At 43.5% G+C, this 576,716-nt stretch overlaps 1 protein-coding gene and 1 pseudogene across 3 annotated transcripts; both read right to left on the bottom strand.

Annotated features, from left to right (window-relative positions):
• Positions 1 to 51,290: 51,290 nt before the first annotated feature.
• Positions 51,291 to 445,033, bottom strand: Creb5 (cAMP responsive element binding protein 5). Of its 3 annotated transcripts, XM_060379986.1 has the most exons (12): positions 444,889 to 445,032; positions 425,595 to 425,653; positions 364,193 to 364,264; positions 357,894 to 357,987; positions 342,017 to 342,138; positions 287,094 to 287,266; positions 148,130 to 148,256; positions 142,450 to 142,560; positions 69,878 to 70,201; positions 65,800 to 66,027; positions 58,628 to 58,736; positions 51,291 to 57,819 (listed from the first exon to the last, which is right to left on the bottom strand). In XM_060379986.1, the coding sequence occupies exons 1-12, from the start codon at positions 444,962 to 444,964 to the stop codon at positions 57,656 to 57,658; spliced, it is 1,659 nt and encodes a 552-aa protein (XP_060235969.1). In that variant the 5' UTR covers positions 444,965 to 445,032; the 3' UTR covers positions 51,291 to 57,655. The 3 variants fall into 3 exon arrangements, with proteins under 3 accessions (XP_060235969.1, XP_021503583.1, XP_021503592.1); XM_021647908.2 differs by lacking the exon at positions 425,595 to 425,653 and having other exon boundaries at positions 444,889 to 445,033; XM_021647917.2 differs by lacking the exons at positions 287,094 to 287,266; positions 342,017 to 342,138; positions 357,894 to 357,987; ... (1 more) ...; positions 425,595 to 425,653; positions 444,889 to 445,032 and adding an exon at positions 179,220 to 179,513.
• Positions 443,496 to 445,547, bottom strand: LOC110554982 (uncharacterized; annotated as a pseudogene).
• Positions 445,548 to 576,716: the final 131,169 nt, after the last annotated feature.

Raw genomic sequence — 576,716 nt, forward strand, 5'->3', positions numbered from 1 at the left:
CAAATGCATGGCCAACTAAGCTAGGGTCAACTATGACCTCCTAGGACAGGACAACTCAGCTATTTGACTGACTCATGCTCATAAAACCAGTGGGGATTGTGATAGAGCAAGACAGTGCAGATGTTCCTCCATCTTGTATTCTTACTGAAACCATTTCCGGTTTAAATAGAATTTGATCTCTTCATGGAGAATCCCATGGAAAATGACCCAACTCTGTTTTAGGAACCAGAGATCAAGATTCCCAAGCTAATGTGTCTTGGCTTCTGTTAAAGTGCTTGTGCCAACTTCCTCCCCCCCCCCCCAGCTAACCACTTAGCTTCTGCTAAACTGCCTTATGGTGAAAACCTCCCCCGGCAACTGCAGAGCAAAAAACCAGGAGATGGACTTTGTCTTTAAAAGCAGCTTGCTCTAAATGCTCAGGGCTACAACTGGGTCCTAAATACCTGAGTGTAATCCAGCCAGCTGCCTGGAATAAAGACTTTCAAATGGCTGTCCACTGGGTCCGAGTGGTCATCTTGGTGGGATTCCTGTAATACAGTCATCACCCCCTAAAGATCACCATGACCTGACCTTCTACCAACATGACTAATTTTTCCTGGTTCAAAACTTTTACAAATGGAATAGTATGATAATAGGTTGTTTTATCTGGTTCTTTCAGTCAGCAACTTGTCTGTAAAAGTCATCTATGCTGGCATCTGAGGCAATATTTTTTTTTAAATAATTTTATAGTATTCTAATTTTTAAAAAATTTCATTTTATGAGCTTTGGTGTTCTTCCTGCATGTTTGTCCTTGTGAGGGTGTCAAATGCCCTGGAGCTGGAGTTACAGTTACAGTCAGTGCTCTTAACCACTGAGCCATCTCTCCAGTCCCCCACTCTATAGTATTCTATAGAATTGCATAGTTAGTACGTTGCATGACGGCAGAAACTAATGTTGAAGTTTACTTTCACTTCGAGAACTGGACTGCTTTGATCTTTTGTGTGTATTTCTCTAGTTGGATGCATTTCTCTTGGATGTCAACTTTGGAGCAGAACTTCTGAACCACAGAGCATGGATGGGTAAACTTCAGCAGAAACTGCCAAAAATGTTTCCAGGGTGGCTGTACCAGTGTATCTGCCCAGCAACAACTTACGGAGATTCCACACCAGCTGCAGGCACTGTCAAGCTATCTTATCTAAGAACAGCTTCAAAGATGGGTTAAAATCTGCATGTACATGGTGGCCAGTAATGCTGGGATCTTTTTTGTATGCATACAGATGTTCAGAAACTTCCTTTTGCAACAACACTGTTGTTCAAGTTCTTTTGAAGTCTGGAGCAATCCGTCTTCTCAGTGATCTATACTACACAACTGGCTACAATGTGTGCTACAAACACTTCACTTTGTGACAAGTATCTTACCCCTGATGTAGGATCCAGGAAGGCTCAGGGAGGTTTATTTTAACGGCACCTATCTCATCACTCATTTCTTTATGGCTGCTTTTATTGCTTGTTCTGTTTTGATTTTTGAGGCAGGGTCTCTCTGTGTAGCTTTGGCTCTCCGGGAACTTGCTCTGTAGACTAGGCTGACCTCAAACTCACAGAGATCTGCCTGCCTCTGCCTCCCAAGTGCTGGGATTAAATGTGTGTACCACCAAGCATGGCTGCTATTTGCTTAAACTTATGTTTAGAATATTTTTTTTCTCTCTCCTAAAGTCTTGAAGATACATGTTAATATCTTTTGGAACTGCTTTTTTTTTTATCTTTTTTTGAAATTAATTAATCATTTGTTTATTTTTTGATGACTGTCTCCAGTCATTCTGTTTTTATGGCTATTTATTTATTGTCAGTGCCATAATTTCCCATGGTGCCCCTCTAATAGCCCTGCTGTAAATCAAGTTGCCGACTCTCTGTTGGAGACCTTCAATGCTGCTTCCTTATGTCATATCACTCATTTTAATTATGGTAATTTTTAAAGAGTGTTGACATGTGTAGCTCTCTACTTTTGAAGAATACATTAGATAGTCTAGTCTATTTGCATTTCCATATGAATTTTAACATCAGCTTGTCAGTCCCACAAAATATTTGCTTGCATTTTGGTTACGGCTGCTTTCAGTTTGGAGGCTTAGGTGAGAAGACTGTGAATTTAAGACCAGTCTGGGCAACATAGTGAAACCCATTAAAAATTTCAACCCAAAGCAAACCTTAGGGCTTTATTGCTATGAAGAGACACCATGACCATAGCAATTCTATGAAGGAGAACATTTAATTGGAGCTGGTTTACAGTTTCAGAGGTTTACTCCATTATCACCATGGTGGGAAGCACAGCAGCATGCAGGCAGACATGGTGCTGGAGTTGCTGAGAGTTCTACATCTTCACAGGCAGCAGAAGGAGACTGTCATTCCACACTGAGCAGAGCTTGGGCATAAGAAACCTCAAAGCCCACCCCCACAGTGAGACACTTCCTCCAGCAAGGTCACACCTACTCCAACAAGGCCACACCTTCGAACAGTGCCACTCCCTATGGCCAAGCATTCACACACATGACTCTGTGGGGCCAAATCTATTCAAACCACCACACAAACCAAACAAAAGGATCCACTTAGGAACAAGTATGGATCAAGCATCTGTGAATAAATTCCAGTACTAATGATATAAGTTATTTTTTGTCAGGCTGTATGATATCCAATTAGAATCTTATAACTTTAGAATCATCTGGAATGCAACCATGGAGTGTTAAAATTTTTCATTAGTTGATATACAAAAAGCACTGATAATTTAATTTTAAAATCCTGTTGGGTGACACTGGATGTATTCTTCTCAGTATTCTGAATGCATTTAGGTGGGGAAAAATGTTTCATTGGAGGAATGCAAACAGAAAGACACCTGGGCAGATGATAATGAAAACAACATCATTCTGAAGAAGAGATAATAGGCCCCAGGGGAAAGAAGCTCAAATACTCAAGTGTCAGAACAGGAAAGTTGTCCAAGGGGGAACTGATGCTTTCCTTGTTTGGGCTGTTAGCCAAGGAATGCCCTAGTTTGAAAGTCTAATGAGATTTAGGGCACCAAGAAACCCAGGTTAGAAATGACAGGATGAAAGGACAGAGCTAGAGAGAAAGAAAGAAAAAAAAAGAAGAAGAAATTAAGCAGAGAGGGTGTATTCATGTATGTATGTGTGTGTGTGTGTGTGTGTGTGTGTGTGTGTGTGTATACAGAAAACAGGCAAGACTGCATTGAGAATTTAGTTTATGTTTCTCCCTTACAGTTTATAAAGCTTTCCTGTGTGGCCTTCCCCTGCAGATGTGTGACACACCCAGAGGAAGTCTACGTGGGGGCTAGTGTCACAAGAATCACACCTCATCCCAAGGCCTTTCCAGCTCTTGGCAAGACTTCCTGTGGACTTCGTGCTTATGGAGTCCTTGGTCTCTTAGGCAGGCACCTCCCTTGTACGTGCAGGAAGAGAGCCAGAGGCAACAGAGGAGTGAGTCTTCTCCAAAGTCTCACTTTGAGGATTTCTTCTTTTGTTGTGGTTCTTTTATCAAGTCGCCATTTGTCCAAAGAAGCAAACCTTTCAAGGACTGAGGATTCTTACAATACACTACTGCCTAACCTGCAGAATAGAAGAGGTAGCTGGGGAGAGAGCACAGGGACGCCCCTGAGTGAGAAAGGGGACCAGGTGTTGACATGATACATAGCCCACTCTGTATTTGCAGGCTCCATATCTATGGATTCAAACGAACATGAGCAAACTATTTTTTTTTAATTTTTTCCTTTATTATTATTATTTACTACAATTTATTCACTTTTTTTTTTTAATGCAGTTTATTCAGGAACATTGAACAATCCTCGGAGCAAACTATTTCTAAAAACTCATTTGTAGAAAACATGTGTGTACTTTTGTGGTCACTATCGCTCAAACAATACGGGGTAACTCCTATTTACCAAGCGTTTGTGCTGTACTGGGGATGGTAAGTGATCTAGAGATGACTTGAAGTCTATGAGAAGAGGCGTGTCCATTACACACAAACACTACACCATTTTATTTAAGAGACTTGATCCCTCCTGGATCCTGAAGGACAGCAGAACATTCTCCAGTCATCTCCACATCCAATCCGAGGGCTCATGTATACGCCCATTTCTTATAAACTCCGCCTTTGTGTTTATCTCTCCTTCCTAGAAAAGTCAGCTCTTCCGCTTTTTGTTCATGCCCACCCCAAGCACGTTCTCTTCTATAATACTGTTAATTATATGTTTATGCTAATTTATACTGATTATTCAGAAATGGGAATATAAACCACAATTGGTTCAATATTTACTGGAAGATTTTCTCTTTTCCCATTAAAGTCTAATGTGAACTCATATTTCATACTAAATGTTTTCCTGTTTCCACTTAGAGATGTTTGTGTTTTCAAAGACATTGCTGATAAAATGTTAGAGGGGCACATTTAAACATTATTTAACAAACTGACTTTGAGAGCTTCTACAGAAGTCTATGAAAGCTAATAAAAACAAAAATAAGTTATAGTCTATTAGAGAGGAAAATCAAACAATTTAAGATACCCAATCCAAGAGATGAAAAAAAAGAAAGAAAAGAACAGGACTTATAGAAAGCAATGGCAATAAGTAAAATAGAAATTAAAATATGTTGATAATTACATTAAGTTTAAATGGATAAAAAACTACAAATAAAAGGCAAAATATATTAGTAAATAATAAAATACAATACCAGTACACAATGCTCACTTTCAAAATAAGGATTATAAAAATATTAAAAATAAAAAGATGGGAAAGTACATAAAATTCAGAATGTAATGAAAACTAATGTACATATTTCACTGAAGTAAAGTGGGTTTCTACAATTCAATCCGTAATTTATATACAACAAATAAAACAACCTCACATTATGTGAAGATAAAATACAGAATCAGAAATGGCCACACCTCTAATCATAGTTGTAGATCCCTAGCAAATTTCTTTCTCCATAGAATAAGAATACAAAAATTCTTATAAATACATATGTGAAATGAAAGCAAGAGTCACGGAGTTCATAAAGTTTATACACAGAGTATTCTGTGTTCAGCATCTGTAGCATGCACACTCCTGTGGAACACACGTGGAACACTTACCAAAAGAATCACTCTCCTGGCTTTCCAGAAGTATCTAAAAATACTAACTGTAGACTGTATTATCTCAAGGTAGTGGAACCAGGCATTAAATCAGTAGTAGCAAACACTGCAGGAACATCCCCAAATGTCTGTAAGTTAAGCCGTACGCTTCTGAGCAGCGCAGGGTAAGGAAGCAATCTCAGTAATACATTGAACTACATGAAAAGACGGCAACATGTCAAATGCATAGAGCCCAGTTCAATCTGTGCTTAGAAGAACACACATAGATTTAAATCTAGGTGTTAGCAAAGAACAGTACCCAAGCAACCATCTCCAGCAGTTTGGAAAGGACCAATTACCTTCAGTGAAAGTGGAAGGGAATAATAAGTAGAAAAGCAAATCCAGGTACCAAGAAAAATACATAAAGGAAAACACGCAAGAGTTAAATTCACTTCTTTGAAAAATATGCATTCTGACCAGTAAATCTCTATAGATATAGATAGAGAGAGCAAGAGAAAGAGAGAAAGAGAGAGAGAACAGGACATTAAAAAATAGCACTTATAAGGAAAACATCATGAGTTCACGGAAGAAACAGAAAGTCCTCCAGAGAGTTGAGACAGAGGATAATTTCCAGCTCATTTTATGAAGTCTGCAAACTGTGATAGCACAAACATAATGAGATACTTCAAGGAAAGAAAGCCATAGGATTGTCTCTTTCATAAACACAGACTTTCAAAATCTCTGGTAAAACCTTAAAAATGAATCCAAACATACATAAAAAGGGTTATATTTCAGGACCATTTTGGGTCTCTTCCATAATTTCAAGGTGGTGTTCTAGTTTCATTCTGTTGCTGTGATAAAAACACTCTGACCCAAAGCAACTTAAGGGAGGAAAGGATTCATTTGGGAAAGGTCACTTACACTCCACAGAATATTCCCTGTGTCCAAAACTTCAGGTCTTCAGTCACGTGTTAGAATTGAGAAAGAACCCTACAGTGTCTCTAATAATACTGAGGGTTCGGAAGAACTGGGGATATCCAAGTAGCCTGGTGGAAGATGAAAGGAAAGTTATGCCTTAGAGCTGAGAACATTTCTGCAGGACTTAAGTGCATGTGAGATGCTACAAAAGTATCCTTTGGAAGATACATGGCTCAGTGGGTAAAGCCCTCATCCGGCAAGCAGGAGGGCCTGAGTTCAGGTACCCAGAGCCCACATAAAACATCAGCCATGCTGGTGCACTCTTGTAAGCCAGAAAGAGAAAGACAGAAAACAGAAACAGTTCATTGGAGTTCATGAGCCAGCTAGCCTAGCCTACTTGGCAAGATCCCAGACTTGTGTGCGCTCCTCCGATACATACATGTATCCCCAAACACATGCACCCACATACCTATATACCCACACACATGCGTACCTTTATATCTGTGTATCCATGCATGTGCACCCGCATTTACATAAACATATACACGCATGAGAGAGAGAAAGAGAGAGAGAATTCTGCTAGATTTCCAGAGGAGAATTAAAAGTGTCATAAAAGGCCCCGTGCTCATTTTTAAGAAAGAAACTCCTGGGCCCGGCAGGGAAGAATGAAGGGTAGGCCCTGGAGGAAGGTGAGAAAGAAGACAGGGTGCAATGCAGAAGTCAGAAGGCTGGGTTCCAGTTTGTTGGTTAGGAGAGAGGACCTAAAATATATTGTTGCTGGGAGACAGACACACTCACGCTTTCCACAAAAGAGCCTCTAGCTGAAGTGCCAAAGAAAACGCCTGACATCCAATCAAACTCGAATGTTAGATAAACAATAAGTACTTTTTCTTATTTCTATTCTCTTAGTATTTTCTGGAGTATACTTACTGAAGGAACTATTGTTTAACTGCAGATTATTTGTTTGGGCATCATTAAATCTGATAATTCTATCAAAAATATAAATTCACACTTGTAAACTTACGAATTTTGAACTTGAAGAATTTTGACTATAGCACATCTGTCATTTATTCATCACAACACTCATTTGCGTTCTTTAAAATTAACTTATTTTATGTGCCTGAGTGCATACGGATATATGTGTATGTATATGTACGTGTGTGTGTGTGTGTGTGTGTGTGTGTGTGTGCCATGTGCGTGCACCTGTCCCTGGTGATCAGAAGAGGCATCAGACTCCTGGAACTGGAGTTGCGGGAAGTTGTAAGCTGCCATGTGGGTTCTGGGAACTGAACCTGGGTCCTCTGCAAGAACTGTCAGAGCTGGTAGCCACTGAACATCTCTCCAGCCTCCTGCATTCTGATACGCATAATGCAGTGTACACTGGGCTCGATGCTGGCTTGATCCCAGCACTCAGGCAGGTAGAGGCAGGTGAATCAGTGTGAGTTCGAGGCCAGCCTGGTCCACAAAGCAATTCCAGGACAGCCAAAGCTACCCAGAGAAACTTTTGTTTTGAACACACACACACATATGTACATATATATATATGTGTGTGTGTGTGTGTGTGTGTGTGTGTGTCTGTATCTATCAAACACACAGATAAGAGTTTTAAAAAATATTACCTTCTTTTCACTGACACGCCCTTCTAATTCGTTGTGAAGACTTGCTGCCTGAATGCAGATTTGACATGGTGATGAAGATGAGGCTGTTTTCCTGGGTTTCAGGGAAACAAGGCAAGTGGGACCTCAAGGAGGTTTTGTGAGAGGGGGCAAAGGGCAGGCCTACAGGAGCTGGTGGTGTGGAGCAGGGAAGCTGGGAAAATGGAGCACCCCACACATCCTTCCAAGAAAGCAGTTTCACAGTATTCTCGACAGGAACACACCACCCATCCAAATTCCTTTTTCAGCTGCTCGTTGAAAAACAATTCATCGTTTTAGCATCTCTTGATTATCATTTTCCATTCTGCCTTCTTTTAATTTCATCAACTCTCTTGCTTACAGATACACATGTACACGCTGGTGTTTAAGTACACGTATTTGCTGTTATGAATCCAACTCAGGGCCCTGTGCCTGCTCAGCAAGCAGCATGCCACTGAGTCACAGCCCCAGGCCTTGAGGATATTTCTTATTTGTATTTCACTTTTCTCATCTATCTCTTTTCTTCCTAGTAAACTAGCTATTCCTCCTCTGTAGCCATTAGCACATTCTATCCAGTAAATGATATTGAAGTAGATATTTCCTGTTCTTTGTAGCTTTAATATTTATTTATAAACCAATTCTCCTAAAATGGCTGAAAATGTGCATTTTCACAGCACACAGCTCTAATATCTGGGGTTATTTTTAATGCATTTGGCCATGTGTATATTGAACTGTGAATCCTCTGCATTCTACAGTCTTTTTCTTTCTGCAACTTTATAGAAAATATAAAACTCCTTTCATAAACACGAGTTACAATATGTCCCAGGCACCACATCTTAAAGATTGTTTGCTTTGTAGAAGTCTATCTCCACTGAGGAAGACCGAATAAATAGCCTCGGGAGCCAGTGTCACCACTGAATAGAATTTATTCAACATTCACCACAAGGAAAATGCTCAAAAGATTTGTGCTATTTATACAGAATGAGTTATAAAATGTGTGGTCCACTGTGAGAAGAGAAAGTTTATTACAAAAACCCCAAAGCCAGTTCACCCAGTCACCTTACTTTAACATTCCAAACAGAAAGCCCTGTGTAAGTAATGCCGAGGGATGCAGAGGTGCAAAGACACGCCAATGCACAAACTCCTTCACCGTGGCTAAGTAGGTGACGCACGTGTGTGAAAACTTCATAATGAAAACTATTGTTTTAAACAATTAATGCATGCCAAATGGAAAACAGGCACAAGAATAACACTTTAATATGTCTTCATTTGCTACTGGTGTGACAGCGTTGCCGAAAATCTCAGCAGATGTCTTGAAGTGAAAACAGAAAAGCCAAATTTTGCAATCTTCATATGTAGCACTGGGAAGACTGAGGTATATGGCTTTAAAGCAAGGGATCACGTCCCTGAAAATGGACTAAAGACAGCAACCAGACTGCTTATTGTGGATGTCCAGTGCCACCACCTTAGAGCAGTCCTAAGGAGCAGAATCTAGAATGTAGTATCCATAAATAAACAACCAGTCAGGAGCGTGACATTGTTTCTCTTATTCTCCTAATTAAAATGTTTGAGCCTGATTCTCTCTCTTAGATAGAGTTCTATCCCAGGTACAAGGAGACTCCTACCTGACATCTAGACCTGTTATAAAGTCAAAGTAATTTGGGATGGGATGGCTTTGGTTCCGAGTGATACATCTTGATCAGTGCAGTAGAAGAGCCTGGCAACATTGCCATTGCTTGGCAACATAATGTTTCGGAAGAAGTGTCATAACAAAGACTTTTAAAGACAGTCAGAGAAGTGGCTCCTTTCAGAAAGGTTCATGGGAGACGGTGTTACCTGTGAGCTTTTATCTTGAGTGAGTAGGTCATTTATGATTATCTAAAGCTTATCTGTGCTTAGTGTCTTCTGTTTTATGAATCAAATATTTCTTAATCACCACATTCACTATCAAATAAATCTTAGAAGAGAGGCTGGGAAAATAGCTCAGTGGGTAAGAGCACTTGCTGTGCAAACATGAGGACCTGAGGTTGGGTCCTCGGCACCCATGTGAAAAGCAAGTCATGGTCACTAACACCTGTAACCCCAGCGCTGGCAGGGCAAGAGGGATAAAACTAGACAAACCTAGTAGAAAGTTTGGGAGCCTCATGCTCAAAGAAAGACCCCAGTCTCAAGGGAACAAGGTCATGAACATATACATGTACATTTTTGCAGATACCCTTGTATGCATGTACATACAACAAACACACACACACACACATACATACACACCACAGTCATTGTACAAGTTTTTGAGACAAGATAACTTCTTTCCTCTCTATTTGAGGTCAGAACTCTGAGGCCCCACAGCAAGTTGACTGTCCTTGTGCCCCCTTTCCCCTGGGAATCTCTTCAGACTCTGCTTCCAAGACCCTCTTCCCTCTGCTGGTCTCCTGCTGTCTACCCTTCTCATTGCACATGCCTATGAACTTCAGCCAGACTGCCCTGGAAGGATCAGGGGTTCTCATGCCCACTTGCAGTGGGTATACCAGTTCTCCTAAGACTCATTTCTAATGATACTGGGCTCACTGACCTGGGCTGGTGGTGTGGCTCCAGGAGAAAGAGAGCAAATGGATGGCTGTGCTGCTCGGGAAAGGGCACACAGAGAGAGGCCTGCTTCCTGACTTCCTCACGAACCACAGGCTAACCTAGGAGCATCCACTTTGTTGAGCCAAGATGTGGGCAGATTCTGAGTAAGAAAATGTCTAGCAAAATCATGCTCACTAAATTTGAAGCTGAGATGTTCTATTTTTTTTTTAATCCACGGGTTTTGTTTTGTAATTGCATCTTACCTCACTAGAGGTGGAATGGATATGCAGGACCCTGGATTTGGGTTCAGACACGAGACTTGCTTTGTACAGTGAGGTTAGTGGGTATGATTAGCAGGTGCGATGCAAACAGAGACCTCCTGCCCTACAGGACTATGCCAGGGACATATGCTGGGACCAGACTGCTGGTCCCAGATGCTCTGCAGAATGGACCTGATGTGAGCTGCAGCCCCCCAGGCAGAGCTTCAGTGGCTGGCGTGTAGATGCTTTGTATTGTATACCACTGAGCTTCTGGGGGTTGATGTAGGGTTATTTCGACACCAGCGAATCAGACTAAGAATTGCTGTAGCCTTTTAAGAGACACGAACTACTGAGGGTCCGTTTGGCTGTGGTGACAGATTTTTTACTACCATGCCCCACTCCCATCATGCTCACCAGCATCAATGGCAGGCTAGCCCCAAACAGGGCTCCTGAGTGTGAGGTTCTGTTCTATAACAGCTCTTGCACCCCAGGCAGGTGATTCCTTCAAGCCTTAGTTTTCTTATCCAACCATCAAAGAGCATGCCAATCAGTTTATATCTTCTTCTTAGGGATGTATGACTCCTGCTAACATGTCACAGGCACTGAGTGGTCATTCCTGTACCAGTGTAGTCTTCCACTTCCTTAATCTGGTTTTCTCAACAATTCTCTGACTATCAAATCTTTTAACTTCCAGGCTCTACCTGGGCCATGCTGGTAAAGACCTCAAATCACTGGTTTTCGGCCATATGTTTCCTTTCTAGAAATGACGGAACGTTGCCTCTTTCTCTTCAGTCTCTGCCTAATGAGACAATAACCAGGATCACCTTGCTTTAATCCTCTAGTCCTAGGCACCACACTCTACACAGAACTCTTAAAAGTTCTGCTTAAAAGTGTGAGAGTTAGAACAAAGCTGCACTACCCAGAGCCACCGTTTCCTGGATTCCCACAGCTTTAAAAACATTCCAAAACTCAAAATGTCACCTTTAGCCTTTTCCAAAATATCAGGCTTTTGCTTTCATTCTCCCAGTGAATATTTTTACCAGTATCTGAAACTCAAGGTTGCCAAGTCAAACCAATCATTGGAGGCCTCCCTTCTACTTTCTCCTGTGCAGTTAGCAACACCGTAACCCTCTCTAGACCAAGGCCAGGGATCTTGTCCATTTATCCCCTAAGCCTTGCTGTTTGCTGGGTCTTGTAAACTTTCTCCTTGTCCTATCCTTTTACCAGCCACTTACTTTTGCTTCCAGTATGATATTCAAGGTCGGGAGTGGCCAAGTTCTCTTGACGGGCCAGACTGTAGCTGTTAGGGGCAGCCTGAGGTCTCTTAGAGTAACTCCCTCTCTGTGTGGCATTATTTTAGAAGCAGTCATTGCCATATGTGAAGAATAGATGTAACTGTGCACCAATGAAACTTTAGTTACAGAAACAGACTGAGGAAAGTAGAGGAAGGTTTTGTTGTTGTTGTTGTTGTTGTTGTTGTTGTTGTTTAATATAGTTTGCTAGCTCTGCTTCAGGCTTTTTGTATCTTCACATCTTCACAGTTGAAACTCACATTCATTTGGAGAAATAGAAGTGTGTGTGTGTGTGCGTGTGTGTGTGTGTGTGTGTGTGTGCGTGTGTGTGCCTGTGTGGTTGTGCTAACGCCCTGGAACTTCCAGACTTTCCACACTGTAAGTGTTGTCATACCACAGGCAGAAGCTGAGGTTTGGAGGGATACAGTGAGGCCTCAAACTCCTCAGATAGAGTGACAAAGCCCGGCTTCAACCTAGTTGTCTCCAGAAAATCTAATCCTCTGCCCATGAAGCTTTGTTGAAGCTTAGTGACTGTCTGCTCAGTGACCTCCAGTTTTTTGCTTCCATTCTCTACATGCAGGGGCCCTGTGCACCAAAGCCTATAGATGTGAAGAAGGAGAAGCTGCAACAGTCAGACAAGGGCACCCTGGACCCAGATGACCTTTCAGTGCTACGGAAAGGAAGGCTCCATGGTCAGGCTTTGACTCCAAATCAGCCAGTGGATGGGGATGTGAAGCTTTCGGAACGTGGCCTTGGGCAAAGTGACGATCTGAAGGGGAGCAGAAACACCTGAAGGATCTGGCAGCTAAAAGTCGCATGTCACTAGCATTCCCAGCAGCCCAGACAGGTGCTTTATTGACAAAGCTCTTTATCACAGTGGCCACTCCATGAGCCACATGCTAATTTCCTTTATAATCCGAAGGTTGAACATTTCTGCCACAATTTACTAAAATCTGGCTTGTTTTCTTTTCACGGTGGCATATCCCCATCTTTCCACAATTCCAGAGACTTTGTCTTTGTGAGTTCTTAAAGAATGTGGGGTAGAAAGAGCATGGATATCACGCGGTCAGCACCACCTGACCACATGTGTGTGAATCTCATCTTGGCAAACTCCTATTAGCTGTGTGAGCCTGGGAACGCCCCTCGGCCTGCCTGGGGTTGACCCTCAGTCTGCAAACTTGAACCCCTCCACCTACCTGTGCTCTGTTTCTTGGTGTAGAAAATTGCAATGTCTTCTTTATATTGTCATGCGATCACAGGAAATGACAAGTACAAAACGCTCGGCTTGTACAAGTGCTCCGGAAGTATTGGTTTCTTCCTCTTCAGAAAGAGAGAAGACTTATTTTGGTGTCGCCTAAAGCAGCATTATGGTGCCGCAAATATTTAAGAGACTCAACATGTCTTTACTGAATTCAGTCTTTGGACGTTGTAAAAGATTCACTTCCACTGCAGATATGAATCCTTTGCACGTAGAATTCCTTGCCCATCTCTTTTGTTTCTAGCTCAGAGACTTTGAAAACAACAAAACAAAACAAATAACAGCATGAGCGGTGGGAGAGCGAAGGGAAGGGACCTTTTAATCTTTCTTTGTTTGCATGGGCTTGAGTGTCTGTATGTGCAGGGCTATAGGGACCACTGGGTAAACACTTCTTGAGTGTCTTGCTGGAAACCCACTGCTTGAAACCATCTGTCTTGAGAACCACGGGACAGCAAGAGAATCACAAAAGTCCAACTGAGGCCTTTGTTCTCCTAGTTGGCAGGGGTAATGACAGCTGTGGCCCTCTTCTTAGGTTGTAATCTCTTTTGCAGCAAACAGCAGTAAATGTCAGCTCTGAAAGCCACCCAGTTTGACAACGAATGATTTAAGTGCTAAGGGTGACAAGAAGACTGTATTTTATCAAGTCATTGGGCTGGCTTCAAGGACTTTCTTGCTGGCCTTTTTATCTGATGGGCAAAAGTGTCCACAGTAGCAGATGGGAAATGTCCGCCTGGAAATTGTAATAAGGGATAGACATTGTAGCTGACTTGTTACATTTCTTTGAAAAACACTTGTGGTGTATCCTCATACTTTGGCAGAATGTGGCTACTCCATAGATTGGAGCCACCCTTGTCCCAGGTAGATGCCAACCTTGCATTCCGAATGCTGTCACTTGGAACTTTCAAAGCAACTCTTGAGTTTAGGAGACACTCCTTGATTTATCTGAAAATTAAAATTTTTAATTTATTATTTTCACCTAAATTTTTCCAAGCAAGGAAGTCTCTTGTTCCGTGATCCCTCCTTTCCCTTCAGTGCTGTCGCTGGAACACAAACAAGGTGAGACAGAGCTGTGCAGCTTGGGATCTGCAGAAAGCACGTGGCGAGGTGAATGGGAGCTGAAATCTAGCCCGGGATCAGACATTAGGCTCTATTGCATTTGCCATAGGGAGAGGACCTTGCCCAGAACCTTCGAATACTTCTACAGAAGACAAAGGATCTTTGTAAGTCTATTTCTTTTAATTATACATCAAAGTTCAATAATGCTAAAAAAAAAAAAAAAACCCACAAACGAACAAAACAAAGCACAAAACAAACCTAAACACCCGAGAGAAAAGAAAGAAGACAGAGGTGAGTGTGTTACAGAAAAAAAAAAAAAAATCCAAGGGAGTCTGCCATGCTGAACCTATTCTCTGTCTTGCCTATGATGGAACAGTCCATATGTGATTAAAGAAAAGAAGAAGAAGAAACAAAACAACAACAACAAAAACTACATTGTTCTCAACTCACACTTGGATGAGTACAATCAAGACGGGAAGTTGGAACAAGACCCGTGCTTATCAATGCTCACAATGCAAGCTGGAGTTCCAGCTAGTTGGAAATGCCCTGGCACAAGCATTGGGAACAAACTGGTCCTCCGGAAGAGCAGACAAGCCCCTAGAGACACTGAGCCATCTCCCCAGCCTCTGACCTCGGTTTTCCACAGTTGCACCATTGGGAGCAACTAGGTCCAGGGACACAGGCCTCTATGTTCCCTTGCTGCTGCTGAAAATTCAGAAGTATCATAAAAATAGTTGCCTTACAACAAGCGATACCTTTTTGTTTGTTTGAGACAGGCTATCTCTAAGTAACCCGGAACTCCCTACATAGACCAGGCTGGCCCTGAACTCCCAGAGCTCTGCCTATGTCCCAGAGGTAGTTTTAAAAGAGTGGTCTTTTCCTCTTTCTGTCAAAACCTCAGATTTCACAGCTACTGGGAAAGATGAATGGATAATCCTATTTCGTGAATAATAGCATGCCTTGGCAAGGAAGGACATGATTCTTGATTACTGTATGCATTACGAAGACCTTATCAGGAAGATTTTTTTCCATTGACATTTAAGAGAGAATATAAATACGGGTGTGCGTGTTTTAAGTCCCAGGAGGCAGGAGCCTGAGCTTACAAATCTTCAGATGTGTTTTAATAGTCTGTCAAATTCAGTTGACAATGTTTTATCCATTATGGAAGCTATTTCCATAATGATAAAATTAATGGTTTAGAAGGAGAAGGAGAAATTCTTTGACATCTAAGCACAGAAGTCATCCCAGGGGCTTTGCAGATAAATCAGCGCCAGCATTCTCTCTGCTAATGAGGAAAACCCATTGCAAGAGCATGCCTCCATTGCAGAGGCATCAGAGTGGGGAAGAAATAGTGGAATTATGGGGAAATGTCCCAGGGTATCAGATAAAAGGTAGTGCTGCCCAAGAAAATAGTAAATACTAACCACACTAGAGAGAAACATCCCAGGAGACTCAGGCTCCACTAATTCTGGTTTTCACGTTCTGTCTTCATTCTGATGAGGGACTTTAGGGGCAGAGACAGAGAGACAGACAGACAGACACAGAGAAACAGAGACTCCAACTGTGGACAGTAGATATCCTCCTGCCTTCCTTTTTCCTGCTCATTCACAGCTGTGCACTCAGCCCACATTGGTCTGTTCTAGGTGAAAAAAATGCCAGGTACCTACACTGTGAGTTCCTTGGAGGGGCTGCAGGTCCCCCTGTGGAACACAGCAATTTCCTTTGTCCACTGCATGCTTTGGTCTTCTTCCTTCCATGCCCTCTCTGTCTCTTTGTGTCTCTGTCTCCTTCTCTCTCTCTCTCTCTCTCTCTCTCTCTCTCTCTCTCTCTCTCTCTCTCTCTCTCTTTCCCTCTCGGGTTTCTTCAGCAATGATCTGCCCGTGCTGGTGACCTGGAGAAGCCAGGATGGCCTGAGTTGGATTCAGGCTTCCTGTGTTCCACACACCTATATTGTGAGCTGTCTTGTGCTTATTAGGAGCCTGGGACAGAACTGGCCTGCGCAGCCTTTGGTGCCGTGTGGTAGACTTAGAAGAGCTAGTCCTTCAGGGACATGCTATCCAAAACACCACGTAGTTTTCTAGTTCCCAACATGGAACTCGCACTCGTTATTGGGCATAGGAAAGGAAGATGTCTCTCCACTCAGCATGGGTAAGTCCCTTCCTGAACAGGACACTTACATCGTTAAAACCCTGAACTTGAACTTGACCCTGTCATCAGCAATCCCAAGTCTCCAAGGAAGGCCATTCAGTGCTCTTGAGAGCTCCTAGCATCTTCAGTAGGAGAGAGTGGAGGGGGGGAAGAGGGGAGGACTCCCTCCCCCAGGTCTGAAGTAATCATCACTAAGTCTTGGAATCTCCCTTTTTTTTTCTGTTTCTTCTCTGGAATGCAACAAATGTTTGCATTTGTCTCAGAAAGACACAAGTTAATCTCAAGACACATAAAATAACAGGCAACTTCATGGCCAGTATGTTTAACAAATGCAGCTAATCATTTCTACGGGGTGGTGGAAAGGATTGTAGCCATGGTGGAGGAGAGGAGGTGACCAGCCACCCATCTTGGCTATCATCTGGCAGGCTGTTAAAATGAACTCAGATACTGTAACAAAGAGAAATATCTGTGTTTTCTTTTAACCTCGGAAAGGACAGAAAGAATTCTTTTAAAACCCTAAGGGTTGCTGCAAGATCCAGTTCCAAAGCATTGGCTACTAAATCCAGGTAAGAGTTCAGAATCCAGGCACACCGAGAATGCCAAGGCCCAGCTGAGCAGCAATACCTTCATGTTCTTCAGTGAATGGTGGAATGTTTATGTGTATGAGTGTGTTTAAGTGTGTGTGTGAGTGTGTGTGTGTGTGTGTGTGTGTGTGTGTGTGTGTGTGTGAGTGAGTGAGTGAGAGAGAGAGTGTGTGTATGAGTGTGTGTGTCTGTGTATGTGAGTGTGTGTTCCATGGTTTCTGATCATTGGTTTTCAAGTTGTTAAGAGAAAGTGACTCTTTTTTAACACTCTGTACAACATAGTTGTTAATTCTTTGAACCATAGTTTCTGTTATAAGACTTACCAACACATCCAATCAGTATTAATGAAGCCCAATCACATCTTTTTTTTTCCCCATGGGCCCCTCCTCCTGTCCCAGCTAAAGCCGGGGAACCTGGCTTTTAGGCACATGAGCCCTTTGGGAACGCTTAGGATCTAAGGCATAGTGTTATTTTACTATAAAACATGATCTGGCTTGGACTGACTGTCCTTGGGGGTCTGCGCCTTGCTCTCCTTTGATGGGATCTCAGGGGAAGCACCCAAAGATCTGTGGCACACCAACCACTTTGCCCAGGTTCTCCAGGAAGTCTGTCTGTCTTTCAATTTTAAAGACTTTCAATTTATAGTATAAAAAAAAAAATCTCCTATCTGCTTAGACACAGATAATTCATTCTTAGTAAATTAGCTTCACTGAGTACGCCTATATAAGGTTATGTAAGGGACTTTTCATACAGCAATATGGTAAGCCATAAAAGAAAATTCTGGGACTATGTGTACATATTCATGTCTATTAAAATCTCTGGTTTTGGGGGCCTGGAGAGATGGCTCAGTGGTTAAGAGCATTGACTGTTCTTCCAGAGGTCCCTGGTTCAGTTCCCAGAACCCACAGGGCAGCTTACCACTGCCTGTAACTGCAGCTCCAGGAGATATGACACCCGAAGACACAGATACACAAGGCAGCAAGACGTCAATGCCTCTAAAATAAAGATTAAAAAGTTATTTGAAAAAAAAAAAACTTTTTAAAAATTCTGGTTTGCAAACATGACTTCAAGTTTAAACAAGAACCCTAACTCATGGACTTTATGTAGAGAAAACAAAATAATTAACTAGTCAGTGACCAGAACTTCAAATATACTTGCAGGCTTGGTGAGACACAGCTATAAGCCCAGCACTGGGGAGGCTGATATTTGGGAACCTGCAGGTTTAACTATATGCAGCCTAGACTATATGCAAGTCCATGGTTACCTGGGATGCATGCTGAGACCAAGTCGGGGGGGGGGGTGCAAATAAATGTCAGATATACTTAATAGCTATTAATGTCAAGAAAAAATAAGCAATACTTCAGGTTAATCTGTTAGGAAAGGAACTTTTTATTTAGGCAAATTCTTCCTTTCTGCAATGCCATAGCCTTCAGTTTCTTCCTATCAGTAGCAGAAGGGAAAAGAGCGTGTATTAACATCAGCAGACTTGGTGGAAATAGATGGGTTAGTGTTCAAGCTTTGTCTCTGAGATCTAGAAAGAAAAATACTGTTTATTGTTGCTGACTGCCTACTTGGTATTAAAGAAGCGAGGGGAGGGGGAAGCAGCAGTCTGCCGAGCTTTCCAAATTCCCATGTCCTCTGAACTAACTTACTTCTTTGAAAACTACATGTTGTGAATCAGCATCAAGCCAGATACTCCTCCTGTTTAAAAGACAACTTCCTCATTTAATTGGATTACTTGATTTGTTGATGTTTAACTTCTTGTGTTCTTTATATATACTGGATATTAGCCCTCTGTCAGATATAGGGTTGGTGAAGATCCTTTCCCAATCTGTAGGCTGTCATTTTGTTCTGATGACAGTGTCCTTTCCTTTACAGAAGCTTCTCAGTTTCACGAGGTCCCATTTATTAACTGTTGTTCTTAGAGCCTGTGCTGTTGGTGTTCTGTTCAGGAAATTGTCTCCTGTGCCAATGAGTTCAAGGTTCTTCTCCACTTTTTTTTCTAACAGGTTTAGTGTGTCTGGTTTTATATTGAGGTCTTTGATCCACTTGAACTTTAGTTTTGTGCAGGGTGATAAGTATGGATCTCTTTGCATTTTTCTACATGTAGACATCCAATTAGACCAGCACCATTTGTTGAAGATGCTATCATTTTTTCCATTGTATGGTTTTGGCATCTTTGTGAAAGATCAGGTGTCCATAAGTATGTGGGTTTATTTAAGGTCTTCTATTCGATTCCATTGATCCACCATTCTGTTTCTATGCCAGTACCATGCAGTTTTTAATATTGTTGCTCTATAGTACAGCTTGAGATCAGGAATGGAGATACCTCCAGAAGATCTTTTATTATAGAGGATTGTTTTAGTGATTCTGAGTTTCTTATTATTCCATATGAAGTTGAGAATTTTTCTTTCAAGGTCTGTAAAGAATTGTGTTGATAATTTGATGGGAATTGCATTGAATCTGTAGGTTGCTTCTGGTAAGATGGCTATTTTTCTATGTTAATCCTGCCAAGCCTTCAGGATGAGAAAGCAGATGCTGAGACTTATGGCCAACCTTTGGGCAGAGTGTAGGGAATCTTCTGAAAGAAGTGGGAAATAGTAAGACCTGGAGAGGACAGGAGTAACAGAACCAAAAAAAATCTGGGCACAGGGCTCTTTTCTGAGACTGATACTCCAACCAAGGACCATTCATGGAGATAACCTAGAACGCCTGCACAGATGTAGTCCATGGCATTTCAGTGTCCAAGTGGGTTCCATAGTAATGGGGACAGGTACTGCCTCTGACATGAACTGATTGGCCTGCTCTTTGATCACCTCCCCCTGAGGGGGGATCAGCCTTAGCAGGACACAGAGGAAAACAATGCAGCCACTCCTGATGAGACCTGATAGACTAGGATCAGAAGGAAGTGGAGGAAGAGCTCCCCTATCACTGGACTGGGGGAGAGGCATGGGTGGAGAAGGGAGAGGAAGGGTAGGATTGGGAGGGGTGGAGGGAGGAAGCTACAGGGGGAATACAAAGTAAATAAATTATAATTAATAAAAATAAAAATTAAAAAAGGACAACTTCCCATTGGTTCCCCTCTACTACCAATCCCTTAAACCCGGCCATGCTGGCAAGCTGACTATCAGACTGTCATTGGGGGCCGCATTCACTTTCAATGTCCATATTGGGGCTGAGTGTGCTGGCACAGGGCAGATGCGGTAGAGAACTGAGAAATGGTGTTTTGGAGACTTGTCATTTGGTGCAGCCCTGTCTCGTGCTGAAAGACGGAAGACCATCCAAAGAGAGACAGTGCCTGTTAGGTGTGAGAGGGTGAACTGATTTCTTTATCTGCCTTTTACCTGGATCCTTTCATTGAAGTTGCTGGCTCGCCCATGGTCCTGTGCCCAGAGCTTTTACCTGGAACCATATGTGTTCAATCCTGTGGGCAGTGCTGTTCAACAGAATACCGTACTATGATGGAAGCTATCCAGGTGAGCACTGCTCACGCAAACGTTGACTGCCAGCCACTTAAAATACAGCAAATGGGATAGACAAATTGATTTTTCTTTCACTTTTTTTTTTTCTGTGCAGATACAGAGTTCCCCCTCACCCTTTCTTTGTCTGGCTCCCTTCCGTTACATTTGTCCAGACGAATTAAGGGAGCAATGAACCCTGACACAACACTGTTCCTTTACCTGCAGACTTTGCTTGGATTCCACCAGCCTTCACGCTGTTGTTTTCCACATTGCTCCTAGCCGTCGTGTCTCTTCAGTCTTGAGACCCCACCTAATGTTTAGTTGGGCTCACTCTTAAACGGCTCGAGGTGAGGGTCTCCCAATGCACAGCATGGCTGTGCAGCGCACAAAGCGCATTCCCACCTATGCCCTAGTTCGTTTTGATGGGATTCCGAGAGGAGGCACCATGACTTCCACGTTTCAGAGGAGAAAATGGAATTCTGCCCGACTATGACTTACACTCCACGTGCGTGCGTGTGTAGTGCCCGTGAGTGGCAGACAGAGCGTCTGAAAGCTTCCAGGGTCTCCTGACCCTCAGCTACATGCACTTTCCATCCTCCCGCAGTCACTTCCCTATAGTGACATGTATGACTTAAAACTCACAGGAGACTGTGCCGCAGCGTTTATTACTAAGATATGTGGGAAATCTTTATGTCCTTGGATAATGTCTGAAACACAAGCATCCCTTTGGAGTGGAAAAGGTCTCGATATTCTGGAAGAACGGGTCTTCCTCTTCGTGACCTCCGGATCGATATTGGATCCGAAGCCCCAGTCCTGGGACCTGGCCTGTATTTACACTCTCTCCCCGAGTGAGCTCATTCAGTTCCGTGGCTTTAAATAACATCTGTAAAAGGATGCGACTCCGATTTATAACTCTGGCTCTAACCTCGCCCTGCAACTCTCCACCTGTTTTTCCCCAGAGCAGCTTCTCTTTGGAATTCTGCATCTACTTTTTAGCTTTGAGTTAAAACATAGTAAGTGCCAGTGCACATACATATACACAGTGAACTGCAATGGTTCAAGATACATGTATACTTATAGTTTGCGTGGCTAGGCCAGGACAGGTAGCATTTCCTATGCTGACGCCTTTGAAAGCCTTTTAAAATTCTTTTAACCTTTGAGTCCTCGAACCCCCCTCTTTTTTTGTCATTTTTATATATTGGTAAATTGTCAAACAAAGGATTCTTGATTGTTTCAGTTAGCTTCCCATTATTGTGATAAACACCAAGACGGAAAGCAACTTTGGGTTTATTTGGCTTCCATATCCCAGGACACAGTTTGTCGGTGAAGAAAGCCAGGGCAGGAGCTCAAAGCAGGAACTGGGAGGCGGGAGCTGAGGCAGAGACCAAAGAGCAGTGCTGCTTATATGGGCTTGCTCTCTGTGGCTTGCTGGGCCACCTTCCTTTTACCACCAAGGACCACCTGCCCAGGGATGGCAGTGTTCACACTGGGCTGGACTCTCCCACATCAGTTATTAATCATCAAAATGGAGGCGATTTCTCAACTGAGATTCCCTGCTCCCAGGTATGTCTAGGTTTGTGTCATTTTGATAAAAATCCAACCAGTAAGCCAGGTGAGGTGGTGCTCGCCTGTGATCCTAGCACTCAGGGAGGCAGAGGCAGGTAGGTCTCTGTGAGTTCAAGGACAGCCTGGTCTACAAAGTGAGACCAGGACAGCCAAGGTGATACAGAGAAACCCTGGCTCAGGAAAAAAAAAAAATCTAATCAGTAATTGGTATGTGTCTTAGCAAATGGCACAACTGCTGCTGAGTCATTCACACTATGAGTTAGCTTGATCGCCCTCCCCAATCCTCCCTCCAACATATTCTGTTCAGACCATGTCCTCCTCCTTTCTCACCCAGGCTGCTGGTTGCCATAATTTCTAGCTCATCCATTGTCGAACAAACCTTATGACTTCCCTCACTGAGAACACGGCACGGCTCGCTCTGCTCTTACAACCCAGTCTAATCACCTATCCGTGGCTTCAAGGGCCCTAAAAGACTCCCCTGGGGCTCCAGACTTCATTTTCTATGTGCCTCACTCCCTCTGCTCTGGCTCCGTTCTCTCCAGTAGAAAGCACAAGGCCTCCGTCTAAGCATTCAACCACTTCCTTGCTTTCAGCTGCCGTTCCTTCTGCCTGGCTCTGTTCACATCTTGCCAAGGCTGGTTCCTGTTATTGTGGCTCAGTGTATCTCTCACTCCCGGAGACCTTTCTGGATTGCCCACCCTCCCTCCCACGTTGCCCTGGGGGAGGAAGGCACTTTCCTAGTAGCACTTACCCACTCTCCGAACTTATCTTATTTGCTCATGTTGCTCCCAGGTTATCCCACTAGACCATCACCTCCATGTGACCATGGACCTGCTCGCAGGGAGCCCCATATCTCTAAGTGCCAGCAAGTCTGTGTTTTCTTTGTGCTCAGAGCTCAATAAATACTGTGAGTGAATAAAGGCAGGCTGGCCTACAAAAGCACCGGAAGGGCATCCCTAGCCACTGTTAATCACACCCCCTCCACTTTCTCTTCTTGTTTGTTTTCAGGAGACACAGACATCTTGCAGCGCAGTTCAAGATAACTTTGAACTCCTAATCTTCCTGTGACAATGCCCAAGGAGATTCTAGGCAGGAGCCACCACTCCTGGATCCAGTGATTTTCTTCATGACACTGCAGGACCGGCCCCCCATTGGATCTACCCCTCTAGTGAGATTAAGAGAATGACCAGCCACAGCTCACTGGGACCCCCGGGTCATGTTGATAACTGGAAGACACACTAGAAATTAAAGCCCTTCTGTTGGATAAGCCAGATCACAGCAACCAATGCTATCAAGATCTCAGAGACTGCAAGTGATCTTTCCACATAGCCCCTCGGGCAGCTCTCCTTCACCTGGCACCCCCACGGCCCACACCGCTTCCTGCTCTGCCTCTGCCCCCCCCAACACCTGGCTTCTACTTTCACAGCAGGAAAAGAGAGAGAGGGTAATTCAAGCCCCCCCCCACACACACACACTTAAATGCTATATCTAGAAGTGGTGAATACCATTTTTTTTTATTACAGAAGTATGTATTTGAGGAGTAGAAAATGTCTCTGCCAAAGTCTACCCTTGTACACATACAATGCAATCAACACCTAACTGTGGGTGTAATCCCAAGTTCTGTTGATGCCAGGCATGGTGGTCCACACCTACAATCACGGTGCTTGGAAGACTGGCAGGAGAATCATGAGTTGAAGCTAGCTTGAGCTACATAGCAACTCGAGGCCAGCCTGAACCGTAGAACAAGACCTTGTCTGAAAATACATGCATACGGCTCTCGTTGCCTGTCTAATGCTGTGACAAAACCCCCTGAGCAAAAGCAACTACTAGAAAAAGGTTTATTTGAGTGATGCTTCCAAGTCCCACGCCATCACTAGGGGACATCACGCAAGGAATGCAAGGAGGAACTCAAAGCAGAAAGCACACAGAATGCCATTTGCTGCTTTGCTTTCAGGACCATGGGTGTCTAGCTTTCTTATACAGCCCAGGACCCCTTGCCCAGGGCATGGTGCTACCCATGGTTGATGCAAAAACAAACAAACAAACAAACAAACAAACAAACAAAAAACCCACAGTCCTCACCTTCAAGAAAATAAGAGGTGTTTTGTTATGGAGCCATTTTGAGTGATCTGGGAACACAAATTTAGATAACCCCAAATTCCATGTTCTAATGTAATAGGTTTCATGGAGTTGTGTTTTTCTGAACAAAGAAACTCATAAATCAAGATAATTTGGTGAGTACATCAGAAAGGCAACAGGGAGAAGCTTTTCTGTAGGCTTAAAATGCCATCTGAAGATAGTCTTAGCTTTTGGGTTGGTGGAAGCTAGGAGTGTACTATGTTAATAGATTCCAAAATGTCGTTTTTAAATCTGTTTTCCATAAGATGTTAGTTCTGACACAGAGGTGGGCAAGGGATGGCTGTTCTGAAGGGCTAGAACTAGCCCAAGATAAGGTAACCAGCCTCTGGACCCGCCCCACAGTGCTGAGTTGTAATCAGGTCATGTCTGCAGACATGGCTCCTTCCCAGGAGTCAGGAGCGCGGCTTTACACCACCATGGCTTGGGCCCTCCTAACAATGAAATATTTCACAGGAATGTGATCTAGGAAACCCCTCAACTAAGAAGCTGACACTCCTTTCACAGGTGACTCTAGGTTGTGTCACGTTAGGAAAGACAGCTTGGACACGCGCACACACACACATAGTAATGAAATAAGATCTTACACTGAACCACCACTTCCCTCAAAGAGCGAAGTGACTAGGATACCTCTGCTGGATTCATTATCCTCTCTAGGATAGAGTGAGGTCTATTGTGGTCCATACACTAAGGTCAGAAAATGGGGTGAGGGGCTCATCAGTTAGCCCTCAGGGGCCTTCAGCTGAGGGAGGTGGTATACACCTGAATCTCAGCACCTAGGAGACTACAGGAGAGTCATGAAAGTTGGAGGCCAGTTGCTAATGCCATCTTTTCTTGAGGACTGTTTGAGTTTTTCTTCATCACATGCTTTGTACAAGTCAGACTTGGGGATGGGACTAGAGTCTCGGCGGGGACTGGTTGGAAGGGTCAGGCGACCTCTTCAGACAATGAGCTTTTATCTTGAGAATGCTGGGTGATGAAGGTGGTTTTCCGGAGAAGAGTAGATGGTTTCATAAGTTTAGCTTTGGAGGTGACGGTCAGTTACATGATCTATGACGAAGCAAGGAGACCAGGGTTTACATCCCCAGGCTGTACATACATCCTGGGTGGGCACAGCAGTCAGCTTTTAACTACAGTCTTGAAGGGCGGGGAATCCTTCCCTCTAACACTTATTCAGCTCTTTGGTTTTGGGGTCCCCAAAAGCAGCTTAGTCACTTGGGTTATCACAAAATACTTTGGATGTGGTAAAAGTAAATTGGGTGCTGTTCATAACTAGTAAATGGTGAGTGTCCATCAGCATCTGGTGCTCAACAGTGGCGTTGCTGATGCTAAAGCGACTTAGGAACTAAGGACGTTCTTGGCTGTTCAGGTTCAGCTCCCACGGCGTAGGGGCCACTTCATCCTTTCTATTAGTATGTCTGACGGCAGGATTAAATCTGGTGTTGATTCTAATACACAGCTAAAGCAGGGAATTGCTGGTTTAAGGAAATGCTCTGGGGAAGAGGGGTAATGTGTTAGAATCAAATGTCTCTAAGGACAGTGTCAGTCAGAACAATTTGTATTTTGTGGTGGTGGAGAGCGGGTGACATGGCTACTGGCACTTGTTCAGACAATATTTCTTCAATCCTTTTGGGTGCCAATGATGCTAGGAAGTACTAGGGCTTCTGAGATAAGCAAGAGTGGGAACGCTTTCCTGATGAGATGGTGGTCAAATATAAGGGTTGCTCCAGGAAATCCGTCACTCATGCAAACAGCAGTGCCTTCGATGAGAGCTGGGCCACCACGAGAGGCAGCTATTATCATAGCTAGTTTTCTTCCAAAGCAGTACTGAAATCAGTGCACCAAAGGTTTGCGCCATTGAAGTGGTGTGTATGTTTGTTATATCACTTTTCTGTTTGAAGTATCACATTAATAAAGAACGTGCTACATTATGGTATTGTAGTGGGGATAACAAACCCAAAGAAGGCATAGGAAGATGGAGCTGGCAGGGGTTGTGGCAAGGATACTTTCCAGTACATAAAGATTTTAAGTTAGCTTTAATTAGCAAATTATAATCACATATATTGATGGCATATAGTATCATATCCTCATACACATGTACACATCATAGAAACATACAATTAGGCTAATCAACACACCTGCCATCTCACGTAGCTATTCTCTTTTTGTGCTGAGAACATTTAAACATCTAATCTTCAATAATTTTGAAAATTTCTATATTGTTATTAAGTATAATGAAGTTGCTGTGCCTACTCCAATCCCAGCCCCTGGTACCTAATAACCATTCAACTCTCTATTTCTGTAAGTTCAACTTTTTGTTGTTGTTTTCTTTTTTCTTTATAGTATTATTATTATTTATTACAATTTAGTCACTTTGTATCCCTGCTGTAGCCCCCTTCCTCATTTCCTTCCCACCTCCCCATGCCTCTCCCTTAGTATACTGACAGGGGAGGTCCTCCTCCCCTACTATCTGACCCTAGCCTATCAGGTCTCATCAGGACTACCTGGATCCTCTTTCTCTGTGGCCTAGTAAGGCCACCCTGCCAGGGGGAAGGTGATAAAAAAGCAGATGTTCCACAAGGATACCAACAAAGCCAACAAATTTGGGCCCAGTGGGGCCTGCAGAGACTGCTGAATCAACCAAGGACCATGCATGGAGAGGACCTAGACCCCCTGCTCAGATGTAGCCCATGGGCGGCTCAATTGAGAAGCCTTCTTCAAAACCATGGAAACTGCAATAAAGAGAATGTTGGTTTCAAATGGCTGAGGAGAAACCAGGGAAGAGTTGTGACTGAGCCTAAGGAAGGTGTGGATGTCAAGGAAAACATACCCAGAGAGCTCAACTGGATTCACATGGCAGTCAGCAGGAGGTATACTAACTTGTTTGCAGCCCAACGGAGGTTGCAAAACAAATACCCTATTTTATTGTTGTCCTTGTCTTTGGTGCAGTAAGCCATGGCTGCAAGGAGGAGATGCTAAGAGATGGGATGAGGTCTTTTCTTGACTCTCTCCAGGTTGACCTAGGATCAGTGGCCTTACTGCTCACAAAAAGGCTCCTTTTCGCCGGTCTGGGCTTGCCTTTGCTATTGCCAGCATTCTACAGCTCTGATCCATTATCAGCAAGTGTCACCCCTTTGCCATACATAGAAACAGTAAGTGCAAAGAAAATGCACTGTGGGGGCAGATGACTCAGGAAGTTTGTCCAGGGAGTAAACAAGCATTATACCTCCAGTGATGATAGACTGAAGGCCCTCAGGGCAGACTGCTGTCTGGGGCCTCTCAAGGGGGCCCTCCTTACTGTATCTTTGTATAGCCCCAGGCGTGCCACCAGTACCCAGAATAAACCATCAATTAACGATGGCTTCTGGTCCAGGTTTGAAGAGTGCAGTGTCGCCCTATGAGCTCCGAGTGTTCACACACGCAAAGCCATTCCAGGTATTACCTCTCTCACCAGGTACCTAATTCCTTGTCTCTAACTCAGCAGGGTTTACTGCAGCCCAGAGGAGAAAGTAACCCAGTCTCTCTCGCTCTGTCCTTAGTCGCCTCCTCAGAGTACATACAAAGCGCCCACAGACCATCAGAACGTCCTTACTCAGTATGGTGCGTGGACTCGACTGGTGCTCTGAATCCCTTAATGCTTTTTCTGATTTGGGCTGAGTGAGTCTTTAACCAAAGCTGCAGGAAGAGGCCTGGATTGTCCTATGCCTAAACTGAATAAACAGGCCTGAACTTCACTGGGCAACACCAGGAGGGGAGATGGGAGGCAGAGAGAAAACGGTTGAACTAGTGCCCACTCGTGGACTATCTTCTCTCTCCTCTCTGGAAGTCTAAGCCTGCTTTGGCCGGCTTTAGGCTGGTTGATTGAGGCCCACTCGCGTCTATAATCTCCTTTACTTAAAGCCAGATGACAGTGACTTCAATGGCATCTGCAAACAGCTTAACAAGTGACCTCTTTAGTGTTTGACGGGGTAAGGGAACCTTAGCCTGTCAAATTGACACATCAAAAGATGTCCATGGGTTAACGTAAACAAAAGACTAGGTAGAGCATGTGGCGGCAGTGTGTGGTAAGAGCCCGGTTAGTGTTTTAAGTAAGTGGCAGCCAACCTTGCGTCCTCCAAGGTTAACACCACACAGCCCTTCCCCCTTCCTGCCCCCCCCCCCTGCTTCCCCTTCCCTCTCCCACCTTCCCCGCTGCCCCTCCGGTCGCCCCCCCACCCCCGCCCCGCATGCCCCTTAGAGGGATGAATGTCCACATGGCACCGCCAGAGGGCGCCCGAGCTGAGGAAACGACCTCAGGTGCCCAGCAGATGACCCTTGTAGGGACCCTCAGGCCTGGAGTGTGGCACGGTGATTTCCTTACCCTGGGACACTTACACAGACTTCCTCTTCAACCTGAGAGCTCGGGTGACTGCAGTCGGACCCAGCAGGTAGCTGGCTCACACACCTTCCCGAGCGTGGGCGAGGCTGGTGGCTGGGTGGTGAAGTTCCCAAGATGCGCCCGCCCCAGGGGATAGCTGACACTTCTTGCCTCACTCACCAACCTTCCCTGAGCTGAATCACTTCTTCCACTGTCCCAGTTTGGAAAAGTAGATTGAGACCCGGCAGGAACACAGGATTAACCTCGACAGTCGCCTGGGACACCACCCCATTGGTCCCGGCTTCCACTCCCAAGTTCTGGAAAGATCTGCCACTCTTTCCCACGAAACAAACCCTCTCAACAGCATCCTCTTCCGTCTATCAATTTAGGGCTCTAAGACAAGAAACAAGTCTTCTTTTGAATTTTTTTTTCTCTAAATTTTGAGATGAAAAAGGATGAGTAGCATCACCCATCTCTCCTTTCTCCCTTTAAACATGCAATGTCTGCCGGAAACACCTTTAAAGGTAGTATAGGTTTTCAGGGAAAGAAGAGTCACCACAGGACTTCTATCAAGATTTTCACGTAGTGCCATTATTTTAAAGCAAAGACAAAAGAGGCTGGCATGGCTTTTTGCCAATCCTCAAAGGTGGGCGTTGAACAAGCCAAGGTACAGAGTCCGTTAGAAGTGATGTGCGTTTCTGCCTTCATAACATCCCCTCTAAGCAGTCTTAATTGTGCCCATTAGGGACGTTTCAACACCCAGAGAGACTGGGCGATACGCACAATTCTTGCTTAAACTTAGAAAAGGTCAGGGAGGGAGGCCCTGTCCTCTTCTTGTCAGATGTGGGCCCAGCTCATGTGTGGGTTTAGAAAACCATGACAGGAGCGGGTGTCTGGGAGACTTCTCGCTTGTCAAGGGGTTTCTTAAATTTCCTTAAGACACTCAGCCTGGATTCATTATGCCTTGTCACTGAATAAAGAGAATTAAATATTTTTCTAAGGCTGCAACTAATCCTAAAACTTAAACACTGGGGGCAGGCGGGAGAGGAAGGAGGGCAGAAGAATCCCACATACGAAAAGTTTGTGAAATTTTTATTGGAAACTGTGCAAAGATGTTGTGTTTAAATCCGCAGATGAGGAAAATGACATTTTTTTTTAAACAGAAAAAGTCCCAAATGATTTTCATTCGTCTATTCCCAGGCCTCTCCTAACAGACTCAATTAAATAACATAATATCTTTTTTGAGTCATTTAGGAAAATATTTATATTCCAGTGAAAGTAGGGAGAAGTTTTTAAAGATCTTGCTAACTGTATATTAGGATATGGGAAAACCTTGTATTTATGGTGTTTTTTCCACAGTAAGGATTTTCCTCCCTTTACAGGCCTAGGTACAGGCTTGTCATTTTATTTGCAGTCACTGTGTTCCACGTTCCACAAAGAACTTTTTTTTTTTTTAGAGAAAAACATACCCTAATGAAATTCAGTAATTCTTTATAAAAAGAAAAAAGGATCTTTTATATGCATTTTATATGCACAGAATATAGAAGCATGGTGTGTACCTGGGAAGGCTGCTTTCTGCTGACTGTGTAATACAGGTAAATCAACACAGTCCAAGGCACATTACTGGCCACAGTTTATGGGGTTTTTATCTTCAGGTAAAGACTTCTATTAAGAATATACAAGTGTCTGCATACCTAACTTGCCTTGTTTTCCACAGGGGTGTATACATAATCTCTTTTTAAATTTGCTTAATCAAAGCTTGCTATATTGAATACATTTAATTGGAATCCAGTGGTTAAAATATAAACATTTACTGCCGCAGAAAAGTTTTGATTAGTGCCTTCCATTAGTGAGTGTTGTTGATAAACCCTTTAACTGTGCATGTGCCTTCAGACAACTGACTTGGCAAAGGAGGCAACGCCTTGAACCCCACAAATACATTATTTCCCATAAATATTCTTAATGAAAGAGCTGCTCTGTTTCAGAGGAAGTAAAGGCAGTGAAGAATTTTAAATAATTGGAGGGAAGGGAGGTCCCAACCTTGATAGACATGTGCATGGGGATTGGAAGGGTGAATTATTAGGTGTGGAAAAGTAGAGCCTCAGAAATCTCTCCTACACAGGCAACCAAGCGTGCTCCATGAAAGCCTGGCATCCAGCATCTGGGAAGCCTCTCTCTTGCCTGAGTCCCATCCTTTCTCCTGATTCAAACCAAGAATCTTCTGCAAAAAAAAAAAAAGTAAAATAAAATAAAATAAAATAAAAGAAGTTTTGCTCTAATGAAATGCCTTGGGAATATTATAGGTAATGCTATAGTTTACCAAAATACAACAAATAAATAAGTGAAAGGAAAGAATAAAGAAGGAGAAATGTCTCTATTTTAAACAAAATTAAAATGGATAAATTGCCAATACTCAGATTTTTAAAATTAATCATCCTCTAACATTTAGCTACCAGTTTGGAAGGCATTAGTTAACAGCAAAAGTGAAAATATGATGCAGGCTGAAGGGAAATAGGTTTCCCTTCCCTCCTTTATGAACTCCAGAAGAGCGCCGCTGCTCAATGCCATGCTTCAATCTGGAATCGTGGCGGGAGCTGCTTCAATACCTACCACAAGTATCTGTCGGAGGTTCTGCCCCTCACTGCTGATAGAGCCGGATTTTACAAGCCACAGGGCAAAGCCCCTGGCGTGGACTCTCGGGTCTGAGTCTGGAGGTTTGTAATACACAGTTTCAGTCCACTCTCAAGGATGCGTTAAGTTGGAGGACCGTCCTCTTGGCATCCTGCTTTGATTAATTCCTATTGGCCACAGTGCTTCACATGGATGTGCCCTGGGGAAAGGCATCCAAACAGCCGCCAGAAGAAAGGTGGCACATGGCACCTGTGCAGCCCACTGTTTTGCAGGTTTGTGTGTTGTCGTGTCCTAAGCACAATAAAGAGCTTGCTCTGGAATGTTGCGTGCGCTCCTCCTCCTCCTCCTCTTATTCACAAAGATTTCGAAGACGGAGCTTGTGTACGGAAGTCGCCTTCTGAGTTCTGGTTGGCTACAGCTGTTTGCTTCCCTGATGTTCAGATATGGCTGGTGAAGGATGTCAAGGGTGTAATTTATGGCTTACCCTGTGCCATGGTGCCCCTTCACCTTTGGGAAACTGAAAAAGTTCAAAGAGAAACTTGTAGCCACACACTGGTTCCCTGGTGTTGACATTCACCACCATTGGCTGATGGGAACCGGTGAAGGCTCTTTCTTTACAAGATTAACACCTCAGTAAGTGGAAAGTAACTCAACCACAGCGTCAAACAATGCTTGGGAAGATGCTGCTGGTAAAAGAGTGTTGGATTAAAGAACACATGTGTGGGAGAATGACATTCCATGTTGCAATGACTTGAAGCCATCACCATAAAAAGAAGCCATCAATGCACTCAAATCACGAGATCAAAAGGCAAAGGACATAAAAGAACCCCAGTTTCCTGGTGAAATGTCTTTGATGACTATTCACCTAACATTTCCGTGTCTGCTTAAACTTCCATAATTAAAGCTGAAATTATATGACATGTTACTCTTACAGACTAATCAAAGGAAAGAAAAAAAAAAGTAACTCAAAGCCTGAGAAGAATGCAGCTATATTTGTGTTAAGAGTGAAGGAAATAGGACACTGAAATGGGCTCAGTGGTTAAAAGCACTGTCTTCCCTTCCCCAGGTCCCGAGTTCAATTCCCACAAACCACATGGTGGCTTACAACAATCTATACTGGGATCTGATGCCCTCTTCACATGCAGATAGAGCACCCATATATGTATAATTATATGGGAAGAACAGTGCTGTGTGTTTCTAGGAAGCTCAGTCCTATGATTCGAAGTAAATAAAACATTCACCCTGAAATTCAGTTTAATTGATGCCTCATAATAAATCTATCATACTTACTAACACTCAAAAAGATAATTTTCACTCAGCTCAAAGACTTCATAAACTGTTAATTTGAGGAGTTTTAGTTAATAATGTATTTCTGCACGATGTCCTAAAAGTATTCAGGCTGAAATTTTTAGAACATCTTGGATGAGGCCCATTGATGCTTCATTAGTGATCTTCGCCCTTTACAGTGGACACATTTGTAGTCTCTTCCTCTGTAGAAGTGACTTTGAGGACCAAGATCTTTTTGGCCGTGGCAGGATTTTTACTGTTGGAGGGGATAATGAGCCAATACAATTCAGAAGTTTGCACAAAATCAGTTTTAGGGAAAAGTATTTTCAATGATAGCATAATTCTTTCTTTTTAAAGGTTTATTTACATAGCTTATGTACACAGGTGTTTTGTCTGTGTTTATATCTGCACACCAGAACAGAGCATGATATTATGGGACTACAGCAATAGTCGGTTATGAGCCAGCCTATAGGTGCTGGGAAATGAATTCGGGACCGCTGGGACAGCAGCCAGTGCTCTTAGCCACTGAAATATTTGTTTTCAAAAGTATTTGTTTATTCTTTTTATTTATGTGTATGTGCGTGTGCCTGTATATGTTTTTGTGCTCCACATAAGTGTGTAAGTGCCCGAAGAGGCCAGAGACATCAGATTCCCTGGTGCTAGAGTTACAAAGAGTTGTGAGCTGCCTTATGTGCGAGCTGGGAATGAAACTGCATCCTCTTCAGGAGCAGTGCATGTTCTTGAGCTTGGAGCCATCTCTCCAGCCCCAAAGTATTTCTTCTTAATGTAAACCAATGTAATGTTTCAAATTAAGTTTTAGGTCACACCACAAAGAAAGTTGTAAAGAGCAAATTAATAATTCTAATAATAATCCTGTCCAGCATGCAAGAAGAGTTGGGTTACCTTTCTTACATATATCTGTCCAAACAGTTTTCATGTTTAAAAAAATACACAAAAAAATGTGTATTTTTAAAAGCCAAAGTATGTACTCACACCACAGATTCGTAAAGTGGTGGGGGTGTGGCCCGACGGCCCATGGAATAGCATGTGGGTTTCTAACGCGAAGGTTTCTAAAGGCACAAAATACTAAAATTAACACACAATCAAACAAGTAATGAATCTGGGGTGTTTCTGGCAGCGTGTGTGGGTTGCAACACGTGATTTCCCTGGGGACACATGCACACTGATCTTGCTGTCACTGCAGGATGCTAAGGAACATTGTCTAAAACACTCGGATCAGTGTTCAGGAAGAATCACACTAGGGTATCTACCGAGTGGCTGTAGTCTGCTGGAATGCTTGGTTTTTAAAATGGCTCTTTGGGCTATTGATTTCAGCCTCAACAAAACAACATTTTAAAATTTTAAAATGAACTTTCATTTGAGATTAGGACAGAACTTCCAGCCATTTCTGAAATGATCCAAAATATGCTTCTGCCATTTCATACTACATATTTATGTAAGCAGGCGTTTTTAGCTTTGCTCTTTATGAAATCAAAATACTGATCAACTCTGAAGAACTTGGAAGATATAATATTAAATCTTAAGCCAAGACATAATTCTGTATTTAAAAGTAAACTATGTCTCTCTTATTAGAATGCAAAGTGCAAACGTGTTTAATAATGGCAACACTGAATATATACCAAATAACTGTTTATAAAATTGAGACTTATTATTCACGTTTGACTTGTATGTTTATTTTATATATGTATATACTTGGAGATGTATAAAATTTTTTTAGACCAAATGGGATTTGGTGGAAAAATGAAAGCCTTTGATTTATAGGATGCAGTTGAAACTATTTTCTTCATGGAAACACTTTAATATTAACAAATATATTTCATCATTGTAATTTTAAAGTTGTTTGGAGATTTATGTAGCATAGATTCATAAAGGTAATCTTTGATAAAGCTGACTGTTATGTCTCCACAACATTCTGTTTTGTTTGCCTCAGGTAAGAACTCACCATTTAAGAACGGTAATGTTGGGGCTGGAGACATGAAGCTCGGAGCAGAGCACTTGCTGACCACATGCTGGGTGTCCAGAGGCTCAAGCCACCTCTCTGTCCAGCAGGAACCAGCTTAGAAAACTCCACCTCAACCATCCAGAAACCTATTTGCCATCACTGCTCAGCTAGGTTGTTTCTCAAGACTCTGCACAATTTTTTTTTCTAAAGAAAATTTGGTTTTTTTAGCTAATGCCTTAAGTTTGAGGAAAAGAACTTAAACAAATCCGTGGATTTTTTTTTTTACATTCCTCGTGAATTAGGGAAGTAGGACGGTACTCTCCAGCCACCCACCCAATGCCAGGCAGCCAGGAGCTTCTGTAGAGGCTCATACTGCTGCGAGGAAAGCCTGTTCCTACGCCGCCCTGTAAGGGCAGCATCAGGGATGTTTAAGAAGCCTGTTTGCTCAACCCTTCATTACTGAAATACACGGCTTTAAAGCGATTATTGTTCTGTAGATTCAACCCACTATTGCCTAAAAACAAGGGAGCCACGAGAGGATAACAAGACTGCTTACTTCCATTTCACCCTTTCTGATCACTTTCTGTTTACTTATTACAATCCGACCCAGAGACTTTTTTTAAAAAATCAGTTTCTAAGAAGTTAAAAACCACTAAGATCCACTCTTAGCGTTGCGATGCATATGAGAAGCAAGATACAAAAAGAGATGGACCTTCTTAACAAAACCTCTCAGCAAGTTCTGGGAGAAATAGTACTCTGGTCCCCAAGTGCAGACTGATGGAGGTGATTCTAATGTCGTCACGGAATTCTCTTCTTTCTTTGAAATTTCTAGTTATTAGGCTGAGTTACAGTCCTTCATCCCAAATGAAAATACAGCTTTGTTGTGGGGAGGAACAGATCAATCGCTCTTTGCGGCTCAGTCTCCCTCTAACAATCCTCGGGATAAGAAGGCCACATCATGAGAAAGATGACTGCAGAGCTGGTTGCCCGAACAGCATCTTGCGCAGTCGTGTTTTGATGGTTCCCGCCTGTTTTCCTAAGGCAGAGGAAGAAGGGTGAGCCTCTTAGGGGAGGTTACTGTTTCTTTCCTGAGATGCTCAGTAAAGATGCTGAATGTGGGCCAGGGTGGGAAGCAGGGAGGACCCGGCTGAAATTTTGGCAAGGTCGGCAGAGTAGGCCCCACCTAAATGCTGACAGAACACAGGGTCCCGGTCCAAGCTGTTCCGCAGATGTGAGCTGGGTGCGTCCCTACTCCAGCTGATGTGGCTTAGTGGATGAAATGGCATTTTCCCCTTAGGAGTCTTCAGTGCCGAAATTCTCTCAGGGGATTGGTTGCTTATGATAACGTGAGCTTGAAGATAGCCTTCCACACCCTTTCTGGGTGACCTCATAGACAGGAGGCAGAGTGGCCTCTGAAGGAAACTTGCGGAGTTGGAGAGTCCCGGGTGGGCGAGGTTCCTTTCCTACTCTGGTAATCCTTGTGATCCTGCGGAGCGTGGAGAGAGGTGTGGGGATCAGGCCCCACATCCATGGGGTGGGAAAGAGGGAACTGAGGCAGGAGGCGAGACGACCGGCGCAGATGTTTATTAGTTCACTGAAAGACTGATGAATGACGGGGGCTCTTTGCTCCCAGCAGGTGGTCATTCATGGAACATATTTTTAACGTGAATCGCAAAAGAAATAACAAAAATATGAAACGGCTAATTAGACTGCCGTTTCACAAAGGTCCTGCCTGATGACAAGTTTCTTGGTCAGTTTCACCGTTTGCTAGTTTCCAAGTTGAATGAAGTCAGAGCCCATGAATCCTGGGCTCAGGCAGGGCTGAGACCTGGACATGGGTGGATATTCCGCAGGCCTTAATGTGTTCCTAATGTGTCGGTGAGGTAAGTGCCTTCCAGAAATCTCAGGAGGGGTATCCCAGTTTGGGGTGGGAGCAGTGGCCTACACACACAGAGTAAGCGATTCTAGCAAATCTGTTCTTGGTGGAACAGGGTGGCCAGACGGCTTTCTGAAAGATTTTAAAACATGGGGGGGGGGGCAGGTAACCCAGTTCTTGAGATCAGAAGGATGATGGAGACTTAACTCCATTCATTTGTGTGGGACGAAGTTTATATTAAAAAATAAGCAGAAGAAGTTTTCTTCCTTATTTGATGGTTGAGTCCACAGTCTCGCCTTATTTAAAAGCAGAGCCCATGAAAGGCAGCATTGCTGGGAGTGAAGACCCTTAAGCTTGGGAAGGAGAATTATGAAGCTGCATCTGCAGTGTAAGTTTGATCTGGAAACAAAGTACAAATACACAATAGACAAGAACAGAAAGGCCCTCTCTTTCATCTGCATACAAAGACACGAACAGCCTACTAACTCAAGTCCAAGCAAAATCACATGTCTACTTTTGTGTCTGGTAATGCTTTGCTATAACTACACAAAGCTTGGGGGTTCCAACGATCATTTGTTTCCAAGAAGACCCTGGCCAGGTGATCACCACGGAGCCAAGTCCCATTTATCTCCAGGGCTATTTATTTATTCACGTATTTCATTGTTCAGTGCTAGAAAGACGGCAAAAATAAAACTGTTAACCCTTTCTAGGCCAGTGCTCTTACCATGGAACCATGTCCCAGCCCCCAATTCCTACTGCTTTTGGCTGAGCTCTCTCCTCCTTTTTCTCCTTTTCCTCCCTTCTTTTCTCATGTGGGCTCAAACTCAGGGCCTTGTATATATGAACCACATGCTGTGCCGCTAGTTACACCTTTCCCCCTTTTTCTTTTCTTAAATCTCAGTTACCATCATGCCAGCGGATTTAATAAGTGAATGGATGTCGCCCTGAGCAGAGCTTTGCCCCTGAAGGTTTCGTCATGTTGGTTCAGATAAAAGAGTAAGAACGAGTGTCATGCTCTTGCTGCTCAAGGGAAGGGAAAGTATTATTTTGCACAAGTCAGTTACAGAACCTGTATTTTCAAATGCAAAGAGGTGGGGGAAAGAAGCTAAAACCAGGGAAGCCAGTGCCGCCCTCCTTTGCCGCCATTTCTCCTGCCATGGCTACCTGACAACAGCTCCTATGGGAAGGCTACTCTGTGTCTGCATGGACCTAAATGGACTTCTTTTATTCAGTCTCCTGATATGCAGACCCGAGGAAGGACAGATCAGTGGGTCAGACGATCAGTCAATTCTTCTTTCTGTAAACAAAGATAAGGAGTGAGGAAGACACGGCTTAAATACAGCTTTATTAGGATTGCAATGACTGGGAAGCAGCGTGGTTCTGGAGAGAATGAAAGAATGATTTACGGTTCCACTTCTCAGATCTGGGTGAGGCTGTAGGAAATGGAGTCTGGTCAGCTTTTTAAAAATATGTTTTGCCAACGGAAGGAAATCTGAAAGCTAAAGCCAGGGAGATATTTTCTGTGCTTCCTTCAGCAGATGAGTCCACAGAGCAGTGACATATCAAAATGTGACTGGTGCTTAACTTGGCTGCTTACTTAAAATAAGGGGCATTAATTACACAGTCTCTCGAACTACTTGAACTACTTTTGCCTACCAAAGGGTTAGGACTGTTTTGGCTTGCAGATACTGTGTTTCAGGAAGGAACCATCTGAGATAACATAGAAAAAGAATTTTGGTTTTTGTTTAAAATTAAAATTTCAACTTAAAATTCCCATTATCAGTTTTCCAGTATTTTTTTTTTAATCTCAATATTGGTTTTGCTCAGATTTTAATGTAAATTTTTAGGGTTTTAATTACATTTGGGCAGCTTGTCACCATTGAGCTTTGCTATATATATATAGGAAAATATATATAGGAAAATATATCTAGCCTAGAAACAGGGTGGATTGTGCTTTGAGGAGAGGGGAAAGTGGGGTTGTGCTTTGAGGAGAGGGCCTATAACCAGGCACTATGGGATGACAGCAGAGTAAAAAAAAACAGCCAACTTAGAAAGCTCCTTCCACCTCTGCAACGCTTATGTGTATCCAGTAGAATGTGTTAGCCTCAAGGCCACTTTTGGGTGTGAGGTCAGAAAAAAAATGGCCAGTTTGGGACCCACTGGATTAAATGGGCCGTAGCCCATTTGAGCTTAATATCAGTTAGGGCACCTCATATGACTGCCTGAGGGATGTATGCATGTGTCTCTGGGTGGAAAGCCCTTATAAACTCCTGGATCAATTGTTTTCTCCCAGGACAAAGTTAGTGGTACCTAAAGGAAAATGGTCAAGAGATTTTTCTGAGGGTTTGACAATTACATGCTCATTACTGTTGGACTGTCCACTGGAGTTCCATGCAGAAAGTGAGGCCTTATCTGCATCATTAGATGAAATAGCCATGCAAGTGGTTATAAAAGCCCTTAACGAAGACTATTTCATTTTGTGTTGGGGCCCTGTGTGTGTGAGAGAGAGAGAGAGAGAGAGAGAGAGAGAGAGAGAGAGAGAGAGAAGATACTGTTAGCATTAGCATAGAGATTAATAGCAAATACTCAGATATGTTTGCAGGCCCTGTCTCACAATGTCAAGCTCTGTACTGGGTACCATATGGGATAACAGAAAAGAGAAAGTTACAACACATAGCCATAGACATGATAGTCTGCTCGGAGAGTGAAACAGACATGTAAATATTGAAATGAAACACACTGTGATAAGCCATGATAAAAAGATGACTAAAGCCTTAGGAGAGTAGATAGAGCACACATTCCAATTCACAGTAGGGGACAATGGGCCTGGACTTGGAGAAGTGGGGGTTGATGGAGGAGAGACTCCTGTCAGAGGAAAGTTTATAGACACATCCATTCATGGGTAAGGGACAGGCCCGCACGCTGACCATCAACCCTGTGATGAAAGGAACAAAGCAGGAAGGTAGGAAAGGATCTGGAGGATGGAGAGGTAGTTGTGGGAACTTGCAGAATTTTATCTCAGTACTGAAGTCCCTGGATCTGGGCTTTGCCTGGAGCAGAGTGAAGAGCCACAGAAGGCACATGAGTTGAGGCAGGAATGTGTGTGTGTGTGTGTGTGTGTGTGTGTGTTTGTACATGTGTGTGTATAGATCTGCATGCACACATCCATTATAAAAATATTTACACACATGTCAGGGGAAAAAAAGAAGGTGGCAAAAGGGAAACAGAATGTTGTGAGCCAGGCCTGTCTGGGACTTTACCTGAGGTCCTGATGTATTAAGGAGGAACTTAGTTCCTTGTCTTAAACCAGAAACATTCTTGGCAAAGCCAGTGATGGCCTGGGGTGGCCTTGGGAAGCTGTGGTTCTGGATTCTGAGAACCCGACTATTCACTCTCTTGAAGGGCTGTGGCTGTCAATGCCAAGGCCATGAGTACTCGGTCTGAGGCACATTTGAGATGTCCTGTGTTCCATCTGGGCACCATTGCCTACTAAGCCTCCTCCTGTCTTTGTCTCACTGTAGGATAGCTTTCTGCTGACCCCATGCCATTCTGCCTGCAAACCATGTACAAGATACTGTACTTCTTAGTACCTGCTTGGCGTAAGTTGTAGCTTATGCAAGATCTCCTGGTCCCAGCTTTCTTATCTTCTTTATTATTTCTGATTCCCTGGTACTCCCCCCTCAGGAACTTATCACTGAGGAATGACTTGTTGGTCCTGGTCAAGAGAAAACAGAGAAGTTTGTGTTTCAAGAAGAATTAAGTGGACAAAATAGCAGATGAGGAGAGGAATGGCAATATGGGAGCCAGTTGGATGCTATAGTCATCCAACTCTGAGGCAACAAGGGGAGGCAAGGCAAATGGGGGGCAGATTCAGGTTTAATGTTGAAAGCAAAACTACTTGGCCTTGATGTCTAGTAGAACTGAAAATCAGAGGGAGGTGAAGGCGTGAAAACCAATGATGTGGCCTCTACTACACCAAACCCATATTCTGAGACCATACTTAATTAAAGGCTAGGGAGCCAGAACCAGGAACTAGTTTGAATTTCATTATTTAGCATAAGTGTGAATGAGGGCCGCAATATACTTGAGGCCTAAGGCAGACATGGCATCAAACAGAGATTATAAGAGTAACCAGATTCTAAGTCACAATGAGGGAGTTGTTCTTCCAGAACTGACTGGTCTAAGGGACAGAACGACTAAACAAGGAAGATGCCCATCCCCAAGAAGAAAATCTTGTAAGCTGCTGTAACTCTTCCGTCCTCCACATTTCACTCAATAGAAGTACACTGAAATCAATAGTTTCAGGGTTTTCCCACTAAGAAGCAACAGAAAGGATGCACATGTGGTACCTGTGTGTACCTTTGTGGCTCCTGGAAGATACTTGACTTAAACATCACTCACCCATTGTCTTTTTTCACAACAATAAACCTTACTAAGTGAGGCCCACCTTGAAGCAAAGTCTCTTAGATCCAATTGGTCTATGTTTAGATTTCAGTAGAACCTGGGTTATTTTCCCAGTCCTTGGAGACTGGCCTGCTCAGTTTCCTTCATGGTCAGACTTTTTTTTTAATATCTATTTGCATACCACTATCAGGACATGAATCATCAATACTATATAAGCTTTCAAAGGTAACTTTCATCGTTATGACACTGTGGGGCCTGTAGAATACCAGGAAGGAGTAAAAAGGGCAGTGATGAAATTTTAATATCTGTTCTGATGCTGAAATATCAGATTTGATTCCATAGATAAAGAGGCTTCAGGGAGGTATCACAATGCTGGTTTTCTCTGAGTGGAAAAGCAGCTGTTAGAGAACATTATACTTCACTTCAGGAGTCTCCCTCATGGATTAATGGACTCCTGAACATAAAAATTGCACAGTCCTGATCTGTGTCTATTCTGGCCCCTTGATCTGAAGGAGTGGGCAAAGCCTAATTGCACGCTTGGGCTGTTTGCATGCAAAAAGGGACCTCAAATGCATCTCACGAGTGAGTTCTTGGAAGGGGAGTAGAAATCCATCCATTAGTTGAAAGAGCTGGATGTTCTACAGGCTGACTAAGGATGCTCTGCTCCTTAGGCGCTTTGTGAACTGAAGCTGCGAGTTCACAAGAATGGAACAAAATGGGCCAGTGGCACAGCGAGTCTTTAAACCTTAAAAACGAGAGACGCTACTCCCCAATGCCTTGTGTGCCTCTGCAGAGAAAAGGCCAGGGCCTCTGTGGATGTGGCGTGTCTGCGCTGTGCAGAACTGCACATCGGTAAATATTTCAATGTTCCCCACTGCTTAGATTCATCCAGGACACAAAACTTATCTATTGTGTCTTCTTGGATGTGTGTGTTCATGCCTGTGGAAGGGTATATGTGGGTGTGCATGTTAGTTGTGCGGAGACACAAGCATGTGAGGGGGTTAAACATATCTGTATCATCTTCCGTTTTCTTTCTTGAGACTTTCCCTCTTAACCTTGAGTCTCAGTTTGCCTCTGTTCAGTGGCCAGCAAGTCCCCTGGATCCTCCTAGTCTCTCTGCCTCTCTGGTACTAGGATTACAGGAGCGCACCACCATGATGGCTTTTCACATGGGCACAAGGTACAATGTGGGTCGTCATACTTGTGAGAAGGACCTTCACCAACTAGTCTTTCCAGTGCCTGTATCTGGGTTTTTATGTTTAAAATTACATTACTGTTGGTATTTGCAGTGGTGCCAGTTAAAACCCACAGCCCTGCACATGCCAAGTGTTCTACCATTGAGTTGCAACCCCATTTTTTTCCCTTGGGTATTCACACTGTAAAATTACTCACATCTGCCTTGCGTATAAGAGCCATGAGGCAAGCTAGAAAAATGTGTACTATGTTTTAGCTTTTCAGTTCCCTCTGCTCCTTACCCTGACCCGCCTTCCTGATGGGTCCAAGTGACCCTGCATGACGTTGGTGGTTTCAAATCCAAGTCACCCTGAGAGCTTTAGAACATGGCTCATTGGGTCTCCCAGCTAGCGTAGAATGTTTGAGAGGGAGCTTGAGTCTACCTTTTTACAGGTTCCCAAGCAAGCGTGATGTTGAGGTTCCTCAGACTACACTTTGAGAACCAATGAGCTGCTTTCTGTTGCTCTCTGAACTGTTCACTTTCTTACATATGAGTAAGCTCTGATATCAGTGTAAATGGGTCTACCTAGCTTGTTTACTGTTGTATAGTATTCCATAAGCACTTTAATGACTTGACATTTCTTATGGATTATCTCTGCTTTGCTTTATTTCTCTCTCTCTCTCTCTCTCTCTGTGTGTGTGTGTGTGTCTATCATCTATCTATCATCTATCAATCTATCCTGATTATAATTCATTCTGATGTAAACATCCTGTATAATGAATTCAGTGATTTCTAAGGCAAGTTAGGCACTCTAGATAATCCAGTAAATATCATGGGGGCTTTACTCGCATGAGAAAAAAAAAAAGAAAAGAAAAGAAAAATGAAATTTGCCTTAATTTTCTATGTATCACAAAGTTATCTGTTCTTTACTAGAAAGCACAGTCTCCCAGGATTCCAAGTGTATTTGCATCAAGTAAATGATGACAGAGCAATACCGTCTTAAATGCTGAATTCTACCTCCATAAAAGGGGCTATTCAAAAGTTTATCAGTGAGCAGAAGCTGCAATTTTATAAAAACCTGTGAAACACTAATTGGGTAGGAATGCTGTCTTCCTTGACAGAAACTGGAGATTGACATAGGAGAGTGGTGTGACTGAACAAAAGGAGGGTGGGGGGCAAACACTGGGGAGGGCAGGGGGAAGGGTGCTGATCTGGAAATCAGCAGTGGATTCAGTGTTTGCTTCTGCCCCAGGCGGTATGCATGCTTCCTCCCACCCACTTCCGTGTCTACTACCTCCTTAGGCTGTGAATCATAGCTACATGCTGGGAAAGCTCTAGCTAGTGTGTATGTGTGGGGAAGAGGTGCTTTTCCAAACTTCAATAGTTCATCAATGACCTGGGAGTTCATTCGGTGTCATTAAGTTTAGAATGGGACTCAAGATTCAACATTTCTAGTCAGTTCCTGAATAACCTGAATAACCCCTATGTGACGGGTCCACAGCCACGGATCGCCAGGGCTGTTCCCTACAGGCGTGCACCAGGACAGCAGCCACTCAAGGAGAGGAACACCACAACTATGTTTAGTGGGATCGACCATGCGGGACAGCTTCCACCAGCATGCTTAGTGCAGCCACGAATGTAGGGCCGGGGGAGGTCCCCAAGCATCCTACCGCCAACTTCTGGTCCTTCCTGCATCTCCTTATCTCCCAGCATCTCATCAGGCTTTAGTTGGCCCATATCACTGCTGACACATATGAAGCTGGGGGCTTTCTTTGTTCCTGCTTTTGATCTAAGTGGCCCTGAGGCTAATGTGGTTACATAGCCAATCTGCTAAGCTTTTTCAGATGCCCGTAAGATGGGCCTTTCTCTTGTCCTAAACTGTTTTCGGTTTTCAAATGAATCTTATAAATTGTTTTGTTTTTGCTTTTGGTTTGTGTGTGTATGAGTGTGTGTATGTGTTAAAGTTAATTGATTTCTGGCTCCCCTCCTTGAATTTGGGTAGGAAGATAAACCATGGTCAGAGATCACCATAGCTGCCTTTGAAATATTACTAGGTAGTCTCCTGGCCTAGGGGACAGGAGATTCTTTTCTTGCATAATTCCAGTCCTTCTCAGTGCTTGATATAATTTCTAGCCCAGTGACAGATGGCCAGAGAAGCTCAATATATTTTTATTGAACAGCCTGTATGTTCAAAGCTCTCATGAGGACAGCAGTCTAGATTTTCAAGTTGATTATAATCCTGGAGAAAAACTTGGACAAAAACGGCAGTCCGTTTTGAAACTGAAATAATGCCCCACTACTGTTGACCTATAAATGAGGGACATGCAATTGCTCATTAGTGATGGGTGAGCAGGCAGGGGTGAGCAGACATAGTGAGCAGGTAGGGGGAGCAGGCATGGTGATCAGGAAGGGTAAAAGCAGGTAGGGGTGAGCAGGCAGGGGTAAGCAGGCAGAGTTTCTTCTGGTTCTTTGAGAACTTTCGGACTCAGCACTGATGTTAGACAAACACAGATCTGGCTACCACAGAATTGGCAGTTCTCCCTAATTTCCCCTTCAGTGTGTAGACAGTCCTGTTCAGTGACTACGGTTACTCGTTGGCCTGGAGGAAGTTTAAATCACTTAGTTTGCATGTGTATATGACTTTTCCCATATCTGAGACAAAATACTTGACAGAGCTCATTTAGGAAAGATTTATTTGGGGTTCATGGCTTCAGGGGTCCAATCAATCACTGTGGAGAAGGCACTATCACGTGGTGCTGTGTGACAGAAAGATGAGGAAGCAGGTAGTGGTTGGGCTGTGATGCTCAAAGACCTTTCTCCAGTGATCCAGCCAGGTACCATAGCCTCCCCTGACAGCACCACCAGCTGGGGCCCAAGTGTTGAACCCCAAGAGCCTGCGGGAGGCATTGAACACCTAACAGTATCAGCACGCTTTTCCACTCTGTAACTCTGACTTCCTCTGTGCAAGCCTGCATGCCAAGTCATCCTGAGAGAAGAGTCTGGTCTTCCTGATTTTGCATGTACAGTAACTGACACCTTCAGAGGTTAACTGTGGGTGAAGCATCCAAAGGCAGAAGGAGCATTCAGACCCAGGAAGGCTGACTTCAGGCCCATTGTACTTTCTAGCAATCCACGGGGTTTGTTCACTTAAAGAGCGTTCGTTAAAGCATTACTCATTTGCAATTTTTTCTTTTGTATTGTCCCTGATGGATCTATGCAATACTTTACTCTTCAGAAGAACTCTAAATTAATTTAAAAAAAAAGATACAAGTAAGTGGCTTTAGGAGGTTGGTTGTGGAAACTCTTTAACGTTACTCTAAATATTTTAACCTCTTAGTAGTTAATGCCGTTTTGATTTAATCAAAGACACCCAGGCACAGTAGACTAAGATTCATCATTCCATCATTAATGTTTAATGCCCAGGGTGTGCACTGGGAGACTGTTGTAGGAATCTGATCCCCTGGGCTTGTGAGCTGGCTGTTCCCACACGGGCGGGAAAACAGGAATTGTGTCCTCCGAACTTGCTAGAAACGTCTACAACGTGAACAGTTTAGCTTATCTGTGAGGTTTGGGAAGGTGCTCTTTTTCCCTTAAGCTTGTTTTATTTTATAAGATAATTTGTTGTTGTTGTTGTTGTTGTTGTTGTTGTTGTTGTTAGATAACTCAGTTTCGAAGGTTGTAGTATATTCACGTTGTTGGGTCAGTAGAGAAACAAAACAGAAACATTTGGCCGAGCCCTCTGGAGGCCTGACACCCAGTTTCAGTTGTGGGCCCGGGGTGAGCCATTTGGTGGCTTTGGGCCTCTGATTCCTTGCTGCAGAGGGAGGAAGTGGAGCTTGCTGCCCTCCGCACACTGTTGCCGGGTCTGAGTCCTGCCTGCCCATGCTCTCTTATTCCTAGCATGTGACTCAGTGTCCCTTCATTCCCTTTTCATGAGTCAAACTAGGTTCATGGCTGTTTTCAAGAAACAAAACAAAAATAAGCAAATAAAAACAAACCAAGGTCTTAACAAACAGTGGAGTGACCTTACTACGGCAAACTCCATCAGTCATCCGTCAGCTCTCCTGGCAGCTCTCTGACCAGCCATGACTCAGGGCTCTGCCCACTTCTTCCACTCCCTGAGTTACGATGGAATCCAGGCCCTTACCTATGTTACACAAGCTCTGCCACTGAGCTACCCCTGGCCTTTCTCAACTAGATTTTTCTTCTTTCTTTCTTCAGAGCTAGTTGGTAGGCCTTGTCACATGGTGAGGCCAGGAAGCATCTGTTGAGCATCGTCGCTCTCACCACGGGCTTTACACTCTGTCTCCAACCCTCTGCTCTAGGTAGCTAGGCCTCCTTTAGTGTTGGCAAACGTATGTGACAGCTTCCAAACGATCGTTTCTTCAGGTTCTTGGTTCAGGTTCTCGGTAGCCAACACAATTTTGCTCACCCAAATTGGTGACTAAGCAAATTAAAATTGTACTTACTACCATTCAGATGTTGCAAATGAAACGAACTCTTAATCTATCATTTCTTTGGCAAATGCAATTCCAGAACTTAGCATGACAGTGTGAATGTGTTTCAAGCCCAGTCAGAATGTTCGCATTCGTGTGCCGACGTCATGGGAAAGCTTTGATTTCCAAACCGCAGAGAGCCTACGGCAGCTCGGATGCCTCTGAAGTGGACAGCTCTGTTGCTGACATGTCACAGACATTAAAGAAGTCAGTCTGGCGTCCCTGGTCCTCCTCGTGAGCACACCTCAGTCTCTGCAGCCTCCTCCTCAGACAACTGCTTTGTGGATTTCTCCATCAGGGCAAGGTCTCTGGCTCCTGTTCATTGCCAGGAGCCTGCACCTAGGTGTCACAGTGCCAGTGAGGACCAGCTGTTTCTCCTGTGCTCACTTCCTGAAAAGACCATGGAACACGTCACTGGACTCCACTCCACTTAGCCAGCTTCTACCGAGCATATGTTTATAGCCATGAACACCTGTCAGAAGATTCCAGACTCAGGAGAAATAGGAGAGCAAATTTACAGGTCACAGCTATACCCTGTAGATCATAGCCACAGCCCATCAGTTGGGAAACTAACCCAGGTCTAAGTTAGCATTCTGAGCCTGCCTCCCATCAAGATTTCTCAAATGACCTTGCTCTGGCCACTGAAACCTAGATAAGCTATCCAAGGACAAGAGTTGTTCTTTGTTTTCCTGATAGAGAAAGACCAAAAGGACATTCTTGACTCTGATTCTCCCCCTCCCTTCCTTGACTGGGACAAGCCCTAAAATCGCAGTGGCTCTTTGTGAGGAGGCCTGGAGGTGGCAGGCATCGGGGAGTGGCTAGGAGCATCACAGAGCTGTTGGTGCTGACATCAAGTTTCAGAGCTGATGCCAAGGACTCCAGCTCCAGGCTCTTTATTACATAAGAACACCTATTTGTTTAAACTCGTGGCATTGGCAGATTTCTCCTCCCTTCCCCGGTCAGGTGGGATGGACAGGCCATGACATTCAACCAGAAAATGGAAGGATACTCACACAACAGATTTGCCACTGCTGTACCCGTGGGGACACCTTGCCTGGCTGGTCAGGGTTGCTGCACTCGTGGTCCACAGCTGAGTAAGCATGTTGGTGACAATAGTACCCTGCATAGCACCTTCCAGCACTGGGGGGGGGGGTGGTCATCAGGGAGGAAACTTTCATCACAGCCTTCGATCTCATGATGTCCTGTGATCACAGCATGTGGTATAGTCAGAAGCGTGGTCTTATCGTGTAGTATGGATGGCTAACAATAGCTGTGGTATTTGCCTGTATGGTCTTAGGGGTCACAGAGACCTCCCTGACCAGCAACTAGGTATTTCATTTAATGGCCTATGGCACTAGGGGCATACTCATTCATTCAAACAACTATTCATTTTTATCTGTGTGTGTTTGTGTGTGTGGTAGAGGCATGCACCTGTCCTGGACACAGCATACCCACAACGGCCAGAGGGAAATTTGGGGTGTCAGTCCTTCCTTTCCAATGTGCTGGAGCAGGTCTTGTTGGTGCTGCACTTCAGGCTAGCTGACTCAAGAGCTCCTGGGGCATCTCCCATCTCCTTGTAGGGCTAATGGAGTTACACATGCGTGTATTACCATGCTTGACTTCTTCTGTTGCCTCTGGGAAAGTGAACTCATGCTTACATGACAAATGTTTACTCACTGGGCCATCTCCCCATCCCAGGCATTCTGTTTATTTTACTTCTAGTTAGCTTACCAACTGCCAGATTTATATATATATGTGTGTATGTGTGTATGTGTGTGTGTGTATGTGTGTATATACATACATATACATACACACACACACACACACACATATATATCTCTGTGTGTGTCACTAGTTTTGGTAGAACACTCAACAACCCATCCTCCCTGTCACCAAGGTATTAGGATAGTTCCATTCTTGAGCAAGCAGAATGCTAATTTTGCAAACATGCTTCAAGAATAACTTAAATTGTATTTGGTGTCTGTGACATTAGTGTGGAATATATGTAGCTTTCCCTGTAGGAAGGTACCTTTAACCCATGTTCTCTTCCATCATGGTAAACCCTGATGCGTGAAGTGAGGAGTCTTGCCTTCTCACATGGATGGCCATCATCACAATGGCATCCACCCAAAGGAATGTAGTTTTTAAGGTAGCTTTAGGACTAGACCTTGCTTAGGTCTCTGTTGCTTCTAGGGGATAGAAGCCCATTTGAACTATGGTAGATGAATGGATCTGTTTATCAAAAGGACACTGACTAGGCTCCCTCTGCAGCGTCATGCTGTGAGGACAGCTGAAGCTGTCCTGGACACTAAGAACTTGCTGAAAGGGAGTGGCTGTTTGCAGGGCTCTCCTTCTATCCTCTGCTTCTAAATGCTTTCATTTCTCTCCCTGGTGGCCATGGGGCTCCTTTGTTTGGCAGAGATATGGTTCTTAATACTGAGTTTTATATCTTTTGTCAGAAAGGAGGAGTGGGCAGGAGAAAAACAAGAGGAAGGGGGTGGTGAGGGAAGTAGAAGAAAAAGAAGAGAGAAGGAGAGAATTCAGTCTAGGCTCCTCATTTCTGATGCTGGGACCCACTGCTCTTCTGTGAGCTGGGAGGTGGGGCGTTGGTCCTGAGTGACAGGGCAGTTATCTGTGTGCACGGTTCCTTTGAGGAAACTTTGCTACCTCTCTCTGAGTGTGCATAGAAAGTACAGAAATGAGCATCTGGCCAGGATGCAGGACACAAGAGAGCACTGACATTAACACACACCGCCACCAGTTCTTACTCCACGTTGTTCTGCTCTTCTCTAAGCTCTTGCTCCAGCCTTCGCTTGCTTTCTTGGTGAATTCTTGAGAAAAACTGTCGTGTTTCCTTGACTTCTTAAGATAGTCTCTCTAGTCCTTAGAGGGAGTCTGGGATCAAGAACCCAGAAACCCAGCACACTGGGAGTAAGTGGACAAGAAGTCCCACCCCAACCGAGAAGCTGAGTGTTGTCGATACCTGCTGGCAGAGAAAACAACTTTTTCTCCAAAGAAATGTTTTTTAGTTAGTTTGCTTTGAGTTTCACTTTTTCTTTGTTGTTGTTTCCTCAGGGTGAGGTGGGGAGGATCTAGGAGGAATTGGGAGGAAAGGAATAGAAGGAATATTTATCCAAATATCTTGTATAAAATTAATGTTTTTAAAAAGAAAAAAAATGTCCTGTTCTTACCTTCAAAGATACTAGTATTCTAGTATTCTCAGAAACACCTATAAGATTATGAGAAAAACACAACAATGACCTTTTTTGGAAAGTATATGTATAAAATCATTTCAAAGCAAGAGTGTGGAAAATCATTATAGCACTTGAGGGAAAAAAAAAGTACTTTTAATGATAGCTGATTCTTATGCTTTGAATATCAAGGCCTATAAGCTGAGCCATGACATATAGAAAAAATAGCTGTACAAAATTATTTTAATGTTTTTTTAAAGATTTATTTTATGCGATGAGTGTTTTGATTGGGTGTATGTACATAAACCTCTTACTTCCTTGGAGCCCTCTGAGGCAGAAGAGGGCTTTGGATGGCTTGGAACCGGAGTCACAGACAGACAAGCCACCATGTGAGTGCAAGGAACTGAACCCAGGTCCTCTGCAAGGGCCACAAGTGCCTTTAACTGCTGAGCCACCTTTCCAGCCTTGCCTTTAATCTTCAATAAATGTTTTGTTTCAGCCTCAAGCTTTTAATAAAACTGGAATCCATCCTTCATTCATTCACCCATGCATTCATTTGTTAAACACTTGCTAACATCTGCCTTGCACATGATTCTGCTCTATTCTTCTCCCTGGACTTTGACCTCATGATGTGCTTTACAGTCATAAGAGTTACTTTCGACAAGGTACTTCTTGAAATATCAGTGGTTTTCTCTAAATCAACATTCTTTCTCCACCCCCAGAAGTCAGAGATTCAAGCCCCATCACCCAGCTTCCCAAGATAGAGCTGATAAGGAAAAACCCTGGTCTAGCATGTTGATCCAGGCTCCTTCTCTGAGACCAGGGGTAGAAAGATGGCAGCATCATGAACTCCTTTTGGGGGTTTGCATTGAGAGGCTGTGAATATGCTTCTGGTGGAACAGTAGAAGTGACTGAGCCAAAAAAGCAGTGGACACAAAAAGAGGACCGGACACAGAGAAGAATGGGACACGTATCCACAGACACACATAGAACAAGACAGTATTGCCTTCCCAGAAGCCTCCTGATAAGAACTTGGTTGGCTGTTGTGTGATCCTTTTCACATGTGTCCAGTGACTCTCATCATTTGAGTCTTTCTGGAAGGGCTCCTCCTCTTTAAGTAAACCTACTCTGTCTAGAAGGTAAATCAAGATCAAAGCTGGTAAACCAGGTTTGCACAACAAATGCTCCATTTAAGAGAATGAAAATGAAGTCATAATGGACCATCTAAATGCAATATGAACTATCAACTTTCTACCTTGATGAGAACTGAGTGAAAATAATAAATGGACTGCGTTCTTCCTTCTGACCAATGAGGAGAACGGGCATCTCTTGTCCTGAGAACATGCAAGCAGAGGGAGGGAGGCTTTCAGAGCCTAGAGGGCCTGTACTGCAGTAGTATTGGTTTTACGGGATTTATGGAAGAATTCAGACAGCCTCCATGGTTTAGTGCCCCACGGGTCTAAGGAAATGTAATAAGCATGAGAAGACCAAGTAAGAGGAAAGAGGATTATTTAAAAAGAATAAAAGAAGAATAAAGGCCCTGTGTAAGGAGGGAAGGAGGGAGCCATCTAGATCACTTCAAGGAGCTGTTGCCACACTCAGGGAGAGGGCAAGGGAAGAACTTCCACAGGGCCAAAAGTGGCTTCTTGGTTCTTCAGCATAACTGGAGTGTGAACTTTGGATGGATGGTGTTAAGATCTGAAAGGCTCCACCTCCCTTAGTGAACTATATGCATAGTCATGCCAGTAAGAATCTGTGGCCCAGTGTTCTCAGCTGAGAAGCCAGCATGCAGAGACACTCTAGCAAGAAGAAATCCTTACCTAGATTGTCCCCAGGCAATGGTGACCTTTGGGGGTAAGCCTTGGCTTACCAGGAAGTACTGAGACAGTGTGAAGAATGGACACCATCATCACCAAGGAGAAATTTCATCATACAAAATTTACGCACATTATTTGCATTTGAGTGCTTTATTATACTGGAATTGCAGTGATATTATTAACATTTGTACAAATGCACAAAATCTTGTCTCTTCTTGCTAGAAAGAGAAGTAAAAATCTGACCTAGTCGAACAGTCTTAATGAACTCATTGTCCACTGGTAACAATAAATGTGTTCACAAGGCAACAAAAGCTAAACAGAAAAATTAAACACATTAAAATGATGCAGCAAATATTTACACATATGACATATGCACCCCCGCAAGGTTTCTTTCTCCCTCCAATTGGAAGGTGGTTGCTTTATAGACATACACACAAACACAAAGGCTTTGCTGTTTACAATGACAAACAACCCCAAGTCCAGAACTTAAAGTGACGGCACCTTTTTTTTTCCAGGGAGGAGGTGTTTCAGTCAACACTTACTTTACACAGTGCTAAGTTTCATTTTTCTATTATATTTTTGGACAATGTTTCTATTCCAATTGTCCCAGAACATTATGTTTGAATAGGGCCATTATTTGGGAGTCTTTTCAGAAGATCCCAAGTATTGTGTACTTTCTATGGAGGACATTTCAAACTTCTTTTTTAAACTCAGAGACCATCCTCAAAGGCAGCGTCTGTCTCTGTGAGGCAGATGAGATTAGCACAGATCTTGGAAGGGAAGGGGTAGGCAGGTCGTCTTGCCCACAGCTGCTAATGAGGGGTCCTTTCTCCTAACTCCCTGCATTGGGGCATCACTACTTGCATTTTCGGCAGTGTGGGCATGCTAAAGGAGCAAGTGAGAATGTAATGCACTGAGTGTGTGGAAGATTTTAATGATATATTTAAAGCCAATTTATTCAGGTCTCACATTTTTTCAATACGAGGTGAAATGATTTCATGTTTTGTTTTTTTTAATTCCTGTAAAGTTCTAGGATATGAACCCCAAGGCAGGAGAACCTTAAATGGTGAAGGGAGAGCTTCCTAGGCCCTGGCTTCCGGTGAGCTGGATTCTTTAACTTGCTTTAAATATAGCAGTTGATTATTGATTCCTTTCTGATGATCAGCTTGGAAAGGTATCAGAGGGCCACTTAATGGTATTAATGTCTGAACAAATGCTGGCAAATTGGCTTTACCTTATCTTCAGTTTGCAGTTAAATAGGTTTTTCTTTTTCAAAAAAAATAGATGATTTATAAGGAAAAAATATATAAACACTCTTTAAGCAATTTGGCTACAAGCATTACATCACTGAAAAATTCCACAAAGAATAACAAGAGACTTTGAACACAGGGACACATTTCTGTTGTCACGACACCATGAAACAGGCAGATTTGAAAAGTTCTATGAGTGTTTTGGTATAGGATTTTTACTTGTAAGTTTATTGCTCCTATGTTTTCTGATCCTCCCTTAGACTCTAATTATAAAACAGAGGTGCTGTCCTTAATCATGCCACAAGGCAACATTGTATTTTTGAGACTCAGAAATGGGAGGACAGTGCCACTCTTTCCTCCGCAGCCTTGGAAAGACGATGGCTGGCAACAATGAGGCGCGCATCATGGCACACGTGGGGATAAGTCTCCTGGCTTATTCAGGACACTTTGGTTTAGAGGATGAGATAGGAAACTCATACGCCGCCTCACATCCATTGCATAATATCACAATTTTCAAAACCACGCAAGGAAGAAAGCAATCAAGGGGGCAAATCATACTGTGTTGGCTCTTCTTCGGCAGGCTTCACGAGGCTGTGAGAAGCGCTGCTTAGCTACACTAGGAGGGAGTGCGCACACACTCTGTCGGTGTAAATTTTCTGGAAGGCATTTGAAATGGTGCAGCACAGAGCCTTCACAAAACAGTTGTAAAGGGGAAAGCCAAGGCAAGTTGAAGTTCAAGAAAGAGGTTAGATGGAGAAGCAGAGATATGGAAGGGGTTCAAAGAGCTAAAGTGCAACTTTAAAATATAAATTATTTTAAAAAAGCAGAAAAGAGGTTCTAAATCACTGCTGTTGCATAGGCACAGATCTATCCTGGGAAAGTGATTCCTTTTCCCTTCAGATACAATGGGGTGGGGGAGGGGAAAGTTTGAAAGGCTTAAAGCTGCTGCACATTGTTCAGGGAGGGGCCAGGCAGCTCCAGGGAGCTGAGTAGTGCAAGGTGTTCTTGGAGATGGGCGCACAGTGAAGAGAAGTAGGGAAGAAGGCATTTTATGTTATTAAACAAACAAACAAACAAACAAAAAACAGTTCTGTTTCTCATCACTGATACCCTTTAGTTGAATTTGCTTCCTAAACGGAAGAGCTTACTTTAAAAATAAAAAGAAGAAATAAATGTTTGTCTGTTTAAAAAATCTTGCTCAGACTGTAGATTAACCAATAGCTCACAGACAAGTAAACAAGCCTTAGAAGATGCACAGAGATCTAAGCATGGGCTTCCAGCAAGTGATAAAAATAGCCATCCAAGACCCTGAAAAATGGCACCCTAACTAGGGCGGGCTATTATGAACTAACATTTTCAAGACACACAGAGCCTACAGAAGAATACTGTTCAAATGGAATGTTTAAAATAACATTTATTAATAAATATCTTATAAATTCTAAATTAATAGATTCCTGTTCAAATTTCGCTTTGGTCCTTGAATCCCACTGTACATACATACATATATATTCTCTTAGATGGTTTTATTACTCAAAAAGGAGGACATTCTATCCTAACTGAAAGGCTAGTGTTATAGATGTTACTGGTGCTTAAAAACAATCCCAGTTAAGGGCTGGGTTTTTTGCTTTTTGTTTTTTGAAGCTGGTTTATGATTTTAACGGCAAACTCCAAGCCACTATAATTTGCTTTCAGAGCAGGCAACAGTCACCTGAACATCCCCCACAGCCGTCTCTCTCGGAATATGCACTGCATTTTAGCTAGCTGAGCTCCAAGGAGCGCTGGCTGAGCAAGTCACCCCGATTCTTAAGACGCATACCAACCTGTCGCCCACAGGTTGTGTTAAGATGGTGTGACCGCACGCGTTGACGTGAGGGTGGGGAACGTAGGGCTAGGGTCCCCAGGAGACCACATCTAATTCCACATCTCGCTTTGAGATTAGCATATTCATCCGGGACTGGGACTTTCCATCTCTCTGTGCCAGCATTACTGATTGAGAAAGGTGTCACGGGGAAACAATTAGCGTGCGATGCCTTTATCTAGGTGAGTGAGGTGTACTGAGTTACCAGCTGTTGGCACACTAGGCTGGGAGGTCCTGGAGAAGTGCCCAGGTGGCTGGCAGGGACTGGAGAAGCAGATCCTGTGATAACGGAGTCACACAGGAGGAAGGAGGGACGGTGCTGCCGGGACTCTCCTTCCCTCCTGTGGATGGGGGCTCTGAAGGCCGTTACCATTGGCTCTCAAAAGCCTGCACTGCTGACATGGTAACTGGCTAGGAGAAGACAATTACAAGGAACTAAGAAGGACGCTCTCCCAGAGTGGCCGGCTTATGGCAGGCAGCGCAGGGTCATTTCAGGCAGACTCTGCGATCTGGGGAAGGATGGGCCTTTATTGTGGGATCTCTACTAGGGATAAAGCAGGAGTTAGGTTTCACCAAGAAGTTAGAACAGTGGCCAAGCTGGCACCCTCACTGTAGCCATACTGCAAACAAACACACCAAAGGCCCCGCACACAGCAAGAAGGCGGTTTATTCTAATTACATGTTGAGAAAGGTTTGCTGTGTGTGGTGGCGTGCCTACTTAGCATAAAAAACAGACATAATTGAGCTATAAATAACGCACACCAGTCAAGCTGTCCAGTTACTGAATTAAGAAAACTCAGTCAAGTTCTTAACTGCAAAGGTAGCCAGTTTAACAGCTAACTATTTCAGTGGAGAGACGGGACAGGGGTCAACCTAACAGCATTATTTTAGTGGTGGAGCACTCCCTGGACATTGTGGTATTATTAGTGGATTAAAAAACAAAAACAAAAAAACCCTCCATTTCTTCAGGTGCTATACATGCAGGCAAAGAGGCAAGGGTCCTGTTCACTCAACACAAGCATAAGATAAAAGCTACAAGCTCCGCCACTTCAATTTGCACCCCTTGTCTTTTGAGGGGAACTGAACACCTACCTGGTCTAAAGAAGGAATCTTGCAGAAAATTACTTTTGATTTCAAACCAGAGCTATGAATGTTAACTTCTTTTAAATCTAAGGCTTAAGCATTTCTTGGAAGGCCAGTTAGCTTAAACCATTTTGTTACTGCTGGAATTACAAAATAATAATTATAATAATAATAATAACAATATTAATTCAGTATTTAAAATACTTGAAAATGATACACTTTCCTAAAATACAATAGAAAATTTTCTTCACTCAAACTTCTTTCTTTTCTTTTCATTTTTCTTTCTTTTTTCTTCTTTTTACTTTTTTTTTTTGCATTTGTTTTTGATTCTTAGGCCGTATGTCCTTAAGCTTTACTGAAGAGCCAAACTTGCCTCTCGAAAGCACAACATACATGGAAAAAATTGCTGATAATTATTGATTTTTAAAGGAAATTATTAGATAAAACTGAAACTAGTTATAAAAATCATGCTTCAGAGCCCTCATATTTTCTTTTTTTTCTTCCTCTAAAATAGAATTTTTAAACTATAGTGAGCAAAAAAGTACATCCTTCCTTTACTGAACTCTTATAAAAGTGACAGCTTTTGCAAAATACTGTTCTTTTAAAACCTACACTGTTCAGAAACACACACACACACCCTCAGCCATACACACCCACGTGAGTGCACACACACACACACACACACACACACACACACACACACAGATACACACGTTAGGAGGTGAAGTATTTGGGCAGAGATGAAACACCAGCATATGCCTACACTGCTAGTGAGAAATACTAGCTCCTAGTATTTGTGAAACATGGTATGAAAACACTAGCAGAGGAGAATGGCTTATTTCAAGGAGGCACAACTGTGGTTTGGGTTTGATCTGCTTTTCATAATGGGCAAGTCCATGGAAATTGCTGAAAACATAAATCACAACTATCCAGATGAGTGCACCAGCCTGGCTCTCTCTGCGGGACTCGGTCAGCAGCCAGAGTCTGTGACCATCTGGCAGGCCAAGAGCACCCTGCAGAAACACTGGTCTTGCTTCCTCTCTGTTTCTCCAGATCTGAGTATGCTTCTGCCCACCAGAACAGCAGAGCTGGTTCCATAGGCTTAAGAAAAAATAATAATAATAATAATAAATCTTAGGCTATTAGCAGCTGATGATTGAACAATGTGATCTGTGTCTTGAACAGAGCCCTTCTGAACTATTATATAGTGCAGAATTTTTATAGTACAGGATTTTTGAACATTATAGACAGGCTATAGAAGCAAGTTGTAATTCCAGGGTGTGATGTGAGAGCCCACATCCTAATTTGAATTTTCACAGTTGGGGCTCACAAAGTCCCCTTCCCTAGTGTCTCCACAGCTGGCATTCAACAGTGCTTCAGCTATAACCAAACCACCTTTTATTTGCTGTGGTTATTAAAAACATTAAATCAAGCACATTAAGCATCTCCTGGTTACTGCTTTGCGGAAAGGTAAGAGTTGAATGAACTCCAGCTGTGAGTTAAACTCAAATCAAGCAATGGCTAGGTCCACAGTTTCAAGGTTTGCTTTTTCTCTTCTTTAAACATTATCTTCTTCACATGCAAAGCTAAAGTGGAAAAGGCAGAAGAAGGTCAAAACAGAGAGTAAACAAGGGATCCAGGAAGGTAGTCATGGAGAAGAGTATTGAACATCTGAGAGGGTGGACAAGAGCAAGAGAAGAGGGCCTGAGATGCTTGGTGGCTTTTTTGGGACATCGACGGACCATGCTTTCTTTTTTTCTAGCAAGAGAAAAAAAAAATTTCAGGAAGGCCCATGTGTTTATGTGAGATTCTGGTGACATCGCAGTATGAACTCAGCATGACTTACGACATCATCAGATTTCCCACCCAGTTACTGTGGATCCATCGCACTTAACATTGAAGTATACCTCATTTTGGCTAAAAGCTGTAGTTAAGAAGATTCCTTGTTCCAGGCAAGGGGTTGGACCAGTAAGAAGGAAACCATGGCTATATACAGGAAAGGTTCCGTTTATAAACAAGAACCTGGTACCAGAAAACTGGAGAAAAGCACCAATGCGCTTCCCAAGCTGATAGATGGATATTCATTGCATAACTCCCTTTTTCTTATATAACTAAGTATAAAAGACAACATTTCCATAATAACTATAAAAATGAAAGCCAGTCTTTGAAGGGCTGAGGCGTCTTCCAGGTCTGAGTTAATTCTAAAAATGCCCTTTGGAGAAAGGATGTATGGCATGCTACGGCTCTTCTCGAGGGCCGGTCTGACCTGCTGCCTTTCTCGGAGGCCAGGTCTGACCACTGCCTTTTAAAGAATGGGATTCAGGTCTGTTCTGTGAGTAGTGAGCTGGCTGAGGGTGGAGCTCCCCACGACCTCGCTGACCGAGGAGGATGTAGTGATGGTGTTGTGCTGGATGACTTGCTGCTGGGAGCAGGCCGGGACAGGGCTCGCGGGAGGGCTGCTCTCTGGACCTAGGAGAGAGCACAGACACGCCCACAAATATAGCTCTTTCTTGAGGGAAATCTCCTCAGGAACAAACACAAATGCTGCTAGGCATTTGCTTTGTATCACATTTTCTTTGTTTTAAACTGAAGTCACCAAGCTAAGCCTCCCAAAACTTTCCCCATCAGTAAGACGACCCCGTGCACTTGAGTCTTGGCATGTAAACTTCCCCATCTTGTGTGTTCAGATAGCCATTCGTACATTAAATGTGGAAAAATACTCACATGTGCTGGGAGAATCTGTGTTGCTCAATCTAAAAAATTATTTGAAAACAAATTGACCTTCAGCCACGAATCACTGTTTCTCCCGCCATCCCTTATTCAACTAGCATTTAGTCTACTGACAATCGAGGTGTAGGAAGTGGAGGCAGGGAGAGGGGGCCCCCACTTTGCCTGAGGGGAAAACTCAAATGGGGGTGGGGGTACCAGGAGCTTTCCAGCCTGGTGGGCAGCATGCAGTGTCTCCTGCGACCCTGGGAGGAAGCAATTCACCAATTGCTACCTCCCAGACTGAAAGTCTCTCAGGAGGACAAAGAGGCCACTAATAATTGGACCCCCACAGACTAGTTTCTGGCTACAAAGCTGGAAGTTGGTAATGTGAAATGCCAGTGGAGGGAAGGCCAGAGAGTATCAGGAAGTCTCAGGCATGGTTTTGGAAAGAGGCCAGGAAAGATGGCTGCGCAACCTATGCTGTGCTTTTCCGTCTTAACGAAATTAAGTGCAAAATTAGTGACAAAAAAAAAAAAAGTGGCTTCTAAAGAATAAAAGAGTGACTTACTTAAATATCCTTGTGATTCTTTTTGCATGGCTGTTATCGGGCAGTCTTTATGTGTTAACAACAACTGTTTCAGCTGGGCTACTTCGTTTTTCAACATGGACACTTCATTCTGGGAAGACATATTAAAACTACATTGAGAAGACCAAAGAAAGCAAACACAGAGTCACATCCACTTCCAAAAACAAAATTATCAGTCTTTACTGTTTGTGACCAAATGACATTGAGAATGATATTTCGAGGGACTGATCTGAGCCTTGAAGCTTTCCTTCAATTTGGCCCTCTTACTTGTTATGGGGCTTTGGAAGAGTCCAGAGTTTAACTCAAGAACGGAACCCTACTTATAAAAAAACATACTGCACCCTTTAAGCATAGGCTCTGGAGGTAGGTTACAGCCCTATAGCCATGCAATCCGAGAACAATGACACAATCTTGTTAACCTCCGCTGTTTAGAGCATTTGGAAGACAGAGTCAAAAATGGTACTAGGTGACACCAATGATACGAACTTGCCTTTCCAGGTACGAATAACCTAGAAAGTTAAGTTCCTAGAAGTCTAGAAGCTATTTGAAAAATGTGAGACCGTTTTTGTTTTTCAATGAGTATCTCCCATTTTCAAATGCATCTGGAACATTGGATCAACTGCACTCCAAGTGGCAGCGCCAACGAAGTACCAAAGGTCTCATCTACAAAAGCTTTCCCCGGTATCCTCCAGAGCACACAATAATGAGAGACATCCACTTAACTATGAATAAACCACTTAATAGTACAGGAAAATTGCTCTTAAACCAGAGAGTTCTATGAAGGCAAAAGTACCTTTCACGTCCATAGCCCAAAGTGACTTTTGGCAATTCCGGGCCCAGTGGACAACTTTATTTTACAGGGAAATTCACACCAGCCTTCAACCAACTCTTCTTTGAACTATAACCGAACTATGATGCTAAAATAATATTCTTTGTTTCCCTACACCAAGTTTTCCTGTTTTTAAAATAGTATAGAGAAAGTCACCTGTGGACTGTTCTATAGTCTTAAATAGCTACTTAAAAATGAAACCCCTCAAGCTGAAACAGAGAACTGTTATATGCATATGTTTGTAAACGCACACAGCAAGATAAACTGCCCCAGCACTTGTCTACTTAGGCAGGGATGCTTGTCTGAACACACATTCCCGACACCCTAGCAAGACGACCTCAGCTGCAGATGGTGCAGATGATAACACTTAGATCACGGAGAACTCATACTCCTCTACTGTGGCCCAGAAAACAACTAGCAAAGTATAAAAGTCAAACCTAGGGGGTCTGTGAGACAGCTCAGTGGGTCAAGGTACCTGCCGCTGAGGCTAATGTTAGAGCTCAGTCTCCAGGATGCACACGGTAGAGGGAGAGCGTCAATGACGACAGTTTGCCCTCTGACCTCCACATGTGTGACATGGCACACGCATACCCCACCATAAGTGAATGCAATTTTAAAATTAGCAAACAAAACCAAACTGGATTTTTTTTTGCTTCCCTGACACTTCTTGAATTAGAAAGCAATCTTTTTGGAGGGATGGTGGCCATCTTGGAGAGGGTGAATTTAGGTTTTATTTCTTTCCCCACTGTGTCCTGGTCGGTGACCCTGTATAGGAAGCATTTAAGCTCTAGCTATGGTGTGTCCATTGCTTTGGAACACCAATAATGCCTTTCACTAGCTTTCCACATCCCTGGAGCACATCCCAAACTCTTTTACCACATACTGTTTGCTTTCACAAAGCAATTTTACTATAAAACAGCATAAACATTCGTGCCTATCACTAAAACTGTATGCAATTATATGACAGCATCATTTTGTCCATAAAAAGCAAAATACTTCACTAATGAACCACAATGCTGCACGTAGAGGAACTAAGGTCTCGAGTGGCAAAGCTCTGTAAGGGTATAGGAATCAGGCCTGGAGGTGGCTTAGTGGTTAGCAGCACTTGCTGTTCTTGGAGAGGACCTAGTTCCACATTGTAGCTGGTTTGTACCCACATGGTAGCTCACAACCATCTATAACTCCAGTTCCAGAGAATTTAACAGTGTCCCTTTCGATCTCCATGGGTACTCACTAGGCATGTATGTACTGCATAGACCTACATGTAGGGAAAACATTCACTTTTATATAAAAAAAAAATAAAGTGTATCTGAAAGCATGTGGGAACTCAGTGTTTTATAAGCCGACCATCCTTTAAGGATATCTTTGAATACATACATATTTCTGATGACAGTAATTGACTGTGTTGTCTGGCCATGTTTGTAGTTGAGAAGTGGACACCGTTAACAACATTAACGGAGAGATGCAAGCGGTCCCTGACTTCAAAACCTATTACTCTGATGCAGAGGAGAATAAGAGCCTTGAAATGCATGCACAGGAATTTCCCAGGAAAAAGGAAAAGCAGCTTGCTCCTAGGGTTGAGAATAATGGAGGGGGGTGTTGAGGGGCTGAAGGTGTGGCCCAGTGGTACAGTGCTCGTTTGGCATGGACAAGGCGCCATGCTGCATCTCCATCACTGCAAAACCAAACAAAATGAGGACAGTGGTGGGGGCTGACTTTCCAAATCATCCCACCAATGTCCAAACCAAGATGGTTGGACGAGCTTAGTTCTTCCCAGAAGAGACAGCTTCTCATTCTAGAGTGATTTTGTGCTGCTTTTCTATTGAGAAACCCAAACCCTTGACTGTCAAATGAAGGAGTTGGTCCTGATCTTCATTTGCCAGTGAAATGTCTTGGGTATTCTCACAGATGTTTATACTCCAAGCCTTGTGTCTCATGAGGAAGCCATCTTCAGCACCTCTTGTATGACTAGATCTTACCAGTGGAAATCACAGGGCAGCAGCCACAGCTTCTTATCAGAGAGAACATATGCTCTCATATGGAGAAAGAGTCTCTGAAGCCTCTGTCAGATGTCACAAGGGCCCTTTAACTTGACAAAGGTCAAGAGCTGCTGTCCTGGGGAAAGGAGGCTAGATGGGATGCTGCCCAGGCATGCCATGGCATCTCAGGACTGCAGCTCCACAGGAGCCCAATCCACAGCAGCAAATACACAAACACTGCACGTTGCCGCTAGCCAAAACCTTTTTCAACGTAAGAGGACTAGAATCACCTTGAATTCATTTTGCAGGAGAAAAACCAGATAGCAAATGTTCCAAAAATGCATGAAAGGAGTCAAATTTGGCCTGGAAGTTCAGCAGGGAAATAAAAGCCAGAACTGTAGGAGGCTTTTTCCTCACTTTATGAATTGAGAAAAAAAAATCATCTTTGAAGTTCACCTCTGTTGGCTGAGCAACACCTTTGTTGTATGAGCACTGTTTCTAGGTGCTCATATAGAAATAGTGTTTAAAAACAAAGTGTAAATAACAAACACACATTCTCCAGTTGATCCTTTCCTTTTTTCGTTGTTGAATGAATTTGGGGCTGCTAGTCTTAAAGCAGTTAGTTGTTTAGATAATGATGGTAAGAGGGGGATCCTGTCACATTGACGTGTTTTTAAACCCATAAATCTGTCAGGGGGTGAAGTAGGGATCACATCGAGTGTTCCACGCTGCAATAACATCCTTTAAACAGCACGTTCAGAATTCCCTGACAGGCACATTTACAGTTTGGGGCTTTGGTGATGTCATTTTTGTTATATGACAAATCCACAATGCTTTTTGGTATAAGCTGGAGTTTGTGCCAAAACCATAATTATCACAAAGGCCCCAGTGTCCTACCCCTTTTTCAGATTAGCTGAGAGCAGGTTTGGTCCCTCTGAAACAAAGGACTTTCAATTTGTCAAGCAACAGTTTCCATCTGGCCCGCTCCCTTGCCAAGTCGCAGACCTGGGTTCGTGTGTCTAAAATTTCAGCATCAACTTGGACCATGTGTCTTTGTACTAAAAAGGAAAAGCAATTACTTTAGTGGGTGACCAGATGATTTCCATATCCCCACTGAGTGCAAGCGACCTAGGAGTGCCACATTAGCAGCAAGCTGCCACTCCTCAGGCATCACAGAATGAAAGATATCAAAGCAGTGGCTTAGAGCAACAGATGAGTTGCTCAAATCCTCACCCTCATACTTGCTGGTTGTATGACATTTGAGGTGATGCCTTATCTCCCCAAACCTCAGTTTCTCCATATAGTAAAATGTCAGATTGGGATAGTTTCTCTTAATCCTATGTCTGTGTTGACATCTCAGGTAGAGATTTGCTGTGAAACTGAACAAGCAGACTGGGGTCTGTGTTTTGTTTTTCTGGGTCTTGTTTTTCCAATCGTAGGCTCTGCAGCAGCCTAGCTAGAAGGTTCTGTTTTGGAAAACAACTCAGAAGTGGCGGCCGGCCACTCGGACCTGGGATATTCTCCTTGGCCCAAGTTTGTTTGCTTAGCACCTTCTCTTTCTGTTTACTTAAAATTTGGCCTGTGGAACCAGCCTCAGGAGAGACACCTTTTTCTTTTGACAGTGAGTGGAAGAGGGTCATTCAAAGGTAGCTGAGGCTGTGACATCCTCTTCTGCATCCCGGAGCACGATTCACAGCACACAGTAGGGGACTGCAGTGGCTTCTGTCCCTTTGCAGCAAGCATCAGTAGGTGGTCTCACAGATAGTTCCCCTCTCTGTATCACTTTTCTTACCAAAAGATACCGGTGTCTGCAGCATGGACTCCCTAAGGCTGAGATTTTTTTTTTTTTAACTCCAGTTTTTAATGCTTCGTACCTCTTTTTCTTGGCCGTCTTAGCTATTCGGGACCTAAAATACTAAGCGCGTGCACACAGTGAATTAGTGTCTAGTAAAGGGTAACTGTACCTTGAACGCTTTTTGAAAGCCTTCTTAAGTGAATGTATGTCAAGCCACAGACACAACTGACCTAAAACACATCTTTCTGTGTGGCTCTCTGCTAGGGCTCGTCTCAGTAAAGGTCCTGGAGTAAATGTGCAAGGACTCATTTTAATTTCCCCTTACTGAAAGTCTTGTATCTGATGCTGTGTCTGCTGGTTATTCACTACTCTGTTTTAAGGAACTTGCACTCAATCAAAGATGATTTTTGTCCTACCACACTCTCTGCTCCAAACAGGGGGCCATTGGCAGTGTCTGGAGATGTTGTGGTTGTCATAACTGAGGGAGGGGTTTACTCCTGATTCTAGTATGTAGAAGCCAAAGATGCTGTGAAACAGCCTACATTACACAGGAGGAAACAAAGATTCCCAGAGTTAAGAGCGCCCAAATTGGAAACCCCTTGGGTCTCCACCATCCTCCTGCAGGCCTCAACAGCTGAAGGTTCTTACTTTAATCATTGCTCAGCCAATATCACAATGTGTGCTGGGTCCAACAGTCCAGAGCGTTCACTCATTTAACATCTTTGCAGAACATGCTTTAATTTTTAAAAATTTAGATGTATATGTATTTCTTTGTGAATGTATGTCATGTGTACCCAAAGAGGTTAGGATGCCCTGGAAGTGGAGGCACAGGCAGCTACAAACCACTCTCTATGGATGCTGAGAACCAAACTTGGGTTCTCTGTAAGAACAGCAAGTGCTCTTAAGTGCTAAGCCATTTCTCCATCTCCCAATAACGTTTTTAACACATGTCAATGTGAAAGTGTAACCTTGAATGCTAAAATGCTTATCCACATTCCCACTAAAAGTTTCTCACAGACTGTTCTGCCCTGCCTGGGTATGGCAGTAGATTTGAAAGTATTTAGCTCCAGACACTGCTCTGTGGTTTGGTCCTCTGAAATACAAGCCCTGCCCAGCTGGTTAGGCATCTGTGTCTGTGGACACTCTAGAGATAGGGAGCGTGTTCAATGATTCTAGAGCATGCATATCCTATGCTAGAACAGGGACTAACCAATGGGAAGGAGGTGCCGCGAGACATCATCCCGTACTACAGGCATGAACTGTGTTATGATCTTACTTTATGTAAGCTGCACGTTTTATAACTTCATCATGTCTATCACAAAAGAGTTACACATTTGGGTCAGGGTGAGACAAATGCTCGTAAGTTATGGAATTCAGCCCATGGATACACCAATCTTCCTTTGCAGACTTTTCATTTGTACACTGGATGCCACGAATCCTTTTCATTTAATGCAATTCACAACACAAGGGCACTGGGGTTTGACATTCCAAGGGCTCCTTCAAAAGGGTGCACTGTTGGCTGGGGACGTAGCTCAGTGAGTGGACAGAGGGACTGCCTAGCATTTGTGAAGCCTTGATCCCAGCATCCCATAAAATTAAGCCTGATGTCACGTGCCTTGAAGGCCTGCACTCTCCAGCTAGGGGCAAGGGGATCAGAGGTTCAATGTCATCCTTTCACACTCAGCAAGTTTAAGACCAGAGTGGGCTACATGAGAGTCCGTCTAAACATAAAATAAGATAAGATAAAATAAAATAAAATCTGACTGTAAATGTTCTGAGAGCAGGTTAGTGAGAATATTAATTACTTATTGCCTTTCTATTCAGGTTACCTTACCCCCTTCCTTATGAACAACCATGGGATCCTCTCAGCTCTGGGAGGAGCTGGTTATAGCTAAAATTCTTCCCAAGGTCCCTGAAGCTGTTCATCATATGTCAACGTAACTGCCATTTTCTCTGGAGAGTTCTCCAGAGAACCCGGCACATTGCTTACTTCCCTCTTCACCCAGGACAATCCCAGAAACAGCTTCTTTAAAGATGTTCCCAGCTAAGCCACCCCTGGAAAGCAAAATCACACAAGATTCCAATCTTGCTGAGTTTGGAACCAAGATGAAGACATGCCTATACTTTTAGAGCACCCAAACCAAACAAAGAGACATAAAATAGTCTTCCCTTAAAAAAACAAAACTACAGGCAATCGGGTGTGTGCCTGGTGGACACCCGATGGCTTCCAGATGAAGAGCATTCGCTGCCAGGGTCCTAGCTAACTGCGCAGGCACATCAATCCACACCTTCCCTCCAACTCTGTGAAGTCGTTCCCCAGAAACCGAGAGCCAGACAGCTTCAACGCAACCAGTAGCCACTGAACTCAGGCTAAAAGCCCTGCTTCTGTGCTTGATCCCATGCGTCCCTCATCTCTCGTGGGAGGACTGCTTAATGATGCTAGATGAGAGGGCCTGGGGTTCCTCTGAGGCGAGGTGTGTGGTAGGGTCAACAAGTTGCAAGGCAGGAAACGCCAGCTGTGACAAGGCCTGGGGAAAGGCTGGGGCCTCACCTGAAGCTGCATGTTTGTCTGGGTAAGCTCCTCTGCTTTCTTTTCCAGTGACATCACCCAGACCTTCCTCTTCTGTCTGCAGCGGGTGGCGGCGGCCCGGTTCCTTTCCAGAAATTTCCTCCGCCTCTCATCTGGGTCCTCATCCACCACCCTTCGCCGGCGTCCCCCTGTGGGCTGGGGCGGTTGTATTGTCTGTGTTGGCTGCATCTGTTGTGTGGCTGGTGAGACCTGAGGGGAAGGAGAGGGAGGAACTGATGGGGACAGGGAAGAGCAAGTTGGGTGAAGAAAATTCCCAAACCAGTGTCACAAGAGCAAAGCTCAGGAAGCCAGTTGCTTTTTAGTAAGCACATGAAACTTGCTCTCAAGTGAATGAAATAAGCAATGAAATCACACTTGTGAGAGCAGCAGTCATTGAACTACAGTCCATGTGTTTGGGCCCGGTGACACAAGAAGGTGACTTTTTCCCTGGGGGGACATTTGGAGAATCATGGGGGGAGGGAAGCATTTGTTTCTCCTACAGGTATCGAAAATGTTTTATTTCAGACAGTTTAAAGAACATGAAATTGGTAGTGGATAGCTACTGGGTTGAGACAAGTGCAGCCAAGGCTACTGTTATAATAATGTTTGTTGGTTTGGTTTGGTTTTGGTTTTCCCAGAAAATGTTATGGCAGATTATAGGCTCTTTTACTTCCAAATGTGTTTAAAATTGCATCAATGGAGCACATTTCTGGGATAATGTCACCTCCGGACTCCTATAGAAGAGCCCTGCAGATTCAGAAGGCAGCTGGGGTCCTATTTCCTGTTCAATCTAATACCTAGGGCTAACTGAACCCACAGAAGCCAGATGGGTGTGGCCTGCAAGGTCCTCAGGGCTCTGATTAAAGGGATAGAGTTCCGGGCGAGTCTTCTAGTGACTCGGGGCAGGGCCTTGGAGCAGCTAGCCATTGTTGCCAGCCCTCTTCTCGCTTACACACAGAACCTATGAGACAGTGAGGACAGGTTGCCTAACAGATACCTACATTATAAGGAAATCCTAGGAGTGGTCATATACTTTATTAAAAAGTTTTACTAAGCTTACAGACTCCTCATAAGGTCTATGTGGGACTCCAAAACATGGGAAGGTGGGAGACCCCCACACAGACAGCTTTAGTTCCCTCTAAGAGGCAGACACACAGTCCCTTGTGAAATTTCTATGACTCTCTCTTTATATGTCTGGACAGCTACTGCTTTCGCTAATGCACTTCACTCCTTCCTCCCTCTCCTGTTTCTCAGTCACCCAGGTTTACAGTTGTAATGCCTATAAAGTTGTTTTACAAGAGACATTTAACCCATAGAAATAACAGGCAAAGAGTTTTCAAAAGCGAAGCTCAAAACCCTTTTCTAGCACATTCCAACTCTATGATTGAAATCAATCAGAATGACTGTAATTGCGCTAATAGTGACTGTGGGTTGACATCAGCTGAATGATGGTGATGTATCTCCATCCTAAACTCTGTCAAACCTTCTATGACTAACTGTAAAAGAATCAGGCTCAGGAGGTCGGTCAGACTGCATCTCAGTAATTTTATCTAAAGCAAAGACATTTTCTGAAACTCTTTATTGACAATTCCTTTCCGCCCAACCACAGAGGAATAACAAAATAAATTACTTTTCTAAGGTCTTACTCACTGGGTGGCTGCCGATGACATAATCTTTGCCATTGGCCAAGATGTAGCAAACTGTCATTTCAAACACTGACCCCCTGAGCCAGCTGCTGCAGAATTAGGCAGCAGGAGCAAGCATGCCGGCTTTTGCTGCGGGGCTGTTTTCACATCTACTCTCCTTTTGTGAGATCTCTTACTATATTGGTCCTATACAAGATGGAATTAAGCAAAGCTGGGTTTTATTCTTTACAGCAAGGACTTCTCAATGCCATGTCCTGCTCCCCTAACTCTAATCAACCTTATGCTCAGATACATTCCTTGAACCTTCATCCTGTGTGCAAGGATGAATTCAGGACCAGTACAGGCCCAGGGCTTGGCCTGGGGGAATATTGGTTAAGAAATGTTCCCAATGAGCATCAAGTATCACCAGGATTCTGAACTGATGCCTACATTGTGCAGGAAAATCATGGGACTCAAAGGAAGCTGGGAGAATTTGAAGAGACAGCCTAAAACCAAAACCTGCATCCCTGTTAATTACTGTGACTCAGCATCTTATGTTCTGGATAGAAATCTCCTGGCAGGTTTTGCTTTGCAAATTTTGATCAAAAATAATGAACAACAATTTGAAGAAGGCAGAATTTGTCCCAGATTGACTTAGACTCTCAGACTTAGAAGGGCCTTCAGAGATCTCTGTACTTACTGTTCAGATGATCATACAACTGAAGAACTTGACAAGATCTTGTCAGTAATGAGCCATCTGCATATAACCTAAGAGTGGTATTTTAGAATACTGTGAAATGATCTCCAGATATGGAGTCTTTCTTTTTAGAATAGGATGTAAAAATGAAAATCTGGGTGCAGCTAATTACAATAGCAATTAGCTAATTGCATATACAATTGGGCACTTACTGACTTGAAACAGGGCAATTGGCTAATTGGCACTTAGCTAATGAATGGCTTTCATATTTAAAAAACTGGTAAACTTGCCTCTGAAATAACTTGCCCAGAAATGTGCCTAAACCTTTATGTCCTATACTTCAGAAACAACACAGAGTGAACCGACTGCCATTGTCTGAGATGCTTTTCTTTCTCCTTTCTGATGCATGTCCCAGTACAACTGTTAACTGAAATGTGAATAAAAGTGTTCTCTGGGGAATGTTTTATTACTGAATTACTTGCTGAATGTCTTTTGAATCGTTTGGGTTTAGAATTGATCCTGGCTAACATGTTTTGAAAACCTTTATAGACCGTCTGTGACTTCATAGTCATGAGAGCCTGTAAATTTAATCAATCAAGATCACCTCTTTGAAAGCAGAGGCTTGTGGGGGGCTAACCTGTCTGTCTATAGTGACCCAAGTCGGTCAAGAAAAGAACTGGTTTTGCATTGTGAAGCTCAGCTCTTCTTGCTGTGTAGGGCGCCACTGAGGATCTTTGCAGAAGTGAATGTAAGGGATAGCTTCTGCCATCTGGGCAAGCCCCTACCCCTTTCTTACCTTTCCCTGCTTGGGTTTGTCAGGGCAGAGAACTTGGGAGCTCAAAGCACTGCCTGCTCTCAGCACTTGCCTCCAGAGGCAGACAGCAAAGGAGAGAGTGAATAAGCATTCCTTGGCAGACCCTTGCTCCCAGCAGCATTCTGACCCAGCTGGTTGGGACTGGGCAGTGTGGCATGGGTGGAGAAGACTGGTGAAGGTCATCTTGCTCGAAGCCCCACGGGGCCTCACCGCACTCTTGGAGCTGCTTAGGAAAGCCCAGTCCTGTACAGGGCCTTGCTTGTCTTTTGAGCTTGGGTGACATAACGTCTGCCTGGTCCCCCAACTCTCTTTAAGTGCAGTCTGCATGCTTGTTCTCTTCCTGGCTAGCCCTGGTGACTCCCCCACCCCCTGGGATTTGACCTTTCTCTCGGTCTGATCATCGGCAGAGCTTGGCTGCCTTTCTGCTTCCTCCAAACTGTTTCACATTCAGAGATGAGTCACTTCTCGGTATCTCTACAGCACCTTGCGCCCCTGCATTCCTTAGTGAGCTTCTTTCCGTCAGGGATGGTTACTCTTTAGCTTTCTAACTGTTAATTCAACTGCTCCTTTATTTATTCCTCCTGTCATGAGCTTAAGTTTCTTTTAATCCTATCTATTACCTATTTTTTTTAAAATGAACTCTGTGATACACTTGCCAAACAAACAAACAAACAAACAAACAAAAGGTTTTGGGGAACTTTTCATTTGTCCCTAGATACTGAAGCTAAAATTTACTACATTGTTTATAGAAGTTCTGACCCAATCATGTCTTATTGCTCACAATCACCTCCTAGGAGATGGACAGAGCTCCCGGAATGTCAGAGGGGGTACCCAGGCTTATCAGACAAGGCAGCAACAGGTGACTGCAGAGTTAGCGCTGTTAGCAAGGCCATGAAGAGCAGAGAAAGGCTGGGGAAAGTCTACCTGGGCCTGGTTGCCGGTGTGCAGGGGTGGGTGTGGTGAGGTCTGGTGGTGTGCCGGGTGTGCGTGAAGGTGGGGATGGGAGTGGTGGTGGGGGTGGCTCTGCTGGTGGTGAGGCTGCGGGTGGGGATGGTGTGCAGGGTGCTGGTGCTGGTGCGGGTAGGGGTGGTGGGGCGGCAGCGTCTGGTGCTGGTGCGGGTGTGAGTGCATGTGGTGGTGAGGCGTCTGGTCTTGCCGGGAGCCCCTCATCTCCATCATGTGTCCGATGGTGCTCATGTTCCCATTTGACATGGCAGCAGGGTGGTGAGTCAAGGCGGCCTTCAGCCTCTGAAATGGAACGAAAGAAGGGGGAAACTGAGGTCAGTTGTGCACACAGTATGGATTCGGAAGCAAAACGATACTTTCAGTTCTACAATATTTTTGGTACGATTGTTACACAGCTATTGTGAATGGGTAGCTGTGTAGAATTTTACTTTTTTTTTTTTTTAAATGTATTAGGATGGGTAAGAGGGTCACTGTTAGTTCTGTTAACTCAACTGTTACAACAAATGCATAGGATATCCTACCAAGATGTTCTAAAAGGCATTTCCTACTGTACCATGTCTTATTGATAGCAAAATATAAGTACAAACCAAATGAAACCATTATATGACAATGCCATTAACTGGAGGTCTCCTATCCTCACCAGTGTGCAGAGACCACAAGTAGAAAAGATTTTGTCTGTCAAGAAATTTCTAAGATGAAAGGAAGAGAGCATATCACATTTTAGCATGCAGGGAAATTACTACTATTAGTTTGAAAGTTCAAAACAGCCTTAGCCATATTTGTGGCGGTGTAAAATTCTTCTGTGTATATTACCATGGCACGTCCATTGACCCTCCTGAAAAACTGTCTTTCTGTCACACAGTAAAACGTTTCTTCTTACTTCAAGTATGAAGTGAGGAAGGTAGAATGATCTGTGGCATTGCGCATGGACTTCTGTGATGGTCAAATCAATGGTCCAGGCCCTGCCCACTGAGAAACTTCCATCATCACACCAGTAGCTTCCCCCTGAACCTAACTCACAGGCAAGCCCATTTTATCAGGCAGATGCTTCATCACTGTGAACTTCACCCTCGGTCCAGCCACCCTGACTGCCAAGCAGCTGTGGAGAATGTGCTTACTGTTCTGCTAGGCAACTTCATTTATAGACAGGAAATGGGGATTTTATTTCATATTTATAACATGGAATATTATTTACTTTCTTTCTTTAGATTTTTTTTAATCTAATCACTTAAAATGTCAAACTCACTCTTAGCTTATGATATACAAAGTTAGACCACAGTGTGAGATTTGGTCCATGGGCTAGGATCAGCCAGCTACTAGTTATTAACCTAGGTCCTTTAATTTTGTTTTCTGTGTGGGAGGCTATCCTAATTCTGAGGATCCTGTGTGCTAAAACATACTGTGTAATGTAGTTAATCCTGAGAGGACATGAGAGTCTCCTTGGCAAACTCACTCACATTGGCTTTATGAAAACTAGGAGGCTCAAATCCTCTCCAGATTTGTGCTCTTATCAGACAGAACTGAATATCATGAGATATAGAAGAACCGCCTTTAGGTGGGCACAGAAGCCATAGTACTATAGCCAGCACATCAGTTTTCTCAACCAACTCAGCTAACCAAAATTTATTTAAACATAAAGATTACCCCCCCAAAAAAAGAGGACAGGTTGATACTGTGTTGATATAGCTCATCCACAGCTCTTCTCTGTGTTGTGATTCAGCCACCACTGTGTCTACTGACTTCTCAAAGTGAGCAGCAGACACTGCTGGGACGCAGAGGGCTTGCTAGGGACAGTCTGGAGGAAGGTGAGTTTCCTGCATCCTGGGAGAGCCTAGGCTTTGGGTGATGTGTTTACTACTAAACAGAAACGTGAAATGATACCCCCCATCTCTGTGCTTGAGAGATGAGCTCATTGTTTTTGTAAAAAAAAAAAAAAAAAAAAAAAAAAGTGCTCATTATAAAAAATTTAAGCCATGCTTAAGAGTGCAATGAAGTCAGCCACTTGGAGCCAGATGTGGTGTTTGTGCTGGTGGGCGAGCAGCATTCCAGAAACCCACATTTGCATACATAGAACAGGAGGAGCAGGTGGGATAATTGTGCTAGCAGAAAGCATAATGAATGTTTGATTTGGGATGAATCGGTTCAGAGACTACTTCTTTCCTTGAGTGGAAAGCCTCTGCATGCTCTTTCAGAAATTAAAAGGGGGAAAAAAGTATGAACAGGATGATGCTGAAGTTGTGTTTTAATTTAAGTTGACTGACTGAATAGTGCCAATGGAAAAATTCTACGCTTTTCTTTTTCTTTTTTCTTTTAAAGTTTCATTAGACAAACATAAACCGTGCATGTAGTGTTAGCACTAAGAAGGAAGAGGGAGAAAGCTTTCACGTTTAAGGCCTGACTGGGTTACAGGCAGGCACACATGCACACACATGTTTGCATGCAGTTTCATAGTTTAAAAACTCAACTGGTTTAAGGGTCCTTGTAAAAAAGTAAAAGCCACTTGCTTAGGTTCTCCCCTTTGCCCTAGTTTTGTTCCTCTTCTTCACTGACATGTAGCCTCAGGCAATGATTTAGGGTGTTTGTGCCAACCCTTTCTACTGGAGTTTTTTTTGGTTTGTTTGTTTGCTTTTTTAATATGTTGCCTTTTATTACTTTAGCCCCTTTTGTATCCATCAAAGTAGCTAATGCGAATGATCAAGCATTAACTGAGCACTGGCCTGACCTCACTCTGAGTTTTGTAAGTATTAAGTCCCTAGGTTTCAGAACAATACTACAGGGATAATGCGAAGGGGAAGGCACATGCTTATGCCGGGCTGCTGGTGACAGGCAGGTGCCTTTCTCTGAATGGGAAAGCGAGTGTGGGAAGCCATGTCATTCACCCACTCCAGGAAGCAAGGATTAACTCTGTTGTGGCACTTCCCCATCACCAAAAGGAAAGACAAAAGGAGAAGGAAGGGCTAGTAGACTTGGCAAGGTAGAGGCCATGCTGCAGGCTGCAAAAGTAGAGAATTGTCTGGCACTCCGAAGGCAGCTGGACATGGGAGGCACTCTATCTAGGAGGAAGGGAAGCGGCTGCCGAGAATTTCTAGGGGACCTCCTGCAGCACAGGGCCATCAGGGCTGGCTATCTTCTCTCTCCTCTCTGTCTCTCTCTGTCTCTCTCCCTCTCTGTATTTGTGAGGAGTTATTCTTACATCCACTCATACCAAATGGATACAGTAAGCCTTGGCCAGGCCCTGCAGTGGAAGACTTGCTTACCATCAGCCCCGAGCTCTCCCCGCACAGCCATGCTGGTCTACTTCTATGTATTTTTATTGCGATTATTCTACCAATATCCATTGATCACCCAGATCAGGATAATAGAACCATCTTTGGATTTTGTTAAGTGTTAACGTCTCAGCTTTAGTACAGACCAATACATAATTATAGAGGAAATTCATGTATGAACGAATGAGTGACCATTCCAAGGCTGAGGGCGGAAATGTGGCATTCTTATCTTGGAACACCACGTATGGTTTTTGTTGGGAGGATGATATATTTGTAAGCAGAAGTCATGGAGGCAGCTGCACCCCTAGAAGTGATGTCAAAGGACCTGCTCTCTCCATACCCACCCTGCCCTCTAGAAAACAGCAGAGCAAACGAAGCAAAAGTCTGATAGAGAGTGCACAGTAAATCTGTCTTCATCTGTCCTTGGAATCCAGGCATGGAAAATTCAAAGGCTGCGCTGGAGTGGGTCATCGCATTGTCTCTTCAACGCCATAACCGACTTTCCCACCTTTAATTGGGAGCAAATGGAGCCTGACAAATACATACTGTGTACCAGATCTTCATCTCTCAAATAATTAGCTTGTACCGGTGACGGGAAATTACTTGATTGCCTCAAGTCTGTTCTTGCATGTTCCAAGCCAAGGCAATAACACTAGCAACGCTAATAACATTCCATTTAACTATTTATTCACCCAGCAAACATTTATTAGGTTTTGACTCTGTGCCAGCACTGTACTGGGCACTTTGTTATTTGCTGTGTAAAATAAATGGAAGAGACATCAAACCAGGGCTTTCAAAAAACCAGCGGAGAGAAAACATACACTACGATATGGCAGAAGACTTCGGGGCCCTTAGAAACCTTTGGGCCTGGGCTGAGTTTACCCTCCAGCCCTCGGCCTCCATTGCGTTGAAGGCATTCAGTTCTGCAGCTGCTTTGCACATGTCCCCTCCCCCCCAACCCATGCCACTTCAGACCAGTTGGGGGCAGTTCTTAAAGTCATGGGACGGCTCCTCTCCTACATTCCGGTGCCAAAGGGAACACATGCACTGTGAACCGTTAAAGTACCCCCAATATAGATAAACGCACCCCCACCATCTGAGGTATGATAAATGACCAGCAAATGAGTCCAAGCTGTATTTTGCAGAATGAGTTTTCTTTTTGAAGCCGAGAGGTTTCTTGTTGTAAATAATAGTCTGTCAGATGCAGGAAGACAAGAGTGCAAGATGGACATTAATAAATAAACGGATTTTTTTTTTTATCTCTAAAAAAAGGAGCTGGACTGAGCTGAGACTGCAGGGGAGAACAAGGAGATTCAGTTGACTTTCTGTCGTTTTCTACTACGATCGTACATTTGAGAGAGAGAATCTGGGGAGAATGGAGGATCCTGACACACAATTCATCTTTTCTCTATCTGCGTGGTTCACCAGCTGCATGTTTGCTGTCCTGGAGGGAGTGTGGGCCTGCTGTCCTGGCACTGAATCCTGGCAGGAAACTAGCTGCCCACCTCTCTCCATTTCAGTGTGGCCACTGTAGAATGCCAGGGGCCAGCTCCTCTCTGACGTTAGCTCAGTTCTGTATCACAGCGTATCTTGTGAATTCCAGATACATTCATGTCGTCAGTCTCACGAGCATGTGGGAATGTGTGCTTGTGTGAATACACACATCCGTATACATAACACAAGCACTGCACCCTCACACCCACACACACCCCAGGCGGTCTTTCTCCCATTAGCAACTTGCTCATGCCAATTAGAAACATTTGTGTAATTCAAAAGCTCCTTCAGTGAGGTGGATCATCTATGCTTTGCCTCATAGCCTTGGAAAGCCAAGCCAGATTATTAAACTTTACTTGAAATTCAACTGGGTGGGCAAGGTGGGAACATTCTTTCTAGAAAGCTTTTAATTACAAACTGCCATTTGATATGTGATCACATCAAAATGTAGTTTTCACCACAAGTAAAAATCTAGCTACATACAAATATGGCAAAATATGTGTTTCTATTTCACACTTAACACAGTTATTGCCACTGTTGGCTTCCTCAAAACTTTGCTTCAAGGTGTAATTTCTTGTTTCTTTAGCATTCTCCACAGAGTGGTACCAAGAGAGAGATTAGTACCAGCTTCTCATGGTCTTCAATCATGTGAGACCAAGGGCTTTGATGGATGTGATCTTTTAGTACCAATGGCTGCTCTCCTTGCAAGGACTTCTGAAATTAACATAGTTGATGAGTTAATATAAGTAAATGAAATTTAAGTAAGTTATTTATTCACTGACTTTAATACCTACAAAGAACTAGTTTAGATTCTCAGTGCATCCTGACTTAAGAATATAAGAGCTAGAGTGGAGGCCACGGGAAAGGAACATGAGCTCTGAGAAGCATACATATGACACATTTTAATATCCAGGACCACACGTGGGCTTCAGAGTGTCTCCTGAGAATTACTGTATAAGCTTGATTCTTAGAACCCAAACGTCTCAGAAGTTTCACGAAGATAATCAACTAAAATCATACTCATTTTTCATTATGGACTTTCATTGGCCTGAACTGATGGGAGACTGCCGGGATATCCTTTGCAACCTTGCTCACTAGAGGAAGGACTAGAATTGACATTTGCTTGATGGTAAGTGTTATTGGAAAGGTGTGTGGTGTGAGTGTTAAAAAGAAGGAATGAGTAACTTGTTTCAGGGAATTTAAAAAAAGAAAAACAGGAAGAAAATGAAAACATGGAACTTGAAATAAAAAGCTTTGAGTATTTGTTATTGTTTTGAGATGGGCTCTCATTATGTGGCCCAAGCCTTGAACTCACTGGGATTGGCTGGCCTCAGCCTCCTAAGTGCTGGGAGTAAAAGTGAGCCACCACCACATGGGGAATCTTGGTTCCCAGTCTTGCTCTACTAGCTCAGGCCGAAGTCCTGAGCTTTAGATTCCTCTTTTATGAAAAGCAAATGCATGAAGATGAGAAAAAGTATATATAGAGTATCATGGGGCAGAGGAGGGATGCTTTGTGAGTAGGCAGTTAATATCAGTTTTTCATGAAATAGAAGAAAACAGGGCCAGTGAGATGATTCAGAGGGTAAAAGCACTTACCGTGCATGCTTGAAGACCTGAGTTCAATCCCTGAATCCCAGGATGGAAGGAAAAAGTGGCAATTCTACACTAATTCTCAGTAGATGCTCTGAAGCCCACCTGTGGTCCCAGATATGTTGCTCACAGCTCATGTTCCTTTTCTGTGGCATCCACTCTAGCTCTTATATTCTTAAGTCAAGATGCACTTAGAATCTAAACTAATTCTTTGTAGGTGTTAAAGTCAGTGAATAAATAACTTACTGAAAACTGGGCTTAGTCTCCCCCCTATGAACCATGTTATGACATACCTGAACTCTTAGATACCACCCCCTTACACACACACACATACACACACACACACACACTCACACACCAAGAAGGAGAAATAAAATTCTAAAACAAGAAAATCAAAACTCCTTTCCTTAGCATTAACATACTTTGGTTTTACTTTAAATATTAAAAAAAAATTCAGCAAAACCATAAAAGATAATGAAGTATCAACTATACCACAGCATGTCATAAACATTACAGTATATTTTTAAAAGCCAGACACAGAAGGTCACATTTATATAAAATATCTAAAACACACAAAGCCAGAGAAAAGACTGGAAGTGGCTGGGGACTGGGGAAGGGACACAAGGCCCTTCTGCATGACAGAAACACTTTGGAAGTGCAGAGGCGACAGCCACACAGAGGGTAGTAAGAGCTAGTGAGGCGCATGCTCTAAAGTGGTTAATTTTATTAGAATTTTGCCTCAAGTTGAAAACCATTAAAAAATAATAATTCAAAAGGCGGTGTTTGTGGATTGGTAGCAGAGCTTTTTTTTAGCCAGGGTTCCAACCTGTGCTGGCTAGTTTTACGTTATATTAACACAAGCGAGAGTTATTTGGGAAGAGGGACTTTCAGTTGAGAGGACACACCCATAAGACTGGCTGATGGGCAGGCTGTTGGGTGTTTGATTGATGGACCATTGCTGTGGGAGGGCCCAGCCTGCTGTGGAGGGCCACCCCTGAGCAACTGGCCCTGAGTGCTGTAAGAAAGCACGATGAGCAAACCACAAGAGCAGGGCAGAACTCAACACTCCTCTGGGGTCTCTGCTTCAGTTCCTGCCTTGAGGTTCCTGCCTGGAGCTCCTTGATTTTTCCTGGGTGATGGACTACAGGCTCTTAAGGTGAAAGAAATTCTTTCCTCTCTCGGTTGCTTTTAGTGTTTTATCACAGCAGTAGAGACCCAAGACACAGCCTCAGCACTACAAAGATAAGAAGCTAAAATAAAAGCTAAATGAGAATCTCTTTCCTTCTGACAGAGTGCTGACAGAAACGTCATTTGACAAGGACCAGGATGCCACTGGAAGCATGACACTGCCTATGAGAGAACAACAAAAACAATGCCAGGCTCTAAATGACAACAGCACGTTTCCAGTCTCTAGGAGTTAGTCTCTTCTGCAGGAAACTGGAGTACTCCTTTTCTTCCAACACTGTCATCTGTTAGCTGGCTTGAAACCAAAAGAAATTGCAGAAGAGATGGTCCCAACCTTGTGACACAAAGCTAGCAGAAGGTTAGATATGCTGGCTGCCAATACTACAAGACTGCCCTCTACCAAGTGAAATTCAACAGGAGTGAGGCAATACCTTATCCTTGGTTAGCAAAACAAATTTTAAAAAACCTATTGTCATAACAGTCTAAGGAAGACAGAGCTTGACACAAGCACATGTGTAACAGGATGTGGGAATTCCATAGAGCATCCTTAGCAATACAGCCATTGAATCTGCTGATGAGGTTTTCCAGTTAAGTCTGCACTAATGGATTAGCTAGAGAAGTCTTCATTCATTAGAGCAAGAGTCTGGTCATACCATATATGAGTCCATGTCTCTTCCCCTGCCTGTCCTCCTCAAATGTCTGCATCAGATCTCTCCAGTAGTGGGGTTTCCTCTGGAGAGTATTAAAATCATCATTTGGGCATCATGTGGGTTTCACTTTCTCCCCTGTAGGGTTGGGATGGGTGTCCCTTATTTACATGTCCTGGTATGTTTACCTGTTTCAAGTATTCATTGTTTTTAATTGATGAGTTGATCCCTCTAGTCATGTTCAATTGTTAGGCAGAGATGGCGGTAAGGGGTGTGTGTGTATCCACACATGTGTGTATGTGAAGAAAAGAAGAAGACATGTCATAATTTTTCACTTTAAAAGGCCTGTTCTTAGGCTGTCCTTTCTTGTTCTAGCCATAGCTTGGATGCCAGGTGGGCTTGCCCAGTTCTATAGCTCTTTGTTCTTATAAGCCACTGAGCCTACACATCAAGGGATGACCTCAAGCAGCAATTTGCCCCTAGAACATAGAATCTGCCAGTTTCCCTGTGGATTTTAAAGGTACCGACCTAGCACACAGTGGGCTTCCTGAAAGTCGCCTGCGGATCTCCCTGAGTAGGACCTTCCCGTGCTATATCTTGTAATTTCCTCAGTAGAAAGAACCTTTCAGGTGGCAACTGTGGAGAGAATGATCCCTTTGTCTTGCTGCTCACACTTCTCAGCCCTAAAAACCCCAACACCTGCAAACCTAGATGCCTTCAGGAGGGGGCCTATTTCTGAGTTTTATAGAAGAAACGTCTATTGGAAAAACAAAATCCCTTGTTATGTTATTTCAGACGAGGACGTATTCGAGATCACTGGCAGTACCATATGTTAGAAAAACAGAACTTTTGCATTTGTAATTCACCATGGAAACTCCATGCTAACACAGTACTGAGTTTAGGGTTTTAACTGCAGAGAACTCAGGAAATTTAGAGTTAAGTTCTCAACAGATTTCATTTTATATGCACATCACAGGGCCTTCCCTGGGTTATGATCCAATAATTTGGCAAAGGAGGTCCGATGAATAACGAAGGAAAAGGTTTCCTCCTCACACCAAAGTTCCCATAATCTCCAGCAAGATGGCCTGAGAACAATTTTCCATAAGTCATACCCTCTAAGAGCATTGCTTTGCCAGGGTAGGTGACAACAATAGCCTGTGGTGTTTGATGCTGAGGGTACGGGACTCGGCTCAGGGCTACACTGGTAGGACAAGCAATTAATTGCCACCACTTCACCCAGCCCATCAGTAGGTCATTACCACGCTCTTGTGAGGATAGGTGCATCTAGTAGGCAGTGCCCTTAGCTCTTTCTCCAGAGGGTACCTCAATCACTACAACACCCAAACTTCGGAATCTGAAGTCTGTCCCTAAACTCCACAGGGAATGGAGAAGGACTTCCTGTGACCACATCTCTGGCTAGCACCTGAGTTGACCCTGATAAGATGTGCTGATGTATCATCTTTTGGCTTCAGTCCAGTTGTATGACATCAAGCCCCTGCTGGAGTCCTCAGGGTCAAGGGCCCTGAAATTGCTTGTAGGAAGAAATCTCCAGGTGTTTCTCTTATTTCTTGGGGAGGTGATGGTTGTCCAGACCTGAGGCTATTTTCCAGGCTGTGTCACTGAGCTTTATGGATACTGGAGGAGAAGGGTGGAGAGGATGAGCAAGTATGATTGATACTAAAGTACCATGTAACTTACTCTTTGAGTTTCAGTGTGTTAGTGGTCCAAGAACCATTTCAATGCTAATTTTCGTTGGCTCTACTTTCATGTTAAAGAACTCCAGGCCCACCCTTTTGGTCTAGATTATGATTCTTGACTCGGCAGTCATCTGAAAGATGACAAGCATCTTTGGCATTAGCCCCATGGCTGTACACACTGGGTTTCCATTCTGTCCTTATGAACTTCCTAGTCTCCCTTTGCAGGGAGAGCAGAAAGAAAGCTGAGCGACTCTGCTGGTAGGCAAGTATTATCTAGAGATACCGTCACACCCAGTGTTCGTGTGTGTTCTTGAAACCACATCATCAAGTACATAACATACATGAGAAACACACATACAAGGTAGAACACACATGAGAGAGAGAGAGAGAGAGAGAGAGAGAGAGAGAGAGAGAGCTTTCCCTAACCTGAATGTTTGCATTTAAAGCATTTCAAATGTAGGAAGGGCAGAGAGTTTTAGTTTACCCTGCTGCTTATATATGTATGTAGCAAGAAGCTGTTCTCGAGAAAGCTTTAAAATTATGGCCAAGTAGACACACCCAGATCCCTCTGATGCTCTTCTACATTTTAACATTTTCTTGGTAGCAGGGTGAAGAGAAACTGATTATTTTAGGTGTTCTTCAGGTTTCGGTTTTGTTTTCTTCAGGTGCTGGGATGAGAATACATTTGCATGCTACTAATGGCATTAGCAGGGCTCTTGCTTGGGCTCCTTCTTAGCATTTCTGTTGTCTCTGTGAGATTACCTCAATGAGACAGAGATCTAAATCCAGTGCTCTACTGCCTGAAACACTAGCAATGGAGGGGATGGGGCAGGGAGTGTGGAACCATCCCCCTAAATCATTGGCCCAACTGAGCACCATTCTAAAAGTGCCAACTAGAAAGCTTTCTGGTTGATTTATGAATTGAAAAAAGGCCCCTGCAAGAAGTTGCCTCTTAGCAAGCTGAAGGTAGCATTTTCTCAATCTGTAGTCATCTCTAGCCCAAGTCATTTTATTTCTGACTCCATCTTGCATTTAAGCAATGGCTTGCTGGGAACTTGGGTTGGTAGAGTCACTAGGTTCCTGAAGACAGTCAAGGCTCCTAGAAGGTTCCCAGCCCATGAAGTAGTGGCACAAATCAATCTCCATGCTTGAGATGCAGAAAGTTTGTGTGAAGAAATATTAAGCCATTTGCTTGATGGCTAGTAAAAGGGATTTGAAACTTGGTGATTTTTTCCAGGGTCCAGGCTGCTTGGCTGGGCAGTTGTGTGACTGAAAAAAGATGGTGGATAAGAAAGGGCATGGTTCACAAGGCAGGGAGGGAAGGGCAGAGGGAAGGCAAGAAGACTGGAGGTAAGAGAGCTTCTACCAGGGGTAGGGAACACCTTCTGCTTAAGGGTCTGATGTCTGTTTGCAGAAATGAGACAGGGTGTTGTGAAACATTCCACACTCAAAAATAAGTTCAGCCCCTTTTAGAGAATTGTCTGCTCCACCATAATTTCAAGATAAACTAATCACCAGAGGGTTATTACCAAGGAATTTCTTCATTTCTTCCTATCTGGCAAGGAAGTTGGTTTCTGATAGAATAGATAAACAATAAATTACATCCTGTAGGGATTATTTTTAAAAAAATAGGAATAACATTATACTAGAAATGTTCCCACTTCTGTAAGGTTTTCAAACCATGTATGGTTAACCAGAAGCCAACAAAATGGTTAACCAAGCATGCCAAGCACCAAGGCAGCGGAAATAGTGATGGCAATTTTAGCACTGAAGAGGTGTTCTCCCATTTCTGAGATACATTCCAACCAGCCCCAGGCAGTTTCAACATGGCATCACATTGAAGGTGCCCACTCCGGTCCGTAGAGTGAACATATTTAAGAGCATTTCTCCAGCCAGGCAGCTATTGCCACTCTGGGTGGATGAGAGTATTTCCTCCATGTTCACATTCGTTGAGCTTGCCACGTACTTTGGTCTGACTGACAACCAGACTACTGAGCCCAGCTAAGTAGATACGGTTTTTTGTTTTGTTTTGTTTTGTTTCTGTTTTTGTTTTTTTTCAATTTCTCAGTAGTACCTGTGTGTCTGGCTGCACACACACACACACACACACACACACACACACACACACACACGGAGGTCAGAGGGCAACTCTCAGGAGACCATTTCTCTCCTTCCGCCGTGTGGTTTCCAGGGATTCAACTGCAGTCATCAGGCTTGGTGGCAAGTGCCTTTGCCCACTGAACCCTGCTGTTAGTCTTAGGAATCTTTTCCAAAAGAGAAAAACCTACTAATATTTTTTTCTTTGGTACTATTTCAGTGTCTGCTATTTATTTTTTCTCTTTTCTCACTCTTTTCTCAACTATCCTTGACTTCTTTCCAAAGCTTACAAACTGAAGGAAGTCCACTATTACTCATCCTCCTTGGTGGGTACCACACATTATAGACTTTGCTAAAAAGGAAAAGCGTCAAGAGTCAAATACGTGACTTATTACAGTAGGCATCATTAGCTTTGAGTGGAGCCATGTTTTAAGTGAACCCAATTGGTTTCTATTATTTAGTAGCTCAAAATCCTTTCTGAAAGTAGGAGGGATGTCTACTAAAATTCAATTTGTAAACAAAGTAATATTATGCAAAAACCATTTCCTCTAAGAACATAACAGGATTCAAAACAGATTCTGATATGATAAAATACATCTAAGTGCTTTTGTTGAGTCTATTCAATAAGCTTAAGTTCAGCCCAGGTACCCTCCCCCCACTGCTTCCCTTGGAAGCAATTGGTGTTCCTATGTGGGGTATTAGAGAGTGGCAGGCAGAGAAAAGGCAGTGGAAATAGAAGCACACAGGTCCCTTTCTTCTATTAACCCAGGCTTTGAAATATATATATAAGAAGCGCGCACGTGCTTATTATGCATATGCAAATTCTATTTTTATTTAAAGGCAAATGTACATGGCAGGATCACTCTGGCAGCCTAGGAGTATGTGACCTATCTATGTGGCAACACAAACACACGTTGGCTGTTTGAAATAGCAGTTACACTTCTCATTTAAGCCTATATTCATGATTCAAAGGAAGGGAAAAGCTCTCCAAATGTATTGCTCTTTCCTTTTTTTCTCTCTCTCTCTCACATTACATTAGGGATAGAACCCAGTGCCCTACACATAGCAAGGAAGCCCTCAACCTCTGAATTATAACTTCCAAACTGTGGTTTTACGAAACAGGGTCTCCCTAAGTAGTCCAGGCTAGCCTCAAACTCATGCTTCTCCTGCCTTTGCCTTCTGACACTAGGATTGTAGGTCTGCCTGGCTTTGCTTTGCTTTGATTTCAGATAGAATTTGGATATCTGTAACAGCCGTTATCACCTAATCAGGGATGATCTTCTATGGATAGCAGGGTAAGAGCTAGATAAAAATCAATCATAAGTTGAAAATGTAGTCTTTAACTCACCAAATAGCTTAGCATAAAAACATAGCACACTCTAAACACAGGGAAAACACGGGCTTTTTAACCTCATGACTGGATGCCAACTACTTATTCACTGCTATGGCCAACCATCAAAAGACAGCATGGTGCTGTGAATTGCTAGTCCAGGAAAAGATCCAGTTCAAAACCTGATGGTTTCTACTGAACACATATGGCTGTTTTTTTGGGTTTTTTTGTTTGTTTGTTTTTTACCAGATAGAAACCAACAAATCGAAGCATCACATGTCTGAATATTATCAAAGGTATGCTACACAAGAAAACCTTTACTCTCAGGAGGGTTGGTCCCAAAGTAACCAACCTAGTTTAAAACTAGCAGGCTCTGGAGAAGAAGTGGGGAAGGGACTGGAATATACTACATGACCTTGGTTAGGCTGATTGCATTTTAAATGACAGTAACTACCGAGGTAAGAAACCAACCCCCTCTTGTTGACTATGATTGCTTTAAAACCTAAGGAATACAAAATAAAGTCAGATGAATTCCAATGTCTTGTCCCAGAGACTTATAACTTAGACTGATATTGCTCTGCATCTCAAACCTGATTAAAAAATAAAAAAGACACACGTAAGATCTCAAACATGAATATGAACTCGACGCGGCATTAGCATCTGTAGACAGATATAGGTGGAGTCTGTTTCTTCTGAGAAAAGACTGTTGTCAGGGCAACAGAGTGAAACATTTGAAAGGCAATTTAAAATCACATGGGATTCCCCCCTGAGATTTCCACAATCCAGGCCCTCTGAAATAAGAGCCAACCTGGGAAGAGGGCAAAATAAGTGGCTTTACCTTCCATGCTCACATGCTCAGTGGTGCACAGATGCACAACTTGGACTTTAATGTACTGAGGCTCCATATTAAATGTTCCATGATTCCCCTTTTAAACCGTAACACAGTTACTCTGGCCTCACTTCAGCTAGCCTAATGGCAGCCTACCTCCCAAAGATTCCTTTGCTCTTTCCAACTGGCAAACACTGGCTTCATTTCCTCTGGTGCTGCAGGGATCATGGGGAATGATGGGCTTGGCATGGAAGCTTTCCTTCAGCACTGCCCTTGCTTTTGGGGAGACACTGTTCATTCTCTGAACGCACATCCACTGAGCATGTGCTCTGTGCACAGTAAGAAACAGCTGGATGAGACAACGCTTCTCATTCCCATCCAAGGAGCTTGGCATGGAGTCGGCAACTCGGCTTCCTGGTGCAACAGTGGTATCAGAGTGATTCCCATAGAGGAACAAGGGCAGGTTGCCAAGCTTGATAGCGACAGCAGAAGTTCCAAGGCTAACCGGAATCTTTAGACTGCAGCATATCAAATAGACGTGGTTAACTTGGGTCTAAACAGTCTCTGCAAGGAAAGATTACTCAGCTCCATATTAAGTAGTGTGCATGGCCCTAACTTCTCAACCAGGCTAAGTGAACGACAGCTGATAACATCGATCACTAGGCTGCTTGGTTTATTTCTCTGACAGAACCACCGTAAACCAGAGTGATATAAGACCTGACTGGCAGCAAATGATAACTAATTATCTTCTTTGCAACTTTGCCTCTGTCTTTGCGGGATTCACCAGTCTACTCTGTGACTTGGAATGGCAGTGAGTGGTCATAGTGATGTCAAGAATTTAGTTATCTGGGGATGGAGAGATGGCTCAGTACTGTGTTGCTCTTGCAAAGGACCCCAAGTTCGATTCTTAGCATCTGTATGGTGGCTCACAGCTGTCGGTTAAGTCCAGGTCCTGTGAATCTGATGGCTTTTTCTGGTCTCTCTGGGTACTGCTTGTATGTAGTACATGCACACACACTCAGGCATACACAAGCACACATGAAATAATTAATTCATTTTTTAAGAAAAAGAAAATTTAATTGTCTTAAACTGCACACTCTGATAATGAGAAGAGTTTTGCCACTCACACAAACCAAGGCTATTTTATTTGAAAGATAAGAGGGTTTAGGAGTGAAAGGCCCATGTGGTCATGTGACAAATTTAAGACTGAAAGTATATTAGAACACAGGGCTCCCAATTGCTGGCCCAGACTTCCTCTACTTCCCTAGCGACTAGTCTGGCACTCAGTTGCACCCAGAATAGCAAATAAGAAACAGAAATGGCATATGAAAACACTAATAGCCATGTGCTGTGTATTTTTGGTGGTGTGGAGTCAATGTGTTTTCAAGCGGGCTGCTTCTTGTCTGGAGCCAAGGAGACAGCATGAGCCACTGCCAGTGGAGGGCAGACTGCTTTTGAAGGTAGCTGTCTTCCCGGTTGAAGCAGGTGATCCCTAAAATGATCTGCCCAGCTTCTGATTTTTATGGGGCATCACTACAAGGCATGCAAAGAAAGCAAGCTGAGAGAAGGGTAAGAGAAGACAAAGAAAGAAAAGCTGAGGGAAGAGTTATTGGGATGGATGTGGGTGGGACTCATGACTAATTCTAGCTATTAGGAGGCTGAAGCAGAATGATCACATGAGCTTGTGAGTTCAAGGCTAGCCTGGGCGATATAAAGAGGCCCTTCCTTAAAAACAAATGAGTGCATAAATTCAATTAAATGGTTACTGGATTTTATTCTGCTAATTTTTATCAAATAATTCAAGTAATGTGGAGGCCTTTGGAGTGACTCCCATAAAGCCCTCAATCCTGACATTGTCTTCTCAGTGACAAGTTTGTCCATGGGCTTTGGTGGATTGGGTGAGTAGAGGGGTCCAGTCATCATGCATGTGTCTGCTGGAAGGTAACCATCCATGGCCCTGAGTTAGGCCTCTGACAGGTCAACATCAGCACCCCGGGTTAGGCAGGACCTGTCGCTTCTTCTGCTTCCCAAGTCTAGAGAACGCAGCAACATCCTCACACAGCTTTTTAGATCAGGTTCAAAACGTACTAGTAAGGTAAAAAGCTCCCTCCGGGCCTACTGCTCCTTGATAAAGAATTTCAAGAGCTAGCCCGGGAGTATACAAATTGAAGTACTTTATAAATTCCTCTTAATATATTTTCTTAGACCTTCTGCAAAATATAGATTATGTAAAAATAAACTTTAAGTTTTAATGTTTTGTTTTATTTGTTTATTTGTTTATTTATTTATTTATTTATTTATTTATTGAGGTACTAAGGGCCCCACTTATGATGGGCAAGTGCACTGCCACTGAGCTGTATTCACAAATTTCTTTTTGTTTTGAGACTTGCTTTTAATAAATTGTCCAGGCTGTCCTTGAACCCACTCTATGTCCCAGGCAGGCCTTAAAATTGTAATCTGTCATAGCCTCTCTGGTTGTTTGGAACTGTAGGCCTGTGCTGCATGGCTCATTTTAATTTTATAGGTAATGTACTGATTATCATGAAAAGGGTTGAGGAAAGGCATATGTAAAATGGGTACCACAAAGTTAGCTATGAGCTAAGCTGTTTTCTCATTTAGCCTTCTGACTTTAATATTCTATTTGACACTGCCCACCTTCTGTCTCCTAGACCCACTGGAATTCTCCTGTGACCAAGGGATAGAATGACATTTATGCCTCTCTCTGTGTGTGTGTGTGTGTGTGTGTGTGTGTGTGTGCATGTTTGCAATGCATAATAGAATCAATGCAGTCTACTCTGGGACTTATCCTATAGCTCTTTAAACAGTTCTTTGTCATAATTTCTGGCTTAGGCCCCACAGACCTCAAGTGCATTCTTGAGGGCAGCCAGGCCTCTGAGGTGTGAATTCATGAGCACAATGATTCCTTTTGTTCTTCAGAGTAACCTGGATTCCTTGCTAAGTGCCACACCCCATACCCATTAGGAAGCTGTTGGGTCAGAGAGAGACCATGGCACAGCCATGATTGAAAATGTCAACAAATGTATACACACACACACAACAACAACAACAACAAAAGTCCATTGTAAACACTCTAGTACAAGAATACAAGTAAACATAAATAAGAAATGCAATCCTCACTTTTGCGTGATAACAACCACGGGCTTGCCTTAGGAATGTCATGGTTTGTGCGTGACCTGCGCCTCACCCTAGTGCCCAGGCGTTGTGTACATTTTGTCCCAGATGGTGGTGCTTTGGGCAGCTCATAGAACATTTGAGACTGTGGCCTAGCTTGCAGAGTTGGGTCTCGGAGTCACTTAGAAGGTGACACTTGTAACCTCCTGTCTCAAGTTCCTGCCGCCATGCCTTCCCCAGCACTGTAGACCAATATCCTCTGAACCAGGAGCCACCATTAATCCTTCCTTCAAGTGGCTCTGTCAGATATTTGGTTCCAGGAATGAGGGAAGCTTTTGCTTGGAAGGCCATGAATGGAACAGATAGAGAACCTATGTTCACCAGCCAGTACAGGTGCCCAGACTGTTCTCTGTGGGTGACTTGTGTATTATCCCAGAGACACTGCCTTAAGGTCATGGCCACTAAGAGAATGAGCAGTGGTGGGGGCGGCACATTCGCTCCTGAAGCAGTGATTTCTGAGAGGCCTCCACAATACAGAAGAAATGCAATGAGAGGCCTCATCGTATCTGTACATGGATTTACCCTGAGGGGAACTGTTTATTTTTCTAACTCTGAGTAACTACACTAGAGACCATCAGAAAAATAAATATTGAAAAGCCTTCGTCAATTGTACAGAGCTGTTTCTAGGTCATATGATTCTGGTGAGCCATCCTGAAAAAACAGCTTGTAAAAGCCGATGCCTTTAGCAACAGTGACCCGTAATGAAACATCGGGATACAGAGAAAAGAGGGTGGAACAAGAAACTGAAATAAAAAATAAAAAACTTGCTAAGATGAGTAAATGGGTGGAAAGTGAATGGCTGCTTCGATTCTGAAGTCTTGGGAGCTTTTGCAAAAGGCCCAGAGAGCTGTTTGGCATTAGAGATAGAGTAAGAAGGACCAGACACCATCAGCCTTCACCCACCTCACACCACATCGCACCCCATCCCTTAACAAGAATCTTGTGGGCTTAAACCACAGGCTCACAGCCCAACCTTTCTTGCTGGGCATCAGACAAGCCTTGCTTTCCCACAGCCTGGCACGGAATGTCAGCACCCCACCATGGTACCGGGGCTTCACGATCCATCACCAAGGCAGCCAAAACATTCCTGTACTCACAGCAGTGCTGTCCTGGCCCACTGCCAGAGTGAGAAGACCAGGAGGGGAAAAAAAAATCTTATAACTAAGCAAATCAAAGAGGAGGGTAGGGAGTGGGGAGAGAGGGTTGGAGTGGCTAATTTCCCCACCTTCCCCCTGCTGTGGTTAGAGCTGGGACAGATAATTCATCACACATTTTGACTGCACGCCAGCTGGCAGTAAAAAAAAAGAAAAAAAAAAAGAAAAGAAAAAAAAGAAAGAGTTGTTTATTAATTCAATTAGTTGGCTTATTTATCAGGGCTGGGTTAGCAGGGGCAGCTCAGAGACCAGGGGATGCCTGTGTCCGGCTGTCTCTCACAAGCCCTGTGGGCAAGTGGAGACACACATGCTTAGCCCCAAGAAGTGAAGTGTCACACAAGCTGTATTTGTCATGCCTGAAGAATGACAGGGAGGCCCATCAATTCTAATGAAATACAAGGGCGGGAAGATGCTTGCAACAGGACAAAGTTGTTCGAGTGATGACAGTCATTAGTGTTTATCACCCTTCAGGGGTGACTCGCATACACAATACTACGTCCTTGAGGCTTCTGGCACTTATCTTAGTTCTCTCTCTCTCTCTCTCTCTCTCTCTCTCTCTCTCGTTGTTTTAGTATTTATTTTCCATCATTGGTGGTTAGACATAGACGGTCAATTTACCAGGAGTCTGCTCAGGATAGAAAGCTCACTTATTCGGTACAGGATTTATTAAGGGAACTCTACAGGGTTTGCAATGGCTACTCTGTGCTAAGCTGTCTTTGCAATGGCTTCATCTTGGGTACCACTTGGGTTCCTGGGAAATGGATGAGATTTGCAGCCATCTTGCCTGAGTGTTTCCTAAGGCACAAGGTCTAGTCAGTTTGCCCCAGGTCTTACCTAAGGCCTCACATCATTGCCTGTCCCTCTTGTGCTCTAGGCTGACCCAAGCATTTGGTGCCCCTAGGCCATACATCTGCTTCTAACCCTGTGGACATAAGTAGAAAAGATGGCGAAAAGAGAGAATGCGGAGATTTTATTCTTATTTCAGTGTAACTTGATTAAAACAGGATGATTGTAATATTTGACTTCTGTTGTGGTTCAGATTATAACAATTTCCCCCACAGAACCTACAAATATGATGTTTTAAAGACTTGAAGGCAATTGAATTCTGGACACATATATTGCTATAATAATAGTTTCATATATGATTTAAAGAAGTGACATCGTTATTAAAGTAAGAACACAATAAGATTCTGGCGAATAACTGGTTAGTTAAGGAGCATTTGTTGCCTAAGGTGGGCAATGCAAGGCCCCATCACTGACTTTAGAGAGAACATGGCATATTCAGAAGCACTGTGATTTTTCTCATTCTCCATTGATTTTGTTCTCTGACACGGATGTTGTATGCTCTGATTACTCTCTCAGACACATCCTTTCTTACTCTACTCTTATCCCTATAGCTCCCATCCCTACAAGATTCATGACTGTTTAAACAAGGCCATTTGTGTTAGAACTATCTCTTGGAGCCAATTGTGGTCACCAATAGGTAATACAATTGAAAACAGTGTCTTCCCTCTCTCTGAATCTATCAGGATTATACTATGAGTGACCTTAGCTTTATTATGCTGATACACACGCACAGACACACACACACACATATATATACACATATATGCTGAGAAACATATATGCTCTCTGCTCCCTATCAGTCATTAATGATACCTGTGCGTGTGTGTACATGTTCAGTGTTCATGCATGTGTGTACATGTGTGTGAAGGGCAGAGGTTGACTAGTGTCTTTTTCAATCATTCTTTACCTTACTTTTTGAGTCAGGGTCTCTCACTGAACCCAAAGCTCACTGGTTTGGAGGGATTAGCTAGCCAGCAAGGCCCAGGTCTCATCTTGTCTTTGTCTCTGCTGTTATGCTTGCTTTTTACATGAGTGCTGGGAATGGGGGGGGGGGTGTCTAAGCGCAAGTTCTTTTTTTTATTTAACTTTTATTAATTACACTTTATTCACTTTGTATCCTCCCCATAAGCCCCTCCCTCCCTAAGCTCAAGTTCTTATGCTTTTTCAGGAAGCACTTTACTGAAGGAGCTGTCTCCACAGCCCTACCTAGAAAGGTCCTATTGTCCCAGTCATCCTGCTTTCCCTTCCTCCTTCCCTCTTTCATCGCCTCCCCCACTCCTTGCTGCCTTTGTTTCCAGCTCACTAGTTGCTCCCTTGACAGTTTGCTACTCTGTAAGAGTCCCAAAAAACATATCTTTAATATCTCAGCTGTACCACCAACACTTGGCTTCTAACACCTTAAACAGCATCTGCCAAGCTGGATAAAACCAAGCAGAATGGTCTCCTTTTCATGCTAATATCTTTTGCCTTTTCAGTTTCTACTGCCTGGAATCTTCTGGTTCAAGAAGGGGAAAAGGGGCATTAGGTGGTGATAGATTGATGATCGCTTCCTTTCCGCTTTTTATTTTCGGATCAACTTAACCAAAAACAATTAATTTTCAAGCTGACATGTTTTGGCATTCTAGTTTTTCTGTGTGTTCAAGTTTTCTAGTTAAGTGTGGTGCTTGGGGACCTCTGCTGCTGCCAAGGTACCCACATAGGACTTTATAAAGTCCGTGTGATAATTATATCTGGTGATGTCAAGACAATTATACTGATCCACCCTAGAACCATTTCATATCCCTCAAAAGATGGTTTGTAAACATTTAGAAGGAGTTTAGCAATGTGGGGTCAAAAATTCTCACTGGCATTTATAGCCACGTACAGTCAGCTTGACATGAATGGGAGGGAATCTTTATTTGGTTGAGAAGTTTATTTACAGGTTGGAGAACAGCTGGAATAAATGCATTTTCATATTCTAATGTATTTTGGATTCAATCAGCCCTGTGGGGTTAGGCTCAATATTTCTAGTGAAGTTCAGCATTTAAAGCTCATCTTCAGGTTAATTCATTGTAAAGCCCTCTACCTCTGCAGAGTCTAACCACTTTTTTTCAAAACACAAATAAAATAGTAATAATAACTTTATGCTAAACAATAAACTCCTTGATCAACAACAACAACAAAAAGTCTTAGGGAAGACTTCATAGATATCTTTGTAATTATCATGCACAAATTCAATAAGTTTCAAATTCCTTTTGTAAAACAAGTAAAATGTCCCTGTATGGACACCGTGCATCCACCATAGCTCTGAAGGTCTGGCGCCCACAGTTTCTCCTGAACATCACTTAACCTTCTACTTAAGTATTTCTCAGATTTGACTACCAGAGTTTGCTTCTAAAGGGCTCTCACAGCTGGATGCAAATTACCTTTCAAGCCCAACTCCTCGGACATGGGACCACTATCAGATAACTGAGTCCATGTAAAGTCCTGGAGCCAATGTCAACATTTCCCAAGTTCTTAGTTTCCGACTACAGCCTATTGACCAACCTGACTTATAGTTTCTGTACCTATCGGGGACAGTGGGGGGTTTACAAGATTCCACTGGATACTTTCCCCAGAGAGTGGGAATCCTTTCTGCTTCTCTGAACAAGATCCTCAAAGGACACTGATGCCTCCGTTTTTTTTTTTTTTTACTGTCCCTCAGAAGGTCAACTCAGACATACCCACAAATGGGCAGAGGGAGGCAGGCATAGTTCTTGCCCTAAACAGACTGACTATCTGGTAGGAGAAATAAAAATAAACACTATAGATAAACAATAAAAGTACCAGAAATGCTATATTTCTGGACAGCAAGTGGCTGTCAAAGGAAATGGACTCTGACAAGCATTCAGGGTGTCCTGACAACAGGCCAATCTGAATCACACCTCTTTTCCAATGGAGGATGCTTGGAAAGCCCCTAGTGGGAATATTTCCACTGTCAGAGTTCAATGCTATAACCTAATTCTATTTCTCACCTTCAAATTAATATGCATTTAGCATCTAGCAACATTTTGGCAAAGATAGGTTGGGCTTTTTTACTTTGTTACACTCAAGGACGCAAAGTAATACATGAAAAGGAAAAAGGCAAATGCAGCTACTGAGTGCAAAAATGACCATGGGCTTGTGCTTCAGAACATTTCAAGGATGAAGGCTGGAAGAGCAGGTGAGATACGCAGCCTTAGCCAGGAGCCAGTCTAATAGAGCGTCAATTGTGTTTTGAACTATGCTTTGCCTTTTCTGCCACAAATCACCAGGGCAAAGGCTACTTCCCTCGGGGAAGAAAGATTGTGTTTTTGTGGTACATCGTTACACCAGCTTGGACAGAAATGACTGAATAGTACATTAACTTCCAGCCCCTCGTCTCCCTGTGTGAATCTGAGAGTTGACATGAGAACTCTTACAGGTTCCTTGCCTAAGACACTGAACCAGATGGGGTTGATACCATATGGGGAACCCCAAATGGGCAGAGGGAGGCAGGCATGGTTCTTGCCCTAAACAGACTGACTCTCCGGTAGGAGAAATAAAAATAAACACTATAGATAAACAGTAGAAGTAACAGAAATGCCACATGAGTGTAAGGGACAGCAAGTGGCTGTCAAAGGAAATAGACTCTGACAAGCGTCCGGGGTGTCCTGCGAGGCCATCACCAGCAAGATTTCAGTGGGTCTTAGGAGAAGAGGGGTTGGTGAACAAATCCCGAGTTTCTAGCAAGGCTCAGAGACTTAGAGACATGTCAAGAATTTCTCAGAAGATCCCCTTCCTCCTTTCCCTGGTTCCTTGCCAGGACTCATAATTTTCTTTAGGGGCCCTGAGGGCTTATTGCCTAGGCAGTCCGCCCTTCTAAAGAAAAGAAGCTCAAACGTTTGATAATTTCATCTGTAAAATGAAAACCAAGTTCATCAGCACTAGCCATAGGGTAGGCTGGCTTGGCCCAGGGAGCCAGCATAATTTAGAAAAATGTATTATTTATGCTATTGGAATTTATGTTCATTTCCTCCTCTCTCCTTGATCTAAGGGAGGGCCATGCAAAAGCAAATAACTCCAGTTAATAAATATGCCAAGGTAACAAATCCCATGAGCCATTTTCTTTTCATTTTCAAACTGTCCTTTGTGTGGCTGTCCGAGTCCCTTGCCAGGCAGACTGGAGAAGGCATGATGTGTTCCAGAATAGTACCCTTTACTCTTCTTCCAGGAAAGAACTCCTCAAATGAGGTCCCAAGCGCTCACTCCGTGTCAGAGAGCATACAGACACCTACACACGGCTGCCGCATGCCAACTCCTGACATGGGAATTTTCAGAAGCACACCGAAGTCTCTGTTGGATTTAAATTTATTTTTAATCACATAAAATCCAATTTGGAAAATTGGTGCATGGGATTTTCTGAGTCACTAGAAATGCTTCATAAAGTTGTAAATACATCAAGAAGCAAGAAGTCTATCTCAGCAAAGGCTGGTATTCCTCAACAATAAGAAAACATGATCCGCTTCACAGTTCAAAGTGAGTGAGATGGATATATATAAAATATGAATATATGTGTGCGTGCTCTATAATTTAAACATAAACTCAGAATGCATTTGCTGTCTCTCACTCATGAGAAAAAGCTGAGGAGTAGTCATCATTTTGAAATAAGCTTTTTTTTAAAATCAACTTTGCTTTTTACTTTTTTAAAACTATTTATCAAGTAGTGAATGTTCTGGATCATAGCAATTAACTTTAATAGTGATCTTTGTCCTCCTTTCCTGGTAATTTTTTTTTTTTTAATTCTTGGCAATACATACTAGAACATTTTCTAATTCCTTCAGGAGTTCCTGAGAAGGATAATAAAAATTATTTGAATTCATTTCATGTCTTATTCCCTATTGCTTGTATGTCCATGGAAATAGCCCTCTTGCCTATAAATGGAGTTCTTAAAGAAAAGTGTGGATATTTCTGTGAAGCATAGCTCGTGTTGTGTCTTCAGGATGAATGGGCATCACAGATGTAGCAGCACGTGCTCTGATGATCACATTCCAAATCACTGTTGCTACACCAGACGCCTTTAAGTTGTGATTTGTTTTCTCTCTGTGTGTGAGAGATTATCCGCTTTTCAGGCAAAAGTTAAACTGTCTTGTTCCTGGTGGGCATGAGTACCAAAAATGCTTTATCCATTCCACATTAGGTGATAGAATGTTAAGGGGAAAACTCTGCCCACATGAAGATGGTTTTCAAGTCATTATAAGTTCTTGATTATTCTTATGAAACTGTACCGTGGCCTATACCTTCTCTAGGAAGTCAGGCGTCCTCCTTCCCTCTGTGTGAAAACAGGTCATGTGCTTAGGATGCAGCCTGGAAATAGCCACCAGGAAAAGATCAACAAACAGTCCTCCACTAGGGGGATGGCCCCATAAATCACCGCACGCATCCGTGACAATGTACCATTCAGCCAGGACAGTTGGGTCTGCAGACAGCATTGATGGGTAGACAAAACACCAAATACTTTGTGGACAGCACTCCCCTCAGAATAATTAGGCTTGCAGTCACCTGGTTCTATTTATTTATTTTTTCTATCTCTTTTTAAATATCTTCTAAAAATTGTTTTGGCAATTACTATATAATTTTTAAAATTAAAAGAGAAATTACAAAATTGGAAAGTCACCAAATATAAAAAAGGCTCAAAAGAAACACTGTGAAGATTCATATTTTGTAATAAAAAAAAATGCCTCAAAACTGTGACAGGTCTCAAGTCCAGAAACTTCCTATGGCTGAACATCTGGCCAGCAGATTAATCTGTTCTTGTGCTGACTGATTTCTGTCCTGATTTTTCTTTCATTCAGTTAGGAATTACCTGCCTTCTTAAGGCAATGTAGTTAAAGCAAAGTTCTATATATAAAAATACCAGGTGGTATTTTTCTAGTAATATTTTTAACCAGAGCCATTTAACTTTGATAGAGAAAACAAACTTCAGATGGAAATTGCTACGAGGATTTCCCCTACAATGAAACTATAAATCTGAGGTTTGTGTACAGATGTCATGGGGTGCCAGGCTACCTTACTCACAAAACGCAGGCTCAGTCTTTGAATTATTAGGGGAAAGGACGGGGCTGCAGGTTGGAAATAAGCTCAGAAATGGCTTTGAGATCCAGAACATTGCACTGGGACCCTAAAGGTGAGAGCTAAGGATGCTTTGGACTGCTGTGCTTCTCATAATAATATATAAGGTAAGAACAGTATCGTCACTTTAGGCAACAGTTCAGTTGAGCCTCAGACTCAGAAATTTAACACAGTGGCCACATGGCCCACAATTCTGCACTCGGGTTTAGCTTCACAAAACTGAAAATCCTTGCTCACGATAACTTGTACATTACAGCACTATTCAAAAGAGACCAAAAAAAAAAAAAAAAGGAAACAAGCCAGATGACCAATCAGTGCATTGAAAAATACATGAATCAAATGGAGACTAGCCAGATAATGGAATGCCATGAGACAACCGAAAGACAAAGTATTAATATATGCTCCCACATGGGCGAATCTTGAGGACATTATGCAAGTGAGTAAAGAAATCCCTTCACCCATTTGATACAGTTTCATTTCTATAAAATTTTCCAAACAGGCACAGACACACAAAAAAACTAAAGAGAAGTTCCCAGGAGCTAGAGAGCTAGCTGGGCAGGATGAGCAGCTCCTGATGAATGAGAGAGTTATTTGTGGGCCATGAGAATATCTTGGAGTTAGATAAACTTGATAGTTGTACAATATTTTTAAGTAGGACTGTGCACTTCGAAAGGGCGAATTTATACTTTGAATCTCTAACTTGAGAGAATGAAGTTTTGTGATTGGCTTTCATGAATAAGAAGCAGAGATAGTCAGGCTTTTAAATTATCACAAAAAAGTTCCATGTAAGAAAGATTCGCTTTCTAAACATACTAAGAAGGAAACAGATATTTTTAAACAATAATTGCTCTGCTCTAGTGAGTGACAATAGTTCTTTGTTTTTTTGTTTTGTTTTGTTTTGTTTTGTTTTGTCAGAAATTAACAACCTAGCTAAGGGATTCAGGAGATCTGATGTCCAGTTTCGTACCAGCTATTTATTGATCAGCTGCACTCAGTTTCCCTGTTTGGCAATAATATTTGCTGGCTATGTTGCAGAGATTTAATGCAGAAGAAAAGATGTGCAAGGACAACCTGTTTGGGCTCACAGGATGGTGACAGACAGAAAGAAAAAAAATATGCCTGCAATGGTCTCACTCTACAGCATAACTAGTAAGTGTGGGAATAACTTAAGAATTGTATACAAGCAAAGCTAAGTAATCACATTCCATGGATGTAACTGACATGATGAAAGCTAGCAGTATTTTGTGTGCTAGCTAAAAATAAAAATAAAAAAGAAAATATAGCATCTATTAAAAACATTTTAAATATATACCAGGAGAATGACTGATACACTTTGAAGATGGAATTCTATACAGTCGTGGCAGTGAATGAAGTATACTGGTCAGCTTGATAAATCTGATAAACATTGTGAATTTGACAAGATCATCAAAAAATTTTGAAGAAAAATGTGCATAGGGTAAAGCTATTTATAAAAAGTTACATGTAACTAAGGGATAGACAGGTTCAGTAGGGAAGGCGAACACATCCAGGAAAATGGTAACTAGCTAACTTCAGTTCCGAGGGGCTTCTGCTCTGTATCCGCAGCAGGGGAGGACTACCGTGTCAGTTCTTGGGCAGCTTTGCATATCTTAAGCATTGCATGATCGCTAAGGAAAAAGAATGGATTAGAGAAAAAAAGCCACTTTTTGTTGGGGCGGTGCTAGAGGTTGAAGGAAGGAGGAGGTTTCTGAACTCCAAGATTGTAACAGGCAGGGAGCGAGGGAAAGGGTTTCTGGCAAGGAGAACAGGGCAGGTAAAAGAAAAACAGCAAGGCTTTGGCACCAGGGAATACATAGTTTCTTCAAATCACACAGAGCACTTTGGGTTTCAGCTTCGTGCAGACGTGCAGACTTTCTCCAGGCGGACACAGAAAACAAGGAGATTTTCATGAATTGTGGTGTGGAAAGCTTGATGCATTGAAATCAAAACACAACCAGAATCTCAAACTGCGACCTAGTGGGGTTGCAAACTTGTTCCTACTTTTTAAGAGTGAGAACAAATTGGGATCCCTGGAATATAGCACTTGAGATGCTGGGAGAATAATTTTATCCACGAGGTATTAAGTTGTTGCTGAGGGCAGCTGGGTAAACAGCTTGCTGGAGTCTGTTTGAGGCCTGCCAGCTAGTCACACCCATAATTTCATCTCTATTAACGAAAACAGCTCAGACTGTCACACTGCCCTGCTCTGACTGCCCCGCGGTTTGCAGCGATTGAGTTATGGAGTGTCACTTGTGAAACTTTCTATAGCAGTGGGGGCTGTGTTTTGATGTCCTTTCGTTACCCACCCCCGCTTTGCTGATTTATGGCATAGCATGCAGAGGCTTAAATCAAAACGAGAAAATACGTGTGAAATAATGCAAAGCAGAGCCAAGGGGCTGGCAATTCTGTAATTACACCTAAAGGGAAAATAATTATGCAATACCATATGGTAAAGGCAAGCCTCGGAATAACAAATGTCCGTACTGTGAGCGGAGAGTTCTCGGAAGAGCGAGCAAGGGCCTTTTAGGAGAGGCCGCAGAGAAGCTTGTCTTTAAAAAGGACCTAGAGACAGCTTTGTGAATGATGCGTGCCCTTTGATAATTCTGTTTATAGCCCAGGAAATGAAGGCTTGAGTGAGTGAGTGACATGGCCCTGACAAATGAATGTGGAAGAATGGGGTTGAACTTAGTTATTTATTGTTTCTGCTCAGGGTAGGCTACTACCTACAGTGACCATGGGCTTTACCCACAATTCTGAAATGTGAAAATGACTTATTGATAGAAACCAGAAAACTCCCCTCCAATCTTGACAGCAACTGTGAATTAGGAACTAAATCAACATAAGAAACAACTCATGATGGTGACCTTCCCGTTTATAAAAGGGGCAAAAGATGAAAGAATTTCTCCGTTGTCAAGAATATAAAAGTCCCCTTATAAGTCTATCAGTTAATGAACAGCCCCTAAGTGTGAGGAATGACCCAGGCAGGCTTCCAGCTTAAATCTTAATGCCCAGTCTACACACTGTAAAGCCCTGGCGTATGGGAACTGACATGAAAGATGCTAGGAAAAGATTAGGTGACTCAGGCGCTCACCAGCCAACTTTCCTTATTAAAACTGAGCCCTGCATTCAGGACTGCTGAAGTCCCTCATGTCGTTCAACCAAGTGAAGCTTACTGGGGCCTAGGTTGACACTTTGGGGACAAGATGGGCTGGTCCTTTAAACAAATCCAAAGAGAGAAATCAAGAACAGCGATCGAGTTAAAACACAAGTTGTCACACCTCTTATCTGACCAACAGGTCTGCCTTTGTAAGTAAAGCTCTGTTCGAACACAGCCATGCCCAGTCATTCAGGGCACTCATTCGGGTACTGCTTGCGGGTAGGAGACTTAGGTAGTTACTATAGACGGGGGTGTGCATTGACTACATGGCCAGGTGACTATATTTTCAGAAACATTTGTCCACCTCTGCTTTAATAAGTCACCCAGAAGGAATAGCTTCAGTTGTCAAAAATCCTGTGAACCTGAAAAGACCGAGGCTAGGAAATCTTCTAATGATTGCTGCCTGGCACCGAGATTCAGCAGAGTCGGTGATCATGGAGCTTCAAATCAGACTCTTTCCAATCTCCCTAACGACTCGCACTCCTTTCTTCTCAGGGGTTTGGTAGGATGAGGGGCAGTTTCCTTTGTGGGGTAAGCTCTGCCAAGGTGGGGGGGGGCACACCTGCCTTCTTGTTGAGTCCGCTGTCCCTGCCCCGTCACACTGCCGTGACTGGTCATCCCTCACTGCTCCCAATGCATTTCGACTGTTATTTGGAGCTTGATTTCAGCGGGAACCACAACGTTCCAAGTCACTGTCTGAAGCGAAGCACCTCTCAAGAGAGTCTGCCAAATTCAGGAAACTCCACCAGTCTGCCCTCAGAGGAGGCGGTTTTTAGACGTGAAACCACCCTGTGTCCCTTCACAGCTGGACCTGGCCGCCAAGCCAGACGGCCGCCCCCAAGTGTGGGCGAGCTTCAGAGGACAGCCAGATGTTCCTTGCCATCCAGTTTTTACCAGGCCAAGGAGAAAAAGGTGACTTCCCTTCATGAGAAATTTATGGACAGGAGGAAAGAAAATACTCACACATCGCCCATGTAGAGCAGAGCTGGGATGCTCTCACACTCAAAGATCATACTTACTGACTCCTTTCTCAAGCCACCAAAGAAACAAGTGACAAAAAAAAAAAAAAGCCTTCTCCTGAGAGATTAGCCTCAGCCTTTCATCCATACACCCACACACCCAAGGGAGCTATAAATTAGATATTACAGGCACAGAAAATTGGCAGTTGGTGCTTTAAACATTACGAAGCTCCAGGTCTGGGCCTTCACACAGATACTTTTTGTTGCTGAATTAGCCAGTTACCATTTAAAACTGCACGAAGAAGTTTCTGGAAGGGCTATACACAAAGTGTCCAGGCAAAGACAGCAGGGTGAGAAGGACTGTCTGCCTTCTCACCGAATAGAATCATCTCACAAGTTCACACAGTAAGTCCCCAGGCAGGTGTCAGGGCCTTGCCGGCTAAGATGGGAGAGGTCCTCACAGCCAATATGGCTTGTTCAGGTCACCTGTGTGCAGCCTGCTCCATCAGAAGGTGACCCCAAATAGACCTCCTATTATAACACAGCTCCCTTGACAAGGGACTATACATTGACCCTGAAACTTTTCCCCTCAAAAGTCTTGGAGAAAGTGATCATGAACTCTCCGAGCTTGAATTTCTCCCCTAAAGGAAGAGCCATGTGTTTCTTTATGAACTATTGGGACCCTGAAGACAAGCTCACTCAATCCGCTCACAGGACAGAATAGAAATCAGGATGTGGGTGATTGATCCAAGCCATGAACTCGACAATGAACCAGTTTTCTTTTGGGTCCCGTGACGTTTCGATGCTTTAAAAAAAATACGCAGCACTTTCCAGCAATGTTGGAGTTAGGAGTGGCAAACACAAGTGTATGATTTACAGTTGTACTGTGTGATACTTTGGCATGCACTTACTTTATGAGATTATACAATCAATTAACTCCCTATCTGGTTGCCCTGCTTTGATTTGTTGTGTTGTGAGAACAGAGACACACACATTAACTCAGTCGTGTGGTGCAATCCTTAAGTTACTCACAGAAATCCAGAAGTTACTCACACTGGATTGAAGTTCATGCCATTTGCTGCACATACTCCCTTTCTTCTCGTTCCTCTCCCTTGTAACTACGACATAATTTCCTCTCCCTTCCTTTCCCTTCTCTCCCCATCCCCTCCCCCTCCTCTTTCCCTTCTCTCCCTCCCTCCCTCCTTTCTTTTCTTCCAGCCATGAGAGACAATATACTTATGGGGGAAAAAATTAAAAGTAGTGTTAATAATGTGGCTTCAATTTCGTCTTTCATGGTGGAGGATCAGTTCCCAGAATCACTATTGATGTGACCATCTCTGCTCTCATTGGATTCTTTCTCCTTTCACTTGGTTATTTCTCTTGTCATGAAAACCAAAACAGCAAGTAAACTAAGGAATGAAATGTGGGTCACTGTGGAGGATCCAGAGTGCATTCTTTCATTAATATATATATATATATATATATATATATATATATATATATATATTTTTATCTATTTCCATCACCTTCACTGTAATCAGGAAGCCTGGCCAAGGATGAGGCTTTGGGACAGGACTTCAGGAGGCCTTGCAAATCTTTTGCTTCCAGGTGCTGTGTCTCCCTTTCCCTGTGGTGGCTTTTGTAGTAGTGCTATGCCTTTTAGTTCCTGGATGCAGGCGGCCCAGGATAAAAGGCTTCCACAGATCACTGGGAAAGCAAGCTCACTCCTCCAAGCAGCCAGCAGCCACAGTTCTGTTCTGAAGACAGAATGGACCGGCTGGAAGCTGAAGCCACACTGTTAACTGGACTCATCCCCCCTTCTGTCCACTCACAGCTGCTCTTTCTCACTGCCTTTGCCTCTCTGTGGAGCTTTTGAGCAGGGGTAAGAATGGGGCTGTTAGGAGATCTGAAGACATTGCTGCAGGTTCCCATCGGGCCCTGGCTAGTGATAATTCTCTCTGGGCACACTGTTGCCTGCTGCCCTTTTACCACGGCCAACAGGCCCCTTGTGTGTGGTGGAAATTTATGACTTTTAGGCTGGAGGGAAGAGCCGAGCATCCTACTCATCCTTTACGTTCCGTCAAATTTCCATCTTCCTGAATTGTCCTATTCAACCACATAATGGAGCTCTTTCTTTTGGCCAGGGTTATACTTCAGTTGTCCCCATGGAGACCAGAAAATTGCATGTCAGTCAGGTCCCCTAGGACACTTCCCTGATTCCTCTTAATAAGGAATCAACTCTGAGGACTGGTTCTGCCCTCGGCAATGTAGTTAGCTAAAAACTATTTCATGTCTTCCATTCGACATCTACGTTGGAACTCCTGAGCACAGGCGTTTTTGCCTGTCTGTCTGTTCAGCTTGGTTTCTTCTAGGCATGGAAGGCTTATAAACAAAATATGTATCTGGTAAATAGGGGTATAACCTCAGGCTCATTTATCCAACTTGAGTTTCAATAAAAGCAAAAAAAAAAAAAACAAAAAAAAAACCAAGAAGATACATATCATATTTCAAATCGTTATCATTCAAACCAAAGACAGACATGCTTCTTTAAGTGACTCAGAGGACTGACAGTGCACTAATGGCAAGAGGTCAATGCCCCCTGAGTCTGTAGGGTAGAATCTTTGGAATGTTCTGGAAGGAAGAGGCTCCTGGGGAGAGGGGAGAGACCACAGACTATCCTCAGTGAAGCCTGCCGTATTCAGATCTTACCAGCAGGTGGAAGCCACTTCCTTCTGGGAAGATGGCATATGACTAATATCTGATGGGGCAGGGGTCCCTCCCTTTAGCATAGTACATGGTGGGTCTTGATTAGACATACAACCAAACTGCCATGTTTGTAGGACCCTCTGAATGCTTTTTAGGAAAGGAGGGCTTTAAAATTACAACTGTGGAGCCTGAGCTAGGAGAGAGCCCAGTCGAGGGTACCTCCTTCCATCCCCACCCATCCCTCAGAAGGCCTTCCATTTGTCCCCTGACAAGGAAGAACTCACTGTCCAGAAAGCAACTCATTCTACGCCAAGAAAGGTTTGCTTTTCCTGAAACCCAAGCTCCCTTCCTGTACCGCAGTCTAACACAGCAGGGTAACTGTACCCATATCAGAGGTGAGGGTCCTTCTAGTAATCTTTCACCCTTTTCACAGAGTTCAGCGAGCAAAAAGTTTAAGTGGTGTTATCTCATATGGGCAAAATGGCTCAGCGGGTGTAAGTGCTCGCTGAGTGAAAACCACCAAACATGGTGCAAAGTCAGAGCCAGCTCCCCAAAGGTGTCCTCTGAGCATGTACATAAGCATGCTATAAATGTGTCTGCATGTGCGGGCACGCACACACACACACACACACACACACACGCACACGCACACACAATCAAATAACTTTTAATGTGTTTTTAAAAAGGAATCTCTCACTTTTATATTGACCATAAAATGGAAAGATTGGCCATACATGATTCTCATTACCACTGCCACTTTCTTAAACTTTTGGGTCTCAAAACCTTTTCTTTCAGTTTCCATAAACCCTTTTTCTGTGTTAATCTGTGCTCACTTCTTTCAGAGTAAAGGAAAAAAGATCTTGCCTCTCTCAGGGTGTTTCATATGCCCTATTTACTGTTAGTAATTTCAGAATCCTCTTCCCCAAGCCCACTCTCCCCATGATGCATACAACTCAGAGTCTAATCTGAATTTTGACCCACGTGGTCCTGTGGTGGTTTGAATAAGAATGTCTCCCAAAAAGACTCATGTGTTTGAAAACTTGGTGTCCAGTTGGTGGCACAGTTTGGGGAGGTTTAGGGCATGCTGCTTATTGGGGCAAGTATGCCACTGGAGGGGGGCTTTGAGAGTTTAAAACCCACCCCATTTCTGTGGCTGTCTCTACTGCCTACTTGGGGTTCAGGACAGGAATGCTCAGCTTTCTGATTTAGCTGCTAGTCCTGCCCCCATGACTGTGGCTTCCCCACTTTGTGGACTCTTATCCCTTTGAAACCATAGACCCAAATAAATTCTTCTATACATTGCCTTGATTGTGGTGTTTTAGCATAGCAATAGAAAAGCGACCAGTACCGGGCTTCTAATTGGTCAAATGCCAAGATTCTATATAAGCTTTATGGAGTCTTTATGGGGATCTTTTCCAATTCATTCTCTAACATTTAAGGATTGTTGAACACATTTTCTCAAAGGCTTGTCTTCCAATTTTACTTTTTCTATGTCTACTGGAAACTACTTTTTTGGTAAGACAAGATTTAGACAAAAAAGGCCGTGCCTGACCCAGGGCTGGTCACTTTGGTATAGAAGCCAGTGAAATGTACAAGTTTCGAGACTTAATGCTTTTGGAAGTTAACTTTTGTTAATGTGGGGAGAAACAAAATTGAGGGTAGCAGAATAGGTGTGTGCCAGTTTCCACGGGCAAATTCAAAGAGAAGGTACTCTGCAAAAAATCCTCCTGGCTTGTGAGGGAGTATTTAGGCACATGTTAGGGTGAGATTCATGGGGGGATATTTAGGCACATTTTAAGTGAGATGGCCATTTTGTAACATCTCTAAGCAGAAGTTATATTGAGTTAAAACAAACCCCAGCTTTGTTAAAATTTGTTAAAATTCCTGAAAGAACAGGATGGAGCTAAGTAAAGAAAATCATGCTCCAACTACATTGAAGAGACCACCTCATGTGCCTCAAATTTTCTGTTCTCTCTCTCCCTGATATACTATGAAGCCTGTCTGTGACGCACTGCCAGCAGCCAGTCTGATATACATAGTTGCAGTAAAAATAAAATGGGGCAGCAAAAATTTGAAAATGGGCTAGGTTATATGAATGCACACATCATGAAGGTCATTTGACTCTGTAAAAGTTGTCATGAGATACAGACAAAACAGACTTCCGGGTGATTTTCTTAGAAGTCTTCTCCCTGCACGCCATTGGACCTGACCTTGTCTTATTCTTTATTAAAAAGAAACAAGATATGGAGAAGTAGACATCAAGATCGAAAACAAGCTCTGTGTTCTGAGTTTGACAGGCACGCTGGCACACTACCAACTTCATACTCCACCGTGCTCAAAGTACAAAACTATTCTGCCTCCAAGGAATGCCCGTCCTGGAGATAGAACTCTTTGCTAAGAGTTTCATCCACCCATTTTTAGTAGGCACGAGTGGATGGAAAGTCTTGCTCCTTAAAGGCTTCTTTTAGCACAGGTCGCCACAGAAGCCATTCCGTCTCAGTTTCTGGAGGCTTGATGAGTGCCCAAATGTTTGCCGTGTGCTACTAGACTTAACATGTCTTGTGCTTTCTGGATAAAGAGCCAGACAAGGCTTGGTAGGGCGGTTGTGAACCTTTCACCGAGAACCAAAGAGGGAATTTAACAAAAATTATGGGATATGGAAAAATCAATATTTTCTTTTTGTCAGACTACTTGTTTATTAAGCCTTTCGTTTTCAAATAATTGTAAGGAGCTGGTGCATAACATGCAGTAAACAGCATGCTGGCTAAACAAACACCTGACAATTCTTATAGGGCAGGGGGCAAGGGCTAAAGCATTTAAATATTTATCCTCTTATTTAACATGTGTTAGACTCTCCATTTTATTCCCTGGAAAAGCTGTGGCCCCAGGAGGCTTAAGTAACCTTGCAGAGCTTGCCCCAGTGTGATTCCTACCTTAGGCAATGCTCACCGATGAGGGCCACAAAAGTATAAATTTATCTTCCTGCACAGTCCATCAGTGTCTACCCCCTGCCACTTGTGGAGAGAGGGAGGTTGACCCAAAATAGTGGGCCCTTCCAGAAACATGTTCCGTCTTCATCCCTCTGACTCTCTGAGATACAACTGTGTCCACCATGAATATTACTGGGTAGGGCCTGGAGCACATACAAGAAACAGATGTCACACTTGTTAAGTGAATACCTGTAAGCAAAGAAGATCCCTTCCTTTAACCATTCATGTATCATCTCTCCACATCTTCCTTCTCTTTTCATTTCTAATTGTTCCTCCATCATCAACTTACTTTTCTTTTTTTCTAGTCTACCTATGTCAGGGATTCATGAGAGTGAAAACATAAAGGACACAGACACAAAGATATGGATCAGGAAAATGTGATTTTTGTGACATCGCCTCTGCTTGGAAAGGGAACAATCAAATAAAGAACAAAGCAAGATATTTAAATATTTACACATTCATCCACTGCTCCCTCCACTTTGCACACAGCATTTATCATAATACAGTTGATCATCAGAGATGGCATAACTGATGATAAAATCTGATTTGGGAACTTCTCCAACATTTTATAATTTCAAATAAGAACAATGACACTCACATTAATAAAAGTGAGGTGATGAGCTCTTCGTCACTATTTTGATGACAATATTCATGGCTGTGTAAAAGTAAGATTTGATGATAAACTCCATGATATTTATGTCTCTAAAGAACTATATAAAGACAAATTAAACATGTAAGATTCAGATATGGCTGAAGTTGAACCATGAAATGTCAACAAAGCATCCTTTGAAAATCACATCATCCCTAGAAACTATAACCACTTAGATACTGAAATTACCGCTAGCACTTAAAATTAGACTCTAGGAAAAAAAGGACTGCCTTCAGTTATCTTTGAAAACATAAACAGTTATCTTTGAAAACTAACCCAAGTTGTGTTTTGATTTTTTTTAAGGCAAAAGTCCACAGTCAATCCACAGGCAGATAGATAGCATCTCTGCAGAGCAATAACATTTATGAAGTTTTTAAAAATTGGAAAAGCATAATATAAGAAGAAAAAACAAACAAATTATAGCCCAGACTTTCTTCTAATGCACCAGAATCAAATAGCAGGAGGCCATCCAAACAGAATATTTCCACTAAGTAAATATTGGTGCATATAAACTCTCTCCTTTTAGTTTGATCTTTCTCTTAAACATTATGAATTTTATAGCTTGGCAAAGAGTTGTGTTTGCTGTCCAAAACCCAAAAGGCTACTTTTAATGATTAAAAGCATAAACATTAGTGTGGGATTGGGGTGTGTGAATAAAAACAGAAGTAGAGGTTTCTCTGTGAGCCTTCATACAGGAGAACACAGCAACCACTGCCACCTTGCTTTCTGGCTTGGCGTAGGTATAACAGTGTACATTCTGTTATAGTGTCAATAGCACATAATTTATATCAAATTTGCAGTTTTTAAGATAATAAGGGATAAGCAAAGATGTTATTACACTTCAGGGGAGAATTTGAGGTAATAAAAAAATGAGAACTACCCATTGGGTGGTCAGTAAAGGGACTTTGCTAGCTTCACAAATGTAATTACCACACAGTCGTCATTAATGAATGTCCACACTCTGATTCCATCACACTTTTAAATCTCGTCAGTAAGTGAAAAATACTCAGAGGCGTCTCCAATGAAAAAGTACCTGCCAGAAATCAGCCAAATCTCCAAATATTAAGAATACTAAGAGTCACTGATTATAAAGATCCTTCTTATCTTTGGGTTTGTGCTGTAAGTAGCAAGGCAGACAGGAAGAGAAGTACCTTCTCAAGACAAAGGTGTGAGAGGAATGTGGTCATGGTGGCACATGCCTATAATCCCAGCATTGGGATGGCTAGTGGGAGGAGCTAGTGTTTGAAGCCAACCGGGGATACATATTGAAAGCTTCTCTGAAAAGACAGAATGAAACAAAGGGGCAATTTAAGATACTGGGAGAATGCATCTAACTTCCTGGGAAACTTGACTGACGCTGGATGCCATTGAAGCAACAAGCCAGAGGGCTTTACATTCTCGAAGACAGTTTTCTGCCTACCCCAACCTTCTAAGGGAGAGTAACCTGTCTTTAAAAGCAAATTATAGAAAGAAATGGGTCTCCTGTGGAAACAGCACACAGCAATCACACGGAGCGATGCTGTGTTTGTATAATGTGCACATCTCATGGTCTGAATCCCTGCTGGTAGCTATGAAGACAAAGAGCCAAGGGTTAGGGATTGTCAGGATTCTGGTACATGGAGACATGGAAATACAAACAATTAACACAACCACTAAAAGCAAACCACAGCGTTATCTTGCTTTAAGGTTCATGGAACTAGTTGTATCATAACAGGATATTTGTCTTCAGTTCTGTTCATCAATTTCAAGTTCTTGTCACTATTAGCCCTAACAACAACAAAACTAATAATACTACATAATAAATGCTTGCCAGAAAAATCTACTCCTCCAAATACAATAACTTAAAAATCCTTTTAAAAGTATTGCAGCATATACAACCTGCAAATACAAACATCTGACTTTTGAAATGTCTACATTAATGTAACAATTGCTTTAGCAACTTCATTGTTTTTTTTCTTGATATTTGCTTTGAGATAAGTATATTAATTGACCCACACTGACAATCAAAATGATAACTTATTTCAAAGGAAACTACTAGCCTAGTCTTTTTGTGTTTCTTTTTGGTTTTTAATGTGGATGTATCATTGAACATGCTGCCTGGATAGCCAGGGGAATCTGTGCAGCTTAACTTTGAATGACTTGGCTGGTAGGTTAGTGTTCCCGACAAACCTTTTCCTTATATTCTCAGTTGGGTATACTTGAGTTTAGGTTCTGTTGTTTCACATTATTTTATCTTCCTATCATAAATTCATTCCTAAAAATATTACCCCACTTCTAAAAACAACCAGAATCACACTATTTTTAAATGACCCAAATATAGAAGGAATCATAGGAATGCTTTGTAATCTCAGCTTATATAATTGGCTTATTATCCTGAATTATCACTTGCCCCACCACAACTACTTCCACCAAACAAAGATAAACCCACAGGCATACAGACAAACACGCATGCACACATGCACACACACACACACACACACACACACACACACCTCACAGCATTTAATGTGGCAGTACAAGAGGAGAATTTGGACTGACTCCAGTCATAAAAAATGCTAGCTGTATGAACTGCTCCGACTGAAAAGCCCCTGCGCTGTTTGCATTTGTGATATTGGTACAGTGCCGGGAGAAAGGAATCTTTAATTAAGGTTGGAGTTTCAGGCTAATTGGATGAATGTACTGTGTGCAGATTTATGTCCCCGCTCCGCAGCTGAAGAGTCACCCACTTAGAACACAGTCTTCAGAGACCCTGCTCAGAGAAGCTGGGTCTGTTGACTCACTACTTGCCTTGTACAGAAATCTCAATTTCCGAGCAAAAGAGCCCCAGGGGACCGGCTATTCCAACACCCACAATCTACAGGCAAGGAAACTGGCCTTCAGTACTATTAGGGTCTTGTCCAAAGGCCCAGAACTGGCTAACATGAAGCTCTTCTGTGCTCCAAGGACTACATCCCACACTTAAATCAGCAGCTCTCTATTAAAATTTGCTTCTTCCAATCTCTATTTGTTCTCTATTTTCAGTTTGTGATCTTTGGGCATATGCTGATTTAGGATGATTTTTTTTTTTTCATATTAGGGCATTTTTCCTCGGTCACTCCTCTAAGCCTGCCAATTTGGTATCGTCCATTGCCATGCCCTTGTGCCCACTGCCATCATTCAGTCTGGCTTAAGTGTGTAGCCAACAGCAGAATCGCACCTAGACGAAGATTGAGCGCTCCTGGGAGGCCAGCACCCGTGTGAGCTTCTTTTGATATAGCAGAAAGATAGATCCTTACCACTTGAATATACAATGGAAGATTAATTAGTTTGCATTTGCAAAGTGCCTTGAAAATCAAAAGTGCTATGATTACACCTAATTAAATTTCTCTCTTATATGTTCAGCAGCAATTTCATTTGTACGTGCTTCTGTGCCAAGAAAATAGCCATGGAGCTCATGGAGGCTTTACTGCAAAAACCTGTCATCACTCGTGGATTTCATCTCTTCCTTGTTCTCGTTTTTTTCCTTCTCTTCTTTAATTATTTCTTATGGTCTCTGGCTACAGACTGGCCCTGAGGAGACACATATTTCTGAGTTTGTGCTGCATCTCCAAGTGAGCCCCTTTTTAATAAATAGGCTTTTGTGCAGTGCAAAATAGTCTCCTGAGAAGGTGAGTGCTGATTCATAGAGACACAGCCACACATGTTAATCTCTGCCCTGTGTGCGCTGGGGTGTGAGTGCCCATCGGATGAACATGAACACGCAGAAGCAGCCTGGCCTGAAGCAAAGCCTTGGCAGGTCTGAGTCATGCCCTGGGCTTCTCAGGCTGGCATCATCAGTGGGCCCTTGTAAACACCTTTCCCCACCAGTCAGGCTTCTGTCCTAACCTGCCGAGATGCCTCCAAACTGCGGGATAATTTGGTTGGTCTGGTTCTGCTACCGCACGTAGACACCGAAGGAAGGCTCCTGGGAGAGGAGCGAGGTGTGTGTGGAAACACAATCTGATTTAGAAATCATCTCTCCTGTAGGTAATGTTGTGCTCTCATAAAGACCTGGAAATACAGACGCAGAAGTCTAATTAACTGAGTTGGGAAATCAACAAGCCAGAAAACTGTTGATAGAAAAGTATTTCTATTGTTCAAAACATACTTGGTGCATTAGGAAAACAAAACTGAATTCTTTCTCCTTGCATCTACCCCCAGGGAGTGTATCAGCTAATGAAGGGGAGAGGGGCCTCAGGACTGACATCAGAGCATAACCAGCAGCCGGAGATCTATTTGTATGTGGTTAGAAGCGAAGTCCTGGTTTACTGCTGATGTCATGAGTCAAGCTCGCATTAGCGAAGTGGATTGGCAAGCTCTCCCTTGCTTCCACAGCACACTACAGACAAACCGACCCCTGAGCACATCTGGCACCGGGAGAAGCTGTGTGGTGGTCATCGCTCCGCAGCTCTCACTCTAGAATGGTGATAAACCAAAGTGATGACACAAGACACTCCTGCTTTGCATTCTCCGCACAAAGGACAGAGACCTTCCATCCTCGCCAGAGCTCAAATGAATGGAAACTGTTCTGCAGCGAAACCTACCCGGCTAGAAATGCTGGCAGCCAGGGACCTGCTTGGAAACTCAGCAGGAGCTAAAGCAAAGGCAGCCCTCGCTAAAGGAACATGGTTTGATCAGCATGAATGTGTGCACTGTTGGGACCTAATTGTGCATCCACAGTTTCTGGTAGACTGGGCAGATCTACCATAACGCACACAAAGCAGGCGAACACCTGCTCTGGTTATAGAGACTGGAAGGTGCCAATGGCCATCCCTCAGAAGGGACAACGACCAGGATTAAACAAAGGGGAATGCCAAAATCAACTAAACTTATAGTCTGTTGATCATGCTCTTTCCTTTGGAGCCTTTTTCTCTTTGAGAGGTGTATGGGTAGCTCAAAGTCAGCTGACTTCCCAGTGCAGTCTCTGTGGTATGTCTGTGAACATGCAAACTCGGCTACTCATTGCTGAAGTAATCACCGAGGCTTACCAACTGAAGTGTTTTCTAACAGGGATGATAATCACCCCAGTACAAATTAGGGGTGTTTGGGACTGAACCGATTGCTCTTCTACTGGCCTCCCGACAGTGTGTGCTTTTCATTAGTGTTGGTCCCTTGGTGGAATGCCTGACGGCTTGCTTTAAATACACTTTTCTGTAAGTCAACTAACAAAACTAATTAGGAACTGTGAAAGGCCATATTGATAGAGTGAAATATATAAGGCAGCTCTGACAATTCTCTTGGAAGACTCCATACATCATGGGCCTCTGTGCTGGATTTGGGGTTCTTTTTTTGGCTGGAGTATAAATAAACTGAAGTAAAATCTCACATTTTAAAATGACTTTAAAGAACCACATGCTTCCTGAGAGAACCATTTTCAAATTATATATAAACATGTTTAATCAGTCTCCACTGCTCTGAGCCGCTGAGGGATTTCACAGGGCACATGACTGGGTGACCTGCTGACTAGTGGCACAGACCCTGGCACAGGCAGCATGAGGCTATGGTTTGATCTGTCTTGCTGGGTCAACAAGCTAGTTTACTCACAGCTGATCTGACCAGCTCTCCCCCATGCACTGTCCTCTATCCCCAGACTCATCTCCCACTCAGCAGCTCCACCCCAACAAACTGATGGTTGAAACTGGACAGAATCACACAAAGTTCATGGCAACTGCAAGCCAAATCTGTGTGACTATAGTTACAGTTCTTGGTAGTGGTGTTCAGACAACAGCCAAAGCACCCGGCATGGTCACATGGATGGCTCTGTGTCTGCCCCATCCACACAGTCATAGACTCAGCTACAGGCAGACCCAGATTTTCTCTTACCACTTGTTGTTTGGTCTTGCTATGCTCTGAACAGAGAGCATGGCAGCAAGGGTGACAGTGATGGCAGCTCGGGAACTGCCAAGAAATACACCATTAGAATCCCTACCTCTGCTGTAAAGGCACAGCTGCTGACATTATCCTGCAAAAGCACCATCCAAAAACTCAGTGTGCTAGTGCTATAAAGCACTCAGGGCCGATGGTGTTGGAGAGATAATCTACAGAAGTATGCTGCGAAGATCCCCCAGGCTGACTGAGAACGGCAATAACGCAACATGAGGGCAGTACCTGTCTTCAACGTGGTGCCAGCCAACAGTTGCAGACTGTCAAAACTCACTTATTAACGGTTGCTTATGCACTCGCAGAAAGGCGAGTGCCTGAATCAATTATCCAAGAAAATATCGAGCTGTTCTACTCGGAGATTTATGCACCAAGCAAGGACAGCTGATTGATCTCGGTCTCTGTCTCTCTGTCTGAAAATTGCTGTCAGTTCCCAACAGATACCTCTGGACTTCACTTGTAACTTTGGCTGGGTTCAAAGTATTTGGTTGTGACTGACATAGACAATCAAGGTGGCGCTGGAGAACAAGGAGTTTAGAGATCACCACAGTGGTCATGGAAGATTTGGGTCCTGGATTAAAACTTAGAGAAAAGATTGCCGTGTAAGTTCTAAGTAAATGAGTCTCTATCTCACAGATACACAGGGGTCATTACATATGATTTACTTTTCCTGGGTGTTACAGTTTGGATATAAAATGCCCCCAAAGGCTCATGTGTTGAAGGCTTGAGGCGTGTATGGAAAGGCAATCTGATTCAGAAATCATCTCTCCTGTAGGTAATGTTGCGCTCTAATAAAGACCTGGAAATATTGATGGCAATATTGAGGGGAAACCATATCAGGAGAGAGTTAACCTCATTAATGAAGTAACTGATAAGTTCCTAGTTATGGGTTACTAGGAGGCAGGGTCCAGTGGGAGGAAGTGGCTTATTTAGAGTTTTTGTTTGAAGGTTATCTCTTACCTCCAGGTGATTTCTCTGTCTCCCCTCTTTCTCTTCCTCCTTTTCTCTTCTCTTTCCCCGTCCTTCCCTCTTTTTCCATCATTTCCTATCTTTCTTTTTTCCCCCCTCTGTCCTCTCTCCTTCTATCCAACAAGTCAAGCAGCTTTGCTACATAGCATTTGATACATTTTCCACCATGATGTTTGGGCATTGTGGCCACAAACCTATTAAACTATCTGTTAAGAAAAATCCCTCTTCTTTAAGTTGCTCAGGTGAAGTGCGTTTGTCACAGGAATGAAAAGCTGAGTAGCCACTGAATGAAAAAGGCTGCTGGCAGGTCCCTCCTCTGGCTCTGCCTTGCTGCCCGCACAGAGCCTGCCTTACATGCAAAGGCAGACAATCACTAAAACCACCATGACCAGTAAGTGGGCTGCAGCACCTTCTGAGTAGGAGGACTTGCCAGTCATTCTGTGCTTTCACAACTCCCATGTTTTACCAAAATCTACAGCAAATAGAGACACATTCCTATAGAACAGAGCATGTTTAATTTTTTCTTTCTATTTGCACCCACGGCCTATCATGGTGCCTTGCTCCCAGTAGATTGACACAAACGTTTGATAACAGAATCAATAAATTAATGAATAGAAGACGTATATTCTAGTCTCCAAACGCACATAGATTTTAGGGACCACATTGAGTCATAGTTAGGCCGTTGGCTGGCAGCATTTGTTCTGTTCATAGTGAGAAGCCACGGGGATCAGTGTTCAGAAGAAGCAGGCGTCATAATTCAGTCCACATCCCAAATGAACATACTACGTTTCCAGCTAAGTGAAGTTTTTTACTTCATTATTCTGAGTAATAATCATAATATTCATTATTATGCTCCTACACAACACTTCCAGATTCACAGTCCAGAAAAACTGCCTTCATCTCATCACTCCGTGCTCCTAATTCCCCAGTGACTCTTCTTGTCTGAAAGATAATGACCATTTCCCCTGTCTGGTCCCCAGAGCCCCCTGGCTGTTAGAACCAAATGTGCCTCTCCACCAACGCCTCTAGTCTCTCTCACGCAAATCTGTCTTCCAGAGTAGCGAGTCGGCTGCTGGCTGGTGGTGCCTGGAGGAGCTGTTTGGGTGAGGCTGAATAGGTCTCCTGCCCAGTCTATTATGGTGAACACCAAAGCCTGTTACATCTCCAATGGCCTGCTCAGTCTCTGCCCCCTCTCCAAGATGTCCAGCTGAGTTCAGAGGCTTGTTTTCTGCCAGAAACTTCTAGAGCACTTTCTCTCTATACCATGCCTGCCACACATGGCTGATGAGCCATTTTGTATTAACATCCTGATCCCCCAATCCACCTCGGCATATGCTTGTCATGCAAGAGCCATCATACAAGCCACACATTGCTGCTTTACGGAGCCAGCCTCCAGCCTTTGCTTATCCCTAGTAGGAATGGTGGAAGAGTAATTGAAAGAGTATGGACCTAAAAAATCCACTTCCCAGCCTCCCAGATAAGGTGGAGAGAGGGCTCAGGCCTGGGATCTTGGACCACAGGGAAGACCCTTTTCCAGGGGGTGATTAAAAGTTGATGCCACTGTTGGAGCGGCAGACACAAGAGGAGTCTGGGCATGTTGTCTCGACATGATCCTTTTATCTAAGTCGAACGCCACTAGGTATCCAGTGGAGAGTGAAGGATCCCATAGCACAGATCTTGTTGAAGGGGAAAAGAGAGTAAACTTTTTTCATGTTTTCGAAGTGCTGACACTGTTGGCCAGGGGCTGCTTGCCAGCATGCTCTTGGCAACTGACTCATTCCTCTGTCTGGTTAGTAGGAAGTGTAGGTAAAATATGAGCCATCATTCATCCTTAATGAATCTGCGGGTGACAGCCTGTCACTGCATGGGAGGCACATCAAGGTACAGTCCCGTCACTACATCAGCCGTCCCTCACGGATCCTGTCACAGCGCCGTAGGCAGTAAAAGGCACAGTCTTTCATCGCAGAGCAGGTGGCCACCAGGGATGTTTAAAGGAGCAGAAGCGGTAGACTGCTGCAGACCTGGCCAGCCACATGCTCCTTCTGCGTTTCTGGCCCTCACAGAACACTTGAATTATTCATGGCACATGGAGCCATCACTATACACAGGCAAGAGGGTCCACAGGCCGGCACAAACAAACTGAGGGCCTTTGGTGGTGACCGGCAGCTCTCTGGCTTCGAGAAAGCTGGTGCACGGTGCAGCAGAGGGGCCCGTGGACTCAGCTGTGATCTTAGCTCACTGTCCCCCACAGTGACCTCACCCAGCCACAATGCCACTATTCATGTGGAGGGACTGGAGCACTGCACACAAAAGCTTCATTTAGCCACATAAACATGAATATTTAGCCTGTTTGATTAAAAATGAAACCTAGATATTTGGCTTTTGTGATCTGATGAGCTTGAGGAGGTTGAGTTTTTTGTTTGTTTGTTTGTTTGTTTTTGTTTTTAATTTAATGAGTTTAAGTTCAAAGACTAACCTTGAAAAGTGTAACAAAACTGTATTTTCTAACTTTTATTTAAATGAGAATCTGTATTTCCTGGCAGGCTAGCCTTCTGTTATCTTTTCTTTTACCAAGCCCTTAGCTCCCACAGATGGACTTACTCTTAAAGTCAACAACAGACAATTTATATATTAATTTTTTTCTTCAAATTCACATAGAATTTTTTAAAGAAAATATATAGAAGCCTTTTATTTCAATGGAAATTGGAGAGTAAGATAGCATACTTTGTTGAGCTAAAACATATTAATAATTTTGAAATTTGGAAACATGATCCCCTGCAGATGGAAATATGCCAATGGAGGTTTTTATAAAGAGAAAAGAGGTGCATTCCATTTACAAATCTCTGTCAATAAAATTGTCCCTGGGATGAGTATTGTAGGCATTTAATTGCCTGACTTATTTAACCAAGCTGTCCATTGCAGTGTGAAACGACATACCCACAAGTGCACAGAAACACTCAAATTCAATTTAAAAAAAAAATGCCAGTTGTTTACTCTTTGAAGCTGTAATGGCTGCCATTGCAAGAGAAATCAGAAAGAGGGTTCGACAAACTTCCTGAAGGATGCCTGCAGGGTGACTGCCAGGTTCAGTTTCTTAAAATACCTGTATCTTATTTCTAAGAAGAGCCAGGAAAACAACTCAGGGAAGAAAATAAGCACCAGGCATGAGTCTCATGCTTAATGACAGCTTTTTTCTGTTTGGTGTCCCTACCAGTTGTGTGTGTGTGTGAAAAAGAAATATACTTTCAAACAGTATAAACAATATTTTTATTTTCCTATGTAATAAACTATTGTGCTGTGACCATTTATTGTTTTTGAAAATATGACTTTACTTAGTACTTAGTTGTTTGCACTGTTTCAAATCATTGCCACGAATGATTTGAATATACCCCCTTGCCTGCATCTGTGACTATTTTCTTTCAGAGCAGATTCTCTGGGATAGAACGGGAGGTCACAGATGTCCTCGATGCTAATCCCCTGAAGGTTCCTGCTACCTGTTGCCAAACTGTCTTCCAGGAAGCAGGACCAGCTGTATAGAGCATGGGTGACATCCACTCTGTCTGTCTACTCTGACTCTAAGTATGGTAGGGTCAGTACCTCCAAGAATATTTCTTTCCTGCAGACATGTTTATTTTTCCAAGACCTCGACTCTAGTAGTAAAAAGATTTCTTTTAAAAAAGGACAACGAGCAAAGATGAAGTTGTTTTTTTTTTTCCTATCAGCATCCTGCCAAGTCTAAGAATTCCTCTTAGTTTTCTAATCATATTTAGAGGACACCCACACATTGTTTGAGAAGACAGACATTATCCTGAAAGAGGACATTGGGGTAGAGCCAGTCTTTAAAAAGTTGTAGAGCTGACAGCATCTGTTAGATGAGCCATACTTTAAATGTACTACAATTAAGGCTGTTATTTAATTGAAATCCAAATTAAATATTTCAGAAAGTGAAGACTTTGTTAATGATGATGAGATCAATACCCACCAGTTCAGAATCCTATGTGCCATTTCCCTTAAGATGGCATTTTCTTTTATCACAGAGCCTTGGCTGTAATGATGGCTAGATGGTTTAGTAGGTGACAGCGAGTCCAAATGCCCAGGCTGTATGGAGAGCAGGGCATGATGGCACACATCTGTAACCCCCACATTCCCCTGTGAGGGAAGGTGGAGCCTGGAGAACTCCCCAGGAGCTCCGGGGCCAGCTGCTCTGGTGTGTGCAGTGGCAAACAACAGTCTCACCAACCGAGGCTGTCTTATGACTTTCTGCAAATATTCTGTGGCATGCCCATGCCTGCACTCACACTCACGGACACACACACACACACACACACACACACACACAGAGGATTGTCATGTGTCCTCTAATACCACACACCAAAAAAGTGCAGCATCACTTCTCCATGCTCATTCCTCCTGAAAACTTGTAACGCTTGTACACACCTGCATAACCTCACTCTAATCATGAAGAAGCACACACTTAAGAACATTCTCCAGAGACCTGACCAATGTGATTTCAAAGGTTAAGATAGGAAAGGAAAGATTGAAAATAATCATGGGTTGGATGAGACTGAGGAGGACATTTGACAACCACACGCAGCACGGCTCTGGCTGCTGGAACAGCGCATCCAGGGCTGTGTGCAGGCAGAACAGGGAAACAGAGGCGCTCTGCAGTTCGGCTAAAAGCAGTGTCAGGGTACCAGTGTGCCCTGGTTTTGATCGTTATATTAAGGTTATGTAAACTGTTACTGTTATAGGAGCCCCGGTGAATGAGTGAATTTGCTGGGCTGCTTTGGCAGCATTATACAAGTCTAAAATTATTTCAAAAGTGAAAGTTAAAAAAGAATCGCACCATTTCATAACTAAAAGAAAATGGGAAGTGTAGCTATATTACAAAACCTTTCATACATCTGAGTAAATGATTTTACTCTGGAAAGCACACCTCCTGGATTTTTGTGAGCCACATAAAAACCCACACAGGTATGTGTTAGGGCAGAGAATTGCTGCTGGAATGGCTACCCAAGTCCCTCTCTGCTAAAATCTGAGAGCACTGGATAGCCAAAGTCCTAACGGTCTCCAAGTACTCAACATGCAAATCTCATACATGTTGGATCCCCTCTTTGAATGAAACGACAGCAGTGACGACCCCTTCAAGCAAACCCAGGACTGTCTTTAAAGCAGGGAGTAAATGTCAGCTGTAACAAGGAATACCCAGAAATCTAGGCATGCCTCCTCTTCACCCCGTCCCCACTGGCCCCTGCTCAGGTGGTTTGCTTTGCCTGTGCTTCCCAGCGTGTGGCCAACAAAAGTCTCTTTCCCTGGACAGAAAGGAAAAGGTGTTTCATTATTTGCTTGGAAGAAGCCTAGAGACATCTACACAGTCTCTGGAATGTGTCACTTAATTTTGATGAGCTGATCAAACATATCCTTCTCAGGCCTAAACATTGTTTTTTTTTTTTTTTAAATCTGTACTCAGCCAATTGAGAATTGAAGCTTCTGTGGAACTAATAAAGCCTGTGTGTAGCCTGGTCTGAAGCTGAGGAAACCTGAAATTTTATTACTTGATACATTTATCCCATTAAAGTTATATTTTATATTTCACCTCATGACACTCAATTACATACTTAAATGGAAAATTTAATGTATATTTAATTTGACAATTATTACATGATAATTAGTTTTAAAATGTGTCATATAAACTATACTTTCTCTGGATTTAGTTACCACACTGTAAAAACATAAAATAAGACTCGATGCATATGTTTTAATCATCTTTTAGTAATTAAAATATAATAAATATAGAAACTACGATGATTTTTTAACTTGAAGGAGGATCACATATTTTACAATGAGCCTCAAGCTGTTTCTTACATATTTAATACCTATGATAAAGATTAGACATGATTAACATACTGTTAGGATTTGATAGAAAATGACCCCCACAGCCTCACGTGTTTGAAAACTTAGTCCCCAGCTGGGGATGACCTTTTGGGAGGCTGTGGAACCTTTAGGATGGGAGGCCTATCTGAGGGGTGCTCCGTAGCGGTAGCTTATGCCATCTGCACCCTGGCCCTGCTTCCTGGCCTCTAGCTGTTTCGGGATTCACCTGGATGTGAACAGGTAGCCGTCTCACTTCCTGCTGCTCTGAAGCCAACCCTGTCACGCTTCTCCACCGTGATGCACCGCATCCCCTCAAACTGTGAGCATAGACAAACCTCTCCTCCTCTGACTCGATTCTTATCAGGTCACAGGGACAAAAAAAAAAAAAAAAAGGTAACTAAAACGCATCCTCCTTTTGAAAATGAGACTCGCAGTTTTCTCTTTCTGGAAACATCTAATACAGAGTTAAAAAGCAACTCCAGGCTGGAAACATGCCATTCATTCAAAAGCTCAAAAATGCAAATTTAATAATATGTCAGTAAAATATGTATAGTGTAGTTCTGGCCATGGTATTCCACTATATATGGTAAAAAACATATTTTAGAACATGGTGAGCCCAGATTTCAGGACATGGGTGAGACCCTGATTCAGGAAAAGAATGTAGACCCATCTCTCTAGCTGGCAAGGACTGCTGACAGTCTTGCTCTAGGGCTGTAGCTATTTGCTCTATAACATGCAAATGTGCTTCGTATAGTCTCATGTCAAAAGTGCTAAAGACAAGAGAAAAAATATGTATAACTGCTCCTCTGATTAATAGTTGTTAAGAAACGCAGTAGTCCTCCACCTTACTCAGAGCTGCCCATTCTCAGGTGAGGTTCTGTTACACGTGGTCAATCACGACTTAAAAACATTAAATTGGAAAGCCAAGACATAAGTAACTCTTAAGTTCCCAGTTGCTTTTCTAGGTGGACGATGGGTTGATATGCAGTCTCCCAGGTTCCCCTCCCTATGGGCTACCCACTTGTTAGCCACTTTATAACCATCTTAGTTGTAAGTGCAATCACTTGGGAATATTGCTTTTGTTCAGGTAACCTTCATTCTGATTAATAATGGTCCTACAGCACAAGAAGATGATGCTAGTGATTCAAAGATGTGTAAGAAAATCTATAAAGTCCTTCATTTAAATTTAAATGAAAACAGCCAGGCATAGTGGAGCACACCTTTAATCTCAGCACGGAGGAAGCAGAAGCAGATGGATCGCTGAATTCTGAGCTCATCCTGGTCTAGAGACTGAGTTCCAGAACAGGCAGAGCTACAAAAAGAAATACTGTCTTGAAAAACAAACAGAGAGGCTAGAGAGATGGCTCAGTGGTTAAGAGCACTGTCTGCTCTCCCAACGGACCTGAGTTCAATTCTCCAGCACCCACACTGCAGCTCACAACTGTCTGTAATGTCAGTTTTAAGGGCTATGACACCTTCATGCTACTGCACATTAAATTAAATTATATTAAATTAAAAAACCAAGCAAAGGCCAATAAATTAAAAACAAACAAACAAGTGAAAGATAAAACTGAAAAAAAATGTATGTTGATATTGCTATGATCCACAGTAAAAAATGAATCCCTCATCTTTGAAACTGTGAAAATGAAAAAGAAATCTACAACATTACGGCTACAACGTGTGCTTCAACACTCAGTCAAGCTGAAAGGCACAGTAAGTTATGGGTTCGACATCATCTACTGCAGGTCTTGGGCTGTAATCCTCCATGAATAAAGGATGACTATTGTATATGATGCCATTTACACAAGTGGATTCATTACTAAGTTATATTTTCAGTCTAATATTATATCTAGAAAATATATAGTACACTTTTTATATTGTGCACATTATTTTAAAAGATCTATTCAAATAGATCTTTGCCAAGAATGATGTCAAATTTCAGCTTTGGGCCAACTTCTTGGCCAATTAGATTCTGCTTCTGAGACATATAAAACTATTTGTCTTGTGTAAAAAAAATCTGTTATTAAATACTTCCCCTCATACCAGTGTACTAAGTACCCTGGCAACCTAATAAACACAGAATAACCCTCAAGATCGTCTTGAAAAATCTGCTGATGCTACCATTATGAACATGAATGTAGTAAGACCTATGAGTGTGTATGGCATTTGCTGGCACTCAGAACAACAAAGTCTGATTTAATGCCAGCATCCATAGTTTTCTGTTTTAATAGTGATATGTGGAAGTTGGTCACCGTTGGACAGCATGCGTCTGCCTCAAAACTCACAGTGTCCAATACTTTCTTATTCAAGAATACTTTCATCCAGGTTAGATGTACTTAGCCCACTCGCTCCTTTTAACTGTTGTTTTAGCAGGTGGGAGGATGGGTGCCTCAACAGCTGGAAGCCACTCAATGGGCATTGCAGCAGAGGAGGCAAGAGTGACTCAAGATGAGAGGAGTGCCTTGTAAATCAGCCACTGAGACGTCCGTCAGGGCGGTGTGCCCTTTCTCTACTGCTGTAGTCATGAAGTCATGGGCCTGCCATGGGGCTAACATATTATTAACATAAATCACTGGCCTGAAGACTTGCATTTAAATACCAATTAACTTATAAGTAAGTGGGAAGGAGCTGACTTGTCTCACCCAGAATGCTGTTTGGAGAAATTGCTGAAATTACCATTCCGTGTTGAGTGCTCTGCTTTCACAGGTGCTGAGATACAGAACAAGGGCCAGCCATGTGCCCTAGAAGGCCAGGATTCTGCTTACAAAGCTCCCCCTGCTTCCACAAACCAAAGGTCATTTCAGTGGGAACATGAGCCTTCCGTGGCATGAGATGCTCACTAATTGTTAAATGAAATTATCAAATACATAAATTCATTCACCCACTCTTTATCACTGTCTCTGTCCCCGCACAAAGCAGCTGCTGTACTGGCAACTCACTGGAATGGAAAATGCTGTGAAACCCCAGGCCCCTTGGTTACCAAGTTTCTTCCCAAGTAGAAACTCATGTAGACACAAAATTCACTGTCTCAAGGCCAACATCTACAAACAACGCTACGTCTCTGCTCATATGCTCTGACCTGAGGAAGGAGAAGTCTACCAGTCAGAGGAAACACTTGTCTGCCAGTGAGAGATGTTACATGTTTCTGCCAACTTGTTGAAGGAACTGGAGCCCCGACAATGATGTGGGCAGGACCACACCTTGACCAGGTGCATAGGAATCCAAACCTATTGTCTCTACTTAAACCCAAACCTCGTGTTGGGGCCCCAAAATGGACTTGAGGGGCCACTAGGGGAGGGTTATTTGCTCCCCTTTCCAGTATTACTACACCAAATAAGTCTTTCTCTGGTTTTCACTATTATTTAACTTATTTAATTAGACGATTGGAGACAGGTGGCCAAACCTAGCTAGCTAGAGCTGCCAGAGCCCGAGGCGTTGACCCTAACAACTCCAATGACAAGAATGCTGTCTTTCCCCAAAAGTAACAGTTCTGCCTTTGAGCTAAGAGCTTTTATATCATTCTTTCTTGTGACAAAAGAGCTATAATGGCTTTCAAAGGTTTCTCGCATGTTTGTTTGTTTGTAGCATTCATTTAAAACCTGAGCTTCCCACGCCGCAAGTACAATGGCATCTGGCATTTGTAGATTTAGACTTCTACACCCTACCACGAAGGCAATCCTGATCTTGACCCTGAGAAAAGGAAAGAAAACACTATCCACTTCCCTTGTCCCTGTTCCTACTGTCCCGCAGATATGTTATTAAAACTCACATCCTATTAAGTCATTATTTTTTTATCCTGTTCATCCAAAGCCAGCAGGTAATGAAGCATAATCTGAAGTCAGATTCATGGCCACAGGCTCAAGAGGACTCTTTTCCTTGACATGGCATATGGCTCTAGCTCACCTTGGGAGAACAAAGGCACTTATGGAACAGCTCCATGATGACTTCCGCTCTCTCCTTCATCCACCTGAGAAAGCTGTTCTCATGGGGAAGGGGTGCAAGCAGCAGACCAAATGTCAAAGGACACTGATAAGCAGAGGTTGCTGTTCAGCATCTAGTATCTGCTGAAGGCTTTGATCTTTGTGTTTTTTTCAAGTATCCCAGGCTATGCAGAACTGGCCATGGGTATCCAGTTAGCTTGGCACGCTTAATCTACCCCAGAGTTTTACCGGGCATGTCACCCAGAAGAGCCCAGGAAAACCCTACTGGAATTGGAATTCGTTCCTTGAGTGTCAGGCTTAAAATAGTAAAGAGCATGTGAATCATCTTTCTGTTCAGTCCTAGGAGAAAAAAAGGTAGGTTCCTTTACTCTTCCAGGTTATAAAGGGTTACTAGAAAACCCCAGGACATTGCTTCCTCATTCTCTTAAAAGGAGACAGACTTGACTCTCTTCAGATAGAGTCTACAAGTAGCTGTTTTGTTTCTTAGCAACTATGCATGGCGAAAGTACTTACTTTTTATATTTCTTTTTGTTTTAGCCTTAATGAAGAATTATTTATTAACTAAGTGAATGATGCTGCTAAAAAATAACACAGAGAATATGTTGGGTCACATTGCAAGTGGTCTCTCTCATTTCTCTCTTTCTCTCTCTGTGAGTGTTCAGATGTGAGTATTTGTGTCTCCTTTTCCTTTCCAATCACCTTCTTGTTCATATAAGATTACACACTGGACACCCTCATATGACCTATTTTCTATAAAGCTAGGGATTATAGAACTTCAGACAAAAAAAGTCTCATTTTTAATACGAAAAATGACAGTGAAGGCCAGTTTAGAAAACAAAACATAGGGTCGTTTTTGAACTTTTTGAGAGAAAAAAAAAAAACCCAGCATGATTTGTTTTGATCTTAAAACTGTTTTCTCCACCAGAGCCGACAACTTCCTGCTCAGCCTTCCTGCCCTGGTATTCTAAGAAATGTCTATGAAGCAATAAAGTTTTCTCAGGGGGTTTCATTACTGAAAGGACTCATTAGGAAAGACATTAAAATACAAATTACCTCATAAACTATTTAGCTCTGCACCAGTGGGAGCATGCTTATTAGGGCCTGAGTTTTGTACAGATAGAGCTAATCAATTAAGCTTCATTAGAAACCAAAGGTTTCTCAAACAGAATGTGCAGGTCAGGGACCAGCTGCCAAAGGACTTGATTGGAAAGAGCCTCTTTCAAATTTCCACTGTCCTATAGATTATCATCCTCTCCAAAGTTGAAAGCATCCCAGGTTAGCCCAAAAGTCCTGGGGTAAGGGATATAGTAGAGGCGTAGGTTTGGTGTCTGTCCCTAATGATCAGTCAATGAGTTCATTCTCTCTTCTGTGTCTCTGATCTTGGTAGCAAGCATACTTTCAATCTACTTCTGAGAACACCTGAGTACTCGGTGTTTGGTATAATCAGCTGAGAGGTGTGACTGTGACAAAATAACCTTTTTATTTATTTTTTTCTCTTCTCCTACAGAAGTGCAAGGATAGGGCAGAAAGGTACTCAGTGCATAAACCTGAAGGAGACATCCATTCTCAGAGTCTTCCAGATGCACCCAGGGCAACTGTGTTCATGCATCTCTGAGAGAAAATACTCTGAAAGTTTGTGCTTGGGGCCTTTCTCCTCTGCTTTCCACATGCAGAAAGGGACCATTCCATAAGCTCTGTATAGATCAAAGAAGAACTATCCCTTGGAAAGACCAAATCTCTAAAAGCCTAGCTTTACAGATTCCCACAAAACTTCCTCTGGCATTCAAGCCCGAGCCTGAGCTGTCTTCCTCCATCATTCTCCAGCTCACAAAGCCTGTCACTTGTTTTGCTAGAATGGCTGGCCAGCAAGCCTAAGGGATCCTCCTGTCTTTGGCTCCCCAGCACTGGGGCAGCAAGCAGGGACCACATGGCCAGCTTCCAAGGTACATGATACAAACCCAGATGCCCCTGCTTGCACAGACGGACTTCTTTACCCACTGAGATCTCTTCCCACCCCCTACCTATTTTTGATTTAAAGATCTGCTTCTGGAAACTTCTTTGATTTCATGTTCTTTTCTGCTTCTTGCTCAAATATATGTGCTGAACTCCAAGTTCTCAATACCTCAGAGTGAGACTATGTTTGTAGATAAGTCCTTTAAGGCCAAAATGAGGTGAGGAGGAGGAGAAGAAGAAAAGAAAGAGGAGGAAGCTACAGATACCAGACAGAGAAGACGCTAAAGACATAGGGGGAAGATGGCTGCAACAAACCAAGAAAGGCCTACAATGTATCCTTCTCACCTTAGTGCTTCAAAAGAACCAGCCCTGTAGATGCACTGACCTTGGACTTTCAGCCTCCAGAACTACTTGGCAATGGAAACTGTTTAAAAAGACAAGCAGCTGTGGTGCTTTCCTTATAGCAACTCTCATACGGCAAAGCAGGGGCAGCTTCCTTTGTTTTCTGTTGTCTATCTCCCTAGATTCTATTGCCCACCCCGTCTGATCTTTCCCCCACGCTGGACACTGCCCCAGCTCCACTCCCACATAGAACAAACACCAACAGAAAAAGCAACAGTATGTGATAGTGGCTGGACATGTTCCAAGCACATCACGATATGGATATTGCAGTTGGAGGGAAGTGACTTATGTTTTTAGGGATTATAAATACGTCCTCCAGGTGTACAAAATGTTAGCCAGAGCATACTGGCATTGCTAAAGTTGAGGAGAAGGTGAAGGATTACTCTTATTTGAACATGAAGTAAGCATAGAGAACTGTCCCAGTGGGCTCAGCCCTAACAGCAGATAGACTAAATCGTTCTATAGACCATAGCCATCACTCATCTCTCTGGTTTCTACACTGAAAAGGAACAATCAATTGTTCTGGCATTGAAAAGTGACAATATGTCAATTGAATGTGAGAACAGCTCACTGTGGCTATTTTAAGGTATGAAAATGTCAGTTTCTTAAAACAGTAAGAGATATGTGCTCTAGTTGGGATCTAATCCCAGGCCCATTGATTTCTACTGTTTTATGTTCATCACACCTTTAGTTTCTAAATAAAGGAATGGTGCAGAATTGCCATAATGGGGTTCACAATGATAAAAGAGAAACAATTAATATATGCTTACTTTCAGAAGAAGAGGGGTGTCTTAATGTGTTGGGCTGGGGTGAAGCTCAGCAAAGAAGCATGCTTGACTTGCAAACCAGAAATTCAGTTTCAAGTCCCAGCACCCCCCACACAAAACAACAACAAAAAATTACATGCTACCTGATAAACAAATAACATATCTTATCCCTGTACAAGAGGCTGAGGTTGCAGAGAACAAATTCTCTTCAAAGAAAAACCCTTTTTCTGTCCTCTCCCTAAAGTTCCGGTGGCCATCACCACAGTGAATAACAGGCACTGTCCTTGGGGATGGTGAAAGGGGACCAGGTCCCACATCCCTCCACTCTTTCTAGGAACATGTAGGAAGCTCTCAGATTCATTGTAGAATAAAAGGGCTTTGTGGGCAGCCCTGGGAAAGTCACTGTCTCCGACATGTCATGTGAGAAGTGTTTTTTGAGTTCTGAATGACTGATTTTTAAATACACAGTGGGAACCGCCACCCACATATGTGAGAAGTGGGAACCACTTTCACTGGAACTGTTCGTAGAAAACCCACCAGGAAGACCCAAGAAAAGCTCTGGGGAAAAAAAACAAAACAAAAAAACAAAACAAAAAAAACCCAAACAAACAAACAAAAAACACTTGAAATGTGCTCAGTTCCTCAGCATTGTCAGTAATGCAAGACCTTGCTATCAAGCAGAAACCAGTTCAGTTGCCAAAGATACAAAAATCCTCACAAGGCCAGGTAAGACATTCATATGAACTCATGATGCTGAGAAGCTGAACGCAAGAGCCAGGGGGCTGCACGTACCACCGAGATTCTTTCTATGAGTAAATTTGCAATTAACTAACATTCAGAAATTTAGGAAATGCATATCAAGTAACAATGGAACATTAAAATGACATTGCCTTTTCTCTCAAGACCTCATGCCATCTTCCCTACTCCTCTTTTTTTGTTTTGTTTTTCAAAAGGCTGCAAATATTGAAGAATTTTGTACTGGAAAAGATTAAGAAGTAAACCCTGGTAATTCCTTTTTAAAGGAGATTATCAGTAGAAGCATGAAAAATGTTTTGCCTCATATCTCATTCACGATATTGTACAGTTTCTAAAGGCCTGCTGTACACTGGACTCTGCATTCCCTGTTTGCTGTTTCCCAAGGCCTCTCTTATTCTCTTGAGTCCATCTTTCCCGGGATGACTTGGAGCACTCCTTGAGAAGGATGTCTGAAACTGAGGATGTTCAAAAAAGGAACACCATAACCCACGGAAGGCCACATGGTTGGTAGGGCACCCAAGATCTGTGCGGCAGCCCTTCCCAGCAGAACTCAAATACCAGGCAAAAGAAAGTGGTCATTGGCAGACACCCCCTAGTTAGAAAGCTGCCTGTAACACGTCAGGGGTGAATTTTAAGAGGCCTGAATTCTATAACCCAAAGGATAGTGTCCCGGGTTCATGGTTGCTTACTAAGGCTTTCACTGCATCTGTCTCGTCATCTACTCTGTAATTCCAGAAATGTGATTTAGACCCCATTGGGAGGTAGGTAGGGAACACCTGCCTTTTCAGTCTCTAGAACTTCTAAGTTATGTATCAGCTGGTGATTTGCATAATCCGCAACACTCCCCCACTTCCCAAATCCTTTCTTCAGCCACCCAAAGCAAACAAGATCTGGCTCCGGTTCCCTGAACTAATCCACACTAACCCCATTTAGAAGGGAGGCTGTTCCTTGTAAGTTGGCTGAGCCAAACAAGCTCCGTGCTGCACAAAGAGAGGTTTTAGTAGAAAGACGTTCATGAATATGCCAGTAGGAGAGGTTCAGCTTCAAGGATGCTTGCTGGACTCCAGAGCTACATTAACTTAGTCAAACTTCAAGGATTTTTTTTTTTTTTTAAAGTAAGGCAAGGAACTTAATTCCACCTCCCCTTCTGAATCCTGATAGATCTTCAGGACCCTGATCACGAACAACAGTTTCGCCAAGAGGGAAAATTGGCCTCAAGTCTTAAATTCTCCCTCCCAGACACATGTGTTTACACTTGAAGTAACAAACTCGAGCAAATGAGCCGCCTTCCGAGAGCAGTTCACATAAGATATTTAGGGGTCGGGTTTGTGTCTTGTGTACCAGGGTAAAACCACGGCTTGTCATACAAAAGCAGCCAATTCTTCCTGAAAACACATCACACATACGCACGCGCGCGCGCGCGCACACACACACACACACACACACACACACACACACACACACACTGCACCTGCATCCCCAGTATTTGGCATTAAATTTAGGGTGTCCCACATGGTGGGTGAACTGAGCTACCCCAGACACATTTTTCACATTTGTTTTGAGGCAGTCCTTCTAAATTTCTCAGGCTGGATTTGAATTCATTCCATAATCCGGATGGTTTTGCACTGTGGTCCTCCTGCTTCAGTCTCTGGAGTAGCTGGGGGTTACAAAGCCTGAACTAGAAGGCTCACCAGAAAATAACATTTTTATATACATTCATATCTCTCTCTCTCTCTCTCTCTCTCTCTCTCTCTCTCTCTCTCTCGTGTGTGTGTGTGTGTGTGTGTGTGTGTGTGTGTGTTAAGGGACTCACATACAAAGTTTTTTGCATGTTAGGCAAGCACAGCAGTCTACCACTGACCTACATTTGCCAAATCCCACATTTGGAAACCCACTACCCCTGGGCTATAAAAGCTTTGTCATCTTCACATCCAATGTTGACCTTTCAAACCCCACCTTAGGGGGAGGAAGCCCATGTACATGAATAAAAAAGCTTGGTTTAATTAATTGCTTGCTTTATGTAATCTGACCATTATAATTAGGGTCAGCAGTCTTTCTCCACTCATCGCTGCTATTAACAGCTGTATATTCTCCCTGGAAAACCAACCTTTCCCACCCTTCATATGTGCTTAGAGTAGTAAGTGCTGACCCATAGATATTTTGATAGTGATGGGATAGTCCTGTCTGTGCTGTATTCTCTGAGAGCCCCTGGCTGCAGGTCATTATCAACACTTAAAATTTAGGCAGTGAGAGGTGGCACTGTATTTTAAATTTTCATTCATTTTAGTGAGTTTAGAATTTAAATATTCACTCACTGCTAAAAGCTACTGTACTATATAGCACAGGGACTTGTCTTCGCTGGGAAGTCTTTTGAAAGAGTTGCTAAGCAGTCTTATTCCCCTAAGGTGCTACGGGAGATTTTACAGTTCTGCATCTGTATCACCACACTTAAGGTCATTCTTAGTCATCCATTTATATACCTGATTCCTCCATGATAGTGTAAATTCCTAAAGACTTTCTTTAGAAACACAACTTCTTTATTGTTGTGTTTCCAAGGATCAAATGTAAATAGGCTTAGTAAAGTTGGGGGTTTTTTTGGGGGGAGGGTAAAGGATGAAGGAGTGAACTGATGGCTCCATTGACTGCTCTAGACATTTCCTTACAACAGAGTATACAGTTGAATCTCAGAGACAGACATATTCCAAGTATCTGTAAAACAGATCTGTTGTAACAAAACGAATTATGACCTTACTGGTGATGATGTGACAAACTGTCTTTGCCTGAGGAGGTAACACAGCCCTCTATCTTATCTCCCCTCACAAACTCACACTCTGTTTCATGCTGAACTGGAATTTAAAACAACTTGTTTTTAGACAACTCTGGTCATTAAGCCATGGCTCTGTTCAGACTTGTTCCTCAAGAAAATTCCCAGGAGATGGAGTTTGCTACAGTGATGGAGTGAGGTGAGCATGCTTCTGCTGTGATCCTGTATTCTTAGATAGCCAACATGGGTCTATAGAACAGCTGGACTCATTCATCAGACTTGAAGTTAACCAACTTTTTACATCCTGTTATCATCCTTGCTCCAAAGGGCTTGCTAGCAAAGTACATTCCTTACAACATCCTAGAGATGCAGCTACCTGAGTTCAAGGGACAAGAGATCAACATGTCTGTTGCTCACACTTCAGCTAGACCTAGCTTCAGAATATAAGGGAAGTTCTCATTTGAACCAAGAATGATCCTAAGTATTTTAGAAGGGAAACACCATAGTTGGAATGGGAGTTCTCATGTCAAGTATAGCGCTGAGCCTCAGAGACAAACATACTCCAAGTATCTGTAAAACTTAGAGCAGTTTGTGCAGCCACAGGAAATGTCTATTTTAAGAAATGGAATTTAACACATATTGCTTGGTGAGCCATTAGTTTTCTATGTAATTTTATCCTTGCTACACATTTTAACATTAAAATATTGAATGGCAAAGATATTTTTACACTCCTGTGATTAGGAACTCAGATTAGTTATCCCTAAATTCTAGTTAAACATATAACAATTGCACGTTTGGAATTTGAAAACACTCTGCCTTAAGGCGTTTTCTAAATCAAGTCATTAACTACTTGAAAATAATTAAGAGGCACCTTTATTTTACATATTTTATCTCATCATCAAATTCAAAGTAACAGCTATATAAATCCCATGGGTTCCTATATCCACGTCTCCATAAAGACCATGGTTACTAAGGGAAACTCAGGCCTGAATTCTATGAGTTCCATGGCCACTTTCATCACATCTTTGCTGTATTATCAAAAGTAAATCACTGTCTCTTATATTCCCACCTTCTGCTCTCTGAGACTATAGAATTTATACATGCATGTTTTAAATACAAATTAGGAGAGCAAAAAGATGTATCCTTTGAAATGAGGATGGCGAAGGAAAAAAAAACATGTAGAAACAAATTATTATGTGCTAATTGTAGTATCTCATTTAGCCTCCAAAATGATCTTACATGAGGAAGTCCTGCTCTTAGTTATCCCTGTTTTAGATGCAGAAATGGAAAAAATAAATAAAAGGTTAAATAGCTAAATCGTACAGTACTGATTTAATGCTGCTTCTTCATTCTCAGAGAGAAAGTAGCTCTACTGTACTCATGATTATAATATAACCAATGGCTCCTATCGGAGACTAAGACTCCTGTGAAAATGACTCAGATCCAAAAATACAAACTTGATTTACTATTAAAGACATGGAAACTTGTGTTTTCTGAATCAGCAGTCAAGATTTCAAACTTAAGCAAGCACAAGAACCCAGGTTCAGTCCTCAGCTCCAGGAAAATTTCAAATCTACAAAAACAACAACAACAAAAAACAAACAAACAAACAAACAAAAACCAACCCTGACCTTCTATGAGCTGCAGTGATTTGAACTTCCTGCTGCAGCTATGAGCTGAACCTCCTATGTAGCAAAAGGTGAGAATAGTCTATTAGTCATGGTTATAATGTGGTTCCTGTCCCCACTTGCTGGCCTGGGTATAGGAATATGCACACAGGTTTGGATTAATACATCAGGACTGTCAAGCTTACTGACTGGTTTTACAAAGGAGCGAGCCTGCAGCCCTGTACGGTATGATACTGACTGTTGCTGGACCACTGTCACTACTGTTCTGCTGCTGTTGCTGCAGGCCCATCCCCATGCTGGGTTTAGGTCATCAGAGCAGACATTCAGCTTAAAGGGTCACATCCGAAACCCAGATCTGAAGTCCAAATCACTGGACTGCTATTGCTTGGCTGGCTGGTTGTGGGCATTGTCCTCTGCATATTAACTCATAAGTGCAAATGAGACAAGTATGTCAGAGGATTAACTAGGATTAAATAGCACAATGCATGGAAATATGTGGTTGAAGCGCTTTCCACGTAGGATTTCACCAAAGCCTCACCACACAGAAGGCAACTGGACCCATCGTCAACATTCAGTGCACATTTGATATGGCTGTATATTAGTAACGGATGTGCATTCGTTAGACAAAGAGACACTTGGTGCCAGGTGTATGCCAAACGTTCAGATTTCTCCCTTCAGGGAGCCAGCCATACAGGTAAGAAGGTCAGAGTCAGGTTAACAGAGGACTCACTCAACTTTAAAATAATCGACCTCACCCGTGAGGCTTAAGCTCTCGTACTTCCTGTTTAATGTTTATGCTCTAGAGTGGATTCAGCAACCTTTAGCCCTCCAGCAATGACGGTGATGCTTAGCCAATATGAATTCATACAGTCACATGGCAACGAGTCAAATGAACATGGCCAGGGACTGGCATGGGATAGAAACGGGCCCTTGCTAATCCTACCCAGATCATGGTGAATGATCTGAACACTGAAGCTACTTAGGCAAATGTCTGAATGAAGAAAGGCTTGGTGAGATAAGCACAGAAGATGTGGTAGAGCCATACTGAGGAAGCCAGGAGCTTTGCAATAAATAGTCTTGAGTAACTATAAAAATCATAAAGCTTAAGAAGATTAGAAACACACACACACAGACACCACAGCTTCCAAGAAAAAGGAGGTAAAACAAACAAAAAGTCTAGAGGAAAAAAAAAAACTGAAAGCATGTTTTTAGGTGTGTACTTGGTCTTGCAGAACAGAAACATAATTAGGGAAGTAAGGCAGAGGTGAGGGTTAATTAATCAGAATCTGAAAAATGAAATGACAAGACAGATTGTTCTGTCATTACTCCTCAGAATGCTAGTGCCAAGTCTAGGTAAGAAATATCGCTTTTTCTCCTAGGGAAGATGAAGGGAGAAAATCACTTTAGTTCAAGAGTTTAAGACCAGTCTAGGCAATACATTAAGACTCTGTAACAGAGAAGACACAGGAATAGGGCATGGGAAGGAGAAAAGGGAAGAAAAGGATAGAAGAGAAGGAAGAAAATGTGTCTTAAAGCTGGAGAACAGTATCTTGGGCAAGCATTTCAGTGGTAGAGTCCTTGCCTAACACAGCAGGGTCCTGAGTTTAATCCCCAGCATGGCACTAGAGAGAGAAAAAGAAAGAGAGAGAGAGAGAGAGAGAGAGAAATAGAGACACACACAGAGAGAAATAGAGACAGAGACAGAGATGATAGAGACAAAGATAGAGATGATAGAGACAGAAATAGAGACAAAGACAGAGATAAAGACAGAGATGGAGATGACAGAGACTGAGATGGAGAGACAAAGACGCATAGAGAGAGAGCAAAGTATGGAAAGCACACAGTTTTAGTCGAGAAGAAAGTCATGTAGACAAATACAGAAAATGGTTGCCAATATTAGCCAAGGTGTATAAAATGCAAACAAAAATTCATGAAGATTTTGTTTCAAAGATAATAATGCTTAGTATCCCTTAAAGGCTGTAAGATGGGAGTGTGGCATATTCTCCTGTATCACAGGAAAGAATAAAGATTTTAAGGATTTTGACAAGCACATATAGTATTTAAACTTTATATTCCTTTTGATCTATTAATTGCAATCCTGGGACTCTCTCCTAAGGAAATAATCAAAGGGGTAATTAAATAGTTTCAGGCTAGCTGTTTATTTTACTTTTGTGATCAAAGAACTATTTCTAGCAAAAAAAAAATCCAAATATTCTGAGATGAAAATAACAAAATAGTTCATTTTTATGCGATGCCCATGGTATAAATTATAAAAGCATTAGAATGTTTTTGAAAGATACTTGACGATAGGAGGAAACACTCAATATTAAAAAAAACTTAAAACACAGGCTATTAACTATGCAGTGAAATGCCAATTTTATACAAAAAGGGAAACAGACAAAAGAAAAATTTAATTTTAATACATCTTTACAAGTTCACTACCATGTATTAAATATAACTCAAGTTATTCTGGAATCTATACGTCCGGTTGTTGTTTGTTTGTTTGTCCTTGAATTCTGTCCTAAAAACATTTTAACACTAAAGGGTCAGTGCCATTGGCATCAGGCCCCCTCACCTTCACATGGTCTGTCAACAGTGGCCTCTGGCAAGTGCTGCTCTCAGCTGTGGCTGGCAGAACCCAGGTACTCACACAGATGACAAGGAAATGCCAAACATCTATCCCCCTGTCACAGGCTTATCTGGGGGCTGAAAATTTTACCCTTCGTGTGCCAATTATTTAAGTTAAAAGCCTGCTTTCTGCCTAAAATAAAAAAAAAAAAAATAGAATAGACAAGCCGATGAGCAGCTACCATCTTGGATGACATATTAGGTCACAGAAATATATTGAAGTTCATCAGACTCTCCCCCTTCCACTTTACTGAACTATTTACTAGAAAACTAATGTATGTGGAAAGATAACCAAACTAGAGAGATGAAACAAAGTCATTTTGACCTCTTCTCTAAAAGCCTTCAGGGTGGTACTGAGGCAGGAAAGCTGACAATGATCAGTACGCACTCCTTGGTGAGAAAAACAAAAACAGGCCAAGCTGGGTTTATCCTCAGAGAAGGTATGACTTCTGCCTTCTTGCCCAGCCTACAAGACTTTGCGGTGCCCTTGAGTGCAGTCTGATAAGAAGACAGAGTTTGCAGTGCCGTGGGGGACTGTAAGCAGAAAGGACAGAAGTGGGTAGGCCAAGTCAAATGTTGGGAGGGGCACTGGGAAAGTGGGTGGAGAAGGGGCTGGGATGAGCAAGAGTCACACTGAAGCCTGGCATGCTGTGGGAACACAGTTCAGCGTGCTTCTCTGCAGTGCCGGCAAAAGGATGTTCCACAAAACAGTGCAAGTGAAACCCTTCACAGCCTCTGAAATTCTACCTGTGTGTTCCTCACTCCTCAGGTCCTGGTTATGCTGCAAGCCTGCTCGTTTCTTGTCTGTCTGAGGACAGGAGGCCACAGATGTGTGACCACTAAAATCACCTTCCATTTTACATAGTTTGAAAAGGAATTCAGTTGACACATGCTTGTATTCGTGGGACTTAATTTCAAGAGCCTGTGGTACCTTGAGCTCATGCTGAGAGGAATATAACAGTCACATAGTACTTTGAGCTAGCTTTCCAAATGAATGGGCTACAGAGGGATTTTTTTAAAAGGATGCCAGTGGAGAAAATGTTCTTTTACTTTAGACTTGAAGACTGAATCCCTTTTACTTCATTGAGAAAACTCTGCTTCAAAATCAACATTGTGGCTTTGATCACCCCTAAGTTTGAGTTTTCTGACAGCTCTTCTATCTTTAGCACATTAAAAAAGAAAAATCTTAAGGCACAAAGCAAAATTTTGTTAGTTGTGCTGGCCAAACTCTTGGAAAGTGTAAATTATATCCACTCTGAGAAGAGAAATTGAATCCTATCGCTGCTAAATAGAATTTGCCTATAAGCAGATTTACTCCATTTTCTTTTTTTCTTTTTTTTTTCTCTTTGGTTTTTGTGACACAAGCAGAGCCTGCTTGCACAATGTTCCAAAGCAGATGAGGAAACACGTGTGTGCACACGTACACAAATTCACAGGGAAGACACACCCGAAAGCTTTGACCGGGAATGTTCCCAACCAGACTGTGCGTTCCTTGTCCAGATGCTTCTGACTTCAGGCTCAGGAACATTAAACTAACACAAAAACAAGACCCAGCAACGCACGTGCTGGGCTGGATGACAAGAGGCCATGAGCAACGGGGGATTGTATTTCACCTATCGTCATGGTGACCAAACTAGGGTGGATACTGGCAGGGAGAGAAAGAAATAAAACCCAGAAGACAATGAGACCTAGGAGAATGTCTGTGTGCAGGGAGAGCCAGGAAAGAGATGGATGTGACTAAGAGGCTTATTTTTTCTTTTCTTTTTCTTATTTTATTACGAGTATGAATGCTTTGCCTACACGTGTGTCTCTGTGCCATGTACATGCCTGGTTCCCATGAAAACCAGAGGAGAGAGTCAGACTCTCTCGAATTAGAGTTACAGGTAGTTGTGATCCAACATGGTGCTGGCGATTGAACCTGAAAGAGCAGCCAGTGTTCTGAACCACTGAACCATCTCTCCAGGCCTGAGAATTTTCTTTCCTGAGACAGGTCCTCAGTAGACAGTCTAATCTGGCCCCAGATTAAGGAGACTCATGTATTGGTCTTCCTGGTGCCGAAACAGCATGTGTGTGCTGCCTTGCCTAGCTAAGCTTAGTTCTTTTATAATACCCCTGTATGCTTTAGTAGCCACAGTCCTTACCCAACCCAATTCAGATCTACAGGAGCCCCAAGAAGACAGTGATGAGACATGGGAAAGTAGGTTATTACAGACAATATCTAGATTATTTGTACTAGATGGCGAGAGATAAAAACATGTAGTATGGCGTCCTAGGCTGCCTTGTGAATTGGGATATCCTGTCAGTCCCAAGTCTTTACCACCAAGGCTCACCAGTAGCCAGAGAACTGGGTCTATGCCTTTGGTCCACTAGATGGCTGATATTGTTTCCCAGTGGCACAAAAGGGAGGCATGTCCTCTCCCCTGGCCATACGTTGGACAGCATCACCTTCTGCAATAACACCTCCAAGAAAGGGGCATCCGAGAAAGGGCCGTACCCCAAGCTGGTAGCTGGCTTGATGACACAGCTCCAGACTAGCACACAGTGGGGAAGCTACATTCGATTTGGAAATCAGGAATCCTGGTCAATATTTCCCCTAGACAAGTTTGTGACTTTACACAAGTTACTGACTTGAACCTCAGACCTTTGTTTCTCAAAGGAAAGGCTTTCCATAAAATATTCCCAAGCCTTACTGTGTTTGCACTGCATTGATAATCTCTAACTCTTGTTTTCAAAAGAAGGGCCCTCCTTGGTTTCAGAGTCTGATCCATGGAGTAAAAAATGCTATAGGAACTCGTTCTGTCACTGTCCAGTTATCATATGCCAGCACCATATTGTATCAGCTGCGTGTGCTTTCAAAACTTCTCAGATTCACTCTCACCAGACTGTTGAGGGTTAAATGAGAAGACATTACAACATGCTTCCCATCATTCCTGCCACATACAAAACAGGCGCTTAATTAACGCTGACAATTACTATTTTCTACCGCAGTGCTCTAAGGAGGCAAGTTGACTATAAAATGAGACACGTTGAATATATTAGCGAAAACATTCTCATGGACTCTTACATAATTCCTATTAGTCTGTTCCTTGGGCAGTGGTTTTCAGAAAAGCAAAGCAATAGGATTCTGGAAAAAAAAAAAATATATATATATAGTCACTTAGTCCAGTCCATCATCATGTTTTGATTACTAGCTGCAGGGACACATGGGCACTAGCATGACTCAAAAGTTAATGAGAGCTTCCTTAGAGCCAATAGCACTTCCTGCTGGCCAGGGAGCTTCTATGAAGCAGACAGGGAGTCATTCACTGCTCTGTACAAGCACTTTTAGGGAATGGAGCTGGGGCTGATTAAAGCCAACAGGCAAACTGAAGAGCTGCATTTCCAAGGCATGCCAGAGAGATGCTACAAGAGGGTTGCCTTTCTACAGGTATAAACTCTCCAGGCAGCTCCCTAGGGAGCTGGGGTTGCCTGTGATTTATCTGTTGGACAGTGGGTGGCCAAGGGGCACCGCAGGGCAAACAGTCATCCCACTTGATAATTAGGGAGGGTGAAGGCAAACACAAGCACACCCAGGTTGACATTCAAAACAGAGTGAGTGTTTAACCAGGGCTTGCTCACCATATACCACCCTGATTCTCCATCTGCAGCCTGGGAGGAGGAAGCCGGTAATAGAATCACTGGTGATTTATCAGTGGTGCTGGGCAACAAAAGCTCAATCCAGGTTGAAAAATAATGGCCCAAGAATGGAGCTCAGCTTCGTGCTTTAGCAATGACTTGATCTCCCTAAGTCTCTTGAGGGCTGTGATCTCCCTAAGTCTCTTGAGGGCTGTGGTCTCCCTAAGTCTCTTGAGGGCTGTGGTCTCCCTAAGTCTGTGGAGGGCCTATCTTAGTGCAACCATCCCTTAAAGGTCTTACCTCTCTAGTCTTTTATTTCTGTGCTCATGCACACACTCACATACTTAAGTATTTATTCAATTAAATGCCAACACCCCTATAGATGAACTATGGATAGTCAGTGACTAAAGTCCAGCGTGACCAGTCCATCAAAGTGGAAGAAACATCATTAGCTATTGATTGCCTTCAATTCCTAAAGAACATATATACATACTGCTTTTCTCTCACGGAAAAAACAAAAACAACAACAACAAAAAACACCACGCTGGGCATTGTTGAGATATTTTACAAAGAAATGGAATTTAGTTGGCTATTCTTTACCAGCTCATCACGCAGCCCATCCTTACTCTCTACCAGATCCATCTTACACATCCCCTTAGTAGTGTTGGTTCCTTGCATGCTTTCAACTGCGCTTCATGTAGCCAGGTTAAATTCAGTTTTCATCCAGAGGCCTGTTACAGTTCAAGGAGCCTTCATAATTCAGGGGTTCTCTTTGAGGAGCTGCCACTCAATCAAGTGAGGGGGGTGTGTCTAAGGTGAAAAAAGTGGAGCCAGAATGTGTTGGGTGAAGAGGCAGCAAAGTTGGATTTGTGAGGTAGTCCATCAAGCTCTTGATAAATGGAGGGGGACACTCCAACTCTGTCATGTTGATACTGAGGTCCAAACTAACCTTGCCCCAACTGCGTGCATATAAGTATACATTAAAGTAAAAGATTTAATCCAGTCGTTACTGACATCTGGTAGCTCAGTCATATTTTTATCCTAAAGTTCAATGTTGTAATCGAAAGCTTTGTCATTGGGCTGGGTATTTGTATGGCATAGATGAAGCCCTGGGTTCAGTTCCCAGTATGACATAAGTAGGTAGGATGGCGCACATCTATAGTTCCAGCATTCAAGTGGATGGGGACAGGAATATTCAAAATTCATGGTCATCTTCCTAGGCTACCTAGGAAGTCTGAGGCCAGCTGAGCTATACAAGACTCTATGTCAAACAAAACAAAAGTATCTTTGTCATTGAAACTAAAGACTATTTTTTGCTAAATAATGTGTCATTAAGCTAGTTTTTAAACCTCTTTCTCATGCTATCAAGCAGGGGCATATTGCTTTGTCATGTGCTTTCTGGGGACACAGCCATATACAACTTTTTTTCCCCAAGAACAATAGTCTGCAGCTTTCAGGAACCCTTTTCAAACTGAAGGTAGAGCCGACAGAGCAGCCAGAGCCTTTGAGGACAGCTAATCCTATGCCATAATTCATTTTAACTTGCTTCTCCACTGGGGTCATCACCCAATCTGCAGCGAGACACAGACAGGGACGTAGACAGATTCCTACAGCTCATTCAGCTTCTAGACTTCCTAAAGATTCCTTTACAACAGACTCCTATCTAACGCTAAATAGAACTTGCCTAATTTCCACTAAAAGTTTCACGCACTTGGGAAGTTGAGGCAAGGTAATCAAAAACTTGAAGCTAGCCTGGTCTACCCAATGAGTTCAAAGTGAAGTTGCATAACTTAACAAGACTCTTTCTCAAAATAAAAATAGAAGACCTGGAGATGTGGTCTATAAAACCATTCATTCAAAGGAAGGAAAAGTAGAGAAAATAAAGACAGCAGAAAAGGAAAGGAACAATTTTTCCCAACCCTGAGGGGATCACCCTCATAAACTCTTACTCACTTCCATGATGTAGGCTAGAAAGATGCCTATCCCATGATGCTTTGCATTGGCCTTATCTTCCCTGTCTCCTTTCCCTCCCTTCTTTCCCCCTTTCCCTCTCCTCATGCTCATCCCAATCCTTCCCACTTCTCTCCCTTTCTCTTTTGACTTTTGTAACAAGTTAAAAATATCCACCAAGTGCCTGGTGACTTTTTTTTTTTTTTTTTTTGCAGACCTAATTTCCAATTAAGATACCCCGAAACCGATAATCTGTGGAAAGCTCTTATAATTTAGGGTGATTAGAAAGACGGAAGAATTTCAGTGACTTCAGTTCATGATCCCCAAATAAAAGCCTGTAGGTATGCATACATGTGTACAGCCGTGATGCCAGCTCACCACCAGCTTCAGAACCTATACAACTTTTTTAAAATGTATTTTTAATTTATAGAATCATTTTATATCCTGATCATCGTGTCCTCCTTCCTCCTTTCCTCCCTATCCCAGCCTCCTACCTTCTTCTCCCTATCCCTCTTCCCCTTCTCAGAAAAGGGGAGCCTCCAGCCATCAACCTACCCCAGCATATCAAGTTGCATCAGGACTGAGCTCATCCTCATCCACTGAGGCCAGGCAAGGCAGCCCCATTAGGGAGAAGTGATGGAAAAGCAGGCAGCAGTGTCCATGTCATAGATAGCACCCGAGCAGCTTAATCTTCATGCGGGTTCCCTATACAGCTTTTAACCAATAACCAGTGCTTTTTAGTTAAACTGTCCCAAATCAGTGCACTTCTGAGTTTGGTAAGAACCCCAATTTTCTCCCAGCAGAGAACAGATGATATCCAACAAACGATGTACTCTAAATCCTGGTCAATAAGCTTTTAACAAAGTTGTGCACTGAAATAAGCCCGGCTTTGTGATTATGTCCACTTCCCAGCTCAGGATGGTGGCTTTAGTCGGGAACCAATGGGGACTCTGAAATGAAGCCTGTAACAGCATCCTCAGGAGAGTCAGGCTGTAGCAGTGAGGTGAGGGCAACTCCTCCTTGGTAGCTGTTTGCTAGTGTGCTCTGAGAACACGCCCTGCCGAGGACATTCATCACAAAGGCCCATGTGTGACCTTAGGAAAAGTCCTTGAAAACAGTGAAACAAGAGTCTCCATTGAAATCTGGAATCCATTCCAGTCACACACAGGAAGAAAATTAGGCATAGAACAACAAAGCCTGTAGTTCAGAGAAACCTGGGGAGGCTCTGGCTGACATTAAAATCATGGAAGACTTTCCCCCCCCCCCCACCCCTTACTGCTTGGTGTTTCATAAAATCTTTTCATCTGTACAGTCCAAAAGCTGATAGAAAATACTGTATGGTTGATAGATGGCAATAACCGAGTAAGCAGTTAGCGAAATAAGCAGAATGAGAAGAGAAACGCTGACTGACATGGTCAAGTCCACCTGACACTTTTCCAAGCTGCTATAAGCTATTCTTCCAAACATAAGCAGCCAACACTGCTGTTTTCCCCGCTGGGATAATGTATTAGTCATTGCAGGAACAGTAGAGGTAAGAGCTGGGAGCAAAGAGAAAAGCCTGCTTCCCAGGCACCAATTCTGAGATCAAGTTCATGAGTCCAAACATCACCAGCCTGGAAATATTTATTCACTTAAAACATGAATCAGCAAAGTGGTGCTCACTCTGTGCATTTAACTCAGCAAACATTCATGGGGGAACACTATTTTTATAAGGGCAGACCAATTCCCTTTTGTTCCCAGCTGACATTACTCAGAACTAATTTGCCGTATCATTCATTTAGTTCATGCATGTAAATAATTATAAACCTGTGCCACCTTGGGAAACATTTTTCTTCTTTGGCAGCAAGAGAAAAAGGTAGGATTTTTTTTTCTTTTTCTTTTTCTTTTTCCTTTTTCTTTTTAGTTGAATAGTGACTTTAAGACCTAGTAATAATCAATTGTTGAGGATACATGGTTTGAAATAATGTCTTTATATCCCATCTCTAGTTTTCTTGAAAGAAGAACTTGCTACATATTTTGTAACAAGTTAAGAAGCTCTTTTAGCTGGGAACAGAAGGTCAGATACGGCCCCAACATCTACTCATACATTTTCAAACAGTTTAGTTTTGTTTCTTCTTAAGTACCTTTATAGTTCACTTTTATTTTCCTTTAAGAAGGAGGGGGCAGGGTAAATGGCATTACTTTGGTCTCCAAAACAGATGCCAGTTTGAATTTTATTTTGCCAGCAAGTATTTGGTTTGGCTCTGTAAGGCTTGAGCTGAAAAATATTTGCCAATTCCAAAAAGACTTAGCGAGCTTTGCTGTGGACGCCTTGCCATCTGGCACATCACGGGGCCTGTGGTGGAGCAAAGAGAGCTCTCTCAACCACAGTTTTCATTTGCCCAGGGTAGCCAGCACTGGGGGGTTCAGTTGATTCCTGGGGTCAAGAAATTACAGGTCAAACGGGTGAGGTTCCCAAAAGTAAGTGACAAATCAAGCTTGGGGGGAGGAGGGTGTGTCTGGATGGATTCCACATCCGTGTAGCATAATGGATAACTTTCAGAACAGTGCACAGCATCTTCGCACTGATTGTCACATATAAGCTGTGCTGCCTATCAGCATACCAGATACATGCCCACTTCTAGAAAGCACTAACCTCACCTATAAAAAAAAAAAAAGAAGGAAAGAAGAAGAAGAAGGGAGGAAAGGAAAGAAAGAAATGGAAATGCTGTGATGCATTTTAGTCATCTGATGTGAACTATGGTGTTGGAATTTAACTGTATTAGAAATGAATGTGCTGCTTCTGGTAACTCTGCTAACTAGTCTCAAAAAAATCTACTTTCTATTGCTAAGACAGACAAGAACCTCCTTTATTAAGACCCAGTAAAATGAGACACATAGATCCAGCCTGGAGTCTCAGAAGACTGGCCCCACCACTCCCAAACATCACAGGTTAACGGTCACTGACGGTTGTCAAGTGTAGTCATGCCTGGGAAACAAGATTCCCATCCTTTTAAACTGGTGTTATAACTAAGAGCTATATCAAATAATGACGATGATGATTAAAACAAAGCAGTATTCCTAGAACTGTGGACACTTAGGAATTAAAGGTCTATTTTAATGATACTGGGTAGGTAGAGTGACACCAAAGATGTCTAGATAATAGAGGAATACTATAGTATTTCGTTATTTCACACATGGAGAAATAAACATACGGTGTGTCCTACCCTAACTCCCATGCACCTCTCCAAATTTTTCAACACTACATTCCTTAACATCACACGCCAATCCCATGATTGGCACCTCATTGTCTGATGCAGAAAACCTTTAACAAATACCTGAGAGACAAAGCCAATCTCTCACCCGCCTTTCCAGAGAAATACCTATTTACCAAAACCAAGACGGCACATTCTCTTAGTGGAGGTTTGGAACAGAGCTCAATGTTACTGTCACGCGCGGTGTAAGGAAAGGATGACCGACGTTCTTATTTACCATTTTGGCTTCTGAATGCATTGGCTGAACTTGGGGAGAAGCACAGGGATTGCTGAGGTTCGGGCCTTGCATGCTCATGATGCTGGAGTTTACTGACATTGGTCTCTCCATCTAAGAAAAAGGAAAGTAACACGGTTAGAAGACAGAAGAGCAGTGGGGACTACAGACGAAGCTGCGCTTTGCTTTGGTCGGGGTCTGGGGAGGTCATTAGGCATTTCCTTGAAGAGCCAAGAAAACACTGGCTTGGGGTAGGGTGTAATGCACTCTCGAATCTTGAACCTGAGCACGTTAAAGAATCTCCCAGTTCTGTGTGTGCTCTCAAGAAGATTCTCCAGGCCAAAAAGAACCACCTGGTCTGGCAGGAATTGCCAAAGAAAACTACCAAATGTTTCTACTTTGCCACACACTTCAACCATCACCAATCATGTTTATTTTTGTTTCTCTAAAGAATAACTTATGCGTAAAATGTTAAAAGATTATATAAGTTATCAAATGGTTACCTTAAGAGGCCTTTGGCATTAGTGTAACTGAAATTTTATATAATAAACACAAGTTGTTTGGCAATAAGAAAAATAACATCAATTTTAAAACAACTTTGTCTCCTGGAGTTACAGTGTATTAACACAGTCAAAGTGGCTCAGGGCATGGTGGCGTAGGCCGTGATCTCCACACTTGATGAGCAAATACGGGAGGAGAGTAACTTGGAGGTTGCTTTAGGCTACGTAGGGCATTCTAGGCCAGCCTGAGCTCCACAGCACCACTCCATCTGAAAAGCAGAACAAAACCAGAACCCAACACTCACAGTACTCGCCCCTAGCCTGTCTCCTACTCTCAACCTGGCCAAGATTCCACACAGCTGTCGTGTGAGTTGCGCAGAAGGCTTAGGCTTTCTGTAACAAAGAGAGAGCCCAGGGTTGGGGACTATACATCGAGGTGAACAGCTTCACTTGCGTGCCCCCTTCCCGGCCCACCATTATTAGAGGGAGGAGCACTGCAATACCTGAACATCACTCTGGCATGTTCAGGGTGTTCCGTTGGGCAGTTACAGGCTGAGGACACTAGCTGACCTACCGTGGAATAGATGTCTTTCTCGATTTTAGAGCTCTTGGGATTTTGGAGCATTTACATGTACATAATGAGATAGCCAAAGGGCAGAATCCGTATCTAAACATGAAACCCATTACTGTTTCAAACGCATCTTATATATACAACTGTAGTTAATACACTAAACTGTAGTGCTCCCGATCTCAAAAGGTTTCCGATTTTGAATTTACAGATTAATCCACTTGCATAGCAAAAATTCTGTGTCAGTACAGAAAGAATGCATGTGATCAGTAATATTTTCTGTTAAGGAGAAAATTTATACTTTTCAAAGAATGAGTGAAATCAAATATACTGATAACCATGCAGAAAATAGGCAGACTTTCTCTTGGTTGAAAACTGATGCTTCAGTATATTTTTTCCAAAGGGTGGAAATGTGGTTAGAAATATGGGGGTTCCCCGTACCCAAGCTTAGCCTATGTGACTTTGGAAACTAGAGAGTTTCTCACAAATGAAACTGCAAAATGGAGTGTGGAAACTTCCCTAGCTTGGGAGCAATCTTGAGTCGAATGGACCTGGAAAGGTCACTTAGGTGGCTGGGGTTCAGCGACCGCGATGGCTTTTGTACTGACCCCTGGCACAGGCATCTGGTTATTATACTGTTTTGTGCAGTCAGGCTAAAAGCTAAAAGCTTTCTTCTGAGGTCAGTAGGCAGCCTTCTCCTAGCCTGGATCAGCTGACCTGCTATCCAGCAGGGGTGTGGGAAAGGTGTCAAGAGAAGCTAATGAAGGCCAATTTCCTGAGGTCTTGATAATTCAGCAAAATAAAACGTCCACCCCAGGTGTGCTCTAACTCTCCAGGCAGCCTAGGTACTCTATTTTTAAATCATTTGAGTTGTGATAAAATATACTTAACATAAAATTTACCGTTTAACCCGTTTTAAGTGCTCTTAAGTTGAGTATCATTAAGAACATTTGCAGGCTGTAATTAAGTTGTGAAGAAGTCAAGAAATGTTCCTTACTTAGAACTCTCATCCCCAGAGGCCAAGAAACAAGAGAAATGGAGCAGCGTAAGACCCTTTATTCCAGTGGGGTCTCTTATAGAGAGGGAAATTAAAGTCCAGGTGAGTTGGCCTTCCAATTTCTAGAAGGAAAAAAATATCCTAGCTACACAGGGGTGAGGACAGTCTGATTGTGGCTTCCTGATGAGGAGTCAGCAATCCTGTTCGTTTTGTTTAAAGTAGTTGTTTATGATTGTTTCTGCTCCATTACGCTCAATACTGATTCTGAACAGGCTGCTTTCTGTATCTATTGAGAAGAAAGCATGGATTTTCTATCTTGTGATGACTGTAAGGTTGACTGTGAGCAAGCGTTAGTTCAAAACAAGCATCCTGGGCTTTGCTGTGCCAATGTCCTGCCTGCACCGTAAGCCTGGCTTTAAAGAGCTGGCAGGACACACAATGGCTCTGCTGAATGCCCAGCAGCATTTTACCACTGTAAGTAAATGACCCAGGCAAAGGTTAGGGTGTAGCTCAGTGGTGGAGCATCACAAAACATGTGGAGGCCCTGGCTCTCATCTCCAAACACACAAAAGCACCCATGTGGAGGAATCCTCTCTCTTCTCACACTAGAAAACAAGAGCTAGAGTGTCTGTAGTCTACTAATCTTTTGTGATAATAAATGGCTGTGCATTTCCCCAAAATTATGAAGGCATCCAACTTTCAAGTTGATAGGAAATCACTACTCAAGAAATCCTTGAAGGCCACACCTGCCAATTTGTACTCCCTGCATCTTTAGATCTAGCAGTTTGTGGCACACAAAAAGTGCTCACTAGGGTATATAGAATGGATGGATGGATGGGTGGGTGAATGGATGGAGGGATGGATGAATGAATGAATAGATGTATCATGTACCGTGGATCTAGGTGTTGTGAAGGGTATGGCCTGGCAACATAAAGCAGTTAAGAATCTCACCTTCACCTAAAGACAGTCTCAACGTTGATGCCCAAGGCCTCAAGATTTCCCCAATGGGAACTCTAAGGGATGGAGGAGCCCCTGACTGACAGTCCAGGAGACAGAGTCACAGCACAGGAGCTGGTTACGTGACAGAGGAAGATGAACCTGGATTTCTAGGGCCTGGGGATCCTAGGAATACCCCTCTGAGATTTTACTTCCGTTTTCATGAATGGCTTTACATCCCTGAAGCTGTGCATTATTGGTATTTTGTGTCAAATACTGCTTTGCTGAGAGTGTCCTGTACATTGTGAGACTGTCAACAACATCTACCCCATTCCACCTCTGACAGCCAACAGTGTCTCCAGATACTACATAGTATCCCCTGAGGGGCAGCACCATCGTCCCACCCTCACTGAGAACCACTGCTCTGTGATGACACTTGCCGTCGTGACCGCTGTGTCCTGCTATTGACTATAGTTTGGGAGCTTCTGCAGGGGCCATGCTCCAGACTTTTGGTCTACAGCGGCTCTTGACCATTCACCTGAATCTTTTGCTTTCAAGATAGAAATCTTTGAAGATTAAAAAAAAAACCTTTCATCTGAAGTATCAATAGTGGGTCAACCTGTGTGATAGGATGAAGCAGAAAATAGTACTAGTTTTTCAGGACTTCCAGCCCCAACCTCACCTCTGGAGATGAAAAATTAACTATGTAGAAATAAAAGATCTATGTCATGGCGTTTTTCTGGTTATTATTTGGAAATTCTGAAGAGAACATCGTTTGGGGCAAGTGGTATGTAGAAACTGAGAGATGACAGCTCCTGGTTGAAATCTCTGTGCAATGATAGTTGAAGTGAACAAAACCAAGGGTTTATGTATTGACAGTGCTGTTCTCCTAGATCAGCCAGACTAGGGAGAACAACCAGCACCTCCATCTATCCTCCAGCTCAAGAATACAAAGTGCTTCCAGCCTGGACCACTGAGCATTTGTAATGGGCAGGTCCATTTGTCTGAACTGAGTCCACATGACCTTCATTCCTCAGCCGACCCCACAGAGAACTGAGCCAGTCACGCAACAGGTAATAATCCAAGCTACTCGGTGTGAAGTGTGATACAGGCTCCGCCTATCACCTTCACCTATATGTGGTGCCAACGTTAGCGGACATTAAGCCTCCAACTGTTACCTGCTAACTTCTCATCTGTAAGTGAGCTTTTAGAACACAGTGGCACGACCAGGTTGACAGCACCTTAAGATGCTAAAATGTTCATGCTCAGTGTGTGGTGGGAGAGTTGCTAACTGGGTTGTCACACTGCTGCTAGGGCTTTCTAGAGTTGTCATGGTCCCATTCATTAAAATATAATACCAGGAACGATTGGGAAGATGGAAAGGGAACAGTCCTGAAAAAGGAGAACAAGACTTCCCCTCCCCATGTTGTTGGAGGGAAAGCGGTATACATAATATGCTAATGAGGAGTGGAGACTCTTCCGGTCACGTGTAGCTGTGCATGCCTGACAGCCTAGCACTAGGAGACAGAGATGAATTCAAAGCCAGCCTGAGCTGACCTTATTTTAAACAAAAATCAGTAAGCCAGGAGTCTGAATTCTTGGGTTTATATCTTGACTCTTTCATGTACCAGCTGCACATCCTTAGCCAGGAAACAGGACCCTGTGAGCCTCCACTTTTTCATCTGTGACATCGGTACAGATGTATGTATCTCAGAAGTTTGCTGTGAATGAAAAGAGAACGTGTGCATCATTTTGTAGCTGAAAGAGCAGACTTTGGAGCCAGGTATCTTGAGTTCAAAATCTGTCTGCTCTGTTTCTCAGATGAGCAAGTCACTGGCCTAACTTCCTTCCTTCAAAAGATGGGGACCATTACAGATCTCCTTGGGAGACTGTTTCATGTGCTGATGAAGTGCTTGCAGAGTGATCAGCATAGAGCAAGCACTAGTAAATGCTACGATTTGTAGAACATGATGTGCGTAAACCCAGATTACCAGCTATTATGTGCCTAGAACCACCACTGTCCATTTGATGGTTATGTATATGATTCAAGATAGAGACTTGGGACTGTAGCGAGCCCTTGGTATCCCCCTGGAATTATCACTAGAGCACCAGTCTATGCTTTGATGCCAAAATCTGTGACTGCTTACGTCTCTCATACAAGATGGCGCAGTATTTGCTTATAATCTGCATACACCTCCCATTTATATCATCTTATCCTACCTAATATAACAGGAAAACTCTGTAAAAATGTTAAACTGCATCATTTTGGAATAATAACGAGGAAAAAGTTCTGTACATGTTGAGAAAATATGCATTTTTTAAAAACAATACTTTTAGTCCATGATTGGCTGAATTGTGGGAATGGAATCACAGACAGGGGGTTGACTACAGCTATAAAACGATATCTTTCTGAACAAATTCCATTCCTTTTGTGTGGAAGCCTCGGTTGCCACCAACAGGTAAAACAGACTGTGCCCCATAGCCAAGCCCCAAAGGACAGGAAAATGCCTAAGGATGGGTACACGAATGCCCTATGCAACCTGGCCCCCAGATCAAATGCACTCAGAGGCAGCTACCTTCTTCCCAGGCAGCTCATCTCTCAGCTCCTCCCTTTCTTCTCTAGAGTCTCAGCAGTGGTGGGAATTCCCTACAAGCCCTCCCCTCCCCCCCTGAAATGCTTACAGGCATCAAGACGGCAGAAGATCCTGGCATGGTGGGGTTGGGCAGGGTTCCAGGCATGGAGGCCGGCATGGGCTGCCTCTGTCTGTTGTGGAGATGGAGCAGAGATGATAGAGAGCCTGGGACAGGCCTGGGGACAAAGAAAAAACAAAAACAAAACAAAAAAACAACCACATTATTCCTGATGGCCTGGGTCTGTTACCCAGCTTCTAAAACCAATGGGGACACCAACATCACAGGCAAACAGATCAGATCCTCTGATGGGAAAAGCCACATAATTGAGGATATTAGGGAAATAATAACAAATAAAACACATGCCTGGTTTCCTTCCCGGCTTCCTAGTTAATACAACAAATTCTACTTCATTTCCTGACCCGTTATCTAACTGATGTTCAGTGGAAACATTGGTGTGTCTCCAATAGCTTCTGCTTCTAGGGAAGACAGTCTGAAGCAGAGTGGCCATTTATTCCTGTCTCAACCTCTGGGGCAGATCTAGGTCCAAGGGAATATTAACCCACACCTTTGCCTTGAGGCCCGCCTGGCTTTGCTCTAGCTGCATGTTCATTCCACAATTACAAAGTAAACTCCATTCATGTATCCCTGGCAGAAATACATTTTGACTTTTTTGTAGTTTCATTATGAATGGAAAAACACAAAGCTGGGACACAAACAAATGCAGCTGGACCACGGGGCCTGGCACCCGACTCAGCCTTTCTTAGGGTGAGTCCAGATTCAGCCTCCTATAAACAATCTTCTGTTTCATAATGTGAGGTGTTAGGCTGTTTGACAGAAATTGATTTGGGCCTGACCTGCAATATTTGAGTAAGCATTTCTCAGGGGGATGCATAGTTTGAAATTTTACTTCAACTTGCCAAACAAAGAGAGAGAGAGAGAGAGAGAGAGAGAGAGAGAGAGAGAGAGAGAGGCCTGAAATTGATTTAATGAGCCAAGGAATGTAGAGTTGAGGGAAAAGGGGAATTATTTGTGATTTGTGTTTATTAAAAATGGCAAACAAGTAACTTTGTAGCTGTATTCTCAATCTCCCTGTACTTCTCCTCTACATAGCTGGATAAATATTAAACCATGAAATTAAAGTAAATGGTGAACAAAAAAGCCCCAAGTCTTCTATATTCAACCCTCTAAATACCTGAATATTCTACTTCCCAAATCATCGAATTTTCTAAAGATAATAAAACATGTGACCCCCCCCATGCCAAAACCTGGTAAGGCTATAGCTAGAGGGGTTCAGTGCAGGCCATTGCCTTCCTTCAACACGGCGTTCTCTACCCTGTCCACAGCCCTATGACACCACAAGATTCTGGCTAGAGTTTAATCAGACCATCACAGCCCAGTGAGCGCCTCACCTTAGCATCACAGCCCAGTCCAGAGCCCCATGGACCTGACCAAAGCCCCTGCAGAGCACAATGGCACTGTCTAGAGCCCCAGGAGAGCACCACGGTGCCATTAGAGCCCCCAACAGAGTGCCATCAGCCAGTCTAGAGTGCCATTGCAGCATGGAGGAACAAACAGTGCAGAGCTGGCAAAGTACCACAGGCCAGTTCAGGGTCACAGCTGAGCCATGGAAGGAGCTACTCTTCCATGATGTTCTGGCGACTCAAAGGGAATTGTGGGCTAAGGTGGGACAAGAATGCCAGCATGCTCTTCCTTCACAGTGCTGTTAAAATTGCAAAGAAGATTTAAATTTTCCCCTCTTTTTACCCAAGAGCTTTCTTGAAAATTGAACTCCTTATCACAGTTACAGGTACCCTAGAAGGATTAGTCATCAATTAGTCAAGACTGATAGGTCCAGGAAGGTGCCTATGTGAAAACGTAAAAGAACACAGAGCATACCACAGAGGTTGTGTGGACACAAAGGGCTGCACTAACAGCGTGTGTGTGTGTGTGTGTGTGTGTGTGTGTGTGTGTGTGTGTAAAGAAAAGCAGGTTAGCTAAGAAGCTTACAGCAATGGGGCGCGTCATCACAAATGAATCACCAAGACCGTTTCTTGACATGTGCCCTGGGAACCTCTGCAAAAAGGACTGACCGCTGCCCCTGGGTAGGTGTGAAGATCCTTGGGCTTCCACAGTTCCAACAGGCTTCGGGGTCCAGCTGCCCCCAAACACTCTAGGACAGAGGTTCTTAACCTGTGGGTCACAACCCCTTTGGGGGTTGAACAACTGTTTCATAGGGATTGCGTAAGATCATCAGAAAACACAGATATTTACATTATGATTCATAGTAGTGGCAAAATTACAGCTATGAGGCAGCAACAAAAACGATTTTTAGAGCTGGGGTCACCACAACATGACGAACTGCAGTAAAGGTTCTCAACACTAGGAAGGTTGAGAACCACTGCTCTTGGAGCTTATAGCTTATGACTTCGCCATGTCTCAAAGTCTCTTTAGAGGTGGTTAGCACAGTCTGAGAGCTACGGAATGGGACTCAGACAACAATCAACACTTGTCTAGAGCTCCCATTCTGATGTTTGTTCGGGAATTGTGCTGAGAAGAGTGGTATGTCAGTTATCGAGTGCTGGAGAGGTTGCTCAGTGGTGAAGATTCCTCACAGCTCTTGCAGAGAGCCCTCGTTTAATTTCCAGTGCCCACATGGGAGCTCACAACCATCTGAATTACAGTTCCAGGGGATTACATGTGGTGCCCATTCAGACAAGCATGCAAAAACACTCTTACGTACAAAATTAACACAATTCATTAACAGTTCCCTCAGACCCAATGTTCATCATCGGATTTATAGTCTCACAAGAGGCAACATTTGCTGAGAGCAGCTCTCCATGGAACTGTTCAGCCACTATCTCCCTCCAAATAGATGTCTACGCCAGCATGTCTGTACACGTGTAACCATGTCTGTACATGTGTAACCGCATCCTTCACCAAGAATTGGTCACTAGAGGGAAGCTACAAGAAAACAAAAACTTAAGAGAAAGCCAACTGAAGTCCTTTCTATGTGTTAGGTAGGTCTGTAAGCTCATGCTCAAGACTCAAGGTCAGGCAGCAAGGTACATTACCATCATTTACTGTCTATTTCTAACTTGATATGATGAATAAACGGCCTAAGTGACCAGATTTTATCGATGTGTTATCTTTTTAAAAGGAATTTAATTAAAGAATACAATGGATACGAATGGAAATGGTAAAATAATTCAATTTAAAGTGAGTTTTTACTCCTTTTCCAAAGGCTGGAAACTCCCAAGTGTACTGAATCACCAGGGAACGGAATACTTCATTTAATCCAATAATTAAGTTAGCTATTTCCACACCCTGCATAGATCTACTAGATTTTAAAATATCAAGTATTTCCTCTTTACTTAAGAAAGCCTTTCAGGGGACCTGACTCCCTTGGGATTAGAAGTTTCCAAGTGATGCCAATCAGGCCAATTAGCAATGCACACTTGGAAGGAAATATGACTACTCAAGATCCTCCTGCGCTTGAATTCTGAATAATTTCCATGTCATCATTTTTTATAGATTCTGTGAATTAGTTTTCCAAGCCCTTTTACCAAACCAACAGAGTTTTCTGGATTCCTTGCATAGGCTTTTAAAATTACAAGTAGTGAGAAAAAGTAAGGCCTCTATGTAGCCATTATAACTTCCAGAAAGGATCAGGTTTGGGAGTGTGGCTCAGTGGACACAGTGTACCTAGTATGCTCGAGAGCCTGAGTTGTGCCCTACACAGCAAACAAACCAACAAACACCAATTAGCATATGAAAGATTGTCCCCATCAGCTCGTCCAAAGAAACCATAAATGTATCCAGAATAGTCACACTACTGAAGCCAGAGAAACAACAGAATAGCTGCATGCATTATCTTATTCCTTTTGTAGGTATTGATTTTTTTCTTATTTAATCTATAGTATTCTTTGTATGTTTCACTTGGTGTTTTCAAGTAATTTTGAAAATGTTTTTATATCCCAGTTTCCCGTGACTTGAGACAATGCGGTGTGGTAGGTAGGATCATGTTACTCCCACTGGCACTTGGGAGTAAACAAAATATAGATATATTTTTCACTTGCCTATAATTACACACATTGTGGAAGGGACCAGAGCTTCCCACCTCTCATGACTCTGTCACTTCTGTAACTAGGCTATTATTGATTTTTGTGATAAAATAAACTCAGTCTATTTCTTTTGATGTTCACATCACTCTCTGAGAGCACCACTAAGTAGTGAAATTCCAGAATACTGCTAATATGAGAAATCATTCACCCATGTGAAAGTCTATTTTCTCCTTTAAGAAAAAAAAAAAAATAGGTAAATAAACGAAAAACCTTTCCAACAACACATCACTTAGATTCTGAAAATCAGACGGCAAAATAGCAGTAAAGTTATGAAAACAAAGCTGGGACAGCCTTTCCTCTAGTACAGGCTTGTTGCCATGAGCTAGTCATTCCAGATCTCGGGCCAGCTGAGCCTCCTTTTTAATAACCATATGCCTCTAGGTAAAGTATTTCTACTAAAAATTATTGAGGCATGGAACAAGGTAAATGTGTGAGCTCATGTTGGATTGTTCAATTACTGAACTGAGGCTGCACTAAGAGTTTTCCAGCTTGACAGATTACCCCTCTTTACACACTTGTATAAACACCGCGCTTACGGCTGAAATCTATGTAAGCTTTTCTTTCAATTAAAATGTCAAGTATGACAGACTGTGTTTTCACTGTCCTTTGCAGAATGATAGGTACCACAGCAAGAGGTTTCATGTCCTCATTCCCCCCCCAAAGGATGTTTTTCAGTCTAGGGGTGTCTGAATAGCCCAGCCTGTGGTTGCCAGTCTTCCTTGCTCTAAGTCTGTCTCATTCTGTCTGAGTAGCTTGGGTCTGGGAGGTCTAAAGTAGGACTTTGTAGCTTGATCTCCTTTCCCAGGCCTTCCAGTGATCTGTGGTACCCAGGCATTGCTTAGAGACTATCAGGACTGATAGATCTGCTACAGGGCCAAAGCAGAAAGGGTAACCCTTTGACCCAGACACACACACACAGTTAACTGAGAAAATCAGAAGCTCGGTTCTAAGCATGGAAAGACATGAAAGCAATGTGAGGGACAAGAAGAAATAATCATGTAAGGAATTGGTAGGAGGCAGGATTTTCAAAGCTTCAGAGGGGGGAAAAAAGGAAGTGTTAAGCAGGAAATTGATTCAGGCACTAAGCTGGGAAAAACGTTCCGGAAGTTGTGAGCTCCCCCATTTCATCTGCCTGATGAAAACATAGCCTAGGCTATCTCAAAATCCCTTGCAACTCTAAGACGCAGACTGTAGGACATGATAAGGGAGATAAGTGTTTAATCTAGCAAGGATGGAAGGGAGCTTCATTGTCACGAGAGTGCCATTCCCCAATCACTGCTTTGTGCACTGTGCTTCATTGTGCACCTGGTATAATGTCTATATTCAAAGACACCGAGATAGTATACAAAATGGCTCTGAATACTGAGATCGCATGTAAACTATGACTAACTTCCTCCCCAGCCTCAGATGTCCCTATAAAAGTCTTTTGTTACGCCCATGCTTCTTTCTCACTTCCATTTAACACCATTTCACACACACACACACACACACACACACACATACACACACACACACACACACACAGCCATGGTTGACCAGTATGCTTGCTATTTGCCTCTGAAAATAAAAGTTAGACTGAAGTATTGTGAACTAAATTGGCCAACTTTTTTTTATGAAATATGAAATAGGGAGAGTAAAGTTCTAAAGATGACAACATAGATCTTCAGACTTTTAAATCTAAGGAGGTGTTTTCTAATGGGTAGAAATATTCATCTACCCATTCCTTTGTGAAATAGAAACTTTAAATTCCCAGTATTGCAAAGAAGGCAGATTGTCCGGATCATCAAGCGGAAGACAAGATATGAATTTCTTCCATGGGTGACAATTTCACTGCATAATAAGTGGTGAAGAACATGGACTCAGAAGTTGGGCTGGCCAGATAGAAAAGTGGTCTCTGCCATGTATTAGTTGTGTGATCCAGAGGGAAATTACCTTATCTGCCTCTCAGTGGTTAAAATGGTGTTTTAGTTTATTTATAAAACATCATGATCAACGCTTGAAGAGAAAAAGATTTATTCCTACTTACAACTCCCAGGTCACAATCCATTCTGAAAGGGAGTTGGGCAAGAACTCAAGCAGAAACCATAGAGGCAAAAACCATGGAGGAGAGCTATTCATTTTCTTGCTCACTAGTTCCTTCTTATTTTGCTTTCTTTTACAGCCCAGGACCCCTGTCTATGGATGGTACTGCCTCTAGGAAGCTGGCTCCTCTCCCATCAATTAGGAAATGCCTCATTGACATACCCATTGGCCAGTCTGATCAAGACAACCCCCAAGTTGAAATCTCAAATAACTCCAAACTCCATCCAGTCGACAACTAACTGAAACAGAAATTGGTACTACCAGGAATGGGACATAAATGTGACAGACCTTACCTTGATCCCTGGGGGGGTAGGATTATGAAAGCATTTAGAACTCAGAACTGGAGAAGAGACTGAATGCTCAGAGCTTAAATGGCTCTTCTTGAAAACTTAGAAGGCAAGAATATTGAGAGAAATTCAGATAATGGAGATCTAAGCTTGTAAAGTTTTGGATGGAAGAAAAGACTCTATTGGGGCTGTTTGTGTGGTACAGGGATAAGAATTGGCTGTGAATAACAAGCGACCAATACCATGGAGGTGAAACCTTGGCTTTTGAGGGACAATGGATGCTGATAAGCTGGGGCTGGAAAATCAGCTGTGACTAAGAGACCAGCATCACTGAGGTGAAATTTTAGGGGAAGTATTTCCTGGGGTCAGCAACAGAGTAAATTAACTCAGCAGTGAAAGGGAAGGCCAAGCCAACAAAAGACAAATGATGTTCTTTCTGCCCTGCCCTTTAAAATTTCTGCTGTGACTAGAATGCTCAGCCACATTTGGGGTAGGCCTTCCCACATAAATTTAGCAATCAGGGTGATTCGCTAGCTGAGGCATCCCATAAGGTAATAATAATTCATACCAAACTGACATTAAAATCAAGTGACAAGTGAGTCGACAGTAAAATTTACATGTGATAGCATACTGAATACACTGAATAATAAAAATAGCCGTTACTATTTTTCTTATTATTCTAAAGCACTGATCAAACAACAGATTAAATATCATTGTCTTAGTTAGGTTTATGTTGCTATGTTAAAACACTATGACCGAAGCAACTTGGTGAGGAGAGGCTTTATTTTGCTAACAGGTTACAGCTGATTATCAGAAGCCAAGGCAGGAACTCAAGGCAGGAAACTGGAGGGAGGACCTGAAGTAGAATTGTAGAGAAATGTTGCTTACTAGATTGCTCCCCCTGGCTTTCTTGGCCATAACCCAGGTCCACCTGCCCAGGGGGTACTACTAGCCAATGAGCTGGATCCTCCCACATCAATCAGGCTTATCCCAGGACAATCTTATGGAGATTTTTTTTTTCTTAAATGAAATTTTCTTTTTTCAATTGACTCTAACTTGAGTCAGTTTGACCAAAACTAACCAGGACAATCATATTTCCACCAACAAATTGTGATTTAAAGTTGAGATCTTAAAAACCACCAATATTTAGCTTTAATTAAGGAACTATAGCAATACACAGAGTTCAACAGTTCCTGCATATCTATTCTTTAACAATCCAGCAGCTTCAGGTTTCCAAGCCCTTCTCCACAGAATAAAATGGGCCCTTCTCACTCAGAACTTTAGAGAACTGCAGAATGATATCATATTATTTCTAAGAAAAGGCTCTTGCAAATATTTCCTCAAATGGAACCAAACTAGTTCCCCAGAGACCTTGGTGTCTTGTTTTTCCTGACAAAAGCCAACAAAAGCAATAATTGGGAAAACAAAAAAGCTGCCTAACACATATTTTAAAAAATTATGTAATTATTCCAATTAAAAAATATGAGAGGGAATGAATTACCCTGTTGCCTGTAACTTTTTTGACTGGGCTCACACTTCACAATGTCTCATCACTAAGATCCTAAAGACAAATGGGAAATACAGCATTTCCCCCTTTTAAAAATGAGACAAAGAAGTTCATATATAGCCCTAAGAAAGAAAGCTTTAAGGAAAACATGCAGTCTCCTTTTCCAAGATGGTTTAACTTCAAGCAAGGGCCTCTGCTGATAAGGAGCTGCTCCCAATGTCCCTTGATAACTCTTCTTCTAGTTACACAAATTTACAGGTGTTTAACCAGAGAATTCTGCCCTTTGGATCTATATCCTATTTTCTGCCCCATGCAAGACCTCCATCTTTCCATTAAAAAAAAAAAAAAAATAAGAAAAACCTAGCCAAATAGCAATGTCAATAGCACTGCCGTGGAGCTCCTCAAGGGTTCCTGTAATCCCATCTCCCTGTAACAGAACACAACAAACTTCTAAGACTTCTGACTACCACCCCTCCAATGGATTTGCTCTGTTATTTCTAGTCCCTAGCCTCTGCTCCATTCCAGGTAATATGTCTACATTTTCCTTCCAACCATAGACCTCTGACCTGAGTCATTCTCACTACCTTTCTTAGGCAATCCTATTAGATTGGGGCTGTTTAATAATGCTCTCAATACCCCTTGTATTTTTTTTACAATTGTATCTATTGATATTTAATCACCCAATAAACCCATCTATCAATCACTCATCAAAGATGAATCAAGCAATAATATATTTGAAGATGCTGTATATTCCCATTCAGGGGGGAAATGGTTTGGTTTTCTCGGTCATCGGTATAAAAATCTTTTACAAGTTTCCCTTTGGGAAGAATTTAATAACAAGAAATTAGTATGTTCCACTGTTGTTTTGGAGTTTATCATTTCAGCTTTTCTATTGCATTTCATCAATTATTGAGTGATTTTAAAAAGGTCTCTCTAAAGTTGAGGCTGTAGCTCAGGTTTATAACACTTTATGGCATGGTGAGGCCCTCACTGGGTTATACTGAAGTAGGGGTAGAGACAAAAAGAGGAATCTCTCCTTGTCATTACATAAATATGGGTACCAATAAGCTTCATCAGTCAGATATTTTGTTTATCTTATCTACCAGGACAGGTGCTCCTGTACTTCAAGGAAGTGCAAGACACATACTTCTGGAATCAATGAAAACATAGATACGCAGGATCCTATCTACTGCAACAGACATTGCAGAACAGTATTCAAGTGCTGAATTATGAGAAGAATTTAACTGAATGTAAGTCAGAAGCCAAACTCTAGTGTTCATCAACAGACTCCCACACCCCATCTGTGGTCCTTTGTTTTGGTACTGGGGTTGGAACACAGAATTGTGTGCAGGCTGGGCCATTTCTGGTCCTAGAAAACATGAGGTTATACATATCTTATGTTCATGTCCTTTAGGTTAAACTCGAGCTTTCAGGTGAGTCCTTAGATCCATTTGGGTTTGTATCAGCTAAGCCAGTTTCCATTTCAAGTGCCATTTGAGGTGTTTCGTACCAGAAGGCCAAGAATGGTTCCACACTCATGTCTCCAATCTTCACGTCCCCAATCTATATGAATAGCATGACTAACTGTAGAGTTATCTGCATAATGCCCTAAGCTCTGCTCTCTGAGATGCCAGTTACCCCACACTGTGGTCAACTTACATGGTCACTGCCAGAAGTGTCTGAAGCCCAGTTCATCGCACAGGCTAAATCTGGGCCTCTGTGTTTATCAGTCAGGCACTACTGATGCCTTTATTTTATAGACGTAGTATCTGATGTCTTGGAAACCATAACTTCTTTCTTTTTAAGTGAAGGCCTGGCAGTGAGAAGCCAATACAAGTAAAACAACGACAACAATAATAATAATAATGCCAGCAATCTGCATCCTGCTGAGGCCTTGAGGGGTCTGAGAGCATAAGGCTATGCTGAGGAGGGCATTAGTACATGCCTGCAGCCACCGCAGACGAGGGTTTGCTAGAGCTTTCATATGCTTTAAGAGAAGGAGGAGTAATAGGAGGAGAAACCCAAGTTTATGATCATTCTGTAAAGACTGTTAAATCATTTTCCCTCCTGTTTTTTTTCCTCTCTTTCTTTTTTAATGACTGATTTCTGCACCGTTAATCTGAGTTAGTCCTGCCATCAGGTGGATTCATTTGAGCTAACCCAAAACACCACTGGATTAGTTTCTGATGTAATATTCTAAGGGGAAAAAAAATCCATTTCCAAACATGACATTTTTTCCATATAAAAAGCTAACAGTTCTTTGTAAAGGTCATTTTATAAAGGACCCTAAACTCCTAAGCAGTTTGGCCTTGACCACAGGTCAGCTGCTCACACAGGAAGATGACAGCTTTCCCATCAGACAATAAACTTCACGTTGCATCAATCATTCACGGAGTCACACTTAGGAAAGGCAAGTAAATGCAGAATGACAGACAGATGGAAAAGACTGTGGGCATGGCTCAGAGAAGGGTGCACACCTCACTGGTGGGGAGAAAACTTCTCTTCCTATAGAGGCATGTCTCCGAGCACCTCTTCCTGTTAACAAGCCTCCTGGCTTCCTAAGGACGAATAAGCAGGCCTGTGACTGGGAGCCTTGCCTTTTCCTTGAGATTGCTGCTTTTCTCATCCTCCAGAAATGAATAATTCATGGCAGCATTCATTACCACTCTTGCCTGCAGATTCTGTGGAGGCCCAGAACTCCCTGGGTTCCTAGACAGCAGGCAGGGCCCTACCCCCACCCAAGCTCTCTGCCAGAAACTCTGCTTAGGTTTCTCCTGGCTTTGCAGCCTGTCAGTCAGTATCTTTTAATTGAGTCGTTTCTGGTGGAATCTGCCATTGGCACAAGCCACCTAAAACTAGATTTCAAATTTACAACTGAAGTTTTCCCTGAAACAGCATCAGCCCCAAGAAGCTCCAGTGGAAGCAGAAGTTAGAAAAGGCCCAAGAGATCTCTCCATGGCCTTCATAGGGGTCTCTTACTAATGCCTTTACCTAACTTCTTGTGGAACCTTGAGGAGAGGCTCCGCCCACATATCTCCAGGGAGGGCGAACCTGTGACACTCTCCACCCCTACCCTTTAGGAGTTGGTACTGGAATTCACTGTTCTGTGAGTGTACGTACCTTCAGCAGAGGGGAGGTGTTCCTGTTCTAGAGGGAGTAGCTTTGACAGCTGGACACCATACTTGGCTAGGCAACCAGGTGCTAAAAGCTTGATCTCCCAAGAGCAAGTATCTATTCTGTTCTATTCTATTCTGTTCTGTTCTGTTCTTTCTGACTCTATTCCATTCTATTTGGTGTTACTGAGGAGGGAACCCAGGGACTTAGAAGTGTCAACCAAGTGCTCTAGCACTGGAATGTAAGGCCCCAGTCTATCCACTTCTACCTTTTTTTTTTTTTTTGAGGCAGGTCCTCACTTTGTAGCTCTCGCTGCCCTGCAACTAAGGACCAGGCTAGCCTAGAACTCACAGAGATCTTCCTGCTTCTGCCTCCCAAGTACTGGAATTAAAGTGCTACCACACCCAGCCGAGTCTCTATTCTTAACGATGAAGTAACAATTCCAAGAGGAGCCCTTGTTCCCCTACCTCCCACCCCCTACCACCCAGTTTAGCAAACACCCTTCAAGTTTATGTCCTGACAGAGGATACAAAGCTCAGCATCAGACTCCCCGGTCCCATAGTCCAGGTACTGAAGCAACCCTGGCCAGATCCAGGGTGAACACAATGGAGGGGCGGGAGTGAGAAGAAAGGTTGAACTCAGAGAAGGCTCCAGCAATGTATAGAAAAATACACAAAGGATGGCCTAAAGGGGGAAGCACAGGATCAAAACCATTTCACTCAAAGGAAGACTCAAAGGAGAAGTGTGGGAGGCAACAGAACAGTCTTCAATTTCCATATGACTCAGCGATTCCCAACTGTAGTCAAAGCAGAACAGCGGCAGCTTAACCAGAAATGAGCAGCATGGGACACAAGTTAGAAAAGAGCAAGTCCCCGAGAATAGACGGAGAAAAACAACCAAACGGCTAGTGGAAGTTTTAGCATTGCTCCTTGTTGGGCTCTTAAAGACAAAACTGTGAGCTGGGCGAGGTGGTGCACACCTTTAGTCCCAGTACTAGGGAGGCAGAGACAGGTGGATTGCTGTGAGTCCAAGGCTAGCCGGGTCTACAAAGCAAGTCCAAGACAGCCAAGGTTGCATAGAGAAACTCTGTCACAAAAGAAACAAAAAAGAAACAAAAACAAAACCAAAAAAACCCGTAGCTGTGTTCTTGTCCTTCCTGGGCTCAAGCAGGGAGGAAGGAGCAGGAGAGATGGCAGATCCCTTAATCCCAAATGAGGTCTATTTTCAATTATTTCAGCCAGGATGGTCCACAGAGAATGCGAGCTGTGCAGGCTGCCATGTCTGGTCTCCGACATGAGTATAGTGCCTGGATTGGCTGACAGGCCAAGCTGCCTCCTGGCTCCACTACAGACTAAGGACATGAGGTTCCTAAGTCCACTCAGCCTTACTGCTTTCCCTTCAACAGAACCATGCAGCTGTGATGTCAAAGTCACAGGGATGGCCAGAAGGGCATGTGAGAGTGTCCCGACTGTCTTTGGTCCCGGGAGGATACCAGCCTATATTCTATGCATGAAACGATGCACCTGATTTAATAATAATATCATTACTAGTGTCACTTTATAAAACAGATTAATATCATATTCCTATAAGGCTGGAAGTGCAGGATTTGGAAGAAAGATCCAGAAACAAACCAAGAGATGTGTGTCACTTGCACTATTGGGATGCCTGCGAGTGCCTGTTATCTTCTCCTGGGAGAGTCATGCCAGGACAGACGGCCCATGGTTTGGCTCCTACAGTGCATGTCAGTCATTCCTTTAGACTGGAGTGAAGAGAACACTGAGTTTGGCATTCAGTAGAAGCTATGGCTGTTGAATGACTTAATGATATTACCTTATCCTACCCTGTTTCTCAGTTCCTCACACCTATATCCGCATGACCTATCTGTGACAAGGGTAATTTTTATTTTAAATTTCTTTCTCTAGGTCCTCACACATGTTAGGCAGTTGTTCTAGCCATGCCTCCAAATCTATATCTGGTTTTCGGTTTTGTTTGTGTTTGTTTATTTTGGTTTGGTTTTATTTTTTGGTAAACACCATGGTTACTTGAAGGACCATTCTGATTTCTAGGGAAGTTGTGGTCAGGTCAGAGCAGCCCCTGTCTTGAGCAAGGGACATGGAAGCAGGGTGGAGGTTCTAGGAAACTGTGACCACCCATTGGGGCGACCTCTCAGAGGTCCCTTCAAGCCCACTACCTTTGCAGGAGCACACCCTGTGAAGCTGAAGCAATAAAGTTCATAATTATGATACTCAGTATTTACTTTGCACTTTTTACCCAAGAATCTCAGAGACCTTCTCAGCCTGGGGTGGACACACAGGCAATAGGCCGAGGCTGTGGCTTCCCTGGGAACAAGGCTGCTTCCGTTAATAAGTAGCAAGATGAACTAGTGGGCCATGTTCTGTGTGTGAGCACACTCACCACATACAAACACAGCATGCACATACATAACAGGCAACAATAAAAACAACAATAACAAACAAAAGCAAAACCCTAATGGGGCTGTATTAGCTGGGTCAAACATTAGAACCTATACTTTATTCTTATCTATCACTAGCATGGTGTGTGTGTGTGTGTGTGTGTGTGTGTGTGTGTGTGTGAAGATGACTACTGGGAATCAGTCTTTACTTCCACTGTGGGATCTGGAGACCAAATACAGGGTATGTATGGGGCTTGTGTGGCAACTGCTTTTAACCCACCAAGCAGTGAAATGGGTTTAGACTCATTTTACTTTGCTATTTCACCCAAGCCTCCGCTTAATGTATTTGTGAGTACATTTGAAAGTGAGTGGCACATTGGTACACAGCTGTCATCCCAGTACCTAAGAGGCTGAGACAAGAGGGACACAGGTTGGGGTAAGCCTGGGATACATAGTGAGAATCTGCCTCAAAAAACAGCAAAGCAAACAAACTCCAGAATAAATGTGGATCAGTAAATTTTAAATATTTAAATGTCTACATCTGTTAAAGACATCAAGTTTTAAAAAGCTTGTTTTTCTTTTATCCTGAAAAACAAACAAACAAAAACAAAACCCTTTAGGTTGAAATGTTTTAGGAAAAGTCATGCAGAGCCCCCTTTCTCTCCCTTGGTGGCCCTGCATTGTGCCAAAGAGGGGTGACTTGCTCTGTACCCAAATTGCCCTCCAGACAGTCTTATTCCTGCCCTTAAATGAATGTGGCATTTGGGGTTTCACGTTTAAAATGTAATTTGGACTCATTTTAGATGTCTTCCTACAGCTTAATAAACATCTTCCCCAGACAGACTCAGGGTCTGATTTTAATTTGTGGTAGAGTTACAGGCAAAGTAAATGTCAATTTCAGCTACAGAGAGTAAATCTGTAAAAGAAATAGAAACAGAAAGTGACTGACAGCACACTTGGGTTCATACCATGTGATGCTTGCCCACAGGAAGTAGTGGCTCCCTGAGAAGCCCCTACACTGGCCTGTGATGAGAGCTGAGTTTCTCCTCAGGACCCTAAACTGTGACCCAGAACAGAAAGGCAGAGAGCTGCTTTCTCTGGATGTGTCAATTGGAAGTAAAATGGTAAAGTAGAGTAACTAAGTTGTTGTTGGTGTGGTGTGGCTTTGAGTATGAACACCCCACAGGGCCACACTGCCTAAGCCACTCATTTGCCGGAGGGGGGGGATGGGGGAGTGGACTAAGTCATCAATGCCTCCGAGCTTCCACTGTCCTGTGTATAAAATAAAACAGCTGACCAGTTATCTCAAAGACCTTTAGATCACTAAACTTACATGAGTTTATATGGTCCCCAATGTTAGGTAAGTTAAGAATAGATCTATCTAGAAGTCGAGGGAAATGGGTGAACAATTTCTTGCTGGATACTCTGAATATCACCTTCATTGGACAGCAAAATGCACCCTTGTTCCTGAGTATTGCTAAAGTAAGCCAAGCAGTGAAAGAAAGCAAGGTCCCAAAGAGCAGGAGAGGGGACAGCTTTTTCTCGTGTATAGACAATGACAAGCGTAAAAGAAAGGTTAAGCTTTATGTTAGTTGTTTGTATCTGCCATTTATTGTTGAACAGAATGGCATTTTGAAGAATTCAGGAAGACAGCCTCCCAGATGCATAGGTCTAACTTTTCAGTGCATGCCCATTGGCACTGGCTGGAAACCTGGCATTTTGAGAACAATTAAGATCCTTCCAACCTGAGAAAGGAAACATTGTCACTACCGTGTGGTAGCTGCCACTTGACCTGCCTATTGAAAAGCCAGGATGAGATTCCTTAATGGCCTATGCTGAGCCTGTGGATGACTGACCCCGGTCGTGGTGCCTGTGAAAGTTGTATGCATTAGCATGATGGGCCCTAGACTGCCTAGAGAGCCGCTTAAACATTCCTTCTAGGTGTTTCTGGGAGGGCGCAGCTAGAAGAGACTCATCTGCGCAGATACACTGAAATCAGCAGCATGCCTTCTCCAGCGGAGTGCCCGTCAAGCAACACCCAGAGAATCCGAAGGCAACCAAAGCTCTCAACGAAAGGAAAAGGGTACTGTCTCTCTGTGTGGTTGCTTGGCTTCACGCGATTTTGGTGAGGGACAAATTCCAGGGGTGCTTCTCATTCTTATGCCCTCAGATTGCTACTGGAATCTACACTGCCTGCTCCTCTGGATCTCCAGCCATTTGTGGAGCCTCTTGACTTTCATAGCCTCAGTCACTAGCTAATTCCTTAAGTTGGGTAGGTAGATGGTTGGACAGTCCTCCATGCACAATGGGGTTACATCTGCATAAATTCATGATAAGCTTACAAAATAGCTATATTTCATATATGTTGAAAGTCCTATCTTAGCTGAGTTTACATTAAAAGTGTTCAAAACACTTATAGTAGCCTATAGTTGAACAAAATTATTTATCCCAACCTTTATGCTATGGTAGAGTGTTTAATATATCATTTGATTTACTGGGTTCTGAGCTGAAAGGGAAACCAGAGAGTTGAAAGGGTATACTTTGCCAGCACCACAAACCACTGTCTGTCAGAGGTCACAAGCATCCATCTACCCATCCATCCATCTATCTCTTTCTTATTGGCGTGTTTCTCTGATGAACCCTGACTAATATAGCCTTCCATCTTCAGGTTCTGTTCCAAGAGAATAACCCATAAAACTGCACATATCCAGTAAGTGAACTAATTGTCTAGGTAGTAGCATCCATATCCTCATAGTGTTCTTTCATTATTCACCAAGTTCCTTTGTCTCCACTTCCAAAGTTGACCTGAACTCTATCCATTCTGGCTCTAGCCTCATTGAGGAGATCCTGGTCCAGACACTGTCTTCTCTTACTTGTTCTTCTGGAACAGTTTCTGCCTCTCATGCTGTTCCTCCAAAATCTAACTGCATTGTTGCCAGAATGATTTTTTTGTGCACTAAAGATTAGTTATGCCATTTCCCTGTATTTCAAAATTCTTCTGTGGCTTTCCTTTGCATTGAGGTCTTGATTTTTCCTAAGAGAAAGCATACTTTAAATCCTATATCTCCCAGAAGCGGTACTACTTTTCACCTGGATTGATATACCCAGCCCTTGACTTTCATTAATTTCCTTAAATGTACCAAGTTCTTTCTTATTCCAGCACCTTGCTTCATGCTTGTACCCTGAGCCTAGAATGCCTAGCCACCTGCTCTATCATGGACCAACTGTTATTCATCCTTTGTATCTTTGCTTAAATATTGCTTTCTTAAAGTTTTTTCTGAGGTATGTCTAATCTATGCAGTCACGCCTCACCCTGTGTTCACTATCAGAATACACTGCAGATGTGTTAAACTGCTCAGTATCTGCCTCATGCCTTATTCACATCCCATGATAACTGGGGATATATATGTCAGAGACAGTTATTCTGACTGATTTACCCATTGGGGAAGTTCATGCTTGCTTTCAGTCCATTCTGGTCCATTTAGAAGGAGAAGAAAAGAAAATAGCAGAAGAGAGCTACAAGGTTTATCGGTGAAGTCCATCCAGCGTAGCACAAACAAGGATGCTTGTCTGCTCTTGGTAACAGAGCTTCCTCAAGTCGGGGACTCTTTCTCTTACAAGCACAAAGGGGAAAATACCAAATGGTTTGTTCCAGGACTTTTTATTTTTTCCTTTAGGTTAATGCCAAAGCACTCAACTGTTCTTATGAGAATCAAGTGCTTTCCATTTTTTGCCAGTGGTTTCAATTGCTGAAACTCTCCAGAAGGGTCAAAAAATTTAACTTTTATATTCAGTTCCAAAGCATCAACCACATAAGCCAAGTAATCTTTTTATAAGTAAGGCATGCCGTATATTCAGAACTTGTTCTCAGAATCATGGCCTGCTCCACAAGGAGGATAACATAACTTCCACCATGTGTACAGTGACTTTCGTGTATGTGTGTGACAAAAATAAAATAAATGAAAGCAATTATCTTATGGTACAGTACGGATGAGAGAACTTGCTTTCTTAACACGGAGCCAGCTTAGGGTGGCAGAGAGACGTAAACCTTTGAGAATGGCTGCCTAGGGCAAACTTCAGGCAACCTCTTTGGTCCATTGGTCCATAGCCAGCATTTGTCTTTATAAATGAATTCCACGTCTTTATTAGATGAAGTAATTTTTGTTCATTATTTGAAACATACTTTAAATATTTTGTTTCATGATGTTCTAATACGATTCTCTGAAGATCAAGGAAGATGGAAAAAATCAATTATACATATTTTTTTTTCAAATTTAGAGTGATTATAAAAAGAATTACATTCCAATTTATTCATTACGATGTATATCGCTTGACAGCACCTCGACTAACTCAGATGGCCATGATTAAAGGTGTCCTTATGATAGATGCCTTTCCGTAGGAAATCCCAACACGTTTATTAAATATACCTCTCTTGTGGGTCTGTGTGTAGGAAACCATGGAGTAAGAACGATGGATTTCATATCAACATCAACCTTTCATAACAAAAATGAGTACCTGGACAGCCCAAAACTCATTCCACGTGGGAAGCCCGCTTCTAGCCAGGTTGTAATCCAGAGAATGGATCTCATTAAACTGAATCATATCTGACATAGATGAAATTTCAAAGTTGGCCCTTTGACAGATGAGCTAATTGGCTTTATCCAAAACAAGAGGAATTCTGGGGGCATTTAAATCATTAGACTTGCTGGGTCAGAGGCAGAGAAGAGCCTGGATGCTGGGCCTAGCAGAAACTTAGACTCATCTTCCTCAGTTCCCAAAACCTTCTAATGGGTTTCACTGTTTTCTTTCCAGCGCTTATCATAATCAAGGAACTACAAATTTGCATCCCTAATGCAGCCTTCTCAAAAGCTTGTTGACACCCTGTAGGTTTTGAATGACTCTTAATGCTGCTCTCCCTTTGGGCAGGTGCCCACACACTCCTTATATGGGCCTCAACCTATACAGTGTCTGCCTTACTCACAGGCTTATTTTTTTTAAATCCCTGGGAACCTATCTTAATTGCACTGTTTGAAAAAAGTGAAAGCTCAGAAGTCAGATGACTCAGAAAACACACATTTAACTGAATACACACACACACAGGGCTACAGGGAGTCCAAAGAACCTTCTCTCTACGTGTGGTAAATTCACTTTTTAGAGCTATTTTTATCGAAAGGAAATAGATATAAATACGACCATTTAGATAAACACAGGTTAGAGGAATAAGCTGGGACCCAGAGGGAGTCCATTCTTAAGTACTAGCTCTCCTCTACCATGCTTCTTTCTCACATTTTCTCCAAGAACTAAGCCTACAGGTTGCCTGCAGACTGCCAAACATCATTTGGTGGTGGCAGCAACAGATACAACCAAAATATTTTATAACTATGGCTCAAACATTTACTTAGCTTCAGCTGTGTTTTAAGAACTCTGCCCAGTCCAACATGAATAAAAGATCATTCTGCCCTAAAGAAATCCATCATGTATTAAGGGAAAGAAGAGGCATGGAAACCAGTCTGTAATGGGAGATATCCCCTACCCCCAGAGTGATACCTAACACCCTGGGGGGTTCCAGGGCACAGGAGAGCAGACACAGGAAATGCTCAGGGGAAGAAAGGATTAATCTCACTAGCACGGCAGGCATATGTGGCGGCTGTGTGCAAATACAAATGTATGCGTAGGGGATGGGGGCTGGAGGCAGCCTTATGCCTAGCTACCTGCCCATGCTGGGTGGGTTGGATATTTCAATAGCTTCTACCAGCCATAGCTTAATGCAGGAAGAAAACATTCTCTTTGGACGACAACAATCTCACCTGCAAAGGTCTTAATCATGCTTGCGCTCAGGCAGACGCCCCTGAGGATGGGAGACTGGGAACAATGGGCATTTAGAAAATTTTTCTTTCAACTCAAAAATGGAGAGAAGCACTTGATAGTGCTTTGAATGAAGCAGCCGTGACATGGATGGTGAGGGGTATTAGGGGTGAGAGGGAGGGAAGCTCCTTGACAGAGGACTGGAAGCTTCCAGAGTTAGAAGTGCCTCTGCCTTGGTTTTTAAAACCCTATTGTTCTATATTGAGCTGTTCATGGAAAGGTAAACAAACAAACAAACAAAAAACAAAACAAAACAAAAGTAACTGAAAACTGAACCAGGATTCAGCACAACCATTTTCTGAATCTGAAGCCTTTTCTAAGAAAGAAAATTAATATATTTGGTTTTCTTTTCTCCAGGATTTTTAGTGCTTATCTCTTTTTTATTTTGAGCTTTAAACATACAGATAAGCATGAGATAGGCAGGGAGTAGATTTTAACAGTCCGTGTTTATTAAGATTTTCACTGGAAACACTGAAAGTAGTTTTCTGTGACATTTTCTCCTTGTCTTCTGCAACACGTTAATTTTGGCTCCTAAAGGGAAGGACAGGGTGCTATGTGAGATGCTCTTGACAAAACAATAGTTTTCCACGGCTTGTAGAATAAAATTAAAAACATTAATACTTTTAGCAAGGAGGGGGCCTGCTTTGACTTAAAAACTTTTGATAAAACTCACGGTTGTCCCGGTTTCTAAGCCAATATTGGCAGTCACTGAATGCACTCTTTCTTTCAAAAGAAAGGAATGAAAGGATGAAAGGAAGGAAGGAAGGAAGGAAGGAAGGAAGGAAGGAAGGAAGGAAGGAAGCAGGCAAGCAAACCTTGGTCATCCTGGCTTACATATGAAAGCGAAACAAGATGGCTTCACAGGCCTGGCCCAGCCCTACCCAGCCGCGTCCAGCCCAGGCCCTTGTCACCCAACCGTTTTCCTTTGCTTACACAGTTGGATCTCTCAAAACACCCACTCCTGTGCCTTTGCATACGGAAAAAAAAAAAAAAAAGGCAGTAAAAGTGTCAGCCTGCTTTTGTCAGGAATAGCCAGTAAAAAATAATTGGAGGCGACTTAATACAGCCCATGCACAACAGTCGTGAGATAATTGATCCTTAATACGCTGTTCCCCAGTCTCCACATGCCAGGAGAAGTTACGATATGGCTTATTCAATAGAGAAGCTAAACAGAACTCAGGCTTCTTCCCAGCAACCAGCAACCTGCGGACCACATCTCACCCCGCCTCGGGAACACACAGCATCCTGGGCAGCAGCTGCCGTTGTAAGCCAGCGGGTTTTCCCTCCAATCTGCTGTCATACAATTTCCCTTCTGTCCTCCAAGGGGCTGGCATCATAATGCCAGAGAAGCAACTAGAACTACCATGCATGGCTCTAGACACGGACGAATAAAGAGTACTCAATCCCACACCTCCCTAGAGTTTATTATCCCACTTAGAAAATACCGTGATTGACATGGAGCAGCGGGCATATTTTTGAGTTCGAGGGTTATTTTCCAGTAATTGCCAGCCTTGAAATTTTAGTTTGTCAATCAGACAGTTCTCTTAAACCTATGACTGTATTCTTTTCCAGAGGTAGGGCAATTAAGAAGTGAGTAAATGATGGACCCTCACAGGCCTTTTTTTCTTGTCATATAAGTGTTGTTAAAAGATTCACTGCCATGTCTAGGGAGGAGGTAACCCCATGGCATTTTGCGTTCAGTAAAAATGTCTGAAACCATTTTTCAAACATTTTGAGGTTTGGCACAGGCCTGAAATCCATCTCGCCAAGCACTTTCCCCCTTAATTTTTAAACCCATGTGTCTTTCAAGGGGAATTTAATCCGTATGTTTTTAAATCATTTACACTTAACTCATCAAAATGGTGCTTTGTAAGAACTATTTGATGTTCAGGGAGTCCTTTGGGTTTCTCTCTCTCTCTTTCTCTTTCTGTTTCTCTCTCTCTCATAAGTCTGAAAGGCCTTTCTTTCTGAGAACCAGAAGATGGTGTTTTCCCAGCTGTAAGGCAAATGACTGGAGTTGTGCTGGGGAGCAATAGTGAATTTAGAGGCAAGAAAATAGCTCACACAGTGACACAAACAAGCCTCAATTGCCTGCCTGTTCCTCCACCTAGGAGGACCGCTCAGACTCATTCCTCTCCTGACCAGGCCTCATGCACAAGCTAAGAACAAAGCATGATGCAAATACTTAGTTCAGTGGTAAAATTCCTTTGGATTCTAGGGGTAGCAGGGCACCTGGGATTCCCACTTCCCAAACCAGAGGAAATCAAGTCTGCCATGTCTTGTTCCATGAAAGCCTTGAGGGGAAGTAAAACGACCAAATGTCAGAACCAGGAAGGACTGAACAGAAGTCCTGAACAGGCAATGTTTGTCTTCATTGCATCCCACGGAACTCTGAGTGCTAGTTGCAGACCAAATGGGGCATTGTTCCCCAGGCAGTACTCCCTCGAAGGCAGACTTTAAAGTTCTTTAAGGGTAAGCTCAGTTCGAAGACAAACACCATCATTTTGTAAGAGGCAACAGATCTGGGCAAGAAATCTTGGCATTGGGGCACAGGTGGGGAGTCGTCCCAGGACTCCTGACCCTCACTACGCATCACCGTAACAGCCCCACTCTGACAGGGCTTTTTAGAGCCTGAGTGCAATGCCACAGGGCAAACAGTGAGAAGTTGGTAAAACCAGTACAACCTGACACCAGCCTTTTAGAGATACAAGTAGCTACACATGAAACCCTATGTTCAGTCAGGAATACCATCCCACAAAGAGCAGGCATAGTGTGTGTGTGTGTGTGTGTGTGTGTGTGTGTGTGTGTGTGTGTGTGTATGTGTGTGTGTGTGTATGTGTTATGTATTCATGCATGAATGCATGCATGTATGTATATATGCATGTATGTATGTGTGAACACAGCCATCTCATTGCTGCAGTCACAGAATTGGTCTCAGGAGACACCAAAATGCACAGTTGCTCAAGCCCCTTAAAAAACAACAACAACAAAAAAACCACTGTGGCAGTTACATGTAACCTATTCACGTGTGTCCGTTTTACTTTGAATCATCTCTAGATGACTCATGCTGCCTAATTCAGTGTAAATGCTATGTAAACGGTCACAGCAATACATTGTCTAGGGAAGAGTGTCAAGAAGAAAAAGTCTGTACATGTTTAGTACACACTAATTTTCCCCAAATGTTTTCAGGCTGGGGAAAGTTGAAGCCATGGCTATCACACCCACTGGTACAGAGTGCTCACTGTATACTTAGACATCATAATATACACAGTCTGTTGGGCTGGGTAGAAAATAAGTCTCTCACTGCTGCCACACGGAGCTTTACCCCAAGTTTGGAAGGAAAAGGCATAAAAGGGCATAAATGGGTGGGGGTGGGCAGGTACATCACTAGTTAAGAAAAGGAATCGGCTGACTAGGATTTACAAACCTCAAGCAAGCGCGACTTGCTATGTCATTTTCCAAGCACTTAACCATCATTAATTAGCTAGAAACACCCTTCTGAGGTCAGGAGGTACCGTAGTTCATTTCACACCAAGGAGCCATGGGGATTCTCGGGAAGCTGAATCCTAGGCTTCCTGCGGTAATGGCTGGGGGAAGGTGAATTGGGTTAACTGGCTGTGCCATGTCTTAGCTTAGAGCATCATGACAAAAGCATTGTCACACGTTGCAGAGCCAGGGTAGGCCAAACCTAACAAAGTAAAAGCTGCCTCTACGGCAAAGGATAGGAAGCCAGTAAAACTCCTGAGAATTACCCTCTGTCTGTCGCTGTTGCTGTTGGTGTTTGTCTTGTCAGAACTGGTAATGCACTGACATGTTCTCTGTGCCCATGAAGAACAGGAGTCTCTGTGGGACTGCAAAGCTTGGCTCTTTTGGGACTGTGGTCTAAGCTGTTCCCTACATGGTGAGACGGAGGGAGGAAGCAGTGGGACCAGCAGGTCCGAGGTCATTTCCTGCAGGTGGGTGGGTGATAGAGCCAGGGAAGCCCCCAGCTCTGCACAGGTTGAACATCTGTTCCATGCTGGTCAGGCTCACACAGGGGGAGGTAGGAGAGGAGAATGGCAGCTTATGCCATCCCATGTACGGCCTGGGGCTGAAGGAAACTGCACTGCTTCACCCACTAACTAGACCCCACTGACTCTATGGTTGGGGGCAAAAAAAAAAAAAAAAAAAAAAAAAAGCAAGTTTTTATGTCTGCCTCCCCAAGGCTCTTTCCACATTTGGGTAGTGGGGTCTTGAGTAGCTTGGGGCCTGAATGTCCCCAGCTTCTGTATACACAGCTTGCCTCCGCTCAGACCCTGCACATGTAAACCTTTGTTTCTTCCCCATCCCTCCTTCCTCAGAAGCCTGGGGCGGGGGTGGGGACGAGGAGCACTGAGAAGCATTACAAAAAAGACATCAAGGCAGACAGCCTGATGGGATGGAAGTATGTCTGACTTCCTGCCTTAGGTCCCGGTCCCAGCTCTGCTACAAAATCACTTTATGACATTGGACCATTCTCTTCACAATTTTTAAAAGATTTATTTAGTTTTAGTCATCATTTTTATTCACGTGTGTGTGTGTGTGTGTGTGTGTGTGTGTGTGTGTGTGTGTCTGCCAAGTGTGTGCAAGTTCCCTCCAGGGCCAGAAAAGAGTGTCAGATCCCCAGCTAAAATTACCATGGTACTTGTGAGCTTGGGTGCTGGGAAGAGAACCCTGGTCCTCTGGAAGAGGAGGGAGTGCCCTTAACCACTGCACTATCTCTCCACTCTCTCTCTTCACAATCTGGAAGTCTTGATTTCTGATCCTGTAAAGAAAGCTGGGTGGACTGAGGGACCTCTATGTATGCATCAGAATTCTCGGATTATTTGTCTCCTGCTAAGGGGATCTAGACGGTGAGGGTAAAATCTAAATCAAAAGCTGCTGCTTGTGACCTGTACCCCAGAACTTGACCTTTGAGCTCAGAGGCACTAAACGGCAAAAAGTAGCAAAGTCTAAGCAAACTCAGGATTCAGAGAAGTCATCTATACGGAGGGAGGCTTTGGCTCACCTGAATGAGGGTGGATGCCAGTGAGAGCAACCCTAGAGGGGAAATGTAAGGCGAGAGCGATTTATGTCTACATTTATACTAAATGAGCTTCTTTTAATTGCTGCTATTATGATTAATTCCAGAGGAATTAAATGGGACCAGCTCTTTCGTACAAAGTGTTGTTGAGCTGACTGAAGCATTTTGATAAATAAGAAGGCCAAGAAGAGGTAGATGCAACAAAAGGATGTGTGTTGTATGAGGAAGAAAGAAAGAAAGAAAGAAAGAAAGAAAGAAAGAAAGAAAGAGAAAGAGAGAGAGAGAAAGAAAGAAAGGAAGGAAGGAAGGAAGGAAGGAAGGAAGGAAGGAAGGAAGGAAGGAAGGGAGAAAGAAAAAAAAGAAAGAAAAACAAACAAACAAACTAACAAACCCCTGGTTCTTTCTAGAGCTGCAACAGAAACTACTTTAAAGTCCAATCGTAAACCTCATCTTTTGACCCATAAAGAAATCATCACTTAGCCTATAGCTTGTGCTATGGGTTTTTTTCTTCACCTCCCTATCAGTTCATGGCCTCAACTACACTGTGACTCCTTCGAAAAGGAACACTGAATAACATTTCTCCTTGCATGATTATTGTTATTATTATTGTATGTGACACATGTGTATGTGTGTATGTATGTATGTATGTATGTGATACATGTTAGTACAGGCATAGCTCACATGTAGGGCAGACGACATCTGCTGTCAAGTCTCATCTCCCACCTTATTGATTTCTTCCTTGTTAGCTGCCTGCCCTAGAGCTTCCTAGCATTCTCCTGTCTCCTCTTCTCGTCTTGTCTGTCCACTAGAATTGCAGACTTGTGCTACTGTATCTGGCTTTTTATGGCTTCTGGGGATTCAAACTTAGGTCCTCATGCCTGCTCAGAAAGTGTTATACTTACTTAGCCATCTTCCCACACCTCTTTTGATGCCCAAAATGTATTATCATCTAAGCTTTCAACAAAACAAGTGTTTTTCTTAATAAGTAATTTGATATTTACCAATCACTTCCTGCGTTAATTGTACTTTGCTTATTTCAGGGAATCCATCTTATAGGCAGAAGCAACTAAACCTAGCAAGGTATCAGTGGATTATCAAAAATTATAATGCCAGCAAATGGCAGAGCCAGATTCAAACCGAGATTTGCCTAACTCTAACAGCATCCACTGGGCAGAATTACACTGGGCCATATTAATGAACAATGAAACTCACCTTTGCCAATAAGTGTGTTTCCTACCCCGTCCTCAAAGAGCAGTGCAGACCCTGTGGACTGTGCACAGGGCACAGTCAAGTGGGTGCACAGGTCCCATAGGCAACAAAAGGGGCAGCTGGTCACCTCAGCCCCTGGGTACAGCCCAACATGGCTTCAATTCTTTAGAGATTCACAGGCTCCTAGTCACTCATATGAGCATGCAAGATCTCGCAGCGCGGCATCTTGGGACCATCTTCCCATTCTGATGAATGCATAACTAACAGATTACTTGACAGTCTTTGTGCTGTGCTATTTGGGGGAGGGGTGACCCATTTAGTTCAATCTCAGTCATTCAAATAGAAAAGTAAAGAGTGCCTAAGGAGATACAGCAAAGTGTCCAGATAGCTCTTGGCTAGTATCTAACTAGCATTTTGGTTTCTGGGATGACAGCAAACTATTGATTACTTCTTCCTGAGTGTTGCGTGGCTGCACTGACCATTAATAAGCTCTCCCGCCAGTGCAGGTTCAGGAAGGAAAGATCTATCGCCTTGTTCGTCATGTCTGTGCACTGTGTGGTAGACTCTAAGCCAAGTCAATATCGGTTTTCAAGAGTGTAATTCAAGGAACGGCTTCTGGTGTAACCAACACCCATGAAACGCAGCTCTGAAAACACTCGCCTCACAGCAGACTCTTCAAACAGAGTCATGGTGTGTGTTTAAAAAAAAAAAAAATCACAAACTGAAATTTGGGCCAGGATTTGGATTTCCAATGCTGCCCCACTCCTCCCTCCTGGGGCTGTTTCCCTGCTCTCTGACGCCACAGCCAGGGAGCTAAATGGGCAGCTTTCTGCAACCCAAAGCAGGTTCCCTTTGAAGTCTCTAAGGACCCAAAGACCCAATGAGGAGAGAGCAGAGGAAAATCCCACTTGTATCTCCAAGCTTTAAAATACAGGTCCAGATTTGGCCTACCCTGGCTACTTCTAAGCACATGACACGACTCATTCCCAATACTAATTTCCACCTCTTAACCCTGACCTGACCTCTATGTAAAGTCTATGTATATTGACTGACTGACTAATTGATTGATTGATTGATTGATTGATTGATCAAACTGAGGATTTGATCCCCATGCTAAGTACGCAACGGTTACCACTAAGCCCTCGGTAAAATCTAACAATGTTTTCATCGTTCAGGTGAGGGTATGGCAAAGGTAAAAGGCAGCCTCAGCCAGCTGCAATTTGCATCCCTCACTGCTGTGATTGCTTATGTGAGCTTTTAGTCCCACTGGGACCTGAGTCTAGCTCTCATGGCTGAACTCAATCCCATTCCTTATTCACAAAGCCTCAGTGTCCGTGAGTGAGAATGTCTGGGTCCCTTTCCTAAACCACATGGCTCTGCCTCGATCCTTCCACCCAGGCTAGGAAGAGCCAGCAGGTTTTGTGGATCTAGTCTTTGCCTCATTTTCACAACCATTATGTCTTTACTGTTCTCCTTTTGGTGCCTGATACCCATTCTGTGTGACAGGTTTGTGTGTTTGTGAGAAAAACTATGACTGCCCAGATGTGGAGGAAGATGAGGGGAATGTACCTGAGCTCAGCTTCTTGGTTTCTGGAATAAAGGAAAGATGTCACAAAAGAAAGCTTAGGGGAAAGAGAGCTACTGGGAACAAGACTCAGTCTGTAAAAAGCTGTGACCAATGCCCTCAGGAAAAAGTCTCCCCCACAGCAGGCACTGGTATTTGGTTGCGAATCTGCTGGGGCCCTTGCCACAGGTCCACAAAGAATCTGTGTCTCCACATTTTACGAAGATGAGAGGTCAGATGGCACAGAGGGGTTCAGGCGCCTTCCAATGTCACTCAGATGGTAAGGAGAACTGTGATCTGAGCCCAGGCCCTTAGAATCCCAAAGGCTACACACTTTGCAAGAGACTTCACAGTTGCAGGGTATTCTACCTCCCTAATGTTATCCCTGTCCTTCTTGTCATAGATGAGAGCAAGCATGTTTAGCTGTGGACTAGGCATTGGTCTTTCCTATGCCTTTTCTCAGGTGTCCCCAGGCCTCGTCTTTTCCTTTCCTTCTAGCATAAAAGCATGGCCTGGGGTCCCCTGTGGAAGCCAGGATGCTTCCACACTGTTCTAAGCTCCAAAGGAATGTCAAGCAAGGACAGGACCATCAGCATGTCTTCAGTGGCCAGCTCACGGTGTGTATAGACCGGCACTGCCTTGGAACCTCTTCTCTCACTAAGCTTTTTGTCATGATGGTGGTGGATGTTTGTCATCTGAGCCCTGGACTAGCAAATCTGACCCTCTCTTTTTACATGGAAAAACATGAATGCAGATCAGTGCAAGCCAGTTCTGCAAGCAGAAGAGCTGCTTGCAGACCTGAACGATACTAGGGTCCATGCCCCGGCTGGGGCTCTATACCACCATTTTCCAGGATGTTGCTGCTAGGAGAAATGAGGTAAAGGTATATGGTATCTCTCATATGAATTCTTCAACTCATATGAAGCAACAATTATCCAAAATAGTTAAAAAAAGAAAAAGAAAACAACCAGCAATCATACCCCCCATAAAAACTAAAACTACCATCAAATGACATCAGAAATGCTATATAGTATCGTAGAGGGCATAGTGGGCTAGGGCCCCTTGTCTAGTTCTCTGTGGGTCACAAACAGGGCATTTCTAATTACTGGTAAGGAGCTCACAGTTAAGCCACCTTGAACTCCAACAAGATTCTTAAAAAAAAAAAAATGGTGTACTTTCTCTGTTCCCAAAGAGCCTCAGCATACCCGGGATGCCCAGGGAGCTACACACAGTAGCTAAAGAGTAAGAGCCTTCATCCTGGGCGGGTTCCCACAGATGGGCAGGTATTCCCAAACCACAGAGAAAATGACTCCACAACCTCACTACACATGCTTCACCATCAAAGAAAGAGAGAGAGAGAGAGAGAGAGAGAGAGAGGAAGAAAGAAAGAAAGAAAGAAAGAAAGAAAGAAAGAAAGAAAGAAAGAAAGAAAGAAAGAAAGAAAGAAAGAGAGAAAAGAGAGATACTATGTGAAAAGCCTGCTACCTGGAATTTGACCAGAGAATGGAAACCTTGTCTGGGAAAACTGTGGGACAAGTACATGCAGTCTGGACTTTTTCACGACCTTTAAAAGTTGTAGCCTTAAATCTTGTTTAAAAACCTTCTGCTCACTCCAATGCTCAGCCACCAAGCATTTGTCAAGTGTGCGTATATCCTTAGCACTGAAACAAACAACAAGATCCAACACAGAATAGCTCTTGAACTTGTGTGAACTTGAACTTGTATGAAGATGATGCCATACATTCAGCCGAGATGCGCACTTTGGGAGAATCTGCTTCTTATAAGTACTATTCTTCCCCATGCAAGCAACAGTGGCACTACAGCCCCAGTTTATGGACATGAAGGATGCATGTGGCCTATTTGGAACATCTGTGGAGCCAGGAACTTCGCTCTTACTCCTCACGCCTCTCATCTGACAGACAAACCTAATTAATTAAGTCACACACAATGCTCTTCACAGGTAGTGCTAGAAAACCTAACATCACATATGGAATCTTCATTCCAAAAAGTGAAGCTGAAAATAAAGCAACTTCCCAAGCAGGAAGAGGTAAGCTCCCCCCTTTACCCTTCCCCATTCATTTCTTCAGCAACTCTAACACAACCTGAGTGTAAAACGTAGCTTTCTCTGTAAAGCTATGCCAATGCCTTTCATTATGATGTGTATCTATATATATTTATAAATGTCTGTGTAGTGTGTGTGTGTGATATACAGAAAGCACTTACACCTGATCTATCGCTGGAAAACCCTTCGAGAAGGGATGTCAGTGACGAGGAAAGGTAGGCTTCACACAGGCAGAAGCACTTAGTTCCATTGCTCTGATTTTAAAACATAGGCTTGCTGCAGCCAACAAGGCACACTCAGGCTAAGATTCTGACCCCCTCCCCCCCTTTCTCCAGATAGCAATTCTCCAGGCTCTGCTCTCCTTTCACCTCTGGCCAGAAAGGAGGGAGGCGCGAAGACCTACAGCATGTCAGCATTAATTTCACACAAAGCATGCAAACACCTTGCAGGGATGGGCCCTTTGCCTCTGCTCCCAGCGAGCTGTCTGATAAAGCAGGTTAAATAAGCCAGGGGAAGGGCAGGAGTCCCCACAGGGTGAGCGGGGCTTGCTCTCTCCTCCCACACGGTTTAACTGCATATACAATAGTAAACCCATGTATGATACAGAGATGCAGCGATGATTTTCAACACAAAAGCCTCTCTTTCTCTGGAGAGCATTAGGAACCGAATCATTACCCCTAACCATGCATTAGTGTCAATCCATTACTCTAACATTAACTTGTTTCTAAAACAAATCAATCAAGGTTTGTGTTGTTGTTGTTGTTGTTGTTGTTTTTTAATCACTCCTCCCACTACTCCATAAAATTAACTTAAGAACACGAGTGTCTCCAAAACACCACTGGATCACGTCTGGTGCCACGTGGAACACCCTGAAGTTCAAGTGCTGAAGCAAACGCACACTTGCCGCTAACTAGCTGAAATAACAGTGGGAGGCGGCTGCTACTTTCGAGCATCATCTGATGGTACTTTTAAAACCCAGCCTGTAAGTTCATAACACCACAGAGGCGAACTCTCCCTCCTCAGCACCACACAGAATAGGGACCCAATCAGTTACAATTCACCAGCTACACACAGCAAGCCCTCCCAACCACCATCCCACTGCCACAGAGACCTTTGATGAAAAGACAACCTTTTTAAAAGGGGGAGGGGAGGGAGAGAGGGGGAGAGAGAGAGAGAATATGAATTCTGGTGGAGGAAAATAGTATACAGCTGAAATAATACCATGTTTTTAAAATACCATACTATAGTTTTACTTTTAATAATAAAAGATAAAAAAGGGGTGTCTGTGAATAATTAGAGGTTGCAGTCTGAAGCCGGTTAAAGTCACTGCAATTGATAATAAACTGAAAACCCCTTGAGAGCAGGTAAATGCTTTGCAACACTGACCCCTCTCACATTACTTAACTACCCTGTGGTTCTTGCATTACATCACCATTCCAGCGATTGGTCCCTTCGTTTTAACTCTCTCCCTGTCTCCTCCGATTAGGAGCGACACCGCAGCAGAGAAACTTCTCCGGAGTTTGCTCTTTCTCGATTTGCTTTTTTATTTGTGGCTTTTTTGCTCCTGCGGCTTCGGTTGGCTTGACTGATTCCGCCCACCCCCACTCTGCTAGCCCGGCCTCTAAACTCATTCAGGTCTCTGTGCTAGGACAAAAAAAAAAAAAAAAAAAAAAAACTCTGATCAAAGTGAAAAGAAATGCCTCTTCGAGGCAAGAAGAGGAGCGGAGGGGCTGGGGAAAGGCGAGAAGAAGGGAGACAAAGGCGGCAGAAAGGCGAGAAAGGGGAGAGAAAGGAGGAAGACTCCAGAACAGACGGCAGTAAGGGCCCAAAGAGCTCTAAAATCAAGAAACAGAAAATAAAATTACAAACCAACCTCATGGACATCACTGAGGCTGAATTCCCTCCTGAGGTGCAGAACATGAGAGCTGTGGAATGAGTGTGTGTAGAATTTGAGCCAAAGCTTAACTAGCTTGAGTGAGTCATATCCTTCCCATTTGATTCCAGGCCAAGCGATGATGTAATGCCCTGGCCCTTCTTTAGCGCCCTGCTCTGGCTCTCTCCCTCTGGCTCCACTGCTTGCTCTCTTTCTCCTGGGCTCGCCCTCCTCCCCCTTCTCTTTTTTAGCTCAGAGCTGGTGAAGTCACCATTTAAATCTGGCAGAACTGAAGCAAAAACTTCAATGTAACCAAAACAGCCCCAGGCCCAGTTCCAGGCTCAGGGCCTTCGCGGTGCAATCGCCCTTAGAAACCAGTAAACAGATTAGGAAACAGTGCAGTCTCGGGAAGGCCTACAGCTGCCATTGGAGCTCAGAGAGGGACCCCCAGGGTCTATAACCAGTGGTGGCATTGTTCTGCTAGAAATAAATAATAGATAGATAGATAGATAGATAGATAGATAGATAGATAGATAGATAGATAGAGCAAGCTGGGTTTGGAAAGAGCCCTGCATTTGGAGCTAGAGGTGAAGAAGAGTTTGGAAGGAGCAAGACCCAAAAGTCAACTCCAGTTACCAAGTGAAGTGGAAGGGTTTCAGCTCCGAACCAGGTGACAGGGTTTCCACTGCCCGTGGACATTTTTTTCCTGGCGCTGCATGGGATTTTCTGTTGCAGAATGCCAACCGCCTTCCCTCCAGAGAGTTCTCATATCTGACCTCCCTGTCAGCAAGGGCAAAACCACTTCTGGTCCAAACACACGCTTGTTTCTGGAGCCATCAAGGGCTGTGAAATCCAAGTAGCTCCTCCCTCCGCGAGCCTGATCTGGTGGCCCTTTCATGTGCTAGGAGAAAGGACCTCTGCAGGCAAGCGCAACCTTATCTTTCTGAGGCTAGCTCTCTACTCTCAGGGAACTAGCAAAAGAGAGGAAAGGAAAATAATGTGGCCTCTCCTGAAGGCAAGGCGGTCTTCCCACTCGGCACCTTGCTGCAGGGATGTGATGAGCATTTGGGTGAAGCTGTGTATTTAAGAGTGATCAGGGAGGGTAAACAGTGACTGTGTCCCCCATTTTTAATTATAGAGGGAAGAAAACAGCCTGGGGGTGGTGGAGAAACCAAATGTTATCTTCATGAATGATAACAAAGCCCTTTTTCATTGCTGAATTCTGTTCCCACCTCAATTCGCCACACTGGGTACCTAGAACAGCCCTAACACTGGGCAGCTTTGCTAGCCTGGCCTTCTAATTCCATCGTCTCTATTTCTCATCACAATTTTGTGCTTCCTTTAAAAAAAAAAATTTTTTTTAAATGGGAAGTTCACTAGGATTTTTTTTTTTTTTAACCACAAAAGCAGAAGAAAGGCATGAGGTTGCAATTTTATCCGGAAACATAATCACAGCTTTGGGTAAGAGTCTAGTGCCCTGAGCACTATGTGGCCAGTGATAAAAATATGTCTCTTGTTGGGAGGTCGTATCATTGGTATTACTTGACTTTAATCCCAGCACTCATGAGGAAGAGGCAGGAGGATTTCTGTGAGTTTGAGCCTAGCCTGGTCTACAGAGAGGCTTCTAGGACAGCCAAAGCTACACAGAGAAACTCTGTCTTGAAACAACAACAAAACCCAAAAAACAAAAATAGAGAACCCACAACCACCCCAACAAAACATGTCTCTTCACATGGCACAAAGAGGAGAGGAGTTTGACACTCAACTTTAGTTCTGGGGAAATCACTTAGTTTATTAAAGATACCTCCTGAGGGTCTAAACGTGTTCCTTGGGATCCCCTGGGGTCTAACTCAGCTCCAGGAACTATCACTACACTATGAAGAGCAAAATAGCAAGATAAGCCCCACAGGCTCCTGACCCCAGAGATGGGGCATGAAGGAGCTTTCACTAGCAGGCTGCCCTCTGTCATGACATCCTCAATTGATGCTGAGGCCCCAGTGGTTCTCAGTGACACCTTTATCAAGGCAGGCAGCTCTGAATTAGAGGTGATCAGCCATAATTACAGCTGGCGCCACTGAAGCCTGTGGCCTGACAGCAGCAAATGTGGTTGTTATAGTTTGGTCCGCCATGTCAGTGGCCTGTATAACTCACTTATGTCTCACTGGCCAAGCAGCCATTGATTTTTCTTCTACTGCAGGGAATAAATAAAATGAAAATTTCAACAGCTCCTACAAGCTATAATTCCAAGTCAGATTGGCAAAATTTTGTAAAAACGACTTTTGCTTTTTTCCAAGAGACCTGTATTTTCTCCGTTTTATCCCCTAGCCCCCAATATTCATCCCTGTCTTGGTTTTCATACTTAGTTTTTAAGTGTCATTATTTTAGGCATGTCAAAATGGCTGTGGGGTGGGGGAGTTCCAAATTGATATCTTCCTGTAAACTCAATATGCTGTGCCTAGGATTGTTTTGTCCACATCATAGAGATTGGATTAAACTGTTGGGTAACAGGCCTCTGCTGTGTTTGAGTACAAAGGGATGCCGAGCTATGCATAAAGGTTTCACCCAGACAGCCTCCCTAGGCTTTCCCCAGAAAGTTGCAAAGATGACAGCTTTGGCCAAAGCCTGACCAAGACCTCTGCTGAGGGTCACAGGCATCACTACTCTTGCCAGGAGGAGACAGGCCCAAGGGATTCAGTGTAGGCAAATAAACCTCAGATCACAGAGTCACATGTCCAAGAGGTTCAGCATTTCCAGAACACATACATACTCCAAGGACCCAGAGATGCCAACTGTATCTGACCAAAGACGACAAATGTGCCAGGGCCCACAAGTCCCAGTAAAGCGTCTTCAGGAAAAACAAAACAAACAAAAAAACACTGCTTCTTTGGAGTGCTGGACGGAGTTGAGACCAACTGTAGAGTTTGAAGAGGCCTGAATGTTCATTCTTATTTGCACTTGATGGTTGGAGCATCATCTCCCCCTTCGCTGCCCTTAAACTGAGCAATGGCTGCTAGGTGTCTCTCACTAGAAAAGAAACCCTGGCTTCCCATTTTCCCTCCTGCGTGCAGCTGACAGAAGAGACTGTGCTAACCCCCACAGGAAATTTCCCTCCACAACTCCCTTTTCACCCATGTTGCCCTCTGCCCCTGCCCTAGTCCCTCCATGTTCATGCTCCTTCTGTGGAGAAAATGCTTTTAGGTGGGGACTGGTACAGCTCTGTCATCCTGGAGGGAGCCTTCACTGAAGTAGCCCTGGCCAGTGGTCCAGGGCCTCAGGTTAGCCAGCTCACTCAGGATTGCTTTCAACACCCTCCTCTGCAGAGCCATCATTCTTGGGGAAAGGCTGGCCGGACCCCTGCAGCTGTTCTAGGTAACTCACTTAGACTCCCAGATCCTGAAGACATGTTCAGCTGCAAAGATGTGGAAGCCTCTGAGATCTGACCCCCTTTGAATTCTTCCCAAAACACCCTGCTCAAAGAGGCACAAGAGCCAAGGAGAGGAGACTTTCTGTGTTGGTGAATTTCTGAGCTCCATCACAGAATGAAGACACAGACAATGTAAGAAATAAGGTTCCTTCCTAGAGAGAGCTGGAGGGTTTTTTTTTCTTTCCTTCTTTTAAGCTTCCTTTATTTATTCCCCTCAAGGAAAAGCATATCATCTTCTCCCAGACATTGTTTTTAAAATTTAACCCATGATTCCTCCAGTCTCTGGGGAGCTTGAGAGGCCAGATAATTTCAGAGTTAAATAAGCTGTAATGACTATCACATGTAATCAGCCATAAACCTAGTATTAAAATTTATTCCCCCAAATGTGGCATCTCTTCCTTTTTTCATGTACAATAACCATCCAGGTGGTTTTCCAAGGACCCCTTTGCAAATTGCTTCCAGCGAACCTTCCGGTCACAGACCACTGCACACCCACATGGTGTCACTCAGCATTCCTTTCAACTTGGGTGTCCTGTGTTTTCACAGTGGACAGGGGCTTAGGGGTGTCTGCAGCACGTATCCATACCATGTGCAAGCAGGCTTCGATCATCACTGGGCTTGGTAATGCCATCCCTAGCTCACCCAGGGAAAGCATGGCCTTGAATGATTTGCTCTCATTTACTCCTGTCTGGTAACTACTGCAGCTCCTATAGCCTGGCACCAAGTATCCTCAAGCAACTCCCTGGCCATTTTTGTGTCAAATGCCATATGTATTGTCCTAAAGAGGCAATGCTAAATAAAAGGTCATGACCATCTAATGACAGGAAACATTAGGGTACTGGGAGGTTAAGAGAGTCCTTTGATTAGTCATAAATTAGCAACATTGAATTTGACTATACAGTTCTCTAAATTTTTACTTAAGTCTTTCAATAGAGACACTACGGTCATACAGTCTGAAAGGCATGTGGACCTCACTGAATATCATCTGTGGACTACAGAAATGAATACACTTATCCGTTCATGAATCATCTTATCACACTTGCCTTACTGGACAGGAAGTCTGTTTTTGGCATCCTAATTTAAAAACAAGTCAAGTCCAGAAAGTACCTTCCCCATGCTTGTCCTTCTTAACATCCATTCACTTATTCTACTTTCTTACACTTTTTTTTCTTTTTGCAACCCAGGCCCTTGCAGGTATCTGGCTCATGCAGAGGAAGTCCCCAAGGAAACATGACTGAATCCCAACCAGTCACTGTGCAGCTGCCCAGCTTTCCCTGGACCATCTCCCTCCCTGGAAAGTCCTGCTTTCCTTTGCTCCCTCACTATCACTTTTTCTGAAAATTTTTTTAGGATGTGGAAGGCCTGGGATGGCATGAAAATTCCAGGGAGGACTTTCCTTCCTGCTCTGCATTTTCTCCTATGAGACCATTAGGTTCCTCTTAACCCCTTTCCTGAATCCACAGGTAGTTATGTCAAGATGAGCAATAGGGTTTTACAAGGAGCAGCTGAAACTAGACTGTGTCTACCAGTTGGATTCCACATGATATCACTAGTGAACTGAAAATTGAGGTGAGTTGACCCAGAGGAGCCCCTTCTGGTGTTCCTCATATGGCTTCTGAGACACCAGGATCCATTCATACCAAAATTAATGATTATGTCACTTCTAACCAGAGTCTGCAACTCAGGGGTAGGAAGAAGAAAGGGCTAAAAATGGTCCCAGGCTAAAATAATGGATGAGATGAATGAAAAAGATGATATAAACATTTTATTGAGAATCTTTAGAGTGAAGTTGGTACCCTACACTGCATTCATGTCTTAATGCTGAGTGGAGCCAGGATATGGCCCAATAGTGCACTAGAATTGGCTCAGGGCAATTATTCCCAGGACAGGTGATAAAATGAGAAAAAGAGGCCATTGTGCCCTGGTTAGCTATCTCAATGAAGGGAGAAGGTCTACCAGATGTCTGCTTTCCACTCAGCTCCAGAACAGTGACTGGGTGAGTGAGGCTGAAATACACGAGCAGGTTATGAAAGACAAGAAGACACCCCAGGGGTGGATCAGGAAGCCCCACTGAGAGGAGTAGGCTAAATCCCAAACTGCAGGGTCCTGCTAGCTCCCAGGGAGTCCAGACCCTGATGACAGTGACAGCTGTGCAAAGTGCCCATGGACACTGATATGATCAACAAAGTCTGAGCAGGTCATGATGCTCGGCTGAGGTGAAGGAACAATTCCTGCCACAGACTGGACTTTTCACTAGGCCGGTTGTTTTCTATCAGTTTTCCCCTTTTGTCAATTCCATATTCTTTAGACTCCCATTCGGTTTTCCCACTATATTGTTCATGTGGAGCATCATTATGGTCTTCTCTATTCTGTTTGTAAAAAACTGTAGAAACAGTACCATTTCTTTGTTTTGTGTCATTAGAAACATCTACGATACAGTCATTAAGCATTGTGAGCTGAAAACTGAGTGAAAAGTTGTCCAACACTAAGACAGGAACGTGACCACAATCCTTTCCCCACACCGTTTTATAGCAAGGCTCTAGCCCCTTTAACAAGCCAGGTACAGTTTGTAAAATGACTTTCTGAGTCCAGGAGTAGTCACTGCCCCTGACCTGGCACGGAGTGTGGAGGATGTGTGAACATGGGAATCTCTTCCACATACTGTTATTGTGATCGGAGAACTTTTCAAAGAGACAGGGAGAGAGGAAGAGGGTTTGTTGTATAACCTCAAAAGGTTAGGAACGAGAAGGATGGCCTCCCTGGTCTGGAGGGGCTCGTACCCCTCACGTGGCCATGGCCGCCTCAATTTCACATCCCTGAGTCTCATCAGAGCCACACTCTGATCCAACCCTGCAGACTCCATGCCTTCAGCTCCGCTGGTCCCACTCCACTGTCTCCAAGGCAAACATTCGGCTGCCAGAATTTGGCATCTCTTGCTGAGGTTTTTTTTCAGGTAAGTCAGCCAGTAGGGACTTTAAAAAAATCAGTGAAAAATAGCATACGTTTGCACATTGTACATTCTAAACACAAGTTATCTTCTTATGGAGTGTTTTGCTCCAGGCCTCCAAATTCCTTGCCACTGCACATTGTAGTCATCCTTGGATACCAGTGAGGAACTGGTTTCAGGACACCCGTGAGTACCAGAACCCAAGTATGTTCAAATCCTGTATATAAATTGGCACAGCATTGACATACAACCTATGTAGTAATGACTTATCTGAATGAAAACCCTGGAGATATTCTCTGCTGACTGTTTTTATTGTTAAAACTGTTCACATACACACACAGCTACAAAAGTTAATAAAATAAAAATTTGAAGAGTTTTTGAGAATATTAGAAATACTAAGGAAGGCTAAACAATGAAAGTGTATTTGTGGTTCCATTTCACTAGGATTCCAGCTGTAGGGCTCTGTGCGGCTGATAACTGACCTCCCTTTACTTTGAACAGAGCAGTGTCTCAGCACGGATTTATTAAGAGGAGTTCTGCAGAAAGGCTTTTCCCTTTAACACTTCTGCCTGTGGTGATGGGAAGATTCTTTTTTTTTTTAAACATCAACCCATGGGCCTTCCAAATGAAATTATCTGTGTTTTGATTAACTGGGCCCCTGAGTTAAAATGTTGGTTTTGATAAGGGACAATAAATGAAACTGCTGACATAATATTTTGGTTTCCAAACCCACTTCCACATTCTGCTGTCCTTCTCAGGCCTGTACATGACTGTGGTTTCTGTATTTACACCAGACTCCTGGAAGTAAAGGTGCAGTTAATCCTGCCTTACAATGAAGTTTGTCTCTGAGCTCTGAGCAAACGATGGCAGTGTCTCTTTCATGTGCATTGGTATGTTTTAATCTTTCCAAAGCATAGTACAGTGTGAGAGGGAAGGCATATTAGTTATGATGTCCAAGAGGGTTCATAATAAAAGTTCCCAGAATTCCTATTCTTCAGGAATTTGAGCATTCTCTGACGTTAGTAGAAATAGGAAGGAAACTGAAACCCAAGTACCATCAACATCTATCCCGATACTCATTCTCTGATGTGTCCTTTAAAAAAAAATAATTGTTTTTATTCTTTGAAAGTTCCATGCATTTATACAAAGTATATTGATCACATCCACCCACCACTAATCTTCATCCAACTCCACCTAGTGCCCTTCACCGAGTTTCCCTCCCAACTTCATGCCTTTTTAAAAAGAAAATAACCCCAGTGATCCTTAGATTCTGTGTGCCTGAAAATGTCTTGGCTACAGAATGAAAGATGAAGATTTCCAGGCATTTTCTGAGATATTGTGTAAGTAAACGTGGAAGCCAAAGAATGTGTATTTAAAAAATAAAAACCCTCAGAGGTTTTGATGCTAGTAATGTACTCACTGAATTATGAGAAAGACTAAATTCTAAATGGCCATTTCAGTATTACCATCCCATGAGCAAAGAAACTATAAATAAATATTAGAGCCAGGTGTGGTTTTTAGGTACTCAGGAGGCTGAGACGAGGACTGCTTAAACCAAGGAGTTCAAGCCTGAGCAACCAACACAGTGAGATCTTGTCCCAACAACAACAACAACAACAACAATAACAATAGCTTGAACTTGTTTTAAACTAAAATGAATAAGGGCTAAAGGTATAGGTCAGTTGCAGAGCATTTTCCCAGCATTCTTGAGTTCTTGGCTCAATTCCCAATACCATGGAGTGGGGGTTGTAAGTAAATAAATAAAATGAGCAAAAGAAAATAAATACTGCATGTGTATATTCTCTGTTTTTTTTTTTTTGTTGTTTTTTTTTTGTTTGTTTGTTTTCTATAAAGAAGCTAGCATTGGTCTCTACTTCCTATGCCTTAAGGTAAAAATAATTTAGTGATCTGTCTGCAAATGACCAAACCTCTAAGGACTGAGTATCATGTTGCTTCCAAAACAGGATGCCTACTGTGGACAGAAAGAAAACATGCATGTTCACAGCAACATGACACCCGTCTACATGGTTTCTGGAATTGTGGTCTCCAGGACCCCTGATAAGATTAACATTTCCTGACTTATGGCTAGTTTTGCAAGCCTTCTCCCTTCTGTTTGCACTCAATGCCTCCAGATGTTTATTTCAAAATGTTTCTTGTCTCTTAATGTGACAGTCACAGCAAGGCTGGGGGCTGGAGGTCTTGATGTGAGGACTCTTTCATGGTGCCAGTCCACAACACCGTGGACAGAATATGGTTATTTTCTTAAAATTTAGTTGAGCACCAAGGAAGGCTGTGGTTCTGGGTCCTAATGAATGCTGCACTGTCCTACACAGAGCTCCCATCTTCAGGGTCTTTTATCCCCTGCTCACCCTAAGGGCTATTAAAAACATTTTAGAAGCCTTTCATTTCTAGCCTTGTCAAGTGCCATAACACTTAAGAAGAGAAAATGCCTGTCTATCTACATCCACAACTCAAGAGTGAATGATGAAGGGGAATAGGATCACACCTGTGAGTCATCAAGGGCTCCATCTGCTGAGCACTGTGGCTGAAGTGTCTGAATTACAATGATCCACCTTGTAAAGTTTCTGTTTGACCAACTCTTTGTCATACCTATCTTGTCATAGGACCAACAGAACAGCCATTAAAATGGATATCACTATACAAGCCTGGGGGACAGACACATAGAAAACCTTGGTGGGTGCTGAGTAGCTAGGAAAATGAATGAATGAATAACAACAACAGCACTACAATGACTTATGCACAGGTTTGGTAGATACGAGGGAAGTATGCAGAGACAACAGTAGCAGTGTTCTGGGGGGTAAAGGACAGAACTCACGGAAGATAACCATTCTGACAAAAGCAGGGACCTCTGGTCCATTTCTTATTTTTTATTTAAACTTATTTGCTTGCTGAGATATGGTCTTGTTATGTCTCCAGGATGGCCACCAGTTCAAGGAGCTCCTGCCTCAGCCTCCAACGTGTTGGAATGATTGGCATGTGTCACCACACACAGCAGTCACTCACGCTCTTTTGGTTTACTGTTAGTTGTGACACCTCTAACCCTTTCAACTCTGACAGGTGCTGAGACAGTTCATATCCCTTTACTCAGAGAAGGGCCAGGGCCAACACTTTGGGGAATAAAGAGATGTGGGCCATCATTAAGGACTGAATTTTTAGGGGAGCCGTTAAGATCTGGTACGCTCAGAAATAAATACTACTGCCGGAAAGTTGCCCTTGCCGTTTGGGGGAAGTGCGGAGGGGTATCCTAGCACTTGACTTCCTATGGCAAACCAGCACCTTTTCAACTGCAGGTTGCCACTGTGTACATAAGCATACGGGTGACTACCCACGGCTGCACGAAGTCCCCAAGCCACAGCTGCTTTGGGGTGACAGGAGCTGCAAGGTCAGGTAATTCTGAGCCTAGCAGGCCCCTGAATTCACTCTGGGCTGCTGCATGCTAACTCCTCAGTTTCTGTTACAGTAAGAGAGGCCTGTGGTGTCACCTGATAGCTCTTGGCTTGGCAAACCTCAGCAAAATCCAGACTCTTCTGTTTCTCTCTCCGTCTTGCCTTTCATTACACTTACCTGACACCTTTTTTTGTTCTCAGCTGACTTCAAGACACCTCACAAAAGGTTTTAGCTGGTAGAGGCTATTTTGCCCTGTTGTACTTTTTATAAACTCAAGAAAACCCAAGACAGATGTCCATATGATGGTACTTGAGGCAGCAGGACAGGAAAGGCTGGTGTGAGTGCGTGTGTGTGTGGGGGGGGGGGGGTTCTGTGTATATGTGTGTGTATGAGCATGTAGGTGTGTAAATGTGTATGTTATATGTTGTATGTGTATGTGTGCTGTATGTGTTGTGTTTGTTTATGTGTTTTATGAGTGTGTTATGTGTGAGTGTGTTTTGTGTATGTGTTCTGTTGTGTGGCGTATGTTGTAGGAGTATTTTGGTACAAGGATGCTGCTGAGTTCTCAACCTAGCTTTCAGAAATATAGGAAAACAAAAAGATTACAGGGTTTCAAAAGCTAAAAGCAGAAAGCCTACAAGGACATAAGTATAACAAACCATCTTTCCACACTGATCATTGCTACAAATGAAAAGTAAACAGAGGAGGCGACATGCTGGGAGGGCGAAACTACCTTAAATATAATATCCAAGGATGTCTTCTGTGAAGATGCCACCGCATCCTTGGAACTACCCAGTGAGAAGCAGCCAGGTGAGGCTATGGGGGTGGGAGATGTGCAGAGAGAATGACCTGGATAAATAGGCAGGACACAGCATGATGCTTAGAGGGAAAGACACCCATGAACAGAGGAATGAAGGAAAGGATAAAGTGGGAGAGAAAAATGGAGTCTTACAGAGATAAACCATTAGACAGTCCGAAGAGGAGACTGGCATCTTCTGATTTTTAAGGTGTTTTTATTGCTGCGATTTTTAAAATTGTGTGCATGTTCTGTGCAGGGATGTGCATTAGGAGTAGGTGTAGGTGGCTGCAGAGGGCGGAGGCATTGGATGCACTGGAGCTGAAGTTACAGGTGGTTGTTAGCTGCCACATGGGTGATGGGACCCAAACCGAAGTCCCCCAGAAGAACAGCCTGTGCTCTTCATTGCTGACTCGTCTCTCTCCGGCCTCCAGAGTTTAAGGAAATCTCAGTATTGTGTCGCAGAGAAAAAGTCAAAGCTTGGGGAACTGTTGAGAGATTTTTTTTAATAGTCTGAATGAGTAGAAATGAAAACTTATACCGGGCAGGTAGCAGCAGATGTACGTGAGGACAGAAGCAAATTGAACAGGGACAGCTGACACCACTGAGTGAGGAAAAGGGAGAGCAAGGATGTGTCTGTCCTGTGACCTCACCCACTGCGTACACACTGTGTCTAATGACTCTGCTGAAAAAGGTGTCATCACGGATGACTCTGGAGGGTCGGGAGTTTTGCTGTGAGCATATTAAATATGAGATGTCTATTAGACAGACAGAGAAGTCAGGAAGGCAGACAGCAGGAAAGTCTGAGCTCAGCGCGGCAGCCAGGGCTGAAGCCCTCCACTGGGAATCAGCTCTGACGGATGGTGTGTAACGCATAGACGGGCAAGGCTCAGGACTGAGTCATGCAGGAGACTCTTCCAGTAAGAGGAGGGCAGAGGAGAAGGAGGAAGGGAGGAGGGCAGCACCAAGGAAGGAGCCAGAAGAAAGTCCTGAGAGCCCTGATTGAGACTGGTACTTTCAGAAAGCGTGATGGTGGTCACTGCAATAGATCAAGGATGCCCTGTCTGGATCACAGAATTAGAGAGATGGGAGAATTACCACCCAAGATTCCAAGCATGGATAGGTCAGAAACCAACAGCTATGTGGCCCTGTGTCTGTGCTCTATTGAGGAGACAGTTGAGAAGGGGTTCACTCTCCCTTTCTATCTACTGCTGTATCCCTTTCCCCCATGTCTGAAAACACCAAGAAGGAAACTTCTATATTGCAGAAAATGTGAAGGTTTTTGATTGACAAGCAATAAAAGATACAACGTTTTAAACCAAATTCTACTCAGGAGAGGCCCCAGTGCCTTGGCCCCCTTTGTGCCTTTCAGTCATCATTCAGAGGCCGTTAAAACAAGCCCCAGCACCTCCACATCCAGAGATGTGTGGTTTTTATTAGCAAGAGATAAACTCCATGTCATCAAGGCTCTGCTTTATTCATTACCACCCTGAGACCCAGCAAAAGTGGTAAAATTAGAATTATCCACGGGCACTAGCTAGAGACCTCTTTTAGCTTTTACAGTTGGGGAATGAGATTAAAAGAAAGCTGTAAACCCCACTAACATATGGGATTTGGGTACACCTATGACATTTCTCATTTTGAGAATTCCCAGGGTCGCTGGGGGAAGGTCGTCTACACATGGGTCCTAAGAGCTGCTTTCTCTGAAAGAATAGACGGGGAGAAAGAAGACCCTGCCTAGACTGTTCTCCATCGATGAGTACAGGTGTCCTGAGACATTTAATTTTTCAATTTTTATCTGTCTGTCTGTCTTTCTGTCTTTCTGTCTGTGAGTGTGTGTATGGTATATGTGTATACATATTTAGAGGGCAGAGAGGGATGTTAGACTCTGTCCTAGAGCTAGACACTTGATTCTCTTGAAACAGGTTCTCTCACGGATCCCGGACCCAAGCTAGTGGCCATCAGACCCCAGCTATCCTCTTGTTCTGTCCCACGTGGTGCTGGGGTCACAGGTGCTATGTGGGTGCAGAAGATTTGAACTAGGTCCTGATGTTTCTACAGTAAGGGCTTCTGCCTCTCCGGGGTTGCCTCTCCAGCCCCCCAGACTTCACTTTAAATGTGGAGACCCTCTCAGAATCTGTGACAATATCTCTCATATTAGTTATATCCAGGACCCCCAAGTCAAGGAAAAGGAGAAATGAGAAATTCACCACTCCAAATAACAAATGGAAAATTTTAAGAGCAAAATTACAGGTGTTTATGAAAGTTCCTTTATTATCCTAGGTAAATCCAAATTTTGCTGAAGAGGAGTAGCCTTGGGCCAGAGTCTGCATGTCCCTCCGGGGAGACAGCTTGTTCTGACTTAGGAAGAAAGGGGGGCGGGTGGCTGCTGGGGCTCAGGGAGTCATAGACACCCACGAGGCCAGACACTGTCACGGTTATTTCAAAGTCGGGGAGAAGACCGAAAACATCTTCCAGTTTTCAAAGTGCTTTGCTAATATGATCTCACTGAGCATCAGAGCATAAAAGATTCTGAAGTCTGACTCGTGTCATTTTGTGAGTGAAGACTAAGATACAAGGAGTCGAATCACTGTGCAGATCCCCCAGGGCATTTGTGCCTTTCCCAGCCTTTTCAGTTACACTTCTGAAGGGGTTGATAGCTCAAGATTGGAGGTGGGTATCAGTCATTTCAGTGATTTCCACAGCTTTGAATTCCTGGGAATGGAGACAGTGCCTTGAACAGCCACAGGGTTGGGGCCCAGGGCAGTTCCCATTAACTAGGCCAACACAGCCAGACTCTGCCAATCAGAATTTGTCAGGGCTTACTTCATAGCAGTTATTAAATGGTTGGGTGTTTCTGTAACCAAATAAATGCATTAAGAACAGGACCCTTTTCCTGCAATTCTCTCCAACATCCTGGATCTGTTCTTAGAAGCAGAAAAAAGGCAATAGAAACTCTGGCCCCAGTAATGCCAATTTATATGCACCACAAAACAATCCATTATGTCTGACAACCCTGCTCCAAACAGTGTCTACACCAAATGGGATGACAAAGGTAGCAGCCTTGGTCAAGATGCTGTTATTGGCCAGATCCAGTCTCTTCACCTCTCTTCCAGTGTTGTTTTTTTTTTTTTTTTTTTTTTTTTTTTTTTTTTTTCCTTTCCATAATAGAATCATTCTCCTTGTCTGGTATCCTGGACATGTGTTTTGTTTGGGGACGTGCTTGGTAGGTGGCTTAATTGGAACTTTTCCCCATTAATTATCAAAAATTATACATTTTTCTTTTTTATAGTGCTAGGGATAGAGCCCAGGGCCTCACCACTCCAGCCCTTGTAGAATGTACATTACATACACACTGTGACCTTTCTAACTATAGGTTCTAACGACATTAGGTAAAGGGTAAAGCTTTTGAGGTAGAAAAAGAATTTTTCTTAAAAAAGTGTAAGGACAATTAAATAAAAACACAAAGCTAAGTAACCAGTTCTTACTAAATTTCAACAATGAGCTCAGTTATTCTACACTATCTTACTAAGTTTTAAAAATAAACCTGCTGCAGTTCTTATCCTTCTTTTACAAATGACGAAACAGGTTTCAAAAGGTGGAGCTATGTGCCCAGTCACACATTTAGTGTGTTTGCACCAAGCCAACACACTGCTCTGCTATTTCTTGGGGGACAAGAATCAAAACCAACTCGTTCTTGGTTTATTTGTATCATTCTTCTTTTTAAAAAGATTTGTTTCGTTTTGATTATGTGTATGAGGGGGATGGTACGTGCCTGTGAGTGTGGGACCCCGAGGAGTCCAGACAAAGCTGTCAGGCTTCCTGGACATGAAATTATAGGCCGTTGTGAGCTCCCTGATGTGGGTGTTAGTAACGAAACACAGATCCTCTGTAAGAGTTTTCTCAGAAAACCTGAGAAATTACAGTCTCCCCTTTCTCACCTAAAATATCAAGATTCAAGTCTGCTATATAACCAAAGGACTTTATCACCAAGATAGCATCCATGTTTGTTGCTGCCTTATTCACCGCAACCAGGTTAGGGAAACAACCTAGATGTCTACCCACTGATGAGTGGATAATGGTAATAGAAATACTGCATGTTTACACAATGGCATATTATTTAGCTATTAAGAAAAATGAAATTTTGTTCTCTTTGAGACAGAGCCTTCCTCACTCTAGCCCAGGCTGACCTGGAACTCATCCTGGTACTGAATTCATGGTGCTCCTCTTGCCTCTGTCACCAAATGCTGAGCCATGGTGCCTGGCTTCCTTACTGGTTTTACTAGCATTTTGCCTTCTCTCAGCTAGGTCAGCAAACACCCTGAGAATGTTCAAGAAGGATAACAATGGTAAAAGAATGATGGTTAAGAAGGAAGAAATAAAGCCAAGCTAGCCAGGCTCCCTAGCTGAGCCTGGTCCATCGTATCCAGACACACCCTTGACCTAAGATGGTGGCTGCATCTCCATGCAGCACCCGGGAAGAAGTGGCCTCGGCAGCAGGTGGAATTTCAAGAACAAGGATCTGGACACAGGAAACACACAACAAATGTTTCAGCTGGATGAGCTTGGCTTGTAGCCACAGCCCGTAACCCAGCCAGACTGCCCCCATGCCCCGACCAAGAACCATGGTTGTGTATTGTTCTTGCCTTTTGCTTTGAATTAATTTCTGTTCCTTAGAAGAGCTGTAAAGATAGAGCAGAGCATTCCTGTGTGCTCACCCTCCTGAGCTTCCTCAAGTCTAGTACTTCGTATGACACTGCCCATTTACCAAAACAGAAATTAACATGGAGATGTACCAGAACGTTAAGAATTAAATGACAGGCCTGATTTCTATTTCATCTTTTTTTTCTCTCACTAATTTCTTCTCTTTTCCAGGAACCAATACAGGATGCAAACATAATGGAGTTTTAATCACTTTACCTTCTTGCTCAAAAGCAGGCTCTCATTGCTAACCAAAGCAAATGCTGTTCAGTTATTTGGTCGCATCTTGTATTTTTAGTGCTGTCTGTGACTGCTCACCAACACATACCCTAAGATGTTTGGCCAGGCCAAATTGGACATGTGTCATTCTTTCAATCCAGCCTGACCTTGCCCACATCCACAACTTGAAACGCCTCCTACAGCTCTGCAGAGTTCTAGCCAGTCTTTAGGACTTGTATCTCACGTTCCCATTTTCAAGGAAGCATTCTTGGTTTCTCAGACGTAGGAGCTCTTTCTCCTAAGAGTCTCTTCTGACCATACACAGAAGGGCACACCCTCATGGGCCGTTACAGTAGAGTAAAACAGGCCAGGCCACGGTGGGCAAAGAGGAACATACAACCCTGGTGGTAGGTGTTGCCGAGAATTGACAAAGAGACTTCATACTCTCAGCCCCTGGTAGAACTCAAAGGCATAGACTACAATGAGGTAATTGATTGATTATACTATAGATTGAAATTCTATCAGAAGATAATATATGTTGAGTATTCCTCACCCCAAATTCCTGGGCCAGACATATCTCATATTTTAAGACTTTTTTCAGATGTTTAAATATTTATGCATATATTTATGTATAGCTAAGGAGTCAATTCTAAATGTGAAATAAACACCTTATATATCTGGTTGAAGACAATTTTATATAATATTTTCAACAACCTTATGCATAAACTGGAGTTTAATGGCGTAGTATTTTCTGCTTGTGGTGTCATGTTAACACTATAAAAATTCCAGAACTGAGCCTAGTGAAGTGGCTCAGTGTCAAAGGCACTTGCCACCAAGCCTGCTGAACTAAGTTCAGCTCTAGGAGTCCACACGGTGAAAGGAGAGACTGTCATATGAGCTCCCCATATATGCACCATCATACAAGTCCCCCCTCTTACATAAATGTAATATATTTTTTAAGGTTTCATGTTTTACCAGTTGTTTTGGCACACGCCTATAGTCTTTACATTCAGAAGGCTAGGGCAGGAGAATCATGGGTTAGAGGACTACCAGAGCTTTATGATAGTACCTCACCACCAAAAATATTCGGACTTGTTCATATTTAGAATTTTTAGTATGGAGATACTTACACTGTAAAAAAAATATCTAGTTATGTCATTTTAACAGGAGAAATCCTACTTTGCACCAGAACCCTGTTTATAGAAGAACCTAACTCTCTATAAGTGTAATTTTGTGCTTGTATTTTCTTACTTGTTTATCATATTTGAGATTTGCTGTATATTGGTAGTATAAACTTTGGAGGGAAAACCAGGTATTACTAACTGCAGCATTTCTTTTGTAATTTCACAAACCTCTTTATATTTGAATAAATACAATAAATTAGTTATAAAAATACAATAAAAGCAATCACCAAAACTGAAAAACAAACTTCAATGTAGCCAGCAGTGTTTACAAAATCCAGACAGTGAAAAATAGAACAAAACAAGTCCTAAATCTCACTGGAACAGCGCTGATGCTTTTTAATTCTTCAGCTGAAAGATTCAATATGTGCTTTGCTTGCTTGTTTTACTTAACCATTAAGTTAGCAAATCTATGGAACAAAACCTGGACCGCATAAAGGAAAATTATGCTTTCACCCTGGGGAGAGAAGTTACCAGAAGCTCCTTCTCCTCACAGTGAGTTCTAAAACTCATTACCTTAATGTGACACACTTGACTATCTTTAACATTTACATAAGATTGTCTTGTATTCAAGGCTGGGAAAACTATGCAAAAAGATACACAGTGAAGAAGGTAAAGCCACTAAAATATAGAGTTTTCCAAGCCTTTAGTATTTTACTGAGTGTAACCATTCTTTCTTACAAAGATAAAGCAAAAGTTTGTCTAAAATCTGTTAATAGGAACCAGATATTTGTGACCTGTAGTTTATTTCATGTCTAATCCATCTTTCAAGTAAAAATGTAAACATGAACTAATTTCAAATCCATTGACTATATATTTATTGCCTTCTGAGATATAGTCTATATATGACATCAAAAATTATTATACAGAAAAAAAACAACTTTACTTCATTTGCAAACTTAGAAATGTCTTCTGACTTTGTAAACAGAACAAATTATTCCATATAACAAAACATCAAGGCTATTTTTTTCTCACCATTTCATTCTTTTCCTTCTTACTAATCTACTTTAGAAAGCATCATTTGATGGGACCTATGTAGAGAATGATTCATATTCCAAGCAAAGAGTTCTGGTAGATTTATTCACATTCTTGAGTAAGACACAAGTAGACTAAGTGCATTTCATTTGTGGAAGGACCTATGGGCATAGGTTCTCTGCCACAGCAACAGGTGCTTTGATTGAAAAACTCAAATATGGTACGTCTTTAAGATTATGGTACATCCTTAAGAAGAGCAACCCCCTCCCCCCCAAACAGCAGTCAACTCCAATGTTTGCCCACAGCCTTGGCAGCTGGCCAGAACACACTCCAAGGAGGATGACCCCAACCCCTCTGCCTGGCTTTTGCACCCTCCATGAGAATGAACAGCCCAACCCAGAGAGAGCGGGCTAGAACCTTCTGCAGGCTCCTGCCTTTAAATTTTATTTAGTGCAGGCTAGGCAGGGTAAACCAGAGCACCCTCTGCATTCCCAAGAACGTGGAGTTCTGGCTTTGCTTCCTACAAAGAAAGCAGGTTCCCAAATCTTATCTAAGACTTTCTTTGATCTCACTGAAATGCCAGACAAGTTGGCCTTGAGATAGCCCCTAGAGGGACTTGGCCCTAAAAGGGTTTCCTTCCTCTGTATCTGCAGCTCTCCTCCCCTTCCTCATTTCTCCCTTAACTCCACCCTGACTTCTCTTTTACTTAAAAAAAAGTGTTTGTTTTGTGGTTTTTTTGTTTGTTTTGTTGTTGTTTTTTAAGCAAACAGCCTTGGCTTGATTCTTAAAAACCTGTATCTGGTAGTGTGAAAGACCCATTAATCAGAAAAGAGAGTGATTTGGGACTGACCCAAGGCAGGGGCAGGGTTGTCATCGCTGACACTTGATAGACTTTTTTTTTTTTTTTTGAGGTTTTTATGAGAAGGAGACCTGGCCCAACCCAGGGCAGCTTCTGAGAGCTAAGCCCAGGGTGGTATGGCGAGTGGCCATATTACTCATTGGGGACATTGAGTCATGTGCATTTATAAGGGGTGGGCACCGAACATGAACTGTCCCTAAGGATGCCGCTGCGCCTGCCAGTGGCAGTTCCTTTTCTGATTCTGGGGTTGGCATTCAAGTTGCATCTCGGACACCTGGTCCTTATTTATTACCTAAGCTTTCTGCCATCACCTCTTGGAGTGTAACACCCACAAATTTCCAAATGAGGATGTTTTATTACAATGAAGCTGAAAGGGCAGCGAATGGTAGACCTGCTCCCTGATTGCTGCTTTCCCTTAGAAATTTAGACCGTGGTCCATCTCAGCTGGGACAACCTGTCTGTCCGTGGGATTCTTCTGTGTACAAAACGTTCTTTGTTTAATCTGCCTCCAAGTTCTAGAGTATAAATTAACCTCAAAAGCTAAATCCTTCTTACATTCAGGACTCTCTAGCAGATACCTCAGCATTGCTTTTCATGCAGACTTTACAAGAAGAAAGGAAATAACTATCTACAACTTTCAACAGCTACTTGCCAGGACTTATCAGTTCAAGCCCACCCCACCTCCCTCAAATCTTTGCCAAATTTCTTTCTTAACAAAAGAAGAAAAAAAAAATAGATCTTGAATCTCTGCCCCCCCCCATCTTTATAAAGCCCCTAAATATATTTTTAAAGTTTCATTTAAACCAAGACATTTGGTAAGTTGATAGTTACAGCACTCTCACAGCTGTGGGAAAACTGACATAAAAAATAACCAGCTCAGAAAAATGGCCCATGCACAACATCTTTGAGTTTTTATGTTTTATTAGCAATTTGGACTCATTACTCGTTGGGGGAGGAAGGAAGGGAGGGAGATGTTTCTGCAAGTTGTTTCTTTAATGCATTGAGCAGAATTTTCCAACCAAGTTTAATCCAGCTCTGCCCGGCCCCTGTAACTGCAATGAGAGGATCTAGGCTGAGCTGAACAACAGCCCTGCTCTTCCTCCCCACACGACCTCCCCCACCCATTTCCCTTCACTGAACCCACTATCTATTAGCAGAGGTCAAACGAGGCACTCCATGAAGCTTCCTTCCATAGGAAAATGAGATAACCTTCTCATCCCACCCCAGCATGCTCTCTGATCGTTCCCAGGTTTTGTCCTCTTCTTAGTCTTTTGGGCAAAGACAGGATTACCCCTTGGATCACAACCACCACCATGGCTTTGAATTACCCAAGACTGGAGTGAGCCCGACATCACTGAAATCTCTGAAGCAATACTGAGCCAGGCCTTTCTGCCTTCAGAACCCTCATTATTTGTACCTTTCTGGGGCTTGGTCGGTGGGAAATATGCTCTCTCTGAAATTTTCTTTTTTCATGGTATTGTTTTGTCACAATAAACTCCCGCTTCCACTGGCATGTGGCTTGCGCTTTCTTAAGGAAAGGCGCTAATGGATGGTAGCCGGGCCAGTCTTACTCTCTTGTCGCACTTTGCTGTATCTTTGGAACATGAAAACCATGTCCACAGGCATACCTCAGGAAAATAATCAATCGCCATGTTTGAGAAGATGCTAATTGCATATAAATCATTTCCTCCATCGATGCCCTTCCCTAGGAACACATGGCCTATGGTGGAAAACGAGCAGACACAAGACTCAGAAGAATTAAACAGGAAAATTCATCTTACTCAAGCCCTCAGCCTTGCAGGGAAGAGGAAGGAAAGAACGCAGGGAGACAGGAACTCCTGGTGATATTTCCACCTTTTCATAAAGATACAAAATCTGAAAATACTAAATATTCCATGAAGGACTGAAATTAGCTCAGTGTTCCTTGGTGTGAGGCACAAATAAGAGATAAGAATATAAAAACTCAACTTCTAGGCTCAGCTTCTTTTTCCTTCTTTGTCTTGACTAAAGTGAGATGCAAAAAGAGAAATATGGCTCCTCATGAGCACCAGTGCAGCTCGGCTCTACAGTTTGTAGGAAGGTGCCTCTCTGAACCAGAGGACCATCAGCATCAGGCAGATACATTCCCGAGCCTTATTGGTATCTGTGATGTGGACTCCTGGTGAAATGGGGTCTAGGAGTATATATACAATTGTTTCTTAGCAATTCTTTGTGCTACATTTGAGAAGACTTAAAATACTCTCTCCCAAAAGAATCTGGCCTGTATTTGGGAAGGAATACTAACAAAGTAAAATATAGTGCTAGAAACAGGAAAGTACAGTAGTACCAAAGAATAAGAATAAAAGACGAACTGCAGAAGAACATGTTTGGTCTAAGCACACAGAAGTGCAGAGCATATGTGAATGCAGGAATGCAAACACAAACAGCCACTGATCCATCTGCCCATCTACCTACCATTCATCAAGATTAGAAATATCAAAGAAAAACAAATACACAATGACTTGGGGAAAGAAATCTCAGTGTCTCAGGAAAAGAAGCTTTTCTGTCACGGAGGCTTCAGAAAGTTTCACTGGCAAGTGTGAAAATGGACCCCAGGGTTCATGCTCCTTCCCCTTGTCTTAGAAAGTCCTCTTGCCTGCCTGTACTCACACAGGGAGAGCTGTCCCTTTAGATAACTTCTTATATATTCTGTTGACACATACAAGAAGGAGGTGTTAGTGGGAGGGGGAACTTCCCATCTTTCCACTCAACCAATAATACTCCCCTACCTCTTTTTCTCCAAACCATAAGCATGAGCATTCAACAGAAATACAGCATGGGACCCATAAAGCAAAGGCAGCCTTGTTCCTCCGTGATCCTTCTTGAGAGGTTCGGAGCCAGACACTGTCCAGGCTAGGGCTTCAGAGTTCCTTCCTCATCCTCACCCTGCCATCTAAGCACCCCACCACCCCAGGGCATCTCTCAGGGTGGGTGTAGGGTTGGGTAATAGGGTGGAACAGTGGAGGAGGGCTCAGCATCTACAGGTAAGTGTTTAAATCAACCTTTGGAGAGAGAGGTGACAAGTCAGCTTTATGGTCTGGTCCCCAAAGACTTACTGTGGAGAGCAAAAATCAACAGCCTTGCACTGAACAGGTTTGAGCCGGCCAAGTTTAACCACTGCCATTTCCTGCCTAGGCCAGCACGAGTACTCTTAACCCACATCATGTTTGGAACTCCAGGAGGTGACATAAAATCCTGAGCTGTGGTGAAGCCACCTGGTGAGGGCACTTAGCCTGAGAGCTTTTAGGTCCTCTGAAGTCTCTGTCTCTAAAGGTCCAGACATCTTCAATATCTTGTCCAAACCACTTCACAGTTTGTTTTGTCTTGTTTTCCCTTCACCTTTTAAATCAAGGTTAGTGGCCGACCATGAATAGTAAGGTACCATGCCAACTCCTTTGATTAGGAAAGCAATAGCCTAGCTTTCTTTTCCCTGCTCCTTAGGTCCCCTGTTGTAATAACTTTACAGTGCTCTCTGGATCTCTTGATGAAAGGCAGCTGGAAGAGCAGCATATTTTCCTGCTGTTCTTTTGGGGACAGCCACCTTGTCCCTGAGGGCTGGCATGCATGGACCTGGTATGAAGTAACTCATAGGAAACGGGTCCAAACAAAAGAACTATGCTTCCCTTCTACATGATGCTGTGCCCCAGAACAGCATGTCCGTTTCCTTCACAGCTGGCCTGCTCGCCGACGGTGACAGGAAAAACACTTGTCATTTATGATGTTTATAATTTGTGTGCAACTTTCATAGTAAACCCTTGTTACCAACCCCTTCAGAAGAATGCATGTCCAACTTCACAAGGACAGGGGAAACTCCCTGCCATACAGAGAGCGAATGAATAGAAATCCTTCCAGAGAGCCGGACCCTAACAAACCAATCAACTGTCGCTGACTTCAAAGTACAATTCAGAAAATACCAGAGCCTCCCTGAATCCCGCCCGAGACTGTGTTTCAATAAAGACAGGGAGTTTTATGTATAAAGTTTAGTGTCTAAACCTGAAAAATAATGCATGCCAGTTGGTATGCAAACAGCCTAGAGAAAAGAGGAAGCACTGAAAATACGTTACTTTTGTGCAGTGAGTGGGAGTGGGGGCTATAAGTTTCTCTTTTGACATTTTGGCATTGAAACTGTGATCCATGGAAGTCAGAGGGGAGGAGGCTTAGTGGGAGGGAGAAAGAGAATATTGTGGGGAATATCGTGAGGAAATCTTTACTCCCACTTATTATGTAAGTTCAACAAACCTGAGCGGTTAGCAAGAGTGATGACAGAAGCCATAAAAAGTCCTAGTATGCTCAGAGGGATAGGAGCACACTGGGCTGAGTTGGGAAGGCCTGTGGGGGTAGGAAGGAGAGACAGACAGACAGACAGGCAGGGACAGAGAGACAGAGATAGACAGAGAGACAGAAAGAGAGGGAGAGAGAGGGGGGAGAGAGAGAATTATCTCTGGCTTTACTTCCAGGGGAAATAAAGAGGGGAGTTCGGCATATGGGCTGGTTTGCCATCTTGAACCACAGTATTTGCCCTTCATTCTGGTATTTTAAACTCATCACCCACTAGAAGTATAAAAGGCTGAAATGTAACTAAACTTAATCCATTTCACATCAAAACAGGTTTCTTGTGTGTTTAAATTAGGAGGTAGTTTAAAAACTAGAAACAATTGCAAAATATGTGGTCATAAAAGATTGTGTGTTTATAAAACTCACTTTCTAGCCCCTTCCGCCAAAAGGTACTGTGAGGATTAATCATAAAATGCTGCTCAAGGGCTTTAGTTTCCCTGCATGTGAGTGCTGTCTGGCTGCAGCCTGAACCCCGGTGTCCTGAGAGAATACTGGAGAAGCTCCTGAGATGCGTTGCATCTAACACCTGCCGTTCATCCATCCAAGGCTAGAGTAGGTGCTCTGTGGCCTTACCGGTCCTTTGGTTTGTTCTTTGCTCAAAATATCCAACATTGCATTGGGCATGAAGTTCTAACACCAATCCCATCTTCTGAAGTGCCACGGGAACCAGTTCCAGCTGCAGAGGGGGAGTTTCCGTATCTCAATAATTGCCTGCAAAGGTTTTACTCAAGCGTGCCTAATAAACAGGAAAATCCCATCCGCCCAGCACTCTTTTTGAGTAGGTTGTTTAAAACATCGATTCTCATCCACGTCTGCGAAAGGAGTGAGTCAGTAGGTCAGGGCTCTGCGGCCAAGAACCAAACAAACCATTTGTTCTCATTTTGCAGATCTCTCAACATGAAGACCCGCGATAAATCTTGACACATGTATCATCTTTAGAGCGCAGATTCGACAATGGGAGGCCTGGCCAATAAAAGGGCTGATGGAAAATGCATCCAGGAACTGGAAGCCAGCTTAGCTCCACGCTACTTCCCCTCTACAGGAGGCGGCTGCTCGCCTCAGTTTTAGACAGTTGGGTTGCAGCTGTCAGCCCTTTGTTGATCCCCCCCTCCCCAAAATGGAGACTCAACATGGCCTTCCGGTCACCCCCGGGCTTTAATCAGCTCGGAGTCTGAGAACACCAGGCCGCGTCCTCCTGGGACAGCCACTCAGCCAGCTCTGGGCAAGCTGTCTATTTGATAGTGTCTCTCGTGTTTCTGGAACCTAAGTGCAGATCCGCATCGTTCCCAGATGCCTGGGCTCCCTGAGCAGCTGCAGGCAGGGGCTTCTCCCGCACGCACGGAGCTAACTGCTGCATGCACATCCCTCCAGCACAGCAGCCTCTCCCGCTCACCTGAAACTCCAGATCGCCTCAACCTAACCGAGCCTCTGAAACAAAGCAAACACTAATCAGTTCACGAGCACACCGTAACTGTGTTTCTTTCTGGTTCCAGGCAGTTGGTCATAAAGTGAATAAAACGAGTTTTACTCCTTGACTTTGAATTTTTTTTTTTTACCCCTGTTTTTTTGCACAGGAGAAATAATTATAAAACAGAAAAACAGGAATAGATACTTTAACGCTATCGTTTGTCTGGAGGAAGAATTCCTGGAGCAGAGCCCATTTCTTGCCCCGCTAGTGCACTGATTTATAGCACGCGCTGTGTGCAAAGGACGACAGCGGGCTCAGCGAGTAAAATGCTCCGTGTGTAAGCATGAGGACCTGAGTTCAAGCCCTAGCACCACCTGACATCCGAGACCACGGAGTGTGTTTAGAACCTTGGGGTTGCTGTTACACAGGAGCGGGTGCATGTGCTCTCACAGTAAATACAAACACAATTTTAAAGAGAAAAAAGAGCACGCTAAAGCAAGACGCATGTCACAAATTCAGGGCTTGTGAGAAAGTGGCAGGCTATGCGTACCAAGAAAGTACCAACTATTTGTCACTCTCCCAGGAAGCAGTTGAGAAAGGGCAATTCCGCTCCCTTGTTTGTTCAGTCAGGGACCTCTGTAGGGAAAGGCCTCAGACTGTCTCCACAGATGAGTTTTCGGCTGTATGCTCATGAGCAGAGCTCGCCTGAATCTGAGCTGCTTTATGTGACTGGAAGGCAGAGCATTGGAGCAATTTCTTTTGAAAGCCTCACCGAGGAGTGTGGTGGTGGTGCCGTTGGTAGTGGAGGGGCCAGGGAGAATTGTCAGAGGACAACAGGGGTCAATGCCATTTTAATGCCAATTCTTGGAGTTGTCACAGTGGGCCCTGGCTTGGACCTTGAATTCCTCTTGACCCAATAGGTTATGTTTTGAAACCACTTGTCTAGACATATCCCTTTGAAAGTTTGAACTTAGTCGCCTGCTTCTCCACTCTATACCATGAAAACCTTTTCACCACCATAGCTTATTCCAGCCATACAAATGACAGGTGTAAGTAAAGGGCTTGGAGATGGGTAGATATATTTTCGGAAGGGATTATGTGTGTCTAGGGTCTGGTCCGCACAGGAAAGTATTTCATCATTGGAAATGCTCACTCTTGAACAGCTCCTTTCCCCTTGTTTTCTTCCCTTCACAATGGCCTGTATGTATCCTTGAGTTGGCTGCTATCAAATATTTTTTTTTGAGAAAACAACAGACATGGAGTACGAGGTCAGACAATTGCTTCGCTAAAACTGGGGAGAAGTGGACTGTACGAAGAGGCCCGGAATAAACGTTGTGCTAAGCGAAAGCAGTGCCGGGCAGACGCTCATTCTTTAAAGGGTCCTCCTGGTCACATACTCCTTGGCTCTTGCAGGTAGAGAATGTGGGTGAGGAGCTCTTTGAGAACTCTGCAAATTAGTGCAAATTCAACGCCACACCCAACTAGCCTGGTGGAATATTATTTCCCCATCTCACACTTTGGATCTAGGCCTTGGCTATTTATCCTCGGAGCTGCTACGAAAATCATCTGATTGGTACCAGAAGCAGCTGAGGGCAAAGGATAAAGTGCAGAGGAATGACAGTGATAGACTTTGGGTGCTAAGAAAGCCACGCACAGCAATACTGCAGAAGGTAAAAGGCATATTTCTTTGTCGACTCCGGAAATGATGAATCCCATGCGCATGACACTTCGTTTCATTTTTTTACATAGGTACAATGATGAATGTTGGACTTAAGACTCAATAGGAGGCAATTCATGCCTGGCACTGTTCATTTAGCCAGATTCCCATGGCTGCTGAGGCCAGGGGTCCTCGAGGAGAGAGAACCTGCTGTGCCCCTTTCCTAAAGCAGAGCAGTCGCTAACTGCATTCTAAGTACCTACCCTCTGGCCCACAGACGCACCTCCTTCCCACCTCACATCAAAGGAGCTTCGCTTTACACACAATGCAGAAGCCACAACTTATCACATGTCAGAGGTCAACCGGCCTTGGGGTACTCACCCCCAACTGCTGCATCTACAGTCCATCTCCCAAGACTCAGGGAACATTGCAGAAGACGGGATGGGACACTCCTGAGAGCCAGAGGGTGTGGACATCTGCTGGGAGATGGTGTCTTCAGAGGTCAAGGAAGCTGTGCACAGATCTCAGTAACACAGCTGCCTGAACAAGACCTGCACAACGGCGACAGTAGATACAGCAAGGTGTGTGGAGGGGGTTGGGGGGAATCTCCAGGCAATTAGTGACTGCTCAGGGAGGGAGAATCAGTACCAAATAGTTTCCACTAAGTACATATACATATGCAATACTATGGACCCTGCAGGTTGTGTGTGTGTGTGTGTGTGTGTGTGTGTGTGTAAAACAATAGTAATTAAAGAAAAATTATAATTTATCCATTAAAAAATGCACAATGATTATCTCAACAAACTTTCTCTTATCTTTCCCTTTTTAACATTTTTGGTTGTTTCTATTTTTTAGCTGCACAAATTTAAAATATAATTTGTGTTCAATTTGTGCCTTGCTTTTGTTGATAAATTCTTTTTTTGGTTATTCTCAAAAGTAAATATATTTCTATGTGACCATCCCACGAAGGGACTTTAGTGGATTGGGCTTTAGATAAATGCCTGAACATATTTCTATAGCTTCCTTCTTATTCGGTAGAAATATTAATTAACTCAGTATATAATATTAAAATGTATTTTTAGAATGTGTTAATACACTGTTAGTTTTGCTAGGGCTCATTATGAGCCAAGCTGTTATACCATTTATGGTCTTTGCACAAAGCTGGGTGGCTGAGGGTATCCAGAGCTCTGCAGGCTACACTGAGTGCAGAACAAAGATCTGAACAAAGAATGCCTATGGACTCAGCTCTCATTATGGCTATTACAAAAGTGAAAACCACACACATCACAGTGGCATAGACTCTTTTGATGAAGAGTCATTGTTTTTATTATTATTTTGTGTGTGTACATGCACCTGTGTTTTGTATGTGTGTGTGTACGGGAGAGAGGGAGGGAATGCTGGAAGGAGGAGGAGAGGGAGGGAGGGAGACTTGTAAGACTGTATCTGTCCTGTAGAGGCCAGAAAAGGACATCAGATATTGCATTCCCTGGAGCTGAAGCTATAGGGAACTGTGAGTGCCTCAGACTGACACTGAGATTTTTTTTTCTGGGGTCTTCTGGGATAGCAGGAAGTGCTTCCAATTGCTGAGCCATCCCTCCGTGTCCAACATATGCTCTTTTTTTATGATCAAAATGAATACTAGTGCTGGGGAGATACCTTACCCAGTGAAATGCTTGCACTCGTAAATGTCTAGTGTGTAAGACAGCCTACCCGTCATTCCAGCGCAGAAAGCAGGGACAATGGCTCCCTGGAACAAATGAACTAGCCAGTCCTGTTGACAAGCCCTGGGGCCAACGGAGAGACCTTGCCTCAGTGAATAACATAGAGAGCTATCAGGGAAGACTCCTGACATCAGCCGTGGGGCTCCACATGCCCGCGCACGCGCACGCACACGCACGCGCACACACACACACACACACACACACACACACACACACGAACAAAATAACAAAATACACCCCCATAATCATTTTAAATGTTCAAGTTAACAAAAACCTTTCAATTTCTTTTGATTTAAAGCCTTTTGTTATAACCTGACAGACAGGCAAAATATTTAAAGAGCGATGTAATGAAAACCTGTGAGGCTGCCACTCAAATTCAGCAGCAAAGTGTTACAAACAAGAACCCCTCCTCTCCTTTGTGATACCCTGTCTCTCCACAGTGCTGTTCGCTGATACTGGAGACGGTAAAACACGGTGATTCTCTAGTTCACCGTGGTATTATTTTGAACCATCTCATCCCTTCAGATAGCTCCTAGTCCCAATTCGGCAAAGTACAAGATGAAGTAGAGCAAAGGAAAATGAACTGTCCGGGTCGTAAGATGCCTCATTTGCAGGGTACACAGTGTGGAGAACTCTCACCTGTGACTACTTCTAGCCTGCAAGATTGTTGTGCTCTGGCGCTTCATAATATATTTATAAGCACTCCACAATATGTAATAAATCACCATGTATTGATTTAAACAATGCCATTTGCAAGCCTCAAAGTGCTGTACTGTATTACACACATAAAGGAGTTGAATCATTTTGCCAGCCACTGACAGGCAAAAGCAGCTCCGTGAGGGGCCCTGGCTAGTCAGATAGTGTCAGCAAAATGCAATAAGCTGAGCCCTGAAGTGGGGGAATGAGTTGCACAGATGCATTAGAGCCTTGGTTAATTGTTCAAGGTTGGGGGAGCTGTGTATGATAGGAGGTCTTGGGTTTTTAACAGTCAGAAAGAGAGACCATCTTTGATTTGTGTAATGCAGTGTTCTCTTTAGAGGGCTGTTCTAATTTCACAATTGTTGCGTCGTTGGAAATGAAAGATAGGTTCCAATGCAGCAAAGGAAAAAAAAATCCACAAACCTCTATCGCAGACTCTCGTGACAGACATCTACCTGCCTGTTTCATTCAATTGTCTATGGACTCAACAGAAATTCAGAGGGTCAGGAATGAAAATGTTAAAGTTCGGCCTAAAGGCAAAAGCCTACTAGACCCAGTTGCACCAACTATCTAAGGTCTGACTAGCAAATAGACGGCCATACCACTGAACCACTCCTCCAACCTATAAGTAGGTTATTGAAATGCTGGTGACTTGAAACCGATGACAGCGGGAGCACTCACACCATCGCATTGAGCGAACACTGCAGATCAAGGCTTCAGGTCTTACTGTCTCCCACAAGTTGGCTTTGTAGCAGACACACCCTTAGGGTGATAACTCTGCAGGTGACTCTAATCATTTTTTAAAAAAATCATTTTCCTTGCATACAGTACTTATCACATAAGGACACGTTCATACAAGTCCATGGTGTATGTTGAGCATTTCCTCTCTCCTGTATTGAGTCTGCTTTTTCACTGGACTCAGAATTGTCTTTTGAACGGGAAACTACTTGGGAAAATGTCACTGTAGCAACAGGTGAACAAGGTGAGGCTGTATCCAGCATGCCTTCCTGAAGAGAGGGACACTCGTGTTCTCCCAAAAAAGTCACATGGGAAATGGCTAGAATAAACACAGTTGCTTCTAAAGAAATACAATAAATGTATAATGAATGTTCTCAGGCTCAGTCAGGCTGCATGAAAAACAGTGCTCACCTTCACGATGGAAATCTGAAGGGGCACGGTATTGAGAAAGATCCTGACACACTGCAGAATTGTTTCTCTTCTCAGGAAACACAGGTGTCTCAAAAGCCTACCATGCAGAGACACTTCAAGGGTGAAACAGCACAAACACTTGTAAAGTGTGTTCATGAATATGGCCGGGTTTACTTTTAGACTGCTAACCACAGCTTAATCTGTGAGAAGCCCTGACAGCATGAGTGTCAGTGCTGAAGGGGCACTGTCACATCTCCCGATTGAAAGGAATAGTTTCTGTTCAATGTTGACATTTTATATGGACTTGCTCCAAGGTAATCACTTCAGCTCCCAGCCAAATCAAACACAACTTGTTACTCATTTTCCTAATATCACTTTCTTCCTAATTTCAGTTTCACTCATGTCTGGGATACACAGCCTCAGGCCATCCATGTGTGAGGGTTTTCATAGAGAGAAGAAACAAGATTGAACTTGGAACAGCCATCAGCAAGTTATTGTTTTTTTGTTTTGTTTTTAACCTTTGGACATATATGCAAAGACAGCTAGATACCAACCACGTTCTTTTGAAGTAGCTTTTGTTCTGGTTTGGTTTTAGTTTTTTGTTTGTTTGTTTGTTTGTTTGTTTGTTTTTATTAAAACAATAGCATGAGCTGGTCATGGTGGCATAAGCCTGTAATCCCAGCACTAAGGGAGGCAGGGGCAGGCAGATCTCTGTGAGTTTGAGGCTAGCCTGGTCTACAAAGTGAGTCCAGGACAGCCAAGGCTACGCAGAGAAATCCTGTCTCAAAAAAAAAAAAAAAAAAAAAAAAAAAGCCAGCATGAGATGCAATGGCTCATAGATTTGGGTCACACTATAGAAAGCCATCATAACCAAGCCACTAGAAACTGTCACATAATCCCCAAAGAGTTCATTCTCAGGTGGAAGTGTATGATTAAAGAGTTATAGAACAACAATTTAGTCACTGTCTAAACTGTACTGAGATATACCCTGTATACACTCCGGTGCCAAAACATTACTGTAAGATACTGAGTGAACCCATTTCCCAGAAGGAGAAACTAAGCTTCAAAAGGCAGAGGAACCACACAGAAAGTGTAGGATATACAGTGCAGGCTTGGTTCTAGCTTTTTCCCAGAGCAGTTCCTGACACAGTATAAGCCTTTCTGAGTCAGATCACATAATATTCTCCCATTTATGCCCTCTTTCTTTAAGCACTCATAATTCTGGGATTTTGTTAGTTTGAGCCCCTGAAAGTTTAGGGTTTAACTGACGATATTTCTTTGAAACCATATTTGAACCATTGTTTCCATCACAGTTTAAAAGCAATTATGAGCTGGTCTGGAACTTATGAATGTCCTGCCTCAGCCACCTCAAGGGCCCAGCCCCAGACCCCTTCACTTAGGGCTTACTCTCTTTGTCCTCACCTGTGCCTCTGCAATGCTGGCAGGGTGTTTTTCTGGGTCACTTGAAAGTGTATTTGTTGGGAAACCCTTACCCCCACCATTTCCCTTCCCTTAACAGGCTTTGTGCTCTTTCTGGCCTTGCCCACTATCCCCACTGACTCCCAGTGCTCTCTGGTTACTATTACTTACAATAAAAATTACCTGGAACTGGCAAAGATGTGCTGTTAAAAGATGCATATACAATATAGCTTAATTTTCCAAGAGGTGCAAACCAACTTTTCCAACTAATTGGAAAAACCCACATAAACAAACAATAAACTCCCTGTCTTCAGGCCACGAGCTGCCTTCAGAGTCTCGTTCTTCCTTTCTCTACCACTGCCAGCTTTGGAAGGCTGCCACAGCTGAAAATAACCTGCAAAAGGGATTTTGTGACCACTAATCAGGACACTTTCCCTTTCTAGGGCATGGACACTTGCCATCTTCTAGCACACATAGGAACCACACCAGAAAATTTCTATATACTGTGCCAACATCCCATTGTCAAAGACAATGAAAATCACTGTTGATTTTCTCACGATCTCAAGACAACTGAATTTGAGATCTACAGAGCCATCTGTTCCTCAGTGTGTTTACCGGTATAAGTGGGTTTATTGGTACAGTTTGGCATTGTATTTTTTTGTTTTTTTTTTAGGAAAGATCTGTCCTAGCAGCTTCTGAACTGCCTTACCGCAGTGAACAGAACAGCCTTCTGACGGCTTGCTTCTTAATAATCTTCATATCCATCTTCGACAGGGAACCATGCAATAGGTCACTTAGTAGCCTGGTATATGGTGCTTCAGGACTCTACATGTGGAATCTCAAACTCTCTGCCCTGTGTGACTGAAGCAAGGGACTATTTCCTGGCTGAAAAAAATCGGGTCAGGCCACAAAATGAATGTGCATGGAAAAGGACACAGGATGGATTTGACCAACACAGTCAATACTGCTCAAGGAGGCAACAAACAAACAAAAAACAAACCAAACCAAAAACAAACAAACAAAAACAACCCACAGATCAGCTGGGCTCTGGATTCACAAGCAGAAATAATAAATTGAATAAATAAATTAAAATTATTGAATAAATACATGAAAAGCCTCCTTCCAAAGAAGCTGGGTCTAGGCGCAAGCTCAGATCAGCATGGACACAGGTGTTTAACAGAGGCCCTTCCCCTGATCACAGAACCTTCCAAGTATTTACACAGATTATACTGCCTCAGCTTCACACGTGGTCACCTGACAAAGATGTTGGCCTACATGGGTGCACACAGCTAAGAGCGGGAGCACATGGGGACAGCATCCCGAGGAAGTGGCTTTGCACATTGGAAGTGACGTGACCTTTGGCCAGCATCCTATTTGGAAAGGTAGCCAGGTGGCCTCCCGTAACAGAGCTTCCTCTGCAACTTAGAAAATATTGTTGTGCTTTCTTGTGATTAGCTAGCCAGTTGTTTCACGGTGGTATCCTAATTCTGCTATTTCGTGTGGAGCAATAATGAAAGGGTAACTAATTTGTATCAGGACATAATTTATCTCCTTCATCAAGTGATTATCAATGAAGTACAGAAGACCTGAGTTATGAAATATTTCCCAAAGACATGGAAAATTAATGGAAGAATGCTAACTGGCCAAATGAAAAGGCCAAAGTACCTTTTCTGACACTGAGCCAAACACAAGCCCTGAGGGTTGAGTACCTGCTTGGTTTCAGGGTGACCCGCACTCTGCGAGGGCCTCCTCTAAGGTCAGGGATCAACCACTATATACACTCGTTAGAGTTTAAGGTATTTATCTTGACAGGACATGTGTCCTCTCCTGCAATTACCCCACTCCATACTGTAGAAAACATGTCAGCAATAGGAATATCTGTGCTGCAATAAAACTTTGCTTGTAGACACTTAAATATGAAATGATGTCAGTCTTCTATGCCATGCGATAACACTGTTCCAGCTCAGGCGTGGGGTGTACTGTAATCCCAGTACTGAATGATGGGATAAGAGGGTCCCAGATGTGGGGTTGGCTGGGCTATATAATGGATGAGATCTTGCATGTAAGGCAAATACAGTAAAATGCCATTATTCCTTTGGTTTGTTTTCAGTCATGTAAAAACTGTGATTAAGTTAGGAACATTAGATCTGAAAACCACAAAAACAACATCACCACCAACAAAACAAAACAAAAGGGATAGCTGGGTCAGTTTGCTAAAGCAGTCTGAGGCTGAAGACATTTGGCGACTTTCTTTTCCTTCAAAAACCTTACTAATAACCAGGGATAATGGGAATTGAACTGCCTGCTTTGTACATAGCGTGTCCTCCGCAGCTGATGTGAAGAAGTTATCCTTCTGGTCTCTCCCCTCAGACATAGCTTCCCCTCCCAACACAGAAAGCCAGCTTGCTCCTCTAATAGCTGAACAGCCCAATAGCTCTGATGTCGCTTGCCAGCCAGCAGCATTTTCTTTACTATCTGAGAGCAAGAAAGCTGTATTGATGCATCAGAAGCACCATTAAAGCATAGCTGTGATTAAAAACGCAAGGAAGAGGGACTCCAGCAAGCTGCTGCCTCCCTTTATGTTTCAAGGAAAAACAACCAACCAAAAAAAAAAAAAAAAAAAAAAACAAAACCAAGTATCTTATGAAAGTACACAGTGACATTTAGTTTTTTTGTTTTGTTTTTGTTTCTTTCCTCTTTGAAACAAAGTCTCCGGTTTTTTCACCTGCCGAGAACTGGGAGATAAGTACAAGCCAACAAGTCTGATTAGTAATTCTTTTAAAACAATTTAGATCCATCTATCTATCTGTCTGTCTATCCATCCATCCATGTATATACGTATCTATCCATCTATCTATTTATCTATCTATCTATCTATCTATCTATCTATCTATCTATCTATCTATCTATCTATCTATCTATCTATCTGTTATGCATGAGTGTTGTGCATATATGTGTGTCACCTGTATATTTGATGCCAGTGGAGGTCAGAAGAGGGTTTCCCATCCCCTGCAATAGTTATGGATGGTTGTGAGTGACTGTGTAGGTGCTGGGAAATGAACCAGATCCTCTGCAAAAAGCAACAAGTGCTCTTAACCTCTGTGCCATCTGTATAGCCCTTTCCTACAAATTCTTGATAATCAAGTATCTAATCATATTTTTTTAAGTTGTTTATCATATTATTTCTCTTATACCTCCCAAAGTCCATCACTGAGGGCAACGTGGTATCTTTTACCAAGCCAGAGTTCTAGTTCATTGAATGAGACAGATTTTTTTTTTCGCCAAGATTGCATCCTTGTGTTTCTTCACATGAAATATTATCAAGAGAAATTAGAAATGTAAGCACTAACCTGTGGTCTGTCCTCAACACAAATCTTCACAATACAATTAGTATGACCTCTGATAAGAACAACATCTATGCCTACACAGGCTTAATTATCCCACATTCAATGCATTTTATATTCAAAATAACAAACCTTGATAATCTATGACTTCCAGGAGGAAGGGAACTCTTAAACATTTAAAAAAAAATCAATACTTTTAGGTTAGAAAAAATTTCGGTGCTGGGTGTGAGATACCTCCCTTCAAGTCATTGGTTCGGGGAGTGATAGAAACTCCCCAAACATTGTAGGCTATTGCAATTGATCTTGGTGGCTCACTAATGATGAGATACTATTGCGGAAGACAACACAGAGTTTGGTCACATGGCATAGACAAATCAGACTGGTATTGACCTGGGAGCTTCCTTCTTGCTGGCTAGCTTTCATAGTACCAGTAGGTGTTAAGCACACTGCCAGAGGGTGATGGGACAACATGAACAGCCTAGCCTAGCCATGAACTCTGGGAGTTAAAATACCAACAAGCCTGTGCAATATATATACAGTGGTGAAATAGTAGCAAGAACAGCTTTCTGACTGGATTTACGACTCTGCCCACAGGAGGGACCTCATATCTGGTACTGTAAATCTGGCCAAAAACCCATGGCTGGAGAGGTCGTACACTCTAGGGAAGAACCTGTTACTGTTAGTTTGCTGAATGGGGACATTTTATCAAACTGCCTTCAAAATCCTTACTTTTATAGCCAAAGATTAGACAGGCTCCAATCCCTTGTCAGAGTGGGTAGCAGTTAACAGACACTCAGAACTGCTCAAATGCACAAAATAGGTGGGTATGGAATGCCTCGTCCCAAATGTGACTTCTATATTACCCCTACCTCCCGGGGCTTAGGGAACATTATAGAAGACGAGGCAGAAAGATGGAAAGAGTCAGAGGCCAGGGAGCGGTAAAATGCAAAAGATTATCTTCTGGCTATGACAAGGCAGCTGTAGCCCTGTACTCACAGCAGCTGTGACTGCCTATGTATGACCTGCAGAAACTCAAGCCTGTCAACATTCGGGCACAGAGGAGGGAGCTGCTTATGAGGCCACATTCCTAACTGTGGAGCTATTGACAACTAATGGCTACCAGGAGAGACTCAGTTTTCTTCATGATGTGGCTTCCTGTATGTTGACCATGTTATAATGGATGGCCTTATATACGTGTACATTTGGCAGCTTGGCTCATCATTGGGCATAAGGGTAAATGTTTTGAAGATAGTTTGATGATATCTCCATTTAGCAAACATGATAGTAGCAAGTTCTCCTCTAGAGTGTATGACCTGTTCAGCCACTGAACTTAGTGGTCTGCCTCAGTGCGACAGCCACATTGCAAATTCCTAACAGCTTTATTTCTGGAAGTACCACTGTACAATACTGACTTGGCCTGGAAACAGGTAGATGACCTTGGTATATACACAAGCTAAGAGTTATTCTAACCAGCTTTGTTCTTTGTTTCTTTGGAATAAAGTTATCTACCTTCTAAATGCCAAGTACCACCCATGTCATAGTATTAGAAGACTAGACCCCCAAGCTGAGCCGGTGGCATGGGCTTGTAACTCAGCTACACAGAGGCCAAGGCAAGAAGATGGCAGGTTCAAGGCTTGCTTTGGCAGCTTAGTGAAACCCTGTCTCAAACATTTTTAAATTTCATTTTTATCACTTAATTAATGTGCATGTATATGTGTGTGTGTGTCTGTGTGTCTCTGTGTCTGTGTGTGTATGAGTGCCTGCAAAGGTCCTCCTCTTGGAGATGAAAGAAACCAAATTTGGGTCCCCTGAAAGAGCAGGGGTGCTATTCTCCACAGATCCTTCTTTCCAGCCCTTCAAACATTTACTTGTTTTAAAATGTCAGTGATGGAGGACTTTCCTAGCATGCATATATACCCTTCCTGCTTAATTCCTAGTACCCCAGATAAGTAAGTAAAAAAGAAAGCCATGCCTCCTGGCAATAACCAGGATGCTTTCCATTGCAACTTTTTATAACTAAGAATTATCAAAGTAATTTACAATCATACTATTCCAGACATAGGCTTCTTTTCTTTTTATGCAGATCTTTTTTTTCTTTTTTTTTAATTTTTATTAATTACACTTTATTCACTTTGTATCCCTCCATAAGCCCCTCCCTCCTCCTCTCCCGATCCCAACCTCCCACCCCCTTCTTCACAAATGCCCCTCCCCAAGTCCATTGATAGGGGAGGTCCTCCTCTCCTTCCTTCTGATCTTAGTCTATCAGATCAGGAGTGGCTGCATTGTCATCTTCTGTGGTCTGGTAAGGCTGCTCGCCCCTCAGGGGGAGGTGATCAAAGAGCAGGCCAATCAGATTATGTCAGAGGCAGTCCCTGCTCCCATTACTATGTAACCCACTTGGACACTAAACTGCCATACTTATCACCCTGCACAAAATTAAAGCACAAAACTAAAGTTCAAGTGGATCAAAGACCTCAACATAAAACCAGACATAAGCTTCTTTAAGGGGATATCCATCTTCCGGTCTACCTACTTTGGGAGAAAAATTGCTGTTAAGCTAGTTTTAAGTAAAGTGCCTGATCCAGCCAGTTACATGCTCCATCTTCCTTGGATTCTTCAACAAGAGACAACAACAACAACAAACAAAACCCAAAACCAAACAAACAAAAAATGCTAAACAAATCATCTGGTGGCATTTCCATGATACTGAGGCTGGGAAGGGGACAGGAACAGTAGCCAAGGACCCTGACCTGTTTCTGCTGTGAATGTTCTAATCCATCAGGAGTTCTCCTCATTCCTTTGTAAAGACGTCCCCTCTTCTTTTAGGTATTTCTGAAATCCCAACTAGTCTTAGGACGATTTACATTTTTGTGTTGATGATGAGAGAAACAACATTTTTCTTCTCATCACTAAAAAATTGTGTTTCTTTCTGTGTCATTTACACAATTTTTAAACACTTTTTAGAAATAATGTAGTTTTTGCTCAAAGAAAAATTACAGGTGTAAGTGCTCTATCATTACCATTTTGTACATGGGCAATATTTTAGGAAATTTACAATTGTTATGAATTCCAAAATAATTAACAGTGACAGTACACATGTGTATGCAGAAACACACACAAATACACATGCATATATGCAAGCACACATACACACACCAAAACAAAATGAAACTAAAACTAAACCAGACCTTTACAATACAACTTGCAAAAAGAATATTTCAACCTACAAAGAAATACAGAAAAATATAAAGAATATGGAAAAACATACAAAAAAGAAAGCATTTTAAATTCTTAGTCAATTTCTATTCTGTCCTTTAGGGTTCCTTGTTATTAAAAAAAAAAATGTCTCTAGAGACATCTTTCTTCTGAATTAAAGGCTTTGCTCCCTGCTCTCATGACAAATGACTTTATTGCCTTTCAAAACTGAAAGTAAATCCTGCTGTGAGGATACCTGGCTCTTTGCATTTGGAGCTTGGCTCCTCACATTATTACCAGTACACAATGGGTGAGTGGCTTTCACTACTGAACAGTAGGGAGAATCATCTGATTCATTAAAGGTACCACTGACCTAGATGAAAAGACAGATGGGGCTGGAAAGATGGCTCAGCAGTTAAGAGCACTGGCTGCTCTTCCAGGGGACCAGGGCTCAATTCCCAGCACCCACATGACAGCTCACAACATCTATAACTTCAAGATCTGACAGCCTCACACAAACAGACATGGAGGCAAAACACAAATGCACATAAAATAGAATTAATTAAATTTTTTATTTTTTAAAGCCAGAAAGAAGGCCTTGTTTTTGATGTAGGCTTTGCCAGCCAGCCTTGTTGTCTGGTGCAAATGGGAAGATCTGAAAGATAAAGTGTTCATCATTTCACTCGGTTCCCCTGACATGTCCAAGGAGCTTCCCGGATAATATGGCTGAAGCCCCTCTTTTCTACTCCCCCACGGTTTTCTTAGCATATGAGCTCTTCTGTACACAAATGACAAACAGGACTGAGATAGCCACAATAATGTAAAGTATCTTGGTGTAACTTGCAAGTGAAAGACCTATGTGACAGGAACTTCAAGTCTCTGAGGAAAGAAATTGAAGAAGATATGAGAAGATGGAAAGAACTCCCATGCTCATAGATCGGTAGGCTTAACATTGTAAAAATGGCCATCTTACCAAAGGTAATCTACAGATTCAGTGCAATCCCCATCAAAATACCAACACAGTTATTTACAGACCTTAAAAGAACAATTCTAAACAAAAAAAAACCCAGAATAGGTAAAACAATCCTATATAATAATAATAATAATAATAATAATAATAATAATAATAATAATAAAACTTCTGGAGATATCTCCATCCCTGACTTCAAGCTATACTACAGAGCAAAAGTAATAAAAACTGCATGGTACTGGCATAGAAATAGAGTGGTTGATCAATGGAATTGAATAGAAGTCCCAGAAATAAACCCACATACTTGTGGTCACTTGATTTGTGACAAAGGAGCCAAAACCATACAACGGGAAAAAAGACAGCTTCTTCAACAAATAGTGCTGATCTAAAGGAATGTCTACAAGTAGAAAAATGCAAATAGATCTGTATTTATGTCTCTGCATAAAACTCAAATCCAAATGGATCAAAGACCACAATATAACACAATATACATATAGCAATGAGATATACTAAATCTATTAGAAGAAAAAGAGCCTCAAACTCATTGGCACAGGAGATAACTTCTTAAACAGAACATCAACAGCTCAGACTCTAAGATCAACAATTAATAAATGGGACCTGAAAAAGCTTCTGTAAGGCGAAGGACACTGTCAATAGAATGAAAAGACAACCTATAGATTGGGAAAAGATCTTCTCCAACACTACAAAGGGCTAGTCTCCAAAATATATAATGAACTCAAGAAATCAAATACTAATAAATAAAATAACCCAATTTAAAAATGGGGCACAGAACTAAACAAAGAATTCTCAACATAGGAATCACAAATGGTGGAGAAGCACTAAAAGAAATGCTCAACTTCCTTAGTCATCAGGGATATACAAATCAAAATTCCATCTCACACCCCAGTCAGAATGGCTAAACTAAAAATCTCAAGCAATGGCACACACTGGGGAGTGTGTGGAGAAAGGAAACCCCCCCTCCATTGCTGGTGGGAGTATAAACTTGTACAACCACTTTGGAAATCAATCTGATGCTTTTTAAGAAAATTGGGAATAACTTTACCTAAAGACCCAGCTATACTTCTCCTAGGCATATACAAAGACTTTATTGTATATTCTGTCATACAACAAGGACATTTGCTCAACTACGTTCATAGCACGTTTATTCATAATAGCCAGAATCTGTAAACAACCTAGATGTCCCTCAACTGAAGAACGGATAAAGAAACTGTGGCTCATTTACACAATGGAATACTACTCAGCTATTAAAAACAAGGAAATCATGAAATTTGCAGGCAAATGGATGGAACTAGAAAAGATCATCCTGAGTGAGAACTGTTCATGAAAAACAAAACAAAAACAAAAATAAGGCTAGGAAGGTTTCTCATGAAAGAAGGTTTTCCCTAACTCCCTTCCTCAGAGAAAGAAAAATCAACAGGCCAAACCGATCTAGAGAGTTAATACTAGGAACTGGTCCACCTGATGACAAAGCGAGGAGGACCAAGAAAGAGCATGGCGTGGTTCAGTCCCAACCTGAAGGCTTGACACCCAGAGGGACAATGGCAGAAGGGCGGGCGAGGCTGAGCCACAAGCTGGAGAACCAGGAGCGTGATGCTCCACGTCACAAGGGGCAAATGAACTCTGCCTCTGCCTTTGTGCTCTGTCGGGACCTTTGACGGACGGGGTGCTGCTACCTGTCACTGGCAGAGGGATCTTCCCTATTCAGCCTGGCAATGCAAACAGACACAGAAGAATATACCTGGAAGCAATGCTGTCTCAGCTATCGGCCTGCCCAAGCCCAATCAAGTCATATAAAATGAACCTTCACCCTGGGGCAAAGAACTTTCTTTAAATAAAAGAAGCCTCTTTGCATGTGCATTTTCTTCCTGGTACATCCACCACCAAACTCCATTCTTCCTTTTCTCATTAATAAGGGAGTAGGTCATACAACTAGTCATGAATATGGGATAAACTATTCTGGGTTTTTTTTTTTCCCTACCACATTTTCAGGTTTTACAATCTATATAACTCAGGTGCTTACAAAACTACAGCTCAAGCATTCTAAAGATCCAGAGATGACAAAAGTCACTTAAGTCAGGTAGAGCATTACAGCATGATGACAACCTCTTGCATCCAAACTCCACAAACCACACATGTTATCTGGTTTCCAGAAAGGGGGCACAGGTCACCAGCAACAGGACCGTCCTCTCAGACCGTTATTCAGACTGGAACTGGGAGATTCCAGGTTACAATCTTCTCTTTATAAAGATCAAAGGGCAATTACGATTTCATCACGGTAGCAATTATATTAAAGGGACCCACAGCTTGTAGGATAAGATGAGGAGATTATTCTTAAAGCTGCCCACCTTCCAACAGTGTCATCCCACTCCAGGACAGGTAGCAATGAGACAAGAAGCAGAACCGGAACCGGAACCGGAAGGCCCTATCTAGAAAGGCACCTGGGAGCCTCCTTCTGCAAGCAGCTGAAAGTGGTCTCCTCCAAGTCTCACGGCCACTGCTCTAATCACCACAATGCTCTGAGGATGGTGCTAAGCATCATTGTCTGCTGTGCTAAGTAACCTTCTTCGCAAGCGAGGAAGAGAAATCTAGACAGTCTGCCAGGAAGTGGCATGGGTGAGACTACCAAAGTAATTTCAAAGGTTTGTAGAATCAATGGTTTTTAGAAAATAAAACTATTATTGAGGGTCAGTAGGCACTCTTAATTTTAATACAGCAATCATTTAGATGCATTCAAATCCTTCTGGCTTATATCTATCTTTTGTTTTTAATCATCCCTAAGATCTGACAATTAAGTTACAAGTTGAAACATACTTGTTAATCTTTTAATCCCATCTCTTCCTTTAGGTTCATTTATAGATGAGATCCTTTGCTTCCTGGTTGGCATCAGGGTGGATATTAGAAGCCTGAGAAAGACTTATGCTTCCAAGTCAAGTTTGTATTTTTGCCATTGTAAAAAGCAGATATATTGATAAGCCCCACCCCTCTCCCCCAATGGGCTTTCTTCTGAACAATCTGATATGCCCATTGGAAGACCTAGAACGTTTCCTTCCTCTGGAGCTGCCCTGGAGAGCCTGAGGGAAGGCTTTAATGGAAGGGTTTCTAGCTTTAGAGAAGATACTGGACCATTGTTCAACCAGAAGACCAGTGAGGCCTGTCCTCCGAAATGTCATCATCTGCAGGCATGCATACAGCAAAGGGCAGAGCTGCCATCTTGCACAGATGAGCCTCCGGCTGAACTGGTGTAAGTCCTTCTATATTTGATATATTTAGGCAGATCACACAGAAAGGCTCACAACAGGCTGCGAAGTACACACTCCTTTTACCTCCCCCCTCCCACGGTAGAAGCATAGAGACAGACAGAGTGTAGGAACTCTTCCCAAGGTCATACCATTTTGTTCCGTGGAAGAGAGAACATGGGCTCTGTGTAAGGCACATGGGACCAAGCATGGCCCACTGGTCATCTGGGAACTGGTGGCCACTAAAAGCCAATGGAAAATGAAATGTTCTCTCACCAGTTTGGAATGGAAGAAGAGTGCCAGACACACGGACACCTAAAAATGCAACCCATATGCTCCAGTCTTTTGATAACCTTGGATAAGTAGGCCTAATCTTAGCCAAAAGGTTCCCTGGAGAATTTGCAAGCATTTGAGAAATTTTCCAGGAAGGCTGGTTCCAGGGCTCAAATCTATGGTTCTGCTGATTGGATTATTAGAAGCATTTACACTGTTAATTAAGGGAAAAGAAAAAAAAGTTTTAAAGTCTCCAAGTTCAATGCAAGTGCTATGGCAAACCCTTTAGACTCTGAGTAGTAAGAACTTAAATCTTAAGAGAAAAACCTTTTCACGGTCTCCAGAATTCCAGAATTCCAGAATTCCGGTGCCAGCCAAGTGCTGTGGTATATTTGGCGTGGGTGGAGTGCTGGGCGTGAGAGGAAATAAACCCACTCCTCGATACTGCCGTGTCAACACGAAAGACTAAGGTTGAAATCATGCTTTCCCCTTCCAGGCTCTTTTTGGACTGGAACAAATCCACGCACTCTGGAACCACAGAGGTTTGCTTGTTATTACCGTCTGCAACCAGCGTGCTAGCTGTTACCTGCCCACTCTCGATTCTGATTGTCTCCAAACTCTACCAAGGCTGTGGGAGCCAGCTCAGACACTGGCTAACCAGGAGTGACTGGCGGCTGACACACGAGCCATCCGGTAGAACGTTTTCCACGGGCTGAATCAAGTTCACATCTGTGCGTGGACTAGCAGCCCAGTAGGTCTTGCCCCACGTGGGCCGGCGAGTTCCCTGCCGAACGCTAACAAGCTGGTTGGCAGACCGTATTAAAACCCTCCCATGCAGAAAAGGCTTTTGTGTGTGAAACAGAAAGCCATGTTCAGCTTGAGCTATTTAAAAAAAAAAAAATGGAATAAAATGAAGTTGGTAAATGAATGATTCTGTTAAAGCTAAATAGTTGTGTTAGTAACAGCTTCTCACTTTCTGTGTTTTAATTATGTCACCTGGGACTGGGACGAAGGGTTAGGATGGAGCACGGAGATTTTAAAGGGCTTGTTTGCTTTCTGTCCCTACCTTTACTGCTGTTGAACTTAAAAAAAAAAAATCTCCACAGGCAAAAATTCTTTGCATTGCCAATAAATAGTTTCCCCCTGGTTTTTATCAGCAGAGGGCCCACAAGGAACTGACAGAGGTCTAAGTCAATGAACGAGACTTATTGTTTTCAGATTTATTTTTCACAGAAAAAAAAATCATGTTGAACCTAAAACAAGAAAACAAAGAACAATGAAGATCCTAATTTGTGGTTCCAAGACAATCCCTGGGTTGAAGAAAGGGCTTTTTTTGCACCCAGCTATTTGTGGGGAACTTACTAATTCTGGCACTCCTGTGCCTTGTTTCAGGTGACATGGACATGTAGGGATACACAGAACACGCAAACATAGGTGCTTTCCTCTTTCCCAACTAGGCAGACGTGTTTCTGTGTGTGTATTTCCGGTTTCTAAAAACTAATGGGAGGGGGACTGAGGGTCGGAGGAACAGAAGGAAGGAATGAAGAGGAAACCCGGAGGCACTAGGCCAGCTCAAGTGGGAGGAGAAGGAGAGGTGTCAGAGGTGTCAGCACTAAGCTGGCTTTATAAAATACTTTTTTTTTTCTCAACTTATTGTTTCATTCCTGATAGAGAAATGCTATAGCTGTAAGTAAATGGCCCCCCTCACAGCATATTTAAAATTTTTGGATTTTGTTTGGTTTGGTTTTTCTCCACCTCAAAATAGAGCCTGCCCTTCTCTACCCTAGCAATCAAGGTCTGAGGCCGAGTGTCTCAACAGAACAAATAGAATGCAAGCTGGAAGCCAGGGGGTCTTTGTTCTGAGCATGGCCAACTACAAAGGTGTGGCATTGAGTGTTAGCAAGTCATTAGGCCCCTTTCCGTTCATGTTCCATTTTTCTCAAACAAGGACTTTCTAAGAAAGTCCCTCTGTATCAAGGAGATCTCCCAGCCCCCATGATGCAGACTCTTGGCTATCAACATGATTAGATTGGAATCACTAGGCAAGGGGGGCGAGGAGCACCTCAGGGCATGTCTGTAAGGAATTATCTTGATTAGTTAATTGTGGTAGGAATATCCACCCTAAATGGAGGCAGCACCATTTCATGCCTGGGATGCCAGGCTGAAAGACTGAATAAAACTGAGAAAGTGGGCTGAGTATAAACAGTCACCACTCTCTGCTTCCGGACTGCAGACCAATCGCTCCGGCCACCATGTCTTTCCTGACACAGTGGCCAATGAACTAAATACACTCCTTCCTTACATTGCTTTTATTAGCTATCTTGGCGCACAAGTGAGTTAAGTAACTAATATACTTCTCTTTCTCTTCCCATACCTTTTCTTCCTTTCCTTTCCCTTACTTTCTCTCCCCCACTTCCCCTTTTCTTTCTTCCTTTAGAGATTTACCCCATCGACTGTGTTTGCTAAGCCCAAATTCTTCCACTGAGTCACACCCACTGCCTAGACCCAAAATTTCTTGAGTTCCCCCTGGAAAGTACAGCCTGCCCTTTCATAACCCAAACATGGACCTAATGAGGGCTCATTTATCATGACCATTCAACACATTTCTGGATTTCTATCCTAGATTATTTAGCCACCAGGTCCTGAGTTTTGTGAGAATTGTCAGGGACCGATAATCTAATCTCCTCCAGGGTTCTAACCTGTTAACTGGAGGTGGTCACCACCCAGGATGTTTGCTGCAGACCGCTAAAGGCAGGATAAAGGTCTTTTCATGTACACCCCTAACTCCATATAGAGACGTAGCAATGGCTAGGAGGATGTTTTCTAAGGTGACACTTTTCAACCATTTGAAGAAACCAGTATTCTGAATGGGACCTCAACACAGCTATTCCAAGGATTTCGAGTTGGGAGAGGTTATAAAATGTAAAAAGATTCAGTGAATCTTTGGGGAAAAATAAACTCTACTGGGACTCTTGTGCTGCAGTGACTGATGAACTGGAGGCAAAGACAACATTCTCCTGATGCTCCAGACACGTGTGGCTCTCTAATCACCTTTTCAGTAACACACTCTTTTAAAAATCCTCAAAAAAAGAGAAATGCCTACAGGCTGAGAGTCTAGGTCTGTGTTTTCCATGCCAAACTCAATTTTATGTACTTAACGTAAATAAAAAAAAATAGTGGAAAAATCCAGGAAATACCATTAATTAAACATCATAAATCAAAAATTTCACCCAAAGATGAAAGTATTATAGTGACAGAGGCAGATAACGAAATGCTTTAAAGGTGTGTTCCTACAAGTTGACAAGATCATTCAGAGGTGAGCTCTGAACTGTCTCAAACTTCTCGCTCCCAGATGTAGGACCTGCTACTCCTCCATGCGTAAGATACATACCAAGAGTTGGGGCAGGTGGGGCTTGGGGGGGGACCTACAATGATGTTGTAAAATTCAAAACCAAAACACAAAGCACCCAGTACCTTCCATTAGACACCAGTTACCAAGAACAAGAAGGCTCCGTGGCAACAGCCTTGATTCCTAGACTAAAGAGTCTGGACATGCCCAGTCTCTGGTCTGCTGCCCTTGGGCTGCATGCACCCACCCAAGGTCAAGGGCCTTTACGAATGCAGCCAGACTTAAAGCTGTAAACATACTTTCACGGCATTATTGTTCACAGCTGGGTGGGGGGGGGTTAACTGGATGGCACAGCTCTGGGGTGTAAACTTGGTGGATGACAACCTGTGTCGTGAAGTCAGGAGGCTGGATTCAGCAGGTTTCCCACCCAGGAACCTTCCTCACATTGGGTCATTTGTTCAAACCTCTCCCTCTTTGTGTTTGTGTGACCTTAGAGTCTCTTCAGCAGTCACACTTTTAAGCCTGGAACATCTCACACATCTCCCACCAACCCTTTTGCTCCACCGCTTTAGTCTCTCGCTGTCTTCAAATTGAGAGTTGTCACAAGTTACGATTTCACATTGAAGTTGTTTGTTTTTCAGCAAGTTTTGCCGGGCCGGGATAAAACCCAGAGCTGCACCTGTTTGAAGCCTGACCAGTATTGGGAGCTGTTATTAATCTCCCTCACTGCTCTGAAGTCATCCCCAGAGCAAATTATGATATGGAGCTGTACACTGGAAGGCAGGCAAACAACGACCTTTCATTTTTGTTTGTTTGGTTTGATCCCCCCTCCACCCCCAAAGCTGGAGGTTGACCCAAGGGCCTTGCACACATGAGGCTAGTGTTCTCATCCCTGAGAACATTTCTAGACACATTTTCACCTTTTCTTTTGAGACAGGATCTCACTAAGCTACCTTGGCTAGCCTTGAGCTTACAGTACAGCCCAGACAGAGCCTGATAGAAACCTTCCTGTCTTTGAAAAAAAAAATTTTTTTTCTAAAAAAAAAAAATTGTCTTCTGAAAAAAAAATTAGTTAATGAATAAACATATAAAAAGTATAGGGTGCTATTGAACTAGAGGAAGCACCATGGGATCCATATGCACCTGGAGAACACAGCACTAACTCTATGAGGGAGGAGGGGAGCTTAGATGACCACAGAAAGGGCGATGAGATGAACAAAGGCAGGTAGGGTAAGAGGGAAGAGGAAAAGGAAACTATGAGACTTTCCAAGTAGATAAACAGTATACAGAACACAGACTGTTAGGTTGTAGGCCATAACTGAAAGTGAAAATATTAAGAGGAGTGTGGTGACTTACCCATCAATAAACAGGACACAACAGGCAGACATAATGTCTGTTATTATGGAATTTATAGTCTAGGAGAAGGAGTCATAAACAAATAACTATAGAAACAAGTTATTTTACAATAGTAGACATAGGGCTGTGCAGGAAGAAAGGGCTGCTGCTGTGTGGTGTTTCCTCTGCTGAGTCACGGGTGTGGAGGGAGGGGAGGCATGATTGAGGAAGTCACCAGTGGCGTGGGGTGCAGGGTGCTCACCAGTCCTTCCGTAGGTGGCGGAGGTCACATGGGAAAACGCTCTGAACACAGTCCAGCTGTGAGAGCTGCTATTCCTCCTCTGTAGTCCTAAATCTTCCTCCCACCCCAACCGTCCACCCCCAGAAGACAGGCTCTGACATGGCCCCTGGGAGGATGCTGCAAACAACCAGCATAAACACGGAGTCTGACCACAAGCTGTGTGTTACCTCACATCATTTTCTCTTCTCAAGTAAATAGCCTTGCATGAACACATAGAAAACATAGAAAAACATTGAAATACCAAAAAAATACACACACACACACACACACACACACATATATATAATCACAGTAAGCTAAAGAAACAACAAAGAGGAAAATGGAACGGATACATCTAAGGTTTCATCCTGTTCTGCAATCCTGTGATTTTATTGCTCAATGGTGATTTGTTGGTTTTACTTGTCTCCTTTGGCATACGCAGTTGACAGGTTGCTGGACATGCTTTGTTTATCTCTTTAGAAAGCTTGGCTCACAGGTCCAAGCTGCATGAACATGGCAAAGCTTGGGAACAAATTGGAATTGTCAGGTGGACTGCCAAGAATCTGGGAAGAACCTTGTTAACTGGCATGCACCAATCTGGAATGTGACTGTGTGTGAATGAACGGATTTCTAACTGAAAACAGTGTGAATGAACGGGTTTCTAAAAAGCAACAGAGATCCAATGGTGTAAGGAGCTGAAGTGGGTAGGTTTATAAAAACAAAACCCTTACACCAGAATAAATATAGACAGATCATGACAGACTTCTAAAAGAGACACAGTAGTGACCTGAAGAAAGAACGGAGCTGATCAGAGTGGAGACTGCAGCTGACCATCTGGAGCAGTCAGAGGCGTCCTAGTTAGGGTTTCTATTGCTGTGATCAAACACCATGAACAAAAGCAAGTTGGGGAGGAAAGGATCAGGACAGGAACTCACACAGGGCAGGAACCTCGAGGCCGGAGCTGATGCAGAGGGCATGGAGGGGTGCTGCTTATTGGCTTGCTCCTCCTGGCTTTCTCAGCCTGCTTTCCTATAGAACCCAGGACCACCAGCCCAGGGATAGCACCACCCACCATGGGCTGGGCCCTCTGGTGTCAATCACTAATTAAGAAAATGCCCTACAGCCAGATCTTACAGAGGCATTTTCTCAATTGAGGTTCCCTCCTTTCAGCTAACTCTAGCTTGTGTCAAGCTGATATAAAGCTAACCAGTACAGGAGGTGACCCATTTTTCAAGATGACAAAAAAAAAAAAAAACAAAAAACAAACCTGAAATGTTTTCAAGACCAGTCTTCTGACTTAGGTACATAGAAAGTGCTTTCCTAGTGTCTTGTGAACAGTTAATGGTCAACAAATGTCACGTGTTTCGCATACTGTCACCCCTCCTGCCTCCTTCAAAACCATAGATTCACCTTTAACACAGAAAAGAAAGTATGAAGTGGGATAAGTGAGTGTAAGGCAGAGTACATAGAAATATACAAAACAAACCCTACTGATCTTAGAAATAATTATCATCAATAGTTTGTTGTTTGTAGGCAAATACATTCCTAACTGACATAGAGTTAGGTGATGAAGATGCTTTATCTTCTACGAAAGGATATAGCAATCTTAAAAAGTGCACAAGAAGTATAACACAGAATTTAAAAAGTATATTAGACATATAGACTAAAGATCAGAAGGAAAAGTAGTCCAAAGCAAGAGAGCCAGGTAAGAAAACAGTCCAAAGCACAGGCCATTATGCTAGCAATCTATAAAAAAAAAATTGAAACACTTCACAGAAGCCCCACAAGTAAGTCGGGAGAACTAGTTTTGCAACTGAGGCAGAAAGACAAGACATACAGGTGAAGTCTCACAAGGATCTGCAGCAGCCAGGCAGTAAGCAATTGGGGCCATCTAAGATTTTCAAGAAAAGAAATAAAAATGGACTTACTGGTATGTAACTCCAAATCATTTTAAAACAAAAAGTCTCAAAATGGTACACAAGTATATAATGCAAATATTTTCACTTAATACAAAATAAAGTATATTATATAGTAAAATAAAACTATATCCAAAAATACAGAGGTATTTTGATCTTCCCATTAAAAAAAAAAATCACCGCTTTATTTGGTTCCTGCACCTGCGTGCATCTGACCAAGTGGTCTGAGAAGAAAACAACATGATAAAAGTTTTGCTAAAAATGATTTCTTTAAAAGAAACTTTCTTTAGACTTAAATGTTGCTGATCATTGTCCAGGAGCAGGCCAGAGGGGAGATCTGTGTTTAATTGACATTCTACATTCTACAAGGCTAGAATAGGAAACACCAGGACCACATATATAAAACAGTGTCAACCTCCAAGAAAAGGATGTCTCCAGAATTCTATCAATCATCTTGTTTTACTCTTTGTCTGGGAATCTTATTGATCAAAGAGACAAGAAGACAGGCTCATTGATTTTCTTTTTACTCATTTCTTTAAGAGCAGAATCCTGGCTACAGGACTTGGAGCTTTGGTCTTACTTTTTAGGCAGAACAGTTACTCATCAGCAGCAAGAGGCAAGATGGTTATCACGGAGACCTGAAGACACCTGGCCAAACAGGACCACAAAGAAGCTCACAGTGACTCCCATGAGGCCCTGACATGCTTGAACAGCCCTCTCTTAGCTCCTGCTCTGGGTCCCCTCCCCAGTACTGGCAGTTCCACAGTCCAAAACAGCATAAAACAAAAGGACAGTCAGGAAATTTATGGTCACCATTATCAACCTGTCTTTCTATGTGCAGAGCGGCAGGGCATTTATTAAGAGAAGAGACTGTAGTGAGTTTCTTTAAAAACCTAGTTATGTTATACGAATATGTTTTTATTTTAATATCAGGTGTGGGATAAGAGGCTGCTTTACAGCAGGTGATTAGGATTTGCTTCATGCAAAGGTATAATCTTTGGGGACTCATGAAGGGGTTCAATGAGAGAGTCCCAAGAGAAGTCTGTGGTGGTGGTGACAGCAGCAGCAGCAGCTGATCATGATGCTGGTTTGTCCTGCTGCTACATTTGCTGTTGCTGGATTGCTGTTTTGCTGGACTGCTGAACACTCTGACTATTGTGTTTAAGAACTCTACATCCCTAGTCAGTAGGAAGTAGCCTGTAGAGGCCTATGCCCCTTCCCCCCCCCCAACCCTTTTCCTTTCTTCCCTAGTGTTAGGGGGTTAGGGGGGATTACAGTGGAATAAGGGTTGGAAGGGTGGTAGGTGTAAGAGCCCAATAACATAGATTTAAAAAAAATACATCAATAAGAATTGTGGTCTTTGCTCTTTTCTTGGGCATTTTCTGAGGTGGGAGGTGTAAACAGAGGCAACATCTGATGAAAGAGAGTTCGGAGTGAAAATACGTCCACAGTTTGAGTGTTACCAACATTTCTTTTGGGATAGAAACATGTCACACAGAATGTCGAAATAGAGGTTATAGATGCAGATATCTACAGCCAGCAAGTCTGAGATTGAATCCTAATCTGGCACTTGTTTGCTGTTCGCCCAAGACAAATTATTTTACTTCTCTGTGCCTTGGTTGGTTGAACCGTCTGTTTATCCATTTTAATGTGTGTTTTAATTAAAATTTTAGGTTCGCACGCAGTGTATTTTGCTTCATCGCTGTCCTTTAACATCCATGTTGCATCACCCCTTACCTCGGCTTAGCGATCAGAAAGTCGATGCCTGTGTCATGTGCTTATCATAGGATTAAGTGAGTTAGTGAGGCTAAGGTGCTCGGAGCACCTGGAACATGATGAAAGGAATGGAAATTTTAACTTTCATTATGTATGGAAACATTCCTCATTTGATCACTGAGTACTTATTATACAACACACATTATCCTATCAACGGAGGATGCAGAGCAGGACAAGAGTGCACTTTGGGCTTATGGGGCCTATTTAGTAATAGGAAATGTTGACCAGATGATAAACACACACATGAAAACTACATACTATCACTTCGTACAATGGTGAAATACTGTGAGAAAAACAGAAACGATGGTGGTATAGAAAGTGAGCTAAAGGACTACTAATTTAATTGGTGGGCAGAAAACTCTCTTCTGCTGATTCTAAACCTAAGATCTCAGTTCTTTCTCCTCTGCAGAGAACACAGGAGAATCAGCTTCTGTGGTTGTCCATGCCCAAATGATCCCATTTTATAGCAGGTCCTTCTTGCCTCAGCACTGTATACTCTTTTTCATTCAGTTAGACTTTAAAACTAAAAAGAGAACTAGGGTCTAATCTAGCCTATTTTCTCTGGAAGCAAACCCCCTTTTCCTTTAAACTTTTATTTCATTACCCACTTAAAATAAAGTTGATTCCTAGGCTAAATCCCAGGAAGGGTCAAGTGTGTTGAAGAACTCTCAAGTGCACAGGGCAAAATGGCTGGAGACCCTCCCACCCCGAAATGAAAGGCAAAGTGGTGCTTTGGGGAAAGAAGAGTCTGGGAGCTGGGATGCCAAGTGTGGAAATGAGGAAAAGCCTACTTCCTGGCAGAGGGAGAACATAGGTATTATTTGCCACTGAAACCAACAACCTCTCCTCCCCGCCCAATTCCCCCATGGCAAGAGTTATCATTAGGTGAGCAGCTAGAAACCATCAAAAGGGCAGGGTTAATGTGAGCCGTCACGACACAGCCTCTTCATCCACCATGAGTATTTTTCAGGATTCTCAACAAAATATCTAAAGACCAAAACATTTCAAACATGGGAGCTCGCAGGCAGTCACCCCAGATGAAGACAGGACAACAACCAACGGTTCCCCCTCATCTAATACCTCCTCCTGGCCCCGACAAGGCAGGTCAGGCTCCAGACATGCATGTCCTGTCATCAGTCGACTTTTTGAAATTGTTGCCCAATCTGCAAGAACAGGAGGTAGAGGAAATGGAAAAGGGAGAGAGGGAGGAAGTTCTGTGCCTTGGTAGATGTCGGAAATCAGGAAAAAACACTGCTGGTGTGTTTGTTCAGTTCCAGACACCCACACTTCTGCTGCATGGGAGGGGGGCAAAGGCTGTTATCTCGTGGAAATGGGGCAGGTTACTGCGTTGGGGTGTGAGTCTTGACTTGATGGGAAGAATGTGCTCTAAGCTGTGCTTTGCAAGTCTCCAGTGCTGTTTTCCAATGTGCACTGGACAGTCTCACACGCAGTCGGCACTCTTTGTTTGTACTGTGACTTCTCCACGCACACGGTAAGTTGCCATTTGATCTTGTTTTCCAGCTTCAAGGAAGACATTCCCAGCCTGAAATTCTCCCTGAGCTTCGTCTGGCAAATGCCTCCTCTCCTTTCTGACACAGCCATCTAGGAGATGCCATCCCTGGTCACACTTGCCTGGAGACTCTACAAAAGGCAACTACTCAAATCTCTTTTATCTACCAACATCAGCCAGTTGTGCACTTGGCACATTTAAGATGCTCAGAATTTAGTGAACACAGAAGAATCCATGAACCAAGTCTGGGAGGTAGACATTCTTCCAAGGGAGGAGACTGAATCTCATGAGGTTGAGTCTTGCTCAGAGGGTCAAATAGCAGGTAGCGGTAGGGATTCTAGGTAAGCATTTTTGATGCTTGGCTTTTAAGGCTTTTTTACTAACATTCTACAGAGGGCCTCTCAGCACCTGTTAAGAGAGGCCTGGAGCTTCTAGGTATCCCAGGGGAAGGCAGATGAAAGCACAGGCCACGTAGAAACCAAGATCTCTGCAATGCTGCCACAAAGAGGAAGCAGTGGTCCAGGACAATTTCAGGTGGTCAAGGTTGAAAAGTTCTCACATATTTTTGGACCCCACTCTTATTGTAATCATCACCATCATTATTTTCATCTTTTGTTATTATAATTTTAAGGTAGGGTTTGGCTATATAGCCCTGGCTAGTCTGAAACTCACAATCCTCATCTCTCAGGAATGTTGGAATTACAGATGCTCTGTGCCTGGCCCTCACTGGTGACACTTGTGGTAGCTGAAATCATGTGTTTTAGGAACGGAGTTCTGGGTTGTAAGCCCACCCCCAAACACTTACTCACTATGTAACTTGCTAGTCTGTGCCATGCATGGACTAATGTTTTTACCTACTTTATTTGTCTTTACCACGCATGCACCATAGGGCTGATTCTCTAGGCCCACTCTGCTTGGAACATAAGGTCAGTTCTCTACAATAAATGCTAGGTAAACACTGAAAACCCTGTGAGTAACTCTTCTAGGTTAAAAAAAAAAAAGTCTTTGATACCAGGACACCAGGATGATGATCAAGGTGGGAAATGGTTGAAAATATATCTGAAAGGTTTGTGTTGTTTTTTTTTTTCTTTTGAGACTTCTAACCACACTATTGTTCTTTATATAAAAAACTGTTCAATGAGAATGATTATACCATCCTAGTTACAAACTAAAGAGTTCCATGCATTGTTGTCCCTATAATGTTAAATTTTTAAGTAGGAACATTTTTCTCAAACATTTTTTTTTTCTGCTTCAGCATCCCCAGTATGATACCTGAAGATACCTGAAGATGTGCTTATCAGGTAAAAATGGAAAATGTATGGTTTTTTTTTTCAGCACTGATTTCAAGTAGTCATGAGTTTTCCCCAAAAGTACAGACTTAAAAACAAAGAGTTTTCCATTAGATTGGATTGTGCTATAAGATTTTCCATTGACACCAAAAGTTGCCACACAAAATAAACAACCCGCTATTATTTGGGGTGAAAAGAATTTGCTAGGTTTATAGATTTTTATGGCACCTGAGAGAAAAAAATAAAATAAAACCCTGGGATACTGGGTCAGAAACAGATAAAAATTGTGTGAAATAAAAAGCTTTCTCTTTTTGGAGAAGGTGTAAGTAGGTTAAGTGTGTGTCAAATGAATAGAGTAACCTGTATGGTTTAGGCATGCTAGAAGAAAACAAATGGCAGAAAACACGCTCCCTAAAATTTCAGAACACCTAAGAGCCCTCATACAAATAGGTGGTATGGGATCTAGTGAGTCCACAGCATCACAGGAGGTGGGCAGCCCCCTCTCAGGCTCTTTGGAAACTGTCCATTAGGTAGCAAAGTTGGATTGTGAGAGTTCGTGGTTTCTTCCAACCTTGAAAGCCCATATTTTCTGGCCATGCCATGGAATCCCATTCTTCCAAACCTATGCCCTTTACTATATCACTGGTCAAACAGTCTGTGGTTAGAGAAGCAGATTCAGTGTTGGTGTTTCCCTGACTGACGATGGAAAGTCAGTGTGATCAGAGCCTTTGCATGTTTGTGAAGTCTCTAAAAGATTAACTGTCGCAACTTATTAACACTTTTTTCCTCATCAAAACCAAGACAGCTGTCCAGGATATTGGGGTTAAGGAAAATCAGACCTTTTGGAACAAGAACACAACTCCCAAAGAGCAAAGGTTACTCCAGAAGGAGAATGGCCTGACCTCATGTTGAAGGCTGGTGAGTTTACTCAAAGAAACACAATCTGTTCGACCCCTGACTGTTCTTACTATCTTTTGGAGCAGAAAAACTCTTTTCTTGCCAGCCTGCCTGCTCAACCAAACAGAGTTGTTGGCTGCCCCAGATCCTCTCTGCTCTGTCAATAGAGGCCAGAAATAAGAATTCGGGGACTGACGGCAGCTAAACAGCTTGGCTGACCTGCACACAGGGTGTGCAACTCCAGAACAACTCTCCAAGGGAAGGGAGGAGGCAGAGAACAGGCAATAAATTAGCCAACTCATGTTTCTGCAGGACCTGCCTCTGCACATCTATCCTCAGCTCCTCCTTATCATACCCAGGCCCATCAATCCTAGCGTTCTAATCTTCGTTGGGTGCTTACTATATGCTAAGTGTGTCTCTAAGGAGTTGACAAGTGTTATCTCCTTTACTCACTGCAACAATCTGTAATTTTAATTAATCGATTTTTCAGACAAACACAGTCTGAACACAGTAAACTCTTTACTTAAGCAGAGGGACTAATTTCTAAGCCAGGGCCTAGGATAATGATCCTAGATGAAGCAGGAAGAGAGAACATGAGAAGAAGCTACGATTTAAAACAAATAAATTATTTGTTTTAATGCAGTGAGAGCTATCAATACTCAGTGTCTATTTAAAGCTCTTCCCAGCTCCCAGACTGTATTCTTCGTGATGCAGGGCTCTTTTCTTCCTGCTTTCGCTCCCGATTACTGGCTAGTGATAGGTACTTAGCCAATGGCTGCTGAGTAAAGGAACAAAGCAGAAGACAACATCAATGGATTTTGTCAGAAACTCAGTGCAAAGTCAATTAAACGTGATAGCCAGCAGCTCACCACCCCTCGTTCCTCAAATGCTGCCATTAACTTTACGGCACTACCCCTGACCATACCAGTTGCTCTCTCTAACACTACAGTTCTCCGGGTACATCCTGGTGCGTGCGTCCTCCAAGCTTCTATTTTTCCTCCATCCCAGTCCGGCTGCCGTTGGCTGCCACTGCGCATTCTCACTTCAGCAATCTCCTCCTTTTCTTTCCCCTTTGAAGCGCACCATTTCCTGTGCTATACCCTGGTGTCTGGCCCAGGAGGGGTCTGTTTGTTGTTCTTGGGTGCAGAAACGTCTTTTACAGGGTTTTGAAGGCCAGGAAGAGTGACAGATGCTAACTTTCTGGGGAAAATCCGGCGCTCCATGGCCTTGGCCACAATCGGCTTTTAGTAAATAAACAGGTAAGGTCAAGAGTCTTGCGTATGCGCTGTATCTGAGTGACTCGCCTTAAGCACAGATGACAGAAGCCCAGACCACTGGTTTTCTTTACCATTTTACAAGCATGAGAGTCACTTGCACATATCTCTGCAAAGTTGTGACCACCGAGCTGACAGACACCGCAGGCACAGGAAGACCTGACCATGAGAACCAGAGAAGGGCCCTTCGCTCTCCTGGGCTTTTCAGACCACTGGAAAGGATGGAGATCAATGCCCTGTGACAGGCAAGCAGGTTTGAAGCCTTCGCTTTCATTCTGCCCTTTGAACTGTAAACAATCCTTCGAGACAGGTGCTACCACCTCGTCATTTACAAATGAAGGTCTGGACGTGTCCCCAAACTCACACAGTGACCTTAGCCCTGCTTTGTCCTGATCCACATCTGAAGATCCAAGTCTGAAACACTGAGGATTGGCTAGTGTCCCCAAAATGCTCTCCACTCTTTGCTCTCATTTGTCATGGGCTGTAGGTGAACTGAGCTTTCTCGGCCATGAAAGGCTTTGGCTGCAAGACGGCCATGAACTTCACCCTTGCCTTTAGTCAGTGGATAATCATGGCCATAAAACGACTTTTCCACATTTTAAGAGAAAAGTCATGGGAACCAGAATTAGCCATTTCAATGAATTTTACATATTTCTGAGCTAAGACCTTTCTGGGTTTTGGTATTCAATTTTGAGCCAGAAGATGAATTTAGCCCAGTGTTTCTCAGTGATGACTTCATATACAAAAAATACTGATGCCTGAGCTCCACCCCAAAAGAAATGAATCAGACTTTCTCGAGATGAGTTTCAAGTTCACCAAGTGACAGCAACAGGAAGCCATGGTACAACTTTGTCAGACAACAAAATACAAGCCCCAGTTCTGCGAATACTCAAGGTGATCCTACATTTTTGAAAGTTACCAAATGTAGGCTTTCAAAACCCCTGAACTGATAGTATCAAGGCAAAGGGGACATACACTTTACAACAAATGCCAGCAGCCAGCATAAAAGACAGAGAAAGACTATATAGACCGTCGCGTTAATTATGGAAAAACCAGACACCCTGGCAGAAGGCCCGGGTGTGGCAGAATGGACAGGGATAGGGGGCAGGAGAAGTTTTAGGAAATTAGAAATTTTAATAACTTTGGCCATTGAGGGTCCCAACTGGTGGCTGAATGGAGTCTAACTTATTGCAAGCCCCAAGAGCAAAAACAGATGAGGAAAGAAACCCTGCACTGGCTCACAGCTGCCTCTCATTTCTCAAGCTTAGGAACAGAAAGGAAATGACGCCTTGTCTGACTGAAGGCACCCAATAGGCTCCTCCCCTAAATCTGACAAAAGGCTCCCAATAGGCTCCCTCTGAACACCAGGGGGAGCACGACATTGCTGGCATTGTTTACCAGGCCTTTGCACAGCGCAATAAAAAGACCAAATTCTTGCTCGTTGTTTAGAGCTCTTGAATTTGCTCAGAGGCTCTTCATTATCTCTCTGGTAAAAGTCAGCAGTCTGTGTGTCTCATTTAAAGGAGCAATAAAATGCTCTTTAAAAGTAACAAATGGAAACCAAAAAAACCAGTGTCCCTCTCCAATTTTCCCCCTCCCTCCTTCCCTCCCGCCTTCCCTTTCTCCTTTACTTCCCCCCCCTCGTTACTAGGGATCAAACCAGGGCCCACCACAAGCTAGACAACTGCTGTACCCCAGAATTACACCTCCATCCAATTTCTTACATTTGAATTGAGGAAATAACACTTAGTAGCAACATCATACCCTGGGGTTCCTCTTTGTACGCTAGGGACAGTCACCTAGGATGCTACACCATGTAGCATCTGGGGGAGGGTTGAAGGGTTAACGTGCAAACCTCAGAGACACGCTGGAAGTACTGCAACAGCCAGTGAGTTTTAGCCACTCTATTCCTCTAGAACCTATCAGAAAAGTTTTATTTGAAACTTGAGCTCCAGTCATTCCAAATATTTACTATTAAAAAACACCATATGCCTCAAACTGTAGAAATGATGAAGCCATTGTAAAAAATCTGCCAGGAAGAGACGGCAAGGCAAAGGTGCTGGACTTGAGCCTAGTGGTTTGCAAAAAGAATATACAGAGAATGGTCAGCCACACACCTGTAAGATAAAATGATGTGTCCCTCGGTGTCTGAGCTCCGAGTATAGATGCACTCTGAGGAAGAAAGGCGGCCATCTGTTGTCTGCCTCACAGCTTATTCCCAGAAGGCTTAGGAAAGTAGGTGAAAGGGACCCAGGGCGCTTTATAACAACTTTGATTCTGTTAGAGTTTTACAATAGCCCCAAAGAACAACAACAGTTATTTGATAAAATAAATCTGCTTTCATAATTTTATAATTTTTTAATCAAAGTAGATCATCCACTAAGGTAATGTGTCATTTTGATAAAACAAACAGCCAGTAAGGAAGACTTGGGCTGGTCATCCCCACGAGGAGACCGATGGCCTGGTTCCATGGAGGGACGCCCATGGAATAAACACTGCTGAAACAGGCATTCCTGACGATGAGGGAGGACTCTGCTCACACATTTTTTTTTCCATCCTAGTACACATAACTCTTTTCCCCTGTGGCTCTTCAGCGAGGCCAGGCAGTTGCCTTGACTGTATGGAATTCAGCAAAGAGAAATGCAGTGCATGACCAGTGGCCGCACACCCACATCTGGCTGGGGTTTCAGCTGACTGCACTTTGGGATTTTTAACTCCAGCCACTAACAAGGATCCCCTTCGTTTTGACTATATAAGTCAACTGTGAGAGCCTGGGTAGGATGACTTTTTTTTTTTTTTTCCTAGTCCCCTTTGAGCTTACCAAGCATTGAGAGTACAGATAGGAGTCTGACTGTCTTGCCCTCTGTACTTCTCGTAGTTGGAGGCACAAACTTCTAGCAAGAAGTGGGGATAACAGGGGAGGCAGACAGCATATAAACCAGAGTATGTGTTCTTTTCATTTTCTAGCTGTGTGGGGTCATAGACCAACGTATCTAGTAGGATTGCGCAGTGGTCAAAGCAAAACCTCAGCCTGGCGTCACTCCGGCTTTATATATGTTTGTCAGGTAACTCAGGCTTCCCTCTTAAGCCTCACTTCCTCCTCTGTAAAATGGGGATAATGATAGCCTGGACCTTCTGATGTAGTCATGGGAATTAAATGAAAACGTGCTTATAAAATACTTTGTCCCACACTGGGCTGTTTTCTTAAGCCTTCACAGCCATCCTATGAGGTGGATACTGTTGTGCCACATTGGTTGATGGGGGGGGGGGACAGAGATTGTATAAGTGTCCCCACAGTCTGTGGTGGGTAAGAGCAGAAGCTAGGCCTATGGCTGGGCCTCCCGGTGCTGACGGACCATAACCATCTCAGGAAGCTAGGGGTGCTTGGAGCACCTGCGTGGACCCTTTTGTTTGTAGAAGAGCGTCTTGATTAGGTTTTCATTGCTGTGATAAAAGACCGTGACAAGCGACTTGAGGAGAAAAAGGTTTATTTCAGTTTATAGTTCCACAGTCCATCACTGAAGGAACTCAAGGGAGAGGAACTGATATAGAGGCCATAGATGGATGCTGTTTACTAGCTTGCTCCTCCTGGCTTGCTCAACCTGCTTCCTTATACACCCTGGGGCCAACTGCCCAGGAAAAGCACCACTCGCAGTGGGCCTAGCCCTCCCGCATCAGTTACTCATTAAGAATATGCCCCACAGGTATGCCTATAGGGCAGTATTGTGGAGACTTCTTTTTTTCAATTGTGTTTCCCTTTTCTCCGACAACTCTAGCTTGTGTCAAACGTGACAAAAACGAAAATCCATCCATAGTAGAGAGAAACACAACTAATAGAGATCAGGTAACTGGGCCAGATTAACTTAAAATAAATTTGGGGAATAGCAGGGGTATGAAAACAAAAAACAAAAACAAAAACAGTGCTTTACACTTTACCCAATAGTTTTTCCTGTCTTGGATCTTAACTCTAGCCAGGAAGTACGAAAAGCCTATTAACAAAAAGTGTCTTATTTCATCCCTAAAATAACTGGAATGTCAACTGTGGTGAGGCAGAAATGGTGTGTTAAAGGACTCACATAGACCCTCATTATCTACAAAGCTCATTAGTTTACTATACAAAATGTTGGTTAAAAAAAATAAAGATTGTATTCGAGCATTTTGAGCTACAAACCTGAAACTTCCAGACTAATAATTTATTAATCATTCACTAAATATCTGCTATCAAATCCCAATAGAGTGTAGGCCAGCCAAATAAACACTGGCTTTCTGCTTAAACAGAAAGCTAGTTCACAAATTGTCAGTTTTCCTTGCCTGCTTCCAATTTCCATTCCAAATACACATGTTCAAAAACTTGGAAATGTTAGGTCTTAAACCCAGGACAAATGGCTAACTGAAGCGCCTACCAAAGTGGCCACTGGCCATCAGGATCTCCCAGCATTCCTCACTCCCTACCTGTTACATGGGTATGGCTGGCCTAACAGGTCCCCTACCCTAAACTTCCCCAGCGCAGGGGCTGGGCTGCCCTTCCCCCAATTGCCCTTCCCTATCTAATTCAGCCATTTTGGCTATCTGGTCCTTTTTTGGTTTACCCTTTACCTTCCTGGCCTCTTGCTCAGTGGCTCTTCTCCCCTCTCCCCTCCCTACTCTCCTGACATGGCTTGGCTCAGGGTCACGTTCACTCTGGACTTTCCCAGATGTCTTTGCCTCTGGCTGTGCTCTCCCACATATCTACAATAAACCTTCTCCATCATACTTAGGAGCAGTCATGTCCTTTTGTCCTTCCTTTTATATTTCTTTTTTTCATTTAGGAAAATAAAATTAAAATGAGTTACTAAATGCAGTTCTTCTTGAGCTTTAGCATTCATACATGTTATACTTGTGGAAGACAGTCTTTCACCTATTTAACTGGCCTCCAAGTATTTAATTTGCATTTACATTTACATTTTTCTTTGTGTGAACGTAAACCTATCTGGTTTGGACCAAATGCCTGCAGAAGGCAGCATGTCATGTGTGTTTGATGATAAATCCAGGATCGCTCCGAATAGTGATGATTGGCCTCACTGCCATCATCATCATGGTCATCTTTCTCATTCTTATAGTACTGATGTGCTTGGGTTTTCATCTTGGAGATTTTTTTTTTAAATTGTGTGTGTGTGTGTGTGTGTGTGATTGTCAGAGTGGGGGTGGGGATGTGTATGTGTGTGAGAGTGCATGCATGCCAGACTGGTCATGTGGAGGTCAGAGGACAGTCTTCAGGAGTTGGTCCAAGGTTAGCTGGCCTGCATGCTTCTGGTTGATTCATTTCTCTCCACCTCCTCTCTTGCCTTAGGAATGCTGGGATTACAGTGGCATGCCACTGCCATTGGCTTTTTACATGGCCCTGGGAATTGAACTTAGCTCATCGGGCTTGCACAGCAAGCCCTTTTACTTGCATCATCTCCTTAATCCTCATCTTGCAAAATTGTAAGGTAGACACCAGAACATAATCTTTCTTCTCATTATGAATATTGAATCTTCATACATTTCTGATACGTTATTTAATTTCAAAAGTCCTCTTGGAAGCCCATACCAAATAAGGCATTGGCATAGAGTTTTGTTGTCCTGCTATTAAATACTTTAAAACGCTCTTACATGCAAAGACTTCTCTATAACTGTGCTGCTGGCAAGGAAAACAAATGGAAAAAACGCTCCTTATCTCGATGTGTTTTCACTTGCATTAGTCTGCACCCAGAAACAAACACTCCCCATAGAATCTGTTTCTTTAAGGTTCTAAAAATAAATTGATCTGTAAGTGACTTTGCTGTAATGCACACAGTGAGTCAGACAGAGGAGTAAGAGCCATTTATAGAATGTGAACTAAACGCCGGCCTGGGACAGCCACTTAACCCTCACCAGCAGAGAGGTGGCCTTTCAGAGTGCAGAGGGCTTAGTCTATAAGTCTTATTTCTAAAAGGAATTGTATTATAACTCTGGCTTAAAATGTTGAAATATATTCAGGGGCTATTACATGATCAAATCCTCTGATAGAAGATCGGTTCAAGAGTATGTACGTCATTGGCTATGTGCTCATTCTCATATATTGTACTGGCTGGTGGTGGTTTTTTGTTTTTGTTTCTTTGGTTCTTTTTGTTGTTGTTGTTGGGGTTTTTTTATATGCTTGACACAAGCTAGAGTCATCTGAGAGGAGGGAGCTTAACTGGGAAAATGCCTCCATAAGATAAGGCTGCAGGCTAGTCTGTTAGGCATTTTCTTAATTAGTGGTTGATGTGGGAGGGCCCAGCCCATGATGGGAAGCACCACCCTCAGGCTGGTGGTCCTGGAGTCTATAAGAAAGCAAAATGAGCAAGCTAGTAGGCAGCACTCCCTCATGGCCTCTGTATCAGCTCCTGCTACCAGGTTCATGCACTGTTTGAGTTTTTGCCTTGAGTTCAGTGATGGACTACAATGTCTAAAGCAAATAAACCCTCCCTCCTCAACTTGCTTTTGGTCATGTTGTCTCAACACAGCAATCATAAACCTAAGACATATATAGACTTCTCTCTCTTTCTTTCTCTCTCTCTCTCTCACACCACTTTTTCTAGTGCTTTGCATTAACCCTAGATCTCCATTCTGTACATGTTGTTCTGACAAGAAAGCAAATAACATCTTTTACAGTGATCTAGGATGGTTTTGTGTGAATATAAATAATTCATTTAACATCACTCAGCCTCAGTTTCTTCTCCTATAAAATGGACATAAATTTAGCCCTGCTTCAAAGAGGGTGAAGCGATACAGTACATGTGACATACACAGGACACACAGTAAAACCATTAGGAATGTCAGATTCTTTTCTCCCTGGCAGTTACAGGATGGTGCAATTTCCTGTTTGCTCTTCTGTATGACTTTGGACTTAACTGTATTTCTAGAGCTTGTCTTTTATAGTCTTGTAAATAGCTGCCTTAGAGGGCAAGTCTGGTGGCTACAGGTTGACAAGGTTTCCTTGCGTAGCTCATAGAATGAATATTTTGAAGGGGGTAGATGAATGGTGATAAGAGAGGTAGGGGGATGGAAGGAGGGAAAAGGAGAAAGAAGAGGAGGAGGAGGAAGAGGAAGAAGAAGAAGGAGCAGGAGGAGGAGGAGAAGGAGAAGAAGGAGAAGGAGAAGGAGAAAGAGAAGGAGAAGGAGACAAAAAAAAAACGTGTTATAAAAAGGAATTTGCCCCTTCTTCAAAGTGAACTTCACTTACAAATATGTCAGTTGCTGCTTGCACAAGGATCTCAAACCTGGCACAGGGGAAGAGATGCACCACCCAAACCATGACTTCATTTCACAGTTACTCAATGACCATCTCCACTATGGTAATCAGCTCTTTTGGTCCATGTACAATTCAAATCCACTTGAGATTTCCTAACCATCTATTGGCTAACAAACTGGCTGTTAATATTGGGAAATTCTACCCTGGGACTTGGGGATGTAGTTTATTTGGATTATAGGGTCTTCTTGAATTAAATCAATAAATCAGTCGGTTTGTTTCTTTTCGTCTCAGGAGACGTCTTGGCCTTAATACATGAACTTGCCATTGGAATGCACATGTGGTATGATGACACCACTCTGTCGCCCAGGTGTGGTCCCAGGGTCTCCCAGAGCAATCCGATCTAGAGGTTGACTTCACTCACAGCATAGACACATTGTGTTACTCAAGGGGGTGAGATCATGGGCTGGCATGAATTTATCAGTCTTTTAAATGAATGAAGTTGAATTCAATCTTCTGACCTTGAACAAGAAGCTAGAGATACAGGCAGTGTGAAACAAAACAAGTTAAAATAGACTGGGGACAACCACAGTGCACATGATCACTTCGTTCAGAAGGTGACACAACTGAATTTAGTCTGAGAAGATCTTGTCACGTGAGCATCTGCAAATAACTATGACCTAAACATGGAGATGACAGACAACCCATCTAGGAACAAATGGACACATTCCATTGTGGTTGTATAGTGTTTAAAATCTATTTTGGGGCAATGGAATACTGTAAATACTTTCCTCTCTTCATAACTATCATAACCCAAACTTTCTGGCTCTCAATAAATTTCAACAACTCTACATGTTAATTATGTTTTTTTTTTCCAAACAACCTTAACTGGCAAACATTATTCTACCAGAGAAGAGACATAGGATTCTCTGTGACCCTCTGTGTCCCCAAGGCCAACCAAGTCTCACTTGGACCTTGTTACTGATTTTAAGCTGGGTATCATTAAAGGCTGCCCTGGATTCACTGCACAATTTGAAAGCCACTCAGTTCTGAGGGCCCTTGGGAAATGCTACCCATATTAGGCATGTGGAAATGTCTACATCATACTGAAATGATTTGGGAAGTAGAAATTTAACATAACTTTTTGGATTAGAATTCATTTCCAAATTTGGGCCTGGGCTTTAGGTGAAAATCATTTAGGGACTTCTCATGGGCTTGTGAAATGTCAATGCCAACAAACATTGCTGCAGTCTTCAGAGCCAGCTGGATCACAGACTTTCCAAGTTTTCATTAGATTCCCTCCTGAAAACGGCGCTTGTATGGTAGAAGCCATGGCAATCAGTGCAGACGACACTTCACTCCAAAGCTGGACTGGCTTATCATTGAATTCAGGAATTTGCTGCAGCCTTCCCCTTAACCAATGAGAGTTATTGATGCTAACTAGAAGGCCAAAATGGGAAGAGTTTTGGGCAGGTGAGGAAGGGAAAGGGCATAGATGTTTGCGGAGTATATGATAAGGCTAGACTGACATTTATCTCGGAAATGTCTTCTTTTGAGCTCCTTCATCACCTATAAGAATCGGTTTTTCATTAGACACCACGTCTGTGTGAAGATCAAGAGATACTGAGGCAAAGCTTTCAGCAGGTGTGGCCTTATGGAGAAAGTGAACTCTATAGTGATTTCTTTAGTGATAGAATTCCCTTGCATCACTGTTGTACATTTCACAGAAGTAGAGTGGGACCAGGCAGAACTCATTCTTTAAGAAATAAAATTTAAAAAAATTCCTTATAAGCCAGTTTCCTCTTCAGGTGGCACGGCAACAATCTCAGTATATAAAAGACCCTGTAATACAGACTTTTGACATTTTTAAAAGATAGAATTCTTCTATTCCTACTTCTGTACCAGAGACTAAATCAGAGACGCGGCCCTGGTTGCCCCACTGGAGAATTACTTTCTTTTTGTTGTACTGGGCGTTGAAATGAGGGTTGAACCATATTAGACCTGTACAGCACCACTGAGCTAAATCCCCAGCCCTGTTAACTTTTAATTAGTCACCAATTATGGTGTTCAACTATACATTTGGCAAAATAACCTAAATTTATTGTTTAAAATATATAATAATTGAGACTAGCTCACCAGTCCAAAATCTTATACCAAGGTCTCCTTCTACTGAGCAAGAGGAATTAGTTCAAGATGAAGGGTTCCCAGGCCCAAAGCCTAGAGTTCACTGCCACTCTTCTAAACCTGGTATTAGAAAACCAACTGTTAGGGTGTTCACCTGGTAAAGCAGCAGGGCCCTATTAGTAACAAATCTAAACAAGTATCTTTTTGACCATCTAAATAATGCAGTTTTCTTTCTATCCAATTATTTTTACTGGTTAATCAGTTATTTAAACTTTACCAATAGGTCACTCATTGCTGTATCCAACTCAAAGAGGTTTCATCTATCTTAAAAACTGATTAGATCTACGAGAATGACCTGAAGAACCATGAAGGCTCCTCTCCTCTCCTCCCATCTCCTCTCCTCTCTTGTCCTCTCCTTTTCTGTCCTCTCCTGTTCTCCCCTCTCTTCCCCTCTCTCCCCTCTCCTCTCCTGTCATCCCCTCTCTTCCCCTTTTCTCTTTTCTCCTCCTCTCTCCTCCCCTTCCTCCCCTCCCCTCCCCTCTCCTCTCTTCCTCTCTCTTCTGTCCTTTCATCTCTTTTCCTCTTTTTTCTTCTCTTCTCCTTTCTTTTCTTTCCCTATCCTTCTATTTTCTCCCCTTCCCTTCCTTCCCTTCCTCTTTCTCTTTCTCTTCTCTCTTCCTCCCTCTTCTCTCTTCTCCTCTCCCCTAGCCCTCTCTCTTTGTTTCTTTTCCATGTTTAGTATCAGGATCAGACATCCCAGTTTTTTGGAATCAATTTCCAATCTAGAGCTCAGTGCTACTATTATCCCCATTTTTCAGGTAAGGTAAAACCAAGAGCAGCTAAATCCTTTGAGCAGGGCCTTGCAGTGGAGGCCACATCTTGACTGCAGGTATCTGAAAAACCCACACTGCTCTAGGTAAAGTTTACCACATGAAGAGTGTCTGTACACCTAGCAAAATGTAGTTTTCTCAAATAGTAATCTCTTCAAATCCTCAAGGAACACCTAAAAAATTTGACTTATTCTGACTTTTCTAGAAGATCTAGGAGACTGCAAAACAAACAAACAAACTAAAACATATCTCACACCTCTTAGGTTTGCTATATCTCACCTCAAGCTCCCATTCTAACTTGTCACTTCAAAAATGGTAATCTGGTCCAGCCCATTTTGGAATTATGAGCGCTTGATGCAAAAATTTACAGACATGTCTGTCTTAATTTTTTTTTATTGCTGTGTTTATACATCATGACCAAAACCAGCTTAACAAGGAAGGAGTTTATTTGCATTATAGCTTTCAGTCTATCATCCAGGAAAGTCAGAGCAGGAACTGAAGGCATGAGCATGGATTGAGGGGGCAGGGGTTAGAAAGGTGGAAGGAGTAGAAGCTGGAGGAGGAGGGAGACAGAGACAGACAGAGACAGAGAGAGGGAAAGAGAATGTGAATGAATCATGGGGAGAATGAAGACCTTATCTGTCTCACAGAGGGATTTAGGGCCTTGACCAAGTAAAATGTAGAATGCTTAGAATAGGACTTGGCAACATGCCCAATAAGAATAGCTATTTTTCTTATTTTAGTGAGCAAGTTCCTTTATTTCTTTATCTATAAAGTTAAAACAATAAACCTCCTAACAAGAATCAAATTAAATCCCATCTTCAAGTTCTTTATGAGTTATAAAGGTCCCTGTATGTAGCGAATGTTTGCTGCTGTTTTGGGAGGAGGTGGTACTGTCTAGATTATACTTGCCTTTCTGCGAGCAAAGAATGTCCTGTTTCTCATTAAGTCAGGATCATCATTTATATGCAGCTATCTTGTCTAACCCTACCGATAGCTTGTTACCCAAGAATCGAAGGGGTTGGCAGTATTGTCTAGCAAGGAGTGGTGCTTACCCAAGGCCTTCTAGACCTCCAGGGGAGGCCTGTAGAGACTCTGCTTACTGGATAGGAGACATGTCCCAGCCACCTGTGACAGTATCTGTACATAGATCTTGAACTGAAGCCCTACCCATCTTGCAGGATTACCTGGGCAGAGCCCACGGGTAGCCTAGAGCTCAAGAAATGGGAACAACTGTTTGCTCTGTGGGTGGCTGTTGGGGGAGCCTAGGATGGCACCAATCCTACCAACAGAGCTGGATCTGATAGAGAAGGAGATATGTCGACTCAGGGCAAAAATTTAAATGAAATGGATTTTTCCAAAGTTTAAATTACATCACTGCTGCTCAGCTCAGAAGCTGGTAGAAAATGGAGGAAATATATAATATATCTTATTAAAAATATCTCCTCTTCCTTGGGTATTGACCCAATCTCATCATCATCATCATCATCATCATCATCATCACTGATGAGACATATAAACACCGAGTTCTCATTCATAGTCTTTAGGAAGACATGGGTACCACTTCAAGCTGTTGTTCTCCACCCCTGTCCAGATCATTCCGTGTACCTGGCCTTTACTGACACCTCATCAGCTTCTTTGGATGATGTTCAACACAGATTTTCATGGTCAACCTTGTTCCCAGTTCTGTCACTAAAATGCCCCTCCACATCCATCCTCTCATCCCTGTTAGCTCATGCTCAGAAGGCAACCCCCCCTTTTTTTTTTATCCCAGTGTAGGGTTGGTGAAGTTGTGCAAAATATCCCTGCCCTCCTAGCTCATAAGCAACTGTTTCTTGTCATCTTTCTTGCCACTGTGTCACCTCAGTCACATGCTCTCTCAAGGAGTCCTTTGATAAATATTCATCAAGCGAATAAATAAATATTTGTTGGTGATAATTAACTTGAACTGAGGACTTTGCAGCCCCCATGACAGGCTGGAGTCATAGAAATGGAGCGTTGCTCTCTCCTTTCCCCTGCCATTACTTCTGAAAGCCTTTACATAATGTCAACGGCCAGGACCTGCTTTCAGCTCCCGTTATTAAATCATTAAGCGATAGGGAAGCGGTAGCACCTTCTGGGACTGAGAACAGGGTGAAACTGTGCAGAAGGGAAGCCCTCATTTCCACTGAGACTCAGGAGCGAGAACTACACGCTTTATTTTTGTGCTGTTTCTGTCACAAGCCAGTGTGACTTAAATGGCAGACTTCAGAACTGTGTTTTCTCTTTCTCTCCTCACTTCACGCCCCTGGACCTGAGTTTCTTTTAGTTCACACCCCCAGACTGGTACATAAGGCAGTAAAATGAACCAGGATGTACATTTCTTCAAGTGTATATTTGTTCATGTCTGTGCATACCTGTACGTGTGTGTGTGTGTGTGTGTGTGTGTGTGTGTGTGTGTGTGTGTGTGGTCTCGAGGATAGCCTCAGTTATCATTTGTTCTCATATGCCAATCATCTTGTTTATGGAAATAAGGTCTTTCCTTAGGGCCTGGGGCTTGCCATCAAGTTGCAAGGATCTACCTATCTCTACCACCCTGGCACAGAGATTACAAAGCACATGCCACCTCACTTACTGTCTTACACTGATACCAGGGGTTCAAACTCAGGTCCTCATGCCTATATGTCAACAGCCCCAGCCCCAGGATGTACTTTTCTTATTAGAACCTGAACTATCCTAAAGCAAGATTCCAAGACACAAACTTGCATTTACTACATATGTGTGGAATGGGGAAAAGAACCCAGGGATGGATGAATTACCTGTTCATTGGCTACAATTTTTCCTTTAAATTTTACTATCAATTTTATTTGCACTAATAATCAGTTTTCTTTAGGTGTTTCTCTTGACTTAAGTTCTTGTAGTAATGTTGGAAAATATTCTCTATGCTGGCTCCATGTAGCAAAAAGACTTTCTGTCAGACATTTCCAAACTTTGCCCAGGTATATGGAATCACACTGATGGACTTCAACAGAGAATCCCAGGATTCCCAGCGTCCTTTCCCCAACTCTGAACTTGAGGCTTATTGTAAACTAATAATTGTTTAAGTTGGATGACGACGTGTCCTGAGGAAAATGAGGTCATTGTCCTACTCTTTCCATTTAGAAAATATTTGAACTATATTTTCAAATATGACAAAACATACTTTTATTTTTAATTACTAAAAATAAAACCAATAGGCCAAAGGCCAAAAATATATGCATGGAGGTACAGAAGTTTAAGAAAAGCAGAGTTCTTGTTATGTATAGGGCTGAGGGACTTTCTCCCAAGGCTTGACAGGAGGTCCACCTGTGTGGCTGAGGTCAAACTAAGCCAGGAGCGTGGAGCCTGCTGCTGCTGACGCTGGTGTCTCGTGGGAAAGAGCGTGAACACACTTTGTTTGGGTTTTATTTTCTAGTCACTAGAGACAACAATAGCCACGTCTTTGCATATTTTAAGTAATTAACCTTGGGACACTCCGAAAGCATATACTTTTCAGTATAATTTTAAAAATCTTTTCTCAACCGCACAATCAAATCCCAAGTGGACAGCCCAAACGTCTGTCCTCTGAATGAGTTTTAAAACGCTACTGTTCCAATTCCTAAGCCACGGTGCTCTTGAAGCAGATTTTAACCTCCCACTGGCAAAAAGCCTATTTGGATTACAGGTTGGCCTGAAAGATCCGCTGGCTTACATTTCTAAAGATTATTTACAACCCACAACCACCCAGCCTCACTACAAATGATTGCAAGGGTACTTTGCTAAAATTAAGATTTGACAAGCATAGCTCCCAAAATACTTAATATACCTGTACAAACACTTACGGAAAATGTTGGTAGAACTGTCATGACACATCTAGAATAGTAATTCCAAAATCAGATTCAGGTTGGTAATGGCTAGTAGTCAGGAAGAAAAACCACAATACATGGAACCATCCTGTAGCTCACCCAAGCTTGTCCTTCAGAACCTCTACTTCAATGCAGCAACCATCACTCAGAGCACATAAATCTGGAACGATCTTCCTCCCTAGATGTAATGACTCAATGATCTGACACTTATGAGTCATCGCAAGCCCTTTGTAAAGAGGACAGGATTTCAGCCCTGTACAATGGGCAGGTCACTTAAGGTGTGTTTCATACTGTCCTCATTTGGTTCTCTACCCTACTGCGTCTGCAGCAAAGTTATAGAACCTGGATCACCAGCCTTTCAGGTTCACATCAGACATGTTACAGCGAACCTGAAAAGCTATTAGACAGTCACACTCCTGCAAGCAAAACTTTTTTAAAAATGGAAAATGCATATAAAATACATGTGTAATAAATACATACATATAGAAAGTTAACTGGCTGAAAGAAGCTCAAACAGCATGGTCTCTGCTATGTCATTACTACCTTGCTGAGGTACAGAAATCTGTTTTTCTTTGTATCTCCAGTGGGCAGGTCTACGTTTGCCCAATAGAACATTCTCCATGGACATCTAAGCTGAGATCGGGTCCATGGCATAACTCCTGCAGAGAAAGAGTGTGTGAAAAAGAGTGTTTATTTTCCAATAATGACTGCATTGGGGAATGAATTAAAATGGCCAAAGTTTTCAATCTGTCTTTGAGAAGAAGAGTTAAGTACAAAAATCCCTTTAAACAATAATGGGATTTCTGTATGAAACATTACCCTCTTTGAACATGTTTAGAAAGTGGCTCTCCTTTTTCCCCTCCGACTAATAACAATTCAACATTATTTAACATAATCCTACTGACAGGTAATTTCTGACACAAAATTTATTACTGGTTTGCCCTTTAAGGGCAGGCTCCTCTATTAATGTTTCCTTTAAAAGGCTACAGCATACATTAGATTCTCAAACAGAGTTTCCCCATGTTTTCCTTGGAAACTTCTACTTTCTGTGGTATTTTACATTGCCCAAGTCTGTTTTAACTGTGTCCTTATACACACACACACACACACACACACACAAAATCAGACCACATTTCTACCAATGCCTAGGAATACAGTCAACATAGAAGCATTTTACTTAACCATTACTGGGTTGAGTTATAACTGAATATACAACATTAGACAGACACATATTTAAATGATTTTTTTCTCTGTCTCTAAGCAAGCACATGACTGAGTGAGGATGAGGGCTTGGCTTTAATACAAGCATGCTGGGAAATGAGAGAGCTGTAGGTTGCCTTTGTCATTGTTCAAATCTGGTTGGTGAGACCTGTAAGCTGGCACCCTGATTGGTGCTCTGTGTCTTCTACCACACAGGGCATACAAGACTGCTCAGAACATATTTGTGATGCTGAATCACTCAGAGAAATGATTTTTGTTCCTGGTGAGTCATGGTGAGGTTAGGTGTTTCCCTACCTGAGCTTAACCATACAAGGCCATCGCTACCTGGAGACTTAAGTCATCTGCCCCGAAAAGAAACACACACCATCTCTGCTTTTTCTGGAACAATTCTACTGGCATCATGAGCTCACAGGCTGGTGTTGGCATGTAGCATCTTTCTTTTGAGAGGGGTTATGGTCTAGATGATTAGTAGGCTGGCAAAGTGGTATCATGATAAAATAAAATAAAATGAAAAGGACCCTCCCGAGTTAATATCCAGTCCTATTGAGATATGACAAGTGCACATTCGTGTACCCATCCCAAAATGCAGATCCATTCCATTACTCTGAAAAATTTCATCTACTTCCCCCTCTCTCTCTCCTTCACCTCCTCTCCCGTCCTCCCCACCTCTCTCTCTCTGTTTCTCTCCCTCTCTCCCTCTCCCTTTAACTCCCCCTTCTCCTCTCCCTCCCCTCCTCCTTCACTCCTCTCTCTCTTCCCTCCCCTTCCCATCTCCCCCCACCACACCATAGAACCAACACAGAAACTGTCAAGATGGCAGCCCAGGCATCACACTGGGCACTAAATTCCCAAGGCCCTTTGGAAAGCTGAGGCGCAAACTCCCCATCCTGAGAGACTAACCCTTATCTGAAGTCCCTGCACATTATGGAAGAGTTAAATTCCTAGGTTCCAGGGCTATTAGCGACTCAGCCATCCATTTTTCATTTGAAGGAATTTCTAAAGGTTGTATTCTTATCTTCAGGAGGCCCTGCAATGCAGTTCTTGTGTTTTCATTGGGTTTATTTAGCCTGGGGGGATTCAAGGCTCTCTGTTTAGGTAGTAAATTTCCCCCCTTTGTGTGAATGTATGCGGTTAATATACTTAAAAATCCATCAGGCGGGGCTAACAAAAATGCAGCTGCCTTTACACAGCAGTTTTTGGCAAGAATATAGTCACCCAGGGTGGCTGAGTGGTGCTTATAATTGAATTGTGGTCACTAAGCCCAATGCTATCAACTTCTGTCAAAAGCCAAGCCAGGTACATGCTTCTCCTTCACCACTTTCTCTCAGCTTGCCCCTCACCCTGCTGACATGGGACACAGAAAGAACCCTAAGGTAAGCAGGAGATGTGGCTAGCATATGAACATGATCAATGAAGGGTTAGCCCTGGTGTCTGAAAGGGTGACATCGAAGACATGGCAGCAGGGGTCATAGTGACCAGAAGGCCAAGGACTCGAGGTAGAACACGACCACATGTCCTAAGTTGCCTCTGGAGGCTTCCAAGCCTTGGCTGACAGCCATGTTGACATTGGCCATTTGATTCACGCTGTCTGGCACTCTGGCCCTGGAAGTCCCCTCACCTCCTGCTGTGGTAACTCAGTCTGGGGTCCATTAGCTGACCTTGTATACTTCCTGCTGTGAACCCTAGGCCCGCCTTCCTATCATCTCCTTCTCTGGCATTTATGCCAGGGCTTTGTCAACAGGCCAAGATGCATGACAGCTGAGAGCTGCTGGCAGCAAGAACCAGACACACCTCTGCAGCTGGACAACACTGCTACAAGAGACAGAGCTGGCTCCTCAGCCCGCCTCACAGTTGGGGTGGCCTTGGCTCTCCCAGTTGTGAGCCTTTGAACAGAAGCATGAAAGAAGGAGAGGACTAGCTCTCCCCTCTAAACAGCTTCCTCTAAACTGAAGACAACACTGAACTAAGGGAAGAACGCTGAAGGGAGATTACACCGTTTAAAGTTTTCACCAGGTTTAGAAAGAGCAAAGTCTTTTATTGTCATTGTTTGAACCTGGGACCTCAACACAGGTTCATGTTTTAAGTATTCTTCTCCAGCTTGAGGGTGCTACTTTTGGAGTCTGTGGGACATTTAGGAGGTGGTGAACTCCTATAGGGCAGGCAGGGAACGCACTGGGGTGAGCCTTTAAAAGTTACACATGACCCAGATGTTGGCCTCTCCCTGCTTCTGTCTGCTGTGATATCAGGAGCCCCCATCACATGCTCCTGTTTCACGAACTCTTTCTTGCCATTATGGATTGAAATCCTCTGAAACTATGAGCCAAATAAGAACTGTTTCGGTCAGGTATTGTGGTCACAGCAGGTTAAATGAAACCAATACTCAAATCCATTGCAGGGATTGCATTTATTTAACAAGTATTATCCTGAACAGGCCCTTGGTAAAGGTAGCTACAGATCAATACAGTACAGATGCTCTCCTTTGAGACATAAGGAGCAGAAAGGGGATTCCAGGATGGACTGCCATCATTGAGCTACCCTTATGGAAATGGGCTATTGAGCCTCGAAGCAGGTGTGGCCAGGGCTTAGAGACACAACAGGATAGAGCTGTATGCTATCCAGCAAAAATGGCTTCAAAGCAAAGGTCAGACCTACGGCCAAAACTAAAATAACGCTATGCCTACAGCACACCAGAGTCACGGGTATTTTATTCAAATCAATTGAATTTACAACTTACCATTCATGAACTGCCGTGCTATCTCAGACTGTTATTGAGAAACACAGTGAGTGGCTGTTTATGTGTCTCAGCACTACACTGTGGGAAAAACTGTGTGTTTTCAAAGCTGATTAAAACTGCTCTATTATAGCTGGATATAGCATGATCTGCAAGTAGGTCATAGTTGAAGACTGACCATCGACAACTAATTACTGTTGATTAATATTTATGCCAATAATTATATTATTAGGGCCATTAAAGTTAGGCTAGTTAAGAAGAAATATTGAGATCCTCTTCTTGTCATATTTGAGTCAGACAATACTTATGCTTACATAGAACTGAGGTCACTGCCCTAGGATTGCTCACCCATCAACATGTCAAATTGTCAAGCTGCCCTGCACCCTGAGGCACTTCTGTACCAGGGCTTGAAAAAAAGAAAAAGTAGCAACGTTCCTGAAGGAGTAAACAAGGAAATGTGATTTCCTACCATTGTTTTAAGGTCATTGATCCTTGTCATTATGTCTGGGAACACAGCTTATTTAATGTGCTGTGGGGAGAGGGAAGGGGGGAAGCCAGAGTGGCCGAGACCCGCATGACAGAATGCTGATCTCCAGGGCAGCCTTCGGAGCAGCTAAACTTGCCTGTACCCACTCATGGGCTAGTGAGCAGCTTCCGTTATAGATTACCTCACTTCTGCAACTGTTTTCTCACCTTGCATATAAAAAAGTAAATATAAAGCACAGTTCCTAAAAGAATCTTCCTGGCGTTTACCATTGAAGTCTTCTCTTCACTCCTACTTCCACACTGCTCTCATGAAACAGTCACAATGGAAGGAAATCAAAGAGAAACCCGTGAACATATATAGAAAGGGGCAGCATTCTTGATCCACCTTTTAAAAAAGCAATAAAAGGCAAAACATAATGAAGAGCATTTACGTGTGTGTGTGTGTGTGTGTGTGTGTGTGTGTGGATGAGAGAGAGAGAGACATCCAAATGGTACAAGAGGAAGCCGTATAAGATGTCTCAGAGCCCCTGTGTCATGATTAATAAGCAGAGTTCACAGCCTGCAAAACTACCCAGTAACAGTTTCAGATCCAAAGCAAAGCCAACTCCATCTTCTCCTGGCAGCCTGGGTGGGTCCTACTGACAAGGAGCCCAGCAGAGTCTGCACTAGCAGCGGCCTGCAGGCTCTAGGCCTCACCTCTACACTGACAGTGCCCAGAAAGGCCCCTGGCTTCATGTCTACACTGACAGTGCCCTGAAAGGCCCCTGGCTTCATGTCTACACTGACAGTGCCCTGCAGGCTCTACCCTTCACCTCTACTCATAGCTGGATTAGTTTCATCCACAGGTTCCCATATCTTCAATATTAAAGGCCTGCCATTTAGCTATAGGGTCCAACAAGGTAGTCTTGACAAGTCAGAGCTTCTGAGCTTGTCTCTAAACCCTAGCTAAAGAAAGTACAATCCAGGTTCTCAAAGGATCACAAAACGTGTCATGGGAGAAATCTGCACTTATTTATAGTATCTTGTTGAAAAAAAAATGGCTTCATGTGAGAAAGAGAAAGAGAGAGAGCAAATGGATGGATGAATGAATGAATGAATGAATGAATCTGTGTTTGTAACTTGTAGAAGCTGTATGTGCAGAGGCTGAGTGGACCCTGGTTCTGGGTAGGAACAGTTCAAACTAATATGCGGAGGAAAGTAGACAGGGTAAGGTTGCAGAGGACCATGCCTCAGGGATGTCTAGCTGCTCTCCCACAAAAGCTAAGCAGGTCCAGCACCAGGGCTGTGTCCCAGGAAGAACATATAAAGGCATAAGATTTGAATCAAGAGGGCATGGGGGTAAGCAACATACCAGGCCTTGATTCATACTGCTCCAGCAGTACAACACTGAAGCAGCAGGTTTTGAAAAGTTTAAAATGTCTCTATCTACAGTCATGGGGGATGTTGAAATCTAGAATGTAAACATCTCTCACTGCAGAGAAACCTGTTCCTTGACAAGGGAAGCTGCCGTTCGGCGGCATTTCACAGACACTGAAAGCTTGTCAACCATAAAAGCATCACTCTAACCATTTCCTCTGGACTGAGAACAAAATTAAAGGACAAACAAGCTAATATAATCAAGAACACAGGAGCGATTATTTAAAAGAGAAAAAGTGTGATTCTTCGGAGTGGCGGTGGCCCTGGGCACTATTTGGGAGGCTGCTTTGTCTCCTATTGTCTTGTCGAGTAGTAATGAGTCTAAGTTCCTTCAGAAACTTGCCCGAAGGATCAGCAGCCTTCTCCACGAACATTTTTCAGAGTCCATCCCTCACCTACATAAGCAAGTGATGGCAAAGTATAGCTCACCTTCTCACCATAAACATAGGTCCCCTCAAACTTCTCTATCCCATGTGGGTAGGAACAGAATTTATCCTATTTGGTATAAAGGGTGTGTACAGAACTAGTGAGATCTAATAGGAAGAATACCAAGAAGAAAATCTTATCATTATCTCCTGATTATTCACTTCCCTAGAAGTGACTTTGAATCAATCATCACTCTTCTAGTGTTTGTTTTCCCCTGTACTTTGAATGGAGCTGAGTGGAAAATTTTGGGAATACAGAACCATCTACGTGAAACAATCTGAACGTATTGGGGTACGATGCAGCTGCAAAGAATTAGCATCCTTTCAAGATTGCCCCTTACTAAATACTACAAAGCTAAGCACATTCCTCCTTAAGCACAACCCTTCAACTTAGGAAGCAAGTCTTCTGAAGACGCACTTCTTGCCAGTCTGTGGAAGCTGGGAAAATATTCACCACTCAATGATTCTGCATCTACAGAAAAATCTTTCCCTTCACTTATCCCTTCTTTTACTTCCCTCCAAACCCTCCCATACACTCCTCTTTGACCTCTTTCATGGCTTCCTTTAACAAGTTGCATACATCTATGCATATGTGTACACATATATATTCCTTAATATAACCAGCTCACTGTCTGCATATTTTCAGGGCTGACCGTTTAGTATTGGCTAACCAATTGGAGTGAGTGTTCCTCCTAGGGGAAGATTATTTCTCCTGCTCCACGCGTTCCTTAGTTGCCTGTAACACTTTGTGTAGGGGTGAGGCCTTGCGGGCTCTCCCCAATCCGTTTTGGCATGTCTGTTGTTGTTCTACTTGTTCAGCTCATGCTTAATGATCACATCGGTAAGACTTTATGGGTTTAGCTTCTGACATTACTAGGAGAAACGAACTCACTTCCCCTGATCCTCTGGCTCTTAAAATCTTCCTGCCTCCTCTTCTAAAATGTTCCCTGAGCCTTAGGTACAGGTGTTGTTTTGTATCCATTGGGTCTGGGTTCTACAACTCTGCATTTTCAGTGGTTGTGGTTTTCTGTGATGGTCTCTGTCTGTTACAAAGACACGTTTCCTTGATGAGTGGTGAGGACTATGCTTATTTGTGAGTATAATGAGAAATGTGTCTTGTTTTATGAGACAGCACTCACTTTGTTCAGGCCAGCCTGGACTTCTCTAAGTAAGTAGCCAAGGCTACTGTTGAACTTCTGAGCCTCCTGCCTCCACTTCCCAAATGCTAGGATTAAAGGTGTATACCACCAAATCCAGTTTTGCTGAATAGTTTTCATCTACTTTGCTTAATTCTGCAAGATCTCTATGGCAACCAGAAGTTCCATGTATAGAATTCTATCTTCCCTGTTCTGTCACCTCATTCATGCTCTTTGACACAGCATAGAAAAGAGCACATATTTCAGGAGAACTTGCCAGGGGTCATGTGCTTATAATTTTACTCCAGTGTACCTTTGCAAGCTGTCTCCATCACTGTTGCCATTACAGAGATGAGGAAACTGAGACCTGAGAGGGGTGTGGTACCTTTTATTTATGGAATTCATACCAGAGACCGGGCCCTCAACTCTGTGCTACCAGCACCTTGGACCTATGTGCTGTATGCTTGGCTGACAAAATGCCTTTTTGCTTACCATCCTCTCCCTGCTTCCTTATCTCATGTTGCTCTTGTTTTCATGTTTTTCTGGGCTTTTTTGTTTGTTTGTTTGTTTAATTTGTCTCTAGGAACACACTACATAAAGCCTTGGTCTTACCTCCCCTCACCACTCTCATTTAGGAAAAAGAGAAATGAAGAGAGGTCTGAGGGAAGCTCTTTCCCCAGGAGAGACCAGCATGGCAACTATCTAGAAACTTCTTAGATGGCTATCTTTAGAACTTCACATATTCTTTCTGTTTGATTCTTTTTTTTCCTCATCAATGGACAGAGAGAAAGGAAAAAAAAAAAAAAAAAACCATGAAAGTCATTGGCATCATTTATAGAACCCAGAGACAGAAAAACAGCTGTAGACATCTTGGTGAGAACTATTATCTGTTAACTGGGTGGGTCCCCGCAACTCCTTTAAGAATGAACCCGAGTAGCCAAGACCTAGCATGTGCCCTGAGGATGTTTCTGATAACTCCTATCCTTATGACTCAGGCTTCCATACTTCCATCTGTTACTATGTTACTGTTAAGATGCGCTTTACTGTTAACATGGTCTCATTTTACCTTTAATTTGTCACAGAAGGAAAAAAGACCTTCTATCACACTAAATTTTGGTGAAAAACAAAAACTTTGAAAGTCTGCCTAATGCAAGCTTTCTAGTATCTGTCTTCCAGCCACTTGGGATGCTGAGGCAGGAGGATCATACATAGGTTCAAGGCCTCTCTGAACTAAAGAGTAATGAGTTCAAAGACACTGTATCTCAAAAGAAAAATAAGTAAATTGTGGGCTGAGGCTGGAGCTCAGGGGTAGATTATTGCCTAGCGTCATGAGGCTCTAGGTTGGATTCCCAGTGCTCCCACACCGACAGCCTGTGAAACTTTGATCTCATCCATAAATTTTGCATTAGCCAGCTGTCCCTCCTCCCATCCCTCCCATCCTGAGTTCTCACATAATTAAATTAAATGTGCTCGGGCTTTGCCTGCCACATTGTTTTCTCATAAAAGAGATTCAGGAAAGCCATGCTGAAAAGCTCTGCATACACAGAGTGGCTCAATGGTTCCTGTGCATTGCTTGTCTGTCCCTCTGCTGACATTTCCACTGAAGACTTCCAAGACATGTTAGGGAACTCAGGATGGAGTGAGTGTTATGGAGAAAATCTGAAAGGACAATGAAGAAGGATGACGTCAGGAGACAGAGATGTCATGGGTATGGCCAGGACTGGGAGAGGAAAGGTAGAGATAACCCTCCTCACCTATTCCTACTCTACATGACAGGCCTAATGTACCTACACTCTGAGGATGGCCACAGCTGTGTATGTGTGACATTTCCCAGGTGTTCTGGAATGTGAGGTTCTTCAAAAGACATCATGATTCTCAGGGGAAGCTCTTGCTAAAATTACACATGTGAACAGCCAGCCTTTCTCTAAAAGTTGAGGAATCAGAGTGGTTCATTCATCAACTAGAAATAGACAGGACACTGATGGATGTACAGGACTGCAGAGGTACACCTGCCACTAAGTCACACAGGTGCCGTCATTCCCAGGAGCTATCCTACAAAATGAGGTTTCTGTCTCAGCGAGATGAAGTGTCTGTGAAGGGCCTTTTCAAATGTGCCTTTTCTGACTCCCATTCTATAGACATCCTGTCATTATCTGACTGCGTTTGCATAAAATTATCTAACATTTCCAGACTGTCTTCCAGAAAGAGTTTTAATCGGTGGACTAAAAATACAAGTTCATAAATTTATTGTCTTCTATTTGCATTTTTATAATTAGCATTATTTGACAAAGAAAATCCCCAACCAAACTCTGTGACAATTCTTTCTCTCTCCCCTATTTCTCTTCTTACAATATCTGTCTATGTCTGTGTCTAGCTATCTCTGCTATATCTATATCTATCTCTATATCTATTTATATTATCAATTGTGACTCTATCAGTAGATCCTGGTTCCCATCATGGTTTCTGGCTCAGAACTCTGAAATGCCTTCTGCCATAGCAGGTGCTAAGGCCCCAGACCCTGGTTGGAGGAGAGCTGCACAGAGAGGTCAAGAAGACCCTAAGCACAGGGTTTGCTGGGCTTCCCTACACAGCCTATTAGCAGCCATGCCTATGCAATGAAAGTTTCCACAGAAACCAATGACAGGGTTGGGACAGGTGTGGGGCAGTTCTCTCATACCTCACCTGCTCAACTGTATTTTTGTAGTATTCTTCATAAAATACAACAAGTGTTTTCTTGAGTTCTGTGAAGCTTGAATAGATTCACTGAACTCAAGGAATGGGGGGTGGGGTTTACAGCTTGTGGGTAGGAGACACAGGGTGATGGGCAGTGGAGGAGGAGGCAGTCTTGAAGCCTGAGCACTCAGCCTGTGGGATCTGATGCTGCGGGTGGATGTGTTTGATATTTGAGAATTGCCGTGGCGGAGGACTTCCTGCCGTTATCTGTGCTGCTGTCTCCTTGCTCTGTGTGCTATGTGTGTATGTGTGTGTGTGTGAGGGGGGGATTTTCCCTACCTATCAAGTGTCAGAAATTATCTGTGTTGTGAGCATACAATAGGAGAAACTAGGCAGAGTTGTGGTTTACCTTCTATAGCTTCAGTAGCTGACTATCTGCCTGCTGCCTGCGTATTTCTCCCTCTCTCTGTCTATACCTGTGTATACTGCAAATGAACTTAAGTGAAACTCTAAGGGAAAAACTAAAGCTAATCGTATTCTACAGACCAAATTGCCAAACAGTTTAAGGACTGTCTCTAATCTCATGGATGTACCACATAGAAACAAGCATCCGTGTTTCACAGAAAAGTCTCATCAAAACCTGCCAATTGCCAAAGCCAAGACCCAAACCTCCCTATCAGAATGAGCATTCTGAACAGCTGTATTCTTTTGCCTCTTCTATGTCACATAGATACTCAAAAATAAAATAAATAAAACAAAATGTAAGTTGCTCCTTTACTAATAATGACAAAAAAAATCTCTTTCATATAGAGTATAAGAATAATGTAACCCACTTTAAACTAAGATCCCCTTTAAGCCCCGCAAGGAAAATGTCTTATAGACTTCTCCTAACAGTCCTGGGTCATGTCCCAGAATGTGAATTGAGCAAGGCCCACTCCACAGAGGAATAAAGATGATGGCTTGATGAGGGTAGGGATGGAGTTTGGAGCACAGGATGTTCACTCACTCTTTCTGGTTGGAGCTGAGTGATGGTGGACTTGGTTAACAGGCTCAGTGTTGCTAATCACGCGGGACACAAAGGATGGCCAGAGGCACCACACAAGACATTACTGTCCTTCTTGAGAAAGGTCTAAGGATTTCAGGAACCACGTGTAAAAAGATGCTGTAGGTAAGAGTTTGGAGATTGATCATTTTCTAACACCGAAGTGTTAGAAAATGACCCTTCACACACCTCAGGCGTGAGAAGGCATGTTAAAGTTTCATGCCCACACATGGATCAATCCTACTTCTGGCTCCTTGGCCGCCTTTTTCCTATGATGGGAAATCAGTTTGCCATGGAAGTAGCATCATATGCCATTTTTCTGCCCTCACAAATCCAAACACAGTGAACTTACGTGGCTGTGTCCAAATCTGGAAGAAGGTGACCTGAGGAGTCTTCTTGTCCCTTTACTCCCTATCCTGCCCTCCTGTACTCTGTTCAGATCACCAGAATCAAAGTGGCGTCAGTTCTGTCAAACTCTGACAACCATTCGGGAAAGGCAAATTAATAAAGACTCTGCCAGAAAAGACTCTGCTGAAAAGACTCTGCCAGAAGTACAACTTTGCTGAAGGCCAGCACAATTGTACACCAGGAATACTCCTGCAAGGACATCTGTCTAACGACAGCTTGTCTAACCTTGGGCTGGGGGCCCCCTCCACACTAACTCCTTAGCCATGAATGATCAAGTTAGAAAACAAATGTAGAAGTTTACTCCTTTCCCTTTGAAACTTTCCTTGTCTCAATCTCCTTGAGTGCATTTTTAGACTACTATAGTACACATTTCCCACTGAAATGCTCTGTTACTCCTAAATAAATTTGTTGTCTTTGGAGAATATCTGTTTGGCATTAAGTTGATACCCCTGGAGACCATTCTAACTCCCACCAAGTTTTGGAGCTCTCCTCCAGCAGAACAGGACAGACTCACCTCCGGTACGGCTCACTGGGGGCCAATGCCAGGAGAGTGAGGCTCTGGTGTCTGAGGAGAGTACGCTGTGCTTCTGAGGCAGGACTGAGAGGACCAGTCACTCATCCTCCGCCGTGTGCTCCAATATCAAAAGGAAAGAAGCCTCCAAACTAACCTGGGGCTCTTTCCGGGATTGTGTGATTAAAGTGAGATTTGTATGGAGAATAGATCCTCCAGTTCTACGAAATAGCCCCAGGTACGTGTCTTCTTCTGAAATCAAACCCCTCCAAACATCTCCCTAGGGCACTGTTATCATGTTTTATTTCTAGTGACCACACTGGATGCGACACATTTTTTTGGAGTCACCAAGGGTCAGCTGAAAATGACTGTAGGAGAAGCAGGCCCAGAAGACAGACTTCCCATTTCTTGGAATGCTCCAGAGAGGGTGAACTCCTGGTGTTCGAGGGTCTACACCCTCTCAGAAAACAGTAATGGGATCAATGCAAGACCACAAGCAAGTTAGTTGGCCCTTGGGTTCTAAATTGTCCTGTCAATGCACATTTTGAAGCCGGGTAAGGAAATAAAATCACTGCTGACTCTGCCAAGGAGAGAGTGGAGGCAGTCATTTCTGAGTTTGCCTCCAGAAGGCTTAACTGGCCACTAACTATACTCTTGCAGTCAGGCTGAAGCATAGCACATTTTAGCTTTCACTCCAAATCAGAGGCTTGTTCCTGGTGCAGATTTAGCAGTGGGTTAGAATCAGCATCATGTTGTCCTGTCTTAGCCTCAAGTCATTAAATAAATAAGCTGAAATCATTTTACCATCAAAAATTGGTGTCATCTGCTAATAGCAATGCTACCCATACCAATAATGAATGTGTACTTACCCTTTTCATGGACACAATGATAAAGTTTTATATACATAGTATCTCATCTATTTCTGAGGTCCACTATGGAAATTGATTATTTATCCTCACATTAGGAATGACGTAACCCAGGCATGGAGAAGATAAGCATGTCCAAGGTCACATGGGAATTACTTGGTAGGATCAGGACTTGGAGCCCGGTCTCTCTTGCCACAAGCTCATGCTCCCTCTAGTTTAGAAGACTTCATTTATAGAAAACAAACGAACAAAATAACAACGGAAATAAAAGCCCAAAGCTTATTTTGTTCGCATGGGAAAATGGGAAGAGACAATTCTAGTAAATTCTCCTTTCACTAATTCAATGTTCAAAGTAAGGCACCACAATGCTTCTCAGCATCTGTGACTCACTTTTCTGGATCTCAGAGTGCTGTTATGGAAATAAGCCGCAGTTTAGATCATACTGCCATTCTAATATATGCAACATAATGAAAGAAACCTAGTCATTTGCCCTTTGGAGGAGTGCAGTGTGAGTATGTCTGAGTTAGACCCTCTCTGGCTTTGAAATTGCACTTCCGTCTCAGACCTCACTGTTTTGGCTGCCCAGTACTTAGCAAAAGTGATTCTGAGCGCTCACCTTCTTTACGTTTAATTCGAAAGGAAAGCCATTCTTCACCTTCTATGCAGTTGCTTCACATCCCCAAGTCTCATTTAAAAAAAAAAAAAAAATGTAGCATAGCCTTCCAACGGACAATATCTGGATAGAAAGGCAGCCCCTTAGGGAGCGGACATGGAAATCCCTTATTTATGTCTACTGAACAGAGGGGCTTGCAATGTCATGATTTAGGAGGTCTTGGCTTAAGGCACTGTGGTAGGCATGATGAAAGTGAGACTAGGGATCATATTTCCCAAGGAACCCAGAGCACCATACCAGAGGTGGGTGGGTGACATCCGTCTGCTGAGCTTGTGACGCCAGGGACAGGAGTGTCATGAAAACCAGGCTGGTCCCTCCGATTTCAAAAGCTTCAGCTCCTACCCACTTTGCTTTGATGGTGTACAAAATGGGTCTGAAATGTGATCTCTAAATTACTCCCAAGGTTGCTGCTGCCAAAAGAAAGAGCCAGAAGCCAGGCCCTTCCACGTTCAATCTTCATCACCCAGCTTTGAAATTAAGACCATGCTGGTGGGAAGGGCTGAGAAGTAGAATGGGGGAGGCCTCTTTATCCTCCAAATTTTGGCTAGTGTAACTTATCCCTGAAAGAGAAGTACAGACACATAGCTAGGTGCTTACTGAACAAAGTATGATATGTAAACAGAGCTTCCCAAAGATCGGGGTAAACCACGGGAGGTGAGGTAGCAATAGACACTAAATTCTTTAAAAATTCATTTCAGATTAAGCTAATGGTTGGTCACTTGTCATCTGCTTACTCTCTCACTCTCTTTTTCATACACCACACACACAAAAACACACACACATGTACACACACAGGAAGAACCTAGCATGTATGGACAATAGGCTGAGCTCTGTGAAAACAAGAGAGGAAAAAATAAAAATAAAATCTCAGAGCGTGTCATTGAGTGAGGGTGGTGGCTATTGACTGGTTATTTATTCAGATGCTCATAAAATCTCATAAGAGTATGAGATTCATCTAGAGTTTTATAGAGGAAAGTCAATAAGGCTTTTCTGTGACTATTTGAAAGTTCCAGCTATCATCCAACTCTATCAGCTCACTGTAACTTTAATGGTGATTCTGCATAAACAGTTTGCATGGAAACACACAGACATTGGGTTCTGAGACTACAGGGGCAGGAAAGTTGAGAAACAGCTATCGAGAAGACTCCGTTTAGAAATGCACGAAGGCTATTGAGAGACTGTGGGATGTAAGCACTTCAATGGCAACTTAGGATCATGAGCTTGACGACACTCAAGTTCAGAGACCTTTGCACCCTGAGTGGCTGGAGTGGCTTGGATAGTCTACCAGCAGAAATTCACAATGGTAGCAGAGAAAATAGAACTGGGAGAAAGAATAAAAGAAAAAAAGCTCGTATGTCAAGGGATTTGGTCTTTTCAAGAAAAAAAGGGCCTTGTCCTAGTAGGGTTTTCTCTCTCTCTCTCTCTCTCTCTCTCTTTCTTTCTTTCTTTCTTTCTTTCTTTCGTTCCTTTCTTTCTTTTCTTCTTCCTTCCTTGCTTCTTCCTCCCTTCCTTCCTTCCTTTTTTTTTTTTTTTTTTTCTGAAACAGGGTCTCAGTTCAGGTTCAGTGTCTCTGTCTCAAAAAAATAAGCTAGATGAATGATTGAGGAAGACTCCTGAAGTAGTCTCTGCACACATATACATACACCACACAAATACACATACACATACACACACACATTCTTATCATTAATAACTATCAGGATCCTATTCTGTCTTGCTCCATTTCACACTGACTGTTCAGCAATTATCTACTGAATGCCTACCAAGATCCAGGCATTCAGTGTGCCCATAGTCTAGCCGGATAACTGGAATTCTAAAAGCCAGCCAGGCATGCCGCAGAATGAGTCCAGAGTGAGCCTGGGGAAATAAGGAGGGCTTGAAAACTTTTCTAGAGAGCTAGCAGAACGTAGAGTAATAACTCAAGGAATGTTTGGGAGACAGGCAGCTTGTATTTTTCCAGGCCTTAAAGAGAGTTAAGTGGGTTGTAATCCTTGAAACCAGAGTTGAGAAGGGGGTAACTAAACTTCCCTGCCCTTCAAGTCAAACAGACATCATATTCATCAAGAGCTTAAATCCACAGCCCCCTTCCCTCGGTAACAGAGCAGAGCTGTGAAAACAGTCACCTGGCTACGATGCTTTAACCAGCTGACTTTGTCTCTGAGGTCAAGAAAAAGAAACCAGCAAAACATTTCACCTCTTCATTTCTAGTTGCTAATTTTAAGTTTGGTTAGGAGACTCTAGCAAGTAAAACCAGCACTTTCTCATTCTCTAAAGAAAGAAGAAGGTAGAGTTCTCATCCTCATGGGGAGCTGGTGGGATTGAAGGAGTGCTTGCCCAAGCCAGGCAGATGAACTTGGCATTGTGTACCAAAGTGACTGACAAGCTGGCTTGGCTTCCCACAGCTCTGGGAGGAACTGGCATTCAGGGACTCTCTCAGCACTGTCACTTGCCCATCATGGCTGCTCAGCTCCCTGCTGCAAATAGTTTCTTCCTGTAGTTTTTCCTCCTTCCCACTTGGCAGGCTTTATGTCACTAATGGATCTGAAATTAATGGATCCTCTCTGCCTTCCTCTCTTGGACCTCTGACAACGTCAGCACATTCTGGGAAATTCAGCAGGCAGTTAGTTATCACCTGTGGCTCGTCTCCCAGGCCCGTGAAGCTTTCTCCACACCCGCTGTTCCCCTAAGCACCTAGAAATATGGCTGTGGGTGTAAATGTAAAACATGTTCACTATCTCCTCTGAAACTACTCACAGAGATTTCTCTACATATGGCGGAGGCACACCCAGCATTTCCCTGACGGCATCCTCTATGAACATATAAAATTCTGTTTAACCAACACAGGGTAACTATGAAGGGACACACAAAGTGATAGAGTCTAGGTGTGGACCTTATCATGGCCCACTCTTTCTTGATAAAAAGGCTAACAACTCAGGTTGGTGCTATTTCCTTTCATCATCTGCAACTGGATTTGTCTTCTGGTCTCTTGGCTTGCTAGAAACGCCATAGTGTAGTTATGCTGAAAGGATTCATTCCGAGCTACTTGGGTTTGACTGCCTGATTCTGAGGCCACAGAGGTGGGCACTGCTGGTCTTATTACATGTTACCTGTGTGACATGGGTAAGCAGCAACTTCTCATCTATAAAGTAAAGACTGCAATAACATTCCTGCTTTACAGATAAGAAACTGAGACCCAGAGAAAACTGGTGATTAGATGTTGTACCTCGTGCTGAATACAGGACAGCATTTTATAGGCAGGGCACACTAGCCAATCACGACCTTCATCTGAGCCCCTTTTCACACATGGGTAAAACCCAGGATATGGCAGCAGCTCCTACCAGACGAAGCTACTCCACTTCCACGACTTTGAACTCTTGACCTTGGCCAGCTCAACACTGCACCACTGACCACTGAGCCAGCCATCCAGGCAGCCTGGGAGTTTGCAGGGTCACTGACTACCCAGCTTTCAGTTCTAAAGGACTTCAACCCCTTTTGCTCTCTCATCCAAAATCCCTTCAAGATTTAAGTACACCTTCTAAGTTAATCTGTTTCAAACATTTGCTTAAGAAATCAAAGAAGCAAAAGTGCCCGCTGTTTCACTCAAAGCTGAAAACAGAGATATAGGTCCCTTCCCCTGCTGGTTCTGCATTCTATTCCCCCAGAGTTCTTTGCAGGAAAAAAAATATGTTGGCCACAGTTGCAATCAGCTTTAATTCATTCTTTATTGCTGCTCTGGTTTTGTGTTATTTGAGCTGGTTTAACTGTTAAAAGCGTTTCAAATGTTCACATGGTCTGCATTAGGTTACTGAATTAAAACAGGCACGGCCCACCAAATGTAGCTCTCTGAAATGCAAACCACATGAGTTTGATTTCTTTGTGGTATAACTTTAATTGGGTTCAGAGGTCTCCGGGACTTACCTGTCTATCTGCTCTGTGATGACCTGATCTGATAAGAAAGACTTAAAGGGACTGAGGGGCCAGAATGGCTTCAGTTCTAGTTTCTGAACTGGCACTGGCCATGGGTTTGGGGGTTATCGCTCTCCATTGTGATACAACTCTGCAAATTCAGCTCAGTTGGAAATTGTGGGGTCCTCCCTTGGGGCTTCCATGCTTGCTGCCCTACTAAGTTCAGGATCCTACATTGCGGTTTCTCCATTTGCCATCCCAGCAAGTGTGTAGAGGCACAGAGGATCCAGGTCACAGACACAAGGTGCTGGGAGATCATGAAGATGGCCTTAGAGACATCAAATCAATGTAATAGGGGTCATGGTGCCCTCAACTTCCGGGTCCCCACCTCCAGTCTGCTCAGCCAGATACTCTCTTATAGTTTTAGACTCAACAGTACAGAAGGTGTTTAGCTCTTGGCCTTTTAAGGAAGCACCATGTCTTCTGGGTGCTGCCCTTCCTCTTACAGACACTTGCATTTGGTTCTAAACTGGATGTGGGCAGAAACATGTAATTATGGGTAAGGTCCTAGGGAAGAGTTAAAATTCCCCCTGTAGGTTTCAAAGAAACGGTCTCATGACAAGCATATTATCTTTTTCTTTTCTTCACTTTTTTTTTTTTTTTTTTTTTTTTTTTGTATTATGAACAGGTATCACAAAGCTACTAGAACATGAGCCTGGGAGGGAAGAGGCAGAACATCAGATGGACTACAGTAATCCTATCCTCAAGAAATGGCAAAGAGGAGGTTTAGAAGACTGCTGAGTCTTAAGTCTGTCTGGCTTCCTGACAAACGGCATTATGACTCAGTGACAAATACTCTTGTGATTCCAAGCCCCCAAAGGGAGACCTGGAACTGCATGGAGGAGGCATGATGTTCTTTGGAACTGCTCTGCCCTTGCTATCACCCTAGGAAGATAAGTGGGGCTTGCAACCAAACAGTGCTCACTTTCATTAAAATAATGGAGGAAGAGAGATTTTTCAGTATCTCTTCAAAAATTCAGTCACTGCGCAAAAGATTCCCTTGGATGGTCTAAAAAAAAATTTTTGCCGTCTTTCTAAACTAACTACTCAACATAAATACACTCACTTGGGACCACTCAGTGAGCCGGGACCTAGCAATGATCATGGCTACTGGCACCAGGTGCTTACCAGGTGCCAGCTAATTCTACCATTATCACAACTTTGTTTGGAAATATCATCCCCATTTTAACAGAGGGGGGACAGAATACTAAGTAAGTAAAGCTTCCAAAATGTGGTATTACTGGGTGTGTGAGGCCAACACTTGTGTTGCCTACCAGAAGATACGCTTCGCTTACCGTTGTCTCAGCAAAAGTAGATTTGACAAGACAAAGGAGACACAGATGGAGAGGAGACGGTGGTGGGGCTGAGGGGGTTAGTCTTCAAGGGAGAGACATGGCAGCTCGCAGAACCCTTTATCATCTTGTTCTCTTTCCACCAGGAAAGAGAAAAGCCATTCAAATATTCACTACCTAAAAACTACTAACCTTGGGATTTTGCTCCATCTTTTTCACCTTTATAGTTGGCTGTTTGATAATGAGGGAATAGAAAGGAAAATGGCATTCTACATTTAAAAGTGGCATAAGATTGGTACATTTCACTCTTGGTCAAATTCACCACCACCAACAAAAGCAATATTCAACTATTGAACACTAACAGTTTACATGCTAAAGTAGTTGGAGTAAAGCTATTGATACCTGCAGATAAAAAGTTTATTTTAATTTTATATTTTCTACTCTCTGAGACAGAACCTAGGGCATTGCATTTTACCAATAAGCTATATTCTTGCTCCTATGCAGCTTATTTCAAAATATATCAAAAAGCCATGATGGCTTGATGAATGGATAGATAGATGATAAAGCAAATGAAATGTTCATTACAAAATCTAAGGGGCAAATATGTAATTCTTCAAGCTTTCCTACATATTTTTAAATTATCATAGTAGAATTCCAAAGAGAAAGTATCTGTAAGGCAAGTATTTTATTTCTTGGCTTCTGGTTTTTTGACACATTTAAGTTATTAAAAAAAAACTGAGCCAGTAGAAAGAAATTACATTGCTGGGAAGAAAGCCAGCATCAGCTAATAATTACATTGTCCCACTCAAGGAAGATGGAGGCCTTGGGAACGACTCATTGACCACTTCTAGTCCAGATTCACAATCTCAGAAAGAGATTTTCATGCTAGGAGAAAAACAAAACCCAAGTCATGATCTTCTGGAAAGATGTGCCTTGTTCCTATGAACTCACATAAGGGCAACAACATCCCTGCAGAAGACAACATCCCATCACAGAAGGGGGAGGGGAGCATAAGAACCCATCCCTCCATAAGAACCATTAAACAGTTCATGTTTGCTGGCAGAGGGAGAATCATATTCCTCAACAGAGGAGCCACTGGCATGTAACTTTTGCTCTGGTAAATAACCCCCATCCCATGACAATATAGGTACCCCTAAAGCAGTGAGCCCTAAAGACATGAAAGGGAGAAGAGAGGATAATGCAGGTGAACATAAATCAGCGCACTGTGGTGTATATGTTTATGTGTGTGTGTATCTCTCCCTCTCTCTCTCTCTCTTTGTCTCTCTCTCTCTCTCTCTCTCTCTCTCTCTCTCTCTCTCGTGTGTGTGTGTGTGTGAGTGTGTGTGTGTGTGAATGAGAATAAAAAGAATGGTAAAAAAATAAAATGGAGGCAAGTAGAAGGTACCAGATTTTAGTATTACATATGGTGTCAGAGGAAGGGGTGAAATTTAGCATTTGAACTGTATATAGTTCTCTTAGGTTTGAGAACCTAGACTTGGTACACGATAAGGAATAAGTAGCCTTAGGGGAAAACATAAGTCACTGGTATCTGTTTGCTAAGTATTTGCTGAAAGATATTAAAGAAGATCCTATACCAAAAATAGGTAACTAGTAATTGCCACTTTTGACCTTAGTGGTTTAGTTAAAGACATGTATCTTTTTAACTCTTTCATATCTATCTGTGTTACTTCTCTCACCAGTACAGCCCATCCATGTGAGGCCACATGGAAGCTGGTGCAGATACAGAGAATATAGGTCCTACCTACTGTATTCAAGGTACTTAAAACCTCATCACCACACCGAGTGGCTGGCCCCAACCTAAGTACAGAGTGACTCAGAATATCTAAGGACAGATGAGGGTCTAGGTGATGTGCCTTCATCTCAACCCAAAGGGTAGACTTATCCCTTCTTACAAGAACTTGGCCTATGACCAACATCTCCTTGTGGCATCCTTGGGTACACAAACAAATCTAGACAGGGGCTCTTAGAGCAAGGTGACAGAAAAAAATAGAAAAAGAAATGTTAGGGAAGATCTGTACCTACATAGGCATTTCAGGTACTGAGAAGGCAGTGATGTTTTCCACTAAAGGGCAACCAGGGGAGACTGACTAAGCTGGCTCTGGTTTTATAACCTCTTTGCACGTGTGTGCAGCCAGGGCTAAATTTAAAACCTATCCCGTGAACCTTGGGAAAATAAACCACATTAAACATGCACAAATTGAAAATATTACACAAGAGATTTCACAGGAAATTGGTCCAAATTTAGCCTTGCTCTTTATGCATTTAAGCCTCTTATTTGCTGCTCGGAACTTTCTATCACAGTTTTAATATGAGCCTACCTTCCCAGGCCCCAACTCAGGCCCTCTCCATAATGGCCTGCTTAGTTTTACGAAACTTTTTCTTTCTTTCTAACTTCCAAAGATTCCTGCTGTACTTTCTGGAACGGCATGCTGGCTGATGGTTCATAGCATCAGTGGAAAGGGGGTGGGCATCTCCCTGAGAATGCCATACTAGTACCTGAGAGAGGCTCTCCCTTAACACGTGTGTGATCCCGTACAAAGCCTCCAGAACAGACAGCTGTGACAGATCCTGACGTTTCATTTCACTTATAATATGGCCACCGTGATAAACGCTGTCGGTAGTGGCCTCTCCCTGTGTTTTTCGGTCTCACGTTTCTTTCATTTTCCCTACAGGTTTCTTTTGTTCTTAATCTTGGGTTGTCTTTCTCTGAATCTCTTCAAATCCACCCCTCCCCTTTTGAGTGAAATCAAGCATAGATTTAAAAAAAAATTTAAAAAACAAACTACTTGGATCCTAAGGATTTAACAACCCAGCTCTTACAATGACATACATCTTACCTTGGCTGATCACAGAGGCTGGACCACCCTCTCCACCTCAGCTCTGGTTCTCTGCCATCAGCACTCGCTGTGGGGTGCTGCCAGGGCATGCCAGTTTGTGGCCTCAGGAGCTCAGCAGTTGCCAGGTGAGAAAGTGATGCCAAACCAAAGCATGGTTTGGGGGGGACAGACACATATGGCCTGAGGACAGGCTGGGATGTCCCACTCTTTCCCAATTATTGCCGCCAGCCAGAACTTGATTATTACTGGCACTCTCTGACAAACCACTTTTTGAAGCCTTATTAAATTAGAGCTTGTTTTCTATTTAGATTGGAATTTTTTTAAATGATTTTCAAAACCTGAAATTCATAGTGTGTGCCTGCTTCTCTTTACTATGCCAAAAGAACATACTCGATGGTAAATGTGATTACATTTATCCTGGTCCCCTTTCTTCACTCCTATAATTCTCTACTTCTTATGAGGATTTCAAGGCTCAAAAAGAGGGAACAAGCCAGGCAAATGTGCAATGCTAGACTTCAGTCAGAGAGCACAGGGGGTGAGGGGGTCTGGGCGTCTGGAGAGCTGGCAGGGAAAATTGTCCTATTGTAAAGAAACTTGCAAAAAAAAAATTCCCTTATTTCTATGACTATATTCTTCTCATTTTTAGAAAAAAGTAAAAGAACATTCTGACTTTCTGCCAGCGCCGTTAGCTAACCTGGGGAACTCTCTGCCCCTCCTTTATCCCCTGGCAATGGCAGGCATCACACTTGCCCAGGGGTCTTGCTCCAGGACTCCAAGAGGAACATGTGTTTGGAAGACACCCAGGCAGAGTTCTGTCCAGAAAGGGTGAGGACCACAAACTGAGTCAGTGGTTTGGCGAGGAGAATTACTTCAATTTTCTGGCTCATTAAAAATATTATGGAAATCAAGGTGACATCATGATTTGATGAGCCTATTAAGGGAAGGATCATGTGGATCCTAAAGCTGCAAAGTCCCTAAGATAGGAACGTTCAGACAAGCCTACTGACGAGGATGCTGAGACCAGAAGGGCAATTTGTTTATATGTCATGGAAAAGCAAAGTTACTCTCCTGATTGCAAACACTAGTTTTCAAGTGCCTGCTATAATTTTAACCTTTGACTTTAAATCCCCACCCTGACAGCCCTGCAAAGCCACTTCGTTCCTAACACTAAGCCCCACTCAGGCTCTCACTCTGGGGAGTATCTCCTGCCCCCCACCCCCTTCACCTGCCACCACACAATTCTGGGTGTAGTGCTTTATAGATCTCTCAGACTATTGGGTTGCTTGGAGTATGTAAATGCAATGAGTTTTCCTTTAAATCACCCAGTCCTAGAAGGAAGGATACTTTAAAAAGAACTAGGAAAAGTCTACAGATCAAAAAAGCAGTGTCACCATCTAAGCTACTCTCCTTTTCAAGATGACACAAAAGGGGTACCGCTACTGAAACTGGACACATGAGGGTCAGCAGGCACCTGCAGGAGAGCAGGGGAAAGGAAGGTCTAGCCTACGCAACCTCCTGATGACTCCATTCAGTGCTTAAAAAAAAAAGGTAACTACACACCTGTGTACCCATGAAGCGGGCTTTCCTGGCCAAACACAAGCACATACCAACTAAAAAACTTCCAGAAGGCTCAGAAAAATGCCAAACCTGCTTGTGATACTGACGTTCCCTTCTTTGCAAATTATAGGGCAGATAACTTAATACACAGAAAAAGCACATAGTTCAGTGTCCAGCAGTTGCCGCTACCCAAAATATCCACGGCTGAAAAACAACCACCCCTGTTCACATCAGGATGGACCGTTTTCCACAACGTGGGTGTGAAAAACTGGGAGTGTGCCAAGTTCTTCTCTGAGAAGATGTAAACAGTGGCCCCTTCTGGTATGAGCCTCATCCTTCCCTTTCATAGCCACGGAGACTTGGAGTAGGCCACTGAAGAGGTCCCGGCTGCAGAATAGCCATTTTGTAAAAGTAGCCTTGTTCTGACTCTTCGTTTGCGTTTTTCCCCGCTCTTAATATTTTTATCTTCACATCTGTTACAGCCCAATAAAAGGAGAATGGGGTGGTAGATCTTTTACCACAGCTCTCTTGCCAGGGTAGACAGGTCCATGATCCATGGAGGTATACCTATTAGTCCCTGAAGCTATGCCAGCATAACAAATTACCAGACTGGGTGGCTTAAGAAACAGCAGCAATGTGCTTTGTTTGGGAGGTTAAAGTCTAACATGGCGGTGTTGCCCGACAATTTCCTCTGGAGTTCCGAGGCAGAATAAGGGTGTGCCTCTCCCCTAGTTTTGAATATTCCCATAGTCCCCTGCATTCCATGCTCTTCAGCTGTCCCACTTCAGTTCCTGCCTATGTGGTCACATGACACTCTCCCCCCTGTGGTTCAATTCCTTCATCTTCAAATGTTAAATTCCGGGCCTACCTAAGGCTGTGCCTTAACCTGAATTACATCTTAAGTCAGGTGTCATTTATGTGTGCCAGGCGTTAGGGCTGGTGTGTATCTTCTAGAAGGACACACTCAGCCTGTAACAACATACATTTCATAGTCAAGAATCACAAACAGCTGAGCCTTGCCTCTGAGACGGGCACTCACTGTGCCTATGAACAAGTTCAGGGCTGTCCTGGGGTATGGTATGGGGTAGGATGATTCTATGCAAGTGGCCTTGATATAGCCCCCTAGCTCAAGAGAAGGCTGGACTGTGGGGGAAGCAAAGCTCTAGAGAAAGAGGAAATGATCGTGAAATGCTGGAGGATTAAATCAAAACTGAGACAGCGAAGGCTTGCAGAAGAGGCTGCATGCAGGGAACCAGCCACGCCCAGTCCGTGCCTTCTGCCTCGCTGCCCAGCCTGGCACTCAGTATTACCATGTTCCTCCGGAGGCCCCAAGTGTTAGTGTGTCCTGAATCACAGCATGAGTCAAAATGTCACTGCTTCCTGTGGCTCTAGCTTTTATGGAGACACTAAACTGCAGAGGATCTGACAAGGTTACTGTGTCTTCCCGCTGATGCTTATCACCCTTTAGGTGGTTATAAAAAAAGCTCTTGTGTGCATACATAGCCCTCCAGGCACTTTGGAAACCTTAGGTTTTTCCTCCAAGCTCATCTGCTTTCCACAGGTGATGGTGTCACCTGTGAAAAGAAGTTCCCAGAAAATCATCATCAGGACGGTGCCTGAACCATGTTAACTGTAAACTCAAACTTAATTGTTTTTATTGTTGTACTAGGAAGAACAGGAGGGGAAAAACATTCCAATTTCTGTAGTTTCGTTCTAGAGAACCCACTAATCCATAAAATGCTTCTGGAAGAAAAGAAAACCATAAAATTATCAAATGTGGAGGTGCTGTGGTTGAAATGGGGGTCTGGACCACAGGTCTCCTGCTACCTAGCCAACCCCATACCCCATATCCCTGACAGATCCTGAGCAGGTTGTACCATGTCCAACTGCGTGAACTTAAAGTGCTCATAGTCTGATCATCATGCTGCATGTTGTGGCATATAGATATCACATTACGATATTCTGGAGTCTACTTGCTCTTTAAAAATATTTATTTATTTATTACCAGTCAGTTTTCATTTAAATGAGAAATTATGTAACTGAGAAAACAAGAGGTTTCCTAGAGTCTTCAGATGCCAGGCTGTATTGTGCCCATCCTCTTCTGTCTCTGGCTTGCCATTTAACTTGCCTGGAGCCCCTGACAGTACCCTGTAGTTTGCTCAGTCTGCTGAAATCCATGCATCCACTCTAATTTCAACACAACTAACAACACTTTGAACCTCTTTTCATTGAACAAATCGAGGAGAGGGCCTCAAATTAAGTCATCTAACAGAAAGGAATATAATAAGGGGAAAAAAATCAAACCCATTACTATCAAATCCAATTTAAGAGGTAGAGTTTGGAAAACTCCCAGCTTTCTAAAGAAACCTCTCATGAGATCAGGAAGGAGAAGATACTTCCTAGGCATAGTCCTTAAAAACAAGCACTTCTCACTACCAGCTAAAGTAGATTCTATTCCACAGGACATTTGGGTTAAGAGGGCCTCTGAAAGACTACCCAGCAGGATATCAAAACATATGCTGAGACTCACAGCCAAACTTTGGGCAGAGTGCAGGGAATTTTATGAAAGAAGGGGAAGATAGAAAGACCTAGAGACAACAGGAGCTCCACAAGGAGAGCAACGGAACCAAAAAATCTGGGCACAGGGGTCTTTTCTGAGACTGATACTCCAACCAAGGACCATGCATGGAGATAACCTAGAACCCCTGCACAGATGTAGCCCATGGCAGTTCAGTGTCCAAGAGGGTTCCCCAGTAATAGGAACAAGGACTATCTCTGACATGAACTCATGGGCTGGCTCTTTGATCACCTTTCCTTGAGGGGGGAGCAGCCTTTACCAGTCCACAGAGGAAAACAATTAAGCCAGTCCTGATGAGACCTGATAGACTAGGGTCAGATAGAAGGGGAGGAGGACCTCCCCTATCAGTGGAGTGGGGGAGGGGCAGGGGCATAGGAGAAGAAGAGAGAGGGAGGGTGGGATTGGGAGGGGATGGGATGCAAAGTGAATAAACTGTAATTAATAAAAATAAAATAAGAATTAAAAAAAGAGACGGAACCAACAAAGGACTCATCTAAACCATACACACTCCCCCTCCTGTTATGCACGAAGGGGGTTCCCTTGGAAGGCCACCACTGAAAAACAGCATATTCAGATTCTGTTTTATTGAACTCTATGTTGATGAGGCCCCTTTCCCTTGGCCATTCCTTGTTCTAAATTCCTAGGACAAATGAAAAATGAAAAGCCAGCAACCCTATACTCCCATGAAACCTTACCTAAGAACGGGCTTTAACACTGTGGAGAGACTGCTGGGTCTCTGTTGCTCTGCAGAGCTGTTTGTCATCTTTTCTGAAAACCCAGATGGGAATGCCCCTTTGTAATAGTCTCCCACTTAAACAGTTTTTCTATAAATAATACCCAGGGCCACAAATCCCTGGAAAGCACTCCAGCCTTTCATTTGCTTCTTATTTGTGCAGGGGCATTCACCACAGGGAGCCGGTTAGCAAAGGGAAACAAAAGGAAAAGCTTCTCTCCGATGCATCTATCAGGACAGGCTGTTGCTGCTCTGCATCTGTGGTGCCCTATGAACCAAGTCACCCCACTCTTGCCTGGCTAAGAAGCATCTATCACACTCACCCCTCTCCTTGCTCCTGGCTAGGTGCCCCCCTCCACCCCAGTCTTCTCTGACCACAGGAGCAGCAGCAGCTTTGGGAAGAAGAATGGATGGACTGTTTGGGTGTCAGTGGAGACAAAGCTGAAAATCTATCATGTTAGGGCTGAGATGCCAACTCCAGGCATTCTGCAGTTTTTCCTGGAGCTCTGGAAGGGTCTGGTTTAGCAACTTGAGCTAACAACCCCCCACACTTGGCGGGTGTGCTCTTCCCTTTAAGCACCCAAAGGCCTCTGCCATGACTGTAGAACAGGCCTTGGCAAGGAACCTAGGAAGTGGCTTGGAAAAACTGCGTCCTGAAGAGAGGCTCCCGATGATCCTTTCCCCTCAAGGTCTGGTTGGTCCCGTTAGCAGGCACAATGTCTACTGTGAACACTGCGCTGGCTAAGAAACGCCAGACAACACCAACCACTGATTCCCTAAGGAGGTCATGGGGGTATCTGTGGCTCTGGCGCTTCATTTAAGACAGCAAAGGGAATGAGAAACAGTACAGAATATGCAGTCTATGACATTTGTAGGCAAGGAGACAAATTAAGCAAAAGTACAGTTAAGGGACCAAGTGTGGTGGCAGGCACATACTTCAATCCCAGGCCTGGGGAAGCAGAGATAGCAGTATACAAATTTGAGGACTTCATAGCAAGACTTTGTCTCAAAATCTTAAATGCATGAATAAGCAAATAAGCAAGCAAATAGACAGTTAATGTTGTGCGCCTCTGCCTCCAAACAGGCTCTCTGCTCTCCCTTTGTTGACTCCCTTCATTTTTCCTATATTTTGGGCTAAGCCACTTTAGCCCAACTTCTCACTGAAAACCCGTTTTCTTATTTGTTCTCGATTTGTTTTAAATAAAGACATGAAAAGGCTCCAAAAGAACTGATTTCTACCTTCAAACTTAAGAAAAGCCAAAGATTCAGATATGTAATCAAAGAGCCTCCATGTGTCACTGAGCCTCTTTCGTAGCAGTTTTGCACAAGATGGCCACTGGGTAGGAAACCCAATGAAGTTGAAGCAGGAGGAGGGTGTGGTGCAAACGTGTTCAAGCACTTGTGAGTGATTGTTCCGTCCTTTGTGTTCCACGGCTCCTGTGAGAAGCCTCAGTCTGGGGCAGGCTCCAAACTGCCAACTCAACGGGGCAAATAATAATTATTCCTAATGGCAATAATAATTACGGAATGCAGTGCACCCAATATTAGATGGTTTGTCTGTGGCTTGAGGTGGGGCAGTCCAAGCTTCACATACTTGCTTTATAAATCACACACACACACACACACACACACCACACCCATATCCCCATACAGAAGCATATATGTATAATCATACAGAGTCAGAGACAGTAACAGAGAAAGAGAGAAGAAGAAGAGCAAGAAGAAGAAGAAGAAGAAGGAGGAGGAGGAGGAGGAGGAGGAGGAGGAGGAGGAGGAGGAGGAGGAGGAGGAGAAGAAATCTTGACAAACTCACTCCTCTGATCGTTTGAAAAGTACCCAACTACAGAGCCAAGATAAATAAATAGCAGTTACCCAAACAATAAAAGGAGATGAGGGTACACGTAATCTTTTGAAAGCCTATGCACACTTATTTTCCTTTTAGGTGAAAGTCTCCAACTTTTCCAGGTCCAGCTTTCCTGGAGAGATGAGAAAACGGGGGAGAGGGAAGAGAGAGCCTGAGGGCTCTGGGTGCAGGCTCTACCCGCCTCCACACTCATTCCACACCCACCTGCAATCCACACAGATATCACAGCCCTCCACTGTGCTGCACAGCCTGGCCCATTCCACAGCCCATTTCCCTCCGTACCACAAGCAGGGATCTTTACCCACGTTGATACTCCCTCTTCTAGCCTGCGATTGGCCGGTCAGCACATCTCGGATGTCAGCTTTAGCACTGAATCTCCTCATATGCCAGTGCTGTCAAGGGGCCAGAGAACTAAAAAGGAGCCCTTTCGAAAAATGATCCTTCTAGACAGCAAGTGTTTGTTTGCATTTTCTAAAATGTAAGCAGAGGAATCCTGAGTCCATAGAAGTTAATTTTCTCTTTGAGGTTTTCATTGCCTTTATTCGCCTTGTGAAGATTCGCACACGCCATGATGTGATGCTGAGATCCGAGGACAACCTCCCACCACCTCAGGGACTGAGCTAGTTAGCTGGGCTTGATGACAAGCGCCTTTACCTTCCATTTTCCTCTTGGAATCTCGTGCTTGCTTGCCACCTTAACTGTTGTGATAAAAGAAGAAAACTACACAATAGCATGCATGACATGGGGAAGCCCTGGCTAGTCAGAAGACGCCGGATACACCTGGAAAATGCTTCAAGTGTTTTGAATAAGGCTACACACCAGTTGAAGCGCCTAAATTATGTTCCAGTTAAACAAAATATTAGAAAATGTGCATATATACACAGCCTTTTCATTTGGGTGCACCTGGACTATAAAAAGCCCACAGTCACCTTTAAGTGTGTTGGGTAGTTCAGTTTGGATTATTTTTAAAGTCTTTTTTTTTTCAGTGTTTTAGAGAGGCATAGTTTAGAATATGCACCCATAATGTTGTGGTTTTGTTTAATTTTTGTCACTAAAAATATACTGTGGCTTAACTCAAGGCTGCAGAGTGACTTTAAAAGTAGATTTTGGTTTCATTGACCTTTCCAGTTCATCCAAGTGGCTCCACCCTCCATGATCCAATATGGAAACAGGATCAGTCCTTTGTCTGCCTTCTCGTTAATCCTCCCTTTCGGTGCTTATCCTTCCAGGTTCTTTGAGTTGAGCAACACTGCTAGGAACCTTAGAGGGGGCGTCATGATAATCACAGACCCCCCAGGAAGTTGAGTTTGGGAAAAGCTGTAGACTATCTGAACTTCAGGATGTGTCCATATGGCCCAGACAGCGTGGCCAGAATAGACCAAGTTGGGAACAAGTGGGAAGGGAGCGTTCACACAGTAAGACAGGCCTTGTTTGGAAAGCCAGGGAGCCCCGCCTCTAGACTCCTGCTGGCTGGATAGCCCCAGCCTCTTCTCTTTCCCCATTGCCATTATTAATTCTGCACATGGGAATCACTGCACCCACTTTACAGCTGAGTAAAGTGAGGCCCGGCGATTCACTCCCTTCATGTCCTTCTAAGACTTACCTGAAGCAGAGGTAATGCTGGGCCACCTGCTCTACACTCCCCATTCCTCACCTGGGAAATGGCAGGTGACTCACCAGAAAAACCCAAAGATCCTGTATCTAAATCCCAGGAGTCTGCCAAGCAGATTCTGGTCGGAGAGGGAGAGGGCTCACGCATCCCCAACCCTACCTAGGAGAGGGAGAGGGCTCATGCATCCCCAACCCTACCTAGGAGAGGGAGAGGGCTCACGCATCCCCATCCCTACCTAGGAGAGGGAGAGGGCTCATGCATCCCCAACCCTACCTAGGAGAGGGAGAGGGCTCATGCATCCCCAACCCTACCTAGGAGAGGGAGAGGGCTCACGCATCCCCATCCCTACCTAGGAGAGGGAGAGGGCTCACGCATCCCCATCCCTACCTAGGAGAGGGAGAGGGCTCACGCAACCCCAACCCTACCTAGTTGAGGAGCTATTGACGGTTGATGACTTTTGAGGGAGAAAGGTGAGTCAGGGTAGACTCAGCAGGCTGACCACACTCCAGTGGATATGGCCCGCACACACTGGGCTGTTCATTAGCTCACAGAACACACAGGGCATGGATGTGGGAATGGGTAGGGCTGAGGGGTAGATTTGGGAAGAGTTCGGCGACAAGCGGGGGAGAATATGATCAAAACACACTGTGCGCGTGTGAAATTCTCAAAAAAACTAATAAAACTATGCTTTTAAAGTTAGTGTGGCAATTAATATTGCCAACTTAGCAGGGGATAGAATCACCCAGGAGAAAAACTCTGAATTGGATTAATTGAAGAAGGTCCAAAAATAAATAAATAAATAAAAAGGTCCATACTATAATTGCACTTTATCATCTCATGGGCTGGGGTCTCGGGCTAAATGGGGGGGGAGCCCATACAGCCATACACACAGCACTGAATACTCAAAGATCTTACCTTTAAAATTCAATTAGTAATGAAAACTCCTATCATTTTAGTTCTAGCAAAGGAGCTTGGATTTTTCTGGTGAGTCACCTGCCATTTCCCAGGTGAGGAATGGGGGATGTAGAGCAGGTGGCCCAGCATTACCTCTGCTTCAGGTAAGTCTTAGGAGGACATGAGGGAGTGAATCGCCGGGCCTCACTTTACTCAGCTGTAAAGTGGGTGCAGTGATTCCCATGTGCAGAATTAATAATGGCAATGGGGAAAGAGAAGAGGCTGGGGCTATCCAGCCAGCAGGAGTCTAGAGGCGGGGCTCCCTGGCTCTCCAAACAAGGCCTGTCTTACTGTGTGAACGCTCCCTTCCCACTTGTTCCCAACTTGTTCTATTCTGGCCATGCTGTCTGGGACATATGGACACATCCTGAAGTTCAGATAGTCTACAGCTTTCACCATCAATTTCTGGAAATCAAGCTAAAATCACAGTAATCATAATAAAGTTGGGACAGGAAAGAAAGTCATTGAGTAATTGGGAGCAGGGACTGATTTTGCTAACTATTTGCTTAACTCCCTTCTTGTGTAGATGGAGGGACATGGCCCAGAGAAGCTGAGATCTGGGACAAAGCCTTAAATGACAGACATCAAATTGTCTTGACGCCATACCCTCAGAATGCACAGCTCTTAACTTTCCCATGCCTCCTGCTCTTACCTGGCATCACTGGCACTGACCAACTGTTTTCCCAGCAATTCTTCCCAACAGGCTGCACACACAGCAGCTTGTCAAAGTTCACTGTAGGTACAGAATGATGCTCCCTGGCCTCTGTCTTTGGCAGCTGACCCTTACCCGTGTCTGCTTCCGTTTATGCAGGTCAGCACATGGGGAAAAACTTCCCGGGAAGCTTAAGAAGTAGGTCTCTGCTTCTCAGCTGCAGAAATCAAAATCTAAGCTGCAGGCTTCAATTTACTGCAGAGAATGGTGGTTCCCCTGCAAGCCAGGAAGGCAAGGGCAGAGCAACCAAGTGTCAGAGCCTTCAGTGTGGTGACTTCAGTCTTTCTGAATGAGAGGTATTTGACTCATCAGTCTCCTAGACACAGGTCCGCCCTGCTTCCAAACACCCAAGACATTCTCTGTCCCTTAGATTATCCCAATGGAAGGAAGCAGTTGCTGTCAGCTCCAAACGTTCATCTGTGTCTATGCCGGGCCACCCAGCAGGTAGATGCGTGCACAGTCTCACACTGTGGCCAGGCTGAGCCCAGGCTAGCTCCTGCATGCGTATGACTCTCTCCTTTCAGGCACACCCACATCTTCCATGGCACCAGGCAATGTGTGCTTTGGAGTTCAATGAGAGGTGCACATAACTGGCTGGTGACCGAGGACATGCTATTTTTCTTCCTGGGCTATAAAACAGGGATAGGGTGCAACATAATGGCCACCTTTCAAGCCACTGGAGAATGGCAGGAAATACCACACAGAGCTACCTCGGAGCGAGCACGTGGTAAGTATTAGATAAGTGCCAGCTCCCTTATCTTCACTATCAGTCTCCCAAGCAAGGATTTCTCTAACAATGAACCCTCTGAAGGATCTACAGTTTTCTCTGCCAAGTAGAAAAGCCCTGCTGTATTCCAGATGAAGAGCTGAGATACAAACACACAGTGATCTGCTGAGGTATCAGAGGCCACAGCCAGATTTGGAGACAAGAGCATGCCTGCTTTTCTGCACTTGGGGACACTGAGCCTCACGCTTTTGTCTTCTGGCTCTACCCCTTTATCTGGCTATAATACTCTGTGGTGTTACAACCTTTTGAATGTTCAGAAACATTTTATTTCCTCAAGTATCAGTACTTAATGTTTCGTTCCACACATAAAACCCCGTGAGTGGAAGGCCGCTGGCCCCCTTGTCAGAGGTAATTTCTCAAGGCTCTGCATGGGATTTAACGGAAGCCATATGGTTAAGTCCGTCAACCCTCCCGGAAGGCATCCCCCTGAAGGGCCCTCATAAATGTTCTTGGGGCTGTGAAAGATCTAGCAATTTTTAAACAATAAAGGTATGTTCATAGCCGTGATATTCAGCAAAACACAAAGCAGGAAATAATGGCTTCTGGTCTGAATTACTCAAAGGGAACTTCAAGTTGTCCCAGCTGAAGGCTGGAGTTACAGTGACAACCTAAAATCTACCCCCACAGTCTCCAGCACTGGCCAGGATGTCCCCAACGTTAGTCTATGGTGGACAGTGACAGTCACAGATTGGCTCAATTTGGTTGAGGCATTTAAGAAAACTCTTAATAGTGTGACCAAACACAGGGCTTGCAAGCCCATTTTTAATTGTAAGATGTTGTATTATTTAGATTTTCCAACTCCCGGTTTGTGAATGCAGCATTTCTCAGCCTCTCCTTATTCCGAATTTCCAGAGGAACAGTGACAGGGACCCCTCGCCTCCGAACACCCAATCTGACTTCAGTGCCAATGCATACAGCAAAGACTCCTCGTTGTCCTCCTTGAAAAAAAGCAGCAGTGTTTTGTCACCCAAGCTTTACTTTCAATTTTTAATGATTTGTTTTTGTTGGTTTCTTCGGTATGCCCATGGGACCATCACTGGACATTGTCCAGGGCACAGCATTAGGAATTACAAAGAAATACTGGAAAGCAGCATAGACCAGGGTGTAGAGATGTAGAATCCACGCTAATACCACCTTTTAATAGAAAATAAAATTTGTTTTCCCCTTACTTTATATAGTTTGTTTCTAAGAAGTAGAACCTAGCTTCAGCTCCATGCAAATGAAATTTATGACCCAATATCCAATTGCTACACACAATGTGCACATTTGTACCCCACAAACTAGGATTTGGGTAAAATCGGGGAGGGATAGCTCACATAAGTGTCTTCATATATCCGTTCTGCTGAGATGTATTGCTGGATTCCCTAGTACAGGTGGCTAATGGATCCAAAATGTTTCAGGTTGGTATATTCTGACATGGAATGTGTAAAGATCTCACTGTAAGCAATTACTGTAAAGCCACCATCATACATGAGCCTGCGTTCACCCAATACACGGAGAATTAGAAAATAAGAAGAAAACCCATAGACTAGATCAAGGGAGCCGCCAACAACCTATCACAATTCTCTACTGTTGATCATTGTTGGAGAACTAACGCCATATCTGAATTATCCGCATCACTTTCCTGAAGAAGTACTGAGCTTGTGTCAAACAGCACCCCACAGTGGAAAAACAGACTTCTCTATGGACATTTGGATCTACTAGAGTTACAGCCACCCAGCGCCTCAACTAACCATGGGCTCCTCCAGAAATGCCTCATGTGATGAGAGAGGATGAGAGGCATGTGGGATTTACATTACCATTACCTGCTCATGCACAATTTTTCCCAGGCTTTGCTGACTTGATCCTGAATTAATGAGCGTGTTATATGATATCTAATAAAAATGACTGGGGTATAGATACTGTTTGGAATGTGCCACATAGTTGGATCAAGGCTAAATCGATTTCATCTCTAGTTAACACATGCTTGTTTTCTGTCTCTCTTGTCTCTCCACAATCCATACCTCATTTTTTTTTTACCCCATCTGGGAAACTTATCTCCTAAAATGCCCCCATCAATCAGCCAAAGACACTCTTCCTGACAAGGCATCTGCCAGTTTTACTGAGCACAAGCAGTCACTAGTTTGGAGGATGCCTCCCACACTCCCTAAAGCCGTGTGTTTTTCTAGCCTGCCTAACCACCCAAGTGCAATTTGGGATATTTCTACTTCCCTCCAGTTTCTATTAAGATAATAGCACTACTTTTACAAAATTGAGCACAGGACATAGCAGGAGTCGACATGGAATAGAAGCTGAATCTGCTGAGTGTCTACATACTTACTATTTCTTCAGGCTTTTATATTTCCACTCATTTTGGTCTGCTTTGTCTCAGTGTCTGCCCCCCACACTAAGTATGAAAATCAGATGCCTGCATGGATGTGCACCCTTTGTCCTGGAAGGCTTCACTGATAACTGGCACCACTTCCATTTTGCAGACCTTTATGTAAAGTCTCTAAGCCTAAGCTTTACAGAATGAAAAGAGAGAGCCAGACAGAGACAGAGAGACAGAGAAAGAAAGAGAGAGAGAGTTGGCTCTAGGCAGAAGGGAAGGGAAAGGAAAGGAAAGGAAAGGAAAGGAAAGGAAAGGAAAGGAAAAAGGAAAGGAAAAAGGAAAGGAAAGGAAAAAGGAAAGGAAAGGAAAAAGGAAAGGAAAGGAAAGGAAAGGAAAGGAAAGGAAAGGAAAGGAAAGGAAAGGAAAGGAAAGGAAAGGAAAGGAAAGGAAAGGAAAGGAAAGGAAAAAGGAAAGGAAAGGAAAAAGGAAAGGAAAGGAAAGGAAAGGAAAGGAAAGGAAAGGAAAGGAAAGGAAAGGAAAGGAAAGGAAAGGAAAGGAAAGGAAAGGAAAGGAAAAAGGAAAGGAAAGGAAAGGAAAAAGGAAAGGAAAGGAAAGGAAAAAGGAAAGGAAAGGAAAAAGGAAAGGAAAGGAAAGGAAAGGAAAAAGGAAAGGAAAAAGGAAAGGAAAAAGGAAAGGAGAAAGGAAAGGAGAAAGGAAAGGAAAAAGGAAAGGAAAAAGGAAAGGAAAAAGGAAAGGAAAGGAAAGGAAAGGAAAGGAAAGGAAAGGAAAGGAAAGGAAAGGAAAGGAAAGGAAAGGAAAGGAAAGGAAAGGAAAGGAAAGGAAAGGAAAGGAAAGGAAAGGAAAGGTGAGTAGAGGACCCAAGTAGTCCTGTCTCCTACAAGTTTCAGTTGTGAACACACCCGCTGGCCACAGCCTGAGAGTTGTGCGTGGGCACAGGTGGGTCCCAGGCTCTCTGGCTGGATGCAGCTTCAGCACTGGGCCTGAATGAAGACTTTCATTGCTGTGTGCTGTTTTTGTTGGCCAGTAGCCATGACAAACATTTGCAGGTGGCTTGGCCAGATTTTGACACTTAAATATTTGAGGTTGTGATAAAAATCAGAATATTACTCCAATATGGTTCTGTGTGCTCATGCATGTGGATGTACATGTGCACAAGCATCACACACACACACACACACACACACACACACACACACACACACACACAAAGACAAAACAGCTTTTTCCAAAAGCTATCTGCAATTTCAAATGTTCATTTGCAGACATCTCCCAAGGGAACTCGTGTTTTAAAATGAGCACTCATTTCCTCTTTGCTGAGGGAAATAAAAGAGCCAGCCATCCCCAAATGTTACCACCTAGGGTTCTGTACTCAATCCACTGGTGAGAAGGGCAGGGCTGAGCCCCAAGATCATCTGGGCAAGGCTCTGCATGGATCACATGGAGAAGAGGCATAGAAGTGACAGGATATGGGGGGCTTGAATCAACTCAGTAAACACAACAGGGAAGGACTCAGAGAAAAGAAATAGCCTCCCTCAAACTGGGCAATGAGACAGAGTCCTGAAAGTAACAATTATCTCCCAGAGCACACCAGGAGAGACACACAAACGCCCCCAAGAAGCAGGATGAATGGCAGAGTGACATAGCCTACAAATGTCACCCAAAATGTACAGTTCAGAGCCAGCTGGGTAAATTATGGACAGAGTCAACCTCCATCTCAAAATTTAGTACTAGCCTTAAAAGGATTGCTTCATAAAACCCAGTGCTGCGTGAACAAAGCAGGGCACTAAGGGCCTTAGAGACGGTGGTGGGCGAGGGTACAAGGGGCAGCCTGGGGGCTGCAGGGGGGAAGGAATGCTGTAAAACTGCTAGTAAACTCTAGCACGTTTTATGCTTTTCCCCCCTTGAAAGAAAAATAAAATAATTATAATTAGCTGGTCCAGCTGTGAATTGTCTGCCCACAGCCAGAGCCCAGGAGAAAAGGAGTCCCTTGAGGCTTAGACACCATCTTTAATGAAGCCATATTACCCTCCTAGAACATTGTGGTTTAGAGATAGTGGCAATGCTTGCTTTCCGAGACGCTTGAGACCCAACCATTATCAGAGGTGCGTCTTGAAACAAAAGCAAGCCCAACAGCCACACTCACTGTCTCTACTTTGAAAAGAGGCTCATAACAAACAGAAGAGTCATTCTCTACAGCTCTGGTTTCAGCAGGTGTCCTTCCGATGAACTGAGAAAGCTGAGAGACAGTTCCCTGTTCTAGAGCATCCAAGGAGTAAGCCAAGGCTGCTTCCTGTGTCCCCTGTAGTGCTCAGGGAGAAGACACAAGGAAAAACTGTAAGGAGACATTTAAACTGGTTTTAAGTCACCACAGCCAGGACCACCTTGGATTCAGACTGCATTCTGATGCATGTACTGGACCACAGCAAGTTCCCCTTCTGGTTTGGGAACAGGGGGCAGCCAATTGTCAGCGCTTGGCAATGTACACAAAAGAAGTCAGTGTCTCTCTTCCCTAAGAAGCCATATACTCCTCCATCTTGTATTTCATCTTGACTCTTTAGAGGTTGGAAAGAAGGCATAGCACCCTCATTTCTGGAGATAAGGAAGTGGGGGTGGGGGCAGGGAGTCTGCATTTCTAAGAAGCTCTTGGGTAATGCCCACATTGCCGATGGTCACACCACAATCTGCGCAGCAAGGGGCTGGACCAGTCATCATATGAAGAAGCGAGAGCAATTTCCAAAACATAATATGGGCGTCAAGATACTTCTGCCAGCGTTCCTCGATGTCTCAATATTGCCTTGTTCCATAAATGAGAGGGAATGGGCCTTCTTACTCTGTTTTGTTTGTTACAGAAATAAGTGTGGGCCAAAGAAGAGGTCAGAAAAGGCTGATGAAAAAGAAACAACAACAAAAGAGAAGTAGGGAAGACAGATCAGAAAGATAGGCAGTTGTGGAATATACTGGTGGTCCAGCCAAGCAGCTGAAAAACTCCTAGGAAGGGAGTGGGGGTTGGGAACACACTGCAAGGAGATGTCTCTATGAGACAACATGGAGAACTTCTTTGTGTTGTCACCAAATGCTCGTCCTGACCACTCTTCTGTGGTCAGGATAATACCACTAATTTTTTTTTTTTTTTTTTTTTTTTTTTTGCCTGTCATTCACAAATCTTATTTGAAGAAATGAGGTCAGAGAATGAATAGCTTTCCTTCCCTTGACATCTAGGATTAAAATAGCTCCCACCAAATGGAGACACATTCTTTCATCAAAAGCACCACTCTGACCTCAGGGCAGCATCACATCAGACAGAAAAAAACAACAAGTCCAAGTAACAAGAAACAGGGAAAATATACATGTTGCCCGAGCTCCCCAACAGACAGTGAGGAAGTGTCCTTACCCGATCTGGCGGTTGGTGGAGGGGGCCTGTGTGATGACTGAGCTGGACTGGGGCGATGGCATGGCTTGCTGAATCACAACACTCGTGTCGTGGTTGGGCATCCGCGTGCTGCCCAAAGGGTGAGCTCCAGGCCCCGTCATGGCTCCACCAACTGTATTGTGCATGGAGATATTCTGCCCAGAGAAGACAGAGGAGAAAGATCAGAAGAAGCCAATGTTTCATCTACGGCCAAAGCTAGGGATCTGATTACATCACCTAAGCAGAGTTATGGCTTCTTGCAAGGTGTCGGCTCATTGGTCTTGTTAGAACTGAACAGTTAGGAGGTCGAAAATGATTACTCACCCAAAGAGTAAAACATAATGGGAAATGACTGGACATTTGCGGAGCCACCAGCCGCCCTGATGGAAGGCTCGCATGGTGGAGGGGCAGGAGGGTCAGTGTATGCCTTCTCTGACTGGGTGACACACACTCCTAGAGGCACAGATGCTGCAATCTTGTGGATTTAGTTCTTCATCTTACTATGCACAATCATACCAGGTTGATTTCCTTTCTCTCAGTACTATAACACTGCAACCACGCATATTCTTTCCCAGGAAACTGATGCTTTTCATGACTATAACCAGGGTGCTGAACAGCCTGTAGAATGTGAAGGGATGGTTCTAATAGGTCGAATCGGGGCACTGGGGATCCAGTGGCAAGGGTAACACTTGGAACACAAGTCTGTGTCCCCACAAAATCACTCTCTGACAACCATAGAGAATCATGGAACGTAGAACTTGTCCTCCAGATTATGGAATGCTGGTGTGTGGAGCCCTTCAACAAACATGATTGCCTGGATGAGCTAGGGAAGGAATATCTCTGAGCCACACAATGGGTTACTGTCATGCACTCATTTCTGACAACTGTAATGAAAGCTGTGTTGTTTGAAATGAGCTAAAATAAAGTTGCGTTAAATAATTGTACTGGGTAGAAAAACAAGGAAGTAGGACAATAAGCTAGAATGCCTACCAAGGCTGAAGAGAATGGGGCTGAAATGTGACCAAGTCAGAACCTAGCAAAGGAAGAGAAAGTGCATAGCGAAGCAGGCAACAGGCAAGAATCTGAGGTACACCCATGTGCAGGCAGGTAGCTTTAGTGAGCCTAGGAAGGTAGAGGGCTTCCAGAGGTCAGTTACTCAAGAGGATGAAGATAGGGGGAAGAAACGAAGTGTCAGTTGCAATTCACTTGAGGAAAAAAAGTATATATCTGTCCACACTTTGGTGTTAGCAAGGGGAATAAAATCAATGTTACCCAGGAGGATGTGAAGTGGCCCTTTGAATTTCTTCTGCAAAGAGCAGGATTTCCTGCACTATGTGTTAAATGATGGTGATAACATGCAAGGTATTGGGGCAGTTGCACCCATCACATGGCACCTTTCCTGGGTTTCTGATTTCTGAGCCCTGACCACACAATTTGTAAGGAGTCCAGATGGAAAACGGGCACCTGGCTTAGACTGAGAGCTGACTGTGTCATCACAGGGTCCCAAAGGCTCATGTATATATATGAGCCCAAAGGCCCTTCTTGTACATTGGAAGGTTTTCTTGGCATGGGGAAATTCTGTGGCTAGGCAAACAGAAAAGGAAGGAAATGATGTCTAGAGTTGTGTGGCTGTGCAGGCGAGGGGTTTGCTATACTTTCCTTTATAGGATTTAAAGCTTCAAAAGTCACTAAAATAATGTTAAAATAAATAAAAATAAAATAAATAATAAAATAATGTTAAAATAAAATAATGTTTTGAGAGTATTATTCCTCTCAAAAGTGAACTTTAGCATCCTTACATCCCCAGATCTAGAACACTGTGTGTGTTATCTTCTGTATTGGTTAGCTCCTCAAAGTTACACAAAATTTTTTCCGTACTTCTTATAAGCACCTACATTTCAACAATAGGTCCAAAGCCTAGAAGAATTCTGTCTTTTTTATAATTGTTTTTATGGTGTTGTTTCCATTGTGTATCACTAGAGCTGTATAGTTTGATGTTTAGAATCACAACTTTATGCACAGAAGAGAATATAAAAATATATGAAGTCTCCCTGAGTTGCCCAGGTCACCTTTTTTCTGTAATGCCCAGATGCCATTTCAAATCCTACCAATTTTCCCCAAGCATGCCCCTCTTTCTATATTTCTAAGCCTGATTCTACCAGCCCATACCTAAGCACTGTCATCCCCTTTCCTGTGGTGCAAACATTTTCAACCCATGGGTTGCAACCTCTTTGGGTTCGTCCATCAGATGTCTTGCGCATCAGGTATTCACAGTAGCACACTCACAGTTATGAAGTAACAATGAAATGCTTTTATGGTTGGGGGTCACCACACCACGAGGAGCTCTATTAAAGGATTACATCATCAGGGAGGTTGAGAACCGCTGCTGTAGAGGGAGAGATGTCTGCCTTTCTCTACTCTTCCAGCTCTTCCCCCTCCCCCTTCCCATTTGACCTCACAGAGAGCTCTTCAGAATGTACAACCGGTCACACTGCACACAGTGCCCACTCTGCATCTCCACCCGGAGTCGTGGCGTGGCTTCTTTGCTTTCAAAGAAACCAAAAGAGCTGTTTGTAGACTCCGCAGCTGCTGCGGAACCTTCCTACCAAGGAGCTCATCTAGTCCCGTCTTCATTCTGGTTTTTAGTATCTCCTCCCACCTTTCTGGAATTCTCCTGTCTGCATTCTGATCTTACTCCATGTCAGCTCCAGACCCTGTAATATGATTTTTGTTTTGTTTGTTTGTTTTTGGACACCAATGCTCTTGTTCTAACTTTATCTTCAACTGTCAGACTAGCTATTCCATGGGAAATCTACACCTCCCTAGTGATGGGAACCTTTTCCCTTATAGGAATTTTCATAAAAGTATAGCTGTGCCCGAGCTTATTCCCTCATTTGTAATCACAATGAGAGGAGAAACTAAGGCTGGTTTGCTCTCCACTCGGACTCACATCACAGGTGGATGAGTAGTAAACTCGGAGGGAGTCAGGGACACACAGGACAGGGTTCCTAGGATACTGATTGCTGAGCCTTACTCCTTTATTCCCAAGCCAGCTTTGGAGAGCACTAACATCTCGTGTGCTCAGCTGGACTTTTGAAAGCATGCTAACAGCAGCAGGGTTTTAAATGTTAAGAAGCTTGTTCTCAAGTACAGGCTGGAGAACCAAAGGAGGTCAGGACTAAGAAGGAAAATTGAAACAAAAGCTTTTGAAACATGCTCACGGAATCCCGAGGCTATTAAGTGGTAAGCTTCTGGCCTTTGAACAGTTTCCTACAAATGACCAGCGACCTTCTTTATGTCCACCATACAAACCAAGCAAAACCAGGCACAGGATGCACCTCAAGGAACTTGGTTTGCATTTGTGAGAGCATAGCATGCTACACCAGAAAAAAAGTCTCACCCCAAGATGCCAAAGCTTACAACCCTTTCCTGAGGCTCATTAAAGAGAACATAATCATTATCCAGGAATAAGTCTTACATCGTCTCCCTAGACTTTTTAAAACCTCTTTGTCTCTGAGTTTACTACAAAATGACTTTTGAATTATATTTTCACCCTTTCATGATTCCCCAACACACACACACACACACACACACACACACACACACACACACACTGTATGTTAACTTCCCTTAGATCCAGAGAATGATTTTAAAACATTTTGGAAAAGTAAGCAATCTGGCAGAAGCATTCTCATTTCACATTAGGAGAAGGTGACTGTTTTCTTTAAGCATTACGCAGGAATTCAAACATGAAATTATTTTCTGAGTCCACATTGTCCCAATTATGGACTCAAAACCTGTCTTTATTGATAAAAGAATAGCATTGTACATCCAGATAAATTCAACATCCAATTTCAGAAACGCAAGGAGTGAGTTATCTTGCTGATTTATTTTTGATAGTGCAGGTGGGTGGAATTGAAGTGAAACAATGTCACCAAACACACGGCACTGGATGGATGTCAGTATACAGACACAGATCAGACGGGTGCCTTGAAGTTTGGCCTTTGGCCTTTTCTTGTTCGACATCTTTATCAACAGTTTGGATGAAGATATAAAAATGGTGCTTGTCAAATCTGCAGTTGACACAAAGTTGGGAGACAGAGCTAATGTTCTGGAAAGCAGAATCAGGTTTTCCCCGAGCCAATTGTGTGATCCGGCTTCCAAAAATGCTAACATAAATCTAGGTTGTTTTAGAAGTGAAACGTCCTGATCAGGGGAAGTAATTATTCCACTGTAGGATACGTTGGCCTGAACACATTTGGCCACCACATTTTAAGGGGAAAATTGACAAATAGGAGGGAAAGAGAGTAATGAATGCATTCAAAATGCATTGCATGGAGAATGGCTGAGGAACCAGGGAATATTTAGTCTGAAGAGGGGAAGATCTGGAGGGTCACGCCAAATACCTTCAAATATTTGCAGGATTAGACACAGTCTGCATCGCTCCAGAGGGTATAATTTCAGAACATGGAGTCACGGCACTAAGAAGTCAATCAGAACTACAACTTGAGGGTCTACGTTGAAGCAGGCTCTATGACAGATGCTTTATAAACCACCTTCTCTAGTTGTGGTGATCCTACAAGGTGGGCATCACTGCCTTCGTTGTAACAGATAGAGCAAATGTCACCAGCACCGACAAAGTCACTGACCTCTGCCCACCCTTGGTCTTATGGGTCAATACTTCAAAAACATAAACTTGAACTTATGTCAGAATGATTTTATTAGTGTGTAGAGATATACAAAGCCAAAATAAAATACGCCATAAAATACCCAGCTCCTTAGGTCTGGAGTAAGCCAGGATGAATGATTATCATCCTGAGTCAGGGATGTCCACACAGAATTCTTGCACCCGGAGGGGAAATAGCATGGATCTCTTCCATGGCAAAGGCACCTTCATTGCCATAGGTCCACATATTTGAGATGATCGGGTACATACACTACTTTGGAAATTGTATTAGTTTGAGACTTAGTGTGTTTCTCCCATCCTAATCTCCCCTGCTGGTACCCAGTGGCCACGTAACAGGGGTCGGGGAGTCCAAGCCCGCATGGTCTACCATTTCTTCAGTGTTGGCACCACACAAGTCTCTTCTTCTGCATCTTATGAGCCACTACATATCGAAAACAGATATTTGGGGCTGTGATTCGTTGGCTTACAGACTGATATTTTTTCTACAACCATAAGCTTTTGTGGAAGTGAACCTTTCAAAAATACAACATTCTGCCAGATGGAAGGGATCTACAAATGTGCTATCTCTCAACCATCAACTACGGAAGCTCCATAGACTACAAACAGTCTTTGCCTAACTTTCTCCCGCCTTAGCTAAAATTTCTCAGCCTTTCCTTGACATCTTCCTCTGTTCCTGCCCTGAAATGTGTTGTTTTCTGAGGCATGCAGGGTGTGAATGGGATGAGAATCAGGAGAGTAATGAGTCTTGATTGCATACTCAGTGAGCTTGGGGTAGACTGGTAATTGTCTTTCTGCATGCATGGGCTTGGAGTACGATATGCAAGAAAACAACTTAGTGTACAAGAATGTACATACATCCGTGTTCTTAAAAAAAAACTATAATTTTAGGGTGTGATAATGAAGGATGAAGGGAATGGACTACAACGGAAAGTAAAGGCTAGCATGCACAGTCCAACCAAGGAAGACTCCCGCAAGGTTCCAAAATGTTATCATCCAATCTACATTCTATCCAACTGCTCAGGTGGAGACTTTACAAGTTTCTTCATAAAGATCCAGGGTCATCCTGATGCACATTTACAAGCCAAGTTGTGCAATCTTGGAGTTGTCTGCATTTTAATGATGCCCGGGGAAGTCATGAAGACTTCCAGAACTTCCCAGAGCTAAATATTCATGAAGCACATCCAAAAGATGGCTACAACATTCACATACAGAGTAACAATACTTCCATCCTTCTGGATGGTACTGGGCTTTGGGAGGTATAGAGGGTCATGATTCTTTTTTTGGTGCTATCGGTAGCTATGCCTGTATTTGGTGGCAGTCTTGCCAGGAGGGCAGGCTGTTCTGCAGATGAGAGTATAGTGAAGAATTAGAAGAGTCACAAAGTGGGAAAGGCACCAGGGTCATTATTCTCTCCTCTCTTCCTGCCCCCCCTTTCTCTTTCTCTCTCCTTAGTGGAGCCAGATGGAGAAGGATGCCCAGCACAGGCTAAGAAAGCACAGCAGATAAGTTCTGCCTGAAGGAGAGGAAAAGGAAAGGGCAGGGTTCTGTGAAAGCCCAGCCTTGAGAGGCAGTGTTAAGCTTTACTTTCTCAGAGTTTGCTACTAGAGAATTTTAAGAGGTACAGGGGGGAACATACATGAGCATGGGATCAGCTAGGCATCGGGTCAAGTCCACACCAGCTCTGTATCACTCAGGCATGCTATTTTAATTCTCGGAACCCTACCGACCTCGAGTTACAGCAGAGATAACCGTCTAATGGCAGCCTTATAGCCAAGAGTGAAACAGCTATCCCAGCATAGGGAGCGACAGCAAATCTGTCTCACTTTCCTTGTAGTAAAGTCACATGATGCTCAGAGTGAGGGAAACACCCTCTCATGGCTCTTCTCTTGACTAATAAGAATAGAAACAATTTTAGTAATGGCCAACACTTATGCAGCAATGACATATGTCAGAATATCCATTCAAAGCTGTTGTCTAAGAGGTGGATAACGTAAGCAGCCCCATTTCATAGATGAGGAAAGTGAGGCACAGAGAGCCTGAGTAGAATGGCTTAGATCCAGGTGTGCAGAGCTCTAACAAGCTCACACGCAGGAAGCTGAGCTGTCACAATTGTCTTACAGTGAGAATATTTCCTTTTGGAAAGGGACATGGCAAAACATCCAATGTGTCCGTGCTCCTTACATGACCATCACAGAGAGTGGTCAATTAATGCTGCTGTGTGTCCTAAGAATCACAGCCTGAGTGTCACACGGTCCATTCAGGTGCACGCCTTCCCCAAGAACCTCATACCTGCAAGCGCTTGGGGTGACACCATTAATTCATCTCAAAGACCAGTGTCCTTGTCTGAGGAATGTGCTTGCAAAAGTGGCTCCCTTTATGACGTGGACGAAGATGCTACGGCAGGCAGGTAAGAAGAGCTTGTGCATGGCTGGTGTAACCCTCAGTAGCCTCTCCTCCTTGCACAAAACCAAAAGTACACAGTCCTCTCAGGGGCCTTCCGGTCTGGGTCTGGAGTCTGTATGATTCAGAACAGCACACCCACCCACATGGTCACACTCTTCTCTAATCCCCAGACCTCTATCATTTGCCCTAATACCGGGGTGGAGCACCTGAGCCCTTCCTTCCTGGGCACAGTTTATAGCCACTCATTTAATGCCATAGTAAAATACCCCAGACAATAAACGTCTTCTCAGGTGCCACCCTTGACTGTGAGAAAGTTTCCAGGTGTCCCTCAAGGGCCCCGCCCCTTCCGCTACAGATTCACCCACCCGGAACTGCCCATGTATGTGTCTGTGTTCACCTCCTCTTCATTATCTCCACTGTTTCCACTTAATATATTCAGATGGTGTTGTGGCTTGTGTGTGGGTTGTGCGGTGCCAAGGGTTCATGAGCTAGAATTTCATTCTCTTTGTGAGAAAATAGAAGGCAGAATTTCATCCTACTGTGATATTTAGAGGTGAGCCTAGCACACGGTGATTCTGTAAAGCATGCAGGATAGGGCCTTGTGGTTGAATCCTAGTGGTTTAAAGAGATCAGAGGCTGTAGCCACATGCACATCTGTCTCTGGCCCTGGGATCCTTCTCAGGACCCTGTCGACAGGAAGATACATCCTTGACTGCAGACATCCAGGTCATTCAGCCGAAAACAAACCTTTCCCCCATAAGATATCACTCACCCAAGTGAAATGAAAACAAACAAACAAACAAAATAACAACAACAGGTTCTCAGGGCGACAGGAATGCCAAGAAGAGGGAGATGACAAACACTTGGCCTGAGTGATATCTTATGGGGGAAAGGTTTGTTTTCTGTGGGTTGTATTGTGTTATTAGCAAGAAAAGTGGAATTAATTCCCATGGGTTAAGAGGTGGGGGGAGTCTCCATTGTACTCACACTCTAGAATTAGAAATGAGCCAATGTCAGGAGCTGTTGTACCTGGAGCCATGAGGGTACTAGAAAAACCACTGACTGATAGGACCCCTCAATTCTCAGAATCTTCCAGACAGCTGTTTATTCCGAGGTGGCATGGAAGGGTTCCTATAGGCCATCTACTGCCCTCTATGCATGCCTCCAAGCTGTTTGCAAGATGTCCCCTACCATCCTTTGCAATATTATCCAGCACCCTGCCTCTACTGTGTCCCCTCCTGGTCCCACCCGTGCACACAGGGTTCAATGCTTTCTGACAGTTGTGTCCCAGCTTCACGTTTGCACATTAATATCTCCTCTGGAGTCAATTAATTCCTCAAGGGCCAGATTGTGCTAGCTTCTCTGCAGAGCTTTAGCCCTCTTTCTTATTATCTGTGTCATTTTTCCCTTGCTCCAAACTCCTGACCTGGATCTTCATACTGAGAGACAGAGAGAGAGAGAGAGAGAGAGAGAGAGAGAGAGAGAAGAGAGAGAGAGAGAGAGAGAGAGAGAGAGAGAGAGAGAGAGCTGCATTTCTTCTAAGAAAAGCCAGGGTCTGTGTTCAGAGTGTGTATTCAGTAGGCATGTCACATACACACTTACTCAGTAAGGGAGTGCTGCTGTATGCTCTTAGACAGAGATGTAGCATCTGGATGCTTGAAATTTCTCATTTGTGGAATAGGAACAGCCTTATCCTATAAAGCTTTTTGTAAGGGTGAAATTAGGTACTATAAGTCCAATGCTTAATGCTGTTTTGGCTGTATTCACTATCCATATTGCCTTCATTATTATTATCATTATGTTTATCACCTCAATTACCAGTGACAGTGGCTCTGTGGCATCTTTTACCTCTTCCTGAGCTCTTCATTTAGCCCATGCACTTAGCCCTCTATCAAACCTCGTGGACCGCACTGACAGAGTTATTTTCAAGGCCATCTTATTCCCTCCTGTTCTGAATGCTTTGATGACAAGAGCGAGGTCTGAACCAAAGGGTTTGTTGAGTAAATCTACAGAAAGCAGTTAGTGCTGCGAAAATGAAAACAAACAAACAAACAAATAACAACAGGTTCTCAGGGCGGCAGGAATGCCAAGAAGGGGGAGATGACAAACACTTGGCCTGAGGAATAGCTAACATAGGCCCACACACAACAGAAATGAAGACACAATCATCACTGGTTGACTGTTCGCCTTTTGATGGACAGTGGTTTCGTCAACAGGCCTAGGCACAAGCCACCACTAAGCACATGATCTCACTTAATGCTCTGAGTTTGGCTTTTATGATTCCCCTCTTGCTGCTTTTTTGCCACTAGTTCTGGAGGACTCTGCCTCCTAGTCAGTCCCTCCATCTTCATGCTCTCAGTCTAGCTTGCAGTTGTTCAGGCCCGGCCAGATCTCTGGAGACTCGACCATGCAGTGAACTGACCTAACTGCACACTTCCTTAACGCTGCTCCCAGTTCCAGGATCTACAGCTCAGAACTTCTTCTATTAAAAGCCCATACTCAGCTTCATCCTCAAGACTCTCTAAGCACATATCTTCCTGCTCAAACCCTCCACTCAAGCCTCACTTTTATAGCCACCACAAGACCTATCTATGAAGCGGGTTGCCTCCACACCATGGCCTGCATATGCTCAGAGCCCCTCTCTGTTTGAAACTGATCAACAGCATTTTCTCATATACTAGATGAGGGCAGTCACTCCTGCTTCCTATGAACATAAAGGTAAGATCTGGTAATGTTTGAGGAAGAGTTTTACTTTATCACACTTCCCTAACACACACAGCTTCTAGACTCAAGCTTTCTGCCCTCTCTTCTGATGGCCCCTGATTCCCTGAATGATTCCCTTCCTCTCACTTTTTCAGCTTTATCATGGACATCACTTTTCCAATGTTCTCTCCTTGTCTAAAGGTACCTAGGCTTTCCTTTGAGGCACACTTTACTTGATGCATTCCCAGGAAGACCAGGGAAGAACTCATCTCGCCTGCTTCTCTTGTTGCCCACCGTTTCCATGATGGCACAGAATAAATTGTCTGTTGGCTGAACGGACAAATGAGTTACAATTTCTGAGCTAATGCTACAGAAGTACAAAGACACAACTTCTCATTGCTCTGGACCTGCACACTGTCACTTCAAGGCTGAGATCCCAACATAAAGAGATGACAAATCCCGGCTTTCGTCTTCCCTAGACTTCAGCACACACAGCCAGTTTGGAGTTCAACAGCCTCCTCCAAAGGTCCTATGCCATCAGCTTCAAGCAGAACCACCAACTGAAGTGAACACAGAGAAAGCCATAAGAAACGAATGAGGACCTAAAGTCCTAGAGAAGGTTGGGGAAGGTAAACAGATGACAGAACTGTCCTTGGCAAGCTCGCATACCCTCATGGCTTAGGGAGAAGAAAAGGGCCATGCCCCACAAGGAGAATGAGACATACAGGGCAATGCAGAGCAGGTGCCCAGATCGTGGTGGTGGTAGAAGAGGCAAATGGCTAGTTCTAGATTTACTAGGTAAACCTTCCTGACCAGAACTTTGGCAACTTACATGGACTGAAGAGATGGCTCAGTGGTTAAGTGCACTGCCTGCTCTGCCAGAGCTCCTGAGTTCAATTCCCAGCAACCACATGGTGGCTCACTTTGTTAATTTACTGAAAAATAAGAGTATATATCAAATGTCCACAAGGATGCAGAGGGATGTGTGTCTCCAGTTTGTCAAAAAGAATCACAAACTTTATAGCAGAAACATAACCATCATCCTTTCTTGGAAGCCACACAAGACATACCATTGACCTGAAAGGAGATTAGCCTTTGCTTCTTTTTCTTGCCTCAGCCCCTCTTTCTCAGCTCTTGTTCTTTCCTGGCCTGAAGAGCTGGAAGGGGTTGGCTGGTCTAGTACAAAAAAATTGTCAGAAAACTAGCTTGTCTGGAGCTTTGGTTGAGCATCTGCCTTCTTGAGCATTTGGCAACAGCATGACCTTGCCATAAACTAGACACGTCTGCCTCAGTAGCAAAGAAATGTGCTGCAAGGCTTCCTCATCTGAGACAATGGAGAATGAGTTGTTGGTACTTCATCTTGGGCTGGTAGAACTTGTCAAGTGGCTCTCTGTGAATAGCCTTGCTTTGTAAATTGTTCAGTACTGGGGAATGGAGCCGCTTCGATGCTGCTCTAATGACCCATCTGGACTCAGCAGCCTCTTTCTATTTTGGAAATCACCAGCTTTCCTGGAGGACAGGTACCTCCCAATTGCCATGCTAGCTGGCCTCCTCAGTCTTGGAAACCAAACAAACCTAAACTTAGCAATGCATGAGAGAAGCTGGTGAGACATTTGATTTGCAACGTTTGGTGACAGGCTAACAATAAAACCAAGTAGCATCTTTCTCTTAAGCATGGCAAACCAGCTCTTGATGTAGAGCATAGGAGAAAGTAGTCACAGCTGGGCATAACAGTTCCAAGGGCAGCTTCCGGACATCCTGACTGAATAGTGAGACCAGATTTTAAACATTTCTGCCAGCAGCGTCTTGAATTTTCTAGACCCTCAGGGCTCCAGAAAAGTGTGAGAGAACCAGTGAGGTAGCTTCCATTTGCACAGAGTGTCCCAAACCTGCATGATGTCACCTATGACTGCTCTAATGCCATTTTGTCCTGACATCCTTGAGACAAGATACTGACGGTTTCAGTGGACTGGTGGCTTCTTAGATACCTGCCCTGCTCCTGAATCTTCTTCCAGTCTCCTAGTGTACCTTCTAATGAGGCTCCTAAGCAGCTCACAGAAAATTACAACTCTGTTTCTTTGATTCCGTGCTCCCCGGTCCATCCTTTCCCATTCATAACACCCTCATGCACAGCTTCCAAGCTGAACACACAACACTCTTTCTGATTCCTGTACTGAAAACAAGGAATTAAGAAAAGTAAACTACATGAAAATACCCAACTGGCTCTCGCCAATGATGTGTATGTGTTTTCTCTCTCAGATCTCATGCTTTGAAAATACCTTTTAAAAGCACGAATTCATTCTTCTATAGAATATTCTGCCTTCTGTTCATATCACATTTCTTTATTCTAAAACCTCATTTTCCTTCATTATAGCACCATCATACCGTCATTCCAGTGTACTGTGAGCCTTTCAGAGCACAGAGCAGAGTGGAAGCAGGCTCGCGAATACAATCAAAAAACACCCAATGCAATTACATGTTTAGTAAATGTACATTACTCTTATTTTACAAGCGAGATAATTGTAATGTGCTGTTTTTACTAGAGAAAATCTATATAAGAATAAATGAATAGAGGGGAATATATATGTATACATGTGTATGTGTGTGTGTGTGTAAATATATATACATAATGAGACATGCATTGTGATAAATATGTGTACCCTATGGGCTCAAGGGACCCCAAACACCAAGAAACTTCTGTTGTGGATATAAACATGTTTTTGTTTTGGTCCCAGGTGTGGGCTGTGGGACTGATTCAGGCAGTCCACAGCAGTAGATTATTTGCTTCATGCAGGCTCTGAAAGGAGGTCTTTGCCAGCTGCAGATAGCTTAAATCTGAGGACTCTGGAGAGAGAATAAATGCCAGAGCACAGAGAGTGTGGATCAGGGAAAGAATAAGGCTGCTCCTGTTTCCCCATTGCAGCTCCTGGTTGCTGTTGTGAGACAAGAAGTTGGAGATCTCCTGAAACGAGGATTGGATTGCCTCCAAGGGACCCGTCGACAACCAGCAGGAAGCAGCTAAGAGAATTGTCTCCTCTCCCACTAACCTTTTCTCTCTCCTACCTGGTATTGGGGTGCTGAAAGGGATTGGGGTGGAGTAGGGAGAAAAAAGATAAAAGAAATGTAAGTAAAAGAGTTTACTAAAAAGTACTCAACAAACTTTGGTTTAAGATCAGGACACACATTGCCTTTCTGCTCCAGCCCGTCTGTCATAACTGGAAAACTTAAGGCAGCCAACTTTATTGCCTAGTGTCTAAGGTCACATAGTAACAAAATAAACTCACTTCATTTACTCATGATTCAGAACTCATGACAGGACGGAGAGAAACAATAGAAGGCAGAATTAAGATGTGCTCCTGTCCTGTGGGGTGCTCAAGTTAAACCAGCCCCGCCCACATGATGAGCCCAGGCAAGCATCTCTCCTCTGAACCTGGGTACACGCCCTCCAAACAAAGTCTCGCTCTAAGGCCACAGCTTCCTATTTATCGGCATTCCTGCTGGCAAGACAATTGGGCTTGGCATAAGAAGAGCTTTATATGCGAGAGTCACAGAAAACAGAATTTGGCACCTGGTGTCTATGTACCATAAAGCCATCACCAGACTGAGCACAACTCTCTTTTCCGCCAAAATTCCTGGGCAGGAGTTGGGGAGGCAGTTCAGAACTGCATTTTTTTCTACCTAGACAACCAGGATCTATGGGTTGACTTGCTAAGCAACGTGTGTGCTAAGGCCATAAGCAATTTTTCTTTAAGAGCGTCCTCCCCCAGCAGCCTCCTGTCCTTGCGGTATGACACCTGGGGCCGCCGGTATAACTGGAGCATTCCTGAGTTCACTTTTACTCCATTGTGCTCTGCTGGCAGTTTCAAGATGAGCGAACTTACTGGCTAGTAGATAAACTTAAAAAACAAAACAAAACAAAAACCATATGTTTCCAAATCTAACATGGACATAAGAAAGTCCAAGACCCTAGTGAGAGCCATGACTACATTGCTGGAGCTTTCAGTAAATTATCAGACCAAGGGACTGATAATCATATCATAGCTATCCCAGTAAAGTGAGGTTCCTGTTGTCTGCTACATATGCATGTGTGTGTGTTTGTCTTCTTGCTTATTTTACAGATAAGTGTGTGTGTGTGTGTGTGTGTGTGTGTGCATGTTTGCATGCATGTGTGCACATACCTGTCCGTGTGGTACATGCTTAATATTTATCATCTGATTACTGTACAAGAGACAAATTGTAGGACTTTACATAAATAACTTTCTCAGATGTATTTGACATCCACATAGCTTACCTTATGAACTAGTTCTCAAGCCCTTATAGATGAGTTCAAAATTCTGAACTGGTTTGAAAAAAATCCAGAGTTTGAGTGCCAGATTATATCTGCTGGCAAAACAGATGCTGCAGGCAAGAGATGATGCACAAAGCACTTGAGGCTCCTGGATGCTCTTTCTTCCGCTGAAGGAGCATTGCCTGGAAAGCTGTTCTGAAGCTGTCCCAAGGGCTGGTATCTATGGAGAGCTAAGTTTCTACCAACTCCATTCTCTTTTCCACAGAACAATAATATTCAGAGATAAAACCTAATCTCCAATTCCTGGCCTAGGCTCTCATAAATGTCTTATCTTTCACACTGATCTGTTGATTCTAAAATCCTTTCACGGCTCCACAGTTGATAAAGGCTTGGGAGAAAAGACTGGAGGATGCTCCTGTATATGCATGCATGCAAATAATGCATGGAAAGAAAGCTGGTGCATGGAATCTTCAAACCGGTCCCATAAAACTGCGGGGTAGAGCAAGGGACATGGAATGCTCAATCAGGATGGATACTGAGAGTGGATGACTTACAGTCTTTTGTCTCAATGTTTGTCACATGATCCCATTACATCTCTTTAAGAGTGTCCTACAGAGCTAGCACAAACAAATAGCCAAAGATCCCTCCCTCCTAAAGTCAAGCTTTGTACAAGTCTGCTTGCCCCTTCAGCTGACTCAGGGGAATAGTCTTGATCCACATACAGATTGTACCTAGAGCTTATGGTGTGTTCAGTTAAATAAAGGGTCCCTGAAAAACTTGGAAAATTCCGTTGCTTTCAAAGAGAGGCCATGGCTAATGGCTGACCTGCGAATTACAGGGCAGGTGGAAAGGGATGCTCCCCTGCCTGCAGGCACAGTCCTATGACCAAAAGGGTGTTGGGCTGCAGAGTTACAACACCTTTAATATGCAGGATTTACTGGCTCCATTTCAGCTGAAACTTAGGAAAATAAAATGGAACAAGAAAAACCCCAAACAAAGGAAGTATGTAACATTAAGAAAGCTGGGCAGGAAAGAAGTTATCCAAAGGATAGTGGGACAGGACCTCAAATGGGCAAATCTCACACTGGGCTCGTGTACATATGGGAAGACAGGAGGAAAAGAATTACAAGAGCCAAAGATTCCTTTAGGAAACTTCTGAGGGAAAGGTACTGAGAGAACCTTGGATCTGGTCCTTGCCTTGGCAGTGAAGAAAATGGAGCCCTGAGGCCCACATCCACTCAAAGCCAGGGCTAGAGTGTGCATCTCCTGAAAATTACAGCAGGTGTGTTCAGCTGAAGCAAGATTCTGTTTTACATGTTTATTTCCTGCTCCTATTTGGACCTCAGTATGTTTGACCCATAAAGCAAAACTTCATCTTGGGGGAAAAGAAAGGCTGAGAGGCACTGGATGAAAGGGCAGGTTAGACAAGTTGATGGCTGTACGCCTGTCATTACTGGCCCAGCAGGCTGAAGGGAAGGAAAAGGATTATCTTGGATGGACACCGAGCGTCAGTTCTGGTCAGCTGGAGTCTCTCATGACAGGAGGCCTGAGGATATTTGCAATTATACTGGAAGGGTCAGTCAAGTCTCCTCAACAAACAAACAAAACAACAGAAGAAGGCAATAAAGAAAAATTAGTTCTGTGCTTTTTTGTTGGCGTTTCTCCTTTACATGTCATAGCCCATAGCCACTGGAGCTCTTTACTTCATACACACTTGATAATGTTCTGATAAAAAAAAAAAATAGCAGAGCGTGGCTGCAGGGACAGGGAAACTCAATTGCCACTATGGTTTCGTATACAGATTGTGTCACACTCAAGGCTGAAATCCTAAACTATGTATTTTTACCCCCTCTAAGCTGCCTATTGTGCGCTTATAAACAGGAACCTGGCAGCATGTCAGGGGTGCAAATTGATTTCCTTTCCCAAATAAAATTGTAAAAAGCAAATAAACAAGGTTATGTGGCCTAATGAAACATTACATGCCAGGCTGGGGAGAATTCCTTTCAAATGTATTTTCTTGTGCAAAACCAACACAAAGCATCCATGAAAGGCTCTTTCATAAACAACATGTTTACACAAGAATGCATTACTTGAAAGAGAAGGAAAACTATGGTGTATCTCCCATGATATATTTGGATTATGTTTTATGAAATAAATTAGGAGGCGTTGGAAGGAGGGAGTTTCTGCAGTGCTAGAGAATCTGAAAATTAACTGAAACTGCTTTAAAATAATATGGATATTCTTGTTTGACCATTAAAAAAAATCTGGGTGTTTTCATAACTTGTCAACAGGCTTAAGAAGTCCACCTTCAGGGTTATCTTAATGGACTGAATCTCACTTGGAGAAGGAAGTGGACGGGCCCACCCCACTCTAAGATCCTGGGAGAGCTGACTTGGCCGACTGGCATCAGTGGAAACATCTCCTGGAGAGTGGCCTATTTCCTAATGGAGATGCCGCAGCCAGCTGGAAGCAGTTCCAGTAATCGAATGTGTAAGAAACTTCGCTGTAAATTGCCTACCTCATACTTTACAACAAAGAATGGTGAATTTGGCTCTAAACCCAAAACTGTCTCTGGTGGACTGTGAGCCCCAGACCAAATCATCCCATATCATCTCCCATCCTTCTCCCACCTCAAAAACATTTCTTGCCGAGAAACTCAGTAGCATGGAACCCCATAGCACTTACATAGGCAAAGTCCTAAGACATCCGGCATGCAATCAGAAGGACAAGGTAATCGGGGCAAGGGCAAGACAGCAGGAAAGGGGTTAAGGACATAGCTTAGTTGGTCAATTGCCTGTAAAGCAAGCATGAAGACTTGCATTTGATCTCTAGCACCCAAGTTAAAAAGAAAAAAGCCAGGTGCTTGTAATCTCACCACAGGGGAGGCAGAGGCGGAAGGATCCCTAGGGCTTTTTGGCCAACTAGTCTAGACTAACTGGCAAACCCTGGAACCCCGAGAGAGACCCTGTCTCAAAAAACAAGGTGATGGCTCCTAAGGAAAGATACCTAATGTTGGTCTCTGTTACACACATCTGCACATATCTATACTCTCCACACAAACACATGGGTGCATGTACACAGAGAGAGACAGAGACTGCAGGAGAACAGAGGTACTGTCTGCACTGGTCACATAGAAACAGAGGACATTTTGATTGCTGTTCTGATAAACTAGCCTTCTCCAATGCTACCAGCTGTCCTTAGGACACAGTCAGCATGTACTTAGTAACCTGGAGCAGCACAATTTAAGTTTCCATGACCCCAGGATGGCCTTCGTAATCAAAATAGGAAATGAACCTTTTGCCCTACTTAGAGCTCCTAGTTAGCCTTGAAATGTAATTCAGCTAGCTAGTTAGAAAGAGAGAACAAATTGCCCAGAAAGCACAAGAGATCACAGCCTTAACCTGTTCCGTGTGGTGCTGTGAAGTCAGGCTCTGAGTTGATGAGCTCCCTTCCTCTGCCACACTGTGCTTATCAGACAGTCTTGCCCAAGTCTCCTGACCACTCAGAAATGTCTTTTCTTCATCACTTTCAAATCGACAGCAAACACTGTTGGGGACTGATGGTCATGTTGATTAATGAGGTAGTATTTGTAAAATGCTAAGCGCTTCCCGGTCTAATGATCAAATGCAAGAGCTTTAGACCAAATGCTCTGGAGAGCAGTTAAAGCACAGAAAGGGTTAGGCCCAAGTCGGCTGCAACTCTGTACTAGGGAAGGAATTGAAGAGGGGGTGTGCTTTCTGAACGGATTTGGCTGAGGGGCTGGGGCACTGCGAGCAAGGAAGTGAGACAAAAGAGTGTTTGGGGGGCTAGCATTTCTGAAACATGAATAATTTTGTTTCTAGAATGAATCATTAACTTTAAATTCTGCATCCTTTTCAGCAACACCAAAGATAATTACACAAACCTGTTTTCTCTGCACACAAGCCCTTGGAAGGTGTGTTCCAGATGTGTAAGAGTGGAGTACAAGGAAATATTTGCTTTTATCCTAAGAAAAGGATGCATCGTGGAAGGGAGTTTGGTGAGGAGCACTGTATACCAAGAGTAACTGGCAACTTCACCTCCCCTGTTTTCTGGGGAAATGGAGGAATCAAATTAATCACTGGCAAATTTGATAACAGATGTGTTTCTTGGCGAATCTACATTAAGCATTCGAGAAGTAATTACCCCCTAAAGCGTGTGGTGTTCCTGTGTGTACTTGGCACTCTGCAAAGTCTTCAGCCCCTTTGTTTTTATCTGACTTGAAGTTGGAGCCTCGGGGTGATACTTCAACTGCTGCTTTAGATTATAAACTCTTAACAGCACCTTGCTTGAGGGCACTGTGTTTATTGACGCTATGTAAGCAATTTACAGTCCCTTAATAGCGCATTCGCCACAATGTTGCAGTGTTTAACTTGTTAAATTATATTTAGAGCTTCAGGGAAAATTACCTCATTGGCTTCACTAGAGTAGTTATTGATATCATGGAGTTATGGCGACACCCACCTGACTGGTGACAGCCACAGGGACGTTTTACAGGCTGGGGTCAAAGGCAGAGGGCAGAGTTTGAGCCAAGCTGAGGGAGCAGGGAGCTGAGCAGAGAGACAGAGGAGGGGACTCCAAAGGAGAGCTGTCACAGACTGAAAGGGCCAGCCCCTTAGAGACTTACTACAGCAGGAAGCAAAGAAAGAGCCAGGCATGGGCACATGGAGCTCAGCCTTGCTCTTCTTTGCCTTCATGATACACCAGTCACTTTTCAAACCCAATATGCCCTCCTGCTAGAAAGTTGCCAGGAATTCTGGATCTGGGAGTGCCACTGACTCAAGCAGCTCCCACACACTTTTCCGGTCGGCTTAGTGTCCAGAGTGCAGCTTTTTGGTCTTTAGGACCAAAAGATTCCAAAGGAAGCAATGTATTCTAGCTTGTCTTCTATTGCTGTCACAAAACACTGATCAAAGGCAATTTGGAGAGGAAAAGGTATATTTGCTCTTACAGCTTAATCTCTGAGAAAAGCCAAGGCAGCAACTCAAGGGAAGAACCTGGAGGCAGGAACTGAAGCAGGGGCCACAGAGGAATGCAGCTTGCTGGCTTGCTCCCTGCGGCAGGCTCAGCCTGTCCAGAGGTGCCACCCCCCGCCCCAGGCCCCTCAGACTGGCCCACAGGCCCATCTGATGGAGGCAATTTCTCACCCAAGGCTCCCTCCTTCCCAGGTGACTCTAGCTCATGTCAAGCTAATAAACTAACCAGCCCACAGTGTAAACATCACCACAAAGAGCAGAGCAAGCAGGAGAAGGAATGGAGGAAAAGGCAAGAAAAGTAGCCCCAACATCCAAAGAGGAAGGGGTGGAGGGAGGAGAGGAAGAAGAGGATGAGGAGGAAGCGGCAGGAGCAAGAACCCCATCATTATCCCAATAAAGAGAGATGAAAACAAGGCTAAAATATCTTTGGGCCCAAAGCCTAATTAAGTCATGAGGCCTCTTCAGCAAAGCAGCCAAAGGCCAAGGTATTAACCGGCCACAGAAGCAACAGGGGCTAGACACTGAAAGCAGCCAGGTGGCTGATGCATTCTGGGGTCATAGTTCATGAGATGTATCTACCCAGTGGCTCACAAACAGCTAAGGGGTGAAATGAGCCACCAAAATGACGAGGGGTGAGGCAAGTGGCCTCTGGGCTTAAGGGCCTTTTCCTATACCTCCATTCTACAGCAGGTCTTTCTACTCAGGTACCTCACACTAGACAAATGAAACTGAAAGCTGAGAAGCCACTTAGTGAAGGGGGTTGCTCACCAGGCTTGGGGGCTAACGTGATCATTAACAAGGAGTACCGGGGCAAAGGCAGGTTGAAATGTACCTCAAAGGTAGGGGGTAACACTGTTGGCACCTAAACACCAGGTTTCGTGATAGAAAGTTTCGAGTGTATGGACGCTGAACACGAAAACAGGCTCTTGCGGAAAAGCTCCAATGTTAAGCTAAATTCAGGGTTTCCCGTTCCTCTGAAACTTGATAGATTTTAATGGTGGATCTATTAATTCCTATATGATGGCTGGGGTTACGGTTTTCAAGCTATATGTCCAGGTGATCAAGAAGCTGTACCAACCTCCAGGGGGTGGCGGGGGATGAAGTTCGAGGAACACACAGCCGCAGAGGACATCTGTTGGACACTGTGCAAACGTGGGTTGTTGAGGTTTCAACATTACCTCATATGAGCTGCCTGTCTTTAGACTGTATCACATCTGTAGCAGGGCGGGTTGTTGGTGGCTGTTATGATTAAAAGCAAGAGCGTGCGAAAATAACCGTGGAGCAGAGGAAGGGTGTGCCCCGGTGTCCACTCTGAATCTCAGGTTTTCTGAGACATTGAGCATTGCCGTAGAAAGCAATGGTGGCAAAGAATAAAATCAGGCTGTTATTCTGGTTCTTCTGCTATCTTTCTATTACTTATTTCTAATAAATACAAACATGCATGTACTTATTAAAGTGTTTAGACCTGAGGGCTTACTAAACTGAATGTTGGGGAATTATTTTTTTTTTTTTTGGCTTAGGCATGGTTCCCCTCCCCCACAGTAGTGAAGTACAAAAAGTGTGTGCAGCTGAGAAAGACCTTTATAGCCTAGTGAAGAAAGACTGACGGAGGAACAATTCAAGGAGAGATTTAACAAAACCCATTATCCAAGAACATCAGTGGGGTTGATTAGCCGTTAGGACAGCTGGTCACGTGGCTGCATGAAGACCCTGCTATACTTTTCAAAAACTCAGATGGTCTGGCAAGTTGTTGAGCCAGCATCTGGGCATTTCTATGGACTGAATTCAGGAAGCTCCCAGTGCACATGAGAACAAGAGCCAGTCATTTCTGTATGTTTAACTGTCTCCGCATCTACTGGGCCCTACCAAAGCGCTCACATTTAGTGATCTTTCTGTGACTCTGCTTTACGCTTCTGGCGGTGCCATGAATGCCACCTGTCATCTGTCACTGTTTGTTGGATGAGCATGGATCAGCTTAGAACATCTAGAGACATCTCCCTGACTATTGGTAGAACCGTAGAGCCAAGGTCTTTTAGAGTTTAGCAAAGTTAGGACCCAGCTTCACAATGCTGCGAAGTGTATGGAAAGGGAAGCTTTAAAGGATCAGAGAAGATGGAGTTTTTAGTATCAGAAAGCATCTTCAAAATCTCTCACTGTCCTGTATCGTTAACTTGACGCTGTAAAGACAGCGGAGAAAGGATTCTCAATCGCCAGACGATATTGCCTAGTAGACATGGATTGCTGCTCGGCATTGTCTTAATTGTTAATTGATGTGGAACTGCCCAGCCTACTGTGGACAGCGCCATTTCTTGGGCAGGTGGTCCTGGGTTTAGAAGAACACTGGCTAGGCACGAGCCTGTGACTGAGCCCCAAGCAGCATTTCTCCCTGGTTTCTACTTCAAGTTCCTGCTTGGATACCTGCCCTGTCTTTCTTCAACGACAGACTGAAACAAACCCCATTTCCCCCTAAGTTGTTTTTAGTCATGGTACTTGTCATAGCAACAGACTGAAACTGGCACATCTACTAAAAGCCAAATATTTCCACTGTGAAAAAGACAAGGAGAGTAGCCCCCAAATCAAGGATTAGTTGTGCAGAGTTTAAACTCAAGCCAGTGCCACTCATGGGAACTGACATGTCTGGCTGGCTACAAAATTAATTCAATTAAATTTCTAATTAGGAATTGTCCAGAGACCAGGCATGGAGGTACACGCCTTTAAGCTCAGAGGCACGCAGAGGCAGGTAGAACTTTGTGAGTTCAAGGCCAACTTGGTCTACAAAGTGAGTCCAGGACAGCCAAGGCTACACAGAGAAAACCCTGTAGCAGCTTTATTTGTAATAGCCAGAAGCTGGAAACAACCCAGATGTCCCTCAGTTGAGGAATGGATACAGAAATTGTGGTACATCTACACAATGGAATACTACTCAGCAATTAAAAACAAGGAAATCATGAAATTTGTAAATGATAGGAGCTAAAAAAGATCTTCCTGGGTGAGGTATCCCAGAAGCAGAAAGACACACATTGTATATACTCACTTATAAGTGGATATTAGACATATAATATAGAATAATCATATTAAAATTGGTACACCTAAGGAAGCTAATCAAGAAGGAGGACCCCAGGTAAGATGTTCAATCTTCATTCAGAAAGGCAAACAGGACAGACATCGGAGGAGGAAGAAAACAGGGAACAGGACAGGAGCCTACCACAGAGGGCCTCTGAAAGACTCTACCCAGCAGGGTATCAAAACATATGCTGAGACTCATAGCCAAACTATGGGCAGAGTGCAGGGAAGCTTATGAAAGAAGAGAGATATAGTAAGACCTGGAGGGGACAGGAGCTCCACAAGGAGAGCAACAGAAACAAAAAAATATGGGCACAGGGGTGTTTTGTGAGACTGATACTCCAAACAAGGACCATGCATGGAGATAACCTAGAACCCCTGCACAGAAGTAGCCCATGGCAGCTCAGTGTCCAAGAGGGTTCCCCAGTAATAGGAACAGGGACTCTCTCTGACATGAACTCATGGACTGGATCTTTGATCACCTCCCTCCGAGGGGGGAGCAGCCTTACCAGTCCACAGAGGAAGACAATGCAGCTAGTCCTGATGAGACTTGATAGACTAGGATCAGTTGGAAGGGGAGGAGGAACTCCCCTATCATTGAGGAGGGGCATAGGAGAAGAAGAGGAAGAGGGTCAGGATTAGGAGGAAATGGGAAGGGGCTACAGCTGGGATACAAAGTGAATAAACTGTAATTAATAAAAATTTTAAAAAATTTAAAAAATTGTTCAGAGAATTTGTTGAAATCTACTATAATTGAGGAGTAAGAGGAATGATGTGCAAATTACTTACGATATACACGTATATATGTTTGTGTATATTATATTATCAATATATATGAATACTATACATTAACAAATTAATGTATATATTAGTAATGTGTAGGAGGGTCTCACATCCACCTATGAATGTGTACCACGTGTGTACAGTGCCCATGGATGCCAGAAGAGGGCATTGGATCCTCTGGAATTGGAGTTGCAGATTTGTTAGCCATCATGTAGACGCTAAAAGCTGAACAGTGAGTCCTCTGTAAGAGCAGCAAGTGCTCTTTGCTGCTGAGCCACATCTCTGCCCCCCAGAGTTCTAAACCTCAATGTATGTATTTGCTCTCTCTGGGCATTCACTTGTGAATAGCAGTTAATTAGGTAAAACACATGGCCCTCCACTGGCTTCTTCAGGAATCCCGTGAGAACTATATAGCATGTCATCTTTGTCTTCACAGATTGCACAGATCACCTGTTGGAATTTCACTGTGTAAGTATGTAGGCATCATCAGCATACCCGTGCAAATCAGACAGGTGTCCAGATAAGCAGAGTCCTGGGGCAGGAAGGTTGACTCTATGCATCAGTGGGCTAGGCTATGGGTGAGCAAGGAAAATCGGGAACTCAATCAGAATGACTTCCTCACTGACACGCTCCCGATAAAGAGTTATAAAGCACCATTACCCAGAGCAAGATGAGCCTCTTGTCCTATGGAAAAAATGTAAGATAGATGAGACAAACTGCCACAAATGAGTCTATTCCAAAACAAGGCTCAAGCAAGTCACATTGGTCAAGTCTGAAACCTGGGGATGTCCAAAGAATCCTTATGAATATGGTGACATCTGATGTAATGCCTCTTCATGGCCTTCACTGGCCTTCCTCTAAGCTCAATCACAAGATTCAGTAAGCCCTATTCATCTTTGTTGATTCTTGCCAACACCAGGCCAAGAGCATCTGGGCTAAAGAGAGAGAGGAGTAAAGGATGGCTCTCACTGACACCCACATGAGAATCACACAAGTCTGACCTCAAACATTTCTAAGTTGGGGGAAAAGTGATTTTACATGGACAGGCAGGCGAAGGTTTAGAAAAATGTGTTCTGAACACACTGAAGTATAAACAGATGCCCTGTCTCTATGCTGGGGACCACACATACACACACACACACACCACAAAATGACCCTAAGGCTTGTTTAGATTTAAAGCTATTGCTAATAGTCATTTACGCTGGATTCATCATATGTGTGTGCATACTATACATTTGTGTATAGCATGTGTATATTGCATATGTATGTGTATGTATGCAAATATATACTATATGCCAACCAAATACAGTGCTTCAGCACAATGGACTACTAAAATTCTAACACATGCTATGCCCTGGATGAATTCTGAAAGCATGTGCTCAATGAAGTTTGCAAGATCACATGTGGTTTGATTCCATGTGTAGAACATGTCCAGAACAGGTAAATCTGCAGAGGAGAAAAGTCGAGTTTGATTGCCTCGGACTGAGGATGGATGGGGGTGAGAAAGAGTACCTAATGGGTGTGAGGTTTCTCTTCGGAGTGATGGAAACCATCTGAGTGTAACCATGAGTAAGTAGAGTGTGTGGACTGCCACCACACTCTGTGATCTGGCACAGAGAAGTATATGGCAACAGGCTGTGCTGGGGAAAGCCGCCCCTTTTTGCCTGAAGCAGGGGATTCACCACACATGTCAAAATCTGCTGGGAGGCATTTTTTTTCCCCTAGCTCCATAATAATTTAAGGGTTGCTGTCCATTTAAAGGCTGTTGGCTTTTCCACAGGTGCTAGCACAATCGCATTCAATTCCCACACAAACAACCCCTAGTTCTTTAGAGAACATGTATATTCCAGAACATACTCATGTGAGTGTCCAGGAAGGAGAGGGGAAGAGCAATGGAAACTGAAGGTGAGACACTAGAGAAACAAGGCTGGAATGGAGGGGTCTCAGACCAGTGAAGACAATGTAACAATGTGCTGCAATCTAAGAAGTCACTCAACTCTGAGTCCTGGAGTGCCAGAGGGAGCTTCACACAAAGAACGTAAAATAAAACTTTTAAAGTACATTGTTGCTTAAGTAAGCAGCCATAGTGATGCTATACTTTCCTGAAAATAAGCAATAAAGTATGCAAGCCCTTGTAATAGCAGGGAGAGTGCACAGGGCAGTGCAATGCTCAGGTCAAAGGAGGAGAATACATCTTCGCTTCTCTCAGAAAGGATAACACGCTCCCTGAATAAATACGTAGGTGATGAGGGCTTCGTACAGATCAATCAACCAAAGATTCACTAGCAAGAGGTAACTTTCATGGCAAAGGATCAAGGAGAGCATCCAGGTAGAAAGTAGACGGGGGGGGGGGGGGGAGTGAGGGGAGACAAAGAAAAATTATCTATTCTCCTTCCATGTTTTGTGATGTTTGGTTGGATCTGGCCTTTGGCACCAGTGGTGAAGGAAAGAGGACTTTGTACATCCCATGTTTCAGGAAGGAAAACTTCAAAGATGAGCCTATCTTTAACTTAGAGACCGCCATCTCCAGGTCTGTAATATCAGTCTATACGGAGTCGAAGTGAAAATAACTTCCAGTTCACAGTGACAAGAACGTGTCTCCATTCTTTATCTGCGTCTTCCTACCATCCCCGTGACTACAGCTCCTGGAGAGGGGCTGACCTTCCGAGCCAAGTGCATTATACAGATCTGCCTGTTTGTCATCACTCCTGAAGGGGCATTCTCAGCAGACCTGCTGATTCCCAGTGTCCCTCTGGCCTCTGCACATCAGTTAGGTTAATGGAGCCTTCCACCCCATCCCCACATCCCCCCCCGCCGGCTTCCAGCTCTTCAGAGCACCAGACTTTCTAAATGACAGTGGTGTCCACTGAGAACTGTGCAGGGAGGAGCCTGGGCCTGGGCCGCTTTCATATTCCAGCAGTCTTGCCCTCTGGAGACTCTTGTTCTCTTGGGAAGATACATTGCTGCCTTTTGTCTTTTTTGTTTTTCACATGCTGCAGAACACAAGGCAGCTATATCGGGATGCTGCCAGGATGCCAAGGCTTCTGTGTTTAACAGGCACATACTACCTTGTAGGAAGTCTGTTGGAGCAACAGGGGAGTTTAAAGGTCACGGGTAGTGACTGCTCCAGGCTGTCCTGTTGAGATGGATGCTGCAGGCTTGGCCCCGTGGTGTAGTGGTCAGCATGTAGGCCTCTGAAGGGATGTCGTGAGGGCTTTGGAATGTGTCAGAGCAGACCTTACTTCCAAGCCCACTAACCATTAACCCGGCATCCAAAGTTCATGTATCTGCGCAGCAGCTAGGATCACAAAGCACCGGCCCTGGGCTAGACTGTGAGAGGGGAAATGGTGGGCAGGATGTAAGAACAAAACGACAAGAGCAGCTCCTACAGGTCAGTTTCAAAGTCAGCCTCTTCATTAGAAGAGAGAGAGAGCGAGAGAGCCAGGGACCAACAGTAGATACTAAGCTACAAGAACAAGGACTATACCCAAGACGGCTCTTCCAAAGAAAGTTACTTCTGGCAACATAGCTCTCATAAAGCCAAGCATTTATGCAGCAAGACAGACCCAGGCATTTAGAGATCACAGCACTTATGTGCAATAGATAAGATCTCCTCCACTCCTCAGGTGAGAAACGGCTCGCTGACGAATCAACATTAGGCACCTAGTTGGCATGCAGAGAGGACAAGGTGCTATCTCCCCCAATCCATAGCTCCCTGTGGGGCCCCTGTGGTGACATGTTCAGGACTGCCCTAATTTGATATTAAACACAGCACAGGGCACCGCGTCCAAAACAAGAGCAACAACAAGAACATTTTCTCTTTTTCTTTGCTCGATGCGATTGAGATCTGTTCTGTTAAAACTCCAGCCAATTGTGGCCTATCTTTTCCACAGAGGCAGGTTTCACTCCAGCAAGGTTATGACATGAATCATATTTGGGAAATGGACTTTTATGTGGTCTCATAAGCTTGCCACCATTCTGTGGTGGCTCCAAAGAACAGCATAAATCTACTTGCAGCGAGATGGAAAGACGCCATCTCATACATAATTAGGAACTTTTAAAAAAGATAGGGCCAGTAATCTCATTCAGACGTAGAAAAGGCTGAGAGGGAGATAGACAGATGGCGAGATAGACAAACATCAATGCTTGACAAGTCTTTTAGAGTACGCTAAATCTTAGCATGGAAATTAAAACTTTGTGCTAGTATAAAAGAGAGATGAAGCGTGGCCCTGTGTGAGGAGAGCCAGGGCTAGAGGCATGAGAAGGGAGAGGCTGCCGTCGTTGCCTCCTGGGAGATCTGAAAGGTCTCCTGGCACACGCTACTTTGGTTCTTCAGAGACAGCCTGCAGACATTCACTGTGTAGACTCCAAACAACTGAGCGTGAGCTGGGCAAGTGGGCATGCTGACATCCTCACGAGGCTAACAGAACCATGCGCAAAAGACCTCTGTGCACTTACAATTAAGTTACGTGGCGATAAGATACTTACGATGATAGTGATTGGGGTGACTATGATGAGGAAGAGAACTGGTGTCAGAAGCAGGGTGAACAAGAGCCAGGGCCCAGAGTCCTGTGGCGGCTCAGAGGCCACTCTGAGATGGGAACAGCCAGATGGCATCGGCTGATTCGTATTTAACAGGATTTAACATTCAGTAATGTACCCCCAAAATGTACACGCGGTAAATTAAGGCTGTAATTCCATCTTGGTGTTATGGTGACATGAAAATCCACTCAAGCTTGGCTGTCAGGGTTTATGAAGTTATCAAAGCCCCTTGATGGAATTACAGCACTGTTATGCACAGCTGGGGGCACATTACTCTTTATCTTAACAGCAGTTAAAAGCGCAGTGGCACAAAAGGGCACTAAAATACCAGTTCCCTATTAGTGAGCAGCAGGGACAGAGGATGGCCACATGCATATATGCACGCCTCTGTCTCTGTCTGTCTCTCTCTATCTCTCTGCCTCTGTCTTTCTCTCCCCCCCTCTGTTTCTGACCCTCTCTTCCTCTATCTCTTTCTCTTTTTCTATCTCTCTCTCTGACTTTCTCTCCCTCCATATCTCTCTCTCTCTCTCTCTCTCTCTCTCTCTCTCTTTCTCTCTCTGCCTCTGTCTCTCCACTTCACCCCTGACATTCAGTCTCTGAATCACTCATCACCAGTCTTGGGTTCTGTATTGACCACACTGTCTGCACACGGGTTTAGCAGAATCGCTCACAGATAAACAGTGTCTGAAGCATCCTGCCTTTTGCTGCCTTCTGAGCATAAAGGAACATCAGCAGGGATTCAGTCTGCTCCCCTGTCCTCTCGAAGGGAGCCGTCAACATACTAAAAGCAGGAAAAATGACTTGTGAAATTTAAAAATAAATAGCAGGCCAGTTAGAAACAGCAGGTCTGGGGGTTCCATCTGGGTAGGACCCACTACACTATCTGCAAATTGTGTCATTTGGTCAGCCTGCTGTCCCGTTCTGAACCTTAACTACCTACAACGTGGCCATGAAAATGGAATGTGTTTCTTCAGGGTTGAGGGCAAGAACAGCAGAGCATGCTCAGCCCAGGCTAGAGCTGCACTCACTCTCATCAAAGGCAAACCACCACCACATCATTCATGGTGGTGTTTTCTTCTTATATTTCAGTGTTTCATTGCATTTATTTTGTGTACATGGGGAGGTCAGAGCATAACTTGCTGGAGTTGGTTCTTTCCTCCTGTCATATGGATCCCAAGGATCAAAGTCAGGTCATAGAGCTTGCGTCATTACCTTTGGAACCATCTCACAGGCCCTACTTCATTTTCTTTTTGTTTCTTTGTTTATTTGTTTTGTTTTTTTTCTGAGATAAGGTTCTACTACACAGCGTGGACTGACCTTGAACTTATAGCTTGAGATCTTTCACCTAAATGCTAAGATTATATAAGGTCACCACCATGACCAGCTATACAGTCAAGTAAATATATTGATTGACAGCTATAAGAAGCCATGAATCAAATTAGAACCGTGAGCCCGTAATAGGATTCACAGGAGAAGCTGCAATGTACACTCAGGAGAATCCTTTTACCCTTTCCACTCAACACCAAGGACAATGGAGACCTTGCTAACTGCGTTAGAACCCACGGAGATGAAGTATGAGATGGTGAACTGTTACTAAAAGATTAACAAAGGACTGTAACCATGAGTTCTGTAGTGAGGACAACTTTCCATTGACCGCTGCTGATCTCCTGACACAGAGCTAACACACAGAACTGAGTGTGGGTCCTTGGGCTGATTCCGTGTGTTTGTCCTTGCGTAAGTTCCTCCAGGGTTGAACCGGTGACTTCTAACGTTAGACGTTTATCAGTAGATCAAGAACTCAAGGGCTGTCAAGAAGCCAAAACTGTGTGCTTCCAAAATAAGACCTCACAGTTCCCTCCTACAGTTACCTGGTTGAATTCTAAGAGAGTCTCATATCTTTGTAAGCATCCAAAAGAGATCTTTCCTTTCTGCCTTAGAATGTATTTACTTCCATGTCATTTCAGTGAGGTGTGAAACTCTAACAGCAACTACAACTAGAATTGAGCACTTGAGAATAAAAATGATGTCTGATAAATGCAGTTTAGGTCAGGTGAGCATTCAAGCTGTCAAGGCATCCACAGGTGTATTTTAATTAAAAACAAAACAAAACAACAACAACAACCTTATTTTATGTGTATGGTATGGTTATTTTGTCTGCATGTGTGTCTGTGCGCCACATGCCCAGTGCCCCTGGAAAGTAGAAAACAGTAGTGGATCCTCAGGAACTGAAGTTATACATAGTTGTAGATGCTGGGTGCTGAGTGCTGGGTGCTGAGTGCTGGGTGCTGGGAATTGTACCCAGGTCCTCTGGAAGAGCAGCCAGTGTTCTTAACCACTGAGCCGTCTCTCCAGCCCCACTAGGCATGTTTTAAAGAGAGATCGAGGACTGTCCATTGGTCCAGCAGATGAGTTCAGCATGAGAAGACATGCAAAGAGTCCCCAGGAGCTCCTGAGTATCAAGGCAGGTGGAGAGATGGCTGGGCTAAAGGAACCCTTAGCGTTTTTCACTGTCACACATCTGATCTGATGTCCTGAGAATTGTGCCTTCCTTTCTCATTCTTAATACCAGATCCAGCTGTACAAGCTAAGAGTAAAAAGAAAAGACAGATGTGCGCCGCTCACCCACACCAAGGACGATTTTTAGTGTAACTTCAGATGTCGTTGTCCTGCAGTGACGGTGTCACTGCTCGTAAGTAAAAATAATTATCTCATAAATGCTATGGGCAGTTCATTGGGATGCATGGTTAGACAATGTGGGCAGATGCAGCCTCTGGCCAAACAGGAGGCCTCCTCCAGGATCACACACTCGGCCTCAGACTACAGAGCTATCTTACCCAGCACTTCCAAGGCCCCCTGCCCACCAGAGCTACCTCCTCTCATCTTATCTAAACCAAAACATATTCTCAGGAGCTAGTCTCATAAACTCAGTCCCCGAAGGAAGGACAGCTAATGAGACTTAATGATGTTTTCCCATGGTGTTATATGTTAGAACTGCTAAGCAAAGTAGCAATAAAGCACACTCAAAGAATGAAGTTCAGACTGTAGCATTGCAGGATATCTAGGTGATTGGCACTCAGAAAAAATTACTGGTCCGCTTGAGTGGTACTAAGCAGATACTCCGTACTGCAAGCAAGGCTAAAGGCTGGCATCCTTCAAGTTTGGGAAATGCTTTTTCTAAACCTGTTGAAGTCTTCAATGTTTCTTGAAAACAGCCACTAGTCTCTCAAGACTCTCGGCTTGAGGGCAGGTCTTCCTGAAAGACCCCCTCCCCTCGCTCCACGTGTAGCATGCATCCTTGGATGTAGCCATAACAGTTTATGCTTAATGAATGAGAAAGAATGTCCATTTCACTTGCTTTATGGCTTGGGTGACGGTGGGCTGGTAACCAAAAATGCCTGTGCTTATTTTCAGAACTGACACCATGACGGCCAATCCATCAACCGCCATCTACAGAGTTCTCACAGGATGACGACGGTGGTTTTTGTCTTGGGAGGATTTTAAGTGCTGAGAGCCTTAACATCTGTTCACTTCGTGGGGACCCTGCCTTCACCCAGACTTTTTGCTAGGTTAGCCTCCTGACTTTGGGGCAGATCTTCCCCTGACTTTGAGGAGTACACCTGACAAAACCATCGCCCACAAAACATTTGACTAGCCAACTATCACATGTTTTATTGGTAGGGAATGGACTTGGGGATGAGGAACAGGCTGTTGAGAACATCGTGAGAGACAGTCATTCATTTGTCAGTCTTATCTACTTAGTGCATTAATTCCCACACAGGAAACAACAGTACTGACTTCTTGGGAACAAAGGAGACTGGGATGCTAAGAGGTTTAGGTAATATTGTGGTATTTAAGATACATGCCTCTCAGGCCAGGAACAGGCAGGGGGTAGGGCAGACAGGCAAGGTAAGCTAGCAACAGGCTCTGGCTATTTACATTCAGCCCCAGGATAACCAATAATAGTATTAATTGACTAGTAATTCTAACAGCAAACATTTACCCAATTGCTGCTCTATGCTACTATAAAAACTCCCAATGCATCACCAAAATTAACACATTAAGCCCTGTCTTATAGAAAACAAGACTGTTCACTTTATTTTCCTCAAAGGGAAACTGAGGCACATAGCAACTTGCTGGTGACATGCACAATAGCCTCTGCGGTGAATATACTAAAAATTTGTGGAGTTAAACTGTCCAAATCAGATTTAGTAGAGGGTCATAGGTTTTTAATGATAAGATAAATTTCCACAAATTTCAAAGGATTGACCACGCCATATTCTCTACTAATGACAGAATTGAGCTAGAGTCAGTCACAGAAAGGGCTCAGAAAATGCCACCGTGTTTATAGAATAGAAACAATATGCTTCTAAGTAATCCATGTGCTAAAGCTGTGACACAGAGAAAATTAGAAAATATGACTGGGAGAAATAACTCCACGGCTGAGCACAGAATGTGCTTACGGAAGTCTAGAAGCAGAATCTACATGGGGCTTCTCACAACCGCCCAGACCTGCAGTTCTAGGGGATCTGTCACCTCTGAACTCCAGGGGTCCCTGTACTCATCCGAGCATACCCACACAGAAACACATACACATAATTTAAAATGAAAAATTATCCTTAATTTTAATGATGCCACTAAAGTTGTGCTTAGAAAAAAACTGCACGGCTGTACAGGCATGCAGTAGAAAGGGAAGTGACCCAAATCCATGATTAAAAAAAAAAACAAAAAACAAACAAACAAACAAAAACAAATTGCGCTCAGAGAAAGTAGAAATCATAATAAATAAAGCAGAAATCAAAAAAGAGAAAGAGTACAGGCAGAATGTATAAATAAAAAATAAATCTTAAAAAAAAAAGAAAAAAGAGAAACACATATACAATAAAGAAAACTCACATAGCCAAAGTTTGATAATCTCAAAGTGTAAATCACATTGGTCAATCTGTAGCAAGGCCAGTCAAGGACAAGAACTGCAGTCGTAAATGACAGAGGGACTAAAACAGGGAACAGAGACACGGGAGCCACTGAAAACTCTAAGACCCCTTCCAAACAATTTGAAAAACTTACTGCAAACAACACATCCCTAGATAATCTCATTTTATAAACAGAAACATAAGATAAGCTCTTCTTCTACTGTTCTGCTACCCTGTTCAAAGGAGCTCTATAAATAGTTCCTATCACATTGCCATTATCACCACCACCACCACCATCATCATCATCACCAAAACTTGGTGTATCTGCATGCCGTTTCAAAGAGTTAGGAACACTTGTCACACTATTGTTTTCAGGACTGTAGGACAGTCTCCTAATTCTGAAGACTAAGACACTACCAAAGAGGACATCAAAGCCAGAGCCCAAAACCGAGTTTTTTTTTTCTTCTTCTTCTTCATTTCCTCCTTAGTCTAAAAGAGTAATGTTAAGCCCACTCCAACAGAAATCTAGGAGAGCCACAGCATCTAAAGCTGACACAGTGCCACAGTTATGAAATGCTGGCCTTTACCATTTACTGCCAAGCTCTCTAGACTGCAGCTCTGTTTTCAGCATTTTATTACAAAGTAACACGGCTCTCTCTTCACCTCACAGCCAATGAGGTGCGCACAGAGATGTCATTACCACCCTTCCATGTCCTTGATAACTTAACCCTTTACTTGACTGGACTGAATTGTGGTAGGCAGTGATGGGCGGAGCCCAGACTCGAGCAGTCTACCCCAGACCCAGTGCTTTCCCCAGCTCTCTGTACTTTAGAGGGGCCGAACGGCAGCCAGATTAGTCTATGGCAGCTTTTAGCCAATCCATCGAACTGGGAGAGTTAAAGATATTAGAGAAATGGCACAAGCATAATCTGGGATCGGCTATTATTGCAAGCTTTGTGAAAAGCAAGCTTTTCCTCAGTGGGGAGTGCCTCGGAGTGATACAGAGGCCTCACTCCCTTCTCAGTGCCTCAAGACAAGGTCAGCTCTGCCACTGACAGCCTGAGCGCCTCTGAACAAACACCCAGTCTCTCTTCCCATTTCCTCACCTGAAAACCAGGGCTATAGTAGTATCTGCCTTACAGGTTTTCTGCTTTGTTCTAATGTAAAAAAAAAAAAAAAAAACAAAAACAAAACTGTAAAGCACATATCATTAAGAAATGATCAGTACCAGCTGGGCAGGCACACTTCCTCAGTCCTTGGCCGCCTCTAACTTTACTTTGGTTTTAAATTTTACAAACCAAAATCTTTCCTACATCATACTCGCATTAGAATGAAAACGCCTCTCTGAACACTCTCGAGGGTGCCCAGAAGAGGACTTACAGCTGAGCAAATGATGTCTGCCCCGCTACAAATACGTTGAGGAAATGGCAGCGTGAGGAATTTTGACACAGGATGGAGGCTCCGTGCCTAGTTAAAATAAGTGAAACCAGGGAGGGCAATGCATAGGTTCCCTTCCCCCTCCCCCCCCCAGTGATTGTATAAGTGGCATTTTTAAATATTTTACTTGAACTCGGTCACATTCAACCGACAGAGATTTATTAGGGAGAAATCTAAACTGCCCTTTCCATCAAGGCAAGGTGTGGCCAGCACTACTCAATGTGAAAGGAAGGGAGAACGAGAGAGAGAGAGAGAGAGAGAGAGAGAGAGAGAGAGAGAGAGAGAGAGAGAGAGAGAGAGGTATGGGTGCTCTGAGGAGGACACAGAGGGCTCCTCTCTGAGGCAGTCTCCTGTCCTTATGTCTCCCCCGAGAAAAGCAGCTCTACACTTTTTTCAAGATTTGTCAATGCAATGCTACGCTTCTTTTGTTGATTTTCCCTCTTCCTTTGCGCACATGGAAACAAGTTCTGCATCAGTCACTCTTGTTCTCAGCTGAACCGACCATAGTTTGACTATGTCAGGGGAATCCAGACATCTGTACCATCTCCTGTCCTTGTCCATCCCTGGGTCAGTTTCTTTTCCCTATTCTTTTCTGGGGTTTGCTGTAGTTTTGCTTTGGTTTTGAGACAGAGGCTTATGAATTCCAAACTACTCTCAAACTTGCTCTGTAGTCAGCCAGGGCTGGCTTTGGGTTCCTGACTTTGTATGTCAGGTGCTAGAATTCTAGGCATGTGCAGCCACGCCAAGCTCCAGGTCGGGGTCCAAAGCATCTACATCAATGACCAGCCTCTGAGGGGGAATTTAATGATATTTCACTCAAAGTAAATGCAAATAATACACTATATTGAAAAAAAAATCTCCAAATACACTCTACAGAAAATTATTTTGTGCTTTGGTGATGTAGCTCAGAGCTGTTCTAAACAGTCATTATAGGACAGATGGCTGTGTGAGATGATTATAAAAAATTGTTTCATCACACCATTTTATTCTCTTTAGGACCTCATAAAATCTTGTGATATAGATCAAGGATATACAATCGGGTTTTTTTTTTTAATCTATTATTCCCCAATGAACATTTCAGAGTGCCGCAGTTTAGCCTCTCACCTGGGAAGCAGAGCCAACCTTTGCAGCCAGCAAGCTGTGAGGATGGGATCTCCCCTGGCACTTTAAGTTCCCACATCCTGATAGCACCCAGTCCATTATTAATACTCGTCGCTAGCACTGTTGAAGCAAGACAAGGTTTAGCACGAAGCAGGCTTAAGCACTGACGCTACTTTGAAGAAAACACAAGCCAGAGTTAGTTACATTCCAGCCTTCTTCCTACGCCGGAAGAAAGATGTTAGGTAAGGTACTTAACCACCCTGGACTTCAGGCTTCCCATCAAAAGCACACACAACAGCTACCTTCAGGATTCAACGGAAGCTGAGGGAGACCAAGTAAGACAGTGCATCTAATATTGAGAAGTGACAGGGACCGCAAGAGATCTGTGTGTGCTCAGCCCTGGTAAATGTTCCATATGTGGTGGCACATAGCGTTGGTAAGGGCACTATCAGCGGAGTTAGTGACTTAGGCTGATGTTTGCCTCTGGGGTGGTAGGCCAGAACACACAGAGCCAGTCATTAGCCCCAGGGTGGTCGAGCCAACACCACGCTGCCTTATGAAGGTAAGCTGTCAACTTGCTTTTTAACTTACATTTTTATTAATTTCATATATAAGTACTATATTTACACCATTTCCAAGTATCCCTTCCCACCTCTAATTCCTCCCATGTCCCCCTTCAGTCTTTCTCAAATTAGTACTCACATCTTCTTTAATTATTATTGTTATACACACACTTGTGGAGGGATGGGGAAGAGAGAGAGTGCTCTGAGATCATTTACTGTTGCTTCAAGGTGCCTGAGAAGCTATGGCCTACTTCTCAGCACTGGAGAGACAGGTGTGAAGGTGGAAGCCACTCAGTAAGGAGTCCCTTTGCACCAGGAGGACAGCAGGGATTGTCATTTTGTGACAATAAGATGGGGTCTTCTGTAAGAGGCTCCAGACCCTGCAGAGACCACCATAGTTGTCACACCACATACAATGTGTTTTTCCTTCAGCCTAACACAAGGGGTCTTGTTGTCCTTCTCCCTTCACTGGCCAAGTCAGAGATGGTTCTGGGAAAGGATGGGGAACTGAGCTAAGATGCCAGGCCAGAGCATCTGCCCTTCTAGAAGACTGGTCCTCCCTACCTGCTTCATAAGGATGTCCTTGTCTTTGCACATGTCAGAAAGACAGCACTCTAAATTGAGAGTCAGTTTCCGTTATCTAGCAAGTATCAATGGCAGAGACCTTCTTGGTTAGGGTTGGGGTTTTGCGTTCACTTCCCCTTCTTGGTGCTGGGGATTTTGTCTGGTTTGAATCTGTGTAGGTCTTGCGTGGGCTGTCACAATCTTGTTTAGTTCTTGTGTGTATCAGTTCTGTTATGTCTGGAAGTTGCTGTTTTCTTGGAATCATTCACCATTTTTTGGCTCTTAACAATCCACCCATTTCCTCTTCCACATGTTGTTTTCTTTGAGGAGTGGAGTTATTTTGTTTTGTTTTGTTTTTTGGTATTACTGGGATTTTGATTAATTGGAATTTTACTTTTTTGTTTTGCTTTTTGGAGAGAGAGATGGAGTCAGAGAGACAGAATGACAAGAGAAAAAACATAAATTTGAATTTCGGTGGTTGGGTAGGAAGGTGAGGAAGTTCTGGGAGGAGTTGAAGGAGGGGAAACATGATCAAAATATGTTGTATAAAAATGTAAACAACAAAAACAACAAAGAGCCATTACAGATGTCATTAAGTTTGTCATCATACTGGAAGAAGGTAGGTCCCCAACCCAGAATGAGTGGAGTCCTTATAGAAAGGAGAAATGTGGAAAGAGACACACGGGCAGAGTATGTTGTGATCACATGATCTCCCTCTGCTCATCGGTCACGTTTTCCTGAAGAAGATTATATCTTACCAAGGCCACTGACATCCCTTCCCAGCCTCTGTGTCAGATGGGATAAAGGACAGAGCGCAGATGGAGATGAGAGGACTCTGGAGAGCTTTGGCCTTGCTTGTTTATTCTGGGACACACTTGTGCCATCTCAACTGTGGTCAAAGGACTCTGACTCAGGAACACAAACAAAGCTGACTATGGCCAAGGGCCAGGGTAAAGTTCTCTTGAGCAGCTTTCTTGGAGAGCCATTTTGCATAGCCTTTTATATGATAATCACAGCTCCTTCCTATGTATTGAACTTTGCAGCCAGAAGGAAAAATAAATAAATAAGGCTGACTAATGGCTTGTTTCCCCAGAGGCGGCTTTTTATGGGATCATATGTTTTTTCAGCTTCTCCATCACAGTTTCCTGCTTGGACACTAAGAGCCCTTGACATTGGCTACAACTTCATGCATTATGGATAGCAGACCAAACCACCCCTGAGTGCCTGGACTGGAGGTCCAGTGGAACCACAGCACCATCCCAGGTCACAGCCATAGCAAACCTTGTACCCTTTGATAACTGTATGTAGAAGCAGGTCGTCAACTACTTCCAGGTCAAGCATGGCCCTTTTGTTGCACGGTGAAGAAAAAGTTGGGGGTCAGGTGTACTAAGATCCCATTGCAAATAGTCAATCTATATATTGACACACACACATACATACATACATACATACATACATACATATGATGAGGAGGAGAAATAAGATGATGATGATAGTTAAACCTGCCTCAAAGAGCTATAATGAGGATAGAAAATAAAAGTTTATGATACCTGATAGGTGTTCAGTAAATGATAGCTGATGTTATTAGGTGTTCTAAACACTCTCCCATAAAGTAAGTTTCTGGGCAGATAAGCCCACAGCAAGGTTATTGAGAACGTTCTGGAGCCCACTATATCTTCCAGCAGGGTTGAGTAAACAAACAAGAACCAGAACAGCTCTCCTGCTTTCCTTGAGCAGCTTTCCCTAGAATGCCTTCCAACCCCCAAAGCTCAGGGAAATGGGGCAAAAGAGGAGGCTATCGCTGCTCCTCTCTGTTCCCACCTTGGATCCTGTGGCTGAAGGTCAATGTGGCTGTTTTACTCTTGGGTAACTGCAGTTTAATTATATTTGGGCCAGTAGATTTATCTTGTTAAATTTGGGGAGAAGTCACAAGATGAGTCATGGAAATATCTTTGATAAAAACTGTGGAAACTTGGGACATCTGTGATTTCTTTTCTCTTGCCTCACTTCTTCCCTGCTTTCAGGGACCCACCCTTCTTGCCTGTCAGCAGGGCCTCTGCAGGGAGACTCTTGGGGGAGTTGCGCTGGTTCTTCCCACCCAGCGTCTTCTACTGCCCAGCTCGTTTGTGTAGGCCACCAGCTGAACTTCAGAGCCAGTCAACCTCTTCCCTACAAACTCTACCCTCCTGCTCTTTTTTCTCCGTCATGAAATACTGCTCTTGATGAGTACAAAACAGTTGATAGGAACCCGGGTAGAGTCCCATCAGGACAACCTGTTCGCCTATACACAGTAGAGATCAGCAGCCAAAGTTTCAACGTCTTGAAACACATTCATGGGATTCTAAGGAGGGAGTATGATCCACGACAGTACTCAAAGTAGAGTGAGTGTCTGTCAACATGGCTGTAATTAAATCTAAACAAAACGTTCTGTCTGGTCCCATGGGATCCCAACTCCTTGGGATGGTCATAGCTATTGCACAGAAAGAAAAAGTTTCTGTGGTTAAATAGCAATTAAAAACATAATTTATTTATTTTTATTTTATGTGCATTGGTGTTTAGCCTGCATGTATGTCTGTGTGAGAATGTCAGATCTTGGAATTACAGACAGTTGTGAGCTGCCATGTAAGTGCTGGGAGTTGAATCCTGGTCCTCTGGAAGAGCAGTCAGTGCTCTTAACTGCCAAGCCATCTCTCCAGCCCATGAATAGCAATTTTTAAAACATTCTGTGTTGAATGTTTCATTCATGTCAGACAGTGTTCATACCAACTACCACAGAAGTAATAAAATATGAATGAATTAGATGTCACAGGACAGAATGAAGGGCCTGTCTGGGTCTGCAGCATTTGTAATAAATGGAAAGAAACAGGGGGAAATGAATCATATGGTTCAGAGCCTATGCTCTCAGCTGCTAGGCCTGTGTTGGATGACTCCTCTGTCCTGAACCCCAGCCCCAAAAGGACTGCAACTGTGTAAAGCTGGCCTTGGCCAAATAGCTGGTCCACACGGCCACAAAGATTGCTTTCTCTCTGCCAGGTCAAAGCGGCCTAAACCATGGATTTCAACTTTGACAGTAAACTTTTAAAACCAGAAATTGATTGATTGATTGATTGATTGATTCCCAATAATGTTCTACAGCCATCAAAATTCTGGTAAAATGAAAGACTTAGATCCTATTAGGAAGCATGTCTTTCTAGGAAGTCTCTCAAATGTCAAAGAAAGCAGAGTGAGCTGGCACGCACAGGATAAATGGTTTCACGGGTAAATAACTGAGGACTAGGCAAATTTCTCCCAAAGATGTTAAGATCTGATTTCAGTTGGCCTCATGAGCACGTCTATGATTTTGTTCTAAACAAACCATCCTTGAACATTGTTTTCCCTGATCTGAAAGCCAGTCCCACCACCATCTGCCAAAAACCTTCTCAAAAATAAATACCAAGTTTCCTGCATTACCTGAGTCGTGAGGGAAACTTTGGGGAAGTCCTCAGACTTTTGATTTATATAACAATCACCTGTAACAACACAACGATCACCTCCTGTTCTGTGAGGGTCACAGAGGCTGAACCGTCTTCTAAGTTTTGATGAAAGCTTTGCAAGGTTTTATTCTTCGGGCATACTACAGTGATGAAAGGGATTTCTGGGCCACGACTACCACCTCAAACCTGGGAAACGTTATGAGCATACAACGTTTTCTTGGGTTCCCCATGCCAGATCTGGCACAGAAATCCTAGAAGCCTGGTTTATTTTGCATATTTACAGTGAACAGAATGAGAGCAAGAATAGAAAAAACAAAACCCACAGCATATACACCCTTGACATGTGAGCTTCATTCCCCACCAACCACATCCTGCAAGGTGTGTGGTTGTCATTGCGTTTTGCAAATGAGAAGACAGAAGTTTATAACGTTAGGCTACATGCCAATACCTACCACTGCTACCTACAATTCTCATTCTCTCTCTCACACACACACACACACCATCCTGAGGTGGAAAACCCTTAACTTAGCCTTATTACAAAACGCAAAACATTTGTCATATCTTCTGTGAGTGGCTATGTTCTGAGTGCTATTTCATGGTGATGACTAACATGGATACACTTTGCCAAATGAATAGAGAAATTTCTTAATCCAAAGTCTTCTTGCTTTCAGGTCAAGATTTGCCACACAGAATGGTTATTAACCAATAATTATACTGGATATCTTCCTTTTGGGGGAGTTTTTCCTCCTTGCGAATGTTCAGAGGTTTTGTTTGTTGTTTAGAAGAAACGGCTTCTAAATCCATGTAGACAGCAATGCAAGTTAGAGAATGAGGGCATTCTTTTACTCATCCATGAGCTTTGGTGATTCTTCAGGGAACTTCTTCCTCGTAAGGGTCAAGATGCTGGGAATGAGACATTGGGACAGCCATAGCCATATGCTGACACAGCAAATATCAGAACTCAAGCAAGGAAGTTAAGAGAGTCAGATGAAGGCTGATGAAGCAGCACAGAAGGCCCCAGGGAGGGACCATCAGAGGGGGCCTCTGAGAGGTGACATGGGCTCTCACAGCTAGGTTAGAGAAGGATTTGGTCAAGGATGGAGGGCAAATGGAAGGCCTTGCAAAAGAAGATTGCTGCATGGACAAGAAAGTAAAGCCATGGGCAGGATTAGGGTAGTGTGCTTTGTTCTATTGGAACAAAAAACACACGTGGGACAAATGAGAAAGAAAACTGAAAATGAAGCCATAGTCAGATCAGCAAGAATTTACAGTGCTCTTGAGTAGCCCCACCCATCACTACTTGTACTCTGTACGTGATCCCAGGAGAGCTTCAGGCTTATCAAGAAAGCCAAATTTTCCCTACACAACTAGCAGCTCCCCCACCAGAATGCAGCCCTGGCACCTAGCCCACCTTGCACCGCACCTGGGACACATTAAAGCCTCCATAAAAATTTGTTGGACTGAGTTTGGAGGACACCATGAAAGATTCCCAGCGGCAGAAGTTTAGGTGGAGGGAGAGCGAGTGGCAAAGTTTTGCTTTAAGCTCTAAGGTTTAAACAGCACCACCACAGCTTGTCAGTAACCTGCCCAGACTTCTGTGGTACCCCGAAACAGGAATGTATGGGACTTCAGGGGCACAGCTGCTGAGTGGGCAGCACTTACACACAGGTGATAGTGTAGCGATCCCTGGGATCCCATGTCATTCCCTAAGAGCCCAACACTAGCAGCCTGCTGCACGCGCCATCTTCAACAAGCACATTTGTGTTCTTGGGGCTGACGTACACTTCGAACGCGCCTCCACCCCACCAAAGCGCACATTCCCCCAGAAAAGCCCATCCCTAGGACTCGGTGTGGACGGAAATGTGTCACAGTAGCTTGACTTCATCCTCGAAAGGCTAGAGGTTGTCCCAGGCCTGAGCTGGAACTCAAGGGATCAGAGGAATCTACCTTTCCTGGCTTGGAACAGAAAAATGCACACACATGAAAGACAGCAGTCAAGCTGTCTTTCATCCTGAGCTTCAGAGTCAGCCATCCTTCTGCAACCACAACCGTGGGACCCTGAAGACTGTAGTGCCCAGGCTGGAGCTGTCGAAGCCTTATTACTGGGGGCTAGCAAGATGTTTTTATCTTGTAGAAGCCAAGCGTGCTGCCATGTCCTGCAAAGCTTCTACTTCACATTTGCGGGGAAAGTAAATTATACTGAAATATGTGTGTGTGCACTGTAAGGAAACAAAGGAAGGAGGCATTTGAAGTAGCAGGAGGCACACGTATTTCCCAGCAGAGGTTCCTACGTACCACAGTGGGCCTAAAGTTTTGTGGAGTCCAGCAGATTATCCAAACCTGTCAGTTTTAGCTTCTGTAAACATGTAACTTGCAAGGTAGTGTTGGTGACTGTGGGGGAAAAGTGCCCTTGAAACTCTAACCACAGTGTCTGGTAAGTAGAAAGCCTGGCAACAACAGTGAATTTTGTCCTTACTAGTTTATGGTCATGGCATCTAATGATGTGGTGGTATGTTTCTTAACCATATCTAAATGAATATAAAATAGGCTTTTCACCTATTTCTGTCTTTGAAACCATGAGTTGGAAAGAAACTTTGCTGCCATATAACCCAACCTGGATATAATCCGAGGGATAAATTCATCCTCCTGGCATACAAGCTCTTTAGACTAACATCAGCCCTTACATATACAGTGCAAGATAGCTTCCTAGAGGAGGAAGGATGTGGAAAGGATTTGAAGACTTCTGAGTGAGAGTCACACATGCCGACTTCCCTGGGGAAGGCCAAAGAAATTAGGCATTTAGAAAAGGCAATTGCTGTTTTGAAATCTACGACATAAAGGGATTGAAGCAGTAGAAGGGTTATAAATAAACAATAAATCATGCAATTATTACTGTTTGAATTCTGGCAAGATAACAAAAAGAGCAGAGATATAATCAGGAAATAATGGCAAAGTTCTGCAAGGAACCCCTGCAATTAGTGATAAACAGAGTTTGGCTCCGATCTGGAGCCCCAATATGGCTCTCATTAAAGAGCCTTGGGACCTGTTCCTGGGGCCAAGCTCCACGAGGTTGGGCAGAAGTGAGGTAACCAAAATGTCAGAGCACTACCCCCAACTTCAGATAATCTCTCACTACGGTATTATAGCCACCTGGGCTGAAATGACTACCTTATGCCTAGTGAGGGGCTGCCCACGGCCTTCCAAAACTAATTGAGATGTTTCCTGATCTCAGCTTTTGGATTCTTTCTTTTGCGATACTATAAACACACATACCTGTGTACACACACAAACATACAGGCACGCACACATGAATGAACACGGCAACACACACGTGCACACGGCAATAGGTGCCTTCATTCCTTCTTCCATCCCCATTTCCTTTCGCCTTCTTTTATTAACGGTACCTCTTAAAAGAGATAAATGCTCCCACACAGTGATACCACTTAAACAGATAAAGAGTCCACACTGTAGAGGCACAGAGCACGCAAGGAAAAAGCCCTGTCTTATTAGACTAAAAACAGACACACTATATTAATGCAAAAAAATCAGCATATGGTTCTAATAGGCTTTCTTAAGATGATTTATCAGCTGTGATTAAGCCCTCAACCGGCATGTCTATCTTCATAAATAAAGCAGGAGTGCACCTTCTCTCAGACATTTCTCCAGTATCTTATTACCCAGCCCGGCACACTACACTCCATTTACAACACAGCTCTGGGGAGCCAAGAATTTGTGTGTAATCACTAAGTGTGTGCTCCAGAGAGACTGCCAAGATTTAGTACTCTTATCTCAGAGATAGTCTTACCGAAAGTCCATTACAATGAAGGCTTATCCCCTCCCTGTGCCACGGAGCCCTGCACTTCAGAAATACGAACAGGTAATTAAAAGGCCATGGTGGATTTTGCAGTCAGCCCAGTGACACAGAGCCACCAAACAGCTGTTGGGGAAGGGATTTGGCACCAGGCTATAGGTACCTCTTGCCAGGGGCTTGTAGGAAGTGGGGGTCATTTTGTTTTTTAAGAATCAATCTCTTTCTTCTCCTCCATGAAAGGAAAGAGGAATGCAAATATTAGCAGTTCTTGCTTGGACTTCATCCTCCCGAGGGCTGATGTGTCAAACAGTCTCTGGGGTGAAACTTTGATACAAAGGGGCCTCAGGAAAGCCTGTGGCCTGAGGCTGAAGCAGTGTGCTGTGAGCTGGAGTAAGGAGGAAGCAGACAAACATGTGTGGGTTCAGTAAGTTACAGACTGGTATTTGAAAACAGTCCAAGCCAGCTATTTCACTAAGGGGACACAGTACTTACCCTAGGCAGGGTAACTGAACACATGTGTGTGCTTTCATGGGTTAGGCACTTTTGAAGCCATTCCTAGCTTCATTCCCACTCACCTAACACCAACCCTCCCCAAGAGATCAGCCACCCATCAGCTCCTCTCTTCAGTTTGGTTTAAAATCTAGCTGTGACTCTTGGTGCTTTAAAAAAAGAAACTGTCAATAAAGCTGCTATACAATCCGTGTCTGTGGGGGTACTGTGAGATTTTTTTTCTGCCAAAAGACAAAAATTAGGGCTATGAAATGAATCGGAACACCCCATCATTTGTTGCTAACACACACTTTTTCCCCCTGCAAAATATACCAGTGAGCTGACTCAGGAGTGCAAGCCCGGTGGCTGCAGTCTGGGACTATTGCATTCAATTAGTGGAGCTGCACTTACGAGGTCAGAGTAGCACCTCTCTCCTGGGGATCACAGGCTGCGCTCTCAGCCCTGGCCAGCTGTCTTACAATATGTGCCTCTTGTCACCAGGGGGTCTGAGGAAGGACATATGTGTTTGGATCCTCGCAGAAGACACATTCCTGCTCATGGAAAATCTACTCCAGTACATTCAGATAATGGGTAAATCAGCGGCCCCCATCTTCCCGGAAGGCCGCAGGTAGCTCAACAGCTAATGAACACCATAGATAAGTTTAGGCTATGGATATTGCTGACCAGAACCTCCAAGAAATGGGTAAGGCATTATCCCCAAGCCCTAGACTGTTCGCTTTGCCTAATATTACACACGTAAGCATGCATTCTTGTAATAAGAAATGGAAGAACGTTCTCTAGCAGAGATGTGGAGTCAAGAGTCACTCACCGACTCTTGATGCGTAGAAGAAAGACGCCGATGGCAAACACCAATGGCATACTGTGTTACTACCTCTGCAACGGGGAGCTTGAAGTCCTAGTCCAAGCTTCCCTTAGGAACAATATCAGAAGAAAATTCTAGGTTGAAGGGCTTCAAAAATCTAGTGTATATGATTTCTGTCTTTAGATCTCAATAAAAAAAAATCTGTATGTGTTGATAGCAGGTTGTTCAAAAGTCTATTTTTTGCATGGCAAATGAAGTCACATGTGATGTTTAGAGAATGATGGAAGAAAGTTTTAATTTTTTTTTTTTTTACCTTCATAAAAAATTCAGGACCAAGCTTGGTGGCACATGCCTATAATCCCAGCAGTCAGGGAGGCAGAGGTAGGTAGATCTCCGTGAGTTTGAGGCCAGCCTAATCTACAAAGCAAATCCAGGACAGTCAAGGCTACACAGAGAAATCCTGTCTTAAAAAGCAAAAAAAAAAAAAAGAAAAAAGAAAAAAGAAAAAAGAAAGAAAGAAAGAAAGAAAGAAAGAAAGAAAGAAAGAAAAAGGAAAAAGAATTCAGACCATATTTCATATCACACTGTAAAAAGGTGTTGCTAGAATTCTGGACCATCTTGTTCCCCTTCAGCATTAAAAGATCAACTAATAGGCTACAAGGGTTGGGCTCATGGGTGTCCTATGGTCTAGAGCACAGAGAATCATTGCAAGGATCATTGCAGGCAATGTCCCTGTGTGAATCTGGTGTGCCACTCAACACTGCAACACAGGTGTGATTTGACATCCACCATGATGGAAATATGAATAGGAGGAATGCTCGGAATCCCAGTTCCTGCCCTCCAGCTCATAAATATGGAAATAGCAACACACAAATGCTGAGCCTTTCCCCTGCTAAATCACTCCCATACCTGCTCCTGCCCATACTTAACGTTCAGCCGGATTTACAGTATGATGGAGGCAAAGGCAGGCTTGCAACGATTATTTTCCTCTCCTTTCCCCTTTCATATTGTCAGTTTCTTCTCACATCTCTGTGAGGGGCCCAGGTAAGTGACTTCACCACAGATGCTCATAAGAGCATTTCTTCCAATTTTCCAAATGTGAATGCTGTTTTCTGCCTGGAACGGAAGCTTCGTTTCTTGGCCATTTTGTTTCAATCTGGCCCAAAACGCAGGTCTATTTTCCTGCCTGCCTTTGAGAGCATCAGTGCAAGGCAGTCTGAAGGACAAACAGCATAAGCAAAGGCTTAGAGCCCAGTGGCCACTTCTGTTCTCTATCTGGTGCCTTGGAAACCCTGAATTACTCACAGCTGCAAGCTGCTTCCTTCAAAAAGTACCCATTTGGCATTGTGATTCCCATTGCATTAAGACATCCTCTTGTGGCCAGCCTGCCTCAGGACAAGTTAAGATGGGATTTAAACAAGCCAAGAATCCAGCCCAGCCCAAAATAGAGAGATCACCCAAGGAGGAAGACTCCTGCTAAGAAGGTTGCTGTTTTCTCCGTGGTTGCTCTAGTGAAGATGATCCCAGCCACAAAACTCAATTTCACTCAGTAAGATTGAATAATGGGAAGGCGGCACAGGGACAGACCAAACACGTTCCCCAGGATTTGATAATATTTTGTTTTGTTTTGCTGTGTTTTGTTTTGTTTAGTTTTGTTTCTCAAGACAGGGTTTCTCCGTGTAGCCTTGGCTGCCTTGCACTCACTCTACAGACCAGGCTGGCCTCAAACTCACAGAGATCCACTTGCCTCTGCCTCCCTGAGTTATGGGATTACAGGCGTGTGTGCCACCGTGCCCAGCTGATTTTTTTTTTTTAATTTGGAAAAAAAATGTAAGGGAGGTCCTTAACCTCCTTTATTGGTCCCTTTTTATGTATTTCAAACAGAATATTGTAGTGCCAGGGCCTGGCTGACCGTATATTGATGCGGCATGTAGAAAAGAGCACCACGCAATGCCATGATTAATATCATCCAAATCAGTTTTTATCTATGATCTTGAGATCTCAGACTACTTTTGGACACTGGCTGTATACACGGAATGTGTGTGTTGGGAGGGGGGGACTTTTAAAGAAAACTGTAAGCAGGAGGAAAAGACTTTAGAAACAACTGTTTTCCAGTTTTAACATATCAGTTATTTTCCTTTTTGATACACCCGGCTCTAGAACAATACTTAAAGCTGTATTAGTCCTTAAAGTCCTATTAAAGACCAAATCACCTTTTGAGGGTTCTCTACTCAGCAGGGTGCTCTAGCCTGAGGTGAAAGAAACAGAACACAAGAGAAGACCTGAGGGCTCTTTTCCTTGGTTTCTGAGGGACCTCTTTTCCTCAAAAGGTTCCTGGATGGACCACCCAAGTAGAGCAAAGGCAAGTCCTTCAGTGAGGGTAATATGTGCCTGACAGAAACAGGGGGGGTCACACATGGCAGTGGGTCTATCCCCTGGGAAGAGCCATGAGTAAGCTAAACTGGACCCCAGAGGCATCTCCAAAAGGGAACATGAGTAGCTGATGCTGCTGGATGTTGAGGACTGGTGTTTATGTTCCGGGTGAGGGCTAGTTGGGTGAAGCCAACTAGCAGCTATGAGGCTTGTGGTTCTCTGAAGCACCGGAGTAGCTAGAACATCCTGAGGGTGGACACATCTAAAAGAAGCCCCAGAAATGGGACTTGCAGAGGAACAAGTCGCACAGACCAGCCACCTACTTTTTTCTCGGTCTCTGCATAGTTTACTTCTTTGCATTTCCATTGGAGAAAAGGAGTGAGGATCAAACTAGCACGACATGTCTTATATGGACCTGAAAATACTTTGAAGAGGTGAACACTTTGATCATTACCCTATCCAGTTACCAGAGAACAGGAAATACTGATGTTAGGGGGAAAAATGCTATTTCTTTCACGGATTTTCAACTAAATACAGGTTTCAAAATGACTGCCTGGATTCCTCCATGGCAAACAACACAGTGAGTATCCGTCTCCCGGTCTCTTCTCTGAGCGGAAGAGGGGCATGTCCATCACAGGCATGAATACATGGCCTGTCCAGCTGTGACTAGAGCCTCTGGAAACTTGGGATCAAAGAGATGTCAGGTACAGACCCACCTCCAACTCTCCATGGCAAACATCAGGTGACAGAAAACATAAATAAAACCTGTGGCAAGTAGTTTAAATAATTAATACTGAGCCGCCCCAGGCTAGGAGACATTGATCTGCAGTTGCTGCAAATCCCTGACCCTGCTGATCTAACTTACAACACTGGCTGGACACAGAGTTTCTGACTGCAGAATAATTTAGGATTCAATGTTAACTTTCCAGTCTCAACATTTTTTCTTCTTCTTCTTTTAGTGTGACAGATAAGGTTTTAAAGTCTAATCCATCAAGGTCTAAATTAGCAAAATAGAGAAACTCTCTAAGGTGATAATAAACAAATGTCTATTACCTATCTAAGCACTGTCCCTTTAAGCCACGGCTTCCCTCACCATACACAGTAAACACATCTGGTGTTGTATTTACTCTCCTCCACTGACAATGCTCTGGGCATTTTTTCTGGAGATAGTCAGGCTCTCTCCAAAAATCAAACACAGTCTTACGAATGTTGTGTTGTCCATTCCATTGTGAGACTGAGGCAAGAGCTTGGATCACACCCTAAATCATTCACACATTCAGCGGGACGCACCAGCTCTTTCTAATCCCTGTTAGGACAGGACTCATCATTCTTAAATTCCAAAGACTAAAACACACAAAATAACGTCCAGTTTATCCACTGGTTTAGTCATTCCCCTAAGTGGGACGCAAGAATCAAGCCAAATTCTCTTCCTAGAACCAAATTCCAGCTCTGATGACGATTGTAACCTGTGAGGAGGAAGTGGAAAGTGATTTCCATTCCTCCTGTGCTGAAAATGGGAGAACAAAAGGAATCTTTCTAAGCCTTGGGTTTCCCAGTCACTGAAGAGGGGGAAGGAATAGGTTGTCCCCTCCATTATCACTGTCAAAGGGTGTTTCCTTTCAGCCAAGCTGATAAAAAATAGAAAAGATGAAAAACAGTCTCATCTGCAAGGATTAAGCAACACAGAGACTTTTAAAAACCTGGGTAAAACCAAGTTTAGGTTTCAAAACATTCTTTTCCTTTGGACTTCTGGGGGAGGGTAGGATTGCTTTACACAAATATCTTAGCAGCAACATACTATCCTAACCGGAAATGTGCAGCTGTTGCGAGTTTGCTCAGCTTGGAGTCTTATTTTCCATCCAGCGTCCCTCCACTCCAATCCTCCCCAGAGGGCGGCCATGCCTGCTAGTGACTGGTAAGAGCAAGACAGTAGGAAGAAACCAAGGGCCTTCTCTCTGCCTCTTCTCTCTCCAAGCAACCAGTGGCAGCTGGCAATGTAGTGAGGTGAAAAATTTAATGGGATTAAACAGCCTAACCTATCTGAGCTGGGGCTGACCTGGTCATGCCCAGCTCCACCACCCCCACTGAGCTGAGAGGTAAGATCTTAAGACTATTGCTTGTCCCTTTTCCCCAAGTGTGAAAGAGTCAATGTCCTCTAGGGAGAGACTTCACTTTTCATCATTTGAGAAGGAATTCTAGAACATGGAAATGCCTAATTTGCTATTTCTGCATCAGCATAATGAGCCATATTTAGGTCCTATGGGAGAACCCCAAAGTGTAGCACATGCTCGCTGTGTTTCTTATCTGCGGCTCTTTAACCGTGTTAGGCTGTAACATTATATTTCTCTCTGTAAAGCACAGGGTTTCCTATCCAGTTCCTTTGTTTGTTCTTCCTCCTTTACACACAGACACACTCACATATATACAGAGAGAGGAAAACAAAACACACGTGCAAAAAGTATGCATTCACATCCATGCAAAAAAAAAAAAAAAAAAACAACCTACATGTATGTTCACATGCTGTTGTATCAATGGAATAGATGCCAGCTTGTGTGTTACTCAGACTCTTTTCGAGAAAGAAATTAAATGTAAAATGCCAATTCATCCTTCTTTTCTTAAAAAGTACTTTTATTTTTCTTTTTTTAGACCTGGGACACAAAATTAGTACCCAGCTTTCTCCTCAGGGAATCTCTAAGGGACCTGTGCCGCAGCTGATTCTTCCTGACTCAGTTTCCACCTAGCGAAGTTCATGAGGCAGGAATTGGAGAGATCTGGAAGATCTGCCCACATCCACACTTTTATGTGCACTTAACACCCAGGCCCGTCAGAAAGTGATTCCCTCCTTCCCATGGAGTAAAACATCAGCTTCCCCTCAACTGTTCCTCCCACAAGCTCCATCTAGTTGCACAATCAAAAAGCCTGAGCACTCTCTAACTCTGCTCTTTCTGGTACTTCCAGGATATTCTACCAGCAAAACCATTGCCTCTGTTCTTAAAATACACCTGGATCCTAGCCTCATTCCCCATCTCTATTTTGGGTAAATGTGCTACCAACAATAACCTGGATCTCCCCCGCCCCCAATTCTTCCCTAAATGTTTTCTCTCTCTACCTCCAGCCATCAGCTTTCTGTGCTGCAGTCAAAATGACTTTCCTAAAGCATGACATCAGGCCCTATGACTTCTCTGCTTAGAACTGCCCCATGGCTCCCCCTCTCATTTAGAGTCAGAGTCAAACCCGAGCACTTCAAATGGCCTGCAGCCCCCCTGGGCCTGCCTCCCTACACCCAGCTCTCTTAGGCACCCTTTCCACAGCTGTACCTCCCTTAGCAACTTTTCCAACACACCTTCCACCCCTCAGCCTCCAGCCTTTATACATGCTCTTTTAAGTCATCTTCTCGGGCTCAGGCCTTCTACTTGGGTGTCTAGGTCCCCAGGGTTGGGATGCCCTCTCTGACCACACCCAGCCCTCCTGAAATTCTCTGCAGTGGCATTGAACCCTTTAGCACTTTGTGGGGTATTTTTCACTGGTGTGTTGTTTGTCTGGTCCATAAGAAGTAAGCCATCTGAGAGCAGAGGGATGTTATATGCTTCCTTATTTGTTTTTAATCATCTGTATCTGTTGGTGTCTTTGTCAGTGTCCTGGGTAGTACTTGGTATATTTTGATCACTCTAAAACTTTTCCTAACTGGAAGCTGATGCACAAGCTACATGTTTCAGAGTATATAGGCTGCCGAGTACAAAGCCATGGGCAAGCCTGCTAGAGACTTACAATATGCTTTCTGAGTCAGGATTTCTTACTGAAGAGTTATGAGGCAATGACTATTCATTAGTATCCAAACTAGAGGCAATCTTGGAGGTGGTATGTGCTGTGTAATATTGATACAGGCACTAGGGTTTTGTGCCCTCAGCCATGACCTGCTGTAACTTTTCATTCTATATACACACTGAGATTATTTTGGAAAAGGCTGTCAGAATTAAAGGCAGAATCCATAAGATGGAACCATTTCAATGGGCACACAGACTAATAAGAATACATTCTTTATTGGCTTTTCATCTGGATTTTCTAACCCTACAGTTAGAAACATAAAAAAGAAACATGGGATCATTAAAACCAAATTCTCCAAATGAGTGCAAAAACAAAAACAAAAACAAAAACAAAAAAAAAACTTATTTTTTACTGATGAACCAATTCAAGTGCTTTTTAAAAAGACTTGGACAGAGAGTGAGTGTGGGGGGGGGGACCATGCAAGCATGGAGACCTCAATTCAGATGTCCAGTACTCACATCAAAGCTATGTGTGGCTTATTTACCTACATGAACACGTGTATACAACACGTACTCACGAGCACAGATACATACACACACACACACACACACACACACACACACACACACACACAAGAGGCTCAGGTAAAGAAATCAGAAAAAGTTGGAGGTGTAGAATTGAAGTGAAATAATTGGGCTGAAGATATACCTCAGTGACAGAATGCTTCCCTGGCATTCATGACACCCTAGGCTTCACTGGGAAAAGACACCCTGCTGAAAATGAAATCAGCCCCTGAATGTATAGTGGGGGGGGGGGGAGAGAAAGAGAGGCTAACTGGAAAGTAATGAGGAATTCAGTGAGTGTAGGCTTTATGAATCTACTCTTTTAAGCAGCCGACGAATAGTTGAAGCAGAACTTCAGGTGGCAGGCAGCAGCTAAGAGCTGGGGAAACGCAGGCAGTTCCTGGAGGCAGGCGTACGTATGCACACTGCCGGGTGGGACCATCACTGCTTCTCTGCATTTCCCACCAGTGGTTCTAAGGCCATGCCAGGGGATAAGCCACCAACACAGCCACTTTGTGTGGGTCACGGTGCAGTAGTCGCTGAGGAGATGTCCTCTTGTGTAGCGATGACCACCCACAGCTAGATTCAATCCTTCTGGTTGGAACCAAATAGAGGGAGAGGGTCCCTCGACAAGCTTAGTGTGGCCTGGTGTCCTAAGGGGGATGTCTGCAGCGCCACCCTGCCCTTGCCACATACACACACACACACACACACACACACACACACACACCATTAGCACATCCTATGGTGATGATCAACATTTAAACAGGAGAAAAAAACACTGTCCTGCCCTTACCACAGTCCCTCTTGCTCAGTGCTGCTTATTTCATTATTTAATTTTTAAATTTTAAGGGGTTCATGTCCTCTTAACCTACGACAAATTTCACCAAAAATGTACAGCATGGAACTATTTTTTTGTTTGTTTAATTAGAAATCAGGACCAGAGGAAATATAAACTAGAACTGAAAGTCTAGTGGATGGAGGAAGTAAAATATTACTCATTATAGTGGTCTAAAGAGTTCTCCAAGTTAAGCAGGACTTCTGGCTTTGTGATAATTTAGCAGCCAGGGAGAAAAGAGAAACACAACCATTACATGGCCACAAGCAGAAAACACAGGAGTTCCTCAGGGGAAGCAAACCATTTCCTGGAATTCAGATCTGCAAGAACTGCTCGCAGAAGGCTTCATGGTGGGGGGTGGGGGTGGGGGGTGGGGGGATGTCATGAATAACTCACCAAGAGCATGCCCAAAGCCACACCCCCAACCGAGGCCGTGCGGAGCTGTTCTTGGTAAAAGATCTTTAGGAAAATCAAGGGCATGCGATTACAGCCATTCTATCAGAAAGACTATGGAGACAGAATTGACCACCTACGGATCTTCATCTAAAGGCCCACACTGACTGTGACACTGTTTCCTCAAACAGTCCTCGACATATGCAAACTGACCAAAAGAATTAACCTTCCCGCCCAAGCGGGAGGAATTTACTAGATGGGGCTGGCCGAGTCTCCCTTGCTATTCTTGTGGATTTTTTAAGCTTATCTGTACTGTGGTAAAGTAAAGCTGTATCTTCCAGGACTTGTGAAGGGCTCCTGAAAGTGCTCAGGACGAGAACCACAGATAGGAACGTGTCTGGAAAAGCAGGGACAGGAGTGCGAGGGAGGGACAAGCATAAATGGCAAGCTCGTTATAAATAAAGGGGGCCGGCTGTGACTGGGCCCCTCCTGTAAGTGTGGCGCATTTTGCTAAAGCAGTGCAGCCTAGTCACTGTGAGGCAGCCTTGAGCTGGCTGGAGGTGGGAATGTGGCATGAAAAGCCCGAGGGAGACTTCACACTGGGAAGAGCCAAAGGCTTGGAAACAGTAGAAAATTAGCAGAGCCCTTTAAAGCTACCTTTCCAGTGGAACCTCGGGGCTTTCAGGCTATATCGACACCTAGCTGCTTATCCTTTTTTTTAAAAATTTTTATTAATTACAGTTTATTCACTTTATATCCCCCCTGTACCTCCTTCCCTCCTCCCCTCCCAATCCTACCCTCCTTCTTCCCCACCCATGTCCCTCTCCCAGTCCACTGAAAAGGAAGGTCCTCCTCCCCTTCCCTCTGATCCTAGTCTATCAGGTCTCATCAGGAGTGGCTGCATTGTCTTCTTCTGTGGCCTGGTAAGGCTGCTCCCCCTTGGGGGGGGGAACAATCAAAGAGCAGGCTGATCAGTTCATGTCAGAGACAGTCCTTGTCCCCATTCCTACGGAGGCCACTTGGACACTGAGCTGCCATGGGCTACCTCTGTGCAGGGGTTCCAGGCCATCTCCATGAGTGGTCCTTGGCTGGAGCATCAGTTTCAGAAAAGACCCCTGTACCCAGACTTTTAGAATCTGTCACTGTCCTTGTGGAGCTCCTGTCCTCTCCAGGTCTTACTATCCCCCCCCCCTTCTTTTATAAGATTTCCTGTACTCTGCCCAAAGTTTGGCTATGAGTCTCAACATCTGCCTCAATGCCTGGCAGGTCGAGCCTTTCAGAGGCCCTTTGTGATAGGCTCCTGTCCTGTTGCCTGTTTTCTCCCTCCTCCAATGTCCATCCCTTTTGCCTTTCTGAATGGGGATTGAGCATCTTAGCCAGAGTCCTCCTTCCTGATTAGCTTCCTTAGGTGTACAGATCTTAGTATGGTTATCCCTCTTAACCATCTTCCACGTTCCATACTTCTGCCCACGGATTGTGCCTAGCATGTGTATACACATTGTGCTGTGCATTCAGTGACACCCTAGGTCAGTAGCAAAGAATCCACGAAAAGCACACTCGTAAAATCTCCCTGTGACCCTCCCTGCTCTCCTTCATCTTGTGAGTAGAATTTAAAATTCTACCAAATTTTTAACTATATGGACCAAATATATGGAGGGGGAAAAATACCCTCTGAAGAACGTCATTGAGTGACCCAGAGTTGTAGCTGATCTGTTTGCCTCACCAACAACATATGTCCAATCACCTGACCAGGCAACATGACCAGGAAGGTTTTACAGATCTGGTAGAAAATAAACAAAGGTGATGGAAAACAGACAGTTACAAGCAGGGCCCAAATCTGATGAAAATCCCTTTTCTTGCCATTTGAGGAGTCACTTGTTCTCGTCCTTCTGCCTGCTCCCTTCTGAACACACAGCCTCCATAAGACCTGCTGTTAAATATTTAGCAAAGGAAAAATACCTGGTGGAGGGTAAATTTACCTGACACAGCTCTAAGAGCAAGGTAATATTTTTCTAAAGCTTGAGTTCCGTGTTTCAGACATTCGTTTCCCCCAGCGACTAATCTGAGCTCTGTATGTTATCACACTCAGAGATATGACTCCTTAAAAGGGAAAGTTTGACCGACACGCACAAATAGACACAGTACTATTACAAACCAGCACTGTGGCCCACACCTGGAATCTCAGGGTTTGGAAATCTGATGCAGGAGGATGGTGAGCTACTCAGCAGGATCTTGTCCCAAAATCCTCTTCTAAGGACACCTCAACACAGTGTGCGGGAGCAGACATTTCCCGCATGGTGCTGGGAGGTGCAGCTCGCCGCCCACCCAGGCCCACCTACCCGCTTGCTGTTCTCTTCTTCTTGAGTCTTCCTGAACTCATGCTCAAAGGAACAGTCCAGCTCACTGAAGAGACCCACCTCCTCACAGTTCTTCAGAAATCTCGTGGGCGTCGGAGTCTGATCTGAAAGCAGAGGCCAGAAATCAATGACAGGGTTTTTACTCCAGTGCATGGTAAGTGGAACCGAACTCCTCCATCCCCTCCCATCACCTTAACATGATGCCCAACAGCTGCCGGCAATCTCCCAGCCTGTTAACCATCATGGCTGTGTGGAAGAAAAAGCACTGGAAAGAAGATAGCCATATGTAAGGACTCCCCAGCCCTCCTGATCCACCTCCCCACCTTCACCCCTAGATAATAGTAAATATTCTGCTCTATATCTGGAATTAGTGTCATCTGAATACACATTATTGTGTGGATGAGGGATGAGCCTTCTTATTTCAACTGGTAAAAAATGATTTCTCTAACATCGATCCAGAAGATCTCTTATGCCATTCTCAAACTTGACTCTAAGGAGTTTGGAAAGAAAACAAGTGTATATTTTTGTAGGAAAAAAAAAAAAAACAGGCCTGCTCATTCCTCCTTCTTAACGCAAAAAGTAGCTCAGCAATTTTATCTCCTCATAAGAACCAAGGGAAAGATGATAAGAGGTTCCAAGTCAAACACATTCGGCTTCCATCTTTTATAAAATATATCATTATCGATTTTATTTTCCTTCGCTGTAGCCGAAAGAATGTTCTGCAAATACTCTCTAAAAGGAAAGGAATTTCTTTCATAGTCTGGACTTTCTGCAGAGCTTTCTCTTTAGAAAACTGGAGGAGATGAAGCCATGATCTGTGGATGCAACATTTCAGTCTATGTAATATGTGCACATTCATGGATTCTCTGGAATGTAACATCACAGGAGAGTAAGTAAAATAGAGTTACACGTTTGTAGTCCCTAGGGGTGGCCATCTTCCTTCAGATTACACTTGACATTAATAGTGCTGAGTAGAAGTCTTTTTACCAAGGCAGAAGATACAAGAGAAAGAAGAAAAGGGTACCTAGCTCTCTCTCTCTCTCTCTCTCTCTCTCTCTCACACACACACACACACACACACACACACTCAGGACTCTGCTTACTTTTCTACAGCATACAAAGTAGTTAATCCCAGCAATACAGTAAATATCAACCAAGTTATCCTTATCCAGAGAACAGCAGGTGGATGGTTACCTGCCCTCCTCCATAGAACCAGCCCTTCAAAGGCAACATGTCTTCATTCCCTGTAAGAAAGGGGCATTCAGTACCCGAGAGGTGGCATGGCTTCTGGGCCAGCAAAGTCCCACTGGTGCTCTTTCTCTGTTTTTAACTTCAAGAGCCAAGATTCTGAGTTCCCTACTACCGATGACTCGGTAAGTCAAGCCTTATCTAAAACAGTTCTGGGCTTTGCACAAGAGACTTTTTAGCACATTAAGTAGACATAGATAGTGATGTATCTCAAAGTATTCTTATAACCATTGTGTGATTATATAAACAACACACTTATGCAGGACTTTCACCCCTATTGCCTCACATGTGTCTGGAATTAGGGTAGGCGCTATTCTGGAAATAGAGAAAAGGTCTTCCTGAACATTAACCACACAGCCTAGAATCGTCTCATTAAAAACCTCTCCTTCAGACAGGATCTCCTTTCGATCCGAATTCAGTGCTTTGCCCTTACAGGCTCAAAGGACTTAGGTTGTGTGTGTGTGTGTGTGTGTGTGTGTGTGTGTGTGTGTGTGTGTAAAACAAATTTTGACAGCCTTACAATCTAGACGTTTATATTTGGAAAATAGCATTAGAGGACATTAAGTACTTTTCCTAGACTTCATCTCCTTTATCTTTCAAATAAAGTCCTAAAGGGTAAAGATTCTATGACTTCTAAACTCAGATTAGCTTCAAAAGCCACTGTCTGCAGACCCAAGCAATAGATGACTCTTGAAAGGACAGTTAGAGGGAACCACCAGGAGCTAGTGACTGGAGCAGAAACAGGATTCAGAGCTACAGAAGGGAACTTTTGAAGAGGAAGCTCAGGCCAGAAACGGAGTACAGGAATAGACAGATGTGTGTACTGTCTGTGGAGCGCTGATTCCACCCCTGGCGTCTCCTGCTGGGCATGAGGCTGAGTGTCTCCCTTCCATCTCAGTAATGTTCACAGCAACTATGCTAGGTAAAAACTATTTTTCCTGTCCTATTTATGAAGAAATCAACTCTTGCCTCAGGCCTGATATGTAAATTGAGTTCATAATTTTATTGGTAATTAATTGTTTTATCAATTCCTGGCATGGAGCTATTCTTGGAATCCTGCTATACCCTTTATATAACACCCTGAATCTAAAGCCTCTCTTCTTTGTTGTGTCCCAAGAGTGCTCCCAGGGAAACACCACTCAACGGAAAAGAGGCAGGCCACTTGTCATCACAGGAGTTTGTTTCACTGGGTCTTTCTCATGCTCTTATTCCTCCATGCTTCTCTATGGGAGATTAAGGATTGAAGGTCGTGGTTGCAACCAGCAAGACATGGTCAAGTGCACACATTAGTCCTCTGCAGCAGCAGCAACAGAAATACCCTAAACGGGGCAGCCAGCGCTCTTTTGGTAAATAACAGCGTACAGGAGACCACACCTTGAAGACTCGCAGGACCTAGTTCCAATAGAGAAACAAGCTGAGCTGAGCGTTTAAGGTTACCCTAGCAAAATCCTTGAGGCTACTGAGGTAACGGGAGATGGCCTATGTATTAAGCGCAGGTGACATGAGAGGGGACAGGCTCCAAACAAAGCTAAGAGACTTTTACTTCTCTTCTACCGTGAAACAAAGGATTCGAAGGTACTGGCACACACCTGTACACAAAGGAGGTGACGATGGCAAGGATGCTGTTCTTCATCTTGGGCCTCTTTACCAATGAGTCCAAAACCCATGGAACAACTAGAACCATGCCTGGCAAAGGCAGTGGCTTCCCCACACTCTGGGGCAGAGGGAGACCCTGGAGTTGTTACCCAGGACGATTCTGCTTGCTGCATGCTGTCCGGATACCTGTGTTCTCACTTGAAATACGAAAGGCACGCTGTTCCTAAGTTGTGATTCCTCTTGGTGAATGAGCTATTCTCTCCAGTTACAACAGAAACCAATACACGGAACCTCACTTCCACTTAACGTTTATTGGACCGAGTACAGGGTCTCTAGTCATCTTTAATCTCTTATCCTACCAGCTCCAAGTAAGCCAGGAAATGTGCAAGTGCTCAAAGAGGGAACAGCCCAACCTTTCAGTTGCTTAAGTCATAGAGGCAGAAAAATTTCACTACCACGAATGCCTTTGTCGAATAATTGTTTCTCCCGGAATCCCTTGAACTTAGTGGTTAAAACCCATGGCTGTAAATTAAAATGCTTATAATCCTCTCCCTATTTAGATCCAAGAACATTAGTCAGCTCTTGCAGCAATGACTTCTGTATCCTGAAAGGGGATGGCTGTGCTTTTCTGGTGAACACAAAGGTGCATTCAGTCAGTGGAGACAAGCAACCCTGAGGATGTACAGGAGCTGGCTTTTTTAGGAATGCTGAGCTGAGCAGTTAAGACTTTAGGCTCGCCTTTTATTTGACACTTCAGCAAGGAATACCCAGATAAGAGACAGGATGACCTCTGACCTTTTGAACATGCATGTCACCTGTGCTAAAAGTTTTGTGCTAGTTACTCTCATATGCCTGAATGGATGCTGCTTAAACCCTTGCTGGCTACAGACTGGGAAAGGATCTTCACCAACCCTATGTCTGACAGAAGGCTGATATCCAGAATATATAAAGAACTAAAGAAGTTAAAAAGCAATAAATCAGGTAATCCAATTAAAAAATGGGGTATGGAGCTAAACAGAGAATTTTCTGCAGAGGAATATAGAATGGCAGAGAACGCTTAAAGAGATGCTCAACATCCTTAGCCATCAGAGAGATGCAAATCAAAACGACCTTGAGATTTTACCTTACACCTATCAAAATCAAAAACTCAAATGACAACACATGCTGGAGAGGTTGTGGAGAAAAGGGAACCCTCCTCCATTGCTGGTGAGAATGTAAACTGGTACAACCACTTTGGAAATCAATCTGGTGCTTTCTCAGACAATTAGGACTAGTGCTTCCTCAAGATCCAGCTATACCACTCCTAGGCATATACCCAAAATTTTCTCAAGTACACAACAAGGACATTTGCTCAACCATGTTTGTAGCAGCTTTATTTGTAATAGCCAGAACCTGGAAACAACCCAGATGTCCCTCAACAAAGGAATGGATACAGAAATTGTGGTATTTTTACACAATGGAATACTACTCAGCAATCAAAAACGAGGAAATCTTGAAATTTGAAGGCAAATGGTAGGATGTAGAAAAGATCATTCTGAGTGAGGTATCCCAGAAGGAGAAAGACACACATGGTATATACTCACTTATATAGACCTATAAGATATGATAAACATAATGAAATATATACACCTAAAGATAAAAAAAGAAAGAAGACCAATGGTAAGATGATCAATCCTCACTTAGAAAGACAGATGGGATGGATATTGGATGTCGGAGAAAACAAGTAACAAGACAGGAGCCTATGGCAGAGGGCCTCTGAAAGACTCTACCTAGCAGTGTATCAAAGCAGATACTAAGACTCATAACCAAACCTTTGGCAGGGTGTAGGGAATCATGAAAGAAGGGGGAGTTAGTATGATGTGGAGAGGACAGAAGCTCCACAAGGACCAAATATATCTGGGCACAGGGGTCTTTTCTGAGACTGATACTCCACCAAGGACCATGTATGGATATAACCTAGAACCTCTGCTCAGATGTAGCCTGTGGTAGCTCAGTAAGGTTTTCCTAGTAAGGGGAACAGGGACTATTTCTGACATGAACTTAATGGCAGGCTCTTTGACCTCTCCACCCTTCAAGGGAGGAACAGTCCTGCTAGGCCACAGAGGAGGACTTTGCAGCCAGTCCTGAAGATACCTGATAAAACAGGGCCAGATAAAAGGGGAGAAGGTCCTCCCCAATCAGTGGACTTGGAAAGGGGCAGGGAGGAGATGAGGGAGGGAGGGTGGGATTGGGAGGGAATGAGCGAACAAGATACAGCTGGGATACAGTGTTAATAAAATGTAACTAATAATAAAAATAAAAATAAATAAACCCTTGCTGGATCCCCTCTGGCAGAGACTTGCAAACAGCACACAAGGTTCCTGGGAGCCTCAAGTACCTGAGGCTAAGGCAAGAAGAACTGCCCTGCATGCCTTCAGGGAGAATGAAACTGTGTCATTTGCTGCAACTCGGGACAGATCCAGAAAGAGTTAAGCTAAAGAAGCCAGGCATCCCACAATAAAAACACACATTTGTATGAGTTTGTGGGAGCTTTAAAAAGTTAATTTTATACAAGTAAAGAATAGAATACTGGCTACCAGAGCCTGAGGGTGGGGCAGAGAAGAGGAAAAGGGTGGTTACTGGGTACTGGCTGGCAGGAGTGATAGCATCTAACCTTCTATAGCACAACAGGATGACTATGCCTGACATTAACTTTAGGATATTCTCTACACAAAGAAACTATAAATGTTGCATGTAGTGGGTAAATCAGCTGCCCTAGTTTGATCAATACATACCAGGTACATGCATTGAAATTGCATACAGTACCCTGCAAATATGTAAATATGTATAAGTTGCATATCTCAATGAGATGTTTTCAATAAAGTTTTAAATGTTAGCACCAAAGGGGATTATTATTACTATTGTAATTTATCATGTTCCAATATCTAGATCCTTGGCTGAATGTTTCTTGAGAAAGGGACATCTCAGCCAACCTCCATCCCTGTAATAGCAAGTCAAGGGAGCCTTGCAATGTTAAGATCATGCTGTTTACAAGGAAGAACTCTAAAGGCTCGGCCTTATGATCTAGAACTAACCCACTAGTTACACAGAAGAAATTCTGTAAACATTATCAGCAGGACGGATGATAACTATATACCAAACACGGGTTTCAAAACCAGATCTCAAGTTCTCATAAGGAGCTGGTGAGATCTGTCAGTAAAATACTTCCCTTGTAAGCATGAGGACCTAAATTCAATCTGTAATACTCTGGGAAAAAACAGGCATGGTGGTGTGTGCTTGTAATGCCAGCACTGGGAAGGCAAAAACAAGTAGACACTTGAGACTTGCTGACCAGCTAGCCTAGCTTACTCGGTAAGTTCCAAGCAAATGTGATACTATTCCTAAAAAAAAAAAAAAAAAAAAAGAAAGAAAGAAGGAAGAAAAAGAGAAAGAGAGAGGGAGAAAGAAAGAAAAAAGAAAGAAAGGAAGGAAAGAAAGAAAGAAAGAAAGAAAGAAAGAAAGAAAGAAAGAAAGAAGGAAAGACAGGAAGAAAGAAAGAGAGAGAGAGAGAAAAAAGGTATCCACCTTTTTCTAGTCCTTGAGGAATGACACCTGAGGTAATCCTCTGTCCTCAAACACACTGAACAATTTATTATTCCCTCTCTTTCTCTTCCTCTCTCTCTCTCTCTCTTTGTGTCTGATTCTCTGTCTCTCTGTCTCCCTGTATATCTCTCTTTCTTTCTGTGTGTCTCTGTCTCTATATATCTCTGTGTCTGTCTCTGTTTTTGTCTCTCTGTCTCTCTCTCTCTGGGTTGCCATCAATTTATAGTCATGAAATGCATCATCCCCAGCAAGCGGGATCACTACAAGGTAGACCTAGACAACACGCACAAAGCTAAATTCATAAGCCTAATGAAAGGTGCGACCTCATTTGGTTCCATTTGGTGTTTAAGTCCCACATCTGTCTGCTTCATTTCATCAACCATTAAAAACAAGATAAAGCATCAACTTAAAAATGATGTGCAGAGGACAAGTGAGATAGCATATGTGAAAGAAGAATGATGGCCTGAGAAAGACTTTCTCCTTGATTCAGGCACTCACACAGTCCCATGTTATCACCTACAACTTAGCTAAAGGACTAGGTGACGCCAAGGAATTTTGTATCATTTGATACAAAACTGTTAACAATAACCAATATGTGAAGATTTCAGTGTCCACATGTGATATACAGACATAAACACAGAAATGTTCAAGATAGTTTGAAGTCATAACCATTACAGTCAGAATTTTTAAAGTAATATTTAATTATTATCCTCACAATATAATGTGGCTTGGTAGAATTCCTCAAGAAAGTGGCTTAGAGGTTGAAGAGATGGCTCAGGGGTTAAAATCACTGGTTGGTGGTCCGGAGGACCCAGGTTTAATTCCCAGGACATACATAGTGGTTCACAACCATCTATGACTCTAGTTTCGGGGATCCGAGGCCCTCTGCTGGCCTCTGTGCACACCAGGCCTATGTATGCTACATAGACATAGGCACAAACTAAGTACCCATAGGCATAAAAATAAATAAAAATTTTAAAAGAAGGTGGCTCCAACCAGTAGCCAAAAACCCCATTAAAATTGTTCTGTGTTTTTTAGTAAGAACTAAAATTGAAAGGTAAGGCAATTTTATGTATTTTTTATATTTTTATAATTAACATTTCTCTCTTGAATTTTCATCAGTGTCTTTTAATGAAGATCTACTTAGCAGAGTTTACATGAAATAAACTTTCAAATTCATGTTCTTATAGGAGCAATGGCGAGAAGCATCCGACAGCATTGTGTGGCGTTCAGCAAGGGTGCTTCCTGGCAATCAACGTGCCTCTGAATGTGACTACACAGGAGCAGGAGGACCTATCAGCAACTGACACTGCTGTCTTCTGTCTCCTTCCCCAGGAACAGTGCCATCACATCACAAGCCAAAATGAACCTGGTTTTTGACAATAGTCTTGACATACATAAAAACCATTCTTTCTGGCTGAGGTAATCCTATGCAAAAATGGGACATCATCATGTTCGTGATTCATTTATTGAAACCTGAAGAACTGGTAGACCAGATGGCCTTGCCAGTGCTTGTGCCTCAACAGAAAAATGTGCTGAGGAGGGCAGCTCCTGCTGCCCATGCTCGTTCATTCTATATGGCTTCGAAGCTGACTTAACCTAAACAAAGTACATCTTCAGACAGATGCACCACTAGCCGTGGACCCCAAGTGCTCAAAAGCAATTGGGCCACAAGTTTTCTTTGCTTTGAGGCACTGAGATGCCACAAGGCTTATTTACATCATTACATCACAGGCCAGTTGAGGGAACAAGAGCTACGAGGTGATTTTATTACCATAACGTGCCCTGAATGGAGGAAGCTATAGCCTCCCATGTCCACTTGTCCCTCATTGTATGAGGTCTCCTATGCACTTTGTTTAAAGAGGCAAGCTGGCTTCCAGGTGAAACATGATTGCGTTTTTCATATTAAAAAAATTCTGCAGAACAAGGTCTCAATTCATTCCTGTGAATCATTCAAAAGTCTGTATTTCAGGGCCAGCTAGAAACATGGATGAGAAACTGACAACTCCCATAATTGCCCAAAGCCACCAGTCTCCTCCTGACCACAGTGAATGAGACAGTGTGACTTTCAAACACATCTCTGTGGTTCCTGAATCATTCTTATGTTAGAATTTCCTCCTACGCTTTCACTATTTTTGCCGCTTGAAGGCTTAGAGCTAAGCTGCCCATAGAAGAAAAGGCAGTCCTTAGATTAACAAAATTAGTTTAGAGTAGAACCAGAACATAGCTCATAACTCACGTATAGATGTGCAGCAAGAAAATGACAAGGAATTCGGAGAACTATCGACTTTGGCCGTTTTATCACAGGGAAGAAAGGGCATGAACACGAAGTTTGCAATGCACAAGGCACAGCAGCGAGCGTAGGAAAAGACAATATGCTACCTCTCACTCCTGGTGTGCTGTCTTCTGGCACAGGTCGTCCTTGCCAGCTCACGCGCACATGCGCGTGTGTGTGTGTGGTTGGTTGGTTTCCACATTTATTTCCTCCATCACTTTTTAAAAATCTCAGCTCATCTTGAAGGTGATTTGAAGTGATATGCCATTTTCCCTTTGACAAATTCCTTAAAATGTCCATGAATTATTGAGTAGAGTTTCCTTCAAAGAGTCGTGAACAGTAGCTTGGGGCATTTTGGATAATCATGATCAACTCTTTGCAGACAAATGTTTCATTTCATGAAGTCATATTCTTTCTTTCTTCATGAAGAGAGTTAGTTGGATGAATTTAAGTGACAGGCCCTGATTCTAGACTCTGCAGAAATAGAGTTGAGTTTCTAATAACTATATGATCATTCAAACCAGGAGTTGAATGCAAGAATTCAGGAAGAGAGATGAGAGGAGGAAGCCAGTCTTTGCCTCTCTTCTGTGTCTTCACTCCAGCTACAGCCGGCTGTGCCAAATCTGTCCTGTGGCTTTGCATCCCTGGCACTGGGATAACAAACATGGACCTTGCCACACACTTTGCAACCATATTCTGAAGGCAGGAGAAAGGACTTCTGAGCCCATAATGCTAGTCATCAGGTCTTGGTACAAAGACTATCAGGTGGCTTGTTGTCACATAACCAAACTTCACAGGACTTGTCACTACATGACCTTTCCTTGCTTACTTATGTGGTTTTTTTAGTGATTGATTATCATCTATTTTCCTCCATAGCCCACTTGCGTATAGTAAGTACCAGGCACTGTATGTCTGGTCATGAGCACCGTAAGATCTTGACAGGCACTCAGCAGATGTTGAATGAATGAGGAGGTGGTGGCAGTGGGCCAACTGTAGTCCCTCATACCTGGGTTGTGTCTATCTTAACTTACTAACTGTGTCACAATGTCTAGCCAGGGGGCTGCTAGATGCTTGAAACCCTATTCCCATGTGCATCTCTCTCAGGCTTCCCACTCCAGGCGTAGGTTTATCCTTTTGGGAAAGATTCATGACACTCACCACCTTCATCTTCCCTTCCACACAGCAAGATCTTACATACATGTATGCTTAGGAAGGCCTACCTCAGAGGGCAGTCCTACCCCACAGGAAACTCGAAACTTAGTGGCCCTGAGATTTATGACAGAAAGATGTGAAGTAGGGGTATGCACTCCACAGGATCTTTTTTGTTCTCTCTGCAATTGAAATCTCTCTGTGTGTCTTTGCATCTCTGTGACTGTGCTCTCTCTCTCTCTCTCTCTCTCTCTCTGTGTGTGTGTGTGTGCGTGTGTGTGTGTGCTATAAATAATGTTCTCCCTTGGCGCTTTGACTCCCATCCTGGTTTTTGTTTGATTGTTCATATATATTACCTTGGAACCCTATAAAGCTAATAGTATGTTGGAGGTTCTTCCTGGATAAGATGAGAATTCATGAATGACCAGTGACAGTCCAGTTAAAATAGCCCAACATGCAATCCTCTTCATCTTTGCTGAAATTGGACTGAGATTTTCAAGTTGAATGGGTCTGTGTACATAATAGCTAATAAGTTTGCTATTTTCATGTGAAAGGAAATTGTGATCTAAAGATTCTCTCAAGGAGCGCTTAACACCTGTATCTTGGGACTGGAGCGGTGGCTGAGCAGTTCAGAGCATCTGCTGCTGTTGCAGAGGACCAGGATTCAGTTCCAGGCATCCACATGGCAACTCACAACCATCTGTGACTCTAGTTCTATGGGATCCGGTATCCTCTTCTGACCTCCACAGGTACCAGACATATACATCCATGCAACCAAAGCACTCGTACACATAAACTAAATTTAAAATTTTTTTCTTTGTTAAAACTTCCTTCACTGTGAAGTTATAGTTCATTTGAACAAGGACAACTGAAACCCAAGACTTGTGAGTATCATCAGCAGTGGAGATGCACCATACAGAACAAATAAAGATAAGAGACCCACAGCAGGAGGGGTCCTTTTGCCCTCCCAACCCAGCTCCACCACTTCAGTCACGGCCCTATCTGTCCACTCTGAGTGAGGAGTCTAGACAGCTCACGCTCTATCCGGAAGACTAGACTCATTTAAACACCTGTCACCTGCATTCACTCTCTGTGGCGCTGCAAGGATCAGTGACAGTCAGTCTACTCTCTTTAATAGACTAGTATACTCTACCCAACCTATAAGAAATACATGTTACAGAAAAACAGAGTATTTCAGATCTGTCAGTCCCCTGAGGAGAACGATATTTTTTGGATAGAGACCGTGGGAGATCAAACTGAGCTAGGACTCTGTGCGTGCTAGGCCAGCATTCTGGCACTGAGTGATGTACCATCGCTGGAATCTATTCTGAAGCGTGTATCCATGACATTGTACCATCTCTTTAACTGTGAAATTTGCAAACAGCGAAGGATATCGTGGAGCTGACAAACAGAGACCAATAAGACTTCCAAACACAGGCCACACAGATGCACACCTACGTGTTCCATCTTCATCCCATGAGTCATGTCCCCCTTAGTCTGAAATGCAACTTTGTGCAATTAAATAGTTTGAAAGAAGGATCAAGAAAACTTTAGAGAGTTTTGCTTGGTGCTCATTTACTATTTGATTTGTATCGTCATGATGGGACAATAGACTTAAGGCAAATAGTATTTTAATGAACAAACCTTAGTGACAAGGGAAATTTTGATTCATTAAGACAAATCAAGATACAGCTGTTCAAAACCTTCAGTCAAATTTATAACCCTAAATATGCTAAAAACCATATAATAAAAATGCAGATTGTTTGATAAGTACACAATTGAGTCACCTCCTACAACAAAAACAGTGAAGTTCAAATACCCAATACAAAAGCTATTTTCAAGTCAGTGTGGACAGCCCTGGAATGTGAAACATAGCCAGCATTAACTCTCTAAATACAAGAACATGGATCTGGACTGGACAGCTCAGGAGAGTCCCATGAAACTATGAGCATGCGTAGTGAGAAACACGTTTTGAAATTGAGCATTTCACTAGAGTATGAAATCATTCCATATCAACTTCAACAGAAGTAGGAGAAATCAAATAAACAAATAAGTAAGCAAACAAACAAATAAATAAAGTGTGCCTTAGGCATGCTGTTTTCTTTGTGTTTATCTTTTCTTCATTTTTATAACAAATTTTACATAATAAAAATTAAGTTTTCATGCTATCAGTTATTTTTCATCTGGCCCTGCTCATCATTGGTAGTAAGGGCCACAAACTAACAAAGAGCCAGGAGAAATTAAGGACAGGCTGCAGATTAATCAGAATCCTGTTTTAAGCAGTATAGGCAAAAGGGCCTCTCCCCATCATTCACATGCTTTTAGCTGCTGTTTCACAGATGTTCAGATGAGACTCTCTGTAGAACTGGGCCTGCTTGAAAGAGACAGCCTGTGCTGCTGATCGCCATTGTAGCCATATATCCTCCGTACTCGCTTCTCGTGAATGCTCCCTCCTACTCTACCGGGCAACCTAGGGATCCGATTTGTGAAAAGAAAGAAATGGCCGATAGATTTAAGTATTGGGAACTGGGTTTAAATACTGACTGCTTGTGCATTCGTGTTCACTCCTGAAACATAAAGTTGGACTATGTGCACCTTGACAGATCAGTAAGTGACACAAGACAGGACGTCCAACGTAACCTTCTAGGCTTCTCTGCCTTTTCCACATGGGAGTTTCTGTACCTCTTAAGCTAGTGAAATGCTGAATCGGTCTCTGAATAGAAGGTTATTTATTCAAAGAAAAGAGAGAAAGAAGGAAAGAAAGAATCCTCTACAATAAAATATCTTCTGGAGGTATCTCCATCCCTGATCTTAAGTTGTACTATAGAGTTATAAAAACTGCATGGTACTAGCGTAGAAACAGAAGGGTGGATCAATGGAACCAAACAGAGGACCCAGAAATAAACCCACACACTTATGGACACCTGATCTTTGACAAAGATGCCAAAAACATACAATGGAAAAAAAGATAGCACCTTCAACAAATGGTGTTGGTCTAACTGGATGTCTACATGTAGAAAAATGCAAATAGATCCATACTTATCACCCTGCACAAAACTGAAGTCCAAGTGTATCAAAGACCTCAACATAAAACCAGATACATTAAATCTGTTAGAAGAAAAAGTGGGGGAATACTCTAGAACGCATTGGTACAGGAGACCACTTCCTGAACAGAACACTAACAGCACAGGCTCTAAGAGCAACAATCAATAAATGGGACCTCATGAAACTGAAAAGCTTCTGTAAAGCAAAGGACACTGTCATCAAAACAAAACGACTGATACAGACTGGGAAAGAATCTTTACCAACCCTTTATCTGACAGAGGACTAATATCCAGTATATATAAAAAACTAAAGAAGCTGAAAAGCAGCAAACCAAGTAATCCAATTAAAAAATGGGGAACAGAGCTAAACAGAGAAATCTCTGTAGAGGAATATAGAATGATAGAGAAACACTTAAAGAAATGCTCAACATCATTAGGCATTAGGGAAATGCAAATCAAAATGACCCCGAGATTTCACCTTACACCCATCAGAATGGCCAAGATGAAAAACTCAAGTGACAACACATGCTGGAGAGGTTGTGGAGAAAGGGGAACCCTCCTCCACTGCTGGTGGGAATGTAAACTTGTACAACCACTCTGGAAATCAGTCTGGCGCTTTCTCAGACAACTAAGAATAGCGCTTCCTCAAGATCCAGCCATACCACTCCTAGGCATATATCCAAAAGAGGCTCGAGTACATAACAAGGACATTTGCTCAACCATGTTTGTAGCAACTTTATTTGTAATAGCCAGAAGCTGGAAACAGCCCAGATGCCCCTCAACTGAAGAATGGATGCAGAAATTGTGGTACAGCTACACAATGGAGTACTACTCAGCAATGAGAAAATAAGGAAATCATGAAATTTGCAGGTAAATGGTGGGATCTGGAAAGGATCATCCTGAGTGAGTTGTCCCAGAAGCAGAAAGACACACACGGTATATACTCACTTATATAGACATATAACATAGGATAAACCTAGTAAAATCTGTACACCTAAAGAAACTAATCAAGAGAGAGGACCCTGACTAAAACGCTCAATCCCCATCCTGAAAGGCAAAGAGGATGGACATCAGAAGAAGAAGAAAACAGGAAACAACCTAGGAACCTGCCACAGAGGGCCTCTGAAAGCCTCTGCCATGCAGACTATCAAAGCAGATGCTGAGACTTATGGCCAACTGTTGGGCAGAGTGCATGGAATCTTATGTAAGAAGTGGGAAATAGTAAGATCTGGAGAGGACAGGAACTCCACAAGGAGAGCAACAGAACCAGAAGATTTGAACCCAGGGGTCTTCCCAGAGACTCATACTCCAACCAAGGACTATTCATGGAGATAACCTAGAACCCTTGTACAGAAGTAGCACATGGTAGTTCAGTGCCCAAGTGGGTTCCATAGTAATGGGAGGAGGAACTGCCTCTGACATAATCTGATTGGCCTGCTCTTTGAACACCTTCCCCTGAGTGGGGAGCAGCCTTACCAGGCCACAGAAGATGACAATGCAGCCACTCCTGATGTGATCTGATAGACTAAGATCAGAAGGAAGGAGAAGAGGACCTCCCCTATCAGTGGACTTGGGGAGAGGCATGCATGAGGAAGGGAGAGGGAGGGTGGGATCGGGAGGGGAGGAGGGAGGGGCTTACAGGGGATACAAAGTGAAGAAAGTGTAATTAATAATAAAAAAAGAAACAAGAGCAAAGAGCAGAGAGCGGAGGTCAGCAGTGACAGGAAAAAGAGAAGAGATCCCCTTTGAACTGGTCTCTTGAGCTCAGAGCATCAGCAACAGCTTCAGGCCACTCTGGTGGCTTGTGAAACTGTGATGGCTCAAATACATCCACTCTCATGTTTAACCCAGCACAGCCTGGTGCTAACAGCAGTAGCCTAGCCTGTATCAGCGGGAACACTGAGGATCACAGGCCCTCCGCACTATCCTGTTTGGTAATTAAAGGATAGCTGCTCTAATTTCTTATACCCTTCATAGTAACATGGTGACAATTTGCATAAGATTAATGGCAAAAATAAAAGTCCTTAGAAATTTTAAATGCCACAAAAGATACTAACTCATATGACCAATGGGAGTACCGGTATAATCTTTTTCTTAATGTCAGGGAGACAGGTGCAAGTCAAATAGTTCCTGTGAGAAGGCAATGATCTGGGCACCATGCTCAGGTCTATGAAACGCTCTGACCTCCTTCCATTGGCCCTTCACATTCAGTTAGTGAAATGTGTGTGGTGATACAAGCATTCCCATCCCCATTTGATACAATCATTCCCATTCCCATTCCCAGCTGAGACTGGGAAGCTTCAATTATTTGTTTAAGGTCATAGGGTCAAGACAGAGCCCAGACTAGCTCTCAACTTCCCCCAGTCCTATAACTTTATTTTTCTAATCTCTCTTTAAGATGGGAAGAGATGAAATGGAAATTAGTTGATGGACTAATTATGTTTCACTTTGCTCCCATTCATGGATCATGTTTCTAGCATAACCTCATTTAACCACCCACTTAAGAAGCAAGTCTTATTTCTTGGGGAAAACCTTCCCTGAGCACTCCCAGGGCCCCTTCCACTAAGGCTGCATGGCACTGGCTCCCAACAACGTTCATTTGATTTAATTAATAATTAATTTGATTTAAATATTAAATTGTTATTAATTACTGTATCAAGGATGATCCTTAATTTTAGCCTGGTGTTCACATGAAAGCCTCTCCTGGTATCCATGAAGGCAAGAAATAGACTGACCTACACATCTGCAGGACAACCCAGTACAGAGGCTTAGCTCACATTGTTACCTGTGTGGCTAAGGTATAAAATTGAAAATAACATAGAGCCAAGTTTCAATACGACATATAAAAACAAAGAGATACAAGGGGCGGGGAGAGCCACTCCTACAATCTCAGCACTGAGGAGGTAAAGGCAGAAAGATGGGGAGTTTTCATGCTCCAAACCTTCCTTGCCTGGTGCTCTCTTACCTGATAGCATGTTGTCTGTTTTTATTGAAGGGAACTTCAGTGTCATCTCATGCTTGTGCCTGTGAATCATCAGGTGGTCCTCTGTTGGGAAACGCTGTCAGGTAAGCAGAGAGGGGAACAGGAGACATTCAGTTTGCAACATATACTTGACATCAAAGAGAAAGAGATACTCAGCATCAAAAACAAGACAGGCAAAAAAAAAAAAAAAGAAATTGGTTCTGAAAAGAAAATGTTATCATAGGAGTAAATAAAGTTCCATCTGATTTACACTCAAGAGCTGGGAGGAAGGCTATACACAAATATGCCCATCATCATGTCCCTTTGTTTACCAAGAGGCTTCCCTGTAGGGCAGAGGAATACTGATAATGATCTCTGCTTTGGGTCATTCTGCAGCTCCTCACACCTTCCCCTAAAACTTTCCCCAAAGTCCGCTGCTTCTTGCATAAAACCCAGCTGCCGTGGCTGACCAGGGAACCACAGAATCTGCATGTTTCTTGAGACTTAGAGGTTTCCATCTGGGGGAAAAAACAATTTCAAGTTCAAAAACTTTGTCTTATCCTTTGCTAAATAATGAAACAGAAAATGCAAAAAGCCCTGTTGAGGGTACTGAAACAGCACACACACCAAAGACATATTGCGCCCTTAGTGCCTGCCTTTGTTAGGAAGCCTCTTAAAAAAAAAAAAAAAAAAAAAAGACAGCAGCGTTGAAAGGAATGCTTCTCACGGTCCCGAAATGTAACTAATGACAGCAGAGAGTACAGCATCCAAAAAGAGAAAATGGATGGAGATCTGGGCAGCACAGGGAATATGTAAAGCCACGTGGAACTTTCCTGTAATACTGTTTTACATAATAGTGTAAAATTAAGTCTACGGCACGATAAGTATGCCAGACATTATCTACAGATTAGCCAAAAATAAGAGAAACGCATGAAACAGAAAGAATTTTTATTTATGTCAGACTTCAGGAAAGAACTCCATGCCATGCTTAATTTTTTAAATATATCTACTAACATACACCATGAAGTCTTTATGGTATGTTTCTGTTTATAAGGGCCTCGTCCCCATATTAACTGATTTTTTTTCAAATTATACATGATTTTACAGCAACATGACAAATTATCTGGGGTGTTCTATACTCTATACTGTAGTCAGCCATGTTTATTTGAAAATTTCAGAAATGATATTAGGGTTGTCAAAAATGTTGGTATCAATTATTTTTGGCCATTATGGCCCTCTTTATTGAGTAGAGTCAGGTGAGTGACCCATCTGTTGCATCAGGAATGAAAATCCAGAGGCAAGTGTCTGAGCTCGGGTGTAAAACCTTCCGTCACTTTCCCTTGCCGGATTCACGGTACAGCAAGGCGACTCCCACTGGAAGCAGCGGCCCTGCATCACCCCAAATTTCTCCAGGGTTGTGCTGAATTCTAAAGGAGAAAAAAAGAGTTTCCTAAAATTCTACCATAGAAATGGTAACAGAAACGAGCTTCGTGGTTTGGCTGTAACTTGATATTGAACAGACTCTAGCCGGACCAGCTCAGATTGGTACGTTTGTAATGACTGAGCTGAATGCAGTATCTGATTTATTAAAGTCAAATGTAAATATAAAAAAACAATACATCTGATGAATGTTTCTGAGTCTCTTGATAACTTGAAAAGAAACTTCCAGAACTCAGGATGGTCAATATGAACCTCTATTACCTTTGCACACAATGGTTGAAGTTTCTTCTACACTGAGAATGGACTTGCGGTCCAAAGGGGAAATTCACTAGGCTGAAACCTATGAGAGGTCCTGAAAGTGGCTCCTGGTGTGAGCATCACATATGTACTTGACGCTTCTATCTGAAGAGCCCGCAGAGGGGCGCTTACGGCGACTTCAGGTCACACAGAGGTTTGCTTCATGTAACTTTAGAGCTTTCTGTTTCCATGCTATCTATTCTCTTGATTTTCTTAACACCAAACATTTAAGAGTAGTGCAAACGAGTTACAGAGAGCAGTTAATGTAATATAAGCAGCATGACAATTATCTTTCATTTCAAACTAATTTTAAAAATTAAAAAGTTTTAATTTTAATCATTAAATTATTGTAAGTATTAAATTTTTTACACTTATATTATTCTATACGCATAAAGTGTTTTGCGTGCATGTATGTCTGTGTGACAAGGGTGTGCTTAGAATCCATAGAGGCCAGAGAGGGCATCTTATCTCACAGAACTGGAGTTATGGATGGTTGTGAGCTGCCCTATGAGTGCTAGGAACTGACCTGGCCTCTGAGGTGGTAGCCAATGCTATCAACTCCTGAGGCATCTCTCTAGATTTAATAAACTGTTTTTAAAATGTTTTCTAAAGATTTCCTTTCAATTGTGTGGATGTATGTGGGAGGGGTATGTGCGTGTGTACACAGGCGCCCACAAATGCCAGAAGAGGACGTCGGGTACCCTTATAATAAGAGGTGGCTCTGTGGCAACTGAAGTGGGTGCTAGAACCCCAACTTGGGTCCTCTGTGACATCATTTCCTGCCCTTGACCACTGAACTAGCTCTCCAGCCCATAATAAGCCATTTTGACTCTGTAAACTAGTAGATGCTAAGGAAAGCGTCACACAATAACCAGGATGAAATATTTAACCGGGTTTTTGTTTTGTTTCGACAAAGGCTCACTAGCTAGCCCAGGCTGACCAGGAGCTCAGAATCCTCTTGCTTAGCTTCCTGAGTGGCAGAATTATAGGTACATGGCTATAACACTGTATATTAACTGAAGTCCCCTTCTGAATGGGATGACTCAATGCAAATTGTAAGTAAGTGAGATGCATAGTATAAAACATGGGAGTTGAAAAGAACGGAGAATAAGGAGAGAGTGGGAACACTGGGCTCCAAGAAACCAGAAAGCATAGCAAGTGTTTGCAGACAAAGATCATGCTTAAGGATTAGGTCTTAAAGATCTTCCAGGTATCAGAGGCTGTCCCCAAACAGAGCAAGGTTTCTGTCCAAGGGGAGAATGTGGAAGAGTCCTTCCTTCACCTCCTCCAAGACAACACAAGCACTAACAATTCGGCCTACTCATCTTCAAGGCACCTAATCTTTTCTCTACAAGTTCCCAGAGTATGGACTGATACTAGGGAAAATGCTGTGATCATAACAGTTGTGAGTTACTAATATTCCACCAGCGATGACAGGCAGGACTTCCTGTTGATGTCTAGATTTTTGTTCAACTAAAAGGGACATAGTTTTATAACAATTTACACAGAAAACAGAAACACTTCCACATCAAGGAAGCACTGACTTACAGACACGTCATCACATCCAAAGCTGGAGGTGGAGCCTTGGAATTGTCCCCTTAAAATCAATACACTGAATAAATCCTAATTTCTCACATTCATCCAGCATTTCCCACAGTCCACTTAGCCTCATTAAAGAAACACCTTGGCTCGCTCCTCCAACAAGATATTCCAGGTCATTTAAAATGGGGCCTATTCAAGTACTGAGGATAGGTGTCAGTGGTAAAGTACTTGCCTAGGATATGTGAGGTCCTAGGTTCAAATCCCCATGCCAACACAAAACACATTTAAGCCCAAAAGTCCACCACACTCAATCCCCTTAGACTCTGCATGTGACTTAGCAGATTCTCCCTCTATCCCCTCCAGGCTCAAATAAACTAAGAATGCCCACTGTCCCACAGGCACCCTCTATCTTCTTGGCACTGTTCCCTCAAGCCCTCCTGCTCTCTCCTGCCCTCTCACTTGTTTCTCGTCTTGACTAAGTTCAGCCTGGCCATCCTTTAGCTTTAACAAAGCTGCCTCTCTCGCAGACTGACATTAGATCACCCTGCTTTCCGGTATGGCCTCCTGCTCCTGAAAGGCCCCTCTATGCCGCTGCTCCAGCTCCTTTGCCGCCCACTCACTCATTAATCCCTTTCAATCAGGCCTCCACCCTCTGCTTTCTCCCATGTCTCCTGTAAGCACCTAACTGCCAAATCCAACAGTCTTCACTCCATGGTCCAACTATCCCAGCTCCAACAGCACAGGACACCACCGACTACATGTCTATGGCAGTGATGTATTCATACCCTGTATGACTCCAGTGAGGGAAATATGGCTTAGAGCAATGCATGGAACAGAGTGGGAGAGTCCTCGTTAGAATTTAGGGGTCCAGAAAAGAAGGAGTACCAAAAAGCAAGGCTAAACCCCAAGTGAAACCATAGGCATTGCCAACCAGGAGAAATTTGACCCTTGAGGACATCTGGCAACCTCTGGATGTTTTGGTTGCCACTGCTGTGGAGTCTGATGGGTTGAGATAGGATGCTGCTGGCCAGGTACTCTGTGATACATGAGATAGTGCCCACATCAAAGAGCTACATGGCCTTAGATGTTAATGGTGCTAAGCTTGGGACAGTACGTACCATACAGGTCAATACTTATGCGTACATATCTCTCTCTTATCTGACTTATGTGAATCCCACATATGGCTAGATGCTCTTCTCTGCTGGCATTCCAACCCTGAACATAGCTGGGACTCCCAGGCTAGCCCCTACCTCTATTTTGCTGGATCTGTGGAGGTCCTGTTCCATAAAGAAGCCATCCATTTACCTTCCCCCAAGTAAAGTCAGTTCCCCAGTGTGGTCTATTTTGTTTTGTTTTGTTTATGAAAAAATTGCCATTGACTAGTTAATTGACAATTTCATCATATGATTATAGATCTGATGCTCAGACCAGAAGGTCTGTGAGAACAGAAATGTGTGTGTTTGGAGCAGCGTGGTTTTCATGGGGCAGCCGAGACATGGGGAATGCCTAGACATGCTCAGGTGGGTATGAGAAAGTGTCTAGGTGGCTTGTAGTAAATAAAACTTAATGTCCATAGTCACAGCTGAGCAAAGCAAACCCCTCTGGTTATCTGGGTTCCTTTGGCCAAAGAGGCTCCCCTTGGAAGAAACTGAGAGGGAAGTGTTGCTTTAGTTAGGGACCAGGTTTTAACTTAGTAAGGAGACATTCTGCTTTTACCATGGAAAATTCTCGTCTACCAGGATTTTCCTAGTTACTTATCAACCCATCCACATTCTCTTAGTGTTTCCTACTTTGGGATGAGCTTTCAAAACCCATTTGCCCCAGAATATTTTTCTCTACTGGTTTTCTTGCTTCCAAGTTAGAAAGAAATGTCAACACAGAAAGCTCTGATGAAAATTCCAGACTCTGGTTGCTCACCAGCTGATAACACCAGCAACAACGTTTTGTGTTTCTGTGACTTTGTCCCTCCTAAAACTCCTGCTCAGCTTCTCCCAGAATCCTCCACGAACTCTGGGAAACTATAGTAAGGAGAATACTCACCTGACATCCTCCTGATCTTTAGGCACTGTGCTACACAGGACTGCCAACCCTATCATACCAATTGATGGGGGTGGGCCCTGTTTTTCTTGGTACATAAAAATTAGGGAATGAGTGAGATCTCCCACATTAGCAAAATGCTTATGCTCAGACTCTGAAATTTGTCCTATATCCTATTAAATAAAGATCTTGGTATAAAATCATTTCAATATATCAAAATCCCTGGAATATGGTTATTACCCAAAGATGGACTCTTCAATCAGGAGCAGGAAAAATCACCCTCAAGTTTTAAAAATAGAATACAAAACTGGATTTTTTTTTTATGTAATAGGCATAGGTTCTAATATAATATATTCAGCAATAGTGGCAGTAGTGGTAACAAAAGTGGGTATTAATTGAATACTATGTTCCTGTCCTGTGTTGAACACTCTGGAGGCAGTATCTTATCTAATGTTCATGCTTACCATTTGAAGAGAATTATTAGAGACCCTGAGAGTCAATCCTGCAAGCCAAGGTATCCACACCTCTTAAAACGTCTATGCCCAAGAACCATAGTTCAAGAATAGTAATAGGGGGTCTTCTCAAAAAGGAGAGAATTCAACCCAAAATGAGGAGGCATCTCATCAAAAGGGAAGCCCAGGATGTGTGCACCTGGCTGCTGTGAAGTACACATACCTTCCCCTTTCTGAATGACAGCCCAGTGGAAACGATGGGCAGGATGCGACTTGCTTGCTTCCAGAGGGAGCTACTCATAGAGATGTCGACACGACTGTGTTTCGGGGTGAACAAGAGGTATTTCAAACCATAAAGTGCAATATTGCAGTGGTGAAGATGAAAACATGATGTCAACGGTTTCGGAGACTTTAAAAGGATTTCAGTGAAGAAAGAAAGCTCAATAGAAATGGTGGCTCAATGGGTGATAACCTTCCCAGGGGGAGGCAGAAGCATTTCCTACACGTTGGAGCACAGATGATCTGCACACTCACCTGGGAGCAGCCTGGAGCACTGCAGACAAATGGCCTCTCCTGCTCCAAGTTCATCTTGGAATCCTCATAAATCTAAAGGGTAAAGGAAAAGAGAAACCTGTGAATATCTCTTTCTTTTGCTTTAGGTACATGAAGAGGACAAACACTGGGAGTCTTTTATTGCCCTTCCCTAACTGAACAAGTTATACACAGAATAGTGAACACAGGTCCTGTTCTCCAGTGTATTGGTTCTCCTGATCCGAGTTCCTAGTGTCCTCTCTTCCATGCATATTAAAGAAAGAGGCCATGATAATGTTGGCACCTATAGCCTGCCTATGGAATGCTAGCTAGTGGGTGCAATTGCCAGGTAAGACCCCAGCAAGATGCAAAGGCAAAGCACATCCCACCCTTCCTCAGCCCTGCTGAGAACTTTGAAACTGGCTTCTTGGGTCAGCTAAGAGGGAAGACTTCATTCAATTCTGTGTTCACCGGGCAAAAATTTGAGCACGGTCAAAATCACCTGGACCAGTGATCCCAAACGTCCATAAAAATGTGGTCTATACAGCTCTGCGGTTAACCTGCTGTTGCTGTTGGCTTTGTTTCTTTTTAATGACAGGAAGAACCGGGCAAACTGAAATTACATTCTTTAGACGGTTTCTAAATATTTTTAAATCAATTTTAGAACTGTGAATTTGTATGGCATGTGCTTTTGTTGGTACATTGCTGAGTTCCAAAACCTTCTGCCTTAACCCTGAGCACAGGAAGCAGTGATTCTTTAAAATGCTGCCTGTGGTTGATGCCAAAGGGAAGACAGTGGCACCTTGGCATCGTGGAGGACTCCCACTGGGCTGAGGGAAGCAAACACGTCTAGTCTGTGCGTTTTACACCTCCTTCTCCAAACACTTATTCTTTAGGAAAACATATGCATCCTCTCACTTTTCCAAAACACAAAGTGAGGACATTTGTTTGCCTTAGAAACATTGCTAGACAGATGTTAAAATACCAAACTCAAAACGGAGAAAATTATAAACCCTCTCCCAACCGTGATTCCTCAGTTGGCAAACAGTTTCAGCTAAGCAATGTCCCACTCGTGTCCACAGAACAGTGTTTCGCGACATGTGGGTTGAGCCCCCTCCAGGGGTTAAATGACCTTTTCCTAAGGCTGCATATCAGATATGCAGATACGTGGGAACACATCAGATATTTACATCATAACCCATAACAATAGCAAAGTTACAGATAGGAGGTAGAAATGAAAAAAAAAATTTATGGTGTGGGTCACCGGAGCATGAGCCTAAAGGGTGGCAGTGGGGTGTTTTGTTTGTTTGCTCTTTGTTTGGTTGGTTTTTCAAGACAAGATTTGTCTGTGTAGCCTTGGCTGTCCTGGACAAACTCTGTAGGCCAGGCTGCCCTCGAACTCATGGAGATCCTCCTGCCTCTGCCTCTCCAAGTGCTGGGATTGCAGGCATGCAGCACTGCACCTGGCAAGGGCTGAAGTGTTAAGAAGCCTGAGGAGCACTGTTTGAGAAGGACTTCCCACTGGCTGCCCCCCAATACAGTGATTATCACAATTTTTATGCTTTCCTACATTAAGCATCATTATGTAAATTTCTTTTCTGTGTTCAGTTATATTTTTTCTTATAAGTTAATGTTTTTAATTTTTCTATTTCAATCAACATATATTTATGAAGTATAAGGTAGAAACTCAACAACTCATGTACGGCCTGTAATGTTCAAACTGAGGTAATTAACATGGCTCCTTTAAACACAGTGTCTTAGTACTTGGGCCCTCTCAACTCCCCCCCCCCTTCACTTTTTCATAACATATGTAAAAGGTTCCGCTAAACCATGACCACCTTAATGTATTATATTTATGAGAAGAAATAAAACCTAAGTGTATTTCAAATCTTTCTTCTTGCTCTTGTTGGAAGAAAGTTATGAGCAAAAAAGAAATAACTCCTCTTTTATTTATTTATTTCTTTGATGTTGCCATTGCTGGTCACAGTACATCTGTCCTTCCGGTGACAAAAAGTAAAGAGAAATAATCTTGTTTGGGGAAGCAGAATAACCATAATAAACTACCTTAAGAAATATGATAAACTAGCTTATCCATGAATTAAATCTGCTATGTTTTTCTAAACAACAATAACAACAAAAACTTTTCAGTGCTTTCCTGGAAACGTGTCTTCATCTGTGAGTCTGTCTGCTTGACAGTGGCCTAACTCCTCAGTGTCCCCTTATTGACAATAGAGTTAGTGATATCTATCTTCAGCCCCTTTGTTTCTGAATCTGATTCCTTGGTTTGGAGCCTGTAAGACATTTTGAAATCATGTAGAAGACTGGAGTACCTTGGAGGTAAGAGAAGGTTGTGGATAAGTGTCACTGGAAGCTCACTCCGATATGAATCAGTCCTTGTGTGTAAAATTACAAATTACAATTTACTCCCTTTGTTTGCCTATGGGGCTCTTTCTTGGGAGCTACTTGAGAGCTTTGTAAGAACAGCATGTTTACAATCAAAACAACAATTACATGATAGTCAAATGGGAGAGTTCTAGATATGCATATTTACGGCCGACACCAGGAGGTAGTAATTAATGGTAATTAAATGAAAGTCCCAGAAACAGTTCTGTTGAGTCTCTAAAAAGTTTAACAAGCCAAAGTGAGGAAAGATTTAGCTAAACTCAGGCACTTAGCCTGAGGAGAAATTGTCTTTCCACTATAATCCATGCTCAGTCCCATTCCTTGACCCACCAGTCTGCTGGTCCCCATAGACTCAGGCTCATCATACCAATACTCTACGGCTCTGACACAACAGGAGACATACAGAGTCTCTTTTCCAACAACTTCAAGTACACTTGCCAGGACATTCTGCTGTTAGTATTGCCCTGCTTTTAGCTTAGTTTCCAGACACAGATGAATCTACAGCAATTTGTTAAATGAGATGCGATAAATATGAAGCAAATCTGTTTGACAACATACCATTGGAAGGGAGGTCTTGAGATACACAGCCACTGCTGATATAAAGTGGGTTTCCAGGGCGCAGTGGGCCTACTACGAGTGGGCACGTATGTCCTGGATAAACCTCAGCTCCCTAATCTTGATGGTCTGCAGTTCCCACAGGCTGCCTCTGCCAACAGCACTTCGCTTGCTAATTCCTCTCCGTGTAGGCGCTTGCAATAGACTTTCTAAATGGAATCACTCTGCCATGGAGGCCTCATTACTGTTATCAACCGGCATGATCTGGTCTGATGGATTAGTCAAGAGGCATGGTTGATTTTTATGGTCTATTATTATGGTTCTTTTCTAGCGCACAGTGCAATAATTACACTCTCAGAACCCTACTGAAGCTCCGTGCAGGTTCTTTTTCTGCCCAGCAAGTGGGCCAAATGATTCACACGGGCTCTAGCCATCTTAGTCCGCATTTGGTCCTCAGAAGGAAGGCCTCATCCTCTCGTTTCCCACTCAGCTGTTTTACTGGATGGGATTTTTTTTTTTTTTTTTTTTTAATAAACCAAGTTTGGTTTGGCAATCACCATAGCCTGGGCTCCACTGCCTAGAACTTCCCTAGTAGGCGTTCAATAAATATTTGTGGAATGGATAATGAATCTTGAATCATCACAATAAATTGTCCCAAACAGCCTTCTGTTCTCAACTCTGGAGGCAATTTTTTCACCCAGTATCAAATTTTTAAAGAGGGGAGAGGTTGTGTGGACCACTGGCTCTTCTTGTCTCTGGGAATAGTCTTAAAAAGTATCTCCCCAGACTTCATGGGGGAAAAAAAAGGCCAAAGCTGCTTTTTGGCGGACAGAAATGGGAAGAAGCTAGTTTCTATCTGTTCATTTTATCACAGATATCACAAGTTAAGAAAACCTGGGTTACTGGGCTGTTTGTGACCCCTATAGAACATCCTTTGAGAAATACTGACTTGGGCTGCACTGATAAGAACTAGTCCCACTGTGGTAGCTATACATGACTTAATGGTTGTTAAATGGCACCATATGAATTGCTCTTTTCCTAACTTCAGACTCACAGTTCAGCTAGAAGGAATGCTTCATGGGTATAATTCCCCTCAACCTTTTGGAAAACAATTAAAGATCCTAATAACATAGTTCAGTCTCACACAGAATGAGCAGAGGTTTTCCCACTTGACAAGGAGATGACAGGCTTGATTTACAATTCAAACCCTTCATTGCCACTGAATTCCTCTGGCTGCTAAGTGAGTTAGAATCTCTTTCTTTGTTCAGGGTTTGACCCCACAAATTCCTGGTCTAAAATGGGAAGTTGTTCCATAATGGCTGAGGCCACCAAGCCATTCAAAGGTTTTTCTGGCCATTAATATAGGCTTGGAATTAGTTTTCCAAAGGGCAAAGACCACAAGGAAAAAAAAAAAAAAAAACACCATTGAAAACTTAGAGAGTCTACACAGATTACTCTAAATACATACTTTAAATATAAGGGTAACATTTGAACCAGAGTGAGGAAAATTGACATCAACCCATGGGGATGTTTGCAATGATCAACCCATGGGAATGTTTCACCATCCAACTCAGGCATAGCCGTATCCAATCCTTTGTAAACACTGAGTTCTAATCTCAGTGGCAGAGCCCAAAGTTGCACAGAATAGAGTCAGACAGTAATAGGAAACAAAATGGTAAAACAGTAAGAATATTGCTTGTATCTAAAAGCTTAGAACCAAAAAGCATAAGAATGTCTGAGATGCAAACTCCAACCTACTGACATGTCTCCATCTCTGGTATTATTTACCTGGTTGTGGGTGCAGTCAGATCTTGAATTTTAAACTTTGCCTAGCATCTATTGCCCTACCACGAGGCTACATGGAGCCTTCTAGGCAGAGTTCACCTGAAACAAACCCCATGCTTTGGTAAGCCTCCCAGGTCCTTCATGAGCTCCAGAGAAGCCAACTGTCCTCCCCAAAGTGGGTGAGTGCTTGAGGAAGTCCCACTGAGTAAGGCTCTAACTCAATACTGTTTTCTTTGAGAACAATGATTATTTAACTAAACTTATTCCAGGCAAAGCAAATTTTCATTTAGTTAGGAAGACAAGGCACCATATACAAAAAGAAACAAAAACCTCTCCACAAACATATTCTATATTAATTTTATTCTAAGATGCCCAATTCTGTTTCACATCAAAAATGCAGGCTAGATCTCCTCACACAAGGCTAGCTGTCAGAAAGGAATTGCATCTTCAGTCTGAAGCAGAGGCGTTTTTTGTTTGTTTGTTTGTTTGTTTGTTTGTTTTTTGTTGTTTTTTTTTGAGAAAGACCCTTCCTAACTCTTATTCTCTTATCTGTAAAATGGGATCATAGTAGCCAAACATTTGAAACCAGAGCCCTTCACAGAGGCGCTATCAGGAAAAGTCACTGGCAAAAGTTCAAACAAAGAGCTAAACTTTTGGGACTTCCAATCTATCTTGATTTTTCAAACCTGACTATTAGAAGCCTGACTATAAAAAATAAGTGCCCTTGAATTTCAGTCCAAGGAAAGCACTGGTTTTGTGAATAGATCTTTGTATCTCTCTGAGTGGCTCTGTCCTTATCTTGCTGTGTGTCTTCTTTATGTAAAACTGACAATGTGTCAATTTCTCTGTGGATCTTTGTCTTGCTGAGTGTTTCTGTCTTATTCTCTCTCTCTCCTCCTCCTCTCTCTCTCTCTCTCTCTCTCTCTCTCTCTCTCTCTCTCTGTCTCTCTCTCTTCCCGCTGGCTCCGCTTTGCTGGTAGAAGGACCGGGTCAGCTTGTTTCCTGTCCCTGTGTTTTTCTTGAAGTGCACTGCAGTTAGAATCTGAATTTCATTGGGCTAGTATTATTTGCAGCTGTGTGACCTCTTTAACCCTGCTTTTAAAAGTGACATTTCAGCCCTCCAGCTTGAAATGCCTGCATGCTGCAAAGTTTTCCAACCAGAAAAGGGTTAGGCCCTGGAGTGAGGCTGTCCCTCACAACTGTAAGTCGTGGCGGAAGGTGGCGTGGACGGGCTGTGGCCTGCACAGCTTACAGCTGGCACTCCTACCTAGAGGTGTAGAGCCGGATGTGTCTACTGCACTCAAACCAAACAGAATCCCCTGCTTTTACGAATGTTCACCCTCCACTCATATCCTCCACAGCTCAGCTACAAGCTGAACCAGAGACCCCTCAAGGACTTTGCCACATACTCCATCATTACAGAGACTGTCAAAAGTTCCCTTCCCAGAAGGCCCAGAAGGAAGGATTTCCAAACAGCTTTCATCTCTGGAAACTGACCCCATCTTACTCTCCAAAGGAGGCCCTAGGAAGAGTGAGTGCTGGGGGCTCCCAGCCTCTCCCCGCCTTCTGCAGGGGCCTGTGGTTTTATATACGTGGCGTTTATAACCATATATTGGAAAGCATTCCAGTGGGATTGGTTTTTCATATGTTAGAGTCCCCCCTCTCTCTCTTTTTAAATGTTCCATATGTTTCTTTAGGTATGAGGGTTTTTGTTTTTTTTTTTTTTTTAAAGTCATGGGCTAATTGGAGCTTTTGTTCTCCCTAATCCTGTCTTCTAACTTTCCTATCTTTGGGTTCAATAGTTCAGTGCATATTTGTTGAGCCCAAGTGTGAGGCATTAGGTTTGCGGCACAGAAAAGCCCTAAGTGTGCGTCTGTCTGAGTGTGCACACTCAGGTTTCTGCTCTTCTTGCTTCTGTCCAGTGCAGTATATTTTTTGCAGAACATCTCCCATCTCCAAGAAAACTGTGTTTGACATGTGTGTGGTTAACAAAGCACCAGGGTGGTGTTTCTTTGGTTTTTAAGGAAGTATTGAATGTAACTAAATCACTTGGCTTGCTTCTAATGGGACCGAATACAACCTCAGAAGGAAACATAACCTGCTTTCTTAGAACACAACCAGGCTGGGCGTGGCCCCACCCACGATGGGCTGTGCCCTCCCCCATCAATTACTAATTTAAGAAAAGCCATATATCTAGGATAGGACATTCTCGAATGGGACCTCTCTATTTCCAGGCAGTCACTGTGTTTTGTTTTGTTTTGTTTTTCTTTTCTTTTCTATCTTTCTTTCTTTTTTTTTTTTGAGGGGGTTGTTGATCTTTTCAGTCTCTTAAAAGATTTACTTATTTATTTTTGTGCATGAGTGTTTTGTCTGCACATACGTATTTGTACCATATGCATGCCTCGGGTCCAAAGGGCTCAGAAGAGGGTCCTGGGTCCTCTGGAACTGGAGTTTTAGGAAGATGTATGTGCGATGCTGTACGGAGGTTACAAATTGAACCCTGGTCCTCTGCAAAAGCAGCCCAGCCACCTCTCCACTCCCTCTAATCTATTTTTAAAGAAAGTGATTCTCTTAAGATATTTTGGAAAATCACAACTTTTTAACCTTGGTTTTTTGTGTACCCATGCAAATAGTTTAGCTAAATAGTTTTGCTAAATAAGTTGTTAGTTATAGCTCCACTAACTATGTTTGATTCATTCCATATAAGCTAAACTAGTGAAATACCTCCTGAACCTGAGTGATGTGAGGGTACATCAAACATAATGGCAATTATACCCAACTTCTGTTGAAGGCATGGCTGGGAAGGAGCTGTTTTACCTTAAGATTATCTCATTAATGCCGATTTATTATGAGGCTGAACCTATCCAAACAGATGCTTTCTGCCTTGGGTCCAGAAGAAATCTAGGCATTCCTGGGCTGTATTCCAAAAAGGACTATAGCTGTGTTCAGAGGCTAGTATGTCCCACTATCAGCCAAATACCAGGTAAGACAGCCAAAGACTTGATTCAGATTCCAATTGTTTTGAATGGCAAGCATGCAAACACTTGAAAATACTGGTAGATGATTTAAAGGTCATGCTAAGTCAAAAATAAGAGGGCTGGCCTGGGGTCAATACTTAAGCTAAGATAGTCAACCCAGAGAAGTGAAAAATCCTAAGGGCAGTAATAAACTAGCAGATATTTTTTTTAAGTAACTTATAACCAGTAGCTACAGTGTTCAGATAAGTTACCACATTATTTACTGTGAGTGGTGTGGGCCAAGAACTCTCCCACTGGCCTGGCAGGTCAGTGAGTCCCAGAGATCTGCCTGTCTTCTATCCTCCTAGTGCTAGAACTAAAAGTGTGCGCCACCAAAGCCAGCTTTAGAAACAAACAAATAAACAACAATCCATGACTTCCAGGGATCCAAATCAGGTCTTAATTTACAGAATGAACCATCTCTCCAGCCCCTCGGTTGTATATTTGAAAATCACTATATCATTCCCATGGCTCACGGCTTCCTCAAGTTCTAATTAAACAAGAGCCCCTCACAAAAGCTGAGAACCCCACTACACACCCTGAAGAAAATATAGGGAAAGAAAGGGCCTTTTTCTAAAGAACCTATACCCTTCAGAGGTGAACAGTGCACCAGACTCCATTATCAAAGTCCTAGACCATGAACAAGAGCACAGGCAGGAAAGAGGTGTGTATGTGTGTGTGTGTGTGTGTGTGTGTGTGTGTGTGCGCGCGCGCGCCCGCACATGCATGTGTGTATGCGTGTGTGTTGTTGTTGTTATCCAAAATGTAGGGACTCCCAGTAAGGATGAACAGTGTCTCTTTGCTCAGGCTCTCAGGAACATCCAAAGCCTGGACTCCTCCAGGACAAAGGAGGCATGCTGCAGCTGTTGGCTGGGTCTAGCAGGAGGGGTGGGTGGGATATGGCTGGAAGGGCAGGGACAGGGTCGGAAAGTCCACTAGCCAGAGGATTTATCTATCCAAACCCAGAGATGAATCTCAACTGGGCTCTGCAGGAATTGGAGTGGGGTTATCGCTGGCTCTTTTGCCTATTCATGGGATCCTTTTCTTCCTACTGGAAGTTGCCTTACCCAGCCTTGCTATGAAGGTTTATGTCTAGTCTTATTGTACCTTTTTATGCCATGTGTGGTAGTTATTCCTGAGAGGCCTGCTCTTTTCTGAAGGGAAATGGAAAAGCAATAGATCTGGGAGAAGAGGGGAGGTGAGGGTGGGCTGGGAGGAATGGAGGGAAGGGAGGCTGCAGTATGAGAGAAAAATAAATACAAAGAGAAAATATATTTTCATCATGTTTCCCCCTCCTGCAACTTCTCCCAAATCTGCTCCACAGACCCCCTACCCACCGAATTTTATGTTCTCTCTCTCCTTCACTCACTTTCAAAATCAAACAAACAAAAAAAAATCAGAAACAACAACTAAAACCCACAAAAAAATGATAATCAAAACAATCAAAAGAGGACCCAGGTTTGGTTCCCAGGACCCACACAGGAGCTCACAACCATCCCCAATTTCAGTGCCAGGGGATCCAGGGCCCTCTTCAGGCTTCTGTGAACACTGCACGCACATAGTGAGCATACAAAAATGCAAATAAAACATGCATATACATAAAGTAAGAACAAATAACTCTCTGGAAAGAGGAAAAGGCTGTAGGCAATGTTGGCGTTGTCTGACAATGACGGTAGAAAAATTGAGAGTGTGGTAGGAAAGCACCTCACGGATTGCACAGTGCTATCATATTGTTTATTCTAGTACAGTCGTACCAGCAAGCACACGAGGAGTTGTCAAGGTGCGGGATGATGTGAAGAGCTATATCTACACTAGACAGAATGTGTGGCAAGACTGACATCTGAAAGGATATTGGGTAATTTTCAGAAAGGCCCTGATATGCTGTGATTTTTCTGTTAACTCAGCAGTTGTCAAGAGAACCCTTATCGATGAGATTTTTACTTGACGCTCACCAGCCTTACTTCCTTTGCCTTCTTCATTAATGACTGCTCTTGTTGCCATGACCAAACCCCTGAGAGGAAGCAGCTTAAGAAAAGAAAGGGTTTTTGTTGTTGTTGTTTTGTTTTATTTTCTTGGTTTTTGGCTTAATGTCCAAGGGGATACAGCCAATTGAGATGGTGAAGGCATGAGGACAGATTGGTCAGATTCATTCATGTTCAAGGTCTTCCCACAGTGACCCATTTCCTCCAACCATGCCCCACCTCAAGGCCTACCCCAGAATGGGATCAAGGGCTACAATACTTCAGCCTATGGAGAACATTTTCTATTCACACAACATTCTGCCTCTGGCTCCCAGAGCCCCACAGCCATCTCCTAATACAAAAATTAGCAACTTTCAGGCTGGTGAGATGGCTCAGAAGTTAAGAGCTCTGTCTGTTCTTACAAAGGTCCTGAGTTCAATTCCCAGTCGACCACATGGTGGCTCACAACCATCTATAATGAGATCTGGTGCCCTCTTCTGGTTTGCAGGTGTTCATGCAGGCAGAGCTCTGTATACATACTAAATAAATAAATCTTTTTTTTTAAGTACAACTTTTGAATTCCCCAAAAGTTTTAACAAGCCTACCACCATTCAGAATTCCAAAGTCACTTCTGAGATTCAAGGCAATCTCTAAAATGTCTACACCTGGGCAGGGCAGAAGTGAGGGGTGGAACAAAGGTTTGTAGGCTTTGGGGAGAGAAGGATCTTGGATAGAGGAGACAGGTACCGGAAGAAGGAGAAAGGAGAGAGGCTCAACGGGTTAGTGTGGAGAGGAGCACATGGCCAGACCTTGTGGGTAGAGGAAAGCACCCCGGATGAAGAACATTAGCAAGTGTTTTGAGATTATGGATGGCAGGTAGCCCAGATGGGATGGAGGCTGATGAGGTAAAGGTAGCTTAGGAGGTAATAGCTGCCTTATCCCAGGTGAAATAAGACTGGACTAAAAATCTATCAGGTGTCTGTGTCTTTACTGATTATAGTAGCCGGTGAGATAATACTGCTTTATTAATTACAGGGCTAATGATCAACTTTATGAGACCCTACTTCTACATTATCTACAAGACCAGGGTAAGAACGGTGAGCAGTGACCATGCCACGGCTCTTCATGACTTTCATGCCAATGCTGTCCTTTCATGAAGTTTCCTTTTCCAAACAAACTATCCTGTCACACTCGAATTCTGCCTCACTTACACTCCCAGGACGACGGCAGAATGGAGCCAGATTCTTTGTCAGAACGTAACTCAAATGGCCTTTAGGCCAGGTTCTGATGGAACTGTTTCTCTCCGAAACCTCACAAGCTGGACCACAGCTCTCCACATTTCTCCAAGAATCTGGTCTTCCAAATTCCCACCAGGATGGCCTGCTAAGCTTGTTGTATAGCCTAGGGCTTCTCTAGTCTCCAGCTCCAGGCTCTGTCATATTGCTCCTTCACACCAGTTCCAATTGCCTGTGGATGACACTGTCAGATTTACCACGGCACCAACTCCACTGTCTGTACAAATAATCTGTATTCCCTACCTTTCTCCTAAGACAGTATGCCTGACAAGAGCAGCTAGGAAAGAGAGAGTTTGTTTTGCCTCACAGGACAGGGATAGAGGCCACCCAGACAGGGAAGTCACGGCAGCAGGAGCGGGGGCTGCACCCACAGTCAGGAAGCACAGAAAGATGAAGGAAAGCAATCAGCTCACAGGCTCCTAGGTGATGGCACTTCCCATACTTTCTCTGTGTCTTCCCTCTCCCGTGAAGTCTTTCTGGAAAATCCCTCATAGGCATAGCCAAGGCTATGTTTCCATGTTGCTTCTATGCCTCTTCACGTTGACACTCAATACTAATTATCAAATAGTCTAACCGAGACATAACTCTGAGGAAAACTTTAAGATTAGACCTGTGTCACACAGCCTGATTCTATGGCAGACACACTGCCACAGCCTGATTCTGTGACAGACTCAATGTGTCACAGGCTGACCCTGGGACAGGCAGACACACTGTGTCACAGGCTGGCCATGGGACAGACACACTGCTAAACTCTAAGCTCAGCTAGATGCTTGTTTCTGTTTTAGTCCATTGCATGTGGCCGTTCTTTAAGACTCACTCTTGATATGAATGTGAAACGATCTCCAGCCTACACATTGGTTTAACAAGTTCCTTGAACAAAGGATACGACTTGGCTCTTTCTAGCTGAGCAAGCTAAGGAATCCAGGGCTCATCCCCAGAGAGGCCTGAGGGGCTTCAGCCGCACATCCATGTATAGAACAAGGCTGGGCCAGACAACAGCCTCACAGAGACAGAGAAATGAAGTCCACACCCTCATCTCTACCTGACCATTGTGTCCATGCAGTCCTGGTCCAAGTCATCACGGAAACTGACGGGGTCTGCCAACACTGGGTAAACCGGGAGTCACACCCCTTCTTTTGGCCACACCCCTTCTGTTGGCAGGGCCTTCGGGCTTCCCTGAAGGCACTAGAAACAGGACTATTCCAGATCAAGCCTTTTTCTTACACCCACCCCTTACCTGGGCTACCAAAACAGAACACCAGGCTTTGTTTCGCCATCACAGTTTCTCTAGCCAACTGCATCGTCTTTGGCCATACTTGGTTCTTATTCTCACTGGTCCTTATTCATTTCCCACTCTCCTTTTTATTCTCCAAATATCCCACACAATAACTGCAAATAAGAAATTTCCTAATAATGCCTGAAGAGTGTGTTAGCTGAGCAAAACAAAAGTCATAGCGTAACCAATGATCCATTTCTCTTCAACCTCTTAAGGGAGATGGATGAGCAACAGTGAGATGTCCTAACTCAGGCTACTGGGATGTTCACGATTGATAATCACAGACCTAAGGACAAGCCACCCCTTGGTGCAGACAGCCCCTGTGACCAAAGCCTACTGATGGTTATTTTCTCTAATGCTCAGAAGTTGTCAAATTTTATTTAATAAAAACATGTCTTTCTGGTACAGCCATATCCTATGTGTCAGGTATTTCTAACGTTAGTAAAGCATTTCCCTATCAAGAGGTAAAGAAAGTATTTGATTGCAGCAGCTTTGACTTCTCTCTTCCACGAAGGACTTCTGCAGGGAGCACAGCAGAGGAACATAGTACCAATGGGGGTGAAGAGGGCAATATTGCCCATGGTTTCCAAAGCCCTCTGCAACCCTGTTTACCTTTGTGATAAAGATGTCAAAGGCTCTCACTCAAAGCACTAGATTATTTCAGTGTAATTTAAGAAAAGTTTCTTCCTCCTGTTAATGAGATGCTTCAAGGACTTGAACACAAGCTGTAACAACAGCCTCATCATCATTTCCTCCTCTGCCCTCTACTGTTTCCAGAGAAACAGAAACAAGCTCTCACACAAACACACCAAAAAATTCTCTGGACACCCAAGTTAACCAATGTCTCCATTCTTCCCAAACCACCAACCAATCAGCCAGTCACCAGGCAAACAGCTCAAGCACCAGGCAAGGAAAACATGTTATTTTTCTGGGCAAGCCTTAACTTCCCTGCCTACAAAACACAGCCCCGTGAGGCACATCCCACACGTGGTGCGATTAAGATTCCCGTGTCTCATTTGAAACCAATAGTTACCAGCCACCGCCCAAGGAAACTGAGGTCAGGTCCATCAGCAAGCACCCAAAGTCTAAGCGGGCTTATTCACCAGCATTCTCACACAAACAAGCTTTTCCAGCAAGCTCCCTCATATTGAGAACGTCTGGAGGAGACTCTAGAGGGAGGAAGGTCAGAGAACATCCAGGCCACCCAAGCACCTAGCCAGCAGAAAGAGGCTCTGCTCAGCCTTGGCACCTGGTGTCAGGCTGTATGTCTGTACGCCCTCAGAAGCTGGTGAGCCATGGGGCTAAGGCAGGGAAGAGAAGGCAAGCCAAACATGGCATTCAGAACTCTGATAGTCCCTTGAAAAGGTGACTGGTAGAAGCCAAAGTTCACAGTGCACAAAAGCCACTTTAAAGACACACACAGAACACTTTTTAGAAATCCTCAAAGGATAGAGGAGACACCCCAACCAGAAGCCAGGACTGTGGTCCCAAAAGCGACAATGAGCTACTCCCAAGAACATCTGGCCAAATAAGATGGGTGCCCATCTTTTCCAGGCTTCAAACCTCAGCTTCCTCTGCAATCTGGCTGCTTGGTGATGCCTTTGGGTCACAAACTTTGCTCCCCTAAGCATAGTACAGGGCTTTTTTCCCCCCAGAGCTAAGGACTAAAATCAGGATATTGTACTTATGAGGCAAGCTAACTACCACAGAATTAATTTCCCAAAGCCAGGACTTTATTTTAGAGCATGCTAGGAGAGCCACTGTCTTCAGTCACCTCTCTTTCTCCAGGGGATATAGCAGTCTTACAGCAGAAGTCCCCTGAGGCCCTTTGAGGGGCAGCGCTTGTTACACAGAGACAAACAGGGAGGGATGTGTCTGCTCTGACAGGACACATGGGAAAGAAAACAGTGCATGAACATATGCAAAAACAAAAGCCCACAATCAGAGAAAGGGCACAGAAAAATATCCACAGGGCTCATAAAAAAAAAAAAAAGCCACAAGAGGGATTCAAAGGTGATGGGGTGGGGAGAAAGGTGGTATTTGGAGTTTGCTTCTGAAGCATTTCCCCACAGACTCATGTCCTAAGCACATAAGTCTATTTGAGAAGCACAGAATCTTCAGGAGGTAGGATCTGGCAGGTCTGGGGAGGTTATAGGTCAGCCCCTGGTTCCAGCTTTCTCTCTCTCTCTCTCTCTCTCTCTCTCTCTCTCTCTCTCTCTCTCTCTCCTTCCTGGTCCACTGTTAGAAGAACAGCCACTGCCTCTCATTTCCATCCAGGGACAAAGCTGCCCCATCACTGCCTTTTCTGCCACGCTAACTGAAGGCTCTTGCAACTGGGAGCCAAAGCAAACCTGTCCCTGTCCGCTTCTGTCCGATGTTTTGTCCACAGAGGCACATGTGCATTGAATACACTTGACAGGATGAGGGAACCCTAAGCACACCAGGCTCGCCTGTCTGCGGGACGGCTGTGTCTGACTGAGACTTGCAGGATATGATGAAGCCTTCGAAGGATGGAGCTCACCTGCAGAAGCAGAGACCCTGGCATGGCTGGGGCCCGAAGGAAGGCAGAGGCCAGGCGTGGTAGTACTGAGAGCCAGGCAAGGGTGGAAACGGCCTTCAGTCTTCAGTGGAAGAACTGATTCTGAGAGCAGAGGCCTGGTGATCCTGGGCAGAAGGAGGATAGCTCATCTGTGCCCTCTGGTGAACTGTGAGGGTCACAGTAGCTCTCCTTGGGGCTGTAGCCTGGGTCACAGTCATCGTGGGCACAGTGACTTGCCCTCTTCATGGACCAGACACACACAGCCTACCCAGACTTCCTGAAAAGATAAGTATGTAGTCCTGGGGTGATGGATAGAGCGGAAATTAGAAGGAATGCACAAGCTAATAACCCAGGGTTTTGTGGATGCCATGAAGGCAAGTGCCTTTCAATCACTGTAGACACAGAGCCTGATCACACAGCTGTCTTGAAGTGTGGCTCAGGAACTGGGGGAGTCAACCACACTTTTTTGTGCTCTGATGGTGGGGGTGGGGGTCCGATAGAGTCCAGAGGGCCTGTTCTGTCCTTTGCAGCCAGTCACTGAACAAACATCTTAATATGTTTAAATGTACTCTTCTCATCTGTGAAATGTGCAAAACCATTCTTGCTCATGCAGGTCTTGGTGAAGACTGGATGAGATCTATCGCTAATATTCAATAAAGCACAGCACTGCAGTTCTCTGCAGTATCTAAGCCTACAGATTTTGATTCTCTTGACCAGCTGTGTGGCTTTGGAGAACTCATCTAACCTCTCTGTGCCTGTTTCCTTACATCCTATAAGAATAGAACCCACCTCATGAGGATTATTAGAATGTAGAGATTAAAGGAGCTAACATCTGTAAACAATTTCAAACAGTGTTTGACACGTGGTAAGCGCTGTGTAACTGCCAGTTCTTATTGCTGTTATGAAATTGGAATCTCAAACTTCTGAAAAGCATATGGTTCCATAATCACGAAAATGTGGTTTATTTTCTGGTGACAAAAATAACCAGCGGGAATAACACAGCACGCTAATGTCAGTCACTGGCAGACATTAACTTTTTATTCATGTATGAACTTGCTGTGTCTCTGTGAACAAAAAAGTGAAGGTTCTAATTTTTGTATTTGTCTGTATATACCTCAACACAAGCTATAATTTCAAGCCTATGCAGCAAACCTCTCAGTGGCCTGGGCTAGTTTCCCCAGTGAGCGTTTTCTTTGCCATCATCTCGCCTCCTCCTGTGCATGGAAGGACGGTATGGCTGCACGGTACCTGCGAGTGTGTACAATCACACACCACAGCAGCCCACCCAGGGGCGAGGGTGCTCTGTTTGTTTCTCAAACACAGCCGTTAAGTTCCACCTTTCTGGTACCATGCTAGGCACTGGGCATAGCTAACGGAACAAAGGACATTGTTTTCAAGAAGTGAACAGTAGCCGAGAACATGGGCTTCAGAGGAACTCGGATGTGACCTCTACCCCAGCTCTCTGATCCCTGCTGTTAGGACCTGAGTGTCCCTAGACACTTCTTAATTTCTCCGAAGTTCAGTTCTCTCGTCTGCCGTAAGGACAAGAAGATAACAACCACTGCATAGATTTCTTGGAAGGACAGAGCGAGAAATTGCCTGTCAAGCAGTTGGCTCAAGAAATGTTAACATTGCTCTATTCATGTAAAATGAGGGTTGCAGGGAGAGGCAGAGACAAGCTGGTAGCCACAGTCTAGGTGAGAAATGAGCTCCATTTTAACGAGACTGTGAGAGCGCAGAGGAGAGAATGCTCAAGGCTCAGAGAGGGGAGTGAACTAGTACCTGCTGTTCTTTTCTGGTGTCTGCCCCACCATTGCCCAGGATTCTCGGCCTGGTGGATCGGCCTTACCTCAGGTAAGCAAAAGCCTGTGCTTCATGGCTCAAGTCCCAGATCCGATCAAAGCTTACTGTCATCTTTATCATTTTTTGTCATCTTTATCAAATGAGAAGGCTAAGGTCATCTTGCTCAATACCACAGCTAATGTTTGAATTTACCCCAACAACTTCCCCAAACTCCTACTCTGGGTGTGGCCAGAAGACCTGCAGAGGTGGGGGGGGGGCTTGATCACAGAAGGGTCTCTGAACTGTTCAGCAGCACAGACCTTGGCTGAACCTGACACAGGTAGCCTCCATCCATCTAAGAGTTCTTCATCTGTGCTCATGGCTTGTCTGCAGAGGATGTTGGACCTTATCTTTATTGTTGACGAGCTCTGCCGCTCGGTAACTCCTGGAGAGTAGGCCCTGCTGCATGATGTGCCCAGTATAGTAGCCCTCTGGAGCCCAGTGTAGTAGCTAATTCTCTAAATACTGTGACAAAATACCCAACAAAATCAGCTTAAGACAGGCAGGGCTTGCTCTGGCTCATGGTTTGAGGACACAGTCCATCTAGGTGAAAAAGGTGTGGTTAACAGGAGTACGGGATAGATGATCACAAGGCTATAGTGAGGAAGCTGAGAGAGATGACTGGTGGTTCTCAGCTCACTGTCTCCCTTTTCGTCTTCAGTTCCCGATCCCAGCCCACATTCAGGCTAGGTCTCCCTCTTCAGGCAAACCTCTCTGGGTACATCCTCAAAGATATATCCAAAGATATGTTTCATTGGTGATTCCATAATGATGGCAGTGACAATTAGCCATAAACCCAGGCTGATGTGGAGCTCACCATGTAACATGAATCCACAACCGTCCTGCCTCGCCTCTCCACTACTGAGATTACGGGAAAGTACTGCCTGTCCTTACAGTCTGTCCTCACAGTGTCTTGCTTTATGCACACAGGGATTCACACTACTCCCTCTGACTTCCAATCAATGGGCTCATTCACATCCTGGGACCATCTTTAAGTAGGGCAGTCTTCAATATGTCAGAGATTAGATGTCTGATGGCAGTCCCCAACTGCCTGATGCCCCTGTCTTCTCTTTGGCAGACCAAACATCTTCAGGTTCCTTCTGGTATTTCTCTTAGGATAGTGTCTTTCCAAAACTACCCTGGTCATAGGGACATTAGGATGGTGCTGGCTTCTCTGTGGGGTTGGTCCCAGAGGATATTTACATTTACCCGCAAGAAGTAAGACATGTGGGAGACTCTAACAAATGGGGTAGGCAGATGTGACTTCTCTCTGCAAGAGTGTCCTCTCCTTCCACCTGGAGCAGAATTAAGACTTGCAAACACTACCAGGGAAGTGCCCGCTTGTTTCCTCAAGTCCTCAGCAGGGTCTGTAAACTGCATGAGATTGTCACTTCTCTGCTGGACATGTTCAAAGGGACTGGGGAAGAAAACAAAAGGCTGGAAGAACAAGCTGTGTCTCTGTGGAATGTGTTGCTCGCTCTGCAGCTCCAGGGGCTGAGGTAATGCATAACGCCACAGGTGAGCCTAAGGGCTATCCACCAAGGAGAGAGTTCTGGACAACCTCAGGCCATTCCAAATCTCTGCTCCCTTCCTCCCAGAAGTCCACTCTTTACCCACCACTATCCCTGTCTTCTTTACCTGGGACTCACAGCTCTGCACTGCCTGTTGAGCCTTGGGTAACAGTGGCTCAACACAAAGCAGATAGCTCCTTTCTCATGCCTCTCACCTTCCCTGATGGAATCTTTCCATAGCCTCCTCCCCCTGCTGCCTCAGGGGTTGGAATGGCTCTCTACCAGGGGACAGCCCCTGTTCCGTCTCTCCACAACTCCGGACCAAGTTCATTCAGGACATTTTCTCTCATTATCCCTTTCAAGGTAAAGAGACTGACAAATATGGCGGTTTGTAGCTCAGAAACATTTCACCAGACTCTTACGCTTGGGACTGCCCTTGGTGGTGCTGACCTTTCCAGATGGTGGTCTGGTGGTTCTGGAAGCCATGAGGTATCCACAGTCCCATGGAGGAAGTGAAAGACTCCATGGATGTGCTTTGACCGATATAGTGGCTCTCACAACTGGGTGCCCTCAGACAGAGAAGAGCCTGAGCGTACAGGCATGTTTTCATGTGGGAAGCGGCATGCTGGGAAATAACCCCTGTGGCAAAGCTGGCCTTGCAGCATGAAAAGCACGCAAGATTTACCACTATTCAGCCATCACCACAAACCTCTGGAAAGGTGTCTTATTGTCCCCAGTGTACAAAGGAGAAAACATGAGGGAAATGATTCCCCCGAGGATCCAGTGTGAAAGAGAGAAACGGGAAGCAAATGAACGTCTACCAACTCAGGGCCCCCAGCTCTTCCTCGCCCCAAACATGTTTTTCTCTCCTCCATTCTTACTGAAATTCTCCACCAACTGACTAATCAGGGGAGATGCACTGGTGGCCACAGGCACATTCTTGGGCTACACTGGCACTCTCAAACTTAAGAGCTACTATACCTTCATGTGTGTAAGACAAGAATGACAGATGACATTTGCTAGAAAGACCACGAGCCAAACCTAAGAACTTTCTCCTGTTTATAACACCTTTTTTTTTTTTTTTTTTTTTTTTCAAAGAAGGTGCAATTTTTCCCTTCAGGGCTGTTTTTGTTCAGTTCTCTGCTGGGCCCCGGTTTGGCTTCTCGGCAGTGCTCGGGCTGTTTGTGTCCCAGCAAGGGGCCACAGGTTGTGTGAAGTCACCAGCTTGCACCCCTGCTTGCCCCGTGGCCAAGACCAGAGAAAGTCTGTCTCTCCGCTTCCTTTCGCAAACCTGACAGTCACACCTTCTCTACTTCAAAGCCACATGGTATGACCTCAGCAGGCTGACATAAATGGACACTCACAAGAAAGATTATTCATCCTGTGGCTTTTCCATATGGGAAAGAAACAGCCATTAGCGAACCTCTGCAGAGCTTAACAGTTTACAAAGCCATTTTCCATACATTAATTTAATTTGGCTCTTAGAATGATTTATGGGATGGTTGTATTTCTCTTATTATTTTGCAGATGACAAACCTGACCTTTAGAGAGAGAAGGTAATATGGTTGAAGTCACACTACCAGGAAAAGGCAGGGCTGTGACTTGAATTTAGGCCCTCTGCTCCTAGCCACTTGAATCACCGATTCAACTGGTTGAGGTGTTCCTAGACCTGGCAGAATTAATCTAAGCATGTTGAGTACTGAATACAAAAGTGCTGTCCTAGAAGGCTTTGGTCCTCCAGAATGTTTTCAAAGACGGATGAAGACCGTTCTGTCACCTTGTAGGTGGGAGGAATTGCAGCAAGCACCCAGACATTACCTCTTGTACAACTCTAACTGCAAGCTGCTTGCTTCGGTGCTCTCATTTAAGCTCATTACCGCCCACACGGAGGAGTCTCCAGCTGTGCTGAAGCTGCAGGCTTCAGGCTGTTCTCACTCAGCATCATATCTTCAGGGTCTCCTGCTTCTTAGGAAATGCACAGGCAGCCTTGACATTCCTCCTTCCCCAAGATAAGGCCCAGAGGAAGTGGCACTGAATGCCTCCTATCAAAGAAGTGCCCGAGATCTCCATTCCCAGTCCCACCGCTGAGTATCTTCTCCCAGTGAAATGCCCAGGCTATGTCACACCCCGTCCCACCGCTGAGGGCCATCCACCAATAAAGTGCCTGCTGCCACAACTAGGCCCATCATGCCTGTATGACCACTACGCACCTGTTTCTAGAACAGCATAGGAACCTACCTCCACAGAATCCTATGATACAAACTATACACATCAAGCATTCAGCAAAATCCCCAGCACACGGATAGCGCCCCACTGTAGAATCAATGTTTTCCTCAGGCTTGCAACTAGAGTAGAGCTGCAAGGGCTGTTTCCTGAAAAAGCCACATAGTATTTCAAAATGTCTAACAAACAATCTCTTCCTCATGAAAAGTGAAGCAAAGATGAACAAGAAACAGAGGAACTCGTGGAAAGACACAAACTGCCCCAAAATTATGAGCGGAGCATCTGAATAATTTATAACAAGCGGAGTTTGGGGAACACGTATTCTCATGTACACCCATGTGCACATGCACATACAATCACATGCACACATATTCCCACATATATATATGCACAAACATATATTTATATATACACTCATGTATGTACACATTCACATACATGCACAATCAAGCACACACAAACATACACAGTCATATGTACACATGCACATATAAACATACACATACATGAATGCACAAACATACAATACACACACATGACAACCTGATGCACACGCTCACACACAAACTACTTCTCATAAAGAAAAGATCAGGTGTACATGTCTTTGCTAAGGAATTCTACCAAAAAAAATCTCAAGAACAATTAACACCAATAATTCAGAAACTCTTCCCACATCCCCTCCCTGGAAAAACAACCAGGGAGAACACTTTTCAACTTATTCTGTAAAGCCATTATCCTCTAATAGCAAAGAGAAAGGCATCCCCCAAAAAAAAAAAACTGCACATAAATGTTTCTTATGAATATAGATACAAAATCCTTCACCAAAACAGTGGCAAGCCAAATCCAATCACATATAAGAAGAAATATATGCTATGACAAAAGTCGCCTTTACCTCAGGAATTCAAGGTTGGCTTAACATTTAAAAATCAATCAATAAAACAGTGTGGATTAATATAAAGGTCACAAAACCACATCATAATCTCCACCAGGCACATACAAATCAATGACAAACTGTGACAGCTTTTCATAACAAGATATTAAAACACCCAGGAAATAAAGACATTTCCATGAAAGCTTCCTGAAACAAAAAAAAAAAAAAAAAATGCTGCAGCTAACAGCACATCTAATAGTAAATGACTAAATGATTTAGCCTGGGGTGAGAAGCAAACAGAACGAACATGTCCATTCCCACTCCTCATTGGAGGGCCTAACCTGGGCAATCAGGTGAGGAAGAGAAAACATACCTAGCCAGATTGTAGAGTGCTAAGTATAACTGCAAGAATACGAAATCACATCACTTGTGACCAGAAGGCACTAGGAAATCAGCCAGTGAAATAAAAGGAATTATTAGGCTTGAGGAACATACTCAGCAACCTCGTAAGAACAGACATTAACGTGGAAAACTCAATTGCATTTCTGTGTACTAGCGATGAACACCGTGAAATAAAAATCACCATAGAAATTAAATTATATATACTTGGAGATAAATTTAACTCTCGTTTTTGTGCTTAACTTAGATTTGAACCCAGGATCCTGTTTCTCCTTGGCAAAGTGCCCTACCACTGGGCAGTACCCTAAGCACAACAAAACGGCACCAATATCAAGAGTAACCGAGTCTCTGGTTAAATGCTTGTGACCGGGAAGGGTAAGCATTGCTAGACAGCATCCTCCTCCAGCTGCTCTCTGAGTCACTTCAATCCCAACCAAAATCCCAGCTGCCTTTCTTGCTGAAGTTGGCAAGCTGAATCCTAAAACTCATATGGCAAAGCAAGGGTACAAGAATAGACAAAACAAGCTTTAAAAAGAACAAAGCTGAGGGATTCGCGGGTTCTTATTTCAAAACGTGTTTCATAAAAAGCAGTAATGAAGACAGAGGAAGGCTATACCTGTTGGGATAGTGCTGAGAGTACAGAAATAAACTTTTGCATTTATCACCATTTGATGTTCAGGAAGGGTGCCAAGAGCATTCAAAGGAGGAAAAAATACTTTCTGTATAGAGTATTTGGAAAATTATATAGACGTATGTAAAATAGTGCAGTAGACCTCCATTTCACACTTGTGCGCTCAAAAAAATTAATTTAGATCAATCATGGAACTAAAATGTAAGCAGTGGAGCTGTAAAACTCACAGATGAAATCATGACATAAATCTCTGTGACCTCAGATTGGGTAATAAATTCTCATGACACCAGAAGTACCAGCATGAAAATAACATGACTAGCCCATGGCTGTGGAGATCACAGGCCAAGCAGGGAACCCCTGGTGGTGCTTCAGTAAATGGGCACATTGTCTAACCGCCGTTTTAATGTTTTTGATTACACCCATAGATCTGTGCTGCTTCCAACCTTGGTCAGAGAAGCTTCTTTTTGCAATGGTAATGGTTAAATCAGAGACTCATGACTGGCCAAGGTGTTGAGAATAAGTGAGTGTGAGTGTTCATGGTCAATGGGTCATCTGTATAACGTCCCTTTATCCAAGGCTCAGGGAACATCACAGGAGAGCAGTTGCAAAGGACATAAGTAAGAGTCAGACGATGAGGAGGAGAGCTGTGAAAAATTGTGTTCAGGAAGGATGTGGCCGGTGCACGCTTCTTCTCACCACAGCTGTGGTAGCCGATCAAAATCTGAACCAAATCAAGCCAGTCAAACTTCCAGCATGGATGGGGAGGGCTCCTGACGAGCTGCAGGCAAGTGATGGGTGCTGAAGGAGAGGCCACATTTCATTACGGATATAAACACTGGTAGGCTGCCCATATTCCAGTGCCCAAATTCCACATGTTTGCATATGGCAACACTATGAACTCAGTGGTGGATTATTATTAATGACAATATTAGTAATAATTATGATAAAAGAACATGAGGTCAGGAGGAAGACAAGTTGGTGAATCCTGGGAAGAGTGGGGCTTGAAAGTCAAAATAAATATACATGTATGACATTTTCAAAAAATGAATAAGATGAATACTGAAAGTAACATAAACTGGCTTCATTTTAAAGCTAGTTTAAAGACTCATCAAGAAAGTAAAAATCAACCCACAAAATAAAAATTTTCAAATTATATGTGATAAAAGCTCTAATATCCAGAACGTATAAGACAAACCATCCATATAAAGGGGGGACTAACTGTTTGAATAAACATGACTGTAATGACAATGATACAATGCCCAACATCATTAGTCATAAAGGAAATTCAAATCAAAAGCCACCTCACACCCACTACAAGGATCAAAATAAAGATGGGTAATAGGTGCTGTGCTGGTGAGGACGCAGACCAAAGCCCTCAGGCAGACTGTGGCTGAGACAGTAAAATAAAATAAAGCAGCGAGGGACAACGGTCCAGCCCTTTCTATGACCGTCACTATGTGACCACGCAGCTGACATTCAGGATGATGTCACCTAATACACTATATATATACATCATATACACATATTAAATCACCGTTATATAAAATCTACAAATTTTTACATTTGTATAATACATTTCCAGCAAATAGTGAACACTCTTTAATAGTGCTCCTAACTTCATACCAAAAAGAAAACTAAAAGCTTTGTCCATCCCAGAAACTCTTAGCTGATACGTGGATACTCATGGCATCATTGTTCATAATGATAGAAGGTAGAAACAACCTAAATGTTTACTAACTAATGAATGTGTAAGCAAAATGTATTCATATATTAAGGCCTATGGTGCCGTATTGATAAATACTATAACAGAGAGAAGTCATATAAATAATGTAGTGAGGGACAGAAAGATGACATAAAATGTCATATATGTGTGACCTTATGAGATGTCCAGATTGGCAAATCCGAAGGACAAAACAATAGATAGATGTTTCCCAGTTATGAGTGGAGAGGGAAAAGCACAGTGGTTCCTGATGACACCAAATATTTTTTTAATTTTTTCCCTGCTGTAAGAGGAAGTTGAGAAAAGCATTGTATGGAAATGTCTTAGCCAGGGTTTCTATTGCTCTGATGAGACACCATAGCCAAAGCAAGCTGGGGAGGAAGTTGCACTTCCACATCACTGTTCACTCTAGAAGGAAGTCAAGACGGGACTCAGACTGGGCAGAAACCTGGAGGCAGGAGCTACCGCACAGGCCATGGAGGAGTGCTTCTTGCTCAGCCTGATTTCTCATGAAACCCAGGACCACCAGCCCAGGGCTGGCCCCACCCACAGTGAGCTGAGCCCTCTCAGGTCAGTCACTAGTTAAGAAAATGCACTACAGGCTTTATCTACAGCATTTTCTCCACTGAGATTCTCTCCTCCACATGACTATAGCTCGTGTCAAGTTGACATGAAACTAGCCAGTGTGGGAAGAAAGGGCTCACCGTCTTGAATTTTCTGTCTGGCTCCCAGTTTTAAGAGATAAAGTCTCTCAAGATGGCAAAGGCATGGCAAGAGGCAGGTGAGGTTGACAATCACAGTGTCTTCCATGGTCAGGAAGCAGACAGAGATGAATGCTGGTGCTCAGCTCACTTTTCCCTTTTCAATGTATGACCTCACCCCAGAAGATGCTGCCACCTACCTTCAGGCTGAGTCTCTCCTGCCTGGGTAAACTATTCTGGAAACATGTTCATAGACACAGATAGAGGTGTGTTTTATGGTGATTCTAAGTCCAGTCAAGTTATTGATGAAGATTAACCATCATGATAAAACCCTTGTCAGTTTGACACCCAAACACATCACATTAACATTCCACCCTTGACCCCTGGAATTTCATTTTTATAATATGAAATGCATTTAGTATGTCTCTAAAGTCCTCACATCCTTTAACTGTTCCAACACTGTCAGTCTCTTCTGAGAGTCAAGGCAATATTTTAACTGTGGATTCCTGTAACATTAAAAATAGAGCAAAACAAATTGCATGCTTCTAGTTTACAATTGCAAAAGGGAAGGATAGAAGGATAGCAAGAAAAGACAGGAGCAAATGAAACCAATTTCCAAACAGAGCAACCCTGTACCTTCATCTTGAATCGTCTGAGTTTGAACAAGCTTGGATATCACCACCTCTCCAGCTCTGCCACAGATAGCACGTAGCCTCTCTCTTGCATTTACACCATCCCTGTGGACCACAGGTGGTCCTTCTATGGTCGCAGAATCTCTAGAATCCTGAAGTCTCCATTACAATTTCACCTTCATTTTCACTCAGGCAATAGTCTCTTGGGACCTTCTTGCTGGTAAAGTTATCATGGCCCACACTGCTTGGCCTCAGTAGCTTTCTGGTACTTCATAGACCTCCACAACACCCTCACTGCTGTATCTCTAACACACAGGCAACACTGCCATGATCTCCTTCTATGTGGAGATGGATCCTTGCACTGCTAGCCCACAGTTCCAGGGGTCTCCACGTGTGTTCAAGGCTAAAGCAAAAGCATACTTTCCTAGAAGGGAATTCCTGCAGCCAATGGCATCCTCAGTTCCGGCTCTCATGTGTTAGATGGGTCTGTAGTTCACACGTTGGAAGCTTTCCTGGGTGGGATCTTGTCCCCCAGGAACCTCTCTATTGTCTCAGTGCAGAATGTTGGTCCCTCTTTAATAACTGTAACCTCTCAGTTACAGCCACTCTCCTGTGCTCTGTGTTCTCCTTTCCTCTCCAAACTGCACACTTTTCATATCTTTCTGTTCCTTGTGTTACCCACTCTTCCTTTCTCAGATTAGACCTGGATAATAGCAGAGAGCCAGGGCCACTGCCAGACTGCTATCCTGTCTTGAGTTGCCCTCCACCAAACAAGCTCATCTATCCTTTTCGGCTTCTCAGGACAAAGGCCGACTCCAGCCTTCCGCTAGAATTCCATGATACAAGATTGCAGCAGAGGACCTCGTTCCCTCCAAAGCTTTCTGTGTTGGGCTTCCACTGTCTGCACTTCCCTCAGCAGTCTGGTGGTCTGGATTCCCACCTGAATGCCCAAGTAAGCTCTGGTTTACAGAAGCCTAGGGCCTCTCTAGCCCGCAGTTCCAAACTCCTCTCTACTCCTCCTGCAAAGCAAAGGGCTAAGAACCAAGTCGTCAGAATTACCACACCAAACACCATTCCGCAGTACTAAGTCACTGTAGGAGTTACTTTTCTCATTGCTACGACAAAAATATCTGAAAGGATGGGTTACCTTGGCTTAGAGTTCGAGGGTACAGGCTACCAGGGAGGGAAGGTGTGGGGGTCGGAACAAGAGGCAACTGTTCACGTTGTCTGCAACCCGGAAGTAGTACTCATGTCACTTCTCTGTTTATTTCATCTGTGACCTAACCCAGGGGATGCTACTGGCCATGTTCAGAGTGGGTTTTCCTCGCTCGGTAAAACCTTTCTGGACAAATATCTCATTCCTACAGAGTTATATTTTGATGATAATCTAAGTGCAGTCAAAAAAGTTGACAGGAAAGATTAATCATCCCACAAAATTAAGGTGGTAGTCGTAGTTAGAATAGTGATATAACCTTGGTTACACACTTCATAAGGGGGAATTTATGGTGTGTGAATTATATCTCAATAAAGCTTTATCAGCATCTACATAGATTAGGCAGTCATATAAGTGGGTTCAATGCATTTTACCCCAGTCATTCCGTCTCAGACATGGCACTGGATTTACAAGTTAATGTTCTTTCTATAAATTCTACAAAGTTCTTTCTAGATGGTTTCTATAGGTATAGGTTCTTCCAGTATAAAAATGAGGACAAGTTTTAACATGAGTTTTCTGAGTTTCTGTAAATTTAAATTAAAAGTCTGTATACCTAACCATATTAAGTAAACTATTTTACAAACCATCTGTTTAGAAAATGTTACAATAATACACAGTTGTAGCTGTCACCAAAAATCTTAGAGGCATAGCCTCATACATACTAGCCATCGGGTCATATCAAATATACATATTTCATTACTGAAAAGACACACCCGAATTTCTAGACGCCAGCCATGAGGAGTTGAGGGAAAATTATGTCTACCCACACACTGTTATGCAGGAAAGTAGTTCTCATCTGCTTTCTTCTCTAAATTCGAAATCAAGGTTTAATAAAGGCAAATGACCATCAAAACATGCTGGAGACAGAAGACTTGCTTTATCAGCAGGCAGCCCACTTCGCTGTGCAACGCAAACAGCTATTGAATGATGCACAGGTAGGATGCATCTCTGGCAAAGCCTTGTTTCTCTGGCCTTTGGAAGCTGTTTCCTGCGATTAGGACTGTGCTGAAGCCTCTTACGGAGTCTGCTTCCCTTTGCACGATTTCCTCTTTCAACCCCCCTTGTCCTTTCCTCTTTTCTGCTGATACCTGGCTCCTTCTCCCATCCCTCTTCCTCTTGCCTCCTTTATCTAATGAATCCTCTCAATTCCACCACTCTACAGTTTGCCCCTCTGTCCACCTCTACTTCTCTCCCCTCGTGTCTAACACTCATGTTTAAGCATGCTCCTAAGCCAACTCCAGCTAGGGATGGCCAACATTTGTGCATCAGTTCCTGCATGAACTGGATTTCCTCCTGTCCTCAGCAGAGCCCCACTAGGTAGGTGCTTTCATTATTCTTAGAGAAAGAAAGAAAGAAAGAAAGAAAGAAAGAAAGAAAGAAAGAAAGAAAGAAAGAAAGACCCAGGCAGAGTAAGTCTCCTGGCCCATTGAGTTTATTAGATTCCTGAGTCTTCAATATCATTCTCCCTGCCACTCTGCCTTAACTCTAGAGCTCCTGCAAAAGCCAGAGCACACTTCAAATGTGCTGAAAGTTTGCTCAGTGTGGCTCCTGCTTGCCAAGGCTCTGCTGCTGATATTTTCCTGAACTGTCCAATCTATTTCTTCCCCATTCTTGCATCCCTTAGAAATAATCTTAGTTATCACTTCGTTCATTGTACCTAAAAATGGCTTCCCATAGGTCTTGGTTCTCCCCTCACATCATGGAATCCTTTGGAAGGTACAGCCTGATCTCATTAGAACTGATGCTCCAGGCTCTGGAGCAGGAGTGCTGGGCTGCCATGTTATGTGATACGCACACACTTCACCTCTTTGTATGTGAGATTGCCCCTAGGTAAATTAGAGAAATTGCTTTCTTTTCATCAACTTAATTATATGCCTTTAATAAAATATCAAATTCCAGGATTGCTCATGTGCAAATGTCACATGACTAGAACGAGACAGTTGTAAAGAGCAGATAGTGAGGCTAGTTTGAGCAGTGACAATGGAAGACAGCACAGCTGTGATAGTCGGTGCAGCCTCACTGTCTACATCTATAAAATGGGGTGATGGGATAGGGACTGGAGAGGGGCAAGAGAGACTGTGTTTGCCACATGTGTTCAGTGCTGGAAGCTCACTAGACAGGCTGGACCACAAAGCCACAGTCCATACTGCTTTCCCCTGCACAGGTCATGTTCTCAGTAGCCTGTGGCATCCAGTCCACTCATAAGTGTGAATCATTGCCTTCTACTAAAGAAAAAAAAAGGAGGGGGAGCATGGGGGAGAATGTAGTCAGAGAATTAAAAGTAATCCTTTAAGATAAGGTTCCAGAACCTAAAGCCACCCCCAAGACCCCTGAGACCTGAAAGAGAGCGCAGTACTGTATGGCTCTGACCAACAGCTAGCCTCATTTTCTCCGGGGAGTTTGTGCAATAGGAAAGGTCCCTTGGCCCTAGTCTTGTTTACATTAGACTCTGACTTTCCCAAACCCAGAGAAAGGATGGTCAGCACACACATGTGAGTTCTGACGGCTACATGGGGTTGTTAGTTAACTGGAGAAAAGGAAGGAGGGGTGGGGTGTGCAGAGGCGGCCCACTGCCAGCTCCAAAGCTCTACTCCCTCGCTGAGAACGTGACTGCCACGAGGCACTCGTGTTGATTTTTCCCAGAGGATGAGAAGGAAGGCCAGTTCCATGGGGGCGTTAATGTGGAGGGCGTGGGCAGTGCGGCGGAGACTCCTGTGGCTACATTCTTTCTTGGCAGGCAGAGGGATAGGGTGTGGGTGTCCTGTCATCAGATCTGCACGACATTAGCCCAACCCATTACATCAGCAGGAATCACATCCCTCCGGGAGAAGGGAAGGCCAGGGTAGCAGGGCCAGCACCTCCCACAGCAAGGCATTATGAACTGTTGCCTTTCCCCTGCCCTGTTCCTTCTGGACTCCATGAGTATTGCCACTCCCATGGCCCACTACATCTCAGGCACCACCTAGGTGTTTAATTCATGTTCATATATTTAATTCCCCCAATATCCCTTCCAAGAATGCAATCACATCCATATTTTAATAGTGACTTAAGTTGGGCTCGGGGAGGTGAGGTCATTGACCATGATCACATAGTCAGTGTTTGGCAAAGCTGGGATCCAAGCCCAGATCCATCTGAAACTACAGCCCCTGCTTTGTTTGATGGGGCTCCATATTCTCTCGAGAGCCCCTTTGACACAGCCTTTTCCAGCCTGCCTATATTCGGAACCTTATGATAGTAGTGATAAGCCTCCTTTGCATTATTCTGTGAACTTACATCTACCTTGACCTACGCTGTATTGCTTGGAAAAACTTCCAGAGCACGACCCATCTGTGTCACATCCACACTGAGGTCCAGGAAGCCCTGACTCTGCCCTTCCATCCCTTTCAGAAAGCATGCCAAGCCATACTGGGAATCACAATGAATTTATGAGACCCAGCCAAGCCTGTTGGCATTTTTTTTTATCAATGTCCACACTTCCCTGCAGGCATCCTTTCTGATTCATTTAGTCAGAAAATATCGAGCTAAGAAGTGTTAATATTACCAAGCACCTAGCTAGACACAGGAGATGGGATTTCCCAACCACAAACCATGCCTGTCTTCAATGCTAAGTTTCTGATGAAGGGCTTTGTCTTGACTCCACACTGTGCGTTTGGTTACCCAATGAGCACAGGCTCTTTTCTTTTCAGGGTACTAGTGCCGTGAGATTCTCTTTCTACTCCCCTCTCCAATCCCAGAGTCCTGCTCAAGGCAAGAAATCTGACCCAACAATTAACATCCAGCCCATGTTCTGGACTGGCCTAGATGTTGGAACCCATCTCTCATATTGGATATTGAATGAGTTGAGGCCAAAGTTACCAAACTTGCCTTCATCCAAGCCAAATCAAGATTCTGTTCTGAGACTAGGGCAGAGCTCCCACCAGTCCCCCTTCAGCGGTTTTCAGGCCACATCTCACCCAGTTTCATGGCGAGACAGAAATTGCCCTACATTTTTCTAAGAGACAGTTCACTGAAGTTCTTCTGCATCCCATCTACCCAATCACATCAGTTGGCATTGTCCACCACCAAGATTTTTCATCCTCTTTACTTTTATATGTGCATGAGGTGTGTTTGTTATTTTTTTATGTCACACAGGCTAGAGTCATTTTGGGAGAGGGAGCCTCAGTTGATAATATATCGTCACCAGATTGGCCTGTGAGGCAGTCTTCCTGATTAACAACTGATTAAGAGGGCCTCCTCACAGTGGGTGATGCCACCCCTAGGTTGTTGGTCACGGGCACAATAAGAAAGCAGGCTAGGAAAACCATGAGAACGAGCCAGAAAGCAGTATCCCTCCATTTTCCATCAGCTCCTGCCTCCGGGTTCCTGCCTTGAGTTCCTGCACTGACTTCCTCAGTGATGAGCTGTGCTGTAGGACTATAAGCATAAATAAGCCCTTTTCTCCCTGAGTAGCTTGTGGTCATGGACTGTTGCCATAGCAATAGGAACTTAACAAAGAGTGTATACATGTTGAGGTGCATGTGTGTCAGGCAGTACCAGTGTGTGTGCATGTAGAAACAGGATGTCAATCTCAGACACCATTCCTAAGTTTCCATCCATCTTCATTTTTGAGAAAATGTCTCTAACCGGCCAGTTAGGCTAGGCTGTCTGGCCAGCAAGGAACCCCACATGGCTTTGACTCCCCAGCACTGTGATCATGAATTTGGGGAGTTGATCTCAACTCCTTATGCTTGTGCGCCAAGCATTTCACAAACTCCCACATCTGCCCAGTCTTTCATTTTCCAATGTTAGCATTATTCTGAAAGAAGGCAGATAAGAACTATACCAGATCCACCAATCTGAAACAACCGCTTGTCCTTCTGTTTACACCATTTTCTACCCAGCATAGGCCTAGAGAGTAGTAGGATAGTCCAAAATCTAGAAGTGAAAAAATTCAAGATTTTAGCAAAAGTTACACTCACCACCAACTCTTCTGCTCATAGCCATTTGCTCATCTGTCAGAAGGAACAAATGGCTATCTGTGATGCCCATTGGCATACCAAAGTTCATCATCCATGTCTATTCTCAGCTCTTCTCACCCCACCACCTACCCTAAACTTCTCCAGCTCATGGGCTTTCCTTCCCTTGGCTTCTGATTCCCTTATTACCTTGCCATTTCTGGTCACCTGCTCTCTCTTTGTCTTCCTTCTCGATTTCCCCATCTCTCTCTCTCTTTCCTCTCATGGTTTGGTCCATTCTACTGACCACGTTCCATCTATAGCTTTCACTTTCTGCTCTTCCAAATGTTCCTGGCTGTACTCTCCCTCATATGTACAATAAAAACTTTCCTCTCAACCATACCTAGGCACAGCCATGACCTCAGTTTAGACAGTGGGGTTTGTGGAAGTTCTTTTTGTCATGGAGCCCCGCCCTGGGGAAGGACTGTAGAGCCTTGTCTTTGATCATCCTCAGCTCTTACTTCCAGATGTAACCATTTGCTTGCTTCCATGTTAATCCCGACATTTTTGGCTGCCAAGGTATGACACTGAGATGATTCTAGTGCTGTATCTTTGATCTTCCTAAGCTGAGAGCCAAATAAACACACATCTTCCTATGGAGTGCACGTCAACAATTTCATTACAGTAATGAAGGACCAACCAACCAATGTACCTAGGCATAAGCCTAGGAGAGGGTAATAACAATAGGTGTGGGCTGTCCTTATGCAAAATAGCACACACACACACACACACACACACACACACACACACACACACATTTAAAGGCATCTTGTTAACCTACTCCCATGCTGAAAGCATACAATCCTCACAAAGGGATTTTTTCTCCTCCTCTCCTCCTCCTCCTCCTCCTCCTCCTCCTCCTCCTCCTCTTCTTCAACTTAACTAAGACCTCCACAAAAGCCTCAGAAAAACATCAGGGAGAGACTCACTAACTGCCAGAAGCTCCTAAAAGCTGGCTGTTGGCTGGGGCTTGGTTTGCCCCATTAGTCAGCAGTCGATCAGAGCGAAGGCCCCTGACCAGGGACCCCTGTCATGTGGCTGACAGTGACCAGTCTGTAACAGCAGAGACCCATTGCCAGGTGCACGGGATTTGTTTGTCAGGAGCAAAAGAAACAAGCTAGAAGACAAGTGTCCAAAGCGGAACACTGACAACAGCCAATGCCCGCTGGCCATTATGTGCCACGTGTGTAGAGGCAGTGAAACCGGATATGCTCAAAGCCATAGATTTGGAACTTGCACTTATGTAAATATTTATGGATTCTTTGAGGGGAGATCGATCCTCTTTGCCTTTCTCTTTCGTATGTGCTTCAGAGAGAACTTTTTTCTTTTCAAAATGAGAATGTGAAGTGCAGCTATTGCTTAAGAAAATTAAGTCGAAAATTAAGCCTGCTGAAGAATGGTCTAAAGACCATTTGTGACTTCACTCTAATAGATTACACTATGCTTTCTTTTCCAACACCCCCACCCCTCCGTGGCCTGGCCTCAGTGACTGGCCAGGTCAGTAACACTCCTTACATTGGGGTGGGAAGGGGGAGAGGGAGGAAGAGAAAGAGAGGAAGGGAGGAAGATAGAGGAGGTGAGAGAAGAAGGGAGGAAGAGAGAGAGAGAAAGGAAGAAAATGAGAGAGGGAAGGAGGGAGAGATGGGAAAGAAGAGAGGAAGGGAGAGAGAGAGGGAGGGAGGGAGCAGGGAGGAGGAGAAGAGAGAGGGAGGGAGGAGGAAGAGGAGGAGGAGGAGAGAACTGCAGAATGTACATACCCCCAGTCCTCACCAAGGAATAAAATGCATATGTCCTCCTCCGGTAACTGAGAAGCACATGCCAGCTTTTTGCCCACAGTTTCTTAGCCAGAGTTATCAAACTCTTTCTTGCTTTCTGATTTCTAGCCTAGCCACATGGTACCCCAGGTCACCTCCTAAAACCCTGGTGTACTCTTTCTCCGCCCTCTCAATAACTACCTAAGCCTCAGATCCCCAGACCTTGGTCTTTACTCCCGATCTGGGCTGCCAAGGTGCTCTCTCTGATGCAGCTCTGCTTGTTCTCTGCAGGGCTCACAGATGCAGAGGCCCCATCTTGCATCCTCCAGTGCCACCCTTTCAGGATTTCACCTATAAATGGCATTTTCCTTACCCTGTCATCAACACCTCTTCTTCCTTCTGAGTTTATGGAATCCTCATTATATCACTGTACATGAGGGGTGCAGTAAAGAAACTGTCGACATGACCGGTCCATGATGTGGCTAAGGGGAAGGTTTTTATTGTGAATAAGAGAGTGAAAACATCCAGAGGGATCTGGAAGAGTCTAGAGCAGAAAGAAAAGAAAGCAGATTGGACATGGCCAGAGATAGCTGTGAGAGAAGGGAAAATAGCAACAGACAGAGATAGCGAGAGAGGCAAGGGAGGAAAAGCATATATATATATATATATATATATATATATATATATATATATACATATATAACTGAGAGAATAGCGAGAGGCAAGGGAGGAAGAATATATATATTCTCTCTCACATATATATATATATGTGAGAGAGAATATATATATATTACCAAAAGAAAGTATAGTGGAGGATACCAGATTATAAGGAGGGTGAGTAGCTGTGGAAAGGGAAGGTCCAGAAGGACTTTGAAATGTATAACAGGTACTTGGGAATAGGTACTCTAAGAGCCTGGCGGCCTGTGTGGACCTTGATATGCAGTCACAGGTACATGTCAATAGAGTGTCTACATAGGTCTCTTATGTCAGAGGTAAAGCAATGACCCATTTTGGCAGATAGGAACTGGTTTCACAAGTTCCTTAGGAATGCTGGCTTTTACCTAACTGCCGGAAATCTTCCTATAGTCCAGGTGGAGCTGGGTCTAGACTCAATTTTGGATCAAGTCAATGGGCCCACCATTTTGTAATGGAATGGGGTACCCTATGGACCTGACAGCCACAAGGCTTGGTTCAGACATCACTACCAGGAAACCTCTGACCACCTCTTCCCACATGTGCCTCGGCTGTAAGGACTGCCATGTGCTATTCCAACAGGCAGCAGCTTGAGGGGTCTTGTCCATCTTGCAGCTCCTGAGCGCTAGCCCAAGGAGCTCAACACATTTCAAAATGTGCCTGGAAACTGGCTTCTGCCTCCAGTCCTCCACTGAGTGAGTAAAGCTCAAGGCGTCAGGAGTAAGCCTGTGGCAGAGGACTTGAGGACACTGCCCAAGTGGCTCTATCTCACCTGCTTCATTAGATGACAGGGGGAAACTTCTGTCCTTTAGTTGGCTACGAGAGCTGAAGTTTGTATGTGTACAGTCTTCACACACCTCAGTCACAGGGGAGACAACATATGAGGACATGGAGAGTGGTGGGCCGAGGCCACTCAGTATAAGATCACTGATCCAGGACCTCAGGCTCACGATCTCTTGCCTGGCACTCTCCATCAGCACCACCACCCTGAACACATTTCATCAGGCGAGGTCATATCTTCCAAGTGAGGAAGGTCACGTGGGAGTAGGGCCATCCTCAACTCACCGGTATTTTAAATGCTGTTTGCATACTGGTTTCTCAGTCCTTTAGAAAACTGTCCTTGTTGCTCTCCTCCTTGCTGTGACGAAGTACCTGACAAAAAGCGACTTAAAGGAGCAGGGGTTTGTTTACTCTTACACTCTGAGGGAATATGGCACAGAAAGCACAGAAATCACGGCACAGAAAGCACGGTGAATTGAACTGACAGCTCAAAAGCAGAAGGCGATGACTGCAGTGCTCAGCTCCTTTTCTCCTTTTTGTTCAGTCTGGGTCCCCAGCCCATGGAATGGAGGTACCCACACTTAGAGTAGGCCTGCCCACATCATTAACCTAAACTAGACACCACCTACAGACATCCTCAAAGGACTATTTCCATGACAATTTTTAAACTGACCGCCAAGACTAATGATCAGAAAGGTAGAGCATCCCTAGGAAGAATCCTCACTCCAGTAGAGTCTGGTACCTGCCTTGCTGATAGACTAGCGCCATAGAAAGGGTGGAGCCACGGGTACACTAACCATGACATAAGCAGCTCATTTGTTCCAGGTAGAAGTGCAGTATGCACAAATACTGAGAGGTAACACTAAGCAACAATGTGGCCCCCACTGAGGAGAAGGTACCCTGGAAACGGGAAGTCCTAGGAGATAAACCATTCTGTCATCGGAGCAGCCAGGAGTCCCTGGGGTCTGCTCAGGCAAGCTGATACACATTAATCACCCCTGGACCATTCTAACTACACTTACAGCATGTGCTAAAGGAGAACCTATGAGAGAGAAGACCCTCATAGGAACGCGGGCTGCAGGCCAGTCTCTCACACAAGTGACCTGCCTGGCCCAGGCTCCCTTCCAGCAATTTCATTTACAAAACCCCTGCCACACACAGGAAAGAAGGATAGCATCTTCAGACTGGACACTGGTCGCACTGGTCAAACTGGGTGGCTGCATGGAGGAGAATCCAAAATGATGCACACTTGTCACCCTGCACAAAACCCAACTGCACTTAGATCGAAGAATGCAACATAAAACCAGACACACGGAACCTGACAGTAAAAAAAAAAAAGTGGGAACAGTCTTGAATTTGCTGGCACAGGAAAAGACTTTCTGACAGGACCTCAATGGAACAGGCATATGGTCAGCAATTAATAAATGGAACCTCATGAAACTAAGAAGCTTCTGTATGGCAAAGGACACTGTCATTAGGACAAAGTAGCAGCTTACAGAATGGAAAAAGATTTTCACCACCTATATACTCAAAAGAGGACTAATATCCAAAATATATAAAGAACAAAAAAAAACTAGATATAAAAAAACCCACAACTAAAATATGAGATACATATCTAAACAGAGAATCTCAAAAAAGGAAACTCAAATGGCAGAGAAATACTTAAAGAAATGTTCACCGTCTTTAGACATCAGGAAAATGCAAATCAAAACTACTTTGAGATTCCATCTTAAACCTCTCAGAATGGCTAAGATCAACCAAATGACGGTTCATGCTGGTGAGGATGTGGAGTAAGAGGATCACCCATCCATTCAGGTGTGCAAACTTGTACAGTCACCATGAAAATCAATATGGCGGTTCCTCGGGAAAATGGGAATCAATCTACCTCAAGACCCAGCTATATCACTCTTGGGCATATACCCAAAAGACAAAAGATACTTTATACTACCACAGAGATGTTTGCTCAACCATGTTCATTGCTGCTTATTCAGAAGAGTCAGAAACTGAAGACAACCTAGCTGTCACTCAACACAAGAATGGGTAAAGAAATTGTAGTATATTTACACAATGGAGTATTACTCAGCTTTTTTAAAAAAATTATGACATTTGCAGGTGAATGGATGGAACTAGATAAAATCATACTGAGTGAGATAACCAAGACACAGAAAGACAAATATTGCGTGTATTCGCTTATATGTGCATATTAGCTGTAAAGTCAATTACAGTGAAGCTACACTCCATAGAACCGTAAAGGTTAGGTATAGAGTAAGGGACTAGGGGCTAAAGATAGATCTTGTGAGGAAAGGGAAGTAGAAAAGATAGTTATGGATGAATTGGGAGGGGCTGGAACAGGAAGATCAAGTTGGGAGTGGAAGGAAAGATGAAGATGATGGAAAGATGAAGATGACGGAGAGACAGCTAAAATTAAGGGCCATTTGTGGGATATAATACAGAATAAGCTTCCTAAAATATATACATATATGAAGACAATCTAAATTAAATCACTAAATATTGGAGGAGACATAGTCCCAAATTGCCATCTCTTGTCACCAAATGACACTTCCAGTACCAGAATCGGGTTATATCTAATTGCATTGTTGGCCAAAGGGGTCTCATAGGAATCCCAAACAACCAAGGCTGTTGCCAAGACTGCGGGTTGCTTTTCACAAAGTGATAGCAAAGCCCTGTTGCTGAAGACAACACCTACACAACTCATTGATCATGGAGAAGGTGAGCACGTGACTACAGGGAGCTTTTACCTGTTATGTTCTAGCATCTTCAGTACAGAAAGGTACTCTGTACAGTGAAAACCAAGCCAGCCACAAACCCCTTGATCTACAACGGTATCCTGTGTGCAAGGTATGATAGGGTAATGGTGGCCTTGGTAACCACACGGCTTGACTTAAGGCTCATCCATGAGATGGAACCAATACCCGACAGTGTATTGGGTGACAAGTACCAGAGGAAAGACAGTCACTAGCCCAGGGACCTCGGGTAGAACCAAATACTAAAGTTGTAACAAACAAACAAAAGTAGCCATAAAATGGTCCCTAATGACAATCTGCGCCACTCATAGATCAGTGCCCTGCTCAGCCATCATCAGAGAGGCTTCCTCCCACAGCAGACGGGAGCGAATGCAGAGACCCACAGCCAGTCATTAGGCAGAGACTGAGAGAGCTTGGAACACTCAGCTCTAAAAGGGATGTCTCCGTCAAACCCCTCCCCTCAGGGCTCAGGGCTCTCTGTGGAAGAGGAGGCACACAGGGAGAGGAGGTACAAAGAGTGTAAGAATCAAAGGGGGTGGAGGACACCAACAGGACAAGACCCCCCCAAAAAATCAACATGCTCACAGCTCATAAACTGAAGCAACAGAACTCAGAGGCTGAAGTGGCATGCGCAGGAGTCCGCACGGGGTCTATTACATGTGTATCATGGCTTCAAGCTCAGTGTTTTTATGGATTCCTGAGTGTGTGAAGGAGTGGATCTCTGATTCTTGTGACTTGTCTTGGACTCTTCTCCCTCTCTTTGTTTTGTCCAAATCCGATGTGTTAGAAACACACTCTGGAGCAGTGGTTCTCAACCTTTCTAATGCTGTGGCCCCTTCATACGGCCCCCCGTGTTGTGTGACCCCAACCACAGAGTTATATCATTACTACGTCATAACTGTAATTTTGCTACTGTTATGAATCTTAGTGTAAATCTCTGTGTTGTCTGGTGATCTTAGGTGACCCCTGTGAAAGGGTCATTCAACTCACAAGGGATTGCGACCCACAGGTTGAGAACCACTTCTACAGGATTTAGTACTTGCCTAATGAAGCTTCTACACGCAAAACGCCAAGCAAACTTGATGCTGGATGCCCACAGAAGCATCTGTGCATGCATTTTTACATCATAAAACCACTTCTAGCTAACTATACACAGACCTAACTATTTTTAAGTTATACTTCCACAGAACACATCTATTTGGGACTTCCTTTTTAGTATAAAAAGAAATGCATGCACACACACACACACACACACTTTGGCAAAAGGACAGTAGTATCCAGAACAGTGGCCAGAATCCAGATCAACTGTAAAAGGCTGGAACAGCCTGGGCCTGCCTTGTTTATGCCCAAACCACAGAAAGACTCAGGGAAAGCCACACAGCTGGTGTAAGGCTATGTCTGTAGAATGTCAGATGCCACAGCCCAGAGCAGCCACTTCCCGCTCAGGTCTCTGTAGTGATCACAAAAGGGGAAAAGGGGGGGGGAGACCACAGCCTTCCATTCTAGCTTGCTTCCTGGTGCTTCGAGAAAACACTGGCCAAAAACATCTTGGAGGATGAAGAGGTTTATTCACCTAACACTTTCATATCACAGCCTGTGACTGAGGGAAGCCAGGGCGGGAGCTCAAGCAGGAGTCTGGACGCAGGAACGGATGCAGAGTCCATGGAGGAGTGATAGCTATTGGCTCAGCTCTGACTTCTGCCCAGCAGCCTTTCTAATGTGATCCAGAACACCCTGCCAGAGGTGGTGCCACCCACAGCAGGCCAAGATCTTCAGCAGTCAAGAAAATGCCCCCAGACCAATCTGGTGCTCCCTTTTTCCATGTGTCTCTAGTTGGTGTCCTGCTGACAAAATTAACCAGCACACAACCTATCCCACGGTTTTCCTTTATCCATCTACTTACACACAAGCACACCACATCACAGACCCCTAAATTTTTTCTTTAATTTTTTTTTAATCTAGTTTATGCTTGTGGGTGTTTTCCCTGCGTGGATGTCTGCGCACCACCTGCATGCAGTGCCCACAGAGGTCACAAGAGGGCGTCAGGTCCCATGGGGCTAGAGGCAGAAATTGTAAGCTGCCCGGTGGGTGCTGAGAATTGAACCTCCATCCTCCAAAAGACAGCCAGAGCTTTTACCCGATGAGCCAACTCTCCAGCCCCATAAAGTTTTCTGGGCTATCTCCAGTGCTAGGCTAGCTGTGGTTCACCTGAACGGCAGTAACACTCTTGTCCAAAACAACTTGACAGGAAGAGCTTGGTTCCTTACTTACACTGAGGCTTCCTTACAGGTCAGCAATGGGTAAGCTGCCTAGGTTTATCATGCAGTGAGACCAGGCCTCTGCCTCATCATTAGTGACTTGAGACCTCCCACCACATCACGAAGAAAGCCATTTATTTATACGTTTAAAAAGCCACCAATTGCAGAGGATGTAGAGATAACGCACTTTCTGCATTCGGCCGAGACTTTGGACAGTACAGACAGCTGATGTTCCTCTCCTGTACTCCACATTTCTGTACTCCACTCTTTACTAGTCAAGAGCCACGAGCTGACAATACAGAGTGTACAAAGCTAGAAGCCCAGGCCATCTGACCAAGCAGACCAAGCTCCAGTTGAGACCTATTATCTGGGTGAAATTACAGCTTGACATCAGCCATTTCTAAGTCATCCTTCTATGTGGGGCATTTGCTAATCACGTATTTCCTCCAGCATGAGAAATTGCAAGCTTCGTAAAAAATCTACATTGGTATTTTTGCTTGATATGAAACTCAAGCATCAGAAGAGCCAATTAGAACAGTGGGTACCATGCTTTGAAACTGGGATAATTTTAGGATTTTCTATGTCTTCAGTAGTTGTTCCTAGCTGTGCATTATATAAAGCTTGGAGATTTTGATTCCAGCCAGTGTATTATAAATGCCCATGGTCATTTCATTGTCTTTGTTCTACAGAGAGCATCAGAATTATTATCATCAGTCTAGAGTCATCAAACAAACAGTATCTATTATACTGACAGTCTCTTTGGGGAAAAGAAGGCCCAAAATAAAAAAGATAAATAGATACAGATAAAAAAAAATTAAAACTCATCAGGAAGGCCAACTGATTCATCAAGGTAATTTCTCATACTGTTAGAGAGAATGTATGATTTTGCCTCCACATTCCAAAGCAAACCCAAAGATTAACTCTATTGTTGAATCAACTCACTTCACACACTATACTTTTCAAGTGTCACCCTTCCAAAGTCTAGGTAAACAACCGAATTTGACTCTCTTTGTGAAGTGAAGAATGGGAGGAAGAAAGAGAGGAAAATGTCCACAAGAAATTATAACAGGAATTAGAGTTATCAGTGTCAATCAACTGATTTTAAGCAAGCAATGATGCTTTGTAAATGTTAATCAGCTTTATTTTTGCTGTTAGGAGAACTCCTCTGTGAAGGGCCCCCAAGTTATGACATTAGGATCCTAATACAGTATTTGGCTAAGGAACAAATGAAATATATCTAGTCTTAATGTATCAATGCTATTTATTGATGTCAAACTGCCAAATTTAACAAAAGCCCAGAAGACATAGTTGTGGTTTGCGAAAGGGAATGTGAAAGTAAGTGACCCGAACAGGGAGTAATTCTGGGAGCTCACAGAAGGCACAGTGTGTAGTCGTGAGCAGCAAAGTAAAGGGCCTCTCGAGGGAGAGAAATGCCATCTTAAGCAACAGGATTTAAACTGATGGATGTATTAATCTATTTTTTTGTTGCTACAACAAAATATCCAAGACTGGTTCTTTATAAAGAAAGGTTTATTTAACGCTCAGTTCTGGGGGTCCGAGAATATCACAACGAAGTTAGCATCTAATGAAGCTTCCGAGGCAGATAGCTTGACCTGGTGAAAACGCGTTTCAGAGAGAGAACACGTGCTATAAAGGGCAGCAAGAGCCAGCTTCACCTTGTCACAACCCTCTCTTCAGGTCACCACTCCAATCCTGTGAGACCTAACCAACTTACACAAGACTAGCATTTATCTTTTCAAGAGAACAGACACACCCTGAAAACGACCCCTTATCTTTCCAATACCATTATACTGGAGAGAAAGATCAATGTAGATTTTTGGTGGGGACAAAGCATAGAAAGGAAAAGCTGAAATGTACAACCTGTAGGGACAAAATCAATGAAGAAGCATAGAAGGACAAGTGACTGGGCTGAATTCCTGTCCTCCAATACCGATTCAATAGCTGCAAACTTAGACGCAAGCATAATACTTAGAGTTGAGCAGTAACATCCAGAAATACATAGATTTTTGAGAAGATTGTCTCCTATGAGATGGTGATGAGATAATTTTACCTTAAGTTCCTAGCGGTCTGGTTTAGTTTGCTCTCCCTCCACATCTAAAACGAAGAAGCAGAGGGAGGCAAGGGGGAGAAGCCTGGCCTACATGAAACAGGAACATGTCATTTTTTTAAAGGAAATTAAGTGTTGATAATGATTAGGAGTTGGTTGAGAAGTCAGGGTTTCAATCCTACTTAAGTCAAGGCCAGCGTGTGGTCACAGAATAACAAAAGAAAGCTGAAGAAGAAGTCACAAGGCCTGCCTTCCAGCCAGCCATAGCCCTGATTCTGGTGGTGTGAGCCTTGCATCAGACAGCCACTCCTTCCTCTCCCCCAACCCCCCCCCCTGCACACAGGTCTTAGTTTTGCATGTGTGTAAAATGAGAAAACCAAGACATGCAACCACAGCCGTTCCTAACTTGGCTTATCAGTTATCCTCCCCGTAGCTCATCCAGTCCCCTTCCCAGTCAGCTCATCTCTTTTGTTCTGTAAGGCACTGGTGATAATCAGAACAGCCACCTAAAGGAGCCAGCAGGTAAAAGACTCACTTCAGGGTCTAGAGAGTTCCCAATCAGAAAGCAAGGCAGAAAACGCAGGAGGGCAAAGATCAAATCGTGCAGCTACGAGCCCGGCATCTGTGGCTCTTGTTGACATCACCTGGGCTCCAGTAGCCTGAGGTAGTCCACGCCTCCGGCTCACCCGCCTGCAGCACATGTAGCCTCTTTTGGTCCAGTTTCACTCAATGTCTGCAGCTTTTCTCAGTGCAACAACTCACACTCCTGGCATCTAGGCTTTATCTCTAAAATGTCAAGCAAAAGACCCCTCAGAGTTTCTTTGCAAGGAATCTGTCCTTGCCTAACCTCAGCAGTGTTCTGGATTCTTGGCTAAAGTTCCCAGAACTTTTTAACTCTAGCATTTTATTTATTTATTTGTTTGTTTGTTTGTTTGTTTATTTATTTATTTATTTTTTGCATGCCTGCCAAACCTGCACAGTATAGAAGAAACTCCCAGGTTCTACTAGCCTTTTGAGATAGAGTCTGCCTCTCTTCTGCAGCAGCTACAGTGCTACAGTGGCCTATGTGCATGGAAGCCACGCTGTAAAAAACAAAAACAAAAAACCTTCCTCTACGGAGTTTTGTGGTTGTTGTTGTTATTTTTGGTGTGTTTTTTTTTTTTTTTTACTTTATTTTTCTTTGTTTTCTTGTTTTGTTGTTTTGTTTTGTTTTGTTTTGAGAAGGCAACTGTCAGAAGCAACCTCGCTCTGCGCTTAAATTAATTTGCACCTTACGGTTCTTCAGCAGGCGAGGTCTTGCCCTTCATCTACCTTTTCTATCAGCTCATTGCACAGAATGGTTTTCACTTAAAGGCTCGAATCTCCTATCACAGAAGCTTTGGCTGTGCCCCCTGTTCAGTCTGTAACTTAAAAACTCCCTCTGCTTTCCTTATCCAAACTGGTCCTTTTGCTCTTCTGTCTTACTCTAGAACAGTGAGCAGTGACCAGCACACAGTCCGGATGCCAGCCTATCTTAAAATTTCCTCCCTCAGACATCTCAGTCTAAGAGTTCTGAACTCGGCCGTTCTCAGTTTCTCCCTTCATCACACAATTCTCCTTAACAAATCCGCATGCTTTGTCTTGCAACTTAAAATACACGCTTACACCCACTTCCTCGCTTCTTCTGCACAGCTTCCGTATCTTCTTGCTTTACACTCTCATTACAAACTCGAGAAAAGGCAGTGAGCAATAACAATGCCACAACCTAAGTGGTACGCAGTCTTGAAATTTCCTCTGCCAGACAGCCTAGTCCAGGACTGCTGAGTTCAGCCTCAGTGTCTAGGGATATGCATAGAATAAGCCAGACTCTGACAGAAAGCAACACAAGCAGCCTCAACCGAATTCTTAGTAGAGTCCTTGTCCCCTTCTGAAGCCTTGGGAGCACATTCTTCACTCTCTGTCTTCTATCATCTTGGCCTGCTCCCCACACACACACAAATTGTGTGTGTGTGTGTGTGTGTGTGTGTGTGTGTGTGTTAGGAGCCTAATACAATATTTAGCCAAGGAACAAATGAAGCACAGCAGTCTTGAACCACAGCAGTCTCGGCCTCTGTATCCCACAGTTACAAACTGATCCCTGTTCATTTTGCGACGTAGCTCCCAGAGCCTGCATTGATCAGGTTCAACACGGTAAGACCCCTGCTCCTGTTGCCACAATATGCATTAGCTACTCTTCTTCCCAGCCAGGTAATCGGCCCTGGAAATGCTCTTGCAGACAGGGGTATGCCCCACAGGTGTTCACTAACCCAATCCAGCGGACAGCTGAAATCAGCGATCACAAAAGGGCTCATTGAAGGAACTACTGCCAGGATCACTAAAAGAGTTAGTTGATCCAAATTTCTCCTCCAAATCTGTAGCAACTAAGACAACAGGCTTACATGAAGGGAGCCACCGAGGTTGAATGCCCTCTGCGAAACACTGCCTTCCTTTCTTAGATCAGGCCTATGCTGGTTAGCCGTCTGTCTGTCGTCTGGCTGCCTGCCTGCCTGATTTGTCAATTTGACACAAGCCAGGGTCACCTGGGAAGAAGGAACCTAAACTTAGAAAATGACTCCCTCAGAACTAGAGGCATGTCTGCGGGGGACATTCTCTTCGTTAATGGTGAATGTGGTGAATGTTGGTGGTGCCAGCCCTGGACAGGGGGACCACGGTTGTATAAGAAGCAGGCTGAATAAGCCTGGCAGGCAAGCCAGTAAGCTGTGTCCCTTCACGTAGTTCATGCCTCTGTGCCTGCTTGAGTTTCCTGCCTGGTTTTGCTCAGTGATGGACTAAGATCAGGATGTAGAGGCCAAACAACCTCTTTCCTCCCGAAGCTGCTTCTGGTCATGGTGTGGCATCACTGTAACAAAACGCAAACTGTGACAGGTCCGGACAAACGTGCCATGGCGGCCTGAATGATCAGAAAGGAGTTAGTGAATCTAAAGACTGAAGAAGGGCTGTGGAAAATAGAGTCGGCAGCAGCTGGATGGCTGTTGATTGCCATATTAAAAAGACAGAATCACCCCGTGTCTACAGGGATCAATTCCAAACCCCTCAATGGAAACTCGGGTCCTCAGGCGTTCAAGTCCTTCACCCAGTAGAACTGTGGTATGGACATAAACATCTACACATCTGTCTGTTGTTTCATGATGTCTTACGGTGTCAGACACACTGGGAGCCCTTCACACATTGCTTTTGTTTAGAGAATAACAACAAGAAAAATGCTGTTCTTGTCCTATAGGCGTATCTGCACATGGTATTTTCCCCGGGTATGTCTGAGTGTGTTTGCCAACACAGTGCTATGAGCACAGTGTTCCTAACACCTGTGAGGGCCTTCTGAGCCCTGTGCTGCCCGGAGCACATTCTCTGATCTCTCCGCAGACTCTGTGATGTCCGGATTGTCCTGACCTTCACTTTCCAAGTGACAGTTCCTCTCAGTGGCCCTGCCTGCCATGTGCTCGTGGATCAAGAGAGGAGCTACCTCAGTAAGCTCTGTCCGGCATACAGCAGTGTGCTGCTGAGCGGTCCACCTCTCACCGCACAGTGTGGAGCGGGAAGACGATCACCACTGTAGAGAGAATCTGCCTCAAAGATGTCACCCAACTGATAAAGAGCAAAGCCAAGTCCAAAGCTCCCAACAGCCTGGTGCTTTCCTTCGCCTGCTCTCAGAGCGGAGGCCAGGGAAGTCTTCACACCCTCGTGTATGAAGAACATTTGGTTCGTGTTTTCACTGGTGTCAGATTTTGGAAGCTGCCAGCAGCCACAGCATCCTGCCAAGTTAGCCCCAAATGCTCCAGTTTTCCTGCAGCATATTGGAGCTGGGTGGGGGAGGGGAGAAGAAACTCCAGAAACAAATAGAGCAACTGAATGCAAGGAGACTTCAGACTGCACTGCACTGGAAGAAAAGGAATGTGAGGGGAAGACTCCTTGGCCCACAAGTTCTTTCTTTCAGAGTGTGTTTGCCGTGTTCGTATTCAGCATACCTCAGGGAGGGTACCCCGGCTGTCCCAGTCTGTCCCCCTCCTAAAGACCATGAATAAAACTAAGGGATTATGGAAATAAAGCCTCACAGGTTGTCTGCTGGATCTTTTTTTCTTTTTCTTTTGTTTGTTAGTGCTGTTTTACCACTGCCACCAACAGGCTTTAGACATGCTGAGCAAGTAGCAAATCATTCCATTTCTCTCTCAAATACCTGGGGAGGATTTTGGATCCTGGGTCCCTGCTTTCACTCTTAAATAAAGCCCTATTTATAGTTTGATTTTTATTATTATCTTTCTCTGCTAGACTTCACCATTAAAGAGTCTAGTTGGTAAGCAGCTAGGAGAGCCTGGCTGAAGATAAATGCCCTAAGATAATCCAGAGCCATCTGCTCCACCAGTGGCTGTGGCTGCTGCAGAAGAAAACCTGCAGCTCCCCTTGTGTGGCATGGAAGACTAAGAAGAAGCCCCCTTTACACCGTGGCCATAGGAAAAGACTCTCCACTCTGGTAATTTAGGGCAGGAGAGTTCTTTCTCAAAGTCCTTCCTTTAAATTCTTTGGTAATTAGATTTTCTCTGGCATCAGAAGCTGAAATGAGCTCAGGAAACACCACTATTAGCGTCAGGTTCTTTGGGGGCAGAGGTGAGGGCCAGTAGGAATTTTCTTTTCTCACTGTGTTAATGCTAACCCATGCACAAAGCGGCCACCAGGTCATGAATCTTGCCTTTATTTTTGTGTTTTTAAAAGACAGCTTCTCTTGAGACGGAGAAGCGTCAGCAGAAGTCTCTTGTCCCTTTCCAGACTTGGGTGAGATGGCCAGTGGTTCATCAGCCATGTTTCCCTGTTTACCCCCTGCAGTTGAGAGACAGACCCTTTTCATGAGCAGGACTCTGCCTTCCTTTCCCAGGAAAAGCAGCCAAGTAGCTTTCCCAGATGGGCACCTGCTGAAAGAGGAGAGAAACTGCAGGCAGGGAGGCCAAGGCCACCTTGGGAAAGATGATTGTGGTCCTGCTATTGCCTAGGCTGGCCCCTCCCCAAATTCTAACTATACAATCATCAAATATGTCATAACAAATCTCATCCATCATGTGGCAAGGGGACTCCCCCAGGCTAGTGTGAGACTACCAAAGTCTTCATCAGCTCATTTGCTGGTACTAGTGTGGAAATAAAAAAAGAAAGAGAAAGAGAAAAAAAAAGCAAGTTAACTAGTGAGGAGGCAACAGAGAAAAAGAATCATCTGGATTTTGTACAGATATCAAATGATACGCAATCCACAGAACTTATCTTTATGAGATGCTCCTTTGTTTATTTCTTTTTTTTTTTTTTTTTTTTTTGGTGGGTGCTGGGAATTGAACCTGAGTCCTCTGGAAGAACAGCCAGTGTTCTTAACCGCTGAGCCATCTCTCCAGCCCTGTTTATTTCTTTTTTTAAGGCATGATCTCATACCAGCCTGATCTGGCCTCAAACTCACTGAGTAGTAGCTGTAGCAGCTGTAGTAGACTGACCTCCAATCTGCCTTGCCTCCACCTTCCAAGTGCCAGTATTATCGGCATGCATCACCGTGCCAGAGCAAAGCTAACCTCCCCCCGCATAACAAGTCTGTTCATGTTTCACCAAGTCTTTAGATCACTTCTCGTAATCAACTTCCATGTGGTAGAAGAAACGCGTTCTGAGCTCTACCAGGCTCTGTCAGCACTATCCCTGTAGGAGTTTGGCATCGAAGACGGGGTTTAGCTACAGAGAGAGAACTACAGAGGTAGGAGAAGCATTTTCCCCCAAAAATCATGATCGTCTACGCACATTAATGTTCCATTGACAGTTGGTAGGCAGGAAGGCAAGATGAGATGATAATGGTTGAGAAGGGAAGGAGCTGAATGGATGAGGAGATGAAGAAGGGGCTAAAAGCCTCCATTTGTAGCTAAGTGAACTTTACTATGAAGGAGCTCAACACACTATCTCTGAAACAAAGAAACGACTTCGTCTAAACCCCGACTCCTGTGTGAAGCAGGCATGAGAACGGTTGGGTCCACCATGGGGCTGCTTCATCATGCAAAGTTTAGAAGGCTCCTCAGGGGCAGCCTTCGCTCTGCAGTCTGCTCAAGCAGGTCTCTACAGGGAAAAACCTTAAAAGACAAACTTCGTTTGTCCCCTGGGAACACAGGACAGTTCTGATTACTGTGACTGTCTGTCCGCTGTCACGAAGATCCCATCCCCCTGTGTGGTCAAAGTCTGGCAATCTTGCTTCCCGCGAGAGAAGAGAAGGATTTCCAAGCATGAAGCTCCTTGGTGGCGATACTGTACTCTACATGCTCAACACACACCCACATGCTGCACAGCACCCTCAAGGGACAGGAAATGAGGAGGGGACGAGAGCGTGCAGCTGGCCCAGCTTGCTGGCCGGCATATCGGAGAGTTTCATCGCTCTCCCGGGTCTCTTATCTTCTTCTGCCTCCATAGAACTAACCCGCCAGTCAAATGACACTCTGGCCTTTCCCAGTTTCTGACACAGCCCACCTTGCAAGGTTGTTGTGAGGATTAAGTGAGGTCAAACATTTACAGAGCCCTGGACTGTCTAGCACAAAGTAAGTGTTCAATTAAAGCCTACTCTTCTTAAGGGCCTAGGGGATGAAATTTGAATCTGCATATATTGAAAGAACATACATTTGTACGTGTGTCCACCCTGATCCTTCAGTAAGAAATGGAATAGAAAATGTGACTAAGAGATCTTAATGAAGCAGGGCGTGGTGGTGCATTCCTGTAATCCCAGCACTTGGGGAGACAGAGGCAGGCAGAGCTCTGTGAGTTTGAGGCCAGCTTGGTCTACAAAGTGAATCCAGGACAGCCAAGGCTACACAGAAAAACCCTATCTCGAAAAAACTGAAATAAAAGAGAGAGAAAGAAAGAGAGCGCTCTTAATGATGTTAAGATAACAAAGCCATGAGTGATACTGACTTAAGACACACTATGTAATTCAAGCATAGGCGCAGCTGACAAACCACAGGAAGGACTGGATTTTTATTCTAATTTCCCATCTTTAAGCAATATAACTTTGGGGATATTATACGGGGGTTATCTTCCAAAATGTGGATATTAAAAGTATCTATTTTGTCACTCTAAGAGTTAGACAGTAACTTGTAAAGTGTTTAACATCATGTCCCACACCTGACATTTTCCTTAAAGTCAAAGAAAGTCTGTAACCTTAAAATTTGGGAGATAGAGACATGAGGACCAGAAATTCAAGGCCAACCGCTGCTACCTAGCAAGTTTGAGGCCAGCTACAGCTGCAAGATATTCTGTTTAACAAACAAACAAACAAACAACAAAAACCCCATGAGTAGTGGTGCACGCCTTTAATCCCAGCACCTGGGAGACAGAAGGAGGCAGATCTCTTGGGTTTGAGGGCAGCCTGGTTTACATAGTGAGCTCTAGACCTGCTGGGACTGCATAGTTAAGATCTTGTCTCAAATAAATAAACAAATAGGGGTTGGGGCAATGGCTCCTCCTACAGAGGACTTGAGTTCAGTTCCAAGTACCCAAGTGGTGGCTCACTACTATTTTTAAACGGAGTTCCTGAAGATCTGACACCCAAATTTGACCTTCCTGAGCACCAGGCACATACGTGGTACATATACATACTTACAGGCAAAAAAACAAAAACAAAAACAAATGCATATAATAAAAATAAATAATTCTTTAAAAAATAAAAATAAAATTTGAGAATTATTTCATTCAAAAAATAACATCAGGAAAAGAATTGCAGTGTTATATATATATTCCAAGATATTTTCGTATTATCTCTGTGATCTTCTCAATAATTTAGGGAGGAAGGCAAAATAAATGTGAGCTTAACGTCAAAGAGAAAAGTCAAGGTAAAGCAGGTACACACTTTCTCAAGATTAAAGATCTAGCCACTGACAGACACTGTTTCCCAGTGCTTTGTTCTATGTAGCCAGTCACCAGGGGTTTTGAGGAGATCTCTCTCGGCACTTGTGTAACAGCTCAAAAATGGCCAGGAGCTGGAGAATGCATTTGGCTCTTTTCACCAGTCACCTGGGCATAGAGCTTTCCACCAAGTGCAAAGTTCTGTTGTGTGCGCAATCAGGTTTGACTGGGAGTAGATGACTTCCTAGTTTTAGGAAAAGAGCTATGGAAAAGCACACTGGAAGGGTTTTAAATCCCTTTAATGGGATTAAATTAAAGGGATTAAATCCCTTTAACGTCTTCTTGGACATCAACTAACGCATTGAAAAGAACATTTGATGAGTTAAGTATAAACAAATTAAAAAAAAAAACATACGGACTAAATTTCCCTTGAAATACACACAAGAGTCTAAAAATTAAGGAGAAATGCACTGATAAAATACATTTAGGATTTTTTTTAAACCAAAACATTTACAAAGCCAATACACATCTTGATGTACCCAACCTTGGCATGCCAAGGCCATGGCCAGCCATGGCCAGTCTCCTTGGACATCCCCAGCAATAGGCTGCCAGATACTTCCTTTCTTGCCAATAGGTAGATAGATTAGATAGATAGATAGATAGATAGATAGATAGATAGATAGATAGATAGATGGATGGATGGATGGATGGATAGATAGATAGATAGATAGATGATGGATAGATAGATAGATAGATGATGGATGGATGGATAGATAGATAGATAGATGGATGGATGGATGGATGGATAGATAGATAGATAGATAGATAGATAGATAGATAGATGGATAGATAGATAGATAGATAGATAGATGATGGATGGATGGATAGATAGATGATGGATGGATGGATAGATAGATGATGGATGGATGGATAGATAGATATTGCTGGCCTCGAAGTTACCCCACAGTCCTTGGGTCCCATCTTGTTTACTGTTGATGAAACATTTTCAGCCCAAACTGTGTAAACCCCAGAGGCCCTGAATTTCAAAGAAGCAGCCCTTGCTCCAGAGGCTCGGGAGCCCCTCATACCAAAGGCCTAATATCTACAATCGGTTTTGCAGGTGGCTATGAAACTAAGCTTCTGCCCTGCAGTTCTAAAGCTGGTAAACTTTCAAGCTACTTCCCAGCCTTGCAAAATTAGCAAAACCTGAGGCAGGGGCAGGGGATGGCAACGAAGAAAACCAAGCTGCAAGCTATCACGCAACTGTGCACACCCCTGCAGCGGATCCCAGCAAGCTGGCAATGAGCATGTGATATTAACCAAAGCCCTTAATTTAAGGAACCGGAATCCACCAACTAGTAATTAACAAATTATTCTTAAACAGGCCTCGCTTAAAAATTAAGTTGAACTACCATTTTTCAAAACCCGTCAGGAAAATGCTGACTGCTCCTTCAAGTAAACACAACTTAAGCAGATGGTGAGCTCTCGCGGAGCACCAAACCTATACTTAAATAAATCAATGTTGTCGGCCTGCAGCGCTGCACGGCCACTCAGCAAAATTCATGGGCACCTTTGCAAGATTTGGCAGTGATTGACTGTCACGTGGAGATGACAGCTGAGAGCACCAGGTTTCCTGGTCAGAATGCTCTGCACCCCTGAGACAGGTAAAGCACACTGGAAGGGAGAGGCTTCCAACTGATACCCCAAGAGTGCAGAGGAGAAAGATGGTTCCAAGAGCCCCACCCCCACGCCCCGAGACAGGCCAGTGCTTCTGGGTCCGCTCAGCAACTCACTCCTTTGGGAAGTTTCTGCTAAGGATAAGATGGGTCACAGGCACTTTGCTAGGTCCTAGGCAATCAAAGCTCTGAATACACCCCTCCCCCTTCAAAAACCACTCAAAGGTCACTCAGATCTTTAACCCGTCAGAAAACAAAAAACAAAAAACAAACAACAACAACAACAAAAAAAAAAACAGGGTAACCTGCTAAATTTTGTAACCAAAATCCTTGAGACTATGAAAAAATCTTTAGAACTGGAGGACTACTGCTACTACTCTTTGAGGTCTTGGGAACCCTTTTGTTTTTGCAGGTGCAATCTTAAGAGATACGTTGAGTAGCCTAGAGTCGTGGGTTCAAATCTAGACTCCATTCTTCATGGGCTATGTGACCTTGGGAAATCTGCATACCGTTTCTGAGCCAGCTTCGTCCTTTTCACAACAGGACCACCATAGACAGATTATTTAAATGAGCCTCTGGGTGTGGTACACACTAGAGCCTGAACTGGGAATTATGGACCTACAGAGTACCCTAGCTAGGAAAACAGTAGGTGCAGAGGCCAGAGCTGTTGATGATCATGAACAATTCACTACGGTGGTTTCCCAAGGTAGACACAGAGTGGCATCAAGGGAAGAGGGGGAGAGTGGGGTCATATGCAAAAAATTATATCAGTCCAAGGAAAATTTTATTCCTTGGGCAGTTGAGATTCAAAAGAGGTGTGAGACAGTAGCGTTTGGGTTTTCTGCTCATTCTGCCCTCTGTGTGGAGCTTGGGTTTAGAAGGATGGCAGACCCCAAAAATCTGCGCATCTGCATTGATAACTGCAGGGCAGAGCCTTTCAGAGGTCCTCTGTGTCAGGTTCCTGACTTGTTCCCTCTTTTCTCCTTCTTCTGATGTCCATCCTCTTTGCCTTTCTGGATAGGAATTGAGCATTTTAGCAAGAGTTCTCCCTCTTGATTAGTTTCTTTAGGTGTACAGATTTTAGTAGGTTTGTCCTATATTATGTCTATATGAGTGAGTAATATACCCGTGTGCATCTTTCTGCTTCTGGGATAGCTCACTCAGGATGATCTTTTCCAGAGCCCACCATTTACCTGCAAATTTCATGATTTCCTCGTTTTTTATTGCTGAGTAATATTCCATTGTGTAGATACACCACAATTTGTGCATCCATTCCTCCACTGAGGGGCATCTGGGCTGTTTCCAGCTTCTGGCAGAGTGCAGGGAATCTTATGAAAGAAGTGGGAGTTAGCAAGATCTGGAGAGGACAGGAACTCCACAAGGAGAGCAACAGAACCAAAAAAATCTGAGCACAGGGGTCTTTCGTGAGACTGATACTCCAACCAAAGACTATGCATGGAGATAACCTAAGACTCCTGCACAGATGTAGCCCATGGCAGCTCAGTATCCAAGTGGGTTTCATTGTAATAGGAACAGGGACTGTCTCTGACATGAAATGATTGGCCTGCTCTTTAATTTCCTCCCCCTGAGGGGAAAGCAGCATTACCAGACCACAGAAGACAATGCAACCACTCCTGATGAGACCTAATTGACTAGGATCAGAAGGAAGGAAAAGAAGTCCTCCCCTATCAGTGGACTTTGGGAGGGGCATGCATGCAGAGGGTAGAGGAAGGGAGGGATTGGGACGGGAGGAGGGAGGGAACCACAGGGGGGTACAAAGTGAGTAAAGTGTAATTAATAAAGAAAAAATTAAAGTCTGTAAAAAAAAAAGAAGGATGGCAGATGGTGTAAGGTCCTTGTGGATACAGACAAAACATCAAACAAAGGCTCTGCTTTCATATTTGAGCTTTAAAAAAAAATTCACAGATAACTAGGGCTGTTTGTGGTCAAGGCTAAGAAGTAAGTATCCCTGTGTTTGGTTGCTCGCCAAGAAAATTGTGGGGCTTCGAAAAGGTTAGCTAGTCCCAGCCCTTACCCAACTCACCAAGCCTTGGGGGTAGCTCTGTTTGCCTCTCTTCCCACCCCACAAAACTTTGAAGCTGAATCTCATAGCTCGCTGTTGGGAGTCCATTTTCATGTGCTCAGTTTTATTGCTTTAATGGTGTTCACGAATCACAGAACGCTAGGAGTCAAAGGGAATTTATAGCAATCACTAAATCCAGTTGCTCCCCATTTGGGGGTCTCTGGATTCCAAGGAGGTCTGCGAAAGTAATAACCAAGATCAGTTATATTTTTAGTATTTCCTAAAGCTTAACATGCATTTAAATAGTTTCTGATTCACACAGCAAAGCTTCAGTTGCCAATAAAATGCCAAGTTTCTAAACTGTTGGCTGTCTTTATGATTCAGTATGGTAACACCACCATCTCATGTTTATCACAACTTCTTATTGATAACTACAAGTGCCAATAATTTGAAAAGAAGTTAAGATGCATCAAGGAGAAAAAGATATAATAAAAAGCAAGGAAAAAACAAAGTTCTTTGATGGCGTGAAGCTGGGATGGGTGGCTGCCTCCGTGCCCCACAGTCACCCACTTAGAAAGCCACTTTCTGGCTGACAGAGCTTAGTCACATCCCAGCCCTGGGTCATCATTAGGGTAGATGGTGAACGTCTAGCTGAAATGACAATTCAGATCTATATTCTGGGGGTGTTCTGTATGTTAAAGGAAACTCTGAAGCTCATTTCTCCTGAGCTGAAAGAGCTTAACAGTATCTCCTCCCAGATGAAACCCTGTTAGAAAACAGCATGTCTCTAGACAGCCGGGCCTTGAGCAGGTTCCATGTACTCTGTGTCTCGTCACTCCAGTAGGCACTTAAGTTGTAGAATAAATGATATATTGCAATGCATTCTGACCACAAATGGCTCCTGAATAACTGGAAAAATCTTACATGGGGGCAGATGGCTGGTGCTTTGTAAATTTACTCTGAGCCTAAGAGTTATCAGATTCGAATTGCATACACTCCTATTCCCTTTTCTAGAATAGATTGGGCAGTATAATTAATAAAAAATCCTACAATATCATGGCAAGCACAGTACATAGATGCATTCAAGAACGCATCTAAGGAATTAAAAATTAACTTGTTCATAATACTGGTTCATAATCAAGCCCATAATAATGGTCCTGAAATCTCACAGGCAAATGCTATGGAAAGCAGGGCTGGTCCCATGTATCAGAGACAATGAATGGTCCCTGTGGAATCTTCAAGAATTATACTCCTTGAACCACTTTGGAACCAAATCATAAGAGTCAATATTATCTTTATAGAAAATATAGGCCATAGGAATTCTACCTGGCTTATGGATGGTGACTGAATCCAAGCATGGGTGAATCATTTCAAAATGAGCTAACTTGTTTTGCATTTTGCTACCCCTGTAGAAACCCATCTTCAGATGTTCTTGTCACTCAGTGAAAGGAATAATATACCCACGAGTAATAAACTGAGCCCTTTCCCTGCCCACTCCACAGGGCAAGGTAGGGGAGGAAGCAGGCTCTCCCTGTTTTCTAGCAAATACATAGAGAGGCTGAACAAAGCCAACAGATTGTTAGTGGCTGGCGCCGACGTCTCAAATATGTTTTTAAAACATCAGAAAACATGGGTAACGGAAGGCCATATGCACAAATGTACACAGCAGACACAGGCTGCATTAGACCTCAACAGCCCGAGCTGCAAGGGCAAGAAGCATTGATTTTTACTGGAGAGGGCATATCAGGTTACAGGAATGCACACATTTAATTTTTATGAGACTGAAAGCTCACAGAAACAACAACAGAAAACCCCACTTTGTGACACATTAATGAAACCCAGTGAAGGGCCTCTTTAAAATAAAACAAAGGGAAAGAACTTAATGGTGTTATCAAAAGGTCTTTGAAAATAAACTATAATGCCAAGGGCCTTTCTGACATGTTGTGTGATACTTTTAGTTTCTGGTCCAGAGAAATGCTAGATCCAGGCTCCATCTGCTATCTCCTGTCTTACATAAACACACATATAAGGTATTACTCACCCCTTTCTGGTTTCTATCAAGAGTAGTTTTCATTTTCTACGTAAATCCCAGAATCACCAATCTTCCAGCTCCCAGCCTCAACCCAAGAGGAACGACCGGCAACAGAAACATGGCTTCATCCCACGGTATCCTCTTCCAGCCAAGTGTAATTTACAGCCCAGTGTTTGGTTCATCTGTCACGGGAGAATTATAGGACCCCACCACTTACCCTGAAAATAAATATCTGCTCCTCATTCAGGTAAATGAGATCGTTTCAGACATAAATTGACTCCGGTACTGAAACTGGCCTTTTGCACGAGAAATAAATATTTGAATTATTTCTCCAGATGAGGATGATGCTATGGACACTTAAATTTAAGAGAGAGAGAGAGAGCATACATTCCTTTTTCATATGAAGGCCAGCCCAGGAGAAACTGGAGGTCGCTAAAGCCGGAAACATCTCATAATAACTCTGCTAAGTCAACTCTTGCCTATTATCAGTATGCAAAATCTCCCTGGCAAAAAGAGAGGGGGAAAGGTCAAAGCACACATCTCCACTGACAATCATACATCTGGAAAGAAGACGTCCTTGCAGAATAACACTGAATTTTTCTGGCCCACACAGGGCTTTTCACTACCTACCCCATCCTGGTGAGTTCCCATTATTTGAGCTTTCAGACAGAAGGTATCATTCTCCTCTTTGCAGATTGAAAAATGGAGGTAGCCTGAAGCTCTCTGAGTCTCTAAAGAGTCAACTAGTATAGGTAGAGACATGGTGGACAGAGAAAAGTAAAGAAGAAAGGAGGAGGCAGAAAAGAGAGAAGAGGAAGGGAGGGAAGCAGGGAGGAGTAGAAAGGAGGGGAGAGAAAAGGAGAGGAGAAAAAGAGAGAGGAGGGTGGGAGAGAATGGAAGAGGAGAGAAGAAAATGAAAGATAAGAGAAGAGAGGAGAGGAGAAGAAAGGAGAGGAGAGGAGAGGAGAGGAGAGGAGAGGAGAGGAGAGGAGAGGAGAGGAGAGGAGAGGAGAGGAGAGGAGAGGAGAGGAGAGGAGAGGAGAGCAGAACAGAACAGAACAGAAGCTGGGTGGCTTAGGTAATAATTCCAACATTTTTTTTTCAAACATTCAATCCTCTGGATTTTAAAGGAGTCATGGCACTCCATCTCTACCCTTATAAAGTGTGTATGCCCAATTAAGAAAAGAGAGACATACAAACACTAAATTCAAATATTATGTAGCAGCATTCAAGAAATATCACAGAGGTTAAATACATAGGTCACCTCAGAGCCACATTAATTCTATTATTTTGTGGGATTACAGAAAGATTCTTAGCAAACTAACCCATATTCCCAAACTTAAAACTGTACAATAACAGACAGGCCCCCTTCATAATGTACCATTTGTTAAATTATCTACATCTTCAAAGTTTTCCTGGTGAATGTCTAAGTAAGCTGTAAGAGTCAGGTATAATTATTTACCAGTAAAATAACTACCATAGATTATATGGTTCACACTGAAGAACAAGAAGTTAATATGGTTTAAAAATCAAAAGTCTAGCATATTACCTATTTCACTGAATGACAATGAAATAAAAATATTTAGCCATTTTATTATTGCTACAGTGATTTAATGTGAACCTAAAATGTAATCATTTTGCCAGTCCCTCATCTTAGAATTCCAAAACATTTCCAAACACTCATACGAAATTTTCAAATTTCTGTATTTTAAGGAATTCACTTAACATGGGGTAAAACAAGTCCTGCCAAGAAGCTGTGGGGATAAGAAGAAAACAAAAGTCTCCGCGAGAAATTGGATCTGAGTGCTGAATTTTGGCATTTGATTAAAAATCCTATAAAAATGAGTAAACTAATGGCCTAATCATTATAAGTAGTAATTATACTTTCAGTTTCTAAGAATAATTAATTAGTGCATACCTTTGAGGCATGATTATCTCCATTGTAAAACAAGCCAGAGGAGAAGAGGGTAAGAGGAGCCTGAGGGGCAGGGTCGGAGGCACCTGGGATCCCTGCACCATTGCTGTCCACTCACACTTGCAGCTGGCCTGGGAAGGTCATGGCTTACGGGCCGTAAGCCAGAAGAGATCCTTTTTGTCTGTCAACTATTCCTCCCAACCGGCGGTATTAGCCCCGGTCCGTTTTTCATGGGAGATTCTTTGCAGCCTGCGGTTTCTCTGGCAGGCTGCCATAGAAAGTGAAGTTGAGCGAAGTGAGATAAGTAGAGGCCTGGGTCTTTCTAAACTTTTATTGCGGTAGAAGGATAGGAGAATAGAAGGGCGCTTAATGGTGCTACAACTGTAGCAAGCTAAAGTGGGATTATTTTGAAACTCCGTAAAGACGCTCATGTAAAGGCTCACAAATAAAACACTAGACCAGGAATTAAGAACCACAGCATGCTTTGAAATACCCTCCTCAGGCTAAAAGCACAGGGCTGGGGCAGCAGCTGGGGAAGTCCAGCTGGGAAGCAGTTGCCTTGCAAGCATGAGGACCTGAGTTCAACTCCCCAAACCCACAATTTAAAAGCCAGGCATGGTGGGTACATTGGTAAACCCAGTGATGGGGTGGAAGAGAAAGACACATCGCTGGGGTTTGGTGGCCGGCCATCCTAGCCTATGTGATGAGTTCCAAGCCAGTGAGAAAAATAAGCCAGGCTGCATCTGAGGAACATCACAGAGGCATACACACACACACACACACACACACACGCATGCACGCCTGGGAACACACGTGTGAACATACATACAAATCTGCACACAATACAAAATGCATAAGGCAATATTTTTGTTTTTAAACTTTGAAGATTAGCTGTGTATAACTTTTCTAAATTTCAGAAAGTAAATTTCCGTGAGATATTAACACTCTGAAAGAAAAACAGCCCCAAACTATTTATGGATAGACATGGACAATTTGTATAGGAAACAGTGTTCAAAAAAACTAAATTAAAACAATGTTTGACTTAGCAAACTGGCAGGGTTGTTTATTTATTTATTTTTCTTTTACTAACAGTACCCAAGTCCTGGCTAAAGGTCAGGGGTTAAGATACATTACTGCAAAGCCTTGACTTCACAAGTCGATGCACACAGATGCTTTGAAGACAACGCAGCACACACACCACAGTCTACTGCTTGGAACAATTCCTTTGAGAAGAGTAAGGAGGCGAGAAAGGATGGTTTGCAGGCTACTCACAACACTCCAGACCACCACGAAAAAACTAGACACAGATGAGACCTTCCACTGTAAGCAAATGGTTTACCTATGATGAGTGAAGGGTTACATGGCCATTGAGACCTCTTTCCAAGAGGAATCAAGACCTTGAGAAATGGTCATAAAAATCATGTTAAGTTAGCCAAAAACACCAAAGAAAGTCACATCATTATCTACAGGTGGTAAGGAGATGATATGAGGACATACAAGAAGAAATGCAACAAAATCGCCAACAGTGATTGCTTCTGTTTTGACATTTCATTTTATTTTTCATATTTCTTACATTCTCAGGCCAGAAAACAATTCATTTCCTCTAAAATGTAAGAGAAGAAAGGAAAGGAATCCCTGAACTTGAGTTATCTTGTCATTTCTTTCACTGTTGAGGTTCAAGATGGCTAAAATGCGTCTCTATCTGGATCCTCCTGCCTCAGCTTCCCTACACACCCCTAACCCTGAGGTGTGTATCACCACAGGAGGCTCCTAAAAGAATGCATCTCGACTCAGAGGAGAATATGCCAGCATGTTCAGGTTTGGGGAAGGACCAGTTCTTCCCAGTGTTGAGGACTTTTTAGAACATTTCTTTTACCTCTGCTCTTTCAGAAAAAGTGGATGCCCTGATGTTTCTTTTCAGGGTATGCTTGAGGGGTGGGATCTGAGGAAAAGAGAGGTGCCCATCAACATTTTACATGGTGTACTCTCGTTTAAAAAAAAATCTCAGGTCGCCAAGGCCAAATCACCTAAGTGCCTGCTGGCCTTCCAAAGAGCTGCAGGATGGCATGCAGGCAGCAGCCCTCAATGACATAACCAAGAAGGTATTGCTTGTTTAAGGAAACAGGCACAGAATCTGCCAAGAGACTCCCACACTCAGTGTTTTTCTGAATGAACTTCTTTTAAGTTCTGTCATGTGAACTAATGTAATAGTGGGAACCTTGCAATATGGGAGCCTCGTTCCAAATACGTCTACCACGTGGCCTTGGCTGTTGGCTGGTTGCGGTACACAGCATTTCAGATGCATAAAACATGCGGTGTAATTACAGCACCCAATGTTAAACAAAGTAGCTCACCAGATCAAGTATAGAAAATGCACTCAGAATTATAATAAAATTAAAAGAAATAAAATGCACAGCTATTTGCAGCCACCCAAAATCCTGCAGTGGCTGGCTACTGCACTTAAACTAAAACCAGTCTCTCCAGCCCTAAGATGACAACATGCTTGCCCAAGTCTCCTGGCATTTGTTCCTGGATCACTGGTCTTTTTTTTTTTTCCTTTTTTTTTAATTCTTTCAAATATTTTAAGTGTGTGCATTCCTGCATGAGTTCATGTGTATCACCTCCGCAGGTGTCCGTGGAGGCAGAAAAGGCCATTGGATGCCCTGGAACTGGCAGTATAGGCAGTAGAGAGTGCTGATGTCGGTGCTGGGAACTGAAGCCAGATCCTCTACAAGAGCCGTAAGTGCTCTTGGCTGCGGAGCCATCTCAAAACTGCTCCGAATTTCCTCATTTGCATAGTGATAGGATTCCCTGCACCTGGAATATTCTTCCTCGTTATATTTAAATTGAAATCAGCTTCGCTTTCAGGTGAGGGTGGAAAATGATGAGGTGCTTGGATGTTGACCTGAACTAGTAAGTAAAAAATATGTTTCAGATTTCCCACCCTTGCCCTTCCTGCTTAGGAAAAAAAAATGACTGATGTTTACTTCAATATTTGAAAAGTATTTTTCAAATACTCTGTTCAACAGAGAGTTTCTGGGTGTCCAAACATGAGTCAGGGACAGGAGTATATGAACAAGTCAAGATTCTTCATTGGTTACTAGTGAAATTCAAAACTTCCCTACCTCCAGCTTCTCTTGCCTGTCTGAACTCCTGTCTCACATACGCGTTAGTGCGGACTTCCTCTATTCCTTGCATTTCCTACCATAATGCCTCAGACACAACATCACCTTAAGACGCTTACCGCAAACATGCCAGGGCAGACAGTCTGAGCGTCTCCTCACTACCCTTACCTTCTGGTCACTAGTTACTCTACTCCCCTTGAGTACAGGCTAGACCTGTTGTCTTGACTCTAAGAAGCAAGACAATGGCGACTGCTCTAGGATTTTGCTTCTGAGATATGAGGACAAAAGGAAAGGGAGACTTCTACCTGCCCTGTTCTCTTTCTCAGAGCCATTTGGGTATTCTTAGGGAGGCTAGCTGCCAAGTATGGAAAGACCCCAGAAATGCTAGTGAGGATGTGAAGCCTCACAACAGCCTTGGGTCTGATCACGGATAGCCTGCAGCAGACACATGAGCTGACCTGTAGATCATCCCCAGTCCTGGCTAGAGGAGATCTACAGTCCAGGCAGACATCTGGCTTGCAGCGTCGTTAGACCCTGATCTCCACAGGAAGCCACAGTAAGATTCATGGTCCACAGAAACTCTGAGCTAATCACATGCTGTCTGCAGGGCAGGAAGGGGTAATTTGTTACACAGCAACAGCTAACTAAAGCAATTGCCTCTTACCCAAACCATACGCCTGACATCTTCTTTTCTTCTCTTTGGGATTTTGCCTGCCTAACATGTAAAAATAACACTTTTGATAGTACGGGAATAGAAGATACTCATAATTAGTGATAATTATACGGGATTTATTCCTGAAAGGAATGGTAGTACTATTGATACATTAGTCATAGTAGCCATTCCTCACTATATGTAATTGTAAAGCCTACCTGGTAGTCCACATTCATAAGCCCCTCGTTCGAAAAGGACACGGGGTGTGTCGACAGACCTACAGATGAGGAGATGAGGAGATGGATTAAGTTCCGTGAATGCAAGCACTTCCTCCTACCCAGCACTGCTTCCTCACGCCAACGTGTACTTGCTGAGTGGAGGTTCTCACAGGTTATCTAAAAAGACTGGACCTTTTTCATGAGTGGTGCCCCAACTGATGCATACTTAAAAGTGCATCAATCAGCAATCTCTTCAAATACAGAACTGGTGTATGTGCTCCCGAAAAAAACATGCGTGCCCCTGATAGCTCACACTGGCTTTTCAATGACAGTAAGGAATTAATTCATTGCCAAATTTGATCCCATCTTTTATATGCAGCTCCATTTTGTCAAAGACAGAGGACCTGGGCTTTTTGTAATCTAACAACCCTCTCTCGGTAAATCAATTCTCTTCCCTGGGACTTATTTTTCAATAATCTTCCTGGATGCAGGGGGTGAGAAGAGCTTTCTAAGCCTCACAAGGCAGCCCCTCAGCTAGCATGCTCAGATGCCCCCAACCCCCACCTAGGCTCCCTGCCAGGTCTGGTCTCCCTGGTCCCAATACAGGGGCAAGTAGTAAGTAGTAGGTGGGTCAAAGGTCACTCTAAAGTACCAAGGGAGGCTGGAGGGAGGTGTCCAGAGAAATGCAATTAAGATGCCATAAGGAAACAGGAGTGGGGGTGTGCTGACAAGAAGTTGGCGCGACCCTTAAATTCTTTCCCTTACGAAGTTTCACAGTCAAGTGATCAGTCAGCCTTCGCGGTGATCCAGTCCCTCCTCCGCAATCCCTGGTAAAGCGTTTGTTCACAAAGGCTCGGGAGACGTTAAGGAATCCCCAGCGTGCATTTCAGGAAGATGGGGAATGACTAGGTGCAAGAACAACCATCCATTCATTTGTCAAACCCTGAACACTGGCAGGATGGGGCCGGACAAAGCGTGTCTGTTCCAGGAGAAACACGGGCTCTAGTTCTATTATTATTATTACTATTATTTACTTTAAAACCACATAAAATGATATAAAACTGACAACGGATAAACGTCATAAAGCAAAAAAAAAAAAAAAAAAAAAAAAGTCCAGGTAGCAGTGGCTCAAGTTAAGCTAAACACTGGGGAAGCTGAGGAGTGATCTAGGTAGGAAGACAGGCAGAAGAGACAGAATGTGCAAGGACGCTGCCCTGAGAAAGGCTTGGCTTTCTAGCACTACATGCTGAGTGAAGGCCCTGTGTCCTCAGGGGAGACCGGGCTCTCAAGGCTGGGATCCCAATTTTAACCGTATCTGCAGCAAGCTGTTTCCCTGAGCTCCACGCAGAGCGTCCCGCCGTCTTCTTCCTGATGTCTAAGTGTCCTCCCGCGCCGCTCACCTTGTATCCACCTCTGTCTTTCCCATCCCAGACACTGGCAGCTCCTCGCCATCCTCCCTGACTCATTCTCACACCAAGCGATCACCCAATCCTGACCATTCTGCCACCATCAGCGAGAACCCCAACTTCTACCACCTCTCCCACGAGATCCCAGTCTACACTGCCACCCTTGCTCCTAGATCGCCTGCTCTTCAGTCTGGTACGACCAGGAGGCGACTCAACTAACGGCATCACTGAAGGTGGGCGTTCGTTCCTTTGCAAGAACTCTTCGGTCTCTGGGGAAACTGCACTGGATGATTCTCTACTCACAACGATGTAAAGTGCCCTCACGCTGCTGAGATGAACGCTTAGTGCCCACAGCATGGGATAGGTGTCCCAGGATTCGGCACTTTTTCTCACCATCTCCACATATCTTCCTTCCAGGTCCTTAAACATAGCGAACACAGGAGGGCCTCTGTGACAGTAGCCTAGAATACTTCACAGCCCCTCGTCTCCCAGGAATCATGGCTCTGGGGAGTAGATCCAGGTCCCGCACTATTCCAAGAGAGAGGCCACTGAGCGCACATTGTGCGCATGTGCAGCTTTGTCTTCCTTTTCAGCCCTTAAACCCTGTGATACGCGATCCACTTATAAATACTCGCTGAAAGACTGTGTCTGGCTGACTGCCAGTGCTTAGAACCGGGAAGAGCTCTAGGGAAGGAAAGAAAGGGGGTTACCTTCAATGCTGGGTTTTGTTGGGGGCCCATATAGTCATCTCCAGAAGTCTTCTAAAAGAAAGTGTAATCCTTCTGCCTCAGCCTTAGGCCCTACACACACACACACACACACACACACACACACACACACACACGAAAGACTTTGAACACTTTGTATTTTGCTAAGATTCATTGAAGCTCTGGGGAGACATGAAATAGAGATAGAAGTCCAGCTAGGAAAAAGAGGATTCAGGAGAGGGCAGGCTTTGCAGAAGGCAGCCTATCCAGAGAGAGGCGGTGAGCAAGTCCTCCTCACTCTAGGGGAATAGAGTGTGCTGAGGTGAAAGGGAAAAGACAGAAGGGGTAAGAGATGTGGAAGAATGCCCAATGCAAACCTGTTTCAACTATTTCTGCTGTTTCTCTGTTTCAACACTGCCTAAGTGCAATTCTAAAATAAAGGTCTTTCTTCCTCTTTCTTTCTTTCTTTCTTTCTTTCTTTCTTTCTTTCTTTCCCAGCTGAAGGGAAAGAGATGAAGGTCTTCAGAGCACCTATTTCCATTGCCAAAAGACTAATCATGTATTTTAAAAGAATTGTTGAAAAAAAATCCACAGCAAATTTAACAGTCAAACAATAGCCGATGGTTAAGAAATTATGGTAGAGTGACTCCATGAGATAGTGTGATAATCACAGTTTTCAAAACTGCGGTACAACATGAAAAAATGTCTGCGGTGTAGTTTTAAGTAAAGAAAGTAGTATTTGAAGATGTCTCAGTATTGTGACTGAAAGTATTCAAATGTTGGGTTCTCTTCTGGGTGAGACATGGAAGGAGATGTAAAACAGGGAGACTGGTGTTTCCAGAGGGTGAGGGCAGGTAATACGATTAACACTTTGCTCTTATATTCCCCATCTGTTTATCTCCTCCCTCCCCATTTCTCTCTGTATGTCTGTCTGTCTGTCTGTCTATCTCTCTCCCTCTCTCTGTTATGCTGGGGCCTTGTGCATGCTGAGCTAAGCAAAAGTGTAGCACTGAGTTACTTCTCTAGTCTAATGTGTCTTTAAGTAAAGAGTTTTCAAGCAAAGTGATGGTGGTGAACCTTTGTAAGTAGGCTAAATGGTCTCCTAGGCCTGTACTCCAAGCAAGCACTGGCAGGGGAAAATTCAGGACAATGATACCCAAGTGCCTGTTTCCTCAATTTACTCAACATGAGTGAACTACCCAAACCATGTTCTGGATAAACATATAGAATCTTATGAGAAAAACCCAATCTAAGAGATTCAGCTGGCATCAATATGGTGCTCAAAAAATTTACTGCAAACATAAAAATAAGTCTAATGACATACTTTTTTTTTTTAACTCAAAGGAAGCCAGGTATGGTAGTACACACCTGTAATCCCAGCACTGGGGAGGTAGAAGCAGGAGGATCAGGAGTTCAAGGCTGGCTGGGCCCACCTAATAGAGTTCAAGGACAGCCTGGACTATGTGGAAACCTTAAATTTATGTTTTACAAACAAATGAACAAACAAACAGAACAGTAAGGAGTTAAGTGGGTTTTGTATCAGATTCTCATTTGGGAGATCAGGAAATAATGATGGCTGATGGCCTTGAAGAAGAACGCTTTTCTAAGTGTGCGTGTGTGTGTGTGTGTGTGTGTGTGTGTGTGTGTACACAGTGCAGGGTACTGAAAGAGAATATCAGATCTTATAGGAAAGGGGTTGGTTGTGAGTAGGCAAACATATCACCCAACACAAACCACAGCTTACCAACGGCCTGGCTTGAACATGAGAAGAAGCTACAGAGATGAAGCTAGGGTTGGCCTAGGATCCTTAGAACAGGATGCTTTTGATCAGAGAATCGAGGTATAGCAAGCACTCAGCAGAAAGTTTAATCTGGTGATCAGCATGGAAAGAGTTCATACCCAGGAACCAGACACAACTGGCTCCGGGGCCCCAACTTGTCCATTTACTGGTTTTGTTGCATAGTGTGGAGCTGCGTGACTGAAGAGCCTCACTTTCTCCAGCCGTGCGAGAGGGTCACCCTGGCTCTTTGGTAGGTTTCTTGTGAAGGTTGACATGGTAGACAGAACAGGAAAGTTTGTTCAAGAAAGACTTGGTAAATACTCCATTCTCCCTAATTCTCCATGTGTAAGAGGAACTGGTGAGACAGAGAGAGAGAGAGAGAGAGAGAGAGAGAGAGAGAGAGCAGAAGGGGAAAGGACATTGCTGAAGTAATGGCTAGAAGGCTTGGAAATGACATATGCATGCCTGCCAAGGGAAGAGGCAATGTCACTGGTGTTCAAGGAGCTGGGCACAGAGGACAGTAGCAGCCATCACTGAGACAGGCACGGTGTGAAGGATTAAGGAACACCCCCAGTCTACTAAGCAGGAAATGGCCGGGTACCGTGAACCCAAATGACACAAACAATAAGCTCATTGGCAGTCAGCTCTCCCTACAGCTGAAGTCTATAATGACTTTGCCAACTTTCTCCGTTCCTCATCTTGATACTATCATGCCAAATACATAAGAAGCGCTGAAACCAAAATACCCGATTTGGATCCAGTCCAACTGAATTCAGCATTCTGTTTCCTTCCATGATACGCTGTCAGTCTTTAACGAGTTTATTGAGCTATATCATTCACGAACCATGAAATTCACAGATTTAAAGCACGTTCTCTAATGACCTTAAGATTCACAAACGTGTGCAACCATCACTATAATTACCTCAGAACACTTTCATTAACCCCTAAAGAAGCCATGTACCCTTTGGAGTTCTGTCACCTCCAATTTCTTAGTCCCATCTTAGCCTTAAGCAACCGGTAACCTAACTCCTGGGGCTGTCCATTTTGGCTATTTCCCTTTTTATATTTTATAATTTTTATAGTTCTGGGGATCAAATTCAGGGCCTCAAATACACGAGGCAAGTACTCTACCAGTAAAACACAACCCAACTCTACAGAAAAATTTAACTGTTATTTATCTTTTGTCATGATGTGATTTCAAAATGCAGGCTTTTGTCTTCTTCTTGCTGAGGGAAGTACAGGTAGTACATATACACTATAAATTCTCCATCAACAACCAGAAAATTCTGAATTTTTTCTTCTCCTGAGACATCTATGGTCAGTCTGGTATATAAGTGTGTATTTATGAAAACTTGTGGCGTTTGTCCTTGTTAGTAGCTATTAGCGTAGAAAAATAATAAGCGTTAAGCTTGCCAGAGTGACAAACTATCGTGGAATTTAACTCCTTCACAAAGTAAAAACTTGGTGTTGCCTTTTGTCTCCCAAATCCTAGAGACAAATTCAAGGACAAAATAAAGACAGTAGCAACTTTCACAAGATTTGTCTTTAAATTGTAAAATATGGACTCTGATCTCTTGACATCTTGTTCCAAGATTTGCTGGGGGACAACAGAAGGCTATTTCTAGCACCTGCAAAGGAGTTTACAATCAGCATCATTCCTGATGACTCCCTTGTGGGTTCAGGGGCACACCTGTTGTGATTTCAAGTACACATCCATAGAGCACTCAGGCAAAGGGAGAGGATGAAGAGAGAAGTAATGCTAGGAGAGTGGGAAGGAATTATAGTAATGTGTGTATGTGTGTTGTCTAGGACTCTTACTGCCATTCAAGAATTGTGCACTTTGGCTTCTTTAGCCATAGATGGGAAGGGAGATACTGCTTTGAAGTTTCTACCTTGCAGGAGTATGTCACCTTAAAACTTTATGTCCAATGCATAAAGTCCTAAACAGGGCAGCCAACAAGGTAAGATGGCTCAGCCAGTAAGGGCTGTCTCCAAGGCCTGAATGACCTAAGTTAGATCCCTGGTACCCACAAGCTGGAAGGAGAGAACTGACCTCTGCAAATGGTCCTCTGACCTCCACTCTTGCCCTGTGGCATGTTACTGCGCCTACATGCAAGTATACACACACAGATGTACACAGACACACACACACGTGTATATGTATATATGTATATATATGTATGTATGTATGTATGTATGTATGTATGTATATATATATATGTAGGATGTAATTTCTGAAGTCTCACTAGTAACTGGCTTCCTAGGCAGCTATCAACTATCTGGGTAAACAGATAGTTGATCTCACAAAGAAGCATTTAGATACTGATACTTCTAACTGCTATCAAATAGCCATTCTTGATCATACATGTTGGCATATGTTCATTAACTCATTATGCTTTTAACTTAACAACCACGCCTAATATAAGTGAGAGACTGGCCACATGGTACCAAGACTCCCTAAATCACCCAGATCCTCAGACGCTCAAGTCCTTCATATAAAATGGCATATCACGTGTATACAGCCTATGAATTTCTCTGTATTCTCTAATCTGTCTCTAGATTGCTCATGTTCTTTACTGCAAAGCAAATGCTAGGTAAGCGCTTGTTACACTCTTATGTTCCTCAGTTTTATGTTTCTAAGACAAACTATCCAAAGGAAACAACTTAGGAGCAGAAAGTCTCCTGGTTTGGCTGAGGGCTCCAGAGACTGCAGTCCTGGTCAGCTGTCCCTGTGCTTTGGGGCCTGAGGTGGGACAGCACACCATGTTCTGAAGCATACGGTCAAGCAAAGTTGTTTATGCGATGGCGGGCCCCGGTGACCTCACTTTCTTCTACTAGGCCCCACTTCCTAAAGGTTCCATTTCCCCCTGATGCTATCACAGGCTGGGACCACGCTTTTCATCCATGGCCTTCGGGTGACATTCAAGATCCAAATCAGAGAGCTGTACTTTTTTAAGGATTAAAGGCAAAAACAAAAACAAACAAGCAAAACACACACACACACACACAGAAAAACAAAAACACCCACACATTTGATGCTGATAGATAGTTTTTCAAATATGTCTGGTCCTCCCAAGGTTGAATAAATTTGAAGATTAAGAACCCGCTGTGACATATCCACGAACACACAGGGATGAACCACACGACACTGCTCATCTCTGATCAAGGCAATTTCAAGTTGATGCATTGCTGTGACTGCAGTGTCAGGACGGCTCTAAGGTGTCGCTGGGCCGGAGGCTTTAATTCTGCAGCCTGTACTTCTCGAGCCACAAAGCGTCTTCCGAGTAGGTGCCAGTGAGCCATGAAACCAGCAGCAAGCTCTGGTTGAGTGTTAAACATCAGCTTTTGCCAACTTCCACTCTACAGTCCCTACTGTCTCCTGAAGTCGGAAACAGCACTCATCACACACGTAGTGTTTGTTCATCAGTACCCTACCCAAGCCTGTCTGTGCCCTCTCCTTTCCCTGGCAAACAGCTCCGCTTTCCTGTACCGTGCCACACAGCCTGTTTTCAGAACAGTTTCCAGACTGTCCACGTAGAACCTTCTCACAGACCAGCACCCCTGTGAGAAATGGGGTTCTGGCCCCTTTCATAACCCAAAAAGCCACCTCACAAGATTTTCCTCATTGATCCTTGTGCTAAGAAGAGCAATCAAACTCAAACAGAAGTGACCAAGTAAGATGAAAGGTTGTTTTCCAAACTAAATAACTGAGCTCTCAACATACAGGGCATGCCCTGATCCAGGCCAGTCTCCAGAAAGGAAGCATTTGGTGTTGTGTGTCTAACCCGTGGCTGCTGAGACACACACACACACACACACACACACACACACACACATACACACACACTCATGCACTAATGTCACCTCTTTGCATTAGTTTGAAATGGCAAAAAAATTCTCTTTAAATCTTTTACCTTCCTGTTAGAATACCAAAGCCACTACACCTAGCATGGACCAAAATGTTCTGTGCATTCTGTTTCCTATCTAGGGGACAGATACAGATAAACTTTGTACCCTATTTTATATAACTGAGGTAAAACACACATAACGCAAACCTTAACACTGGAAGTGTATGAGTCCACAGTATTAAGAACATTCTTTTGCTTGTGTATCTAATATCAAAATCCCCTATTTTTAAAGTAAACATAAATAATGAAAACTAACCAAAAGAATATAAGACTTCCCAAACAGAGTTTTTCAATCACATGCTAAACATTAAATATAAACCACCCATAAAATTCATTCTTACAGCATTCCTCTTAAAAATACAAGAGTTTTTGTGGTTTATTTTTTAAGTGTTTCTTTCCTGGAAAGAATAAAAAGAAAGCCAGTGTTTAAGGGTTAAGCCGTCTGCCTTAAAAATGTCCCTTCCAAAGGGCATGAGGAGTTATAGTTTTTTATTTGTTTGTTTTGTTTTCTCTCTGGTTTCTCTAAGTGCTTCTAAAACCCATGAAAAGCTAACAGTGTACTTATCTCCACCCAACCAGCAGACATAGCTGTTTTTTTTTTTTTTTTTTTTAATGTTTTGAATGGCTTGGGGATTAGCATGGGTATTTAGCAAAAAGTACAACTTCAAATTATACGCTGTTTCGCGGTGCCAAAATTCCGCACACCATCAACTCTATGACGTCCATGGAGCACGGTGCTTAGAATGGTGGTTGTTAGTCATTTGGCTTTGCAAATGAGAAGATGAAATTGTAAACAGTGTGTGCCTAGGCAGGCTGCCTTTACAAAGGAGGATGTTTGCAATATGATCTCAATTCTGTTAATGCAGCAATATCTCTTAATCAACTGTATGTATCTAAACCAACATTACAAATTGACTTGCTCTGAAGAGTGGGACAATTTGTTCATAGTCATTCTAACAGAAGTGAGATGATGGTGTAGGCTTGTAGTTCCAGTACTTGGGGAAAGGGGGTGTTGAAGCAGGAGAATATTGAGTCCAAGGAAGTTTAAGGCCAGCCTGGGCTACACAGTGAGACCCTGTCTTAAACAAAATGGAAACAAAACAATGAAGAGTGTATTCACAAGCAAGCATATGCCCTAGTAACTTGTTAGTCTGCAATTTTATTTACATATGGTTTTTATATAATTATAAACACACACACAGACACAAAAGAAAGGGGGAGGGAGAGATATCAAAATTGTTTTAACCTTTAACATAATGTGCAGCAAAAATTATAGCATAACTGCTCTGGTATTTTTCAATCACAAATCCCACTGGTAATTATGATATATGCCTCATGCACTGATGATACAGACACACAAAAACCCAGCAATGGCCATACCCTACCTACTGACATTATTAACAGAAAGCAAAATCCAAATCTCCAAAGCAGGTGGCTCCAGACCAAGCGTGAAGACGGTGCACAGACACAGGGAATGCTAAAATATTTCACTAAGCTTCATCAGGGAACCATGTTAGAGTCTATCCTGCTCAATGAATGAATAGCTGGGTTCTTTACCTTTACTCCCCAAAACACATAAGGCAGCCTGCACCATTCATTTCAGTGCTTATTCACACACACTGTTCTGACGGTCAGTCACAAAGCAGCCTGAGAGAAGGTTGTCCTCCGAACTAACGAAAACACAGGTTTGCAATAGATGTCTCCCTGCAACTTTTAGAACAGCTACTAGCATGCTAGGAAGTTAACATTCACGTATGCATTGTTAATCAACCCAGGTACGTGTGGCCTGAAGCTAAGGAGTATATAAGCACAGAAACCGTTAAAAGGCAAAGGAAGTGTGGGAACACAGCAGGACATTATATAAAGACAAAAACAAGGGCAATGGCCAAAAGCAAATGGAAGAGGGTATAACACACGCAGGCCGTGCAGAGTTAGGCTCATAGTTAAGTGATATTGCACTCACGAATCTGAGGGCTTTCCTTGTCCTGATCACCCTTTTAAACAATGAGCAAAAAGTGCTTGCCTTGTCAGTTTTTCAGTTTCTCCATCAATGAAATGAGGTTCATAATTAGAGGCTGAATTCTTCCAATGACTTAAAGTCGTGTTTTGAAAGCAGGTGATTCAACAGACATGACTTTGGGAATAGACAGCTCTGCAGCAGATAAGGAGAGGGGGTCATGGTGAAATGACTCAGGAAGTTGGAAAAGCAGAGGTTTCCAGCAGCATGAAGTAACAAGGAATGGACAACAAGGTCTCTCCTCTTCCCCAGAAGGAATGCTGCTTGCAGATACCACAAGATAGATGTGTGAAAAGCTTGGGCATTCTTACTTTTATTCTTTGCATCCTATACTGCATGTAGGTACTGACCTAGCATGCAGGTATAGTATAATACACAGGTATAAAAATACACACACACACACACACACACACACACACACACACACACATATTAGAATGTTCTGGTGTTTGTTGAGAAATACTGAGTCTTTAAATGTTTTCAAGGGTGGCAAATAGGATGGATGCCTTTAGTCCACAGGATGATAATTAGCATCTTGTCCTGAGTGGCTTTGGTCTAGGCAGTGACACAAAGCTTGTTAAATAAATGCTTGGAGGGAAGAAACTCTAAGGGATCAAGATGTCTCTAGTGATTTCCCCTCCCAGAACAGCAAGTAGTGCTAGAGGCAGGAAAATAAGATGGCAAAATAAGCAAACTGTAGGGATCTTGACTTTTTCCCAAATGGAGGCTTTCCGTGAGGTGACATGTAAGTCAAACCAAAGCTAAGACATCCAGGAAGTACATTGTTCTAGGCAGCCATGTTAAGAACTTATATATAACGCAGCTCATGCCTGGGCCTTAGAATAATTTCCAAATTAGTCATTCTGTAAACTTTCATTTTCACTCACTGTGTTTCCATTTTAATTTTTTGCCCTTCTTTATTTTGTGTGCTTGTGGGTATGTATATGACAGCACATATGTAGAAGTCAACCTACAAATTTGGTTCTTTCCTTCGAATACACACCCTCTGGGAATCAAACTCACATGGTCAGGACTGGTGGCAAGTACCTCAACCGACCAAGCCTCCTCAATATCCTCTAATTATGTTTTCATAAATGTGCTTTCTAACATTTAGTGTGCCTGTATCCACTGCTTGCTGCTCCCAAACTCTCAATGAAGACTTCATTGCAAACTCTTTCCTTAAGTAGGATAATGGAATCTTAAAGAGGATTCCTTAAAAATCAGTCAGAACCGAGGTGTTTGGGTGTTACCACCCATTAGAAACTGCTGAGGGGCCGCCTCACTCCGAGTCACTGGAGTCAGAATATTCTAGAGGAAGCCTGTGCATATTTTTTTTCTAAGTGCCACATGTGGTTCCCTTGGGTTGCTATTATCAAGAGACATGTACAGGCTTGCATTGTCTAACAGGGTTAGCCACTGGCCATACATGGCTAGTGAGTACTTGACATGTGGCTGTCCAAAATCAAGATGGAAAAACCCATCCTAAATTTCAAAGGCTTAATACCAAAAAAGAAGGCAAAAGAACGTAAACTATCACACTGATGTTTTATGTTGGTTAGATGTTGAAATTTAAAATGATAATATTTGGGATATCCTGGAGCAAACAGTTATTAAAAATGAACTCCTGTTTCTTTTTAATGTGGCTTCTCTACACTTCAAAATACATTGGATTGTGCTGGTTTAGCCAATGGTCATTTACACCAACAAGGAAACCAGTAAGATGAGATAGCACAAACCTGAATCTCACCACTTGGGAGACAGAGGCAGAAAGATTCTGGAGACTCACAGTGATTCCCTATCTCAAAACAGAGGGAACGGAGATGGCTTGATTCAGTAAGTTGGGTCAAATTTGGGAGGCTTTCTAGTCACAGGCTTTGCCTGTTGCTATGGGGGCCATATCACTGTGCAACCAGAAGTGATCAAGAGAACCCTTGGCAGCCAATTAGTTGGCTCTATTTTGTTTCATTAATTGTTTCTTCGAAGGTTGGCTACGAAAGTTGAGTTGTTTATGGGAAAAACAGTCCCTCTCTGATGTACATGCGTTTGTGATGTAGCACAGTGGGCCTGCCTCTGAGCACAAAGTAGTCTCAAGGGATGGATAGAAAAAAGAAATCTGGAGAAACATTAACATGAAGTAAGTGCAAAGAATGGAGGAAGAGAACTTTCTGCCATACTTCAGCAGAGAAATGACGCTGGACCTGGGGGTATAGCTTAGTGGTAAAAGGTGCATGCTGACAACTCATGGAGCCCTGAGAGAAAGAAAGGACCAGGCCAGATTAGACTAAACTAGCCTATTGACATTGGAGATGGTCAGCATCCTGAGAGTCATTTTTGACTCAGAACTCATAACTGTTGTTTTCCACTCCGAGGAGTCACAGTGTTGTCCTTTCAGTGAGGCAAATCATGCTGGTTCTAACTTTCACCAAGTCACACCTCAGTGCCCTGGTGGGAATGGACTTTATCCCCCCATGCCTTCTACCCTCTGGGCTGCAAAGGTTGATGCCTGAGCTTTAGAAGCCAGGTTTGCTCAAAGAGAAAAACTGAGTTTCGATAAAGTGTCATGGTTCTATCAAACAGGCCAAATGAATATTAAATGTCTTTCTTCTGATTGTCAGCTAATTTAAATAAAAACAAAGATTTTTGTTGTTATTGTTGTTGCCCGCATTCCCCCTTTGGAAGCCAGCCAAGAGAGTTGCATAAAATTAGCCAAAATGTGTTACATCTGAGAAATCATGCCTGCAACATAGGGGCCCCTTGGTATAATCAAAGAATGAAAGAGGCCTGGGTCCTGCTGTAAAACGCAGAGGGCTGGAAAGGAAAGCCGTGGGTCAAGCCAAATGACACACACAGGGCATGCACTCAAGGTTTCTGTTTAGATCCTCTTGTTCCCTGATCCAGTGGCAGCAGGGCCTAAATCAGAAAGAAAATGCCCAGAAAGAAAAGTATCCTGGAGCCCTCAAAATTATACCTGCTATTTACAAGTAGTCAAGTTTTGCCAATGAAACCCAAAGAGCATGCTTTCAGACAACGCACTTCGCACAAAATAGTATTCACCTCCTCGCTCACTCCTACTCTAACTCAGAAAACATAATATATTGCAGATGCCCAGCAAAAGCAAACAAGCCAGGGCGAGCAGAGGCCTTGCTCTGTTCAACAGAATGATGATGACTATAAACTTTAGGCCTTTTCTCTTCTCGGACCTTATCCTTAAAGACGGTGAAGTAAAAGTCATTGCTTCACACTGAGATGGCCTTTTCAACCATATTTAAGTTCCGCCCAGTTTTTATTCTCGAATGAAACCTCAATAGTGTGGTTTTGTAAGGATTAGTATCAGCATGGAGAGGACGTTAAGGTTCAAAAAAAAAAAAAAAAACAATTTAAAAGGTCAATATTAGGAAAATTAGGATTTCCTATATACATATGCAAATATAGACTAGAAACTACAGTTTGTTTGGACAAGGCAGTCAGGCTAAATTTTAAAAACTTATCATTGAAAGGCTGTCAGTGAATGGCTTGAAAAGAGAAAGGTTTCCAAAGCCTTGGCCTCTGCTGTATGGGTCCCTGACAAGGGCATTTACACAGCCAGTCTGGCAGAAGAGAATCTGAGCTGAAGGCAGAGGCCAGGCATTCAGACCTGGTTCCCACTCCCTGACATGGGCATTGGATAAGCTAAGGATTATAACCAGGCTTTGGGATCTGCTGCACTCAGTGGAGAAGGTGACCAGGAGGCTCTCCCTAGCTCCAGCATCTATGTACAACTATTGGTTTCTACCCACCATCAGAGTCTCTAGGCTGAGTAAAAAACCCTTTACTCCCTTCAGGATCAGGTTGAATCAAATGCCAACATGGTAATTTTCCATTCTTGTTCATTTTGGGGCAGAAATTAGCAATGTAAACCTTAAGGAAGTAGAAGAACTCAATTGAAATATTCAATTTCAAATCAATGCTTTTATTCCTGACTATTTTTCAGATAAAAAAAAGGGGGAGAAGACCATAGATTGTGCTGTAGAAAAAGTAAATTGGCATTCCATGTCACATCACAGCCATTCGGCAATTTTCCCTGAACTCTGAGAAATCTTTGAAAGTACCAGTCTTTTTGCAAAAAAACTTCCTGGCGGTTTCAGCAGAGTGTTATCACTACTTGGAAACGCCTAAGAAGCCTTTCCTCTTTCTAAAAATGTTCTTATGTTGAATTCCTCATTTGTGATTCCCAACTATAGAACTAATGAGTATTAAAAATATATTTATTGCTCGTTTTTCTTAATTCCTAAATCTAATAATTATTTAGTAGAAACATTACATGAAGTCATTATTAAAGTACCAGACTTCCTACATAAAGCACTGGGACAACATAGCTCATTTAGTTCACAAATAGCAGCAGGAAGACATTCTTTGTGAAAGAGTTTATCTCCCAGACTTAAATACTCAAGACTACTGCTCTCTGTGTGTCTCCTTATCTCAATCGTATCATTTTCTTAAACAGAATTTGGAGAAATAGTCCTCAATTTAAATGTTTAAACACTAATTTATAAAACCCTTGCTTGATTCCCATAACACAGCGACAGTCAAACTGGACAAGATAATGAATTGACTGAGATCATTGTCCGGCTTCATCCAAGAAAGCTGCCTCTAAAAAAAGATCTTAAATTGCCTTAGAAATCCAATTTGCAAGCAGCAAAAGCAGCATATAGATGGGAAACACCAGCCTTGATCACATTAATTTTATGACTAACAGCATTGCTTTGAAGAGGAAAGGGAAAAAAAAGAGAAGAAAAAGAAAGAAAAGATGACTAAAATAAATAAGACCACTCAAATCCTAATTCCAATCTAACAGCACAACCAGAAGAAAACCAACAGCACAAAGTTCACATCGGGGGGATGCAGGGACCATCAGACTCCAACAAAATCATTAAGATGAGCACTGCAATGATCTATGATTTCTAAAAAGTAAACAAAGCAGGGAATCAGGAGACTGGAAATGTGGCATTAGTACAAATTGCTGTGGAAAAGCTCTGACTCGTTTTGAACACGCAGGTGTGAGAAACTGGCAAATAGCTATAACAAAAATATTCTACACCTGAAAAGCTATACAGGAAAAATGTCTAACAGACCACCATTTATTTCACCACCAATTCAAAAGCGGAGACATCAAAGCAAGATAGAAATAAAGGCCCCAATTCCATTTTTTTTTTGTAGGAACAATCTAATGCACCAAGTACTCAGTATAAAGTTGGTAAGTTCAAAACTGACTTCTTCCTGACAGGTAATTCATGGATACCAGCCACTTACATGAAAGAAAGAAAGAAAGAAAGAAAGAAAGAAAGAAAGAAAGAAAGAAAGAAAGAAAGAAAGAAAGAAAGAAAGAAAGAAAGAAAGGAAGGAAGGAAGGAAGGAAGGAAGGAAGGAAGGAAGGAAGGAAGGAAGGAAGGAAGGAGAAAAAAAGTCTGACCTGGAGATATTACCAACTGAGTAAATGTATTTACTCTGAGTAAAGTAAATGAAAACTGGTACAAAAACCAGTAATTGAAATAACAAAATTGTTTATAAGTGATGTAAACAACAGAGAGTGAGAAAATTATAAGAAGGCAGTGAGTTACGTCAGAATCGTGAAGACTGATATTTAATCACTACCATCCTTCTTTAGGGGAGCCTGGATCTACGTTTGAATATGGAAGTGATTTTTGTTTTGTTTTGCCTTTGATCTTTAGGTTTCCTTCCAAAGAACACCTTGCTAAAGGACTCAAGGACTCATTGAAGGACTCTTGAAATCTTTCTGAAGAGAGGATTTTTACCTGGCACCTTGCTTGCGTTCTCCCTAGCCTCTCCACAGCGGTTCACAGGTTCATGAACACATTTTATGCCAGAAATAAAGATCTCACACACACACTTGCACGCCTACACGAAATCCCACTAATCCCAGCAAACTTAACAAAAACCACACACAAATGCAAAATAAAAAACCCATCGCCAAGTCCTATCTGTGCAAAGATAAGGCAGACGTCGCCTGATGTGCAGCGGTGCCTTCTCTGCTGCACAGACCTGAGCATGGGCTTACCACAGTGTCGCCTCCTGCAGTCTCTAGATCAAAACATCCCCTTCTTTCTTGCAACTTCTTCAAACCAGCAAGATCAGAAAGGAAGCAAATTTTTGAGTACTTGCCTCGCTATCCCAGACCAGAAGATCGGGAGCTAGCTCTTAACTAAAAGGCCTGGCCCTTGAGATCACTCTGCAACTCAGAGCTACCTCATGGACTCTGGTACCTTCTTCCCTCCCTCCTCCTGTAAGTTTCTTTTAGTAATGAGACTAATTTTTCCAGTAGCCTTGAACTCCCTAGATTTAACTGACATGGAAAATGTGACTAAAAACTTGTAGAACTGTCTAGCCTCCAATCCTGCACAGAATGAACTTTGTTGTGTCAAAGAACAGCCCACAAGCAGCTACATGCTCCTGTGCTCTGCAGCACAGAACACCAAATAACAGGGCGCCATCTAGTTAGCAAAGCGAAGTCTCGGCGCATAGAGGGGGGACACCTTCCAGCCCTGGAGCGAGGCTTGTCAGGGTTCAGCCACTCTAAAGGTCCAATTGTTTATTTAAATAAAAAAAAAATATCGCTACTGGGATAATCCACATCTCATGGATATGGGAAAATTTAGGTTATAATGGCACTACAAACTTTTACATCTAACTTTGATTTACAAGATAAAAGCAAGTTTTAAATTAAAAGGGCTTTCTGTTAATAGAGCTTATTATTCTGAAGACGGGGAATGATTTTCTTCGAAAGTTGTCCCTGGGTGCATGCCTATTATCTTTGCTTTTCCCCTTCCACTAATGAGCATTTATCTAAAGAGCCTGTTAATCCTCTGATGTGTGCTTCTGGTCAGAGGTAACAGTTTGAATAAAACCACTAATCACTGATCACTAAATCACTGATCATTAATCACACTCTCCAGGGTCCATGACCCGGCCATTTTCCCCTTAGGTCTCTGCATCACAAACAAGAATTTTAACATTTTCAATACCCATGCCTCACATTGGGGACTACACTATTTCGTCTCTAGATGTGAATAAATAATAAATACTGCCACAAACTTGAGGAAGGGGTGTCAGTCTCCAGTCCCGAGTTCCACAAAGCCTGCTCTACAGCCAGAGCACGTTGGAGAAAGTAGATCTAATTATAACAAAACATGTTTTCCTCAAAGCATGCCACCTATTTGAAATATAAAATTTCCTTCACTTAGCTTCCTCCATCTCCAAATCAAAGGGCCCCCAAATCCCCTGTTCCCCAGCCAAAAGCTTGTGCCTGTGGTTTTGTTTTTACTTGATTTCTGCTATCAGTCTTCAGTCACCCCAAAAGTTTTCACTCTCTGCTCCCTCAATAAGTCACACCCAGTGGTGTTGTCGCTGCTGGGGTTGTTTTAAGGCCAAGTGGGGAAGAACTCAGTTCTGTAACCTCGGCATTTAACTTCCTCTGCAAACATAGAAACTCAGGGCTGAGAATAAGAAAGAACCCTATGCAGCAACGCATTTGTACGTTTTCAGCTCTCCGGGCACATTCCCTCTATTTAGTCAGTTCCTTCATCCTTCTCCTAGGGCTATGTGGGTCACAGGACTCTGGACTCTTAGTTGCCGGTCTGTTACTCCTTCCAAAGTCACCGAAGGGACGCGCTATTAGCACATAAAGCTTCTAAACCTTTTCAGGGGTTTTCTATCCAGACTGAGCATTCTGGCCTGGGAAAACGGAGCTTGGAGAGTGCCTTTCTTAAATAATAGAACAGAGCAGATTGAGCGCTCATCAGGTGCCGTGCCTGCTCAGACACCAGAAGCTCTCCACCTCACTCCTGGGACAACCCCCCCCGGGGGGGGGGACTGTAAAAGGCGGGGGCAGGCCTAGTGATAACGAGGTGGGCGGGGGAGGAATGGAGGAGGAGGGGTCGAGGTAGAGAGGGAAATAACGGTGCCCAGGGAACCCGAGATTGCGCTGGGGGGAGTGGGGGGGGAGAGCAGAGTTGCTTTGTCAGCATTCTGAGCCCCCAAACCCTTGAGTATCTGAAGCCCTTGATCAAACACTTACTGGCCCGCAGAATGACGTAATGGACCTATAGCCAGCCTTTATTCTTTGACACATGTCAGGGAGAGGGAAAAACAAAACACCAAACAAGCTTCGCAGATACTGACAGCGGTGAACAAGCAGCCCACTCCAGTTCCCGGCCTTTAAACCAGCACCAAGCGGGGGCAGCGCTCGTTCAAGGAAAGTTGGAGCTTTTTTCTACTAGATACACCCTGAAAATAAATCTGTGACCTTCTCCCCCCCACCCCCCAAAAGACCCTGGGATATAGTTCCCCTGAAGTGGTGGGGAGCAAGGGGGTCGGGTCTGCTGGCCCCTTCTTGTCTTGATCCTCTAAGAACTTTGTGAAAAGTTTAAGCGGTTCGATGAAGAATCTGCCTCGAACGCAGGCTCCGCCGCCGGGTGCTGGGAAGCGCCTGGGCGCAGCGCGGCTTGGGCCCCAGCTGTCATTTGGAGACGCAGCCCGGAAGAGGTACCGGTGCCAGCGCAGAGGGGACGGAGGCGGGAGGCGGCTGCGGGCGTGAAGGCGAGGGCCCTGGAGCGCTCTCAAGCTGGAGCGCCTGGAGCGAAAGTCAAGTGCCCTCCAAGGGCAACCGTCCCTCCCCGGGCGCGCGCCCACCAGCTGCAGCAGGCAGCGGGTCTCCGGAGGTGGCAGCGGCCGCTCGGCGTCCGGGGGAGAGAGAGCCCCCTGCGCGCTCCCCCGGCCGTCCCCAGGTGACCCGGCGTCTCCGCCGCACCGGTTGGAAGTTTGCAAACTTTCTCCGGGGGTTCCGGGGTTTCCGCAGCATCACTGAGAAACCGGGGACGCGACTCGGGGAGGCTCCGGCTTCGTAGTCTCTCTTGCTGCTGCTGCTGTTGCTGCCGCCGCCGCCGCCGCCGCCGCTTGACCACACTTCGGGAGGGTTCCGCACCTTGCCAGGGCTCTGGAGGCAAACATACACCCCCGATTCGTAACTGTTCCCCATGTTAGGGAAACTCACGCGCGCTCCCATACACGCACGCACACTGGGTCGGACACGGCGCTGGCTCCACTCAGCATCCCTCCAGTCGCTCGGCGCAGTAACCACCGAGACGCGCTCGGGACGGACACGGCGTGGGGTCTCTGGGTGGCTACAAGACACAGCTCAACTCCACAGTCCACCAGCAATCGGGGCCCGGCTTCCCTCAGATCCGCCAAAGTGTTTACAAACACAAATCAAGAAAGAAAGAAAGAAAGAAAAAAAAAGCATCGCATCCTTCCTACTCCTTGCCCTGTGACCTGCCCATTGGACCGAGTAACCTCGCGGCTGCAGCAAAGAACCAACCCCTGCAAACAAGGACGCTCCCGAGTCGGCTCGCGCGGCAAGTGCAGCGAAAGTGGCTAAATGCAAAAGCCCCAGAAGTGGCCGCGCTGTATTTTTAGGAACTTACCAAACAAGTGTGGAGAAGGCAAGAGCCGAGCCCGGGTGAAGGGACCACGTTGGACTGAGCAAAGATTACAATACATTCTATTTAGAGTGCATTACATCACCCCCCCGGTGACGTCACGTGGGATTCCTGAACTTCTAAATCATTGCGGTCCGCTGGGGAAGGAGGGAGAGAGGGGCGGGGCCCGCACGCCGAGTGGGCGGGCCCCGTCTCCGCCCCGCCCATACCCCGCCCCTCGAGCGGACCAGGGTGCTCGCGGTGGCGGCGCCCGCGATCGCGCAAGCAACAGCTTGCACTGCCCAGCGCCGAGTAACACGGCTCCCCGACATTAGTAGTGTGAGTCAGCTTGGAAACAATCCTGATGGTTTCAGATAGGATCACGCAGAAGAAACGGACACGAGCTCTCCTGCAAGGAGTGCCCGTAGTGTCAAAAGGGAGTAAGGTTTGGGGTGTGGGCAAGAGAGGTGGTAAGGATGTTGAAAGACGCGGGGAGACACTTTTGCACTTACAAATGCAGGACGCTTCCCCCCTTGCCCCCGAAGACATCCAGATCTTTGGCCTGCGACAGCCGTGACCTCATTGCAGTGTTCTCTGCGTGCTGGCTTCTCGGCACTCTGTCTACAGTTCGCCACCTCCTCCGCGCCAGCCTCCAGGGCATAACTTCTTTCTTGTGCACACTCAGTAGGACCACACCTAGCCCTCCCCCACCCCCAGCCTTCCCCGGTCCTTCGCGGTGCATGTGCGGACCTGTGTGAGAGTCTCTCCTGAAGGCGAAAGGTGAATCTCAGCCAAGAGCCAAGTGATGAGCCGGATTTAGACTCCGCGTCAGCACCGGAAGGGCCCTGGCCATTGCTTCCAGAGACTGTTACTGGCCCAGGCTCACCGGCTGGGAAGCAGCCAAGCCAGGGCTAGAATACAGAATCTAGGGCCAGGTCTGCAGCGAGAAAGGAGAACTGAGATTTTCAGCGAGGGCCAGACGCCACCGCGATCACCTTTCTCCTTCCTGCCAAGGGCTAGGTTCCCTTTTGGAAACTCTCCCTTTGGGGAGATTGAAAGCCATCGAGCAACAGCTCACGCTTTGCTAAACACTTGAAGCCGCGCCATTTCCTTCTTCCTCATAAGACCTTGGCATGATGAGGGAAAGCGGGGCGGTGCTGTGATTATCCCCATTTCACAGCTGAGCTGAGGCAGACTCCAGCCCGCTGAGCCGGGGGGGCGGGGGGCACTCTACCCCATGTCCACCTGGGTTCCTTGGTAGAACCAGGGATATTAATTCTCTTCGGATGGCTGCCTGGTAGTTAGAACTTCAACTAAGAACTTCCTGGGTGGGTGCTGGACCTTTGCTTAGGAACGGTTTAGTCCCCATTAAGAACCAATAATGGCTCCTGACATTTATGTAACATCTGACATTTATATAGAGCCTCTCATCCCATGCATCACAGCCGTGACTGTGCAGTCTGCCGAGGATCGTGACCAGACTGGCTAGGAATCGCAATGCTTCGCCCGAATTGTCACAGTTCTGAGCTGGCTTTGACATACTAAGTGGAAGAGCCTTCTATTGCCTTTCTGGTTTGAAGTGCTTAACCAGCCCACTCCTCTTCAGGGTTCCTTGAAACCATAGGGGATGACAACTGCTTTTTCCTTGCAGCCTTCCTTAAAAAAAATATAAAAATATAAATAAAATAAAATAAAATAAAAACTCCTCGGTTAGTTTTCCACTTGTTCTCTTCTCTGTGGAGCACTGAAGGAACTTCGAAAGAAGACTCCAGTCCTAACCTGAATCTGAACTAATAAAACCTTGACTGTGACAGCTCAATTATCTGGGCTTAGGGGAGGAAGCGATAATCCATTGAACAACAGCTTCCGTGCTCACATTCCATCTCACTTACCAGTGCAGCCTTGCTCACCTGAAGCAAGGAGCAGCTCCCTTCTTCCTCAGAGAAAAAGAAGGAGCTCCAAGGAACAGAGCCAACACATCAGAGTTCAAGCTGAGAGCTGGCACCACCACCACCACCCCCCGCCCCCTGTAGACAGGTCTAGGCCAGAGGAATGAAGTGAAGAATTAAATAAGCAAAGCCAGGAAGAATTCTACCATTTGCATTCACAAATGTGCTTGGCCCTGGGTGAGCACTCTTTCTGTTAATGTAGGCCCCACTCTTGCTGTTAATGAACGTACTTGGACTAAGGCTGTCATCAGTGGGCATTCAGTGACGTTAGTAAACGTAAGCCAGTAATTAGAAAAAGAGAATTCCCCATCACCTCCCAGCCCGCACTGCCTTCCATGCGTACAGAGCACGGGCACACGGGCAGCAAGCAGCCTCTTATCCCTCAGACCCCGCCAACAGCCTCCATGCCTGTGCCTTGTATACCTGCCAGCCTTGTATTGATCCACCCAGTCTCGTCCCAAGATTTCTCAGACCCATGGAGGCAACAGTGCAAGGGTGTGACTCGGTGTAACTTAGGAGTGGGTAGAACCTATGGCTTTTGCCCACTGAGGTGCCAACAGGCAACCTGAAATGCCATCTCACTGCCAGGTCTCCAGTGGGACACATGGAAACAGGGATCTTTACACCAAAATCAAGACAAGCTAGCTGGGGTACCACCCACCCCCAAATCCTCCCACACAAGCCAGCCTGGTGCTAAGGTTGTTAGACCCGTGAAGAGAGGAGTGTCATCTACACTGACAAAGACAATACATGACTCCCCGCCAGACCAGCGGTGTTCCCTTAGTTGCTAGACCAGGAAGGGAAGAATCAAAGACATGGATTTACCTTTACCAAGACCTAAAGAAATCCCATGTTTAGAAAACTCACATCCTTTCTGGGACACACTGAATGCTAAGCACAAACAAACCCAAGCGGTTCAGCTACGAAGAAACTGTACACACACACACACACACACACACACACACACACACACTGGGAGGCCAGAGGTCAATATCAGCTTCTTCCTCAATTGCTGTTCTTGCTCAGTCCCTTCATTTTTATGACAAGGTCTTTCTGTGACCCTGAAGCCTGCTGGTTCAGCTAGACTGGCTTATCAGTGCACTCCAATCATCCTTCTATCTGTACATCTTCAGTGCATATGCACAGCAATACCATGTTAAAGGCAGCCTCATGGTTCTGACTCACCGAGGGTTTCAGCTCAAAGGGCCCAGGAGTCTACATGTATGACTTTCTTGTGAGTGTCATGCGATGCTCTTTTAGTGAATTCTTACATGGCAGGTAATGGAGAGGAAGTTGATAAGGGACCAGGAAAAGGGCCTTCTTGCACCATGACTTTCCTCTTCATGGCAGTCTTTCTTTTTTTGAGTTTCAGCTGTCGCTATTCTTTGTTTCTTTTTTTTTTTTTCTTCAAACTAAAAGCACGACCCTGAGCTCCTATGCTCCACGCCAACACACCAGCAGCTACCTATAAAGACTGTAGATCACTTCATCCCGTGGCCTACACCTCTCAAGGCCTGCCTTGCGGCTTCACCAGAGGTACTGATGGCGCTGATGGTGGAGACGGAAGCTGTAATGGTGCACAGGCTTCTCATAGCTCGGCCAGCCGTGCTGGCAGAAAGGGTGCTGCTGGAATCAACTCAGACGTTACTCCCAGCAATGCGACCCACTAAAACGGATCGTCACAGGCAGTTTTCATTATCTCTCTCGAAAGAAGAAAAATGCCCAACTGACAAATTGAAAAACGCATGCAAAGACATTGTTATAGTTTGAGTCTGAAAATAGCCCCTGAAGGCTCAAGTGTTAAAGGTTTGGTTGTGGTTGACAGGCTTTAGGGAGTGATTGGATCATAAGGTTTGAGTTCATCTGTGGCTTGATCAACACAAGAATTCAGAATTCTTAATATAATGTTTTGACTAACTTCTTCAGAATTGCATACATACAATATATTTTGGTCATATTCATATCCATTCCTTCTTCTAACTTTTCTTAGATGGGCGGTGTACCTCTTACCTCCCAAAACTTTGTATGCCCCCCTTATTACAATCCACTGAGTCCAATTTGCACTGCCCAGATAGTAATGAGTATAGATCAATCACTGGAGGTTGGTTGACCTACAGAGGACACACTGTTAAGGAAAATTGACACCCCATCCCCCAGCAGCCAGCAGCTGTCAATAATTTCTCAGTTAAGGATGGGAGCTCATGAACCTCTCTCTTCTCCGTGCTATAATGTTGACTGGCTTGACCATTAGCAAGTCTTGGCTGGGCAACCACAGCTGCTGTAAGTTCATGACCTCTGGGTCTTATAACCTTTCTCTCACCTTTTCTTTGGTAATCTCTGAACTTTGGGTGTGATACAAATGTCCCATTTGTTTCTAAGCGTCCCAAAGACACTTGTTCTCTGTACTTTGATCAGTTGTGAGTTTCTTGCATTAACCACCATCCACTGCACAAAGAAACTTCTCTGATGAGGTGTGAGAGTTATACTGATCTATAGGTATAGAAATATGGAGCTACAGGGCAACTTCATAATACGTCCATTTAGCAGAATAGAACCTGTGAGGTTGTGAACTCCACATCATGAGTCCTTGGCCAGATTTACAGTACCGGGCCTATGGGCAGAGCCATAAAACACATCAGAAGGTTACCCCCATACCATTTGTGCCACTGTTGCACCCATAAGTTTATTTTTATATTTTTAATTGAAATAGAATATATCACTCTCCCCCATACCTTTCACCCATTCAGCTCTTCCCAGGTATCTTTGCTCCAACTCTTCCCATGCCCTTCCACTCTCAAGTTGATGGCCTTTTTTGCTTTGAGTATTAATGTTACACACACGCACAACTATTAAGCAACTAATGACTGCTGGAGAAAGATGAATCCCAGACATGAGCCCCTTACTGGTTCTCCAAAGCAGAGTGATCATCTCTAAACAAACAAACAAACAAAAATAAACTCATAAGGGTATATAGAGATAAAGAGATAGAGATGAAATATAAAGATAGAGAGATAGAGCTATAGAGAGATAGGGATGAGATAGATAGAAATAAGATAGAAAGAGAGAGAAATAGAGATAGAGAGAGATATAGAGATGAGATGAGATAAAGAGAGATAGAAAGAGAGATAGAGACAGAGATGGAGACAGAGACAGAGATAGAGATGGAGACAGAGATAGAGATAGAGATTCTTCTGTAGATCGTAGGGTTCACAGCTGGACAAGATCGTTGATGACTTTTCTCTCCAGCAGCCTGCAGAGCCCCTTTTGGTACTGCTGGCTAGCAGGGAAGAAGGTTCCTGTCAGAACCAACTTGATTTCTCCACATCCTGTGAGCAAAGTGTGGAGTCTCCTCAACAATAGGGTTTTATAACCAAGTACTGGTAGGGAACCAAGAGCAATGACAATAGCTGGTACTGTTTTAGAAATCTCCCTGACTAACAACTTGAGAGACAGTATCCCACACATGGCAGTGGGCTTTTGACTTGACAGTAGATGGCTTCTGGGATGAACCTAAACCCTGTGTAAGATGAGTCCTATTAAATTATTTTTGTTTTGTTTTGTCTTCTTTTATTTGTTTGTTTGCTTGTTTTGAGGTTTTGCTTTGTTTGAGGCAAGAGTTTCTCTGTGTAGACTTGGCTGCCCTGGACTTGCTTTGGAGACCAGGCAGGCCTCGCAGAGATCTGCCTGCCTCTGCCTTCCAGAGGGCTGGGATTACAGGCGTGCATCACCTTGCCCAGCCCTATTAAATTATTTTACATGAACACACAAACACACACAGGCACACACATATGGACACATGGGTACATGTGCACACATAACACACATGATTTAATGGGTTCCAGTTGAGACTAACAGATGAGGCCCAGTTTCGAGAAAATAGGTCACTAGGATCACTCCCTGAAAGGAAACAGTTTATCCCTAGTGTTCTCTCTCTCTCTTCTCCACGTCTGTGCCTCTCTCCCTCTCTCTACGCCCTCCCCTTGCCTAAAGGCTGCCATAAAGTGGGCAGCTTTTGCTCCAGAGTATTGTTTCTTGTTAGCCAGAAGCATTCCCTGGAAGGCCCTGGGTTCTTAATCTTGCTCTCTCTGGTTTCTGTCTGCCTTGAGAAATGAACAGCCTCTGCCTCATGCTCCCACCACTGTGATGCTCTGCTTCCCTCAAAGCAACAGACCCAGATGGCCTTGGATAGAAGCCTCTGAAACTGAGAGCCAGGCTAAATCTTTGGTCCTCTATTGTCTGTGTCAAGCATTTGGCCATTGCATCAGGAAAGTGACTAACGCTGCTAATAACAACCATGCTACAGTTGCCTAAGCTTTATTAGCTATTTACTGTCTGCTGCGTCCTGGGCTAAGGGCTATGTGTGTATTCAAACAGCTAATCCTCCCAATAAACTAGTCTCATTTTGCAGTGAGGAAACTGAGTCTCAGGGAGGTGGGTACCTTGCCTAGGACTGCAGAACTGGGAGAAGGCACCTCTTGTCACAGGTACCTGCCTCAGAGCCTGACTGGAAGGCTCAGGAACCCAAGTCAGGTTGAGAACTCCAGAAGCAGCAGAGTGAGAACTCACCAGAAACAGGGAGTAGGCAGGGAAACTGTATCAGTCTCCCCCTAAAATCTCAGTACTTCCATCTTTAGTTTAAGCTTGAGCTGTGTGCGTTGAGCTGTGTGCGTTAAGCCTGGCGGGGCATAGCACACATGCATGATTAGAAGAGGTTCATACTCGGTGCATGTCTGTTAGTCTCTGTCAGCCCAGTGTATGCCAAGCTCCGGATGCCTGGAGGACACAAAATGCCAGGGGACACAATGCTCAGGAGTTCCGCCAGGCTCCTATCAAGCGCTCAGAGAACTCCTGACCTGCATGGCTAAATGGGATAGGGAAGGCGTGGGGTGCTGAAGACACTAAGAGTTTGCGCTTTCAAGACAGATCTTGCTTGGGACCCACAAAAAAAGGCAAAGGCATCTCAAGAAACACAAATAGCTGAACCTCGGCTTTCTTGTACTGGGGCTCTGAGCTCCGCAACTGGGTGCAGTTGGTGCAGTTCACCGTGACACAGAAAGGAAGAGACAATTAGGCAGCTCGTGGTTCACTTCCCTTGTGGCCTTTTCTCATCCACGTGTGGACAAAGCATGGAGTGGGTAGAACCAGAGTCACAACGTGGCTGCGTTTGTTTGGTGGAGCATTTGCACTATTTTAAGAACATGCATGTCACAGCCATGAATGACTTGACTTACGGGACTTTACATGCAAAGCAGCCAATCTCACACTTACTATTAATATTAAAACTGCCAATATGCTGTACAGTGTAAAGGTGAAGAGCAACATTAATGCTAGTAGTTTAACATTTTTTCCTTTTTGTTGCCTTGAATGTCAATGAACCGCAAGTCAAAACATTATGATAGTCAAGAGCTTGATTCTGGAAGATAGAGACAAGCTTTCCGCTTCATCGTTTTAGTGTTGGGTTTCTGGAATTTCAAAAGGGCCCCGCACTTGCCCATAATGTGGGTTCCACAAAGCATGCCGCGTGGTGTTTCAGTCAGTGTTCTGTTGCTGTGGAGAAACACATGACCACAGCGACTCCTATAACCAAAACATCTAATAGGTGCTTGCTTACAGTTCCAGAGGTTTACTCCGTTATCATCAGAGCAGGAAGCACGATGGCAGGCAGGCCGACACGGTGCTGGAGAAGTAGCTGAGACCGCTACACCCAGATCCACAGGCAGCAGGAAGACAGTATGAGCCACTGGACCTCACTTGGGCTTTTGAAACCCCAAAGCCCACCCCCAGAGGCATGCTTCCTCCAACAAGGAAGTATGGACCTCCTCCAACAGGGCCACACTTCTAACAGCACCTCTCTCTCTCTGGTGACCCAGACTTCAAATCTATCAGCCTACAGGGGCAATTCTTATTCAAACCACTACACATGGCCTGACTGTAATCTATGTTCCCCTGGTCTTTAAATGTCCCTGAACTCCAGCTTTTTCATCCATAACGTTAGCATGTACCTTTGCAAGCTATTGCAAGACCCAACGCATCAATATATTTAGAACAATGTATGGTGCATGATAACCAGTGGAAGAAGTAATCAATACTGAGGTGGCTGGTTTTATGTCAACTTGACACAAACTGGAGTCATCTGTGAGGAGAAAACTTCCACAGAGAAAACGCCTCCCTAAGCTCGGGTTGTAGGCATTTTCTTAATTGGTGATTGATGGAGGAGGGGCCAGATCAGTGTGGGTGGTACTGCCCTGGGCTGGTGGTCCTCGGTTCCAGAATAAAGCAGTCTGGGCAAGCCATGAAGAGCAAGCCACTAAGCAACAACACTCCATGGCCTCTGCATCAGCCCCTACTTTCAGATTCCTGCTTTGAGTCCCTGTCCTGATTTCCATTTTCAATGGACTGTTAACTTTACCTGCATGTGGAATAAGACCTTTCTTCCCCAAGTTGCTTTGGGTCATGCGTTTCGCCACAGCAACGGTAACCTTAACCTAAGACTATTATGCCTGCCAAGGCTTTGGGAGGATTTAGTAAATGGGTTCGTGCTCAGCGCTTAGCATGCCGCCTGGCTTTTAGAACGTGCTCGGTGAGTATTGGCTATGGGGTACTTTATGCAGGGTGCATTGTTGAAGCTTCATAGCTCCAAATGAGGGAATCGATCCGCTTAGACCCCAAATTCAGAGCCTTAGTGCGACCCACTTGTATTTGAAAGAGCTGTTGCCTTCAGAAAACTAATCTGCAGGTTTAAAAACCACAGCAGCTTCCTCCAGGCTGGTGATCTGGCTAATATCATCAAATTTACCCTTCCAGTCTTGATAGAGAAATGTGCTTCACACAGGAGGCTGTGTGACTATTAATTCTTGTGTCATGTCGAGCTCCAGGAGGCGCCTCTGGAATCCTAACAGGGCCAGCCTGACGACGATATGCTCTTGCATTAGCGCTCAGGGTGTACGCCAGCTCTGAAATATTGATTCAAAAGGGATCAGGGCACTTGGCTCAACCTCCAGGGACCCCAGATAGAAAGCCGTCTGATGCTGATGGCCTGACCTATTCTTTTAGAATTGTTACATCTGTCACCTTATAAAATGTAACATCTGCCCCTGAACCTGGAGGAAAACCAAATGCTTCCCTGTCCCAAAGAGGAATAGAGTGTTAATACTCCTGTGAAAGTTACCTGGTCGTAATAGGCTCCTCCTCCTTCTTCTAAGAGAGATTTGATGAAAGGGAAGGCTGCTCAATCTTTTACCAGCTCTGCTTTGAGATTAAGTGGAAGAGATTGACACCTGCTCTGAACGATGACCCTCAATGAACAGTGCTGTGTCAGCACACTCCAAAACTTCTAGTCATTTCCTCAAGATCGATGGTAAGTGGAAAGTAACGGTTTAACAATAATTAAGAATGTTTTATATATAGGGAGGTTCATTTAGACTAAAACATTATTGATGTCCCATAAATTAATCCAGAGCATCGTCTTCCATGAACTGCTATTTCATGTGCCACCTCTCTTTATGTAGTTAACCACATGTTTAACTCATGTACTGCTGATGTGCAAGGTTATCTCATTTCTTCAGGGTCGTTTGTAAGGACCTGATTTCAACGATCCTAGGGAATTTCAATAGCTTTTAAACCTAATGGATCCACCATCCCTCCTCATATGTATAAGATACAGAATATTTAAAAGCTGGCAAGTTATTCTGAACCTCCCTTGAATCGGGACTATTGCTCTTTGGGGGAGGGGCGGGAAATATAAAACAACCCCTCCCAGCGTCTCCCTCGACCCTGCCTTTAGAATCTTCTATCCACAGCTTTCACAACAGTGGCCTCACTTGACACAGAGACGGCAGTGTAAACAGCACACAAGGCTGCTGTGCAGTTTAGCAAAAACATCTATTTTCTGAACTGCTGTGGCCGTTTAATGCCGTGGCAGAATCTGAGGGGGAGGAAAACAGTGTTGTTTATGACAACAGCTCTGGGTCCTACCTGTTGTCTATATTTTATCTCCCTTAATCCCAACAACTCTGAGTAAAAGGTGTCCTCCTCCTTGGTTTATTAATGTCAGAACTGATGCTCAGAGAAGCTCAGTCGCTTGATGGACATCACAGAGCTAGTGAGTAAGGCAGCCGAGGTTCCAAACCTCCTTCTGACTCCAGAACCCGCACTGCCAATCAGCCTGCTGTGTTCCTTATTTCCAGCATTCCACCTTGCTGCTGGCCCTCCTGCAGAGTGTTCTTTTTTTTTTTTTTTTTTTTTGTAGACATAAGCATACTCAATGGTGGGAAGATGTTCCCTAAAGCAATTTCTTATCAACCACTTTCCAGCAGGCAGATACCTTAGTCTGCTGGTTCCTGTATTCATCTATTGGACGAAGCACAGAAGACCTGCAGAGCAAGCTCCTGGCCCTCTGAGGTGACCTAGGCAATGCACTACCTGCTGGCATTGGAGACTGTGCTCTACTTCTTATGAGAATAGGACAGCCACGTCCCTGACCTCAAGGCCCACAGAAAGGACAAAGGCAGAGGAAGTGAAGTGCTTGAAGGGAAGACTCAAAGGACAGAAGGCACTGTCGTTACCTCATCACCAGATAGCTGGGCCCTGAAGACCCCGCTTATCTCCCTCCTGGTAAGAGAAATGTCGCATCAGAGCTACATAAACATGAAGTTATTTACACGAGGACAAGGGGAAAGTCAAGGACCCGTTCTTCCTCTCTGTGCTGGTCGGTCCATCTCGACTTGCCACAGCTAGACTCATTCGGGAAGAGCAAGCCTCCCCTGAGGCACTTTCTTCCTGAGGCTGACCTGGGGGAGTGTCTGTAGGGACATTTCTTTAATTGCTGATATTGCTGATGGATGTAAAGGACTCGGCCCTCAATGCAGTACAGAACTGCCCCTAGGCAGGTGGGTATAGGCTGTGCTTGAGGAGTAGCTGAGAAACCCAGAGCAAGTGAGTAGCACTCCTCCGCGCTCTCTCTTCCTCTTGAGTTCCCGCCCTGACTTCTCTCACGGTGATCTATAAAGCGGACAATGAAATAAACCCTTTCCTCTTCAGGTTGCTTTTGATCGTGGCGTTTATCACAGCAGCAGAAAGCAAGCCAGAACACACTCCAATAGTCAAAGGGCCCCTTACAGTCCCTTTTATTTTTTAATGGAATATTCCTATTGTTTCCACAGGTTATAAAAGAAACGTGTGCTTATGAAACCTCAAGCAACAAAGAAATGTATAGAACAGAAAGTTAGTTCCTCCCTGTAGCCTCATATAGAACTACCATTAGCAGTTTCAGTAATACCCCTTCTGAAATAACACTGCACCTATAAATGCACATTGCATAAGTGTGATTAAGTGACATATTCTCTTCCCAGAGTGCCCTTTCCAGTCCACATTTTATTGTGGACATCTGCACACAGAATACAAGAATATGACATTATACTCTCTCATGATTATATAAGTTTCCATTGTTTGGGTTTAATTAATTCATTATGAATGAATATTCATGTGATTTTCCATTTTTTGCTTCTATAATTAACATCACAATGGGCAACTGTTCATGGGCTTGTACATAAGAAGTGTGACCACTTTTCACAGAAATAGTGTTATAGCTGGACCACAGGCACACAGGCTGCTCTTAACCTCAGAGAGTTTGGCATCATTTTCTGATTGAGGATGATGAAGAAACAATATGCACTTAGTAAAAACCAAAATTGCAATTCTGATATTTTCCTGGGCTAGTAAGTCATTGCTTCCAGAAGACGTTATGATCACAAGCACATCAGCCATTCCTCTGCCGAGCTGGCCCTGAGCTGGGGTGGTCCACAGGCCAATTATTTAAATGTATTTCTACTTACAGTATTGTTTAACTTACAATGGCTTGAGGGGCAGAATCTCATGCTGAATCAAGGAACACCTGAACCCTAAACATTGTTGCATCCTGCATAACTGCTCTCCTGAGTGACAGTCCAAACCGACTCTCATTCTACAGCCAGGAACCCTCCTTCCCATACCTTCTTTTCAATGAGAGGCATCACCAACCAGTCATGTTGCTAAAATAATGTTTACTTGGTGTGAACCGCTCAGACTTACTGATTGCCAGCTGCAATAAACACCTTTCCTTGCGCACCTCCACGCCAACGACTTCTCTATTTTCTTCTTTTGTGCATTTACTTTGTAAGTATTCTTTCTACATTAAAGGTGTGAAGGCTTCTTTTCCTATCATTTATTCACTTTGTTACTTTTTCCAGTGTACCTTTTAACTTGTCTGGCCTCCCCTTTCTTCTGCTCTGAGGCTAGCATCTACAAAATAGTAACACAGAGGGTAGGTATAACAGAAAGATGGAAGACACTAATTGTGTAAACTCACCAAAATAGACAGTCACAGGACTTTAATTTTAAGAGAAAAAATGTTTCCATATTAGGAGAAGAAAGGAAGGAAGGAAGGAAGGAAGGAAGGAAGGAAGGAAAGAGAAAGAAAGAAAGAAAGAAAGAAAGAAAGAAAGAAAGAAAGAAAGAAAGAAAGAAAGAAAGAAAGAAAGAAAGAAAGAAAGTTTGCACGGGGGCAAGTCCAAGGTATTAGCTAATAGAAAGTAACATTTTTTTCCATGTTGGCTATGAAAAGTGCAGTGAATGGCTCTGAAACTTGAAAGTCCATGATGATCCCAATGGATTGGGATAAAAAGGTTTTATTGTTAGGAGCTTAAGAGATGGCTCAGTACTTCAGAGCAGTTGCTGCTTTTGCAGAGATCCCAGATTCAGTTCCTAGCATCCACACATCAGTTCACAACCTCCTGTCTCTAGTACCTGGACATCCTCTCCCGGCCTCAATGGGCACCAGGCACATAGACTACACTGTACGTATATACGTATATACACTGTACGTATATATAAGGAGCACCCAGGACCCATGCAGGCAAAACTCATGTTAAAATACAAAAAATCTTCAAAACAGCAACATCAACAATTTTCTCACGTTTTAGAAACTGGTTCCTCACCGCAACACACACACACACACACACACACACACACACATGACCTCACACTTCACTGTTGGGTCAGCCACAGGCACTTGTTAGAGTGGCAGCCATGTTTGAGGTCAGCTTGTTCCCTGACTTCCTCCTTAGTCAATGAGGCTCCTGCTAGCCTGGAGATATTCCATGGCTGCCCTTCCCCACCCACTCAAGAGACCTGATCACAAAGCCCAACATAAGAAGAGAGAACAAGGGTTGGATTTAATTTAAATATGCAGTGGAAGAGGAAAAGGTGACCCTGTTGGAGAGAAGAGCCTAGAGCTTACCCTGGAGCTCTTCCCTCAGGTTCCTTGAGTTCACACCCTGGTCCCAAAGGGAAGAGAAAAGAGTTTTTCATGGATACAGACTTTCTGTTTGGGATGATGAAACCAAACAAAGGAACTGGTGACAGCTAGATAAAATAGTGAATGGACTTAACATAACTGAATTGTAGACTAAGAATAGTTAAATTTGTAAATTGTATTATGTTTTGCCACAAGGAGAGAGGAAAGAGACAGACAGACAGACAGAGAGAATTTTGGTTCTACCTTTCCTGAGCTCTGGGGTTAGACTCTACCCCTACACACACACACACACACTCTGCTCACTCATCTGTGGTGTGGAAGAGGATATGTGGTCTGGGTGTCATAGCGATCAGGACAGGCTGTTGTAGCAGTGGTCTTTGAGTGCGAATTCTGTGATGTAGGATCCACGTACAGACTAGGCTTCTGGTTGTAGAATTTAACATACAAACCACTAATTCAGGTTTCATTTATGAGATGACTTTTTTTTTTTTAAATCTGCTTGAAATCTCTGTAAAACATCACTCCTAAAAGGCACCGGTGATTCACTAACCCAAGTAAAGTGGCTAGGAGGTAGCTGTGACTCGAGTGCTCTCCAGGAGGCAAACCCTTCTGTTCTAGAAGAATGTGAGGCCTGCTCCGGGGGATGCTTCAGCCAAACAGCACTGGGCCGACCGAACCCTCGTGTCTCTTTATCTCTTTACATAGTCCCCACCCGATCCCTATTTTAGTTTCCCCCAAAAGATCCTTCTAAAATGTAGATGCCACCACTCACCCCATTGTCACGTGGTGAACTGCCTTCTTGGGGAGAAACACCACTCTGTAAACCATCCCATTTACACCACTGAGGGATGTTGCCCACCCACACACGTGGGGCCTGAACTTTGGGCTTGGTACCCTGGTCCTCATGTGGGCATTTCTCTTCTACATCTCCAATGTATTACACCGCTGTTTTACAGTAAACTCTTCTTGAGAAGTTAGACCTCATGTATCACTTAATCCCTCAATTCATTGCCACCATAAGAAAACCTTAGAAAATATTTGTTCTGTAGATTCCTGTGGCATTTAAAATGTTTTATAAAATAATACGTATTCAACAAGACCACAGGCTTTTCCCTCTGTCTTGGTGAAATGAATAAAGTCTAAACAACCCAGAACATAAAGGCAATGAGGGAAAAGAGGAGCCAAGGGGAGAGAAAGATGGATTAAGATAGGGACAAAGAATACAGTACTGATGATTTCATTCCTACAAACTTACCTGTTATTCTTTAGCTTGCCAAGATAAAAAAAATTAATAGCATCTAAGAGTTACAGTCCTGTTTTCAAAATTTTAAAAATTGCAATTAAAATGATTAAACTAAGTAAAACAGACACGGGAAACATACGGAAAAAATATATTTCCTGTGCGTTAAGCCTCTGATCCCATTAAGCACTTAAATAATATCTTCCTGACATCGTGACTATATAAATAACATGTTACCTTCATATTTATGACACCAAGAGATTGTATTACTAGTGTATGAAATAAAAAGTTTAATTTGCAATTTTTTATGACTCTGATAGAGATTAGGGAATGTTGCAGAGTTATATATGCTTCTGTCACGCCAGGCAGTCTTATATCCCATTTTAAGCATCCAGGCCCAACCATACACCAAAAACATGACAAAAGATAGTGTATAAAGTAACGATAAAACCATATGTGTCCTGTACGCAAAAGGAAAGGAAAATGTAAAGAAATTGCCACCCACGTCCTTCTCTTTGACCTGCATCTCTTGGGCACAATGCCATAGAGCTTTAAGCTTTTGTAGGTTTGATTAAAAGAATATGTGTAGAATCATATTTGCTGCCATTTGATGCCAAAAACTCATCCTTAAAACATGACACTGTCTGGCCACGAAGGAAGAAAAGCCCAGTTGTCATGCTTCTTTGAGCAGCTTTCGGGGGGCTGCAGGGCGTTTGGCAATCCTGTTGTTTCTAGGTTATTTGTGAAGTAACCGGCCTAATTGAGCTGCTGATGACTGTGCCTGCATTGCACTTCTGACTTAGATCGTTATTTCTGTAGTTGGCACCAATTGGTGCTATGTGGCAAGGGAATGGCATGTATTCAGCAAACCTAAATTCCAGGGTCCAGCCTACCCTATCTTTTCCTTTGCCAATCTGATTTCTGAGGAATTTGCCTAGAGTTGTTGGGAGGAAAAAGAAAAAGCCTAAGGGAAAGGAATTCCCCCCTGCCCCCACTTTTCAAACCATTTCACAGAATACCTTCTTGAGGTTGGGGTTCTTGGCCCTGCTGACTAAGGTTGAAGGGCTTTTCACCTTTTCTAAAGTGAAGGCCTCTTTAGGATGTTCTCTGTAACTGGAGCGTATCCCACTGCATGTAAAGTACAATGTAAACCAACCTGTTGCAACGTGGAGAAGAGTGCCAGTCAGATATTTGCTACCCAACCTGGCCTGTTGGAAAAAGGAAGGGGGGTTGGCGGGGGGGGGGGACTTGGGTTAACACTAGCCTTGTCCTGACATGCACCAAGATTGTAGCATGAAGGAAATTGAAAACAGAAACATCAGGAAGGCAGAGAGGAGGCAGGGCCTCTCTTTCTTCCTTAGCTTTGTTCCTAACAAATGTTCATCATCACCCACTCTAAATCATGTCACTGGAGAGAAGACTGTACAAAGGGGAACTTCATATCACAGTGTCGGCAGGGAAACCGCCCTTGACCGCGAATGGGCGTGGTTCTCTCCAGCACACACTTGGGCCCACTGACTCGTGGGTGAACATGCCAGGCTAGCCCACAGTTAAAACCTGAGACAATAAAGGAAGCCACGGATCTCACCCTGAAAGTGTCATGTTTAAATGAGGACCTAGTCTAGACTCTCCCAAGAAAAAATGCAGATGTTATTCCTCTTAGTGAGTTTCATCTGCAAACTTTCAGAGATTTTCTTTCCTTCTCTAGGAAGGTGCCAGAGGTTCTTTCCCCCTTCAAGTAGGACAGAGAAGCCCCTCTCTTCAAACTAGCAGGGAAGGTAACATTTATGAATACTTTTACAAAGCCGTGGAAGTCACTCCAATGCAAAGAAGGCATACAACCAACCAAGCGGTAACGTAAGCCAGAAAAACTGTAGTCACTGAATAATTCCTCTACAAAAATAGGTCAGTAAAACACAAGGACTAGAAAATGACTCCCCAAGGGGCTTTTGAGTGACATTACTTCAGATGAAACAGATCAGACCTGAAGAATCAAGAGACATGCTCACTGCTGAATTCAAACAAGTGCAGCATCAAACGTGAGTGGCCTCTGAATCCAAGGCTTGTGAGTGGCAAACCTTGGGAAATGGCGGGTTCTCTCTCAACGGAAAGTGTAAGAAGACAAAAACATCTTCAGGCTCTGTGGCCCTCCACCTGATGACATCGCCTGGAGCCTGAAACTGGTGTAGCGACTTAGCTCTGCTTCCTCTGTTCCTTAACTTTTAATATACACAAGTCTTTAGGCTGATTTTACTTCTTTTAGCCAGTCATAGATCCCAGGTTGTTAACCAACATATTTGGACAACATATTGAAAGTGATGGTTGTTATAGTTGTACTAACATCACCTCTGTAACTGTTTTAAACTCCTTTTTGTTCTTGGCTTTTTGTTTTCTTTGACTCTCTCACCTTCTACCTTCCTTTGCGCGAATGCAACATTTAATATGGCAGAATTTTTTTTAACAAGTAAATTATACTTCTTCGAAAAACTCTTTAGCGATTGCCTTAGAGCCTATCTTATAGATTTATGAGGAATCTGCCTTAACGCCAACACTATGCCATTTCAAAGGAAGTCTAGGTCTTCCTTACAGAACTGTCAGTTCTGACTGATTGCTGTCCACCATGGTTTTGAACAAACTCTTGTCTATTAGATAGCTCTTAAGTTTCAGCCTCATCGAGGGTGAGGCCATGCCAAAGTGAAAGCAAATTTCAGCCTTTATTTCTATCACTGTGAGACTAAGGGACAATTCAAAACCTGTAAATAAAATCTACCAGGATCCATGATCAATTACTGGGCCATCAAAGTAACCAAAACAGTTGGAAGGAGTAGAGAGCTGGGTGGAAATGTAGCAGAGAGGAAGAAGAGAGAAAAGGGGATTGTTGAAAGCTTTAGCATGTTGCCTTCTGAAATGCAGCATCTATAGAAATGACAGTCGTGAGGGGACAGCCAAGATGCAACAAAAATGTCACAAGCTCCTTGGCTAACAGAACATATTTCTGCTCTGTTGGGTGAGAGGGCTTTCTCGGAAAAGGGCACTTACCTGACAAGGAAGTCCTGAAGTAGGGTTAAACTTGACCTTACCAAGGCTGATTTGCAACGTGCAAGAGACAAGGTCTAAGTTATGGGCTGAGGCATCATGTGTGCACAGCAAATCTCTTCAGCTTGTACACACTCCGTTTCCTGAAAAAAAAAAAAAAATGAAGACTTGACTGGGTGAACTACAAGATCATCCTGTACTGCATTTCTAAAGTTCTATAAAACATCTTCATCATAGTCTACCCTTCGTGAGTCTTAGATCATCTTGGAAATATTGGTCTGTCGACAGTGGAGGCCAAAAGTGAATTAAAGAGAGCCAACAGTCAAACTCTGAAGAGAACTATCACCTGCGAGATATAATGCTGTAGGAAGCTGGGCTGTGAGAAGTAAGGCCATCGCCTGCCAAAGGAACTTGCACTGAGGAGACTGAAGAACTGAACAAGCCTAGCACTGAGTTCCAGAATTCAGGGTGTTCTGGCTGCTCTGACCAAGAAGGCCAAGAGGAGAAGGGCTCACTGACATTCCTAGAACAACCTCACGAGAAAGGAAGATGGCCTCCACGCAGGCCCTATCCAGCAGCACAAAAGCAACTCAGAAGCATGTCCAAGATCCAAGAAAATAAACTGGATTCACAGCATGTGGAAGGCAAGCAGCAAGGAACATGGTGGTGAGAAGCAGAGAGAGAAGGCTCACTGTTACAGAGGACCGTCACAAAGGGGCGTGAGGGAGGAAGGCTGCCCATCAGAAACCAGAAGACCCGGCTCCACAGCGAAATTCCTAGAAACAACGGCTTCACGGAGCAATTCTTTAGTGGAAGCTTAACCTAGTCTTCTTTACCTCAAGCTATAATGCTATTGAAAAACACAAAAATATTTTGAATACTGATTTTAGTTGTTCGAATGATTATTTTCCAGTAGATGCATCCTATGGCACAGGATGGGTAGATTAGTAGTTACAAGTCAAATCCAATGAAATGACTGGAGAGAAAAGAAAAGAAAACTTTTCATGGATACATATGTAACAGGCATTGTGCTAGGCCCCTTAGATGAAAAAAGTGTTCTTGTTCCCTTTTTGTAAAGGAGGGAAATGCTGAATTTCTGGGAGATCACATGTACCGTACTTGATACAATCTGCAAGAGGTGTGAAGGCCACGCTGTAACACACTGTGACATATTGAAAACAGAATACTAAATTAGAAATAGACTAGGAAGAGGATTGATTGTACAGGGGTAGTTGTTTCAGTCTACAAATAATTTTAATTATATAGAAAACTTGCAATAAATATATGTACAAAAGCAGTAAGTCTCCAAGGGAGTTTTATTTGTCCAATTTTTAAAAAATAAACCTACAAATCAAAGTTATCAGTGAAGGCTTTTAAAAAGTCAGGCAGAGTAAAGCAAACCACACAGGAAAGACTTGGCCTGTTGTCTCTAAGCCATCTTTCAAAGAGTTAAAAATGCATAAGGAAAGCCGGAGCCTGAGTCCAAATCACAAACTTGACTTGAACTCTGTTGTCAATTGCCAGGGAAAGCATTCCAGACTCTAAGAAACAGTTTGATTTTTTTTTTCCTTCCTAGCATCAAGAAAGTGCTGGAGGGCTTCAAGGGCTCCTGGCATGTAAATTGTAGCCATCAGGAGAAAACCCCACTGTTCTATGAAGTGATGCTTTCATTTTCCCACATGGGCAGAGTCCGGTGGGATGGAGAACGCTGGCTTGAAATCAACCAAGTGACAGAGAGAATAAAGAGCCCTTTGCCAACCCTGAGATTAAAGGTAATCAAGGCAGAGGTGTCTGCCAGTTATCTGAAAGAATTTGTAAGCAATAGATGCAGGACGGTAGAGCTGCCCAAAGAACAGATTTCTTCTCTCTGCTGTTTGGGGGAAGCAATCCGCAGCATATTTCATTTCTGGCTTAGAAAGGTTATTAACAGTGTCTGTTTAACAAGGGTGAAATGTCCTGGGCAGCTTTGCCGGTAAGCATTAGAGTGGTGTAGAATTATGTGCTGTTTTATGATCGTGCTTCACAGTAGAATAAAGCACTATCTCCCCAAGCTTTCACACAACAGAGCAATTAATTAACTTATCTCCACGAACTCTGTTCTCATTGAAACTTATTAAAAGCCTGATTCATCAGCAAAGCCCCAGGCAATCATCCATTGCCTCATAATAACACAAAAGAAAAATAAGCTACGGTTATGTTCTCACTTAATACCCTAGGAAGTCCTCTTTGCCCTTTGTCTTTGTTTGAAAATATCTCTATTAAGAGTTTAAAAAAAAAAAAGACCCTCCTTGACATGAAATATGTTATGGCAAGGAACTATGGGAGTAAATTACAGAGCCTCCAGGATACCAGATTAAGACGAGTTGCTGGACTTTCTCAAAGACACACAAATCATTCAACATATAGTACAACGGAGCTTACAGTGTGTTACCGATGCCGCGTTCCAAGCACCATTGTTAATACAGACCAGAAGAGGAATTGTTCATCAAATAATAAAAGGGGCAGGGAAGGACAGCCAGCAGATTTCTGTGTTAAAGAAGCCAGCAGAGGGACGCGGGTTGTAAAAGTATTAAGTAGCCGAATGGTTATCAGTCTGCTTAGAGTCTGAGCTTAAATTCAACTCCCAAATGTCTTCTGAGCAGAAGTCATAAGAACGAGCCCCCCCTCGCGACTTTTAGAATGGTTGACCATGTCAATAGCGCCCTCTTCAGGAAGTTGGAAGCCTAGGCCTGCCGTAAACTGGGGAAGGAAAACGGCGGTGTATCAGGGAACTCCATCTGAAAACAAGGTTAAGTTGAAGAAACGGTCTGGAATGCTAATGATGTCTCAGTTTCACAAGGAGTTTAAGATTCTTTGGCAAATCAAAAGACACCACAGTCTGTAGCCTTGGGTTTTTATATTTTATGTGTATACTTTTTTTGGGGGGGGAGGGGGAGCAGTATTTGGTCTGTTAACATCGAGTTGTTTGAGAGAGGAATACTGAACTTCCTAACTTCTGTTTAAATACATTATCTAGAAAATTAAGCTGCTTCACCCGCTCTAAAATCTTCCTAGTTGCGATGTTATTTGGTACTTCCCAGAGTCCTCTTAAAAAGCAAACAGCGATGAGTGTATCTCCATTTCCAGCTGTTTTCCGGATGTGCTGCCCTCCAGGCTTTTGCTGGTGAGGACATCCTGGAACCTTCCACATTGTACCTGTCCCAGCCCCGAAGCCGCCTGTCTAATTACCGCAGGCAGCTGCTCTCCATGCTCAGCACTGAACAAATTCAGAGGCAGAAGCCGGAAGGAGCTTGGAGAAACAGCCCCTACTAAATTTTTAGACCCATGTCACCACAGCCTTGAAAATCAAAGATGGGGGCTTCTTGTGTCAAGCCTGTAACGCACCGAATGACCTTGTGGCAGTGATTTAATCTTACCTTATTTTAGCAAGTTATCAGGATTTGGGGGAAATTTACTTCCAATTTCAGAAACACCTTGAGAGTTATTAGGAGTGACGCGACACATGGCAGCTCCCAGAAGTGAGGCGTTATCATCCGTGTGATGGATGAAGTGAGTACAGGCATCCGGAGCTCGGCTTTACTCTCTGCTCTGCCCTACGCTTTTACAATCGGCTCTTCTGGGTCCTGGATTCTTCATCACAATAAACGATAAATTTCTGTTTGAATAAAGATGTAGACTAGGTGCCTGGTAGGGCTAGATGAAATACAATAAACATCTTTTCAAGAGCTAAGCTCATAGAAAGGGAAGGTGAACGAGTAGCTGAGCCGTTAAGAGCTGGGAATCAGGTGTGGAGATGCATCTGCGCTTGCCCTGTGGGCATTTGCCAGTCTTGATAGCTGAGAGGCTTGGATTTTAATGGCCACATTGGGGCCTAAGCAATAGGGGGAATTGGAACTGAGACCTCCCCGAAATCCAGAATAATGAAGGGGTTGCATCTTTCTTAGAAACCACGTATCAGTAACAAGGGCATCTTCTGCCTGGGTCCTGGGTAGGAATATTACAGCTTCTGCTGAAATCCTTGTTAGGAAAGTCCACGCTCACAGTGATACTACCTGTGTGGTCCCAGAAAACTCAAGCAAGACATTAACCCAGAGGAGGCTCGGCGGGAAAGAGGCTACACCCACGGCCTTGACGTAGGCAAACTCTGCTGTAGAAACTCGCCTACCTTCCACTCAGGTCTTGGAGGATTTCTCCATAAGAAGTGAAAGAAAAGCTCGAAATCCCAAAGCACAGAATGCACGAGGATCAGGTCACGTGAACAAGTCAGCGGGGGGGGGGGGGGGGGACGACAGCTGTGTAAGGCCATCGGGAATTCTAAATGTTGGGATGGGAGGGGCAGAGAAAGCCACCAGGTGTAAAATGTTATTGGAATTATAATGAGACCTAAGAAATGAGACTGTTACCTGATACTTGACAAACAAGCGGTAACATACTTCCAAAAACAGCAGATATTTACAAAACTAAAAACAAAATGTTAAAAAACAAAACATGATGGCTTAATGGGATACAAAAACTAAAGAAAGAATTGGTAAAAAAGAAAAAAATGGGAGATGACATTGAAGGAATAAACCAAAAGTAGTGGGAGCAAGATAGAACAATGGCAACGAGAAAACACTTAATAGAAAGAGAAGGTAGGCAGTAAGTTAATAAAGGCCCAGGAGGAGTTTGAAAAGGATTTTAGATAATATTCCAGTGGTGAGGATTCATATTTTGAGAGCAGATGAAAAATATACATTTTCAAGAGTCAAGAAACATGGGTTTTGAGTAAAATAATTAGTAAGAAACTAAGGCCTAGACCAAGCACACTGAAACCACAAAACACCAAGCAGAAGTTACTGCTGGGCAGAGAGCACAGCTCAGCGACAGGGCCACTCACCTAGAATGAGTGAGGCCCATTCAGTACCCAGACTCCCACGGCTTTGCTACGTCAGGAGGCTTGTAACTCCAACCACCCTCGAGTCTAAGGAGAACCTGAGGTACAAGGTCTGCCTGGACTACAGCAAGTCCACGGCCAGTCTCTGTGAGCTAGTAAGACACTACATCAAACAAAACGTTCTGGAATTCAACGGTAGAGCACCTGCCTGCACATGCCAGGCCCTGGGATCAACCCCAGCACAGCAAAAATATAAAATAAAAATGAAATAAAAATATGTGGGGTAAGGGGAGAGGGAGGGGGACAGTTTATCCACGAGTGATAGGTATTTAATGCCAGCAGCCAACATCAGCAGCGGCGGCAAAAGCTTTATTATTGTGGGGAATCAGAATGGATGTTTGCAGTGACCGTTGACCAAGCATTTACCTGTAGCCAAAGAGCAGGGAGGAGGTAAAGATATTCTGTATGAACCGAAGTGGCTTTAAGGGAGCTTCAGTGAAGGGAGTCAGAGGATGTGCCTCAGAATGGATAGTGACTACGGAAAGACAGCAAAGAGCAGGTGAGTAAGCGGATGGCAGTGTCTAACGGGACACAGAGTCTGTAAGAAAGTAACGCTTAGCTGAATTATATGTACTCATGTGTAAGCTGGGAAAAATCAAGGAAGATGACACCATGACCTACGATGAAGGAGAGCTCAGGGCAGGCACCTGTATGAGCATGTAAATGGACTTGTCCCATATGTAAATCAGACAAAAGGAAGTTACCCTGATAACTCCAGGGACCCTCCTATCTCTGCCTCCCTGCACCCGAGAGGTACAAGCGCATGGCTTAAAAACAAACAAACTCAGGTTTTCATGTTTGCACAGCAATCACTTGCCCACGGAGCCATCTCTCCAGCCCCGTGATGATTAATAAAATCTGAATTCAAAACACAATTCTGCTCTCGTGTAAGATTTGCTTCCGATGATTTTTAGCTTTCACAAGTTTTGATACAGATGGTTTAATAGTTACACAACTCGGCACACTGCTTGCGTGTTGTAGTTTTGTTTTTTGTTTTTTTTTAATTAACTGTGGATTGAACCCAGAGCCATCTGCACACTTAGCAAACTCTCTATAATCTACACCCCAGCATTACCCTGTCTCTTCTAAACTCTATTCTGTATGATTGCTAACACACCGAACAATACACAGACATATAAATATAACTGGTGTTGATACTTTCATAGCTTTTTTAAAACTTTTTTGTTTGCTTGTTTTTTTGTTTTAAGACAAAGTCTTGGCTACATAGTTGCCAAGGATGTACTAGCCAAGTCTGGTCTCGAATCTCTCCACCCTCACCCCAGTTATAGGAGCACAGGGCCACACCCACGCCAAGTACTCAGTTACATAAACATTGACAGACCATTTCTCAATGACTTTGGAATACTGAAGATCCCAGAATTAATATAAAGAAAGGTGCAAATTGAATCTTCTAGATACATTCTTTGAGTTTTTAACAACCAGGATGTTTGCAAAGTTGGATTTAAATTTGTTACAGATTACAATTAATGAGGAAAGGTTTCACCAGAACTCAGATTAACACTTGCCTTATTTCATTGGAAAAAATAAAAACTGGTAAATCCTTCCCTTCTAGACTTTTTTTTTAATGCCTCGCTTTTCCATGGGCACCACAAATGCTTTCAGCTCTCTGATAACTTATGTGTTGTGTTAAACATGCCTCTCTGTGGGCTGAAGCTAGTAAGAACACATATTCCCTCTTCCGTTCCTAAGAAACTAAGAAACCAGTAACACAGTTTTTGTTTGTTTGTTTTTAAGTTCGGAGGAGGCAGCTGCTTTGGCAGCCGGGGTTCTTTTTAAACTAAGCTGTTTTCAAGTGTGAAGTTGTAGCATGCGCTTACGCTGGCATTCACAGAGCCTCACTGCGCTCACTTGCTCATGTAGATACAAAGAATTTCAAGCCCTGTTTCTGATAGTCTGTTGCAACACTGGCATGGGGAACTCTTGCAGATACCCTGGAAAGACAATTGTAAAGCTGTCCCTCTCGGAGCACTGAAAATGTGCTGCCCCCCCCCTCTGTCTCTCTCTCTCTTTCTCTCTCCGTTATGATTTCATAGGCTGTTTCCCTCCAGCAGCGGTGCCCACTGGGCTTGCCATTGTTAATTTTACACTGTACTTTTCCAGTTCAATATGCTTGGCCCTTGGCCTCTTTTTCCTTCCCAGCATGTCCAGTGGGTGGCCTGTGCTGTCTAGATGCTAACCTTAGGCCATACTTCATCCTATCTAATAAGCACTCAGCTCAGATGGTCGCCCGTGCAAATGCCACAAGGAACAGCTCCCATGGGGCCTGGAAGAGTATTCATTTTCCAAAGAGAATTCAAAGCCCACATTGATAGCATATAAAATATGAGCTCTTTGAAATGTAGAGTGACCGGGTTATTTCACCCCTTCCTTGTGCTATTAGAAAAAGGCAAGATTTAAATACTTAAGAGACCTATATGCCTACTTGACACTTTAGAGATAGAAATTCACGCATAAAATGTATTGCAGTTCTCATCATCGGCTTCAGCATTCACCAAATTGGCAGCTCTTTAAGAAAAATAAAAAGTATATATTTTTATTTTTTTTTTGCGTGTGTTTGTCTGCCTGTATGTATGCCTGACATGCATGCCTGGTACCTCCGGAGGTCAGAAAAGGGCCTCAGATCCCCTGAAACTGGACTTATGGATGGTTGAGTCAGTGTACCAGAGCTGGAACTGAAGACATTCTCTGCAAAAGTGACAAGCTCTCCTAACCGTCAGGCCATCTCTCCAGCTTCACTGCCCATTCTTTTGCAGCTAACTTTTCCATTCTCCTAACTTTCTAGTCTCAAAGGTTTTTGAAGCCTTTTGGCCTTCCCTCCGGTTTAGGCCTCAGAAGAAGCTCTTGCCAGGTTTTCATCCCCTCCAGCTGCTTCTTTCTCTGCATTACATCTGGTCCGTGTCTGCTTGCATGCATGATGCATGCGGGTTCACTTCTCCAAATGCTTCAGTCGGGGTGCGTCTATTTTCCCTATCTCCACCTCCCCTGGTGCTCACAGTGGTTCCTGGTGCTTCGGTCTCAAGCATGTACCCTTCTGCTTGAGCTTCAGGACTTAACTCCTATCTTCGCAGCCCTTTCCTCACCCCGATTCAGTATCTCTTCCCTCTTTTAGTCAGGTAGTCAATCTTCACTAAGGTACATTTATTATTTTCTTCTGATAATTTAGGAGGAAGAGATAAAGCGTACTGACAGAACGATTCCCTTCCTTGACGAGCACGGTGAGAAGGGGTGGGGTGGGTAGAGCCAGCAAGCTAATCAGCATTCCACCAGATTATAAATGAGCACCTTGCAGTCACAGCCCTAGCAGGGGCTGCTTCTCCCGGGGAAGGCAAGGGAGAAAAGATTCAGGAGGAGGGGCTGATGGAAAGATAAGTTGCCACTGTGAAAAGTGACTGATTTCTAGAACATTCTGCAATGAAACATAATCTCTGGGGTGTGAAATGGTTGATTTTTCTTTGCTAATTTGACTAGATGAAGAGATATCCAAGTGACAAAGGATAATTTATGCTTTAGTCACTGGATGAGCCACTCCCAGCACTTCTGAATGCTCCCTGACCAACCAGAGCCTAATGGGGAGACCCCTGAGCAAGGAGAGACCCTGTCTCAAGGGAGAAAGATGACATTTCTGAGGATGACCTCCAAGTCTGGCCTCCACATACCTGTATGTGTACCCAGGCACATACATACAAGTGTACACATGAACACAAACACAAACACATTCTCTCTCTCTCTCTTTCTCAAAGACTGAAGTTCTATTAAATTGCTTCTAACGGAACAATAGTATAACAAGCACTTCTAAGCCATATGCTCTAATTTCCCTAGCACCTTAGCTGTTCTCTGACTGAGTGATCACGGAAAGGTGTTTTAGAAGAGTGGAAAGGTGAAGGTCCCAGTCTGAGGCAGGGAGAAAGATGCTATGAGGAAAGGGGGAAATTTCTGGAACCAGAATCTAACAGGGCTAAGCTCTAACAAGCCCTCATTCTGAAAAGCTAGTTGGTGACAATTTACAGGGTCCATTGGTGGCATACGGAAGAGCTGCTCTTACCACTTATTAGTCCTATGCTGAGCACCTTCGCATACACAGACATGCCTGGGCTGAAGACGGGGTTACAACTGGATCCCACTGTAAATGGAAAACAGTCTAAGACGCATGTAATGCTTCTAACCTGAGCAACGCAGCTTAGTACCACACACAGCATGAAGCCTAGTGTATGAGCTGCTTCCTGTTGGGACTCATGCTCACTAAAAGAAGCCTGCTTGCAGAAGAGTCTCAGGGCAAGATTTCCGGGTCAAATTTCAATATCCAGTAATTATTACCGTAGCATTCCAGCGCTCACAACAGCCATTCCAGTTGGGCAGTGATCTCATTAGTTCTTACTGTGAGCTAACAACTTAAGGGCTTGGTATCAGAAGAGAGAAAAAAAAAATGCCTCAGGGCCAGCCCAAATGCCACTGCGGGTGTGGCTGTGGTTCTGGGCCCCAATCTGTTACAGGTCTGGGCCGTGCTTCCAAGTACTTGAGTTCCTTGCCCCAGGCCAGGCAGGAAGCCAGTGACACTCTAACGCCTTACTGATGCTCACACCACTTCTCAAAGTGTCTCAAGTAGCTGGAAAACTTGTATTTTAACTACTGTGATTGTTGTTTCTGTACTCTATCACTCATCATCGGTCAAAACCAGCTGTCAGAAAGGGAAAACATGTGAGGTGCATCGAGGAAGAAATCAGCAACTCTAGACTGACCACCTAGAGACACGAGAGAGGGGCACACAAACACCAGCTGAAAACCATGGGAGAGCACTCTTTGGGGCCGGCTCCCTAGCTGGGAGACAATGGACACTAGAAGCTGCCTTCGTGACCACAGGGCTATAATGATCCTCAGATCATACATCTTCTTAGGAGAAGTTGACAGGGCAGCCATTTCCAAGGAGAAGTTGACGGGCAGCCATTTTCAAGGAGAAAGCAAGCCTGCAGCAGAGCTTCCTCACCATAGTTTGCAAGGACACTGATTTCTAGAGCCCCCTACTCAGTGAACGCATGGGAACACACATTTCTGTCATGCTCCTGGGCTGCTGCTGCTGGAGGGAGCTCCGCTTTGAGAGCCACTGGCCTTAAGCCGGTGGAGGTGGCACATGCCTATAATCCCAGCACTCTGGGAGAGAGGAGCAGGCTGAGCACTGTGAGCTTGAGGCCAGCTTGGTCTACAAAGTGAGTCCAGGACTGCACAGAGAAACCCTGTCTCAGGAAAATAGGAGAGAGAGAGAGAGAGAGAGAGAGAGAGAGAGAGAGAGAGAGAGAGGAAAGAGCCACTGGCCTTGATTAGAGTAACCAGGGCTCCACATTAGAATTCCCTGGAGGGTTAAAATTTCTGAGCCCAGCCATGCCCAGGCCAATTCAATCTGAACCTCTAAGTATGACCCAGGCTTGGGAAACTTAAAGGTTCCAAGAGATCTTACTAAGCACCCAAGATTAGGAACCACTGACTGAGGGTGCACTGGGACAGAGCCTGGGCTTTCTCCACTATTCCTGGAATTGAGCAGAACAAGCTACCTAATATCTACTTTTTATGTATCAATGCTATGTTTGACTCTGCTAATATATGTTATCTATATTGTAGATAGAGGTGTATCTATATATAGATGTATAATATATATGCTGATATATAATATAATATGTATATTAGATTTTTTAAAAGATAGATAGCAGAAGATTAGGAAAATTAAAGGTGTCGTGTTCTGGATATGCAGCATCTCTCATGGCACATGGTGGCAGTACTTGGTTTTCTGAAGGTGAGGCTAATTTGAGGGGCCTCTGGAAACTAAACAGATGGGTATGAGCTAGAGGAAGTAAGTCTAGCCCTATTATCCCTAATTACTTCCCATCTTACTCTCTCCTCCTGGTCAGCTATATTATGAATATCCTTTTCCAAAAATTCCCATTGCAATGATGTTGTCCCCATATGTGTGAGGACAAGAAACTAAGGATTGAACCTGCTGAATCCATGAGCCAAATGAACTATTTTGCCCCTTTTTATTGTTCTGTCAGGTGTTTAGGTTGAAGTGCTAGAACAGAACATATTATGGTTAGCTTATTAGTTCAGAGGACAAGGGGCTTAACATTGGTAGACTGATAAATGAGAAATACATATGTATATACATATATACACATACATATATACATAGTGTCTGTGGCTAGGCTTCTAATATATTTTATCCTTTGACTAATGTATTAATCATCATCATCATTTTATTACTCTGCCTCAGCTCACTTAAAAGCCTATTATTATTTTTCAATTTCAAGTAAGTGTGCATTTAATTTTTCAACTAAGCCTTTACCAAGACAATTGTTTGAATTTTCAAAAAGACATAAAAATATGGGATAAGTAAACTCCAGAAACCATTGCATAGCAAATTTGATGTCAAACCTCTAGAAACATCTTCTAACAAATTACCTAGGAAACACTGAGCAGATTGCTGGAGCCAGCACTGATTCCCAAACCAGTCTTTTGCAAAACAAGTTGGATTTCCTCCTTTGACAGGCTCATAGGTCAGGAATCAATGAGACAGGACAGGCCTAAATATATCTTAATTTCGGCAAAGACTCTGATATCCCATGGACAAGCTGAAGACATGAATGGCAGTGGAGAGGAGCGGATTTGTAGCTGGCTGGACAGCTCTACCTTAGGAATGTTGACTGCTTGATGAATCACTGCTTATCTGAGGAGCAGGGACTATGGCAGACTCCCAGGTTTTATCAGTGGCTCATTCAGTCTGAAACATCAACTAATGATGGATGAAGACATGCAAGATGTTTTTATCTGCATTTCAGGTGTGATGGACAAATCTGGGACAGAAACCTAACTCATTAACAGTCAGACAAATTAAGTGGTAAAGAGCATCTAAGAGGTTAACATGAAAATGAGTAAACTTAATGGGAATAAATAAAATCATCTATTTAAGTATAAAAGGATAGAAAATTGAGAGTAAAAGCAGTTTTGTAAGAAGAAAAGAAAAAAGAGAAAGAAAGAAAGAAAGAAAGAAAGAAAGAAAGAAAGAAAGAAAGGAATCCCAGGAACTATACATAATTAGAGCCTCGAAACAAAGGAAAAAAGCTATCCCTTTAAACACGAAGGTCTCTGAGGCCATTTCAGTCCTGCCCATAGTCAGAAATTGTTTACAATGTCAAGCGGATCATTGACCCTTGGGATCCATCTCACTAAAGGCTCACACACATCTCAGGATCTTTGAACAGCGTAATTGCCAACATGCAACTACAGAAAAATAGCAATGATAAGGCAAAAAGATAATAGCCTAAAAGGGCTTGGTACATCTTAATTATGATCTATGATGTTCAGCTTAACTGGAGACTGAAAACTGGGACACTTAATGGTGATGGAGATTACTTCAAATAAAGAATATTTAAAGGAAACTAAGTTGTTTGCCTTTAAAAATTGGATGAAAAGTTTACACCTTCCAAAGGTCTGAGGCTTGCCTCTTGAGACAGGGTACAAATGTACTCCATGGCAACACTATCAAGCAGAAACCCACTGGTACCTGTCCTTTAACATTTTCTACTTGCCACAAATAAAATTTTAAAAAAATTATGTATGCTAACTGCACAAAACAATGAATTACATATAGTATTTTCATGCATTCGTGTGTAAAGCTAATCTTAACTCATGGAGATTAGCCCAAACTACCAAGCACACTGGCCATGTTTTAAGTGCCCTACAGCTACCTGTGGCTAGTGACTACCACACTGGATACTTTAGCTGTCTAGCTACCCAGGGTAGAAGAGGCAGAACTGACAACTGCACAAGAAGGAATCCAAAGCCAGGTAGGCAGGTCTCCTTGCAGAGTGATGCAGTCTGTCACTAGGTATGTTCTGTAGACATACTGTGTGTCAAGGCTGAGCTAAGGGTTTCCACCTGATTGTGAACTGAAATAGAGAATTCTGTCCACTCTCATTCTGAGGCTATAATTCTATGATCAGTGGGAACTGGCATGCTCTGAATAACCAGCCATCCTGGTTTGCTTTTCCGTCACTGTGATTAATACCAACACTGAAAGCAAATTGGGTGAGAAAAGTGTCCATTACTGAGGGAAGTCAGGACAGGAACTCACGGCAGGAACCTGAAATAGAAACTATGGCTGCTTACTGGCTGCTCCCTGAGCCAGAAAACAGGTTATAATCCCAGCTATTTGGGATGGTGACGCAGGAATACAGAAAATTCAAGGCCTGCCTATGCTCCTGAGTGAGTTCAAAGCTAGTCCTAGCAACTATGTGAGTCTTCGTCATTTTTAAAGGGTTTGAGATACACCTCAGCAGAAGAGCCTTGCCTCTCCTAGGTCAGTCCAGCATTCTGACCAGAAGTGATGGAGTAAGCTTAGCAACCACTGACTTGCCCATTCCTGAACGACTGATGTTCCAATGATTTGTGTCAGCATGTCTGAAGGCAGAAGGCCACAGAGCAAGAGAGGAACGAACCCTGGAGTGCTCGTGAGTGCAGGCTTCTCAGGGCCCTTCACAGGCTTTCCAATGCTCCCTGCTGAAAGTGTTCTTTTATCAAAACAGATCTTCTATATATGGCTATAAATATGCAGCTGGCATACATTCATTAGAGACATGAGCAGTATACAAACCATAAAAAAAAAAAAAAACCTGAAATGCTTCATCATTCAATACTTTTAAAAACCGCTTTGTCACTTTTGGACATTTTGAGTATAATGTGTACCAATTTCTAAAACAAACAAACAAACAAGAACCCCACAATTTCTAAAACTTCTCTAGGTTCCAAAGAGAACAGAAAGCATGTCTTTGAAATCTCTGAAGTTGTGCCTCCCCTACTAGCACAGCTACTGCAGGAGGGCCATGCCCCTTCCGTCCTGGTGCTCCATCAAGAAGGGCATAAGTCTCTACTGTTCCATGTGGGGTCTAACACCCAGGTCCTCAGCCAGGATGTGATTGAATAAAGAAGACAGTTGGAGCAGATTCTAAATGCTTCCCTTAACGAGAGAGGAAGCTGAGACCAAGGGGACCAGAGTAACTTTTCTATAGCCATGTTAAATCACATGAGAACTAGAGACAGAATCCTTCCCCGTGTAAGTGCTCATGGGGTACATAGCTTACTAAAGCGGAGTCCGCTTTCAGCCGGGCAAATACATTTTAAATTAAGTGCTTCCACATAATTCCTTCAGGAGTTGTAAGGTTCTAAGTTTGATAACAGGAATGTCATTTCCTCCACAAAAGGCACCTTATAAAGTTGCCGTTTCAAAGAAAGGCCTCGAAAGAATTCTCTCAGCCATGTGTAGAGTATCTACTTAATTAACATGAACACTCATCTTACCAGGCAATTAAAATGATTTATTCAAAGAGCTTTATAGTTGTGCCTTACCACCACGCTACAATAAACTGGAGAAATAAGAGCAAAACTGCCACAGTCCCACTCAAACAGAAGCTCCATAAATAATGCCTCTCCCTTTAATCAATCCATATATCCTTCCCAAAGACTAATGTGAGATTTGGGTTTTTTCAGAGGGACAAATACACGTTTAAGCTTTATTTTTACTTCTGTGAAGCTGTCATTCAAGGATTTTTTTTTTTCGACTCTACTTTGGACCACTTTCTCCTTGAGAAATAACTTTAAAGCGTACCCCCCTCCCCCAAACACAGTAAAGAAAAGTACTCACTTCCAGCCGCTGGCTCCGTGCTCTCCCATCGCTGGCTGCGTGAGGCATAGTTCACGTGCTATTTGTTAGGCATGTGTTCTTCTGCCTCTCTTTTTTCGGGTCACCTTCCCACAAAGAACACATAGCGGTCTGTGTAAGGCATGGAGCAGGAGTGAGCCTGAAACACGCAGCTGTGTTACCTGCCCCCACGTGCTTTATCGTTCGCTTTGCCCTGGGGTTGCAACCGACTCTGACACACTCAAACACAGATGCTATGATGGACCTCTGCCCCCCAGGTATAGCACAGACACGGCGGCTAGCTTTACATCAGAGCCATCGTGATTGCCCCCACGAGACCCTCACAAGATTGAGCCCACTGACGTTGGGAACAGAAGAAAGGCTCACAGGTGCACAAGACCCCTTGCCTCTTTGAGGCGTTCCAAGTGTTTAACAATTGCTGGGGCAGGGGGGTGGGAGGGAGCCTCTTCTGCAGTGAGGCTGTCTACACGCTGCACACTCTCCTGTAAGTAACTGCCTTGAACTCACTGGTTCACCACGCTGGACTTGGGGACGCTCATTTCTTTAGACTGTCATTTCCCTTCCTGTCTGCGATGACTAGGAAATAGATTCCTGAGAGCGGGAGGAATGGCTCAGGTGTTACACGCACTGGCTGCTCTTCCAGAGGTCCTGAGTTCAAGTCCCAGCAACCACATGGTGGGTCATAGCCATCTATAATGGGATCTGAGGCCCTCTTCTGACATACAGGTATACATGAAGACAGAACATTCATACATAAATAAACTTAAAAAAACAACTAAAACTAAACAAATTAATTAATTAATTAAAAGAAGAGATTCCCCTGGGAAAAGATACACAACAAATTCAAATGGGGGTCCTTTGCAGCTCTGGTATTTTACACAACTGAGTCCTTTAAATGGAACAGTTCTAGATGGAAGCTATTCCCACCTTCTTCAGAGGAGTCTACTTCCCTATTTTTGGGAGTATAATATGTGCAGGACCAAGTCTGAGCACTGAAACTGGGTAGCCAGCTTACCTCTCTGACCCTCTCACTCAAGTCTCAGAGGAACCCACGGGCACCGGCCAAGACCAAACACTGACCAGAAGAAAAGGACCAAGACAGCAGAGTACAGGAGCGTGCAACAAGCTGGACGATGTGAAAAGCCGTTTTGGAGCAATAGCCTTTGGGCCTGGGTGGTAGACATGAGGAACAGAAAAGGGGACCATGAAAGGACTTTGCTTTGCCCCATGCTTTGTATGTGGCACTTGGTTGGACAGCAGTTAGCTTCAGAAATATGCTGCGATACTGAGCTTCCAGGGGGCTCCCCACTCTCATCCCTGCCTCTGTGGTCCTCTGCTGTCTCACCCCTCCTGCAGCTCTCCTCTCTTCTCTCCCCTCCCCTCCCCTCCCCTCCCCTCCCCTCCCCTCTCCTCTCCTCTCCTCTCTTCTCTGTCTCCCGCTTCTTAGCTTTGTCCCTATCCTCTGAAAGTATTGTCATCTCAGGTGAAGGAGTGGGTCTCCAGGTTATAGGCCACAGTGGCGTGGCGGGCCCCACAGTGTCTGGAAAGCTTCTTTCATTGCTATTTCCTGCCCATGATGCCCCACACTGGCATAATGTGTTAGCTTTCCTTATTTCTGAATTTGGCCATCTTTGGTATGCCAAAGTGCATTCTTTGAATAATTAGAGCCTTGTATAGATAGCCCTGGGGCATTCTACAGGTAAAACAACAACAACAACAACAACAACAACAACAACAATAATAATAATAATAATAATAAAAGCCAATGAGACACTGTTTCTTCAACTCTCCCATGTTTTCAGAAGTCAGGAGCTATGGTGTTTGTGTCCTTTTAACAGTGTGTGTGTTTAACATTTACACAGTACTTGAACATTGCTCTGTTGTTACTTAAGCATGACATGGTTTCCACAAAGGTAATTTCCTATAGCCAGATAGAAGCAAGTAATTCTGGCCTGCTGTGGCATGTAGGATGGCTATAGACAACAGTAGTCTACTGTATTTTTCAAAGAACTAGAAGAAAATAATTTGAAAGAAAATAATTTGAATGTCTTTCCATAAATACATTATGCATGTTTGAAGAGATAGATGTATGTACCCAGATTTTAACATTATACAATGTATACATATGCCTCAGTATCACATGGTGCCTCATAAATATGCAGTTTTTTTACCCATTAAAACTGAATTTAAATAAACATAGTACATGAAAATCTTAACACAGTTGTCCCTATGTCAACACATTTAAAGTGGCTTATAATTTTGTACATTATCCTAATGCCTTTACTCTCGATTCCTGAGCTAACCAGAATGTCACATTTATACCTCAAACACCTCACCTTTATGAGCTGTTTTATGATTACCACGTTCTTCCACATATAAGATTTCGTTGACTTTACTCAACAGCTCTGTGTAATTTTTCTCATTTTACAAAATGACAAAAATAAAACAGGGAGACACTGAGTGTTTCTGCCCAGCTGGCAGCGACAGTGGCCACCTGACTGGAGGGTCACTGAGAAGGAAGTACCCCCTGCTGCCGCCTTAAATGCCAGCAGAGGACAGAAAAGCCCCTTAGAGCACTTTCTAGAACCTGCACCGTTTTCCTTTAATCATAGACGTAGCCACTTTGGTTGTTTGTCTTGGTTTTGGGTTTGTTTTTGTTTACTTGTTTGTTTTGTTTGATTGGCCATGTTTTTTTTGGGGGGGTTGTTTTGTTTGGCTTTTGGGGTTTTGGTTTGTGTGAGTGTGTGTGTGTGTGTGTGTGTGTGTGTATACAAATATATGAAATTCTCACTCCTGCCTGTGCTTCTCAATGTGAATAAATAAGTCTAAGTGATTAAATAAGTCTAATGATTTTAACAGGACCAGAAGAAAAAATATAAGCTCAGTTTCTGGGATCATAAACCTTGTGAGTAGAAGGCGCCGTGATGCACACCTGTAATCCCAGCACTCTGAGGTCAGCACCACAAACCCAGCTCCATCCAGGGTTGTACAGTGAGGGTCTATCACCTACCCCAGGAAGACCCCATCAAAAGTGGGGCTGAGGAGAAAGGAGGGGCCAATACAGGCAAAGACTAGCTTTAGCCTGACCATGGGAACCCCTGAGAAGAATCCTGGCTGATGATGATCCATGAGGCTTGTCCTTCTGGTGGTAAAGTCACTGGTGAACAGATTTTCTCTGTTAGGCTCAGTACACCACCAGGACACCCTTGGATCTAACTAAAGAATACAGAAGCAAATTCTCATGATCTCAGGGCCTTCATTTTTTACCTCATATTCACTGACAGAAAATCAGTGAAACCCAGGAACTGTGGCACCCACCTGTAGTTCCACCTGCTCAGGAGGCTGAAGCAGGAAGGTTGCTTTAGGACAGGAGCTCCTATACTAGAAAAAACAAGGCAGTCGATATGGGGGAGTCTACAAAGGAAAATCATGCTTTTGAATTACATCTTCATGACTCGCCTTCAAAGGGCTGTGGATTTGTTTTTGTTGGTTTTGGTTTTTGTTTGTTTGGATGGTTTGTTTGTTTGTTTGTTTTGTGGGAGTGGGTTGGGTTTTTATTGTTTTGTTTTGTGTTAATATTCCTGCAATTTGGGCATGCTGCCACCAGGGAGCAGTGATGTCACAATCAAGACTTAATTTTTCTAAATTAATCATGACCTGGCATTTTTCTTTTACTGCAGACATCTTTGCCAAAGCTTCTATGTGTTTCCAATAGATACCTTTTAAAATGTACGTAATGTGTGTGAACATACGTGTGGGTGCCTGCAGGGGGCCCAAGAGGACATTGAATCTCCTGGAGCTAAAGTTCCAGGTGGTTGTGAGGGGCCTGATGTGGGTGCTAGGAACTGAACTCTGGCCATCCAAGGGCAGCAAGTACACTTAACCACTAACTGAGCCATCTCTCCAGCCCACCAAAAGAAAAACTGAGCAGACAGTTGAAGGAGCAGGAATTTATTATTGAGCCATTCATGGATAGGACCTAAGGTCAAACTTTAGAGAAAGAGGCTATTAGATTATTGTTTATGCACATAAACTAACCTAAGCTGTCAATCTATACCTAATCGGATGCCCAAGCTTTAATTAGATAACATTACCACAAGCATCACACTTCCAAAAATGGAAGTGAAATCATTAATGTAAGTGAATCCAGTTAACTCAGAAACGATGCCTAAAAAAAAAAAAAAAAAAAAATACTAAGAAGAAACTAACACTTGACAAAGGTGGTAATTTTTGTCATACATATTTATTACAGCCAAGGCTATCGTATCCAAGCTTGGAATGCAAGTGTCATCTATTAAGAGTAATTCACAGAGTCAAGAGCTACAGTTCTGTATTCCTATTCTAAGCACTGTCTTTTTCACCGTTAGAAAATAAAAGCTACCTAAACCTCTTTCACACTTGAATTCTAGAGATTGTACATATAAAGGGAAAGGTCATTTCTGTAGTGTTCTTTACAACATTAAAAATAATTGGCTGCTCTTAAGCTGCTAAACAAATCCAATTTGTTATTAAACTATTATTTCAAAACAGAAACTAAAGCTTATCGGATTCCTTTCCCCACAAACCATCACTTCTGTGGTCCAGAGAAATCTGCTGAATTAAAGGGAACTGTTAACGAACTTGGAGACTCTGCGTGTTTATCAGAAGGTGGTGTCATTTTTTGGCTAGACTGTTCCCAAATGGGGACAAAATGTGTTTCCATTCCACAGAGATATTAAAATGGGGTCTGGCAAACAGGAAGATAAAATGAGGGAAGAAAAAGAGAGCTTCATATTTTACAATAAATATGCCATGTACTTCTGAGAATTTGCTTAAATCAATATTTTAAGTCTGATTGTTGCTCAATGCTATTAGGCAAATGCAAAGAGTTCACTGAGGGATAGCGCTAAAGCACTCTGCTAATTTACATTTATTGATAAGGACTTGGCTGGAGCAGGGACATTCAGCTTTTGCTTCAATCAAGAATCTGGCTTTAGAGTCTGGGATTTAATGTTGCTGCAGTCCTGGTGGAAAACACAGCCAGGAGCCTTTTCCTGTTCTGCTACCATCTAGGCTCGACGCCCTGACCCCCATCTCCAGTGAGATTCACACAGCCATGGCTCTGCTCCCCACACCAGTGGTAAATCATTCACTAAGAGTCTTGACTGCAGTCAAAAGAACCAATCCTGGAAACGTGTGACATTGCTGTACAAGTGCTACTGAGTTCACACAGGTTGGATGGTGTTTGAAACACACACCTGAGGAAACAGGAACCAACCGAGGAGGACCGCATGGCGGTGTTTGGGAGGGAGCCCCAAGCCTCGGACTCAGCAGGTTGCCCCCAGTCAGCATTTTCTTTTCACATCTCCCCTTGCACAAGAGTCAATATACGGGAAGAGATTTTTTTTACTGGCCAAGGTCAGAACACAGGCCACTCCCTGGCTGGGCTGGGCTGAGGAAAGAAAGGTTGTGGTCTTTTTGGCTTCCTCAGGAATGTGTCTAGGTTTATATTGCCACCAAGACCTTATTTTATTAAGCGGGGGGGTTCTTCAGGGGTTGCTGAAGTAAGGGAAGAGATGCCAGGCAGCCAAGGCAATACACATTTCTTACGTGAGCTTAGGAAGGGCTGGTGATCAGTGACTGCAAACAAGTTGGTAGCATTCAGGAGAGGCCCATCTCAAAGACCTGAGCATGAAATAGGCTTAGAACACTGCATTATGTTAGAACACAGCCAGGCGCAGGGCTCCGATTGACTCGAGTTTTCTTTCTCTGACAGCACAGCAAACATAGACAATAAGCACTGTTATCGTTACTTCTTCCTTGAAGGCAATTGAAAAACCAAACCCAGAGGCTTGCCAAGATTAAGCACGGTTTTCACCTTTGGCACTGTTGTCATCTGGGGCCACAAACTGTTTGCTGTGGGGCCGTACTGTGCACTGTAGGCTCTTGCCTCCACCCCGTAGGTGCTGGTAGGACCCTGACCCATCGCAGAGATAAGAAAAAATGTTGTCAAACATTGCCAAATATCCTCAGGGCAGAATGGAATTGCCCCCAACTGACAACCACTGAGATAAAGTAGTTTTCCCAAGTCACACTAGGAGAGTGTCTACACCCAGAGCCCACACCGTTAACCGTGTTTATGACACACCTTATGGTTTAGGCAGCATTTTAAAATCTCTAGAGAGTGACATATTATAATTTATATGTTTTTATTATATACAAAGTGATGCCATCTTACACAACAGGGAGAATGGTTGAGTCAGCTATGGAGTTCTCCGTCTTCTCAAACACCTGTTTAAGCTTCCTATCTGTGAAATGTTGTACCCTTTAGGCAACTCCTTCTCCTTCCCTCCACCTCCAGGATCTTGCTATCACCATTCTGCCCTGTGCTACTGAGTTCAGATTTCACACACGGGATACATAAGAATCTGTCTTTCTGTGCCTGGCTTATTTCATTTAACGTGTCCTCCAGGTCCATCCATGCAGACACAAATAACAGAACTTCTCTCATTTAAACAAGTGAGTAACGTTCCACAGTGTGTACAAGTACCTTATTATCTTTATTAATACATTGGTGGGCATAAGCAACAGCTTAGCTTTGGAGAATTAAGCCTTCACTAGGCGAGAACTCTCAATTGTCTTTCTGACAAACTGAATTCAGGTTCTTTGGTTGGCTACCCAGAAGTGGGGTGGGAGATCATATGTTAATTCCACTTTGAGTTCTTTTGAAAAAGTGCCATTCTGCTTTACATAGTGGCTGTACTAATTCAAACTCTTCCCAGCAATGTTCAGGAGTTCCCTTAACCTACACTCTGTTACATTTCATCTTGTGGACAACAGTCAGGGATCACAGGATAAGTCCACATGACTTTAATTTGAAATTTTCTGATAATTAATGAAGGTTGGTGTTTTTCAAGTGTTTGTAGCCATTTGTATGTTGTCTTTAGAAAAATGTTTCTTCTAGTTCTTCACTCATTTTTAAAGTAAGGTTGTTTTCTTGCTATTGAGTTTTGTCTGTGTTTTGGATATTAGTTATCAAATGCTTGATTTGCAAACATTTTCTCCTGTCCATGGTTGTTGCTGCCCTCGTTTTCTTTACCATGCAAAACCTTCTTCAAAAGTTAGATGCAAGCAAATTTGTCTCTGTCTGCTGTTGTTATCTGAGCTTTTAGAATCAAATCCACAAAACATTGCCTGAACTGTGGCTGTATGACTTTTCCTCCTACATTTTCTTCTAGTAGTCTTACAGTTTCAGGTCTTACCTTTCAGCCTTCTGTTCTTAGTGAGTTGGTCCTCCTGTGTAATGCGAGGCAAGGGTCCAGTCTCATTCTTCTGCATGGGGCCATCCTGTTTTCCCAGCAGCCTTCAGTAAACAAGCTGTTCTTTTCCCACTGTGAGTTTTGGCACAGTGCTCACAAGCCAATTCACCATGAAAGTGTGGGTGTCCACAGCACAGATTATGTCACTGTGTCTGACAGCACTTCCATGGGGGACTTATTAAAAGTTTGGTTAACTTCATAGTTCTTGGAGGAAAAGGAGTTTCACCGAGTATTGGACTTGTACAACATCACTTCAGTCTCGGTTTTGTTTTGTTTTTTGTTTGTTTGTTTTGTTTTGTTTTATAAAAAGCACTTAAAATTTTTCGTTTGGTTTTTGTTTGATTTGGTTTTGTTTTTTATTTATTTTGTTTTAGTTGACTCCTGGTATTTTTCCAGTTTCACTAACTGGTAGAATTAAATTTGGGAATAAATTCATTGATCAAATGTTAGTAAGAGGTATAAATTGCCCCCCGAATGATTAGGTCATACTATTTTAAAATAAGTTTTTAAAAAATCAAAGGAAAGGAGGGAGGGGAGAGGGAGACCGGAAAGAAGGGAACAAAGGCATCTGGAGGCCCTGAGCCTGTCTCCCACACTCACTAATGGACCCCCTACATGTAATAAGTCCATTTGCATCCCAAAAGAAGTAAAGAGGAAACATCCTTTGGGTTTCATCCCAGGGTGGCTTCTAACATGCTGAAGTGTAGTTTTATTTCTGACTCACTGGGAAAACTGAGTCACAAATACCACTTTAGCACTTAGCCTTTTACAGAAGGTCTGCTGGCCAAGACCAGGTCAAATCCAAAGCAGCTTGGAGTGAGGGATCAGATGAGCTCATGATCCACAGCAGAATGGCTGCAGATGCTCAAGAGAGAAAGGCTCTGACAGCTGGGACCTTCGTGACTTAAAAGACAAACAAAATTCCTGCCTAATCAGGAACCAAGGAGATGCCTAAATAGACAACAGCATGCTTTGGCTAGTCACTAGACCTCTCAATCTTGTCCCATCTGTGCGTAAGTGGAGAACAGTTATGATGTTCAAGAATCACTAATGTGCCTCATGTTGACAGTCCGCCATCATCACTGGCCTATCCAGCCCCCAGAGGCCACATCAAGACCTAGAGGTTCAGCAGCTGCCCCAGCTTTGGTGAATGCACAACTTTTGGGGGACAGGCATATGAGAGTAAGATCTCGGGGTGGTTGGATCAGGTGATCAAGTTAGACCAGGTTACCAGATCTCCTGCCTTCCTTATAGCATAACCTGTTGTGAGGCAGACAGAGCTTGTAAAGTCAGCAGTCTATAGTCAAGCCTCTACTCATTCAGTGGGTACAGCCTTGGCCACAGCCCTTCATTCATTCTTGACCGGAGTTTCTTCATCTCTAAAATGGGAATAACCATATCTGTTACCCAGAGCTATTGTGGAGACTGGACAGCTGTGTATATCAAGACACAAGGGCAGTTGCTGACAGACACAAAAGGCTATAAATGGTACTTCTCAACCTGCGGGTCGTGGCCCCCCTGGAGGGTGAAGGAGCTTTACACAGAGGACACATATCAGATATCCTGAAAATCACATATTGACACTATGCTTCATGACAACAGCAAACTTAGGAAGTATCAACAAAGATAATTCTGTGGTAGTAGGTCACCATAACATGCGGAACTGTATTAAAGAGTTACAGCATTAGGAAGGTTGAGAACGACGTTATAAATTCCTTCACGGCAGAATGAAAAAAATAAAATAAAATAAAACCCAGCCTCATAACCTCTTTTCTCCACCATGGATGCCTTCTCTGCTATCAATGAGCATATATCAAAGGCAGTGATGTGAGTTTAATTCCCCTCCCCATTTTACTCAGCTCATAATCCTCCATAATACCAGTTCTTTTAACTTTGAGGAATCTCTCCTTCCTTTCCTGAACCACATTCACTTCCGAGAAAGCTTTAATGAAAGCAGTGGATGGAGTGGTATAAATGCTCTTCCAAGCAATTGCTGCCACGGCAGACTCCTGGCACAACGCTGTATTTACTCAGCTCTAGTTGCACAGAGTAATGCTAAGCACACACCCCTTGCTCTCCAAGAGCACATGCTTACTGATACTCATTCATGCATATGAACCCATACATCTTTAGAGAGATAAAAGCTTAGCTGGAAAAGATTCACTTTCTTTAGTTTCTTGATAGAAAAATGACTCCATTGAAAAACTCCAGGTTAAAACTCCAGATTAATAGAATTCTGAACCAATTAACCACACGTAGCAAAAATACTAAATCATACATGTACTTAGTACCTAGACACCTAATTTATTATGTCACTCTTCACTCCATCCAACCAATTATTGAGTTTATTATGTAAATGATGTTTTGCCTGCATGTTCACCTGCATGCCAGAAGAGGGCACCAGATCTCATTCTAGATGGTTTGTGAGCCACTGTGTGGTTGCTGGGAATCGAACTCAGGACCTCTGGAAGAGCAAGCAGTGCTCTCTGAGCCATCTCTCCAGCCCCTCACTCCAACCAATTATAAGGGTGGACCCACCTTTATTTTCTGCCCATAGAAATGTCTCTCAAGAAGGGATAGGACATTTGGGTGCACAAGATGGCTCAGAAGGTAAAGGCACTTGCCGAGTAGCCTAACCGCTTGAGCCTGCCCTGTGGAAGCCACATTACAGGTGGGAGGAGAGAGCCACCCCATGAAGTTCTCCGACCTCAGCATGAGTGCACATGCGACTGTGTGCCCTCACATAATTAAAGAAAGGCTGGGAAGGTCAAACATTTCAAGCTGAGGAACAAAAAGCTTTGGGCACCTAAAGTTATTTCTAAAGGAAACTGCTTTTCCAGGCAGAAGACAGCAGGTGAGCTTGTCTAACCCATGAGGCCACATGAGGCCAAGACGGCTTTGAATGTAGCCCAATATAAAACGTGTGTGTCTGTGTGTGTAACTCAACTGGGCAGTTCTGGACTGTGAGCTTTATAAGCGATGATGATGTGTTTCAATGTCAAAACCTTGGCATGGCTGATTCCATAACCAAACTGAAGAAAGCTGCGCTGTGGAGTGGGACCACCAATTCACCAAGGTGAATTTTAGAGAGGAAGTAACCAGCAAACAGCCCTGCTTATTCCCAGTTCTGTAGAGGAAGGATATCCTTCAACTTGGGCTTTGCTGTTGACTGGCATCAGAAGTCTTTCTGTGGCTTTTGTGAGAGATTAAGTGGGAACTCTTACTACTTCCTCTCTATGGAAAAATGGCAGCCTGGCCAGATGTCCTGGTACCTGTGCTAACCTTCCTAATGGTGGTAAAACTCTTTACCGCCAGGAATGACAGATACATCAGGAGCCTTCATATTAGTTACTTCTCTGATCACTGTGACCAAATATTTGACAAAAAGCAACTTCAGGAGAAAGGTTTTATTCAGGCTCAAGGTTTAAGAGAATAATGTCCATAATGACAAGGAAGGCATAGCAGGGTTAATATCGTCAGACCTGGATACAGAGAACAGGGAGCGCCAAGATGTATATGGATCTCTTCTTTATCCCTTTCTGTTCAGTCTGAGACCCAAGCCCAAGGATAATTTCACCCACATTTAAGGTGGGTCTTCACTTAACAGTTTCAATCTCCCTTGACCTCTAAAAGACACATGCAAAGACATACACAAAGATACACGCAAAGGTAGATCTCATAGCTGATTCCAAAGCCAGTCAGGTTGACAATGGAGAACGGCTAACAGAGTCCTCTTTGGCTAGATGTGGTCATACTCCTCCTGTCCAGAAAGTGTCATGTGACCTTTGCAAAAGACTGTACATGTGCCTTTTAGTGACTCTTCTTTACCCAATTTCCATGAAGCACCTATGGCTCAGCCAGGAATGGAAGTAAAGTTTCTTTGATGTGATGGTAATTGGGGTGAGGGACACAGTCATCCATAGAAGAAACACAGGAGAGATAATCTGGCTTCTTGACCCATGAGAATCACAGCAGCCCTGGGCCACCAGCCGTCCCTTTACATGATCCATAAATGAACTTCCACCTTATCCAAGCTGTTTCCTTTGAGTTTCCTCTGGCAGCAGGATGCAAACCTAGCACAACAGATAAATGTAGGTAAGCTATCGGGGGATTAATTCCCCAAAGCCTATTGATTTCCCAGGGGATTCTATGGGCTCTTGTTCAGCTCTTGTTTATACACTTTGCTTTGAATAAAGAGCAATAAGTACATTCCTTCTAAAGTGGCCAACCATTGCTGGAAATGAAGTTGTAAAATAAGCCCTATTTTTAAATTGAGAGGGTCCTGTCCACATACATGATATATAATCACACTGCCTTGAGGTAACAGCTGGATAGGTGGAAAACGGTCTTCCCAGCCTGCCACATCTGGGCAAACTCCAAGAGCCAATCCCTCTTTCATTTTGTCAGCGGAGTAGAAAACGACTCATTGTCTCCAGCATGGGCTTAAGTGTCTCCTGATTTATTTGCTTACCTGCACTCAGTTAGAAAAGCTCCCTTGTTTGCTATTTATTTATAGATGTCACTTGGGTTGTGCCCGTTCTTTGCTGTATGTTGTCACTTCCCCTGAACAGAGAGGTGTGTTTACAAAGCTCTTCCCCATAATTAGTGTCACTCGGAGGAACAAGGGGCCTCTATGTCATACCCACCATAGCTCTCGCTGAGGACATTGCACTGGTGGGCCACTTGCCTCACCCATTTCTTCAGAAAGTAACCTAAAAAGTGTTATTGCAGTGGCCAGTCTCTTGGGGAAGCCATAGCAGGGCTACCACTGTGTGACAGCCAAGAGAACCGCCTCTATCACATTTCCATTAATTACATCTTTCTTTTCAATAGTGCTGTGGCATAACAACGAGGCAAGTTTGGGTTACCTTGGTCCTGTCAGGAGATGGCAGACCTCAAACGACCATTAGTCAGTGGTGGTTGGCGTGGACATCCCTTACATGTGCATGCCAGTGAGCATGTCCTAGTGCTGGGACTGGGAGAATTGGGAGTTAGATATTTTATTAAAATTCTAATGAACTAATTATTTCCATTTGAGAAAAAGAACACGCTTCACTACTGTTTAAATTTTCTCTAGGACACTATTCTATTTCCATGAATTGTTTGAAGAAATGCGTGCTAGAGGTAAAACCTTTCTTCAAACATGAGGTGTTATTAAAACTTCAAGACACCTTTGAAAAATAATTGTCCTGGTCCTCTCTATTGCTTTGGGTACTTCAGATGTAGTCCTAAGCTAAGTAAGGAGACTTTGTCCCTTCGTGTCGGAAGCAAGCAAATGAGCTGAGGACAAAGGAACTAGCCAAACTCTTTCTACAGTATCGGAGAAGATGCCAAATCGTGTCATCCCAAGGGGACAGAATAATCAGTGCTGTCTTCCTACCATCAATATGATAATGTGAACTATAGATATTCCCTTCTCTTACTGAGAATCCACGAAGTCTGTACAGTCAAGATAGATGGAAGCCTCTGGGATGAAGTCCTGTTGTCCTAAAGGTACCTTTTATATAACCGAAGACATCACCAAGTCAGGCTTAAACCATCAGGGCTTTTATTGTTAGTTTTTCTCATTGATACACTCTAGACTCTCCTGGGAAGAGGAAGAATTGTCTTCCTCAGATTGGCCTGTGGCCATATGTTTGAGACACTTTCCTGATCATTGATCAACGTGGGAGGGCCTAGACCACTGTGGGCAGAAAGCAATATAAGCGAGCCATGAAAGCAAATCAGAGGTCAGCATTCCTCCATGATTCCTGCTTGAATTTCTTCAACCATGAATTGTGACTTGGGAGCATAAGATGAAATAAAACAAAAAAAGTCAATACTTGCTTAAGAAATTATTCAGTATTACCAATGTCCTGATATTCTAATGTTCTGTGGAACTCATGCTGTTATCCGAGACCCAGGGTCCTTCCGCCCTTTGTCCCAACAGGCACTCATCCTTACGCATGTCCCTTCTGGGTCAAAAATGGTTCCAGTTGTCAGGTTCTGGCTTGGTATCCCAGTGCATCTCTCCTGTTTACAGGCTAACTCTTTCTCTAGAAGTCCACAGCCAACCTGTCACATGGTTATCTCAAACAAATGGCTGCGAGACAAGCATCTCAACTTTTCAATGTCTTAAGTAGGACATGGACAAAGGACAAATGAATTGGAAATAGACAATGAGCTAAGCCACAAAATCTACTACAGGGCATCCCTGCAAGGCAGTGGGGATGAAGGCATTAAGTCAAGAGGAGCCTTCTCCCTCTACTTACTCTGGAATGTAAGCACAACTTTCAGAGCACGGGAACCCATTCTCTGGCCTACAGAGATGTCTATGATTATATCCTGACCAAATCCTTCATCTGCTGAAAATCCTGAATGACCTCACACTAGTCTCACGATACAGTCTCAACCCCTTGCACTTATCTCTAGAACTTTCTTATCTACAATCCCCTTTGTGACTGACATTTGGATACTTTCAGTTTTTCAAATATACCCCATTTCCCCATGTTTGCACAGTATCTGCTTGCTGGAACACTAGCCCACATGTATGTAACACACTCATTCATCAGGCTAATTATCACTGATCTTGAGTTCTCACTGGAGATAATGGAACTCACTTTCTCTGGAAAGCTGTAGTAGCTGCTTCTCCTGTTGCTGTGACAAATCCCCAGACAAAAACCAACGTAAGGAGATTTGGCTCATGGTTTGAGGATACAGTCTTCTAGAAGAGAGGGTGTGGCACCAGCAGCTTAAAGCAGCTGGCCACATTTCGTCTACAGTCAGATAAGTGAATGCTAGTGCCCAGCCCCCTTTCTCCAGTACAAGATCTTAGCTCAGGGAAAGGTGCTTCTCACACAGAGGGACTCTTCCCACCTTGCTGAACCCCATGTAGACCACCGCTTGCAGGCTTCCCCAGGCATCTATGCCTTGGGTGATTCTCGATCTGTCAAGCTTATCATCAATATTCACCATCACAGACCCCTGCTCTGAGGCGAAGCTCTGTTTCCCTCCACTTAGCACCTTTTAGAATCCTGTCTTTACCTCTCCAGGATAACATCTAGTACAGGACTTTGGAAAAAATATGAGGCATTTTTATGGGAATAAGAGCGAAAATGAGAAAAATTGAAGACAACTTTAACTTATTTCGTGGCTTTGGCTCTGAGGCTTTGCTTGTGGGAAGCAAGGTGTTGGTCATAACCAGCCACTTAGCACAGGAGTTAAAGTCACAATACCTTGTTGAAAGCCTGACTTCACTGCTTCTCAGTGGAGAGGCTCCGGGTTACTGTTACTCTTCTCATTCCCAGTTTCCTTAGCTGCATGATGAGATCTTTTTGTTAGCTGCCCATACTGGATGAAGTTGGCTTCCTACTCAACATCTCAATGTCCATTTCCTGCCTACAGTGGGATGCCAGTGAAAAAGTCTTCCTACCATATGAAAAGGGGTTGCCATGAACAATCTGATCCCTTCTGCTTTCTCTGGGGGTTGTCATAAGGAGTGTCACTCTTGAGGTTGTGTAAGTTATCATGCCACCTTGAAAGGAGCCAACTCAAAACAAAAACAAAAACAAACAAACAAAAAAAACACCTCATACAGCATATCTGAACAAAAGGACAAAAATGAGCCGGGTCTTAAACAGTGTCAGATGATGAATACACAAGCTTGTTCCTGTCCAAGGTCTAGGTCTCATGCTTCCAGAGACAAGGCACATCAGCCATTCCTAGCTTACGGTTTCCAGTTGTAGCTATCCGAACTCTCTTATGTGATACACCCCTATGAGGACTGTGAGGAAGAAAGGAACAAAGCACGTGAGGTGGAGCCAGCTCAGAAGAAGCTCATCAGGACTAGCCATGGACTCTTCCAGGTCACTGGTGAGGCAGGCCTACACTGGCTCAGGCCAGGGCACATAGCTGTGGAGAATAAATTCCTGAAAGGAAGAGACCTTATCTGAGTTAGAACTCCTTAATTTGTATCATCATCCAGCCCAATGCCAAAGACTCTGTGACGAATAATGAGAATAGTGTTGTTATTATCACGGCACAAACATAGTAATTCTACACTTATAGACAGTACCAGAATATTACTCCTCAAATTACACTTGCTTATTAAGAAAATAATTTTAAGCGAACTAAAATCAGACACCTTAAAAGTGACAACCAGAACGAGCTGCCCATGGTTGCCATGAGTGGTTGCGTTATCTAAACTGTTTGATTTATTTTCAGGATGTTAATTTACATTTGTTCCTTTCACTCATCACTATCCCTTTATTACCAAACTTTATGACTGTGAACTATACATTTCTCCCTAGCATATGGGCCACATAACTTTCTTGGATACCTAATTAACAAGGATTTTTTTTCCTAAACCGTAATTATAACAAAATATGGTACATTTAGCTTAATTTTCTATTTAATGCTTGAAGGTGCATAGGAAATGCAGTTCTGTGGCCCAGAGAAGGGGAAAGCTGCCATGTATACACTCGTTCTCAAGAGAAGGTCTGGGAAACAGATGTTCTGAGAAGCAAAGGCGAGGGGAGGCCCATGCAAACGTCTCTAAGAAATGATATCGATGATTAAAGGCCAGGATGTAGTTCATGTTCATTAATAGATGGAAGGAATAGAAGCGGGAACTCACGAAGTTATCAAAGAACATAAAAGACACGGCTCTTGGCATGGCAACCTGCTGTCCTCTGGTTCTGTGGCCAACTTTCTTTCTCCTTTGTGGAGCCCAGCAAGTGACAGGCAGCCCCCGTATGTGAGCAGGAACTATCTCCCGTTGGTAGAAAACAACATGGAAAACTTTGAAAACTCTAGTGTGCATAACTGTATGGATGCACTTGATTGTTTGCGTTGAATTGTTTCGTGAAGTTATGCAGAAGAGACTGCAAAACTCATGTGTTACACAGCAAAACCTCCAAAATGGTTTCTTCTCTCATGCATGGATTCAGTTCTTGTTCTCTGGCGTCCTAGCCATTGATCTCAGTTCTTCATTTGTGTGGTCAAGAACCGAACGCTACGTTTTTAGAGTTCATTAATTTAAGCAGAGATGTGAATAAGCCACCTTGGAATATATTTTCCTTCCAACATCACATTCATGTGTGTTATGGGAGTTGGGGTACAGCACTTGCTTAGCACGAGCAATGGCCCTGGGTTCAGCGCCTAGTGACACAGAACAAAGCTAAAGGTGTCTAATAGAAATTTTTGAGAACATTATGCGAATCATATTCATAAAGAGCTTGAAACCCATGGCAACTTCTGACACTCTTTACGCCACGGCTTTTATGAAGCCTAACTTAGACAGATTGGAGCTAAAACAGGTACTTCCTGTCAGGCATAGTGACACACCACCATAACTACAGCACTTGAGAGGGTCAAGCACGAGGCTCTTATTGGACCATTATGTTACATGAAATAAGGCAGTCCTAGATATGCGTTATCTGAATTTCAACATATATAAAATGTATGTTATGGAAGTAGAAAAGTGGCTGGAGAGGGAAGGAGGTCTAAAGGAAGCAGGTCTAAAGGGCAAGGGAAGGTAAACAGGACATATATGACATGAAAGCAGGTGTGTCCACTAGAGAGAAAGAAGAGACATTGGGAGGCACCGGGTAAGTAGATTATAACAAATATAATGCATACATATGAAATTGGCACAGTGAAACCCATCACTTTATGTATTATCTGAAAACATTGATTAAAACTTGGATTAAAAGAAAAAAAAAAGAGATTACAAAAGTATCATCTCACCTAGCTGGGAAATCCCTAGTTAAGGCTTGCCTCACATGAAGCGTCAGCAGGAATCTAGTCTCTGCCCATTTCTTGGCCTTCCTTCTGGAGTCTGCCTCTATCCTTAAGCTCCTTCACAGTGCCCTTTTCTTCTTGCTTCACCCCTGAAGCTCAGAGCTCTTGGGACCACAGGCAAATATCTGGTTTCCACTCTTATACTCTCACGCTGGGCAGTCTAGCTTCTTATGGCACGGAGAGAGAAATGTATGTTCAGAAACAAGCAAAAGTTTTCCTGCCATCTTGTGTGTTATCGAATTCATCGAAAGTGCTGAGATTACAGGCTGTGGTACCACACCCACTGCTCTCTCTCCCTCCCCCCCTCAAGTTTAACAGAGGTGAACAGTCTACCTTCCACACCATCTGATAAAACTGAAAGAGGAAAGACATCCCAAAGGAAATGTGAAGGACTATAAACGAAGAGGAAAGGCAGCAATGTGTGCTGAACAGGGGATAACAATGCTTCTTTGACTTGGGTTGTTTGTCCCCAACAGGTTTCTTCTTAGCTGTAAGATACAATGGAATGAGCACGTTGAAGGGTAGGAGACAATCAATTAATGAATCCTTTGTGACTAGACAGAGATGCGCATATGGGTATGTGTTCACAGAGAGCTCTGTCCACTCCCTGTGGTAGGCTTTCCTCTTTGGGCTCTGAGAAAGGAAAACTAGCACTCAGACTTGCACATGACCAGTAATAGTTTAACGTTTCTGTCTGTAGAGAAATATGTGTTCAGTGGTCTTTCTATTGGCCTCTGGCACACAGTCTGTGACTTAGAAGGTCTTAATTAGAACCAACAGCAAATAAGTCAAACTATTTACCTGTAAATAAAATAAGAATTGATATTTTCACAGTGGGCATCCTTGCCAGCCACTTTGTCCAGAGATGCCATACTGGAACAAAATCCACACTACTCTCTTATGTCTAATACACATTCAGTAGTAAAAAAGATGTAAACTGCATTAATCTGATCAAATAGATGAAGAAGAGACAAATACAGGGAACAAAGGAAAAAGGCAAAATGATCATGGTCCCATGCCTTAGTCATATACCACCTCCCCATGCTCCTCCATCAATAAAACTAAGGCCTCTGGTTAAGGCCAAGATCATCCAGCCTGGCATGCCTGTGGGCATACTTTCTCACTTAGCTCACAGGGTATAAGGACTCTGAGAAGAATATATATATATATATATATATATATATATATATATCATCAGTTTGAAGGTGAGGGGTTGCTGGTTCTTGGGGCAGGAGGCTACAAAGCCCATTGTATTTCAATTGTGGCTTATAATATATTGCTAATTTGACTTGCAAATTAGGAAAGCTAAGAATGAAAGTGTTCTCTATCTGTCTCAGTGTCTTTAGAAGACAAGTAAATTAAGAAGCAGGAGCTGGAAATAGGCAAAGGTGCATTTTTCTATGCCAACCTTCTAAGGTTATACACTGTCCAAGGACCCCACAGAGAACTCTCAAAACAACAAAATCACACAAACAATCAAACCATTCCTTGCTGTCAGGCTGTGGCTGCTGTGTCATGGTGGCATTCCCCCAGGGTGGTGAAGTGGAATCACAGAGCTGACGATGAACGGAGAGACTCAACGCCATACCAGCAGTGATCCTGCAGCTGGCAGCGTGTGTCTGCGGAACCACATGTCTTTCCCCAGCACCATTACTATCATTTAAAAAGCAAGAACAAGAGCCGAGCCAAAGTCAGGTTGGGTCGGCCATAAATAACTTCATGTTCAAGGCAATTTATGCAGCAGTCTAGTGAGCCAGTCAGGAGGCTGGCACACACGCCACCATGTGCATGGCCCAGTGGGGAGCGTTCTGCGCAAAGAATGTGGCTGTTGGCACGAGTTTGTTTTTTACCTGGACCGGCTTGAATCACTGTCTCCTTGCCAGGAAACCTAGCGGACCATTGGGAGTCCTTTAAGAGAAAAGTCATATATTTCAGGTGACTTGTGAATGGAAAGATGGATGCTGTCAGCAAGCAGTTTTGCTGCCAGATTGGGCATAAGACAAGCATAATGGGAATTTAGATTATACAGAAAGACCTTTTTCATGGACCTCATTTATTAATAGCTAACAATAAAGATAGCTTCCAGTATTGTGTGCCTATAATGGGCCGAGAAGGATGCTGGCTTGCATTTACAGCCTACAAATACAGGGGTCCCTCAGCATCCAAGGGAATTAGTTCCAGGGCCTCCTCGGATACATAAACCCTAAAGCGCACACATTCCTCATATAAAATGACATAGTATTTGCATATAACACATGACATCCTCCTGTGTACTTTGAATTTTTCTCTAGATTACTGATAATACCCAGTACAAGGCAAAAACTCTTAAATACTGCACTAAATTGTTTAAGGAATAAAAAAAAAAAGAAAACAAGTGTGTCCATATTCAATCCAGATGCAATTTTTAAAAACTATTTTTATTCATTGTTGATTTTGCAGATTCAAAATTAGCAGAAAAGAAAGGGATGATTTTAATTTCACTACTGCCATGCAAGAGCATGTGCATGTGTATGAGAGAGACACACAGAGAGAGAAATCACTTTATAAACAAGGAAGCTGGTGTTCAGAGGAAGCAGCTGACTTGCTTGAGTCTAGGACCGCACTGGCAATGAACTAGAGTAGTGGTTCTTAACCTTCCTGATGCTGTGACCCTTTAATATGGTTCCTCATTTGTGGTGACCCCCAACATAAAATGATTTTCATTACTACTTCAGCACTGTAATTTCGCTGCTGTTATGAATCATAATGTAAATATCTGATATGCGGCCCCAAAGGAGTTGAAACCCACAAGTTGAGAACCATGCCCTTCTGCCTAAGTCACATGACCTACGGCCATGCCTTGCTCCTGCCCGGTGAAATGAGAACCCTAACCCACACTGATCCTCTGACCAGACCAATATTAGAATAGATACTGTGGAGTTTCAGCTTGTAAGACAGATAGCCCTTTCCCAAACTGGGGCAGCATTTCCTTCCGCATTGGATGCTGTCTTCCCCAAACATCCCTGGCCAGAACCTCTCTGGTCAGAGCATTGGGTCCAGGATGAGCTTTCAAGCCAGGTGGGCAGTTCGGAACAGAACATTCCCTCACGGATCCCAGTCTTCCCCAGCTCGGGATGGAGGGCTCTGTTAACAAATGGTTTGAATTACAGGGAATTTGAATGTGTTCCCTTGTCTTGGACAGAGTTGATGCAATTATGAAATAACCCCATTTTTAAAAGTGTGTTGTCCATATGCCATTACAGCTGAGTCTTTTCATGAACAACAGACGTCTGGCCATTTCCTGCAGAGTCACACCCCACATGCAAGTGGACGTACATAATCAGGGATTCTGAAGTGCAGTAGAGGCTGTTGCATGGAAATGGCAAGCCTGAAACCTGGACCGGCCCCAAGGTGTGGATGGGACAGATGGGCATTATTCAGAAAAAATAAATAAAAGGAAACAAACAACAACAACAACAACAAAACCCAGCTGCTTAGTGATTGGATAAGAATTAGAAAAATCTCGCAATTTGCCAAGATGGACCAAATGTTGTGACATAGTGAACACCAACATGGAGACAAGCTCTTATAGGTATTCCTACTGCTGACTCACTCCATTTTTTAAAAGGGGAAACTTTTGGGGTGTTGAAATTTTCTATCCTCGGACTGAATATAAACCTGTCCCTTCATCTTGCTTTCTAATTGGGATTAAATCAAAGGCCCCTGAGCTGCGTAGAAGGAGGCCAGTCACGGCAAATCAGGAAAAACCATCTGCTCTGGTCTTGAAATGCAAAGTGGATGGAACAAGATGGCAAATATCCCAATATAAGAACATTAACGGAAGGGCCAAAATTGTACCTTATGGCTTGAGAACTACTTTTTTATTTTCAAATTTTAAAACTGCATGTCTGCACTTTTGAAGTTGATTTGGCTGTTTGACTGTTTTCATGGTGTTTGGAGGCTCCAAGGCCATGATGTATATATAAGCTTTGGCTAGAATACATGGAGAGAAACTAGCCACAGGTAGCCACAGAGGCCCTTAACTTTCTTCTGCCTGTCTTCCTCGGCTCTCATGGCTCTGCTCGCTGTGCCCCTTGCCTCTGAAGACCCAGCCATCTTCCCCCACTGTAGAATCCAGGGCAACCATACTTCTAAAATGGGAAATATGTGAATAGTCTTGGCCAGTGCCCACCTTTTTATCTGTCCTTCAAGGCTTATCCTGGGGACGTAATATGGTCATTTCCCCCATTTCTTATGGATTCCAAGTTCTAATCTCCAAGACCTATCACTCACGGTCACTGGGCACTAACAGCCCCGGGCTGTGCTTTGTACTAGTCCATTGTCCTGGGATATACTTCCTAGATCCTGTTTTCTCCAGCTGCTGGCAAATGGCCCTCAGCTGCTCACCATCCTGGAGAACTGCTTCTGTTAGAAAAAGGTGGTTGTCACAGAGTCCTTTGTGCATGTAGATGCAGCTGGCATCCAAGCCTGGCTAATACAGGCTGGAGGCCTCGAGTCCTCACCACCCTCCTTATCCCCAAAGTCAGCAAAGTTCTGAGCGCTTCCCTCATAGTTCCACATGGAGTCAGCTGAAACCTTTGTGGAGATAGCACCATCTTTGTGTCCCCGCCACCCCAAATTTCTACGTTGAAATCCTTATCCCTAAGGAGATGGATTTAGGGGCTGGCCTTTGGGAGCCCATCAGTCCTGAAACTCCCAGCTTCCAAAACTGTTAAGAAATACATGCTGTTTACAAGTTACTCAGTTTAAGGCCAAGGCCCTTTGCTACAGCAGCCCAAGCAGACTGAGAAAGCTCAGCGCCGCTGCTGTCTCTCCACTCCTCCTGATACTTCCTTCTGCAAGTGTCCTTCCCAAGAGCATTCTTTCCTGTGTGCGGCTTCCATCTCAAAAGCTGCGAACCTGGCTGGGCCACTCACCCAGCCCTCTAGTGCCCCCTTCTGGTTATGCCAGGTCTGCTCCGGATCTGAGTTCTGTTTATAGGGCTGGGCTGCTGCTTGGACCTACACGCTAAGATGACCTACACCTCCACCCGCCCACCCAGCCCCGCCCGCCCGCCCACCCAGCCCCGCCCACCCACCCACCCAGCCCCGCCCCACCTCTGCTGAAGACAAACCGCAGCCATGGTGCCAGCTCAGCATTGTTGGGCCAGGTCACCCGTGCACACGGCTCTGTCTGCCGGCCGAGGACCTAGAGGAGCCCCTGCTCTAGCTTCTCTTTATCAAGCACCAGCAGCTTTGTTCTCCTGCTGTGCTCCCATGGCCTGCCTGTGTGCTGCCTTTTGCCCTTGAACTGCGAGTCTCCTTCTTTCAGTAGGTTGAAGCTCTGCAAAGAGCAGGACCAACTCCCTCCCCGATCCTCACCTGCCTGGCTCTCCTGTGCCCTCACGGCCAAGTATGCCCAAGGTTGTGTCTGAATAACTCTGTCCTCAACCATCGACACCAGCTCAAAGTCTACTTCCTATACACAACTTCCCCCATACTGACTCTGTATTCTCAAAAAAGAGGAGGGGGGCAAGTGAGTCCGGTGAGCATAGCCTCAGTCCTTCATGACTTCTACAGCAGACCACAGGATAGACCATCAGTTGCAAAGGCTCAGTGCTACAGTGACATGTGGCTCTCCTGTGCTTAAATCATAGTTCTGGAGACAATTCTCTTTGGTACACTGTTTATATTCACGTCAGACGCTGTGCTAATTATGACAGGGGTATGAGACAAAAGAGGGTACAAACACTTTCCAGAATGGCCCACAAAGTCCCATGTTTGTGTGCGGGAGACAATCTATGCACAGGAAATACAGTATCTACCAAGCATCCTGAGTAACCCCAACAGTCAACATAGCAAGACGACTGAGCAGAAAACAAAATACCTGCAAACCGGACGTGGATGATTTGCTGTACAGTACAATATAGAGCGTAGTCCTGGAATCACTCACTGACTTAAAATTATGGGAGGACATATCATTTTCCTAACACTAACAGGGATAAATGTGAAATATTAAAAATCTCGAAAATTTAAGGAAAAATCAAAGGCATGAGGAAATATCTATGAGGGAGCTTTAGTGTCAAAGCAGAACAAAGCCATGCCCACCTCTGACAACAGTCACGTGTATAAAAGTCCCACACGAATCTTTAAAGAATACATGTAATCAGTGACAGGTCAGAATGCAAGTTAAGATCAGAGCTTTAACTAATGGCGGAGTTGAAATTAAAGCTGGTAGTCTGCTATTTATATATATAAAAACAGTGATGACTAATCTGCAAAGCTAACAAGGCTGTCAGCCATGTTAAAAAGAGTGCAGCGTTCAAGTCAAAATCTGTAACAGTCCGACTATCAGCAAGGCCAGATTTATGGTCCCACGTGTCAGAATGACTATTCCATTTTAAGAGGGACATTAGCATCCATCAATAGGAGATTGGTTAAATAAATTACAGTAATCCACACAATGGAAACCAGGCAGCTATTAAAATGATGATGTGTAGCTGCTTTTATTGACATGGAGAGATGTCTCTGACAAGTTAGTTAATGAGGAAAGCAAGTAGATTCCTGAGTGGGCTGTATAATCCTGTCCAGTTAATACAAAGCCATGGGTCTGTGTGTTTTAATGTTTCTAAAATGCTTATTTCAGGGCCAGCGATGGCTTAGTCAGTGAGGTGCTCCGTGGCCTGAATTCGCTACCTGGAATCAATAAGGTGAAAGAACGGGCTTTTGCAAGTTTTCCTCTGACTTCCACGTGCGTGGCAGAGCACTGCGCAAGCCTGCACATGCACACAGTAAACTCTACAAAGAAGAAAAGAAAGAAAGATGTACTAATTATTGCTAAGCTGGGACTGCTGGGCTCGGGAATGGGTTGGACAGCTTAGGAGGGTTTAGTGGGAGGAGTGCAGAGAAAGGAAAGAGGACCTTGTACATGATTGTCGGTGCTTGGGAGGCTCCTTGCTTCCCTCCAGCTAGCCAGGCAGGCAGCGAGCACAGCGTCATCCACCACACATGCCCCCCCACACGATGTGCTTTGAATGTAGACCTGAGCCTTTGGGGGTTAGGCATCTACATCAAAGCTTGGGGCAGGCCACGCTTTTTATTTTTCGGGGGCTCTGTGACTGTAGCTGTGGGCACTGCTTGGCATTCCGTGGCCTTCTTTGCTTGCAGCACACGGTTTCCAGTCTGTCTCCATCTCCAGGTGACCTTTGCCTGTGTCTCACCCAAATCTCCCTCTGCCGTCCCCTCATAAGGATGCTTGCTCAACAGATTGAGGTTATATTTGAACGATCCCAATGGCATCTCCTCAAGACCCGTAATTATGTCTGCAATGACTTAGTTCCACTGCAGGTCCTGGGTGTTCATGCCTTTCAGGAGGGCACCGTTCTACCTACTGTAAACAGCAGGAGTGACAATGAGGTAGACATTAAGTATAGCCTTCCTATGTGTGTGTAACTAGGGCAACATGAGAAGGGAGGCAGAGCAGCCTGTAGTAGACCCATATCAGAACCCAGCTAACCATGTTGGCAGTTTTCACCAGACACTGCATTAACAGTAGGGGTGTTACTCTGACCCCCTAAAAAAGAGACAACGGTTTATAAAATAATACTTGTTAGAAATAGAGTTACTCTTTCTCTCTCTCTCTCTCTCTCTCTCTCGCTTTGAGAAATATGATTTTCCTTTAGCCTAGTGTTAAAATATGAATTCATTTTGTAGTTAAACATTCATTGTTAATGAATTTATTTATGTATGTATTCTTCTCTCTTATATTATATCCCAACCACAGTTTCCTCCCTTCTGCTCTTCCCAGTCCCTGCTCCCCCAACCCCTGCCTCCCCTTTCCCTCAGGTCTACTCCTCCTCTGTTTCCCCTAAGAAATGGGCAGGCCTCCTAGGGATAGCAACCAAACACAGCAACAGCAAGTTACAGTAAGCTAGGCACATATTCTTGTATCAATAGAAGGAAAAAGGATCCTTAAAAGCAGGTGAAAGAATCAGAGACAGCCCCCACTCCAACTGTCAGGAATCCCACAAGGAACCAAGTTACCTGCGTCGTAACCTGTACACAGAGGACCAGGCAGGCTCCCTGAGCCTGTCAGCCCAGTCTCCCTGAGCACCTATGAGCCCAGGTTAGTTGGTTCTGTGGGCTTCCCTGTGGTGTCCTTGACCCCGCTGGCTTCTACAATCCTTCCTCCTCCTCTTGCCCGGGATTTCCTGAGCTCTGCCCATTGTTTAGCTGTGGGTCTCTGCATCTGCTCCCATCAATTGCTGGCTGTGTAGCCTCTCTGATGACGACCCTGCTAGGCTCCAGCCTACAAGCTCAACAGAATACATGTAGCCCCAGCTGGCCTGGGAGTCACAGTGTAGTCCCCCATAGCCTCTTGAGTACTGGGATTACAAATATGAGCAGTCAGCCTGGCGTTAAATGATGCTTTTTATGTAAAAAGTATACACACACACACACACACACACACACACACACACACAGAGGCAGGCACATATGCACGCAGACATGCACACGGGAACACACACACGTGTAGACAAAGCACAGGTGTGTGCACCACGCAGACAGATATACATACAGCGCGCCTGTGATATTATGGTTTCATGGAATACAGGGGTCATTAAGGGGAGAGAAGCAATAAAGCTCACTCAACATACAATAAGAAACAAGGGTGAAAAACCATAAAGTAACCCAACCCCCCCAACAACAACAAGGACCACATCTAGCCAGCACAGGAGAGGCAAAGTACTCAGCAAGTGCCAGTTCAGTAATTAAGCAAATGGGTGAGATTTGAAAGAGGCAGACTGGGCCCTTTGCCAAGTGAGCGCTCGGTCAGCGCGAGAGGTAGTGGGGAGCCCGTCTTCAAGCTTTCAGGCAGAAGCAGCCAGGAGAGGTTTCACCAGAAATGTTGTCGGGACTTGGGCGGAAATACTTGTTCTGTTCTATCAGCACATGGCACACAGATGTCACTGCACCATGAACACTCGTGGATATTGCTCTAGCTGCTTTGGTTTTTAGACAAATCAATGCAGTCATGAGTAGGTCTCAGTGTCTCTCAGCGGTCACCTATAAACCACAGCCGTCATTCTAGAATCTCTACTACCATGGTTTGGAAAGTAGCTCAGTCAGCAAAGTGCTAATCGTGCCAGCACTCTTGTTTTAAAAACGAAACAGGCCAGGCTTGTGGTGCATGCTTGCAATCCCAGAGCTAGGGAGGCAGGGACAGCTGGAGGCCTGTAGCTCTGTGGCTGGCCAGCTCAGCCTGCTCAGCAAGCTCTAAAGGCGAGAGACCTTAACTCAAGTGCTAGGGGTGGGGGAGATACAGCTGAACAACAATACCCGAGGCTGGCCTCTGGACACACACACACACACACACACACACACACACACACAGAGAGAGAGAGAGAGAGAGAGAGAGAGAGAGAGAGAGAGAGAGAGAAGTTTCTATCAAAAAGCTGCTGTTAGCCAGGTGGATATAACACACGCCTTTAATCACAGCATTCAGGAGGGTAGAGGCAGGTGGATCTCTGCAAGTTCAAGGCCAGCCTGATCTACAGAATGAGTTCTAAGACAGCCCAGGCTACACAGAGAAACCCTGTCTCAAAAACAAAAACAGAAACAAAGAACAAAAAACAAACAAACAAAAAAAAGCCATACTTTTCCTTCTGTCATTAGCCATATTTCTAGTATTGTCCAGTTAAAAAGCTTGATGGGGTTTAACAGCATTAGAGATCAACGGACCCACTGGAAAGACCAATTAAACATGCAAAACAAGCAAAAAGTAAGCTCTGTGTTTACAAAGGAGATAGTTTAAACTTTCCCTCAATTACATAGAAATTGGATAAAATGGCAAGATAATCGATCAAAGGGTCTATAAATCTAAGCCACTTAAAGCAGCTGGTGTTTCATCAACAGTGTGTGATGCCAAGGAGGCCTTCAAAACAGGAAATATCAGACTCCAGCAAGAGGCTGGCTGTGATAAGTATGCTTTTGGATGTAACACAATGCTTTACAGATGTCCTCAGAGACCTGTAGGCAAGTGAGGGCATCGTGGGCCACACTTACTCTTCAGTGGCCCTAACTTCACAGGTACCATGGGGAGGCTCCATGGCACTGCTCAGCTGCTGCCCTGTCAGGGGAAGTGGCAGGAACTGTGTTTTCACGGTATTGTGCCCTGAAGACACAGGAGCTCCTCAGAGCCATCAATTGCAGCAATCTTAAGCATCTGCTTACACAGAACAAATTTGGTTTGACTAGAGCCACACAGGAAGCACTGGCCGGACAAATTGTGAACCCTACTTCTGAAGGTACGAAAGAATTTATGCCCCTCTTTCCTGTTAACGCCATTCGGTGAAGGGTAGAAATGGCCACATTATCGGGGGTGGTGGGATGGAATAAAATTCTATCATTGGCAAAGTGGCCACCTTTCATGGCTCAGACTGGATATGAAACATCTTACTCTAGGGAGCCTTTTCCAGAGAGAGAGAAAGAGAGAGAGAGGAGAGCGGTTAAACAAGAGGACAAGTTGGCAACAAGTCAAACTTGCTGCGGTTCTGATTTTTATGAATGTTTAACTTTGAATCTGGCTCTGTTTTCTCAGTGCAGGAGCCTTGGGCAGAGAGCCAGCCCCAGAGGAGCAGCCTTAATTCAAAGACTTTGCTCAGCAGTGCCACTCCGCAGCAGCTGGAAGGCCGGCGTGACGGTAAGCTCTGGAAACTTGTAGAAATACAATTACCAGCAGCTCCCCTGCGGTGTGACCCAGCACCAACACAATTATAACCTGGTCTACAGTGAGGAAGAGCCAATAATTCAGGGACAGGTGGCCTCGGCTAATAGACTGGAAAACTGTCATTGTTCCATGAGACAAGGACCATGGTTCCTTTTAGAGAGAAACTGCCCAGTATACTGATTCAAATTAATCAGAGGGCTACAGGAATCACTGTTCTACCTCTCAGTGATGACTGCCGCAGTTAGATCACTACTGTTCACAGATGCCTGTTACTCACCGTTGCTCAAGAACATGGAGGACACATCTCTCAGAAGGAGTACAAGTCACGGGTAACTTTTGTCTGGCTTTGCCATAAAAGTACTTTCGTATAGCTACCCTGAAGTACTACCTACTCCACAAAGATCTATATTGAAATCAGTCCCCCAATATCCTGAAAGGTGTTTTTTGGTTTTGTTTTGATTCGTTGTTTGTTTGTTCTAAGGATGGCAATACCACAGCATATCATACCAGGAGCTTGTGAGAATTCCAAATGCCTAAGTCTCTTCTTAAACACACCAGCCCCAGCCCCTGAGGCAGTGTGCGTTCTGGACACTTCCCACCTATGTGCTTAAGGTGGGTAACATTTGAGAACATCGTCCCCAAAGCAAAGGGCCTCCAGACAGCACGAGCTTGCCAGTAGACTCTGCTTCGGCTTAGAAGGGTCTGCCCAGGTAGTAAGTACTCAACAATCATCACGGTGCTGTTATTCTGACTAGCATGAACACTCGAGAGACTTTTGACAGTTGAGGAAACTTAATGGAAAAAACTTGACCACACCTTCAAAATACACAGTGTTTATCCGTGGACTCACACGGATCTTTTGGAAGCTGTTTTCTTTCTTGCCAAGGATACCTGAAACTCTTTGAGTTGTGAGGCCTGCCCCTCAACCAAAAATGACAATGAAATGTAATCAGATCCCTCTTGTGTTTGGGAATGCCTCGATTGTTCTGTGGCTCTCAGTCCTTTCCTGTGGGCAATCACAGGCAGGATATATAATGAAAACAATTGTAAATTGTTTTTGGATTTTGTAAATTGTAAATCCAAATTGTAAATTGGATTTTACGAAAAAGAAAGGCTAAAACAGGGGAGTCCTTAGGCTGAGATGCAGTAGTTATGGAAGGCCAGCATCTACATGAGTGTCTCGCTCCTTTGTACTGCCTGGGGCTCGATGGATGTAGCAGACAGCTGCTGAGCAGTTTTCAGGAAATCCTAAAAGCAAATAAAGGCCAGGCTCACATGTATGAGGGGTGCCACAGCTATCTAAACAGTATGCCTCCAAACAGAAACACTTATTTTGATATTTTGATCTTCTGGCTAATAAGTTTGATGACTTATGAGAACAGATGCTAAATTTAATATGGTGTCTAAACAAAACCAGATTTTCTCTTTAAAAGGAAATGGAACATAAACCAATTAATGTTCAAATTGGTTCTCAAAGAACCCTCTTATTGGGCCCAAGTAGGACTCACAAACAATTTTCATGATTCTGCTTGCATTTTCCCTCTCAGGAGGAGGTGTAAAAATTATCTCACTGAAATTTTGAGAACCCCTGTTTACAGATGTTAGAAGTTGGAAGAATACTTGTGCCGAGCCTGTTCAGCAGGATGTGTGGTCACAGTGAATAGAAAAAATAAAAGAAGAAATGAAAAGCTCTCAGGGGATCCAATTGCAAGGACAACAGAAATGTCAGATTGCGAGAGATGTGGGAAGGCTGGAGGCAAATGAGAGATGCCGTTGATAGGCGTCATCTCGACACAGGCTACAGTGATGCATAAATTATGTGCTAGCAAACTTTTCCTAATGCCAGTACTCACTTGTTACCAAACACCTACTGTGTACAGGGAGTGCTGCTGGCTTGCAGGTAAACCCTGGATCTATGGAATTCAGCCCCCCCCCCTTCCCTTCAAAGCAAACCATTGTGTTTTACTGCAGGGTATGAATCAGGCCATCAAGTTGTTCTGAAGTACGTGACAAAATGCAAATTCTTGAGTTTGAAATATTTCTTAGAACCAAAATTTATAACTCCTGAGTAAGGCTAATGCATAGCACACTTGGAAGAAATGAGTATGGCTTGCTCGGTTATGTCCACTCTGCATTTCAGAATCAAAACCAGATAAAAATTGGCTGGATACAGTGCCCGTGTGTTTACCTGCTTCTATCTACCTGGGACTTTCTTTAATTGCGTGGTGACGTAAAGGATGCTAAAATGGCACTGCAAGTGGAGGAATAAAGAGGAGTCAGCTGTGGCTAAGATGTTTCTAGTGTGCAAGGGAAGAAGCATGAGAGTGGGGATGGAGAGAGACGTTTACAGAGTCTCTCTATGAGAGTCTACGACCTGAAGAGAACTGGATTTTATATTTCATACCATCAGAAGCCTTGGGAATAGTTTGGCTAATGTTTTTAATAGCTCTCTGGCTACTGTGTAGAGAAAGGATTATAAGAGAACAACAGAAGCAAATAAATTAGTCTGGAAAGTCACTGTAGTTAAGACAAGAGATGAGTGTGACAAGATGGTATTAGAGGTGGAAGAAGTGGGCATTTTAGGGAGTCGCTCAGACAAAGTGTTGACAAGTTTCGCTGATTTGTCATGAAAGAGTAAACAAAGGGGAAAAGCAGGCTAGGTCTCATCTTTTACTGCAGAAATTAGTGACTGGCAGAGCTGGTTACTGTGGTGGGGTGACTGGGAGGAAAAGAGGTGTGGGAAAGCATCAAGCAGCCTTTGCTTTTGGCAAACTTCAGTTTCCCATCAAACATCTGTGTGGAGATAAAGAAAGACAACCAGATATAAAGAATTGGAAATAGCAAAAGAAGGTCACAGAGCTAGAGATCTGGATTTGGAAGGCTTGGATGGGTAGGTCATACTGAAGACCTTAAGGTTTATGAGGACATCTAAGTAAAAATTAGGTAGGTAGGTAGATAGATAGATAGATAGATAGATAGATAGATAGATAGATAGATAGATAGATTACTTGGGATTAAAGATGAATTAGGAATGTTTTCCAGAAACCTCATATATTTACTCTTTTTTTTTTTTTTCTTTTAGAAAGAAGGAGCTAGCAGAGGGCCAGAGAAGAGACAGCCCATGGGGCCAGAAGAAAGTCAAGAGTACAGGACTGCATTGAGGTAGTAGTTGCTTTTCTGTTGCTGACATAAAACACCATGACCAAGGCAACTTAGAGAAGGAAGAACTTACTTTGGCTTATTGCTCCCAAAGGTAAGAGTCCATCGAGGTGGGGAAGTAGAACAGCACATAGCAGACATGACGGCAGGGGCAGGAAGCTGAGGGCTCACTTCTTCAGTGACAAGCGAGGGCCAGAAAGCGTGACCAGGTTTTTAATCTCCAAGCACACCGTGGGTGGCACAGTTCCTCCAGCAAGGCTGTCAACAGTGCCACCAACTGGGGACCACGTATTCAGACACCTGAGAAGAATGGAAGACATTATTAATCTAAACCAGTAGAGGTTTAAAAAAAAAAAAAACAGATAAACCAGTATAGGTACCGTGGAAGTCCAGTGTGGGGTTTCGTTTTCAAGTCATGTCAAAATGAGAATGTGTCATCAGAAAAAAATCAGACCATTGTATTTGCTAGCATGGAGGGGATGGTAACTTTGATCTGAAAAGCCCCAGGAGTAGTGAGGCAGAAACCCATGTGAGATGAGGTTGGAAGAGAATGTAAGGGAAGCTCCTCATGAAGGGGCACAGGAGAACTTTTTAAGAAGTTCTGCTCTGTAGAGGATAAAAGGAATAGGCCAGAACTGGACTGAAGGGAGCCAAGCACAATCTTGTGTTTTGATTCTTCGACAGGAGATAGCAGAATCATATTTCGTGTTCTAGTTATGTACCCATTCCCTTCACATTCGGGACACTGAAGACATAGAAAAGAAATATGTATCATAGTTCATGACCTGAAAGTTGAAAGCGCAGAGTACAAATAACTCTTTGGTAAAACAAAGTAGGGACATTTTATGATATAAGGAAAATAAAACCAATTGAGTGGATTAATCGGTGAAAAATATTAGAATTACTACCAGTTGCACCTGGTTCTCCACTGGAGAGTAAAACAGGGTCACGAGATGATAGGGATATGTGAGGAGGAGAAGGGAAAGTTAGAAATTCAGAGGAGTGACCAAGTGAACAGCATTTCACGTGCAGCATCTGCTTCATACCTAAAGGGCTTCAAGAGGCAACAATGAGCACAGTGGCGGGTTTTCTTCCAGCCATTTAAAGACAGCTCTGAGTTTAACCGGAATGGAGGCTCTGCCAGCCAAGGTCACTGGGGAAGAAAGGTATTAAAGAATTGAGGCTGTTGACATCCATGGGTCCATGAAGATGGGGCCTGGCATTTAAGAAGGATGGTAGGAATAAGGAAAGAAGCCAGACACACACAGAGGGAGAAAGAAAAAGAGAAAGAAGGAAGGAAATTGCACATGCAGCCAACCCTGCCCGTTCGGTGTGTGTCAATGCTAGAGAGGAGAACGGTGAATGAAAAGGGAAAGAAGATGAATTCCAGAAGTGATAGAGACCCTTAGGGAACAAATGGGACCCTCCACATTGCCTGGCAACATTCCCATTGTTTTTCCAGGCTTCAGTCTGTTTAATCTTCGTCCCATTTTTTCAGATGACTGACCTTACCATCATACAAAGGGCGGAGTGAGGGCCACAGGGGTAAACAACCTGCCCAGGTGACACGTGGAGATACTGGGGTCTGTTTCTCTGGGAAGTCCATGTCGTCACCATTTTTTCATCTCTTTATTGTATACCCACTGGATGGACTGGTAGTTGGGTCTTGGTTTTCATGTAGACTGTTTAGAATATAAATTTTTGTTGCTTATATTTGCCTTTTCACTCATAAAACTTTTTTTTATTATTCAAGAATTGTGTCTGCTTCAGTGACCCACAGCTAATAGAAATGCTGAACAAACCTGACTGTGCGGGGTAGTAAGCATTCTGATATTTAAAACGTCTCTGCTTCAAGAGACAACAAGCATAAGCAAGTATAATCTATTCACCATCTACCCTTAGCTTGGCTGAGGACGTGGGCCTGCGCGTGGACTGAAACCTGCCTGTAGAATAGTCTTCATATTCTTATAATATAAAAGGAGGTCTGCACTGTAGGCAGGCCATGGGGTGCAGACAGGATTATAACTCAGGGAGAGTTAGATTCCTATACCGCTTGTGTTGTTTCATAATTTTCTTTCCACACTGTTGGCTTTCATCCCCGTGGTCACCAGCTTCCCTGGATGAGAACCCCTGGCAGGGCTCCTTAGAGTTCTAGCTATAAAATTTCCACTTCTACAAGAAAAATATTTTTCATCCTCCATTTATACCTTTTATAGACTGTGCTGAGTACATGGCCTTCATTTTGTGTCAAAATTAAAATAAGGCTGAGGAGATAGCTCCATGGATAAAGTGTTTGCCAAGCATGCAAGTATAAGGACCAGAATTCAAAGCCCTAATGCCCAGGTAACACCACACTGGGGAAATAGACAAGGAATCCCTGGAAAAAGCTAGCTAGAGAGCTAAACTAACTGAATCGGCGAGCTCTGGGCTCATGAGTGATTAAGTAAGATATCCAACGTCGACCTCTGGCCTCCACACGTATCCATACAAACATGCACCAACATACATGCAAACATATATACACACACATACAGTATACACACACATACATTTGCTCCCAAAATTACTTAAAAAGAAAAAAAAAATGTAATTTTCAGTAAAAACTTTAAAGGATTTTCCTCGTGAAAATAAAAATTTACTCAGTGTAGCTTCCTTTCCAGCTCATATATCCAGAGACTTTCAGAAATTAATCCTACCCCAAACACAGGGGTTAACATTTGAAAGATTTGAAAGAGCTGACTATGGCGATGAAGAAGCAGACACTGAGAATGGATGCTCCCACTTTCATGGTGCTGACTATGCACTTATAGGGGAAATTTGGGGAATTCTTGAGGAGACTGGGGTGGGCTGTGAGGATGAAAGGAAGAAAGAGCTCAAACTCATCCCCTTTCATGAGTTCCAAGGGGCCACAGGAGGGGCCACATATAATCAGAATGAGAAATGGCATCTTATTATTAACACTTGAAAGTCTAACCTTTTCTTTCAGTCATAGAATGAGCAAGGGACTGTTGCCCTGAGTCTGGGAATCCCAAGAGCACCTTCCTCTGCTGTCTTTCCCCTTAAGCTGCCTTGCAACATCACCGGTATGAAAAGCTGAGCATAGTCTGATGTGAATATATATGTTTGCATGGTTTTTTAAAAAGCAACAAGACACATGGGCATTAATGAACAAAGCAAGCCTGTTTTGTTCTTTAGCTCTGCTGCCCTTCGGCCCATGCCCATTGTCTTTCTCTTTTGCCGCATAGTATGACAGACCTAAGGGGGTGCCACTTTCTTCCATAGTTTCTGCCCTTCTTAAGCTGGAGACTAGGGCTTGAAGACTGTTCTAGGCCCTCACCAGAAAGAAACTAGAAGAGAGAATTGGAATGCTCTCACATGCTTCTTCAGCAACTGAATTATCATATTAAACATGCAGATGTGCTGGCTTCCTTCACTTACATTGATGAAATGTCACAGATAAGAATGTTAGGAAAGAATTGAAATCTGTTGAGTGGAGAATGTTTGGGAGAACACGTCTGGTACTTTTCACTTTTCTTCCCCACATAATGGTTTCAAGGTGTTACCAGTCTGAAAAAAAAAATGCAAGCGAATGGATTTTGGTGAACCTTGAAATGTCTCCCTCTTCAATAAAGCTGCTTCAAATTTAGGATAGTGCCTTGTGCAGAGGCACAATATTAAAACTCTGAGAAGACTGTCATCAGGGTCTTAAACCAAGGACTGGCTGTCTGTCAGGCTCTTCCAGAACATGGCTCCTCACTGTGGCCATTGAGGCTAGTTCATACTGGTACTTGGAACAAGGGACATGCTCAGAGTCAGTGAGGTTGAAAACATGAGTGTGTAACCATATATTTTCTTTAAAATAAATATAGCCACACTTTCAGTTTAACCTAGATTCCTTAAGGGTTTCAATGAGACTTAGAGCTTCATGGGATCTTAGAAATAGCACCTATTCAGTTTTTGAAATACGCTTTTCTCTGGCATGGATGTCTCTAGAACATCTGCATCTTGTTTGCTGAGGCATCATTATTGCTGCTTGTTCTTGGACCAATACATTGCACATTGGTTACATCAAAAGTACAATATTCATGTATCGAGTTGAAAGTCTCTCTGTGGTAATCTAACCTGAGAAAGGGCTTCATCTCAGAGAATTACAGGCTTTGGTAGGATAGAGGTTTAGAATCATTCCAAATTAAAAAAAAATCCTAGGAATAAATACTAAGAATGCCCAGTGGGTTTTAAAACAAGATAACTTCATAAATTTGGGAAATAATTCACTAGAAATATATGGATTTATTGGAATCTTTGAAATACTCTTATGATATTACTGGAAAGTTCCAGAAATGAATTTGAAACTTTTTTAAAAATGACCTAAAGAACCTTAAGTAGATTCTATGTCCATTCTTCCTCTGCTAATGGTTGACTTTGCCTTGTCATGGGAGACTAATGCTTGCAATATTGAGTAGCCATCAACTGTGTGTGTCCAGTTAGATGCAGAAATCCTGTGTGAAGCTCAAGAAATAGAGACCCAGGCCCTCTCCTTCCGCTGGAGCTGAAGTGAGCCTAGCGCTGTGCCTACAGCACAAGAATACAAAACCTCCTGTATGTTAGGACCGACAAAAATGTCTAACGGTGCTTACTAAGGCGCCATGTGCTAAGTAACTTGTATGTATTGTTTAATTCTTCTAATGCCACAAAAAGGAGGACTATAAGTCAAGAATCCAAAAAAAAAAAAAAAACACTCAGAGCATGAGCTAAGCTGTGGGTTCGATCCCAACACCAAAAAAGGGTAAAAGAAAAAAAAAAACCCAGACGAATAAAGGAATAATCGAGCTGGCTGTAAACCACAGTGTTGTGAGTTTTGAGCTAACCTTCGCATGTTCTCTTTGAATAATTGTTCATTTTCCACTTCTGCTCCTGGAATTTTCTATTCATGTAGGTCAGGTGGCATACCAGCTCTGCTCGCTGCCTTAGAAATGCTGAGAAGTCTAGATATTAACATGGTGTCTCTTCCTTCTTGCTCAGCTATGCTTTGGTGCTTGAAGTTTTGTGTTTTGAAATGTGAAGTCTATGGGATGCCCCAGGTAGAATAATGCGAAACAAAAACAAAAGAAAACATGAACAGCTGCGTGTTCCTTGGTAGGTGGGAACTGGAAAGCCTCTCTCTTTCAAAGGTGACCATGTTTTGTGACAACTCTGGGTTGAGGCAATAGGGACTTCTCCACACGACATGACTATGGGTCATCTGAATGGCGTGACAACGTTTCTCAATCTTTTCTGCATAAGATGCCAGTTTACACTGTCATAGAGAGAAACTGCAACACAGACCCAGGCAGAGAAATTTTGTTGGAAGGAGATAGTGTAGACCTTCCCAAATGCCAGGTCCTTTGTGTATTCCTACTAAGCATCACTGTAGAGTTCAAGTCCCTCAGAATGCTGGCCAGAGACAGAGCTCTTAAATGGGATTTCAGTCTGAGGAGCTGGCATTTCATGAGCGATAGAGTCATGCTTAACCATTAACCCAGTTGGGTACCCATTCTTCCAACAACATTGCAAAATGAGGCGTAGGCTGGCCCAGTTTAAATGCTTATTTGTGTGTGTATGTGTGTGTGTGTGTGTGTGTGTGTGTGTGTGTGTGTAGACTGGTATGTGCAAGCATGTGCTTAAGCAGAGAAGGACATCAGGTGTCCTGCTCTATCATGTTCTGTTTTTTTCTTTTGAGACAAGGTCAAGGGAACCTGGACCTACACTGGCAGCCAGAAAGCCTCAGGAAGCTCCCTGTCATCATAGTGCTAGACTTCCAGGAAGGCATGTGGTTAATGCCAAATGTTTTACATAGCTGCTGGGATCTGAACTCCGGTCTTCATACTTCCAAAGGAAGCACTTGGTTCTGCTGACCTCCAGCCCCTAGACAGACCAAGCTATTGAAGCTGGGAGAGACTCTTGACATCCCAGTCACCTTCTACATTAAGGCCTGTCTACACTGAGTCAGCAAGTGACTTTTGCAAATGTTCTTAAGTGTAACCACGGTATCAGCTGTGGTACCAGCTGCAAAATCACCTGCTTTGAACCAGGAAGTGAGCGCCAGTTACACAGGAAGAGAGATGAAAGGTTCTGTATTCATTGAGCACACTTCTGAAGCCATGTGCTGGGGACTTTCCATGCCTCACCCCTCAGCTACAACAAAGAGGATGGCAAGAATGATCAGAGATGCCCTGTAGCCGGCAGGCACTGCCAAGGGCTAGGAGGGCGCCTCTGCAGCTTTCATTGACTCCTACCCCACAAAAGATATTTAGTTGCCAAGCTCTGAAGATCCTAATATATCCTGTCCTCTTTACCCTGCTTTCCTCCCCCTTCCCTTCCTCTCCCTTTTTCTTTCCTCCCAGCTCCATATTTAAAGAATAAACTAATGACTTAATCATTACTGGTGCATGCTTCTCTCTGGCCCAGCAGTCTCCGGGACAACCCATTCTGCCCAGCTTTTCCCAGGCATGGGCAGGTATCTCTCTGGTTCCAAGGGCTCAGGCAGATGTCTGAAACTCACCCATTGACAGATTTATGCATGTCAACTCTACAACACCCTCCGCCCCCAGCACAAACCATATCCTACTTGTGGGTGAGAGCCCTGGAGGCCAAGTTCACCAAGTCCTCTCAAGCACATGCAAAGCTAAGATGCCAACTCATGACGGCATTCTGCCCATGCCCCTTTCCCCTCCCCCTCCAAGCCCTGAGCTCCTCAGCCCTGCATGTCTTTCTGGCTTGTTTTCTACCCAAGATCTGGAACAACTTGGGATTCCAGGCTTTTGAAACAAGATTAAAAGGTCTCTTTTACAGCATTTGCTGAAAAACTCCTCAGAGGAAACGTGGTTGGCAGGTAGAAAAACCAGGACCTGTCTCCTTGAAAATCACAGCTGTGTTATCTTTTTCTTCCACTGATTGCTTCCAGATTATCACTGGGGCAGCCGGCCAAGGAGCCAGGCCTCTGTGTCCTGAGCCGGCTCTGTCGAAAGAGCTAGTTTTCCTACAAAGGGAAACACATTTGGAGATGCATAGCTCACCATATGCAGAGCTGGGAAGAAAAGCTTACAAATGAATGTGGCCTCACTGCCCAGGCAAGTCAGCACAGGAAGGTGAATCCAGAGCTGGTGTGGCAGGAAGTTTATCAAAGCATTGGGAAAGGGTCGAAGGAGAAAGACCCTTTTCTGAAAGGAAAGAGGGTCAAAAGTGCAGGGTTTGGGGGTGAAAGCGCAAGGAAAGCACAAGGGGAAGCAGACAGTTATAAATCTGCTGTGAAGAAGGGAGTTCTGCATTCAGTGTCTTCCGTGGACCCCTGGAGCACAAGTCCTCTGCCGAGCCTAGCGGACAGCACCTGCCCAGTGCTCAGGCCTGACCAATGGGAACTCCGCTTCCCAGAGCTGGTAGCAGGCACCGTTGTGGCTTCTCAGAAAGAGCACTCAGATTTGGCTGCTCAGACCTACTTAGGAAAGGAAATTTATGGGCAAAAATCTGTGTGTACTTCTTGTTTGCGGTGAAAACGAGAATAAACTGCTCCCACGGAAGTCATTGTTTGAGCAAGGAGCATCCAGAAGTTGGTGTATACACTGAGCCATATATTCAACCCGTATTCTGAAGGCTGGGACCACACCAAGCACCAGGGTCAAATGTCTCTGAGGACTTAGAGGGTGCATAGCTCAACAGCTCCACGGTGCCCTGCGCCATATCCATGCCCCACAGGGCGCTGAAGGTCTCCTGGGGGTAGGAGTAGGGTCCTTTCACTGAACTAAGGTTAGAAAATGCCCTGCTTGATGAAGTGAAACAGGTTTCCTGAAAGTTGGGCAGTTCACAGCTCTTAATGTGCCCCTGTCGGTATCACCTGCCAAATTTGTTCATGGTAGATGCCCACTTCGCAGAGCCCTCCCTAAGAGCTGATGGAACATCGGTAGTTCAGAGTACATAGCTTACTATATGACCAGCCAATGCGGCTCTGGTACCATGAGTTTTCAGAAAGTGCCTAGTTTTCCTTTTCTTTGGGGTAAAGATTCTATCCCGCAATGACGGATGCTGTTCACTGACCCTCACCCCATAACCCAAACTGCATGCGCGCTTTTGTGCGTTTATGACATGTTTCCACCTGTGTGTCTGCATGCAGTAGGCACATAAGAGCCATGGCATGCATATGAAGGTCAGAGGACAACCTCAAGTGTCCATCCCTGTTTTCTATCTTTTTTTTTTCCAAAACAGGTTCTCTTGTCTGCCACTGCACCCCAGGCTAACTGGATCACAAACCTCTAGCATTCCCCCGTCTCCACCTCCCATCTCACCTCCCGTCTCACCTCTCATCTCGCAGACATAAGCTACTGTGTCTGGCTTTGCATCTAACCGGGGGCTTCACACTTGAACAATAAGCTCCTTGCCCACCGAGCCATTTCCCCCGAAACACACACACCATGCTCCCTAACGGGGACAGGCGTCAGTCAGCAGGCTTGCTGAGCGTGTTATATCTAATATACTATGATATTTCACAGTGGTCTATGCGGCAGGTCCTGCTCTCCCATTTCAGACCAGACAATGAAAGTGAAGCTTAAAATATTAAGGTCACAAAGCAGTGGTATTTTAAAGCAACACTACAATCAATAACACCAACAAAAATCAAGTATCTTAACTTAGAATGGATGGTAGTGACGGGTGACAGAGACAGTACCATCTCCAGAGAGACAGCGCAGAGTTGTCTAATATATCATCATGAGATCTCAGTCAGTGATGGGCTGCATCCGTGATGAAAGTCCCTAGTGTTGCGGAGTGATGTAGCTCTTTGTTCTGTTTGCACAGTGGCAGAACCACACATGACACCTCTTCCAGGACACAACCTAAGTAAGCGACATGGCTGCGCTTATAGGTTTTTAGCCTTTGAGTGCAGAAGAGAACAACATTTGCCCTCCAAGTATGTTCCTAAACCACACTTGATTTAATATGGTGCTTGTAACTCTAATTGTTAATTGTGGGGTTTCATCAAATATTTATGGTGAAACATTCATGATCCCCCCGTTGTGTAGCAACAAGAATTAGGATCGGCCCCTTCAAAGACAGTAACTGCATGCTTTTCCTTGGAAAGCTGTACGTGTTTCCTTAAAATGAGACCCTGGCTGAAGCTCCGCTAGCACGCCAACCCCTATTAAGTCTCTGTTTCTTTTCTGAAATATTCTGCAAACTTTTACAGCAGTTACTTTGGCATGGCCAATATTTTTTCAGTGGTATCAATGTTTTGTGCTTACCTATTCCTATTAAAATTATATATTTTAGCAGTTCCCAATAAAACTCATTGTATGGAATGCTAGAATAAATCTCAAAATCTCCCCAAAGTGTTAGGAACTTTCAGATATATGCCTATTAAATTTTTATTTCTCCAGCAAGTGGCTCGTGTGCCAAAATATGCATTTCATTGCTGGACTGGTCATGTGTCCACAAGGCTTTGGTAAAATCAGGGAAGATCACTGACCTGTTCACCGCTTAAAATCTGTATCCTCAAAGTTGCTGTAGTTTTCCCCAGGAATTCCTGAAGGAGACAGTTGCTTGTGTATCTCCTATCCCAAACACTTTGAATGCCTTAAATGAATTTGTTCAACTGATGTTGAACAGATCAGACTTTTTTTCCTCTCCTTAGAATGGCTTCAGGTTTTTGCCATGTTTTCTGAGTGTCAATTATAGTCAGCCTACTTTTTGCTGTGAGAATAGTGAATCACAAACAAAATCTAATAAAAATGTTTTCTGTTAAGGCTATGATAAATGATTTTTAACTCTCTTGTCAAAGGGCCATGACAAAGAACCTCTGGGCCCAAGCAGTAGGGAGGCAGAGTTCAGACTAATATGAAAAAAACAAATAAACAAACAAACAAAACTTTCCCCTCCAATTTCATGGATGAGTGTGTCAGGATCTTGGAACTGGGCTAAGAAAGCTCAGGAGGGAGAGAGTTCTCTCCCTCTGGATGTACTAGGTGCTGTCTAGGTCAAATGTTCTCCAAGCATGGTTCCCAGGCACACAGCAACAATACCTGGAGACATGTTAGAAATGAGAATTCTCAGGATCCACCCAGACCTCCAATGCAGAAAGTCTGTTTTGAGGCTAAGCAGTCTGGACTTCAGCCTTCAGATGTCCCTGGTGCATACTAAAGTGTGATAGGTGGTGTCCCAAACCACAGCTTGGCAAGAACATTGCAAAGAGGATTCAACCAATAAATGAGAGTCTGGATTAGAAGGCCATGCATCCCTGGAAGTCCATGAGCCCGAGAGGGATCCTGTTTTATACTTCTTTCTCTTTGGACATGCCTTATCAACACTCATTCCTGATCCAGGCAATATTACAAACTTCATAGAGAGAACTAAAATATATTCTTAAAAGTGTTATAAAATTGGGTGTTATGTAAGGAGCTTAAAACGGAAATATAGAACTCATCAAAACTTTTGAAAACAGAGTTTACAACTTCCTTTTATTTTCATGTTAATTTTCTCATTTTATTGTCATAATATTCTTCTAATACAGACATGACCACCACACATTTTTCTAGAGATTAATTTTTAATATGATACATTTTGATTATATTCTTTTCATCCCCAACACCTGTCAGATCCTTGCCTCCCTACCCACCCAATTTCATATTCTCTCTCTCCATCTTTTTCTCTCCTTCCTTCCCTCCCTTTCCCTTTCCCTCTTACTTTTCTATCTCTCTCCTGTCTCTTTCACAAAAACAAAAGAAATGAATGAGCAAACATTATAATATAAAAAAAATACAAAAAAAATGCACAAAAAACTATGGAGTCCATTTTGTATTAGACAACCACCTGCAGGTGGGTGTGGTCTGTCCTGGGGCCACCACCACTGAAGAAAACCAAGTTTCCCTTCTCCAGCAGGGATTAATGGCCAACAACTTCTTGGTTAGGGGTGAGACTTTGTCCCTACTTCCCCTTCTCAATGCTGGGATTCTGTCAAATTGAAACATGTGAAGATCTCTGCCTGCTGTCACACACACACGGTGTATCAGTCACGTTGTACCTGGGTGACACTGTTCTCTTGGAATCATCCGCCGCCTCTGGCTCTTAACAGTCTTTCCACCTCCTCTTCTTCACATGTGCATGAGCCTTTAGGAAAGAATTTTGATAAAGATGTACCATTTCAGGCTCCAAGGTCTCTTACTCTTTGTCCATCGTCTAATTGGGATCTGTTTGTCCCCTGTCATCAACTGCAATAAGAGGCTTCTCTGATGAGGCCTGAGGGATGCCTTGATCTATGCCGGTAGGAGTATAGGATTCAAAGTTATTTTTACTGCTATGTTCCTTTAGCAGGATAATAGGAGTAAGTTTTCCCCTAGAGTCAATGACTTCTCTAATCTCAGGTCCTTGACCACTTTAACAGCGTCAGGTATGGTTTTCATCTCATGGAGTGGATGTTGAGGTGCGCTGTGTGAAGAAGGTGTGTCTCTGTACATTCCATTGTTAATTCTGTACCAGCAGAGGGCTATAAACCGTCACTGGCCTCATATTTGATAAATATTCGTTCTTCCTTACCCGCCTAAGGCAATCCAGAATTGTATCTGATTGGCTAAATAAATAAAGAGCTGACGGCCAATACCTGAGCAAAAAGGGCAGGCAGATCTTCCATTCAGAGAGAAGGTTTCTAGGAGAGGAGAGCAGAGGTGTGGTATTAGCCAGCAAGGCATGGAGGTAGATAAACATTCTCAGGTGCAGAGAGGTGAAGAAATAGTCACACGGCAGGTCTTCGGCTAGAATAGTTAGGTGAAGTTAGATGAGCTAGCTGAGAGTCTACCCAGCTAAGGTCCAAACTTTTAAATATTAGTAAGTTTTATTGATACATCTTTATTTAACCCAAGTGGGTCCAAGGAAATCCCACTATATTTGGAGTCCAACATGGGGGCATGTGATCCAAGATTAGGCACTAAATTCAGATATTAGGCCAAAAGATGTAGACGCGAAGCCAGATGAAACTGCAGTCTCTCAGGAGGGCATGAACCTCACCCATGTGGAGGCCTGGGACCTCACAGATAAATGAGGGTGGAGATCACACGGGGGAGAGTGGCGGTGGGAGGACAGAGGGCCTGCAGAAAGGAGAAAAGCCATTGGCAGGGACATCTCTGTGACAAGCTGGAGACCTACGACAGGATAGACTTCTTAGAGGATTTGAGGGTGACTCTAGCTGAGACTCCTAGTAGCAGGAGTCATGGAGACTGAAGAGGACGCCCTCTAACCAGACAAGACTTCAAGTGGAGGGAGGGGAACACCAACCCACCCACAAAAACTTCAAGCCAAAATGTGCAGAGATAAAGATAGAGCCTGATCCAGCCTAAGATCCACCCCATGGGAGAGAGCCATCCCCTGACACTATTAAGGATGCTCTGCTATGCTTGCTGATAGAAGATTAGCACATCTGTCCTCTGAGATGCTCCACATGGCAGCTGATGGAAACAGATGCTGAGATTCAACCAAACGTTGGTTGAAACATGGGAAGCCTTGGGGAAAAGTGAGGGGAAGGATAAAAGGACCTGGAAGTGAGAGGAGCTCCACAAGAAAACCAACGGAGCCAACTAACCAAGGCCCAAAGGGGCTGTAGAGACTAAGCACCAACCAAGGACCATGCATGGACTGGACCTAGGCCCCCTGCTCAGTTGTAGCCGATGGGCAACTCAGTCTTCATGGGGGTCTCCTAGTAAGGAGAGCTGGGGTTGTCTCTGACATGGACTCTATTGCTTGATTTTTTATTACTTCCCCTTGGTGGGGCTGCCTTGTCAGGCCACAGGGAAGAGGAAAGCTCAGTCCTGATGCAACATGATGAGTGGGATTAGTAAGAAGGGAGGGGCTCCCCTTTTCTGAGGAATGGGGAAGGGGATGGTGGGACAAGGAGGAGAGGAGGGAGGGGGCTATGATTGGGATGTAAAGTAAGTAAATTAATTAATTAATAAAAAAGAGTATCTGTGGTGTGTGAAGGCCAGTGGTCACAAGCACTGGAGTGAGGCCTGTAAACAGCTGGCACAGAGGGACAAGTGGCAAAAACTGTGCAGTGGCTGAGGTCTGGCTGAGGTGGGCTACTGTGGCTAGAGCTGAGTGGAAGGCCAGGCCAGCAGGGAATGCAGAAGCTGCTTGTCTGACCACAAGCCCTGAATTGGCAAATAAGCCTGCGCTATGGCTGTGACTGTAGAGAGGCTTGAAACATGGGCCGGCAGACAGAGGCTGCAGCCCAGAGTCTGGCAGAAGGCAGGGCCAGCAGGGCAACCTGCTGGACTGACTCAAGGGGGCAAAGCCAAACACCACTGCCGTTTGCAGGCCTACAGAGCATGCAGCTGCACAAAAGGAAGACCTTCGCAGCACCAAGCTATGACTGAGAACCCGAAGTCGCAAATTTCTGAAAGGGTAGTGTATTGACTTTGAAAATGTTAAAAGAGAAACAAATATTAAGTTTAAATAATGGAGTGAAATCTCTAAAGGAAGGAGAGAGATACAGAGATTAAAGAGAAAATATTTTCTGTGTTAAAAAATGAAAAACGCTATGGCAGAACGCATTTGGACCCATGTAACTTTGTTTCAATTATCAGCATAAAAAATAGTTATATGTTTGGTAATGATTGCACTTTTGTATAGATTCTTTAAGAAAGATTAGAGTAAAGCAGACTTAGATAGGGAGATGACTGGGAAATGAAATGCTAGATTAAAGACCATAAAACAGAGATTAGAGAATCCTTTAAATCATAATAAAGAATTTTCAGAAGAATCCAATCTGGAGCCTGCGGAGCCACCTTATAATGAGATTACAAGATGGTGACCCATGGAGATGGTAGATCTAAAGGGATTGAAAGAGGCTTTAGCTATGAAGCAATGAAATCAGACTAGATATGTTTATATTACCAAGGATAAATTGCTTGACAAAGAACAACATGCTGAGTTAAGAATATAGATTATGTTTGATAATGCCACCTTTGAGCCATGTCATACAGCGGCATTTGTGTTTTGTTACGCAGAGTTTGAAAAACTATAAGTATGTTCACATGTTAATGTAGGATACAACTGGCAGTGGTTCGGGATTTCAATGGGCTTTTGCTTTGAGTTCTGAAAAGGCTGATTCTGTGATTACACATTCACTAGAAACAATGGCTATGTCGGATATACCTTTGCAGATTGAAGCTGATGATGCTCTGGCATGTGTACCCAGTAGAGTGCAACAGTCTTTTAGACATTGTGGCATGAAACATGGTACAGGTCCAACAAGTCAAACAACTGTGGAAGGATCTACCCATACTTTAAAGGATATGCTCATAAAACAGATGGGGCATATGGGATCTCCCAGAGATAAATTAAATAACGCTTTACTGACTTTAAAATGTTTTAAATGTCAATGAGACAGGTAGCAGAGCTGCTGAAAGATATTGGAGTTAAGAAAAGACTGCTTAATTAAGTCAGTCTACATATTATAAAGATGTGATAACTTCCGAATGGAAGTCAGGAAATGGGTAGGATTGGTAAAGAGGATATGCCTTTATGTCAACAGGAAATTTAAAAAAGGTATGGATTCCTTCAAAGTTAATTAAGATTAGATTTGACTAGGGGAGACCTGAAAATCTTGGCTGCAGACATGAAGGAAGAGAGATAGAAGATCAACAAAACAGGTGACAAGATTGCTAATCTCTCTATATAGGAACAGCTCTGAATGTTTCTGTAGTAGCCTATAAATCTTGTTGGCTACAGAGTCATCATGACTTATTATTAAATGCCATCCTTTCATATGTCATGGATGGAGATTTAGATAACAATTTAGTTACACAATACAAACTGACATATAAAGTTGACAGATGCCTTTCACCTGCTCATACATAGAGCAGAGAATCATCGTTAGCTGATTTGTCAACACCGAACATTCCATACTTGTGTTAAGCCAGAAATGTATGTTACCTTTATGGTTTGTGTGTTTTCAGAGCAAAAGAACCAGACACCAATGAAAATAAAGAAAGTAGCACAGATGACCCAGCCTCACAGACTACCTTAATTGCTATTTCCTCAAAAATTACATCCAGGACAACAGATGCTAGCTTAGCTGGTTCAACCTCACAAACTGCTTTAGATGGGACTTCAGTTAAGCTTTGCACTTTCCTATCACACAGAGACTGGACAGCTAGCTCTCCTAGAACTTGAGCAATATTCACTTTCCTTTGGGCCCCTCAAAGGTGTCTTTGCTCCCAAACAGCAGAAAGCAATTTTTAAAACACAACAACCTCATTCCTGAGAGGTGGGATGGGTGATTTTTGGTTGTTTTGTGGGTTATGGATGCTTGTTGTCATTTAGGGTTGCAAGTTTTATTGGTCATGGTCAATAAAGGAGGTAAGATTCGAGGATATTTTTCTTTCTCTCTTTCTTCCCTCTGTCCTTCTTTCTCTCCTATCTAGTATTAGGATGAAAAGAAGAAAAGAGGGGATATAGGAATGAAAGGACAAAGGAAGGTAAATTATTATATTTCCTTTAAGAAAGTAACAAGTCTCAAATATTTTACATTGGTATGGATTATTGTATATTCATAGAAATTTAAGGTTGTATTTGCAACCTTAAATTTATGTATGTATATACAACATACTGTATATATGTTTCAACTCTTGTTTAAGGTATTGTGTATATGCAACTCATTTAAAAATGTAATATAAAAATCTAGTCCTTAAAAGCTACTATCGTAAACTGTTTAAGATAATCAGGAATATGAGTTAGTAGTCAGACACCTATAAATAATCAAAATTGTAGTCTTCTTAGGTACTAGTTTTGTTAATTACAGAAAAAAAATCTTTATTTAGTCTCCCATATATGTTTTCAAAGTTAAACAGAAAATAAGTAGCTAAAAACAAGCAACGTTTGTCCATTTAGATATATTGTGATAGATTAGATCAGGGGTCCTCAAGCATGTCAGAGATCTATAAACTATGGCATTTAGGACCTCTTTGGCAATAACTCAACAAAATGATTATATAGCTTTATCTCTGGCAATGGAGGTTTTATTTAGTGGCATTAGATGTGTAGTTGGGGCATCCTCGTCCTCATTATATGATGATTTTATTTTAATTCCCTTCATATGTGTGTGTATTTTAGGAAGGTTCTATGGCAGTAGTTATTTCACACCACTCCATCTGAGGTCCATCTCAGGCTTCTCCCAAAATGTCACTTAGCTTCAATGCCCAGCATGATGGGACAGCCTACCCGCTCCTCTAGTAGAAAGTATTCTCATCCCTCTTTGGGTGCCCCAAGCCCTTGTTTTGAGCCTCATTATGACCTAGCTTTACTGCCTTCCTTCTTTATAGTATAGCACCTAGATGACCTTCCTCTTTTTGATAACTTCCTATCAGGCACACTATGACATCATGGAGAAAGAAGAGAAAAGGGGGTTGCTCAGGCCAAAGAGGCCCACTCAACTCAGTAACTGTAACTCAACTCAGTAACTGTAACCAGGGCTGTGGTCAGCTCTGCATTTAAGGAAGGAGTCAGAGCTCTAAGCTCAAAGCCAACCATGCTTTACAAGTATGCAAAAGAAACCTGATCTTTTCCTAGCCAGGAGCATCAGGTTGAGAGAAGCTAGCCTATGAGGGGAGGGCTACATGGGAACTGCTCTGACATGGGCAAAATTAAGACAACCAGTTCAATAAAGGGGATAAGGCATTGCCAAGGAGGCCTTCAAACTGGAAAGATGATGAGAGATAAGCAGGATGTCAACCCAGAGCCAGAGATCAGGGACGACCTCTACCCCAACAGAGGAAAGGGAGCGTGCATCAGGAGCATAAGGCCAAACCAAGTTTTGTGTAACTTTTCCCAGGAATCTGTGAACAAATCTGTACTCCTCTGAGCCAATGTCAGACTAAAGAAACGATTCCACAAAAATCAAGAGTGGTGAGCCAAGGAGGTTACGGCGGCTACTTTGAGGAACATAGGTGAAGGGTACTTATAAGGGTATGGGTGACTACAAAACAGCAGCATCACCAAAAAAGCTCATCCAGCAAAAGTGATGACTCCTAGGACCCATACAGCTTGCAGTCAAGGCCACTGAAGTATACCTACTTCCCTGCAATGGCAGGCTGCTTTTACATTGTGACTCTTCTCTCATTGGGAGCTTCCTAAGCCACGTAAGTTTCCTGAGTCGCCCAGCATGGTGACGCACACCTTTGATCCCAGCACTTGAGAAGCAAAGTAGGCGGATCTCTGTGAGTTCGAGGCCAGCCTGGTCTACAGAGCGAGTCCAGGGCAGCCAGGGCAGCCAGGGCTACACAGAGAAACCCTATCCTAAAAAACAAAAACAAAAACAAACAAAATAACAGAAAAACAAACAAAAGAAAAAGTTTCCTGAGTCCTATGAGCTTCCTTGCTTCTTACAGGTGAGATTGTTTTGATCTGGAAGAGATACGCTTTACAACACCAAGAAGACAGCTGTGCATACAGATGGACCTGAAAGAAAGAGGAAAGCCAGAGCCCAACAGTGTATGGGCAAGTGTCTCCGGCTTGATGATTCCCCTCATATTTACTAAGCACAGACTCTGAGCTAAATGGCATGTGTATAGAGGTATGTTAGGGCTATACAGAGGAATTAAACCAATAGGATGGATGGATACATGCATGGATGGATACATGGATTGATGGAGCGATGGATAGATGATAGATAGATAGATAGATAGATAGATAGATAGATAGATAGATAGATAGATCAACGAATTGATAAATGTGGATGTGATAGAGAGAGTGTAAGGAATTGGCTCACTGAACTATGGAGGCTGGCAAGTCCAAAACTCCACAGGGTGGGATGGCCGACTCAGGAGAGGTGATGCTCTAATCTGAGTCTTGAGGCAATCGGCTATGGAGTTCTCTCTTGCTCAGGGGAAGCTGCGCCTTTTGTTCTGTTCTCCTAAGCACTGGGTAAGGCCCGCCCACATTATGCAGAGCAGCTTGTGTGAATCTCCTCCAAAACCATGGTCACAGAAAGTGTGATTTCTTAGGAATGCCTCAGTTTTGGCAAAGGAGCAGCGACTGGCATAAGAAGACAAGGCTCCTTCTTCTCAAGCTAAGTGCTCACCTCTTACCAGACCATCAGCACATCCTGTCCAGTCCAGCCCCACAGCCACAAAACAATATTTAACCAAAGATTTGAGAACCCCACAGCCCAGTCAAGTCAACACATTAAAAAGGTCTCTATTTCTGAAGAAACAGAAGGTGGCTTGTCCTGATGGGATTCTTGCAATGGGCAGGATCCTGAGAATTGGCAGGAACTTGTGGGGCTGGATGAGAAAGGGTATGCTGACGACCTGGTAAGAGATGGCCACTTCGCTTGTAAAGAAGGAGCAGTGGCCCCTTACGCCAACCGCTACAGTCCAGACACTGGAGCCAACCCACCTGGTTTTAGTCTAGGCCCACCGTTTACAAGCTTGAATGAGCCCCTTCCTCTCCTGGCATCTCACTTCCTCCTCTTTAAATGAAGCAAGTAACAACAGCTAAGTCCAGTGCAACAGCTCAAGTTCACAGGCCAAAGGCTGGTAACACGCCGTGCAGAGCTGGCGAGCCTGGCACCAGGTCAATGCTGTGGAACCATTTGCTGGCTTTAGTTTGGGGACCATAACAGCTATGTTCTGTGCTCCCACCATTCTGGAAAGCCCAACCTGAATTTTTCTTCAAATACTGGAACGTAAGAAGGGACCGGCCACATAAAGACTACAAACTGACGACTACTTATGCCTCAGCCCATGTTTTTACAAAGCAAATCTACTTAAGTGGCCCAAATGAAACTCACCTAAGGTGTCCTGTTACCTTAGGAAAGAGCCTCAAATCCATACCATGCCCTGTATGGTACCCTGATTTAGTCTGAATAGGCCTCAGTATAGATTCACCTCTTAGCTAACTCTAGGAGTCCCCCAGACCTAAAGCTTGCCAGTTTCCCCACATTCTCTGAACTGACTTAAGAGTTTGCAGGGCCATTTCCTGTGCCTAGAGCAGCTGTCTTTGGGCTGCTTATAAATCAGTGGTACAGCGCTGGGCAGTACTCTAATTCCCGTTCCCAATACTAGAAAGAAAAGAAAGTCTTCCTAACCCATGTCCCTGTGTCCCATGCTTATCTGAGAACAAGTCAGTGGAACTGTAATTAAATGTCCCACCATTGTTGGTCTTCTTCCTCAGTGAGCCTCTGAGACCAGGAACCAACCTTGCCCTTGTCCCACAGAGTTCTAGCCACACAGAGTTCAAGCAGTGTGTGTGAATATAGCTCAGCTCTAGAGATGACAGGTACAGCCTCAGCTGGGCCCCACTGCCAGAAAGGTTGGGTTGGGATTCTGAAATTGCCATGTAGTGGCTGGTGACCCCCTCTGCATGAGTTTATGAAAGAGCAGAAATTTATTTCTCACAGTTTCAGAGACTAGCAACTGTCACAAAGTTCAATATCTAGCACGGCATCCGGTTTCTCCTTCCCAAATGCCAACCTGCTGCCACAATCCCAGAAATGACAGGTACCGTGGCTTCATATGGTACGAGATACCGAAGGGGCAAACCACCCCCTTCAAAAACACAGTGACCGCTTCACACTATGGAATCTAATCACCTGCTAAAGCCCCACTTCAGTACCGTACAGTGAGGATTACATTTGAACAGAGATTCTGGAGGGACTCATGAAGTGCCAGCTCTGAATGGGTGTTGGTGTCATGTACTAAGCAATGCCTGCCTGCACTGCGGGATATTTGGGAGTAGTAAGGGCACTTGGCATCCGTCTTTTTGCCTGCTAAAAATTAATCTTTCGTGCAACACTGTGTCCGGTTTAAGAGCAAACAATGAAGTTAAAAAGAAAAAAAGGGTGGTTTTTACCCAAACAGCCTGAAGCTGTTCATGCCACATTTACACTGCAAAGAGCAAGAAAAGCTAAGTTTACCATCTGGTAGATACTCCCTCCAAACAACCTCCTGACACTTTTCATGTGTCTGTGAACCCCTTTCACCACCTATGAAATTGCATCTACATGTACAGACATGGCTCCTTTTCCATACCCCCTTTAGAATCTGCCTGGGATCGGGATCTTTGTCCTGGAGGACATCAACAACCTTGTGAAACAGTTGAAGAGGCAGAAGGAGAGTAGCTGGGTGATGTCTGGAAGTCTGGCAGGGTGAGAGCCAGCCTTCTCAGAGGTATATGCTATGGTCTACAGGCTACGGTCCCTGAAAAACCTCCAAGTCCTCTTCTGGGAGATGCAATATACAAGAGAGGGGCCTAAAGAGTGTTGAGTATTCTGTAGCTAGTACAACACATATTCATGTCACAGCTTTGGGTTTTCTGCTCAGGCATGAATAGTGTCACACCAAATGGCACGTGACTGACTATAGCTTGAGCCCAGAAAAGAGTGTGGCTTTCCCAAATAGGCAACACAAAGATACTTACATACAAACACTGCTACAACACTGACTATGAAATGAAAAACAGAGATCAACCTAAAATGCTAATAGCGGCAGACTACCAGATAAAACAAGTTATAAAGAACAGTGTTCTATCTTTAAATAGCGAGATATTTTTTAAAAATACATGTATATGCCCATACATATATGGTATATACATAAACATACAAGCTATCTTATATGTGAAGTCATATCTAGATAGATAATACAAAGCATCCTTACACTTGGTATCTCCGAGAAAACCTTAGACACTGCTATATTATTTCCGTTAGCTTATGATAAAAATGTGTTACTTGAACTAATTAACAAGTAAGTGAGCACAATGAACGAAATAGATGAAATAAAATAAGGGCATCTGTAAAGCAAGCAAACAGATGATGCTGTCAGTGGAGGCAAAAGCTAAGTGAGAGAGGATGGAACATAGGATGGGTGAGTCACTTGAGAAACGTGATGGGTGAATACACGTGAGAAACGCATGTGTATTCCTGGGGAAATGTGAACCAACAACTACAAATCTCAGCTAGGGAACTGACTGAATAAAACAGTCAGGATACTACCAAAGTCCAGCTGATGAACCAATGAGTTTATTGGGGTTACTTATAGAAATATGGGTGATGGGTTACTTAACAGGAGCAGAAGTGACTCAAAGGCAGCTGTATCAGCAAAGCCCACTCCAGCATGGCGGCACATTCCAGTGGCATGGTGAAAGTGCACAAAAGGTGGAAAGCTGGAGCTCACTGCACAACTTGCAAGCAGCTCAACAGGCTGGAGAATATCTCTTCCAGGTAGCTTACCTGGTCAGAAAGTGTCTCTCAGCAGTCCTTACTGTTTATATAAACTTGGGGAGGGAGAAGCCTAGCCTATCTGGTCTGTTTTAGGGACTTCCTGAAACTCCTGAGTTGTTTAATTCATGAGTTATAACCATCCTCCCTTTGAAATGTTCTGAGTATTAACAAGGTTCCCTTGAAGGTTGAATGTCTCAACTCAACTAGAGGGCATTCTTTATTCAAGACACTACTGTGTATCAGCCAATTTCCTCGTGCAGTGACAATCTTCCCTTTACTGTATCTAACCAAGAATGACAAAAGAGAAGACCACAGCTGCAGGCAGGGGACCTACCCAGTCCTAAAAAAATCCTGTAGCATCTTTATGGAGCTACAGATTGATAAGTCCCAAGAAAGCCTGGATAGAGTTGACGACAGCTCTGATACTGAGGAAAGAGTAGCCTGGCCTCAAGACCAGCCTTCTGTTGTTCTGCATTTGACAACAGGCTTTCTTGGATGTCCTGTGAGTAGACAAAAGAGAGAGAAAGGAGAGGGGGGCTGTAGGGCAAGGGGGCAGAGATAGAAAAGGAGGAGAGGAAGAGGATGAGATTCAGGGAGACTATAAAAGAGGATCCAAAACCACAAGAAATGAGCAAGCGAAGGAGAGGATTCTAAATTGCATCCCAGCATGAAGATTAACATAAAACCTGTCCTAACCCAGAAGAACAGGAGAAGCTATAGATGTGAATTTTAAGAGCTTCACTGAAAGAGATGCTAAGTATTTCTAGGGCGTGCCTAGGACAAAACTGGGATTTCAGATCTTTGTATTTTATAGCAGAGGACAAACTGCAAATAGATGCACATTTTCCAAAGCTAAAAAACAAAACAAAAAAACCCTAACGTTTCCTTTGCAAACAGTGATCAACTGGAGATAGCTTTTGTGTTAGAAATGGAGGCTTGTGTCCACTTCCCCTCTCAGTCCTGGGACCCCATCTGGTAACAGACCCATGCAGACCCTGTTCATGCTGCCTCAGAACCAGAGAGCCACTCATCTGCACACTCATGAACCCCATACAAACACTAAACTGGAAGCCATAATACATACACAGAGGACCTGGCATAGACTCCTGCAGGCCCTGTGCGTGCTGCTCCATTCCATCTCTGTGAGCTGATATGAGCTTTGATCATGCTGCCTGAGAGGGCCTGTTTCTTGATGTCCTCCACCCTCTCTGGTTTTCACACTCTTTCTGCCTCCCCTTTCACAGGGTTCCCTGAGCCCCAAGGGAAGGGTTTGAGAGAGACATCTCATTTAGAGTTAAATGCTGCAAGGTCTCTCGTTCTTTGTACAACGTCTGGCTGTGGGTCTCTGTATTACTATCTGCTGCAGGAGCTTCTCTGATCATGGCTGAGCAAGGCGTGTGCTCACATCTTTAATAGAAGACTTCTAGATTAAAACAAAGTGCAGCGAGCAGCCTGGAGCCTGCGTCTGCCCTAGCTTTCCTTAACTATAAATATACTGTTTACACATTTGAATTATAACACTGTATTGAATATTAACATAGGAGTGGGTCAAAACGGAGTTGTTCTCAGCAATACTGTCTGATTTTTATTAATTTTCTAAACTATATTTCTTTCCACTGTCAACGAAAATTAAATTGCGTAGATTCTTTACATGTGTTTAAATTTTATTTCGAACACTCATGCAAAAAAATACTATAAAATGGAGTTAGCATTAATCGGGTCCACATTTCTCAAGTTCTTATTCGCAATAATCCTAAGTTAAATACATACACATTTGTGTATGTGTTGGATTGGTTCCATAAGATTTTAGACAGTGAGAAATTGGCCATTGGAGGCAAACTGGATATTTCTATCAATCCTATTCTTTTACAGACTCGTAGAAGTCCCAACACAGTATACAGTTCCTATTCATCTTCCACGAGCACGCAAATATTTGTGTCAAACAGCCTAATCGGAAGACCATTTACAGGGTGTTGGTGTATTCTTACATATGGCCAAGCTAGAGACCCTCAGAGCACCGGCTCTGAACATAAGGGTGCCTGAGCACCGGCTAGAACCCGGCTGGGTAAGCCCTCCCTCCTGATTTATTGTTACAGTGTTTTAGAAGAATGTTTAATGGATTCTTTCTTGTAGTGAAATGAAATCATAATGGCATGCTACTCTGTTTTTCTGTTGTGTTTTAGCTGACTGTGCCAAAATCTGAGGGCCTAAATTTCATGTGGCCTCAAACGTCGTGCTTATGAATTGGACTAGTCTAATGGCACTTACCGAAACCACTAAGGACCTCCATAGGTCCGCTTACTAAACACATACTGTGTATGCATTTGGATAAGACAAGCTGCGATTCATTCTAAGACTGGGACTAGCCATTTAGAACTATGGGGGGGGGGGGGCGGGGGGAGCAGCCCCTTCCACCGCCGTCATCTGGTAGAACCACGCTCTCTTTCAAGTTTGATTTTTATAGTAATTTAATCACCATAATTGGTGGGCAAAGAAGAGGTGATTTCTGTAATTCTTGTGGGTCCAAAGCCAAACAGATGTGGGTTTAGGTTCTCCAAAAGTGATTTTCCACATTGGCCTTTAAAGGCAGAGCTTTGAAGGCTTTCCTCTCTCCTGGAGGGAGGGCCAGCCTCTGCCTCCTTGGAAGGTGAGAAGCTTCACCCTCCCCCACCCCGGAGTGTGGGGGCGGGCACAGCCCCTAAGCCTCTGTCTGCCTTTCTAGGCCTCAGCCCATCAAGAGCTAAAGCTTGACCGTTGGGGTTTTTCTAGCTGTTTCCTCATCTATTAAGTGAAATGACTGGATTCAAAATCTGCTATCTCTTCCAGCTATGAATCCTATGAATTCATTATATTAAAAATGACCTTACCGAGTTCACAATAGTCTATATTGTTTGATATTTTAAAAATAAATACAACTAAAAGAGCATTAAAGTTTATCAAAGGCTTTGATTGACATATATGAATCATTCAAACTAAGACAGATTTTTAATATGTGTTATTCATAAAGAGAATTATATCGATGTTGAATTTTTGGAATAACTGCAGTTTGCATTTCTTCTGAGTAGAAATGAAAAATTGACACAGAGACTCCAAATTTTCAAGCTGTTAATGAAATATGTCACATGATGAGACATAAGCAGTTTCTTTGAATTTGCTGCCTCAAAACTTGAAAATTAATATTTTAATGTGGTACATTGGAATGTTGAAATGCTACATTTCTTTGTGTTTAGTTAAACAACACACTACATTTATTATCAAATTAATTTTCCAGTGATGCATCAGTAATTTAAATATATTCTTAATGGGGCAATGAAAGTGTTTTACCACTCAATCTCTCAGCACTTTCTGAAGCAGCAAATAAGTGAAGGCCTGTCTTAACTAACTTTGTCTATTTAGAAAAATCACTAAAAATATTCTGTCTTAAGGTAACAGATAAGTGCTAAATCTAAACACATCCTCTCCCTGTCCCTGTATCTCTGTATCTGAGTGTCTCTGTTCCCCTCTCTACTACACGTGTGTGTGTGTGTGTGTGTGTGTGTGTGTCCCTCTCCTTCTACTCTCTCTCTTCGGTGTGCTACAGAGTCTGAGACTGGTATCTTCTACCAAGCTCCACCTTCGTTCTTGAGGAGGGTCTCTCACTGAATCCAGAGATCACTGATATACTATGAGGGCTGGGTGCCCAGGGAGCCCCTGGAATTCCTCTGTCTCCTGCCTACCCCCCCCCATGATAAGATTAGACACATGTGCCACCACACATTAGGCTTTCACATGGGTACTGGGGATTCAGACTCAGGCTCTGATGCTTGTCCAGCAGGCACTTCATAGGCTGAGCCATTTCCCCAGCCCCAAACAAACCATTTCCTAATGTGCCTTCTGGATCCTCCTCTTTTGGACTATATAAAACAACTAAAATTTACATATAGTATCTTCTAGAAACTTGGATACTTGCTTTATTCTATCAAAAGCATAGAGCACCTCTGGACACTGGAGAGTCTCTTAAAATTCATCTCCTAATTCAGTAGATCCAAGGTTAGGCCTAAAGTTGTTGCTTTGTTGTTTGTTTCGAGATTATAATCTATTTGCATCATTTCCCCTTTCCATTTCCTCCCTCCAAACACTCCATAAACCCCTCCTCACTCTCTTTCAAGCCCATGGCCTCTTTTTTTCAATAATTGTTGAGTGGGAGAAATAGAGCAGTTCTAATTTTTAATTCACCACACAAATGTTCCACGGCCAGCACCAGAGAGCTTGTTGGAACTTCCTAATCTCAACTCTGGCCCCACTGACTCAGAAACCGTATTTGACAAAATCCATAGAGGATGTGTTTGAGCATGAATGTTTGAGTAGCGGCCTTGGGGAAGCGATTATTTTCCACTGGGTACACTTCGATCAAAACCAGTGGATGCTGTCCCTCACGTATGGTAAAACTCCTTCCCAGACAGATCACAGTGGAGTGATTAGCTAAAACAAATGCTTCTCTGATCTCCTACCAACCTGAACAGTTCCCCATCCAAAGGGAACCCGAGGTAACTTATTTCCCAGAGCAGGGTTCTCATATCTCTCTGCACATTAGAACCATCTAGAGAGCCTTTGAAAGAGCAAACCTAAGGCCACACTCTGAACCAGAAAGCTCCACAGCAGGGATACTCAAATTCTGAACATATCTGAGTCCCTGAAGCTAAGGGTTTGCTAACACACCGCGGGTCAGGCCTCAAACTTAGTCACTGAGTAGAGTAAGGACAGAGCCAGAGAACACGAATTCCCTCAGGTGGTTATCTCTGGGTCACATTTTGAGAAACGCTATTTAAGGAGCTAGCCCGGGATGCCAGAATTTTCCAGAAACCCTTAAAAAGAATTGAATGTGTTATCTTACTTCATAACTGCTATCTAGAGAAAGAGAAAGGAAGTCTTTAAAATAATAAGATTGGATTCTATCTCTTGTAAAATCTGTGTCATCATTAGAAAATAATACTCAACTAATTTCCATCCACACCATCCCCAGTTCCATCTCTTGGCAAACCAAATTCTGAGTGGGTTTTTTTGCTCAAATATGCATTCATTTTTCCTAGCATGTAGGCCCCCACACCAGAAACATTTTTTGATATATTTTTGAATCCATAGATACCAAGCACCAGGGTGGACACACAAACATATTCAATGAGTGTAGAATCAGATCTATCTATAATCCTGAAAATGGACAGTATCTCAGCTAAGAAATTACACCATTACCCGATATCTTCATTTTTTCACCATTACCCGATATCTTCATTAAGAGAGGCTGTCCTCTCTTAATGCCGTGTTAATGTGATAAAACTTCTGAGGAAAATTATGTCCTTACAGTCCAGTCACTCAGCAGGTAAGTATGATATTCTGAATGGGGGCATAGGGAAGCACTCCAAGCAACCCGGGAGAGCTAAGGGCCATGAGCTGCTCTCTCTGCTGGACTGAAGTGAAACAGTCAAGGTTAGAAACAAAACAGAGCAACAACAAAAAAGAGCACGAAAAACAAAATAGATAGCAGATATGACAGGGGTCAGGATCGTGAGACCCAAAGATGGACCTGGAGGGATCAGAAACACCTGATGTATTTGCTACCCAAATCCTGGTGATACCGACTCAGGACTGATTATTATGCAACATGTACATTTGACTTGAAGGTAATTTTGCCAATCACACTTATTACCCAAAGTCTATATCTTAGCCCACTATGGCTCTGACACTTCTGGAAACACAGTATGACAGGAGTGAAAATGTGTCTATCAACACAGTTTAAATATTAAGCAAATGTACAGTGAGATCTTTCACCTCCCCCCCCCGCCTCCACCCCGTACTACGATTGAACCCTAGAGCCTTATAAATGCTAGGTAAGTGTCCTCCCTTCAAGCTACATTCCAAGAACTTTTCGTATTTCTATTTTGAGGCAGGGTCTCACTGCTACTCCAGCTGGCTTTGACCTTGCTCTGCCTAATAAACTCCTTACTTTTCTCATTGTGACAGAAGTAACTTAAGAAAGGAATGGTTTACTCACAGTTGGCAGGTCATTGTCCATCGTAGTGAAAAGCCTGACGTCAAGAATTCGAGATGCTGCTGGTCAGATGGCTTCTGCAGTCAGGCGGCAGACAGATGATGCGCATGCTCAGCATGCTCCCTTAGGCAGCCCGGCCCCGCCCTTCCGCTGCTGGTGGTACCCGCCGCCTTCAGGGTGCCTCTTTCTTCTTCAATTAAATCTTTCTGGGAACAGCCGCATAAACAGTCAGACGCGTGTTTCCACGTTGATTCTGAATCTAGTCAGGTTAATAATGAAGATTCACCATCACATCACAGAAGGCCTAAATAAAGCATGTGGTCCTCCTGTCTCAGCCTCTCCGGCATCTGGTACTACAGACCTGAAGTTGGGCTCGCAGTGTCCTTGGGTGGAGTGGACAGATTATCATCTTTTCTATCTTCTGAACTTTCTGTGAGGGTAGCACCGTTATCTGCTTTGTACAATGTGAGTGCTACCATATTGGGCTTTTCAGAGTCCAAGTTTTTAATTCGCTGAATGTTAATTAACTTAAAATAGCCACAGGTAGCCAGTACCTACCAGACTACACCTCTAGGAATAGAGAACGATGACAGAACATAGTTGCCACTTTTTCTGTCCACAAGTTCATGACCATATCCGAAACCTACGTCAGGCTTCACTACTTGGAATTCTCAGATCAAAAGGAAGATAAACTTTAAGGGCAGGGCGGTGGGGAGGAAGCTCTAGTTAATTTCATATAATCACAACAGAAAGACTTCCAGAATGAAACCCACACGCTTTGAAAAGCCACGGACTTCCTCCGTTTTATAAACAGTCCTGAAGAGAAAGCGACCAGGACAGGCAGCAGTTCCAGTGTTTATAGATCCCTGCCTGAGAGGGGCTCCTTCACAGGCCGGATCTCTCTCCAGACTTCCAAGTGTGCCACCCAGTGGCAAAACGCTTGCTTGAATTTCTCTCTGCAACCAGATCATTTTGGCCAGCGAAGGCCAAAAAGGATCTTACCTTGGCAAGAGGTTAAAGTGCACAGTGGGGGTGGGAGAGGTTGATAACAGGATGGCCTACCCTGCCCTTAGGATTGTGTCACAATCACTTCCTGCTCTTTTCTTGCAGCCTGTTTAAGGAGAAATCCAAACAGCAACAATCCATTTGGAGGGTTATTGTGTTTAAAATTCAAGACGTTTCTCCCTGAGTTCCTTCAGCCCAATGTATTTACATTACAAGAAAGTATCTCCCGCTCATCAAATTTTATGTGAAGGTGTTGGATGAGTCTTTGCCTTTGATTAAGACTTTTTAAAAAATAGAACATTCAATGAGCCAGAAACATTTGGTAACATCATTTTCTGAGGATTTAAAAACACTTCAACATAAAATTAAATGCAGATGTATAATTTGAAAGCTCATGAATCACCCGTTTATGTACATTTATAATTACACTAAGCCAGCGTATTCCAAAACCCACATTAGTGTCTGGCTCTTGTAGCTAATCCCCTGGAAAAGAATTTGAATGGGTTCCACACAGTATATCCTCAACATCCGTCAGTGACTGACCAATGCTCAAATCCTTCAGAGAAAATAAAGGAGTATTTGGATACAACCTATGGAAATCCTTCAGTGTAGTTTAAATCATGTCTAGATTATTTATAATATAGAATACACTGGGAGTGTGGTGGGAACTGTCCTTATGCTGTGTTATTTGGGGAATAAGGACAAGAGTCTGTGCATGGTCGGGACAGAGCATATCTTTTCCCTTATTAAAAATTTCCATCTGAACATTTTAGTCAGATTTTAGTAGGTTTATCGTATGTTATATGTCTATATGAGTGAGTATATACCGTGTGTGTCTTTCTGCTTCTGGGACAGCTCACTCAGGATGATCCTTTCCAGGTCCCACCATTTACCTGCAAATTTCATGATTTCCTTATTTTTCATTGCAGAGTAATATTCCATTGTGTAGATATACCACAATTTCTGCATCCATTCTTCAGTTGAGGGGCATCTGGGCTCTTTCCAGCTTCTGGCTATTACAAATAAAGCTGCTACAAACATGGTTGAGCAAATGTCCTTATTGTGTACTTGAGCCTCTTTTGGATATACGCTTAGGAGTGGTATGGCTGGATCTTGAGAAAGCGCTATTCCTAGTTGTCTGAGAAAGCGCCAGATTGATTTCCAGAGTGGTTGTACAAGTTTACATTCCCACCAGCAGTGGAGGAGGGTTCCCCTTTCTCCACAACCTCTCCAGCATGTGTTGTCACATGCTCAATCCCCATCCTGAAAGGCAAAGAGAATGGACATCAGAAGAAGAAAACAGGAAACAACCTAGAAACCTGCCCCAGAGGGCCTTTGAAAGGCTCTGCCCTGCAGACTATCAAAGCAGATGCTGAGACTTATGGCCAACGATTGGACAGAGTGCATGGAATCTTATGTAAGAAGTGGGAAATAGTAAGATCAGGAGAAGACAAGAACCCCACAAGGAGAGCAACAGAACCAGAAATTTTGAACACAGGGGTCTTCCCAGAGACTCATACTCCAAACAAGTACCAGGCATGGAAATAACCTAGAACACAGATGTACCCCAAGGCAGTTTAGTGTCCAAGAGGGTTACATAGTAATGGGAAGAGGGACTGCCTCTGACATAATCTGATTGGCCTGCTCTTTGATCACCTCCCCCTGAGGGGGGAGCAGCCTTATGAGGCCACAGAAGATGACAATGCAGCCACTCCTGATGTGATCTGATAGACTAAGATCAGAAGGAAGGAGAGGAGACTCATGAGAAAAGGATACAAGATCTGGTATAAAGGGATGAAGGAAAGAAGGGAGGGAGGAAAGGAGAAGGAAAGGGGGGAAGGAGAATGCCAAGATCTCATGTATGAACTTCAAGTTTTAAATCCTGTATATTATCATATACAATCAGCAATGCTGTTGTTCCCTGCCTTTTCTGGGGAGGGAGTTTTGGAGGTAAGATTTTACTCTGTACTCCAGAGTGGATATTGTGGTGCTGCCTCTGCCTGCTGGGTGCTGGGCACACGGTCATACGCCTACAACAGCACTGAGAAAGAACTAAGTCAAACCTGATAGGGGTGAAGTTGAGAAATATGAGAACTCGGTATTAGATTACCTGCTAACTTAATTCACCTTGTCTTGGGACCAGGAGGAAGCCCAAATGACCCCTTTTATGCATGCCCAATATAGATTTGACAAAATGTGCCATCTTTTCCTTTTTTGTGGTGGTCAAGTACACATAACATCAAATTGACCACTTTATTTTAAAAGTGCAGGTCAGTGGCATTAAATACACTCATATTGTTGGGTACACATCGCCACCATGCATATCAGAAAATTTTCATCTCTGCAAGTGAAGCTCCAGATCCAGCAAGCAATGACTCCCCCATTTCCTGCAATTCCTACTGCCTGGCAACCAGGTTGTTATCTTTTGTGTCTATTAGTTGGATTATTCCAGAATCCTAACATTAGCAGAAGCATATAGCAAGCATCCATTTAACTTAGTACAGTGTCTTCAGGTCCATCCACATACAGCATGCAGCCAAACAGCCTTCTTGTCTGATGCAATGAGAGCCCCTCCCTTGTGTATATCACATTTTGTTTATCTGTTCATCCATTCATCTGTGGGCAGTTGGGATACTCTCACATTTTTATATTGGAAAAATGTGCCTACAGATATCTGTTCAAGTGCATGCTTTTAATTCTTCTGAGTATACACTCAACAATGGAGTTACGAAGATCCTAATTCTGTGTCTATTCAAGACTCACTATCCATCCTGTTTTAAATTAGTTTTTCAGCTGGCATACAATAATTGATTTCACTGTGATACCTTCACACATATGCATTATTTTATGTTGTTCATATTCACCTTTCCAACTACCCTCCCCTGCCTCTTCTTCACCATAACACCGGTCCTTCTGCTCCTCCAAAATAGCCTCTTTTCTGCTTTCAGGTTGTACACACACACATGAATCCTTAGCAGCATCTGTAATCAGCTGCTTTCTCCATGATAGCCATTCAGACCAGAGTGAGATGGACTCTCAATATAGTTCTAATTTACATTTTCTCGGTGGCTAAGAATATTGAGCATGATGTCTGATTGCATGCGGGTTGATGCCCCAGGTCCCGCCTCTGAGAAAAAGGTATCGGACGGGTCTGATGCTCTTTGGGTGGATGACACCCAAATGAACATCGGTACAAAGTCCCAATTTATTTCTAATATCAGAGATCAGACCTCTACTCTTGCCTGATGCGTCTAAAACAAAAAGGGGAACTGTAGAGAGCTGCGGAATGCTATGCCTTAAAGATGGAGCTGGTTTCCACCTTCCACCTTCCCGATGGTGAGTGCTCTCTGTCACGAACAATTCCACATTTGGCTAAGACTGAGGATCTGGCTTGCTTCCATGTATGTGACCTATCTGCATTGCCCACGTGGCACGCCTGGGTTGGCTACCCAGAGGCTATTTAAGCTGTGGGCTGGCTTTCCCCAGGGTCCGAGGATTGTTCAAGGTTCCTGAATAAACTGCATTAAAAAAAAAAAAAAAAAAGAATATTGAGCATGTTTCATAGTATGTTGGCCATTTATATTTCTTCTTTTGTTCAGTTTGTTTGCCCACCTATTATTAGATGATTTGGGGGTTTGGTGTTTAATTTTTTTATGTTCTTTATAGATTCTAAATACTCTCCTCTGTCAGCTGCATAATTGCTAAGGCTTTCTTCTGTTCTCTGGGCTGTCTCCTCTCTATATCTATAAACTTTTAACTTTGTGTAACCTGATTTTTTTTCAGTTCTTGCAAGTGTTCCCTGCACTACAGGAACTTTTCAAAAAGCCTTTTGAAATGTTTTTACCAATATCTCCTTCTAACAGTTTCAGAGTTTGGGGGTCTTACCTTAAGGCTTTTGATCCACTTTTCAGAAGAATCACTATCTTTTTAAATTTTTCTTACAAACACTTTTTTAAATTAAATTTATTTTATTTTATGTGCATTAGTGTGAAGGTGTCAAATCCCTTGGAATCAGTATTACAGACAGTTGTGAGCTGCCATGTGGGTGCTGGGAATTGAACCTCGGTCCTTCGGAAGAGCATATACGGTGCTCTTACCACTGAGTCATCTCTCCAGTCCCCTCTTACAAACACTTTTAATTAAAAGAAACTGGATTAAACAAATTATTGTCCAAAATGACAAAATATGCTCTCAACTCAGAAACATGTTAATGGGAAAAGAAAAATAATTTCTATCATCACTAGGCCCGAGAAGACAGCATCACTTATGTCACCATCATCCAAACAATTAAAAAAGGCCTGGAAGAAGTGATGGCATGGTTCTGAGACACAGACATCCAAGAGATTCAACAAAGAACTCTTACACACGACAGGAGCAAGCCCGGTACGGCTTTCCATGGCTATCATGTAGAAACTACCATGAGTTTAAAAAAAAAAAAAACATCAGCCCAGGACACAGAAGGAAAGAAATCCTGAAACTCAAAACAGTATTTGAGCACATTTTTTATATAAAGATTAAATTAAAGCAACACTCCCATGGGTGCAGCTCAGTGCTGGAGAGCTGTTCTAACGTGCACAAGGCCCTAAGTCTGATCCGCAACACTGCGGAAAAAAAAACAGTAACACATTCTATTTACATCAAGTCATCCTCTGTCCATTCCCATGCCATTATGTGTTGTTTTCAAACCCTCTGAGGGGGAAGGCTTTGGACTGAAAGGTAACCCTGTATTCCAGTTCCATTGTGCTTTTAATTTACCTGTCCTTCCATGTCTCAGGAGTCACTGAGATAGAAGTCTGTGTCCAAAAGCTTATCCAATAGCATATTATTTGGGTGGGGCTGGACCTACAGGCCTTCTCATACACTGTGGATAGAAATCTGTACACCCTGTGGTGTTACAGGATATTTGATCCCATTGTGAACCTTGAGATTGTGAACTGGAAAAGCCTGTTCCTTGTTTGCTGTGGCTCAGCCCTAACACACACCTTTAACCCAAGATCTTTCTGTTTACTGTAAACAAGTACTTGTGGTATGGCTAAGCCCTAGCACATACCTTTCATCTAAGAGCTTTCTGTAAACAGGATTAAACAAAGTTAATCCTAGGTCAAGAAGCAGAGCCAGCAACCAGATTGACAGGAAGTGAACCTGGGGAAAAAAGCATAGAGAGTGAGAGGAAGTCCAGAGGATGGATAGAGACAGGCACAGGAAGTAGAAAGTAGGAACATTCAGTTTGAAGGGAATTTAAGACAGCATAGAGAAGGAAAAAAGCCTTTTCCTTATGGGATGTGAGCTGAGTAGGAAAGTCAGTTAGGTGCTTTTTCTGCTTCTCTGAGCTAGGAGGCTTTCACCCCAGCATCTGGCCCCTGAGTCTTTATTGGTAAAATCAAATATCTGAAAGTTTGTACTTAAAACAGCACTGTGGAGAGTACTTTGTCGGTACTTCTCAAAACTTAGCATGCCTCAGTGATCCCAATTCCAGCAGTTATTCCTACCAGCATAGACTACAAAGGAAAGGTGACACTTAGGCCAAGTTCTCCTTTGTACCCTGTACATAATATCCAAAAGATATAAGTCAATCCACCAACAAGAAACTGATCCACATGATTGATTAGGAGATAGGAGCCATTTAAAAAATGGAGGCAGGTACTTTTTTTTTTTTTAATCCTGGTGTGCATACAAGAATCTTCAAGAGGTAACGTTTGTTTCATGACAATGTTCATGGTATGCTGCTATTAACATTGATAGGGAGGGAGGGAGGAAGCATCTACCTATTTTTCCTTCCCGTGCATTTAAAAATCTCTGGAAGTACACACAGGAAACCGGGTCAGTGGTTATGTATGGGATTGGAGTGAGAGGGAGATCATTCTCTGTGCTCTTTCTGTGCCTTTCTTTTTTATCCAACACTTGCTGTTCTGCATTTTATACTTTTAATACTTTGATTCATTATTTGAAAAAAGAAAGTGCTGCCAGACAGTAATCTGAATTTCAAGGAGAGGTTGGACCCACCGTGAGCTGCTAAGACTATAGTTTTAAGCTAAGTAAATTCCTTTGGTTGACTTTTTCCAAGCAGTTGTCAAGACAACTTTCCCTTTCTCCATAACATTGAGAGAATTAGGTGTCAGCCTGGCATAGGGACAGAAATAGTGGCTGAGTTCCAAACGTGGATGTGTTAGGAAGGCCACCAAGTTATTGTTCTTGCAGGATCATGTAACACCCTGTAAATAACCCCCTGCCCAGGAGAGGCTCAGTAAACCTTGCTGACTCATCTGTCACAGAGAAGCAGAACTAACTCCTAAGGACTCACCCAAGCTGTTTAATCAGGGAATCATTTCATTTTACTTGTCATGGGAAAAATATTTCTAGTAAGTCAAGAGAAACACAGAGGGACCCATCCGTGTCAAGGACTCCAACACAAAGCTGAGCGTTAAAATGGTGTCAACAATCGATGCAAACCTCAGTTTGCTTTGCATTATGGTGAACTGTGCTGTGCGTGCTCAGCCACGTGTGGAAATCATGTTTTCCATGTCAAGAACATAGTATCACTTTACACTATGCTGCACTTTATTAAAAGTTTGAGCAATTTCTGGGCCAACATTTGGTATGAGGGTTACTAGAACCCGAGAGTAATTGCAAACTTGCTTTCTGCCCCAGCACTTTACTTCTTGTGGTCTTGAGGCCGTGATTGTATCAGATACTAATCTACGACCCAGCCACCAAGTGGATTTTATTGAAGCTGCTGCAATTCCACCACCAGAAAACATGACAAACGGACAAGCTGTCACTGAAGATTTATGCTGGGTTTTGAAACCCATTATCTTTTAGGAAATATTGCATGATGTGATTCACCGAGGAGTAGCAGGCTCATATAACCCAAGGTTTTTCTGGATTGATTTTTTCACGGTCTGTAGAACAGACCCGAGTGTCTGCTTTGCTGGGCTTGCATGATCAAAACCACAATCAGCGTCAGGGATCATTAGCAAAAAATAAAGGTAGCCTGAAATCCTAAGGATCTCAGATGAGCTTCCCCATGCTGTGAAGAGTGTGGACACAGTCAAGAAGGAAATGTATTGCTTTGATCGCTCTGCTTGCAGAATGGGTTGGCTTGCTGCTTGGAAATGCTGGCAAGTGGAATGGATTCCCAGTCTGTGCAATGCTGGGATCTGAGAGGACCTTGATGACCTCCAGCTCACTTAATGTAAACTGAGGCTCACCCAGGGGCAGCACTGCATGAGCAGGTCGTATCCACATTGGTGAAGGTACATGTTCGAAGGAGATGGCTCCAGGGACCATGAGTGCAGGCAGAGAAAGGCCATTCCCGTCAGCTCTCTTTTCCCAACACCTTCCCTTTTACCTAGGGAAACCTTCTATATACTCTTTCAATGAAATCTCAAGGCTTTCAATTTTACAGTGAGAAGATGGCAGGTAATGGGTGTCCCTTTGGCGATTTTTATTTGAACAGACTGCTATTAATCCATGCGCTGCAGCCAACGTGCAAACTCCTACCAGTGCTGAGCAAGAGGCTCAAGCTAGTTACCTTTCTCCTCCACGCCTAGGTCTCCTTCTCTACCTCTCCCCCGTCCCCCATTCTGCCCCAGCTCCTCTTTCTGCTATACTGGGGATTGAACCTATGGCCTTATGCCTGCTCAGGCGGGTGTTCTACCTCTGGGCTACATCCTCAATCTTCTTTTTACTTATTGATTTTGGGTCAGGCCCTTGAACTTGAGAAGCTGTTTGCATCAGCCTCCTGAGTGGCTCGGACTCCGTAATCCCGCGGTGCCAGGCTCAGCTCTTGTTTAATTTTCCGAGTTTTTAAATCTGATCCAGTGTCTGTGTCTCTGCTCTTACCTTGCTGTGAGACCTCTCTTCTGCATCAAGCATGACTAACCAGCTTCTCCTCAGTTTGTCTTCTTGGCTTGCTGGACTCAGCCCGCTGCTGGTTTTCCTTCAAACTCTTGGGCATCTCGTGCGCAGCCGCTCTCTGCGGCATCTCCGCTTCTCTCACCTGCCTTCCTCGCTTAACAGGTAATAGATAACTTAAAGCTGATGTGTCAAAAGAAAGAAAGAAAAAAAAAAAAAAAGAACTCCTGTCTAGCTTCTTCGACTACTGATCTCACCTCCACAGCCTGGATTGGAAACCCTCATATGTACCCTATTCCCAATGTAGTTGGAAGGGGGTGGATAAACAGAAGTCACCAGCTGCTGGAGCCCCAGTGGGTGACAAGCCTGGTTCTTCAGAGTCAACACTGAGCCTCAAGGGCACAGCATATCCTACAACTTCAACTATTTGCTAAGTGTGACACCTTTATATACCACAGGCTCAGCCTGACCTGATGTGAAACAAAAAAATAAAATAAAATAAAATAAAATAAAGCGCTAAGAGCAGGAGCAAAGAAACTGCTTATTCAGGAAACTCTCTTCCTCTAAGCTGATAGGAGAGTTTGTAGAGACAGCATGAGTGGAGAAGAAAGCCACACTCAAGAAACACTTTCAATGAGAGGCAGTGTCCTATGTTTTCTAGGGTGTCAGTTAGAATTGATAATGGGGACTGTGCTGGTATCAAGAGTCAGCAATGATACAGGACAAAGAAACAAGGTTGGGGAGGGATGGTGGGGCCCATGGTCATGGCCTGTTCTGCTTCCCTTAAACATTATCTGCAAACATACATCTGGCCTCATGTAACAATTATTCAGCATTGTTACACGGGGCCAGATGATCCTCTGCAGTGGAGACTCGCTGTGTTCTATGGAAACTGAGTGGCACCCAGAGCTTCCAGGCAGTAAACACCAATACCATCACTCCACTCTCACAACAACAACAAAATATTCCTGGGCATTACCAAAAAACCTCCAAGGAGAAAAAGCACACCAGCCCAGACCATCATCCTCAGCGGTCTGGACATCTCAAAAGCTAGCTGTGAAGAAGGGTGTTTTCTGAGCAGTGGTTTACAGGAGGAGCAAAATGGGTGCTGCCCAGGATGCAAGAAACAGACAAGGCACAGAAAGAGTCAGCATACACTCTCAGTTACATGAAAGGTATCCACGGAGCCTGTGGTAAGCCCCTGAGCTGTTCAGAATTGTTCCTTTCCAAATGGGTTCTCAGACTGGCCAGACGGTCTCTGCGCCAGTGACCTGTGTTTGGAGATGTGTTGTCACTTCTGTTTGTTCTTCTGGCACCCAGGCAAGAGGTCACTCTATCATCCTGTCTGGTCACTGGATGCGGCATGGCCTTTTCAAGGCAGCTTCCTGTCACAGAAGTCCATCCCTGAAGTTCAGCCTGAGCAGAACTCTGCCTCCTTCAAGGCCATAGTCATAAAAACTGAACTTGGCTGTTTGTAGAATAAACTGCTAGAAGAGTTCAATTTCACAATCACAGCTCTTTCATAACCCAGTACTATCGTAGTAAAAATAAATAAATAAATAAATAAAACAAAATAAAAAAAAAAACAGAAGGGCAAATCTGACCCCAATCAGTCCTGACATGGATCTAATTTAAATGCATGTTTGTTTATAAACTGTTTTTGTTTTTTGTTTTTTTTTTTTTAAATCAATTGGGTGACAAGAAAAGACTTGTTCAGTTAGCTAGTTGGTGATTCCACAGCTGATCTTGTTCCCCACCTCCACACCTCAGAACGGCAGCACTGTCTCCAGGTCATCTTCCAGACCACTATGTGCTCTCCAGGGCCTTGCACACGGGACTGCTGTCCCTCCAGAATGAGCTCCCTCCGAGGGTTGGCTGGAATCCCTCTTTGACACTGGCCTGGCGTCTGGAGACACGTTACCGCTGCGATCTGTTTCTTTCTATGGCGCCTGAAACTAAGTGAATCTCCTATCAGAGTAGAGCAGGGTGCCTGACTGCTTGCTTTGGGCTTTGCTCTGTGCTCATACCACAGGCTGTGCAGTTGAAAGAAAGCATGGAGATGTAGTTTGTCTAAGGTCACACAGACCAGGTAATGGGGCAACAAAGGGAAGACAGGCCAAGCTGTGTGTCCTTGGCCCCATGCAGGGATAGCCTAACTACATACATAGTAGTTCGGGCAATGTTCATATCACTTTTATGTATGACTTCACTTGATGCTCACTGCATTCTATAAATTTGATAGCATTATTTTCCTCCACAATACGATTGAATAACTGGTGCCCAGAGAAAAATCAGAAACCTGTCTGTGTCTGGTCTCTCAGGGAATGCACAGAAAGCTAAGGACTTATACCTAGATCTCCTGGCTCTAGACTCTGCATCTTCACCACCATACTGAACAAAGAGACAGTTTTCTTGCTGTGAACAGGACCCAGTTCATGGGCATGTGGCCAGGGCAGTTCAGCGAACCCACCTATGAATCATGACCCCTTTGGATGTTGAAAGACCCTTTCACAGGGATCACCTGAGAATATCGGGAGACACGGATATTTTCATTATAATTCATAACAGTAGCAAAATTACAGTTATGAAGTAGCAATGAAAGTAATTTTATGGTTGGAGGTCACCACAGCATGAGGAACTGTGTTAGAGGGTGGCAGCATTAGGAAGGTTGAGAACCATGGGTTCAGGAGGTTTGCTCCCGAGTCACCCTTCCACCACCACTGTCTTAAAACTCAGCCTAGTCAGAACAAGGAGGCTGCATTTTCCCTTTTGCACTATGTTCAGAACTTACGTAGCCGCACAGATGACAGCAGTTACCAAAATCATTTCTAAAGGCTTTACTTAACTTTAGATTCATTTCCCTTACATATTTGGAATTTATTTTCATTGAAGACTTTTCTGTCATGGATATTCTTTGAGTCTAACTGGATTTCCAAGAGTATCTTAGAATAATTTATGCCTACAAAGTTTTGCCTTTCACAAAAATTTGAATTCTAATGAACTAGCTTGGTAGTAGCTTCCCTGTCCTGGATAGATCAACAACCAAGTGGGAAGGGAACACATGAAAGCCCGGAAGACAGGAACCAAAGCAGCACCCCAGGCTCAGCACCACTTAGAATCACCGGAAGAGCCAAGAGGAAGGGCTAGTTTGGCCTTCAAAGAGCACCTGTTGGTACAGTCTAGTGTCAGGAATGACACCAATACCGTGTTTTTTTTATAAGAATTTTTTTTATCTTCATGACTCTGTTTAAAAATTGTGCCAGTGTTACAGTGTAATTGATTATTTCACAAATGTGTGAATTTTATAAATTCATATATGCTTAATATGTAAGTATTTATGTATGTTCAGCAACAAACACACAAACTATTCATATATTCTTAGTTTGCTCTTTTTGGTGAAAAAAATAGCATTGCCTATGAAATCTAGACATTGGAAATAAACCAATCTTGGGCTCAAACCTGATGTTACTGAGGGTTTTTTGAGACCTAACTCAGTAGTCATGCAAATGCATAAAATCATGCATGGGAAATAAATTAAATATTTCTATATCCCCCAAGGAAATAGAAGCTGTCATCAAAAGTCTCCCATCCAAAAAAAGCTTACAGCCTGATGGTTTCAGAGCAGAATTCTACCAGACCTTCAAAGGAGAGCTAGCACATACTCTTCAAACTATTCCACAAAATAGGAACAGAAGGAACATTACCAAACTCATTCCATGAAGCCACAGTCACCTCACAAAGACCCAACAAAGAAAGAGAATTTCAGGCCAATCTCCCTTATGAATATTGATGAAAAAAATTACTCAACAAAATACTTGCAAACCAAATCCAAGAACATATCAAAGATATAATCCACTATGATCAAATAGGCTTCATCCCAGGTATGAGGAGGTGATTCAATATATAGAAATCCATCAATGTAATCCACCATATTCCACCATATAAACAATCTGAAAGAAAAAAAGCATGTGATAATCTCCTTAGATACTTAAAAAGCATTTGATAAAAAAATCAACATTTGTTTATGTTTAAAGTCCTGGAGAGATCAGTGATACAAGCATTCACCTAAACATAGTAAAGGCAATATACAGCAAACCTGTAGCCAACATCAAACTAAATGGAGAGAAACTTAAATCAATCCCACTGAAATCAGGGATAAGGCAAGGCTGCCCACTCTCTCCATATCTCTTCAACATAGATCTTGAAGTCCTTGCTAGAGCAATAAGACAATTAAAGGAGATCAAGGGGATTCAGTTCAGAGAGGGAGAAGTCAAAGTGCCACTATTTGCAGATGATATGATAGTATACCTGAGTGACCCCAAAAATTCTAACAAGGAACTCCTACAGCTGATAAACACCTTCAGCAAAGTGGGTGGATACAAAATTAAGTCAAAAAAATCAGTAGCCCTCCTGTATACAAAAGACAAAAGGGCTGAGAAAGAAATTAAGGAAACAACACCCTTCACAATAGCCACAAATGACATAAGGTACCTCGGAGTAACCCTAACCAAGGAAGTCAAAGACTTGTATGAAAAAAATTTCAAATCTCTGAAGAAAGAATTAGAAGAAGATATGAGAAGATGGAAAGATCTCCCATTCTCATGGCTTGGTAGGATTAACATAGTAAAAATGGCCATCTTACCAAAAGCAATCTACAGATTCAATGCAATGCCCATCAAATTACCAACACAATTCTTTACAGACCTGGAAAGGAAAATTCTCAACTTCATATGGAATAACAAGAAACCCAGAATTGCTAAAACAATCCTCTACAATAAAAGATCTTCTGGAGGTATCTCCATCCCTGATCTTAAGTTGTACTATAGAGCAACAGTTTTAAAAACTGCATGGTACTGGCATAGAAACAGAATGGTGGATCAATGGAACCGAACAGAGGACCCAGAAATAAACCCACACACTTATGGACACCTGATCTTTGACAAAGACGCCAAAACCATACAATGGAAAAAAGATAGCATCTTCAACAAATGGTGCTGGTCTAACTGGATGTCTACATGTAGAAAAATGAAAATAGATCCATACTTGTCACCCTGCACAAAACTGAAGTCCAAGTGGATCAAAGACCTCAACATAAAACCAGACACATTAAATCGGCTTGAAAAAAAAGTGGGAAATACCCTAGAACTCATTGGTACAGGGGGAAACTTCCTGAACAGAACACCAACAGCACAGGCTCTAAGAGCAACAACGAATAAATGGGACCTCATGAAACTGAAAAGCTTCTGTAAAGCAAAGGACACCGTCATCAAAACAAAGCGACCACCTACAGATTGGGAAAGAATCTTCACCAACCCTTATCTGACAGAGGACTCATATCCAGTATATATAAAGAACTAAAGAAGCTGAAAAGCAGCAAACCAAGTAATCCACTTAAAAAATGGGGAACAGAGCTAAACAGAGAATTCTCTGTAGAGGAATACCGAATGGCCGAGAAGCACTTAAAGAAATGCTCAACCTCATTAGCCATTAGGGAAATGCAAATCAAAACAACCCTGAGATTTCACCTTACACCCATGAGAATGGCCAAGATCAAAAACTCAAGTGACAACACATGCTGGAGAGGTTGTGGAGAAAGGGGAACCCTTCTCCACTGCTGGTGGAAATGTAAACTTGTACAACCACTCTGGAAATCAATCTGGCGCTTTCTCAGACAACTAGGAATAGCGCTTCCTCAAGATCCAGCCATACCACTACTGGGCATATATCCAAAAGAGGCTCAAGTACACAAAAAGGACATTTGCTCAACCATGTTTGTAGCAGCTTTATTTGTAATAGCCAGAAGCTGGAAACAACCCAGATGCCCCTCAATTGAAGAATGGATGCAGAAATTGTGGTACATCTACACAATGGAATATTACTCAGCAATGAAAAATAAGGAAATCATGAAATTTGCAGGTAAATGGTGGGATCTGGAAAGGATCATCCTGAGTGAGTTGTCTCAGAAGCAAAAAGACACACATGGTATATACTCACTCATATAGACATACAACATAGGACAAACCCACTAAAACCTGTGCATCTAAAGAAACTAAGCAAGAGAGAGGACCCTAACTAAAACGTCCAATCCCCATCCAGAAAGGCAAAGAGGATGGACATCAGAAGAAGAAGAAAACAGGAAACAACCTAGGAACCTACCACAGAGGGCCTCTGAAAGCCTCTGCCCTTCAGACTATCAAAGCAGATGCTGAGCCTGATGGGCAACTGTTGGGCAGAGTGAACGGAATTTTAGGTAAGAACTGGGAAATAGTAAGAGCTGGAGAGGACAGGGTCTCCACAAGGAGAGCAACAGAACAAGAAAATTTGAACATAGGGAACTTCCCAGAGACTCATACTCCAACCAAGGACTATTCATGGAGATAACCTAGAACCCCTGCACAGATGTAGCCCAGGGCAGTTCAGAGTCCAATTGGGTTACATAGTAATGTGAAGAGGGACTGCCTCTGACATACTCTGATTGGCCTGCTCTTTGATCACCTCCCTCTGGGGGGGGGGGGGAGCAGCCTTACCAGGCCACAGTAGAGGACAATACAGCCACTTTTGATGTGAACTGACAGACTAAGATCAGAAAGGAGAGGAGAACCTCCCCTATTAGTGGACTTGGGGAGTGGCATGCAAGCAGAGGGAGGAGGGAGGGTGGGATTGGGATGGGAGGAGGGAGGGGCTTATGGGGGGATGCAGAATGAATAAAGTGTAATTGATGAAAAATTTAAGAAAAAAGGGAAAAAAATAATTTAAGAACCTTAAATGACTTTCAAAATTGGAGGAAAACATGGAGTTAGTCAATTGGCATGGAGCACGTCTCGCCCCTGGGGGCAATGGTCTCCTGAACCTACTCAGACCTCGGACACCACCACTGCTAGTTCTAGAACTGACGCAGGATGTTCCAACGAGGGGTTAAGGCTTCTCATAATATTTCCTATAAGCCCACACCTGTTTGTCTATATCCCCCATTTTTATTCATTATTAGCCAGATAGAGCCAAGTAATTGTGGTAATGATACTTGCTTTTTTGCCCAATGCTGGAATGCTAGTAAAGTTAGGTATGCCCTGGTTACCCGCATGCCTCACTGGGTGCCTATGCCCATTGATGCCCCTCACGCTATGACTCTCTTCAGACAGAAAAGGGATCTTGGAACTACAGCCACCATTGTTACTACCATCTCATTGACGGCTGTTGGAGCTACCACCAGGGCATTAGCCATGAGTCATACTGGGCAGACGGCTCAGACCCTGAATAATCATTTAGCCAATGTAGCTCATGCCTTAGTTGTACATAAAGGAATTAATGCTCAACTAAAAGGAAGCTTGATGGTGTTCAATCAGATTTGACCTCTTGCAGGAGCAAATTGATACCCTATGGCAAATCGCTCAACCTGGCTGTCAATGAAAGTATGCTGGACTTTGTGTCACTAGCATACAACATGAGAATTTCTCCTGCGCTGCAAATCTGTCTAAACAAGTGTTGAGCTATATTTTAGGTAATTGGACTGGAGAATTCGATACTACGATGGAGCAGCTGAGAGTGGCCATTGTCACAGTAAATTCTACCGGAGTGGACGCAGGACTAGCCACAGGATTATCAACATGGATTGCTGCAGCCATGAATCATCTGAAGGAATGGGTGGGCATGGGAGTGTTAGCAGGCCTTCTGGTGTTGGTCTCCTTGGTTTGCCTGTGGTATATATGCAAGATTAGAGTCTCACAACAGTGTGATGCAGCCATGATCATTCAGGCCTTTACAGCCATTGAAGCAGGACATTCTCCCCAAGCATGGTTGGATACCATAAAAAGCTAAAATGATACGCTCAGGATGCGAGGCTAAGCACTGCACTCAGGGTCAGCCGCTTTGGACCCAGAGAAGAGCATGTCTGATTGCATGCGGGTTGATGCCCCAGGTCCCGCCTCTGAGAAAAAGGTATCGGACGGGTCTGATGCTCTTTGGGTGGATGACACCTAAATGAACATCTGTACAAAGTCCCAATTTATTTCTAATATCAGAGATCAGACCTCTACTCTTGCCTGATGCGTCTAAAACAAAAAGGGGGAACTGTAGAGAGCTGCGGAATGCTATGCCTTAAAGATGGAGCTGGTTTCCGCCTTCCACCTTCCCGATGGTGAGTGCTCTCTGTCACGAACAACTCCACATTTGGCTAAGGCCGAGGATCTGGCTTGCTTCTATGTATGTGGACCTATCTGCATTGCCCCCGTGGCACGCCTGGGTTGGCTACCCAGAGGCTATTTAAGCTGTGGGCTGGCTTTCCCCGGGGTCCGAGGATTGTTCAATGTTCCTGAATAAACTGCATTGAAAAAAAAAAAAATAAATGTATAAATCTACTTATCAAAAACAAAAAAAAAAATCAACATTTGTTTATGTTTAAAGTCCTGGAGAGATCAGGGATACAAGCATTCACCTAAACATAGTAAAGGCAATATACAGCAAACCTGTAGCCAACATCAAACTAAATGGAGAGAAACTTAAATCAATCCCACTGAAATCAGGGATAAGGCAAGGCTGCCCACTCTCTCCATATCTCTTCAACATAGATCTTGAAGTCCTTGCTAGAGCAATAAGACAATTAAAGGAGATCAAGGGGATTCAGTTCAGAGAGGAAGAAGTCAAAGTGCCACTATTTGCAGATGATATGATAGTATACCTGAGTGACCCCAAAAATTCTAACAAGAAACTCCTACAGCTGATAAACACCTTCAGCAAAGTGGGTGGATACAAAATTAAGTCAAAAAAATCAGTAGCCCTCCTGTATACAAAAGACAAATGGGCTGAGAAAGAAATAAGGGAAACTACACTTTTCAAAATAGTCACAAAGGACACAAAGTACCTTGGTGTAACCCTAACCAAGCAAGTCAAAGATCTGCATGAAAAAAAAAATCTTTCAGTCTCTGAAGAAAGACATAAAAGAAGATATCAGAGAATGGAAAGATCTCCCATGCTCATGGCTTGGCAGGAATAACAAAGTAAAAATGGCTATCTTACCAAAAACAATCTATACATTCAATGCAATTCCCATCAAATTACCAACACAATTCTTTACAGATCTGGAAAGAAAAATTCTCAACTTCATATGGAATAACAAGAAACCCAGAATCACTAAAACAATCCTCTACAATAAAAGATCTTCTGGAGGTATCTCCATCTCTGATCTCAAGCTGTGCTATAGAGCAAAAGTAATAAAAACTGCATGGTACTGGCATAGACACAGGATGGTGGATCAATGGAATCGAATAGAAGACCCAGAAATAAACCCACATACTTTTGGACACTTGATTTTTGACAAAGATTCCAAAACCATACAATGGAAAAAAGATAACATCTTCAACAAATGGTGCTGGTCTAACTGGATATCTACATGTAGAAAAATGCAAATAGATCCATACTTATCACCCCGCACAAAACTAAAGTCCAAGTGGATCAAATATAAAACCAGACACACTAAACCTGTTAGAAGGAAAAGTGGGGAAGAGCCTTGAACTCATTGGCACAAGAGACAATTTTCTGAACAGAACACCAACAGCACAGGCTCTAAGACCAACAATCAATAAATGGGACCTCATAAACTGAAAAGCTTCTTAAAGCAAAGGACACCATCGTGTCAGACTGGGAAAGGATCTTCACCAACCCTATGTCTGACAGAGGGCTAATATCCAGAATATATAAAGAACTCAAGAAGTTAAACAGCAACAAATCAAGTAATCCAATTTTAAAAATGTGGTACAGAGCTAAACAGAGAATTCTCAACAGAGGAATATCGAATGGCAGAGAAACACTTAAAGATATGCTCAACATCCTTAGTCATCAGGGAAATGCAAATCAAAATGACCCTAAGATTTCAAGTGACAATACAAGCTGGAGAGGGTGTGGAGAAAGGGGAACCCTCCATTGCTGGTGGGAATGTAAACTTGTACAACCACTTTGGAAATCAATCTGGCGCTTTCTCAGACAATTAGGAATAGCGCTACCTCAAGACCCAACTATACCACTCCTAAGCATATATCCAAAATATGTTCAAGAATACAACAAGAACATTTGGTCAGCTATGTTCATATCAGCTTTATTCATAATAGCCAGAATCTGGAAACAACACAGATGTTCTTCAATTGAGGAATGAATACAGAAATTGTGGTTCATTTGCACAATGGAATACTACTCAGCAGTTAAAAATAAGGAAATCATGAAATTTGCAGGCAAATGGTGGGATGTAGAAAAGATCATCCTGGTGAGGTATCCAAGAAGCAGAAAGACACATGGTATATACTCACTTACAAGTGGATATTAGACATACAATATATGATAATCATACTAAAATCTGCACACCTAAAGAAGTTAAGCAGAAGGAGGACCCTGGGTAAGATGCTCAATCCTCATTCAGAAAGGCAAACAGGAGAGACATCATAAGAGGGTGTAAACAGAGAATAGGACAGGAGCCTACCACAGAGGGCCTTTGAAAGACTCTACCCAAAAGGGTATTAAAGCAGATGCTGAGACTTATAGACAAACTTCGGGCAGAGTGCAGGGAATCTCATGAAAGAAGGGAGAGATAGAAAGACCTGGAGAGACAAGAGTTCCACAAGGACAGCAACAGAACCTAAAAATCCGGGCCCAGGGGTCTTTTCTGAGACTGATACTCCAACCAAGGACCATACAAGGAGATAACCTAGAACTCCTGCACAGATGTAGCCCATGGCAGCTCAGTGTCCAAGTGAGTTCCCTAGTTAAGGGAACAGGGGTTTTCTCTGACATGAACTCAGTGGCTAGCTCTTTTATCATCTCCCCTTGAGGGAGGTGGGCAGCCTTACCAGGCACAGAGGAAGACAATGTAGCCAGTCCTGATGAGACCTGATAGGCTAGGGTTAGACGGAAGGGGAGGAGGACCTCCCCTATCAGTGGACTGGGGAAGGGGCATGGGAGAAGAGGGAGAGAGGGCTGGGTTGGGAGGGGCCGAGGGAGGGGCCGAGGGAGGGGCCCTACAGCTGGGATACAAAGTGAATAAATTGTAACAAGTAAAAAAAAAAAATTAAAAAAAAGAGGAGACATAGGTACCAAGTTAGAACAAGTCTCCAGATAAAACAGGGGCCACCAAGGTCCTGACAGAATAGTAGCTTCGAAATTAAGGGACTAAAATTAGGTAAAATAAATAAATAAAAAATTCCCTGAAAATTTTCAGGCAATAAAACTCATTTGTATGTTTGCATGAATTTGTTCCAAAGCCCATCTTTCTCCTCGGTATTTTGTCTGTGCAGTAGAATGTGTTGTTTGGATCACTACCAAAATATGGCATTGGAGCTGAGTGATTTCCAATGGTGGTTCCCTGTTTTCCATTATTACTCAAAAGCAAAGGTGAAAATAAAAGAGTTTCTCCAATAAAAATAAAATTTGCTCAACAAAGTATCCAGAATCACTTTTCAAGCGGGGAGACGGGGTGGCCTGGTACTTCACCATGGATGGGACTTCCTGTGGCCGGGCTGAGCGATGTCTGGGGACTGTGTGGTATCTCTGAGCACTACCCTGCTTATGCTGGTTATTTTCTTTTTCACAGGAATGAAAGTCTGAAGTTCAAGCCAAATTCCAGCTAATTTCCATTCATTTACTCAAGAAACATTTGGACTGCTTTTATTCCTCTAATTATACAAAAAAAAAAAAAAGCCTCTGTATAGAATTGTCTAAAACAAATGTAAAATGAGGTGAGGTAGCTTAGTGGTCCAGCACCTGCCTAGCACAGGCAAGGTCCTGGCTTCCATCCCTGTGTCATTAAAAACTAAATAAAATATATAAAGAAAAAATAATGAATTATTTAACATTGTGTTTACAATGTTTACATTGTGTTTTGAGCAGAAGTGTCATATATGATCCGAGTCATAATTTTCTGGCTCTTCTAAGGTTGATAAAGAAACAAGACAGTGTAGATCATTCAGTTATCCCAAACTCAGTGGCCGTCTGCTGTCAGAGGACATACAGAGGACATACAGAGGCACTTAGGATAGATTTGGGGACCAAGTCGACAGCTGGGGTTGCTCTTATACAATACTTTTTTCGACTTCAAATAACAAATAAAATACTAACAGCATTTCAGCTCTGCTCCCTCTCTGTCTGAGTGACAACCCCTGCACATGTCTGCTTGTAAGCAGCTGTTTCTTTTCCATGCTGCCTGGTGTGTTTGATGACTGGACCAATGAGTTATTCCTTTTCTTCTTGCTTGAGATTGTACCACCTACTGCTACTGTAACACAATACACCCAACAGGTGGCTTTAAAATTAAGAATGCTTTTCTCTTACATCTGAAACTAGAGATTCAAAATCAAGCTAGGCATAGTCATGCTCCCTCTATGTCTCCAGGATAGGAATTATCTTAACCTATTCCAGCCTCTGGCAGCACAGGTGTCATTCGCTTGCAGATATCTGGGTCCTACTTCTGTGAGGACACACCTGAGCAGATGGCCTTGGGTTCTGTAACAACACAGGCTGAGCAAGCCAAGAGGAGCAAGCCAGTAAGCAGCATTCCTCTGTGGGCTCTGCATGACTCCCTGCCTTCCGTTTATAGCCCTTCTTGAGTTCCTGCCTTGACTCCCCTTACTGATATAGACTGTAACCTGAGAGTTGAAAAATGAAATAAATGGTTTCTTCCCCTAAGGTGATTTCAGTTTTGGTGTTTTATCATAGCAATAGGCTCCCTAACTAATACGTGAGCAGGCATGGTGATACATTCCTGTAATATTAGCACTCAGGATGTAGAGGCAGGAAGTTTGGGAGTTCAGCGTTTTCATCAGCTACATAATGAGTCTAAGGCCAGTCTAAGTTACATAAGATCCTGTCTCAGAACAGAACAAAACAAAACAATTAATTAGTCAAAGATAGTGGTCTTGGGTGAAAGCTCTACCTTATTTCATATGACCATCTTAACTGATTAGATTTGCAATGTCCCCATTGCCAAATAAAGTCACATTCCTGGGCACTGGGGGCAAGAACTTTGCTGTATGTGGGGAGGATGCAATTCAACCAACCACAGCTCAGCTCTCCATGTGCTATATCCAGGTCTCTGCATGTATTGTTTGGCATTCAGTCTGTGTATGGTGCTTGGGAAAGATGGTTTTAACGTTATGAATTTTATCTGTGAGTACACTAGCTACTTTTCTATTGCCGTGACAAAACATCATGACCAAGGAAACTCACAACAAGTGTTTAACATGGCTTACACTTTGGGAGCCTTGGAATCCGTAAAAGCAGAGTAAACGAATAGCTGCTAGCTCACATCTTTATACATAACAGGACAGAGAGAGAGAAAGCACTGGAACCTCCGGAGTCTTTTGAAACATCAAAGCCCACCCTTAGTGACTCTTCCAACAGGCCACACCTCCTAATCCTTCCCACACAGTTCCACCAACTGGGGGCCAAGCCTATATGTGTGTGTGTGTGTGTGTGTGTGTGTGTGTGTGTGTGCCTGTGCGCGCGCGCACATGTGCGCCTATATGGACCATTTTCATTCAAACTACTACAATGTCTTGGGGGGGGGAATGTGGGGCCGGGGTTGACCTTGGGTTTTTTTGTTTTGAGTTTTTGTTTGTTTGTTTTCAGTAAATATTTGTCAAATGCCTACTGCTTTATCCACGTGATATTCCAGCGCCTCTCGTTAAATTTAAGAGTTAATCTCTACCTCTGTATGTTGATAATCTAGGAGGCAGATATGTAGACAAGTATCATTGCCAGTGCTGATGGCAAGGAGTTGAACTATGTACAGAGGACAAAACACCAATGCATACTCAGCCAAGTACCCAGCGCGGGGTATTCAAAGCGCTTCTGTGGACTGCAGCGTAGGGTCAGCAGAGAGCTTGAGGGGTACAGAGCGGCCAAACCAGACCTTCATTTCCGTGAATCCCCTGCAGGATCTGCCCATGTAGGAGGATGAGAAGCGCTGCCCTATTCTGTAGAAGTTCTTTTTTAGGTTTATGGGAAGTCAATAGAAAGTACCCAGGGGAGCTCGTAGCACAGGAGCAAACTCTGCAACACTTGCCACGTACGTGACACTGATAAGTATGTCAAACAGGCGCGTCTGCCCCCTGGTTTCAAAAACCAATGGAAGAGGGCTCCATTTGCACATTGCAGAGCAAGTTCAGTAGGAGCCAAGGAGACATTTGCTCAAGGGATGACCCTGGCATGACCCTGTGATGCAGACAGAAGATAAGCCGCCAAATCCATGCTCCGAATCAGCTGTTCAAAGGGGATTTTCCTCTCAGTTATAATTGGTCTCCCGCGTGCATACTGAGCAGGTGGTTGGGGGGTGGGGTGGGGGGAGAAGCCTTGGTTTATTTGTATAAGCAGTTGAGTGAAGGAAGTGTCTCCTTGGGGAAGAAGGCAGAGAGAGTTCAGGTGTGGTAATTGGGTATAGTGCGCTGGGAGCCGTGTGGGAAGAGTAGAGAGGGAGAGATGATAGAGAAAGAGAAGTGTGGGGAACATAACCCTCTCCAAAGTAACCCAGTTGCTTTGTTACTCAACAAACAAACAAACAAACAAACAAACAAACCAGCCTTGCTTATTTCAAAGCCCAATTCAGTTTGGTATGGTAAAAAGGAAAGAAACTCAAGTACACACCTTCTGGAAACTGGGGTATGATTGGACACGACAGCCTCCAAGAAAGGAATGCTTCTTAGGAGACTTCGCTGGATAGAGGGAGTCTGCCTCGCAGCACCCTCAGAGCTCATTCCAGCAGCCTGCACAACCCTTCCCTGGGCTAACGCACCATAAGTTTTTTTTTTTTTAATTTCATTTTGTACATTAATTACATTTTATTCACTTTGTAGCCCATCATTCCTTCCCTCCCTCATGTCCTCCCATGCCCCTCTCTAAGGCCACTGATAGGGAAATCCTCTTCCCCTTCCATCTGACCCTAGTCTATCAGGTTTCATCAGGACTGGCTGCAATATTCTCCTCTGTGGCCTGGCAAGGCTGCTCCTCCCTGTGTGGTGGGTGGGGTGTCAAAGAGACAGCCACTGAGTTCATGTCAGAAACAGTCCCTGTTCTCCTTACTAGAGTACCCACTTGGATACTGAGCTGCCATGGGCTACATCTGTACAGGGGTTATATCCATGAATGGACCTTGGTTGAAGTATCAGTCTCAGAAAAGACCCCTGTGCACAGATATTTTGGTTCTGTTGCTCTCCTTGTGGAGATCCTATCCTCTCCAGGTCTTTCATCTCCCCCTTCTTTCATATGATTCCCTTAACACTGCCTAAAATTTGGTTATGAGTCTCAGCATCTGCTTTGATACATTGCTAGGTAGAGTCTCAATTATTTTCAACAAAAATTTGCATGGTTGTTAATACATCATTAGCATAAATAAAGATTGTTTGCAATGTCCTAGATTCTCTTTATTAAGCTATACATTTATTAAAAGTAAAGCAATGCATTATTTGTCATCATATCTGCTATAATGCTTTCCATGGTTCTTTTACACTTAGACATAGTAAAGGAATGGCTAGATCGGAGCATTATAAAAACAAAAAATGAAGGAAGAGAAGATGGTAGAAAGATTGGGACAGCCTTGAGATTGTTGGCTGATTTCTTTTATGAACAGGCAAATTGGTTCTCTTAATTCAAAAATGCATTTGAAAAGTCAGCCATAAGTTTTATTAAAGTGAACTAGAATCCATCTTATGTTATGCTGAAAAAATATATCATGGGTACCCATCGCAAACATCAAATTAGACCGGTATTTGTTCCTTGCCTTAAATGTATTCTGCGCATCAAAAAAACTGTTACTGGTTTCGGGATAATTGATTTCAGTTCTACAAGTAAATACAAAGGCACGCTGCTGCAGCTGGTGGTTCTGGTCGTAACTGTACACAGTTGAACGGATGCCCACTGCTCAGCTCAGCTCCACACAACATTCAGAACTGGGCTAGTCACTCTTCACATAGGCTAACATCCCCACCCTGGACATGGGACATGGGATGATTAAGTTAAAAACCTGCATTCGAGAACTTACCATCATAACTAGGAAAATATATTTAGGGAAACTCCACACATCTCTTATGACCATTATTCTTATGAAAATAAGAACGCAGTGCTCTGTTGTGTAGATCTTCTCAGACAGCAGCCACTGACAATTTCTTCACCAAATAGTATAAGGAGAAAGCATCACTTTAGAATGTTTTTCTGGATTTCAGTCTAGTAAGAATCCATTGAAATGTCTAGTCTAACAGAAGACAAACTTTGAAACAAGACATTTTAGGAATTTAAAAGCTATTAGCTCACTGTGACTATAGATTTATTTTTAAATGGTCTTTTTAAGCTAGAGGAAGCAAAACTGAGTATGGGTCAATGTTTGTCCTATAATATGGCTCTTAATTTCATTCTTAAATGTATAAGCCTCTGTATCCTGAAAGCACAAAAACTAGCTCAAAAAGGTTATACTTTTTATACTTACAGAAACAAGTGTAAAAATTAGAACTACAAAGCTTCTAGAAGAAAACATGGACAAAAATCTCCACAACTCTGGATTAAGGGGTAATTCCTTAGGTACAATTCCAGAAGCACCATGACGAAGGAAAAAATAAATTAATTGGACTTCGTTACAATTAAAATTGTTCACGCTTCAAAGTGTAACATCAAAGCCACCCATAGGACAGAGAAACTACTTCAAGCCACACTTCTGATGAGATAATTTATCTAGCTTACTGTTGGAAGACCCTGCTGTCTTAGGTCTCAGTCCACCGTGTCTGGCCAGCTCTCCCGCGCTCAGCACGGTATAGAGGACTCCGTTTCTCAGCAGGGGGCTTCCTTCTCCGCCTGATACCCGCCCCTTAGCGGGGTCACGTAGTCCATGGCCAAAGCGCAGCTTCGACTTCCTTTCTCCTGATGAGAACCTGCCTAACTATTATCTGTAAAGCACTCCCGGCACCGTAAGCCCCAAGCCAACGGTATCCACCTACCCTGGGAACCCCTCACTCAGTCCCCAAGAAATATATAACCCTTGTTCACCCCAAATAAAGTTGAGCTGAAGCTGCTCCTGGACACCAGTCATTCTGTCACCCTCACGGGCTGTGTCCCCCGCCTCTGCCCCCTTTGCCCTCCTGAACCAATATCGGCCAACGATTTATAGCTCAACAATGCAAGGACGACTAACCCAACCCAAAAGAGTGGGTTATAGAATCACAACAGATGTCTCTCTGTAGAAGACATACACAGCTGACCCGTACCTGGGAATATTCTCAGCCCACAGTCATTACAGAAATGCAACTTCCTAGCCACAGTGACACAGCACTGAATTTGGAGGGCTACAAGTCACACTTAAAAAAAAAAAAAGCAACTAGACAAATGTTGATGATGTCTGAAAAGCTTATCCACTCACACAGTACTATAAATTGGTACTGGTGTAGGAAAACTGTCAAGGTGACTGGGAGGATGGCTGGAAAGACAGATGGATAAAGAGTAAGGCCACCTTCCTGTGTCGCTGTGTTCAGACAGACCCTGCCAGGCCACATATGAGGGCATCCACAATTTCTGAAGAAACAAGTTCCTCTGCAAGGGGGTGAGAGCCAACCTTTCCATCCACCTATTCCAGGAAAGCCAGGCCTAGACTGTGCAAGGTGCCTGGTTGAGCTTCTACCTGTGGCAAGAAAAAAACAAAAACAAAATACAGATGGTGGTGCTCTCAGCCCTCAAAGGTGTACGCTAGCACGACCAGTCCATTTGCCTTCTGCGGGTGTTTGCCACATGAGGTCAACTGGAAGAAGGCAGTGATAGCCACAGTAGAGCAGGAGAATGGAGAGGGCCAAAGCCCCCTGCCTGGAGCAGCAGCAGCTCATTAGCAGAAAGGAATGTGGGAAAGAAAACTAAAGTTCACAGAGTTCCTTTATGCCCACGGACTCCTGTTATGTGCCCAATAAATGCTGTTTATACTTCCAAAAATAGTAAAACACAGAGTTGGCTTAGCAGTATATGAGAAACTCATCCCGAGCATGTACTACTTCTGTTTTAACTGCTAAAGTGACATTACACAATCTCTATAATTCTCTTGTTTTTCAAAACAAAAAGGGGAACATGAAATAAATTGGAAAATATTGATAATCAGTATACATTTACCTCGCCTTTCTCTCTCTCTGTCTCTCTCTGTCTCTCTCTCTCTCTCTCTCTCTCTCTTTCTCTCTCGTGTGTGTGTGTGTGTGTGTGTGTGTTTCTGGGGATCTAATGCCCTAGTCAAGCACACTGCCAGTAAGCTACATCTTCAACCCTATAAGAATTTTTAAAATGACTATTTGCATAATAATTTTGATGTCATGTTTTTACAAAATATTTAAGGGTATTAAAAATGCTTATCCTGCATCAAGGTTGATAACTTTTATGAATAAATGGGAGACAATGAGCACTTTTGATTTCACCTACCATTGTGTTACTGTATGTGCCAGTGATATATGTATGACTGAAGATGTGTGACTGTTTCAATAAAGCTTCCTTTCTAGATGGTGAAATTTGAATTTTGCATAATTATCACAGAATGTTAATCTCTGGAACTTTTGAAATCTGAGCCTATTCTTAGCCTATAGGTTTAGGGTTTGGTTGGGTCCATAGTCTTTATCTTGCCCCATGCTCTCTATGACATGAACATGCTTGCTTTTCAATGTATGTGTTGCAAAAGTATCAGAATAACTTCCACTACCAGAAACTACCAGGAAGCACTATAGCACTCTGTGAGGACCCTGTGGGTGGTATTTCCTTTATTTCCTTCATTGTATTTTCCTTCATATTTTATTATCACACTGTCCTCAAGGAAAGAGACAGGAAGAAAGGACACACAGACTGGGACCTACCTGGCTGCCAGGTTGCCTTCCTTTGTCCAGTTGGACTAAATGACTTCTAAACATTTCATTTCCAGGCTCTGACCCAGCCTCTTCATAAACGCAAGCTTGCAGCATAATTGTTCTAACTACCTGCAGCCAGGCAACCACACCATTAGCAAACCAGACTTGGTGCAAAATCCAGCCTTGAAGGAAAATCAAAAGCAACCAAAACAGCCCTCCGGAAGGCCACCAGGGGGCAGAGACTCTGCAACCCAAAGAAAAGGAGTAGAGCATACCTTTCTATAAATTGTCCAGTTACAGCAAACTCTTTCAGAAACCTAAATAAGGTTTTATAAAGACTTTATTTTGTTCACACAAAATGGTAATTCACAAAATCCACCATGCTCTTTTCTTAGAAGGTGGATAGCTAAGTCCTTTCAAAATGCCCAAGCAAAAAAAAATTTTTTTCTACATAAATCAAAGTAAAAGTTCTAGAAAATGTACACTTTTTTCCTTCCCAAGCAGATTTTTTTTTATCCCATAGCAACTTTTGTTTTTCAAAACTATTCATTTTTAGTTTTTTTCATGCACAGCAAAATGCAACCAAATCAAACTTGATGGTGAAAATGTTCACTTTTCTCAATTCCCCCATAAGACCTAGAAATCAAGAAAAGCAGAGGGACATGAACATAGGGTCCACTTCCACAGCTCTCTACCTGTGTCAGCTCTCCCACAAAAGCACCTAAGATTTCAGAAGTAACCCCTAAAGTGGAAAATAATATAAAAATTTAACTTGTGCTTTAATACTTGCTTAGTATCAAGTATTAATAACTGTATCTGACCTGCATTCAACATTAAACATCAAAAATATGCTAATGTGTTTTATTTTAAGCACCACTGCCCTAGATATAGATAAAATTATAATCCCATGGTGTAAGCACAAACTCACCTGCTTAGCAACTCCTGCCTGGGCCTTCCTAATGCTTCTTTCTCACAGGGAATCTTGTATCAGTAAGTACAGTTCCTTGTACATCCGAACAGACAGGTTTGGAGAGGAACAACCACTCCTCACCTCTCTTCTATCGTTGTCTTTCTCCCTCACTAAAGAACCTCCTGGAATAGTTCCAAACTTTCTATCTCTAATGGCTCTCCTTCATTCTTGTTTAGCCTTTTAAATTTTGGTTGTGACACAGACGCAGCATTGGCTGCCCCATGGCAATCATTTTAAGTGTACCAACCAGCAAGGCTAGTTCACTCTTGCTATAAAGCAGCCCACAGGCAGGACCCCCCCCCCAGCTGACTGCCTCCTGTACTCACTAAACAGCAACTCCTCATTCTCATACCCCAAACCTCTGCCAACCAACATTCTCCTCTGAACTGACTACTTCAGGTACCTCCCAGGATTTAAATCATACCTAGTTTATAAGGTTTTTTTTTTTAACTTAAGCTGGCTTAATTTATTTAATTTTTAATAAGGTCAAGTTTCATCTATGTTTTGCACATGCCATCATTTCTTTTTAAGGTTTAATAGTAACCCATTGTAACTGTATACTGTATTTTGCTTATCCAGTAATAGATCTTTGGGCAATGGGGAGATAGCTCAGTTTGTAAACTTCTTGCCTTGAAAGCAGGAGGCCCAGAGCTCAACCCCTGCTTCTGCTATCCTAACCAATACCTCAAGAAACCTTAACCTAATATTCACATTTATTGGTCAATATTTATTTTATTATATATTTAGCATATTTGTGTTCTCTCTCTTTCCCTCTCTTTTCTCTCCCTCTCATAAACTTCATGATGGAAGGATTTTATACTCAACATCTACACATATCCTAGAAATAGTAAGCACTCAGTTTCTATTTGTCGAATTGATAAAGGATTGGGTAAGTAAAGCATGAATTCATAGTAAAAAAAATTTTATACACAAAACAGGCCACCCTAAGACTCCACAGAAACTACACCCCAAAACTTAGATATTTTTCTCTCAAAGGACTGTAGATGTCAGAGTTATCACTAATAAATCTTGTCAGTATAGAAATGGTTCTTAAATTCAAAGAGAGAATATTTACACTAACAAATATCCAGACAGATTCATAAAGGAATTTTTTAAGCAAGCAAAAACACAACTGTTGAAGTGTAAAGGCTTGTGGATGAGCTTCAGAAATTAGAAACAGCTGAAGACAGTGCTGGTGACTCTATGTGCATTTAGTCACTACTTCACAATGCACCAAATACCTAAACATAAGGGATGAAATTAAAACCTGCTCAAAAACAAACCAAGGAAGTTCTAGCCCACAGATTTATCAATGACTTCTTGAATATAAGAAAAAGCACAGGCAACAAAAGTAGATAAACCAAGCTACACTGACATTTGGGACTTGTGCATCAAAGGACACAACCAAGAGGATGCACAGGCAAGAGGAGCACACATGCATTTCATGTATGTAGAATGGATGAGGATGCCAGAATAAAGAACCACTGATTTCAAACCACCGCTGATTTCAAACCAATGCAAGATGTGAGCCACCATCTTCCAGAGATCTGCAACTGACGAATGGCATGTTAAAGGATGGCAGCTCAACCACATTGCTCAGACCTGGAGTGAGACTGTACCACACACAGCCTTAGGATCATCCCATCAAAGCCTCTAAAAATAAGCCCTAGCAAGGATGTGGAGAAACTGGAACCTGTGTGTACTGCTGGTAAGAATGCAAAATGGCACAGCCACTATGAAACTAATACGGTAGTGAAAAGAAAATAAAATTACATAGACTCTAGCAATCCTATTTCTGGATACACACCCAAAAGAATTGTAAGCAAGGTCTCAATGAAATACCTGTATTCCATGTTCATAGAACCATTGTTATCAATAGTACACACACAGAATTACTCCAGTGCCCATGAACAGACAGCTAAGCAAACAGTGGTATAGCCACACAACGGAATGTTATTCAGCCTTAACAAAGGAAAGAAAGCATGACCCATGCTACGGTGTAGGTAACTATTGGTGGAATTATGCTAAGTGAAACGAGGCTGTTACAAATTGTAAATATGGCATAAAGATACCCAAATGAGGTCCCTAGAGTGGTCAATGTCTGGAGACAGTAGATCGCTGGCTTCCAGGAGCTGAGCGGAAGTTGCAGCGTCATTTCATGGAAATGGGGCTTATGTTTTGCTAGGTGTAATGAGTTTTGAAGAGTCATTGCGTCGCTATGAATGGAGAACACAAACTTTATGCATGTGAACTTTTTTCTTCCGGCAAGACACATAAGAAGTTAATTATAACAGATGCCTGGGAGGTGACAAATGAGTAGCTGGGGGACGAGAGTGAAGTGGAATTCTCTCTGATCACCTTTATCTACTTTTCCCCCAGAACCTCCTTGTCCGCTTTTTAAATTTAACTGGGTGAATAGATCATTGAATCGGAAAGACTTACTCCTGAGAAAATGAAATCGCAATATGAATGCCAGGCTGGAACACAGTAGTTGCACGTGCCTACTAAGAGCAGAGTATCGGGAGCAGCTCGTGCTGGGGGCCAGCAACCCGCTTTGTGTGTTGCGGGTAGTAACCACACCTGCTGTCAGTCCACACATGGAGGCTCAGCCCCATAATCCTGCACCTGGGGGCTGGGGCAGCAGGATTGTTGCAAGTTCAAAGTTAGGCTGGATTACAGTGTGAGGCCTCACTTCAAGAGAGACAAAAGTGGTCAGGTGTGAGGAAAATGGAAGGAGAGGGTGCTGGGAGGGACCATTGGAGGGGGGCATTTTGGAGGCAAGGTAGAAACCAACTACAATGGGAACTCTTAGGAATCTATGAGGGTGAGCCTAGATGAGACTCCTAGTAATTGTGCATACGGAGCTTTTAATAGTTTGGAGATGGTCACGGGATCGTTTTGCTCTTCACTGTTTGAAGAGCCACCACCCTGCTTTAATGGCAGCTGCACCGTTGTCTTTGCCCACTAACAGGGCACAAGGTTCCAGTCGTTCTACACCCTGCTTAGCAATCCTTACCTTGTGGTTTGCTCTTTTAAATAGCAGCTGTCCTAATGCAGATGAAGTGGAATCTTATTTTCCAATTTTCATTTTTCCAGTGGTGAATGATATCGAGTATTTTTCATGCTCTTATTTAGAAACAAACCATTTTTTTTTTTGTAGTAGAAACTTCTATAGAAAACTCTATGATGTAGAGGGGATGGGGAAATATAATCATCAAAACCCAGGGTGCTGAGATGCTGTCCAGTGCCTCCTCTCACAGGAGAAGGAAGAGTCTTCCCTGCTGTCAAAGCTGGATGGCTCTGTGTTGGCTAATGAAGTGTGTCAGGTGTGCCCTCCAGCCTTAAGAGGCATGACATGTTCCACTAATCCTCCGAGCAGGCACATTCCTTGTAGTCACTGAGCCCAAGACACAATCTGACACCTGGAGAAAAAAAACCAAAAGCCTAAGGAAAAACCTGCCCAAGGAACAGCCAGAGCAGCTCCTTGCTGTGGAAGGCAGCTGAGAGCTTTGAGGCCATCTTTTTAATATTCAGAAAATGAACTAAAACACAGATTATTCATCTATAGCAAAACTATAAGCAATTTTCCTGAGTATTTTCTAAATTTTCTACAATAAATATGTATTATTTATAAGGTAATAAAAGAGTGCTCAGTCAGTAGAATTTTATTCCAATTATTCATATTAAAAAAAAAAAAAAGGCGTGCACAGCTCCAGAAGTTTGTAATCCAGCACCGGAGAAGAGGAGACAGGTACTTGATGACTTCCAGAGACCCTGTCTCAAAAAAAAAAAGCCATGATGACCAGTGTCTGTCTGTGGAATTGTACTTCTCATCCCTACACCCACACTTGCTCACATCTGCGCGCACACATGCAGACACACACGTGCGCGCTCACAGACACTCAGCAACTCTCCTGACAGTGGCTTCAGCAGCAAGTGGGAGTTGGGTCAAAAGGTCAGCCATGGGGCAGACTGGTGGTTGGAAACAGCTGGAGGTTTGGCTAAGAATCACGGGACATGAAAAGCAAACTTGAAGCCTGTTCTAAGATAATGCTCATCCAGTCCCAGCCTCAGGCCACAAGGTCAGCTAGCCGTGCAGAAGGTGGATGAGTGAGCCGAGTGGCTCCGTAGGGCCTGGGACATGACAAAACGCTCCGTGCCTGGGGGTTATGTAACCTACTTTAGAGTACAGTAAAAACCTTGTGTCCTGCTCCAGTCCTTCTGCCTGGAAATCATCTGCTTGTCAAACTTCTAGGCTAACATCAAGTTCTTGCCATGTGAAAGTTGCCATGACAACTAAGGAGAAAGTTGTGGTCAACAGACTGTAATCCAAATGCTTAAAAAAAAAAAAAAAAAAACGAACCAGCCCTTTAGGCTTCTCTAAACCAAAGGACTTTGGAATATTCCCTAAAAGAAAAATTTGTCACAGTTGTAAAGCTTGGGCATCACGGATCAAAAATCACATATACACAGGTAATGTTATAGAGACAGAGCAAGTGGTACTTAGACATTTAGAAATGTGTGTGTGTGTGTGTGTGTGTGTGTAAGAACAACTAAAGAAAAGGAAGCCAAGGGCTTGAGAAAGAGCAAGATGGTACATAAGAGGAGTTGGAGGGAAAAAAGTGAAGGGGAAAGTTAAGTGATTCTGTTATAATTTCAAAAATTGGAATTTATTTAATTTGTATACGATGGTTTAAAACACCAGACACGTAGACAATATAACCCAACTGCTGACCCAGGCCTCCTGGTCTACCCGACCACCTCTCCTTACCATGCTCCACTCTGCACATAAGTCACCAATGCTGTTCTGACCACAGAATTAAGAAAAAGCTAAATAAGATATTGGACTTTGGAGCAAAGCAACTGGAGCTTAATTCTTGGCAAATATGTTATGGCCTGGACAGTTCCTAGGCTGCCTCAGTTTCTTCATCTATAGAGTAGGGGTAATAATAAAAAATACTCTAAATCCTAGAGTATTTGCTGAGGTTGGAGCAGAAGGCTTATATTAAGTGCATAAACTAGTTTCTGACACATAGGATACGCTCCATACGTAGCCCTACTGTCATTGTCCTTATCAGATACTACTCCCATCAGCCTTTCCTCTTACTGCAGCACAGCACACCACCACCTCCCCTCAGCTCACACACACACACACACACACACACACACACACACACACACACACGGCACAGGTTTCAACGAGCGTCTTACATCTGCCATCCACCAAGCACACCCCATAGACCCAGCCGTACTTCTGCCACCTAATTCTCTGGGGAGACTGTGGCCCCCAGTAATAAGACTCCAGAGTCTGCTGTTCAGTTTCCAAGGATTATGCAACTCAGAAGGGCTAAGCAGCGAGACGTCCAACATTCAAAACTTGAGTCTTTTTTTTTCTCCTTTATCATAAAGTGAAATAGGGGCGTTTCTGTCTTGGGAAGAGCCAACCGCTGCCTACTAGGAATTAAGACCGTTCAGTAGGAAGGAACTCATGCCTGACACTGTAAACCTAGCCAACCACCTGTGGCTGGAGAAGACACAAAACCTACAGAAATACCTACCACATCCACTTTCTGAAACAATATCATTTCTAGCTGATTCTAAATGCTTATCCTACACTCAAAGAGAGAAATCCATAACTGGTTAGACTGTAGAGAAAAAGTGACCGCAGCGTGTGCAGCCCACCTGGTCGGTCTTCTGCACAGTTCCTATGCCTATGGCTCAGGGACAATGGCAAAAGAGGTGACAAAAAGATTAGAAGAGCCGGGGTATCGGTATATGTGCAGTGATACTGTCTTCCAAACAGGGTGGGGAAGCCACAACTGCAAAATCTTAACCATATAGTTGCCTAAACACAACCTGTAATAGAGACAACTCCAGTTGACATTATAACATGCATGGGAAAGATTTCATAAGTCCCCCATGGCCAGCTGAAGATTTATGCTCTAACGGACTCATTTTAAGTTTAAATGCAAATACATTTAGAGATACTGGGAGGATAGGATTGCAGTACACAAATCTTAAAAATAACATTTTAAGAGGAAATAGGATGCCTTTCTTTCGTTATTTTATGTGTATGAGTGGTTTGCTTACAGGTATGTATGCGCACCACATGCATTCATGGTGCCCATGGAGATCACAAGAGGGCACTGGATTCCCTGAGACTGGAGTTGCAGGTGGCCGTGAGCCACCATGTAAGTGCTGGGAATCAAACCCAGGCCCACTGCAAAAGTAACAAGTGCTCTAAACTTCTGAGCCACTTCTCTAGACCCCAGTTCATGGGTCTTAGGAAATCCAGTATCTCCCATGATGGTGGATCCCCAGATGCAGTTCACGAGGTTCCTTGTTCTGGTGTTAATATGAAGTGCCAGCCACTGTCTCGTGTGCTGGATAGTTGATCCTCAGATGGCAGCACTGTTTTTGGAAGGTTCTGGAAGCTTTGGGAGGTCAGTCCTGACTGAAGGAAACAGGCCACTGAGGATGCTTTCAGCAGAAAGCCAGGTTCCCTGCTCTTTCTCCGTTTCCCTGTCCGCCTCTTCCACACCTCCCTCCGTGAGGTTCTGCCCACTGGAACATGGGCTGTGGACTGAAATCTCTGAAACCACGAGCTACCGCAAAGCTCCCCAACCTGCAGCTGCGCTTTGACAAGTATTTTATCACCATGATTCAACGTCTGCCTAATACACTCGTCATGGGCACCCAGCTTTATCCTTCTGCCCTGCTTTACACGCACGGGGCTGTGCTCTCATGCTCACCACTGCCTCTATGCACAAGCCTCGGGTCCCTTCTTCCTGGGGCGCTGAGACAAACACACTTCATGGGAACCACGGATGGGTCCTACTGCAGGGCCGGCCAGGTGCCTCAGGTGTGGCCTCAGGTGTGGCCCCAGCAGGGCTCTCAGCACATGCTAGCCACACTCTGCATTCCCTTTGTCTTTCAGTTGGTTAGGCAGGAGCCCTTCTCTTCCTTCAAGTTCTCTAAGAAAGCCAGGGTTCCCCTCCTGTAGTGAGCTTTGTAATCGTCCTGGAGCTGAATTACTTTCTCCATGAATTTGAAATAAGCAAATATCCTGGAAAAGTGGGTATAAAGAGAATGTCTAAAATTTGTATACAAAGGAGAGAGGAAAATCACACAGAAGTTCAGAAAGTATCTAACTCAGTACTCGTGGTAAATGCAAACAAAACAAACAAACAAAAATACCCCAAACTTAACATTCATATATCTGTTCAATCCCAGCGTTAGATTAAACCTCATTTTTTATTAATCAAAACATGTACGGCAGCCAAGCCAAAGAGAGAACTGAAGTCATACACACATGCACGCACTCTCTCACTTACACACACACACACACACACACACACACACACACACCCCAAAGAGGCCTGTAGAAATGCACATGGAGACTCACACCACAGAATTATTCAGGAATGTACATGCAAACACACACATACAAAGTCTCACACACACACAAACACAGACAAATGCAGGAATGTATATGCCCATATGTACACACAATACACCTTCACACCATCACCACATTCTGTTAGTTTATACTGTGTGGAAGAGCAGGATATGGATGTAAATTAATTCTCCGGTATTTCTCTTGGCAGTATGACCATATTTACTATAACATCCAGTAAAGAAGAAATTTTAATTAAGTTTATGGCCTGGCCATCTGTATTTGTTTAGAATTTCTTTTTCTTCAAAGCAAAAATGTGAACCTGGTTTTAGACCTAGAAATATCTCAGGATACATTGAAATGCATTATCAACAAACAGTGACTATGTGGTCTGAAATGCAAAGTCAAATGTCACAAAGTACCTGAATATGAATCACATAGTCACTAATTTTTTTCTGATACACTTTGGGAAAGACAAAAGAAAAACTTCGTATACTTTCAAGGGAAGAAAATGGCCCAACATTAATAAGCTGCTATTATTGAAATCATTTAACTATGTTTTATTTATTGCTTTAGGTTTTATCTTAGTCACTGTTCTGTTGCTGGGAAGAGACACTATGACAGAGACAACTCTTATAAAAGAAAGCATTCCATGGGGTGCTTGTTTACAGTATTAGAAGTTTGGTCCATTATCACCATGTCAGGGAGCATGGGAGTATGCATGATGCTGGAGCAGTAGCTGAGAACAGCATCCTGAGAGAAAGAGAGAGAGACAGACAGAGTCACACACACACACACACACACACACACACACACACACACACACAGACTGGGCCTGTCAGGTGCTTTTGACACCTCAAAGCTCACCCCCAGTGACACATTTCCTCCAATTAGGGGACATCTCCTAATCTTCCTAATCTTTTCAAAGAGTTCCACTCCCTGGTGACTGAACATCCAAATATATGAGCCTATGGAGGTCATTCTTACCCAAATCATCACAAGTTTCAATATCATTTTCCTTTTAAGCCCAAATTCTTTGCATTTATAGATGCATGAAATTCATGACCAATCCATATTCAGATGTCTTAGCTGTGTGGATTTATTGTCTTTAAAACAACAAAATCTCATGAATGCACAAATAGGACAGCAAATCTGAGGATAATGAGGATAAACGTGCTTGCCACACAACCTGACAATGAGTTTGATTCCAGAGTGGAAAGAGAGAACTGACTCCTGGGTGTTGTTCTCTGCCATGCATGCTTTGGCAGTCATGCATCCTCACTAACACACACACACACACACACACACACACACACACACCTTTAGTTGTTAATGCAGAGCCTATAGAACGTGGACATGCCTACACACACACATTAATAGTAAAAAATAACAATAAATTTTAATGTAACTAGCAAATGTGGCTAGTATTAATTCCTGAAAGGTATCTGTTTGTATTCCAATGCAGTGGCAAACTGCTCTCAAATCCTCCATGGTTCAGACAAAACTTAGGCCTATGATCCCTTTAGAAGATGAACTGAGCGGCCTATAATCCCTTTTACTCTGTAAAGGAGAAAGCAGATGCTCCTTTGCTACTGTTGCCCAACATCCTTCTCAAATCCCCAAGAAGGCAAAAAAATTTTCCCCAGGAAATCCACAATACAGTTATCACTGTTGAGGGTTTTGCGACACCAACTCCCAACAGAGTCAGTTTGAAGGAGGAAAGTTTTTTTTTCATTTTTTTTTTAAATTTTTCATCAATTACACTTTATTCATTCTGCATCCCCCCATAAGCCCCTCCCTCCTCCCCTCCCAATCCCACCCTCCCTCCTCCCTCTGCTTGCATGCCACTCCCCAAGTCCACTAATAGGGGAGGTTCGAAGGAGGAAAGTTTTATCTGAGCTCATGTTTTCACAGGGTTTCAGCCATCACAGCAGAGAAGACACAGGATGCAGAGACTGGGTACATGTCACAGACCGGACCCAGTGGCTTACTTTCACTTGTCAGCCCCCGAGCTAGGGAACAAGCATTCAAACCATACACCTCTGGGGACATTTCTAAGTTAAGCTACAAATCACCCCACTTTCAGAATCTGTGTAGGTCCCCCAGTTTGCCTTGAGAAGGAAACTGTTCCACAGAGACAGAGGAGAATTTATCCTTTCGCTGCCATCTTGCCCCACAAAATCAAGTTCACATAGAAATGTGAGCCACGAGCCATGTAGAAAGATAGGGACAGGGTCATAGTGCACACCTGTTGCCTTTTGAGTCAGTCCAGGCTGCAGCAGAAGATGAGCGCCACAGACTGTCCTCACGAGGTGTACTTCCAAAAAGGCTATCTGCTGGCTGTCCATCACAGAGTGACCCTGGGAGGGGAAAAGAAGTGTACCAGGGAATAGCGGAAAGGGGATTGTACCTTGCACAGGAGGTGCTCCTGCCAGAAACTGCTGGGGTAGTCCAGCTTCTTTTGCTACATCCACTCAGAGTGAGAAAGATAATGAGGTGGATATCACTACAACTCAACAAAGTACAAGTAGGAGAAGCCTGTGAGATATGCACGTATCTGCATACACATGTAAACATACACAAATATGCACACACAAAACATACACACAGATGTGTGTATATGTATATATACTAGTGTATATACATATATGAACATATACACGTACATGTATGTACATATATGCACACATACACAAGTACATATATACATATGTGCACATAGAGATATATACACATATGCACATGCCTATATATACACATATACATATATACACATATGTGTATGTGTGTGTTTATGTCTGCGTATAAAATCTGGTGTCATAATTCTTGCCATAAAGTCCATGGTTACATCATATTTTCATTATCTTCTGGAATTTACTCTTGTAGAGGTAAGTTTGACATATGCCCTATTTATGGGCTTTTATGTGAGTCTTTTGTTTATCCTTCTTGTTGAAATGTTTTTAATGCTCTGATTTTCTAGCATACGTAGAGAGTAGATGATGCGTTTCTCAATCCCTGAAAATGTTTTTCTGGGTGTCATCCAGTTTTTTCTTGTAACCAGCTCATCTACTTGTTAAGGCTGAACCATAAACCCTACTGCCCAGGGACGGGGATGTTGATAACAAAAAAGATTCCAGAGCACTGAAAGAGGAAGGTTTTTTGCAGAGAAGCTGGCAGCAGTGAGAACCAGATCTGGCGGATCTGGCGGAACTGAGAGGACCGGGAAGAGTTCCCAGGGCACAGGGCCACTAAGGAGGCAGCTGTTTACTCAGCAGATCTGGACGGCCTTTCCCGCACATCTGCACACTTACCTCCTCCCTCCCTCCAGGTCCCCTCTGCGGGAGAGCCTTTTCCTTGCCCACCTGCCCCCACTCGCACCCCACTCCTGTGCTCCCTCTTTCTTTGTTGGGCTTCTCCTTTCTCTGCAGCATGCATCCATCCTGCCTGATCTAAGGCAGAATTTCTCACTCTCAGTACCACATTGTTGCTCAAGAAGTCTCAGATTTGTGCCCAGCTCAGACAGAGATGTTCAAGTTGTATGTGAAAGCAGTTAGTACATCCTTCTAAAGTGCATGATGTCTCAGAAAGCAAACCAGCCATGAAGTCCACCGGAGGAAATCTCTAGGTACTACAATTGTTCAGCTGACGAAGATATGTGAAAATTAAGAAGTCCAAAAGAGGACCTTGAAGCTGAAAGGCTGAGGACCTGCAGGATCCCGCTGAGGATCTGCGCACTGGGGACGGACGCTAGCCACACCTCCTTCACCTCTGAGGCCTCTGAGGCTCCTCCCTCTGCTTCCCAGCACCAGGAAGTGGGCTTGGTGAGCCTTATCCTGCAACTTGGCCCTGAGGAAATCATCTGCATGTTTAATATCCTCTTAACATAGTAATAAACATTACAATCCCTTCCAGCAATTGATATTAATAACTACTCCAGTCATTCTGCTAAGAAACAAAACCCAGATTAATTTTAAAGGTATTTTCCTTGCACGGAAGAAAAATTGCATAATGACCCCTTTCTGCCCTGGAACACAGCTGATAACATGTGGCACCTTTAAGTCATAATGAGCATCTTCAGTGTTTAGAGTTTAATTAGGAGGGATTACTGACCTACCTAATCTGCCACACAATGCCTGTGACCTGTCCCTCAGCTTCTGCACAAGTTCCTGTAGAGGAGGAAAAAGAGAAAGGGGAGGAGAGGGAGGAGGGAGAGAAGAGGGAGAAGAAGGAGACAAATGATTATGAAGAAATGCACCCAAGTAAATAGAAGAAAATATGTCTGCAGAGGATGGATTTTTAAGTGATAGTTTAAGTGTGTCATATGATTGGGAGATATTTTTAACTTATTTCAGGAAACCAGAATGCGCACTTTCATATTTACCACACAATTAGAATGGTGCAATCTGTATTTAACAAACTTCTGTTTGATTTTTATTGTGTGTGCGTGCACACGCACACATTGCTTGCACGTGTGTACTGTACCACATGTGGGCAGAGTCCAAGGAGGCAAGAAGAGGGTGTTAGATGGCCTCACCCTGGAGGTGAAAACAACGGTGAGCCACCATGTGGCTGAGAACTGAATCCAGGTTCTCCGCAAGAGCAGCCAGTGCTCTTAACCACAGACACATCTTTCCAGCCTCAGTATATCTACAGTACAGAGTACTTGTAAGTGAGATCATCCATATGTTTTTCCCTTTCCTTTACCCTTATTTTCTAAACGTTTTAAGGAAATTTATGTTCTAGCTTCAATGGAAAAACGCTTTTCTTGAAGGAAGGAGGCGTGTGAAGCGAGCTGCTGTTCGACTACCGGAAAGGGTGACCGCTAACTACCAACAACTCTCACCCTGTCAAACGGGTCAGATGGCTTTCACTGAGCCTTGCATCAGAAGCCAATGGATTTTAGTTGTGAAGAGCTGCATTTCGGGGCTGAAGAAAAGGCTCAGCAGTTAAGGGCAGTGGTTGCTCTTCCAGAGGACCTGGGGTTCAATTTCTGGCTCCCATATGGCAGCTCACAGCTGTTTGTAACTTCAGTCCAGAGGAATAGACACACTCACACATACATGCAGGCAAAACACCAATGTACATGAAGTAAAAGTAAGTGATTTTAAAAAGAGTTAGGTTTTTAATAGTACTTTAAACACTTATTTTATTATTTTTGTGTATATGTGTCTGTCTGAATACACACATCTACGTTTGTGTGTATGTGTGTCTATTGTATAGACATATGGTGTGGGTTTGTGTGTATATCTGTCTGTGTGTGGACACAGGTACATGCGTTTATGTGTGTGAGTGTTGATCTGTGTTTGCATATGCATGCACATTTATGTGTATTGTGTCTATCTGTGTGGACATATGCATGTGCATTTGTGCGTATAGATGTGTATCTGTGTGGACATACACACAAGCATCCAG

The sequence above is a fragment of the Meriones unguiculatus genome, chromosome 3 (genome assembly GCF_030254825.1).
Source record: "Meriones unguiculatus strain TT.TT164.6M chromosome 3, Bangor_MerUng_6.1, whole genome shotgun sequence".
NCBI lineage: Eukaryota > Metazoa > Chordata > Mammalia > Rodentia > Muridae > Meriones > Meriones unguiculatus.

What these genes read in the sequence shown, in the direction of transcription:
- Creb5 (XM_060379986.1), bottom strand. Translation starts at nt 444,964, where the DNA reads ATGTATTGTAATCTTTGCTCAGTCCAACGTGGTCCCTTCACCCGGGCT. An exon ending in TGCATTCAGAAGCCAAAATG is followed by an intron (nt 70,202 to 142,449) that starts GTAAATAAGAAC and finishes GTTCCATTTCAG; the next exon opens with AGGCTGAAGGCCGCCTTGAC. An exon ending in AGACAAACATGCAGCTTCAG is followed by an intron (nt 58,737 to 65,799) that starts GTGAGGCCCCAG and finishes ATGTCTTCCCAG; the next exon opens with AATGAAGTGTCCATGTTGAA.